The sequence below is a fragment of the Mustelus asterias genome, chromosome 6 (genome assembly GCF_964213995.1).
Source record: "Mustelus asterias chromosome 6, sMusAst1.hap1.1, whole genome shotgun sequence".
Classification (NCBI taxonomy): domain Eukaryota; kingdom Metazoa; phylum Chordata; class Chondrichthyes; order Carcharhiniformes; family Triakidae; genus Mustelus; species Mustelus asterias.
In genome coordinates, this window is record NC_135806.1 from 44,381,787 (window position 1) to 44,831,439 (window position 449,653).

Here is a 449,653-nt window from a genome sequence, read left to right on the forward strand (position 1 = left end):
GCACACACACACACACCCCCCCAGCGCACACACACCCCCCCAGCACACACACACACACACACACACCCCCAGCACACGCACACACACCGCCCCAGCACACACACACACACACCCCCAGCACACACACACACACACACACCCAGCACACACACACACCCCCAGCACACTCGCGCACACACACCCCCAGCACACACACACACACACCCAGCACACACACACACACCCCCAGCGCGCCCACACACACACCCCCCAGCACACACACACCCCAGCATACACACACTCACCCCAGCATACACACACACACCCCCAGCACACACACACACACACACCCCCAGCACACACACACACACACACCCAGCACACACCCCCAGCACACACACACACACCCAGCACACACACACACCCCAGCATACACACACACACCCCAGCATACACACACACACCCCCAGCACACACACACACACACACCCCCAGCACACACACACACACACCCCCAGCACACACACACACACACACCCAGCACACACACACACACCCCCAGCGCGCCCACACACACACCCCCAGCACACACACACCCCAGCATACACACACCCCAGCATACACACACACACCCCCAGCACACACACACACACACATCCCCAGCGCGCCCACACACACACCCCCAGCACACACACACCCCAGCGCACACACACACACCCCCAGCACACACACCCCCCAGCGCACACACACACCCCCAGCGCGCACACACCCCCCCAGCGCACACACACACACCCCCCCAGCGCACACACACCCCCCCCAGCGCACACACACACACCCCCCCAGCGCACACACACCCCCCCAGCGCACACACACCCCCCCCAGCGCACACACACCCCCCGCAGCGCACACACACCCCCCCCAGCGCACACACACCCCCCCCAGCGCACACACACACCCCCAGCGCGCACACACCCCCCCAGCGCACACACACACACCCCCCCAGCGCACACACACACACCCCCCCAGCGCACACACACCCCCCCCAGCGCACACACACACCCCCCCCAGCGCACACACACACCCCCCCAGCGCACACACACACCCCCCCAGCGCACACACACCCCCCCCCAGCGCACACACACACCCCCCCAGCGCACACACACACCCCCCCAGCGCACACACACACCCCCCCAGCGCACACACACCCCCCCAGCGCACACACACACCCCCCCAGCGCACACACACACCCCCCCAGCGCGCACACACCCCCCCAGCACACACACACACCCCCAGCACACACACACACAATCCCCCCAGCACACACACACACCCCCAGCGCACACACACACACACCCCCAGCACACACACACACCCCCAGCACACACACACACCCCCAGCACACACACACACCCCCAGCACACACACACACCCCAGCGCACACACACACACACCCCCAGCACACACACACACCCAGCGCACACACACACACACACCCCCAGCACACACACACACACCCCCAGCACACACACACACACACACCCCAGCACACACACACACCCCCCAGCACACACACACACACAACCCCCCAGCACACACACACACACACACCCCCAGCACACACACACACACACACCCCCAGCACACACACACACACACACCCAGCACACACACACACCCCTCCAGCGCACACACACACACACCCTCCAGCACACACACACACCCCCCCAGCACACACACACACAACCCCCCAGCACACACACACACACACTCACACCCCCAGCGCACACACACACACCCCTCCAGCACACACACACACCCCCCCCAGCACACACACACACACCCCCCTAGCACACACACACACACACACTCCCCAGCACACACACACACCCCCAGAACACACACACACACACCCCCAGCGCACACACACACACACCCCCAGCGCACACACACACACACCCCCAGCGCACACACACACACCCCCAGCACACACACACACACCCCCAGCACACACTCACCCCCCCCCAGCACACACTCACCCCCCCAGCACACACACACACACCCCCAGCACACACTCACCCCCCCCAGCACACACACACACACCCCCAGCACACACACACACACCCCCAGCACACACTCACCCCCCCCCAGCACACACACACACACCCCCAGCACACACACACACACCCCCAGCACACACTCACCCCCCCCAGCACACACACACACACCCCCAGCGCACACACACACACACCCCCAGCGCACACACACACACACCCCCAGCACACACACACACACCCCCAGCGCACACACACACACACCCCCAGCACACACACACACACACACACCCCCAGCACACACACACACCCCCAGCACACACACACACACCCCCCAGCGCACACACACCCCCAGCACACACACACCCCCCAGCGCACACACACACACACCCCCAGCACACACACACACCCCCAGCGCACACACACACACACCCCCAGCACACATCCACACACCCCCCCCAGCGCACACACACACACCCCCCCCAGCGCACACACACACACCCCCCCCAGCGCACACACACCCCCCCCAGCGCACACACACCCCCCCCAGCGCACACACACACACCCCCAGCGCACACACACACACCCCCAGCGCACACACACCCCCCCCAGCGCACACACACACCCCCCCAGCACACACACACACACCCCCAGCACACACACACACCCCCAGCACACACACACCCAGCACACACACACCCCCAGCGCACACACACACACACACACCCAGCGCGCACACACACACACCCCCCCCCGCACACAAACACGCCCCCCGCACACACACCTCCCCCCACACACACCCCCACACACCACACTCCCCCGCACATACCTCCCCTCCCCACACTATCCCCCCCACACACACCGCCCCCCCTGCACACCACCGCCCCCCCTGCACACCACCCCCGCACGCACACACCCCCCAGCACACACCCCCCCACACACCACACCCCCCTGCACGCACCACCCCTCCCCGCACCCCCCCCCCACCCCCGCCCCCACAGCCCCCCCCGCACACACCGCCACCCCTGCACACCACCCCCGCACACCACCCCCGCACACCACCCCCGCAGGCACTCACACCCCCCCCCGCACACACCCCCCCCCGCACACACCCCCCCGCACACACCCCCCCCCCGCACACACCCCCCCCGCACACAACCCCCCCCGCACACACCCCCCCCCGCACACACCCCCCCCCCCGCACACACCCCCCCCCGCACACACACCCCCCCGCACACACCCCCCCCCCGCACACACCCCCCCCCGCACCACCCCCCCCCCGCAAACCCCCCCCCCCGCACACCCCCCCCCCCACACCCCCCCCCCCACCCCCCCCCCCCCCGCACACCCCCCCCCCCGCACACCCCCCCCCGCACACCCCCCCCCCGCACACCCCCCCCCCGCACACCCCCCCCCCGCACCCCCCCCCCCGCACACCCCCCCCCCCGCACCCCCCCCCCCGCACACCCCCCCCCCCGCACACCCCCCCCCCGCACACCCCCCCCGCACACACCCCCCCCGCACACACCCCCCCCGCACACACCCCCCCCGCACACACCCCCCCCCGCACACACCCCCCCCGCACACACCCCCCCCCCGCACACACCCCCCCCCGCACACACCCCCCCCCGCACACACCCCCCCCCGCACACACCCCCCCCGCACACACCCCCCCCCGCACACACCCCCCCCCGCACACACCCCCCCCGCACACACCCCCCCCCGCACACACCCCCCCCGCACACACCCCCCCCCGCACACACCCCCCCCCCGCACACACCCCCCCCGCACACACCCCCCCCCGCACACACCCCCCCGCACACACCCCCCCCCGCACACACCCCCCCCGCACACAACCCCCCCCCGCACACACACCCCCCGCACACCCCCCCCCCGCACACCCCCCCCCCCCCGCTCACCCCCCCCCCCCCGCTCACCCCCCCCCCCCGCACACCCCCCCCCCGCACACACCCCCCCCCCGCACACACCCCCCCCCGCACACACCCCCCCCGCACACACCCCCCCCCGCACACACCCCCCCCCGCACACACCCCCCCCCGCACACACCCCCCCCGCACACACCCCCCCCCGCACACACCCCCCCCCGCACACACCCCCCCCCCGCACACACCCCCCCCCGCACACACCCCCCCCCGCACACACCCCCCCCCCGCACACACCCCCCCCGCACACACCCCCCCCCGCACACACCCCCCCCCGCACACACCCCCCCCCGCACACACCCCCCCCCGCACACACCCCCCCCCGCACACACCCCCCCCCGCCACACCCCCCCCCGCACACACCCCCCCCCGCACACACCCCCCCCCGCACACACCCCCCCCCGCACACACCCCCCCCCGCACACACCCCCCCCCGCACACACCCCCCCCCCGCACACACCCCCCCCCGCACACACCCCCCCCCGCACACACCCCCCCCCCGCACACACCCCCCCCCGCACACACCCCCCCCCGCACACACCCCCCCCCGCACACCCCCCCCCCGCACACCCCCCCCCCGCACACACCCCCCCCCGCACACACCCCCCCCCGCACACACCCCCCCCGCACACACCCCCCCCGCACACACCCCCACACACCACACCCCCCTGCACACACCACCCCTCCCCGCACGCCCCCCCACACACACCCTCCCCGCACACACCCCCCCCACACACACCTCCCCTCCACACACAACCCCCCCAACACACACCCCCTCCACACACACACACCCCCCATCCAAATATTCCCCCCCATGCCTCCCCCCCATAAACCCAAATATTGTCCCCTTGGACAACCAGCCCTTGCATTCTCCCTGTAGATCCCGCCCCCCCATGCCACCCCTCCCCCCAGGCATCCCTCCCACCCAAGGCGTTGCCCCCCACCCCCTGCCACACCAGGCATTCCCCCCACCTCAAATATCCTCCCTGTCCCCCACCCCAAATATCCTCCTAACCCCCCCTCCCCAAACATCCTCCTGCCCCCCCACCCCAAACATCTCCCTTCCCAGGCATTCCCCCCCTTCCCAGACGTTCCCCCCTTCCCTTTTTACAAGTATATAAAAAGGAATAGAGTGGCTAGAGGGAATGTTGGACCCTTGGAAGATGAGAGGGGGGATTTAATAGTGGAAAACGAGGAAATGGCTGAGACTTTAAATAAGTTCTTTGTGTCGGTCTTCACGGTGGAAGACACAAATAGTTTGCCGAATATTAGAGATCGAGAGTTGGTGGGAGGGGAGGTCCTTAATACAATTACTGTTACTAAGGAGGTGGTGCTTGGTAGACTAATAGGACTGAAGGTAGACAAGTCCCGGGGCCCGGATGGAATGCATCCCAGGGTACTGAAAGAAATGGCTGAGGTAATAGCAGATGCGTTAGTAGTAATTTATCAAAATTCGCTGGACCCTGGGGTAGTGCCGGCTGACTGGAAAACAGCTACTGTTACGCCGCTGTTTAAAAAAGGAAGTAGACAAAAGATGGGTAACTACAGGCCGGTTAGCTTAACGTCCGTAGTTGGGAAGATGCTAGAGTCCATTATTAAAGAGGAAATAACAGAGCACCGGAATAAGAATGGTTCGATCAAGCAGACGCAGCATGGATTCATGAAGGGAAAGTCGTGTTTGACGAATCTACTGGACTTTTATGAAGATGTCACTGCGGTTGACAGAGGGGAACCAGTGGATGTGGTGTTTTTAGATTTCCAGAAGGCGTTCGACAAGGTGCCTCACAAAAGGTTGCTGCAGAAGATTGGGGTACACGGAGTTAGGGGTAAGGTGGTGGCGTGGATTGGGGATTGGCTATCTAACAGGAAGCAGAGAGTTGGGATAAATGGGTGCTTTTCTGGTTGGCAGTTGGTGACCAGTGGCGTGCCGCAGGGATCGGTGCTGGGGCCTCAATTGTTTACCATTTACATAGATGATCTGGAGGAGGGGACTGAATCTAGGGTATTCAAGTTTGCTGATGACACGAAGGTGAGTGGGAAACACGAATTGCGTGGAGGACGCAGAAAGTCTGCAGAGAGATTTGGATAGGCTGAGCGAGTGGGTGAGGATCTGGCAGATGGAATATAACGTTAGCAAATGTGAGGTTATCCACTTTGGAAGAAATAATAGTAAATTGGAATATTATTTAAATGGAGAAAAATTACATCGTGCGACTGTGCAGAGGGACCTGGGGGTCCTTGTGCATGAATCGCAAAAACTCAGTCTGCAGGTGCAGCAGGTGATCAAGAAGGCGAATGGAATGTTGGCCTTTATCGCGAGGGGGATAGAATATAAAAGCAGGGAGGTCTTGCTGCAACTGTACAAGGCATTGGTGAGGCCGCAGTTGGAATACTGTGTGCAGTTTTGGTCCCCTTATTTGCGAAAGGATATATTGGCCTTGGAGGGAGTGCAGAGAAGGTTCACCAGGTTGATACCGGAGATGAGGGGTGTAGTTTATGAGGAGAGATTAAACAGATTGGGTCTGTACTCGTTGGAGTTTAGAAGGATGAGGGGTGATCTTATAGAGACATATAAGATAATGAAGGGGCTGGATAGGGTAGAGGTGGAGAGATTCTTTCCACTTAGAAGGGAAACCAGAACTAGAGGGCACAGCCTCAAAATAAGGGGGGGCCGGTTCAGAACAGAGTTGAGGGGGAACTTCTTCTCTCAGAGGGTAGTGAATCTCTGGAATTCTCTGCCCATTGAAGTGGTGGAGGCTTCCTCGTTGAATATGTTTAAATCACGGGTAGATAGTTTTCTGATCGATAAGGGAATTAGGGGTTATGGGAGCAGGCGGGTAAGTGGAACTGATTCGCTTCGGATCAGCCATGATCTTGTTGAATGGCGGGGCAGGCTCGAAGGGCCAGATGGCCTACTCCTGCTCCTATTTCTTATGTTCTTATGTTCCCAGACATTCTCGCCTTCCCAAGCATTCCTCCCTTCCCAGGCATCTCCCCCCTTCTCGGGCGTCTCCCCCCTTCCCAGGCGTTTCCCTCCCTTCCCAGGCGTTTCCCCCCCTTCCCAGGCGTTTCCCCCCCTTCCCAGGCGTTTCCCCCCTTCCCAGGCATTTCCCCCCTTCCCAGGTGTTTCCCCCCCTTCCCAGGTGTTTCCCCCCCTTCCCAGGTGTTTCCCCCCCTTCCCAGGCATTTCCCCCCCCTTCCCAGGCATTTCCCCCCCTTCCCAGGCATTTCCCCCCTTTCCCAGGCATTTCCCCCCTTTCCCAGGCATTTCCCCCCCTTCCCAGGCATTTCCCCCCCTTCCCAGGCATTTCCCCCCCCTTCCCAGGCATTTCCCCCCCCTTCCCAGGCATTTCCCCCCCCTTCCCAGGCATTCCCCCCCCTTCCCAGGCTTTTCCCCCCCCTTCCCAGGCTTTTCCCCCCCCTTCCCAGGCATTTCCCCCCCCTTCCCAGGCATTTCCCCCCCCTTCCCAGGCATTTCCTCCCCCTTCCCAGGCATTTCCCCCCCCTTCCCAGGCATTTCCCCCCCCTTCCCAGGCATTTCCCCCCCCCCTTCCCAGGCATTTCCCCCCCCCTTCCCAGGCATTTCCCCCCCCTTCCCAGGCATTTCCCCCCCCTTCCCAGGCATTTCCCCCCCCTTCCCAGGCATTTCCCCCCCCTTCCCAGGCATTTCCCCCCCCTTCCCAGGCATTTCCCCCCCCTTCCCAGGCATTTCCCCCCCCTTCCCAGGCATTTCCCCCCCCTTCCCAGGCATTTCCCCCCCCTTCCCAGGCATTTCCCCCCCCTTCCCAGGCATTTCCCCCCCCTTCCCAGGCATTTCCCCCCCCTTCCCAGGCATTTCCCCCCCCTTCCCAGGCATTTCCCCCCCCTTCCCAGGCATTTCCCCCCCCTTCCCAGGCATTTCCCCCCCCTTCCCAGGCATTTCCCCCCCCTTCCCAGGCATTTCCCCCCCCTTCCCAGGCATTTCCCCCCCCTTCCCAGGCATTTCCCCCCCCTTCCCAGGCATTTCCCCCCCCTTCCCAGGCATTTCCCCCCCCTTCCCAGGCATTTCCCCCCCCTTCCCAGGCATTTCCCCCCCCTTCCCAGGCATTTCCCCCCCCTTCCCAGGCATTTCCCCCCCCTTCCCAGGCATTTCCCCCCCCTTCCCAGGCATTTCCCCCCCTTCCCAGGCATTTCCCCCCCCTTCCCAGGCATTTCCCCCCCCTTCCCAGGCATTTCCCCCCCCCCTTCCCAGGCATTTCCCCCCCCCTTCCCAGGCATTTCCCCCCCCCTTCCCAGGCATTTCCCCCCCCCTTCCCAGGCATTTCCCCCCCCCTTCCCAGGCATTTCCCCCCCCCTTCCCAGGCATTTCCCCCCCCCTTCCCAGGCATTTCCCCCCCCTTCCCAGGCATTTCCCCCCCTTCCCAGGCATTTCCCCCCCCTTCCCAGGCATTTCCCCCCCCTTCCCAGGCATTTCCCCCCCCTTCCCAGGCATTTCCCCCCCCTTCCCAGGCATTTCCCCCCCCTTCCCAGGCATTTCCCCCCCCTTCCCAGGCATTTCCCCCCCCCTTCCCAGGCATTTCCCCCCCCTTCCCAGGCATTTCCCCCCCCTTCCCAGGCATTTCCCCCCCCTTCCCAGGCATTTCCCCCCCCTTCTCAGGCATTTTCCCCCCCTTCCCAGGCATTTCCCCCCCCTTCCCAGGCATTTCCCCCCCTTCCCAGGCATTTCCCCCCCCCTTCCCAGGCATTTCCCCCCCCCCTTCCCAGGCATTTCCCCCCCCCTTCCCAGGCATTTCCCCCCCCCTTCCCAGGCATTTCCCCCCCCCTTCCCAGGCATTTCCCCCCCCCTTCCCAGGCATTTCCCCCCCCCCTTCCCAGGCATTTCCCCCCCCCCTTCCCAGGCATTTCCCCCCCCCTTCCCAGGCATTTCCCCCCCCCTTCCCAGACATTTCCCCCCCCCTTCCCAGACATTTCCCCCCCCCTTCCCAGGCATTTCCCCCCCCCTTCCCAGGCATTTCCCCCCCCCCTTCCCAGGCATTTCCCCCCCCCTTCCCAGGCATTTCCCCCCCCCTTCCCAGGCATTTCCCCCCCCCCTTCCCAGGCATTTCCCCCCCCCCTTCCCAGGCATTTCCCCCCCCCCTTCCCAGGCATTTCCCCCCCCCCTTCCCAGGCATTTCCCCCCCCCCTTCCCAGGCATTTCCCCCCCCCTTCCCAGGCATTTCCCCCCCCCTTCCCAGGCATTTCCCCCCCCCTTCCCAGGCATTTCCCCCCCCCTTCCCAGGCATTTCCCCCCCCTTCCCAGGCATTTCCCCCCCCCTTCCCAGGCATTTCCCCCCCCCTTCCCAGGCATTTCCCCCCCCCTTCCCAGGCATTTCCCCCCCCCCTTCCCAGGCATTTCCCCCCCCCCTTCCCAGGCATTTCCCCCCCCCCTTCCCAGGCATTTCCCCCCCCCCCCCTTCCCAGGCATTTCCCCCCCCCTTCCCAACACTGTCTACCACACCAAAGTCGGTGGTGTGGTAGACAGTGAGGAAGGGTGTCGTAGTTTGCAGGAAGACTTAGACAGGTTGCAAAGTTGGGCCGAGAGGTGGCGGATGGAGTTTAATGCGGAGAAGTGTGAGGTAATTCACTTTGGTAGGAATAACAGATGTGTTGAGTATAGGGCTAACGGGAGGACTTTGAATAGTGTGGAGGAGCAGAGGGATCTAGGTGTATGTGTGCATAGATCCCTGAAAGTTGGGAATCAAGTAGATAAGGTTGTTAAGAAGGCATATGGTGTCTTGGCGTTTATTGGTAGGGGGATTGAATTTAGGAGTCGTAGCGTTATGTTGCAACTGTACACAACTCTGGTGCGGCCGCACTTGGAGTACTGTGTGCAGTTCTGGTCCCCACATTACAGGAAGGATGTGGAGGCTTTGGAGAGGGTGCAGAGGAGGTTTACCAGGATGTTGCCTGGTATGGAGGGGAGATCCTATGAGGAGAGGCTGAGGGATTTGGGATTGTTTTCGCTGGAAAGGCGGCGGCTAAGAGGGGATCTTATTGAAACATATAAGATGATTAGAGGTTTAGATAGGGTGGATAGTGATAGCCTTTTTCCTCTGATGGAGAAATCCAGCACGAGGGGGCATGGCTTTAAATTGAGGGGGGGTAGTTATAGAACCGATGTCAGGGGTAGGTTCTTTACCCAGAGGGTGGTGAGGGATTGGAATGCCCTGCCAGCATCAGTAGTAAATGCGCCTAGTTTGGGGGCGTTTAAGAGATCCGTAGATAGGTTCATGGACGAAAAGAAATTGGTTTAGGTTGGAGGGTCACAGTTTTTTTTTTACTGGTCGGTGCAACATCGTGGGCCGAAGGGCCTGTTCTGCGCTGTAATGTTCTATGTTCTATGTTCTATGTTCCCAGGCATTTCCCCCCCCCTTCCCAGGCATTTCCCCCCCACTCCCCAGGCATTTCCCCCCCCCTCCCCAGGCATTCCCCCCCCTCCCCAGGCATTTCCCCCCCCCTTCCCAGGCATTTCCCCCCCCCTTCCCAGGCATTTCCCCCCCCCTTCCCAGGCATTTCCCCCCCCCTTCCCAGGCATTTCCCCCCCCCCCCCTTCCCAGGCATTTCCCCCCCCCTTCCCAGGCATTTCCCCCCCACTCCCCAGGCATTCCCCCCCCCTCCCCAGGCATTCCCCCCCCCCCCACCTCACGTTTTCTCTCCCATCCCTTGAATGGCCCTGGACATGCAGCCACCCTCACCATCCACTCAGTCTCTGAACACTGCTCCATCCAACAATAAATTAATGTCCCAAGGCATTGCACAGAGACACTAACCAACACTGAGACACATTTGGAGAAATTAGGGCAGATGACTAGAAGCATGATCAAAGAATTTGGTTTTAAGGAGTTTCCTGAAGTGGAAACTGGGACCAGAGTCCTGGCGATCGTATAACTAGGGCTGTAGATAGGACTTTAAACTAAATAGTTGGGGGGAGGGTTCAGTTGTATGGAGAATTAGAAAATCAAAGTTAAAGGAGAGGGTAGAAGTGCAGGTCAATGATGAGGACTTTCAACTACTTAAAGGAGCCGAGGGCTCAGGAGAGGTTAATAAAGTTTCAAGACCACGTAATAGAACAGAGAGTATAGAAAGTGGCAGGAATCTAACCTCAGGCAGAATAAAAAAAGGTGACAAGTATAAGAAGGGAGGTGGTCAATGCAGGACTGAGGGTATTGTACCTAAATGCGCACAGTATACAGAACAAGGTAAATGAGCTTGTTGCGCACATTGAAATTGGCCGGTACGATGTTGTGGGCATCACAGAGATGTGGCTCAAGGGGATCAGGGCTGGGATCTAAATACCCAAGGATGTGTGTCCTATTGAAAGGACAGGGAGATGGGCAAAGGGGACAGGGGTGCATCATTATTAAGGAATGAAGTTAAATCGATAGCAAGAAGTGATATAGGATCAAAAGGCATAAAATCTCTGTGGATAGAGTTGAGGAATCGCAAAGGTAAAAAGACCCTGATGGGAGTTATGTACAGGCCCCCTAGCAGTAGTCAGGATGTGGGGCAGAAAATAAATCAGGAGATAGAAAAGGCATCTAAAAAAGGCAATATTACAATAATCATGGGGGACTTCAATTTGCAGGTGGAGTGGGAAAATCAGTCGGTAGTGGATCCCAAGAAAAGGAATTTGTGGAATGTCTAAGAGATGGTTTTTTGGAGCAGCTTGTGACAGATCCTACTAGGGAACAGGCAATTCTGGATTTGGTGATGTGTAATGAGGCAGACTTGATTAGGGAACTTAAGGTGAGGAAACCCTTAGGGAGCAGTGACCACAATATGATAGAATTTACCCTGCAGTTTGAGAGGGAGAAGCTGGAATCAGATGTAATGGTATTACAATTAAATAAAGGTAACTGCAAAGACATAAGGGAGGAGCTGGCCAGAGTTGATTGGAAAGGGAGCCCAGCAGGGAAGACAGTGGAACAGCAATGGCAGGAGTTTTTGGAGATTATTCAGGAGGCACAACAGAAATTCATCCCAAGGAGGAGGAAACAGGCTAAGGAGAGGACGAGGCATCCTTGGCTGATGAGGGAAGTCAAGGATGGCATAAAAGCAAAAGAAAAAGCGTACAAAGTGGTGAGGATTAGTGGGAAGCCAGAGGATTGGGAAGCCTTTAAAAGCGAGCAGAGGACAACTAAGAAAGCAATAAGGGGGAGAAGATGAAATATGAGTGTAATCTAGCCAGTAATTTAAAAGAAGATAGGAAAAGTTTTTTTCAATATATAAAAGGTAAGAGAGAGGCAAAAATAGCCATTGGACCACTGGAAAATGAGGCTGGAGAAGTAATAATAGGAAACAAAGAAATGGCAGAGGAACTGAATAGTTACTTTGCATCAGTCTTGACAGTGGAAGACACCAGTGGGATGCCAGAGCTCCAGGAGAATCAGGGGCACAGGTGAGTGTAGTGGCCATCACTAAGGAGAAGTTTTTGGGGAAATGGAAGGGTCTGAAGGTGGATAAATCACCTCGACCGGATGGACTACACCCCAGGGTTCTAAAAAAGACAGCTGAGGAAATTGTGGAGGCGTTGGTGGTGATCTTTCAGGAATTATTGGAGGCAGGGAAGATCCCAGAGGACTGGAAAGTAGCTGATGTAACACTGCTGTTTAAGAAGGGAGGGAGGCGGCAGATGCAAAATTATAGGTCGGTTAGCCTGACTTCGGTCATTGGCAAGATTTTAGAGTCCGTTATTAAAGATGAGATCGCAGAGTACTTGGAAGTGCATGATAAAATAGGACTGAGTCAGCACGGCTTTGTCAAGGGGAGGTCACGTCTGACAAATCAGTTAGAGTTCATTGAGGAGGTAACAAGGAAGTTAGATAAAGGAGAACCAGTGGACGTGATTTATTTAGATTTCCAAAAGGCCTTTGACAAGGTGCCGCATAGGAGACTGTTAAATAAGTTAAGAGTTTATGGTGTTAAGTGTAAGGTCCTGGCATGGATAGAGGATTGGCTGACTGGCAGAAGGCAGAGAGTGGGGATAAAGGGGTCTTTTTCAGGATGGCAGCCGGTGACTAGTGGTGTGCCTCAGGGGTCAGTGCTGGGACCACAACTTTACATTATATACATTATATGACACAATTATAGTGTATAACACATTATATACATTATATGACACAATATACATTAACGATTTGGAAGAACGAACTGAAGGCACTGTTACTAAGTTTGCAGGTGATACAAAGATATGTAGAGGGACAGGTGATATTGAGGAAGCAGGGGGGCTGCAGAAAGACTTGGACAGGCTAGGATAGTGGGCAAAGAAGTGGCAGATGGAATACAATGTGGAAAAGTGTGAGGTTATGCACTTTGGAAGGAGGAATGGAGGCATAGACTATTTTCTAAATGGGGAAATGCTTAGGAAATCAGAAGCACAAAGGGACTTGGGAGTCCTTGTTCAAGATTCTCTTGAGGTTAACATACAGGTTCAGTTGGCAGTTAGGAAGACAAATGCAATGTTAGCATTCATGTCGAGAGGGCTAGAATACAAGAGCAGGGATGTACTTCTGAGGCTGTATAAGGCTCTGGTCAGACCCCATTTGGAGTATTGTGAGCAGTTCTGGGCCCCGTATCTAAGGAAGGATGTGCTAGCCTTGGAAAGGGTCCAGAGGAGGTTCACAAGAATGATCCCTGGAATGAAGAGCTTGTCGTATGAGGAACGGCTGAGGACTCTGGGTCTGTACTTGTTGGAGTTTAGGATGAAGGAGGATCTTAAGACCATAAGACATAGGAGCGGAAGTAAGGCCATTCGGCCCATCGAGTCCACTCCACCATTCAATCATGGTTGATTTCAACTCCATTTACCCGCTCTCTCCCCATAGCCCTTAATTCCTCGAGAAATCAAGAATTTATCAATTTCTGTCTTGAAGACGCTCAACGTCTCGGCCTCCACAGCCCTCTGTGGCAATGAATTCCACAGACCTACCACTCTCTGGCTGAAGAAATTTCTCCTCATCTCTGTTCTAAAGTGACTCCCTTTTATTCTAAGGCTGTGCCCCCGCGTCCTAGTCTCCCCTGCTAATGGAAACAACTTCCCTACGTCCATCCTATCTAAGCCGTTCATTATCTTGTAAGTTTCTATTAGATCTCCCCTCAACCTCCTAAACTCCAATGAATATAATCCCACGATCCTCAGATGTTCATCGTATGTCAGGCCTACCATTCCTGGGATCATCCGTGTGAATCTCCGCTGGACCCGCTCCAGTGCCAGTATGTCCTTCCTGAGGTGTGGGGCCCAAAATTGCTCACAGTACTCCAAATGGGGCCTAACCAGTGCTTTATAAAGCCTCAGAAGTACATCCCTGCTTTTGTATTTCAAGCCTCTTGAGATAAATGACAACATTACATTTGCTTTCTTAATTACGGACTCAACCTGCCAGTTTACCTTTAGAGAATCCTGGACTAGGACTCCCAAGTCCCTTTGCACTTTAGCATTATGAATTTTGTCACCGTTTAGAAAATAGTCCATGCCTCTATTCTTTTTTCCAAAGTGCAAGACCTCGCACTTGCCCACGTTGAATTCCATCAGCCACTTCTTGGACCACTCTCCTAAACTGTCTAAATCTTTCTGCAGCCTCCCACCTCCTCAATACTACCTGCCCCTCCACCTATCTTTGTATCATCGGCAAACTTGGCCAGAATGCCCCCAGTCCCGTCATCTAGATCGTTAATATATAAAGAGAACAGCTGTGGCCCCAACACTGAACCCTGCGGGACACCACTTGTCACCCGTTGCCATTCTGAGAAAGAACCTTTTATCCCAACTCTCTGCCTTCTGTCTGACAGCCAATCATCAATCCATGTTAGTACCTTGCCTCGAATACCATGGGCTCTTATTTTACTCAGCAGTCTCCCGTGAGGCACCTTGTCAAAGGCCTTTTGGAAGTCAAGATAGATAACATCCATTGGCTCTCCTTGGTCTAACCTATTTGTTATCTCTTCAAAGAACTCTAACAGGTTTGTCAGGCACGACCTCCCCTTACTAAATCCATGCTGACTTGTCCTAATCCGACCCTGCACTTCCAAGAATTTAGAAATCTCATCCTTAACGATGGATTCTAGAATTTTGCCAACAACTGAGGTTAGGCTAATTGGCCTATAATTTTCCATCTTTTTTCTTGTTCCCTTCTTGAACAGTGGGGTTACAACAGCGATTTTCCAATCCTCTGGGACTTTCCCTGACTCCAGTGACTTTTGAAAGATCATAACTAACGCCTCCACTATTTCTTCAGCTATCTCCTTTAGAACTCTAGGATGTAGCCCAACTGGGCCCAGAGATTTATCAATTTTCAGACCTTTTAGTTTCTCTAGCACTTTCTCCTTTGTGATGGCAACCATATTCAGCTCTGCCCCCTGACTTTCCTGAATTGTTGGGATATTACTCATGTCTTCTACTGTGAAGACTGACGCAAAGTACTTATTAAGTTCCTCAGCTATTTCCTTGTCTCCCATCACTAGATTACCAGCGTCATTTTGGAGCGGCCCAATGTCTACTTTTGCCTCCCGTTTGTTTTTAATGTATTTAAAGAAACTTTTACTATCATTCCTAATGTTACTGACTAGCCTACCTTCATATTTGATCCTCTCCTTCCTTATTTCTCTCTTTGTTATCCTCTGTTTGTTTTTATAGCCTTCCCAATCTTCTGACTTCCCACTACTCTTATTGAAACTTACAGGATACTGCGAGGCCTGGATAGAGTGGACGTGGAGAGGATGTTTCCACTAGTAGGAAAAACTAGAACCAGAGGGCACAACCTCAGACTAAAGGGACGATCCTTTAAAACAGAGATGAGGAGGAATTTCTTCAGCCAGAGAGTGATGAATCTGTGGAATTCTGCTGCAGAAGGCTGTGGAGGCCAGGTCATTGAGTGTCTTCAGGATAGAGATAGATAGGTTCTTGATTAATAAGGGGATCAGGGGTTATGGGGAAAAGGCAGGAGAATGGGGATGAGTAAAATGTCACCCATGATTGAATGGCGGAGCAGACTCGATGGGCCGAGTGGCCTAATTCTGCTCCTATGTTTTATGGTCTTACGAAATAGAGATGGACTGACAGGTTTAGGGAGTGAATTCCAGAGCTTGGGGAAACTGATGGCTTGGCCACTATTGTGGAGTGATTAAAGTGAAAGATGCTCAGATGAGCAGAATTAGATGAGCACATATACTTGGGGGGAGGTGGGTTGGTTGGTGCTGGAGTACATTACAGAAATAGAGAGGGGCAAGACCATTGAGAGATTTCAAAATCAGGATGAACATTTAAATTTTAAAAAACATCTGCCAGTCAGCCAATCCTCTTGTGGCAGACTTTGCCTTTCCAGACTTGGCTTGTTCAGGCATCAAAAGAGGTGCAACAGATGATTTCATTTGGCCTCTGAGGCTGCATCTGTTGTATATTTTATATCTTGGATCTATGCATAGATGACACACCAGCTTAGATATGTGTAGGGATGCTATTATAGTGTTTTAAAGCTCTTTTGCTTCCAGCTCCCTCTGCATTTTGTTTACTTTTCTCTGAGTCCATACTCAGGCTCAACAAAACAAGCACAGTGAGCATTAATCAGTTACCAGACTCTCATCATCAAATACAAAGCAATTGAACACTACATCTAACCCCCTTGTAAAACTAAGACCTTATTTTAAATTAAACCATTCTAAACAACAAGCATATTGTACATTGAGTCTTTTCTTAAGAGTTTAGCTTGTCCATTTACTCTGAGTATGGAAAGGGATTTTGAGATATCAAAATCTCGATGACTACTCTGAGATCTACAAATTTGAAGTTGTGGCTCTGTATGATCAGTTAATTTGTATGAACCTGCAAGGTACTGATGAAGGTGATTTAACCATCTGTAAATGAGAAGAGGTACTGACCAGATCCTAATGTGGCTAACAATGTAGTCAGCACTTAATGATTGGTGCAGAGAGTGAACTTAGAGATACACGTGCCAATGTTCACAAAGGGAGATGTGGGCTAGTGCTTCCTGCTCACCAGTACAGTATTTGCGTTCAATTTCTAACAATGGGCATAACGCATAAGCATTTGGTTGCTTGTTTGCTTCAATGTACCAAAATAAAAAGTCTCACAACACCAGATTAAAGTCCAACAGGTTTATTTGGAATCACGGGCTTTCAGATCGCTGCCCCTTCATCAAGTGAGTGGAGAGTTAGGTTTCACAAACACAGCATATACAGACAAAGGCACTATTGCAAGATAATGGTTGGAATGCGAGTCTTTACAGGTTCAGACAGTGTGAGTGGAGAGAGGGATAATCACAGGTTAAAGAGGTGTGAATTGTCTCAAGCCAGAACAATTAGTAAGATTTTGCAAGCCCAGGCCAGATGGTGGGGGTTACAATAGTGTGACATGAACCCAAGATCCCAGTTGAGGCCGTCCTCATGTGTGCGGAACTTGGCTATCAGTTTCTGCTCGGCAATTCTGTGTTGTCGTGTGTCATGAAGCCACCTTGGAGATCGGAGGCTGAATACCCTTGACTGCTGAAGTGTTCCCCAACAAGCCCATCCAATATCTTAAGTTTGCCATTTTTGAGTCGTGCAATGCCAAGGTTCGATATTCATTGCAATTAGTTGATTTGGTCAATTATAGAATCATAGAATTCCTACAGTGCAGAAGGAAGCCATTTGGCACATCAGCACTGACCACAATCCCACCCAGGCCCCACTCCCACAACCCCACACATTTACCCTGCTAATCCCCTGGACACTGGGGTCAATTTAGCCCGGCCAACCAACCTAACCCGCACATCTTTGGACTGTGGAAGGAAACTGGAGCACCCGGAGGAAACGCACGCAGACACGGGGAGAACGTGCAAACTCCACACAGACAGTGACCCGATGCTGGAATTGAATCCGGGTCCCTGGCGCTGTGAGGCAGCGGTGCTAACCAATGTGCCACTGTGCCGCCCAACTATCTGCTTCTAGTCTTTCTACTTACTGTCACACTTTAGCATAGATTGCAAAAGGCACCTGTCTCAAACTGGTGTGATTGATGTGTCGATGCATCTTTCCAATCCCAGTAAATAAGGAAGGATGCTTGCATCATCGATGTTACCGATCATGTTACTGCGTGCTCCAGTTAAGTCAAAGGCTGGCACTTCAGCTACATACACGTGAACCTGTATAGGGTGATATTTTGTAGTAGACTGCAACTGTGATCTTTCCCAAAACTGGAATAATTGAGTTGTTGTAAGATTAAAGAGCGAGTGTGAAAAATATTGATGGTAAAGTTTGTCACTCAAAATAGATACTTTTGTGCCAATGTGGATGTGAAATCACAGTGAGATATCCATAATCTCGAGCGAGCACTCCTTAAAAGAGCCTCATACTTCGCTATCTGTGATTGTATACACATGCTGTCCTTTCTGTCAGGAAGAGATTCCTCCACATGTCGAACTGATGAAGTCATCTTCTTCAACTTGCACTCCTTTGTGAAATGGTTCCATTCTTAAGCATGAGTCACACTTTTTCCTTTGAGCAGGTTCTGGCGATCTGTGACGATCTGAACATTTCCACAATTTGGGCAATGATTTTGAAGGTTGCTGACTGTGATGGGTCAAGTGATAATGATGTTTGCTGAGGTTTCTTTGTTCATAACCCATGCAATTGAGCTGGTTGGGCAAGCTGTATCCATGACCGTGAGAGGGCTTTTCTGTGGAACCTCTTTGAAGGTAACATGGCCAATTCAATTTGGACTGCCAGGGTCATGGCTTTTATCAAGGTCAAGTCATCGTCCTCAATGAGGCAATGTTCCCTAATTTATAGAATTGAAGTTTTTAACTTTATTTTTTAATATGATTGAATTTTAAATTCAATTTGAGAAAGGAGGGGTCTGAAACTGTCCTTTTAAACTTAAATAAGGGCAATTATGAGGGCCTGAGAGCTTAGCTGGCTGAAGTGGATTGGCACATGAGAGGTCGAAAGAGATGCAGTAGCAAATATTTAAGGAGATATTTCAGAATGCTTGGAATAGATAATTTCAAACAAGTAAAAACCCAAGGGATGGACCCACCATCCATGGTTAACTAGAAAGGCTAAAGATAGAATCAAACATAAAGAAAAAGCATATAATTGTGCAAAGACAGATGGAAGGTCAGAAGATTGGACAGAATATTAGGAACATTAGGAACAGCAAAGGATGACTAAAAAATTAATAAGGAGGGGAACACGAGAGTATGAGAAAGATCTAGCCAGAAATATTTTATAAATAAAAAAAGAGTTAACAAAGTGAGCATTTGCCCTATAGAAAGTGAGAATTAATAATGGAAAACAAGGAGATGGCAGATGAATTGAACAGATATTTTGTATCAGTTTTCATTATAACAAATATAAGTAACATTCCAAAAGTGGCTATAAACCAGGAAATGGAAGGGACAGAGGAACTCAGGAAAATTACAGTCACCAGAAAAGAGGTACTGAATAAACTGTTGGAGCTGCAGGCTGACAACAACTTGGGTCCTGATAGACCTCATCTTAAAGTCTTAAAAGAAGTGTCCCTTGAGATGGTTGATGTATTGGTTTTAATTTTCCATAAATACCTGGATTCAGGGAAGGTGCCATTAGATTGGAAGATAGCAAATTAACTCCTTTATTCAAAAAGGGATGGAGAGAGAAAATGGGAAACCACAGGCCAGTTGGCCAGTTAACTTAACATCTGTCAGAAGCCATTATTAAAGAACTTATAGTAGGGCACTTCGATAAGCACGAGTTAATCAAGCAGAGTCAACATGGTTTTGTGAAAGGGAAATTGTGTTTCACCAACTTATTGAAGTCCTTTGTGGAAACAACCGGTGCTTTGGATAAAGGGGAACCAGTGGATGTACTGTACTTAGATTTCCAAAAGGTATTTGATAAGGTGCCACATCAAAGGTTATTGTGGAAAAGTAGAGCTCAAGTTATAGGGGGTAACATATTAGCATTGATGGAAGATTGACTAGCTAACAGGAAGCAGAGAGTAGGCATAAGTGGATCTTTTTCAGGTTGGCAAGATGTAATGAGTGGCGTACCACAGGGATCAGTGCTGGGATCTCAACTGTTTGCAATTTATATAAATGACTTGGATGAAGGGATTGAAACGGTCGTTGCAAAATTTGCTGATGACACAAAGGTAGGCAAGCAAGTTGTGAAGGTGACATAAGGAGGCTACAAAAATAATGGATAGGTTAAGTGAGTGGGTGAAGATCTGGCAAATGGAGTATAATGTGGAAAAATGTGAAATGGTCCGTTTTGTCAGGAAGAATAAAAAAGAAGCATATTATCTAAATGGTGAGAGATTTCAGAGCTGTGAGATGCAGAGGGATCTGGGTATTCTAGTGCAGGAAATGCAAAAGGCTAGAATGCAGGTACAAGAAGTAGTTAGGAAAGCTAATAGAATGTTGTCATTTATTGCAAGGGGAATTGAATATAAACTTAGGGAGGTTATGTTTCAGTTGTGCAGGGCACCAGTGAGATTACATTTGGAGTGCTGTGTACAATATTAGTCACCTGATTTTAGGTAGGATGTATGCATTAGAAGCAGTATAGAGAAAGTTTACCAGACTAATACCTGGAATGGGGGTGGGTTGTCTTATGAGGAAAGGTTGCACAGGTTTGACTTGTATCCACAGGAATTTAGAGTAAGAGGCAACTTGATTGAAACAGAAGATCCCGAGGGCTTTGGACAAGGTGGATGTCGAAAGGATGTTTCCTCTTATGGGAGAATCTAGAACTAGGGGTCATTGTTTAATAATAAGGGGTTGCCCATTTAAAATGGAGATGGGGTGAAATTTTTCTCTTAGTGGGCTGTGGCAATTTGGAACTCACTTTGAAAAGGTGGTGGAAGCAGAGCTTATGAATATATTTAAGGCAGAGGTGGATAGGTTCTTGGTAAACAAGGGAGGTGATAGGTTATTGGGGCTAGGTGGTTTGCAGATTTGAGGTTACTATCAACCATGATCTTATTAAATAGCAGTCTTGAGGGGCTGAATGGCCTATTCCTGCTCCTTGTTCATATGTAATTGGTCACAAATTATTTTGTTGGTTAGTGTGCCAAATGTACTTGTAGAAGCCAATTGTTGTAATGCTGCCATGTATTGTTTAATTGGTTCACCATTTTCACAGTATCCTGGTGAAATGTACATCATTCGATCATCACACTCTCCTTTGGGCTGAAAGGAAATGTTTCGAGAACACTTACCACTGAATCAAATGTAGACATGTTTTCTGTGAAATGCTTGACTATTCATGAGTGTTCTGTTCTGGGACAATGTACGAATATCACCTATTTATGGTTGCACAGTGGTTAGCTGTGGTTAGGTTAGTACTGCCTCACAGTGCCAGGGACTCAGGTTCAATTCCGGCCTTGAGTGACTGTCTGTGTGGAGTTTGTACATTCTGCCCGTTTCTGCGTGGGTTTCTTCCGGGTGCTCCTGTTTTCTCCCACGGTCCAAAGATGTGCAGGTGAGGTGGATTAGCGGGGTAAATGTCATTTAGCTGGGGCAGCATGATGACACAATGGTTAGCACTGCCACCTCACGGTGCCAGGAACCCAGGTTCAATTCCCAGCTTGGGTCAGTGTGTGTGCAGAGTCTGCACATTCTCCCCGTGTCTGTGTGGGTTTTCTCCGGGTGCTCCAGCTTCCCTCCACAGTCTGAAAGACGTGTTGGCTATGCTAAATTCTCCCTCAGTGTACCTGAACAAGCACCGGAGTGTGGCAACTTGGGGATTTTCACAGTAACTTCATCGCAGTGTTAACGTAAGCCTATTTGTGACACTATTACATAAACTTTAAATGAGGGAATACGGGGATAGGGACTGGGTGGGATGTTCTATTGGAGAGTCATTGCAGACTCAATGGCCCAAATGGCAACCCTATGCACTGTAGGGATTCTATGATTCTATTTGTGGATTGCCACTACATCCAGATTGCAGCAAGTAGATCCTGAACTCTGAAATTTATTGATCCCATAGCATGGGCAGAACTCCTAGTGATGAAAGTTGCAGAAATCTGTAAATTTAAACTTATCTCCTTCATCCTTGTTACCATTTTTTAAAGTTTAAAAAAAATCTCAGGTCTATGCAGAGATGACACACCAGCTTATGCGTATTTAGGAACTTGATTTACAGTGCTGTAGAATCTTTATTTCTAGCTTTTTTGCTTCCAGCTGTTTTCACGATTTGTTTATTTTTCACCGAGTCCATACATAGGCTTAATGAATCAAGCACATTGAGCATAGATCAGTTACCAGACTCACCTAACCAAACACAAAAGAGTTGAACTACTGACCACGACAGCACTCTCATTATCTCTCACAGATGGAAAGATGCCAACATCTTGGACAACAGAGTTTTGGGTGGCCTCAAGTTTATAGAGGGTGGAATGTGGGAGGCTGAGGAGAGTATTAGAATAATCAAACCTGGAGGTAACAAAGGTGCTGATGAGAGTTTTGGCAGCAGGACAGTCCCCCTATACTCAATCCCAGTCACTGTCACACAAGATTGATGAAGTGATCTGGAGCAGAGCTACAGCAGAGTATTAGAATTGACATTCACTGTTTAAGAGTACTCCAGTTTGCAAACTCATTTAAGGATATAGAACTGTTTTCTTGTAAGAGAGATATGCACCCAGAGCACCCGTACCAAGTCTAAAACCCTAATTATTGGCATTCAATTTTGAGGATTAAATATTATTTTATGAGATTATAGCAAGTAATTGTAAATACATTAAATAGGATCAGAGACAAATTTTTTATCCCCAAAAACAGGTGATGGAAAATTAAAATGTTAAAAATATCAAACTCAGAACCAATCTGGTTTGAGATTGCCACTCCCAGTTTTAATTGGAAGGGGAGGAACCTGCCAGCTCCTAAACGGCAGGTCACTTATTTAAATATTTGAATGAGGCTGAAGGAGACATCAGGGTTTTACCTGACCAGCTGGGTTTCGTGTCTCAGAATACCTTCTAGCTCAAGGGAAGCTAGCAGATTAGGGTGTTTGCAGCACAGCCTGTGGACCAGGAGTGCTGCACCCTAGCCCAGCAACCTATCTATAAAACAGACTTCCATCACCCTGAGCTATGCTTTCCCACCAATCCTGCCTTTCCAAACACCCCATCCAACTTTTTCACCCTTTCCCTCCTGCTGTTCCCTGCAGCCACACTTCAGCCTTTCCAGTATTCCTACTCCAACTTTTAATCTCCTCTCCCCCAATTTATCCAATCCTCCCCGCATCCCTTCCATAAACTTTCAGACCTCGCCCCTCCTTCCAACCCATCTGACCTTTCCAATCACTCATTGCCCTCCTTTCAATCTCCTTGCAACAGGGGATAAAGTTAAAAAGTGAGTTTAGACTGAGACATTTAACAATCAAGAGAAAACACTGAAGAAGTTATTGAAGCTCAATCAAACAAGGGTTTTGACAGATTTTCACCCCAAGGGTCTGAAGCAATTGACTCAACGGACTGTGATCCTCTTGTGGACATATTTCAGAGTTCACTGGACTTGGGCCAAGTCTCAGAAATTTTCAAAATAACATATCATTCCTATCTTCAAAAAGTAAGGCAAGGATGAACCATCACATGATTCACTTATAAGTTTTGCTTCCACTGTTGATAAACCATTTGAAATATTGTGATGGATAATATGAGTGTGTGTCTCAACAGTCAATAGCTAATCTGAGACAGTCAGCATGGATTTTATGACCTGCCCACTGAAACACACCAAAGAGTAGTATATTTGCTGGAATACAGTGCCAGCACAAATGGTGGAACAATGAAGTTTGATGGGTTTTAGTAAGGAGCTAAATAAATTCTTTTCAACAAATGGAATCCAGAAGGGAAAGGCAGTAAAGGAATTCTGAGAATAGGAGTGCTAAATGGACTACAGGTTTTACCCTGTGGGAAACAATGTTATTGTTTTGTGAGTGAATTAGCCTAAGTGCCTTGTTTGTCAGGTATCACTAACAACTTGCTTTGGAGATTTTTCAAGAATATTTTGCCCAGCATGCCCGATGCCTCCAACATTACCAAAAATCTTTATGTGCTAATGGTAAACTGCAGTTGACTAAATTATAGGTTAGTTAGGAATATTGAGCATTCTTTAAACAATGTGTTTTATGCCTTTGTTATTGGAGAAGTCTTCATTTGTATTGGCAGACATAGATTTCATCACCATGCAATAGCGGACAGGGGTTACATGAGGGATGTAATGGCATTAAACAAGATGATCTTACATGATAAGTAACAGCAGCTGTAAAGTCAAGACACAGCGTTTGCTGTACAAAGTTTGTGACGTGAAGCTCAATGATAACCCATATTTGCTTCACAATTCATATTTAGCTCATCTCCTGCATACTTTCATGCAAGTATTAATATTAAATATTAGTAAGTGGCTACATTGAAATGGTTCTCTGTTGTTGCTGGCATTGCCTTTTGAGCATTTTAATACAAGCAAAATTTATGCTGTGAATACACGACATGCAGTTGCTGCAACTACTGTGTCCATCAACAGGTTCAATTTGAATTTAGCTGCTGAGAGTGGACTGGCAGGAAGGATTTTACAGAATCTTTAAGACAAGCCAGAGAATGACAGCAAAAATGCCTGATCATTAAATATAGTTGTTGAAACTCAAGAAACCAAAAAACTGGAACTCAACAATGAAATTTGGGCAGTTACTTGAGGTGCAGAATCAACTGCATTGACTCACCTCCACAGCCCCAGAATTTATAAATAACAATGTTTGTCACATTCTGGGTGTCAAATTCACTGTTCAATTTAGACACCAGGACAGGATTACACAATTTCCACAATGTGCTTTTGCTTTGCCATTATCTGAGTATGAGAGACTGACAAGGCAGCAACAGACTTTTTGCTGTAACTGTTGAGATATAGAATAGCAGTGAAGCTGATAATACATTCCTGAGGGGCTCAAAATTGATGCCTCATTCTGAAATGTTGTCCACTGTTCAATTCCCAGGTGAGTTTTGTCTTGCTTGTAAATACTGTACCTGTTGGTATATAGATGTGTTTAATGGGAAGTTAGAACATATTTAATGAGAAAAAGGAAATGATGATTATACAGATATTATATGACTCCACTTTAGATTTAATTATATCTTTAATTTAATTTGTAAGTCATGGTTGGGCTGTTTTCATTGTTGTGTTTTTGCACCAGAAAAGGATGTATTACTCTTGGAATTCTTAAATTCGTTTTTTAAATATTAACCAGCCTATCCACCTTTGGAATATGTCTTTCAATTAAGTTCCCCAATAAATATTAGTCAACTCTCACCCTTGTACTTGCTTTTTTTTCAATTTAGAATCCTAGTTTCAGATCAGACTTTTTCACTTTCCATCCTAATAAAGAATTCTATCATGTTATGATCACTGTTCCCCACTGGACCCCGCGCAACAAGATTACTTAACCCCATCTTATTGCATAATACCAAATCTAAGATAGCATGTTCCCTAGTTGGTTCCTCAGTTAACTGGTCTAAAGAAAAACCTCATACAGACTCCAGAAATTCATTCACCACAGTATAGTTACAAATTTGGTTCGCCCAATGTATTTGTAGATTAAATTCACCCATGATTACTGTAGCACCCTTGTTACATGCATTTTAAATTTCCTGTTTAGTGCCATCCCTGATCTTGCCACTACTGTTTGGAGGCCTATAGACAACTCCCACTCATGTTTTCCTCTTCTTCTTAGCTCCACCCATTGATTCTAGATCTAGATTTTCTGAGCCAATATCCTCTCTATTGCAGATTTCATCCTTAAACAAACCCCCCCCCCCCCCCAACCCAACCTCCTTTCCCTTTCTGTGTCTTTCAAATACCCTTTGATATTCTGTTCCCAGCCTTGGTCACCCTGCAGCCATGTCTCTCTCAATAATCCAAAAGTATTTAGAAACAATGTAAATGGAAAAATACTCATTTAAATTTTAATTTAAGAATTTTTAAGTATTATTCACATCAAGCAACTCTGACATGAGGATGGGATTATTATGAAGTGTCAACAGCATGGTGTACAAGAGGAAATGTTTAAAAATTGTCGAGCATGTGTGTAATTCCCTGCAGCTGCAGGCACTCATGGGTTAAAAATGTGCAGAATTCCAAATCACTGTTAAATACAGTTATATATAGGACAGAAGAGAAATGGCCGTGGATCACAAATCTGCATATCAGCACTTGAGTACTATAAAAACTCCTGCAAAATTACAGGCCTTATAATTATCTAAAACATTTCCAAATAATACAGAATAAAAACTATACTCAATGCAAATAGGAAATGTCAGTCTATTTAACAATTTGATCCAGAATGGTTTAGTTGCCAGTATGAAGGTTTCTTTGCACAGGTTTTAAAAATTCTATGATGAATGCACTGAGCAGTACAACCAGGGTGGCTATTTGTTCAGTTACACTATTAAATACACAAAATTGTTAAATCCAACTAAAAAGGTTTAATTAAAGGTAAATACTGCAGGTCCAGGAAATCGGAAATAAAAACTCAGGTCTGTCTGCATCTGTGGAGAGAGAAACAAGAGTTAATGTTTTGAGATCATTTAACTCTCTGAAGAGTCATATGGACTTGAATCATTAACTGTTTCTCCGTCCACAGATGTTGCCAGACCTCCTGAGCTTTTCCAGAATTTGCTGTTTTGATTTCAAAAAGGTTCAATCATTGTGAAAGAAGATTATTTGTAACTGTAGGAAATTAGCACAGTTATAAAACAATTGTTTAGATAACTGGTTGCAGTATTTGTGTTGTGTCAATTGATACTGCTCTTGTAACCTCACAGCACAATCTCTGCATGAGCCAAGCAAAAATATGGTGCTTTATTTTACTGCCATGTTTAAATCTATACAGATTTGAAAACCACATCTATCAGGAACTTTAACTTGAAAAGCTTCCCTCTTTAGTGAATGGGTTGTGAAGAATGTGCACTTGTGAAAAATGTAGGGCTTCTCACCCTGCTGGTGGTTCAATCACCATCAGGAGAGACAGTAGCTGGTTGCAAGTTTTGGAGCACTTGGGAACGTAGTCTACTTTACAGACTTGTTGGCAGATTGCAAAGAAGCTCGAAAATTCTTTTGTCATTGAGACTCTGGAATCTTCATAGGATCAGAGTCCCTACATTGCAGACCATTGAGCTTGCACCAACAACAATCCAACCCAGGCCCTATCCCTGTAACCTGACATATTTACCCTACTAAGGAGCATGGCCAATCAACCTAACCATGGGAGGAAACCGAAGCATGCAGAGGAAACCCACGCAGGTGAATGTGCAAACTCCAGAGTCAGTGACCCGAGGCCGGAATTGATCCCAGGTCCCTGGTGCAATGAGGCAGCAGTGCTAATATCTCTGTCCACTTATTTCATGGATCTTAATGATTACAGATACCTTCAAAATCATGCAAACCTTGAATTGCAAGGGAAAATTTGTTAGAGAGCGTTGCCTGTGCAGTCACATTCAGAATATGCCCCAGCCTGGTGCCCCAGCCCTGCCACAGCCTGGTGCCCCAGGTCCAACCCTACCACAGCTTTGTTTTCCTTGGTCAGGCAGCCCTCAGCACACTCTCTGCTGTCAGTTTTTGTTGCACCTCTAATCAGAGACTATTTCACTCCCTCATTTTCTGCTGAGTGAGTCTATCAGCAGGAGACCTGGGAGAGAAACGGCCCATGACTGAAGGAGCAACTCCATATAGAACCTTCCATTCAAACTTACCTGTTTAATCAGCATTTTGAAAACTGCCTCTAGAGGCCACATAGAAGGGCTTTGGGAGCCATACCCAACGCTCCTGTTGGACAGGCCTGTTCTGTAATGAAAATCTTTGGGTGAAACCTCAGCAGAATAGTATAGTAGTGGGCTGTACGATAGTTTTTAGACAAACAACGACAAAACACTCAAATGATTGACATTTTTTGTTACCTATTTGGTATTTGCATCGACTTCCAGTTCAGATTTAGATGGGAAATGGCCCATTTTTGGCTTACGAATTGTAGGTAATGCTGCTTCTCCAGTTTGAAGACTAAGTTATAGGACAACATTGCAATAGAACACATCTGTGCAATACACAAATGAACAAGATTTTAAAAAATGAGCTAAGTTAATGTTGTGTTTCGGTTTCACCTCAGTGAAATGGGTCTAATTGAAAGACTGAATCCTTGATGCACAGATACACCACATTCAGATTTTGGAACAATAAAGTCCTGTTTTACTGTCTTATTTATATTTCTTCATTGAATTATTGGAAACTTCAATTTGAAGTGAAGCAGTAGATGGTATTTGAACTGTAGTTCACAATTATGTATAAGTATACAGATAACTAGGAGGATGATTAATTAGTTTATTATTCCTACACAACCCTTCACTTCAATACATAGCCAATGGCAAAGGCAAGTGGCAAACCAATAGCACATTTTCAATAAACAAATTTCTTCAGTACAGTAATCCAAACATTGGTAAGTGAAACAAAGTCATTCTGTTAAGTTCTTTTTTTTTACACAAACAAAAGCATGAGGCTTTCAATTCTATAGCATCACTAACATACCATTCCCAAGTTATTTGAAAACCTTGCAAATAACAGCAAACTAGATTATGTATTGTGCTCTCATTTCAGTTATTGCTAATGGTCAGAAATTAAAGTTACTTTGAAAATGTTAAGGTAAACAATGATTATGCAACTTTTGACAGCTCTACAAGATACTCTGTCAGCAGATCATGTATCCAGACATCTGTATCTGGGAGGGATGTGTCCACCAAGTAAGTCACCACTTTTCGATCCCAGGGGTTTGCGCTCCCATGAACTGTTTGTATTTGGGCTACGAGAGGCTTTCTCTCAACATGGTTACGGAAAACTATTGATGCTTCCTCTGACCACTGTTCACATTTGACACCTGCAAAATACGCATTAATAATTAGTTCAAATATCAAATACATTTAATTTAACAGAACCATTGCAAAAAATAAAGTTTATATTTTTCTAAAATAAAATTTAGGATGAGTAGATACAACAAATGTATCTTTCTTCTAGTTTCCTCATGTCAAGGTTATTTTCATAAACTAATTTCTTGCTAGTATTGCAAAAACTAATCCTTTTCCAGTGGCAAAGAGAGCTTGAAAAGAGACTGGTAGCTCACAACAAGGAATCCTAAAGTCTGCTATAAGCATATAAGTAGGAAAAGGGCAGTAAAAAGGGTAGGGATGTTTACAGACCAAAAAAATCTATCCATCAATTCAGAGGGTATGGCTGAGGGTACTAAATGAGTATTTTGTCTTTAAAGAAAGATGCTGCCAAAAATCAGTGAAAGAGGAGGCAGTTGAGAAACTGGATAGGCTAAAAATTGATAAGAGTTATTAAAAAGTCAGGTTGCACATAAAACTAGCAAGCAACCAGGATCTGATCAGACATACTTAAATATGGAGAAAGTATGGGTAGGAATTGATGTGTATTGGCTTCCAATCCTCCTTGTATATGGGAGTGGTGTCAGAGGTCTGGAGAATTGTATACATGTGGAGATGCCGGCGTTGGACTGGGGTAAACACAGTAAGAGTTTTAACGACACCAGGTTAAAGTCCAGCAGGTTTATTTGGTAGCAAATGCCATTAGCTTTTGGAGCGCTGCTCCTTCGTCAGATGGAGTGGATATCTGCTTCTGACGAAGGAGCAGCGCTCCGAAAGCTAATGGCATTTGCTGCCAAATAAACCTGTTGGACTTTAACCTGGTACTGTTAAAACTCTTACTGAATTGTATACATTACAGTCTTGTTCAAAAAGAAATGCAAGGATAAATCCAGCAACTACAGGTTAGTCAGTTTAACCTCAGTGGTGGGAAGGCTTTTAGAGATAATAGTCCAGGACAAATTTAACAGTTATTTGGATAGATTCAATTACGGGAAGCCAGCACAGATTTGTAAAGGCAAATAGTGTTAACTAACTTATTGTTAGTTCATCAAAAACTCAGAGGGATGATGTGGCTGATGGGATGTATATGGATTTCCAAAAGTCTAGCCAGAAAAATTTAAGCCTATGAAATAAAAAAGGAAAGTGGCAGCATGGAAAGGAAGTTGGCCGAGTTACAGAAAACAGAACTGATGAACAGTTGTTCTTTAGACTTGAGGAATACACGCAGTGGGGCTTCCCAGGATCTGTACTAGGATCATTGTTTATCTTAGTATACATTAATAACCTAGACTTGGGTATGCAAAAAGGAATGACAATATAAAAAATGTCACAATTCTAAAGGGTACAGAGAGACTTAAGGGTATATATACACAAATCATTGAAGGTGGAAGGACAGATTGAGGAAGTGGTTATTAAAGCATACAGGAAGAATCCTGGGCTTTCTAAACAGAGGCATGGAATACAAAGGCAAGGAAGTTATGATTAACTTCTGTAAACTCTGGCTTTTAAAAAATTCTTTCACAGTATGTGAGCATTGCCCTCGAGAAGGTGATGCTGAGCCTCCTTGAACCGCTGCAGCCACTATGGTGTAGGTTCCTCACATTGCTGTTTAGAAGGATGTTTCAGGATGACCCAGCAAGAGTGAAGGAACAGCGAGTCAGGATAGCGTGTAGGTGAGAGGAGAACTTACAGGTGGTAGTGCTCCCACTAGTTGAGCTTGGCCTCAACTAAAGCATTGCATCCAATTCTGGGCCCTGTATTTAGGGTGGATGTGAAAGCTTGAGGACACAGATTGAAAGGTGATGGGCAAAAGTAGCAATAGTGACAGCAGGATAAATATTTAATGTTGCAAGTAGTTAGGATCTGGAACAGCCGAAAAGTGAGGTGGAGGGCACACACAATTGGAGCTTTCAGAAAGAAACTGAAGAGAAAACATTTACAGGGCTATGGCGAAAGGTTAGGGGAAAGGAAGGGACAGCATGGACACAACAGGCTGAATGGCCTCCCAGGCTGGAACTATTCTATGATTTTCTTTCCGTTGGTACTGAGAGTCTATCATTGCCTGTTTCATGACTAGCTTTCATCATAAGGGCCAAGTCCAACTGTATAAACACTCATTGGGAAAATTCACTTGTGGGCGAGCTTTGAGGCCCTGCAAGAGGAGCTGTGACAATAGTCCACGTAGCAATATTTTGTGCGTGTGTGTGTGTGATCACTTGAGATAAATCCAATTGAAGAAGCAACCATAAAATGATGTTTAATCTGTCATTGGCATTCTGCAACACAGTGGCAGTGTAGAATACACTCAAACATCCATCCAGCTAATTCCTGGCTTGATCATTTATTTAACTTAGGAGTATTTACTGTGGGAACAAGCAACTGCTGAGACATCTGCTATATTCATACAAAAATTAAATTAAGATCAAAGCCCAAAAGCCTTGGACCTTTAAAATACCTCTTTAGAACAATTTTGCCAAAATGCATCAGCTCAATAAATGTTTGGATCTAGAATCTTCTATACTTAATTTTTACAAGAAATAATGAGAAGCAGCAGTATAAACCAAGTAGTACAACTCAAATTGGGTGCAGGAACCGAGACCTGGTGCTTTATACCAAATTTTTCAAAGTAGTAAAGGAAGTTGACAAAGCTGTTAGAAAGGTATATGGGTTGCTTGGCTTTATGAATAGAGGCCGAGGTTACAAAAGTAATTAGGCATCAGTTGCAGTAGTGTTCAGTTCTGGGCACTAATGTTTAGGAAGAATGTGAAGGGTTTGAAGAGGGTGAGAGAGATTTACTCAGATTAACAGGAATGAGGGACTTCAGTTGTGGAGAAACTTGCGATCATGATACTTAGACCAGGGTAAGGAGAGATTTAATGGGTATATTAATAGTGAGGGCTTTTGAGAGTTAACCAGGATAAAATGTTTCCAAGGGCACATGGGCCAGAGGCCACAAATATATGACACTTGGCAAAAGAGCCAGAGGGCAGGGTGGGGCATGGAGGAGAAGCGGCTGTGATTGACTTTTTTTCTGAGGTAGCAAGTTGTGATCTGGAAGGCACTGCCTGTAAATATTGCAAGCCTATGGGTAAAGAGCATGGAAGTAGGACTAATTGGATAACTTTTTCAAAGAGGCAGCAACTCTTTCCATCAAATGTGTTCCCTTGTACTGCACGATGCTATGATCAAAAAAAGTGGGCCTGGCCACAGAACTTCAGAATGACTGTTGTCCAGTTATTTGCTCCCTGAATTTCATAGTGTACCAATGTAATGGGTCAATGTATCAGTGTCTCAATTTACCAATTAACGCTCTTGCATTTGAAAACTAAATTCTGCTATTATGAAAGATATAGCAAATGCAATTTTCAAACTTGCCACTACCAGTCCCCTTCCAAATATCCGTTGTGGCACTTGTAAATCACAGAATTTATCAACATGGGTAAAAAAATGAATCAGCTGACAAAACGAATAATGAAATCTATGAGTGATCAAGGCATCTCAACTTGGGGTTCAGAGCGAATCCTAAGCAATTTTTAAAGCCTTTTAAAGTCAATCTTGCACATCACCTTTCTTTAATTTGCAGTAAAAGAAAATTGTTTTTTTGGGATAATAGATGCAATGGAGAGCAGTGACAACTGATGTAATTACTGGAGAGTTAGAGCGATAATCTCCATTTATTATTCAATAGTTCACTTACAATAAACTGATTACATTTTGATGAAATGACAATTTAAGTTTTTATTGTAGTTAAAAGTATCAATTTTCTTTTTGTGATAGACATATGTCACATCCTTTCCACATCCATCCTGTCAAGACCTCTCAGGATCTTTTATGTTTCAAATAAGTCACCTCAAACTTTTAAATTCCAGCGGATACAAACCTAGCCCACCCATTCCAAATATTAGTTTAGTAAACCTTCTCTGAACTGTTTCCAATGCATATACATCCTTCTTTAAATTAGGAGACCAATAATATACAGAGTATTCCAGACCAATGTCCTGTATAACTGAAGCATAACCTCCCTACTTTTGTATTCAATCCCCCTCACAATAAATAATGTTCTATTAGCTTTCCTAATTACTTGCTGTGTCTGCATACTAGCTTTGTGATTCATGGACTAGGATACCGAGATCCCTCTGCATTTCAGAGCTCTACAATCTCTCAACAGTTAGATAATATACTTTTTTTATTCTTCTTGCCAAAATGGACAACTTCACATTATACTCCATTTGCCAGATCTTTGCTCACTCACTTAGCCTATCTATATCACTTTGTAGCCCCCTTGCATCCTCTTTATAACTTACTTTCCTATCTATCTTTTTGTCATCAGCAAATTTAGAGACCATATCCTTGGTCCCTTCATCCAAATCATTTGCATAAATTGTTAGAAGTTGAAGTCCTGGCACTGAATCCTGTGGCACACCACTCATTACATCTTACAAAATATTTGTTTGTAGCATTATAAGACAGCTATTGCACTATAATTAGATTTATCCTTGGTTAACTTACCTGCTAACTGTGCTGTAATGGCTTGGAAAGGCAACTGACGGAATTGCTGTACCAGTGTCTGAACCTTCCTACAGCTTACTAGTTCATGTCGACCATAATCCAATTGATACACAGACACCAAACCATTTGTAAGAATTCCTTTCACCAATACACGGTACCACCTAGAATTACAAAAGTTATTCAACAAACTTACAAATACAATTGAATTCTTTATAAAAACATAAATGGTTTTGAAAGTCTCAATGTACATTAAGGTTGCCAACCCTTTAGGGTTCTTTTTCTGTGGAGTCTCCAGGAATTAATGATTAATTTTCTGAACACTTTTCCAAGTAACCCAGGAGAAAAATCATAGGGGGCCATTAAAAGCATCTGTATATTATTATTACCATTTCCTTGGAATACTTGATTTACTAGTTATAAAATTATGGATAGGAACAAAGGCTGTTTAACTGGGCAGGGCAATTGGGCACAGGATGAAATCTCTAGTAATAGACCCAATCAGAGTTTGTGGCTTTAATGTGCGATAAGTATTACAGTAATTAGAACATAAATATTGCAATGTGAATTTAAATTTCCATAATACAGTAGCAGTGGGGATGCTTAAGGGTAGAGAGTAGTAAACAAAGTTGCACAGCTCATGCCCTGAGCATTATATCCTGGATTCTTGATTTTGGGTGGACATTGGGTCAGGGCAGGATTGGGCTTAGCTATGAAGCTCTTCATGATCAAAATGCCTGCAGATACTCACTTTGTTATCTCACATGAATTAATAATGGTGAGTCAGCATGATGCTCTATAGACTGTTCTATAGAAACCCTACAGAGCAGAAGGAGGCCATTCAGCCTATCGAGTCTGCACTGACTCTCCAAAAGAGCATCTTACTCAGGCCCATCCTCACCCTATCCCCATAAACCCACGCATTTATTATAGTTAATCCACCTAACCTACACATTTTGAGACACTAAGGGGCAATTTAGCCTGGCCAATCCATCTAACCTGCACACCTGTGGGAGGAAATCGGAGTACCTGGAGGGAACCCATGCAGACATGGGGAGAACATGCAAACGCCATACAGACAAGTCACCCAAGGCCGGAATCAAACCTGGGTCCCTATTGCTGTGAGGCAACAGTACTAACCATTGTGTCACCATGCTGCTCGAAGTACCTGGGGAAGTCAAGCATAATACTACAGAAAGGTGTCCACACCTTCAATAGTGGAGGGAAGAACAGATAGAAGAGAAATGCTTATATTAAAAATGGCCACTTGAATTTACAAGCAAATTGTATGCAACACCATTAATGCATGTGCAGCTTAAGCTAATTTGTAAATACAATTTGCACCACCTACTGGATAGAAATAGCAACTTGAAGTCAATTGCTAAAGGCTCTGATAAGCCATGTCACCAGAAAAGAAATGGTTTATTAACCAAACTTTCTGGTGTTTGGCAACCAGCCTATTCTCAAGGAATAAAGTTGTTTCCTTTTCATTTTCTCCCTTCTTTTTCTAAAGCTAGTGATTCACAATGAGTAAATGGCTCATAAAAACGGACTATCTTACAAATTCTTCATTTTTTGTGGACAAGATTCAGTAACAAATATTCGCAATTGGGAAGTTCCTTTAGCCACATCTGATACTTTATTATCCCAACCGTCACATGTACACTTCACAGCAAGGGTCGCTTGGTGGCTGTCAGGGTAGTGAACCTGGACTGAGTTTCTTCTTTCCTAGTTTAGGGGCATCGATGCCAATATTTATTCTCCACCATTGTTCCAGCTGAGACCAACTAACAGATTGAAGACTGAACCTGCTACTTTTCGGATTTCCATGGTCCAGGTCCATACTGAATGTGCATTTAATAGCTGAAGTGGGAAGGCATACTAATAAAATAAAATGTTTAAGTATTATGATATCGAGGCGAGTGATTTGACATAATTTCAACACTTTAAGGCCAGATGGAATTAATTGAATCATCACATATCTTTTTCAACCCAATAGCCTACTCCTCCTTGCTAACCTCTGCTCATTTACACTAATGATCTATTGTTTGTTTCTTCAATTGTCCAGTTATGGCTCCCTCTTTGTCACTAATTTTAATATCTCTTCTCTCCAGACTGCTATCCAAAATTTAGCCTCATGTTTCATCTTCCCAAATAGACAAGAGACAAGGGATTATTTTCTTGCCCTCATACCTAGTTTCCATTTTCCTCCACTCTTTTTTTAACACCAAACTTCAGGTTTCCATAAAGAAGCCCTCTGTACGCCCATTTTAAGGGAGAGTTACAATCACGAGATTAACAGTTATCTGCTCCACAACTGTGTGAACAAGATTATACATATGATCTATTTGATATTCGCCCCCTCCAGTTTCTGGTGATATTCCCTCTTGCAAACACTCAGCAGAGACAAAAAAGGAAAAATATTTCTGAGCTTAATCCTGTAGAATCAGACTTTACTGCAGGGCAAGGAATTGTTCAGTGATTAATGGCATGGACTTCAATACAAGGAGTTGAGTAAATAAGATAGGTAGGCGGAAAGGACCAAAGGGCACTTGGAAGCATCAAATGAGGCCATGTGGGCTGAAGTGAGAAACACAAAAAGGCAATCACACTGCCATGAGTATACTATAGACTATATATCAAATATATATCAACAGGAGATTGAAGAGCAAATAGGTAGGCACGTTTCGGATAAGTGCAAAAACAACAGGGCAGTAATGGTAGGGGATACAACTACCTTAAGATTAACTGGGATAGAACCAATACAATACAGACGCTACTTAAAAAAAACTCTAAAAAGTATTCAGAAAAACTTCATTTTAACCAGTATGTGGCAGATTCAACAAGAAAAGGGATTTTGTATTAAGAAATAATGCTGAATGGGGTAAGAGTGTCAATGGGAGAGCAGTTTGTTGGTTGTGATTGTAATTCAGTTATATTTAATTTTGAAAAGGATGTAGACTAAAAGTATATGCTTTAAATGAGTGAAAGGCCAATTTTATCAAGCTGAGAAACATAGTGGTAAATCAAGTATCAGAGCAGCAGGAGACATTTGAGGAGAGAAAGTTCGAAACAAATAAGTTCCCAGAAAGAATAATGGTGGGACTCCCAAATCTAGACTCTAATGGATGTCAAAGAGCAGAAAGTAGGATGAGGAAAAAAAAAGCATAGCTTGTGTCAGATACTGAGAGTTCAATACCGTTGAAAGCCCAGTAGGATTATAGAAAATGTAGAAATAAAATTAAAAAGAAAATTAGGAAAGGAATGAGAAGACATGAAAAAAACATTGGCAAGTAAGATCAAGGAAAAACTAAAATGCGATATAAATACTTGAAAGTTCATGAGGAAGAGTCATATTCAACAAGAAATATTAACTGTTTCTCTTTCCATGGATTTTTCCAGCACTTGCGTTTTTACCTCTTCACATGATGAGTTTTTTGTGATATTAAATCATTAAGTTTCTCTACAGAGGTGCCATTTATACATCTTTGGCAGACATATTGCAACACACCTCCAGCTCCTTACTTATACTTCGTTGTTAAACCAATCACTTTGTCTTTACAGGCATAAATTCTAGCATCAAATTATCTTACCAAACTATCTTATACATGAACCAACACTAATGTATGACTAAGGCGCTCTTAGGATGCCCTATCAATTGCTACAACATACCCCTAAAATAAATGCAGGAAACTATCAAACTGAAACAGTAAATGTTGCATCAGATCTTACTAAATAATAAAAAAAGCTGGTATATCTATCTGCAACTGAAAATACACATCTGAATTTTTCTTTCAAAACTGCTACTTAGCTTAAAGTAAATACATTTAAGCTAAAATACTTACTTGTTATCTAGCTGGGCAACAAATATTTTGTTTTTTTCTATTGGCACAGATTGCCACTCAGTACTGTTGTAATAGAGGATCATTTCTTCCATAAGAACCTCTAACTTGTACAGTTCCTGCCAGGGTTGAAAAACAAAGTGCCCTGGATGACAAGCTACCGAAATAAAGACATCCATGTGCTCTCCAGGCTGTGGCAAAACAAATGGAGAAGGAAGCACATTGTGTACAATGTGTGGGGCAACCATCTTGATTGGTGCAATACCAAAGTCCTTGACTGGGCTTTTTGTGTCAAACTCCGATGTAATATTTGCATCACCCTTATTGCTTGGAAAATTGGTCGTAGAACTTCGTTCAACACTCAGATAAACATCCTTCCTGTGCTTCCAAAGGTCTGCATTCGTTATTTTGTGATTGATGCTACGCTCCGGATTAGGAAAATTTTTTGAAGTAAATAAGTAAATATGAACTAGTCCTTTACCCTCATCAACTTTCACAACCTGGAAAAAGTAAAAATCAAACAATTACAACTGAGCCTTGAAGATCAAAATCACCAAGTAGTCTTTTAGTAACACATTCATCCTACATTTACCTTAATGCTGCAATCAGAGCAGTTTAACACAGTGTCTCTAAGCCACAGTACTGCATCTGGTGTCCACATGCCAATATTAAATGTGAGGTCTGCCAAGCAGCACTTTATGGCCTAAAAAAGAAACATGACACAATCAAATTCTGAAATATAACCTGTTTACAAATTTACTAATTACTAGTTATTAATCAGTGATCCCTCCTGAAAAGTGTCTTTGTGAAACTCAGGTCAAGACATGATCAACTCAGATGTTCTAAGATCTAACTCTATTAATATCATTGCCACATGAAGAATGTCCACTTGGGTGAATTCCCAAGAGTTGTCAAGATACGTAAAATTATACCACATAATGCTTTCAAAAGGGGGACAATCAGGGGAGGTCGAAGGGTTATATGCAGATACAAGATAGCTGTATAACATAAGATCAGAATATGTAATATGGCTCAAGTCTGCTCTGCCATTCAATAAGAGCATTGATCTAATTGTGGCTTTAACTCCACTTTCCTGCCTGACCTTCCATAATCCTCGACTTCCTTGTTAATTAAACATTTGTCCAACTCAGCCTTGAATGCATTTGTGTGTATTCCCAGGCTCTACTGCTTGCTGGGGAAGAGAATCCTAAAGACCAATGACATTCGCAGAAGAAATTCCTCACCTGTCTTAAATGGAAGACTATTTTTCTAGCCAGTAACCCCTAATTCTAGATTCCCCAATGAGAGGAAACATTCTCTCAGTATCTACCCTGTCAGACCCCTCAGAATCTTATGTTTCAGTATGATGAAATCATAGAATCCCGACAGTGCAGAAAGTGGCTATTTGACCCATCGAGTCTACACTGACAATAATCCCACCCAGGCCCTATCCCAGGCCCTATCCCTGTAACCTCATGTATTTACCCTGCTAATCATCTTGACACTAAGGGGCAATTTAGCATGGCTGATCCACCTAATCTGCACATCTTTGGAGTGTGAAAGGAAACCCACACAGACACGGGGAGTAGGTGCAAAGTCCACACAGTCAGTCACCCAAGACAGGAATCGAACTCAGGTCCCTGGCACTGTGAGACAGCAGTGCCAACCACTGTGCCGTTCCTTTCATCGCCTCTCATTCTTCTAAACACCAATGAATATAGGCCTTAACTGCTGAACATTTCCTCAAAAGACATCCCAGGAATCAGCCTTTTAAAACCTTCTTTAAACGTTTCCAATGCAAGTATACCCCTCCTTAAGTAAGGAACCCAAACTGTATGCATGATTCTAAGGTGCCATCTGAACAGCACTTCGTACAGTTGTTTTTAATTTGGTTTGTCACATGTATCAGTATGAATTGAAAAGTATTGTTTCTTGCGTTTATACTGACAAAGCATACCATACATAGAGAAGGAAAGGATAGGGTGCCAAATGTAGTGCTATAATCATAGCTAGAATGTAGAGAAAGATGCAGCAAGACTTCCCTACTTTTATATTCCATCTGCCTTGCAATAAAGGTCAACATTCCATTTGTGTTCCTAATTTTTGCTGTACCTCAGGAGGCTAAGAAAATCCGGCACGTCTGCTATGACTGTCACCAATTTTTACAGATGCACCATAGAAACCATCCTTTCCAGATGTATCACAACTTGGTATGGCTCCTGCTCTGATCAAGACCGCAAGAAACTACAAAGGGTTGTGAATGTAGCCAGTCCATCACACAAACCAGCCTCCCATCCATTGACTCCGTCGACATGTCCCGCTGGCTCGGAAAAGCAACCAGCATAATCAAGGACCTCATGCATCCCAGACATACTCTCTTCCACCTTCTTCCGTTGGGAAGGCGATGGCCTAGTGGTATTGGTTGCTGGACTATTAATCCAGAAAGTCAGCTAATTTCTGGCAACCCGGGTTCAAATCCCGCCAAGGCAGATGGTGGAATTTTAATTCAGTTAAAGAAAATCTGGAATTAAGAATCTGCCGATGACCATGAAACCATTGTCGATTGTTGGAAAAACCCATTTGGTTTACAAATGTCTTTTAGGGAAGGAAAATCTGTCATCCTAACCTGGTCTGGCCTACATGTGACTCCAGAACCACAGCAATGTGGTTGACTCTCAACTGCCCTCGGGCAACTAGGAATAGGCAATAAGTGCTGGGCAGCCAGCGATGCCCATGTCCCAGGAATGAATGAAAAAAATACAAAAGTCTGAGATCACATACCAACTGACTCAAGATCAGCTTCTTCCCTGTTGCCATCAGATTTTTGAATGGACCTACCTTGTACTAAGTTGATCTTTCTCTATACCCTAGCTATGATTGTTCTGCACTCTCTCCTTTCCTTCTCTATGAATGGTATGCTTTGTCTGTATAGCATGCAAGAAACAATACATTTCACTGTATACCAACACGTAACAATAATAAATCAAATCCTGCATGCTAACTTTTTACGATTCATGTACAAATCCACTCTGATCCCTCTCTACTACAGCATTCTGCAGTCTCACTACGTTTAAATAATACTCTGTTCTGCTAATCTTCCTGTCAAAGTGGACAATCGTACATTTTCCCACATTATTCTCCATCTGCCAAATTTTTGCCCATTCGGCCTGGGTAATATCTTCTTCCTTTGTAAAGGCAGATGCAAAATACTCATTTAATACCCCCACTATTTCTCCTACCTCCACGTGGACATCCCCTCATTTTTTACCCTTATCGGCTCCTTTTGTTTTTTGACCATCCTTTTATTATTTATATGCTTACTTTGGAACTTCCTTTTATGTTAGCTGCCAATCTCTTTTCTCCTTGCTTTTATTGTTTTTTCACTTCCCTTCTGATCCTTCTATATTCAGCCTGATTCTCCAATGTATTTTCTACCTGACGTCAGTCTTATCCGCACTTCTTCCTTTTCACCTTCACCTCTTTCTCTCTTGTCATCCAGGGCACTCTGGATTTATTCGTCCTACATTTCCCCACCAAGGAAATATACCTTAACATTGCCTACAATACTTTTTCTTTGAAGATGGTCCATTGTTAAAATAGTCTTTTCTGCCAACATTTGATTCCAACTCACTTGATTAAGATGCACTTTCATCCCGTTGAAGTTTGGCCTTTCTCCAATTAATTGTCCCTGCTCTGGGTTGTTCCTTGTCTTTTTCCATGGCCAACCTAAACCTTATGATACAATGGTCACTGTCCCTTAAATGCTGTCCCACTGATATTTGATCCATTGAGTCAACTCATCCCAGGAACCAGGTCCAACTGCCTGCCCCATTTTGGACCAGAAACATACTGCTGCAGAAAATTATCTTGAACACATTCCAGGAACACCTGCCCTTCTTGTTCCTTTGCACTATTCCTATCCAGTCTATATTTGGATAATTGAAGTCCCCTATTATAATTACTCTATAATTCTTGCATCTCTCTGTAATTTCTTTGCAAACTGGTTTCTCTACATCCCTTCCACTAATTGGTGGTTGATATACTCCATCGATCAATATTTTTGCAACTTTTTCATTCCTTACCTCTAGCCAGAGATTTCAAGTTTGATCCTTCTGGACTGAGATCCTTCTCAGTCCAGTACTGTAATGGTATCTTAATACTGCAATTCCCCATCTCCTTTTTATCCTTGCCTTTCTCTCCTAAACACCTTGTACGCAGCAGGGTTTAACACCCAGTCCTGACTCTTTTTGAGCCTGATCTCTGTTACATCTTCAAAGAACTCTAGTAAATTTTGTCAAACACAAAATTTTTCTTTCATACAACCATATTAACAGTGCCTTATTGTATTATACTTTTCTAAATGTCTACCTTCTTAATAACAGATTCTAACATTTTTCCAATGAGTTAAGACTAACTGGTCTATATTTCTTGTTTTGATTTCCCTCCTTTCTTGAATACTGGTGTTACCTGTGTGGCATTCCCATCTGCTGTGACCTTTCCAGAATCTTGGGAAGTTTTGTAGATTACAACTAATGCAGCCACTATGTTTGTAGTCATTTCTTTCAAGAACCTTAGGTACAAGCAATGAGGTCAATGACCTCATTTCTTCTCCCCCACCAAAAAAATACATGGCCTCATAAGAGCTATTTGTTTGTTATTTGATATATTCTCAAGGCTCCTACTATGCATTTGGATTCAAGGAAATTCTTTGAACGTAGAATGTTATTACTAATTGAGAAACAGCAAGAAAATACCTGGTCACGAACTGCACTGCATTCTTCCTGCAGTTAGGGAACTCTTTGGCTTTGCTTCATTTGGAGTACTGTATTTATTTGAAATACGCTACCTTATTTATTCAATGAGAAACATCACTCCAAATTAATTTCAAAATTACTGAGTAAGGGCTTCAATCATAGCTATAACAGGCTGGTTACTCAAATTGGCAGAAGGTAGGAAGTATTCTACAAGGATGGGTGTGTCGGCACAACTATTGTTCACAATATAAATTATTCAGAGTCAAGAATTAGAAGTACAAATTCATATTTGCTGATCATACCAAATTGGGAGCATGATTAGAGGGTACTGACCAAATTCAGAAAGATATTAATAAACTTGCAGAAAAGTTTGTAATTGGCAAATAAATTTCAATATAGATAAGCATGATGTAATAGATTTTGGTAGGAAAATAGTTGTCTAAAACAAGAGAAGATCAGAGGGATCTGGGTACAGATACACAATTCACTAAAGCAGCTATTAAAGTAACCACAACCAGAAAAACACAAACAATACATTGGGGATTCATTTCTAGGAGGGACAGAGTCAAGAAGAACATAAGTTAAATTTATATATAATCTTGGTTAGACCACTTTGGAGTACCAAGTATATTTTGGGTCTCAATATCATAAAAAGGATATAATGGCACTTGGGATTGTGGGAAAAAGATTTACTAAAGTAACTGAACTGAAAGGTTGCACCTAGCAGGAAAGATTGAACAAGTTGGGTCCCTCATCTCTAGAAAGGAGAGGTTGGCCTGATAAAGATTTTGAAGATTATGAAAGGTTCTGATAGAGTTGACAGAGAGAATACGTTTCCATTTGAAGACGAGACCAGAACTAGGGGGGTCATGAAGATAAAATAGTCACTAATAAATCCAATATGGAACGGAGGAGAGCCACTTAACACAGAGTGGTTAGAATGTGGAAAATGCTGCCATAGGTTTGTGGCAAACAGTAGATGGACTTAAAGGGAACCTAGATAACCATGAGGAAGAAAGGAAAAGAAAAAGGATTAGATGAAGCAGGTTGAGAGGTAGCTTGTGTGCAGCATAAACACTGGTGTAGACTTGTTGGGCTTAATGGCCTTCTATGCTGAGATACTTCATTATTGCATTATAATGGTAGAAAATGTGCTTCATATATTCATCATTACCTGAGGTGGTATAGATACAGAATCCTGAAGAAGTGGAGATGGAATTTCTCTTAGTTCTGACACAGCAACAGATGCGACTATTCCTGTATCCAAGAATAGAATATCCACAACCCGTGTACCATGCACATTGGTAATCTTAAAAATAAAACAAGGTGTTCAAATTGTTAAGAATTTTGACAGAAACATACCACACAGGACTATCCATCTTGCTGTGAATTTTGAAAATGTGTGTAATATATCCAACCGACCTTCCACATTTCTCTAATACAAGTTATTATCTAAAAAGTTGCTCTTCTAGATATTCTGTTTTGTATTCTTTGGCCATCAGCTGTTTCAAATGTCATATTGAGAAGTAGCATTCTTTACACTGTGTAACTGGGAAAGTTTTTCTTTGAACTTAGAATTCCCTCTTTTCCTTCCCACTCTTGCTAGGGTGTGGCTTCACAGATGCCAACATCCCTCCACTCCCTTTAGAACACATGAACGTGAGTGGGTTATTGCGTTTATCAGAATGAACTGCATAAAAACAACACATGAAGAGACACATTATAAAAACATCGAGTCTGCACCAACCACAATCCCACCCAGACCCTATCCTCGTAACTCACATATCTACTCTGCTAGTCCCCCTGATACTAAGGGACAATTTTCCATGGTCAATCAACCTAACCCGCACATTTTTGGAGTGTGGGAGGGAACCGGAGCACCTGGAGGAAATCCATGCAGACATGGGGAGAATGTGCAAACTCCACGCAGACAGTGACCCGGGGCCGGAATCGAACCTGGATTCCTGGCGCTGTGAGGCAGTAGTGCTAACCACTGTGCCACCATACTGCCCCAATGCAGTGGAGGGAAATAGGCTTTGTCCTAGCCCCCACTTTGTTTGGTATTTTCTTCATCATGCTTCTGAATTCTGCCTTCTAAGCTTTACAACCTTTCTTGATTGAAAGTGAATAAAAGAAATACAACACTTCTTGTTCCAAACTGATAATGCCATGCTTTTTTTCACACCAAAACCAACCAGAGAGACTTATATATTGGGTGGAATTTTCCCAAAAATGAAGAAATGTTATAAGGGCAAGAAAACCGGAGCAATCTGCACCTGTCTGTCTGGTGCGGACCGGACCGCAATCGTCCCACACTTAAGTCATTTTTGGGAGTGATGAGTTGCATGCGTTTCGTGTCAGCTCTGGGAGGAGGTGGGGGCTAAACACATCGATAAGCCTGGCTGCAAAGTGATTGGGCACCATTTTGAATGGACACACCGATCTTTGTGCACTGGAAGACCCTCCCCCACTCCCTCAATGGCAGCATGATTCCCCACCCCGTTCCCGACACGGGTTGCCGGCATTGTAGCTTCCCAATGGTTCCCTCTTCATGGCCCTGATATACGTCACAAGCCCCAGCCCCACTCAGGCCCCAGTCCCTTTGTACTGCCCCTGGCACACTGGCACTGCTCAACTGGCACTGCCAGTGTGCCAGGTGGGCACTACCCAGCCATGTCCATAACCCACCCAGGGCTTCAATGACCTTCGCTCCCCCCAGTGTGGCTATCATGCCTGGTATCTGCTAGTGGAGACCAGTGATAATTCTTGCCAGGCTCTAGGGTCAGAAGATCCCGGAAGCGGGAAAATCTGGCATTGAACGGGATAAGCATATTTAAATGCTACTTTAAATATGTCAGTTGGCCTCGCACCCTTTCTTGGTTTGCACTAGTAGCAAGGGCTCGGGACAATTGCAAACCGTTTGATGCCGGGCACAAAACCTGTTTTTAAGCCTGCACACAATTTCCCCAGATTAGCACAATCTGCGCCAGGCCCGGCAAGGCCAGAAAATCACCCCCATTGTCTCTACCATGCTTGTAACTTGTTCTGCTAAATGTTTGCTTTCGGTCACATTAAACAACACTCCGCTGGAAGTGGTTAGCAAATTCCGTTACCTTGGGGCCACAGACAATCTGACTCTTGATGCAGGAACTTGATATATGCATATGGAAAGCAGCTACCACCTTTGGGCAATTCATCAAACATGCATGGAAAAACACCCATGGAAAAAGTTAACTCTTCGGACCAAGTTCCTAGTTTATAAGGCATGTGTTGTCAGCACCTTGTTGGACAGTTGTGAAGCAGGGATAAATTGCAGCTATCAAGAAATCTGCAGCGCATTCTTGGCATTTAATGGAAGGACAAAATCACAAACAGCCTTCTCAAGGCAAAGCTCCAAAGTATGCTGGTACTCATCAAGCAGAAGAGCCTTTGCTGGCTCAGGCATGTTTGCAGGATGGAAGATAGATACAGTGTCAAGAATATTCTGTATAGTGAGGTAGCTGGAGCCAGAAGACCTGTCGAATGCCAAAAGCTCTGCTTGAAGGATACTTGCAAACAAAGATCCTAAACATTGGTTTTTAACACATAGGATATACTAGCCAACAACAGAGGGAAAAGGCGACATTACCTGTGGGCCTGCATGTGCTATCTTGAAGGTCAGTGGCAACACCCACTTAACTTGCGCAACACCAAAAACAGCAGTTTACAATGACACTTGATAACCACATCACTTGTGGTGGAACCTGTCTCACAGGGATTAGTCTCTTCAGCCATCAGCAGAAGCGCACCATATGAAACCATCCCATCACCAATGGATTTGCTGCATATCCACCTTTTCACAAAGATAGAAGAATGGTGATGTGCATATGGTGGGCAGATGGGATTAGGACTACTACTTGTATAGAAGATAAAACCATTATCCAGATGGGCCAAACAGCTAGTTCTGTGTTATTGCCTCTACTACGGAAGGTGGTGAAGTAATAATTTTGCCCCAGTTTGTTAGTCTGTAAATAATGTACCACAAAAATGAATGGACTGATTACAAACAAACTAGGTACACAGATGTGGTATGGTCCAAGGAAGACCCGATTAGTTTTTGGCGAAAATGCATGTCTGGATCTTGGAATTAACATTGGGAGATTAGGCAAATGTACCTTTTCCTTTTAGAAACTTGTGGGTTGTTATGGTGGAATTTGTCACAGCTGAAAAAATGTGAACTTTTTTCCTTTATTTTTTCATGAGATGTGGGCATCGCTGGTAAGGCCAGTATTTGTTGTCCATCCTTAACAGCCTTTGACATGAGTACCTAGCGAGACCATTTCAGAGGGTAGTTTAGAAACAACCACATTGCTGGGGTTATATGTAGGCCTGACTAGATAAGGTGGTAGATTTTCTTCCATAGAGGACATCAGTAAACCAGAAGTATTTTTATAACAATCTATGATTGTTTCATGGTCACCATTGCTCAGAGAAGCTTTATATTCCAGATTTTATTAATTAAATTCAACTTCCAACAGCTGCCACGGTGGGATTTGAACCCATGTCCCCAGAGCATTAGCCTAACTCAGTGACATTACCACTATGCCACCGCCTTCCCATATTGTTGGGAGAGGATTGGCTTGAAGCCTCCTCAGTGATGTGGAAGCTGTTAATAAAAGTATTTATTTTTTCAGCTTTTAAGTTATCGATCAAGCAGGGAAAAGCCTCAAGGACAAGCTGTATAATCGTAATAACGTTGAGTTAAAACAACATGCTGGAGCTATGTGCAGCATGGTGAAGCTATGTGCTCTGAGTGCCTTCCTCACTTGTAACTGTTGGCTAATTCAATGTAATTGTGAGGGAATTGATTACAAAAGTAGGAAGTTATGTTTCAGTTGTACAGGGCACTGGTGAGACCACATCTGAAGTATTGTGTACAGTGCTGGTCTTACTTAAGGAAAGATGCAAATGCATTAGAAGTTCACAGAAGGTTTACTAGACTAATACCAGGAGCATACAGGTTGTCTTAGAAGAAAGTCTGGAGAGGTTAGGACTTTAGCTGTTGGAGTTTAAAAGAGTAAGAGGCAACTTGATCAAAATCTTTAAAATCCTGAGGGGTACTGACAGGGTGGATGTGGAGAGGATGTTTCCTCTTAGGGGAGAATCTAGAACTAGGGAGTCACTGTTTAAAAATAAGGGGGTCACTCAATTAAGGAGGAGATTAGGAGAAATTTTTCTCCAAGGATTGTGAGGAACTTTCTTCCTTAAAAGGCAGTGGAAGCAGAGTCTTTTTTGAGGAAGTGATGAAGATGATTGATGAGGGTAGGGCAGTGGATGTTGTCTACATGGACTTCGGTAAGGCCTTTGACAAGGTCCCTCATGGCAGACTGGTGCAGAAAGTGAAGTCGCATGGGCTCAGAGGTGAGCTGGCAAGGTGGATACAGAACTGGCTCGGTCATAGGACTGTGACAAGTGGCATTCCTCAGGGATCAGTGCTGGGACCTTTGCTGTTTGTGTGTATATACACTATATAAACTATATATATATATTATATATAAGTAAATGATCTGGAGAAAAATGTAACTGGTTTGATTAATAAGTTTACAGACGACACAAAGGTTGGTGGATTTGCGGATAGCGATGAGAACCATCAGAGAATATAGCAGGATATAGATCAGTTGGAGGCTTGGGCGGAGAGATGGCAGATGGAGTTTAATCCGGACAACTGTGAGGTAATGCATTTTGGAAGGCCTAATACAGATAGGAAATATACAGTAAATGGCAGAACCCTTAAGAGTATTGATAGGCAGAGGGATCTGGGTGTACAGGTACACAGGTCACTGAAAGTGGCAACGTGGTGGAGAAGGTAGTCAAGAAGGCATACGGCCGGGATATTGAGTTTAAAAATTGGCAAGTCATGTTGCAGCTTTATAGAACCTTAGTTAGGCTGCACTTGGAATATAATGTTCAATTCTGGTCGCCACACTACCAGAAAGATGTGGAGGCTTTGGGGAGGGTACAGAAAAGATTTACCAGGATGTTGCCTGGTATGGAGGGCATTAGCTATGAGGAGAGGTTGGAGAAACTTGGTTTGTTCTCACTGGAATGACGGAGGTTGAGGGGCGACCCGATAGAAGTCTACAAGATTATGAGGGGCATGGACAGAGTGGATAGTCAGAAGCTCTTTCCCAGGGTGGAAGAGTCAATTACTAGGGGGCATAGGTTTAAGGTGCGAGGAGCAAGGTTTAAAGGTGATGTACGAGGCAAGTTTTTTTACACAGAGGGTGGTGGGTGCCTGGAACTCGCTGCTGGGGGAGGTAGTGGAAGCAGATACGATAGTGAGTTTTAAGGGGTGTCTGGACAAATATATGAATAGGATGGGAATAGAGGGATATGACCCCGGAAGGATAGGGTGTTTTAGTTCAGATGGGAGCATGGTCGGTTCAGACTTGGAGGGCCTGTTCCTGTGCTGTAATTTTCTTTTTCTTTAAATATTTTTAAGGCAAAGCTAGATAGATTCTTTATTAAAAGGTTATCGGGGGCAGGTAAAATGTGGGGCTGAGGTTACAATGAGATCAGCCATGATCTTATTGAATGGTGGAGCAGGCTCGAAGGGCCGAGTAGCCTACTCCTGCTCCTAATTCATATTTTTGTAATGCAAAATCTAAACCCATATTACTTTAGATTAAATTGTGACAAAGAGACAAAGATTGAATCAATGCATGTTATATTTTGGACACATATCAGAAAATACTTCCTTCACAGGGTTACCAACACAGATTAGATTTCTAGACAGTAGTGGAGATGAAAATCCTGGCATTATCTGATTTACAAATAGATGCTGGGATGAGGGTGGGGTGGGATTGAGTGTCTTTCTGGATGAATTATAGACAGGCCAAATAGTCCTCTTCAACCATGATTATTTTTTGATCCATTTGAAACTTGAACAAAAAAAGGTGAGCATGTCTTTGATTATATTCCTGATTATTATTTTACATTCAAGCCTCATTTGATACAAGTTTTGCAATGAGTGACTAATATTGTACACAATTTGGTTAGAAAAACAAATCAATGTTTCGATCCATCCTCGTTTCCAAAAGGTACACTTCCTGAAGGTTTATTATTGATGTAGACAATACGTAGTGAAATCTAAAGCACTGGGTTGTATTAATACAACCATTCAATATAAATAAAAGCAGACTATTTTGACACTGTTCAATTTTCTGGTCAGACTGTATCAGTGCCCAGTTTTGATACACCCACAGATAGGTGATGTAGTGGCCTTGGAAAATGGTCCAGAGGAAAGCTACAAAAATTATATCTAGCATTAAGAACCTTGGTCTATTTACTTCCAAACACTATAGGCATAGAGTTGACCTGATGGAGTTCTATAAAATTATTGAAGGGCTGCATTTTGTCCTATTGATAAATTATTCCAGTTAAACAAATTGGGGAAGATTGGGGACATTAGTTTAAACTGTACAAGAATAGGAATAGACTGGATGTTAGGTGGCGCTTCCCAGAGAGACGTGAGCCTCTTGAAAGCATCCCTAATTGGTGTGGTGGGTGTTGACTCCACGTACGACACCAAGAGGGAGCTGGATTGGTTCCTGTATGGGACAAACAATACATCATGTTGAAGGCAAGTGCCTTTTTGTTAACACTTAGTTCATGTGACTTTCTTGATTAAGTAATGAGCTATTTAAAAATAACAATCCTCCCAGGTATATACCTATGGGAATTTGTGTTGGGATTAGCAGAAAGAAGGAAAGAAGTATTTAGCCACAATAGTTGAAATATTGTGGTGTGGGGTTGTGGCTTGATTGATGAGCTGGTCTTTTCATGCCTGTCACTTATAAATGTTTGGATACATTCAGATTGGCATCACCTTTCATCTTACTGTGGTAGAAAGAATCAACTAAATATTTATAGAAGTACAAATACCTGCTTCCGAAAGCAAAACCTTTATTTCATTTTTAATTCCTAGTCGGGATTAATATCTCACATTCTCAAATTCAGATAGGCGAAGGATGGCTGATATACAATAATGAAAATTAAATCTGCCCCTGAATCTTTAATAATTGTTTACATTTGCTGTTGTTACATAAAGACAATGCATGTGATATAGTGGAGCACCTAGATTTTCCTCATTTATAGAATAAACTACAAATTGTTTCAATGGCTGTGGGTAATTAAATTGTAGTGGGTGGAACTGGCTGAGCCTTAACACTCCAGTACAGCCCCAGGTACAGTGTCTAGACTGTGTTGCCTCATTGTTTCAGGGCAGTGGTAAGAGAGTGATAATCACTGATCTCCCATGGCGTGAAGGGGTGATAACAAAAAATAAGGGCAGAGCTCTTGCTTCAGTGATCACTGCTGGAAACGTACCAGGAGACAGGGGTAAAATTATTTTGTAAACATCCATGTGGCAGATAGCTTGGGAACACAGGCCCAAATGAAGGATGACAATATAAAGGAAACAACATATCACTTAGGAGCTGCACCCACCCCAAGGTAAGGCAGACTTCTAAGGGAAGGGTTAAAATATCGGAAATGAGACTCTCTCCACTGCTGGTGGCAAAAGGTAAAAATATGAAACAGAAAATCAGCTCTAGGTCCATATTAATTGACACAGTCTTACCTCCACGCGTGCCCATTTCCCTCGCCATCGTGCTAAACAGCGTTTACCACAGAAAGGTAATGAAACAAAATATTCCGATGTGATTTGCTGTAATTAAACAAGGTTCATGATAAAATTGTGAATTAGTGATCTTGCAAAACTATTAGAATCTTGAGCCATTATTTGTTGTATACAGTGTAAATCATAAAATGTATTCATTAACTCATTTATATCGTCCCCACCACTTATAATTTACATGATCAAAAAAGTTGACACAAATAAAACTTCGAAATGGACATGATATTTCCTTCAAGAAAACCTACGCATTTTTATAGAAGAGGCACATTGAATTAATATGGATTGCACATTTGCTCAAACTTTCTTCCCCAACTGATCCATGCATGTTTCTGCTCAAAATACACAGTATCTTCAAAAACCTACAAATATCAACTTTGTAATGGGCAATAACAGAAATTAGCTAGCATAATTTTCCCAATTTAAACCAGGGTGGCTTAAGTGGTGAGGACCATACTATGCAATTGATCATCTGCGTAGCCCGAGCTTAACAAGATACTCTATGGAATAGTCGCATCAGCAGGATAGATCTGGTCAATAGAACAATGTACAAAAGGTACGCCTATTGCAGCACCACACCAGTGATGGATTTGAAAATGAGGAAATATAAAGGGCGCAATTCTGCTTTTGTTCTAAGTGCTTCTGCTAGTGTTAGCACCTCTCAGGTGGGATTCAACCACCATTAGTAGGAAAAAAACAGCCCCTGCAGGAAACATGCCAGAACCTCTGGTTTCAAAGAGATTGGGGCACCTTTTTTAAAAAGGGCACCCAAGAGTTCCTCGACAGGCCCCCTCCCCCCACAATGGGCATGGCAACCCTCCGCTGGCAAGGGGAACACTCCCAAACCCTCAGTACAGAGGGGCATTCTTCCCCCACCCCCCCTATCATGCTCCTCACAACTACTCAGGCATAAGGGTGACGTGGCTATCCGCTCCCCCCATCTCCCACAGCCAGCAAGGACACTTCAATTTGGGGTCCCCTCAGACCCCGCCTCTTTTGACACCCCCCCCCCCCCCAGTGCCAACATTGCTCTGTCCCCGGTACCTTGGCAGTGATACCCTAGCAGTGTAATGAATTACAGTAAAAAGTTTAACAACACCAGGTTAAAGTCCAACAGTGTAATGAATGCCAGAGTGGCTCAGCCAGAGTGACAGGGGAGGTGATGCCAGCCTCTTCTATGGCTGAAAGCTACATCTAATGCAGGCACATTCTTCCAGAATGAGTGGTTGAAGAAGACACAAAATGGATAAAATAGTCAGCCAGGTCTTCAGATCAAAGAACAAGCCTGTTTATAAACACTGTGGTTAAGAACAAGCATGCGTATGAACACTCTTAGAAAAAAGGAAGTGAAAGCTCCTGTCTGCTGTGAAATAGACTGTTTATAAACACTGCAATTAGAAAAGAGGAAGTATTCCAGATGTATTCAGTCGTGAAGGGAAACAAAAGCAAACAAAGTCCCTGTCTGCTCTCCAATACCCTGGACCTGTCAAAGAGGCTATTTAAAAGGTACTAAAGTGTGAAATTGAACGTAAAGGAAACTTTTCAAAACATTTGAGCTTTCTAGGAAGGCTCAGAGTAGAAAAAGTACAGTGTTAAAATGATGGGGCGGAGAGAGCGGCTGTGGTGAAAAGAGGAAGCATTTGAGGTTTACTGGATTGTATCAACAATGAACTGTTGAATCTGGTCACCCTATTATAGAAAGGATATTATTAAACTAGAAAGAGTGCAGAAAAGATTTACTAGGATGCTATCGGGACTTGATGGATTGAGTTATAAGGAGAGGCTGGATAGACTGGGACTTTTTTCTCTGGAGCGTAGGAGGCTGAGGGGTGATCTTATAGAGGTCTATAAAATAATGAGGGGCACAGATCAGCTAGATAGTCAATATCTTTTCCCAAAGGTAGGGGAGCCTAAACCTAGAGGGCATAGGTTTAAGGTGAGAGAGGAGATACACAAAAGTGTCCAGAGGGGCAATTTTTTTCACAGAGGATGGATATTAAAGCGACCAGGTTACTTCAAATGCTTTGCAGTACACGGACAAGAATTAAGATTTTTAACAAAAAGCTGCCTGAAATCATCTTGCTAAGAGTGATCTCTTAGGGCAAGGGGCAATCCAGCCACGAGACCCCCCCCCCTCTCCCAGGGGAGAGCCCTGAGGTCAATCCCTTCCCCACAGCCCAATCCCAAGGCCCCTTTGGGGTCCCTCCCTCTGTAGCCTTGCAGCAGCTGAGAAACATGGTAATCAGTCTGTGTGCTGGAAGGTTCCACAAATATAAAATAGATGAAAGAATTAGGAAAACTTGGGGGAGGCACATCATGAAGGGGTCTGTTTCAATTATTTTTAGTTTAAAAAAATGTCTGCAGTAGCACTTGAGTCCACATTTTATTTGAGATGAGTGTGCTACCAAAAGAACCAAGCTGACAGATAACCCACCTCTTCACTTTTGAAATCTGGCCATTTAAAAGCTGTTTGAAAACCTTATTAATTGAATCAGCAGCCCATACACCTGCAGCTCTGACAACATTCAAGAACACGGTAAGAAGTCTCACAACACCAGGTTAAAGTCCAACAGGTTTATTTGGTAGCAAATACCATAAGCTTTCGGAGCACTGCTCCTTCGTCAGATGGAGTGGAAATGTGCTCTCAAACAGTTTGACTGTTTGAGAGCACATTTCCACTCCATCTGACGAAGGAGCAGTGCTCTGAAAGCTTATGGTATTTGCTACCAAATAAACCTGTTGGACTTTAACCTGGCGTTGTGAGACTTCTTACCGTGTTCACCCCAGTCCAACACCGGCATCTTCACATCATAACATTCAAGAAAGCAGCCCACTTGACTGGCACTCCATCCATTATCTTAAATATTAATTCCCTCCACAATCAGCACATCTGAACTGTAGCATGTACCCCTACAAGGTGTCACATAATTTAGTGAGACACTTCAATGCACTCTTGAGAGACTACGGCATTGTTGAAAGTGGAGTCTGTCAGATGAAGCATTAAAACTGAAGGCTCAGCTGCAGACTCAGAATTCAAAGAGCAGGGATTTTACTGGTGTCCTGGCCAGACTTTCACCCTGAACCAAAAAACAGAGGTACTTGGGTCTTTCATCCATTTTATATTTGTGGAGCCTTACAGCACACAGACTGGCTACCATGTTTCTGTACACAATAGTGACTATGCTCCAAAATAAAGACATTGTTTATAAAACATGGAGTGATGGGCTGCTATATAGAGCTGTGTTTTTGGGTGGGACAATTAGCATGTACGATCAGTTAGACCCATGATATTCTGTACTGATATTTCTGGAAAACAAATCAGCTCAGCGGTTCCCAACTCCTTCCTGAACATAGAGAAAGAATTAGGAAAAATTGGGGAAGGCACATCATTAAGGGGTCTGTTTCAATTATTTTTAGTTTAAAAAATTGTAAAAAGAAACCGGTTGGATTTCATTTTTTTTCCTGTCAAGATTCTGACTGTCCCATTCTTTTGCCCTGCCTTTATGGTTGCAGGTATGTTCTCACAGAACAAGATGGTTTGAAACCGGAAGCAACATTTGGATGTATTGCATGCAAATCAGAAATATTTATTAAGATTGATTTGTGTTACTAGAGGATATACCATACTGAAACAGACTTGTTGCATTTTATCTGAGTGACCTACATGGTATCTAGCTTAAGCTATGAATTGATGACTTTCTTTCCTGAGGGTTAAGCTGATTTTGCTTGATCTGTATAATGCTTCAAGTAAACTTGTTGAGAAAAAAATGATGTGAGCCAATCCTGCCTGAGAGGCTAGAATGGTTGTTTCACAGTTAAAGTGAAAATGCATTGGACATTATAGAAATTCAAATTTGAAAACAGAGAATACACAATGAACAAGTGTGGGATACTATTTATGTCCTATGAGCATCTGACCTGATAATGCACAAGCAAAGATGAAGGACCTTTATCGTGGCATGGTCTGCCTGAATCAGTATGTTTCATACACTGCACAAAATATAAATTACATTATTACTTCTTTATTTTCTCATCTATAAAAGCAACAAAATTAATAATGCAATACATATTTCTGCAAATAGAGAAATTGAAGGAGTGAGCAGGATCCTCACTCAAAGAAATGCAGATTAAACATATCAAGGACAAATCCCCATTTGAAGGAGTGGTGTTGGGTATCCACTGAGAACTGGAAAAATGCCAAGTACTCAGCATGACTCTGAAAACCTAAGCCAGCTCTTGGGGGAATGCAAACCAGTAAAAATGCCCCATCCCTGTTCGGCAAAAACAACCCAAATAATGTTATTGAATAGGAAGGACCATTCTATTCCCTGGCAAAAGAAAACCCCAAGCCAGAGAAGAAACTGCTTGAACGCAAACTTTCCCTCCTCCCAACAAAGGCACATCAATGCCAAATCATCTTAATGCATTAATGTATTCCTCCAGTGAGCACCATGTAATCAAACTGTAAAACAGACTCATAATAAAGTCATGCCAGATTTAGTGATGAATAATGAACCAGAATTAATTAATAATCAATGGCAAGAGGATATCTCGTCAATGGTGATCGCAATATTGAATTTGATAGTAGGTTTGAGAGGGAGAAGGGAAAGTAGTAAATCAAAGTTTAAATTTGAATTTAAAACTGCAAAGGGATGAAACATGGATTTACCATCATAAACTGAACTTTTAAAGATAAATCTACAAATCATGGGAGGTATTCAAATTAGTATTTGTTTGAAAACAAAACTACTTCATACCCTTTAAAGGGCAAAAGCACAAGGACTGTTGTTAACCAACCATGGTGAACAAATGATGCAGGAGATTTAATCAAACTCAAGAAAACCTACACAACGCAAGGGAAATGAGAAATTCAGCTGAGTAGGAGATCAACCAATAAATGTAAAAAAAGCACCAAAGTATAAAGAACGATTATGGAAAAATAAAGCTGCAATGATATGAAAACAGCAAAGATTTATATAAATATATTTGAGAAAGAGGGGACTGTAGATCCAACTAAAACAGAGTTCTGACAAAGGGTCATCCAGACTCGAAAAGTTAGCTCTGTTCTCTCTCCACAGATGCTGTCAGACCTGCTGAAATTTGCTGGCATTTTCTGTTTTTGTTTCATATTCCAGCATCCATAGTAATTTGCTTTTATAAGACCATAAGACATAGGAGCAGAATTAGGCCACTTTGTTTCTGAGCTGTAATTTTCTATGGTTCTATAAGTGCAGGTCAGTGGGACTAGGCATAAAATGGTTCGGCACAGACAAGAAGGGCCAAAAGGCCTGTTTCTGAGCTGTAATTTTCTATGGTTCTATGGCCCATCGAGTCTGCTCTGCCATTCAATCATGGCTGATATTTTTCTCATCCCCATTCTCCTGCCTTTTCCCCATAACCCCTGATCCCCTTATTAATCAAGAACCTATCTATCTTTATCTTAAAGACACTCAATGACCCGGCCTCCACAGCCTTCTGCGGTAAAGAGTTCCACAGATTCACCACTCTCTGGCTGAAGAAATTCCTCCTCATGATCGTCCCTTTAGTCTGAGGTTGTGCCCTCTGGTTTTAGACTTTCCTACTAGTGGAAACATCCTCTCCATGTCCACTCTATTCAGGCCTCACAGTATCCTGTAAGTTTCAATAAGATCCCCCCCTCATCCTTCTAAACTCCAACGAGTACAGACCCAGAGTCCTCAATCGTTCCTCATATGACAAGCTCTTCATTCCAGGGATCATTCTTGTGAACCTCCTCTGGACCCTTTCCAAGGCCAGCACATCCTTCCTTAGATATGGGACCCAAAACTGCTCGGAATACTCCAAATGGGGTCTGACCAGAGCCTTATACAGCCTCAGACATACATCCCTGTCGACATGAATGCTAACATTGCATTTGCCTTCCCAACTGCCGACTGAACCTGCATGTTAACCTCAAGAGAATCTTGAACAAGGACTCCCAAGTCCCTTTGTGCTTCAGATTTCCTATGCATTTCCCTCCATTCTTCCTTCCAAAGTGCATAATCTCACACTTTTCCCCATTGTATTCCATCTGCCACTTCTTTGCCCACTCTCCTAACCTGTCCAAGTCCTTCTGCAGCCCCTGTGCTTCCTCAATACTACCTGTCCCTCGACATATCTTTGTATCATCTGCAAATTTAGCAACAGTGCCTTCAGTTCCTTCTTCCAAATCGTTAATGTATATTGTGAAAAGTTGTGGTCCCAGCACTGACCCGAGGTACATTAGTCACTGGCTGCCATCCTGAAAAAGACCCCTTTATCCCCACTCTCTGCTTTCTGCCAGTCAGCCAATCCTCTATCCATACCAGGACCGTACTCTTAACACCATAAACTCTTAACTTATTTAATAGTCTTCTATGCGGCACCTTGTCAAAGGCCTTTTGGAAATCAAAATAAATCACGTCCACTGGTTCTCCTTTATCTAACTTCCTTGTTACCTCCTCAAAGAACTCTAACAGATTTGTCAGACGTGACCTCCCCTTGACAAAGCCGTGCTGACTCAGTCCTATTTTATCATGCACTTCCAAGTACTCCGCGATCTCATCTTTAATAATGGACTCTAAAATCTTGCCAATGATCGAAGTCAGGCTAACCAGCCTATAATTTCCTGTCTGCTGCCTCCCTCTCTTCTTAGTGGTGTTACATGAGCTACTTTCTAGTCCCCTGGGACCCTCCCTGCCTCCAGTGATTCCTGAAAGATCACCACCAATGCCTCCACAATTTCCTCAGCTATCTCTTTTAGAACCCTGGAGTGTAGTCCATCTGGTCGAGGTGATGTATCGACCTTCAGACCTTTCCGTTTCCCCAGAACCTTCTCCTTAGTCTTGGCCAGTACACCCACCTGTGCCCCCTGATTCTTCTGGAGCTCTGGCATCCCACAGGTGTCTTCCATCGTGAAGACTGATGCAAAGTAACTATTCAGTTCCTCTGCATTTTGTTGTTTCCGATTATTACTTCTTCAGCCTCATTTTCCAGTGGTCCAATGGCTATTTTTGCCTCTCTCTTACCTTTTATATATTGAAAAAAACTCTTCCTATCTTCTTTTATATTACTAGGTAGTTTACACTCATATTTCATCTTCTCCCCCTTATTGCTTTTTTACTTGTCTTCTGCTCGCTTTTAAAAGGCTTCCCAATCCTCTGGCTTCCCCACTAATCATCACCACTTTGTATACTTTATCTTTTGCTTTTATTCTGTCCTTGACTTCCCTAGTCAGCCAAGGATGCCTCGTCCTTCCCTTAGCATGTTTCCTCCTCCTTGGGATGAATTGCTGTTGTGCCTCCCGAATAACTCTCAAAAACTCCTGCCATTGCTGTTCCACTGTCTTCCCTGCTAGGCTCCCTTTCCAATCAACTCTGGCCAGCTCCTCCCTCATGTCATTGCAGTTACTTTTATTTAATTGTAAAACTGTTACATCTGATTCTAGCTTCTTCCTCTCAAACTGCAGGGTAAATTCTATCATATTGTGGTCACTGCTTCCTAAGAGTTCCTTCACCTTAAGTTCCCTAATCAAGTCTGCCTCATTACACATCACCAAATCCAGAATTGCCTGTTCTCTTGTAGGCTCTGTCACAAGCTGCTCCAAAGAAACCATCTCTTAGGCATTCCACAAATTCCTTTTCTAGGGATTCACGACCTACCTGATTTTCCCACTCCACCTGCATATTGAAGTCCCCCACGATTATTGTAATATTGTCTTTTTTATCTCCCGACTTATTTTCTGCCCCACATCCTGACTACTGCTAGGCGGCCTGTACATAACTCCCATCAGGGTCTTTTTATCTTTGCAATTCCTCAACTCTACCCACAGAGATTCTATGCCTTCTGATCCTATATCACGTCTTGCTATTGATTAACTTTTGCTATTGATGGCTTTGAGTGGAAAATCATGTCTCACAACTTTGACTGAGTTTTTTGAAGGGGTAACCAAGAAGGTAGATGAGGACAGTGCAGTTGATGTTGTCTACATGGACTTGAGCAAGGCCTTTGACAAGGTACTGCATGGTAGGTTGTTGCATAAAGTTAAATCTCACGGGATCCAGGTGAGGTATCAAAATGGATACAACATTGGCTTCTTGACAGAAGCCAGAGGGTGGGTGTAGAGGGTTGTTTTTCAAACTGGAGGCCTGTGACCAGCGGTGTGCCTCAGGGATCAGTGCTGGGCCCACTGTTATTTGTCATTTCTATTAATGATTTGGATGAGAATATAGGAGGCATGGTTAGTAAGTTTGCAGATGACACCAAGATTGGTGGCATAGTGGACAGTGAAGAAAGTTATCTCCAATTGCAACAGGATCTTGATCAATTGGGCCAGTGGGTTGACAAATGGCAGATGGAGTTTAATTTAGATAAATGCGAGGTGATGCATTTTGGTAGATTGAACCAGGGCAGGACTTACTCAGTTAATGGTCGGGCGTTGAGGAGGCTTACAGAACAAAGAGATCTAGGAGTACATGTTCATGGCTCCTTGAAAGTGGAGTCACAGATGAACAGAGTGGTGAAGAAGGCATTCAGCATGCTTGATTTCATCGGTCAGAACATTGAATGCAGGAGTTGGGACGTCATGTTGAAGTTGTGCAAGACATTGGTAAGTGCACACTTGGAATACTGTGTACAGTTCTGGTCACCCTATTATAGAAAGGATGTTATTAAACTAGAAAGAATGCAGAAAAGATTTACTAGGATGCTACTGGGACTTGATGGTTTGAGTTATAAGGAGAGGCTGGATAGACTGGGACTTTTTTCTCTGGAGCGTAGGAGGCTGAGGGGTGATCTTATAGAGGTCTATAAAATAATGAGGGCACAAATCAGCTAGATAGTCAATATCTTTTCCCAAAGGTAGGGGAGTCTAAAACTAGAGGGCATAGGTTTAAGGTGAGAGGAGAGAGATACAGAGAAGCAATTTTTTCACACAGAGGGTGGTGAGTGTTTGGAACAAGCTGCCAGAGGTAGTAGTAGAGGCGGGTACAATTTTGTCTTTTAAAAAGCATTTAGACAGTTACATGGGTAAAATGGGTATAGAGGGATATGGGCCAAATGCGAGCAATTGGGATTAGCCTAGGGGTATAAAAAAAAGGGCAGCATCGACAAGTTGGGCCAAAGGGCCTGTTTCCATGCTGTAAACCTCTATGACTGTATAACTTTATTCCTTACCAGCAATGCAACCCTGCCCCATTTATCTGTGCGTCTATGGATATTTTCTATACAGACTTCCAGAGGGCATTTCATAAGATTATGCAAAAGAGATTATTGGCAAAAACAAAAGCCCTCAGATGTGGAGGTAACCTCTGAACCAATTGCCAACCCAACATGTTTCTCTTCCCTCCCACTTCATGAGTGGTTTTAGGCCTCACTTTCCTCCACACAGTGCAACAGGGCCTAGGTTTCATAGATTCCACCTACGACAGAGTGCAGCCAAGTCCCTATTCCTCAATGACTATTCTCATCCACTCAACTTCCATGTAGTTTTTTTCTCATTTTATTCCATTACTCCTGCCCATTACTGTACACTTACTTTAAATAAAAATAGTTGGAAATTGCATACATTAGTAATAACAGAACAGAGAACAAGGCATAAAGCTACAAAGAGAAAACAGAGACACACAGACAAAAGTCATATATTGGTAACAGTGAGATATACACTTCAATAAGGAATGGGCGTCAAAGATTAGGAATATAAATAATTTTATAAATATGTAAAAAAAATTAAAAATATCCTGATGACTCTATTAGACATGTTTAAACCTACCAATTTTATCATATCCAGTATTTATAGCAAAGATTTGAATAATACATTCACAGCAGTCATAATATTCACATAAATCTACACAGTTTTACGGGATTAAGAGGAAAACATACCCGATAGCTGAAGTACTGCTCAACTTTTTCCAGTAAGGCATTGAGCTGAGTCCACCCCTTTGAGGGCACTTGACAGTAGATGGTCCCATCGGAACAGACATTTGTAACCACCACATTTAGGTACACACCATTTTCCTGCAGCACAGGGACATTTTTTAAGTTTCACAGCAAAAATTCAGCCCACACTTCAAAATTTCAAGTTCACTTTTGAATTCATATATTCATCTGCACATTTATCAAATGTTTTGGTGGTCCTGTGGTCATTATCCTTCATTTTGAGCTTGATGGCCAGTTTAAGTTGGGTAATTATACTCCACTATTCTATAATTCGCAGACTTACACTTCAAAAGATAGATATTCAGTCAATGAGAAATAAGTTATTGAACATCCTGAGTGCTGAGTTTCGTTTTAGTCTGACAAGGGGCTGCATGACCCAATTGGTGCCATTTTTGAGCTGCCCTTTCTGCTCCATGACCCTTTCACTTGCTGCCAATCCTCTGACTGGAGGCCTCTCCTGATGCCTAATCCACTCCTCACTGACAAACCTCCAGTTCATGGCCTTTGTTGCTCCCTAACCCACCATTATGCTGCCGACACTCCAGTTATGACTCATCTCCCGCAATTTGAAGCTGCTCCTCCTAGCTCTTGCTATTCATCTCCAGAACTGTCGCCACAGTAAGGGTTCAGGAGAAAGAAGCAGCGAGTAGAGGATTTGGCAAGAGGACGGACTGGCAAGGAGGGGGTCAGGGAGCAGCCATGAACAGGAAGATCTGCAACAACTGAGGGAGTAAGAAGTCTCACAACACCAGGTTAAAGTCCAACAGGTTTATTTGGTAGCAAATACCATAAGCTTTCAGAGCTTGCTGCTCCTTCGTCAGATGGAGTGGTCTCTGTTCTCCAACAGTGCACAGACACAGAAATCAAGTTGCAGAATATTAATTAGAATGCAAATCTCTACAGCCAGCCAGGTCTTAAAAGGTACAGATAATGTGGCTGGAGGGAACATTAAACACAGGTTAAAGAGATGTGTATTGTCTCCAGACAGAACAGCTAGTGAGATTCTACAAGCCCAGGAGGCAAGCTGTGGGGGTTACTGATAATGTGACATAAATCCAACATCCCGGTTTAGGCCGTCCTCATGTGTGCGGAACTTGGCTATCAGTTTCTGCTCAGCGACTGCGCTGTCGTGTGTCGTGAAGGCCGCCTTGGAGAACGCTTACCTGAAGATCCAAGGCGGAATGCCCGTGACTGCTGAAGTGCTCCCCCACAGGAAGAGAACAGTCTTGCCTGGTGATTGTCGAGCGGTGTTCATTCATCCGTTGTCGTAGCGTCTGCATGGTTTCCCCAATGTACCATGCCTCGGGACATCCTTTACTGCAGCGTATCAGGTAGACAATGTTGGCCGAGTTGCAAGAGTAGGTACCGTGTACCTGGTAGATGGTGTTCTCACGTGAGATGATAGCATCCGTGTCGATGATCCGGCACGTCTTGCAGAGGTTGCTGTGGCAGGGTTGTGTGGTGTCGTGGTCACTGTTCTCCTGAAGGCTGGGTAGTTTGCTGTGGACAATGGTCTGTTTGAGGTTGCGTGGTTGTTTGAAGGCAAGAAGTGGGGGTGTGGGGATGGCCTTGGCGAGATGTTCGTCTTCATCAATGACATGTTGAAGGCTCCGGAGGAGCTGCTGTAGCTTCTCCGCTCCGGGGAAGTACTGGACGATGAAGGGTACTCTGTCCACCGTGTCCCGTGTTTGTCTTCTGAGGAGGTCGGTGCGGTTTTTCGCTGTGGCGCGTCGGAACTGTTGATCGATGAGTCGAGCGCCATATCCTGTTCTTATGAGGGCATCTTTCAGCGTCTGGAGGTGTCTGTTGCGATCCTCCTGTGTATTCGGAGGGCTTGTCCGTAGGGGATGGCTTCTTTTACGTGTTTAGGGTGGAAGCTGGAGAAGTGGAGCATCATGAGGTTATCCGTGGGCTTGCGGTATAGTGAGGTGCTGAGGCGACCGTCCTTAATGGAGATGCGTGTGTCCAAGAATGCAACCGATTCCGGAGAGTAGTCCATGGTGAGTCTGATGGTGGGATGGAACTTGTTGATGTCATCATATAGTTGTTTCAGTGATTGCTCACCATGACTCCAAAGGAAGAAAATGTCATCGATGTATCTAGTGTATAGCATCGGTTGAAGGTCCTGTGCGGTGAAGAAGTCTTGTTCGAACCTGTGCATGAAGATGTTGGCATATTGAGGTGTGAATTTTGTCCCCATGGCTGTTCCGTGTGTCTGGATGAAGAACTGGTTGTTGAAGGTGAAGATATTGTGGTCCAGGATGAAGCGGATGAGTTGTAAAATTGCATCTGGAAACTGGCAGTTGACGGCATTGAGTACTGAGGCCGTTGCAGCAATGCCATCATTGTGGGGGATGCTGGTGTAGAGTGCCGAGACATCCATTGTGACGAGGAGTGCTCCTGGTTCAACTGCTCCATGTGTGTTGAGTTTCTGTAGGAAGTCCGTAGTGTCGCGACAAAAGCTGGGGGTTCTTTGTAAAATGGGTTTCAAGATGCCCTCGACATAGCCGGAGAGGTTCTCGCACAGGGTTCCATTTCCTGAAACGATGGGACGGCTGGGTGTGTTCGCCTTGTGTATTTTTGGGAGGCAGGAGAGATCTCCAACGCGTGGAGTACGTGGGATGAGAGCACGGAGGGTGCTCTGAAGGTCCGGATCAAAGGTTTTGATCAGAGTGTTGAGTTGACGGGTGTGTTCTTTGGTTGGATCTGTGGGTAACTGTCTGTAGTGTTCCTCGTTGTTCAGTTGTCGGTACACTTCTTTGCAGTAATCCGTTCTGTTCAGTATGACGATGGCCCCTCCTTTGTCTGCTGGTTTGATGACAATGTTGCGGTTGGTCTTGAGGGCGTGGATGGCGTTGCGTTGTGCTTGGGTGATGTTCGGTGCTGTCTTGTGAGTGCGGCTGATGAATTTGGTGTTGACGCACCTCTTGATGGCTTGGGCATACATGTCAAGTCGAGGGCAGCGGCCTTCCGGAGGAGTCCAATTCGACTCTTTCCTCTTCGGTTGCACTGCGGATCTCTCTGTCTGCTGTTCCGGTTCATTAGCTGTCTCATTGTGTTCGCTGTTGGCCTCTTGGGGTTTGTGGAAGAACTCCCGCAGCCTCATTCACCTGATGAATCCCTCCGTGTCCGCTGCGAGACTGATGGGGTCTATTTTGGTAGTGGGGCAAAAGTTGAGCCCTCGGCTGAGAACTTCGATTTCATCTGGCTGAAGTGTGTAGTCCGATAAGTTGACAATGGACTTTCCTGCAGTGGTACTGTTTTCTACTGTGGTACCGGGGGAGGCTTGGTTGCTGCTGGTGGTGATGCCGATTTGGATTTATGTCACATTATCAGTAACCCCCACAGCTTGCCCCTGGTCTTGCATAATCTCACCAGCTGTTCTGTCTGGAGACAATACACATCTCTTTAACCTGTGTTTAATGTTCCCTCCAGCCACATTATCTGTACCTTTTAAGACCTGGCTGGCTGTAGAGATTTGCATTCTAATTAGTATTCTGTAACTTGATTTCTGTGTCTGTGCACTGTTGGAGAACAGAGACCACTCCATCTGACGAAGGAGCAGCAAGCTCTGAAAGCTTATGGTATTTGCTACCAAATAAACCTGTTGGACTTTAACCTGGTGTTGTGAGACTTCTTACTGTGCTTACCCCAGTCCAACGCCGGCATCTCCACATCATAACAACTGAGGGAGTCAGGGAGCAGCAGAGGCCACAAGCTTAGAGGCTTGGCAGCAAGGGGTCAGTTAAGGAGCAGGAGATGCTGCATGCCCAGAGGGTTGGCAGTGAGGGGAGGGTCAGGGAATGGCAGAGATCCTGAGAAGGGGATAGTCACAGTTCGGAGAGGGGATCAGGGAGCGGGATGTGTGGCAAGTAGGACGTTCAGTAAGCAGTGACAAGAGGCAAGTAGAGTTACCATATTTCTTTTATAAGTTATCACATTTCTTTTTTCAAAAGTTATTTATACACAGTAATAGGAATTTACAAATGTAAATATTTCCACTTACATGCTTTTTTCGATTGAAAAAGGTCCTACAGACCCTAACTACATCTTTTACATTGGTTTTATTGAAAAAATTTGATTCGCTTTAAGTAATTTAAATTAAAGTTGCATTTTGAGAACTTTGATAAAGACATCAGTTTGGTGGGGCGGGGGGGGGGGGGGGGGGGAGATGTGGAGATGAGCAAGACTGGAGGTGTTGGGGGGGGGGGGGTAGGGAACTGGGGGAGAGGATAGGGGGACTGTAATATAAAAGCAGCTCGGGATTACAGAAAAGGTTTTGCGAAAGATCATGACATTAATCAAAAATTTAAAAAACATCCTTTGGCATCAATACATTCAAACATTCTGAAACAAGATTGCGTACTAAAATGAATTGACATGCTCTTCGGTGAAAATAAAAATCACAACAGACAGTAGAAGAGAAGTGATTGGGAGCCTACATTAAAACATTGTGTAGGATGTGAGAAAAGAAAACATAGCATAATGGATTCAGCACTGCAATCTGAAACATTTAAAATGTTTGATTGTAATGGTTCAGATGAAGAATCCTCAGTGGACCGCCAACCTGCTGATAAAATGTATCCAGCTACCTTATGAGAACCTCAAAGAATTTACCTTCAAATTCAGCTCAAGTGTCTTGTCATGCAAAGCCTTCAAACATGCAGTATTGATGTTAAAATCATCATCTCCTGAAGTGTCATATAGAAGAACAAGTGGAACCTCACTCCTTTCTAAAATTTCCATCAGCAGTATCTTTCCACTGGCCAGAAATTCAAAGGTTTCTAACACACATGGCTCTTTGCAGAATGTTTCAAGACCTAAAACACAAATAACTCCATCTTAAACAACCAGTGTTGCTTACATCCTTCAGGTGCATCCACAAACATCTTTACACTGAAAGGACTATATCACTCGTATTTATACACATTCCAGAAGCATGAATGAAATGTTTCAATCTAACTATTCACTTAAGTGGCACACCCTTAACTGTCTCCCTCCTTCACCATCCAGCTGAAAACTGAAGCAACTCCATTCAATTTACCCTTCATATTAAATCTTGTGTGCAAATGTATATATATGTAGCACTCAGGGGGAAAAAAACAGATGAAAAATATATCTCTTCCAAGCAAGCATAACAACAGATTTAGTGCCATAATAGTCAAGCTATCAGATTATCATCAAATGTTAACATTCATATTAACTCCCACTGATCTAACCAGTCATAAAAATGCTGCTGTTTCATATAATAGCTCTTGATGAAAGGTTAAGTGTACAACAAATTCCCAACACCAAAATTTGCTGAAGTTCACATTTTCAGCTTTAGTATAATCACCAACAATAACGGCTTAAGCGCTAATTTAACAGCTTCCTGTGAAACCTGTTTGTTAAAAAGTGTTCGATATAAAGGTACTGATTACTTGCACGTCAGGAAATGTTCAAATTGAAAAATATTTTCAGATTTGGATAAATCGTGACAGCTTCTTGTGCAACTACACAATGCAAAGAAGTTGATACCTTGAGTTTTAGCCTCAATATTATTGCAGAATTATTTTCTGTATGATCTTAAGCATCTAAAATTATCAAGCCTACATTGAATTGCTAGTTTGGTGAGGAGTTAAGTTTTCTCAGTTGCCTCTCCAGAAATTGACATATTTACTGATGTATTTGCTTCAGCATCGCTGTCATTGCTCCAATTCTAGAAGCCTCCGCCAGTTTCTGACCAGACCACTTGCTTCCAGCACAACAACATTAGTGCCAAATGTAAGCTTAGCTTAGGACATCAACAGATACCACCTTTTCTATCTGACAAATGTCTATACAGAAACTGTTTTCTGCTTGAGGATGGATGACCACTCAGGCCATCCATATAGTTTCTACAACAGATTCCACAAAATGTTGGGTGCATTCAGTCATGTAGGCTGGATAAGTGACTACCAAATTTTCCTTGGTCATAATGGAGTGAGTCATCTTTGTTACTGTTATTTGTTAGATCAGATATTAACATTTGTCAAGAGATGAGTGGAAATGTCTGTCAAATCACTGTTAAAGTGATGGTTAATTTTAAAAAAGCTAGGGTTAGATAGCATGAAGCAGCTTAGAGCTGAAAAATAATTTGTTGCGAGAAACTCAAGGCAATAGTTTCCCCCGGTTGACTGATGCGAAAAGGCCATTATCCACACTCATATGAATCAAAGGTGGCCGTTAATTCCACATGCATTCTTGAACCTAAATTTTGCTCTTCATTAAATGTGCAGATCATTCAAGTTATGTGGCTGTGAAGTGGTTTCGTGGTGCTGCACTTCTGTAATTATCTGGAACCAAGAATTAACAGGTTGGTCGTAGTTGGTCATGTTCTGGTCATTGATGGTGGGCATAAACATCTTAAATCTAGATGCTAGCATAGATCAATATCATTGAGCCAACTGGGGATAGGCAAGAGTGCAACCAGTCAATATAACTTTCAAAGGGATTTTGGAGAAAATAAATTGTGACCTGGAACCAGAAGTCAACATCAATAATTAAAATTAAAAGAATTACAGATTTAAAGTAGTAAAAAAAAAAGTAATTGAATTGAAACATAAATGTTATTGCTAATAACAGAATGAATACATGCAGATAGCAAAACATTGGAGGTGGAGTCACAGTACAAGGCTCAAGTGTGCCAAAGAAACATGCTTAGTTGACCATTAAGGCTGAACTCATGTCCAGTGGCTCTAAATTTGGATAATGATTGTTTTTTAAACTTACAAGTAATGCCTGCTCTTTGCTGGAAACATTCATTTTGTTTTCATAATTAGCATTCAATTTATTATTGCTCATATTGCTGATCTAAGATAAACCAGTCTCCATCCCCAACCCACCCCACCATGCATACCCAAATCATCCACAATCCACCACATGCAAAGGAAATGCCTCGAGTTACCCTGTTACAGTAAACTCTGAACAATGGAAGTCACAGCTGTGTTAAATCATGGTATACAGATTTCATAAATTTCAAAATTTGGAGTAGTTTATGATCAGGACCTTAAGATGAGAGGTGATCTTATTGAAACATAAGATTCCGAGGGAGCTTGACAAAATGGACGCTAGGAGGATATTGCCCCTTGTGGGGGGAATCTAGAAATAGAGGGAAAAGTTACAGATTAAAGGGTTAACCATTTGGGAAGGAAATGAGGATAAATTTGTGAATCTTTGGAATTCTCTACCTCAAGAGAACGGCAAATACAGAATCATTTAATAAAGTCAAGGCTAAGATAGTAAGATCCTTGAGCAATATGTGAATCAAGGGTTATGGAGAACAGGCAGAAAGTGGAGTTGAGGCCAAGATCAGATCAGCCATGATCTCAATGAATAGCCAGAGCAGGCTCATGGGACTATATGACCTACTCCTACTTCTTACGTCCTGGGTTAGTACCTTGCAACTCCCATGTCATTTTCTAATGTACATTGATCACTATATTGTTAAACAAAACATGATTTAAATGAATGGACAAGAGAAGACTATTTTAAATTTTGACCTCAAAGTCTACATTGATGCAATAGACAAACTATAAAGTTCCTGTCATCAAGATGTAAAATGAGTTTTACTTGCCTGCTAGTTTGCATTTTGCAGCTTGAAAGGACAAGGTGGAAAATCTTGCATCTAACCTGTACAGCCTAGTCTTGTCAACAATCTCATTAAACCCATGATCCACGAAGAACACCTGAAAGAAAGACACTTGTTGCCAAACGGGATTTGCAGTGGTTCTGGTTCCACTCATGATCTTTGAAATGCAAACAAAAACTTAACAATTGTGAGGTTACAAGAGTAATCGAGAAACTTCAAATTCTGGAAATACTCAGATTATTAGCTGTATTGAGAAAAAACAACATTGTGACTTGAATACCTTGCAGAGTAGTGAGCTTAGTTTTTTCAGGTCATGAATCCCAATATTTCCCTCTGTGATTGATTGGTTTTGATTCTCCTTAAATCCCAAGTATTTACCTCCCATACTGAAATGGTTATATTTTAAAGTTATGATTTTCTCCTCATAGATACAGACTCAACTGGTGTGTATTTTCTGTTTTACTTTAGACATATACACTGACTATTATTTTGCAACTAACTTGCTCATTATTCTTACATACCATGAACTCATGGCAGATTCCACCAGGCCAAGGCAATTGGTAATGACCAGGCTGTTACAACAGAATACATCAGACTAGCAGTTTTTCAGCATTTCCTAAAGCACTTCCGAACAGAATGTTTGTGCTATTTCCTCAATTCCTGCAGTCTATTTGCTGTATGCATATTGTAGTACAAGCGTCTGGCACATATAGGGTTAATGTAGGGCTTAGTACAGTATCATCCACACAGTGATGCAAAAGGGCACATAGCCCGCACCCAGGGTGCTGTACAGAGCCATGTGTACCAGCTAGAAAATGAGAGCTCCTCGTTTGTACCCATTTTTGTATATTTGTAAATAGTTCTAAGAGTCAAAAAAGTTACAGTTAACCTGTTTATGACTACAAGAACCTCTTTGGATCTACCAAATTATAAGCAATGCCCTACAACATGGTGGTAGCTGGTGGAAAAGACATCTCACAAAATGCAGAGCAAAACTCTGGGCGGCACGGTAGCACAATGGTTAGCACTGCTGCTTCACAGCTCCAGGGACCTGGGTTCGATTCCCGGCTTGGGTCACTGTCTGTGTGGAGTTTGCACATTCTCCTCGTGTCTGTGTGGGTTTCCTCCGGGTGCTCCGGTTTCCTCCCACAGTCCAAAGATGTGCGGGTTAGGTTGATTGGCCATGCTAAAAAAAAAAATTGCCCTTGGTGTCCTGAGATGGGTAGGTTAGAGGGATTAGTGGGTAAATCTGTAGGATATGGGGGTAGGGCCTGGGTGGGATTGTGGTCGGTGCAGACTCGATGGGCCGAATGGCCTCTTTTTGTACTGTAGGGTTTCTATGATTCTATGAAAACTATAATACTGGAAGACTGAGAAAAAAATTCAGTCGATGCCACCCAGAACATCCTATACGGGGCAAGAGGCTTAAAGCTCCCAGTGAAAGGCACCCTGCAGGCAATACCGACATACGAGAACAAAATGATCCTTGTGATCCACAGGACTGTTCATAACTAAGCCTGTGTTGAGCTTAACCCGTTACAGTAGACAGATTAGGTCAGCCAGCAAGGGCCTAGCTCCAATTACAAATGGGCATTCCCAAACTCTTCATTGGAGTGGAATGACACATGAAAAACACATACAAGATCAGGGAGAGGATACTAAACCCTCGTGCTTATTCAAAGTGTGCCTTTTCAAGTATGATTCCCCATCCACTCATGAGGTAGGTGTAGCAGCAGCAGCTGGACAAGATGTCAAACATGAGTATCATCACTCCAGTCACACCACCAACTGCATGATCTTCCGGGATGGACCCAGTTCCAAAATTGAATGACTCCATCTGTAGCTGCGTTGACCTGACACAGCACAAAGCTGTAGCCAAGGATGTAAATCCCATGTCCTCAGTGGATGAAAGCCTGACTAAACTCTCAAAGTGTCGACTATTGTCCATACTGAATGCAAACAACAGCTTTTGGCAACTCCCTCTTGTTGAAAAGTCCAGGTTGTGGACAAAAATAATTCGGCAAATTCTACTTTAATTGTTTGCCATTTGGAACCATGATGTGGAGATGCCGGCGTTGGACTGGGGTAAACACAGTAAGAAGTTTAACAACACCAGGTTAAAGTCTATCAGGTTTATTTGGTAGCAAAAGACACACAAGCTTTCGGAGCTGCAAGCCCCTTCTTCAGGTGAGTGGGAATTCTGTTCACAAACAGGGCATAAAAAGACACAGACTCAATTTACATGAATAATGGTTGGAATGTGAATACTTACAACTAATCAAGTCTTTAAGAAACAAAACAACGTGAGTGGAGAGGGCATCAAGACAGGCTAAAAAGATGTGTATTGTCTCCAGACAAGACAGCCAGTGAAACTCTGCAGGTCCAGGCAACTGTGAGGGTTACAAATAGTGTGACATGAACCCAATATCCCGGTTGAGGCCCTCCTCGTGTGTGCGGAACTTGGCTATCAGTTTCTGCTCAGCGACTCTGCGCTGTCGTGTGTCGCGAAGGCCGCCTTGGAGAATGCTTACCTGAATATCAGAGGCCGAATGCCCGTGACCGCTGAAGTGCTCCCCAACAGGAAGAGAACAGTCTTGCCTGGTGATTGTCGAGCGGTGTTCATTCATCCGTTGTCGCAGCGTCTGCATAGTTTCCCCAATGTACCACGTTCGGGACATCCTTTCCTGTCCCGAGGCATGGTACATTGGGGAAACTATGCAGACGCTGCGACAACGGATGAATGAACACCGCTCGACAATCACCAGGCAAGACTGTTCTCTTCCTGTTGGGGAGCACTTCAGCGGTCACGGGCATTCAGCCTCTGATATTCGGGAAGGCGGCCTTCGCGACACACGACGGCGCAGAGTCGCTGAGCAGAAACTGATAGCCAAGTTCCGCACACACGAGGACAGCCTCAACCGGGATATTGGGTTCATGTCACACTATTTGTAACCCTAACAGTTGCCTGGACCTGCAGAGTTTCACTGGCTGTCTTGTCTGGAGACAATACACATCTTTTTAGCCTGTCTTGATGCTCTCTCCACTCACGTTGTTTTGTTTCTTAAAGACTTGATTAGTTGTAAGTATTCGCATTCCAACCATTATTCATGTAAATTGAGTCTGTGTCTTTATATGCCCTGTTTGTGAACAGAATTCCCACTCACCTGAAGAAGGGGCTTGGAGCTCCGAAAGCTTGTGTGGCTTTTGCTACCAAACAAACCTGTTGGACTTTAACCTGGTGTTGTTAAACTTCTTATTTGGAACCATGTCAGCATGAGAAATATTCCAATCTATGATGTCAGCCATTTTGCAGGGCCTCAGGGGAGAGACTCACTGCAGTCTTAAGCATGAAGCAGGGCCAATGCTGAACTGGAAACGAGTTCTTCAAAACATCAATTTATTCCATGGCCCCATCATCACCAATCAAGGCATTAAGACAAGAGCCACAGTAAACCAAGGCTATCAGCGAGTTCCCAATCCCATCCTCAATTCCAGACTTTCTGCGATTCTTGGGGATGGTGAACCAGTTGGCAAAGTTGTTTTATCGAATTTGGCACAGATCACAATCCCTTGAGGCATCTACTTGAGAAAGACCAAATAGAGTGGTGGGGATCACATCAACCACAAGCTTTCACACATATCAAGGTAATCGTGCTCTCCGTGGACATTCTGGCCCACTACCACCATTGCAAAGGATGCTTCATCCACCGTTCCAGGATCAACCAGATGGAATTCGCCAACTTGTGCATTATTCTTCCAGAGGGCTGTTGGACACGGAGATAAAGTATGCTGCCATAAAAGAAGGAACCCCTTGCAGTCATGCAAGAAGTTCACAGATTATATCATTAGCCTCAAGATCACAATCGTAACAGGTCACAATCGTAACAGGCCACAAGCCATTAGTCTCCTTATTGGACAAGGACAAGCAAACAAACTGCCTTGCAGAATAGAGATTTTGCCTTTGCCTCACGAAGTTCGCCTACGAGACTGTATATATCCAAGGCAAAACCAGATAACAGCAGACACACTTTCCCAGGGCACAGTCGGCTTCCTGACAAAACAGGATATCGATCCCACTGAAGAGCTGGAAGCACACTCCTAATTACCATGGAGACAGTTCATAGAAATCATAGAAACCCTACAGTTCAGAAAGAGGCCATTCGGCCCATCGAGTCTGCACCGACCACAATCCCACCCAGGCCCTACCCCTATATCCCTACAGATTTACCCACTAATCCCTCTAACCTACGCATCTCAGGACACTAAGGGCAATTTTTTTTTAGCATGGCCAATCAACCTAACCTGCACATCTTTGGACCGTGGGAGGAAACCGGAGCACCCGGAGGAAACCCACGCAGACACGAGGAGAATGTGCAAACTCCACACAGACAGTGACCCAAGCCAGGGATCGAGCTATGAAGCAGCAGTGCTAACCACTGTGCGACTGTGCCATCAACCACAAGTTAACTCCAACAGAATTGCCAGAAACAAATGCATATAGTACAGATGCTATAGGAAAGATAGAACAGGAGATAAGAGAGGAGGGGGAGTTGCACTGTTGATTAGGGAAAGCATCACGGCTGTACTGAGAGGGGATATATCCAAGGGTTCGGCCACTGAGTCTATATGGGTAGAACTGAGAAATAAGAAGGGGAGATCACTTTGATAGGGTTGTACTATAGGCCCCCAAATAGTCAGCGGGAAATTGAGGAGCAAATATGTAAGGAGATTACAGAAAAATAAGGGTGGTAATAGTTGGAGATTTTAATTTTCCCAACATTGACTGGGACAGCTATAGTATTCGAGGGTTGGATGACGAGAAATTTGTTGAGTGTATTCAGGAGGAATTTCTCATTCAGTATGTGGATGGCCCGACTAGAGAGGGGGCAAAACTTGACCTCCTCTTGGGAAATAAGGAAGGGCAGGTGACAGAAGTGTTAGTGAGGGATCACTTTGGGACCAGTGACTATAATTCTATTAGTTTTATATGCAGAATGATAGGTCTGTCCCAAAAGTTAAAATTCTAAATTGGGGCAGGGCCAATTTTGATGGCATCAGGCAGGAACTTTCAAAAGTTAGTTGGGGGAGTCTGTGGGAAGGCAAAGGGACATCTGGTAAGTGGCATGCTTTCAAAAGTGTGTTAACCAGGGTTCAGGGTAAACACATTCCTCAGAGTGAAGGGCAAGGCTGGCAGAAGTTGGGAACCCTGGATGACTCGGGATATTGAGGCCCAGGTCAAGAAGAAGAAAGAGGCACATGACATGCATAGGCAGCTGGGATCAAGTGAATCTCTTGAAGGGTATAGGGGGTGTAGGAGTAGAGTTAAGAGAGAAATCAGGAGGGCAAAAAGGGGACACGAAATTGTTTTGGCAGATAAGGCAAAGGAGAATCCAAAGAGCTTCTACAAATACATAAAGGGCAAAAGAGTAACAAGGGAGAGAGTAGGGCCTCTTAAGGATCAACAAGGTCATCTATGTGTGGATCCACAAGAGATGGGTGAGATCCTAAATGAATATTTCTCATCAGTATTTACTGTTGAGAAAAGCATGGATGTTAGGGAACTTGGGGAAATAAATAGTGATGTCTTGAGGAGTGTACATATTACAAAGGAAGTGGTGCTGGAATTCTTAAAGTACATCAAGGTAGATAAATCCCCAGGACCTGATGAGGTATATCCCAGGACGTTGTGGGAGGCTAGGGAGGAAATTGCGTGTCCCCGAGCCGAGATATCTGAATCATCGATAGTCACGGGTGAGGTGTCTGAAGATGGGAGAGTGGCAAATGTTGTGCCTTTGTTTTAAAAGGGCTGTAGGGAAAAGCCTGCGAACTACAGGCCAGTGAGCCTCACATCTGTGGTGGGTAAATTGTTGGAAGGTATTTTGAGAGACAGGATCGACAGGCATTTAGAGATGCAGGGACTGATTAGGGGCAGTCAGCATGGCTTTGTGAGTGGAAAATCATGTCTCACAAATTTAATTGAGGTTTTTGAAGGGGTAACCAAGAAGGTAGATGAGGCAGTGCAGTTGATGTTGTCTACATGGACTTGAGCAAGGCCTTTGACAAGGTACCACATAGTAGGCTGTTGCATAAAGTTAAATCTCATGGGATCCAGGGTGAGGTATCTAAATGGATACAAAATTGGCTTCTTGACAGAAGCCAGAGGGTGGTTGTAGAGAGTTGTTTTTCAAACTGGAGGCCTGTGACCAGCACTGTGCCTCAGGGATCAGTGCTGGGCCCACTGTTATTTGTCATTTATATTAATGATTTGGATGAGAATATGGTTAGTAAGTTTGCAGATGACACCAAGATTGGTGGCATAGTGGACAGAGAAGAAAGTTATCTCCAATTGCAACGGGATCTTGATCAATTGGGCCAGTGGGCTGACGAATGGCAGATGGAGTTTAATTTAGATAAATGCAAGGTGATGCATTTTGGTAGATTGAACCAGGGCAGGACTTACTCAGTTAATGGTAGGGCATTGGGGAGAGTTACAGAACAAAGAGATCTAGGGGTACATGTTCATAGCTCCTTGAAAGTGGAGTCACAGGTGGACAGAGTGGTGAAGGAGGCATTCGGCATGCTTGGTTTCATCGGTCAGAACATTGAATACAGGAGTTGGGACGTCTTGTTGAAGTTGTACAAGGCATTGGTAAGGCCACACTTGGAATACTGTGTGCAATTCTGGTCACCCTATTATAGAAAGGATATTATTAAACTAGAAAGAGTGCAGAAAAGATTTACTAGGATGCTACCGGGACTTGATGGATTGAGTTATAAGGAGGGGCTCAATAGACTGGGACTTTTTTCCTCTGGAGCGTAGGAGGCTGAGGGGTGACCTTAGAGGTTTATAAAATAATGAGGGGCATAGACAAGGTAGATAGTCAATATCCTTTCCCAAAGGTAGGGGAGTCTAAAACTAGAGGGCATAGGTTTAAGGCGAGAGGGGAGAGATACAAAAGTGTCCAGAGGGGCAATTTTTTCACACAGAGGGTGGCGAGTGTCTGGAACAAGCTGCCAGAGGTAGTAGTAGAGGCAGGTACAATTTTGTCTTTTAAAAAGCATTTAGATAGTTTCATGGGTAAAATGAGTATAGAGGGATATGGGCCAAATGCGGGCAAATGGGATTAGCTTAGGGGTTTTAAAAAAAAAGAGCGGCATGGACAAGTTGGGCCGAAGGGCCTGTTTCCATGCTGTAAACCTCTATGACTCTATAATGAGTGTGTCCACATCTGCAGACACTGCCAACAAGGATGGCTTCAGCAGAGACCAAAGAAGGACCTAGTTTGGATAACAAAAATACTTCATGATTATAGATTGCCTCCTGGTCTATAATGAGCATCTGGTCAGCGCAGTCTCCCTGCAGCCAGAGATCCTTAACAAAAATACACCTGGACACCACCACGTGCAAAGCACAGGCCCAATCCGCTGTCTGGTAGCCAGGCATTTGCAAGATGACTGAAAACACCATTGCAAATTGCCAGGTGCATGTTGCACAGGTAGGACCAAGGAATCATAGAATCCCTACAGTACAGAGGAAGGCCATTTGGCCCATCGAGCCTACTCTGACAACAATCACACCCAGGCCCTATCCCTGTAACCCTACATATTTACCCTGTTAATCCCACTGACACTAAGGGGCAATTTAGTATGGCCAATCAACCTAACCCACACATCTTTGGACTGTGGGAGGAAACTGGAGCATCCGGAAGAAACCCAGGCTGACATGGGGAGAATGTGCAAACTCCACACAGTCACCTGAAGCCAGAATTGAACCCGGGTCCGTGGTGCTGTGAAACAGCAGTGCTAACCACTGTGCCACACTGAAAAGAGCCCCTTATCCCCACATGATTCCAGGAAGGCTTGGAGAGGCTAGGCATTGACCTCTTTGCTTTCAACAGCAAATTGTTCCTTATAATGGTGGACTACATCTCCAGATGGGTTGTGGTGAAGCAGCTATATGTGACTGCCATGGAGGCAGTAATTAAGGCACTGAAAGAGATGTTCATGAGCCACTGCATCCTGGATAGGATCGTGCCCAATAGCGATCCACAATTTTCAAATGAGTACTTTGTGTACTTCGCCACCACATTGGGCTTACACCACCATACCAGTTTGCCGAGATACCCACTGTTGAAAGGGGGCTTAAAGTTGGGTCTGTACAGTAAAAGTCTTCCTGAAAAAGAACAAGGACTTCCCCACAGCATTTCTCACATACAGGTCCACTCCTTTACAACGTGGTCTGTCCCCATGTGAACTCCCAGGAAACTCCATACGACTTCCCATCCTGCAGAAGAATTCATACCAGGGTTGGAAACCAAGGATTACAAGGTCATCCACACAAGAGAGCAGTCTTACAAGCTTCTGCCTACAACAGACACTTGCCATACAGAAAGATGACAGGGTCTGGATTAAAGACATCAAGAGAGAAGGTACCATCATTAGAAAGAATGATAACCAACATCACTCCTCCCTGCAGAAGGCAATAAGAAGAAACAGAAGCAGTCTCTGCCTCATCCCTAGACTATCCATCCCCACACTGTGCAATGCAGAGATATCAAGGAACATACTGAGATGCCAGAACAACCTCCATACCTACATGTAGAACCAGCAATGACAGAGCCTACCATTCCTCCGACAGTAGTGCGAACAAGATAGGGAAAGCTTAGAAGGTCTCCAGAGTGCGCGAACCTTTGAATTCAAAGACTTGATGGGGTAGAGTTAATGTAGTGACGACAATATATATTTATGATAGTAATAACAATGCAAGACACAAGCTAAAGTATAATCACTCAAAATGCATCAGGTACATAGGTATGAATTGGCTGTCTAAATAAATTGGGTTGTTGCTCGGCTCGTCAGGGGAACACCTCTCCCAATTTTGGCACAATCTCCAGGTGTTAGCAAGGAGGTCCTTGCAGGGTCAATATACAAAGTGTGCCATTGTTGTTTCCAATGCCTAGGTGGTCCATCTGCTTTTATGCCTTTTTAACTTTCCTGTGGTTTGTACTACTGAGTGACTTGCGAGGCCATTTCTGAGAGCAGTTTTTAAAAACCATTTTTAAAGCATCTTATCAACTTGTTCTGCCAGTGGCTAGACCATGACTAATCTCCTATCTCAGCTCCACTTTCCCGTCTCATCCTCGTATCCTTTGATTCACAATGTCCAAAAATTGATTAATCTGTCTTGAATACACTCAATGACTGCGTATCCACAGCTTTCTTCTGAAGATGCACTATCCTGATTGCAGAAATTTCTCATCTCAGTCCTAAATAGCCAAAACCTTATCCTGAAATCAAAAGCTGAATTTGCTGACCTCGTTCGCAGCTGGAATTCTGTGGTCCCACTGCTGTGAATGGAGATTTGGCAGAGCACCAAATTCTCCATTTTTGCTGGCAGCAATGGTGGGGTGTACAACATTGGAAAATTCTGGCCCATGTCCTTGGGCTCCAGACTTTTCAGCCAGGGAAACAGCCTCCCAACATCTACCCTATCACGCCTTCTAAGAATTGCATATTTTTCAGCGCTGTCACCTCTCATTCTTCTAAAGTAGAAGATCTGTTCATTACACTCAATCTCTCATTGGAAAAAAAACCCTCATCCCAAGCATAAATCTATTTAACCTTGTTGCACCCCCTCTAACACAAGGCTATCTTTCCTCAGGTAAGGAGACCAAAACTGTTCAAAAGCCCAAGTGGTCTTACTGAGCCTGATATAATTGCAGCAAAACTCTTTAGTACTCCAATCTCCTTGCAATGAAAGCTGACACCAATTGCCTTGGTAATTGTTTCCTGCACCTGCGTGTTAACTTAATAATTCTTAAGATATAGAGATGGGAAATATTTGATATCTAGATGCATACAGGCACTTTCAATATCCCCCTCCCCAATTTTGCAACAGCAACATAGAAGATATGCCATGACATTGCTGATTGCACAGTGAAGCGTTTGCTGCTTTATAACAGGAGCATTGGATTACAAAACACACAATGTATTCTAGAACTGAATTCTCGCTTTAAAAAAAAGTTTTTTCTGTCTATTAATCATGCAGTCTGTGTGTTTTTATATCTGCCTGTGTATCTTTGTTTTTCTGTTTTTGGGATTTTATTTTCTCACGTTTGATTAGGATCGGACGTCAGTCTCGAAACAATGCTCCTATTCCAGTGACAACTGGGGTGCCATCTACATCTTTAAGAGCTTGCATTAAAATAAAAGATCAATGTTCGCTTTACCTTCAGCTTGTTTGTGCATGGTTGACTTATTGCACTGCACTGTCCCTTTTAAGACAGATGCACAGTCATGCATGCAGGCACCTTAAAGGAAACATTGTTTCTGCATGACAGTGCCTGACTGGAGAGAACGAGATGGAGATTACAACTTTCAACTGGCTTCACCATCAACCTACCAATGTTTGACAGCATGATCTCCAGTGGTCAGCATTTAAAACCTCTCCTGAGCCCATGTTCCCTTTTAAATAACATTTAATAAAAACACTAATCTCCCCAATTAGGAAGTACAGAAGATGTTCCGATTTAAATAAACTGTTCATATGAAAAATCCACAACTTTTCAGACATGACTTTTAGATGAAACACAATTGTCTGTACCTTGGCTTTTGCTGCTTCCACTGAAACAATCTGTGCTCTTAACCAGGAGTCCTCTTCAGCACTTACAGCCACAAGCTGTCCAATACTTTGTGAACTCAATGGCTTCAGATCACCAGCGTAAGTGTAATACTCCTTCATTGCATCTTCCATTTGTTCAAGAGCACCAGAATATTCTGGCCCAATGTATCTGAAAGGGAAAGTTCAAAGTATTTCAGTCATAAATTATTCGAAGATTTTCCTTGTATATTTATTTCTTTTAAAAAAAAATTTCCAAAGCAGCTTTGAAAAGTTTTGGATATAAGGTGTGCAATTACAAAAAGTGAAGATTTGATATAATCAAAGTTTTCAGTTTGGTTTAATTCATAGAAGAGTCAAACAGTCTGATTTACAAAATGTTTTGCAATAAATACGTGATAATGGTAAACACAAGCGATGTTTTGAGTCTCAAAATCCCATGATTTTTAATAATTGAATTACGTGGGTTAGAGCATTCCTGTACTCAGATTAGACAAGTCGCTGTTGGAGAACTAAATATTTTGCACAACCAATGTCTACATTATTACTGCATTCAAAATATAAAGCTATCTTTATACTATGGCAACTATACCAGCATTTTATATTTCCCCTCATCAGGAGTCTGTGTTTTATCTGAAAATTGTCATGCTTCTGTGCCACAGATCCACATCCAGTTGCAGATGTTTTGCTCTGGATTCAATCCCAGGTCCCAGAGGGATGAAACTGTTAACCCACTAGAACTCAGTTCAGGGAAAATGCTCTGACACATCCAAACTCAACACATTAGCTCTATTCTCGTTTCACAGATGCTGTCAGATCTGCTAAAATTTTCCAGCGTTTTTTGTTTTTGCTTTAGATTCCAGCATGTGCAGTAATTTGCTTTAATACATGGTAAATGTAGACCTATTATGAGAAATATTAATGCAGATTCAGCTTAGAATTTAGAATAGCCATATTCCTAACATTTTGCAATGCTTGACTGTGACCTGGCCCTTAGTAGATAAGAACAAAAGTATAATAGAATCATACTGGAAATTTGCTGGGACTGAAACAAAGAGAAGATAAATGCGAATTTTAATAGCAAGACCACTAAGAATGTAATAGGTGCAATGGGGTGCTTTCAAAAAATGGATTCACACACTCCCTTAAAACTGCTTATTTGACAGAATGTGTTCCTATCTTTTTGATATTCTATATATTGAGAAAATTTCCAAAAATATTTGGAGGAATACCCACAATTTGAATTTCTAATTTGGCTCTAATTAGTGGGAACCATGATCCCACACCATAAATTTCATTTCAATCTATTTTTATTTTAGATAAATGAGACACAACAGCCTGCATTCATGTAGCACTTAATGTAGAAAAAATATCAAGGTGCTTCACAGAGAAATGATGAAACAGTTAGTGGAAAGGTAGCAAAAAGAATGGCCAAAGAAGTGCATTTTTAGGAGGTCTTAAATGAGGGAGTGAAGACATCGAGGGGAATGTCAAGAGATTGGGCCACAAATTGAAAACATGGCTGCCAAAAGTGGGATAGGATGCAAAAATGGTTAAAGGCTAGGGGTACAGGAGTTTAAGAACTGAAGTTGGAGGACTGGAGATGGCTCAGTTGATAGGGAAGAATGGGGTCATGTAGCAATTTCAACTCAAGGATGAGAATGTTTAATTGGAGGTGCTTGGAATTGGGAGTCAATGTAGGCCATAGAGGTGATTGATGAAGGATAGGATAGGGACAGTAGATTTGTAGATCAACTGAAGTTTCCCAGAGGATGGGTCGTCAACCAGGATGACGCTGGAAGTGTCGACTCTGGAGACAAAAATGGCACAAATTCGGGTTCTAAGATCAATAGATTGATGTATGTGGATATGGCCAATATTATGGAGATGGATATCATCAATCATTATGATGAGGAGATGTAATTGAAAGCCCAGCTTTAGGTTCAGTTGGAGAGCATGATGATGAACAATTTGATTCTGCCCGAGATGGCGTCCGCTGAGGCAGATGGAATCTATGTTATGGTATGGAGTTTATAATGGAGGCTCAAGAGAATGATATTCTTTTTCCCAATTCTTAATTGGAGGAATTGCTGCTCATCCATGAATAGATATCAGATAAGCAATCTGACAATAAATGAGCAGCGGAGGTGGTTGAGAAGCAGAGCTGTGTGTTGTCATGTGCATGGAGAAGCTGAACCCATGTCTGAAGATCATGTCAACAAAGGGAAAAATGCTAATGAAGAAGTGGCTGGCAAGGATGGTTCCTCTGAGACCAGGAGCAACGAGCGACGTGGAGTGGGAAACAAAGCTAATGGAGGTACTTTATCTATGATCAGCTAGCGACGAATGGAAAAAGGGCAATGGCATTTAGCTGGACAACGGAGGAAAGGAATTTGTGAATAATGGTGAGGCTGATTGTATTGAGGTTGCAGAGAAGACAGAGGACAATGAAGGATAATGCACCATGTTTAAAGTCATTGAGGATATCATTACAACTTTGGGTAAGATCATTGCAATGCTGTGATGATTCAAAAACTGCAAATTTAAGTCATAGAAAAAGTGCCTGCAATGTAAGAGCACATAGCAGCAGATGTAAACAAGGACTTAGGATTGAAGGTGGGATGTTTTGAGGAGAGGGTAAAGATGGTGGTTTTGAAGGAGAGGAAGACAGTACCCAACGTGAAGGAATCACTCACAATGTCTGTTAGCTTGGGGCCAGGAAAACAAGGTTAATGAGAAGGGTTAAGGACCAGGCGATGAACAAAATAAACTCTGAAAGGGCTTGGAGGGACACAAGAGTAAAACTATAATAAGAAAGAGTCCACATGGGGAATTGTTAGGGGCAACAGAGGCAGGTCAGCAATGCTCTCAGCATTATGTGACAAAGAGCTCATGAACTCTCCACACATTGTCGAGGTGAGGGCAGAAGGGGTATGGCAGAGAGGTTTCAGGAGATGGTTAGTTCAGCTACCTCTGGTGAATGACTACGTCAGTTATGTACCAGATAGTCTCAAGTCTGGGTGTTTTGAATTTAAGCAAATACAGTGGTCAGGGAACAAGGATATCAAAAGGTACGACATGAGGGAGCAATTGAACAACTATAAACTATAGGTACCAAAGGTGAACCAAAGACTGGACAACTGGAACGTAAAGCATGCAATTTTAAGAGTCTTGACTGAGCTTTTTTTAGTGACAGGCCTGGTAGAAAGAACCCGTGAACATGGAGTGGAGAGAATATTTAGGGGACATGAAGTCAGTGAATTCAGAGGGTGGGAGCTGAAACGAAGACTGAAATCACTGAAAATGTATGCAGAGACCAAGTGAGGTAGGATGCCATGAGAAAAACTGGCGAGAATTTGAAAGCACAAGAGATGGCACTAACTTGTATTTATGGAGCAAAACATTCCAAGAGATCAAGAGCTAGAAGAGATGCAAAAGATATGGAGGGATTAGGCCTTGATAAAATTTCAACTGAGGAAGAAAGGATGAGTTTTGTTTAAATTCAAGGCATCGGTGGACTGCAAACCAATATAGGTCAGCAATTAAAGGGCTGGAGAGTGTACAGGCTTACTGCAAGTAAGAGTAAGGGCAAAGCTTTCGTTAGAACTTAAATGTAAGGCTGGATCAAGCAAGGCTGGATGCCAGCTCGCAAAGCTTTGGAAACGCAGAGCTTAGAGGTAACTGAGACATGGATCAGAGCCTCCACAGGGATAAGAGGGGAACAATTTATGAATAAATATAATGCTTGAAAACAATAAACATCCATTGGAAGGAAGTGGTTAAGCTCTCTTGGAGGTGCATGTGATCCTTGTACAAGTTGGTTTTATACTCAGAAGTTTCCAAATTTAATGTTTGACTGTTGCTCTCAATTCTAGCAATTGCAGGATTAGAGAAAAAACTGTCCACGATTCTCACACCAAGCAATAGGCAGCATCTTCAGCCGGAAATGCATGTATGGACAGGATTGGATTCAGCTGGAGGCAGGTTGTAAGGAGAATATGAACAGCGTAGAGAGAGATAGTGACAGGTTAAGTGAGTGGGCAGAGAATTGGCAAATGGAATTCAATGAGGGAAAATGTGAGGTGATTCATTTGGGAAGAAAGAATGAGAAGGCAGATTATTATTTAAAGGGAGAGAGACTGCAGAAAGCTTTAGCACAAACACGGACACATACAACCCGATCACCCTCACGACCCCCTCATCAGCTACAAACACACCCCCCCAACACCCACCCACCCCCCTGTACATGCCCCCCCCCTCGTCCCCCACACACACACACACCCCCCTTCTCGAGCCCCACACACACACACACGCTCCCCCCCTTCTCGAGCCCCCACACACACACACACACACACACACCCCCCTTCTCGAGCCCCCACACACACACACACGCTCCCCCCCTTCTCGAGCTCCCACACACACACGCTCCCCCCTTCTCGAGCCCACACACACGCCCCCCCCCCTTCTCGAGCCCACACACACGCCCCCCCCCCTTCTCGAGCCCACACACACACGCCCCCTTCTCGAGCCCACACACACACACGCCCCCTTCTCGAGCCCACACACACACGCCCCCTTCTCGAGCCCACACACACACGCCCCCTTCTCGAGCCCACACACACACGCCCCCCCCCCTTCTCGAGCCCACACACACGCCCCCCCCTTCTCGAGCCCACACACACACGCCCCCCCCCTTCGAGCCCACACACACACGCCCCCCCCCTTCGAGCCCACACACACACGCCCCCCCCCTTCGAGCCCACACACACACACGCCCCCCCTCTCGAGCCCACACACACATGCCCCCCTTCTCGAGCCCACACACACACACGCCCCCCCCTTCTCGAGCCCACACACACGCCCCCCCCCCTTCTCGAGCCCACACACACGCCCCCCCCTTCTCGAGCCCACACACACACGCCCCCCCCCTTCGAGCCCACACACACACGCCCCCCCCCTTCGAGCCCACACACACACGCCCCCCCCCTTCGAGCCCACACACACACACGCCCCCCCTCTCGAGCCCACACACACATGCCCCCCTTCTCGAGCCCACACACACACACGCCCCCCCCTTCTCGAGCCCACACACACACGCCCCCCCCTCGTCCCCCACACACACACGCCCCCCCCTCATCCCCCCCACACACACGCCCCCCCCTCGTCCCCCACACACACGCCCCCCCCTCGTCCCCCACACACACGCCCCCCCCTCGTCCCCCACACACACGCCCCCCCCTCGCCCCCCCTATCACCCACACACACGTCCCCCCTATCACCCACACACACGTCCCCCCTATCACCCACACACACGTCCCCCTATCACCCACACACACGTCCCCCTATCACCCACACACACGTCCCCCTATCACCCACACACACGTCCCCCTATCACCCACACACACGTCCCCCTATCACCCACACACACGTCCCCCTATCACCCACACACACGTCCCCCTATCACCCACACACACGTCCCCCTATCACCCACACACACGTCCCCCTATCACCCACACACACGTCCCCCTATCACCCACACACACGTCCCCCTATCACCCACACACACGTCCCCCTATCACCCAAACACACGTCCCCCTATCACCCACACACACGTCCCCCTATCACCCACACACACGTCCCCCTATCACCCACACACACGTCCCCCTATCACCCACACACACGTCCCCCTATCACCCAAACACACGTCCCCCTATCACCCACACACACGTCCCCCTATCACTCACACACACGTCCCCCTATCACCCACACACACGTCCCCCTATCACCCACACACACGTCCCCCTATCACCCACACACACGTCCCCCTATCACCCACACACACGTCCCCCTATCACCCACACACACGTCCCCCTATCACCCACACACACGTCCCCCTATCACCCACACACACGTCCCCCTATCACCCACACACACGTCCCCGTCACCCACACACACGTCCCCCTGTCACCCACACACACGTCCCCCTATCACCCACACACACGTCCCCCTATCACCCACACACACGTTCCCCTATCACCCACACACACGTCCCTCTCTCATCCTCCCCACACATACACTCCCTCATCATCTACACACACTGTCAAAGTCGTTTGGCAGAATGCCTCATTGCCAGAACTTGCAAACAAGCACCAAGACCTAGCTTGGCACTCTCAGCCAGGTCCTTCATGCATGTCCGAAGTCTCTGCGCCACATGCTGCCCTCAAAGCAACTGCAGTGGGAGAGAAGGAATGGTCATTGCGGAATGTGCCTTTGCAAAGATAGTCTGGAGGGTGATGCATGGCATTTGTTGAGATTCATTCTGAGCAGTTCTGTGATGCAGAACTCTGTGCTCTACAGGCTGTTCCCAGGGGCAAACATCAATTCTGTTGGAAGATCAGCAGCTCTGTGAAAGATGCTCTTTTGTCTGCCTGAAACTTGTTGATGTTCCAGTGCAAAGAACTGTCCTCAACTGAGTGTTGCAGACTGGCACATTCCAATGTCCAGGACTACAAACGGAGGGATGGATTCAGACTTGGGGCAACTGCTGCCAAGGCACAAGAGGGAAAGGTCACTGTCTAAGGCATTTCAGCCAATGTAGATCGAGGGGCTGGTAAACGTGTAAAACCCCTTGGACTCTGTGCTTAATACTAATCGTATGCAACCGCAAGCACCTCAGAGTGCAACATGACGGATGTATATAGTTTGAACAAATTGTACTCTCTGTGATGAAAACATTGAAAAATACATGGACCGGAACTCCCACCTCGCCCACCACAGAATCGGCGTGGGCCAGGGTCTGACAATGGAAATCTCTGTTGACCTCAGGTGGGAATTTCCGGTCTCGCCCGATCGAGGCCATAAAATCCCACCCACAATGTTTTAAATTGATGCACCTGAGTGCGTCTTAGACAGTGACCTTTCCCTATTGTGCCTTGGCAGCAGTTGTCTTGCTGTCTGGAGAAAATGTGAATATCTTTGCACTTTATGACAATTTGAAATGTTTTGTAATGTCTCTTTCACACTTTTTAATGAATTAAGTATATTTTTGCAATTAAAAAAATCAAATTGCAGCAATGGCTGAGTATTTGCACGTAGTAAGAAGGTTAACAACACCAGGTTAAAGTCCAACAGGTTTATTTGGTAGCAAAAGCCACACTAGCTTTCGGAGCCTTAAGCCCCTTCTTCAGTCCAACGCCGGCATCTCCACATCATATCTGCACGTAGGCCAGAAGAAGATTGTGGTAAATAAGATAACTGTACTCAGGCCTCATGCATAGTCATCAGGGGTGAACTACTGTGTATAAACAAAATCAAATGCATTCCTCAAGTGGAAAAACCATGCCTGGGTCTAAATTCACAAATTGAATAAAACGGCGATATTGGAAAATATCAAAATTACAAAAAAAGCTTAAACATGCTGCATATCGACTGCTTTGGTTGAAATGTTGCAGATTTTTTAATGTGAAGAGCCACTGTACTCCTCTTGTACAAACCTGTAGAATTATATTTTGAAGCAGGCTCACCTGATAACAGCTTCAGATGTACTGTGAAGTTCAACCACCAATACCGAAGGGAATTGCTCTGTTGGAATGCTAAGTGGGGAAGGAACAGGTTGGATCGAACAACTGTCCGTAAATTCGTTAGTAATTACAGTCACCTCATTTTCAGTTAATGCCAGATGTTCAGCATCAATACAGGTTCTGTGTGAATGAAGTCCTAGATTGCTGTGCCCCTCGTTGATAACCTCTTTCAGCTCCGGCTTCACCAAAGCAGTGGGAGTCACTAACACTGGAGAGAGAGACTCTTTAGGTTTAACATTTTGCTCATCAGTGGTTTTCATCATTTTTGCATAAAGAATTGCCTTTTTGCGATCACCAGATACTGCATAATCCACAGTGCAAATGTCAGATAAGCAGTCAAGATCATCCAAAATATTCTGAGGAAATTGCATCTTGTATGTCTCTTCAAACAACTTTGGAAGTGCGTTGGCCCAAAGTCCACTGCTGTACCTCTTTAATAACTCGATGACTTTTTGTTTCACTTCAATATCCTTTGGAACTAGGCTTTTAGATGCAACTGTTTTCCCTCCTTGAACTACACTTTTATTAGAAACTGGTAGCTCTTGTTTTTTATCAGCTGACTTTGGGTTAAAACTCGACTTCCTTTGCTGTAGACTATTCTTTGGAGGATAAAGCAGCAATTCAGCCAAACCACTAGATGCTGACTTTTCAACCTAAACAAAATAGAGAAATCAACATGAATTCAGTTCAATAAAAGGCTGTCCATCCAGAGGCAATCATTTTACCAAAGCAAAGCAGAAGTGTGAACAGCACAACTTATCTACTATTCTCCTTCCGAAAATGAATAATTGTACAATATGTTCAAACCCAATATCACAGATTATTTTTAAAAACACAATTAATCCTGAAACTAAGCAGATCTACCAGCATCAAGACAGATTAATATTTTGATTTGAACCTATGCCTAAACAGGTATTAACAAGTACACTTCAAATGTATTAAAAGATTTAACTGAAGGAAAAACACAAATGTATCTACTTTCTCTTCCCTCAAAAGACCAATACTAAAAACAATATTACTTGATCAAACTCACCTTGAGAGGAGCCCCAATGGCTTAGTAGCTAAATGCGTCATGTGCTATGGTAATGAGCTAGATTAGGGTCACAATCCTCCACTTATGAGCATTAAATTGTTATAGGATTATAAAAGGAAAAGCCACCATGGCACAAATCTTGGACATACAAACTTATATATTTCAAAGCATCGTTTTACATGGCGAGACCAAAACATTACATTTCTCAAAATGTGCCCATCATGCTTTGCTGATTTGTTCAAATGTAAAATCATTCGAAAAATACAATTTGCAATCAGTACAGAACCAAATTATTCACTTTTTTGAAGAAATATATGAATTGCAAACAACAACAAATTAATTTGGTCGAATGTTATCCAGCTATTTCAGTGGCCATGTTGCTTTTGGACTACAACACTGTGGAAGCCCAACTTAAACTGAAAATACATTGGACATTAAAAAAAAGGACTAAACTTAACCATTACAGACTAAAATTTAAAGAAACAATTTGCCTCACAAATAAGCCTCTCTATTTTCCAGAGTCATACGTAGGAAGGTTCACATAATAGTTACCTGGCTATTATATTAAAGCACAGTGCCTCTTTATAGATGCCCCATTGAAACCCCAAGTTTTCTTCTTTTTATTTGGCCAAAGCACAGTCCATTGTCGAGCATTGCTTCCTTATGACAAATATCATTGGAGCACCAGCTGAAATTAACATTTGTAGGCTGCCCTCTTCGCTCTGCAATATGAACCCCACAGACCAACCAAAGAGATGATCCTAGGTTTGATGTAATGATCTGTGCCAAGTAAGTGAAGCTCATCCAAGTTAATGGTGGAAACAGTACATTTGGACTTAATGCTCCCAAGGTTAAAGAAGGGGTGAAAGTAATTAACAAAGTTTTGCACTCCAGGATCCAGAACTATCCTAAGAAACTTTGCTGAAAGTGAGTTTGTATGGTTGTCTAATGAGGATTAAATCAGGCTTAGCTATGACATACCAATTCCCAACAGTCAACTTACACTCAGGCTTATAAAAAAATTGGCCCTGGTCAAGCATTGGAGGGCAATGGGAAATTTCTAACTATTCTAAACTCAATGTGTCACTCCAGACCAAGAAGCCAATTAGTTGCTTGGATGACGAGGACAATTTAATTGAAAAGTTAACAGTAGGCTAACAAACAGTGACATGAATATTTGTTCAAGTACACAGGGAATAGGTGCACATCTTAGATGATGCTCTTCTCTGGACAAAAACATTTGGCTTGCTGCAATGTGTCTTTTCAAAAGACAATCTTCAAAGGTTTACTTTTAATTAAAAGAAAAAGCTATTCTCAAAACCTACAGACTTTCTGGTGTCTTCCCTTTCCTGTTTTCCCAAGTCTTTGTACAAGGAGGGTTAAATAGGTGCTGAGAGAATCGGTTCCATAAAACATCCATTAGAACATTTTTGCCATCTGTTGAAAACATTAAAGATTTTGGGAGTCCTCTTTGTAAAGTTAATATGGGGCAAAACCAATTTTTTGCACTTTCTAATAATGTTATTTTATGCCTTCAGTGGTGATGGAATACATACTATAACCCCAGTTATTCACTAGTGAGGAGTAACACTGATTTGGAGTTAATTGCTAAATTGAGGCATGCTGTCACATATACAGTGGATAGGAGAAAATTCTGGATCATGAAAACCCCCTTCAGTTTGGACTAAACAAAGTTCAGCTTTAACCTTACAAGTGGCACCGATCAAGTTCCACCAAACATCCCCTCCAGTTGATGTTCACAGGCACCAGAGATCCCATCATCAAGGTCACCGTTGCCTAGAAACATAATGGATCAACTATGGTCTGTAAATTCCTTAGAGTGGCAATCAGCAGCAGATTGTCATTCCATGCTAACTTAACGACACTTAAATTGTAAAGTGCCCATTTCACCCAGCCTTCCTGACTCAAGCAAGGAGAGACTGAAGAAGTGAAATGCATCTATGGCTCCAGTGGCAAAAGTGCAAAGGGAGTGGAGCAAAGAAGGACGTGCCCCTTTACATGACTAGTGGGAGGGGTGAGGGATGGGGGGAAATCTCTTGCTGATGGTTGTCCCCTGGGGGCTATGTCTGGGTCTTAAAATTATTACTCTGAAGTTACAAGTGCTTTTTTTCTTTCTAATTCTTTCAGAGTAACTATGAGTCTAAAACTGTCAAACCCACCCAAAGTTAGCGATTTAAATCTCTGCCAAATGGTTCCTAGCGCAATTGTCCGAGGGAAGTTGGCTCTTCTGAACAATTGCCGGTGAACCCTTACCAAGGAGCTTCCAAGAGGGATTCCTCAATGCATCTTTGGGGTACCCCACCAAATCCAACACTAGGGAGCCAGGAAGTTATAGCCCATTGTAATAGGAAAAACAAAACTGAAATTGAGTACCCTGCAACAACTGGATCATATTATGACATTCAAGTGCTCACCACAATCTAAAAGGCTCAAATCAGGAGCGTGATGGAATATTTCATCGTTTGTTTGGATGGATTGGTTGCTGCAGCAACACTTGGAAGATTGATATGGTCTAGAACCAAGCAGCTTATTTGATTAGCACCATTTCATTGGGCTTGATATTCAATCCTACTACCACAACTGCAATTGCAGTACTAGACCCACAGCATTCATTTCAGCAATTCCCTGAAAATATTCCAACAGCAACCCCAAGATACTTGTGATCTTGTGTTTAGTGATACAGGAACCTAATCAGAAGTCAGATTTCTCCGAACAAGAACATATTATTCTTCATCACAGCCATGACCTGGAATTTCCTACCTAAAACCATCATGACAATTGTAACATGAAAAGTTTGCAGTAGTTTAAAGCAACAGCACATGATCACTGCCTCAAGGAAATTAGAGATCAACAATAAATGCAGCTTTGACATTTGGACCAAGATGCCAAGAATAAAAAAAAGCACAATAAAAAGGCAAGAGGACTATGGGATTCCACAGGCCAGGAAATCAGATCCATTAATCTGTGACATCCCCAAGATCACAATAAGAACGATCTATAAAGATTACACTCTTCGACATTTACTTCAAATGATTGTTACCAGTGTGTCACCCAATTACATAGCTCAAAATACTATTTTGATATGGCTCTCTCCTCGACAGAACCCAAGTTTGTAATCTAAATGCAAAACTAGATTCTCCCACCCAGAATAATTGAGTATTTTACATGATAGCCATGTTTTACTGAAAACCAAGTGGAAATAAATTACGATGCGGTCTTTACATTTTTCTCTCTCCACCTCTCATCAGATTTACAAAAATCTTAACATTCGACGACCCCATTAGGGATGTACTCACACATTTCCACATAAATGTTATACCCATCCTCAATTGCCTGAGTTTTTGACTTGACACTTATCCTGACTGCAGCATTCCTCAGTCCCTAACTTGTGAGCAGCAACTACTTCCGCACAGTTACTCATCTGGATTTAATTATTGTCACCTAGCAGTTTTAGACTCAAGATCTTCTCTCTCCTCGAGCACTGACACAGTCCTTCTTTCCACTTGGATTTTTGTCTTCAAAGGAAGCCCTTTTCTCAAAGCAGCTTCAGTGATTCTCTTGTAAAACTACATTAAAATAAGCTACAATGTTGTAACTAAAAAAACTGGTAGAATAGATTCAATCTTTAAAAGTAAACATACTTGGCTTCTCTGGACATAGGTGCAAGGAGAGAGGAGAGGAGGATATGAATCAAGCCAGGTTGAGCTGAGAGATGTTGAGTTGGATAATGCAGAAAATTAGTGGACTGGAAGCTCAGCACTCAGGAGGGAGATAAAGCTTATTATGATGCAATAAAGGGTTAGATTCCTCAAGCCAGAGTCAAAGGACAGAAAGCCTAACCCATTTAATGTATGCAAGCAAATCCAGCAGAGTGTAGACTGATGCTGGAGAGCAGTTAACTACTGATGAGCAAGAAAGTTAAGACTTTGGGATACTGGCTGCTACAAAAGAGGTTCCTACCTTCCATGTTTGAGCACTGAAATTTTTGTTTGCTTCCTTTATTACTCATGGAAGTATTCACTCCTGCACCCATCAACTCCAATCTCAACTTCAGACCCAGCTCCAGCCGGTAAGCCAGCATATGGCCTTGGTGAATTGGGCCGTTTTCAGTCGTGAACTCCTATATACACTAAATGAATTAAATTTCCCATCTTCCAATTAGTCCCAGTGACTGATGAAGCATAAATGCAACAGCCTTACTTTTAGGACACTACAATTTTTTTGCAGTTCAAATGGGATGTCCTTTGCTCAAAGGAAGAAATACCACAGGAATCTACCACAGCACTGAACAGAGATCTACTAAATGGTGAGACAGTTCACAAGGGGCTCTAGTAATAAATTGATGTAAGGATCCCTAGAGAATGAGAAAATCGTGTACTTGCGTTTGCTCATGTTTTTTAATTTAAAAAATGTTGTCCTTGCGGTGCGACCGTTGCTGGCAGTGTCAGCATTTACTGCCCATCCCCAATCACTCTCTGCCTTCCTAACTGACCGCAGTCCAAGTGATGTATGTACATCCCAAGTGCTGATAGGTGGTGGGTTCTAGGTTCTTGACCAAGAAAAGAATGGCAATATAGTTTCAAGTGAGGATGACGTGTGGTTTGGAAGGGAATTTGCAGGAGTTGGTGTCCCCATGTGTCTGCTACCCTTGTCTTGAATCGTATTAAACTACTTGAGTGTTGTTGGAGCTGCACTCATTCAGACAAGTAGAAAGTATTCCATCATATTCCTGAATTGTGTCTTGTAGATAATGGACAGACTTTGGAGGTCAGGTGGTGATTTATTTGTCACAGAATTCCCAGCCACTGATCTACTCTTGTAGCCACTGTATTTATATGGCTAGTCCAGTTAAGCATCTGGTCAATTGTAACCCTCAGGATGATTATGATAGGGGTGTCAGCAATGATAATACCATCAAATATCAAGGTGACATGACCATTGCCTGCTTCTTAAATGGCAAGCAACATCCTGGTCATACATCATGAGAAAATAGCCAGTATTAGAGGATCTCTGTGCTCCTCTAATACTGGCTACAATACATCAGCCCAACCCTCAAAGTTGCTCAGATCTTGCTGTTTCACAGACAGTGCTTCAGTATTTCAGGAGTTGTGAATGGTACTGAATACTGTGCAATCAGCAAACATCCCCACTTCTGACCTTATGACGAAGTGAAGGTCATTGATGGAGCAGCTGAAGACAGTTGGGCCTATGACAACATTGAGGAGCTCCTGCAGTGATGTCCAGGGCTAAGATGAATGGTCTCCAACAACGACAACTGTCTTGATATTAGGTATCACTCCAACCATTGGAGACCTTTCCCTCATTCCCACTAACTTCAGTTTTGTTAAGATTCCTTGATGGCACCCTTAAATCAAGGGCAGTCACATTCACCTTCTCTCTCTCTCTCTCTCTCTCAAGTTCATGGCTGGACAAATGCTGGAATGAAATCTGGAGCAGAGTGGCCCTGGAAGATCCCATCTGAACATGAGGAACAGATTAAAAACAGTGTTAACAACACCATCCATTACTTTGGTTATTTGAGAATGGACTGAGGAAGTGATACCAATGTTGTAGCTATACTGAAGCAGCTTGTCTAAGAGCTGGGTTGTCGTCAAGGTCTATTGCCTTAGCTGTACCCAGTGTCTTTAGCCATCTTTTGATAGCTTGAAGAAATCCAATAGCCTGAAAACTGAAATCTATGACGGTGGGGACATCAGGAGGCGGCCGGGTGGATCATTCACTCTGTACTTCTGGTTGAAAATAGTTGCAAATGCTTCCTCCTTATCTTTTGTATTGATGTGCTGGGTTTCCCCATCATTAAGGATGGGGACAATTATGGAGTCTTCTCCTCCTCCAGTTACTTGTTGAATTGTCCACCACCATTTACAGCTGGACGTAGCAGGACTGCAGAAGCTTTGATTTTGATCTATTGGTTGTGGGATCACCTTGCTCTGTCTATAGCATACTACTTCTGATGTTTATCATGCATAAAGTCCTGTGATGTAGCTTTATCAGGTTGACAACTTACATTGATGAATGCCTGGTGCTGCACCTGCCATGCTCTCCCACATTCTCTTTGAATCCTTGGCTTGATGGTAATGATAGAATGAAGGATTTTCCAGATCATAAGGTTACAAACAGGAATACAGAGTACTGGGCTAATGGTAAGATACTTGGTAGTGTGGATGAACAGAGAGATCTTGGTGTCCATGTGCATAGATCCCTGAAAGTTGGTACCCAGGTTGATAGCACTGTTAAGAAGGCGTACGGAGAGTTAGCTTTTATTGGTAGAGGTATTGAGTTTCGGAGCCAGGAGGTCATGTTGCAGCTGTACAAAACTCTGGTGCGGCCGCACTTGGAGTATTGCGTACAGGTCTGGTCACCGCATTATAGGAAGGATATGGATGCATTGGAAAGGGTGCAGAGGAGATTTACCAGGATGTTGCCTGGTATGGTGGGAAGGTCTTATGAGGAAAGGCTGAGGGACTTGAGGTTGTTTTCGTTAGAGAGAAGAAGGTTAAGAGGTGACTTAATAGAGGCATACAAGATGATCAGAGGATTAGATAGGGTGGATAGTGAGAGCCTTTTTCCTTGGATGGTGATAGCTAGCACGAGGGGACATAGCTTTAAATTGAGGGGTGATAGATATAGGACAGATGTCAGAGGTAGGTTCTTCACTCGGAGAGTAGTAAGGGCGTGGAATGCCCTGCCTGCAGCAGTAGTGGACTCGCCAACATTAAGGGCATTTAAATGGTCATTGGATAAACATATGGATGATATTGGAATAGTGTAGGTTAGATGGGCTTTAGATTGGTTTTACTGGTCGGCACAACATCGAGGGCCGAAGGACCTGTACTGCGCTGTAATGTTCAATGTTCTATGTTGCATAAACTAATAGGAGGTCATTCCACCCATGAGCTCCATCTCTGATTGAATATCTTATTTGTCTCTATTTTCCCAGCAACAAGGAAATGCTTACTTGCCTCATTCATTCCTTCACTGTTGTTGAGTCAAAATCCTAGAGTTGTCTTCCTAACAGCACCTCGTGTGCAGCTACACCAAATGAACTGCAGTGGTTCAAGATGCTGGCTCACTACCACCTTAGGGATGGGCAATAATTGCTGGTCTAACCAGTGACACCTACATTCAGTGAAAGAATATTTTTGTAACAAATTAACAGATTGTGAAATTTTAATTGATCTTTTCTCTTCATGGGTGTTAACTGATCTGTTTTATATCCAGCATTTGTCATATTCATTCCAGATTCCAGGTCATGCACTTTTCTACATTCTGACATCTTTGTCAGGAACTCAAAACTTGCCTCCCTCACTCTTTTGCCCCCTCCCACAATTTGCAAGCTTTAAAAGGTTTTTCACCAAACCAGTACTACCAGATTTTCCTTAACTTCCATTTATTTTTAATTCTCCTCTCTGTCCCTATTCTCACCAATTCCTCCTCCTCCCCACCCCTCCCCCCACTACCGCCTCTTATGAAGACTGATTCCTTGTTGGGTAGAGTTCTGTGGGCAGTTGCAGCTTTCTGGCACTTTGCCCAAGGGACCAGTAACACTTGAGTCGTGTCACCAGGATAATTGAAATTACAGCTGAGTCTGATCCAGTCCTCATCTGTCATTCATGCACAAACACTTCCAGCAAATGTCATTGAATAGTTTTCATGGAAGGGATCACTGGTTGTTTTCCTCTCGCGATCCAAAACGAAGCCTCTATGGTTATCTATAGTACCATGGCTGAGATCAGACAATTCAGCGGAGATTATGAATCAATTTGAACCATCTTCGTCTGAATGTTCAGCTGCACAGTGGATACGTTTGCTAAATCATTTCTATTTGTTTAAACCTTGGTATTGAAACAAGAATATTATCAAATCAAAAAATAAAATTCTCCATTCAAATTGGTTTATTCCTAATCATTATGGAACCTGGGCAAAAACATAATATCTTCTATATGCAAATATTTGAAACAGGACAAAAAATATGTATTAAGTTTCTGGACAGCTGGAAATATTAAAAATGGAAATGGTTCTCCTGGAGCAGTGACAAGATTAAACTGCAGACAAATAAAAGCAATGAGAAAAATGAACCAAAAATAATGTGAAAGAACATAACGAAACTAAGAAAGAAAGCAAGCGAGCACCCAAATTCATGTTTCATGTTTAAACATAAAGCACTACCAGTCAGATGCTATTGCAGCTCTGTTTAAACTCAGATACAGAAGCAGAACACACTTCCACCATTTAGGGTGTAGGCAGCTTAGAATTTCAAGCACAGTGATACAATGCATCAAGCACCAATTTCTGTTTCCTCATATTACAAATGTGACCAACAATGATCAAAAACCTCGATTTAGCATATCCGCTTCATAAAAAGGAGGTTGATCAGATTTGGCTCAAAATTGCCTTGTCAATTCAGTGCATTTTAAGCGGCTCTTCTACCTTTTTCCACATTACATTTTTAAAAATACAATTTTGAATACTTGCAGCATGATCTCTTATGGAAAATTGCCTGCAAAGTCTTCATTACAGGTGAGCATCATTTATAGAAAAATTCTCATAATATTTTTACAGATACGCCTGAGATACAACAGCAAAGCATCTATCATACTGCACTGAAATGCTTCCATCCATTAACATTTATCATAGTAATATTTTAAATCAGCTCACCACATTTTGGAAATATGTAGCCATCTTTATACAGATTTCATACACATTCAGCAATATTCTTTATTCTCAGCAGAACAATGCAGATTTTGTTGTAATCTAGTGCCTTTAGATTCTCTTGTCAATATTTGTGACGTTGCTTTTGCACACAGCACGCAGAATCAAACCTGCAATGCTTGCTAGAAAGCTGGTTGCATCAGATAGGAAATACTTGTTCCTCAGAACACACTGTATGCATTTCCTTCACTCGGTACAAGTACAAAACTATTGGTACATTGTCACTCTTAAAAGCATTGGTAAAATATTTCTAATATTGCAATGGAGTAAGAAATTTATGCTGTGATGATGCCCGTGGGGAGAGGGGAGGAGGAGCTGCACAGCATTTCAAAAACTGAGTGATTGAATGGTCTAAGAAAGCTTTGCACTGATTTTGCAGTCACCTATGTTTTATGGATGCAAAACAGCACAGTTCCAATGCAGTAAAAGTAATTGCAGAAGGACAATTATTTTCCAAAGCAAAATTATCTGCGCCTTAACTAGATTATGTTCAGGAATCACTTTAGCACATTAGATCTGGGTAGAAATCCTATTCTTCTATAACAAATATTAAGGGTGGTACAGGATTGGTAGGATGCAAACTACAAGATAGATAAATGTGCTTGGGATAAAGATTTTCAGAAATGTCAGGAAAAGAAATAAGGCATCAATTGTGGATGAAACTGATTGATCAAATGTGACAGGATTACTGTCAGGCAACAGAAGTGGAAGAATATTAATGGAGACACTGCAGTTTCTACTCACTATATTTGCAAAATAACCATTTTTATGGCAAAAAGTTAGTTTATAACACTATTAAAAGTAACAGTGTCCAACAGTAAAGTTGTTCATGGTTGAAATTACTGAATTGTGCCAGATGGTACCACACAAACTGAAAATCTTTAGTAACCATAACTCTTCAGCCTATGACAATAAGTGTGTCACAGCTGTTCTTATGTGGTCCATTCTAATGACCAACGGTGATTTAGCAGGCCTTAGCCACTGTACAATGCTCACCTGTAATGAAGCCTTTACAGGCAATTTTCCATAAGCGTCACAGGTTCATATTTCCACTCGAGTTGGTGAAGCACAGTTGCAGAGAGCACAACAATTTTATACTATTGCTTTTCCCAATGTCTTGGGCCTAACCAACTGCAGATATGAAAATAAGCACACAGTTGTAATTCCTTCAGTCTCAAGCATGTTTTTCTGATTGCAATATTTGAATGTAGTGACGGAATACAATGCTTATTAGGGAACATGGCTCTATACCCAAGTTACTCATCCTCACTTCACAGAAGCCAACAGAAAACCAGTATACAATCAGGCACACAAGACACTTTCCCCATCATTGATTGTTTTTACTATCTTTCAGCAGCAACGTTGGTGCATTTACAACTTGGGCAAGAGATTTGCAATTAATGTTGGAGAAATTGTGACAAAATGACTGTGGTCTGGTGCATGCTACTTAAATGCAGCACTAAGAAAGGGATTTATCTCAAACTGTATGAGAAACCATTTGTGCCAAGGCAGAAAACGGTGGTATAACATTGCTGTGTGAGATACCAGGAACAATCAGATTTTCACTCTTTTCAGTTGGGGAAATTGCCAGTATCAAGTTGAAAATCTTTGTGGAACAATCTTGCTGTTAACAGGCACACATAGGGTCTCATCTCCAACCTTACACCGACAGGTAACTTCACATAACTTGTATGTTCTGACTGTTATAGACAAAGCATCTCCAACAGCAAATCTGTTTCCTACATAAACCAGTTCTATCTATTCTTTTTGTTGCCACATATCTAGCGAAAAGTACATTATTCTGACACAGTTGCACTCAAATCAGAAGGCTGGGGTTCAAGCCTCACTTCAATCTTCAACACATACAACCTAGGCTCACATTATGGTACTGCATTGAGGGGGTGCTATAACATCTTTCATATGAAAGATAAAACTGACTGTCCAGGGGGATGCTAAAGATCCCATATTTGATGAGGAGTGAGAGCCCAGTGTCCAAGCTAACATTTTCATCTCCAACTAAAGCCACAAAAATAAGTCCGCACGCTCTGCAATATTGTGCATAAATTATCCAGTGTATGCAATAACAGTGACTGCACTTTGGGGCATTCAGAGGGTGATAATGTGTTATAATAATGCAGGACTTTTTGCTTCATGCGCTATTGCTAGCTTAAACTGTCTTTTTCACATCAGTCCTGTTCATTTTTTTATTAATTCGTGGGACATGGGTGTTGCTGGTTGGCCAGCATTTATTGCCCATCCCTAGTTGCTCTTGGAGGGGCAGTTGAGAGTCAACCACATTGCCGTGGTTCTGGAGTCACATGTAGGTCAGACTGGGTAAGGACAGCAGATTTCCTTCCCTATAGGATATTAGTGAACCAGATGGGTTTTTCCGACAATCGACAATGCTTTCATGGTCATTAGATTCTTAATTCCAGATTTTTTTTATTGTTGAATTCAAATTCCACCATCTGCCGTGGCGGGATTTGAACCCAGGTCCCCCAGAACATTAGTTGAGTTTCTGGATTAAAGACTAGCGATAGTATCACTACGCCATTGCCTCCCCCTTTCTGGTATGTTATTTTGTTCTTGCAAATTGATCATTTTAGTTTTGAAAAACATTTCTTCAATTTTACAAACAAATAAAAGATTAGAATCACTTTGTGCCCTCTTGTACCTTAAATGTCATGTGGCTGAAAGTCAATCTTTCTTCAAAAAAAGGAATAATTTGTAGGCTATCATTAGATTCAATGGATGATAACACTGGCGTTAACCCCTCAAGACGTAGATCTAAGCATCATGTTCTTAGGAATCATAACAATATAAATGCAAACAACAATTAGTTTCAACCCCACATTTAATTTTTTTAAATATAAAACTGAAGTTATACCATTGAATGTTTTTACTCGGGGGTCTCTTGTGACCTTGATGACAGTAAAAGATGATTTTGAAATACTTCTATATACTTCTTTTTCAGGTTTGCTAATCACAAATAGATTGTTTATAAAGTTCTTATAATTAAAATAAATCCTTGTTGAAATCTTACCACTGGATGCCTTTGATCTGACACGGTGCAAGCATGGCAATAAAAATCCAAATAAAATAATTAACTTCTCTGCTAAGATCAGTGGATGTAAATCTTTAAAAAGGTAACAAATAAATGATTTTTTTCTCAATTGACAGGTTGCTTGAAAGATTTAATTTTTGTTTAACACATGCAAGTTGTACTCAGCATTATTTTTGACTTACTGGTATACTTTGCAACACTAAACATATTAACAGGACAAAAATAGCCACTTTAAAACTGCTTTGTGAAGTCATCCATGTCAACACAATTCCTTGCACTTGCAAACCAATCACAGTACTGGAAAAGCTATTCTTCCACAACAACTCAAAATACTAGTCATCATAGACCAATGGGAGATGAGAATTTTCAATCAGATTGTTCAAATGGACCAATCAGTGCTGAGAAAAAGCCACTGTTAAATTTACCACTAAAGATTATATGTAGATTTTATGCTTCCCTCTCCCAGCAACAACTGTTTTAAAAGAGCAAGAAAGATAGATTGAGGGGTGGGGGAGAAAAGTGGAAAATGGAAAGAAGAACAAAGAACAATACAGCACAGGAACAGGCCCTTCGGCCCTCCAAGCCCGTGCCGCTCCCTGGTCCAAACTAGACCATTCTTTTGTATCCCTCCATTCCGATTCCGTTCATATGGCTATCTAGATAAGTCTTAAACGTTCCCAGTGTGTCCGCCTCCACCACCTTGCCTGGCAGCGCATTCCAGGCCCCCACCACCCTCTGTGTAAAATATGTCCTTCTGATATCTGTGTTAAACCTCCCCCCACTTCACCTTGAACCTATGACCCCTCGTGAACGTCACCACCGACCTGGGGAAAAGCTTCCCACCGTTCACCCTATCTATGCCTTTCATAATTTTATACACCTCTATTAAGTCTCCCCTCATCCTCCGTCTTTCCAGGGAGAACAACCCCAGTTTACCCAATCTCTCCTCATAACTAAGCCCCTCCATACCAGGCAACATCCTGGTAAACCTCCTCTGTACTCTCTCCAAAGCCTCCACGTCTTTCTGGTAGTGTGGCGACCAGAACTGGACGCAGTATTCCAAATGCGGCCGAACCAACGTTCTATACATCTGCAACATCAGACCCCAACTTTTATACTCTATGCCCCGTCCTATAAAGGCAAGCATGCCATATGCCTTCTTCACCACCTTCTCGGATCTGTGGACTTGCACACCCAGGTCCCTCTGCGTATCTACACCCTTTATGGTTCTGCCATTTATCGTATAGCTCCTCCCTACATTATTTCTACCAAAATGCATCACTTCGCATTTATCAGGATTGAACTCCATCTGCCATTTCTTTGCCCAAATTTCCAGCCTATCTATATCCTTCTGTAGCCTCTGACAATGCTCCTCACTATCTGCAAGTCCTGCCAATTTTGTGTCGTCCGCAAACTTACTGATCACCCCAGTTACACCTTCTTCCAGATCATTTATATAAATCACAAACAGCAGAGGTCCCAATACAGAGCCCTGCGGAACACCACCAGTCACAGGCCTCCAGCCGGAAAAACACCCTTCCACTACCACCCTCTGTCTTCTGTGACCAAGCCAGTTCTCCACCCATCTAGCCACCTCCCCCTTTATCCCATGAGATCCAACCTTTTTCACCAGCCTACCATGAGGGACTTTGTCAAACGCTTTACTAAAGTCCATATAGACGACATCCACGGCCCTTCCCTCGTCAACCATTCTGGTCACTTCTTCAAAAAACTCCACCAGGTTAGTGAGGCATGACCTCCCTCTCACAAAACCACGCTGACTATCGTTAATGAGTTTATTCCTTTCTAAATGCGCATACATCCTATCTCTAAGAATCTTCTCCAACAACTTCCCCACCACAGACGTCAAGCTCACCGGCCTATAATTACCCGGGTTATCCTTCCTACCCTTCTTAAATAACGGGACCACATTAGCTATCCTCCAATCCTCTGGGACCTCACCTGTGTCCAGTGACGAGACAAAGATTTGCGTCAGAAGCCCAGCGATTTCATCTCTCGTCTCCCTGAGCAGCCTTGGATAGATTCCATCAGGCCCTGGGGATTTGTCAGTCTTTATATTCTCTAACAAACCTAACACTTCCTCCCTTGTAATGGAGATTTTCTCCAACGGTTCAACATGTGCATCTAAATTTGAAATTGCATTCAAAATGATTTTTTTAAAAAAACAACTTGTCAGGTATTACAATCCCCACTCACTGTGCATACATGGGTCCAATGTTCTAACTGCTTTAAAACATCTTGCTGGAGATCCTCATTGAACATCTTTCTGTACAATTGTGGCAATTTTGAGACCCAAATTCCATTAGGGTATTTGTCCATGATCTCCTTCAATCGGGACTGTATCAACTCACTATTGGAGCTGGATTGAGATGCTGAATTGGATTTTCCAGTATCCGTGCCATCACTCCAAACAGCTACAAATGTGGAAAAAAGTGCATCAAAACTTACAATAAGTTCACTACCATCATAATTGAAATAAGATAAAATTCAAAAAGACAGACTGTTATGTTAACAGCCTGAACATTAATAGCATAGAGTCAGGTGTACCACTGGGGTTTGTTTGTACTGTAGTTCATGTGTTTACCAGCCTGTATTAGACTAGCAGCCTTCATAATACAGGCAATAAGTATGAATTCCTCAAGCTATTGCAGCTATGATTTTTGCGTTTGTTGGGACAATATATTAAACAAAAGCATGTCAGACCAGATGTTGAATGAAAGAAAATTCAACATTAAAAGAACACACAATACACTGTACCAACATTCAAATAAAAGGCTCAAAGTATGCAGCATCATTCAGTAGCCATTTCAATATCCAATATTATTTCCACCCAGAAAGTGGCAAGCTTTGAATGGAAGTGAATTATTAAATCCACTATTATGATCACTCTCCACAGTAATGGCAAATTCTTTCCCTCTAACCAATCAAAACAACTGCAATAAAATGAGAGATAATGGACAACACATTAACAAATTGAACCTTTTGAGGTACAGACATAAATAGATGCTGAATCTAAGGAGGAGATATTAAAAGCTTTGTCAAGAGGAGAATTTTAAGTCAGTTTTGGAAGGCGATTGAGGTGGAGAGGCAAGATGATAGAGGGAGGAAATTTCAGAGTGTGGAACTTAGATGGTTGAAGGCACAGATATGAATGCCAGGTTCAAAGGAGGGAAGATTATCGAAGAAGCCACAGTCTGACAAACAGAGGACTGTCAGAGATGGGAAATAAATTCTCGCCTTGCCAATGATGGCCATGTTCTAATAACCAATATAAATTTGGGGGTTGAATAAATGGGATTTCGGGGCAAGAGGAGACCAGTGATAGTGAGGGCCGAAGTATTAAACAATAATGAAAAATTGAAGACCTTGGAGTCTAGGAGATAATGCATGTTAGCAGGGAAAGGGGAACATGATGGACGAATTATGAGGGATAGGATATGAATAGTAGGATTTTAGATAAACTGAGGCTCAAAGTTTGAAAGCTGAGAGGGTAGCCAGGGGAGTTTTGGAATATTATGGAGTGGAGGTGACTGGCATTGTTAATGAAGGGTTGATCAAATGGGACCACTACTGATTTCTCTTTATGTTAATTGAACTTTATCCAGTAACATTTCAATTGGAACTGATCCCTCCAGCAGTACTTTCATATGGACAGCTTTTGTAAGATGATTTTGGGAGGTTTGTAGATGAGCATGCAGACAGAACAAGGTCATGAAGGTAATTCGCTTGTTAGCTCTCTCCTGTACCCCCCTATGGAGTTGAGAGTTAAGTGCCTGTAAAGTTAAATGGCTGTATGTGAAAGCTACCCAAAAGATCATTTCTGTGGAAAGAAAGATAGCTGAGCGTGACATGCAGGCAAGTGGGAAGGGAAAAACAAAGACAGGTGAGCAGATGATCTCAAGCTCAGTGAAAAAGTAGTACAGGAGTTCCTCATATTTGTTTCAAATGGATGGCAGATATTTAAGGAGATGTGGGCAGGAGAGAAGAGAAGACAGAGTTAATCTTGGGAGTAACGACGGCCTGTATGAGATGACCAGACGGAGGCCTGATCATGTGGTCTAGCCAGATCTGACAATGAATAGTTAAATCAGCTGTGTACCTGGTACACTCCTGACTGTGCCTTCTGGACACTAGGCGTGAAGATGAGGAAAATGACCCGGATGGGAGAGAGTGAAGATCTTATTGGTGATAGAAGTATCATAGGTGCTAATGGGGAGAGTAAAGCTTCAATCTTGTGCCTCACTCTTTAAAAAAAAAGTTTTTAACGATTTTGAGCAATGCATCACCCAAAGAAAGCTTTAACTAACATGGGTACTCACGTACATGATCTCAAAACTACCAGAGAGAAAAACACGACATTTAGCATCAGTGAGAGCACAGAAAGGACTTTCAAGCAGCAGTGAAAATGACCATATAATCTGCTTGTGACTTTGGTTGGAAAATAAATATTGTCCATCACTCTGGGGACGTGCCCCCTCCCCCCCCTCACCCTCCTCTTTAAAATTATGCCATGGGATCTTTTATATACATCCCAGGTGCAGACTGGGCCTGTACTTAACGTTTGCACCTCAGACAGTGCAACACTACCCCAGAATTGCACTGTTCTTGCCACTACTTATTTTGTGCTCAGGTCTCAAGGTGGAATCTAAACCATCAACCTTGCGACTGAGGATTTCTAGGCACTTTACCATTTCACTTCCCTCCTTTTGAATCTGCCTCCATCTGCCTCCATCTGATTTCTTACTTGGCAGTGCTCTCTCAATTGACATTCTTCTTCTCTTCCCTATCCTGCCTCGTACTCTTATCTCTTCCTATTTCTGTTTCCCCTTTGATTAATTTGCTATCCACTCAGTCTTTGCCCCTTTCACCACCCTGGTCCTATTGTTCACCTCATTCATTAAAATTTCATAGATCAACTCATTAGACATACACATTCAAATATATTTAAAAACATTTCAGAAGGGAGAAATATTCCATTATTGGGCTAGCTTAATGTCTTGGTGTACTCTGGAAAATTCTGAACACTGTACATGCCTTCAACTGACAATTAATATAGTCAGTTATAAGAGCCATATTGGACATCTCCACAGATGCTGCCAGACCTGTTCAGATTTTCTAGTACTGTTTTTATTTCAACTAGCATTTACTACTTTGTGTAAAAATATCAAGTTGAGGCCCAGTCCAAGGCCTAGGTGTAAAGACTTTAATGTAGTCATTGAAAGACAAATTAATTCAGTCCATAGTTATGAAATATGCATGTGTCATTTATATAGGCCTTAATTTAGACATTAGAAATTATAGTCAACAAGAAAAAACTGCAGATGAGTTTTTTTCTGAAAGTATTGTGATTCAATTGGCACATCAATAAACCATGTTGGCATTAGCTTTACACAGGACTCGGGTTATAAAATGTTTGCATAATTGCTTCCATACGAATTCCAATTATATATGTCTATGAAGCAAGTTTGCATGGTCAACATCCGACATAAAAACATTAATATGTACATACATGAACTGCGCTATGCACAAGAGAAAGCTCTCTACATACCATTATGTTCACTTGAAGTATTTTTGGCTAAATGCACCTGAAGCTCTTTTTGAAATCTTGGAGGAAATGTCATAGTAGGCCTTTTCTCAGATCTATAAAACCAAAACATGCAAAATCATAATAAAATTGGAAATCTTAATTAATCTACTTTTATTCCACAAGTATTTTCCTAATGAAAATTATAAAGAATAAAAGGACAATTTGGGTATGCTTAATGTTTTTGGTAGCTTTGTGGAGGGTAAATATCCAGGCTTTAACTTGAAACACAAGATCAAAAACGTATGGACCCACTGGAACATTAACACTTTGCAGCAGTTCAAGCTGGTTTACAGTCCAGCAAATAATAGATCTAATCATTGCAGATGAATAATCATAGATCAAGATTTTAAAATGAGCCTCTCAATCCAACTGTAAATGACATTTCAGATATGATGGCCAAACAAATCAAAAAATGTATTTTACTAATTGAGGTGCCATTGATTATAGGCGGGAACCTCTATCGCAATTGTGTTTTTACTCTGGCTCATTCTTTGAATCCCACTTCTTCCAAAGTTACGCAAATACAAGCAAACAAAGCTGCTGCTGAGGGGGGGGTTTGGCCTGAAATTCCACAATTCCCCATAAAAGTTGATGTGGGTATGTCCAAAATTAGAAAATGTCCTCCCTTCCATTGATGCCTTTTTATGTAATGCAACCTTACTGCATAGAATATTTTAGTCCTTCCTTGGAGTTAGAAGTCACGGTCACAATGTAACTTATGCTGATGGCATCATATGCTTTATAATATTTGCACAGGAGTAATATTGCAGAATCCAGTCCATAATCATAATCTAATACCCATCTTTACATTTTTACACAAGGCAATTGGGTAATCCAGTTGAGACAGCAACACCAAGACAAACAATTTTGATAATCAAAAGAATTAAGGGATATGGGTAAAGGCATGCACAGTATATGGAGTTAGGTCACAATGTTCCTTCTAACTTCTATTTGCTGTAACAGACTCCAACCTCCGCCACCAGGGCGGCACAGTGGCACAATGGTTAGCACTGCTGCCTCACAGAGCTCGGAACCCAGGTTCGATTCTCAGCTTGGGTCACTATCTGTGAGGAGTTTGCATGTTCTCCCTATGTCTGCGTGGGTTTCCTCCGGATGCTCCGGTTTCCTCTCTCAGTCCAAAGGATGTGCAGGTTAGGTGATATGGCCATGCTAAATTCTCTGTGTACCCGAAGTGGTGCCGGAGTGTGGCAACTCGGGGATTTTCACAGTAACTTCATTGCATTGTGAATGTAAGCCTACTTATGACGAATAAATAAACTTTACTTCACTTCTTTGGACAGCTTGTTGTACTGCGAGATCCCTTTAAGATTGACTTGGGTAATGCAGGTGCATCTTTAAGGGTACATTGCCTGTTTGCTTTCTGCACAGCACATTCGCCAATTGTTGCACAGCCACGCACCTGTGCAACTTAGAAGGCATACTGGTTACAGATCATCCATCATCTCACGGAAAGATGGAACAGGATCCAGGAACTAGATGGCTTATTCCTGTCACTATGCATGCACTAGTGTATTGGACACCAACTGAAATAGCTACTTCTACCTTCAAAACATTGGAGTACTCACTGAGCACTTTTCTTGGCGAAGGATATTGTTTAAAAAAAACAAAGAGTCACAGGCAAACCACAGTACCAAACAGGAGCCACAGGTAGATGTCAGTTGATTTGTATTTCAACTAAGGACATTAAAATACCAGATGCAGTAACCATATCAGAATGTTATGGTCACCATGCAGATTACAGTAGATGAGAGGTCCAAAGAGATGAACATAACCATTTTTCAGAGAATGAAAGTACAAAACTGTGAATGGCAGTTTCAGTGAAATTCAGTTTTAAGAATCTGAAAATAAAAGGTGATCATGAAGCTATTAAATTAGATTAAGAAGGAAATTGCAAAAACAAAACAAATACTTTTGTCTTCATGGTGCCACGTGCTAGCGAGGAGAGGAATAGGGGGAGAGAGCAGTTGAACACGTGGCTACAGGGATGGTGCAGGAGGGAGGGATTCAGATACCTGGATAATTGGGGGTCATTCTGGGGTAGGTGGGACCTCTACAAACGGGATGGTCTACACCTGAACCAGAGGGGTACCAATATCCTGGGGGGGGGAATTTGCTAATGCTCTTCAGGAGAGTTTAAACTAATTCAGCAGGGGGATGGGAACCTGAATTGTAGCTCCAGTCTACAGGAGGTTGAGAGTAGTGAGGTCATGAATAAGGTTTCAAGGTCGCAGGAGTGTACTGGCAGGCAGGAAGGTGGTTTGAAGTGCATCTACTTCAACGCCAGGAGCATCTGGAATAAGGTGGGTGAACTTGCAGCATGGGTTGGTACCTGGGACTTCGATGTTGTGGCCATTTCGGAGACATGGATAGAGCAGGGACAGAATGGTTGTTGCAGCTTCCGGGGTTTAGACGTTTCAGTAAGATCAGGGAAGGTGGGAAAAGATGGGGAGGTGTGGCACTGTTAGTCAAATACAGTATTACGGTGGCAGAAAGGACGTTTGATGAGGACTCATCTACTGATGTAGTTGGGGCTGAGGTTAGAAACAGGAAAGGAGAGGTCACCCTGTTGGGAGTTTTCTATAGGCCTCCGAAAAGTTCCAGAGATGTAGAGGAAAGGATTGCAAAGATGATTCTGGATAGGAGCGAAAGTAACAGGGTAGTTGTTCTGGGGGACTTTAACTTTACAAATATTGACTGGAAAAGCTATGGTTCGAGTACTTTAGATGGGTCAGTTTTTGTCCAATGTGTGCAGGAGGGTTTCCTGACACAGTATGTAGATAGGCCAACAAGAGGCGAGGCCACATTGGATTTGGTACTGGGTAATGAACCAGGCCAGGTATTAGATTTGGAGGCAGGTGAGCACTTTGGTGATAGTGACCACAATTCGGTTACGTTTACTTTAGTGATGGAAAGGAATAGGTATATACCACAGGGCAAGAGTTATAGCTGGGGGAAAGGAAATTATGATGTGATTAGGCGAGATTTAGGATGCATAGGATGTGGAAGGAAACTGCAGGGGATGGGCACAATTGAAATGTGGAGCTTGTTCAAGGAACAGCTACTGCGTGTCCTTGATAAGTATGTACCTGTCAGGCAGGGAGGAAGTGGTCGAGCGAGGGAACCGTGGTTTACTAAAGAAGTTGAATTTTTTGTGAAGAGGAAGAAGGAGACTTATGTAAAGATGAGGCACGAAGGCTCAGTTAGGGCGCTTGAGAGTTACAAGTTAGCCAGGAAGGACCTAAAGAGAGAGCTAAGAAGAGCCAGGAGGGGACATGAGAAGTCTTTGGCAGGTAGGATCAAGGAAAACCCTAAAGCTTTCTATAGGTATGTCAGGAATAAAAGAACGACTAGGGTAAGATTAGGGCCAGTCAAAGACAGTAGTGGGAAGTTGTGTGTGGAGTCCAAAGAGATAGGAGAGGCGCTAAATGAATATTTTTCGTCAGTATTCACACAGGAAAAAGACAATGTTGTCGAGGAGAATACTGAGATACGAGCTATTAGACTAGACGGGATTGAGGTTCATAAGGAGGTGTTAGCAATTCTGGAAAGTGTGAAAATAGATAAGTCCCCTGGGCCAGGTGGGATTTATCCTAGGATTCTCTGGGAGGCTAGGGAGGAGATTGCAGAGCCTTTGGCTTTGATCTTTATGTCGTCATTGTCTACAGGTATAGTGCCAGAAGACTGGAGGATAGCAAATGTTGTCCCCTTGTTCAAGAAGGGAAGTAGAGACAACCCTGGTAATTATAGACCAGTGAGCCTTACTTCTGTTGTGGGCAGAGTTTTGGAAAGGATTATAAGAGATAGGATTTATAATCATCTAGAAAGGAATAATTTGATTAGGGATCGCCAACACAGTTTTGTGAAGGGGAGGTCGTGCCTCACAAACCTTATTGAGTTATTTGAGAAGGTGACCAAAGAGGTGGGTAAGGATAAAGCAGTTGATGTGGTGTATATGGATTTCCGTAAAGCGCTTGATAAGGTTCCCCACGGTAAGCTATTGCAGAAGATACGGAGGCATGGGATTGAGGGTGATTTAGCGGTTTGGATCAGAAATTGGCTAGCTGTAAGAAAACAGAGGGTGGTGGTTGATGGGAAATATTCATCCTGGAGTTCAGTTACTAGTGGTGTACCACAAGGATCTGTTTGTCATTTTTATAAATGACCTGGATGAGGGCATAGACGGATGGGTTAGTAAATTTGCGGATGACACTAAAGTCGGTGGAGTTGTGGACAGTGCGGAAGGATGTTGCAGGTTACAGAGGGACATAGATAAGCTGCAGAGCTGGGCTGAGGGGTGGCAAATGGAGTTTAATGCGGAAAAGTGTGAGGTTATTCACTTTGGAAGGAGTAACAGGAATACAGAGTACTGGGCTAATGGTAAGATACTTGGTAGTGTGGATGAGCAGAGAGATCTCGGTGTCCATGTGCATAGATCCCTGAAAGTTGGCACCCAGGTTGATAGCGCTGTTAAGAAGGCGTACGGTGTGTTAGCTTTTATTGGTAATGGGATTGAGTTTCGGAGCCAGGAGGTCATGTTGCAGCTGTACAAAACTCTGGTGCAGCCGCACTTGGAGTATTGCGTACAGTTCTGGTCGCCGCATTATAGGAAGGATGTGGAAGCATTGGAAAGGGTGCAGAGGAGATTTACCAGGATGTTGCCTGGTATGGTGGGAAGGCCTTATGAGGAAAGGCTGAGGGACTTGAGGCTGTTTTCGTTAGAGAGAAGGTGGTTAAGAGGTGACTTAATAGGGGCATATAAGATGATCAGAGGATTAGATAGGGTGGCCAGTGAGAACCTTTTTCCTCGGATGGTGATGGCTAGCATGAGGGGACATAGCTTTAAATTGAGGGGTGATAGATATAGGACAGATATCAGAGGTAGGTTCTTTACTCAGAGCAGTGGTTCCCAAAGGGTGCGGTGCGCCACACTGATGCGGCACGAGAGGATGGCAAGTGTGGCGGGAAGATTCAAGGACAATCAAAGAAACATTTAAACATGGATTAGATATTTTCCAAAGTGATTGTTTTATACTTTCTGGATGTCCCGTGATCATATTATAAAGTAGTTGTGTTCTATGTTATGAATCAAGCACTATTAGGAGTTGGGTTTTTTTTGTTTTTGAATGTATTTATCATCAATAAAAAAATTCGGTGTGGCGCAAGCAAATTTTTATTCCGAAAGTGTGGCCCAGTGAAAAAAGTTTGGGAACCACTGACTCAGAGTAGTAAGGGCGTGGAATGCCCTGCCTGCAACAGTAGTGGACTCGCCAATATTAAGGACATTTAAATGGTCATTGGATAAACATATGGATGATATTGGAATAGTGTAAGTTAGATGGGCTTTAGATTGGTTTCACAAGTCGGCGCAACATCGAGGGCCAAAGGGCCTGTATTGCGCTGTAATGTTCTATGGTAGACGATACAAGAGACATTCTGGAATACTAAGAAGAATAAGGAACTTGAAGGAATTAAAGAAATGGTACTGGACAAATTAAGATTAACTGACAAATCTGCACCTGATGTCTGATTCCTCGGGTTAAAGGGAGCTGCAGAGATAGTGGATGCATTCCCTTGATTTTTGAAAAGCCTGCCAGGATTGGAAGATAGCAAATGTGGGTTACATTTGGTTACACTGTCTAAACAGAGAGAGAAAACAGGTAACTACAGCATAGCAAGCTTGACATTGGTAGTAGGGGAAATTCTAGAATTTATTCATTGGAGCAGGGTTGGGGCACTCTCAGAATTATATAGTTGAGCAGAATCAACACGGATTTAAGAAAAATTGTGTCTGATAAATCTGTTAAGACTTATTGAGGATGGAATTTGGAAGTTGGAACCAGTGAATTTGGAGTTTTGGAAAGTATTCGGTGAGGTGTCACGCCTTATTGGAGGAGCGTCAAAGGGCCAGTTGGCTGACCGCTCCTATTTCTTACAGCTGTCATAATAACCCAACTAGTTTACTTATGCCGAGGGAAGAAAACCTGCTTTCCTCATGTGGACTAAGTCCCAGAACAAAGATGACTCTGCTGCCCTCTGAAATAGCTTAGTAAGCTACTCATTTCTATTAAACCACAACCATGAGGATTGGGAATGAATACCAGCCTTGCATGCACCTTGCCAAGAATAAACTAACAAAATCTTCTATTTCCATATTGCTGGACCAATGTTTGACCGCAGTGTGGAAAAATCAGCTGCATTGGAAAGCTACTCATTGGAAACCAATCGCAATCTGTGCCTGTTTTGAAAACAGCTGTCACAATTTGTCTCCACTGGTATCTCAGTGGATTTTTAAAAAAAAATTCCTTCATGGGATGCGAGCATCGCTGGCTCAGCCAGCATTTGTTGCCTATCCCCAATTGTCCTTGAGAAGGTAGTGGTGAGCTGCTTTCTTGAAACACTGAAGTCCATGTGGTTCAACGCTCAGTGTTGTTAGGAAGGGAGTTTCAGGATTTCGATCCAGTAGCAAAGGAATGGTATGTGGCCTGGAGGGGAATTTGCACGTGGTGGTGGTGTTTCCATGCACCTGCCATCCATGTCTTTTTACATGGCAGAGGTCGGTTGGAGGGTGCTGTTGAAAGAGCCTTGGTGAGTTGCTGCAGTACATCTCATATATGGGGTGGAATTCTCCCAAAAAAATTTGAAGTGTCGAATTCGCGTGAAAATTGGAGTAATTAACGCTGTTTTTCTTCAGTGGGAGTTCAGAAAAGAATCTCCCATACTGTGCACTGCAGTGGCCACCAGCACGAATATCATTAAATTTCAGGGGGAGGGACCTATTCCCACTGGAGAGCCTGAAATCAGCATGCTGAGCGGACCACTGTGCATGCACAAATTTGTCAGTGGCAAGATCAGCGCACGAGCAGCGGCCGTGGACTGCTGACCTCCTGACTGCTGGCCAGCTCGGCTCCCCCCCACCTCCAAACCAGATAGCTGACCCCCAAACCATTCCCAGGCCACCCCAAACCAACCCCCCCCCCCCCCCCCCCCCCCAGCTTATGCCAACCCAACCACTGGCCTTCCTCCTTACCCCACTGATCCTGACTGCAGTGGCAGCATGACCTCCCACTGCCACTGATTGCCCCCTAGGCACCGCCCCCATCAGGCCCACCCTACTAGGTCCTGCCCCATGCCTGATGGGCAGTGCCAAGATGCCCCCAGGCATTGGCACTTTGCCCCTTAGGCAGCGCCAGGGGCACAGGTTGGCACTGCCAGGGTGCCAATGCCCAGGGACACTCCTTCGCCCAACCCTCTGGGGGCCCCAATTGCTCCCCCCCGCCCTCCTCCCAGCTTACGCCATCCCGATCACTGGCCTTCCTCCTTCCCCCATCGATCCTGACTGCAGTGGCAGCATGACTCTCCCACTGTCACTGATTGCCCCCTAGGCCCCACCTCCATCAGGCCCACCCCACTAAATCCTGCCCCATGCCTGATGGGCAGTGCCAATACCCCCTGGGCATTGGCACTTTGCCCCTTGGGCAGTGCCAGGGGAACTGGTTGGCACTGCCAGGATGCCAATGCCCAAGGGGCACTCTCTTCCCCAACCCTCTGGGGGCCCCAAATGCCCCCCTTCACTCCAGCGGGTCGGGCTGCTAGTTCGCCATTAGTGGGGAGCTATTGTAATCCCCGCTGGAGTGAAATATTCTGGCGCTGTGGGAGACGTTAGCAGGCCGGAGAATTCAGTCCCAGGCCAGCTAATCACATGCAACTGAAATTGAAATGACCATTTAAATGGTCTGTGCGTCTCCCTGCCGATTTCCAGTGCGGGGCAGATGCCACCAGAAATCCGGTGCTGGGAGACACAAGCGGGGCGTGAACGCTTGCGCAAATCCCATGAATCGGCTGTTGCGGGATTCTCCCAGCCCGCTGCGCTAAAATGTTAGTGCAGCGGGATGGGAGAATCGCGGTCATGGTATAGATTGCTATCAGTATGTGCCTGCATTGCAGGGGGTAAATATTTAAAAAGTGGTGGATAGAGTGCCAATCATGTGTCCTGCTCAAGTATTGTTGGAGCTGCACTAATTGAGGGAAGTGAACAGTATTTCTTCAGACTCCTGACTTATGCCTTTTAGATGGCTTTGGGGTGTCAAGAGGCAAGTTGTTTGATGCAGAATTCCAACCCTCTGATCTGCTCCTGCAGCCACAGTATTTATATGGCTAGTCCAGTTCAGTTTCTGGTCAATGGCAACCCCCAGGTGCTGATAGTGGGTGATTCAGCTATGGTAATGCCACTGAATGTCATGGGGAGATGGTTAGATTCTTTCTTGTCGGAGATGGTTGTGGCCTGGCACTTGTGTGTGGCACAAATATTACTTTTTGTTCTTGTCGCCATTTGGCCCCGTCACTCCTTACATTCTTTGATATAGTCTCCTGCCAGAAAACAACAATTATGTGCCCTCACTTTAGGTGTCTTTACTGGACAAGATAATGGCAGCTACAGCAAAGTGCTAGTTTTTACACCTTATCACCCATTATCAATGGTTGCGACCAGGATTTACAGGTCAGTTGGCTTCTTTTATATGTGGACAGTAAGAATTTACTTTAAATAGATTCAGATCCATCCACTCGTGAATGGACTTGTAATGGATTAGCTAAATGTTTCACCAACCCATTTCTGGTAGTTCAACCCTGACAGTAAACGGGTATCCTTGATAAGCAACATTTAATGCACATCAGGAAAAATCCAAAAACGATTTGGGGAAAGGGAGCCAGATTGAGGAAGGGGTGATGGTAAGCAGGATATATTGATGACAGGATAAATGCAATTTTGGATAGATTGAAGTTAATGGAGTGTTAGCGTAGTAACACCTGCCAGTGGAAAGATATGTATTTCAGCAGCTAAGGGTTTAAGGTAGAAACACATGGGCAAAGTTAAGAAGTGCAGTAGTGTACTGGTAATATTACTAGACTAGCATCCCAGAGTTCATGAATTAATTATTTCCCAAATCTACCATGATGAGAAAATGTAATAGGCTTTTAAGGTTTAAAATATCAGCTCAGGATTGTCCAGTTTGTCCAGTTCAATCTGAGTAATGAAATCATTCACAATGAATGTTGTCTTTAATAAGAACCAGAGATAATAGCTTCAGGTTTCCTGATGGTGAATTGGAGAAAGTTATAATTCAAAAAGATTTGATCCTAGACAAGCATTCCAACACCATAGAGACAGTCAAGGGATTAAAATAGTTGATATCAGAAGTGGATTCCAAACACTCCAGGATTTTCCTTTAAGAATTAAAGATTAATCTACTGGACACTATACAACAAAGAGAAAAATCATAGTAGCATTAAAAAGTTGCGTTTTACTTATTCTTCAAACACCCATTTAATCTAAAAATATTGGAAGGACAAGGACAGCAGATGCATGGGAACACCACCACCTGCAAGTTCCTCACCAAGCCACACACACATTCCCATTCCTTCACTGGATCAAAATCTTGGAACACTCTTCCTAACAGCACTAAGGGTGTACCTACACCACTTGGGCTGCAGGGGTCAAGAACGTTGCACCATCACCTTCTGAAGAGGAATCAGGGATTGGCAATAAATTGGCTCACCAATGAAAAATCATTGAGAAAAAAAATTACAAGAAAAGAAAGCCTGCCTATATTTAAATCATCATTGCCTTACCTAGAATAATTTTGCTCAGACACTAGTGATATGAGGATGTCTTACAAAGGTGAAGACTTAATGGTTGGCTCAGTCAGGTTGAGCAGAAATACCGAAAGAGAAATTTTGCATTCTTCACGCAAAGGAAACATGGGAGGTGAAGTTAAGTAGATTTGATGGATCAGTTACCAAAAACAAAAGCCATACTCTAATTGTCTCTTATCTAAAGTAAATTATACAACACATTTCAGGAGACAGCCATACCTGTCTCAGGAAGAGCTTTTTTTTTTAAACCTAGCTATAGAAAGAGTCAGTCGTTGCGGAAATGTGCCATGAAAATCAAAACTCCACTAAAATTTCAATTAAGGCTGCAAACAGTGGAAGAACTAGCCTAAGCTATAACTACAATTTCAGAGACAAAGTGTCAGCCAACAGTTTTTTCAAAGTGTTGTCAATGATCAGATGTCTGAGTAAATGTATAGTCTAACCAAAACAAGCTTGTTAATAACAAATGAGAAGATTTACTCACAACCAAAAAAGCACCACGTAAAGGTGAGTTGAAAGTTAGTACACAAAACTATTAACCACGCCATATTTTCAAAATGGATGCTGTTTACCTGGGTGGTCCTGAGAAGCCAACTTTTAAAAAAAAATGTTTCCTGCATTTGGTCAAGTTAACATTTAACCACGTGACTATGTTGATCTGTTTAAAAATACTAACACGGAACAACAAAATCTGACAGCATTACTGCAAATTGATTTGAAACAGATGGGCAAACTGAATATATTTAGTTAATTCAGTAGTTTCAGTGATCAACACCGTTACTGTACAAATGAAAACACAGTAACAAATGCATTGTTACGGTTGGTTGCACCCCAATTATGTAATCTAATTAATTATCTAGCTAACAGTGAAAAAAAACTTTTAAATGGGTGGTGCACTTTATGAACTTTGGCCAAATCGTGATTCATGCCTACTTTGCATCTTGTTAAACCTCTGTTGGGTAATTTACGCAGTTACAGCTGAACATTTGCTAAAAGAGGATTTATAGAACAATTGAAATGGATTTAGTCAGATCATATTGGTTAAATGCAAGGTCACTCTGCTTATTGTCATACACTGACCTCGCCATTACACTAAAGTGCTAACAAGCCTGTCGTGTCTACTAAATTCAATGGTACCTTCAAAAGACATTAACATGTATCAACAAAGCAAGCTGACCAAGCAGATGATTTCAACATATTTGTTTTGGTACCATGGATTTTGCACACCGCTTTTCAATGCCAATGATCCCAAATTCAATAGCAAGTCCATCAGTTTTGCTGCCTGTCTGACAAAAACAGAATGGAGTACAGCAGGAACTCAACTTTGATGAATATATAAACATATATATTAAATTACAATGGTATCCAAGCTGAGGAAATTGTGTGGTTATTCTCCTGTTCCTGCAGCCATTGAACTGCTTGGATACAGCAAACACCGGAAAATTGCATGCCTCTAATAGATTTAAAGGTGGAAAAATAATTGGATGTACTTTAACAAGAACATTCGTCCTCGCTGCATTTCCTGCATCCAGGGAAGCCCCCAACACAGGAACAAGAAAAAAGCTTGGATTTTCCCTTGCATCTAAAATATTCCACTGGAACAAAATAGCACTCAACCTGGAGTATAAACTGCATGGCACCAAAGCATGATATTTCATGGACCACATTCGTAGGATCACAGGAACACAAGTCATTTGGGCCTGCGCTGCCAAGCAGAGATCACAGCTGCTCTGTAACCCAACTTAATATACCTACCTTTGTCATATTATTTGTATCTGAAAGGGTTACAAGTCACACAATTTTAAAAATCACATAAGCTGCAAGCTGAACCTCAGTCACACAGGGAGAGCTATGTGCAAATGACAGGTTTTGATTAAAATAAGCCCAGATAAGGCTCAAGAACTTTCTAATCGAATGATGTGCAGTTGCAGTGCATGTCTGCCCATTAGAATAAAGAACAATGGAAAGGGAAGTTGAGATACCATTGCTCAGAGATATAGCTACCATTTCTTGACAATATTACATGCACAAGTTTTAATCGGACATTTTACCTTGATGTATGCATGATGTAACTATAACTATGATTGGATAGAGATAACTCCTATTCTGTTATTGGTATATGCTAATTACTTGTAATCAAAGCTGAGTCTTTAATTGCTTTGTATTTCTGAATTTTTCACTCTGAATGGACATTCAGGGTCCTGTAGCTGGTTATAATAAAGATCACCTGAAGGAGCAGCGCTCCAAAAGCTCCTGTGACCAAATAAACCTGTTGGACTTTAACCTGGTGTTGTGAGACTTCTTACTGCGCCCATCCCAGTCCAATGTCGACATCTCCACATCATAGTAAAGATCGTATTGAAACCACACTGTTACTTGGTTTGGCTACTTGAGAGGAACAGTGGTTTTCTTGTTCTATTTAAAAACTATCAATCTCAATTTTTAAATTTACAATTAATTGAAGCATGAATTGCCAATTGCGGAAAGAGTTCCAAATTTGCACCAACCTTTGTATGAAGAAGTGTTTTGTAATTTCACTCCCAATGGGTCTGGCTCTAATTTTCGGACTATTGGCCCCTATTCCTAGACTGTCCAACCAGTGGGAATACTAACTGTTCTACTAGCTATCTTGAAAAGTTCAGTCAAATCACCCTTTAACTGTACAAATTCCAGAGAGTACAAACTCCACTTGTGTAATCTCTCTGTAATTTAACCCATGCAGTCCAGGTGTTATTCTGATAAATTCATGCCACACTCCCTCCAAAATCAAAATATCCTTCTCACCGTGTGCTGTCCAGAACTGCTCACAGTACTTCAGGTATGTTCAAACCATGGCTTTGTCCAGCTGAAGCATGGCTTCTTACCCCCCATTGTATTCTATTCCTCTAGATATAAAGACCAGTATTACATTAGTCTTGATAATTGCTTTTCATACTTGGGATATTTAATAATTTGTGCACCTGGACCTCTATGTCTCCTTAAACCTCCACTATTTTAGCTTTTCACCAGTTAGAAAGTACTTTATTCTATTCTTTTTAGTCCAAATTGGATGAGATTACATGTGTCTTCATTGAAATCAACTTGTCAAAGTTTTGGCCATTCACTTAATCTATTTATATTTCTCTGTAATTTCACACTTCCACCATCACTGCTTCCAATGACAACCACCCTTATGTCATTGACAAATATGCTGTTTCCTATCCCAAGTCAATCATGGAGGCCCCAGCACATATTTTACTGGGACACTACTAGTCACAAAATGCCAATTAGAGTGCCATTGTCCCTACACTCTCCTTTCTCAGCCAATTTCCGAACCAGGTCAATAATTTGCCTTCAATTCCATGAGCCTCAACAGTGTCTTATGAGGAACTTTATCAAATGCCTTCGGGAAGTCCAGATAAATAGGTAAAGTTGCCACTGTCCCAGATGACCTGCTCTCCCCTTCGAGAGAGAGAGCTGACTGGTGGTGATTTAACCTGAGGATCATCACACTTCAAGCAAGGGGCAAGGTTGAGAAGATGGGCCTTCTGGAATAACCTCAGCTGGTGTAGGAATTGAACCCTTTATTGATCTCTTCAAAAAATTCAATCAGATTCATCAGGCAAGATATACATTGATGCTGGCTCCCTCTGATCAGTTGAAAACATTTTAAGATGCAGTCAACCTATCCTTAAGATTATTTCCTGGATCAGTTTTCTTGGTTTTTCTCTGTCATCTTTCTTTCAAAAGCATTCCTCCAGATACTCAAAATTTCAAAACAATCATGATGGCAAAAACCACCCATCATTTATATCTCACTAGGGATATGCTTTCAAAAACTCCCAAGGAGATGCTGAGCTTCAATCCTTAAGAAATGGACTATGAAAACATAAAATGATAAAAGAAAGTAAAAGACAATGCAAAAGAAAAAAGATTTGCATTTATCCCGGGCTTCTCATGACCAATTGACATCTCAAGAACTTCACAGCTAATTATATACTTTGGAATTGTAGTCACTGTTCTATTGTAGGAAACACGGCAGCCAAGTTGGGCACTGCAAAGTCCCCAAAACAGCAGTACAATCATCATCAGATAATTTGTTATTGTGGTGTTGATCGGGGAAACCAGCGAGAACAGTGTGGCCATAAACCAGCAAGAGAAAGTGAAAATTCAGAGAAACATACTGGGGTCATAAACCAGCAAGAGAAAGCAAGAATTTGGAGGAGCAGGGCCATAAACCAGCAAGAGAAACAGAGAGAATTCAGAGGAACACACTGATGCCATAAACCCGTGGGTGAAAGCAAGATTTCGGAGGAGCAGAGCAGGGCCATAAACCAGCAAAGGTGGCCGGGAAGAGAATTTTAAGTGGTTTTGGGATCGTTTCTTAGTCCAACGCGCTCTAGAGCCAACCAGTAATCAGACTATTCCAGATCTGGTAGTGCGCAATAAGGCAAGATTAATTAAAAACTTTATAGTAAAAGGAGTCTTTCGGTAACAGTAATCATAACATGATTAAATTACACATTCAGTTTGAGGGAGAGAAGAGTGGGTCTAAGACAAGTGTTTTAAACTTAAAGACAATTATAAAATCATAGAATCCCTACAGTGCAGAAGGCGGCCATTAGCCCCATCAAGTTTGCATGGACCATAATCCCACCCAGGCCCTTTCCCCTTAACCCCACATATTTATCCTTGCTAGTCCTCCTGACACTAGGTGGCAATTTAACATGGCCAATCAACCTAACCTGCACATCTTTGGACTGTGGGAGAAAACCGGAGCACCCGGAGGAAACCATGCAGACATGGGGAGAATGTGTTAACTCCACACAGTCATCCGAGGCCAGAACTGAACCCAGGTCCCTGGCGCTGTGAGGCAGCACTGCTAACCACTGTGTCATCGTACCATCCCAATTACAATTGTATGAAGACAGAGCTGGCTAAAATGAACTGGTAAATTAGGGTAAGGGTTGGTCAGTAGAGATGCTGTGGCAGACATTTAAAAAGATATTTCACAACACTCAACAAAGAAACGTTCCAGTGAGAAAGAAAGACTCTTGGAGACAAAAGCACTATCCGTGGCATATAAGGAAGTTAAAGCAAATTGATTGGAAGAAAAAGCATACAATTCTGCGAAGGTTAGTGGTAGAAGAGATTAGAGAGAATTTTAAAACCAGCAAAGAACGACAAAAAAACTAAGAGAGGGAGAAATTAGAATACGAGAGAAAACTACCTATGAATATATAACAGATGACAAGAGTTCCTATAAGCAAAGGAAAAGAATACCTGAAGTGAACTTGGGTTTTCATGACAGTATTATGATCCAGCAAGTGCTAAATGCCATGCAAGCCAAATCCCAAAAAGGGAAACATGACAAGCAATCACAACTCTTTCAATTTGTATTTTAACCATGAGAAAATACATATTCTGAAGTCAGGAACCACAAATCTCAGTAACCCTTTTGGAGATCTTAAATATTAAAATTAAAAATTTATTAACAAAAGAAAAACATATAGGATTACATTTACACAGTTAAAATTAGTTTATAGAATATTTACCCAAATGATTCTTACTTGGTGAAACTCACAAATGAACACCTGGCACTTGTGTGGCACAAATGTTACTTGTCAATTGTCAGCCCAAGCCTGGATATATATTCTTTTTTAATTCATTTATAGGATGTGGGTGTTATTGGCAGCATTTATTGCCCATCTCAAACTGTCCTACTTTTCAGAGGGCATTTGAGAGTCAACAATTGCTGTGGATCTGGAGTCACATGTAGGCCAGACCAGGTAAGGACGGCAGATTTCCTTCCCTAAAGGATGTTAGTGAACCAGATGGGTTTGTACAACAGCCGACAATAGTTTCATAGTTATCATTAAACTTGTTTGAAATTCCAGATTTTTATTGAATTCAAATTTCACAATTGGCCATGGTGGAACTCGAACCTGGATCCCCAGATCTTGCTCTGGGTCTCTGGATTATTAGTCCAGTGACAATACCACTACACCATCACCTCTATGTCTTGCCATATTTGGACATGAACTGCTTCAGTAGCTGAGGAGTCATGAATGGTGCCAAACATTGTGCAGTCATCAACAAACATCCCCATTTCTGACCTTATGCTAGAAGGTAATTGATGAAGCAGCTGTAAATGGTTAGGCATTGAACACTACCCTGTGGATCACCTGCAGTGATGTCCTGGAGCTGAGATGATTGACCCCCAAGCACCACAACTATTTTCCTTTGCGCCAGATACGACCCCAGCCGGCCGAGATTTCCCCCAATTCTCATTGACCAGTTTTGCTGGGGCTCCTGGATGTCATACTTGGTCAAGTGCTGCCTTGATGTCAAGGGCAGTCACTCTGACTTCACCTCTGGATTACAGCCTTTCTGATGTGGAGATGCCGGCGTTGGACTGGGGTAAACACAGTAAGAAGTTTAACAACACCAGGTTAAAGTCCAACAGGTTTATTTGGTAGCTTTTGCTGGCTTTTGTGTGGTAGCTTTTGTGTGGCTTTTGCTACCAAATAAACCTGTTGGACTTTAACCTGATGTTGTTAAACTTCTTACTGTGTATACAGCCTTTCTGCCCATGTTTGAACGAAGGCTCTATATAATGAGGTCAGGAACTGAGTGATCCTGGTGGAACCCAAACTGAACATCCGTGAACTGGTTATTGTTGAGTAAGTGCCGCTTGATAGCACTGTTGAAGACCCCCTTCTATCACTTTGCTGATGATCGAGAGTAGACGAATGGGGAGGTAATTGGCCGGGTTAGATTTGTCCTGTTTCTTATGTCCAGAACATACCAGTAGTACTGGAGTGGGCACAGCATTCTGGAGCACAAGTCTTCAGGATCATTGCCACTCTCAGTGCTTCCTCCAAGTGGTGTTTAACACCATTTTAACATTTAAGTCTTTAACACCATTATACCTATGAGATTCATCTCCAAACTTTGCGGCCTGGGGTTCAGCTCCTCCCTCTGCAACTGGATCCTAGACCTCCTAACCCACAGACCGCAGTCAGTAAGGATAGGCAACAACTTCTCCTCCACGATCATCCTCATCAGTGGTGCTCCATAAGGCTGTATTCTTTAGCCCCTTACTAAACTCCTTATACACCTATGACTGTGTGACCAAATCCTCCTCCAACTCGATTTTCAAATTTGTTGATGACACCACCGTTGTGGGTTGGATCTCAAACAATGACAAGACACAGTATAGGAAAGAGATATAGAGAATCTGGTGAGCTGGTGCGATGACAATATTCTGTCCCTCAATGTCAACAAAATGAAGGAGATAGTCATTGACTTCAGAAAGCATGTGGAGGGCATGCCCTTGTCTACATCAATGGGGACGAAGTAGAAATGGTCGAGAGTTTCAGGTTTGTATGTGTCCAGATCACCAACAACCTGTCCTGGTCCCTCCATGCGGACACTGTAGTTAAGAAAGCCCACCAATGCCTCTACTTTCTCAGAGACTAAGGAAATTTGGCACGTCTGCTACAACTCTCACTAACTTCTACAGATGCACCATAGAAAGCATTCTTTTTGCTTGTATCACAGCTTGAAATGGCTCCTACTCTGTCCAAGACTGCAAGAAACTACAAAGGGTCGTGAACAAAGCCCAGTCAATCACGCAAACCAGCCTCCAATCCACTGTCACTGTCTACACCCCCCGCTGTCTCGGAAAAGCAGCCAGCATAATCAAGGGCCCTACGCACCCCAGACATACTCTCTTCCACCTTTTTCCGTCAGGAAAAAGATACAAAAGTTTGCAATCACGTACCAACCGACTCAAAAACAGTTGCCATCAGACTTTTGAATGAACCTACCTCGCACTAAGTTGATCTTTCTCTACACCCTAGCTGTGACTGTAATATTACATTTTGCATTCTCTCCTTTCTTTCTCTATATACAATATGCTTCGTCTGTATAGTGCGCAAGAAACAATACTTTTCACTGTATACTAATACACGTGACAATAATAAATCAAATCAATCAAAAAAGAATACTGGCTCATCAGCTGAGCGGGAATGGTACGTGGCAATCAGCAGGAGGTTTCCATACCAATATTTGACCTAATGCCAGAAGATTTTGTGGGGTCCAGAGTCGATATACAGGGCTCCAAGGGCAATTTTGTTATGATTGCCGCCACCTCTGCTGGGTATGTCCTGCCAGTGACACAGGACATAGACAGGAAAAGGGATGGTAATAGGACATTATCTGTAAGGTATTATCTGTGAGCATGACAATGTCAGAATGTTGCTGGACTAGTCTGAGACAGCTCTCCCAATTGTTTCTCTTCCCCGAATTCCCCAACTCGTTCTCACTCCTTTGCCAAACTAACTTAAACACCCCCCAACAGCACAAGCTAATCATCTGGCATGAATATTGCCCCCAGATGGTTACAGCGTCAACAGGGCTGGGTTTGCCATTGCCGTTTCTGGTGCCTAGGCAGATGCTGGGCGGTCCGTCCAGTTTCATTCCTTTGTGTTTTATTTTTAGCGGTTGAATATAACAATGGCTTGTTGGGCCATTTCTGGAGCCACATGCAGGCTAGACCAGGCAAGGACAGCAGATTTTCTTCCCTAAAGGACATTAGTGAACCAGTTGGGTTTTTGCGACAACTGACAATGGTTTCGTGGTCATCATTTGGACTTTTAATTCCAGATGTTTTAATGACTTAAAACTCCAACATCTGCCGTGCTGGGATTCGAACCCAGGCCCCCTGGGTCTCTGAATTACGAGTCCAGTGACAATACTACTGTATCACTATCACCCCCAAGTGGCCATCTTAAAGGTAGTAATCCCAGGAATATGCTCAGTGCCACTTACCAAAGAGTACAGAAATAGGAAGATACAGCAAACAAATGCGTAGCTGACAAGATGGTGCAGGAGGGAGGACTTTAGACCTATGAATCATTGGCACCAGTTCTGGGGCAGGTGGATCTGTACAAGGTGGACAGCTTACATCTTAGCAGGACTGGAATCAATATTCATGCCAGATGATTAGCTTGTGCTGTTGGGGGGTGTTTAAGTTAGTTTGGCAAAGGGGTGAGAACGAGTGAGGGAATTCAGAGGGCATAGAAACAATGCTGATAATAGAAGGAAGAAAAGTCTAACCAAAATCGGAAGGCAGTGGAAACAAAGGGCAGCATTGAATACAGAAAAGGGCAAAATTAAAGGCAGTCTATCTGAATACCAGCACCATTCATAACCTGCCTCACTAACCTGGTGGTGTTTTTTGAAGAAGTGACCAGAATGGTTGACGAAGGAAGGGCCGTGGATGTTGTCTATATGGACTTTAGTAAAGCGTTTGACAAAGTCCCTCATGGTAGGCTAGTGAAAAAGGTTGGATCTCATGGGATAAAGGGGGAGGTGGCTAGATGGGTGGAGAACTGGCTTGGTCATAGAAGACAGAGGGTGGTAGTGGAAGGGTCTTTTTCCGGCTGGAGGCCTGTGACTAGTGGTGTACCGCAGGGCTCTGTATTGGGACCTCTGCTGTTTGTGATTTATATAAATGATCTGGAAGGAGGAGTAACTGGGGTGATCAGTAAGTTTGCGGACGACACAAAACTGGCAGGACTTGCAGATAGTGAGGAACATTGTCAGAGGCTACAGAAGGATATAGATAGGCTGGAAATTTGGGCAAAGAAATGGCAGATGGAGTTCAATCCTGATAAATGCGAAGTGATGCATTTTGGTGGGAATAATGTAGGGAGGAGCTACACGATAAATGGAAGAACCATAAAGGGTGTGGAGACGCAGAGGGACCTGGGTGTGCAAGTCCACAGATCTTTGAAGGCGACGTCACAGGTGGAGAAGGCGGTGAAGAAGGCATATGGCATGCTTGCCTTTATAGGATGGGGCATAGAGTATAAAAGTTGGGGTCTGATGTTGCAGATGTATAGAACGTTGGTTCGGCCGCATTTGGAATACTGCGTCCAGTTCTGGTCGCCACACTACCAGAAGGACGTGGAGGCTTTGGAGAGAGTACAGAGGAGGTTTACCAGGATGTTGCCTGGTATGGAGGGGCTTGGTTATGAGGAGAGATTGGGGAAACTGGGGTTGTTCTCCTTGGAAAGACGGAGGATGAGGGGAGACTTAATAGAGGTGTATAAAATTATGAAAGGCATAGATAGGGTGAACGGTGGGAAGCTTTTCCCCGGGTCGGTGGTGACGTTCACGAGGGGTCATAGGTTCAAGGTGAAGGGGGGGGAGGTTTAACACAGATATCAGAAGGACATATTTTACACAGAGGGTCGTGGGGGCCTGGAATGTGTTGCCGGACACACTGGGAACGTTTAAGACTTATCTAGACAGCTATATGAACGGAGTGGGAATGGAGGGATACAAAAGAGTGGTCTAGTTTGGACCAGGGAGCGGCGCGGGCTAATTGTTCTTTGTTTCTCGTTTCAAGGCTTCATTCTATGATCATCTTGCTGGTGCCAGTACAGAGCGAGACTGCGGATAGTTGGGAACCTGTCTCGGGGGCAGGGAATTCAGATGGTGTTCGTAAAGCAGAAGTGGAAATGAATAGGGTTGGGAAGCATTTTCTGATCAGGGCCAGTGTGATCTCCTGGACTCGTTTCTATCGCCTCAGGGGGTCGGAGAGGAATTTCCCAGATTTTTTTTCCCCATATTGGCCCTGGGGTTTTCACTCTGGGTTTTCGCCTCTCCCTGGAGATCACATGGTCTGGAATGGGGGGGTGGGGGGGAGTTAATAGGTTGTGATGAACAAAGCATCGTAGCTGTGAGGGACAGCTCGGTGGATAGGATATTAGGATGTAGATAGGCTGGAAAATTGGGCGGGGATCCTGGATTCAGGATTCAATCCTGGACCGGGGAGCGGCACGGGCTTGGAGGGCCGAAGGGCCTGTTCCTGTGCTGTATTGTTCTTTGTTATAACAAGGTTGATGAATTGATGGCACAAATAAAAGTAAATGGGTCTGATTTAATTGCCATTACAGAGATGTGACTGCAAGGTAACCAAGGCTGGGAACTGAATGTTTAGTTCATTAAAAAGGAAAGGGAGGTGGGGTAGTGCTGTTAATAAAGGAGGTGGTCAGTACATTAATGAGAGAGGATCTCAGATCGGAAGATTAAGATGTAGGGTCAGTTTGGGTGGAGCCGAGAGACAGCAAGGGGCAGCAAACATTGGTGGGAGATATTTACAGGCTACCAATTGGTGGTGGTAATGTAGGGCACAATACAAGTCAGGAAATTAAGGTGCATGTAACAAGCATAATACAGTAATTGTGGGGGGGCTTCAATCTACAGTTAGATTGAGTAAACCAAATTAACACCAATGCTGTGGAGGACAAATTCCTGGAATTTATACAAGATGGTTTTCTAGAAGTTTGTTGAGGAACCAACGAGGGAACGTGCTATCTTAGATCTTATCGTATTATGCATTGGAAAAGGGCTAATTAATAATCTTGTTGTAAAGGAGTCTTGAGATGATTGATTATAATATGATAGAATTTTACTTTACGTAATGTAGTTCAATTGGAAACTAGGATCTTAAACCTAAACAAAGGACACTATGAAGTTATGAGGAGCAAGCTGGCAGTGATAGGTTGGGAAACTTCATTAAAAGGTATAACAATATACAGGCAATGGACTAGCATTTAAAGAATACATGATTTACTCCAAATATACATTCCTTTGAGGCACAAAACTCCAACAGGAAAAGTGATCTAACTGTGGCTAACACGAGAAGTTAAAAGATCGTATTAGATCAAATGAAGAGGCTTATAAAGTTACCAAGAAATAGTAAGCCTGAGGATTGGGAGCTTCTTAAAATTGAAAGTAAACTTGTGAAAAACATGAAAATGGACTGCAAAAGCTTCTATAGGTAGGTAAAAAGAAAAAGATTAGCAAAGACAAATGTGGGTTCATTATAGGAAGAAACAGAAGTTATAATAGGGAATAAGGAAATGACAGAGAAACTAAACAAATACTTGGTGTCTGTCTTCCTGGAGGAAGATACAAAAAACATCCAAGAAATACTAGAGAACCAAGGGACTGGTGGGAATGAGGAACTGAAAGATATTAGTAAGAAAGTAATACTGGATAAACTAATGGGGGTGAAAGTTGATAAATACCCTGGATCTGATGGTCTACATTCCAGAGTGTTGAAAGTTGTGGTTGCAGAGCGAATGGATTCCCTGGTGGCTATCTTCCAAAATTAAATAGATTCTGAAACGGTTCCTGTAGATTGGAAGGTAGCAAATGCAAACCCACTGTTTAAGGAGGGAGAGAGAAAATGGGGAACTACAGACCTGTTAGCCTAACATCAGTAGTACAGAAAATGCCATTATCTAGGATGTGACAACTGGATACTTAGAAAATGATAGGGTTGGGCAGGCTCAACATAAGACTTAATGAAGCAAAATTTGACAAGCCTCAAGTTTTTTGAGGATATGCCTAGCAGAATAGATATAGTATATTTACATTTTCAGAAGACTTTCACTAAATTCAATAACAGACAAAGTTAGTAAACAGAATTAGAGTGCACAGGATCGGGAATATACTGGCATGGATTGAAAACTGGTCGACAGGCAGAAAACAGAGTAAAAGTAAACAAGTCAGTCTCAGGTTGGTGAACTGTGACTAGTGGGGTACCGCAGGGATCAGTGCTTAGGCCCCACAATATATATCTGTGATTGGATGTGGGGACCAAGTATAATATTTCTGAGTTTGCTGATGACAAAACCAGTGGGAATGTACATAAGGAGGATGCAAAGAGGCTTCAATGGGATTTAGACAGGCTGAGTGAGCAAGAACATGGCAGGTGGAATATGTGAAAATTAAGTTACCCACTTGGGTTAAAAAAAGAAATGTGGACTGGTTTTAAAAATGCTAAAAGATCGAGTCATGTTCCTGCCCAAAGGGACCTGGATGTCTTTGTTCATGACCAATTAAGAGTTAACATGCAGGTGCAGTAAGTAATTTGGAAGGCAAATGGTATCCTGGCCTTGGCTTAAAACTTACCCCAATGGCCCAAGAATCTGACCACTCCATCTTCTATTGCTGCTTGTTAGTGGGTGGCGCTGGCGTTAAACAAATTACTACCAAAGAGATCGTATTTGTTAAACTTCTTCCCTAGCTTCTGAAAGTCTAACATGGCGGCACGGTAGCACAGTGGTTAGCACTGCTGCTTCACAGCTCCAGGGACCTGGGTTCGATTCCCGGCTTGGGTCACTGTCTGTGTGGAGTTTGCACATTCTCCTCGTGTCTGTGTGGGTTTCCTCCGGGTGCTCCGGTTTCCTCCCACAGTCCAAAGATGTGCGGGTTAGGTTGATTGGCCATGCTAAAATTGCCCCTTAGTGTCCTGAGATGTGTAGGTTAGAGGGATTAGCGGGTAATATGTGTAGGGATATGGGAGTAGGGCCTGGGTGGGATTGTGGTCAGCGCAGACTTGATGGGCCGAATGGCCTGTTTCTGCACTGTAGGGTTTCTCTGATTTCTAGTTGGACCTCAATACCTGCCCTCTTTTATGTTGTTGGTCCCAATGTGTGCCACAACTTCTGGCTCACGCCTTGCAGAATATTCTGTATCATCTCTGTGCAGGACTCACAATGATGGTTGCGGAATTGTCCATCTGTCTCCCGAAATATGGAATATTTTATAACAACTGCATTTCTACTCTTCAGCCTCCTACACAGACCCTGTCCATTGGTGCCGTGGTCTTGATGCATTCCTTCATGGAATCATCACTTCCATGTTGAGTAATGATTTGAGACTGCTACATTTCTGTCTCTTCCTGCCTTTTCAGATGGTCATCCATCTACTATGTTGAACTGTGAAGCAGCCACCAAGGGAACATGTGAACAAGATCATTCTCAGCCTCTTCTGATGCTCTGCAGTAACTGCAGCTGCCCCTCAAGCTCAGAAATCCTAAGCTTGACTCAATCAGCTGATAGTCCTCAAGACAGATAAAGCATCCTGAAGTTCCTAAATGGTGTAGTCATTGTTAGAAACAGATCGCAGTACCCATCCATAATCTACAAAAATTTTCTTTTTAGCATGTAGGTAGTACATTTAAACTATTAATCTTAGTTATTAGTGCCCATCATATATTCATAATCTCTAACTACATAAACCTCACAAGGAGTCTATTTATATACAACTACCCGATTATTTCCTTTTATTATCTTAAACACCATTCCACCCGAGGAGGAATTTCTTCAGCCAGAGAGTGGTGAATCTGTGGAACTCTTTGCCGTATAAGGTTGTGGAGGCCAGGTCATTGAGTGTCTTTAAGACAGAGATAGATAGATTCTTGATTAATAAGGGGATCAGGGGTTATGGGGAAAAGGCAGGAGAATGGGGATGAGAAAACTATCAGCCATGATTGAATGGCGGAGCAGACTCGATGGGCCAAGTGGCCTAATTCTGCTCCTATGTCTTATGGTCTTATTTTCAGGTCACCTTCCAAGGTCTCCTTTCCTGGAGAAAAGAGTCTCAGCATGTTCAAGTATTCCAGATAATCTTTTCTGCATCTTTGCTGATGCCTCTATGTTCTATGTTAGAAAGACCAGTACTCCACACTGTGTAAGTGTGGTCCAACCGAAGCTGGATAAAAAATTAACATGTCTTTCCTCCTATATGCTTTGTTTTTCTTTTCATGTGGCCATATTAACCTCTAATACTACTTTTAACGCTTTGTGTGTCTATACACACAATGTCTTGTCTCCTATACTCCATTTAGACTTAATATCCAAGCAACTTGTGACCTTGTTCTTCTTACCAAAACGCACTATTTCATCCTCACAAATTGAAATTTGCCAATTGTATGCTCATTCTTCAAGTTTATTAATTTCTTCCAATATTTTATTGCATTCTTTGTATTAACTAGATCCCCAAATTTATTGTTTACAAGTTTAGAAGTTATACTTCTGATTCCCAAGTCCAAGTCATTAAAATAAATTGTGAACAGTGGTCCCAGTAACATTTCCCACCTTCTACGAGTTTGAGTAGCCACCCTTACACTCATTTACTCCCATTCTACTATCTGTCCCTGACTCACATGTTCTGACATTAGCTTCAAGAGTATTTTATTTATTCATTTTAAGCCTACGTTATGATTGCTATTCCCTAGGTATTAATTTACACTTATCTCTTGTATTTCCCATTACTAGACCCAGTAATGATTCCTTGCTTGTTCAACTTCTTATATGCTGAGTAAGAAAGGAGTCCTGGATGCAGTGCAACAACGTCATTTCCTTTTCACCTTTCCCTACCAGTTTATTTGCAGTAATTGAAATCTCCCATGATTATTATTCCAGGTGTTTTACACATTTCATAAAATTGCCTCATATTTCTTCCAGCATTACATCTGTAGAATAAATCTATTAAATTGATCAATCCTTTATCCAGCATTTTAATCCACTTGGAAAACTCACAACATATTAACAATTTTACCTTAGGTTTGCCTTAATGTTTCTAAAATCAAAGTGAACAGATGGTTCTGTTACAGAAAACACTTGCTACAATAATAATGAACAAACATGTTAGATTTTTATTTCACCTTCTCCCCAAAATGTTATTTTATTCCATCATCTAAACTGCAAAAATTCTCAAAAAAATCCCTGCTCTTCAGGTGCAGCCAGTTAGTTGCTCTACATCTTCTCCAACTAACACAAATCTTACAAGCCTGAAAAGCATGCAGCAGCAACCTACTCAACCAGGGAAATAACAAGTGCGCAGGGTTGAAAAAAAAGTAACCAACTTCACCTTCCCCTGTAGCTTCTAGCAAGTGTCAATGGACAGCAAATCAGAACAGTCAGCAATTCCCTTCCCAAACATTCTTCAGGAATGCTAAAGCCAATGTTAACACCTCTGTACAAAAGCAAAATATTCCAGATGCTGGAAATTTGAAATAATAGAAAATGCTGGAAACACTCAGCAGTTCTGGCAGCATTTGTGGAGAAAGGAGCAGTAAACTTTTCATGACTTGGATCTTCATTTTCTGTTTTTATGGTACATCTTTCGACTGGTTCCACAGGCAAGAACCATTAACCCAACAAATAACAGGTTAATTCACACAGTCAGCAAGTAAAGGAAAGTCAGCAACATTTTTTCAATTGTTCCCTCCGGTCAAAGTTCAAAAAAAATGAACTGATTTAACACTAGAGGTTGGTTTTATTTGCAAAGATGTTGACTTATAGGGTGGCACGGTGGCACAGTGGCTAGCACTGCTGCCTCACAGCGCCAGGGACCCAGGTTTGATTCCCGGTTTGGGTCACTGTCTGTGTGGAGTTTGCACGTTCTCCCCGTGTCTGCGTGGGTTTCCTCCGGGTGCTCCAGTTTCCTCCCACAGTCTGAAAGACATGCTGGTTAGGCCCAAATAGGCACCGGAGTGTGGCCACTAGGGGAATTTCACAGTAACTTCATTGCAGTGTTAATGCAAGCCTTACTTGTGACTAATAGTTAAACTTTAAATTTAAACTTTAAACTTTAGCTATGTCCCCACTTGATTTCTGCCACCTTAGGGATATTTGGTTCCAGCTTTCACAAGGAATAATCTACCAAATTCAAAATATTTAGCGATTCACTCTGATGCATGAGATTCCCTTTAAATATTTTAATGTACTGTACATTATATTAAATATTACCTATTGATTGTAACAGATAGAGGTTTACGAATTGAAGCATCCTTAGGCACACCAGCAATTGGTGCATGTATTTTAGAATCTGAAAGCACCTCTCTTCCCAAGCCAGTCTTTGCTCCTTGGATGCTTCCTTTTCCCCTCGTAGAGTTAGTTGTTCTCCGGCTCCCTTTTCCTGGCTGGTTAGTGTACTCTGGTTGCCTTAAAGTTGCTTTAGGTTTTCCTAAAAGGAAGGAGAAGAATACATTATAAAATAGAAATTTAATCGTGGGTCTTAATTAGCCAGACTCATTCACCAAACCACAAGAATAAGCTTGGATCACCAATAGGGAGAATCAGACAAATCTTTCACAACAAAAATCAGGTCACAATGCCAACATAGTGGATTCAATATGATTGATGCTTCGTCAGTCGCAAATTTAAAATATACACTAGTTCTTTCCTCCCATTATTCCCGAGTAAAATTGACACCACACTAACAAATGCATGAATTGCAGTGATCATTTGAGTGACTATCCATTCACAGAAATTTTGGATGAGAGACAACCAGATAGATAAGATTTGTGAAAGATGGTTTGTTAAAGATGCTTTTGATCGATAGACTTTGCAAGCCTCAAAGTCTTTTCAAATGTGTCTCTTGCATCTATCATAATTATTATTCCGCAACTCCAGAAATGTGTAGATTTTTCAAAATAGATCAATTCCACAAAAATGCACAATTCTATATTGCAAAACTTACTCAAATACTAAAACTGGAATAAAAATTACAATGTAGAAAAATATATACCTTTACAATTAAACAAACAGCATGACAAAGGTATAAAAGGTTCAACTGGAACGAGAGATTAAATCCCAAAATAGATGGAAAGAACTACCAAAATAAAGTCAAATGAATGTTGCCAGGCAAGACTAAGATGAAATGTAGATGAATCTGACCCCCAGAAACACCCTGTCAACTAACAGTTGGCAGAATAAATACCTGGCATACCTGGAATAATCCAAACTAATGCCAACAGAATCAACCTGCAAGTAAGATAAATAGAAGCTAAAGTAAAGGATAATTCACACTACTCCTCGTGGGATGAAACGCAAAATCCCACCTCGAGGGAGCCTTCTGCATACCACCTACACTTTGTGTACTTTAGTAAAGAAACTGAAATGTCGGAATTTCATCCAAAATAATCAGATTTTATAACATTTCAAATCTGAATGATTCAGGCTTTAAATTCTCCCAAAAGAAGATGTGGTAACTTGGCCACAAAAAGGTAGTCGAATGCAATGTGATATTTAAACTCCTTTACTTATAAAAGTATGGAAATACAGTATAGCATGATCTCAGGACTGGAGGCAGCAAGTTGCACTAGTGGTGAGACTAAACCTGCGAAAGCCCGTGCTACCGATGATGTTACTCGCGCATGTTCACACCTGCCAAATACATCAGCATATACATTCAAATAGAAAGATGCTTACAACAACACTATGACAGGATATTCCTCATGGCATATGTCAATAGAGAAATGTATGCTGTCTAGTAGGACTGCGCGCATTGTGATGATAGTAGTGCAATTGATAAAAAAAACATGTGTAAGGGGAATGTTTAAAAATTCAGCTTTATTCTACAGGCAGTCGGTATGTCTGGTAGGAATGCAGCTCAGATTTTGGGACTATAGGGTAATTACTAATTTCAATCATGCAAGTGCTTATTTTAAGCAGAGCTAATGAACTTTTGTTTATTTAAGTTCCCATGGGATTTCTTATTCGAGTGACTGCCATGGTCACGAGATGATATGGTTAATGTGCAGAATTGGATCTGCAGCACAGAGGATAAACTTATGCAGAAAGCAGTTGCAGCTGAAGCCTGACTGGAGTCACAAAAATTTTGCAGGCTTTTGGGACTCTCTTGAAAGCTCCAAGAGGGTTAACAAATGTTAAAGTATGCATGCCTGGGTTTGCTAATTGTATTTATTTAAAAGTGGGTTTGACCTATGCATCAATGTGGCTTATTCAGAACGGGAGCAGTCATCAACCAGAAAGTTATTTCCTTTCATTTTTAAATACTGTTCAACTGTTAATGGTTAAGCTGATTCATTTGTTATTATATTTAAACTGTGTTATGAAATAAAACATTTGTTTCACTATAAAAGATCCCTACTTCATCAGTGGAATCATTCCTGGAAATAAATATCTTATTTTCACATTTATGCCAAAATTTGAAAAATCTTGGTCTAGTCTGGCTTACTAATGTAACTAGGGGTTCCGGTCTGGTCCTAACATTATACAGTGACTTCTTGCAAACAAGTGGTCTGAAGAGTTTGCCACCAAAGGTTCACTTGAGAAATCCGAGGAGGAAAACAATGAGTTCAAGGTAGAAGTCCAGTCATTTATGGATTGAAGCCAAGCACGCAATCGTATGTTTATGGAATACTCATCTCCCCAATTCACTGGAGAGTGCAGGATCTTATAATATAATGCATGCACATAGGGTATTCATATCAAACAATACTTCTAGCAATCCACATCAAGAAAAATTGTTTGAAATAAGAGAAATCGATGAACCATGTTTACATGAGAACTACAACCCAGAAAAAATGAGATATCGTTCTCTTTTCTAACCACTAGATAAATGAGGGAAAGTTACTAACTCACCACAGACGATAAAGGTCACAATTAGCCTGTATCCCAAAATATCAAATATCAATCTATAAACAAGACTGCCACAGATGAGAGTTACCTGAACTGCCTGGCCTCCTATCTCACCCAAATTCAGTCAACCTTCTTCTTACTCTAAACTGCCACTGGGTCAGACCAGATCAGACAAGCAGCAGTTGATTTATATTGTGGCTTATGAGTTTGCATTGCTTTCACCATGTGTAGTAAAACAGTCATACTCTGCTGCCACCAGCAAATTTTAAATATTTTGGGGAAGCAGCACCAGTTTCCAAAAACAAATTGAAAACTCTGCTTCAACTTGGGCAGCAGCCCAAAGGGTGCAAGATTACCTCCCCATCTCAATTTTATAAAGCTGTCCTTCATAGGCAGGTGATGACCAGAGTCGAGAAACTGCTTTTCTGCAAAGCAAGCCACTCGATAACTGCACTTTACAATAAAAACTGTTCTTGGCCCTAGTAATCACCCTTAACAACTGTTACAAATACAAAAAAAATCAATTACTAGCATCAATAATTAAGTTGCTCAAAATTTTAACCCTTCAGTTCACTGTGTTTAGGAAATAGGCAGCTATTACAGTGAGCTCTGAACATAACTGAACAAAGATCTCAGAAGTGGAGGAGGCAAGCTACATATATATTGCTAGCAGAGAGAAGAAACTGTGCAGAGTCTGGAACCTAGTCAAGGCTCATGCACCACCACTTGGATTCCATAATATTGTGGTGACACACATTACGTCGCAACTTAGTGTGCTACTTCAAATATATCAGATAGAGTTTGCATAATTCCACTGTACACATCATCTTTGCATTTATGCTTTGAAGGACAACAAGGTGCCTTTACATTGAGGAAAAATGTTGAAATTCATCTGCTTTGTGCAACCCAAAATATGAAGTAGTTATTGTGCTTATAAAACACTGTGGAATATTCTGAGAATGTGAAAGGCACTAGAGAAATGCAAGTTCTTTTCTGATATGCTACTGGGAGATCAAAGAGCAAAACTGATTCAACTTGGCCTACTTGGATTGGAACACCAAAAATTGCAACAATGCGGAACAAAGGAGGCTAGACAACACTGGATAAATGTTAAAATCTGACTTTGACACAAACTCAGTAATTAACTGAATTTTCAAAACAGAAACCACTTGGAATTTAGATTAAAATATTTACACTCAATCTTGAGAGATTAAACTTCAAATCACACTCAGCGATTTGTCTAAAACCAATGAAGTTTTAGAACCACAATGGCAACAATGAATTGGAACTTGATATAGAGATCAAAAGATGGACTTGATATATCTTAAGAATTTTAGCTTCAACTAACTTAATACATAATTTTTTCAGAAGGATTCACATACTAAAAAGTTGACAATGGTTGCGGTTGACTTACCAACTTGGGTGGCTGGTGGAACACGTTTTAACCGTACTTGGGAATTTACCAATGTTTGCCCACCATACCTCTTCTTAGGACTGCGTTGACGGGCCACCAGTTTAGCAATGTGTGCAATTTCGTTGTTAATAGTAGCAAAACAAACAACCTGTGGATCAAACAGAAAAATAAATCAACTTTCGGGATTGAAGTTTTTTTTTTAAAGGGAGACTTATTTTATGATCTGTTTGATTATGCTTTCTGAAGCAAGATCCAGAATCAGTTTATGTTTTCCATAACTATATTAAAAACCCACATTTCATGCAGATCCTGATGCTAGATGTCTGTCAGCTTCCTGCTTCATCATATAAGAAAATCCACATAAAATAGAAGCTCAGATTTGCTGTTTGGCCCTTGAAGCCTGTTTTGCTATTCAAGAAAATCATGGCTGATCATCTATTTCAACTCCATCCTCCTACACTATTCCCTTATCCTCAGTAGCCAAAAAATAAAATCAACTTCTGTCTTGAATATACTCAATGACTGAGCATCCACAGCTCAAGTGGGTACAGAATTCCAAAGAATCACAACCTTTGAAATGAAGAAATTTCTCCTCATCCCAGTCCTAAATGGCTGACCCTTTATTATAAGACTCTAACCTGTGTTGTTAAGCCTCTTAAGAATTTCACGTTTCAATGAAACCACTCCTCATTTTTCTAAACTCCATGGAATATAGGCCTAGTCTACTCAAATCTCTTCTCAGAGAACAATTTCCTCACCCCAGGAATTGTCTAGTAAGCATTCACTGCACTCTCTTTAGCAGGAGTTTGTCTCTCCTTAGGTAAGGAGAGAAAAACCACACACACTCCAGGTCTGGTCTCCTTGTATGCCAGGCAATGACTATCTCTAACAAGAGAGAATCTAACCATCATGCCTTGATATCCAACGGCGTTACCATCACTGAATCTCCCATTATCAACATTTTTGGGAACTTACCATTGACCAGAAACTGAACAGGACTAGCCATTTAAATACCGTGGCTACAAGAACGGGTCAGAGGCTATGAATCCTGTGGTGAGTTACTCACCTCCTGACCCTCCAAAGCCTATTCATCATCTACATGGCACAAGTCAGCAGTGTGGTGGAATACTCTCCACTTGCCTGGATGAGTAACAACAAACTCAACTCCATCCAAGACAAAGCAGCCTGCTTGATTAGCATCTCATCCACAAACATTCACCCTGCACTACTGACGCACAATAGCAGAAGTGTATATCATCAACAAGATGCACTGCAGGAACTCACCTAGCTTCATGGACAGCACCTTCCAAAACTACAATTGCTACCATCTAGAATGACAAAAGGTAGCAGACACATGGGAACACTACCATCTGAAAGTTCCCCTCCAAGCCACTCACCATGTTTACTTGGAAATATATTGGAAATAAATATATTTATTCACTGCGTCAAAATCGTGGAGCGCCCTCCCAAACAGCGCCATGAGTGTAACTACACATGGACTGCAGCGTTTCAAGAAGGCAGTTCGCCACTGCCTTCTCAAGGTCAATTAGGGATGGACAATCAATGTTCAATCATAGAAACCCTACAGCACAGAAAGAGGCCATTTGGCCCATCGGGTCTGCACCGACCACCCAGGCCCTACCCCCATATCCCTACATATTTACCCGCTAATCCCTCTAACCTATGCATCTCAGGACACTAAGGGGCAACTTTAGCATGGCCAATCAACCTAACCCGCACATTTTTGGACTGTGGGAGGAAACCGAAGCACCCGGAGGAAACCCACGCAGACACGAGGAGAATGTACAAACTCCACACAGACAGTGACCCAGGTCCCTGGAGCTGTGAAGCAGCAGTGCTAACCACTGTGCGACCATGCCGCCCTATATGTTGGCCTCACCAATACTCCCACATTCCATGAATGAATAAAAATAAAAATTACATTTGTACAAGAATGTTTACAATCAGTTATGTCTCTTTCTAGTCTACTCTCATATTCACTTTTCCCTTTCCATTTCAATTTTTTGGTCCTCTGTTGCTGAAGTCTAAAATCTTCATGTTTCCTGCTTGTTTTGGCAATGCCATCTGCCTCTTCTTTTGATCTAACAGTATCTTTAACTCTTCTCAGCCAACGTTGTAGAGCTTGTGCCTGAAGGGAATGCATAGTTGGTGCAAATTATGTATTAATTTTTTAAATGCTATATCTTATTTTTCAATGTAGTTCCCCAAACTACTTAGCAACATGTTATTCGTACCTATGTATTTTGCTTTGTTCTGAATTAATGTACTCTAGTTTAAATTTAGTACAAAATTCTATCATATTATGGTCCCTTTTCCCTAGAGGACCCATAATTACAACATTATTAATTAACCATCTCGTATCGTGCAATACTAGACCCAAAATTGCCTGTCCTGTGGTTGGTTTTTCAACATACTGATCTAGAAGACTATCTTCTATACATTCCATGAATTCTTCCTCCACAGTTCACACTATGACTGCAAGTTTAGTTGACCTATGCTATACAAAAGAGTGAACTCCCCAAGATGACCATAATACCGTTATTATATTCATCTTAAATTTCCCAATTTGCCTTGCACTAAAGCTATTGTTGGACCTGTAAACAACGTCTACCATTTTCTGCCACTTGTTGTTTGTTCGTATACACACATATAGCGTATGCTCACATTTATGATGTAAATTGGTCTTGCTGTTAAAAAGGTGCCTCAATTTTGCATTTTCCAGCTCCTCCGTCTGTACTGTGGAGAACTTCCTTCTTATAATGAATTCTTCTCACCTATATTTCTGTTGAAGCTATATAAATTCAAGTTATTATGTAGCCCACAGGCAATGAGCCATTCCACGGTGATTATTCATGCGAGAACCAAGCATATCAGACTACTTGATTGAATGTGCACCGTTGCTCAGTCTAACTCTGCCCTCATCTCATTTCCATGCAAATAGTTACCAGCAGACACTAGTAGGCAGTGATCAGACACAAGTTTTGGGATTTCTTTTTCTTTTCCACTCTTGTAAATATTAAAATCAACAGCCACTCTGAGGTCATCTAATTCAGCATTCATCAGCGAATAATTTGAGTCATTCTTGGTCTGTACAGCTAAGTACCTTTACATTTCATAGTTAATTAATTTTATCAACTTCCTTCTTCCGAGAGAGAATATTTCTTGCTGGGGTATATTTCTATCGTTTTGGGTGTCCTCCAGTACTTCATCAGAAGTATTATTTTTCATGTGAGCCTCCACAGCAAATGTTAGTTGGCTATGACACCCGAACATAGCACAGACCAAGCACAGCACAGAACCTTCCTGTCTTACGCAGCTTAGCTACCCACAGCCTTAGTCAGCTGAACCATTGGGAAATATTTCTTTACAATTTATTTTCGATATTTAAAAAATATTCATCTTCAAATCAAAGTAAAATTGTAGTAATCGTTGGACTTCCAACTTAACAACTGTAATGTTGGCATGGACCCAGCCTCCCACCCATCCGACACTAGATACAGATAAACTATAGACGGTCAAATTAAGCAACAAAGAAGGTGTCAGTGATTGGTTTGGACTATTTTGAGTTTCCTTTAGGATGAGGTACATTTTTTCCTGTAAATTCTTTGAAATGAAGGAATTTGTTGGGTTCTTGAAACAGGTTAAAAGGACATAGGAAACCCCAATGCAAAGAAAAACACAGTATAAGCCAATCAGAAGTTAAACAATCAACCGAAAAAAAATTAAGAATAAAGTCATTGATTACATTTCCCATTGGTCTGATGGATACGTCATGGTACTACATTGCAATTGTCAGAAAAGCAACAGATTCAATTCCTGATCTGAGGGGTGGGGGTAAGGAATTGTGTCTGAGAGAAAAATGAATCTTTAATCAATGACTTACCTCACCATTTTTATTAACTCCAAACTTCACAACTGAAGGAATGCTTTTCAAGTAGTTCTCAAGAGTTGGAAATCCAAGCTGTTTATGAGGGATTACTTCACCTGTGAGTTGTTTATACTCTCCCTGCAGCCTTGTGAAAGCCACACCATCTTTACTCGACTGCAGGACTGCACGTAGCATCTTAGCCACCAGATCCTTCTCCGCTTCTGTCATTTTTGACCTTAAAAGACATATATAAAAGTTACATATATAAACATCAATTAACAGTCATTAAATTAAATACTTCAAAAAACAAAACATTTTTTTACAACAACTTGCTTTATATAGATCCTTTGTGAGCTGATGATGATAAATTAAAACTCTTCTAATCTACCTATTACACATCATATGAAAACATGTAGGTTATTGGAAGACAAGTTAGTTTTTTAAAAATTCACAATCACCTTTAAATTTTCATGCCACTCTCTCATAACAACACAAGCAACAAGGGTCTCAACACACAGCAGCAATGCAAATGAATAGACAATTCAGCTCCTAAGTTTACTCTTTCATTCAATTAGTGCATGGCTGATCAGCATCTCGAACTGATTTACCATTGACAAGTTAATCAAACAAAAATCTATCAATCGTGAAAATTTAACTTGCATCCACATTTTTCAGGCAGACCGTTGCACGAGGTAAAGGGCAGGAATTTCCAATTTTGTCATGGCCGACCCGCTGCAAATGAGAATGTAGAATTTGGCATTCCAGCCAAAACTCCAGTCGCTTACACAACACTGGAGAATCCCAGCCATGAATGAGGATGGAGATTTTTAGCAAAGCGTTGCTTGAATTCACTCAAATTCACTTGAGAATTCACTTAAATGGCATAATTCCAATTTTAAGATTGTGCCCCTTTATTTCGGAATGTCTCCAACAGAAAAAAAAATCTCTGTATTTACTCAGTTGAATTCCTTTAATGTTGTCAAAACTTCAATTAGATCACCCCTCGACCCTTTTAAGTTCAAGTGAATACAACGCAAAATTATGCCGTATCCTCATAAGATAACGTTTTAAGACCTAGTATAATCCCACTGAAACTGTGCTGTATCATTTGCAAGGCCAATATAACTTTCTGAAGTGAGAATGGGAAAAATTGAATGTAGCACTCCAGATGGGCAATAAAGGCACTCTGCACCTGAAGGACAATTATTCCCCACTATATTCTAGCCCCTTGAAATAAAAAATAAAATTCCTTTGGCTTGATTTTTTTTTAAAAATTGTATACCTAAACACTAGCTTTTATTAATTTCTGTACCAGGATGCAGAAACGTTTTTGCTCTTCTGCACTTCCCAACCTCTTGTGGTTTGGAAAATATTCTGTTCTGTCAGTCTGCCATCTAAAGTAAATGATCTCACATTCTACCTCCGCCCCCCTCCCCCCCCCCCAAAGTCTGACTATCCAGTTAAGTAAATGGGAGGAGCTCTGAAGTCTCCAACCATAACTCCGAGTTGGAAACTTTTTTCACAGGTGTGGGGGAGCAGGGGAACTGCCCAGTGGGAGTTGAAACTTGCTGGACAATTCCCACAGAGTCCTTGTGCTGGGACTTCCAAGTGGTCCCAAAGCACATCTGGTCTCCAAATATCATAAGAAGTCTCACAACACCAGGTTAAAGTCCAACAGGTTTATTTGGTAGTACAAGCCACAAGCTTTCGGAGCACTGCCCCTTCATCAGGTGAGTGGGAATTGTGTTCACAAACAGGGCAGATATAGACACAAACTCAATTTGCAAGATAATGGTTGGAATTAGAGTTTTTTTAACTCGCATTCCAACCATTATCTTGTAAATTGGGTTTGTGTCTATATCTGCCCTGTTTGTGAACACAACTCCCACTCACCTGATGAAGGTGTAGTGCTCCGAAAACTTGTTGCTTGTGCTACCAAATAAACCTGTTGGACTTTAACCTGGTGTTGTGAGACTTCTTACTGTGTTTACCCCAGTCCAACGCTGGCATCTCCACATCATGGCTCCAAATATCAGCAGACCAGAAGATGTGGGCCAAACTGTCATTCGAGTCATTAATAAATATGGTGAAATACTAAGGCCCCAGTACTGATCTATGTTTTTCCCCATTTTGTACTTCACATGTTTTAGGACTGTTCAACCATTTTTCTCCAAAGGAATTAGAAAGTAAGCTACATTTAAGGATTGTTTTGAAGTAAAATGTATTCACACATTTTTTAAATATCAATGATGATTAAGATACTCATAGGTTAAACTTTAATCTTATTCCCCAAACACCTACTACAAAATGCAATTGGTTAACCGGTCTTGGAAACTCAAAGATATCAAACCCACTGTTTGGGAAGGTTACATCTACCAGGCATTTGGCACTTCGATGTTGGTTTTAGTCTTTAAATTTTAAAATTCATTCTCGAGACTAATAAGGCCAGCATGTATTGCACTATTTTCCCTGAGGAAGGTGACCGCAGCCTGTGATGAAGATGCTTCCACAATTATTATTTGGGAGGAAGTTGCAGTAATTACGGAATGGTGATCATCGAAACCCTACAGTACAGAAAGAGGCCATTCCGCCCATCGAGTCTGCACCGACCACAATCCCATCCAGGCCCTACCCCAACATATTTTACCCACTAATCCCTCTAACCTACACATCTCAGGACACTAAGGGGCAATTTTAGCATGGCCAATCAACCTAACCCGCACATCTTTGGACTGTGGGAGGAAACCGGAGGAAACCCACGCAGACACGAGGAGAATATATGGCTCTGTCAGTTTGGTATATGTAACTTGTAGCTCTGATAGCCCCTCCATGCGCCTGCTGTCCTGGCCCTTCTTGCTGGCGGTGACCATGAATTTGAGAGTTGGCAATGAAGACGACTTCTACAGCACTTCCTGTGAATAATACAACACTGAAGCCATAGTATGCTGATGGTGGAGGAAGTGGATGTTTAAGCCACTGGATGGGATGCCAATTAAGTGGACTGCTTTATCCTGCGCAGTGTCCTAGCAGATGCAAAAAATAGAAGTTACAGAGACATATGGAATCAAGTTTTAAAACCGAAAGCAGCAAGGGCAAATTTTTGCCAGACACCAAATGCAGGAGAGTAACTGATAGTCATTTTTAAATAATTCAGTACTGATGTGGTGAAATGTAGTTTATTCATTATTCTGTATAAAGGTAAGATGACAAAGTGTAATGACTGAATTAATTAAGCTCGATCGTAGCTGCTACAGTTTGTTTACCTGAAGTGAAATAAAGTAACAATGTCTGTTGACACCACCGCCAACCAATTAGTTGAGATGGAGTGGGATTTATGGAAGGACACACAGCAAATAAGAAACTATTCACAGAACAGTCTGTTTAAAAAGCACAACTGCAGCAGATCTTGCAAAATGCAGTAGATGCAGGATAGTTACCCTACAAATGATGCAAGTGAAATCAATCTTGGAATTACCCAATCCCTCTCCATTCTAGCCAGGAATAGCGAAGTCATGATATGCAGTCAAAGTGGCTCAATGATTTGCACTTGGACTCATCTTACCAAGTGTTTTTTTGATTGAAATGCATGCTAAACACATGAATATCTGGTCCAGACCACAAGGGAATAAAAGTGCTACACCCTTGGTTACTCTTGTATAGAATCATAGATTGATTTCAATACAGGAGGCCATTTGACCCATTCTGTCCATGTCAGTTTTCTTACAAGTTACTTAGTTAGTCCCACACCCCTGCTTTTTTCCCCTGTCGCCCTGTAACTGTTCTCTCTTTAGATAATTATCCAACTCTCTTTTGAAAGGCATGATTTAATCTGTCTCCACCACACTCTCAGGCAGCACATTCCAGATCCTAACAATTCATTGTATAATAAAAGGTTTGCCTCGTGTCACCTCTGTTTCTTTGGACATTTAGCTTACATTGATGTCCTCTGGCTCTTGGCCTTTCTGTTAATGGGAACAGCTTCTCCCCTACCTACTCCGTTCATGATTTTGAACATTTCTATTAAATCTCCTCTCAATCTTCTTTTCTCTGAAGAGCACAGCCCCAGCTTCGACAATCTAGCCACGTAACTGAAGTTCTTCATCCCCAGAACCATTCTTGCTTTTGTGCATCTTCCCCAGAGCCTTCAAATCCTTCCTAAAGGGCACAATAAAGCGAACATAATACCCATGTGACAGCTCAGCATAACTTCCTTGCTTTTGTACTCGATTCCTCTATTTTATATAGTTCATGATCCATTATGCCTTAGTAACCACTTTCTCAACCTGCCCTTCCACCTTCCAACAACTTATGCACTTACACTCTCAGGTCCCTCTGCTCCGGAGCCCCTTTAGAATTGTATCCTCTATTTTATATTGCAATTCATTACTTCCAATGTATCACTGTACACTTCTCTGAATTAAATTTCAGCGGCCACATGTCCACCCATTCCAAGAACATATGTATTCTTGAACTCGATCTTTATTCCTCTCACAATTTGCAATACTCCCGAGTTTTGTGTCATCTGCGAATTTTGGAATTGTGCCCTGTACACCCCAACTCTTGGTCATAACTATAGATCCAGAAAAGAAATGACCCAAGTATCAACGCCCAGGGAACTCCATTGTATACTTCCCTGCAGTCCAAAAAAATCACCATTCACTACTACTCAGTTTCCTGTCACTTTTATTCTATGGTTGAATCTGTTATGTGGCTTTCTCAACCACCTTTTGGAAATTGATGTACATCACATTACCCTCCTGAAACCTCTCCATTGTCTCATCAAAAATCCAGTCAAATTAAACACCTTTAACTAAATTAAACACTTGGGTGGCACAGTGGTTAGCACTGTTGCTTCACAGCACCAGGGACCCAGGTTCAATTGCCAGCTTGGGTCACTGTCTGTGTGGAGTCTGCACGTCCTTCCTGTGTCTGAGTGGGTTTCCTCCGGGTGCTCCGGTTTCCTCCCAAAGATGTGCTAGTTAGGTGCATTGGCCATGCCAAATTTCTGAGCAGAAACTGATAGCCAAGTTCCGCACACATGAGGACGGCCTAAACCAGGATGTTGGGTTTATGTCACACTATCAGTAACCCCCACAGCTTGCCTCCTGGCTGTCCTGTCTGGAGACAATACACATCTCTTTAACCTGTGCTTAATGCTCCCTCCACTCACATTGTCTGTATCTTTAAGAACTGGTTGACTGTAGAGATTTGCATTCTAATCAGTATTCTGTAACTTGATTTTGTGTCTCTGTGCCCTGTTTGAGCGCAGATTTCCACTCCATCTGACGAAGGAGCAGCGCTCCGAAAGCTAATGGTATATGATACCAAATAAACCTGTTGGACTTTAACCTGGTGTTGTTAAAACTGTTATTCTGTCAAGAAGCCAATTTTGTATACATTTAGAGTCCTCACCCTGGATCCTGTGCGATTTAACTTTATGCAACAACCTACCATGCGGTACCTTGTCAAAGGCCTTGCTAAAGTCCATGTAGACAACATCAACTGCACTGCCCTCATCTACCTTCTTGGTTACCCCTTCAAAAAACTCAGTGTCCTACAAGTGTCCTTGTACACTTGTCAATCAAAGTGGAGAGGCAGGTGCAGTAAGAAAATACGAAGGCACCTGGTTTGTGGGCCTTCATTGTAAGAGGATTTGAGTCCAGAAGTCGGGATGTCTTACTACAGTCATACAGAACCTTGGTGAGACCACACCTGGAGTAGTGTGCGCAATTTTGGTCTCACTACCTAAGAAAGGATATAATTTAGGAATAGAGGGAGTGAAGCAGAGATTCACTGGGTTGATATCGGAGTTGGAAGGACTGTCCCATGAGGAGAGATGGGTTCGGTTGAGTCTGTATTCACTACAATTTGGAAGGATAAAGGGAGATCGAATTGAAACGTACAAAATTCCAAAGGGGATGAACAGACAAGATGCAAGAAGGTTGGTTTCCCTGGTAGTAATCCAGAACCAGGGAACAGATTCTCAGGATACGGGGTAGACCATTTTGGACTGAGATGAGGAAAGATTTCTTTATTCATAGTGTAGTGAACCTGTGGAATTCTCAAACACAAAAGGCTGTGCGGAGGCCAAGTCACTGAATATATTCAAGAGATTATTTTTTTTCGATTTTAATAGCAATCATATTAAATGGTGGAGCAGGCTTGAAGGGCCAAATGGCCTACTCCTGCTCCTAGTTTCTAGTGAAAAGTATTATTTCTTGTGCACTGTACAGACCGTTCATTAAGAAGATGTGGAGATGCCAGCGTTGGACTGGGGTGGGCACAGTAAGAAGCCTCACACCACCAGGTTAAAACCCAACAGGTTTATTTGGAATCACGAGCTTTCGGAGCGTTGCTCCTTCATCGGGTGAGTGGAGAGGTAGGTTCACAAGCACAACATTTATAGACAAATTGGCAAGTGTGTCTTTGACTGCATGTGCCGTGTTTGTGGGGCCTACCTTTCCGCTCATCTGATGAAGGAGCAGCTTGTGATTCCAAATAAACCTGTTCCTAGAGAAATAAAGGAGAGGGTGCAGAATATAGGAGGAGCAGATAGGGAAACAGACCCTGGAGAGATGCAGTAATAGCAGAGTTGTTGTGATGGGAGACTTTAATTTCCCAAACATAGATTGGAATATCCCTAGGGTAAGGGGATTGGATGGGGAAGAGTTCATTAGGTGAACTCTTCACCTAATGAAGAGTTCACCTAATGAGGGTGGTGGGCGAGTGGAATCGGCTGCCGTCAGTGGTGGTGGAGGCGAACTCAATAGGGTCTTTTAAGAGACTCCTGGATGAGTACATGGAGCTTAATAGGATGGAGGGTTATAGGTAGGTCTAGAAGGTAGGGATGTGTTCGGCACAACTTGTGGGCCGAAGGGCCTGTTTGTGCTGTAGTTTTTCTATGTTTCTATGTTTCCTTCTATACTTCAGCCATGCCCTTTGTCTCCTTGCGTTGGTTGCCTTAAGACCCCTCATTGGCCCTATTCCTCCCTTTTATTGTTTAAATGCCCATTGAAGACTTCTGCATTTCATTTTATATTGGTTGTTAGTCTCTTGTCAGAACCTTTGTTTTCTTCACTGTCTCTCTGAACTTACGACATTTACCCTGGTTCACACTTCTATTTATCAACCAGATATTACTATACACACCCTTTGCTCTATCTTGCTCTCTTTTATCATCTCGGGAGACTTGGCTTTGTTTATTCTATCTTTCCCCCATTGTGGGAATGTGCTTTGACTGTATCTGAATGAGCTCCTCTTTAAAGGAAGCCCATCTTTCAATTATAGTTTTGTCTGTCAATCTTGATATCCAAATGATTGAAACTAAATCCATTCTCATCTCATTGAAACTGGCCCTTCAATAGTTAGTTATTTTTACTCTGATTGCCCTTTGATCAAGATAATGGACAATACAGATATACATCTAAACACAATGGTCTCAGACCATTTACAAAAGTTACTATCAGTGCTGTACGATACAAATATTCACTTCTTAACTGTTGCTTTACTGAGTTATGAACACATTCTGAAGAAGATTGAGATCATTTTTCATGAATGCCTTCCAGGACTGCATTAGCCATTATGAAGCAACTGACTCATTCAAACATACAAAAGCTGAGCTCAATATAGACCAAGAGATTGAACCTTAGATTTTCATCTAGCTGACATCATTGTTCCATGGATATGTAGCTAGCAACAAATACAAATAGTACAGATTAGGCAGAAACTACCAGCTCAACTCCATTGAGCATGCAAGCCTCTAAGCCTCGCCCAAGCTCACTTATGTAGCATGGAAGTATGCTCCATGTTAATCTAGATCAAATACAAAAACAATGAAGTATCCAGTGCCTCTCTCCTCTCGACCTTGAGTAGGCCAGACATCCATTAAGGGAAGGATGAATCCTTTACAAGTGGTTGAAGCAAAGGTACATTAAGCATCGCAACCGCTGGAAATGAACACGTTATGCCACATGCAAATCACTACCTGAAAAAAAAGTTGGTACACAAATGAGACATTTTCTCACCTGTTCCAATAAAAAGGCATTCAAAATCATTCTCCACTCATACTTAAACCAGCTGTCCAAAGCAACATTTATGCACTTCACCTTTTCAACCTGAAGTGACTAAATTGTACATTAGACTTCCACGTCTGCAGACGTGCTATCCTGATCACAGAGAAGTCCAGAAGTCAAATTAATTAGAATTCCAGTTGTTTAAAAGAGCTCAATAAAAGCACAGAACAAATAGTTTTCAAGGATAGGCAATCTGCACCTGTAAATTAACTTGAATTTGCAGATGAGGTTAGTGCCAACAGTTCTTCAGTAGTGGAGGAAAGATGATGGGTGGAGGCTAAAGGTGGCACCGAAGGTCCGGTTGAGCAACAAACAAGAGGAGCTTAATTTCGGAGCTGCTAGCACAGGAGCCATCTTAACACAAATAGGTCCCACAGACAGAAATATGGTGGATGACTGGGTAAGCTGTTTTATTTGTGTGGATGGAAAGATAAAATATTGTCAGGGCACAGGCCTTGCTAGTTTTAAAATACTATAGAAGCAGGCAAACATAGCATTAGAAATGCTGCGGGCTTTGATGTCAACCTTTTTATTGATCACAATTTTACTCTTCAAGTCACACAGTTCTCTCAAACAGCTGTTTTAATCAAGCTATATAGCGAGGTTCCTGTAAAGTCACAGATCAGTGCCGGTAACCAGCCAGAGCCCAGAATTCAGGAATACACAAGCAGTTCTTGTTTCAAATTCGATTACAATTAATTAGCAGATACCAATCAAGGTATAAGAGTTATCTCTATCCACTCAGTTATTGATTACGGTTACATCATTCAGAAGGTACAGATATTAAAACCAATCACAATCACCTTATGCTTGCTTAATTATAATATCCAACCAGTGTGAAGACTTACTCATGTTAGCTGACCTAATTCATCACTGTTAAGTTATCAGTGATGTCCCAGTTTGTCAGTGTCTGTGGATATCAGTCCCTTCTTCCAGTTCCAGGTGTCTGATTTAATGAATTCTCTCAGACTAAAGGTCTTGGTGCTCATCTGTGAAAACTTTTATAAAGACCTTTTATTTTCTCATAGCAGCTTATGTGAATTTTAAACTTGTGTGATTATTAACCCTTTCAAAAAAGTCTTGAACAGTGCTGTGAATTAATATTGGGTTTGTGCGTATGCAATTTTCTAACTCATGCACCATGTTTAGTAAAATACTTAGAAGATTCAATCTTTGAAATATGTATTGGAGTTTAGGAGGTTGAGGGGAGATCTGATAGAAACTTACAAGATAATGAACGGCTTAGATAGGATGGACGTAGGGAAGTTGTTTCCATTAACAGGGGAGACTAGGACGCGGGGGCACAGCCTTAGAATAAAAGGGAGTCACTTTAGAACAGAGATGAGGAGAAATTTCTTCAGCCAGAGAGTGGTGGGTCTGTGGAATTCATTGCCACAGAGGGCTGTGGAGGCCGAGACGTTGAGCGTCTTCAAGACAGAAATTGATAAATTCTTGATTTCTCGAGGAATTAAGGGCTATGGGGAGAGAGCGGGTAAATGGAGTTGAAATCAACCATGATTGAATGGTGGAGTGGACTCGATGGGCCGAATGGCCTTACTTCCGCTCCTATGTCTTATGGTCTTATGGTCTTATCCTCTGTGCAGAGGAGAAGCTTATTCAAAAAAGATTCACACTGACTACACAGAGCAGCTTCCATGATGTTCATCAGTATCACCATTCCTTAGTAAACCCCAGGGTCTATGCTACTGTGGTAGTTTGTTTAGGCATGAAATGAAAGTGAAACTAATCACGAAGCTAATCCTGCCCCTTGCCCCAAACACAGAAAATGGGGGACCTGTAGTACAGAGGATAAGTATCATTATGAAAGCAAGCCTCCATTCTACACAAGAGTATTCTGAAGTTGCACAAATTTAGGGCTGATGCTACCTTTAGGAATGATGTGGAGATGCCGGCGTTGGACTGGGGTAAACACTGTTAGAAGTCACACAACACCAGGTTAAAGTCCAACAGGTTTATTTGGTAGCACAAGCGTTCGGAGCATTGCCCCTTCTTCAGGTGAGTGAAGAGTTGTGTTCACAACAGGGCATACAAGTCACAAACTCAATTTACAAGATAATGGTTAGAATGCGAGTCTTTACAGGTAATCAAGTCTTTACAGGTACAGACAATGCGAGTGGAGAGAGAGTTAAGCACAGGTTAAAGAGCTGTGAACTGTCTCAAGCCAGGACAGTTAGTGAGATTTTGCAAGCCCAGTCAAGTCATGGGGGTTACAGATAGTGTGACATGAACCCAAGATCCCGGCTGAGGCTGTCCTCATGTGTGCGGAACTTGGCTATCAGTTTTTGCTCGGCAATTCTGCGTTCTGTGTCTTGAAGGCCGCCTTGGAGAATGCTTACCCAAAGATCAGAGGCTGAATGCCCTTGACTGCTGAAGTGTTCCCCGACAGGAAAAGAACACTCCTGCCTGATAATTGACAAGCGGTGTCCATTCATCCGTCGTCATAGTGTCTGCATGGTCTTGCCAATGTACCATGCCTCGGGCGATCCTTTCCTGCAGTGTCTCAGGTAGACAACGTTGGCTGCGTCGCAAGAGTATGTACCGTATATCTGGTGGATGGTGTTCTCATGTGAGATGATGGCATCTGTGTCGATGATTCGGCATGTCTTGCGAATTTGGTCCCCATGGCTGTTCCTTGTATCTGGATGAAGAACTGGTTGTTGAAGGTGAAGACGTTGTGGGATGTCTCGGCACTCTACACCAGCATCCCCCACGACGACAGCATTGCTGCAACTGCCTCAGTACTCAACGCCGACAACTGCCAATCTCCAGATGCAATTCTACAACTCAGCCGCTTCATCCTGGATCACAACATCTTCACCTTCAACAACCAGTTCTTTATCCAGACACATGGAACAGTCATGGAGACCAAATTCGCACTTCAATATACCGACATCTTAATGCACAGGTTCGAACAAGACCTCTTCACCGCACCTTCAACCGACGCTATACACTAAATACATCGATGACATTTTCTTCCTTTGGACTCATGGTGAACAATCACTGAAACAACTATATGATGACATCACCACGTTCCATCCCACCATCTCACCATGGACTACTCTCCGGAATCAATTGCATTCTTGGACACACACATCGCCATCAAGGACAGTCACCTCAGCACTTCACTGTACCACAAGCCCACGGATAACCTCACGATGATCCACTTCTCCAGCTTCCACCCTAAACACGTTAAAGAAGCCATCCCCTACGGATAAGCCCTACGTATACACAGGATCTGCTCAGATGAGGAGGATCGCAACAGACGCCTACAGATGCTAAAAGATGCCCTCATAAAAACAGGATACGGCGCTCGATCGATCTCATTGATCGACAGTTCCGACGCACCACAGCGAAAAACCGCACCAACCTCCTCAGAAGACAAACACGGGACACGGCGGACAGAGTACCCTTCGTTGTCCAGTACTTCCCCGGAGCGGAGAAGCTACAACATCCTCTTCGGAGCCTTCAACATATCATCAATGAAGACAAACATCTCGCCAAGGCCATCCCCACACCCCCACTTCTTGCCTTCAAACAACCGTACAACCTCAAACAGACCATTGTCTGCAGCAAACTACCCAGCCTTCAGGAGAACAGTGACCATGACACCACACAACCCTGCCACAGCAACCTCTGCAAGACGTGCCAGATCATCAACACTGACGCCATCATCTCACATGAGAATACCATCCATCAGGTACACAGTACATACTCTTGCAACTCGGCCAATGTTGTCTACCTGATACGCTGCAGGAAAGGATGCCCTGAGGCATGGTACATTGACAAGACTATGCAGACGCTACGACAACGGATGAATGGACACCGCTCGACAATCACCAGGCAGGAGTGTTCTCTTCCTGTCGGGGAACACTTCAGCAGTCAAGGGCATTCAGCCTCTGATCTTTGGGTAAGCACTCTCCAAGGCGGCTTTCACGACACATGGCAATGCAGAATCATCGAGCAAAAACTGATAGCCAAGTTCCGCACACATGAGGGCGGCCTCAACCGGGATCTTGGGTTCATGTCACACTATCTGTAACCCCCACGACTTGCCTGGGCTTGCAAAATCTCACTAACTGTCCTGGCTTGAGACAGTTCACACCTCTTTAACCTGTGCTTAACTCTCTCCACTCACATTGTCTGTACCTGTAAAGACTGGATTACCTGTAAAGATTCGCATTCCAACCATTATCTTGTAAATTGAGTCTGTGTCTATGTATGCCCTGTTTGTGAACACAACTCTTCACTCACCTGAAGAAGGAGCAACACTCCGAAAGCTTGTGCTACCAAATAAACCTGTTGGACTTTAACCTGGTGTTGTAAGACTTCTTACTGTACTTACCTTTAGGAACTATAGCATCGGCAGCCAGTACTCATTTGCTAAAACACAGAGATTAGTATGCAATAATGTCCAGTAAATATCTGAGGACTGCTCCTGTGACAATCAATAGGGTTCCGAGTGAGTGTTTCTGTTGCAAAATGATTTCTAACTTGCTTGCCAGGCAGCTTCTCTACATGACACCAGAGGATGGACTCAAGTATCATTTTACTGATAAACAAGCCCTGAATTTCGACATGGAAAGCTTCTGGTGCCATTATCTTGAGATGGTAGAAAGCTGCAGTCTTTAAGAAATAACTAATTCCCTCAAGAATGCTGCTTAATTTGTGACAGTGAGACCACAAATCTGTTCAGTTTAGATTACCAAGACAAACAAAACAATAAAGTATGGAAGAGGTGCAGGAAAAAAAGCTCTTCACCCTTGAAAGCTAGTGAGAGTATCTAACTATAAAAGGTAGTTTTAATTTGAGCACTTTTAACATGTAGCAGAATACAAGGTGGTATAGATCAATAAAACTGGTGAAAACTTTAGGATAGATGCCAAAAAGAACTAAAAGGGAAGTAAGTGATCAAGGTTTGGGACAGTCTTCCACTTAGACTCATTCAGCAGAGTGATCCATGACACATTCTAGGAGTGATGTGGAGATGCCGGCGTTGGACTGGGGTAAACACAGTAAGAAGTTTAACAACACCAGGTTAAAGTCCAACAGGTTTATTTGGCAGCAAAAGCCACACAAGCTTTCGGAGCTCTAAGCCCCTTCTTCAGGTGAGAGTCACCTGAAGAAGGGGCTTAGAGCTCCGAAAGCTTGTGTGGCTTTTGCTACCAAATAAACCTGTTGGACTTTAACCTGGTGTTGTTAAACTTCTTACATTCTAGGAGGAACAGGTGAGCAGTTCGAAGTTTTACTTTATTTCATCAGATGGATGCTAAAATGGGCCATATCTATATTTTGATCAAACTTGAAGTTCAGCCATTGATATATACAAGAATGCAACAGTGTTTGAGTGGATAATTTACATATGATCTCTTTTACGGTTCGATGTTAATATTTTTGTGGTCAAAGTTCATTGGGATTCCTTTAGGTTCCATCCCATGGAAAACATTTGCTGTGCTGTGAAGTCCAGGGGTCCCATTCAGGGATCAAGAATTTTGGAATCCAGTATATTGAGGTTTAGAATGACATGTGCATTTGTAACTTGCTTTAATAATGTAACCTCTGGAATCTACCTTGTTGCATCCCTCTGGGTAGTTCTGTTCCTAACTTTATTTCAGTAGGGAGGACATCACTAGTTATCAGGGAAGATCTCATAGTCAGAAATTAAGTCAAAAAATACAATTTGCAAAAACAGAGACTAGGAGTCGGCCATTCAGCCCTTTGAGCCTGGCCCACCATTTATTTTGATCATCAAATTCAATATCCTGATCCCCCCCCCCTTCCCCCCATGTCCCTTGATCCCTTTAGCCCCAAGAGCTACATCTAATTTCTTCAGGAAATCAGACAACTACCTTTGGCCTCAACTACATTCTGTGGTAGTGAATTTCACACATTTACCACCCTCTGGGTGAAGAAATTTCACCTCACCTCAGTTCTAAAAGGTTTACTCCTTATTCTCAAACTATAATACCTAGTTCTGGACTCCCCCTAATATATAATCTTGTTCCCACACTGTCAGTTGTTAGGGTGCTGTAAAATTTGTCACACGATAAGACAAGTTTGTGTTAGTCATCTGGAAGATCACAGAATAATTAAGAATTTTTGTTCCATAAATGAGGTCATTAACCTCAAGGGATGGCTGAATTAAATTGGACAGCCTGGAGGAACTTGAACTAACTTGGTAGATAGTTCCACAACTAAGTTCAATAATATTGCATCAAGGTCAGTCCTTATATTCTTTGAAAACAAATATAATCTGCATTTAGGGCACATTTGGACTTTAACTGTGGTGATGGAAAGTGTTTTTGTCACCACTGGAGTTATGCAGCCCGGACAGAAGAGAGAGATGCTGGTGAGGAAAGTAACTCACCACCCACTTGCCTTCAGAGACAACACCTTCAAATGTGATATACACTCCACAACTTAGTAGGACAAAACCAAAACCACTTCAAACTGGACACCAAATTACAGTGTGAAAAGAAAAGTTAAAATAAAACTAACATGATGAGTGCTCCAAGATTATTTTAAGCTCATTTCTGAACAATTTATAAATATAAAGCTGGCTTGACTATTATCAAAGAATTTGTGGATGAAATAAAGTGCCATTTAAAAATTGACTTACGACAACAACATTAATGTAGCGAAATTCCCCCAAACAACTTTTCAAAAAGGCATCAGACACACCTAAGGGAGGTGACAAAAGATGCATTTGAAAGGTAGCTTTTGAGGATCTTTCAAAGGAAGATAGCTCGAGGGTATAAGAGTCTCAAGTATGAAGACGGAATGCTTGACCACCAATCCAAGAGCTGCAGGAGCAGAGGATGGGAGCTGAGAAGTAGGACTGGAGAAATTTGTAGAAAGTGGAGCAAGGCCATGAGGGAGGGGAGGTCAGAAGCTAGTAAAAAACAGTGATAACAAATTATAGGTGAGCAGGAGTTAGCACAGGATAAACAGAATGCAAGTCGTAGAATTCAAGGTAAGTTGGAAGTTTATCAAGTGTTTGAGTTTAAGAAGGGCGGCAAGGAGAATGTTAGATTAGTTGAGCCCGAGGCTGGTTAAGGGTCTCGGTCATGATAAGAGTATGAAAGGGATGGATTAGACAATATTATATCTCCTTATAATCAAGGCCAAGTGCATGAAGCAGAGTTCAGTGATCAAAGAGGATGCCACACACAGTTAAGGGGTTTTGCTAATGCACAATGAAATAGCACAGAAGTCCAGTTCATTTGAGTACTGCTGTGGCAGGATCCTTAAGGAAATTTGGTTGAGCGAGGGAATTCAGATGCAGTGAGGGAAAATGCACTGTTCTGGTCTTTAACAGAATAAGGAGTAATCTGAGAAAAGAAACAATAGGCAAAAGACCCGAGTCTTTCAGCCCAGAAGCATTAATTTGGTAAATAGGGAGGTGTTTGGTTGATGAGTTTTAGGGTTTCCAGTTTTGTCTGAACTAGGGTGGTGGTTTAAACAAGGACCAGAAGAGGGTTTCTGGACAGTTCTAACCAGAATATGGTTACATCCCAGAGGGGAAAAAAAATCGAAGGTTTAGGAAAGGTAGGTTGTGACGATTGGGGAACTGGGAAGCAAGGATTTTGGATACGTACACTCAGTCTGTCTAAAAGGTACAATACATTTTCCCCCTGTAAGGAAGAGAAAGACTGTAGGATGGGCAGCCACAATGTACTGTGGCTCAGAGGGCTGCCCAGGCACAGGCTGGGAGAATGGAATAGGAATCTGGTAGTAATTGGGGACTCTAATTGGTGGAATAGATAGCATCCTCTGCAGCCGAGAGCGGAATCCCCAGTGTAAGGGATATCTCCTTGGAAAGGAAGTAGGTAAATGTAGCTGTTCTCGTCCCTATTGCAAAATAGAAAATAGGAGTAGGCCATTTAAGCCTGCTTCACCATTCAGTATGATCATGGCTGGCCATGCAACTAAACAGTCCAATCCTGCCTTGCCGTTCGCCACCCTATATTCTTTAATTCCTTTCGCCCCAACTCCTCCTTGAAAACATACAATGTTTTGGCCTCAACTGCTTTCTGTGGCAGTGAATTCCACAGGCTTACCACTCTCCATGTGAAGAAATTTCTCCTAATCTCAGTCCTTAAAGACTTAACCCTTACCCTAAGCCAATGATCCCTGGTACTGGACTCCCCCACCATCAAAAACATCCTTCTTGCATCTAGCCTGTCGAGAATTGTTAGAATTTTACAAGTTTTCATAAAATCTCCTCATTCTTTTAAATTCCACTGAATATAATCCTAACCAACTCAATCTCTTCTCATACGTCAGTCCTGCCATCCCAGGAATCAGTCTGGTAAACCTTCTCTGCACACCTTCTATAGCAAAAACATCCTTCCTCAGATAAGGAGACCAAAACTGCACATAATAGTCCTGGTGTTCTCACCAAGACCCTGTACAATGGAGCAAGATATCCCTGTTCCAGTCGCTCACCTTTGATGACTGGTGTACAAGGACACCTAGGTCTATTTGCATATTCCCCCCTCTCAATTTATAGCCATTCAGATAATAATCTGCCTTCCTATTTTTGCTACCAAAGTGAACAATCTCGCATTTATCCACATAATACTGCATCTGCATACATTTGTCCACTCTCAGCTTGTCCAAATCACACTGAAGCATTTCTGCATCCTCCTCAGTTTACACTCACACCCAGCTTTGTTTCATCTGCAACTTTGGAGATATTGTATTTAGTTCCCTCATCTAAATCAGTAATACATTTTGTGAACAGCTGGGGTTCAAGCGCTGACCTCCTGCAGTACCCAACTAGTCACTGCCTGCCACTTAGAAAATGACCTATTTCTGCCAATCGGTTTTCTATCCGTCTCAGTACACTACCACCAATCCCATGTGTTTTAATTTTACATGCTAATCTCATGTGGGACTTCGTTGAAAGCCCAAATAAACCACATCCACTGGCTCCCCCTCACCCACTCCACCCTTGAAGAATTCCAGGAGATTAGTCAAGCATGATTTCCCTTCCATACAACCTTGATGATTCTGTCCAGTCCTGCCACTGTTTTCCAAGTGCTCTGCGGTTAAATCTTTTATAACAGACTCTAGCATTTTCGGAAAATTAAAATCAATGCATCAACTATCTCACGAGCCACTTCTTTTAAGATTCTAGGATGAAGATCATCAGGACTCAGGGACTCATCAGCCTGCAGGTTCAACAATTTGCTAAGTATCACTTCCCTGGTGATTGTAACTTTTCTGAGCTCCCCCCCCAATTCTAATTCCAGATTTACAGCTATTTCTGGGATGTTACTTTTATCGTCTAAGTGAAGACTGGTGAAAAATAGCTGCTCAATTCACCTTCTATCACTTTCTTTTCCATTATTAATTTCTCAGACTCACTTTTCAGGACCAACACTCACTTTATTAACTGTTTTCTAAGTATTTCTAAAAACTCTTACTGTCTGTCTTTGAATTTCTAGCTGTCTTTTTTTCATACTCTAAGTAAAAAAGTTTAACAAGGAGGGAAAAATTAATCAATACGAGTGTCACCAAGAAATCCAATAGGGATTCCAAAGAAACCTTTTTCACCCAAATTGTTGAGAGAATGTAGAATTAGTTACAATGGGGAGAGCGATTAACGTGAATTGCATAGATTCATTTAAGATGATGCCAGTTAAACATTTGAGGGAAAATGTTATCATGGTAGATTTTGATGAGAAAAGATGGGAGGAACTTCAACACCCGCATGGATTGGTTGGGCTGAATGGCTTGTTTCTGTGCTCCATTTCAGTGAGCAGCCAGAAAGAGAGATGGAATCAGAAAATGAAGACAATGTTTTTGATCATGCCTCAGTTTTGAAACTCAGCACCCGTGATGATGCACTGAACTACTAACTTAGATTGTGTGCTCAAGATCTGAAATGGAGCTTGGACCCATAACCCCTGTCTTTGAGGCACAAGTCAAGGTTGAAAGATGAGTGCTATATAGAGGTCAATCTCTTCATAGATACCAGAACCTATTTGAACACAAAGGTAAAAAAAAACTTCACTCTCTTGGTATTTCATTGGGCTCAGTTACAGTGATAAAATTGCTGCTTGGTTGCTGAAATTCACAAGGAACTGGAACAAAACGGTCCCAGCTCTGTTGAGAAAAGCATGGATGTTAGGGAACTTGGGGAAATAAATAGTGATGTCTTGAGGAGTCTACGTATTACAGAGGAGGAGGTGCTGGAAGTCTTAAAGTGCATCAAGGTAAATAAATCCCCGGGACCTGATGAAATGTAATCCAGGATACTGTGGAAGGCTAGGGAGGAAATTGCGGGTCCCCTAGCAGAGATATTTGAACCATCGATAGTCACAGGTGAGGTGCCTGAAGATTGGAGGGTGGCAAATGTTGTGCCTTTGTTTAAGAAGGGCTGCAGGGAAAAACCTGGGAACCACAGGCTGGTGAGCCTCATCGATAGTAGGTAAGTTGTTAGAAGGTACTTTGAGAGCAGGATCTACAGGCATTTAGAGACGCAAGGAATGATTAGGGACAGTCAGCATGGCTTTGAGAGTGGAAAATCATGTCTCACAAATTTGACTGAGTTTTTTGAAGGGGTAACCAAGAAGATAGAGGAGGGCAGTGCAGTTGATGTTGTCTACATGGACTTTAGCAAGGCCTTTGACAAGGTACCACATGGTAGGTTGTTGCATAAGGTTAAATCTCACGGGATCCAGGGTGAAGTACCCAAATGGATACAAAATTGGCTTGATGATAGAAGATAGTTGTTGAGGGTTGTTTTTCAAATTGGAGGCCTGTGACCAGTGGTGTGCCTCAGGGATCGTTGCTGAGTCTGCTGTTATTTGTCATTTATATTAATGATTTGGATGAAATTTTAGTAGGCACGGTTAATAAGTTTGCAGATGACACCACGATTGGTGGCATAGTGGACAGTGAATAAAGTTATCTCGGATTGCAACGGGATCTTGATCAATTGGGCCAGTGGGCTGATGAATGGCAGATGGAGTTTAATTTAGATAAATGCGAGGTGAAGCATTTTGGTCGATCGAACCAGGGCAGGACTTACTCAGTTAATGGTAAGGCGTTGGAGAGTTATAGAACGAAGAGATCTAGGGATACAGGTTCATAGCTCCTTGAAAGTGGAGTCACAGGTGGACAGTGGTGACGAAGGCATTCGCATGCCTGGTTTCATTGGTCAAAACATTGAATACAGAGGTTGGGACGTCTTGTTGAAGTTGTACAAGACATTGGTAAGGCCACACTTGGAAAACTGTTCTGGTCACCCTATTATAGAAAGGATATTATTAAACTAGAAAGAGTGCAGAAACGATTTACTAGGATGCTACCGGGACTTGATGGTTTGAGTTATAGGGAGAGGCTGGATGGACTGGGGTTTTTTCCCTCTGGAGCATGTGAGGCTGAGGGGTGATTTTAGAGGGGTTTATAAAATAATGAGGGGCATAGATTAGCTATGAATCAATATCTTTTCCCAAAGGTAGGGGAGTCTAAAACTAGAGGGCATCGGTTTAAGGTGAGAGGGGCGAGATACAAAAGGGTCCAGAAGGGCAAATGTTTCACACAGAGGATGCTGAGTGTCTGGAACAAGCTGTCAGAGGTAGTAGTAGATGCAGATACAATTTTGTCTTTTAAAAAACGTTTAGATAGTTACATGGGTAAGATGGGTACTGAGGGATATGGGCCTAACATGGGCAATTGGGACTAGCTTAGGGGTTTAATAAAAGGGTGGCATGGACAAGTTGGGCCGAAGAGCCTGTTTCCATGCCGTAAACCTCTATGACTAAAAAGATTGCCTCTAAAACTTGACCTTCCAGATGTGATATAACAACTTAGTTTCAAATTTATTCAGAGGAAATGCTGTCTTTCAGTTTCAAATCACAGTCAACATCAGACAGCTGGGCAGGATAGTGTACTATCATGTGCACACTGTAAACATGCAGCAGCAAGTGCTACAACAAGGCGTCTCACACAATAATGAAACCATATAACTTTCAGTTTCATTTCTCAGTCAAATATATTTAAGTCATTAAAGACTGACTATCCTTTAGGGAAAGGTTTGCTCCTGTCCTGGTTTCTTGGAGTTACCTTTCTCTCCTCTTATCAAAACAACTCAACTCCAGCATTACTCTGAAATGCTGAGGCAACCCTGGCTTTTCTTCACCACAATGTGGAGTTGCCGGCGTTGGACTGGCGTAAACACACTAAGAAGTCTCACAACACCAGGTTAAAGTCCAACAGGTTTATTTGGTAGTAAAAGCCACTAGCTTTCGGAGCGCTGCCCCTTCGTCAGGTGAGTGGGAGTTCCGTTCATAAACAGGGCATATAAAGACACAAACTCAATTTATAGAATAATGGTTGAAATGCGAGCCTTTACTGGTAATCAAGTCTTTACAGGTACAGACAATGTGAGTGGGCCTTCACGACACACGACAGCGCAGAGTCGCTGAGCAGAGACTGATAGCCAAGTTCCGCACACATGAGGACAGCCTCAACCGGGATCATGTCACACTATCTGTAACCCCCACGACTTGCCTGGAATTGCAAAATCTCACTAACTGTCCTGTCTGGAGACAATACACATCTCTTTAACCTGTGCTTAACGCTCTCTCCACTCACATTGTCTGTACCTTTAAGACTTGATTACCTGCAAAGACTCGCATCCCAATCATTATTTTGTAAATTGAGTTTGTGTCTTCTCCCACTCAGCTGACGAAGGGGCAGCACTCCGAAAGCTAGTGGCTTTTGCTACCAAATAAACCTGTTGGACTTTAACCTGGTGGTGAGAGACTTCTTACTGTGTTTTCTTCACCACTACAAACACTCTCCTTAAACTTCTCTCCTCCAAGCACAAGACAATAGACATATTTTTTCACAAATATCAGGACCATCACTTCAGCTGCTGCTTCTCCTCCAATCTCCTCCATCAAGCCAGTCTCTGTTCAGACCTGTCCATGTCTTGTCCAAGAAATTTCAGCTTGTTGTGGTTTCCTATTCCTCCCTCCATTCTGATTGTCTGCAGACCCATCTCCTGCCCTCAACTCCATGCCCGCAAGCATCAACAACCTAAGCTCGCTGACATTGCAAAAAACTCCCACTCCAAGTTCTGTCTACTTCCTTTCAAAGGTGGCATTAACCCCTCTCTCCAAAAACCCAAGCCCAGTCCCTTACATTCTTGTCTCATCACCCTTCCTTGATTTTGTCCTGGATTTGAACCAAATTGGTTGCAACCTAGATATCCAATTCAATTCCTCTCTGAGCTTCTGACCTTGTATCCTATGCACGTATGCAAACCTGGACCAACTCCTGCTCACCAATCATCCATGTTTCGCTGATTTCAATTGACTTCTGGTTCCCCAATGCCTCAAATTTAAAATTTATCATATCTAAATCATTTCTAAACCTACAACATGACAGAGCTTCATGTTAATTTTCTCCCACTTTTTTTTACGGTCCCCCACTTCCATTTTGGCAGTTAGTAGCCATGTCTTCAAATCTCTGGGCCCAAAACTTTGAAGATCTCTCCTGAAATTGTTCCACCCCATTCTCCTCTTTTAAATCCTCCTTGAAACCTGCTTCATTGATCAAGCTTGTAGGCACCTCTCCTAATATTGGATTCTTCAGCCGGATGTCAACTTTTGCCTGGTTACATTTCTGTGAAGTGTCTTGTGTGGATTTTAAAATTTAAATGCAAGTTTTTCTTGCACTGCCATCATCCACTTCCAACCCATCTTTGCCTCTCAGACACAGAAGCACCACTGTCTCAGATGGAAAAACCTTTTGGTTCTATACACACAGAAAGATGTCTCTAACATACTGTAAAATCTGAGAGTTACTCTATTGGAATTTAGTCTCCATTTGATTATGCACATCTGAAGTAAAATTGTTTGCAATGTCGTGTTGCCTCTATGTTTCAGACACAGGTTGCATTTTCCAACCTAGAGCTGTAGCAAGACTGCAGTCTTCAAACCACATCATTGGTATTGTAACATTCAGGCCAGGAATAATACTTTGGAAAGTACAATGCATGATAGCACACAATCAAGTAATAAATTATTAATACATTATAAATACTTGCACTTCCTTAAAAAAACAGCCTTTTTTGTTTTTCGCAATAGTCAACTTCAACAAAATTCCAGACATTTCTATTTCCAAAAAAACAAAACTTTTGGTTGCTGTAGACCTCTAATGATTGGATCCACTTTTTGATTACCTCAAACCCAACCTGTATTTGTTCCATAGGGAGCTGTTCCTCTCCTCCCTGCCAACACCACACCCTGGCACCCCTTCTCTCCCTACCTATTTACACTTGTCTTTCGCTCTCCTCTCTCTCTCTCCCTCTCCTTCTATCTACGCCGCCGCCTCCTCTATCACCGGAGTTCCTCCGTCCCACCCGGCGCCCCCTGCCTCTGCCCCATATTCCTAACCGGCTCCACCTCGGTTGCTCTCCAACTCCCTACATTTTTGCCCCCGGCCGTTCTGATGGTTGGGTCGGCAGTATTCAGACCTCGGGCACCCAGTTCTCCCCATGTTCCCGAGTGCCCATGCCCCCCCCCTATCTCCCGGTGTTGCCCATGCCCCCCCCCTATCTCCCGGTGTTGCCCATGCCCCCCCCCCCTATCTCCCGGTGTTGCCCATGCCCCCCCCCCTATCTCCCGGTGTTGCCCATGCCCCCCCCCCATCTCCCGGTGTTGCCCATGCCCCCCCCCCTATCTCCCGGTGTTGCCCATGCCCCCCCCCCTATCTCCCGGTGTTGCCCATGCCCCCCCCCCCCCTATCTCCCGGTGTTGCCCATGCCCCCCCCCCCCCTATCTCCCGGTGTTGCCCATGCCCCCCCCCCTATCTCCCGGTGTTGCCCATGCCCCCCCCCCCCATCTCCCGGTGTTGCCCATGCCCCCCCCCCCCCATCTCCCGGTGTTGCCCATGCCCCCCCCCCTATCTCCCGGTGTTGCCCATGCCCCCCCCCCTATCTCCCGGTGTTGCCCATGCCCCCCCCTATCTCCCGGTGTTGCCCATGCCCCCCCCTATCTCCCGGTGTTGCCCATGCCCCCCCCCCCTATCTCCCGGTGTTGCCCATGCCCCCCCTCCCCCGGGTACTCACTGCTGTGTGCAGTCCTGCACTCGCGCTCTGACGGTTGGGTTCTGTTTGGTTGACTGGCGCACACATGCGCACCGGCCACCAGAGCCGCAGTAAATCTGCGCGTGCGCACCTTGCTGACCAAACTGCCACCTGTCATTTGCTGTAATTCTCCCGCCCCGCCCCGGTATCGGTGTGAGCGAAGGGCGGAAAACGGAAATGTCCGTAGATCTAGGGCGGGAATTTCCGGTCTGGCTGGAGAGAGGCCCAATGTGAGTTAGCGCGTGCCTGTGTGTTCAGCAAGTTTCATGCATTAGGGCTCAGCCGCTCGAAGTTTGGTGCGTGCATCTCAGGGGAAAAAAACTGAACACATGTATACCAGCTGTAATGGGAGAGGGGAAGGGAATATTGTCTGACTTTCTAGAATCCTTCACTCAGCTGATGAAGAGTTTTGGTAACTTCCAGTTGAATGGCAGGACAGTGCACCATAGGTCGGATGGCCAGTGATGAGGTGTGGCAGGGCAGTTGGAGATGGGAAGTCAGACGATGAAAGATCCTGGAGTTTTTAATTAATTTGCGGGATGTGGGTGTCGCTAGCTAGGCCAGCATTTATTGCCCAGCCCTTGTTTTCCCATGTGAAGGTGGTGGTTTTGGTATTTTTAAAGGATAGGCTTGCATACTACAAAGTTGCAAACAAACAATAACTTTATTGGAAAGGTGTTTATTTTACAGGTTATTAGGGTAGATTGTTTGCCCCCAATATATCACATGATCAGACTCTTAAAGTGACCTTGTTCCAATTAGGAACAAACATGAATACACAATGGTGAGCTGCCGCCTTGAACTGATGCAGTCGCTGAGGTGTGAGTGCACCTGCAGTGCTGTTAGGAAGGGAGTTCCAGGATTTTGACCCAGCGGCAGTGAAGAAACAGTGATATATTTCCAAGACAGAATGGTGAGTCACTTGGGGAACCTCCAGGTGGTGGTGTTCCCAGGTACCTTCTGCTCTTGTCCATCTAGATCGTAGCAGTTGTGGGTTTGGAAGGTGCTGTCTGTGGAGCCTTGGTGAACTATTGCAGTGCATCTTGTAAATGGTACACATTGCTGCCACTGTGGTGGTGGAGGGATTGAATATTTGTGGAAGAAGTACCAATCAAATGGCTGCCTTTGGCCTGGTTGATGTCGAGCTTCTTCAATGCCTTAGAATGGGCCCAACCAGAGTTGGCAACTCTAGCTTCAAACATCAGTTAGTTAGTGAGACAACCAATCTTGAAATACACAACTTTTTTGTATTAATGTATGGTTAAAAGAAAGTTTCAGCAGATTTAAAGAGTTGAGACACACACACCCAAGAACATTGCCGATTGCATCTAACTAGGGGATTTTTACAGTAACCTCATTGTAGTGTTAATGTACGCCTACTTTTGACACTAGTAGACAAACTTTAAGGTGTTTGATAAAGGACTGCCTAAGAGACGTAACAAAATTGGTGCCCATGGGAGTAAATAGGCAGTGGCAATATGTGTACAAATTAAGGACAAAGCAGAAAAATAGCGGTGAATAGTTTTTTCAGACTGGTGAGAAGTGTGTAGCAGTTTCCCCAAGAGGTCAGCGTTTGGATTACTGACCTTGAAATATTAATGGGCTGAACTTGGGTATACTGGGGATCATTTCAAACTTTGAACAGAATACTTGAAAATGTAGGCCTGGATTTTCACCGAGTAGAGTTGACTCAGGAGCCCTTTAAAAAGGTGGACATGTCCCGATTCCAGGATTCCCAACCCTGTTCTTGAGCAGTTTAATTTTTGGGAGTGCTTTAAAGGGTGTGGATTGATTCCTGTCGGGACCTTGCGTCAAGCATTCCCAACTTACCAGTCCCATTATGGAGTTAAGTAACTCTAACTCCACCACAATTGTCTTGGAGTCGGGCCAGGTTTTTAAAGATGTATGGCTCATGGCCCTTCAGGGGAGTTATGAGCCATGGTGTGCACGAGGGAGTCTTTTAATAGGTAGGTTCAAAAGACTCTCTTCGTGTCCCCTATCCCAAGCTCTGTTTTTCCACCCTCATCCCAAACTCTGCCCATCCACCCACCCCTTTCATGCCCCCTATGCCAAGCTCTGTTCTTCCACCCACCCCTGTATCCCTCATGCCCCTATTCTAAACTCTGCCCATCCATTCAGCCCTTATGTCCCTTATGCCAAGCTGTGCTCTTCATCCACTTTCAATGTCCCCTCTGCCAAGCTGTGGCACTTCTATGCCATTATCCCATTCTATGCTTTCCAGAACCCATGAACACCATAGTGGAGTGTGTAAAAAAAAAAAAGGGCTTTGAAAAAAATGAATCAATTGATAACTTTCTCCTTTGCTTGAAAGAAATAGTCTGGAGCAAGCTTTAAAAAAGCAAATAATCCAACCCCTTTGAAGTTTCACAAACCCTTGAAACCACTTAAGTGTACCAATGAACTTTGTAAAATTTATTGCAGATGTTGTACCTGTAATTCTCAGATACTTTCGACCAGTTTGCTTACTCAGAGGTTTTACGCTGGTGCCTTTATTTGCAAGATGGACAAAGGACAAACACAAGAAAAGGTTCAATAAGTTTATTAATAACACTATTAATCCTTAAATTACCCACATAAAACAAGAGGATACCCCAGATACAAGTATACTACCCTCAAAGATGGTTTGGTTAAACTGCAGGCCCGATTCTCGAGTCCCTCTGGTCCATCGTCATGAAGGTGAGTCTTGATGGCAGCTTCTTCCTTCCTTCTCTGGTCAGTCTACCGGATGGTCAAGGTTGCCTCCCTTGTCAAGTCTTCGCTGCTGGTGTGTCTGAGATGTGTCCCTTTATTCCCCCTGCCTGCCTTTCCAGAAACCTTTCTGGTTTCCGGCCAATGAGTTCCTTTGGTTGGGGGGGGGGGGGGTCGGGTCCCCAATACCCGGTGGGTTTCTTGATGTCTGCCTGACAGGACACTGGGGCCTGCCCCCAGGTGTCCATCTCCATACTGTTGCTTACATGTAATCTGTTGCCAGAAAAGGTAACTGCAGGAACTCGAGGTGACAAAGTCTGGCTCAGTCTGAGCTTTCTGCCTGTGCCGAAAGCTAGTGGCTTTTGCTACCAAATAAACCTGTTGGACTTCAACCTGGTGTTGTAAGACTTCTTACTGTGTATACCCCAGTCCAATGCCGGCATCTCCACATCACTTCTAACAATAGGCCAGTGCATTTCAATGGGGTGCGATGATCTCCTGCTGGGTCTCAGTAGAGTGCAATGATCTTTGATGGGTGATTGATGGGCTAGGCCCAGACATGTTCCTGTGTTTTTGTATATTTGACTTTCATCAAGTCTGGCCTGCCTGAGGTTTGACTGTTCGATTTTAATATGCCCAATTCTTTAAGTTAGGATTTCTAATTTAATCAGCCTTAAAACTAGGCCCTGATTATATTACCATGATGTGGAGATGCCGGCGTTGGACTGGGGTAAACACAGTAAGAAGTTTAACAACACCAGGTTAAAGTCCAACAGGTTTATTTGGTAGCAAAAGCCACACAAGCTTTCGGAGCTCTAAGCCCACCTGAAGAAGGGGCTTAGAGCTCCGAAAGCTTGTGTGGCTTTTGCTATCAAATAAACCTGTTGGACTTTAACCTGGTGTTGTTAAACTTCTTATTATATTACCACACAGAGACCGGAGAGCCTGAACTGTGATTCAAACAATATTTCCTCTGGGGCACAGATGTTCTTGTAGTGTAATAGATCTCTGGAATCTCAGTGAAGGCTCATTAGCTATGCTTGGCTGAGAGCCCAAAAGTTGTGACACATGTTTAGTGGTTTCAAGGGTTTATGAAACTTCAAAGGGCTTGGATGGTTAACACTTTTATGAAGTTCATTTTGACTTTTTCAAGCATTGGAGAAAGTTATCAAGGGATTATATTTTTTCAAAGCAAACTTTTGACATCTACTACTATGGTTCTAGAAAGTGTGCAGTGGGTCATTGGGCATAGGAGTACTAGAACATGACATGGCGGCATTAGATACTTAAGGGGGTGAGTGAAAGGGCATAGGGGCATGAGGGGACACTGAGTGGGTGGGGTCACGAGATGGCATGGGGTGTGTTGGGGGTGTGGGGGGGGGGGGGGGGGTTGCTGAAGGAAGTGTGAGGGTGCCAAGGTGGGCCTTTTAAATATCCTGCCTCTGCACCCAGCAACTCATGTGGCTGCCTTTGCATGTTTTCCTGGACCTGCTGGCCCAACTCCAGCCCATACTGGGCCTTCAGCAATAAAGGTCCCACCCTTGCATGCACTTCCTCCCAAGGCAGGTGGGCCAAGTTAGGAATTTTTTCAACTCCCTCTACCCACCTCAAGGATGAAAATTAAGGCCTTGTAAACAATGAGGAGGACAGTAATAAACTTGATGAGAACATAGACTGGTGAAATGAGTAGACATAAGCTGGATGAATTTTAATGCAGTAAAGTGATTCATTTTGACCATGAATGAGGAAAGGCAATATGTGGAGGGACAAGATAAATTGGGATTGTCTCCCTCGGGCAGAGAGGGTTTAGGGGATATTTTATAGGTGTTCAAATCATGAAGGGTTTATGAAGGGCATGGTGACACGGTGGTGAGCACTGCTGCCTCACAGTGCCAGGGACCTGGATTTAATTCCAGCCTTTAGGTGACTGTGTGGAGCTTGCATGTTCTCCTCCTGTCTGGATTTCCTCTGGGTGCTCCAGTTTCCTCCCACAATCCAAAGATGTGCACATTATGTAGATTGGCCATGTTAAATTGCCCCTTAGTTTCCAAAGATGTGTGCATTAGGGGGAATAGTGGGGTAAATGCATGGAGTTATGGGGGAAGTGTGGAAGGTGGGCCTGGGTAAGATCCTCTGCCAGAGCGTCGGTGCAGACTTGATGGTCTGAATGGCCTCCTGCACTGTAGGGATTGTAAGGAGAAATTGTTTCTAGTGGTAGGGAGGTCAGTATCTAGAGAACACAGATTTAATTGGCGAAAGAACCAGAGCAGACATGAAGTTATTTTTTCATAGCATGGTGTTATGACCTGGAATACACTCCCTGAAATGGTGGTGGGAGCAGATTCAGTTGGAACTTTAAAAAGAGAACTGGATGAATGCTTGAAGGGAAGATTTACAGGGCAATTGTGCCAGAGCAGGAAAGTGCAACTAATTGGATGGCTCTTTCAAAGAACCAGTATCGACACAATGGGCGAAATGGGCTTCTTCTGACTTTTATCATTCTAGATTCTAAACTGCAGTTTTTTATAATCCTGAGTTCAGCATCACAAGCTCACTCTGAATTGACTTCTCATTTTCCCACTAACATTTTTCAAAGCTGGTAATGGCCCCTCATCCAAATTTGTCAAATGAGAAGAAAACTCTTTATTGTCAGCCAGTGTCAATATTGTAAATACAGAATACATTTTGTAAGCTCAGCTGCTCTGAGAGTGAGCAGCTGACCCATACAGATCAGGAAGATCATAGGTTTGATCTCACTGTTTACCAAGTCAGCTAATTTCAATGTGATGATCGAGGAAATTGTTGCTGGCACATCCGTTCACCACCTAAAAAATAATTCAGCCTCGGTTATCAGAAGAATGATTTAAAAAATTTTGGTTGCATTGGAGGCTACAATTATTACTAAGGAGGAATGCAGCAGAAAATGTTAAAAACTTGCAGATTATGAATATAAATGACAACTTTAATATAGATAAATGTGAGATGATGCATTTTGATAGTTATAATGAGGCTGCATACAACTTGGAAAATTAAAGTCTAAACAGAATTAAAAAAAATATATTTTGGGGTCCAGATTCACAAATTAATGTCGGTTAAAAAGGTCTTAAAGAATTCAAATAAAATGATGGGTTCATTTCAAAAGAAATGTAATTAAATAGTAGAGAAGTAATATTAAAACTTGCACAGAACCTTAGTTCAATCCAGAGTTCTATACTCTGTTCTAGTCTCCACATTACAAAAAGGGTGTAAAGACACGACAAGTTGCAAACATCTTTTCCTGCAACAAAAACTAACATTTTTATAACATCTCTAATATACTAAAATGTGCCAAAGCACTTCATAAACAAAATTTGACACCAAACTATCTAAGTTAATATTGCTGCAACTTGGTCAGTGAGGTAGGTTTTAAGGAACGTATTAAGGTTGGATAGAGAGGTGCAGAGATTTAGGGAGGTAATTTCAGAATTTGGGGCCAAGACAGTTGAAAACACGACCATCAATGGTGGAGCAATTAAAGTAGTCCAGAACTGGATGAGCACAGATATCTTGGTGTGTTGTAGGACTGGAGGAGGATACAGAGATTCAGATACATGAGGCCATGGAAGGATTTGAAAACAAAGATAACTTTAAAATTGAGCTGTGGCCAGACTGGTAGCTTGTGTCGATCAGCAAGCATGCTAGTGATGGATGAAGGGGACTGGCTGTGTTGTGGGTTAGGATAAGGACAACAGAGTTCTGAATGCTCTCAAGTTTATGGAGTGTGGAAGATTGGCCGGATGAGCAGTGGAATAGTCAGGTCCAGATGTGACAAAAAAATGGATGAGGTTTTCAGCTGCAGTCCAATGCTATTATAGAGACAGAAATAGACAGTCTTGAAAATAGCATGGGTATGTGGTCGGAAGCTAATTTCAGAGTAAAATATAACATTGTATTTGCAACAGGTTTGGCTCAGGAGAGAGATGAAGTCTTGCAAGGGAACAGAGATTGTAGTAGGGTCTGAAGACAATAGTCTCAGTCTTCTCAATGCTAAGTTGGAGGAAATTTCTGCTCATCGGGTACTGGCTGTCGGCAATCCGACGAGTTATACACAATGGAGGGCTTGAAAGTTGAGGTGCTGAGGAGACTGGAGTGACATCAGTATACACATGAAACTTAACATTGTTTTCAGATGATGCTTACCACAACCGTGAGTTTATATTTATCAGGAAAGACTTAACAGGCTGGGACTCTTTTCTCTGGAAAAGCAAAGGTGACTAAATTGAATATTTAAAATTTTTGAAAGGGTTTTGTAATGTGGACATTGTGGGTCATAAATAGACGACGAAGGAGTTGGTCAGTGATTAATGATATATGTTTGAATGCAAGGGAGTGAGTCAGTTGACCTGAGGGCACAGATAGATGCTTGGGAGTATAACTTACCTAGTACTGAAACATGTCTTAATTAAAGGCAGTAATGGCAGCTCAACATTGTTGGTTACAGGATTTTCAGACAGGACAGAAAATAAAAAAGCAGGAGGTCAGAACATTGCGTTAAAGAAATAATCACAGCTGTGAAGAGAGATGATATGCTCAAACAACCATTCTCAAACTGGGATCCGCAAACCCCAGTGAGTCTGCAAAGACTTTCCAATGGGATTGCAATGCAGGCCAGCTTCAAGGGTGGGTGAAGTGGGCGACTGTCCAGAAAGCTGTGGTCAAAAATAATTGTGTGTTGAATGAATTAGAGACCAAAAAAGATGACCTTTGTACGAACCTGGAAGATGTGGGCGTGGTCATTTTGCACCTGTCATCACAAAAGAGAGGATGACATATGTTATGGAGGAGGATTGTGAAATATTGGATGGGATAATCGTAGTGAGAGAGGAAATATTAAGGTGTTTAGCATCTTTGAAAATGTTAAATCCTGAGGGCTGGATGAAATGCAAGAAGAGAGGAAACAGCGAAGGCTTGAACTATCATTTTCCAATCCTGTATTGTATGAGTGTGGTGCCAGAGGGTTTGAGAACAGCTGTCATTGCAGCATTATTTAAAAAGGGAGGAAGGGACAGATATGGTAAATAAAGGCCAGTTGGCCTAACCTTGGTGGTGGGAAAATTATTGGAAAAGATTCTGAGGGGATAGTATAAGCCGTCACCTAAAAGGGCATGAATTAATCAAGGTCAGTCAGCAGGTCTGATTAACTTGATTGAATTTTTTTGAGGGGATAAAGAGCAGGATAAGGATAGAGTGTGTTGGTTGTAGTCTACATGGATTTTAGCAAGGTTTTTGACTAGGTACACCAGTGAAAAAAGTAAAATGGCCAGGTGTTCCAAGAGAAAGTGGCAAGTTGAGTCCAAAATTTGCTGAGGATGACGAGAAGTAAAGGGAATTAGTGGCCAGGTGTTTATGTCACTCCAAAGCAGTTTCCAGCGGCATTCCACAGGGCTCAATACTGAGACCTTGCTTTCCAAGGTATAGAGCAATAGTTTAGCCTTAAATGTAGAAGGAAGGATTAAGAAGTTCACAGATGATAGAGTTTGGCCATGTGATTGATAATAAGGAAGAAAGCAAGCCAGAGACTGCAAGAAGATATCAGTGGACTGGTCAGAGAGGCAGAAAATGGCAAATAAAATTCAATTACACAAGAAATGGGAACAGCAGTAGGCCATTTTGCCCCTCAAGCCTGCTCTACCATTCAGTAAAATCATGGCTAATCTGATTATGACTTTAATTCCATTTTCCTGCCCACCCCTGACAACCATCAACTAACTTGCTTATCAATCAAAACCTGTCTAACTCAGCCTTGAATGTGTTTGATGATCCAGCCTCAGTATCTATACTCAAATTCAGACTTTTCTTCTGAGGGGCCACATTGTGCATTCAGCTGTTTCTAGTCTAGCGCACATGATGGCTCCATGCTGGAAAGAGCCCTTTTGTGGGCATTCACGGCATGCACTGGAATTCTGAGTTGGTGGTGTTATGACAGCACTTGGCCCTAATGGCTGATCTGGCATTCTATTTATACACTCGGATCATGCATGTCCATTCAATGTATTATCACTCACCAAAAAACATGCATTCAGCTGCAAGAGAGGCCCAGTACTCGAAGTATTTGAATCGGCATCCAGCTTGCAGGTAAGGTAACTTAGACTATTTTCTGCTGTTGCAGTCTCTGGAAATATTGTAGATTGTTTTTAGAAGTGTTGTGGTAAGTTCCTGGATTTGACAGAAGGGTTACTGCATCCTCACAGAAAAGACAGAGGACATGGTGACCTAATTCCACAAAGTCTGCAACAGATATCTGGAGAGCTGCAGTTACCATATCCATAGGTCCGCATAACTGTGAGATGGAGCAGAGACTACAAAGAGAACAAGTTCTTTGCAAAGCCTTCTGTCAAGTTGGAGTTCCTTGACAGTGACAGGAGGCTATCTGACCTACCAGCCACTGCACCAAGCATTCAGTGTGCATGCCCATCATCATTTTCTGTGTCTTCTCATTGAGATCCCCATCTCAGTCCAGGTAGCAGAATCGTATGTGACCTTGCCCTTAAGTGAAACGAGATACAAATTATACTTTCCCCCTGGTTTGACTACTTGTGCTTGGTGACTCACACTTGCAGATCTCAACTCAACTCTCAACCACAGTGGTTAGCACTGCTGCCGCACAGTGGTTAGCACTGCTGCCACACAGTGCCAGGGACTCGGGTTCAAGTCAAGCCTTGGTTCACTGTCTGTGTGGAGTTTGCTCTTTCTGCCCATGTCTGCGTGGGTTTCCTCCGGGTGCTCCGGTTTCCTCCCACAGTCCAAAGGTTAGGTGGCCATGCTAAAATTGAGCCTAGTGTCGGGGATTAGCAGGGTGAAATGTGTGGGGTTACTGGAATAGGGGCTGAGTGGGATGTGGTTGGTACAGACTCGATAGGCCAAATGGCCTCCTTCTGTACTGTAGGGATTCTGTGATACTTGCCTCTAACATACATGTGTCAGTATCCAAACTGGTGAATGTTCAGATCAAGTGATGGGACCTCTTCATCAGTACTCTCCAATTGCTCTCACTCCTCTTCCTGGGTGTGTTGTGATGGTAGTTCTTGGATGTCAGAAAGTAGGAAATCAGAAGGAGATAGTTGGGGTGAGGGAAGAGCAGGTGGGCATTCAGTTGATCTTTCTCTACACCCTGGCTATGACTGTAACACTACATTCTGCACTCCCTCATTTCCTTCTCTATGAACTGTATGCTTTGTCTATATAGCGCGCAAGAAGCAATGTTTTTCACTGTGTACTAATATATGTGACAAATCAAATTAAATCAAAAAAGAAAGCAAGAGATCCATGTGGTCACAACAAGAACTCACTGATGGGCACACAGACTAATATGCTGGTTGCATTGGTTGTCATGGACAGATCGCGGGATGAGAGTGAAATGGGGTGGAGGACACCATGGGGGGATATTGTTACAAAGGAGAGGTCTGCTAATAATGTATTCAAATAGGTTTGCTGACATTGCATGGTGGTATGTTCTCATTTTAAATCCTTGCCCAAACCTCAAGATTTTTGTCACAATATTTACAATGAAATTTTATCCCTCCAATCTAGCTGACACTGAGCAGTAGAACAGTTAAAATTGCATGAATTACTAATTTGCTTTTTAACTGCCCAAAACCCACCCATTACAACTTTAACCTAACCTATCCTGATGAAAGGTCATTAACCTGAAATGTTAACTTGTTTCTGACCTGTTCAGTCTTTCTTCATTTCTTAAAATTTCAGACTTTTAACATTTCTGCTTCAGAGCCCACCCTGCAGTCAAGTTCATGACACCAAACTCACAAGTCTGTGGCTTGAACAGAATGACAAACGAGACAAGTTTCTTCTCTGATAATTCTCCATCGCTTTGAGTCACCCACAACCCTTGGAGATGGCGTGCACACAGCATTTTGATTTGACTTATTATTGTCACATGTATTAGTATACAGTGAAAAGTTTTGTTTCTTGCGCGCTATATAGACAAAGCATACCGTTCATAGAGAAGGAAAGGAGAGGGTGCAGAATGTAGGGGGGAATTCTCCCATCCCGCCCGCCACGGGAATTGTCGCGGACAGGGGGCGGACCATGCAAAGGTCCATTGACCTCGGGTGGGATTCTCCACTTTGGGACAACCGTGGGCAGAGAATCCCACCTATAGTGTTACAGCCATTGCTAATCTTTAGAGAAAGATCAACTTAGGGGTGGCACGGTAGCACAGTGGTTAGCACTGCTGCTTCACAGCTCCAGGGATCTGGGTTCGATTCCCTTGGGTCACTGTGTGGAGTTTGCACATTCTCCTCGTTTCTGCGTGGGTTTCCTCCGGGTTCTCAGGTTTCCTCCCACAGTCCAAAGATGTGCGGGTTAGGTTGATTGACCGTGCTAAAATTGCCCCTTAGTGTCCTGAGATGCGGAGGTTAGAGGGATGAGCGGGTAAATATGTAGGGATATGGCGGTAGGGCCTGGGTGGGATTGTGGTCGGTGCAGACTCGATGGGCCAAATGGCCTCTTTCTGAACTGTAGGGTTTCTATGATTCTAACTTAATATGAGATAGGTCCATTCAAAAGTCTGATGGCAGCAGGGAAGAAGCTGTTCTTGAGTCGGTTGGTACATGACCTCAGACTTTTGTATCTTTTTCCCGATGTAAGAAGGTAGAAGAGAGAATGTCTGAGGTCCTTAATTATGCTGGCTACTTTGCCAAGGCAATGGGAAGTGTAGACAGAGTCAATGGATGGGGAGGCTGGTTTGCATGATGGACTGGGCTTTGTTCATGAGCCTTTGTAGTTTCTTGCAGTCTTGGACAGAGCAGGGGCCATACCAAGCTGATACAACCAGAAAGGATGCCTTCTATGGTGCATCTGTAAACATTGGTCAGAGTCATAACGGACATGCCAAATTTCCTTAGCCCCCTGAGAAAGTAGAGGCATTGGTGGGTTTTCTTACCTACAGCGTCGGTGTGGAGGGACCAGGACAGGTTGTTAATCTGGACACCTAGAAACCTGCAGCTCTGAACCATTTCCACCATCCCTATTGATGTAGACAGGGGCATGTCCTCCACTGTGCTTCTTGAAGTCGATGACTATCTCCTTCGTTTTACTGACATTGAGGGAGAGATTATTATCGTCGCTTCAATTTACCAGATTCTCTATCTCTTTCCTATACTCCGTCTCATCATTGTTTGAGATCCGGCCCACTACTACCGTGATGTCATCAGCAAACTTGAAAATCGGGTTGGAGGGGAATTTGGCCACGCAGTCAGAGGTGTATAAGAAGTATAGTGAGGGGCTGAGGACAGCCTTGCGGGGTACCGGTTTTGAGGATAATCGTGGAGGAGTTGTTGTTGCGTATCCTTACTGATTGTGGCCTGTGGGTTAGGAAGTCTAGGATTCAGTCGCAGAGGGAGGAGCCGAGCCCCAGGCCATGGAGTTTGGAGATGAGTTTCGTGGGAATAATGGTGTTGAAGGCTGAGCTGTAGTCAATAAATAGGAGTTTGACATAGGTGTCCTTGTTATCCAGGTGTTTTAGGGTTGAGTGTAGGACCAGGGAGATGGCATCTGCTGTGGACCTGTTGCGGCGATAGGTGAACTGCAGTGGATCCACAAAATACACATACAACTACAGTTATGTTTCCTGGAACCATAGAACCTACGGTGCAGAAGGAGGCCATTCGGTCCAACAAGTCTGCACTGACACTCTGAAAGAGCACCCTCTAACCCCGCGCATTTACCATGGCTAATCCACCTAACCTACACGCCTTTGGACTATGGGAGGTACCGAAGCACCTGGAGGAAACCCACGTAGACATGGGAAGAACATGCAAACTCCACACTGGCAGTCACCCAAGGCCAGAATCAAAACCAGGTCCCTCGCATTCTGAGGCAGCAGTGCTAACCACCCTAACCTGTTAGAGGCTAAACCTCCACCCTGTTCATAATGTAATAATTAACTTTATATCCTAACTTACTAACAATCACCGCTCAGTCAGTCTTCTGATACCATTGTACGTTCCTTGGTGGAATTGTCCAGGCGCTATTGACTTGACTGACGACAGAAACAGTGGCTTCCTATGATTTCTGTTCCTAATTACACCATTTCTGCTCCTGGCCGACCCATTTCCCAAACTTGGCAATACGCCAAATCTGTTCATGGTAGCTTATGATTCATCCTTGATTCCTTTTTCAAAAAGGAATAAGGTTTTCTGTGAAAGACACAAGTCATAAATTTCCTGCTGATAATGGATCTCAAGAGTGCCAGTCTTTCACGCCTCTGATTCACACCACTTTGGAGCTGATCTCCATCATTGTCTTGTCCTTGAGGTGATCAGATCCTTATCTCTCTCCCCATTGTCGGTGCGGGACATCGATGTTTACTGTGTCTTGCTTCTCAATTGAGCTATGTGATTGTTGGCTCCCATTAAAATTTGTAACTCCAGCAGAAGCTCAAACAAGGAGTTAACCCATTGCTGTCCTTCAGTCCTCCTTTAGTGTCTCCTTCAATCATTAAATGAGAGGTTACTGCTCTGCCACATGTCTTCTGCCAACCATCGGTAACAGTAAGTATCTCCTTTCCTTCAACTAAATTACATACATATTTATTTAAGCAGTTATCCATTTTGCACCATCTTTTATTTTTGCATTGCATATAATCATACAAGTGCCCAGCCTTCTATCTATGTCTTCTCTGTAAATCACATTGTAAATACAATACAATAATCGATTGCACAATAACAAAAACATGTAAAGCAACGCGGATTCAGGGTTGGAACTGAATATTAGTGCCAAAATTCCAAATGTGTCCGTTTGGAGTGGCCTAACTTCTTGCGCAGGTGTTTGGAGGAATATCATACCTGAATCTTTCCACATAGTTTCGAAAAACTGACACCATTATTCATCTCTGCTCTGTTATGGTGGTAGAGATGTTAACCAGTTTGCACATCCCTAGAATATCTGATCTCTCTAAAGTGAAACGGAATGTTGTTTGGTTAATAGAGCATGTATTAAAAAATCATTTTCTCAGGTGGTAACACAATACTCCCCTTCACCAACATGGCAACTTGGTTACCTGCTAACCAGGCTCTGATAGCTCCCATGGTACAGTTCATATGAGGTGTATTATATTGGTCCGATGTACCATCCATCTGCCTCATCCCTTATAACTCTCCAAACTAAATCCCATAATATAATTTCCCAAATTAGCTGTGTAGGGTTGGCATCTTGATGTTTTATCAGAACACCCTCTCTGATCACTCCTGTGTTCTCTATTTGATAGAGTGGTAGTGATGTTACATCGGGGAAAGGACAAGGAACTTCAGAACCCAGCTTGACAGCATAGTAAAACTTGCTATATCACAACTTTCTTGTGCAAGTCTTCATCTCCTATCCATTATGATACCTCCCCGTTCATAATCTATTGGAAGATTTTCCCTAGTTTACTTAATCAGCCAGGCACCATACATGACACGCATCATTCCAGCAGTTCCTTCTGAGGTGTTCCTATTCTCCCATATGAATTAATTTATTTGAACCACCTTTGTTTATAACTGATCCATTATCCTGCATAGGTTTTGTTTAGGTCCTTGCCCTGAACTTCCATGGTTCCTTCCACAATCTCCTTCAACTGGTTTCTCAATCTCCTGACTTCGTGATCTAAGGTGGTCGAATCTAAGTTATTAACCAAAGAAATGCCAGTATTGAAGATTGTGGCAGCATCATTTCCCAGGCTCCTTTTCCTCTTCATTCGACTTCTGGATTCCTTCTAATCCTGAGTCCCCACGTACTTACAGTGTGGCTCCAAGCTTTCTTCAGTAAATGCCCATATAAAGCCTAGTTCTCTTCCCACATCGCTCTTGCAATCCTAGAATCATTAGGATCAATATCACCAGTACCGCCTCATGGTGTACGTTGTACTATAATGCCTTTCCTGTCAGTATTAGTACCAGGGATTGGTTTAGCTCAGTTGGCTGGATAGCTGGTTTGTGATGCAAGGCAGTAGCAACAGTGCGGGTTCAATTCCCATCTTGGCTGAGGTTATACATGAAGGGACTATCAGTGTTACCTTTGGGCGGCACGGTGGTTAGCACTGCTGCTTCACAGCTCCAGGGACCTGTGTTCGATTCCCGGCTTGGGTCACTGTGTGTGGAGTTTGCACATTCTCCTCGTGTCTGCGTGGGTTTCCTCCGGGTGCTCCAGTTTCCTCCCACAGTCCAAAGATGTGCGGGTTAGGTTGATTGGCCATGCTAAAATTGTCCTTAGTGGCCTGGGATGCATAGGTTAGAGGGATTAGTGGGTAAATATGTAGGGATATGGGGGTAGGGCCTGGGTGGGATTGTGGTCGGTGCAGACGCGATGGGCCGAATGGCCTCTTTCTGTACTGTAGGGATTCTAAGGATTCTAAGACTATTATTTGGCCCAGGTTCTAGTCCAGGACACCTCACTGCCTGACATTCATTGCGACCAGCAGGTGGCAGTTTACTAAGGACTTGGGCTGTTCCTTGAACAGCATCACCCTCAGCCCTGGCAAAGCCTTGCAAGTGCGCTCCCTTGGACAGGAGCAGATTTATACACACCTTACTCCCCTTTTGTTTGAGTCCAACAAGCAGATGCATTTGGAATGTATCCAATCAGATTCTCACTTTTTGCCCCCTTTGTCATAGGCTGAGGTTAGTGACCCTAACCTAGAAATGAGTTAAGGAGGGCACATAACTGCACCCTAAGTGTAACCTCTACCAGTGTTACGTTCATGTGTGCCCTTAGTTTAATTTGTTCCGGATGCAGACAGTTCAGATCACGCCTGGCTCAATGGTAAACATCAGCATCTTCCCAGGTTGTATCCTTGGTGTGATCTCCTGCCCATGTTAACTCATCACTGCTCCAATCCATATCCCTCAGATCAGTAGAAACCTGTCCGACTCTCCTGATTCCCCTCTGCTTGTCTGCGTGATTCCCCTGATATTCAGCTCCTATTTCCCCCGAGGTCAGGGTCAGGCTGAAGGCAGCAATGCAATTTATGAGGGTCCTTATGTTCCTTTGTCCCATGAGGTTAACTGCAAGATATAACACAACTCACATATACTCTGAGAGGGTCTTTCTCTTCTCAGGTCAATATGCACCCTGTTTCTATCCACAAGATAATACAACACAAAGCATATTTTATTTTCAAGACAAACTGGATGTTATGGCTGGTTCTGCCATTTGGGTGAACTGGGTGAACTGCTCATTCTCCAAGCTGGTCAAGGAGGGGTCTCAATCGGTCCTCAAAGGGAGCACCGATTGACAGGTCTATTTTGTCTTTGGCTCTGTCTTACTCCTCCTGTTCCCTGACCCCCAGCAGCAACTTTCATGATAACTGGTTCATCCCACTATTCCTGATGTACCAGGCTCATGAGGTGTCCGTAGCCTTCTGTGATTTAAACTTTGTGGCTCCTGTTGCATACCTTTCACACCGTTTAACATGGAACCACTTTATTTGTTAGGATAGCTGTATGGCATTCAATTTATTGCTAGCCTTATCCACAATATTTTATTGCCCCTTGTGTTGGGGTTCAAACATTCCAGCCTGGGCATAGTTTCAAACCATGACCTCATCGAATCACTACAGTGCAGAAGGTGGCCATTCAGCCCATCAAGTCTGCACCAACTCTCTGACAGCGTATTACCCAGGCCCTATTCCCATAACCCGCCACATTTTCCCATTTAATCTCCCTAACCTACACATTTTAGGACACTCGGGGACAATTTAGCACGACCAATCCACCCAACCTGCACATCTTTGGACTGCAGGAGGAAACCCGGAGCACCCAGAAGAAACCAACAGACATGGGGAGAATGTGCAAACTCCACACAGACAGTCACTCGAGGCCAGAATCGAACCCGGGTCCTCGGTGCTGTGAGGTAGCAGTGGTAACAACTGTGATCTCCAATATCTCATTGCTGAGTCCCAGCAAATTCTATCCTTCTCTGTGTTTACCTTCCATATTTTTTTAGCAACTTTTAACTAAATCACACACAGTCTCTCCCATAGTTCTTGTTTTGTTGTAGTTTCTTTTTCTCTAACAGTCTCCCTCCTTTCGGTTCCGATGAAGAGTCCATGTTTTGAAAGGTTAAGTGTGTTCCTCTCCTGATCGATGTTGGGATAGATGCTGTAGACCTGCTAAGTTTTCCAGCTTCTTCTGTTCTTGTTTCAGATGTGGAGATGCCGGCGTTGGACTGGGGTAAACACAGTAAGAAGTCTAACAACACCAGGTTAAAGTCCAACAGGTTTATTTGGTAACAGGTTTGCTTTTGCTTTGGCTTTTGCTACCAAATAAACCTGTTGGACTTTAACCTTGTTTCAGATTCCAGCAACTGCAGTATTTTACTTATCTGTTTTGTTTATAACTTGTTGACACCTACTGGCCATTAGATGAATGACACCACTCTGTACAAGAATGCTCTCTCAGCTCAGCAAGCTGAAATGACTGGTTGGTTGACAAGTTCATCTTAGAAGAAGACTACAGTTTTAACTAAGCAATCTGAGCAGGAACTAGACTTGGCTTGAATGTGTAAAATGGATAATAGCAAATTGGCTTTCCATTTTACATTTCTCTGTAATTTTTATTTTGAAAATTAGAGGTATGTAAAGCTCCTACCTCGGTCTGAGAGACAACATAAATCACAGACGACTGTCAGACAGTACTGCTTTGCAAAAGACATTTAATCTAATGCAGTGATCATTTCTGTCCTTTGAGCTGAAAACCTTGTGCCCAAATAAATCTTTATTAGCTTAGGCATTAGAAATCACATCATACCCTGTCTATTATGCCATTGGAATAAATATTTGCAGTCTGATTCACAGTTATAGAACAAATTGATTTGCCATTTATTTTATTACTCTTTCATTGATTTGGTGTGTGAACACACATTGCCAAGAAGTTATGTCAGCATTAACATTCTGGCAAAGGAGACAGTACGAATGAAAGTTTCAAATTCTTCACTGGTCGTCAACTCTTAAACAAAAAGCTTTCAAAATTGTGTAGAATTGAAAAAGATACACAACTATCTAACAATCTGAAGTAAAAAGGAAAAGAACCACCTCAGAGGAGAATCCAGTTCAATTATAGGCCATACAATAAAAGAGAAGCATATCATCGGAAGGGTGAGAGATTGCAGAGCTTTGAGATGCAGAGGGGTCTGGGTGTCTTAGTACATGAATCGAAAAAGGCTAGTATGCAAGTACCGCAAGTAATTAGGAAAGCTAATTGAATGTTATCATTTATTGCAAAGGGAATTGAATACAAAAGCAGGGAGGCTATGCTTCTGTTATACAAAGCACTAGTGAGATCACATCAGGGGTACTGTGTACAGTATTGGTCTCCTTATTTAAGAAAGGATGTAAGGAAGTAGTTCAGAGGAGGTTTAGCAGACTAATAACTGGAATGGGTGGAGTATCTGATAAGGAAAGGTTGGACAGGCTAAGCTTGTACCTTCTGGTGTTTAGAAGAGTAAGAGGTGACTTGATTGAAACATTCGATCCTGAGGGGTCTTGACAGGGTGGATGTGGAGAGGATGTTTCCTCTTGTGGGAGAATCTAGAACTAGGGGTTACCCATTTAAAGTGGCAATGAGGCAAAATTTGTTCTTTCACAGGGTCGTGAGTCTTTAGAACTCTCTGCCTGAAAAGGCGGAGGAAGCAGAGTCTTTGAATATTTTTAAGGCAGAGGTGGATAAATTCTTGGTGGTGCTAGGTTATCAGGGATAGGTGGGATGCATTCTTGAGGGTACTATCAGATCATCCATGATCTTATCAATGGCAGAGAAGGCTTGAGGTTCGAAATGGCCTATTCCTGCTGCTTGTTTGCATAATCAAGGACCCCACGCACCCCGGACATCCTCACTTCCACCTTCTTCCATTGGGAAAAAGATACAAAAGTTTGAGGTCACATACCAACAGACTCAAGAACAGCTTCTTCCCTGCTGCCATCAGACTTTTGAATGGATCTACCTTATATTAAGTTGATCTTTCTCTACACACTAGCTATGGCTGTAACACTATATTCTGCACTCTCTTCTTTCCTTCTCCCCTATATACTCTATGAACTCTATGCTTTCTGTAAAGCTCAATAAAAAATACCTTTCACTGTATACCAATACATGTGACAATAATAAATCAAATTTGCAGCAAACACTTCACATGAATAGTTTGTTGTTTGTTCGGTAATATCAAGAACAAAGAGTTGGAGGAAGGATTGTAATGTTGAAGAAGTTTACAAAGAGAGGGATGGGTGAGATTAAGAAGGGGAATAAACATAAGAATGAGCATTTTATGGTCGTGGAAAACCAGGACCTAATATAAACATGCAGAGGTGTGAGCAGTGAACAGAACTTCATGTTAGACGGCTAGCAGAATGAGCTGAAGTTTGCACATGGCGAACAATGGAGGGGGGAGCTTTGGAATAGCTGAATGTGGAGGTGACAAAGGTTTGCCTTAGGTAGGGTTAAAAGCACACCAAATTACAGAGGTGAATTTAGGCTGTTTTTTTGATGAGGCAGTTATGATATCAAAAGCTTATGTTGGGATTGAACAAAATGGTGAGAGTGTAAACAAACTGAGTAAGCCTGATCCAGTTGTCACTGCAAGGAATGGTGTCAATGGAAAGAGGAAAGAGTTGTGGCAGAAGTCGGGGAGGAAATGACAGCTCAGATAAAATATTTGGGGCAATAGTTTAAACTAGGACTGAAGAGATAGATGAACTGTATTAAATTTATACTTTATAATTTATGGTTTAATTTAAAATCATTGAATCATATTTCTAAACTTGAAACCTTAATTACACAAAAGACAATAAATATAGCAGGCTAAACAATATGTTGCAGCTGTCGCATGTGAGAATTGGTGGACACCCAGTGTAACTGCAGCAACCACATCTGCAGTAAGTGTCTGCAGTTTGAGGAACTTATGGTCAGAGTTGATGAAACTAACTACAGTAGTAGAGTGCCATGGGGATCATCAGTGCTGGGGCCTCAGCTATTTACAATCTATAGTAATGACTTAGATCAAGGGGCCAACTGTATTGCCAAATTTGCTGATGATATCAAGATGGGTGGGAAAACAAATTTTGAGGAAGAAACAAAGCAAAGGGATATAGATAGGTTAAATAATGGGCAAAAATTTGGCAGATGGAATATAATGTGGGAAATGTGAGGTTGTCCACTTTAGTGGGGAGAGTAGAAAAGCAGAATATTATTTAAGTGAAGTCTGCAGAATGCTGCGATACAGAGGGATCTGGGTGTCGACAGACATAAATCATAAAAAGTTAGCATATAGTCACAGCAAGTAATTTGGAGGGCAAATCAAGTGTGGGTCTTAAAAGCAAGAGGGATGGAATAACTTGATTCATGGTATGAAGGGATTTATCTTATTAAGAAACTTAAAGATCAGGTCTATGTTCATTGGAGTTTAGAAGAATGAGAGATGATCTTATTGAAATACATATGTTGGGGGGGGGGAGACAAATTAGGAGGATTTTCCTCTTTCAGAGAGTTGGTAATCTTTGAATTTTCTACTTGAGAGAGCAGTGGAGTTTGAGTCATTGAATATATTCAAAGCTGAGTTAGACAGATATTTGATATACAATGGGGCCCACGGATATGGGAGCACAAGCAGTAAGGTGGAATTCAGGCCCCACAATCAGATCAGCTATGAGCTTACTAAATGACAGAGCAGGCTTGAGGAACCAAATGGCCTACTCTTCTATTTTTTATGTTCTGTTATATGTCAAACAAGCAGGCTGCCAAAATAACAGTGAAGGGGTCAAAAGAGATAGAGATAGAGAGGCAGAGCTGAGTGTTACTCGTATACATGTGGAAGCTGACCCACATTAGCAAATAATATTCCAGTTGCAGTTTCATATGGATTGGAAGAGGAGGACACTAAGGATGGTCCCTGGAGATTCAGGGTCCCTCAAAATTCCCAGGGTCGCCACATGGGATGGTTAGAGAAATCACGATTGCAGATACATTAGGTACAATTGGATAGGTAAGAATGAGGCAGTGAGGGAATTCCACCAAGCAGAATGATGGAAAGTCCATAAAATAGAATGCGGAGTCAAAGTAAAAATTAGAGAGGTCAAGAAGAATAAGGAGATTATATTGACTATAATCACAATGACAGAAACTGTCATTCATACTTTGCTTCGCATTTGATGTTTGGTGTTATGGGAGGAATGGAAACCCAATAAGAAATAGTTAAACGGAGTTGGAAGAGTGTTAAGATGAAGATAGACTAGAAGGCCAATAGTATATTTAAAGGCAATGTTTAATATGGGGCAGAACTTGAAAGGACAGAAGAGTTGAAAGGTGAATTCTTACATTTATCCTGATGATTGAAAGATGAATAACTTTGGCCACATTGCTCAAGAACCATATTGGAGTAAACTCCTTAGATAGCTGACAAGTTAACAGCATTAGATAACCAGTCTTGTGTCACTAGATCCAAGTCTATAACCTGGTCATCAGCTATATTTTCAGAATTTATACAATCTTGTCCTTTTGAGCCCAAGCTGAATTTCTGACCCCTATTTAGAGTCATAGAGGTTTACAACATGGAAACAGGTCCTTCAGCCGAACTTGTCCATGTCGTCCAGTTTTTACCTTTAAGCCAGTCCCAATTGCCTGCGTTTGGCTCATACTACTATACCCATCTTACCCATGTAACTGTCTAAATGCTTTTTAAAAGACAAAATTGTACCTGCCTCTACTACTACCTCTGGCAGCTTGTTCCAGACACTCGGCACCCTCTGTGTGAAAAAATTGCCCTTATGGACCTTTTTGTATCGCTCCCCTTTCACCTTAAACCGATGCCCTCAAGTTTTAGGAAAAGATATTGACTATCCACCTTATCTATGCCCCTCATTATTTTTAAGGCCTCTATAAGATCTCCCCTAAGCCTCCGACGCTCCAGGGAAAAAAGTCCCAGTCTATCCAGCCTCTCCTTGCAACGCAAACCATCAAGTCCCAGTGGCATTCTAGTAAATCTTTTCTGCACTCTTAATATCCTTTCAATAATAGGGTGAACAGAATTGTACATAGTATTTCAAGTGTGGCCTTACCAATGTCTTGTACAACTTCAACAATATGTTCCAACTCCTGTATTCAATGTTCTGACCAATGAACCCAAGCATGCCGCATGCCTTCTTCACCGCCGCATGCCTTCTTCACCACCCCATCCACCTGTGACTCCACTTTCAAGGAGCTATAAACCTGTACCCTTAGATCTCTTTATTCTATAACTCTCCCCAACGACCTACCATTAACTGAGTCCTGCCCCAGTTCAATCTACCAAAATACATCACCTCGCATTTATCTAAATTAAACTCCATCTGCCATTCATCAGCCCACTGGCCCAATTGATCAAGATCCCGTTGCAATTCTAGATAACCTTCATTGTCCACTATGCCACCAATCTTGGTGTCATCTGCAAACTTACTAATCATGCCACCTAAATTCTCATCCAAATCATCAATATAAATGACAAATAACAGTGGACCCAGCACTGATCCTTGAGGCACGCTGCTGGTCACAGGCCTCCAGTTTGAAAAACAAGTCTACAACCACCCCTCTGTCTTCTGTCATCAAGCCAATTTTGTAACCAATTGGCTACCTCGTCCTGGATCCCATGAGATTTAATCTCATGCAACAACCTACCATGTGGTACCCTGTGAACGGCCTTGCTAAAGTCCACGTAGACAACGTTGACTGCAGTGCCCTCATCTACCTTCTTGGCTACCCCTTCAAAAAATTTAATCAAATTCATGAGACATGATTTTCTACTCACTGTCCCTGATCAGTCCTTGCCTCTCTAAATGCCTGTGGATCCTATCTCTAGAATACATTCTAACGACTTACCCACTACAGACGTTAGGCTCACCAGCCTCCAATTCCCAGGCTTTTCCCTGAAGCCCTTCTTAAACAAAGGCACAACATTTGCCACCCTCCAATCTTCAGGCACCTCACCTGTGGCTGTCGATGATTCAAATATCTCTGCTTGGAGACCTGCAATTTCCTCCCGAGCCACCCACAACATCCTGGGATAAACTTCATCGGGTCCCGGCGATTTATCTACCTTGGTGCGCTTTAAGACTTCCAGCACCTCTGTGGTGGGTAAGTTGTTGGAAGGTATTTTGAGAGACAGGATCTATAGGCATTTGGAGACACAAGGACTGATTAGGGACAGTCAGCATGGCTTTGAGAGTGGAAAATCATGTCTCACAAATTGAATTGAGTTTTTTGAAGGGGTAACCAAGAAGGTAGATGAGGGCAATACAATTGATGTTGTCTACATGGACTTTAGCAAGGCCTTTGACAAGGTACCGCATGGTAGGTTGTTGCATAGGGTTAAATCTCACGGGATCCAGGGTGAGGTAGCTAAATGGTTACAAAATTGACTCCTTGACAGAAGCCAGAGGGTGGTTGTAGAGGGTTGTTTTTCAAACTGGAGGCCTGTGACCAGTGGTGTGCCTCAGGGATCAGTGCTGGGTCCACTGTTATTTGTCATTTATGTTAATGATTTGGATGAGAATATAGGAGGCATGGCTAGTAAGTTTGTAGATGACACCAAGATTGGTGGCATAGTGGACAGTGAAGAAAGTTATCTCCGATTGCAACAGGATTTTGATCAATTGGGCCAGTGGGCTGACGAATGGCAGATGGAGTTTAATTTAGATAAATGTGAGGTAATCCATTTTGGTAGATTGAACCAGGGCAGCACTTACTCAGTTAATGGTCGGGCGTTGGGGAGAGTTATAGAACAAAGAGATCTTGGGGTACAGGTTCATAGCTCCTTGAAAGTGGAGTCACAGGTGGACAGAGTGGTGAAGAAGGCATTCAACATACTTGGTTTCATTGGTCAGAACATTGAATACAGGAGTTGGGACGTCTTGTTGAACTTGTACAAGACATTAGTAAGGCCACACTTGGAATACTGTGTACAGTTCTGGTCACCCTATTATAGAAAGGATATTATTAAACTAGAAAGGGTGCAGAAAAGATTTACTAGGATGCTACTGGGACTTGATGGTTTGAGTTATAAGGAGAGGCTGAATGGACTGGGACTTTTTTCTCTGGAGCGTAGAAGACTGAGGGGTGATCTTATAGAGGTCTATAAAATAATGAGGGGCACAGATCAGCTAGACAGTCAATATCTTTTCCCAAAGGTAGGGGAGTCTAAAATTAGAGGGCATAGGCTTAAGGTGAGAGCGGAGAGATACAAAAGTGTCCAGAGGGGCAATTTTTTCACAGAGGTTGGTGAGTGTCTGGAACAAGCTGCCAGAGGTAGTAGTAGAGGCGGGTACAATTTTGTCTTTTAAGAAGTGTTTAGACAGTTACATGGGTAAAATGAGTATAGAGGGAAATGGGTCAAATGCGGGCAAGTGGGATTAGCTTAGGGATTTTTTTAAAAATGGGTGGCGTGGACAAGTTGGACCAAAGGGCCTGTTTCCATGCTGTAAACCTCTATGACCTCCTCTGTAATATGTACACTCCTCAAGACATCACTATTTCCCCAAGTTCCCTAACATCCATGCTTTTCTCAACAGTCAATGCTGATGAGAAATATCTCTTGTGGCTCCGCACACAGATTATCTTGTTGATCCTTAAGAGTCCCCACTCTCTCCCTAGTTACTCTTTTGCTCTTTATGTATTTGTAGAAGCACTTTGGATTCTCCTTTGCCTTATCTGTCCCCTTTTTGCCCTCCTGATTTCTCTCTTAATTCTGCTCCGACACCCTCTATATTCTTCAAGGGATCCACTTGATCCCAGCTGCCTATGTATGTCATATGCCTCGTTCTTCTTCTTGACCAGGGCTTCAATATCTCAAGTCATCCAGGATTCCCTACTTCTACCAGCATTGCCCTTCAATCTAAAAGGAATGTGCTTACCCTGAACCTTGATTAACACACTTTTGAAAGCCTACCACTTACCAGCCGTCCTTTTGCCTGCCAACAGACTCTTCCAATCAACTTTTGAAAGTTCCTGTCTGACACCATCAGAATTGCACTCCATCACAAAGACCACCTGCATTTATCTCAGTAGTACTGCCTGTTTCTGTCTTGATCTCAGCCCGTCTACCACTGAAACTGTCACCCATGCTTTTAACACCTTCAGATTCAACTATTCAAATGCTCACCTGGATGGCCACACATTCTCCACGTGTTACAAATTACTGCTTATTCAAAGTTCTGCTACATTATTCCCATTTATTTATTGTCCCTGTCATTGCAGACCGACGCTGTTTCACAGTCCCACAATGTCTCAAGTTTAACATTCTCATCTTTGTGCTAACAGTCCTTTGTGGCCTTACCCCTATTTAATCTCCTCAACCCTATCAAATCCTCTCTCCCCCCCCCCCAACTCATCATTCCTTTTGCATCTGTCACTTTGTCATTCCCCCCCTCCCTTCAACCCATCAGCAACAGTCATGCTGTCACTGATAGCTAAATCATCTCAGGTCCTGATCCCACACCACATCACTGTGACTTGATTTTTAAAGAGAAAGGCCCTAATTTGCCTGGAGCTGAGTTTGGCATCCAATTAGGATGGTGGGCATGGGGAAGATTGAGGACAATTTTTAAAGGTTAATGGTAGGCATTCCCATTGCATGGAGGAATGGGATGGGCAGGAGAGCTGAGGGCCAGCGCCCTCAAGGTCCACACAAATGCCTAAGCATTCATTCCTCAAGTACTCAGATGATGGCAAGTTTGTGCCACTCTGTGAGCATCTCAGTTTGACTATCCTTTTTATACAAGATTTTTTTATCAGAACTACAATAAATTATGGCTGTACTCCCGCCAGCTGTGCTGTGCACTAACCTGTCCTGGACCAATTTGCTCATCCCATTCTCAGCTTTGAAAATTTGGTTCTTTTTCCAGCCTGTTAACAAACTCTTCAACGTGCTTAACAGCAAGTTAATTGGAGATGTGCATATTGCCAGCCCAGTGCATCAGTGGAACTTTCAAAGGGTGGGGCGGGGCTGGCAACATCCAAGAGCGCAATTTTCAGAGCATGCCTGTATCCTCCTTTCCATCCTCCGCCCCCACAGGTGATTGAAAATTCAACCCTAAGTTTCTGTGAAACATCGAACCAAGTGTTTAAACTTTGAAGGCAATATGTGACTTCAAGTTTCATTGCTGGTGAGACCTCTGTCAGCCTGGAGTCATATATAGGTCAGACCAGGTGACCTGGTGGCAGATTTCCTTCCTTAAAGCACATTAGTAAACTAGATGGGCTTTTACAGCAATCAATGATATTGTTAGCATTCCTGAGACTATTATATTCCAGATTTATTCTTGAATTTAAATTCAAGCAGCTGCTGAGTGGAATTTGAACCCATGTCCTTAAAACATTAGTCTGGGCTTCTAAATTACTACTCCAGTGATGTTATCGGTACACCACCACCTTGCCACCCATTTTGTTCCAGCATTTTCAGTTTTTCAACCTTGCAGTTGTCCTTTGCTTCTCGCTGCTCCATGTTTTCCCAGTTTTGTGCAATAGGGGGAGCTCATGTGTGTTTAGATTTGTAACCAATTACAAAATCTCTGATCAATATGAAAGAAATCAAAGTAATGTATTCCATTTTTGATTTTCTGTCTTGCAATATTATCATATCAAATTTACGAAGGAAAAAACCAAATAAAGATTTTTTTAAATTTTGCTGTGCTAAAAGCATTTGCCAAAACCATGCATTGTTCTTAGGCAGTGAAGAACAACAATGCAAATATAAAGTGGGCGATTCCCCAAACCACTAATTATTTTGATGCATTTAATTTAATTGTGCTTGATTATTCTTAAACAGATGCAAGATCAAAAATATATTAATTGCGTAAATTTTATTTTTGCAAATAAGTCCTGTTATTACAAGAAGCATCTCATGTTTAAGGTCCAAAGTACAATGTCAAGTGGCAGAATGCAGGTTTTTACCTGTAGTTTATCATGCACTGAATTCCATTTTTCTCCAATCAAAGAGGCGATCCTGAAAGTCTGGTTTCCCCACCTGAGGATAGAAAGTCAAAGCAAATGTCACTTCAAGCCACTCTCGAATGCCAAACGGTCAAATTGAAAGTAATATTTGCAGATCTACAGTGTAGCACAAAGAAGTAATAATAAAAAACAAGTCACTGTTTAAAGGAACAGTGCCCTTTTAAAACAAAATAAATTGTCATAAATACTGAAGAAGTGGAATGGAAACGACTCTAAGCGGCCAAGATGTTGCTATACTTATGGCAATGAGGCTGTCAGCTCATAACTTTTTAAAATTAATTCTTGGAATGAGAGTGTCACTGGCAAGGCCATATCATTTATTGTTCATCTCTGATTGGCCTTGAGAAGATGGTGGTAAGCTGCTTTATTGGACTGCTACAGTCTATACAATGTATCTATACCCACATTCCTGTCATGGAGGGAGTTCCAGGATTTTGACTCAGCGGCATTGAAGAAACAGTCAATATAGATGGGATTGATCCTAGAAGGGCCACCTTGGTTATGGGGAGAGGTGCCAGACAAAGTCCAGCCCAAAACATCCTCAATAGCTGAAAAGGCAAATGAAAATAATGCATCCCACCAGCCGTGAAGGTGCAAAAAAGCTGCATTGGCAAGGCAGTCTCATGCACTGTGGCTCGACCACGTCACCAAAATCTGACTACCAACCTGTCAAGATCGTGTGGACAATAATGGCACCCCAAAGTCCCCACATTAAAAATAATCATGCACAGACTTCTACCAGAGTCCATTTGCCAAGTCCTGTGATGATGGAGATTTGGCGATGGGGGCAGCACTGGGGGCTCCAAGTCAAGATTCTGTATACAAGCGATGGATACATGAAAGTCATTGGACAATTGTGTTGGGACAGGTGTCTTTGAGCAACAGCAGCTGTGACTGAGCAGTCCACTTCAGAATACCCCAAAATGGGGAAGGGACTAGAGATGGTGTCCTAAATATTCATTTTCTTCTGGCTGGAGAACAACACCCTCGAGATTCAGCATCTTTGTGGTAAAAGGAAGAAAAACTCTAAATTTTACAATTAAGAATGTTGGAACATTTGTGGATAATCTGGAGAGTGACCATCTGAAAAGAACGACAATCGTATCGTGTGTGCTTCAAGATTCCAAAGTGACATTGAAACACACGGTGGGTCCAAGCTTCCTGGGGGAGGGGCAGCTGAAGAAGCAAGCAGTGGGATATGCTTTCTACTGGAAAGGAAAAGCTTACAGTGACCCTCTTGTCCACCTGGAACAGGATCTTGGATGCACTGCCTGTATAACTGAAAGGCTCAAAATACTTCATCTACAGCTCAGTCATAATCAATATGCCACCATCATCAGAGATTATGCTCCTTAATTCTGTTGAAGATGTTAGGGAAAAGTTCAATTCTGATCTTGATGAAGTCCTCGTTTCCACCTGAAAAGAAGAAAAGATCATTCTCTGGGGGACTTGAATGCCATGGTTGGCCAAGACAGGAGTAGAACGTTTGGGGAAAAATGGTGTGGAAAAAGTCAGTGCAAAAGATGACCGCCTGCAAATAGTGTGCTCATATGGCCTCATTGTAACAAACACCCTGTTCCACAGAAGGATAAAACCACATGGAGGTATCTTAGATCAGAACCTCCTGGATTATGCCTTTGCTGCAGTCAAATATCTAAGTCAAGGATGGGAATCCCTGGCCTCCTTTAAGTGTCCCTTGCGGAGATTTCAAAATCCAGTGCTGCACTCTGGGCATAGGATACCACCATCTGCAAGTTCCCCTGGAAGCTACACACCATCCTGACTTAGAAAATATCACCATTCCTTCACTGTCACTGGGTCAAAATCCTGGAATTCCATAGTATTGTGGGTGTATCAACATCATGTGGTTTCTGATGGTTCAAGATGGCAGCTCACCATCACCTTCTCAAGGACAATTAGGAATGGGCAATAAATGCTGACCTAGCCGGCGATGTCTATATCCTATGAACAAATAAACAAAAAAGTTTTGTTGGGTAAGAGTATTAAAGGATATGAAACAATGACAGATAAACTGAGTTTGACAAAGTCCCTCATGGTAGGCTGGTGAAAAAGGTTGGATCTCATGGGATAAAGGGGGAGGTGGCTAGATGGGTGGAGAACTGGCTTGGTCACAGAAGACAGAGGGTGGTAGTGGAAGGGTCTTTTTCCGGCTGGAGGCCTGTGACTAGTGGTGTTCCGCAGGGCTCTGTATTGGGACCACTGCTGTTTGTGATTTATATAAACGATCTGGAAGAAGGTGTAACTGGGGTGATCAGTAAGTTTGCGGATGACACAAAATTGGCAGGACTTGCAGATAGTGAGGAGCATTGTCAGAAGCTACAGAAGGATATAGATAGGCTGGAAATTTGGGCAAAGAAATGGCAGATGGAGTTCAATCCTGATAAATGCAAAGTGATGCATTTTGGTAGAAATAATGTAGGGAGGAGCTATATGATAAATGGCAGAACCATAAAGGGTGTAGATACGCAGAGGGACCTGGGTGTGCAAGTCCACAGATCCTTGAAAGTGACGTCACAGGTGGAGGCATGCTTGCCTTTATAGGACGGGGCATAGAGTATAAAAGTTGGGGTCTGATGTTGCAGATGTATAGAACGTTGGTTCGGCCGCATCTGGAATACTGCGTCCAGTTCTGGTCGCCACACTACCAGAAGGACGTGGAGGCTTTGGAGAGAGTACAGAAGAGGAGGTTTACCAGGATGTTACCTGGTATGGAGGGGCTTAGTTATGAGGAGAGATTGGGTAAACTGGGGTTGTTCTCCCTGGAAAGACGGAGGATGAGGGGAGACTTAATAGAGGTGTATAAAATTATGAAAGGCATAGATAGGGTGAACGGTGGGAAGCTTTTCCCCAGGTCGGTGGTGACGTTCACGAGGGGTCATAGGTTCAAGGTGAAGGGGGGGAGGTTTAACACAGATATCAGACGGACATATTTTATACACAGGGTGGTGGGGGCCTGGAATGCGCTGCCAGGCAAGGTGGTGGAGGCGGACACACTGGGAACGTTTAAGACTTATCTAGACAGCCATATGAACGGAGTGGGAATGGAGGGATACAAAAGAATGGTCTAGTTTGGATCAGGGAGCGGCGTGGGCTTGGAGGGCCAAAGGGCCTGTTCCTGTGCTGTATTGTTCTTTGTTTGTTCTTTGAGTTGAATTACCTGTTAGCCATGATCTAATTTAATGGGAGAACGGGCTCAAGAGATATAAGAACATAAGAAATAGGAGCAGGAGTAGGCCATCTAGCCCCTCGAGCCTGCCCCGCCATTCAATAGGATCATGGCTGATCTGAAGTAGATCAGTTCCACTGACCCGCCTGATCCCTATAACCCCTAATTCCCTTACCGATCAGGAATCCATCTATCTGTGATTTAAACATATTCAATGAGGTAGCCTCCACCACTTCAGTGGGCAGAGAATTCCAGAGATTCACCACCCTCTGAGAGAAGAAGTTCCTCCTCAACTCTGTCCTAAACTGACCCCCCTTTATTTTGAGGCTGTGCCCTCTAGTTCTAGCTTCCTTTCTAAGTGGAAAGAATCTCTCCACCTCTACCCTATCCAACCGCTTCATTATCTTATAGGTCTCTATAAGATCCCCCCTCAGCCTTCTAAATTCCAACGAGTACAAACCCAATCTGCTCAGTCTCTCCTCATAATCAACACCCTTCATCTCTGGTATCAACCTGGTGAACCTTCTCTGTACTCCCTCCAAGGCCAATATATCCTTCCGCAAATAAGGGGACCAATACTGCACACAGTATTCCAACTGTGGCCTCACCAATGCCCTATACAGATACAGCGAGACATCTCTGCTTTTATATTCTATCCCCCTTGCGATATAGGTCAACATCCCATTTGCCTTCTTGATCACCTGTTGCACCTGCAGACTGGGTTTTTGCGTCTCATGCACAAGGTCCCTTTGCACAGTAGCATGTTGTAATTTTTTTCCATTTAGATAATAATCCAATTTGTTGCTATTTCCATTAATCCATGTTGACTGTCCTTGATTACTCTGTGCATTTCTTAGTGCTATCATGTTGGTGTGATCAAAGGGATGTTTTCTTCTTTACCTTAAAGATGCTTTCCCCCAGATAACAGAATGCTTGGCTGAGAAGTACACAACTCCTGTTCTTGGAAGGAATTATGCTGGGCCTTGAACAGGGCAACACAGGATAAGGATAAAGGACTCAGGAAAGCGGAGGTCCCACGATCTGGCCCTCAATCAACATAGCAGATGTAGATACCAGTGAGCCACATATATTGATTGGTGAGGGTTGAGAGGCTGAATGTTGAAGTGAGACACAGTTGAGCCAGATTCAAAGCCTGGAACCCCAGAGAAGCACAAGTTCCAACTTATTTTCGTTTCCAGTGAGGGCCTAGCACCCACATTGGGAACCTATTGAACTGCATCATGTGGGCTCTTCTTTTGAGAGCAAACAAGCCCCACCCCACATCAGGTGTCAAAAACTGCTTCAACTCAAGTGAACGTCAGTGGAATCTGTGTCCAGGTATATCTTGGTATCCACACTGGGATCAAAATACTCTGCCCCATCCTGACCAAACATGCAGATTTTCTAGGCCATTTCACCCTATTCCTTTGTTAATGAAGGTAGGTCCATGTTTAGTTGCAAGTGATAGGCACCAGAAGGCAACAGCATGAATTCCCAATGTGTTGAGTTAGCTGATCTCAGCTTTGTTTTAATATGCTGAGTTAGAGAGGATGAGTTTAGCAAAGTTTCACATTCCTGAATTTTGATTGAGTTGTGTACATGGTGTGCACATGTCTTGTGTGTCTGCATGCAGTGAGGAGCAGATTAGGTTTGGCGATGAAGTCGTCTGTGACAAAATAACTTAGAAACACTTGCCGTCAAGGTTCATACATGAAGATTAATTACTTGAGCATTACTTGAACAATTAGTTGAGGTGTTGACAAATGTGGACATATGAACTCAAAAAAGTCAGTGTTTCTATCTTCTAGTGTCATTGGTGTGATGCTAGCAGTGAATTGATGTGGATATATATATATTGTATTTTTGTGTTTGAGGAGAACGTTTAAAAATTCAGCTTTATGCTACAGACAGTCGGTATGCCTGGTCGAAATGCACCTCAGATTTTGGGAGAGCATGATAATTACTCATTTCAACCTTGCAAGTGTTTATTTCAAGTACAGCTAATGGACTTTTTATTTAAGTTCCCCGAGTGTTGTAGGGAATTTTTAAAAGGTGGCCAATTTATGTCTAAAAAATTAGATTCTATTCAAAAACTCTCAAAAGGCAAACTCTCTGTTCAAAAGACAGAACAAAATTTATTTAAAACATGAAGTCGAACAAGACAAATAAAACATAAACGTACGGCCCTTCCGGAGACCTTCAAAAGGTTAAAACAGCTCAGGTTCAGAGTTGTGAAACCTCTCCGAGATCTGGGCTTGCAGCCTAAATACGTAATGGTTATACCTTTTTGTTGCCTAAAATACACTTCTTCATTAGCTTAGAATCAATTTCATTTAACGTTCACATGTCAGTTTTTTTGTTTTTGTTTTTTTGTTTTTTTGACAAGATACTTCAGTCAATTGCAATCTACCACTCAGTACAATGATATCTCATTAGTCCATTCAATTCTGACATCCTCCCATCTTGGCTAAACCCATTTCCTGGTTGCTATGTAACTATGGACGCTTTCCATAGAACTACCTTTCCCACAGGCACATTGCCAAGACAGAGAGATATGTGATTCCAGGGCCCAAGGAATGCATTATCTTGTGTCTGGAAATTGTATAGTAAGTCTCACAACACTAGGTTAAAGTCCAACCGGTATATTTGGTAGCATGAGCTTTCGGAGTGTTGCCCCTTCATCAGGTGAGTCACATTTAGCCTCTTTTTGCTATCCTGTCTCCTTAAAGACTACATTTATCTGTGAATTACACTAGCTGAATTGAAATTCCCTTCTACATCTGTTTCTGATTAGAATGATTGACAGGGGGCATGTGATGATGTGGTTAATATGCAGAGCTGGGTCTGTGGGAGAGGGGGAAAAAGCTTTTGCAGAAAGCAGTTTAGAGGTTGCAGTTCTAGCTGGAAATTGTTTGAAGACAGGCTTCTGCAAGCTGCTCTGAAACTTATTTTCTCTCTGAAAACTTCAAGACTGTCTACACCTATTATAGCAAGTATATCTGTGGTTGCTAACCCTATTTCAAGTGGCATTTAAGTCTGTAAAAGGAATGTTGTTTATTTGGAATTGAGACCGTAATAAGCTTGAAAGTAAAGTTGCTTCCTTTCATTTTTAAATATTCAACTGTTAATGGTTGAGCCATTTCATTTATCAGGGTTATATTTAAACTGTTAAATAAAATTTGTTTCACTATAAAAATTCTTTTTTTTTGTCTATTGGAATTCTTTGAGGATGTAACTAGTAGAGTTGACCAAGGAGAACAATAGATGTGGTTTGTTTCGACTTTCAGAAGGCTTTCAACAAGGTCTCACATAACAGACTACCATGGGACTGCAGGTAATGTCTTGTGATGGATAGAGAGCTAATTAACAGATAGGAAACAAAGAGTTGGTGTAGATCGGTCTTTTTCTGATTGGCAGTCAATGACTAGTGAATCTGTGCTAGAACCCCAACTGTTCTCACAAATTAATGATTTGGAAGAGGGAACTGAATGTACTATCTCCAAATTTGCAGATGATACAAAGTTGGGTGGGAGGGTGAGCTATGAGGAGAATGCAGAGATGCTTCAGCGTGATTTGGACAGGCTGAGTGTGGGCATCTGCATGGCAGATGCCGTATAATGTGGATAAATATGAGGTTATCCACTTTGGTAGCAATAATGGGAAGATAGATTATTACCTGAATGGGAGTAAATTGAGAGAGGTGAATCCTTAGCAAGAGATTGGAGTCGTTGTGCATCAGTCACTGAAAGTCAGCACGCAGGTACAGCAGGCAGTAAAGAATGCAAATGGTATGTCGGCCTTCAGAGCAAGAGGATTTGAGTAAAGGAATAGGGATGTTTTACTGCAATTGTATAGGGTGTTGGTGAGGCCACACCTGGAGTATTGTGTGCAGCTTTGGTGTCCTTATCTGAGGAAGGATGTCCTTGCTATAGGGGCAGTAGAGTACAGCAAAGGTTTACCAGGCTGATTCCTGGGATGGCACATCTGTCATATGAGGAGAAACTAAGGCGGTTAGGATTATATTCACTGGAGTTTCGAAGAGTGAGAGGGGATCTCATAGAAACTTAAAATTCTGAAAGGGTAGGGTCAGAAAGCATGTACCCAATGGCTAGGGATTTCAGAACGAGGGGTCGTCATTTGAGGATAAGGGGTAAACCTTTTAGAACTGAGGTGAGGAGAAATTTCTTCATCCAGAGAGTGGTGAATGTATGGAAATCGCTAGCACAGAAAGCAGTTGCAGCAAATGAGGTCTTGTAGCACAGTGGGTAGTATCCTTGCCTCTGAGCCAGATGTTCCAAGTTCAAGTCCCATCCAGGACTTGATGGCCAAGAAAGGTGCATTCTTAACATGGCCAACAGGTTGAATATCAACCTGCAAAATCCTTCCAGTGTGCCAATGGCAGGCAGTAAGAGTGGGAGAGACGTCTGGTCAGCTTGAGTGGCGCCTCTCAAGATAAAAGCCTCTAATAGGCTTGCGCCCTGTTCCAGGAAAAAATCCGCTATGGAACAGATGAAAAATATCTGCCAAGTGTACCACTAGGTGCAGGAAGAGAAACAACAACTGTATCTGACATCATAACAGAAAACATTATTCAGTTAGCAAAGGCCAATTTCCTATCATGCCATAAGAACTCAAGGAGCAACCCTATACTCTCGATGTTTATTTTCTACTAAAATAATCAATGACAAATGCCTTTCAACCCTGACTTTGTATTAAGGTGATAACTTATCCCTACCGTCCTTGAGGTGGTGCATCACACTGGGTCCTGGACGCACAAGCACCATCAGTTGTTGTCTAAGTGGCCATTCTTCAAGCCGAGGCAATGAAAGTTGGCAGTGGACTAAAGCATCAACACAGCTGCTCCTATTTTCACTTCGTGTTCACAGACGTCGGCCTCACCAACACCCTATACAATTGCAGTAAAACATCCCTATTCCTATACTCAAATCCTCTTGCTCTGAAGACCGACATACCATTTGCTTTCTTTACTGCCTTCTGTACCTGCGTGCTGACTTTCAGTGACTGATGCACAACGACTCCAATCTCTTGCTAAGGATCCACCTCGCTCAATTTACTCCCATTGAAGTAATAATCTATCTTCCCATTATTGCTACCAAAGTGGATAACCTCACATTTATCCACATTATACGGCATCTGCCATGCAGATGCCCACACTCAGCCTGTCCAAATAACAATGAGGAGTGGAATTTAAAAAAAAATTGGTAATCTGAAATAAAAAATGAGACAATTCTGGATATACACAGGAGGACATTCTGAACCTATATGAAAAACAGATTAACATTTCAGATAAAGACCCTTCCAAAAATATCTTGATTATTTTTCCTCTCACCATGATAAATACTTCCCTGATTGCAATCAACTAACTCAGAAAAACAAGGCACTGAAACTGTGAGCTTTCTGGTCTTGATCAACCTGGAGTGGTTATTTCTTAAATATGTAAATTTCAAATTACATAGTTTCAGGACTTTGAAACTTGTTTTGCATGGTGGTCAGATCTCCATCTTGGGCACAAAAATGAATTCTGTTTTACCCTTTATTTAAATCAGTTTGGATTTCCTCAATCCCTTTCATGCCACATTTAGATCTGCCCTGCAAAAACATCCTGATTAAAGGTAGCTATAGTAGATGAATTAACAGCACAAATTAGTATACATAGGTAAGATATGATTGCAATTACGGAGACATGACTACAGAGTGACCAAACCTGGGAATTGAATATCTAAGGATATTCGATATGGAGGAATGAAAGACAAAAACAGGAATGGAGATGGGATGGTGTTGTTAGATAAGGAGTTACACCAGATATTAAATAGTGTAAAACGTCTGCGTAAGTGTCTAGCCTATGTCTCTGAAACCGAGCACAGTGATGCACTATGAATTACGACACGAAGACTCCTGTGAGTGAGGGAAACTAATAGGCTTTTATTCACAGAGAACAGGAGCACACTCTTGTAGCTGACCTGGTCTAGACTGAGGCGAGGAGGAGGGACCATCACCTTTATACCCCACTCTGGGTGGAAAGGGAGGGGTCTCAGGTGGAAAGGGAGGAGTCTCAGGCCAGGTGCAGCATGGGTGTGTCCAGGCACATACATGTAGTAACAGTGGTTCACCACACACACTAAGAAGTCTCACAACACCAGGTTAAAGTCCAACAGGTTTATTTGGCATTAGCTTTCGGAGTCTCGGGCTCCTTCATCAGGTGGGTGAGGACTTGCGTTCACAAACAGGTCATATACAGACACAAACTCAATTTACAAGATAATGGTTGGAATGCGAATCTTTACAGGTAATCAAGTCTCAAAGGTACAGACAATGTGAGTGGAGAGAGGGCCAAGCACAGGTTAAAGAGTGTATATTGTCTCCAGCTAGGACAGTTAGAGATTTTGCAAGCCCAGTCAAGTCATGGGGGTTACAGATAGTGTGACATGAACCCAAGATCCCAGTTGAGGCTGTCCTCATGTGTCTGAAACTGAGACCAGTGTAAGAAAGATTTGCGGAAGTCTTATGCAGTGAAAATCAGCTCATTGGAAATTCAAATTTTCTAGACCATTACAGCACATCAAGTCATCCAATAGTTTCTAAAATATAAAGCTGTTGAGTACCTCAACATTTGATATAGGTAGAAGATCTGGCCCAGTTGGCCCAAGCAAAATACAGCCACTCTCACTACGTTATCCATTTTTTCAATTTTTGGTTACACTTCAGCATATCCATGCTCCTGATCTTTGGCTGCCGGAGGGGGAGGGGAGATGAGAGTATTTCAGAGGACCTTCTGGTGGGTATGAGAGATTTGTAGTATGGGTAGGTTCCATGGTGGGACTGTCTACTTGTCTCTTGTGATATTGTCTGTGCCTAGGTGGCCCTGTAAAGCGAGTATGTAATGGCCACAGGTACAATTGTTGCTTTCTGTAACCAGTAGGCACCACAACATAGACTGTTTTAGAAGTGTTAATAACAATGTTCTGATTTAATTTAGAATAATCCATATTTCTGTTGGGACTTTTATCGTTTAATTTTATTGGATCATGTTCCTTAGGCAGATGAGTGGTGCCCCGAAAGGGGAAACTGCTGCTGCTTGTTTGGTGATGTGGAGATGCTGGTGTTAGACTGGGGTAAACACAGTAAGAAGCCTCACAACACCAGGTTAAAGTCCAACAGGTTTATTTGGTAGCACAAGCCACTAGCTTACGAAGCGCTGCTCGTTCGTCAGGTAAGTGGGATTCTGTTCACAAACAGGGCATATAAAGACACAAACTCAATTTACAAAATAATGGTTGGAATGCGAGTCTTTACAGGTAATCAAGTCTTAAAGGTACAGACAATGTGAGTGGAGAGAGGGTTAAGCACAGGTTAAAGAGATGTGTATTGTCTCCAGCCAGGACAGTTAGTGAGATTTTGCAAGCCCAGGCAAGTCGTGGAGGTTACAGATAGTGTGACATAAACCCAAGATCCCGGTTGAGGCCGTCCTCATGTGCGTGGAACTTGGCTATCAGTCTCTGCTCAGCAACTCTGCACTGTCGTGTGTCGTGAAGGCTGCCTTGGAGAACGCTCACCTGAAGATCAGAGGCTGAATGCCCGTGACTGCTGAAGTGCTCCCCAACAGGAATGAACACCGCTCGACAATCACCAGGCAAGAGTGTTCTCTTCCTGTTGGGGAACACTTCAGCGGTCACAGGCATTCGGCCTCTGATCTTCAGGTGAGCATTCTCCAAGGCGGCCTTCACGACACACAACAACGCAGAGTCACTGAGCAGAGATTGATAGCCAAGTTCCGCCCACATGAGGACGGCCTCAACCGAGATCTTGGATTCATGTCACACTATTTGTAACCCCCATGACTTGCCTGGGCTTGCAAAATCTCACTAACTGTCCTGTCTGGAGACAATACACATCTCTTTAACCTGTGCTTAACCCTCTCTCCACTCACATTGTCTGTACCTTTTGAGACTTGATTACCTGTAAAGACTCGCATTCCAACCATTATTTTGTAAATTGAGTTTGTGTCTTTATATGCCCTGTTTGTGAACAGAATCCCGCTTACCTGATGAAGGAGCAGCGCTCCAAAAGCTCGTGGCTTTTGCTACCAAATAAGCTTGTTTGGTGACCTAGGGTCACTTTTATCAGCCGATCTGAAAGAGCATTTGCACCTTTGTTGTCAACAGCTGAGCACAGCTGGCAACCTCAGCTGCCAATCATCCCTGGGGAAGCGGGGGCGCGCCGAGTGAACCTTTGATGTCAATTAGCCCCGGGAGAGGCGTGGCACAATGAACTGCTGCCGCCAATCAACGCAGGAGGCGGGAATGGGCGCGAGAGAACCTTTGCTGTCAATCATGGAAGAGGGGAGGTACCCGTGGCAGTCAATCATCTCGAGAGGGGGGCGTGGCCGTGATCCTCCATTGTCAATCACGCGGAGGGGCGGTACCTAGTCAGCCCCAGGGTCGGAGCGTGGCCTGGCCGAGAACCACCGCTGTCAATCACGGAAGAGGGGCGGGACGTGACGGCTGTCAGTCATCCCGTGAGGAGGGGCGGGATCTCCGGCTGAAGTGAAAAGTCACAAACAAATATGGCGGTGGGTCGACCATTGCAGTGACGGGGGTGTGTGTGTGGGAAGAGACCGGGAACCACGGTCTGTGGAGGTCGAGTCAAGAGAGGGGGGTGCAGAAAAAAAAAGGAAAGCGGCGGAGGTGTGTCGACAGTTGCAGGGCGGCTGTTTTTTTGATTTGAAGTTCAGTCAGATTCCGACTCTTCCACTTGTGGCGCTTTCTCTTCATGTCGTTTCGGTGAGGAGAGGAGGTGGCGACGACAGGTGAGGGTGAGTGTTACAGAAGGGCTTCGTTACCGGCAACCCTCGCCTGGCCCAGCGAAACTTGCCCGTTGCTCAGTGAGCGGGCCACTTCCGTTGGTTTTATTTTAAACCCTTTTCGGGTTGTGATGAGTAAACAAGCCCCGGGGCGGGGGCTCGGTGCGTGTCCAAGGCACCGTGAGGGATCTTCTCAGCGCTCCCAGCTCTCGGGCCGCAGACCAGCTGCTGGGCGCTGTGTCCAGTCCGGCCGCCCCCAATTCCAGATTTTTAAAAATTTCTACTCCTGTAAGGTTTCCGGTGGATGAGATCAGAAATGCTACAGGTGAACTAACCTGTTGGTCGCATAACCTCGGAACCAGAGATAATTCGTCCGCATTTACTGTCTCAAGGCAGTTTTTAAAAAATAAACTCTGAAGAGTGTTTTTGCTTCAGTTTGATCGTCAACACGTTTCTAGCTATGTCGCGGTAGGGGAGTAAAGAGTGGCGCTGTACGCATTAAATTAAGTCAAATTGGAAAGACTGAAGAAACTATCTGTTAATTTGGTCTGGGAGGGATAGGAAATAAATCTAACAGTCGCTGCAGGATATACTTGAGCATGATTTATGGGTAAAATTGCTGAAAGCGAGAATTTTTTTCACGTTTTTCACTGATGTTTCAAACCTGTGATAGTTTAAATGTTTGAACAGCTGGAAACCACAATGCTAAGCGTGAGTGAGCCGCAAAGTCCTTTTTAAAATGGGCGTTTTCCAATTTATCTTTTTTGTTGCTTCTGAAAGCTGAGTCTTGCTTGGTTTGGAAAGTTTCAGTTCCCTGGTACTTTTGTCCAAGTGACCACTTGGCTGAGTTTGTCATTGACTTGGAGGGAAACACCCAGCTCAGAACGAAATCCTATCTGTAACAAGAGGCTCCTCCTTGAACTAACTCACCTGTGGTAGTGACATGATGGACGTTCAAGGTATAATGAGGGTACCGGATAGAATTCAGTGGATGTGTAGTGAATATTATGGCTTTGTATAAGATTACCTAAGAATGTAGGTTTTGAGGAGCACCATAGAAAGCATTCTTCCTGGTTATATCACAGCTTGGTATGGCTCCTGCTCTGCCCAAGACTGCAAGAAACCACAAAAGGTCGTGAATGTAGCCCAATCCATCACGCAAACCAGCCTCCCAACCATTGACTCTGTCTACACTTCCCGCTGCCTCGGCAAAGCAGCCAGTATAATTAAGGACCCCACGCACCCCAGACATTCTATCTTCGGGAAAAAGATACAAATGTCTGAGGTCACGTACCAACCGACTCAAGAACAGCTTCTTCCCTGCTGTTGTCAGACTTTTGAATGGACTTACCTTGCATTCAGTTGATCTTTCTCTACACCATAGCTGTAACACTACATTCTGCACTCATTTCCTTCTCTATGAACGGTATGTTTTGTCTGTATAGCGTGCAAGAAACAATACTTTTCACTATGTTAATACATGTGACAATAATAAATCAAATCAAAAATACTTGGGAACCAGATTCTTTGCAACCACGGCACTGTATTTGATGCTGAGAGTAGCTTCACACCACTAATTTGCACGATCACAAAGGCCACTGTTTGGACCTCTAATATTATTGACTCCAATCATGACACGGTTCATCTGCTGCTAAAATCCTTGTTCATGTCTTTAATACCCTCAGATGTAGCTATTCCAATACACTCATGTCTGGATTCCCAACATTTGTCCTTCATAAAGTTAAGTTCATTTGAAACACTTATAAACGCTTTTATCCTAACTCATAAAGTGCATCACCTATTACCTCTGTTCAATGGCCTACTTTGGCTCTCAAAAAAGCAATATCTTGATTTTTCAATTCTCAACCTTGTTTTTAAATTCCTCCACGCCCTCCTCTCTAACCTCATTCCACCCCACAATTTTGAGCGATCTGTGCTTTTCCAATTCTGACCTCTTGCACATCTTATTCCACTGCTGGTGGCTTTGCCTTCAGCTGCTGAGGTCTTGAGCCCTGAAATATCCCCTTTGCTCTCTCCCACTCAGTAAATTGAGTAAATGTGGCACGTCCTCATTAGCCTATGTTATCCAGACAGGACAAATAGAAATTGGAGAATGTCGTAATGCATTCCCACATGCTTTGGACATCGTTTTGACTCAAGAAAGCCACCAGTTTATATATTCTGCTATTATAGTTGAGTATGATTGTGTGTCCTTGCCTGATTGTTCACCTACCACAGATTGGTGATGTAAGCTATAGGCATAGGTTAGTATCCATGATGGATTTTATCCACAAGGGAGCTTTCACCAAGTATGTACGTGGGCGCAATTCAAGATTTGGATAATTATCTTCAGATGGCTCCAAGTCAGTAATGAACCTTTGTCAATAGTTTGTTTACAAGCTTAATGTAGAAGTGGCCTTGTATCCCTTTTCCTATAGAAACTCTGCAGCTTTGAAAACACCATGATTAGCAGAATTATAGTTCAAATGCAATATATACCCATGTTTTTCAAGTCCTGCATTATTGCACAATACAGAAAAGAAGGGGGAAAATTGTTTTTTTAGCTGCAAGATTGTAGAATCCCTGCAGTGCAGAAGGAGGCCATTTGGCCCATCTTACCCAGGCCTGTAACCCCACTTATTTACCCCACAAGCTCCCCAAACCAATCCATCCTGGGACACTGAGAGATAATATAACATGGGCAGTCAACCTAACCTGCACATCTTTGAACTGAGAGGGGAAACCAGAGCACCCAAAGGAAACCCATGCAGATATGGCGAGAACGTGAAAACTCCAAACAGTCACCCAAGGCCAGAATTGAACCAGGGTCCCTGGTGCAGTGAGACAGCAGTGCTAACCATTGTGCTACTGTCCTGCCCCAGTTATAGCCGATCAAGAAATACTACTGCTCAAAAGAAATTACATCCTCTAGTTGGAGTGCAGTCCATTTGGGAATGGTTTTGTTCCACTCCTGTAGCTTGGAGTTTTAAGTTGAGGTTTGTTTTGTAGCTGTGGAATTGTTGTGTTCAACAATGCAGGCTGTTGAAGTGGCATTGCTGCTGTATGTTTGAGAGCTTACAAAAGTAGGTCACTGGTGCCAAGCCTCTTCTCAGAGCCCAAACACTACATACCAGTGTTACCTCTCTGCCATTATCCACCCACCATCATCTCATAACTTTGCTGATTTTCCTCATCCCCACATAACATCAGAGCTTAGTGTTTCCTCTCAACAAGTCTCACTCCCAACCCTCCTGCCAAGTATTTGAACTCCTTGGTGTCATACGTAAAGCATTATTTCTCTACATTTTTAAAGAGTTGAATTTTGAGGAAATGCACGATGTAAGAGTTTAAAAAGAATTATTCTTTTATGTTTGCATTTTCTTTCTCTTGTACTTTTACAACTTATCAACTACTCTAAAGTTACATGATTTGACTTTTGCATGAGTTTGAAGTAGCAGGAAAGTGAGCAAGAGAAGAGTTGCATCTCATTACCTCACCTGAGAATGGTGACTTTGAACAACAAAGATGAAAAAAAACTTGAAATCGCATCTTGGGCATACTTAAAGGCAATTATAGGTCATGGCTGCCATTCTCTTAATTTTAATAAATTGTATAGGGATCTTTGACCAGTTTCCAATTCGTCTAGATCTAATTGTTGGCAGCAGTTGTGGGGTTTGGGATTGCTTTCCATATGATCGCAGTCAGGCTGATCCATTGTGGGTTTTGTTGATACTTTGTTATAAATGGTGCCTTCACTTTAATGTAAGGCATGATATTTAGTGTCAATTTCCCACTAAATCATAAATGTTGGAGAAAAGGTTGCTTTAAATGAATGGCCTCCTTTTGCACTAGGGTTTCTATATATATAAAAAAATGTCAAGTTGATATTTATTGCAAGGAGCTTGGAGCACAAGAGTAAGCATGTCATGCTGCCGTTGTACAGTGATTTGGTGCGGCCATACATGCACAGTTTTGGTCTGAGGATCTTCAATGAATGCAGTACAGCAGAGGTTCGCTAGATTGGTTCCTGGTATCAGAGTTGTCCTATGACGAGAGGCTGAGTATGTTGGGTCAATACTCTCAAGTTCGAAGCATGAGAAGTGATCTCATTGAAACATAGAGAATATTGACAGAGTAGTAGATATTGAGAGGTTGTTTTCCCCTGACAATGGAACCTATAACACGGGGCCGCAGCATCAGATAAGGAGCTGATTATTTATAACTGAGATGAGAAACCTATTCACTTAGCCGCTGAGAATCTTTTGTAATTGTCAACCTCAAGGTGTGGATGCTCCACTAAATATATTCAAGACTGAGATAAATATATTTTGATATCCCGGGGGAACAAAGGGACATGGGAAACAAGCGGAAAAATGGAATTGAGGCAGAAGGTACAATTATATTGAATGGCAGAGCAGACTTGAGGGGCCAGATGGTCTACTTCTATTTTTATGTTAATTCTGTAAAATAACAACTTGTAAGGATGTACTTATTGAAGAATAAGGGAGTTATCCTAGATATTCTAACAAATATTTATTCCTTAATCAACGTTAAAGGATCAGATTTTCTAATCATTATCACATTTATGGGAGCATTTTGATTTCCAAAGGATGTAAAAGGCAGTATATAAATACAAGTTTATTTCATTGTACCATACCACAGCTGAGGGAAACTTGAGCTTATTGTTTTCAGACTATAATAGTTGTCATGTGGAGTGAAGTTGTAGGACTGTAACCTGATCAGAGGATTACCAATGACATCACTCAAGTCTTGAGTGCTGAGCATCTGCTATTTGGTATTGAATTACAGCCTTGAACTTCCAATTGTTTTAAAATAAAAAATACAATATTTTGTATGTGAATTGGACTAGAGGCAATTTGCCATGTTCAGGTCAGTGTTATCCAAAACAATTTGTCTAAATAGCCTTGGCATGGCTATGATGTGATTTTTGCTACATTTACTTGGATAGAAAGAACCCAACACACAATGCAGGTAGATATACCTAATGTTTATATTTAATTAACAAACACCTAACATCATTCTGTGTGAAAACTTTTTTCCCCCCTCTTATTAATGTTTGGAATTTTGACATTGATTTATCAGACCTACATCTTCTAGGTTTTTGTCCAGCAGTTATGATTGATACTTTTGATTTATCAGAGTGTTTGCTGACTTGTTCACTTTTCACCACTTGATATTTAATACATGGCCCAACGCTCTGTCCAGAACACAGTTGGGATGTTATTTTCCCTTCTCCATGGCATGCCATGTTGAAGTTGCTCATTGTTGGTTAGATGGGCATTTTTGTTCCTGGCCTGGAGTGGCTACTCTGTTCAAGCTGTGTGACACACCATTTTTCGTTGATAACCAAAGGGATAAAGCAAAGGCTTTAGAAACGTTTGTATACTTTGTTTTTTGTCTTGCCATTTTAAGTAACAAACTCAAAGGTTAAAGCATGTACACACGTGCTCTGTGAATGAGTGTATGTGCATCAGGATCATATGCTCAATGGCTGGCTGGTAATTTTTCTATTTGCTGATCAAGAATGGCGATGTGGATAATATATTGGACAACACTGGTTTTGATGTATAGAGTAAGTAAAATAGTTGAAAGTGAATACCATTTGTGGAAAAATCCGATAGTCCTGATTTATTGCTGGGGTGTGAAATTTTCATCCTGAAATTTCCATTAGAACTGAAAAGGGGTGAAAAATGCCTCTTTTCAACTTTGTACCACAGCAAAAAGCTTCTGGACTATTGCAAATGACCTAGTAGTTTGTAAGATATGTCACTTGTGACGGGAATATATAGCAGCTTTCACAATAATCAGATGTCCCAATGCATTTTACAACTAGCTTCCACAAACTAAAATGTGATGATGACCTCACGGGTTTTGTGGTCTTGATTGAGGGATAAACATTTGCCAGGATATGAGGTAATTTAACCTGCTCTCCTTTGAAATAGTGCCACAGATTCTTTTACACCCACCTGAGAGAGAAGACAGGGTTTTGATTTAACGTCTCCAGTAGAAGATACACCTCCAATAATGCTGGTCTCCCTCATTAATGCATTGGAGGGTCAGTCTTGATTTTGTGTTGAAGTCCTTGAGGAATTAATGCTGCATGTCTATGATATACAGCGCTAAGTATTTCTAGTGACAATATAGGTGTCTACTTGAATTATGAAAAACATTCAGCATTGTATTTACAGATTTTGCCCTCCACTTGGAGATGGTATTTTCAATTATATTGGAATGTGAAACACTGATTGTTTTTGCTCTGTCATTGGTGGTAGTGAAGCACTTGAAAGATGAACCCGACAGCAACATGGAAGTGGGACCTCAGTGTTGAAACATGTATTGAAATGTAATTTTCCTCTTCCTCAACCTTTGAGGCATGGTTTGTAACATTGACTGGGCTGAGATTGCTCAAGTCTTGATCTGATTAGATGCCTGGATGTTTGATCTTGTTTCTCATACCATTCTGTAGTTCACATCTAAGTAGTTGTCAAGGTCATTTGAGTGGCTTCAAGAGTGTGAAATTTCTTGAAAATACTGAAAGGAAAGACAGTGGACTGGCAATGGGCAGGCATTTAAGGAACGAATAGGTGAACTCCAGAAGTTGTTAATTCCTGTTTGATGGAAGAGTGGTAAGGGAACTGTGACCAAACCAACCATGACTTACAAGGGAAATTAAAAATAATATCAGATTCAAGGAAGAAGCAAACAAATTTGCAAGAAAAAGCAATCGGCCAGAGGATTGGGAGCAGTTTAAAATTCAGCAAAAGTGGACCAGGGAATTGAGTATAAAAGTAAGCTAGCGGGGAGCATGAAGTTTCTATTGGTATATAAAGAGAGAAAGATTGACAAAATTAATGTAGGGCCCTTACAGTCAAACAGGAAAATTCATAACAGGGAATAAAGAAATGGCCGAGGCATTACATTTGTACGTCAATCTTCACAAAGGAAGACATGAATAAAGTACCGAAGTTCTGAGAGAAACAAGTTTTAGTGAGGAGCTGAAGGAAATCAGCATTAGTAGACAAATGGTTTTAGGAAAATTGAAGGTGGATAAATCACCAGGGCCTGATTATTTTCATCCCGGAGTACTAAAAAAAAATGGCCCTGGAAATAGTAGATCCATTGGTTATTTTCCAAACTTCTTTGGACTGGTTCCTACAGATTGGAGGGCAGCTAATTAATGTAAGCCCACTATTCAAAAAGGGAGGTAGAGAGAAAACAGAGAACTATAGACCAGTGAGCCACAGGGAAGTTGCGAGAATCCATTATTAAGGATTTCATAGCTCAGTATTTGGAAAGCAGTCAGCATGGATTTACACAGAGGAAATCGTGCTTGACGAATCTATTGGAATTCTTTGAGAATGTAACTAGTAGAGTTGATCGAGGAGAACCAGTGGATGTGGTTTATTTAGACTTTCAGAAGGCTTTTGACAAGGTCTCACATAACAGACTATGTAAAGTTAAAGCACATGGGATTGCAGGTAATGTCTTGAGATAGATAGAAAGCTAGTCACCAGATAGGTAGCAAAGAGTTGGCATAAATGGGCCTTTTTCTGATTGGCAGTCAGTCACCAGTGGATCTGTGCTAGAACCCCAACAGTTCACATTATATATTAATGATTTGGAAGAGGGAACTAAATGTATTATCACCAGATTTGCAGGTTAGGTTAGGTGGGAGAGTGAGCTGTGAGAGGGGGCGAGGAGATGCTTCAGCGTGATTTGGATCGGCTGAGTGTGTGTTCATACACATGGCAAATGCAGGATAATGTGGATAAATGTGAGGCTATCCACTTTGGTATCAATATTGGGAAGATAGATTATTACTTGAATGGGTGTAAATTGAGAGGGGTGGATCCTTAGCAAGAGTTTGGTGTCCTTGTGCATCAGTCGCTGAAAGTACGCATGCAGGTACAGCAGGCAGTAAAGAAGGCAAATGGTATGTTAGCCTTCATAGCAAGAAGATGTGAGTATAGGAATAGGGATGTTTTACTGTAATTGTATTAGGGTGTTGGTGAGGCCACATCTGGAGTATTGTGTGCAGTTTTGGTATCCTTATCTGAGGAAGGATGTTCTTGCTATAGAGGGTGTTTAGAAGAGTGAGAAAGGATCTCATCGAAACTTATAAAATTCTAACAGGGTAGATTCAGAAAGAATGTTCCCGATGGTTTGGGTGTCATGAACTAGGGGCCATAGTTTGAGGATAAGGGGTGAGCCTTTTAGAACTGAGGTGAGGAGAAATTTCTTAACCCAGAATGTGGTGAATGTGTGGAATTTACCACCACAGGAAGTTGTTGAGGCCAAAACATTGTCTGATTTCAAGAAGAAATTAGATATAGATCTTGGGCAAGGGATATGGGGGGAAGGGAGGATCAGGATATTGAATTTAATGATCAGCCGTGATCATAACCAATGGCAGAGCATGCTCGAAGGGCTGAATGGCTTACTTCTGCTTCTGTTTCTATGTTTAAGAGTCAATTACATGATGTTGGAGTGAATTCACATGACTCACTGAAAACCAGTAAGATTTACAAAAGTATGCCAACTGTGACTTTATTTTTTTCCTATTGTGCCTCATAAATGGACAGGTTTATTGAGTTCACTTAATTTGCCATTATGGCATATGAACTTGCGTACCTTTGGGTTGGTAGTCTAGTACCTCTGACTGCAATGTTACCAATATGGATTCTGTCTCTTTCCTGCGAAGCTAATTCAAGTATTTGGGGCGACCACCCAAACAAAAACAGCTCATAAAGATTATTCATGTTGCTATAAAGTACCACACAGTTACTTGTAAAATGTATAGGCAACTTGCTTTTGGGCCTTTTGGAGGCAGCTCCGATGTGCAGGAGGGTTACCACCCTAACCTTGCTCTGATTTTCTCTGTTTAATTGTATAGTCTCGATTCAGTGCTCCGACTTTTCTTCTCCCCTCAACCCCATATCCATGATATTGTTGAAATTGATAAGTATCATGGGTTGTGTATAGAATCATAAAACCCCATTTGGACTGTTCAGTCCATGCCAGCTCTTTGTAAGAGTAATCCATCTTATATCACTCTCCTGCATTGTACCCCACCAATTTTATTCCCATTCAATTACTTTAAGTCGCAATTAAATATGCTTCCACTGCCCTTTTCGGGGAGTGTATTCTGGATTATAACCACTCACTGCGTAAAACTATTTCCTCCATGTCGTCTTTAGTTTTTTTTCTCAGTCACTCTCCTCTGTTTCTCGGCCCTTAAACCCATTGGAACAGTTTTGCTCTATTTGCTCTGTCTGGATCCCTCATGATGTTGAACACCTCTAACGAGTCTCCTCTCAACCTTTCCTTCTCTGAAGGAGAACAATCCCAGCTTTCTCCATCTATCTGTGTAACTGGTTCTGGGGATGAGTAACTTCATTCTTGTAAATCTTTTTTTGCACTCTCCAAGACCTTTGTATTCTTCCGAGAGTGCAGTGTCCAAAATTGGACACAGTACTCCCTTTATGGCTGAAATTCTTTTACGAAGGTTCATAACTTTTTAAATTCTTTGCCTCTATAAAGCCCAGGACACTGTATGCTTTTCTAAACCACTTTCTGAAGTGAGAGAGGAGAAAATGGTCAATTAGTGTTCTCACTCCAGTAACTTACTGAAAAGGTGTTTGTGGTGTTTGCAGCCATATTTTTTGAGGATACGATTGGGGTGGGTGTGATAACTTTGGAATTGAATAATGTGCTTAGTCGATCAACATTCTTTATAGAAGAAAAGGGGAGAAAACAATGGTTCTTGTCTTGCTTGTATTTGAGGATAATGTTTAAAACCCTCTTTTGGGTTTGACTGCACAGCCATTGATACTAACTTGTCCTGTATTTCTGAAATTTTTTCGTGATGTTGAGCTTCTCATCTTTTACTGTTTAAGTCTACTCCTGACAATTGAAATTGTTTCATTCTAATTGCTGAATGAATCGAAAGTAAATTGCATTTTGAGTGTTGGGGGGTATGGAAGCCTCCAGTCTTGCTAATTTTTAACCTAAAAGGAAGTTTTGATAAACAAGTGCCTTGAAAAAAGGGTCACACTTCGGGAATGTAAATTTGCCATCATGAGTGTCTTGTATTTTTAAGTTTGTGGCCCAGCAAATATCTGGGATTGGTTCAGTGTTTATTATTTTTGAACTGTGCTTTTTAGCTTTGCAGTTGAATGTTTGCTGGAATTCCTATTGAAGCTATTTTATCAATGATGTTGTAATGTTCCACATTGCTGCTCTGCAGTTGTAATTTTCTTGCCTATACCCGGTTTATTCCTGTTGGTGTCCCTCAGTATGCAAATTGGTATGACCTGTTCATCCAAATTGATTTAGAAGCTTTCTATGTATGCTGTGATCTCATGAATATGCCATTAACAATTCTGCTCACTGCATTCCATGCACAATTTAGTAATAGCTGTGTTGCATCATGGGGAAGTCATGTAACATGTTGAAACATTGATACTCCTTTTTGAATTGGTGCCGAAAAGTCAGCAAACATGAATTGTTTTTGATTTCCAAACACTGCTTCAAAGCTTCCTATGTGCTGCCAGTGTTGGGCGTGATGAGCAAGTTAGCTTCCAAAATGTATGTTGCATTGCATGTCATAGAACCCCTACAGTGTAGAAGGAGGTCATTCAGCCCATTGAGCCTGCACCGACCACAATCCCACCCAGGCCCTGTAACCCCACATATTTACCCTGTTCATCCTCCCTGACACTAGGGTCAATTTAGCATGGCTAATCAAACTAACCTGCACATCTTTGGACTGTGGGAGGAAGCCCACGCAGACACGGGGAGAATGTGCAAACTCCACACAGACAGTGACCCGAGGCAGGAATTGAACCCAGGGACTGGCACTGTGGATTGCAGTTGATAGAAAATAGCTTGAAACTATTTCGGGGTTGTCTGCTTAATATTCAGCTTTGTGTGATCATTTGAAGGGTACTTAAGTACAAAAACTATCAAGCAATGCCAATATTATTCTACAGTTGTCATTTTTTGAATGTGGCATGATAATCATACTGAAGAAAATACTACAGATGCTGGAAATCTGAAATTAAAACAGGAAATGCTAGAAATTACTTAATTTGTTGAAAGGTTGTTGAACTGTCAACTGAACTTTCCTACCTAACCATATTCATATCTTGGTGATTTGTTTAATCAAAAGCGCACACTCAAATATTTGAAGAAATAAAACTTTTACTTGCACCATACAGATAGAAGCTGCATACTCAATGGCAGAAATGGAACCTGTCACTGTTCGGAGTCATAGGTATTCATCAGAACTTCTTTATTTGTGTTTAATTTTCAATCTTCCCAGTAATTTTCTAGAATTTTCCCATCTATCACCTAAAATATCACCTAATTGCAAAGCCTGTTAATAGAAATTATGTTTTGTCTGGAATTAAATCTATCCTGCAGCCCTTTATACCTTTGATAACCTCTGAATCATGCATATCAGCAATTTATTATTCCAGTTGTGTAGAAACGAAAGCACTTTGAAGTCTCATCTGTGGTATAGAAGTATTTCTCTTGTTGATTCCTGTCAAATTGCTGACTGATTTAAATGGACCAAAGTTCGAAGTTTGTAATTGCATGATTTTGTCTGAGCTGCATAAATAACTTTTATCAGTGTAAATGTGTTAGCAAGTGTTAACTGCAGGTATTAAACCTTTTGCATAGCGAGTGCTTTGCATTTAGTTGCAACTCCAAGACAATGTGGTTAATGAATACACCACAAAGTGCTCTTAATTTTCTACAGTTCAAAATTTGGAGCAATACCAAAAATGTTTTGCATTATTAATGTCATATTTATTAAAATAATTTGAGTGATTATTTGAGATAAATTGAGCATTTCCAAAAGATTGATGTTTATTATTCTCTCTCTGTTGAATCTTATTCAAACCCTCATTAGTTGCCTAATCAAAAATGCAAATGCAAATGTTTTAGACATATAACGTAACTGAACCAGATAGGCCGAAACTGTGACCAACGTTTTTCAGCAAAGAGCTTGCATGTTTATTGCATGTCTGATGTTCAGAAAAGCACTGAAGTGCTTCATGGCTGAATACATAGAAGAACAAGTATACTTCGACATAATGTGGCCAAACAGGATAGTCAAGATGTGTCCGGCAATGTCCCACAGATACACATAATGTCAGTGACCAGATCATTTAATCTGCTCATTGCTGAAGGAATGAATGTTGGTCTAGATACTGGGAGAGCTCTCTGTTCTTCAATTTATGCCATGAAATCTTTTATTCCCCAGCAGAGGACAATTCCAATCCCCTGCTTAACACCCCAACTAAATGACAAGACTGTCAAGAGTGCTGCAGTCTCTAAATCTGTGTGCAATTTACTGCTCTAGAACCTGAGCTCAAAACATTCTGACCCAGGCAGCAGTTCCATCACTGAGCCATGACTGCCTGGAGAACATTTTGAGCAGCATCTGTATAATTTGCTCAGATTTGAATCCCTTGTCACCTTGTTCACCATAATGCAGCTCGCATGTAGTGAAAAAAGTGATAAATGAAATGAGGAAGCAGTCCATGACAGGACCAGTGTTGGTATCATCAGTTCAAACGTGGATACCTCTTGCTGTTTCTCTTGCTCCCCCCCCCTCCAAGCCTGCACTGACCATGCTGCCTGTCTGAACTATCCTTAAATCCTTTAACATGTGAATCGTGTGTATCACGAGTGTACGTACGTTTTCTTGTACAAAAGTGCATATTGGTAAATTTATGCCACCGGTGGCCAGTCACCAGTTCTGTTTGGACAGCATTGGTCTTGGATATGAGATTGAAGTCAACTGAGACTTAATATCAAATTTTGTAACTTGTAATGTGTGAGACTAAGTGCACTACATGGTACACTTGCCCACTGAAACATCATAAATTGTTACAGGTTTCTATGTTAACCATGTAAAAATTAGAATCCGATAGATCAAATCTGCAAGGAAAAAGAGAGAAACCTAGTTATAAAATGTAGTTCCCAGTGTTGGGGTGAGAGTTGTATCAGTAAAATATGATACAATATGCCAAGAATTTGATTTGAACTCTCGGTCAAAATTGGAAATTTTGGGTAATTGAAGATGTTACTCTCATTGTTATCTCAATTTCCCACCCTCCAGAAACTTGGGCTCGTACAAAACTCTAGCATCATGTTCATTCTTCACAACCTTTGCCTTACTCTTGGTAACCATAACTTCAGCCATTTAGGTCCTAAGTTCTAGAATTTCCTCCCTAAATCTCTGCTTGTCCCTCTTGTACTTGCTTTCATGCTCTGTTCAAAACCTACTTCTTAAGATCAAGCTTTCGGTCACTTATCATGATGTCTCCTTTATTTGGCTGGATGTCTATCTGTGCATGTTTTATGCATCTGTTGAATTGGCATGGGATAAGTCCAAGTTAATGCAAGAATACCTCTACAGGTATTTTAGACGCTGATGCCTGTAGACTAAATTAATATGGCTACTAAAGAGCACTTCAATAATGGGTTGGACCGCTACTTGATAATGACAGCTTTTTCTACAACCGTTTTCTCTTGACAGTTGGAACAGGAGGCGCATTACAATCTGCAAGCTGTAGTTTACTGTCATCTTTTACAGACTTGAGGCTTAACACTGAAGTACATTCTGTGTGGCGACAATTGTTTTGGAATGGCACAAAGCTAAATTAAAAACGTTAAGTACAATGTCTGTATGTGTGTCAGGGAAAGCTCAGTTAGCAGTGAAACTTTCAGTAGCAGTGTTTAATCCTAATTATTCATCAGCATTAAGATACTATTTTGAACTTGACTGCAAGAATTTGATATCATTTAAACCTTGTTTTCCTGTGCAATGATTGTGTTCAGTTGGCAATTTCAACACCTCTGTTGACCAAGGAGTAACCAAGCATTCACAATGAACATTATTGTTTGGAGTGCAGAAGACCTTTTGTTAAGTCAGCTATTGGCATGTTTAATCAATGAATCAATTTGATTTTAGAATAAACAAAAATTGGTTTTGGTGGGCAGGTGTCAAGATTTACCACACAGTATTGAGAGGAAACTGAATGTTTTAGAAGGTTAGATTTCCTCTTTGTTTCAGGTTATATTTAATATAAATTTGAAGGTTCGTTAAGAAGCAGTTGTCTTCATCTTGCGTATTAGTAGCAAGCATCCAATGTCAAATGTTCCTTTGTGCACTTTGTCTCCTTTAGGCTGAGTGTATAATCTACTTCTCCATAATTAAAAGTTTTATTGTGTGTAAAATTGACTTTAACTTAAATTGTGAAGTGTAAATAACACAGCTAAATCGCTCTTTAAAGCTTAAATAAAATTATCTCAAACAAATTATTCATGGAGTTAAAATGTGAAGACTATTACATTACAATTGCTTGATTTTACTGGCTAAGTAGACATCTCAACCATTTCCTGAAGATGCATGATTTTCCACTAGAGTAACCATAATCTGTTGACTCTATCATGTTACAATTGACATTTATACAGATTGCAATTGCTTAACTGAAATGAACAATTTATGATCTGTACTTCCATTTCAGCAGCGAGGTGCACTGGAAGAACTAGAAAATATCAAGTTAGCACAATTTGTGAAACAAAATTGATTGCAAGTTAGAGAAATTGCAGTTAAATCTACACTAATTGTAATTATAACCTATGCAATAGATTGATATTAGTCCCAACAGTAAAGTAGGCAACCATTTCATTGAATTCCAACAGAAGGAGAGAACCAGTGGGAGAAGGGACAATGTTAGTGCTTTTCAGTCAGGAAATATAGGTGGCAAAGTCAGTATGTCAACATTTTAAAAAGCTTTCCTTGGCGAAATAGGTGTGCTAATGTAGTTACGGAAATTCCAATGAGCAAAATTTGGCTCTGGCAATCCAATATATCAAAACTAGAATGTATTCCAAGCATATTGGGGAAATGGTAAGGGTTGTGAATGTGTACTATATACTTCAGTATGATTCTGTTTCATTAGGTACTCCAGATACTCTAGATATGTTGGATTAATTGCAGGGTAACGTACCAGAGAGTATTCCAGTGGCTGTCTCTCATAATAGGAAGGGCTCGGCGACAGGTGTGAGAGGGGAGGGGAGTGAGCAATTAGTGGTGGGTTCACCTGTGGTTGTCCCCCTCCAAAACAAGTATATTGTTTTGGATAGCGTGGAGGAGGATGACTCTCCAGGGGTAAGCCACAGTGACCAGGTCACTGGCACACAGTCAGGCTCTGTGGCCCGGAAAGGAAAGAGGGATTAGGAGAGCAATAGTGGTGGGGGACGCGTCGGTTAGAGGCACGGACAGGCGATTCTGTGGGTGCAAACAGGACTCCAGGATGGTAGTCTGCCTACCTGGTGCTGGGGTACTGGATGTCTCCGAGTGGATAGGAGGCATATTAAAAGGGGAGGATAAAGAAACGGATGTCATTGTACACATTGGTGCAAATGACGTAGATAGGAAGAGCAGGAGGATCCTACGAGAGCAATTTAGGGAGTTGGGAAATAGGCTAAAAAGTAGGGCAATCTCTGGGCTGCTCCCAATGACAATGGCCAGTGAGGCTAGGAATAGGGAGATAATACAATTGAACGCTTGGCTAAAGGACTGGTCCAGGAGGGAGGGTTTCATATTCCTGGATCATGGGAAGTGTTCAAGAGAGGAGGGCACCTGTACAAGAAGGACGGGTCACAACTAAATTGGAAGGGCACGAATATCGTGGCTGGGAGTTTTGCTAGTGCAGTTCGGGTGGGTTTAAACTAATATGGCAGGGGGGGGGGGTGGGGATCAAAAAATTATGTCTATAAGTGTAGAGGCTGGGGACGAGCTTGGGGCCAGGACAAGGCTGGCAAAGAAGAAGAGCACTCTGGGGGAGGATGACCTCACTGGGCCTGGAGGTCTGGAGTCCATCTACTTCAATGCAAGGAGCGTAGCAGGTAAGACAGACGAACTTAGGGCCTTAATGCTTATGAGGAATTTGGATGTGGTTGTGGTGACAGAGACTTGGTTGAAAGAGGGACAGGACTGGCAGCTGAATATTCCGGGGTACAAGTGTTTTCGGCGAGACAGAGGAGGGGCCAAAAGAGGTGGGGGAGTAGCAGTATTAGTTAGAGAGCATATTACAGCGGTGCAGAGGGAGGACAATTCAGAGGGGTCGTGTAACGAATCACTGTGGGTGGAGCTCAGAAACAGGAAGGGCGCAGTCACTTTGTTGGGGGTATACTACAGGCCCCCCAACAGCCCAAGGGAAGTGGAAGAACGGATATGTCAGGAGATACTGGATAGGTGCAGGAAAAATAGGGTTGTTGTAGTGGGAGACTTCAATTTCCCTGGTATAGACTGGAAATCGCGTAGGGCTGGGAGTCTGAATGGGGAGGAATTTGTAAAATGCGTACAGGAAGGTTCTTTGGAACAATATGTAGATAGCCCAACTAGAGAGGGGGCTATACTGGACCTAGTACTGGGGAATGAGCCCGGTCAGGTCTTCAAAGTTTCGGTTGGGGAACATGTGGCAAATAGTGACCACAATTCTGTTAGCTTTAGGATAGTGATGGAAAAGGATGAGTGGTGTCCCAAGGGTAAGGTGTTGGATTGGGGGAAGGCTAACTTTAGTGGGATTAGGCAGAAATTGGGAGAGGCTGTTTGAGGGTAAATCCACATCTGGCATGTGGGAGTCTTTTAAGGAACAGTTGTTAGGGCTGCAGGATAGGCATGTGCCTGTAAAAAAGCATAGGAAGGGTAGGATTCGAGAACCGTGGATAACCAGGGAAATTGAGGGATTGGTCAAAAAGAAAAGAGAGGCGTACGTTAGGTCCAGGCAGCTAAAAACGGAGGGAGCTCTGGAGGAATACAAAAAGTAGGAAAGAACTCAAATGAGGAATTAGAAGGGCAAAAAGAGGTCACGAACTGTCCTTGGCAGTCAGGATTAAGGAGAATCCCAAGGCATTTTATTCATACATTAGGAACAAAAGGGTTGTCAGGGAAAAAATCGGACCTCTCAGGGACAAAAGTGGGGAATTATGCTTGGAGCCCAAAGAAGTAGGGGAGATCCTAAATGAATACTTTGCGTCGGTATTCACAAAGGAGAGGGATGTGTTGACTGGGAGTGTCTCGGAGGAGAGTGTTGACCCGTTAGAGAAAATCTCCATTATAAGGGAGGAAGTGTTAGGTTTTTTAGGGAATATAAAGACAAATCCCCAGGGCCTGATGGAATCTATCCAAGGCTGCTCAGGGAGACGAGAGATGAAATCGCTGGGCCTCTGACTTAAATCTTTGTCTCGTCATTGGACACAGGTGAGGTCCCAGAGGATTGGAGGATAGCTAATGTGGTCGTTATTTAAGAAGGGGAGGAAGGATAACCCGGGAAATTACAGGCCGGTGAGCTTGACGTCCGTGGTAGGGAAGTTGTTGGCGAGAATTCTTAGAGATCGGATGTATGCGCATTTAGAAAGGAATAAACTCATTAACGATAGTCAGCATGGTTTTGTGAGAGGGAGGTCATGCCTCACTAACCTGGTGGAGTTCTTTGAAGAAATGACTAGAATGGTTGACGAGGGAAGGGCCGTGGATGTCGTCTATATGGACTTTAGTAAAGCGTTTGACAAAGTCCCTCATGGTAGGTTGGTGCAAAAGGTTGGATCTCATGGGATAAAGGGGGAGGTGGCTAGATGGGTGGAGAACTGGCTTGGTCACAGAAGACAGAGGGTGGTAGTGGAAGGGTGTTTTTCCGGCTGGAGGCCTGTGACTAGTGGTGTTCCGCAGGGCTCTCTATTGGGACCTCTGCTGTTTGTGATTTATATAAACGATCTGGAAGAAGGTGTAACTGGGGTGATCAGTAAGTTTGCGGACGGCACGAAAATGGCTGGACTTGCAGATAGTGAGGAACATTGTCAGAGGCTACAGAAGGATATAGATAGGCTGGAAATTTGGGCAAAGAAATGGCAGATGGAGTTCAATCCAGATAAATGCAAAGTGATGCATTTTAGTAGAACTAACGTAGAGGGGAAGCTATACGATAAATGGCAGAACCATAAAGGGTGTAGATACGCAGAGGGACCTGGGTGTGCAAGTCCACAGATCCTTGAAGGTGACGTCACAGGTGGAGAAGGTAGTGAATAAGGCATATGGCATGCTTGCCTTTATAGGACGGGGCATAGAGTATAAAAGTTGGGGTCTGATGTTGCAGTTGTATAGAACGTTGGTTCGGCCGCATTTGGAATACTGCGCCCAGTTCTGGTCGCCACACTACCAGAAGGACGTGTGGAGGCTTTAGAGAGAGTGCAGAGGAGGTTTACCAGGATGTTGCCTGGTATGGAAGGGCTTTGTTATGAGGAGAGATTGGGTAAACTGGGGTTGTTCTCACTGGAAAGACGGAGGATGACGGGAGACCTAATAGAGGTGTATAAAATTATGAAAAGCATAGATGGGGTGAACGGTGGGAAGCTTTTTCCCAGGTCGGTGGTGACGTTCACGAGGGGTCATAGGTTCAAGGTGAGGGGGGGGGAGGTTTAACACGGATATCAGAAGGACATATTTTACACAGAGGGTGGTGGGGGCCTGGAATGCGCTGCTGGGCAAAGTGGTGGAGGCGGATACACTAGGAACGTTTAAGACTTATCTAGATAGCCACATGAACGGAGTGGGAATGGAGGGATACAAAAGAATGGTCTAGTTTGGACCAGGGAGCGGCGTGGGCTTGGAGGACCGAAGGGCCTGTTCCTGTGCTGTATTGTTCTTTGTTCTATGTTCATAACACACACTTCAGAATATCCTATGTAGCTAAAGATGCACTGTAAACAGTTTTCAGTATTCATGGTAGTTTTTAAAGAAACCTGCTATTTCCTAAAATTTAAATTTAATAGGAAGTGGAGACAATTTGTGGCATATATAGTAAATCATCATGTCCCATGTGTTTGTACCAAATAACTCTTAATGGTCTGCTACAAAATCTTTCCTGGCCTCCTGATTTATGATTTTTTTGTATTTGTGAGTATATGTGCAATTTCTAATACAATCTTTAAGTGGTAATATAACCAAACAAATGTGAAACATTTAAATTTGAATATTTTCTAATGGCTTAATTTGAATGTTCAGTAGAGATGTGTAACATGCATGTATCTAAAACATTGGAAAATTCTGAATTCCTCCATCTGAATACTCAGTGTTATTGAGGAGTGACAAGTTTTAAAACTGGAGAAAGCATGCTGCTTTATCTAAAATCTTTTTTTGGATTATGTTAACTGCTGTGGAGTTGTACTTGCTGCTAGTTTTGTTACCATTGTTGCTATTGATTGTAGGTGCTAAGTTCTTCCAGGCCTTTCCAGTCATTTTGATTTGATCTTAAAGTTGCATGGCAGTAGATTGAAATTGTTTACTCTTTAAAACAATGTTTAATGTCTTCAGTTCTTCAAGTGTGTGTCTTGCACAAATGCCAAGAACTTCAATGTAATCTTGATCAATTCAACAAAACCAGTGTTTGACAAGTCCTCTTTTTTTTAAAAAAGCAAATGTGCTGTCTTAACAACTTGAGCATGGGTACTTGAGTGTTGCAGGCTGCACAATCATTCCAGGGATGGAGCTAGGTAATTGCCGTCACTGTCAAATACAAGGCCTGAATCCAGCACATCAATGGTTTCTCTTCCTGCTCCATACTGTCACATCTGAGAACTTCACAAGGTTCCTTTATTTAATGTTGCTTCATGTACATGTAGTATCCTGAGGTCAGTTTTCACAGCCTGACTCATAACATTCAGCTTTCTGACCTTTGTAAATTCTCTCAGCTGTTCAACTACTTCTGTGCTCTGCCTATTTGTTCACCATTAACATGGATGCAAGTGCCTCCAAAGAAGTTTTAAGATGGAAGCTCATTTTTTCAGCTCTTGTCATAAAGGAAAGCAATTTTTTTTATTCATTAAACATCTTTTAAAGTAGAAGAAAAATCCTAAGGTGCTTCTAAGCAATGTGTAATCAAAACTTGACACCTGGCCACTAAAATACAAGTGAAAGGTGTAGATTTTAAGATGCCTCTTAAACAAGGAAAGCAAGGTAGAGGAGTGGAGAGGTTCAGGGAAGAATTCGTAAGACTTATGACCACTAACGCTGGAGCAGTTTAAATGGCAGATACTCTGGAAGCCAGAATTAGAGAAACACCATTGTGAGGTCTGTACGGCTGGAGGCAATGAAGATGAAGATGGGTAAGGCCAGGAAAGATCTGAAAATGAGGCTCAGAATTTTTAAATTGAGGTATTAAATGGGATCCTAGATAAGTAAGCAGGCATGATGGCTGAATAGGATTTGGTTCCAAGTTTGGCAGTTAAGGGACCGAGCTTTGTATTACCCAAATTTGAGGAAAGAAGACTGAAAGCCACGTGAGAAGTGTGCTGGAAGAGCAAAGTCTAGAGCTGGCGGAGCAAAGTTGTGTGATCTTATGGAGCTGGAAATAGGCAGTTGAAGTGGTGGTGCAGATGTGGCAGGAAGTTTGCCTCGTGTCAGATTTGGCGCCAAGCTTGGGAACAATCTGTTTCGGCTTCGGTATGTGGCAAGAAAGCAGAGTTTGTGAAAGGGGTTGAAGACAGTAGCTTCAGTCTTAACATAGATAGTCTTGACATAGATAGGATGCAAAGCTGGGCTGAAAAATGGCAAATGGAGTTTAACCCTGATAAATGTGAGGTGATTCATTTTGGTAGGACTAATTTAAATGTGGATTACAGGGTCAAAGGTAGGGTTCTGAAGACTGTGGAGGAACAGAGAGATCTTGGGGTTCATATCCACAGATCTCTGAAGGTTGCCACTCAAGTGGATAGAGCTGTGAAGAAGGCCTATAGTGTGTTAGCTTTTATTAACAGGGGGTTGGAGTTTAAGAGCCGTGGGGTTATGCTGCAACTGTACAGGACCTTGGTGAGACCACATTTGGAATATTGTGTGCAGTTCTGGTCACCTCACTATAAGAAGGATGTGGAAGCGCTGGAAAGAGTGCAGAGGAGATTTACCAGGATGCTGCCTGGTTTGGAGGGTAGGTCCTTTGAGGAAAGGTTGAGGGAGCTAGGGCTGTTCTCTCTGGAGCGGAGGAGGTTGAGGGGAGACTTAATAGAGGTTTATAAAATGATGAAGGGGATAGATAGAGTGAACGTTCAAAGACTATTTCCTCGGGTGGATGGAGCTATTACAAGGGGGCATAACTTATAGGGTTCATGGTGGGAGATATAGGAAGGATATCAGAGGTAGGTTCTTTACGCAGAGAGTGGTTGGGGTGTGGAATGGACTGCCTGCAGTGATAGTGGAGTCAGACACTTCAGGAACATTTAAGCGGTTATTGGATAGGCACATGGAGCACACCAGGATGATAGGGAGTGGGATAGCTTGATCTTGGTTTCAGATAAAGCTCGGCACAACATCGTGGGCCGAAGGGCCTGTTCTGTGCTGTACTGTTCTATGTTTAACAATTGCTGATTACAGGAAATTTGAGCTCTCCCAGTACCAGATATTGGGTAAGCATACTCAAAGTTTAGACAGTGTAGGGTTGGAATGAGATGGTGGAGAGTTCAAACTGGATGATGTTGGTGTGGACAGCATGTAGATAAGAAATAGGGGCAAGGATAGATCCTTGGGCGACACCAGAGGTAACTGTGTGGGAGTGGGGAAGAGAAGCTGTTGTAGATTAGCAGGTTCCGTTCCACTCAGCTGGATGATGAGAGGCTTTGGACGATGGTGTGGTCAACTGTGTCAAAGACTGTAGACAGTAGAAGGAGAAATGCTTTACCTTGGTCACGGTCATATAGAAAGTCATTTCTGACTTTGGAGCAATTCTGTACATTGACTAGGTAGAAATTGACTGGAAGAACTACTGCTGTTTATGATCAAGTGAGGGGGGTTGATTGGAAAAGATTTACTTGCCAATTCAGTGATTGTTTTACTGTTCACTCTCATCATAAAGGAACTAATCAGACAGGCATTTAATAAAGAGGTTAAGCTTTATTGTACTTAACCTGGTCTGAGTAAAATAATATCTTTGAGTTGTGTGCGTACAAAGAATGTGGGGATAGATCGATGAGGTGAATTAATGTCGAGAGATTTGGGGGTGTATGATGCATTGTTTTGGCAGCTTGGCTGACAGGATGAATTTGATGGTCCTGTTTATCTTGTAGATGTGATTTAAAGATGCAGCCGGTTGATTTGGTTGGCCTTCCAGAGATTTTCTTCAAGTCTTTGTCTGCAGCAGGGACACCTGAGTGATCATGATCAGCAAATAAGTATGAAAGTTTGCAAGATAAGTTGGAGAGAATGAGGAAGGAGGGACCCCACTTGAAATGATCTTTTGTCAGCATCTCAGCTGCTTGCCCTCCTACTGTGAAGAAAGCAGATGCTTAAATACACAGGGTGGACCTGTCACATGACCCAGTGATTCAAATAAGGCAGTTAACAAGTGCATTCTCCCATGCAACTTGATCAGTTCATGGCTGGCAATCCTCCCTCAGCTAGGGTCCTATTGTCTGCTTCCCTTGATGCGTTGCTGATTGGGACAGGATGTACCGTTGAGTTGCATTGCCCTCATCATTGTCCTTTATGGGTCTTTGCAGACATGGTGTCTGCATCTCAGCGGATTAGAATGTGTACGGTACAGTGCCAGTCGGACAGCTACCTTTGGGACCCTTTCTTTTCCTTGTATAGTATATATCTAGATCTTGCTGTGCAGATAACACAAAACTTGAAAGTATTGTAAACCTTGAGGACGGTGTAGAGCTTCGAAAGGATATGGGCAAGTTGGTGGAGTGGGCAGATAAAGTTCAATGCAGAGAAGTGTGAGGTGATGCATTTTGGCAGGAAGGACATAGTGGGATGATGCAAGATGAGGGGTAAAATTACAAAAGAGGTGCAGGAGCAGAGGGACCTGAGTGTATATGTGCAAAGGTAATTGAAACTGGCAGGACGGCGGAGAGAGTAATATCGTATTTTGGGCTTGATTAATTGCAGCATAGAGTACACGAGAAGGGAGGTTATGCTGAAATTATACAAGACACTAGTTTGACCTCAGCTGGAGCATTGTGTACAGTTCTGGGGACCACAGTATAGGAAGGATGTGTGCGCATTAGAGAGAGTATGGAAGAGGTTTACAAGAATGATTCCAGGGATGAGAAATTTCAGTTGTGAGGATAGATTGGAGAGGTTAGGACAATTCTCCTCGGAGAGAAGGCGGCTAAGAGGGGAGTTGATAGAGATGTTCAAAACCATGAGATGGGCTAGACAGGGTAGATGGAATGAAACTGTTCCAGCTCGTCACAGGACGAAGAACGAGAGGGCACAGATTTAATGATTTGAAAAAGAAGCAAATGTGATGGTGGGGGGGGGGAACGTATATAGTTTGGATCTGGAATGCACTGACTGAAGTGTGGTGGAGGCAGGTTCAATCGAGGCATTTGTACAGGGGAACGGCACTAAGTCATGAAGCTCATTTGGAGAGCTGGTGCAGCCATGATGGGCCAAATGGCGACCACATGCACCATAACAATTCTGTGAAGTCAATCTTTTAAAAAGAGACTAAAGGTAAATTTAAGTTTCCAACCAGTGGATTAAAAAACACTACTTGATATGTTTTTGTGATACTGGGCTTGCTGTTGTCATTTGGATAGGCTACATTAGACCATGTGGAATCGAGAACATTGTTGTTTTTGGTTACCTTTAGATATTACATCTATCTGCCTGCATCCTGTTTCCTTAACTTGGTAGAAATGGCTGACCTTGAGCTCAGTTACATAGAACAGTACAGCACAGAACAGGCCCTTCGGCCCACGATGTTGTGCCGAGCTTTATCTGAAACCAAGATCAAGCTATCCCACTCCCTGTCATCCTGGTGTGCTCCATGTGCCTATCCAATAACCGCTTAAATGTTCCTGAAGTGTCTGACTCCACTATCACTGCAGGCAGTCCATTCCACACCCCAACCACTCTCTGCGTAAAGAACCTACCTCTGATGTCCTTCCTATATCTCCCACCATGAACCCTATAGTTATGCCCCCTTGTAATAGCTCCATCCACCCGAGGAAATAGTCTTTGAACGTTCACTCTATCTATCCCCTTCATCATTTTATAAACCTCTATTAAGTCTCCCCTCAGCCTCCTCCGCTCCAGAGAGAACAGCCCTAGCTCCCTCAACCTTTCCTCATAAGACCTACCCTCCAAACCAGGCAGCATCCTGGTAAATCTCCTCTGCACTCTTTCCAGCGCTTCCACATCCTTCTTATAGTGAGGTGACCAGAACTGCACACAATATTCCAAATGTGGTCTCACCAAGGTCCTGTACAGTTGCAGCATAACCCCACGGCTCTTAAACTCCAACCCCCTGTTAATAAAAGCTAACACACTATAGGCCTTCTTCACAGCTCTATCCACTTGAGTGGCAACCTTTAGAGATGTGTGCATTATGGACCCCAAGATCTCTCTGTTCCTCCACCGTCTTCAGAACCCTACCTTTGACCCTGTAATCCACATTTAAATTAGTCCTACCAAAATGAATCACCTCACATTTATCAGGGTTAAACTCCATTTGCCATTTTTCAGCCCAGCTTTGCATCCTATCTCTGTCTCTTTGCAGCCTACAACAGCCCTCCACCTCATCCACTACTCCACCAATCTTGGTGTCATCAGCAAATTTACTGATCCACCCTTCAGCCCCCTCCTCTAAGTCATTAATAAAAATCACAAAGAGCAGAGGACCAAGCACTGATCCCTGTGGCATTCCGCCAGCAACCTGCCTCCAATCCAAAAATTTTCCATCCACCACCACCCTCTGTCTTCGATCAGACAGCCAGTTACCTATCCAATCGGCCAACTTTCCCTCTATCCCACACCTCCTCACTTTCATCATAAGCCGACCATGGGGGACCTTAGCAAACGCCTTACTAAAATCCACGTATATGACATCAACTGCCCTACCTTCATCAACACACTTCGTTACCTCCTCAAAAAATTCAATCAAATTTGTGAGGCACGACTTGCCCTTCACAAATCCGTGCTGACTATCCCGGATTAATCCGCATCTTTCTAAATGGTCGTAAATCCCATCCCTAAGGACCTTTTCCATCAATTTACCAACCACCGAAGTAAGACTAACCGGTCTATAATTACCAGGGTCATTTCTATTCCCTTTCTTAAACAGAGGAACAACATTCGCCATTCTCCAGTCCTCGAGCACCATCCCCGTGGTCAGCGAGGACCCAAAGATCAAAGCCACAAAGGCTCTGCAAACTCATCCCTTGCCTCCCAAAGAATCCTAGGATATATTTCATCAGGCCCAGGGGACTTATCGACCTTCAGTTTATTCACAGTTATTTTGTTAACATGTTTCTGCACACTGGATTGGAATTGAGTATGCTTCCTGTTACATGTTTCGTGGAAGTCTACCTTTTGGTTCATGATTCCTGCTTCTCCACCCTGACTTTTAGTTTTTAAATTTCCCTTTCGCTTCACTGCAGGTCGTATTCCAAAATCCACTTCAGGGGAATTGTTTACATGGTTGACTGGCAAAACAATTCATCTTCCAACTTGGTGAAAATCTGTTAGTAATTTAAATGATTGCGTCCAGTATGCATTTCCTGTTGTGCTTCTGCAATTGGAATAGAAGAGGTGGAAAAGATATTAAAGAAGTGAGGAAAAGAGCTGCAAGACTGCAAAGAGTTTTTAAAAAATTAAAAGTTCAGAAAATGGTTGAAGTTCCTACCTTGAAACCAGCACCCCCCCCAAAAAAAAACAATTTGCTCAATTTTCTCTGATCTGAGTAAGGTTTAAAACAAATTTAAAATATTAAATGTCATTTTGTTCCATTCTCTGAATTGTCTCTAACTTTCTTAGCATTTCAGTTGAATCACTTTGAATTATTTCTAAATTTCTTGATGTTTTACTTGAAACCCTTCAGACTCCCCAAATCTTGGGCTCAGACTTGATATTTTTGGATCAAAATAAGGATGGTGGGCAGTTTGGAAAATTAACCTCAGTGAATTGTTGCAGTGCATCTTGTACATGATGCATATTGCTGCCACTGTGTGTTGGTGGTGGATGGGTGCTAATCAAGTGGGTTGCTTTGTGCTGAATGATGTCAATCTCATTGGATGTTGGAGATGCACCTTTCTAAGCAAGTGGAGAGCATTCCGTCACACTGCTGATTTCCTTGTAATTATTGTAACAAGCTTTGAGTAGTCAGGAGGTGAGTTACCCACCACAGAATTCCCAGTCTTTAACCTGTTCTTAGAAACCCTACAGTGCAGAAAGAGGCCATTCGGCTCATCGAGATTGCATCGACGACAATCCCACCAAGGCCATATCTCCGCAACCCCACGCATTTACTCTGCTAATCCCCCTTACACTCGGGCAATTTAGCATGGCGAATCAGCCTAACGCCCACATCTTTGAAATGTGGGAGGAAACCAGAGCACCTGGCGGAAACCCACGCAGACATGAGGAGAGCATGCAAACTACATGATTCGAGGCCAGAATTGAACCCGGGTCCCTGGCGCTGAGAGACCGCAGCGCTAACCATTGTGCTACTGTCTTTGTGGCTGATCCAGTTGAATTTCTGGTCAATGGTAACCCCTAAGGGAGTGTTAGTGGAGGATTGAGTCATGGTAATGCAGTTGAGTGTTAAGGGAAGATGTTTAGATTCTCTGCCGTTGGAGATGGTTATTACCCAACACTTGTCTGATGCAGATGGTATCTTGCCATTTGTCAGCCCAAGCCTGAATGTTGTCCACATCTTGCTGTAAATGTGCATAGACTTCTTCAGTATCTAATGAGTTGCCAATAGGACAACATGGCACTCATCAATGAGCATTTCTCTGATATTTTGGAGGATGGATTGTGGAATGAAAATGGTTGGGCTTGCAAGGTTACCCTGACGAATCTCTGCACCAATATTCTGGTGCTCAGATGCTTGTTCAACAGCAAGAACAACAACAACCTTCAGTTGTGCTTGTTATGACTAGAACCACTGAAGAATTTTCCCCCAGATTCCCTTTTGCTAGGATTCCTTGATGCCACACTCTGGAATTCCACTTTTTTGTGCATGTTTGGACCAAATCTGTAAAGAGGTCTGGGGCTGAGTGGCCCTGGCAGAAACCAAACTGAACATCAGGGAGCAAGTGCTGCTCGACAGTGCTGTTGATCAGCAGTATGTTAATTGAGTGATAGTTGGCTGAATTGTCTATCTCCTGCTTTTTGTGAGCAGGATGTAACTGGGCAATGTTTCACTTTGGATCGATGACAGTGTTGTAGCTGTACTGGAACAACTTGGCCAGGGGCATGGCTAGTGCTGTGAACTTTGAAACGTTTTCCATGTTCAAACCTTTTCCTCGAGGTAGTGATTCATGCTGAGCTGCAGTTCAAGTCCTGCTAGTTTATTTTGTCAAAATGGCATTTTCTTGTATGTGATCCCAAAACTGTGTTGGGAGGAGTGAATCACAGTACAGTCAAGAACAATTTAAATTGTGACATGAATAAATATGCACTTTTGGCAGAGCTGCTGGTTATAATATAGAGAAAAAATTGGTATGAATTATCTTTGAGCAAGGAGACCTTGAAATCCATGGTTATGTTCACTTAATTTAGTACACTCCTCAGAATTTGATTTTATTTCAGCCTATTTATATTTGAACTTTGCCACAGAGTAGACAATGTAGTAAATGAGAAATGTAGAAAAAAGCTTGGCCAATTGCCTTTCCATCGCACCACTGGTGTAGATTCCCAATTGACGCATTGTTGCTGTTAAATGTCTACCAAAGTGTAAAAGCAAAATGAGAATGTTGATGCACATTGGCTTTAACGTTGCTGAGAAACTGCTTTGCAAAACTCTTCAATGCAAGTTTTCTGGTTACATTATTGAAGAACCAATTCAGCAACTTCTTTTCCAGTGTAGATTGGGCATGGATTTTGCATTTACTAACTGGGCCATTATGGGAGTAATACATTCACTTCTTGCTGATATTAAATATTGCTATTACTTTTTGTGTTTATATCACCCTCCATCACCACCTTCCTGGACAATGGTTGCACTAACGTCTTCCAACTCTACACTGCTTGTAAAGATTCCTATAATGTACCTTGGGTCATGTTGCTATGTTAAAGGTAAGGTGCTGTATGGATGTGAGTAGTGATGGAAAGATCGCTTCATGCATGCAAAATGCAATTGTTTGTATTTGTGTGGCTGTATCCTTTGAAATATTGCTCCTATAATGTTGGGATTTCCATGGCAATATTAATTTAGTACTTGTTGAAGCCAAAGCCACTGAAATGTGTAGCTGTTAAATGTTGGTTTTTAAATGAAATGCTGGCAAATTGATATTTTTAAAAAACTGCACAAATATCTTAAATCTGGCTTGGATCGCAAAGTGGGGGAAGTAAGTGGCCTACTATTTTTTCAAAATTCTAAGCTGATAGGAACCCATGGCTAATCCATCTAACCGACACGTTTTTGGACTGTGGGAAGAAAATAGAGCACCCACGCAGACACTGGGAGAACATGCATGGAACCCAGGTACCTGGTGCTGTGAGGATGCTAGTCACAGTGCCATCTTTTTGAAAACTAACTTTGCATTTTGTTGTCTGACGATCACAGCTTGCTGGCTGCAAATTTATTCATTTTAAGTAGATCATTTGATTGGCCTTGGGTGTTGACTTCTGCCTTTTAAAAATAAGTTTGGGTATTGACAGTTGAAAACAATGTGCATTTGTGTAGTATTGGAAACAATTGCACAGACGATAGTTAAATTAAATCTCGTGTTGTAGCAATTGCTTGGCTTCATCCATAAACGAACAAATCCAGCACAAATAATGACTTCAGGATTTGTGCTGAATACATTTAAACAGAGGAACATAGCGATTAGCAACACTTTGATACTAGATCAGTTGGCAAATCAGCATGACCTCATTACAAAAAGGAGGTATCTGGTTTGGTTCAAGCAAAATATACATCATTCTAGCAAGTGTCTAAACTCAGTAAAATTGCTAGAGGAAAACAGTTTCTACTTGTGTTTTAGTTCGATATTGGCATTGTGATCTAAGTAGGTGCATTGTGATTCAATTCAATGATGTTATTAATGTTGAAAGACTTGAATATTACAAGTTGCAAATCCATCGAGTTCCCTGAACAGCAGTGTATAGAAAGTATTCACTCGAGCTATTGGCTAACTCCAACATCTGTCCTTTTTTATGTATGTGGAAATACAATGAGACTGCAGAGTTTGATTTGTAGTAATATGAAGTATAATTTGTCCTGTAACTGAAGTTGTTAACTGGTTGAGACAATAGCCGTTGAGTTATGAGGTCCAGCAAAGTGTCAAGTTTTAGTCTTAGTTGAGTGAGCTGGTCTAGATGAGTTAGCCGATGTAGCCAGAGTAGCAAACAGTGTTTAGAATTAACCTCCTGCAAGTTTGAATCATGGAAGAGGTAAAAAGCCTGTGTCCCTGCACATGATTGCTAATCAGTTTTTGAACCAAAGACTTCCTGGGCCAGCTGTACTGCACTGTACCCGCAAATGCATTCAACAAATTGTGGGTGGAATATCAAGCTTGTATCGTGGCAAAAATGGTATAATGTGTCTCAATCTCCAGTGTAAATCTCAACCCCCCACCCCCCCATCAGAATTTTATACTTCAGAAGCATAATTTGTAAGTTTTATGCTTGGCAAGTTGTATCCTCTGGTTTGGAGATTTAATTGCGGTTGTGTATTTTTGAATTTCTAAAAATGCTACCCTGTCGCCATTTTTCAAAGTAATTTGCTATTCACCTTTGGGGAATTAAGAATCGAATTTTCATTATTGCAGAAATTTTAAGCTTTTACTGCCACAAATCAATAAGTGGCCTAATTTTACTGGATGTTTCAGTTGCAGAAGCATTTATCATGGGTTAATCAAGTGTATTGTTCCTTTGTAACCTGATGAGATGATTCATGTCTTTGCAGGAATGCTGACTTTAATCTTATAACTTGAAATAACAATATGAAATGAATGCTAGACACTGTTGCATCCCTTGTGGGGGTGTTACAATTTCAAATACTAAATCTAAATTGACTACACGATGATGCGTCTTGTTTTATGCTGAGTTTTAATAGGATTCCTGTCAGTTCAGGACTCATATATTTTAAACTATTTCCAGTTCAATTCTTTGTTATGAAACTCTGAACTGTCCCAAGTGTAAAACTGAACAAAATATAAAAACAGATCCTTTTTTTTGCTGCTGTTTGCTCAGAGAAGCGAGTGTTGTTTTGGATTAACAGTTTTTCATTATTAGAATAGAAATGGCATAGATTCCCCAGATAAAGCATATGCAGTGCAAGATTGTGGTATGAAGGCTTCCATTGAAACAGGAAGTGGCAAACTTTCAGCATGAATGCAGCATTTCCCGTGACTTTAAATATTTACCCAGTTTTTGTCACTTAATGGCTGTCCATAAGAAAAAGGAACAGGAGCAGACTGCTCGACTCCTCGAGCCTACATCGCCAATCAATAGGATCATGGCTGATTGGACATCCCTCACATCTACTTTCCTGCCCTTTCCCCATAACTCTTGATTCCCTTACTATCAAGGATCTATCTATCTCAGCCCCAGATATACACAAGGACTCCAACCCCACAGATCTGTGGCAAGGAGTTCCAAAGACATACAGTGATCTAAGAGGAGAAATTCCTCTTTGTCTCAGCCTTAAATTGTGCCCCTTCATTCTGAGACCATGCGCTCTGGTCTGAGATCTCCCATGCGGGGAAACATCCTCTCAGCATTTACCCTGTGAAGCCCCTTAAGAACCTTATGTTTCAATGAGATCACCTCTCATTGTTATAAATTCCAATGAATCGAGTCCCAACCTGTTTAACCTTTCCTCATTAGGCAACCCAGCTCTCAAAATAATTAGCTTAGCACAGTATAGAGGATAATTTGCATAACTTACATTTGTAAGTAAACTGATGTCGGGCTTAAGGTGACCATTGTCTCAGTGCCCTATGTGTATTATATCACTGAGTGAGGTGAGGGACTTGAATTTAGATTTGTAGCCATGCACAAGGAGGCCGTTCAGTCCATTGTGCCTGCCTTGGATCTCTCAATGAGCATTATGACTTAATTCCATTCTCCTGTCTTTTTCCATGTACCCTGGCACATTGTTTCTATTCAAATAATCACCCAATGCCTTGATTGAACCTGCCGCCACCACACCTCCAGGTAGTGAATTCCAGACCTGAACCACTTGTTGGCATTAAAAACAGAAAATGCTGTGAGCAAGTTAGGTGGCGTTTTTGAGAAATGGTTAAGAAAGCGTAAAATATGAGCTGGAGGGAGCCATTCAGGCCCTTGAATCTGATTCATTCGGTGTCATCCGGCTACACCTTCCCACACTCTTTCCATGTTCCTGATTCCCTCAGTAACCAAAACTGTACTCAATGGCCTGAGCAACCATTGGCTGCCTATGGTAGTGTTCTAAAAGTTTAGAAGCCTTTGAGTGAAGAAATTTATTTCTCTGCTCCATTGCTAAAACAACTGACCTCTCAGGCGCTCACTCAGAATAAATTCTAGACTTCCCACTGAGGGAAACTCCTCAGCATTTACCCTATCAAGCCTCTTTGAATTTTGTGTTTTGGTGCGATTACCTCTGAAATGTCTGCAAGTTATCACTTCGGGTCCAAGTAGATGAGATCCGTTATGCCTCCACTGACTTGCGTTCCACATGGCTTATTTTTTACTTTGGACTTATTTTGGGGCAATGACTTGAAATATATAATGCTTGGAAGCATAATTCTAAACTGGGCTGGAGGAACATGGGAAATATAAGCAGTAACAGGCCATTCAGCTTATTGTGCCTGCTCTGCCATTCAACCTATAATGGCTGATCATCTACTTAAATCGTTTATCTCACATATGGTCTATCAATTTCTGTCTTTAAATATGCTTAGAGACTGAGCTTCCACAGCCTCTGAGACACAGAAATCCAATGATTCACCATGCACTAAGCAAGGAAATTCCTCCTTATATTGATTTTAAGTAGACTCATGTCCCCTGATTCTAAATGCACCAGCCGGTGAAAACATCCTATCTACATCTATCCTGTCACGCCTTGTAAGAATTATCTAAGTTTCAATGTGATTGCCTCTCATTCTTTGCAACTCCAGAGAATACAGGCCCAGTTTCCTCTATCTCTCCTCATAAAACAATCCGGCCGTCCCAGGGATTAGTTTTGTGAACCTTTTGGGCTCCCAATGTACCCCAGGGTGTTAAAAGAAGCCAGGGAGGAAATTGTGGTAGGTGTAACTATCATTTTCCAATCCTCAGTGAATGCAGGTAAGGTATTCGAGGTTTGCTGACATTGTACCTTTGTATAAAAAAGGACCAAGGGATAGACCAAATAATTTGCAGGGTCAGTCAGCCTGACCTGGGTAGTGGGCAAATTATTGGAATCAATTCTGAGGAGCAGGATAAACTGCCCTTCAGGCATGGGTTAATCAAGGACTGTCAATGTGGATTTGTTCAAGGAGGGTAGTGACAGACTTTTAATTTTTTTGAGTAAGTAAAGGTGGATTGATGAGGGTCGTGTAGTTGATGTGGTCTTCATGGATTTTAGCAAGGTCTTTGACAAAGACCTACATGGCAGAGTGGTTATCGAATAAAACCCCATAGGATCTATTCTGGCGGGATGCAAAATTGGTTCAGTGGCATGAAACCAAGGGTAATTGTTGATGGATATTTTTGTGACTGGAAGGCTGTTTCTGTTGGGGTTCTGTCGGGTTTCGTACTGCGTTCCCTGCTTTTTGTGGTATATGTTAATGATTTGGTCATAAATGTAGGGGAAATGATCAATACGTTTGATCAAAAATTGTATGATAGATAGCAAGGAAGATTGTTGTGGACTGCAGCAAGATATCAATGGACTGGCCAGGTCGGCAAAGAAGTGGCAAATAGAATTCAGTGTGGTGAAGTGAGAGGTGGTGCATTTGGGGAGGTCAACAAGGCAAAGGAAAACACAATGGGAGCATGCTGAGGTATAGAGGAAGTGAAGGATCTTGGAGTGAAAGTCCACAGATTCATAAAGGCAGGAGGACAGGTTGAAGAAGGCATATGGAATCCTTTCCTTGATTAGCTGAGGCATAGAATACAAGAACAGGGAGGTTATGCTGGAACTATCCAAAACATTAGTTGGGCCAGGGCTTGTACTGTGTACAGTTTTGGTCGCCTCATTTCAGAAAGGCTGCAATTGCATGAGAGAGGGAACAGAGGAGATTTATGAGGACTGCAGCTATGAGGAAATATTGGATAGGCTGGGGTGGTTCTCTCCAGAACTGACGAGGCTGAAGGAAGACTAGATTGAGATGTACAACATTAAGGGGCCTGGACAGAGTGGATGGGAAAGACCTATTTACTGTAGTGCGGAGTCAGTGACTAGTGGGCATAAACTTAGTGATTTCTAAAAAGACTAGAGGGGAGGTGAGGATTTTCCTTCACTCAGTGGGTGTGGAGGTCTGGAACTCTCAGCCTGAAAGGTTAGCAAGAACCCTCAACTCATTTAAAAGGTGTCTGGATATGCACCTACAATGCTGTAACCTGCAGGATTATGGACCAAATGCTGGAAAGTGGGATTAGGTTGGGTGGCACAGGCATGTTGGGCCTAGTGACCTCTTCCTGCACCATTAACTTTGTGATTCTATGAATTCCCTATTCCCCAGCAGTGCCTAAATAATTAGAAAAAATTTGCATTTTTTGTAGCACCTTTAACATAGGAAAATGTACTAAGGTGTTTTACTGGAGTGCTATCAACCCTTATTTGAGCTACATAAGGGAAACAGGACAGGTGGAAAAAAAAAGCTTGCTTGGCGTTGGGTTTTGGAGAGCATCTTTAGGGAGGAAGTTCTGACTGTTGGACTGAGGTAGTTAAAGACCTGACTGCCAATGGTGAAATGAGGAATGTTACAGATGCACAATCTGAGGGAAGCAAGGCTGGAGGAGACTATCAGTTAGGTTTGTTGAAGCCATGAAGAGATTTAAAACCAGGATGTCATTTTTGTAAATTGCCAGAGCAGGAGCCAATACAATAGTCAGAGTGCAAGAGAGAGATGTGACTTGGTTTTGGTGTGAGTTAGGAACCAGACTGCAGTGTTTTGGATGAGCATGCAAGGTAGGAAACCAGTCAGTAGAGTATTATAATTGTCAAGTTCAGAACCAAGGCATGGATTTTGGTTTCTTTAGCAGTTGAGCTGAGGGAGGTCCAGAGACATGCAATGCTACAAAAGTGAAAGAAGGCAAACTTGGTGATGGATAGGATCTCGGGCGAGAAGGTTAGTTTGGTCAAATTAGACACGCAGATTTTTGATCTTGAATGCTGAATGTAAGAAGTAGTATGAACAAAGGAAACAATGTTGGGGCCAGACCCTACAGATATACTGTGCTTTTAATGAGAGTTTTAGGGGATCTGGATTAGCTATTATCAGATCAAATTGGCTCAATTCACTCAATCTCTTGAGTAGCCAGGGCCATTATTTCTACTGATGTAAGATCTCCTGTGTACAATCAGGTGTAATAGTAGATGAAGACCTTAGAAGAGCCTTTGAACATGGCAGTTAAACGAGACATTCTACTAACGTGGAAAGCGTGGAGGTTCCTTTTGGCTTGATGAGGCCCAGTTTTTACTTGGGAGTAAATTTACATGGGATTAATGTCAGCCTTGCACCCCCTTACTGGGTCAGTTCTGGAACAACTCAGCTTAAAAAGGTTAAATTTCAGTGAAGCTGTTCACAATTTTCAGGAGGGAGAGTATTTGGGGGTTTGTATATTCCAATCTCTTCACCCAAGCTGACCTCCAACTACAATTTGAAAGACTATTCTATTCAGGAAGATCTTTTAATTGTCCTTGATGATTCAAACACTTCCTTCCCATCCTTGCAAACCTTGTTATTACCTTTTATTTGCCGGACATCCACTTTATCTTGCTTACACAGGAAATATCTGGATAGTAATTCAGTTTACTGATAGCACTACCAATATTTTTATGTTTTTTGCTCCCAGATGAAGTTACTTTGAACTAAACAGATCTTCGCTCTTTTGCTGATCTTTGAGCTGGACCAGCAATCTGGATGCTACAGTTAATGGCTAGGGAAGGGGGCACAGCCTGTGGTTACCACTTGGGATTGCTATACCTTGGAAGTGTCAGTGTACAGGTCTGTAGCTTGTAAACATTCAAACAGACAAATTAGGACCAGGAGTAGACCACTCACCCCTTTGAGTCTGCTCTGCCATTCAATAAGATAATGGCTGAACTGATTGTAACCTCAACCCCACATTCCTGCCTATTCCAAATAACCTTTGAATCAAGAATCTATCTAGTTCTGCCTTAAAAACATTCAAAGAGTCTGCTTCCACCGCCTGTTGAGAAAGAGTTCATATCACTCACAACCTCAGAAAATGTTTCCTCATCTGTCTTAAATGAGCAATCCTTTATTTTTAAACAGAGTCCCATAGTTCTAGATTGTCCCACAAGACAAAACATTCCCCCCCACCACATCAACTCTGCCAAGAGCCTTCAGGATCTTAATGAGATTTACAAGGATGGGGAAGGTAAGGTAAAATAATATCAAAGAATTGTTTGAGTCTTCTCAAGAACAATCAAAATATCTTTGTGAACACAGTCAGTTTGTACTCTATAATAAATGCAGGCCTAACCTGTGCAACCTTTCTTCATACAACCCACTCATTCCAGGTATTCTTCTCCTAAATCGCCGAGCTGCTTCCAATGTATTAACATCTTTCCTTTAGGTGACTAATACTTTATATACCACTCCAGATGCGGTCTCACTAGTGCTCTGTACACCTGAAGCATAACCTTTGATTTTGATTTGATTTATTATTGTCACATATATTAACATACGAAAAGTATTGTTTCTTGTGCGCTATATAGACAAAACGTACCATTCATAGAGAAGGAAATGAGAGAGTGCAGAATGTAGTGTTACAGTCATAGCTAGGGTGTAGAGAAAGATCAACTTAATGCAAGATAAGTCCATTCAAAAGTCTGACAGCAGAGGGACGAAGCTATTCTTGAGTTGGTTGGTACGTGACCTCGGACTTTTGTAACCTTTTCCCAAAGGAAGAAGGTGGAAGAGAGAATGTCTGGTGTGTGTGGGGTCCTTAATTATGCTGGCTGCTTTGCCGAGGCAGCGGGAAGTGTAGACAAACTCAATGGATGGAAGGTTGGTTTGTGTATTGGATTGGGCTACATTCATGACCTTTTGTAATTCCTTGCAGTCTTGGGCAGAGCAGGAGCCATACCAAGCTGTGATACAACCAGAAAGAATGCTTTCTGTGGTGCATCTGTAAAAGTTGGTGAGAGTCGTAGCTGACGTGCCAAATTTCCTTTGTCCTCCGAGAAAGTAGAGATGCTGGTGGGCCACCTTAACTATTGTATCGGCATGGAGGACCAGGACAGGTTGTTGGTGATCTGGACATCTTAAAAACTTGAAGCTCTTGACCCTTTCTACTTTGTCCCCGTTGACATAGACAGGGGCATGTTCTCCTTTACGCTTCCTGAAGTCGATGACGACCTCCTTTGTTTTGTTGACATTGAGGGAGAGATTATTGTTGCCACACAAGTTCACCAGATTCTCTATCTCATTCCCGTACTCTGTCTCGTCATTGTTTGAGACCCGACCCATTACGGTGGTGTCGTCAGCAAACTTGAAAATCAAATTGGTGGGGAATTTGGCCACACAGTCAAAGGTGTATAAGGAGTGTAGTAGGGTGCTGAGAACACAGCCTTGTGGTGCACTGGTGTTGAGGATGATCGTGGAGGAGGTGTTGTTGCCTATCCTTACTGACTGCGGTCTGAGAGTTAGCAAGTTCAGGATCTAGTCGCAGAGGAGGTGCCGAGGCCCAGGTCGTGGAGTTTGGAGATGCGTTTCGTGGGAATAATGGTGTTGAAGGCTGAGATGTAGTCAATAAATAGGAGTCTGACACAGGTGTCCTTGTTATGTGTTCCAGGGTTGAGTGCATGGTCAGGGAGATGGTGTCTGCTGTGGACTTGTTGCGGTGATAGGCAAACTGTAGTGGACCCAGGTAGTCCAGGAGGCTGAAATTGATTCATGCCATGACTAGCCTTTCGAAACACTTCATAATGATGGATGTCAGAGTCACCAGCCGATAGTCATTAAGGCACGCTGCTTGGTTTTTCTTAGGTACCGTCTTCCTACTTGTGGATTCTATTCCCCTTGCAATAAAAACATTAGCTTTCCTAATTACTTTGTAACTACATAATAACCTTTTATGATTCGAGCACTAGGAGACCCAAATTCCACTGCATCTCAGCTCTGCAATCTCTGTCCATTTAGCTAATGTGCTTTTAAAAAATGTTTGCAGTCAAAACAGACCATTTTGCTGTTTCTCACTTTTTATACTCTATTTGACAGATCTTTGCCCACACATTTAACATATCTATATCACTTGGTAGCCGAGTACTCTCTTCACAGTTTAAATTCCTACCTATCTTTGTGTTGTCAGAAAATTCAGCAACTATACCTTTGATCCCTTCATCCAAGTCCATTGTATAAATTTTAAAGTTGTGGCCCCAGCACTCCACTTACCACATCCTGCCAACCAGAACGGATCCATTTACACCTGCTGTTGTTTCCTGTTAGCTAGCCAATCATCTATCCATGCCAATATCTTACCCCCTATAACTTGAGCTTTTATTTTCTGCAATAGTCTTCGTGGCACCTTCTGGAAGTCTATGTAGAGTATATCCACTGGTTTCCCTTTATCCATAGCACATGTGACTCCTTCAAAAAACTCCAAAAGTTGATAAAACATCATTTCCCTTCCACAAAACCAAGTTTATTCAACCTGATTTCCTTGAACTTTATCCAAATGCGCTGCTGTGGCATCTTTAATATTAGCTTCTAATATTTTCTCTATGTTTAGCTAACTGGTCTGATGCTTTTTGCATTCTGTCATCCTCCCTTTTTTGGACATTTGCTATTTTCCAGTCTAGTGGGAGCTTTTCTGAGTCTAGGCAATTTTGCAAAATTATAATTATACTAGTCATGGCATTTTATTTATTTATTTATTTTTCAGTTAAATTAGTGAAAAAAATCGGAGGTTTTTTTTTCAAAACAGGAAGTAGGCCCAGCAGCAGCCTGGGAAGGTTTTGGAGGGTTTAAAAGTGCTTACCTTGGAGGTTTCAGCCTCATTGTTCCACAGGAGCAGGCTGAGGGTAAGGGAGCTTGTTTGTGCATTTTATTTATTTATTTTTCAGTTAAATTAGTGAAAAAAATCGGAGGTTTTGTTTCAAACAGGAAGTATGCCCAGCAGCAGCCTGGGAAGGTTTTGGAGGGTTTAAAAGTAGGCCGCACCTTTGAGCGGGCAGCGTCATTAGCGGGCAGCAGAGTGAACAGGGGGCAGAGTGAGAGCTGAAGGGCTTTGGCTCAAAACGGGCTTCGGCGAGAACAGGCAGAGGTGAGACTAGGCTTTTTCTTTCCCAGAAAGTTTATTCTTGTTTTTCCCCAGACTAAAAAAAAATGCCAGGCAAGATGTTGGAATGCTCCTCTTGCAGGATGTGGGAGATCAGGGAGACCTCCGGTATCCCTGACGACAGCACCTGCAAAAGATGCATTCAGCTGCAGCTGCTAGCAAAGTGTGTTAGGGAACTGGAGAAGGAGCTTGATGACCTCCATCTAATTCGGGAGAATGAGAAGTATATAGACAGTAGCTTTAGGGAGATAGTTACACCTAAGCAGCAGAGCACAGGAAATTGGGTTACTGTAAGGAGAGGAAATGGCAGTGTGAAAGGACAGGCAGAGCAGGGTTCCCCTGTGGCCATACCCCTCCACAACAGGTATACTGAATTGGATACTGTTGTGGGAGATGCTTTACCTGGGACAAGCTGCGACAGCCGGAACTCTGATACTGAGTCTAGTTCTACAGCGCAAAAGGGTGGGATGAAGAAGAGGAGAGCAGTAGTGATAGGGGACTCGATGGTCAGAGGTACGAACAGGAGGTTCTGTGGTCGGGACAGAGACTCCCGCAAGGTTTGTGGCCTCCCAGGTGCCAAGGTCAGCGATGTCTCTGATCGCGTGCACAGCGTTCTAAAGTGGGAAGGTGATCAGCCAGATGTCGTGGTACACATCGGTACCAATGACGTGGGAAGGAAGAGTGAGGAGGTCCTAAAGAGTGAGTACAAAGAGCTTGGAAGGAAGTTAAGAAGCAGGACCCCGAGGGTAGTAATCTCAGGATTGCTACCTGAGCCACATGCCAGTGAGGGCAGGAGTAGGATGCTTGGGCGGATGAACACGTGGCTGAGGAACTGGTGCAGGGGGCAGGGTTTCCAATTCTTGGATCATTGGGACCTCTTCTGGGGCAGGTAGGACCTGTACAAGAGAGACGGGTTACACCTAAACTACAAGGGGACCAATATACTTGCAGGGAGGTTTGCTAGTGTTATTGGGGAGCGTTTAAACTAGATTTGCAGGGGGATGGGTGCCAGAGCAGATAGTGGAGCAGGGGTAAAAAGACAGGTTAGTTCAAGCAAAATCACAAATGGAAGGGTAGAGTGTGGTGGAAATAATCTTTTGAGGTGTGTCTATTTCAATGCCAGGAGTATTGTGGGGAAGGCAGATGAGCTGAAGGCGTGGATAGACACGTGGAAATATGACATTATAGCCATTAGTGAAACTTGGCTACAGGAGGGGCAGGACTGGCAGCTCAATGTTCCAGGGTTCCAATGTTTCAGGCGGGATAGAGGCAGAGGGATAAAAGGTGGGGGGGGTGGCATTGTTGGTCAGGGAAAATGTTACAGTGGTACTCAGGCAGGATAGATTAGGGAGCTTGTCTACAGAGGTCCTTTGGGTGGAGCTGAGAAACAAGAAAGGTATGACCACATTAATGGGGTTGTATTATAGACCACCCAATAGTCAGCGAGAATTGGAGGAACAAATCAGCGGAGAGATAGTTGACAACTGCAAGAAACACAAAGTTGTGATAGTAGGAGATTTTAATTTTCCACATATAGATTGGGACTCGCATACTGTTAAAGGTTTAGACGGGGTAGAGTTTGTAAAATGTGTTCAGGAGAATTTTCTACATCAGTATATAGAGGTGCCAACTAGAGAGGATGCGATATTGGATCTCCTATTGGGAAATGAGTTAGGGCAGGTGATGGATGTGAGTGTGAGGGAACACTTTGGATCCAGTGATCATAATGCCATTAGTTTCAACCTGATCGTGGACAAGGATAGATCTGGTCCTCGGGTTGAAGTTCTGAACTGGAAAAAGGCTAAATTTGATGAAATGAGAAGGGATCTGGGAAGTGTGGATTGGCACAGGCTGTTCTCTGGTAAGGATGTAAATGGAAAGTGGGAAGCCTCAAAGGAGAAATTTTGAGAGTGCAGAGTTTGTATGTTCCTGTCAGGATTAAAGGCAAACTAAATAGGAATAAGGAACCTTGGTTCTCGAGGGAGATTGTAACACTGATTAAGAGGAAGAGAGAGTTGTATGAAATGTACAGGCAGCAAGGAACAGATCAGATGCTCGAGGAGTATAAAAAGTGCAAGAAGCTACTTAAGAGGGAGATCAGGAGGGCTAAAAGTAGACATGAGGTTGCTTTGGCAGACAGAGTGAAGGAAAATCCAAAGAGCTTCTATAGGTATGTTAGGAGCAAAAGGATAGTGAGGGATAAAATTGGTCCTCTTGAAGACCAGAGTGGTAGACTGTGTATGGAACCAAAAGAGATGGGGGAGATACTAAATGTTTTTTTTGCATCCGTGTTTACTGAGGAAACGGGCATGGAGTCTACGGAAATAGGACAAACAGGTAGGGAGGTCATGGAACCGTTACAGATTAAAGGGGAGGAGGTGCTCGCTGTCTTGAGGCAAATCAGAGTGGATAAATCCCCAGGACCGGACAGGGTATTCCCACGGACCTTGAGGGAAGCTAGTGTTGAACTTGCAGGGGCCCTGGCAGACATATTTAAAATGTCAGTATTCACGGGGGAGGTGCGGGATGATTGGAGGGTGGCTCATGTTGTTCCGTTGTTTAAAAAAGGTTCCAAAAGAAATCCGGGAAATTATAGGCCAGTAAGTTTGACGTCAGTGGTGGGCAAGTTATTGGAAGGTGTGACAAGGGATAGGATCTACAAATATTTGAATAGACAGGGACTTTTATTAGGGAGAGTCAACATGGCTTTGTGCGTGGTAGGTCATGTTTGACCAATCTATTAGAGTTTTTCGAGGAGGTTACCAGGAAAGTGGATGAAGGGAAGGCAGTAGATGTTGTCTACCTGGATTTCAGCAAGGCCTTTGACAAGGTCCCTCATGGGAGGTTAGTTAGGAAGGTTCAGTCGCTAGGTATACATGGGGAGGTAGTAAATTAGATTAGACACTGGCTCAATGGAAGAACAGTAAGAAGTCTCACAACACCAGGTTAAAGTCCAACAGGTTTATTTGGTAGCAAATACCATAAGCTTTCGGAGCAATGCTCCTTCGTCAGATGGAGTGGTCTCTGTTCTCAAACAGGGCACAGACACAGAAATCAAATTACAGAATACTGATTAGAATGCAAATCTCTACAGCCAGCCAGGTCTTAAATGCACAGACAATGTGGGTGGAGGGAGCATTCAACACAGGTTAAAGAGATGTGTATTGTCTCCAGACAGTACAGCTTGTGAAATTGTGCAAGTCCAGGAATCAAGCTGTGGGGGTTACTGATAATGTGACATAAATCCAACATCCCGGTTTAGACCGTCCTCATGTGTGCGAAACTTGGCTATCAGTTTCTGCTCAGTGACTCTGCGCTGTCGTGTGTCGTGAAGGCCGCCTTGGAGAACGCTTACCTGAAGATCCAAGGCTGAATGCCCGTGACTGCTGAAGTGCTCCCCCACACTTCAGCAGTCACGGGCATTCAGCCTTGGATCTTCAGGTAAGCGTTCTCCAAGGCGGCCTTCACGACACACGACAGCGCAGAGTCACTGAGCAGAAACTGATAGCCAAGTTCCGCACACATGAGGACGGTCTAAACCAGGATGTTGGATTTATGTCACATTATCAGTAACCCCCACAGCTTGATTCCTGGACTTGCACAATTTCACAAGCTGTACTGTCTGGAGACAATACACATCTCTTTAACCTGTGTTGAATGCTCCCTCCACCCACATTGTCTGTGCATTTAAGACCTGGCTGGCTGTAGAGATTTGCATTCTAATCAGTATTCTGTAATTTGATTTCTGTGTCTGTGCCCTGTTTGAGAACAGAGACCACTCCATCTGACGAAGGAGCATTGCTCCAAAAGCTTATGGTATTTGCTACCAAATAAACCTGTTGGACTTTAACCTGGTGTTGTGAGACTTCTTACTGTGCTTACCCCAGTCCAACGCCGGCATCGCCACATCAATGGAAGAAGCCAGAGAGTGGTTGGGAGGATTGCTTCTCTGAGTGGAGGCCTGTGACTAGTGGTGTGCCGCAGGGATCGGTGTTGGGTCCATTGTTGTTTGTCATCTATATCAATGATCTGGATGATAATGTGGTAAATTGGATCAGCAAATTTGCTGATGATACAAAGATTGGAGGTGTAGTGGACAGTGAGGAAGGTTTTCAAAGCTTGCAAAGGGATTTGGACCAACTAGAAAAATGAGCTCAAAAATGGCAAATGGAATTTAACGCAGACAAGTATGAGATATTGCACTTTGGAAGGACAAACCAAAGTAGAACGTACAAGGTAAATGGTAGGACTCTGAAGAGTGCAGTTGAACAGAGGGATCTGGGAATACAGGTACAGAATTCCCTAAAAGTGACGTCACAGGTGGATCGGGTCGTAAAGAGTGCCTTTGGTACATTGGCCTTTATAAATCGGAGTATCGAGTATAAAAGTTGGAGTGTCATGGTAAGGTTATATAAGGCATTGGTGAGGCCGAATTTGGAGTATTGTGTACAGTTTTGGTCACCTAGTTACAGGAAGGATGTAAATAAGGTTGAAAGAGTGCAGAGAAGGTTCACAAGGATGTTGCCGGGACTTGAGAAGCTGAGTTACAGAGAGAGATTGAATAGGTTGGGACTTTATTCCCTGGAGCGTAGAAGATTGAGGGGAGATTTGATAGAGGTGTATAAGATTTTGATGGGTATAGATAGAGTGAATGCAAGCAGGCTTTTTTCGCTGAGGCTAGGGGAGAAAAACACCAGAGGGATGGGTTAAGGGTGAAAGGAGAAAAGTTTAAAGGGAATATTAGGGGGGACTTCATCACGCAGAGAGTGGTGGGAGTATGGAATGAGCTGTCGGATAAAGTGGTAAATGCAGGGTCATTTTTAACATTTTAAGAAAAACTTGGACGGGTTCATGGATGAGAGGGGTGTGGAGGGATATGGTCCAAGTGCAGGTCAGTGGGACTAGGCAAAAAATGGTTCGGCACAGACGAGAAGGGCCTAAAGGCCTGTTTCTGAGCTGTAATTTTCTATGGTTCTATAAGCAATATGTCAACTATCTCCTAGCTACTTCTTTCAAGACCCTAGGATGAAGTACTTCTGGACTGAGGATTTGTCGGTCTGCCACCCCAATAATTTGCTCATACCACTTCCCTGGTGACAGGAATTTTCCTCCCTCCCTTCCATTTCCAGATTTACAGCTGTTTCTGGAATATTACTTGTATCCTCTGTAGTGAAGACAAATGCAAAGTACCTGTTCAATTCCCTAGTTTCCATTCTCAGTTCCCCAGACGCACTTTCTGTAGGACCAATGCTCACTTTGTTAACTCTTTAAATATCTGTAGAAACTCTTGGTACCGATCTTTATATTTCTGGCTATCCATCTCTTGTACTCAATTTTTTCCTTCCTTATTAATCTATTTATCATTCAGTATAACTTTTGGTAATTAATGACATGACTTCATAGCTGAATACAACAAACATTGATTGCACTGAAAACAAGTTAAAGTGTCACCAAATTCACCTGAATTTATATAAATCTGTGCCTTGTGCGTTATGTACTTTTGGCGAAGTGCTAAATTTCTACTTTTATTCACCTGAATTTATATAAATCTGTGCCTTGTGCGTTATGTACTTTTGGCGAAGTGCTAAATTTCTACTTTTATTCTCTCATTGCTCTTAAGGAACACGTAGCCATGATTGAAGATAAAGGCCCAAGAGTTAGTGACTACTTTGTAGTTGCAGGACTAACTGACACATCTACACCGTTGGAGCAAGAAATCTCAGAGACTAAGTCAGCAGGACCAAAAGCACCAATAACAGATCTTGCTGTGATAATCAAATCAGCTGGAGAAAATGTTCCTGAAGGTTACACTTGCATTGAGAACACCCCTACAGGACTTCAGGCAAACTTGAATTTTGGAAGCTTGAAAAGTCCAGAAATGCATCTTTGCTACAAAAGAGGGCGGGAGAAACCACCTCTCATTGATATTGGGTAAGTTATTTTATATTTGCAAATCATCTTCTGCTGAGAGGTGGTGCAGGGATAAGGAAATAACATTTGACTCCAATATAATTACTTTAGACTGCAACTATGTAGTTATTGGCGGACAAGTGGTTTTGTGAAGAGGTGGTCGTGTCTCACTAACTTGATCGAGTTTTTTGAGGAAGTGATGAAGATGATTGATGAGGGTAGGGCAGTGGATGTTATCTACATGGACTTCAGTAAGGCCTTTGGCAAAGTCCCTCATGGCAGACTGGTGCAGAAGGTGAAGTCACATGGGATCAGAGGTGAACTGGCAAGATGGATGCAGAACTGGCTCGGTCACAGAAGACAGAGGGTAGCAGTGGAAGGGTGAATTTCTGAATGGAGGGATGTGACAAGTGGCGTTCCTCAGGGATCAGTGCTGGGACCTTTGCTGTTTGCAATATATATATAAATGATTTGGAGGAAAATGTAACTGGTTTGATTAGTAAGTTTGCAGGTGACACAAAGGTTGGTGGATTTGCGGATAGTGATGAGGACCATCAGAGGATACAGCAGGATATAGATCGGTTGGAGACTTGGGTGGAGAGTTAGCAGATGGAGTTGAATCTGGACAAATGTGAGGTAATGTATTTTGGAAGGTCTAATACAGATAGGAAATATACAGTAAATAGCAGAACTCTTAAGACTATTGATAGGCAGAGGGATCTAGGAGTACAGGTACACAGGTCACTGAAAGTGGCAATGCAGGTGGAGAAGGTAGTCAAGAAGGCATACGGCATGCTTGCCTTCATTCGCCAGGGCATTGAGTTTAAAAATTGGCAAGTCATGTTGCAGCTTTATAGAACCTTAGTTAGGTCGCATTTGGAATATAGTGTTCAATTCTGGTCGCCCCACTACCAGAAAGATGTGGAGGCTTTGGAGAGGGTACAGAAAAGATTTACCAGGATGTTGCCTGACATGGAGGACATTAGCTGTGAGGAGAGGTTGGAGAAACTTGGTTTGTTCTCACTGGAATGAAGGAGGTTGAGGGGCGAACTGATAGAAGTCTACAAGATTGAGGGGCATGGACAGAATGGATAGTCAGAAGCTTCTTCCGAGGATAGAAGAATCAATTACTAGGGAGCACAGGTTTAAGGTGCGAGGGGCAAGGTTTAAAGGAGATGTACGAGGCAAGTTTTTTAACAGAGGATGGTGGGTGCCTGGAACTCACTGCTGGGAGAGGTCGTGGAAGCAGATACGATGGTGACTTTTAAGGGGCGTCTTGGCAAATACGTGAATGGGATGGGAATAGAGGGATATGGTCTCCAGGAGGGTAGGGGGCTTTAATTCAGTCAGGCAGCATGGTAGGTGCAGGCTAGGAGGGCCGAAGGGTCTGTTCCTGTGCTGTAATTTTCTTTGTTCGTTGTTCATTAATGCAGTTCTTTTCAGCCAGCTAATTTTTTTTATTTCATTGTTCAAGTTCTGGAGACATAGATTCTGATTCAAGGTGTGCAGGTTTGTGCTGGTTTCTGTGATCCAACTGCAGTCGCACAATATGATGGGCCAGTTGCCCCGCTTGATTTGCTTCTCTTCAGGTCTTGGTCTCGATTAACTGCCACTTGAAATGCGCTTTGGAGGGCAAATACGTTTGACAGGGAGATGTAACTGAATCTGGGCTGTGCTGTCAAGTCACAGTACAAGCAACTGTTTCCAATGTCAATGTTATGGGATGTCACATCACCCAGTTTGAATTTTAAGTGTACTTTATCTGCTATATTTCTGTTTTTTTGGAAACTGAGAAAGAACCAATATATACTTTTTTTCCAAAAAATACATTTCAGCTTGCCATACTCACATAGGAGCCATTATAATTCCTGGCTTATTTTTGCCTCAAAACCTAGAACTACAGATCTTGTAGATCATTGCATCTGTTTGCATAGTCCAGCCTTGGTAGTGCAGTTTATGTAGTGCAGTGTGTGAAGTACCAAAGTGCACAGAGGTTTGGTCCCCTGATTAAAGTTTAAATTCACTTGACCAAATTATCCTCTGAGCTTCCAAATGTTATTGAAGACTTGGGAGCTCAAATGTTTAAACAAACTTCAGGAAATGAGCCTGCTTTTGTTGGAGAATGTTGGTGCTGGAGGTACATGAAATAAAACATGCTCTTTAAATGCTATGAAACATCTCATGATGACAGCAGACTATTTGATATTGACCCAGAGCTAAACTGGAGAATACCAATCTAAAATTCACCAACCTCAAATTTAAGCAGAGCATATGCATATGCATCAAAAAGACCATCGGTGAAAGACTTAAGGGGCCCCAATTTTTCTGGACTGTACTGGGTGTCAAGCCAAGAAAAACATGAAAGCAAATATATGTATCTATATCATCTTGACTAGTTTGAAAATTAAAACAAAATATGATGGACAAAGGCTTTACACTGATTGAACCCATGACTGGGGACTGCTCACTTAAGGAATTTCTAGCCTTTAGAAAAGCCACAGCAACCTCACTATGTCTAGAGGTGCTAATGCCACTTGTGACTGCAGAAATCAAATTCTAAGGAAATGCAAAAGACCCCTTTACCTTTCTGAAGCGAAGCCCTGGGCAACAAACTGTCTGTGAGGACAAAACTTGTGGTAAACTGATGAATGGATGAAACATTAACCACCTCAAGAATCCTAATCAGGAATATACATCCTTTGCCCAAACCAAAGGGAAGAGGTGGGAGTTATGTCACCTGACCCTCCCCAAACTGCTGGAACCTGTAATATTGCTTTGTGAAGTTGAAGGAGGCAGTCAGCCATCTTCTGTCAACCTAAGAGCAGCAGAATCAGAGCTCTGTCATCAGAGCTCTGTCCTGATTTAAATTATCTGACCCTCATCTACACTGCTTTGTACTAGTGCCGACAAAAAGACTAATTCATCCCTACATGCTACTCCCATCATGGAAGTCAGCACTACTGGGAAGGTGGATTACTTTGCATCAGTTTCAGCCAGCTAACTTCTCTAAAAGAATACACTATTTGACTTTTGATTCTGGACTCGCATGAAACAATAGGTCTTACTTTGTCTTTGGTCTTTGCGCTGCAGCTCTTTCTTTCCCTTATTTCCCTTATATTGTATGAATGTAAAAAGGGAGGAACGTTGCAAGCTCTATTCTTGTGTTTAGAGTGCGTCAAATAAACTAACCTATGACTTTGCAGTGGAGTTATTCTTAGAGAATTGGGCCACTCCAAAACTGAGAGGCTTGGGAAAAATACGCTACCGTGTCTCGACAGACGGGTGGAAATCAAGCCTGTTTTAAATTAACTCAGTAATAAGTCTCACAACACCAGGTTAAAGTCCAACAGGTTTATTTGGCAGTAGTTTTCGGAGTCTCGGGCTCCTTCATCAGGTGACTCCCCCTCCTGCCCATAACATGGGGCAGAAGTTGCATCAGGTTTGTTCCAGTTTCTTCTGCTGATCTGTGATGAGGATTCCCTGTTTGTTACAGAGTCAGAGTCATAGAGGTTTACAGCATGGAAATATCCTCTTCGGCCCAACTTGTCCATGCCTCCCCTGTTTTTTAACCCCAAGCTAGTCCCAATTGTCCATGTTTGGCCCATATCCCTCTATACGTATCTTACCCATGTAACTGTCTAAATGCTTTTTAAAAGACAAAATTGTACCCGCTTCTATTACTACCTCTGGCAGCTTGTTCCAGACACTCACCACCCTCTGAAAAGATTGCCCCTCTGGACCCTTTTGTATCTGTCCCCTCTCACCTTAAACCTATGCCCTCTAGTTTTAGACTCCTCTACCTTTGGGAAAAGTTATTGACTATCTAGCTGATCTATGCCCCTCATTATTTTGTAGACCTCTTGAAGATCACCCCAAAGCCTCCTATGCTCCAGAGAAAAAAAGTCCCAGTCTATCCAGCCTCTCCTTCTAACTCAAATCATCATTTCCTGGTAGCATCCTAGTAAATCTTTTCTGCACTCTTTCTAGTTTAATATCCTTTCTGTAACAGGGTGACCAGAACTGTGCACAGTATTCCAAGTGTGGCCTTACCAATGTATTGTCCAACTTCAACAAGATGTCCCAATTCCTGTATTCAATGTTCCGACCAATGAAACCAAGCATGCCGAATGCCGCCTTCAGCACTCTGTCTACCTGTGACTCCACTTTCAAGGAGCTATGAACATGTGCCCCTAGATCCCTTTGTTCTGTAACTCTCCCCAATGCCCGACCATTAACTGAGTAAATCCTGCCCTGGTTCGATCGACCAAAATGCATCCCCTCACATTTATCCAAATTAAACTCCATCTGCCATTTATCAGCCCACTGGCACAATTGATCAAGATCCCATTGCAATCTTAGATAACCTTCTTCACTGTCCATTATGCCACCAATCTTGGTGTCATCTGCAAACTTACTAACCATCCAAATCATGAATATAGATGACAAATAACTATGAACCCAGCATCGATCCCTGAGGCACACCACTGGTCACAGGCCTCCAGTTTGAAAAACAACTCTCTGCAACCACCCTCTCTGTCTTTTGTCATCAAGCCAATTTTGTATCCATTTGGCTACCTCAACCTGGATCCCCTGAGATTTAACCTTGTGCAACAACCTACCATGTGGTACCTTGTCAAAGGCCTTACTAAAGTCCATGTAGAGAACACCAACGGCATTGTCCTCATCTACCTTTATTGGTTATCCCTTCAAAAAAACTCAATCAAATTTGAGACATGATTTTACACTCTGAAAGCCATGCTGTCCCTAATCAGTCCTTGCGTCTCTAAATGCCTGTAGATCCTGTCTGTCAAAATACCTTCTAACAACTTACCCACTTCAGATGTGAGGCTCACCAGCCTGTAGTTCTCAGGCTTTTCCCTGCAGCTCTTAAACAAAGGCATAACATTTGCCACCCTCCAATCTTCAGGCACCTCACCTGTGACTATCGGTGATGCAAATATCTCTGCTAGGGGACCTGCAACTTCCTCCCTAGTCTCCCACAGTATCCTGGGATACACTTCGTCAGGTCCCAGGGATTTATCTACCTTGATGCACTTTAAGACTTCCAGCACCACCACCTCTGTAATATGTACACTCCTCAAGACATCACTATTTATTTCCCCAAGTTCTCTAACATTCATGCTTTTCTCAACAGTGAATACTGATGAGGAAATATTCATTTAGGATCTTGCCCATCTCTTGTGGAGACTACCTAGATGACCTTATTAATCCTTAAGAGGTCCTATTCTCTTCCCAGTTACTCTCTTGCCCTTTATGTATTTGTCGAAGCTCTTTGGATTCTCCTTTGCCTTATCTGCCAAAACCATCTCGTGTCCTCTTTTTGCCCTCCTGATTTCTCTCTTAACTCTACTCCTACATCCCCATACTCTTCAAGGGATCCACTTGATCCCAGCTGCCTATGCATGTCATGTGCCTCCTTCTTGACCAGGGCCTCAATATCCTGAGTCATCCAAGATTTCCTACTTCTAGCAGCTTTGCCCATCACTCTAAGAGGAATGTGCTTACCCTGAACCCTGGTTAACACACTTTTGAAAGACGTCCCCTTGTCTTCCCACAGACTCCCCCAATTGTTCACAGTCTATTTCTACAGTTCATAAGCAACTTGAATGCAGCGTCATCTATTGTTTGCCATTTGGGATTGATGCGGTATCTTTTTTGTATTAGATTTTCATCAACATTTTCTGGGAACTTTCAGGCCAGCATGTTAACTTTATTTCAAAAGAAAATTCAAGTGTGTAGGACATGGATTAAAGCCAGTGTTAGTTAGATTGCAAATAATAGGGGGGGCTGTCACAGACTTTGCTTGGATTATAACCCAGGCAGTCGCTATTTGACCTCTGTAGGGAGATCTTGCCATTGAGCAAATAGCAGCAGAAAGACACCTGTTCCTCATCTACATTGTACACCACTGAAACATTCAAATTTGTACTAAATCAGCTGAATGTGCCTTCTTCCATTATGGAAATCAATGAATGCAATAAAGAGTTCCTCATGTCATCAGCATTATTCTTGGATTTGTGCAATAACTAAGACCATAATGGATATTCCTTTGGAAGGTTGAAAGCCACACCATCTTTGGGAGGATTTCCTCAGTCACAGGAAGTAGAGTATTCAGGAGAATGTGTGTCAGGACCTTTCCCTACTATGGACAAGAAAGAAATACCTCATTGTAAGGTTTATCTCCTTTTTTGATAGTTGCAATTGCCGCATTCCCAAAGTTGGGTTGGTATTCTCTTTCCTTCCAAATCTGTCAGGTGAGTGCATAGCTTCTAATATTTTCCTTGTGACAGATGTTGGGCTAACTGGCCTGAAGCTCCTGCTTTCCTACTCCCTCTCTTTTTTGAATAAAGGAGTTGTATTAGCTATTTTCCAATCTAATGGATCCTTCCATAAATCTAGGGAATTTTAGAAAATTAAAACCAAAGCATCAACTATCTGACATGCCACTTCTTTTAAAACCATCAGGACTTGGGGATTTGTCAGCCTGCAGCTCCAACAATTTAAGTGCTACTTCCCTGGAGATAATTTTCTGCGTTCCTCCTCCCCTTTCAATTCCTGATTTACAGCTGTTTCTGGGATGTTAGAGTGAAGACCGATGCAAAATATCTGTTAATTTCATCTGCCAGCTCCTTATTTTCCATTATTAACTCCCTGAGCTCGCTCACTGTAGCACCAGCGCTCACTTGATTTGATTTATTGTCACATAGAAGCCCCACAGTGCAGAAGAGGCCATTTGGCCCATTAAGCTTGCACTGACAATTTCCACACAGACAATCACCGAAGGCCGGAATTGAACCCGGGTCCCTGGCACTGAGGCAACAGTGCTGGCCACTGTGCCACCCTGTTGTGTAGGGCGCATTGATGTACTGGGATACAGTGAAAAGTATTGTTTCTTGTGTGCTATACATGCAAAACATACTGTTCATAGAGTATATAGGGGAAAAGGAAAGGAGAGGGTGCAGAATCTGGCATTACTGGCATAGCTAGGGTGTAGAGAAAGATCAACCTAATATAAGGTAGGCCTGTTCAGAAGTCTGGTGGCAGCAAGGAAGAAGCTGCTCTTGAGTCAGTTGGTATGTGATCTCAGACATTCGTATCTTTTTCCTGGTGGAAGAGAGTATGTCTGGACTGCATGGGGTCCATGAACTTGGGTCATCTCTCTCTCTTATATTAACACCATTATTAATCAATCGTCACCCCTCCACCTCTCCCTAGCTCCCTGTCCTTCCTGAATGTCATTTACCTGTCAATATTCGGGTCCCAATCTGTCATCCTGTAGCCATGCCTCTGTAATGGCTATCAAATTGTACTTGTGTTTGTGTTCTTTTTTTTTTAATCAGTGCTCCGTGCATTCAGATTCAGACTCTCTAGTTTTGTCTGTTTGGCATTTTTGTAACCTTTAGAGGCTTGCATGAGATGAGAGCTGAGGGCTATATGTGGCATCAACTGGAGAGTTAGAATTAGATGAAGAGAATTTGTCCATGGCCTGTGCTCCATCAAGGAGTGAAAAGGTTGAGCAGAAACAACCTTGCACAATGCTGCACTCTTAGCTTTGTATCTCTCTATCACTTCCTGTCATCGTCTGCTTATCATTTCCCATATTAATACTTTCCTTTCTTGTCTTGTTTCTATGCTTTCATATAACGTAAATCGCCAAATTTGGCCCCTTGTCCCGATTTGTTTAGGTTAAAACCCTTTTCTACTCCTCTAGTTATACAGCTTGCTCATACACATGTTGCAGCATGTTTTAGGTGTAAACTGTCCGAAAAATACAGATCCCATTTGCCTCAATACTGGTGCTAGTATCCCACAAACCGAAACTCACTTTTCCCAACCTTTGAGCCATGCGTTCATTCTTAGTTTCCCTGTGCTAAATGCACATGGCTTGAGGTTCTGCTTAATTTGGTGTCTAGCTCCTCATACTGGCTATGTAGAACTCTTCCGTAGTTCTAACTGTCGTAGTACCTGCATGGACTATGACTGGGGCTCTTGAGCTGCGCAAACTGGGTGCGTTTGTCCTGGATCACACTGGCATCCAGGAGCTCCCACATGTTGCAGTTGTGACGCATGGCCTGTCCTTCTTTCCTTTAATGTGTCTTCATTAACTATAATTATTTTACTCAATTCATTATTTTGTGTGTGTATATATTAAAATATTGCCACCAGTTTCAAATCAAATAAAAATCAAGTTTTTTTTAAACACCTTGGGAGAAGAATAGACCATAACCACTTATCAAATACTCACCAAACAACTGGCGTCTACCCCTTTGTAGGGCATGAACCAATTCCTAAAGGGGGAAAAGGTTAGAAAAGGCAAAAGCAATGGAGCACCAGCTTCTGCTTCTTAACTAACTCCTTTATCGCCAACTGCAGCACGGTGTTCAAGATCATACACTGTGCCTTTGCTAAGTGGGACTGAAATTTCTGTTTATATATCATCCTAAAACTGGAGAGTTGGCTGAGCCAAGGAACAGAAAAATTAGTTTAAGCCGTTTTCCTTAATTAGCTAACTTCAGCTCTTCCAGTCGAGCCCTGAAACCCTGTTTGATGCTGGAAAATTTGCGATTTTGACAGTATATTTCAATTCGATGCTAAATACAAACAAAATTAGATTTTTTACTAAGAGATTAACACACCCTTACCCAAACTGCCAGCAGTATTCTCAAGCCTCACATTCGTAAAAATGTGATGAGGGTTTCTGCCACTGCCACCCTTGCAGGCAGTGAGTTCCAGACCCCCAACACCTCTGAACATAAACAAACCTCCCTCAACTTCCCTCCAATCCTTCTACCAGTTGCTCCCTGTTAAGGGAATGGGTCTTTTCTATCCACAAGGTCTTTCATAACTTAAAATATCTCCATGAAATCTCTCCCGTTCTGAAGAAAACTCGTAGCTTTTCCAATTTTCCCCCATAGCCAAAATTCTCCATTCCTAGTAAGGTCCTTGTAAATCTTCTCTATGCCGTCTGTCATGTGATCAAGTCCTTCCTGTAATGTGATAATCAGAACTGCAAGCAGTACTCTAGCTTGTGACCAAGTTATTGTACTTTTGTGTCCTATACCTTAGTTTATAAAGGAAAGTAACCGATATACCTACTTAACCACTTAATCCGACTGCCTTGTTACGTTCTGGGATCTGTGGACGTGGGCTCTGTTCCTCTGCACTTCAACATATTACCATTTATTGTGCCCTGCCTCTTAATTGATTCCCATTTGCCACTTTTCTGCTCAACTGGAACATTCTACAATTATATATTTCTGCAGTTAACAGCATTCTTCCTTATTAACCACACGAGCAATTTTTACATCATCTGCAAACTTCTTAGTCATGCCCTCTACATTTGTCTAAATCATTGATGTATGCCGTGTAAAGCAATGAATTTATCGCTGGGCTCTGGGAAGCCCCTGGAAGCAGCCTTTGAGTCTCACAAACATCTGTCAACCGTTATCTTTAGTTTTTTGCTACTGAGCCAATTTTGGCTACAATTTTTAATTCGCTTTAGGAAAAGCAAATGTTCCTTAACTACACTATTTGTATTGTCTCTGTCTTTCATGAAAAACATCTTTGTTTATGTTTTCTTTGATTTCATTTGTCTCTATTTTATTATGTTCTTTGTTTTCCTAATTTATTTTTTAATTTCACCCCTCCATTTTTTTTCCATACTCTTTGGCTTTGAGTTCTTCAACCCTTCATTTGACCTAAACTCCCCTATATTTTATCCTACCTTGTATGCTCCTTTCCAGTGGCTCCTTTATCTTCGTTTTGACCCTATACTATCTCCCATTTGAATGCCTCCTACTTTGACACTGATTTCCTTTTCAAGTAGCGATATACAACCCACTTTTGCCAAATCACGAATTGGCTGTTATTTTATTATTGTATTTATAGTGTCACAAGTTAGCTTACATTCACACTGCAATGAAGTTACTGCGAAAATCCCATTATAAATTTTTAAAAAGTAGGCTGTTCCCCTATTGAGAATTTTTATTGCTGGTCTATCTTGTTCTTTGCCAGAACTACACTACAACTGACTGTGATCACGACTACTAATACCTCATCCACCTCATTCCTAAAACTAATGTCCAGACCTGTCCCTTCTCTTGGTTTTGCTACCTACAGGCTTTTTAAAAACAATCTCCTGAATGCATTTTAAAAATTTGGCACCACCTTTCACACTATTGCAACTCTTTCAGGTTGTCGAAATCTCATAACTGCCCTATTGTTTTTGCATTTCAGCAATTTGCTGACACGTGTTATTCTAACTCCCTATATTAAACATCTGTCTTAAATATATTCAATGACCCTAGCTCCACTGTTTGCCAGGGAAAAGAATTCCAAAGACTAACGCACCCCTCTGAGAGAAGAAATTCCTCCTCTTATCTGAATTAAATGGAGACCCTTATTTTGAAATTATGCCTCTTAGTTCTCAATGTCCCCCATAAGAAGAAATATCCTCTAACATTTACCCTGTCAAGCCCCTCAGGATCTTGTGTTTCAATAAGATCACCTCTTAACGCCAATGAGTTGCTCAACCTTTGCTCATAGGGCATCCCCTCCATCCCAGGAGTCAACCAGTCTCTGAACTGCTTCCAATGCAAATACATATTTCAAGCAAGGAGACCAAAACTATCCACTGCAGTGTGGCCTCACCAATGCCCTGTGCAGTTGTAGCAAGACTTCCCTACTTATATACTCCACTCTCCTTGCAATAAGCACCAATGTTCCATTTGCCTTCCCGCATGCTGACATTTTGTGATTTCTGTACAAGGACACCTTTGTTCTGCAGCATTTTGTAGTTTCTGTCCAATTAAATATTATTCTGTTCCACTATTATTTCTGCCAAAATGGACAATGTTTTCCTACATTATACTCTATCTGTAAAATTTTTGCCAACCTTTCTAATGTGACAGAGTTCTGCCTGCATCTGAACCAGTGCATTCATTCCACTGTAAAATCCACACACAAAAATGCATCATACAGCAAGAATCCTGCACGCATACGTAAACATTGTCTTTATTTCCCGAGTGATGGGGGAGGGGGGTGTCAGGGCTTCACCATCCCTCCAAATTCCTCTCCCGTAAAGACTTAACGAATATCTCTTTGCAGACTTTGTATCCTCTTCAATTTGCCGGCCTACCTATTTTCCTGTGGTCAGCAAATTTGGCTCCACTACATTTGGTCTCTTTGTCCAAGTCATTAATATAGATCATAAATAGTTGAGGCACCAACGCTGATCCCTGTAGCAATCCATTAGTTACAGTTTAACATCTAGCTGACTAATATTACATCAAACACCATGAGCTGTTCCTTTTATGTGGTGGCACCTTGAATGCTTTTTCGAAATCCAAGTACACAGCATCTGTTGGTTCCCCATTATCCATCTTGCTTGTTGCATCCTCCAAGAAGACTCAATTTGTCAAACATATTTCCTTTTCACAAAACTGTGGTGACTTCAGCCAGGCTAATGAAGTTGGCTTGTTAGAGTAAGACATACCTGATGAGTCTTCCCTAAGTTAATTTGAGTTAGTTTATTATGTTGGTACCCGAAAGAGCTACCTGATAAGTCTTAATTGATGGTTAAATCAGGGAGCCTCATGCTCTCTATTTAAAGCAGGTGTATCAGACTCCCAGCCTGCATTCAGCAGGGAGCAACTGACGAGCTGGCTGTGTACAGATGTATGGTGTAAATAAAGTAACTTGGTGACGGGACTTTTGCCTCCATGGAGTTATTACAGTGGCGATGAGGAAAAAGTGACCTGAAGGAACTTGCTGAATCACCGCACATATTGAGAGTAAGCCATTGTTGAGAAAACATGCCACTGTTTGGGAAGTTGGACTCTTTTGACCCCGCAGTGGAGGACTGGGCCCAATATATGGAAAGGATGAAGTATTTCTTCAGGGTAAACAACATAACTCTTTGCTTCTCATCTAAGGTTATCTTGTTGACTGCATGTGGACCAGCAGCTTTTTCAATTATGCGCAGTTTAACTTTCCCGGAGGCACTGGACACAAAGTTCTTCCAAGTGTTGTCAAACTTAGTTCAAGAATATTATGACCCTAAGCCACACCTGATCTTGCGGAGGTACCATTTTTACTCCACATTTAGAGAAGCGGGGGAGTCAATCACCAGTTTCCTAACAAGGGTAAGACGCCTGGTGGAGGCCTGCGAATTTGGGGGGAGACCCGCCGAGCAGCTTCCGGTAAACCAAAGTCTTTGGGTTCCGTGGGGAGTAGGGTTGCAAAGCTGAAACTTAAAGGAATTGACGGAAGGGCACCACCAGGAGTGGAGCCTGCGGCTTAATTTGACTCAACACGGGAAACCTCACCTGGCCCGGACACGGAAAGGATTGACAGATTGATAGCTCTGTCATCTCTAACTGGGATGCTCCGAGACCGATTGGTGTGCGGAATTAATGATATGACTATACAGAAACGCCTGTTGGCGGAGGTCCAGCTGGACTGTAAACAGGCATTACAGCTGGCCTTGTTGTTAAAAAAAGCGGCAAGTGGAGACAGTGATGACTTTAAACTTTATGGATACCCTCCCGGTGGATGCGCACAATATACGCTATTGGACGCAGAAAGACCCTGTTTGGCCAAGATAAAGCACCTGGTGCTAACAGGGCAGCGGGAAAGACCTGTCCATCCACAGTTCCTTCCATACTGGAGAGGAGGGAGCAAGTCATGGTGGAAGAGGGGATACAGCTGTACGGGTTACAGGAGCATGGGTCATCGTCCCAAGGCCGGGCCATCGTGACATACGGGTGGAACTACACCATGGGCACCCTGGAGTATCAAAAATGAAGATGCTGGCCAGGAGCTACACCTGGTGGCCAGGTCTGGACACAGACATAGCGAAACTGGTAGCACCGTGCCAGAAGTGCCAACAGGGGCAGAAGACACCATCGGCAACACCGCTGCACCTGTCGGAATGGCCAGGCAGACCATGGTCGCAGGCCCAATTATGGGGTCCATGTTTCTGGCGATAATGGGTGCCCATTCCAAGTGGCTAGACATCTATAAACTAAACTCGGCAAACACGACGGAAACGGTGGAGAAACTGCGCACCTTGTTCACAACGCACGGGATCCCAGAGGTATTAGTTTCCGATAATGGTTCAGTGTTCACCAGCCTAGAGTTCAAATGGGATCTGGCACATCAAGACGGCACCTTATTACCCGGCATCAAATGGGCTAGCGGAGAGAGCAGTCCAGAAGTTGAAGGCCAGGTTGAAAAAACAGCCAGCAGCCTCATTAGAGACGAAACTCTCAAGGTGGTTATTTGACTATGGACCACTCCACACGCCGCCAGCAGAATCACTGATGGGCAGATGGCCCCGCACCAGACTGAGCCTATTGTTGCCAAACCTGGGAGAAAAGGTGGAAAAACACCAGTAAGTCCAATGCAGGGGCCATAACACTCGCCGAGAGAGACACTTTGAAGTGGGGGAGAGAGTTTGGATCAGAAATTATGCAAATGGACCTGCCTGCGTAACCGGAACAGTCAAGTCCAGGACCTACCGAGTATGTGTCGGTGAGGCAGTGGTAAGGAAACACCTGGACCAGGTTCAGGCCTCAAGCTCTCCACCCGTTCTGGAGCCAAGTCTGCCCTGCAGGCCTAGGGACGAGGAGAGTCCCCCTCGACAAGCCAGTACCGCCTCCCCTGCACCCTTGATGGGGACCTCCCGGGTCCAAAATAGACCGTGTGGGCGGCACGGTAGCACAGTGGTTAGCACTGCTGCTTCACAGCTCCAGGGACCTGGGATCGATTCCCGGCTCGGGTCACTGTCTGTGTGGAGTTTGCACATTCTCCTCGTGTCTGCGTGGGTTTCCTCCGGGTTTGTTCTGTTAGAATGCAGCTTCCTTTAATCCTGCACTGATATCAACTTTATGTGTGAGTCCGGATTTGACCTTGGAGCCGACTGAATTCAGGTTTGTCAGCTTTAATCCCAGCTGATCATTGGATCAGTAGGAGCACTCTTGCCTCAAATGGTTGAGGGAGCCAACACGCATCCTACCTTTTGGGGAGGTTTCAAAACTGAACCTGATCATGTCTCCCCTGAGGACAGCACATAGACAGTTCCAGCCATAATTTCAAGTTAAGTGATCAGGTACACCAACTGAATTATTTTTGCCACTTTCCAACACTGAATGCAAAAAAACGTAGTTGTAATGTTTGGACTGCAGTCCAGTTGAACCCTGCTGTTTCCCATCTGCCAACTCAGTCCCTCTTGCCCACTGTCCTATTCATCTTGGAGCTGAGCTTCTGTCCCCTTAAGCCTTGCCATCACAAAGACTACTGACTTCCACCTGCAGCACTGGCAATCTCCACCATTGTCTTAGTTGAGGGTTTCAGCAGACAAACTGTGATTCCAGAGTTAAATATTCTAGTTCTGTCTGTCCATGGCAACTTTCACCTTGTATCCTCTGTAAACGTGAGCTCACTCAAAACTCTGCTGCATGCATCCTAACTTGCACCAAGTTCTGTTCGTCCGTCACCCCTGTACTTGGTGACATGTAGTGGCTCCTGATCCAGAAAAACCTCTAGTTTTAAAATTTAAAATCCTTCATGGCCTTGTCTCTCCTAAGCTGTTATCTTTTCCAGCTCTACAACCCTTTTAGATAACTGCACTCGTCTAATTCTGCTCTCAAGGATCCCTGATTTTAATCAGTCCACCATTATTAACATTTGTGCTTTGAGCTGCCTAGATATTAAGCTCTTGAATTTGTTCCCCCAACCCCTTTACCCCTCACTTAGTGCTGCTTAAAACCAATTTTGTCTGTCTTTGTATGCTTAGATGACTATCAAATTTTGGCAACAGTTTTATGAAGCACCTTAAGATGTCTTACTCTGTCAATACTTTACACATGCATATTGTTGAACTTGTGACCTTGCTAATCACTGACTTGTATTCTCACTAGATAAAGTCACTTTTTTCAAATTTTCTTTCTTGTCCATTGGGTAATGTTTGATCATGGTGCATGTTGGTTATGAACTGTTATTGCTCACACACCTATCTGAAATTTTATTCAACCATACCATTCAGGGAACTGATTTAGTTTTGTTTCGCTGCTTATTGTGAACTGCAGTAGGGCTGATCATGCTTCATATCGATACGATATTTTACAATGACTTGAATTAGTGATAAAGGCCAAAGAAAGTTCTGTGTTGGGGAATTATGTATATTTGGTCCTCGTCTGATGATTCTTGGCTCCAGGTAACATTGTGCTGTAATATTTGAAAACACTCAGGACATTATTACACTTTTTTTTATTTGACTTGATATTTGGGTTGTTTAATTCTTTTGACCTCTTAAATGACATTTAAAGCGCAGAATAACCATTTTGCCAACCTAGTGCTTAATGCACTTCCATGAATGGATATCGGGATTATTTTTTAGCAGTATTTGTCTGTCTTCAAAGTTCATGAATGAACTCAATGAAATTCAAATACACTTGAATATTAACAGCATGTGAATTCAAATCAAACTGATCATTGTTTTCAGTGTATTGAGAGAGTGAGTATGTTTTGTCATCTGGGGCTCTGACAAAAATGAGCAATCTCTAATGCTGATCATTGTCTTCAAGTGTTTCCATACAGGTCTGATTTAAGTCTAATTTAGTGCTCTTTAGAACCAATCCCTACAGTGTAAGAAGGGGCCATCCAGCCCATTGAGTCTGCACTGTCCCACACAGGCCCTTTTCTCCACCCTATCCCTGTAACCCCATGCATTAACCATAGCTAATCCACCTAACCTACACATCTTTGGACCAACCTTCCTGACAAAACTGAAAATGGGGAATCACTTATACTTTTCCAGATGCTCTGTGCTTGTTTTACTGAATTGATGAGCATGATTGACTTGAATTGATTTATTATTGTCACATGAATTGGGATACAGTGAAAAGTATTGTTTCTTGTGCGCTATACAGACAAAGACATACCATTCATAAAATACATAGGGGAGAAGGAAAGGATAGGGTGCAGAATATAGTGCTGTAGTTACCAATAGGGTGGAGAGAAAGATCAGCTTAATATGTGATAGGACCATTCAAAGGTCTGATGGCAGCAGTGAAGAAGCTGTTGTTGAGTCGGTTGGTACGTGTTTTCAGACTTGTGTATCTTTTTCCCGAAAGAAGGAGGATGCCCAGGGTGCGTGGGGTCCTTGATTGTGCTGACTGCTTTCCTCAGACAACGCAAAGTCTAGATAGAGTTAATGGATGGGAGGCTGGTTTACATAATGGACTGGGCTACATGCACAACCCTTTGTAGTTTCTTGCAATCTTAGTCAGAGCAGGAGTCATACCAAGCTGTGATGCATTAGAAAAGATGTTTTCTATGGTACATCTGGAAATATTGGTGAGAGTTGTAGTGAACATGCTGAATTTCCTTAGTCTCCTCAGAAAGTAGAGACATTTGTGGGCTTTCTTAACTATAGCGTCGGTGTGGAGGGACCAGGATGGAACACCTAGAAACTTGAAGCTCTCCACCATCTCCACTTCAGCAGAAAATACTGGAAAATCTCAGCGTGTTTGACAGCATTTGTGGAGAGAGAATAGAGCCAACGTTTCAAGTCTGGGTAACCCTCCGTCAGAGCTGAGAGCAAAGAAAATCAGACAAAATTCATACTGGGGGGGGGGGGTGGGGGGGCATAATTGGAAATGTAAGGGTGATGATGAAGACTGAGAAAGGTGTTAAATGTGTCCATTAAGTGATCGGGATATGTGAATGGCAATACAGATTATTAAGGGACAACCTGAGGAATGTGAAGGGGCCGGGAGATTATCATCATTGCACCATTTCACCAGATTCTCTATCTCCTTCCTGTAATCCATCTCATCATTGTTTGAGATCTGACCCACTACGGTGGTGTCATCAGCAAACTTGAAAGTGGGGTTGGAGCAGAATTTGGCCATGCAGTCGCAAGTGTATAGGGAGTATAGTAAGAGGCAGAGGACACAGCCCTGCGGGGCACCCGTGTTGAGGATAATTGTGGAGGAGGTGTCATTACCTCTCCTTACTGATCGCAGTCTGAGTTAGCAAGTCGAGGATCCAGTTGCAGAGGGAGGAGCTGAACCCTCGTCCACTGAGTTTGGAAATGAGTTTTGTTGGAATAATGGTGTTGAAGGCTGATGGAATAATGATTGAGAGTTTTGTTTTCTCACTTTAGGGTTTTGTATGAGGGGAAGGAACGTCTAATTCCAGGCTGTGAAATCTTGCAAGCAACTCCCTATGGCCGTTGTGCCAATGTTAACAACAGTTCAACCACTTCTCAGAGAATCTTTCTTACACATCGGAGGGCTCCATTGAACAGACCTCAGAATTCTTTAGCTGTGACGGATATCTGTGTTATTATTACCAGTAAAGGAGAAACTCCACCTCACACTTTCTGCAAAGTGGAGAAGAACTTGAACTGTGGCATGGTAGGAATATTTTTGTAGTTTTATTTTCTCCATTGTGCTATCTCAAATGTTAATGAAAATGTTTCAGTACTTCGTGGCGATCTGTCTTGCAGATTAACCGCGGCATTATCCAAATTGCTGTCTTTTGTTACAGAACCTTGTGTATAAATGCAATTTCTTTCAATGTGGAAGGAAAAAACTTGTCTCTATTAGGCTTAAAGCTGCATAAGAGCTTGTGGGCACATGCTGAAATTCCACTAGTTTGATCCATAAGACCATAAGAAATAAAGTCAACATTTTATCTTTAACTTCAAACATTCAAGCTGTAATCTGACAGTGTAACATAACTATCTCTAAATTATTTAAGGTTACAAAAAACTGATGAAAGACTACAATTCATTCTACTCACTGTCGAGATGCTATGATGAGGATGTCACTGCCAGTTTTCACATTTCATGTGGGTGACATCATATTCTAATTAATGGAACTACTTTACTTTCCAACATTCTGTTCATTCTAAACCCACTTTATAGTAAAACAGCTCTATTCATTCACAAATGAGCAAGTACATAGGTTCAACCTCTGAAGCATCCTGTTCAACTCATTATGTTTTTAGGCTTTCTCTGGTTATTGTGATATGCAGCAAAGGCTACTCATAAATTAGCCCTGACTCTCTCCAAACACAATTGTAACACATGCACCAAAAGTCAAATAAGTCTTTGTTATATTCCATATGATGGATGTGACTAAACTTGTGGAAAGGAAATTTATTCTTTGAATCAGGCTGTAATTTGAGGTTCTTTAAAGTCACACTTGTGAAAATAGATCGTGTATTTTTAAATAAATTTAACCTTTTTGCCTCTTCTGGCAAACTGGAAATCCATGACACTTGATAAACTAAACACTCAACCTGATCAACACCTGTAACATTAAAATTCATGCCATATGAGCATGGGCACTCTTCCACCAACACTATCTGAGCCGAGAGGGAGCATGTTCCTTGTTTGTACGTTTTTGTATACTTTTAAACTGAGATTTTTTTTCTCTTGGGGATGCATTGAAAATTCACTGCTGCTTCTGTTAAATAGATTAAATATGTGAGTGTAAATGCTGACATTGAGCATCTTTGTTACTGCCTGCTCGAATTATGTAAGCAAAAGCTGGGCAGTGAACAGTGGAAACTTGGGGGATGTGGGGAAGGTGGAGTAAACAAATTTTCAGGTATGAATACATTATTGCATCCTGTAATTGTGTAATCTAAAATCTATTTTTTGAACAATGGAAATGCTAACTGTTGGTGATAGTTACTGCCGTATAAAATGCTAGAACATCACTTGTTTCCAAGTCACAATAGGCAAGTTAAATGTTTTCTCATTTGGACAAAACTGTTACTGAGATCTCTTGTACTGTAATGTACGGTAGTGGTAGATCAGCAAAATAATTATATAGATGCTTAATTTTTTCCAAACATGATTTGGCATTTTTGGAAAACTAATCTTTCTATTCTTTCACCTATTCGTTCTTAAGCTGCGTACTTAATTATGTCAATGATGCTGATCAGAAACCATAAGTATGGAGAATGCTAACTTATTGAACCATCATTGAATTTGTTCTTGACCAAACTTTGGAAAATAATTTATGTTCCTCATTCCTCTCCATGTGGTTAAAATGAGATGCTACCTGTTCATGAATAAAAACAAAAGGCTGGAAATGCTGAAGAGGTCTGGCAGCATCTGTGGAGAGGCAAATAGTCATCAATCTGAAACGTTAACACAGAATCTGTCGAGACAGAAACAGCTAGAAGTATTTCAATTTATTCTGTTCCTATTTCAGATTTCCAGCATCCACAATATTTTATACATGTTTATAAAGATCTAGGTTAATGCATTAAGCAAGATGCTGTGGCAGTTCAGGAAAAGTTGAGGAAGAATATTTCTCTGCCCTCAAGAGTTGCCTGTTGTTGCAATTGCAGGCGAGTTCTCCTGCAGCTGTTAAAGCCAGAATGTTGGGTGACCTTTTTAAGGGGAGACATTGTCCTGAGCAGCTGCTTATTGTTTTGAATCTTTTGATGACCACTGTGGTGTCATTTGGGGCTTGGGACTAGTAAATTTTGTTTTAGAGGGCAAAAGATAACTTGGTACAGTAGAATTTCAGTGAATTGTCCCAAGTGACAATGTGGCATAAAGCAGAGAAGCAATAAAGGCTGCTATTGTCTTGTTATTCATTAATGAGTAAAAATCAAATATGGATGAATGATTTTCAATCGTGCTGCACATATAATTTTAATTGAGACAAATTGGGAATGGTGCAGTAAAGTCTAGATAATGAAGTACAACACTACCATCGTTTGAAGTCTTGCCCACCATTTTTGACTCTTTGACACCTTCACCCCAAAGTGAGAGAAGTATGACCAACTGTTCAAGTGTTTGGCTCATATTGCATTTGAGGAGGAATGCTTATTGTTTGAGCACGGCAGGCAGGATTCCTAAGAGCATTGATATAGGTTGGGCAGGCAGGTAGCAATTGTCATTTAATGTAAATATATGAAGCAAAATTGGGAGGAAAAATGAATAGGATACACATTGAAAGTTAAGATGCTCAGTAATTTGAACAATTTCTGTGAGAATTCCATTCGCTGCTTTTAAGTGTCATAATGGCGAGAAAACAGAAGCGGTTCACACTGGTCTTATCAACGCATGTCGCACTGCAATCTTCCCACACTTAGTGCACAGAAAGAGCCGTGATGCGATTAACAGTTATTGAGTCTCCAGGCATATGACTCGCCTGAACCGGCTGCAGCTGTGCGCTGTTAACAAGAAGGAGCTGTATTTAAATGCTCCTGCTGCACCCAGCCGGTCACGCCAGGAGGATGGCAGCATGAAGACCAACCCCACGCTTCACGGAGAGAAAGATAGGATGGCTGCTGGATGCTATGGAGGACAGGTAGGCCATCCTGTACCCCAGAGAGGGTAGACAACCCAGGAGCATGGACTCCAATGTGGCCTGGGATGCGGACGCCATAGCAGTCAGTGCTCAAGACTTGACACTGAGGACTGACGCCAATGACTGAAGGAAATGAACAACCTCATTCGGGCTGCAAGGGTGAGTGTCCATCTGGCATCAGTCCCATCTGTCATACTTGGAGTGTCCACATCAATCCACTCCTTGACACCCCGGGGCTGTCCAGCACCTGATCCCCGAGCATCTTCCCCAACTCCCTCTGGCACCCCTGCCTGCCGAGACACGATACTGACGTACGTCACCTGTTCCTCACCCCGCCCCCAGACTAGTCGGCCATCAAGCTCTCAATCCGTCCCTGTTTGTCTTCGCAGAAGATGGTCCATGACTGAAAGAAGAGGGAGGAGATTGGTGGGCGTATTCCTGAGTTGCGGCTCCTGATGCCCTTTGAGGGGCGGGCGATGGAACTTTCAATTGAAAGTTCAAATAAACCACGTCCACTGGCTCCCCCTCATCAATTCTACTACTTACATCCTCGAAGAATTCCAGTAGATTTATCGAGCATGATTTCTCTTTTGCAAATTCATGCTGACTCTGATCCTGCCACTGTTTTCCAAGAGCTCTGCTACTAAATCTTGTATAATGGACTCCAGTTGACTGCTCTTTAATTCCCTGTTTTCTCTCTACCTCTCTCTTTTTAAATAGTGAATTTAAAATTAGCTTCCCTCTAATCCATAGTAACTGTTCCAGTGTCTATAGATCTTTGGAAGATGACCACTATCTGGGAAAATTGGCATTGAGAAAATTGATGGGATTGAAAGCTGATAAATCTCCAGTGCCTGCTAATTTACATCCCACAGTCCTTAAGGGCCACTGGGGATTTATCGGCTTTTAATCCCATCAATTTTCCCAATGCCATTTCCTTACTAATATGGATTTCCTTCTGTTGCCCCCTCACTCAACCCTGTGTTCCCCAACATTTCTGGTATGTTACTTGTGTTTTCCTTCGTGAATACAATCAAAGTAAGTATTTAGTTGGTCAGCCTTTTCTTTGTTTCTCACTATAAATTTTCCTGTTTCTGACTGTAAGGGAAGATCTACATTTGCCGTCACCAATCATTTGTTCTTCACAAATCTATAGAAGCTTTTACAGTCAGTTTTTATGTTCCCTGCAAACTTAGTCTTGTAATCTTTCCTCCTGAATAAATCCCATTCTCCTTCTTTGAATTCTAAACTGCTCCCAATCCTGAGGTCTACTGTTTTCTTTCTGGCCAATTTGTATACCTCTTCCTTGGATTTAATAATATCTCTTTCCCTTCTAAGCCATGGTTTGGACACCTTTCCCGTTTTTTATTTTTGCGCCAGACAGGAATGAACAACGGTTGCAGTTCACCCATGCACTCTTTGAATGTTTGCCATTGCTGCTCCACCATTAGCCCTTTAAATAATGTTCCCCAATCCATCATAACCAACTCATACCTTATACCATCGTAGTTTTCTTTATTTAGGCTCATGACCTTAGTTTCAGAATAAACTACATTATCTCCATCTTGATGAAGAATTCGATCATATTGTGTTCGCTCATCGTCGCGGGGCCTTGCACAACTAGATTGTCAATTATTCCTTTCTCATTACATGATACCAAGTCCAGGATGGCTTGTTTTCTAGTTGGTACCTCAATATATTGATCCAGGAAACCATCCCATACACACCAAGAATTCCTTCTCTGTGGCAGGAGTTCCCAACCTTTGTTGCATAATGGCACACCTATTAAAACAAAAAATTTGAATCTCGCCTATTTTCTCCAGCTGAGGACTCCTCCGAAGCCTTTTACCTTAAAACTTCTTTAAAAAAACCACGTTAAGTCACTATTTCGTACCATTTTCATTAATTTAACGTGTTTACGATGAAAGCCTTATCACAATTTGCATGTCAAATACAATATTGGAGCTTTTTTCGTTTCTTTATTGGTTCCTGTTTCTTACCCCTGCCTTCCCTCTTTTTTAACATCTCCATGGCTTCTCTCCTGTTTATTTTCAACCTCTCCCTTTTCCCTCGCTTCTCCCAGGATTTTATCCTTTGAGTTTTTGTGCAGGTGCATGGTCAACTCCATAGCCGGCATCTCCAATCCCCAAAGAATCTTGGATCTGGTGTGCATGCATGCATCAGCCAGGGAAGGGCTGCACATATAAGGTTCAGAATATTTTATGTTTAATCCGCACTGTGCATGTGCTGGCTGGGAAACTGCATGCGTCGTTCTGATGTTTTTTACATCAGTTAGGTCCGTGGGCCTGCCCAGTGTGAAAAATCTGAACATGCCGACCACAGAACTGAAAACAAAGATTAGATTTAGTTTATTTACATTAATATTTTAATTTTATTTTGCAGCACACTTCAAGGGTTGGGAACCTCTACTCTATGGTATTGTTAGTAACTTGCCCCATCTATATGCAGATTGAAGTCATCCATTATTACAGATGTATCTCGAGTTTCCCATTTAATACTATCCCCCAACATCACCACGAGAGTTTGCAGGTCTACACAACCTCCACTAACATTCTTTGCACCTTGGTGTTTCTAACCATATTGATTCCACATGGTCAGAGCTAATACCTTTCCTCATTGCATTATTTACCTCTCTTTATCTGTTTAATCGGCATTGCATCTCTACTGCCTTTTTCTTTTTGTCTCTCCTTGTGAAATGCTGAGTATCTCTTGATGTTGAGTTCCCATCCCTGATCACCCTGCAGCCATGTCTCCATAATCCCAACTATGTCATACCCATTTACTTTGATTTACATGATTAATTCAGCCACTTGCCTTTTTAATATTCCTTGTCCTGTTACCATTTTTCACTGTGGCCCTGTTTGATTCTGGCCCTTCGTTTCGTAAGAACATGAGAAGCAGGAGTAGGCCATCTGGCCCCTCGGGCCTGCTCCGCCATTCAATAAGATCATGGCTGATCTTTTTGTGGACTCAGCTCCACTGACCCACCTGCTCATCATAACCCTTAATTCCTTTACTGTTCAAAAATTTATCTATCCTTGCCTTAAAAACATTCAATGAGGTAGCCTCAACTGCTTCACTGGGCAGGGAATTCCACAGATTCACAACCCTTTGTGTGAAGTTCCTCCTCAACTCAATCCTAAATCTGCTTCCCCTTATTTTGAGGCTATGCCCCCTAGTTCTAGTTTCACCTGCCACTGAAAACAACTTCCCTGCTTCTATCTTATCTATTCCCTTCATAATATGTTTCTATAAGATCTCCCCTCATTCTTCTGAATTCCAATGAGTATAGCCCCAGTCTATTCAGTCTCTCCTCATAAGTCAACCCTCTCAACTCCGGAAACAACCTAGTGAGTCTCCTCTGCACCCCCTCCAGTGCCAGTATATCCTTTCTCAAGTAAGGAGACCAAAACTGTACATAGCACTCCAGGTGTGGCCTCACCAGCACCTTATACAGATGCAACATAATCTTGCTGTCTTTAAACACCATCCCTCTAGTAATGAAGGACAAAATTCCATTTGCCGCCTTAATTACCTGCTGCACCTGCAAACCAACTCCTTGAGATTCGTGCACAAGGACACCCAGGTCCCTCTGCACAGCAGCATGCTGCAATTTTTTACCATTTAAATAATAGTCCATTTTGCTGTTATTCCTACCAAATGGATGACCTCACATTTACACACCTTGCCTATCACTTCTCCTATTTCCCTTTCTGTCTTTTGTTTTTATCTTCATTTCCTCCTCTGAATACTTGCATTGGTTCCCATCCCCTGCCATTTTAATTTAAACCCGCTCCAACCACTCTCGCAAATACTTCCCCTAGGACATCAGTCCCGCTCCTGCCCAGGTGCAGTCCATCCAGTTTGTACTGAACAAAGAAAAGTACAGCACAGGCCCTTCGGCCCCCAAGCCTGTGCCAAACATGATGCCCTAACTAAACTAGAACAAAAACCTTCTGCCTTTACTCAGTCTGTATCCCTCTATTCCCTCCCTATTCATGTGCCCATTTAAATGTTGCTAATGTTTCTGCTTCCACCACCATCTCTGGCAGCATGTTCCAGGCACCCACCCACCACTCTCTGCGTGAAAAACTTCCCCTGCACATCCTCTGTGCCCCCCCCCCCCAAATCCTGTGCCCCCTTGTAATTGACACTTCCACCCTGAGAAAAAGCCTCTGACTACCCACCCTGTCTATGCCTCTTATAATTTTGTAGATCTCTATAGGTCTCCCCTCAGCCTCCATCTTTCCAGTGAAGACAATCCTAGTTTGATCAACCTCTCCTCATAGTCAAAACCCTCGACCAGGCAACATGCTAGTGAACCTTCTTTGCACTCTCCAAAGCTTCCATGTCCTCCTGATATTGAGACAACCAGAACTGCACACACTATTCCAAATGCAGCCTAACCAAGGTTTTATGTAGCTGCAACATGATTTCCCAACTCTTGTACTCAATGCCCCGAACGATTGAAGGCAAGCATGTCATATGCCTTCCTAATCACAGCCACCTGTGTTGCCACTTTTAGGGAACTGTGGACCTGCATGCCCAGATCCCCCTCTGTCAACGCTCCTAAGGGTTCTGTCATTTACAGTGTAATTTGCACCTAAATTTGATCCTCCAAAATGCATCACCTCATATTTGTCCGGGTTAAACTCCATCTGCCATTTCTGTGCCCAAGTCTCCAATCTATCTATATTCTGTTGTATCCTGTGACAGTTCCCCGTACTATCAGCAACTCCACCAATTCTCATGTCATGCGCAAACTTACTAATCGGACCACCCACATTTTCCTCCAGATCATTTGTATATAGTACAAACAACAGAGGTCCTAACACTGATCCTTGTGGAACACCACTAGCTACAAATCTCCATTCTGAAAATCACCCTTCCGCCGCTACTCTGTCTTCTATGACCAAGCCAGTTCTGTATCCATCAGGTCAGGCCAGCCCACCCTGAATCCCATGTGAATTTAGTTTTGTACCAGTCTGCCATGTGGGACCCTGTCAAATGCCTTACTAAAGTCCATATAAACTACATCCACAGCCCTTCCCTCATTAATTACCTTTGTCACCTCTTCAAAAAACTCAATGATGCTGGTGAGACATGATCTTCCCCACACAAAACCATGCTGCCTGTCACAAACTCGTCCATTTTCTTCCAAATGTGCATATATCCTGTCCCTTCAGTATCTTCAAAATCTTCCCCATCATTGACGTCAGGCTCACCAGCCTATCATTTCCTGGATTATCCCTGCTTTCTTCCTTCCTTAAACAAGCGAACAACATTGGCTATTCTTCAGTCCACTAGAACCTTGCCTATGGTCAAAGGATGTGAAGATAACTTAAGGCCCCAGCTATTTCTTCCCTTGCCTCCCGTGGTAACCTGGGATCGATCCCATCTGGCCCCTGGGACATCTCTACCTTAATGCAATTTAGGATACCCAACACTTCTCTAGAGTGTTCACACACCCAACCCTGATCTCAACATCCGTCATGTCTTTTTCCTTGGTTAATACCAATGTAAATTACTCGCCCACTTCTTGTGGCTCCACGCGTAACTTCCCTCCATTGTCCTTGATTGGGCCTACTCTTTCTCTTGTTCTTAATAAATGCATAAAAAGCCTCGGGATTCTCCTTGACCCTACCTGAAATCTTATGGAATTATTGCCGTTAAGCCCAAAATGCTCCTCCACTGAAACATCAATCACCTGGCCCGGCTCATTCCCCAATACCAAATCTAATATGGCCACCCTCCCTGGTTGGATTGTCAATATACTGTATCAAAAAGCTGTTCTTTGCATATCTAACAAATTGCTCTCTATCTGAGCCCCTGCCTGTAAGGGAGTCCCAGTCAATATGGGGGAAGTTAAAGTCACCCACCACAACTACCCTGATTTTATTTCACACCTTTCCAGTATCTGACCACACAATTGCTCCTTGTCTCATGTGGGTTGTTGGGAGGTCTACAGCACACTCCCAACATTGTGATTTCACACTTCCTATTCCTGAGCTCCACCCATAATGCCTCACTACAAGATCCCTCCAATGAGTCCTCCCTCAACACAGCTGTGATGTGCTCCCTGATCAGCAATGCAACTCCCCCACACCTTTTGTTTCCCCTTCTGTCACGCCGAAACCAACGATATTCTGGAATGTTAAGCTGCCAGTTCTGTCACTCCTTGAACCATTTTTCCATAATTGCAATAACATCATTTCTTGCAGTAAGCCAGGCTTTCAGTTCATCTGTCTTGCCTATTATGCTTGCATTGAAGCAAATGCACTCCAGACCTGCAGTCCCACCAAGCCCCGTGGCTTCCCTCTGCTCTTACTCTGTGCTATGTTTATCTCAGTCTCACTTTTTTCCCCCAGTCCTACACTTAGTGGCCTGCTGTTATGGTTCCCACACCCCTGCTGTACTAGTTTAAACCCTCCTGAGTAGCACTAGCAAATCTCCCACAGAATATTGATGCCCCTCCAGTTCAGATGCAACCCACCCTTGTGTAAATCCCATCTTCCCCAGAAGACATCCCAGTGATCAGTATATCTAAAGTCCTCCCTCCTACACCAGCACTTTAGCCATGTGTTCAACTGGCACTATCTCTCTCTTCCAAGATCACTAACATGGCACGGTGAGTAACCTTGAGATTACTACCCTAGAGGTCCTGCTTTTTAGCTCCCTACCTAACTCCCTGAATTGTCTTCGCAGGACCTCTTCCCTCTTCCTGCCTGTGTCATTAGTGCCAATATGGACACTGACATCTGTCTGTTTACCTTCCCATTTCAGGATGTCCTGTACCCACTCAGACATCCAGGGCCCTGGCACCAGTGAGATAAGACACTATCCTAGAATCTCACTCATGGCCACAGAAATGCCTGTTTGTGCCCCTGACTATCGAGACTCCTACTATCACTCACTTGGACTTCACCAGTTCCAGAATTGGTCCCAATGCCCCAGGAACCTGAAACCCTCCCCCCACATACCATCTCTTCAGCCACATATTCATCTGATGTATCCTATTTCTGCTCTGACTAGCACGTGGCACTGGTGGCAATCCTGAGATCGCTACCTTTGAGATCCTACTTTTCAACTTGCTTCCCTATATTCTGCTTTTAGGACCTCGTTCCTCTTTTTAACCTATGTAACAAACATATACCACAACCATGGCTGTTAAACAACCTCCTCCAGAAAGTCCGGTAGCTGCTCTGAGACATGACCCTAACACCAGGGAGGCAACGTACTACCCTGGAGCCTTGTTTGCAGCCATACAAATGCCTATCTATTCCCCTTAGAATTGAATCCCCTCTAACAATTGCATTCCCAAACTTTTTACTCTCCCCACCCTTATGTAACAGGGTCACCCATGGTGCAACAAATCTGGCCTCTGCTGCTTTCCCATGAGGCCATTATCCAACAGTATCTGAAGCAGTGTATCATCTGTTTTGCAGGGGAATGGTCATAGGAAATTCCTGCACTCCCTGCCCAGTCCTCTTGCTCTGCCCAGTGGTCACCCATTCTATTCCTACCTGTGGAGTCTAAGCCTGCAGTGTGACCACTTCCCCATATGTACTATCCGCATTACTCTCTGCTTCATGGATGCTCTACAATGTCCCCAGCTACTGTACCAGCTCAGAGTCCTGGGCTTCTAGGAGCTGCAGCTGTAGACACTTACTGCACCTTTGCTCGCCCGAGGCATTGAAAATGTTCCTGGCTTCCTACGTAAAGCATGAGGAGCACACCATGGCTTTGAGCACTTCTGCCATGACTTAGCTCTTTAAATGAAACCTTTGATAGATACTTAAAATCAAATAATATCAATTACTCTAGGGTCCTTCTACCCTGATCGTCTTACTCATGGCTGCAAGGGGATCAGAGTGGGATCTGAATATCCAATGATACGTGTCCTGTCGAAAGGACAGGCAGATGGGTAGAGGAGCTGGGGTTGCCTTGTTGGTAAGAAACAAAATTTAATCATTAGCAAGGAGTGATGGCTTGGAATTTTTATGGGTAGAGTTAAGGAATCGCAAAGGGAAAAAGACCCTGATGAGAGTTATGTGCAGGCCCCCTAGCAGTAGTCAGGATGTCGGACAGAAAATAAATCGGGAGATAGAAAAGGCATGTAAGAAAGGCAATATTACAGTAATCATGGGGATTTCAATATGCAGGTGGACTGGGAAAATGAAGTTGGTAGCGGACCCCAAAATAAAGAATTTGTGGAATGTCTACGGGATAGTTTTTTTGAGCAGCTTGTGCCAGAGCCCAATAGGGAACAGGCACTTCTGGATCTGGTGCTGTGTAATGGGGCAGACTTGATCAGGGAACTTAGGGTAAAGGAACCCCTCGGGGGCAGTGACTATAATATTGTAGAATTCACCTTGCAGTTTGAGAGGAAGATGTTGGAATCTGATATAACTACTACAATTGAGTAAAGGAAACTACCAGGCCATGAGGGAGGAAGGAGCTGGCCAGATTTGATTGGAAAGGGAGCCTAGCAGGAAAAACTGGAACAACAGTGGCAGGAGTTTTTGGGGATAATTCAGAACACAACATAAATTCATTCCAAGGAAGAGGAAACATGTTAAGAGGAGGATGAGGCAACAAGGGAAGTCAGGGATAGCATAAAAGCAAAGTAAAGACCATACCATGAGACGAGGAATAGTGGGAAGCCAGACGATTGGGAAACCTTGAAAAGCAAGCAGAGGACCACTAAAAAAAACAATAAAGGTGGAAAAGATGAAATGAGGGTAAGCTAGCTAAGAATATAAAAAGATTGCAAGAGTTTTTTTTACATATATAAAAGGTGAGAGAGAGGCAAGAATGAACATTGGACCGCTGGAGAAGTAGTAATGGGGGACAAAGAAATGGTCGAGGAAATGAATGGGTACTTTGTATCAGTCTTCACAATGGAAGACACCAGTAACATGCCAGAACTTCAAGGGGGCAGAGATAAATGTCGTGGCCATCACTACGGAGAAGGTGCTTGGGAAGCTGAAAGGTCTCGAGGTGGATAACTCACCTGGACTGGATGGACTATCCCCAGGGTTCCGAAGGCGATAGCTGAGGAGATTGTGGAAGAATTGATGGTGATCTTTCAGGAATCACTGGAATCAGGGAAGGTCCCAAAGGACTGGAAAAAGGTTAATGTAACACCCCTGTTTAAGAAGGGAGGGAGGCAGAAGATGGGAAATTACAGGCCAGTTAGCCTCACTTCGGTGGTGGGTAAGATCTTGGAGTCCATTATCAAGCATGAAATTGTGGAGTACTTGGAAATGCATAGTAAAATAGGGCTGAATCAGCACAGCTTCGTCAAAGAGAAGTTTTGTCTGACAAATCTGTTAGAATTCTTTGAGGAGGTAACAAAGAAGTTAGACAAAGGAGAGCCAGTGGACGTGATTTATTTGGATTTCTAGAAAGCCTTTGACAAGGTGCCTTACAGGAAGCTGTTAAGTAAGCCAAGAGCCAATGGTGTTAAGAGGCAAGTTACTGGATAGAAGATTGGCTGATAGAAGGCAGAGAGTGGGGATAAGGGGGTCCTTTTCAGGAGGGCAACTGGTGATGAGCGGTGTTCCATGGGGTGGGGGTGGGGGGGTCAGTGTTGGGATGGCAGTTAGGAAGGCAAATTCAATGTTAGCATTCATTTCTAGAGGGCTAGAATACAAGGGCAGGAATGTCCTGTGAGGCTGTATCAGGCTCTGGTCAGACCCCATTTGGAATATTGTGAGCAGTTTTGGGCCCCATACCTAAGGATGTGCTGGTCTTGGAGGGGGTCGAGAGGAAGTTCACAAGAATGATCCCAGGAATGTAGGGTTTGTCATATGAGGACTCTGGGTCTATACTCAATGGAGTTTAGAAGGATGAGGGGGGATCTAATTGAAACTTAGAGAATACTGAGGTCCAGATAAAGTGGACATGGAGAAGATGTTTCCACCAATGGGAGAGACTAGAACTCAAGGGCCCAACCTCAGAGTGAAGGGACGCTCTTTTAAAACTGAGATGGGGAGGAATTTCTTCAGCCAGAGGGTGGTGAATCCGTGGAGCTCATTGCCACAGAGGGCTGTGGAGGCCAGGTCATTGAGTGTCTTTAAGACAGAGATAGATAGGTTCTTGATCAGTAAGGGGATCAAGGGTTATGGGGAAAAGGCAGGAGAATGGGGATGAGAATCATATCAGCCAAGATTGAATGTTGGAGCAGAATCGATGGGCCTAATTCTACTCCTACATCTTATGGTCTTACTACAGAATATAACCCTTGCAAATGATAAAGTACAAAATAAAAATCTTACAAACTATAAACCTTAAAATTAGTGTCACACAACACAGATGTTATCTGAGGGTGCCTCAACTTGAAACACCAGTTTATGGTGGTGTATAGTTTTGTTTTTGGAATAGTGAAGAGTCACGTGGAACCCCCAATGTGAATAGCCAGCCCAATCGTCATGTAACAGTAACTAAATGCGATTTATTCAATTAAAGACAAAGGCACACGAATAGAACTATGACACTCTAAGACAATTAAATATGAGTTACCAAATGGTTTATATAGAAATTACCCCATGATCCTTAAGACTTTCCTGTTCCCAAAGAAGATCCAAATTAAATAAGCCTATAAGTCAAATGCAGCTTATAGTTCATCCAGGTAAGCTGTTTATTGATGATATGGCTATGTCTGGATGCCTGCTCATCTTATTACTCAGAAAGGTTGTATCTCATCATCCCCTTTGAATGCTGGCTACTGCTGTTGCTAGGCATGTTTTTACCTGTTGCTAGGCAGATCATATTCTTTCATTCCTTGTTACATTCTTATTCATGCTGTTACTAGGCAGATCCATGACAGTAGTCGATTACCTGACCACATTCACCCGATCACCTCACGTTGTTGAATCCTGACATAACCTCAGGAGCTCCAAAATCTAAGCTGTGACTCAAGATTTCTCCCTGCACTCGAGCTGTTTTCAATCTCATCTTTTCCCTCTAGGTGTTGCTCAGACCAGTGTCCCTGATCTTTGGCCACTTAGTGTAGATTGGGGTGGGCAAGTTGGAGGATGTTCTTGAGTCTGCTTCTGGACCTGGCCAATATGGCAATCTGTAATAAAAGAAAAGCATTACTGGAGTGGGACGGTCTAAACAGCTACGTACCCCTCAGTGCCTGGTACATTTTCAGGAACTGGAAAGACAGGAATAACATCTTATTGTTCTTTCTTTTGTTTAAAACTATTGGAGAAGTAGTAAAAACAAGCTTGCCAGATGGCATTATTTCTGCAATGCTAAAATCTACGGTAAAAAGTGCAGTGAAAAGTTGTTTAGCTTTTTGGTGGCAATCCAAGACTATTTCCATCAATTAACTTTAAGGGAAGCAATTATTTTCCAGAGCTAACACTATCCAATAGGTATTTCTCCATATGGATCCTTTTTCCATGTGGATCCCTTTATCCAGGAAGCACTAAGTTTTGGGTGTAATTTGCTCATTTAGAAGTGGTCAGCTTTCTTCCACCCTGATTATCTCATCGTAAAACTTACTGAAGCAGTAAAAGAATTTATGGAAGCTAATTTGGGATCCGTACAAAGACTTAAAGGGAGTTGTACATGATGGTATTTGGTGTATTTCAGTTACAAATAGACTGCTCTCAAACTTGGTGTCATATTTGACAGAGAAGAACTTCCATCTACATATTCATGTCATCACCAAGGCCACCTGTTTCTGCCTTTGTAACATGACCTGACTTGGCCCATGTCTTGTGTTACTACGAGACTTGATTATTCCAATGCATTCATGGCCAGCCTCTGATGCTCTCCCCTCCATAAACTTGAAGTCCTTCAAAATTCAACTGCCCATATCATTACTTGTATTCGGTCCCATTCACCCATCACCCCTGTGGTCACTGAGCTACATTGAGTGATACCTCGATTTTTATGATTCTCATTCTTGTATTCAAATCTCACTATGGCATTCCCCCTCTCTATCTCCAATATTCTCCAGCACTTCAACCTCAGATATCTGCAATGTTCTAATTCTGGCTTTTTGAACATTCCTGATTTTAGTTACCCCACCAATGGGGACCATGTCTTCAGTTGCCAAGGCCTTAAGCTCTGGAATTCCTTTCTGAAACTCCTCTGCTTTTATTCCCCTTTATCTTGAAGGTACTCGATAGAATCTACTCCTTTAACCAGCTTGTTAACCATACAGCTGAATATCACCTTCTGTAGCTTGGTGTCAAATCTTGTTTTCTAATGCTCCTGTAAAGTACCTGTGACACCTACTAAATATTGGCTCCAGTGTGGTAAAATATGACATTTTTTAAGACCCATTCAATTTATAAGGCTAATTCTTGCTGGTTGCAGTGACAAAAATGAAGTCTGTCTTTCGCATACTGGCTTGTTTAAGCTTGCGTGAATGGCTAAATTTCAAAGCTAGCTGCAGTCAGAATCGGGCGGCACGGTAGCACAGTGGTTAGCACTGCTGCTTCACAGCTCCAGGGTCCCGGGTTCGGTTCCCGGCTTGGGTCACTGTCTGTGTGGAGTTTGCACATTCTCCTCGTGTCTGCGTGGGTTTCCTCCGGGTGCTCCGGTTTCCTCCCACAGTCCAAAGATGTGCGGGTTAGGTTGATTGGCCAGGTTAAAAAAAAAGTTGCCCCTTAGAGTCCTGAGATGCGTAGGTTAGAGGGATTAGTGGGTAAAATATGTGGGGGTCAGGCCTGGGTGGGATTGTGGTCTGTGCAGACTCGATGGGCCGAACGGCCTCCTTCTGCACTGTAGGGTTTCTATGATTTCTATGAATCATTCTATGATTAACCCAGTCTTAGTGCTTCAAGTTTCATTCCATCATTATAAAGCTTGTGAAGAGCCTGTGAATTGTTCTGTAAGATACGAACATACGAGATAGGAGGAGTAGGCCATTCGGCCTATCAAACCTGACATCCAATAAGATCATGGTTGATTTGACTGTGGTCTCCAACTGCACTTGCCTTCCTACCACCTGTACTCATTGAATGGTTTGTCAATCAAGAATCGATTGTGTGTGTATTTTTGCATGTGGCTGGCCATCTGGAATACCTTTGTAACTGCTTTATAACATAGTTTATGCAAAAAGTGAACTTAATACTTTGAACTTAAAACAAGGTCTGAAGTAGTGATTTTTTTGTTCATCAACAAACCATGCGGAAACATAGGATAATTCCAATAGCTAGCTATTGGAGGGAAGGTTGCTCTGTTATCTGGGACATGCACCTGAAAGCCTGCCGAGTTATTCTGGCTAATGTCAACATTCTTGAAGATGCAGCTGGGTGTAATGAGACTAATCTGAAATAAGATCAGAAGGATACAAAAATGAACAACCAGTGCCAAAAACTTAGCAGTTCTCTCTGAGGCCTTAAACTTGAGATTGCATCTCAAGCTTCAGCTTAGTTATAGAGCTTGCTTATTTATTTATTATTTAATAAACCATCACCAAGCTTAGTGATAAATTAGAGCAAGTGCGAACAGTTGCCAGTGAAGGATATAAAGATATAATTGAGGTTATAATTAAGTTCTTAATCATATCGCAGGGGGAAAAGTGCTGGGCCTTGCTGAGCAACTGTTTGAAACTAATTTCTTATCCCTGATTTTCTTGCCTTGACTTTAACTTGTTCTAGGCTATAGTTTTGCATTCGGTTCATATTTCTGCCATTTTACCCAAGTAGCAATTCTTCATGAACTTGGGCAACAACTGTAAGCAGATCCATTGAAAATGGGGAATTAGATGGCTAAATTAGCTCCTTTTTGTTTTTGCGCACTCGTACTTCCTGGCAGGAAACACCATGTAATCGAGCCTGCCTTTCCTCCCCATGTCATCCTGTAACAAGATTAAGTCCAGTTGACCCTTCATTATGCAAGTGAAATCAGCTAAAATAATTTCACAAAGCTGGGCATCACTGTTCTGTCAGATCTAAGTACACTCGGCTGTTTGGATGCGAGAAATGTTTTTCAAGTGCCCGTGTTCAAATTTTGGGTAGTCTCTATGTAAATTAAACTACCTGTAAATTATGGAATGAGTATTTGAATGTAATGGTGAATTTAGGGAACCATTCTATAGCTAAATTGGTGCCATTCATTCTTTCCCATTTCATTATTTCACACTGGTGCCTTTCAGTAAACAAGTTTAAATTGTAATTTTAACACATTCAGTCAACATGCTCAATGTCTCACTAACTTTGAAACCTACACCTTTCCAATGAAAATAAATCTTTAATGAATTCAAAAAACACTTGATTTCTAAGTCTAATGAAGAATTTAAATTGGTGATGCATTGGACCATTTTAGTTTGGTTCAGAAGAAAATATCAAAGCCTTAGCACCATTGGAAATTGATTTCTTTTTGATGCAGTTTATCATGGGCATTGACACTAGCGCTATGAGAAAAATGTTGCTTCCTCTCTTTCCTGGTTGGTGTCTTTTTCATGGTTAATATTTGGTGATTTTCTGATGGCTAATTTTGCCCATTTCTTTTCCTTATTGTGTTCCAGTTATTTAATGGTAATTAAATTGTAATTTAAGCAGCCCATCCATTCCTGTTCTTCCTCCCCCTCCCTTCCCCATCCTTCGGCACGGTAACACAGTGGTTAGCACTGCTGCTTCACAGCTCCAGGGTCCCGGGTTCGATTCCCGGCTCGAGTCACTGTCTGTGTGGAGTTTGCACATTCTCCTCGAGTCTGCGTGGGTTTCCTCCGGGTGCTCCGGTTTCCTCCCACAGTACAAAGATGTGCGGGATAGGTTGATTGGCCAGGTTAAAAATTGCCCCTTAGAGTCCTGAGATGCGTAGGTTAGAGGGATTAGTGGGTAAATATGTGGGGGTAGGGCCTGGGTGGGATTGTGGTCGGTGCAGACTCGATGGGCCGAATGGCCTCCTTCTGCACTGTAGGGTTTCTATGATTTCTTTCCTTCCAGCTTTGCGATTTAAAAAGTGAATTGGTTTAATGCTACCGAAGGTAAAGTTTATTTGTTGTTGAGTAAAAGTAAAACCTGTATGATTAAAAGCAAAGTACAGTGGATGCTAGAAACCTGGCATAAAACCACAGTGCTGGAAATACACAACAGATCAAGTAACATCTTGGAATGAGAAAACATTAACATTTCAGGTCAAGGAAGTTCTGATTCAGGCATTTGCCCTAAAATGTTAACACTTTCTCTCCAGAGATGCTGCCTGATCTGTATATTTATAGTATTATCTGTTTCCTTCTAGGATAACTTAGTTATGAACTGCTGTCATGCTCAGTATAAATAACTGCTCCCATGAGGACCATTTTCAACTTGTATGCTTGGGACCCTTGCTTATGAAACCTGTTTTGCAAGTTTAGGAAGGTCACAGTTCAAGCCCCGCTCTGGAGATTTGAGCACTTAATTTGGGCTGGCACTTCACAGTGCTTTGAGGGAGTGGCTCAAAAGTCTTTTGCGTGAAAACTTGGACCAGATTTTCCGATCAACAGCCAACAAACGGCACTTGCTGATTGATTCCAGAGATATGGGGTTTGTCGTATGAAGAGAGATTGAACAGTTTAGGCCGATACTCCCTGGAATTCAGAAGAATGAGGGGAGATCAAATGGGGGTATACAAGATGATGAAAGGTATGGATAAATTGAACATGGAGCGGATGCTTCCTCTTGTGGGGCATTCTAGGACGAGAGGTTATTGTCTTAGGATAAGGAGTAGCAAATTTAAAACAGAGTTGAGGAGAAATTACTTCTCCCAAAAGGTTGTGAATCTGTGGAATTTGCTACCCCAAAGTGCGGTGGATGCTGGGACAGTGAGTAAATTTGAGGAGTTAGATTTTTAGTTGCTCAAAGGTTGAAGGGTTATGGGGAGAAGGCAGGAAAATGGGGATGAGGAGCATATCAGCCATGGTCGAATGGCTGAGCAAACTCGATGCTCCTATGTCTTGTGAACGTATGGTTACGCTTATAGATACCCACGGGCCTCATGGGCTTAGGAACATCAGTTTACAGGAAGTTTTGCCTGTACCTAAGACCTCTATAAATGGCAGGTCGAGAATATTTCACTTAATGTTGTCTCAATATTGCTGACATGATCTAATTGCCCTTGAAAGTGGAAGAATGTCACTGTCTTGAACTGCTGCCGTTTGTATGGTGAAGGTACACCTGTGTGGAATAAGTTCTATGATTTTGATGCACTGTCACTGATGGAACAGTGATATAGTTCCAAGAGAGGATGGTGTGTGTTGGAGGGCAAATTGCAAATGATGGTATTACCATGTACTTGCTGCCCTGGTCCTTGGTAGTCGGGGTCAAAAATTGGGGAGATACTAACCAACTTTAGCAAATTGCTGCAGTGCATCTTGTAGATGTTACACAGTACAGCCACATATGCTGGTGGTGAAGGGAGTGAATGTTTAAGTTAGTGTAAAGGGTGTCAGTCAAGCAGGCTGCTTTATCCTGGATGGTGTTGAGCTTCTTGAGTGTTGTTTGAACTGCATTCATCCATGCAAGAGATGAGCATTCCATCATGCTCCTGATTGGTGCCTTGTAAATAGTGGACAGGGTTTGGTGAGTCAGGAGGTATCTCACTTCCTGCAGAAGAGACTTGCTTTTGTAGACACTACATTTTTGTGGCTTTTGTCTATTTAAATTTCCAGGAGGGTGTTATTGGTGAGAAGTTCAGTGTTGATGGTGTTGCGCATGTCTATCACTTTACTGATGTTTAGGAGTAGGCTGGGCTGGGAGGTGTCGAGTAAGGGCGGCATGGTGGCACAGTGGTTAGCACTGCTGCCTCACAACGACAGGGACCCAGGTTCGATTCTTGGCTTGCATCATTGTCTGTGCTGAGTCTGCATGTTCTCCCCGTGTCTGCGTGGGTTTCCTCTGGGTGCTCTGGTTTCCTCCCACAATCTAAAAGACGTGCTGCTTAGGTGCATTGGCCATGGTAAATTCTTCCTCGGTGTACCCGAACAGGCGTGGAGTGTGGCAACTAGGGGATTTTCACAGTAGCTTCATTGCAGTGTTAATGTAAGCTACTTGTGAGGCTGATAAATAAACTTTAAATAATCACTGGTTTGGATTTGTCCTGCCTTTTGGGACAGGACATAACTGAATGTTCTATCTTGTTTGGTAGATGCCAATGTCATAGCTTTACTGGATCCCCATGGCTAGTAATGGAGCACGTGTCTTCAGTACTGTAGCTGGAATTTTGTGAAGGCCCACGGTCTTCAAACAGGTGCGATTAGCTGTTTCTTGACAACATGTGGAGTAAATCAAATTGGCAAAAACCTTGCATCTGTGATGGGAAGCACAGGAGGAGGCTGAAGTAGGTTATCGTTTGGCACTTCTGGTATAAGGTGCACGCCTTTTGCGCTCATGGCTGGCTCTGCTTTCATTGAGGATGTCGATGTTCATGGTTGCTGTCTCCTGTTCTTTAATTGTTCACTGCCATTCTCAAAACAATGTGACAGAATTGCAGAGCTTTGAATTGATATGTTGGTTGCAGAATAACTTGGCTCTATATCATGTTGCATCTGCTATTTAGCACACGTTGTCCCATGTTGTAGCTTCATTAAGTTGGCTCCTCATTTTTAGATATGTTTGATGCTGTTCCTGATGTGCTCTCCTGCTCTCCTCATTGAGTCAGGGTTGGCCCACTGGTTTGAAGATAAAGGTAGTGAGGGATGTTTCCTGGCCATGAGATTATACGTTATGGTGGTGGAATACAATTCTGCTGGTGATGGCCCACAGTGCCTCATGGATGCCAGGTTCTCAGCTGCAAGATCTGTTTCATATCTGTCCCATTTAACACTTATAGTGCCACATGACCCATTCGACTGCGTTCCGAAAGCAAAAATGTATCTGCAGGAGCAACTAACAATGCTGGAATGGACAGATGAATCTGTAACTGATAGGATTGGTGAGGACAAAATTACGTAGGATTTACCCTCATGGTCACTCTGTCACTACTTGCAGCAAGCCAAATAATGCAGGATTATCGAGCTTGGCCAGTGTTGGTGCTGCCAAGCCATTCTAGTTGATGGACAATGAGGTAGCCCACTTGGTCTACAGTCTATGCCAATGGTGCAGTCTGTGCTTTTTCCAAATTGTGCTTAACAGGAAGGAGTATTGATTCATCCGGTGTGGCTCGATGGTATGTGGAAATTACCAAGAGATTTCCTTGCACATGTTCAATTGTGAGCCTTCATGTGATCTGGAGTTGATGTTGAGAATTCTCAGGGTCACTCCATCTTGACAGCATACCATGGTGCTGTCAATTCTGTTGAGCGTAGCCTGCTGGTATTACAGATGGTGCCCAGTGATGGAGGTGACGTGTGGGTCGTTGGCTGAAGTATATGATACTGAGTATTGCCTGTTGTCTGATTCTGTGGAACAGCTCTCCCAATTCTGTCAGTCTCCATATGTTAATGTTGGCTGCGTCTGCTTTGTCATGTCTGCTGATTTGGTAAGTGACAAGTATTGTTTCTTGCACGCTGTACAGACAAAGCATACCACACAGAGAAGCAAAGGAGAGAGTGCAGAATGTAGCGTCACAGTCATAGAGAAAGATCAACTTAACGCGAGGTAGGTCCATTCAAATGTCCGATGGCAGCAGGGAAGAAATTGTTCTCAAGTCGGTTTGTACATGTCCTAAGACTTGTATTTTTTTCCCAATGGAAGAAGGTGGAAGAGATGTCCGGGGTGTGTGGGGACCTTGATTATGCTGGCTGCTTTCACGAGGCAGCGGGAAGTCTAGACAGAGTCAGTAGGTGGGAGGATGGTTTGTGTGATGGACTGGGCTCCGTTCGCAACCCTTAGTATTTTTTGTGGTCTTGGACAGAGCAGGAGTCGTACCAAGCTGTGATACAACCAGAAAGAATGCTTTCTATGGTGCATCTGTGAAAGTAGGTGAGAGTTGTCCCGGACATTCTAAATTTCCTTAGCCTCCTGAGAAAGTAGAGGCATTGGTGGGCTTTCTTAACTATGGCACCCGCATGGAGGGATCAGGACAGGTGGTTGGTGATCTAGATACCTCGAAACTTGAAGCTCTCGACCATTTCTACTTTGTCCCTGTTGATGTAGATGGGGCATGTCTTCCACTAGGCTTTCTGAAGTTGATGACTGTCTCCTTCGTTTTGTTGCCATTGAGAGAGAGATTGTTGTTATCACACCAGTTCACCATTTTCTCTATCTATTCCTGTACTCCGTCTCATAATTGTTTCAGATCCTACCCATTATGGTGGTGTCATCAGCAAACTTGAAAATCAAGTTGGAGGGGGATTTTGCCACAGTCATAGGTGTATAAGGAGCATAGTAGGGGGCTGAGGACATAGCCTTGTGGGGCACCAGTGTGGAGGATGATTATGGAGGAGATATTGTTGCCTATCCTTACTCACTGACGTCTGTGGGGTAGGAAGTCTAGGATCCAGTCGCAGAGGGAGGAGCTGAGTCCTAGGCGTCGAGTTTGGAAATGAGTTTTGCCGGAATAATGGTATTGAAGGCTGATATAGGAGTCTGATGAAGGTCTTTTTGTTGCCTTAAGTGTTCCAGGGTTGAGTGTAGGGCTAGGGAGGTGGCGTCTGCTGTGGACCTGTTGTGGCGGTAGGTGAACTATAGTGGATCCAGGCAATCTGGGAGGCCGGAATTGATTCGCGCCATGACTAACCTTTTGAAGCACTTTAGAATGAGGGATGTCAGCCACCGGACGATAGTCATTAAGGCACGCTGCCTGGCTTTTCTTTGACACTGGGATGATGGTCGTCGTTTTAAAGTAGATAGGGACCTTAGATTGGTGTAAAGAGAGGTTAAAGATGTCTGCAACTTCCCCCGCCAGCTGGTCCGGATACCCCATCCGGGCCAGTCACTTTCCATGGGCTGACTTTTGAGAAGGCTGCTCTGATTTCTGCAATGGTGACCTCGGATACATGTTCGTCTGAGGCTTGTGATTGAGCTGGAAAACAGATATACCTGCAAGTCATTGCGAAAGCCCTAATAACCATAATCATGGTGATTATTGTGATTGTGATTATTGTGCCTACTTGTTTGTTTTCCAGAGCTCTTTAACTACATTAAAATTCCATAGCTGCCACAGTGCAATTTGAACTGTTGTCTTAGGATCATTGGTCCAGCCATCCTGCATTGCAAATACAGCTGTGATGCTATCATATGCATTCATTGGAAGATCAGTTATGGAATGTGAAATTGAGGGGGAAAGAAAGAAAATTTAGAAACAAACATTTCAAATTATTTTTAAATCTTCAATAATTTAAATTTGAAAGAATGAGCTGCCACCAATGGTTCACCTATAATTTTTAATGAATAGCCAAAAGCTCAACTGAGCACTAGTTGTTTTTGTCAATGGGCAGCTTGCATATAAAGTCACTGGACTTCCCCAAAGTTGTTAGTAGCCTGTTCTTTTTTCAATCAGTGATAAATTTCAGATTGTTCCTCTCACATTCCCGTGGTTCTATTCTCTCCCTCTTCCCTTGCTGCTCCCATTTTATATCTCACATCCGTGCTATTCCAATCCCCTCATTCCATATCTGGACTGTTGAAGAGACTCCCTTGTCCCAAGGCAACAGTCCCTGTTTCCACCCCACCTTCCCCCAAACAATCTGCTGAATATGGTGCACTCACAGGGTGCTCTTGAATCCAAGACTGGCAGCTAAACACTTTGCAGCCCCTGTCAATTTTATCCAGCTCTGCCTTTCCTCACGCATGTAACTAAGATGCCGTACCTGTAAAAGTAAAGTTAGGTTGCTTAAGGTTATAATTAAGACTTGGTGTACTGTTAAAACTACTTTCACACTTGAATGGACAAGCCCTAACTTTTTCTTACATCTTTAATAGACAAGTACTTCAACCTTACACCCTTCACGTAGAACATAGGAACAGGAGTGGGGCATTCAGTCCATTGAGCCTGATGCATCATTTAATGGCTGATCTGTGGCCTAACTCCATTTACCTGCCTTTGGCCCATATCCCTTTATTACCTTTGCTTAACAAAAATTTATCTATCTCTGATTTAAAGATAACTGATCTAACATCAACTGCCATTTGTGCAAGAGACTTCCAACCTTGACCACGCTTTGTGTATAGAAGTGCTTCCTAATATCCCCTGAATGGTCTGGCCCTAATTTTTAGACTATGCCCCCTAGTTCTAGAATCTCCCATGAGTGGAAATACTTCATTTTTATCAACCCTGTATTGTTCTGTTAGTATGTTGAAGACTTCAATCAGATCACCCCTTAACCTTCTACATTCTAGAGAAAACGGATCTAATTTGTTTAATCTTTCCTCATAATTAAACTCCTGAAGTCCAGGTATCATTCTTGTAAACTTATGCTGCACTCCCTCCAAGGCCAATATATCCTTCCTAAGGTATGGTGCCCAGACATGCTGGGATAGATCGGAGCTAAGGATAGATTGACAAAGATTTCATGGATTTGGGGGGTGTTAATGGTGGCATTAAGGACTGGAGAATTACCTGATGCCCCTGGCTGATTTCTTTAGCAATGAGCCCTGATAGTCTTGAAAAATTTGACCCATTAAACTGAAGCTCTGGTAGGCATAAATAGTCTGTGGCACTATTGAGAAGGAACAGGCTAGTTCTCCAGGTGTCTTGACCAATTCTTGTCACTTAACCAATATAAGTAGTGTATCCAGTGATTGCTCTCATTTATGGAAGCATTTGTATGTAAATAGATTGCTATATTTCCGACATTACAAAAGTGACAGTTCAGAAATCACTCATTCACTAGAGCACATAGATAAATGCAAGTATGTTTATCAATTCTGGCTGCAAAGCAGACTTGAAATTACTGAATGCTTGGCTGCAGACAAAACTGTCCCCAGCAGGACTTGGTTTTATGGTGGAAAGACATGGCATAAAGAAAAATGCTTTGGCTAAGATCAAGTCTAGTTATGCGGATGCTGCACTTGGTTGAAGTCATTGGATTGCATTTATGCTTCATATGTTTCATATGAAGCAATTTTTTAAAGCGGTGTCTCGGCCTTTTGGCTAAGATGCAAATGAGATCAAGCCTTGGAGGAGGAATTCTCCACCTACTCTAATCAGCTTAGCTCATGGAGATCAGGCCCAAGACAGGGTAGAGGATTGCATGCCCTGTCTTGTCAGCCTGGATCGGAAATGTCTCAACTTGTTGAGACTCTGAATTGGACTTGATTTGATTGAATTGGAAAAGTATAAAGAAAAATGGAAACAACTTGGAGTTACAGGAATAATCTTTAACCCTCAAGTTTCTTTGGGATATCCTGTTCTATGCCCTCTGTTCTGCAGGGGACCCCCCCCCGCCCCAAGCCATTTCTCCTCTTCTAGGCCTAGTACAGGTTCAGTTTCTGCTATTCTCCAGTTCTGATAAAGGGTTTACACCTTAAATATTCATCTGCCTTTCGTTTTTCCTTACAGATGCTCACAGAACTCTTGTCTACGTGCACCATTTTCAGTGTTTGTCTTGACAGCTTGGGGCAATGGCCTTACACAGCATACCGCACCTTTGCAGTTCATAAATGTTTTTAGCCTAACACAAATTAAAACCTCGAATGCTTATAATTGGGTTTTGTTCATGCTGAGAAATTTAAGTTAACTGTATTACCCAAGTTGATTGAAACTAACTGGGGTACTCAACCTGGAATGTTCGTAGAGGTCATAGCAAACCCCGTCATTGTTGAAGCTAATTGACCATATCTGGCATTTGCCACGAGGCTTCTGCACAACCTGCTGCCAAAGCCCCACATAAATGCCAGTTTTATACCACTAACATTTCATTTGGTTCAGCAGTAGTTTCTTTTGGTAGGAGCTGAGCTCTAGAAGAATATTGAATATATATCGCTGGGTCAAGATCCTGGAACAACACCCCGAACAGCACTGCAGTGAGCTTGCACCGCATCCACTGCAACGGTTTAAGAAGGCAGTTCACCACTATCTTCTCGTGGGCAATTAGAGATGAGCACTGGACACGAGCTGAGTCAGCAAAGCCCAATTCCCATGAATGAATAAAACAATCAGTATTTTCACCACTGAAACACTTTTGCTTTGCCCTTTGGGTTAGTTAATTGAGAGTATTTTAAACTGTTGAATCAAAAATGTGAATCTTTGTTGTTTGTAACTATTTGTTTCTATTTACAGTGGGGTTCCAGTGTGTACCTTTGTTACAAGAAGTCTGTTCCTGCTTCTAATTCAATTGCATATAAAGCTGGTATGTAACCCAAGTTACACATTTTAAAATTTTTTTAGGAAAAGTAATTATGTATACACTACATATCTCGGCATTGCAGGCAAGTGAACTTCAAAATAAAAAACACATCACCACCCTTATTTGAGCTACATGTTTACTCCCACAGGAGTGGAGTCGAAGCCATTGTTAGAAGTCGTAAAGTTTGAGTCCTAACAGATAGCAAACTCTTGATGTGTGTCTCTTCAGATGAGTACAAGAGTTTTTGTAGGATTTCTTAACTTGGCTGAAGTTGCTTGCATCTCAGTTTGTAGCTTTTCTGCAAATTGAACTATCCCGAAATGGTGCATTTTTCAGAGTGGTTCCAATGTGTTTCTTTGTTACATGAACGCCTAAATATACAACAGTCACGATCACTAGTTCTAAACTACTTAATGATCTGAATGAGATTGGCTTCCTTTTCTGTACAGGACAGAGTATTTTTAATGGAAACATTTTCCTGATACCAGAATAAATGTCGTTGTTGAGTGATCAGTTTCAAAGTAAAATGAAAGGCTGTGCTGTCAGTTTAAATTGGAAAAAAGACAGACGGAACTCGCTGAGAATTTGTTCAACATGGGTAGAGAGTAAAGCTTGAATAATTTGACACTTTGTAATAGTCCAAATTATACTAAACATTTTTAACCAGTGCTACATCAGGCTTTTGGCAATGTTAAATTATTTATTTCAAAATCTAATATCACTGAAGTCTTGAAGATGTAAAATCTGAGAGTGAGAATTGTTAGGTCCATGTGAGCTAAAGGTTCCTGTATATTCACTGTTTAGATATCAGTGACTCAGACAGAAGCAGACTTCTATTTCCTAAGTTTCTTGTCTATTTTTCTCATTTATCTTCACTCCTGTCATTGTAAAACCTACTACAAAACATTCATTGATGACAATGTCATGAATGTTACTGAGCATTTCTCTGAGGAGAGTAGAAAGTGGGGCTTTTCCTGTATCTTAATTAAAAAAAATTTAGTACTGTTTGGAGTATCAATGTAGAAATTCCCCTTTTGGGTGCAGTCTGTGATCCAGGTACAAACTATGCTCAGAATTCTCACTTCTGTTCCCTTCTTTGCATATCACTGAACACCATCTGCCATGAAGCTGCTCAATTGGGCAGTGTTTAATTTTTTAAAATTGTGTTAAACATTTCTTATTCAAAAGTGATAACTTTGTGCAATTTGATGGAGCTTAAAGTGGGTTTATCACAAAAATAAACCTTGTTTCATGCCAATCCACCCACCACATGAGTAACCAGACATTTAATTGCAAAATTATATTTTAAAAAATATACAAAACTGTTTTCCAATTATATTGGAGTACAGTGTTTCATTTCTTAAAGGCTTTTCAATAATCTTTAAAAAATTTAAAACATGCATGATAGTTTTTTTGAACCCAGAAGACTAGTTTAATTTATAGGCCTTCAAGAAGCCTTTAAGAATGTGAACACAATTTCTGGAAACTCGCTATAGTAATTAATCCATCTCTGATATTGTGCCAGTTGTATGGGCAGCAAATTTTTTACACAAAATTGTAGAAATGCAGTTTGTGTTTGGAATTCTGCAATTTGCTGCATGGTTTGTGCTGTTTTTTTTTGTGAATCATGTCAATAAAAGTGCAATCAATTGGAAATTCTACCCTTTTTTTAAAGAAAGGATTTCTGAATAAATAGCTTGCCCAAAAAATTTGCTGAACTGTTGTAACCTTGACTGAAAATGGTCCATTTGCTACAAATGATTACGCCTGGCAACTATGCCAATATAATATAACTTTTGAATCCTACATGTTACTATACAAAAGTCCATGCAGTTCTCTAGCATTAATACTTTGAAATATATCTCAGAATCTGTTGTGTTGCACGTTATCATTGAGGCACTTGGGATTAAATTGCTAAATATGGGAACTGTTTCTGAAGCTTTGTTTGGCTATACTGGGATTAATAAATCTATAATACTTAGAGTACGCAAATCTTGCTGGTTGTCAGCGTAAATATGACAGATTTTAAAGCTGTGCTTCATTTTATTTCAAGTAACATTTAAAATATATATGTTCCATATTCTGCCACCTTTTCAGGATTAATATGTAGATATCCTGAAAGTGATTAGTATTTGCTAGTTTTTCAGGCATGTTTTGGAATACGAACAGTCGGTAGTATAGAACTTGAATATATCTGAAAAGAGACATGCTGCCAAAACTTTTCATCTTGCATTTGGGGCTAGTACAAGAATATCCAATTTCAAGCAATCACAAAGTATACTACAAAGGAAAATGGTGTTGATTTGTTGGCAAGTCGACGCTGGCCAAGGTATTGCGATGGAAAAAGCAACAGATAACTGTAGGCTCCCCAAGCTCCAGTTTATCATAGAATCATAGAAACCCTACAGTACAGAAAGAGGCCATTCGGCCCATCGAGTCTGCACCGACCACAATCCCACCCAGGCCCTACCCCCATAACCCTACATATTTTACCCACTAATCCCTCTAATCTACGCATCCCAGGACACTAAGGAGCAATTTTAGCATGGCCAATCAACCTAACCCGCACATCTTTGGACTGTGGGTGGAAACCGGAGCACCCGGAGGAAACCCACGCAGACATGAGGAGAATGTGCAAACTCCACACAGACAGTGACCCAAGCTGGGAATCGAACCCAGGTCCCTGGAGCTGTGAAGCAGCAGTGCTAACCACTGTGCTACCGTGCCGCCCACTGGTACGCTAAGCTCCAGTTTAGTTTTAGAAAACCGGGTCAATGGCTACCCTGATCAGACCATTGTTCATTCTATTGGACCTGAAGAGCACCCAGTCTACCCAAAATTATCTTGGAAAGGAAGGGGACCTTAAAGAATTTGAGCCATGGGTTAAGCAATCCATTTTAAGTTGCTAATACGCAATGGCTACCCAGGTGGTATTTTCCACCAGCAGGATGTTGCTTGTCAGTTCGAAAGACTTTCTGTCCACCCCACAATTGAGCAACTTAGTGTATGATTATCGGTGCCTGTGCACTGCCAGGTACATGGGCTGTATGTCCCAATGATTGGCTAATGGAATCAAACAACATGTTGTTTTGGTTATTCATTGCCCAGCCTGTACTTGCAAATCCCAACATGTTGATTTTAGATATAATTTTGTTATTGGGGTATTACCTGCTGAACAAGCCCAAGTGCCCACGTTTGGTCCATATCCCTCTACCCATACACAAGACAAAATTGAATCCGCTTCGGCTACCACCTCTGGCAGCTTGTTCCAGACACTCGCCACCCTCTGTGAAAAAATTGCCCCTCTGGACCCTTTTGTATCTCTTCCCTCTCACCTTAAACCAATGCCCTCTAGTTTTAGATTCCCCTACCTTTGGGGAAAAGATGTTGACTATCTAGCTGATGCCCATCATTATTTTATAGACCTCTATAAGATCACCTCTAGGTCTCCTATGTTCCAGGGGAAAAAGTCCCAATCTCTCATAACTCAAACCATCAAGTCCTGATGGCATCCTAGTAAATCTTTTTAGTTTAATATCCTTTCTATAATTGGGTGACCCGAACTGTACACTATTCCAAGTGTGGCCTGATCAATGCCTTGTACAACTTCAACAAGATGTCCCAACTCCTGTATTCAATGTTCTGACCAATGAAATCAAGCATGCTGAATGCCTTCTTCACCACTCTGTCCATCTGTGACTCCACTTTCAAGGAGCTATGAGCCTGTACCCCTAGATCTCTTTGTTCTACAACTCTCCCCAAAACCCTACCATTAACTGAGTAAGTCCTACCCTGGTTCGATCTACCAAAATGCATCACCTTGCATTGATCTAAATTAAACTCCATCTGCTATTCATCAGCCCACTGGCCCAATTGATCATCCCGTTGCAATCCTAAATAACCACCTTCAATGTCTACTCTGCCACCAACCTTGGTGTCATCTGCAAATTTACTAACCATGCCTCCTAAATTCTCATCCAGATCATTAATATAAATGACAAGTACCAGTGGACCCAGCACCGATCCTTGAGGCACACTGCTGGTTACAGACCTTCAGTTTGGAAAAACAACTCTCTACAACCACCCTCTGGCTTTTGTCATCAACACCAGGTTAAAGTCCAACAGGTTTATTTGGGCGCAAAAGCCACACAAGCTTTCGGAGCTCTAACAAACAGAGCATATAAAGACACAAACTCAATTTACATGAATAATGGTTGAAAATTGAGTTTGTGTCTTTATATGCTCTGTTTGTGAACAGAATTCCCACTCACCTGAAGAAGGGGCTTAGAGCTCCGAAAGCTTGTGTGGCTTTTGCTACCAAATAAACCTGTTGGACTTTAACCTGGTGTTGTTAAACTTCTTACTGTGTTTACCCCAGTCCAACGCCGGCATCTCCACATTTTGTCATCAAGCCAAATTTGTATCCATTTGGCTACCTCATGCTGGATCCTGTGAGATTTAACCTTATGCAACAATCTACCATACAGTACGTTGTCAAAGGCCTTGCTAAAGTCAACTGCACTGCCCTCATCCACCTTTTTGGTTACCCCTTCAAAAAGCTCAATCAAATTTGAGAGACATGATTTTCCACACACAAAGCTATGCTGATTGACCCTAATCAGTCCTTGCATCTCTAAATGCCTGTAAATCCTGTCTCTCCGAATACCTTCTAACAACTTACTCACGATAGACGTTCGGCTCACCGGCCTGCTGTTCCCAGGCTTTTCCCTGCAGCCCTTCTTAAACAAGGGCAGAACATTTGCCACCCTTCAATCTTCACGCACCTCACCTGTGGCTGTTGATGATTCAAATATCTCTGCTTGGGGACCCGCAATTGCCTCCCTAGCCTCCTACAACGTCCTGGGACACACTTCTTCAGGTCCTGAGGATTTATCAAGTGTGTGTAGTTTGGTTTAAAAAAAAATCCTGTAACCAGATCACTTAAGGCTGAAAAAACTGGAATTGAGCAATTGATGTAAATCATCTTCTATTCCTTTACCCCCAAAATATCATGCTTTGTGACTGTCGAATATTATGGCTCATCTGGATTGGTTCCTGAAGCTTTATTTGGCTATATTGGGATTAGTAAATCTACAACCTTTACAGTACTCCAATCTTGCTGGTTGTCAAGAGTAAATTTGGTGACAGATTTTAAACTGAGCTGCATTTTACTTGAAGTTATGTATTTTAAAAAGTGCATTCTATGCTATGCTTCTTTTTCAGGATTGATATGCAGATATCCTGAAGATGATTATGAATTGTTTCCACTCTCTGAATCAGTTCCCCTGTTCTGCCTCCCCATGGGAGCTACTATTGAATGCTGGGCTCCCCAAACAAAATATCCACTGCCAGTTTTCTCCACCTTCGTGTTAACTGCCTCATCAGCAGAGAAGGTAAGCTTGGAGTGAAAAAAAATCTTGTTTCATGTCTCTTGTATTTGTAAACTGAGACAAATAATCATGTTTTACAAAAAGCAACAGAGGTTTTTGAAATTAGTAATGGACCTTCATGGCATCATCTTATCATTGAGACGAGAGATCCCATCTGTCCTCTTGGTTGAATGTGAGAGATTGCATCTTATTATTTAAAGGAAAACATTTGAATTCTGTTTTCTAACTATCATTTAGCCTTCAACCAATACCACTAAAACAAGTAATTGTTGTCTACTTCATTACTGTTTGTGAAACCGCGATTTCTAAATAGGCTGCTGTTTCCCTAACTTAAATGCAATGACAGCTCTTTGTAAAATGAGTCATTGACTGCTGAGGGCTTTAGACACCCTGTGGTTGTGGAAGATGCTCTACAAGTGCAAGTTCTTATCGCTCCATTTATTTACTATGTTCTGAAACTCGAGCGCGCTGCAGTCTTAGTATACAACAGGAAACTGACTGTGTATTCTGAGGTTTGTAATTGACAATGTCCACATTTGAGAGACTGTATTTTATAAGTAAGGCAAAAATGCAGTGCAAGTTTCTGGAATAGGATGTCATAATGCCCTTTATGGCAAATCCAGAAAGACATTTGTCTTAAAATACATGTACATTTTAAAGAATGCAGGATAATGACTAGCAATTTTAGCAACCAAGATAAACCTGATGCATCCTCTCCAAATGAATGGAAGTCTATAACTTAAATATTAGATTCATATTTATACGATGAAATTTTGACACTCTTGTCATCTACAAATATTACTTTTTTCAGGACATAATTTCTCAGTACCCATTCATCAAAATATATAGGATATGTTGGTTAAATGGTTCAATCTTTGACCAAAACAAATAAAAATGCATTCCTGTTTGGAGGGGTCTGTACAATTTAGAATTGTCTTTGTATTTTGAGAGACTAATTTTAGATATGTTTGTACCATGATCTAACAAAACAGGTATATGGTGCAGCTATCCAATTTTATGAGTCCTATCCAGTGGAACTTCTTACTGAGAAACAACTCATGCAACTGGGCCTCATCACTGCTGTGGGCAAGAAGCTAATCACATCCAAGACTGTGCACACCAACAAATGTATCTGTCTTCTCTCGCGCTGGCCTTTTTTTGAGGCATTCCGCAAATTCTTGATGTTTTTGTACAAGCTTTCTGTCTCTGGACCTCATCCTTTGCCCATTGAAAAGTATGTATACTTTCTAATATAGACCTGCTTTATTAAGTGTTTTAAGTTTCAAAAATTACAAAGTTTTAAAACTGCTAATTTTGCTCACTTAGTTAAATTTTCATGACTGATAATGATGTGCGATTGGCCAAGCCAATCAAACTGATGTAAGATGGTGAATGCTTTTTTAAAAAAAAGATTTGTACCCCGATCTGTCTCAGCTACATGTCCATTCAGATGCACATGTTCCAACAGGTGCTTTGGTCATTGGGGTTGGGTGATTTTCTCCTCTGTGCCCTCCCTCCTATCCTATCTATTTGGAATCCAAGTCGCCAAATAATTTCATTATGCAGCCAAGCTGTTGCTACTCGTTTGATTCCAGTGCTATTTTGCTTCCTCGCAACGAGCTTAGTGCTTCAATTATTTTGCACTCTACCAAAACCCAGGAAATCTCAAAATGGATTAGTCTCGAGCATTCCAGGTTTAAGAGGTTAATGTTGGAATGTCTAACTGTAAGTGTGTGAACTTGATATGAATATGTGCCTGAGACATAAAACAGTGACAAAACATTATAAAGTCGTAAAGCAATAGAGATTGTTTTACCTTTTCAAAACGGTGATAAAACATTCTAAATTGATTTCAACATTTTCTTCTCCATTCATATCCATCCAATTATTCCCTTTATTTGACCTGTTTTTCTTAGTTATTTCTACGTTCAGGGTTAGTTCTGCATTTATTTATCATCTACTGCAAGTTTGTGCCGTCCAAATGTGTTTGCTCTATAATGAGGGCTGGGTTACAGATCCTGGAATATGACAACTCTCACTACCACAATCTGGTAGTTTGGGATCAATGGGCTAGAAAATGTATTTTTCAACATAAAGGCTGACCATTGACTGAGCTTTTAATGACTCAAAATGTTGCAAATCTTTCTGTAGGATTATCTGAAAAGCAAGATATTTACTACTACTTGCCAGATTCATGGTATTGGGACCAATAGCATCGAAAGATATTTGTAATCTAGTTTTTTCTTGAACATGGGACTGAATTTTATAGGCTGTCCACAAGTGGGAAAACACACCTGAAAATTAGGGTGCTGTGTCTGCCTACCTCACCATGATTTTCTGGGTGGTAGGAAGGCATTGGGTGGGCCTCATCTCCGTGGCCCAAGTGAGGCCTTTATGGAGGGAATTAAGATCCAAATAAGGCCCTCACTTGCCATCACTGATTTAATGGGTGACGGAGATGCCTGTGTCGAGCATGTAGCCTGTGGCTTGCTGATTACAGAAAGGACCAGTCAGAGGTGCCTCTGTGAGCCAGCCAAACATAGATAGGCTTGTCTCTGGAATTTACGCTCAGGTGTGGGGAGCTTGCATTCTGCTTAGAGATTGTATTATATGCTATGTGGTTGGGTGAGTTCAAAAGCAATGATTTGAGCAACCCTTCTGAGTTGAGATTGTAGTGGTTACTGAACATCTGTCTATACTACATCTTGCATTGATATAGTACCTTGAGCATCAAACACCCCAAGGTGCTTAAAGGCATAACCACGCAAAAATAAATGCTGATCCAACAAAAAGTGATAAATAAGGTATATTTTAAGCAAGGTCTTGGAGTAAGAGACCAAAATGGCAGAATTTGTGGAGGGGTTCAGGGAGGGAATTTCACGTTTCAGTCTGAGGCATTTGAAGCGTAAAACCAATTCTGAGGTGAAGGGAGAGATGCATTAGAGCTCTGAGCTAAATAAATGGAGAGTTCTGTGGTGTTGCACAGGAGAAGGTTAGAGATGGAAAGAAGTGAGACCATGAAGATATTAAACACCAGGATGAGAATTTTAAATTGAAGTTGAGAATCAATTAAGGTTATCAAGGATAGGAGAGAACAGGAGTAGAATTTGATGTCGAATAGGCTAATGGGACCAGAGTTTTAGATGAGTTAAAGGTTTGAACTTGGTGAGTGGTAAATTGGTCGGAAGAATATTAATTAATTTTTAATTTGTAATACTGGTAACTTTAGCATTAAAAAAATCTGAACTATGTAATGAGGTCAGGTAGTGTTAGTGGGAAAAAAATTTGCGAACATGGAACAGTATCATATCAAACATAGTATAGTTAGATCTATAGTAAACTGGCTGTACTTGGCTTCAAAATATACCTCAAAAGAGCACCCACTATTGTATCACTGTCACATTTTATTTTTTCCCCATGCCAGCTTTCCTTCAGTCCATGAGTTCCTGCAGAACAATCCAGTCAATCTCACTCCCTCGCTCTGTTTCCGTAGCACTGCATGTTTATTTCCTTCAGATACCCAATTTCTTTTTGAAATCATCTCCCATTTCTGCATCTACCATTCTTTTGGCCGGTGAGGTCCAAGTTATTACCGCTTGCTAGGAGCCGGTTATCTCAGTTGGTTGGATGCTGGTTTGTGATGCAGAGTGGTGGTTCAATTTCAGTACCAGCTGAGGTTATTCATGAAGGCCCGCATTCTCAAACTTGCCCCTCACATTAAATCACCACCAGTCACTTCTCCCCCTGAAAGGGGAGAGAAGCCAATGGTCATCCGGGACTATGGCGACTTTACTACTTTCTTTATTGTCATTTACCTTTTATATATTTAATTAAAGTTCTTCTTCACAGCTTTCTGTGCCTCCTATCCAAAATCTTAGCCTCTGTCCCCAATCAGCTACCTTATTTGCGCCTGTCACAATCATGTACACACCATTATCAAATCTCCCCTCAATTTCCTATGCTCCAAGGAAAACAGCCCCAGCCTTTACTTGTAACTTAACAAAAACCATCCCTGGAAACCATCCTGGTAAACCTCTGCACCCTCTCTGGGACCATCACACCTCTATGTATGGGTACCAGATCCGGATGCAGTATTCTAGTTGGGGCCTAAATAGATCTTTATATCAATTCAGCATAGCTTCACTGCTATTGTACGTAAGCCTTCATTTGAAATAGAAAATTATTCCATTGGTTATTATGTTAGACATTTCGTGAAACAGTAAAGTAAGAATTCTTATTTTAAAGCAAAGTTAAGAGGTTTGAGAGCCAAGTGCATTCCATTCATTCAATGGGGAGCAATCATTTTCTTGCACCTAAAAGCTGCAGGCAAGTTTTCGATAACCATTGGCTTTTATATTTATTTACCATAATTTGAGACTTGACTTTGTGCTAATATTTACCCATAATTTTTGTTTAAGTTGATTAGTTTTTTAAATTTAGTTGAAATTCACATGCAGTCAAACAGTCAGTATGAGAATTGGGTCACAAGTGGAATACTGATTGATACTGCCTTGAGACATTTGCTGTGATTGTACTGTTTTCTGCTTACACTTCTGCTTAATGCATACTAATTATCGCTTTTATTTTTCCATTTATCATTTTTTTGAGACTTTTCTTATATTGTTTATAGGCATATATCCCACTTCATGCATAATGTTCCCTTCCCATCAGCCCAGAGGCCAAGAATCTTAGTTCAGGTAATGTGTATGCACAGCAATACAAAATTAGCTGTGGAGAGTTAAATTTAATTTTTTTTTTAAAAAAATGATGACTTTTAAATGAACTTGATATTGAACAGTTTTTTTCCTGTGTTGTAGTTGTCGGCACTTGATGCCTTGATCCTGTCTCAACCTGTTTCAACACCCTTGCCTTTAAGGTAAGCTGGAATAAGAAAAGCTATGGTGGCCATCACTTGATTTTTCTTCCCCCTAACTTGTGTAACCTAATGAAGGCTTCCTCATTTTATCTCGTTTGACTTTACTACTTTCATCACTTTTCGGTTTGCTTCACAGTTTCTCATATCTGTACCAAAAAGATTTATTTGGCTTTATTTTGATTTTGCACTGACTTGCACTATTAAGTTGATTTCGTAAAGACTTAGTAGAAACTTAAAATATTTGCAAATCCATGAACCACCTTAATTTTATGTAGAATTGATTAGTTTCAAACTTGTTGAGCGAGTATGAAGTAAAATATTATGAACGCGACTAGTCAGAACAAGTTCAAAACTTTTTCAATGGCTAGAACTGTTCTTCTCTGCAGTCTCCCTGGCCGCGCCCCACCATAATCATATCCTCTAAATGCTGCTTGTCATTGAGGAATGATTTAGAGTGCCTACTGTCTTCAGATCTTGCCCAATGCCATAATTTTTCAATGAGTCATGGAGTCATAGAGGTTTACAGCATGGAAACAGGCCCTTCGGCCCAACTTGTCCATGCCGCCTTTTTTTTTAAACCCCTAAGCTAATCCCAATTGGCCCATATCTCTCTATAGCCATCTTACCCATGTAACTGTCTAAATGCTTTTTAAAAGACAAACTTTGCAGCAATGTGTGAACCGTGGTGCACCTGATCCTTTCTTCATCCAACCTCATTGTAATTATAATTTGCAACAAGCATCTCTTGGTGGCTGTGGGGAGCATCTTTTTTATTCTCCTATTATGAACCATGCTGACACTGGTTATTTCTGCCTAAAACCTGAAAAGTTACTTTTTTTGCATTTGGGAGGAATTTTCCTGTCCACCCGCCGCGGGAATCGTAGTGGGTGGCACACAGACCATGCAATGGTCTGTTGCCCTCGGGTGGGATTTTCCAGACCTGGGGCGAGCGCGGCTGGAAAATCTCGCTCTCTGGCTGCAGATTCCTATTCCTTTTGATTGGAATAATGATTGAATGCTGCTTGTTAGTTTGAATAGTCTTTGCAAGAGCTATTCTATGAACACTTGCTCACTTTTTGTTGCATGTACTGTAATGTAAGAGTTGAGCTTAAAAGTTGATGTCGGAAATGATGACTTCTGAAATTTTTGCTGACCTGATGTAGCAAATTCTAATTCCATAACTTCCTGCCTTGATTGATCACTTAGAGATATTTCAGCAGGAAGAATCATGGAGAATAACTCGAGCTGTTGAGATGCACAGATGTGATTGGCTTGAAACTATCTACTGTTGTCACTTAAGCATGAGCATGCAAAGTTTCAATAATGTAGGTCATTTTTGGGAAGGAGATGAGAGGAAAAAAATTGAATCAAGAAATTAATCAAGATTTCAGGAATATTTTGGTCTTGAGGGGTAATACTCCATGGATTTTTGAATCATTAAGCAGTTTTGGAATATGCTATCTTGCAGCATATTACAGAAAGGAACTGTTGCATATAGTATTTATTACAGGGGAGTCAGTTGTCTCAGTTAGCTGGACAGCTCGTTCCTGATGCGGGTTCAATTCCCATACAGGCTGAGATTATTCATGAAGGCCTGCCTTCTCAACCTTGCTTCTCGCCTGAGTTGTGGTAATCCTTGGGTTAAAATCACCACCAGTCAGCTCTCTCCCTCAAAGGAGAGATCAGCCAATGGTCGTCGGGGACTCTGGTGATATCTTAATTTATTGCAGCAGTTTACAAAAGCCACTTTGATTAACTTTTTGCTACCCTATTGGGCCAGGAATAATGTGAATAATAGCTTAACTTGGGGAACTTTTTTTTTCTATGGAAACCTGTCCAGTTGTTCAACAAACTTTGCATTTTTATCTGAATTCATTACCCAACCCACCTATTTGCAACCCATGTTGTGCACTTGTATTTTTAAATCCAACTTGCAAATATTTGACATGAAAATATCTATAAACATGTTTTTCTTTCCCTATTTAGAGGAGCAAACTTTAGCACGTTGCTAATGAACTTGGGAGCTGAGAACTGTGCAACTCTATTGTATTTTGTCTTGATGGAAAACAAAGTTCTGCTGCACTCTCTGAGGCCTGCTGTGTTGACAGGTGTGGCTGAAGCTGTTGTAACTGTAAGTATTGGTGTGTTAACCTAAAAACTATTTGGAGTTTTAGGAAAAAGGTTTTCTGTATTAAAAATAAATTTACCTAATTGTTTTTTCATTCTCTTTCCAGATGATCTTCCCTTTCCACTGGCAATGCCCATATATTCCCCTTTGCCCATTGTCCCTCGCTGGAGTTCTCAATGCACCAATTCCCTTTATTGTCGGTGTTGATTCACGCTATTTTGATCTATATGATCCACCTCTGGATGTAGTATGTGTGGACCTGGATACAAATACAATATATCTGTAAGCATCCATACTTGCCTAATGTAGTCTATAGCTTCTTTGTTATTTTTGAGACTTAATTTGTAAGATGACTTTTGAGCTCTGATTTCCCACCACCAGAGAAGCAGTGGAAGTGTAATATCAGCACTGAAATTTAAGCCTTGAAATTCCTCAGTCAGAATTAAACATTTGAATGCATGTTTAATGAAGGTAGTTATAGGTCCATAGAAGCATATAACACAGAAGGTCATATCATGTCTGCCAGCGCTTTGATTGAGCTATCCAATTAGTGCACTCCTCTTTCCCAATAGCCTTGTAAATTTCTTTTTTCCATGAATGTATTTAATTCCTTTGTGACAGTAAACATTTAAATCAGTTTCTACTGCCTTTTCAGGTAATGCCTTCCAGATGATAACTGATTGCTTAAAAAGTTATCCTTGCCAATTCTGTTTGATATGGTATATAGAACTAGGCCACGCTATCATGATTCCATCATAGACTGTGTAGTAGAATCAAACACACAGGACTTCAAATCATTTTAATCTGTTTGGAGAGATCTCGCTTTCTACCAAAAGGAAAAGTCTGGTAAGATTAGTCCGTGGATTGAGATAGAAAATTAGCAACAAAATTCCAGACTTTGTGACTTGGGGCTCAGCTCCTCCCTCTGCAACTGGATCTCAGACTTCCTAACCCACAGACCGCAGTCCAGTAAGGATAGGCAACAACACCACCTCCACGATCATCCTCAACATCGGTGCTCCACAAGGCTGTGTCCTCAGCTCCATACTGTGCTCCTTATGCACCTTTTGACTGTGTGGCCAAATTTCCCTCCAACTCGATTTTCAAGTTTGCTGATGACACCACCATTGTGGGTCAGATCTCAAACAATGATGAGATGGGGTACAGGAAAGAGATAGAAAATCTGGTGAATGGTGCGACAACAATAATCTCTCCCGCAATGTCAACAAAATGAAGGAGATCGTCATCGACATCACGAAGCATAGTGGAGGGCATGTCGCTGTCTACATCAATGGAGACGAAGTAGAAATGGTCGAGAGTTTCATGTTTTTAGGTGTCCAGATCACCCAACAACCTGTCCTGGTCCCTCCATGCAGATGCTATAGTTAAGACAGTCCACCAACACCTCTACTTTCTCAGGAGACTAAAGAAATTTGGCATGTCCACTACAACTCTCTCCAACTTCTACAGATGCACCATGGAAAGCATTCTTTCCGGTTGTATCACAGCTTGGTATGGCTCCTGCTCTGTCCAAGACTGCAAGAAACTACAAAGGGTTGTAAATGAAGCCCAGTCCATCACTCAAAGCAGTCTCCCATCCATTGACACCGTCTACACTTCCCGCTGCCTCGGAAAAGCAGCCAGGATAATCGAGGACCCTACGCACCCCGGACATTCTCTCTTCCACCTTCTTCCGTTGGGGAAAAGATACAATAGCCTGAGATCACGTACCAACTGACTCAAAAACAGCTTCTTCCCTGCTGCCATCAGACTTTTAAACGTCCCTACCTCACATTAAGTTGATCTTTCTCTACACTCTAGCTCTGACTGTAACGCTGTGTTCTGCATTCTCTCCTTTGTTTCTCATGCTTTGTCCGCATAGCATGCAAGAAACAATACTTTTCACTGTATACTTGTGACAATAATATATCAAATCAAAAATTCAGTTCAAATCCTCAGGCACTTAAAGGTAAATGAGGCAAAAATTAACACTGTGCCAAGTAAGTAAATCTTCAGACAGATGATCAGAAGTTTGGTCCAAACTTTAAGGAGCATCTTGGAGGGGAGAAAAACAGAGTTTTATTGAGAGTTCCAGAGTTTGGATCATAGCTGAAAGAATGGCTAATGTTGGTGGGGTGAGTTCACAAGAGACCAGAGTTGGAGGAACATAGCTCACGGGGAAGGGAGTGTGGGGCATATTAAGGCTGCAGGAGATTGCGTACAGGAAGGGGAAGAACATTGAAAAATTTGAACATGAGGGTGAGAATTTTAACTTCGGGCATTGGTACACTGGAAATCCATGGAAGTCTAAGGGTAGATAGATGAAGTTACAAGGAAAGAAGTTGCTTGGAGCCATACACTCATTTTAGCTAACTTCAACTGAATTTTGTCAGTGCTAAGGGGGAATAAAGATGGCTTGATAGTGCAATTGGTCTCAATCCAGAAGAATAAAGAACAGTGCAGCCCAGGAACAGGCCCTTTGGCCCATCAAGCCTGCGCTGAGACATGATGCCTTTCTAAATGAAAGGCCTTTTGCTTCTACACGGTCCGTATCTCTCTATTCCCTACCTATTCATGGATCTGTCACGATGCTCTTAAACGTTGCCATTGTATCTGCTTCTACCACCTTTGGCAGCGCCTTCCAGGCACTTGCCACCTTTTTATGTATAAAAAAACCACTTGCCTTGCCTCTCATCTCCTTTAAACTTTTCCTCCTTTTACCTGAAAATTATGTCCTCTAGTAATTGACATTTCTACCGTGGGAAAAAGACTCCGACTATACGTTCTATCCATGCCTCTCATAATTTTGTAAATTTCTATCAAGTTGCGCCTCGGCCTCCGCAAGTGAAGAAAAAACAAGCTTGTCCTATCTCTCCTCATAGCTAAAACCCTCCAAACTAGACCACATACTTGTAAACCTTTTCTGTACCCTCACCAAAGCTCCCACATCCTTCTGGTAGAGTGGCGACGAGAACTGTACGCAGTATTCCAAATGTGGCCTAACGTTCCATTCAGCTGCAACGTGCAGATTAGAGTTGATGTACATTGTTGAAGCACAATAGATGAAGCTTAATTGTACACCTGTATTTGATTTGGGAATGTACATTATTAATAAAATGCTTTAATTTTTGTTTTACAGATCCGATGACCGGAAAAGTTTAAGCTGGAAGCAGCTTCCAAAAAAGCCTGGGAAGAATCTCTTCAGTTCCTTAGTGAACCTACAAAATCAGCTTTCATTGAGTAAGAAAGCAAAGAGATAATTTCATTTCGTAAATCATACAATCATAAGTTTGAGAAATTGCAACCTCAGTTGGAATTTGGAGTAATTCTTTAGAAATTTATTTATTGGTTTTTTTTCACTGCCAAAGAAAACGGTTATTCTGAAAGTGGATATCTATATATTTTGGTAACTGTACAATTTTAGTTTTATAAAAAAAATCCATCCCTTTTATACTCACGTTTCAGTTTTACAATTTTTTAAATCTGTCAAAGCTTTTAGTTTCATGGCATTAGTTCTACATGTAGGAGGAGCAATGGTTCATGTTGAGGCTATATCACCTCAACAGTTACCACACCACTTCCCAGGTTTCCAGGAAAATGATGACACCGCTAGGCTTGCTATGGTGTCCATTATTACAAGTGATCCATAAGGAATGGAAAAGCCAACATGATATGAGGTGTGCTGAGCAACTTTTGGCATTTTTTTTAGGTACCCATCCAGTATCACTTAAAGCTACTATAAATATTGCATACTGATTCCAGGTTTTGTACTTAAAAGATTGAATTATCCATTAGCTTGAATTAAGCAATGAAAATGCTGCAAAATAGTGATTCAATGCTAAAATTGAATTATCAGTGCATTTGAGTTAAGCAACTTTATGGAGACTGTATGTTGTACTGGTAAATGCACCAATGATTTGAGGTTAAAAACATGCAGTTTGTAAAGTTATCTTCTGCTCTCTAATTCGTGAGCGTTTTAAATTAATGGACCCATATCATTGATTCCCAAGCTCAGGAATTAGTCTATCTCTACTTGCCAAATGGAAATTGTACATAATTAAAAAACCCCTATTAAATCTCTTAGCTGTCTCTGATCACTGAAAATTGTCTCAGCATTTCATCTGAACCATAATTTCGTGTCCCTGCTATTCTGACAAATTTATATTATTCAGTCCCCTCAAACCCCCGCAGATTTAAGGATCTTTCTATTATGGTAACCAAATCTATACACGCTATTCCAATTGTTGTTTAAACATTGCTTTGTACAAAATAAGCATAATCTTTTCCATTTCCTATCCTCTGGCACTATTTATAAATTCCAAAAAGTTATTGGAATTTATAATGGCTTCAATCACGTGAATTATTTTCTGTAGCCTTGGGTATCTGTTTATTAGCACACTTGAGTATCTTTCCATTGAATTAAATTCAGGTTGGCTGACTTGAGTTTCAAAGTGAAGTCAAGTGCAGACTTGTCTAATTGTCAATAATGTAACTACTCAACCTTCTAGATGTCGGCACGGTAGCACAGTGGTTAGCACTGTTGCTTCACAGCTTCAGGGACCTGGGTTCGATTCCCGGCTTGGGTCACTGTCTGTGTGGAGTTTGCACATTCTTCCTGTGTCCGTGTGGGTTTCCTCCGGGTGCTCCGGTTTCCTCCCACAGTCCAAAGATGTGCGGGTTAGGTTAATTGGCCATGCTAAATTGCCCCTTAGTGTCCTGGGATGCGTAGGCTAGAGGGATTAGTGGGTAAATATGTGGAGATTTGGGGACAGGGCCTGGGTGGGATTGTGGTCGGTGCAGACTCGTTGGGCCGAATGGCCTCTTTCTGCACTGTAGGGTTTCTATGTTTCTATGTTGTGTTTTACTGTTTCTATAGTTCACAGGAGAGCACAGGAAGGGTCTGCTGTCGAGATGACACCTATAGAGGCTGACTTTTCATGGCATAAAAAGATGATTTCACTGGAAATGGAAGTCCAAGAGTCCTTTCTGCGTTTCATGGCCTCAGTATTGAAAGGTTATCGAACATACCTCAAACCAATAACACAGGCGCCTTCCGAAAAAACTACTTCCATAAATTCCCTCTATGATCTGCAAGGTATTTTTAAAAAATTCTACATATCTAATGCATTGAATTTAAACATCTCAGTGGGCAATTTGATTGATTCAATTCTTGTGCTTGGAGTTGAACGGTGAACTACTGAATCTAGCAAAATTACAATTCTGGCCTGTTCCTCTAATAATGTTTCATTAAAAAGGTTTTATTTATGAGTTAAGAGTATGGCATGTGAACTGAGTGTACCTAACTAATTTCAGTTGAAGATTTACACCATTTGGTTTGATGGGTTTGAATGGTGATGAGGAATTTCCTTATTTTATTGGTTCTTTGTTTATTTTGAACGTGATTATTTTTCTGTTGTGGGAGAAGGCTACCGCTTATATTGTAATGGAAGAAAAATGTAAACATATGCATGTATGATGCACTGAATATTAAGTACACATTCTTTGGCTTCCTCCTGATCACTGGCCAGTAAGTTGTGCTAGAAATTGCACATCTTGCCAAATGAAAATTGAGTTTTTAAAATGTATTCATTCTGAAGTGAGTGTTGCTGACTAGCCCAGCATTTATTGCCCATCCCTAATTGCCCTTGTGGATGTGAAGGTGATGGTGAGCTGCCTTGAGTCCATGTTGTGCAACTACACTCAGTGCTGTTCGGAATGGAGTTCCAGATTATGATCCAGTTAGATGAGAAGGAATGGTGATATATTTCCCACTCAGGATGGCATGTAGTTTGAAGAGGGATTTGCAAGTGGTGGTGTTCCATGTAGCTGTTACCCATGTCATTTTAGGTGATGAAGGTTGCAGGTTCGGAAGATGCTGTTGAATTCTGTTTATCTGTTATGTGCTCACTGTTCAGTTTGCCCAGTTATTGTCTTGGCTCTCAAAACTATCAATCGAGTGAAATACCGGTTTGTTTATAAAACTATTACTTTGACTGAAATAGCACTTTTAGGAGCAAAGGAGTGTGGCATGCAGTGGCATGGTGATGGCTGAAAATTCAGCAGAAATGTTTACATCATAGAATCCCTACAGTGCAGGAGGAGGCCATTTGGCCCATTGAGCCTGCACCAACAACAATCCCACCCAGTCCCTATCCCCATAACCCTATGTATATACCCTGCTAATCCCCTGACACTAAGGGTCAATTTAGCATGGCCAATCAACCTAACCAGAACATCTTTGGATTATGGGAGCTAACCGGAGCACCTGAAAGAAACCCATGCTGACATGGGGAGAATGTGCAAACTCCACACACAGTCACCCAAGGCCAGAATTGAACCTGGATCCCTGAGGTAGTGGTGCTAACCACTGTGCCACCCTGATGATGCATTTCATGATTGATGCATTTCTTGGCAAAACAAGGGGATGGATGAAGTGTCTGTATATCTCTGCCATGATGCGGAGATGCTACCAAATAAACCTGTTGGACTTTAACCTGGTGTTGTTAGACTTCTTACTGTATCTCTGCCATGGCCAGTTAAAGTGATCACAAGGAAGTACTTTGGAGCAGTCAGGGTGTGCCGCTAGAGAATGTATTTGGTTTCCTCCTTGCTGGAATGTTACCTACTCTCGCCTAGTTAAATTGTAGTAGCATAGCTGTGATCTGACGAGTGCAGATTTCCAGAAAGGCATTCCATATGATTCTATTTTGTGTAAGAATGAATTGGAATACTTGTATCTGCTTTGTTTTCTTTCATTCTCTCTTTCACAAATTGCTTTCTCATTTACCTACCAATTCTTTTGGGTTTCATTTATACTGGAATTGTGTCTTAATTTATTGAGATAATAGGATTGAAATAGAATGAAATTTGGATATTTTTCAGAAAATAACGATTTCGTTCTCATATTGGGGTCTGAAGTGCTCAAGTTTCCTGTCGTGCTAAAATGGAACAGCGCTGACCTATTTTAAGAGAATCTTTATAAGCATGTCGGGTTCCTCTTTTGCTCACAGAGGAAATTTTGAACAAAAATACTTTGTCTCCTATATGTAATCATGTGTTTTTGACAGCAATGTTCAGAAAGTGAATTAAGTGGACTAAGAACAGTGCTTAAAATTTGTGACGCTCAATTTTTGCCTTGGGAAGCTGTTAAGGGTTGGAAGTCATTTGTAGTCTTTTGACAATTTGCATTAACTTCAAGTCTTAATTTTAAAGTATTTTGTTGTTTGATGAGAACATAGATATTACATAGGAACCGGGCATGACCATTTGGCCCATCGAGCATATTCCACCATTCAATTTTTTTTATTCATTCCTGGGACATGGGCGTCACTGGCTGGCCAGCATTTATTGCCCATGCCTAGTTGTCCTTGAGAAGGTGGTGATGAGCTGCCTCCTTGAATCACTGCAGTCCATTGTTCTGTGGGTTGACCCACAATGCCGTTAAGGAGGGAATTCCAGGATTTTGATCCAGCGACTGCGAAGGAATGGCGATACATTTCCAAATCAGAATGGTGAGTGGCTTGGAGAGGAACTTGCAGGTGGTGGTGTTTCCATTTATTTGCTGCCCTTGTCCTTCCAGATGGAAGTGGTCATGGGTTTGGAAGGTGCTGTCTAAGGATCTTTGGTGAATTGCTGCAATGCATCTTGTAGATAGTATACGCTGCTGTTACTGAGCGTCGGTGGTGGAGGAATTGAATGTTTGTAGATGTGGTGCCAATCAAGCGGGCTGCTTTGTCCTGGATGGTGTCAAGCTTCTTGAGTGTTGTTGGAGCTGCACCCATCCAGGCAAGTGGGGAGTATTCCTTCGCACTCCTGATTTGTGCCTTGTAGATGGTGGATAGACTCTAGGGAGTCAGGAGATGAGTTACTCGCCGCAGTATTCCTGCTCTTTTAGCCATTTTGTCTATGTGGTGAGTCCAGTTGACTCTGGTCAATGGTAACCCCAAGGATGTTGACAGAGGGAGATTCAGTGATGGTTACACCATTGAATGTTAAGGGACGGTGGTTAGTGTCTCTTATTGGTAATGGTCATCACCTGGCATTTGTGTGGCGCGAATGTTATTTGCCACTTGTCAGCCCAAGCCTGGATATTGTCCAGATCTTGTTGTGTTTGAACATGGACTGCTTCAGTATCTGAGGAGTCACGAATGGTGCTGAACATTGTGCAATCATAAGCAAACATCCCTACTTCTGACCTTATGATAGAGGGAAGGTCATTGATGAAGCAGCTGAAAATTGTTGGGCCTAGGATACTACCCTGAGGGACTCCTGCAGAGATGTCATGGAGCTGAGATGACTGACCCTCCACAACTACAACCATCTTCCTATGTACCAGGCATGACTCCAACCAACGGAGAGTTTGCCCCCTGATGCCCATTGATTCCAGTTTCGCTAGGGCTTCTTGATGCCATATTCAGTCGAATGTGACCTGGCTGATCTTGAGCTTGAACTCCACTTTCCTGCCTGCTCCCCATATCCCTTGATTTCCTCAGAGTCCAAAATTCTGTCTACTTCAGCCATGAATATACCCAATAATGCGCATCTGCAACTCTCTGGCGTTGAGAATTCCAAAGATTGAGTTAAGAAATTTCTCCTCATCTCAATCCTGAAACCGCGTCCCTTTGTTCTAGATTCACCAAGCGGGAAAAAACCCTGTCAAACCTCTTCATAGCTTTGAATGTTTCAATGAGATCTCATTCTTCTAAACGCCAAAGAATATAGACCCTGTACTCGGCCTCTCATCATAGGACAATCCTCTCATCCCAGGGACCAATCGAATGAATCTTTGCCGTAATGTTTCCAATTATAGAGATCCAAACTGCACATATATTTCCATATGTAGTCTTGCCAAAGACCTGTGCAATTGTCGCAGGAATTATTTATTCTTGTATTCCAGTCCCCTTAAAATACAGGCCAACATGCCTTTTGCTCTCCTAATTGCTTGATGTACCTGCATGCTAATTTGGTTTCTTGTACACCCAAGTTTCCCTAACTCTTCTCATGAAGGGTCATCCAGACTCAAAGCATTAGCTTTGTTCTCTCTCCACAGGTGCTATCAGACCTGCTGAGATTTTCCAGCATTTTCTGTTTTTATCCTCCTAAACTTTCATGTTTAAAAGTGTTGCACCTTTTAAAAAAAAAAAATTGCACTTTTCTATTCTTATGACCAAAATAAATAATCTCACTTTTCTCCACGTTATGCTCCAGTGCTTACAAGTGTTCAATATGCAAACCAATTTGATCTGCAGTGCTGCAAAGTACTCCCAGGAAATGTCAGTGGCTATTGTGTTTAAATGCAAATTCAATCGCCTGATACTATTTCAACTTAATTTGTGAAGTTTGATCGCTCCAATTCATCTGTGCAGTTTCAGCTGGTTACCTGTCTTTCAATCAGAGCCCAACAATTGGATTCACTAAATTTGAATCGTTTTTGATTTAAGCTTCTGCTTAAGATAATACAAAGCATTGTATTTTTTGATTTCAAAGCAACAAACAACCTTTGTACCATTATGCAAACAAGACTCTGAACTAATATAATACATCAGCAACACAATTTTTGTTTGGTGTACTCATTGTTGTGTTTTCATTAAGTCCATAGAAGGGTGGGTCCAGCGCTCTAAATTTCAACATATTTGCATTTGCTGTTTTGTCTTTGTACTTTGTGTTCTTCAAAGCTCAAAGTGCAGATTGGAGGCACTGAGAGCAGGCATTGGGCAGAATTTCTCTTCCCCCGTGTCAAAACCTGAATTTCTGCTGAAGCGATCCTTTGGGCGAGTCAGGATTTAATACTATTGCAAATTAGAGAATGTGACATTTGGTCATGTATTGAATTATTTGTATGGTACTCGGGTAACTGTACTTGAGTACCTCCAGTTCTTCACTTTGAATGCATAAATTCCTGTTTGTCTCAGGCAGTCATTACCAAACTTTCTTTGATTGAAGAATCACTGTTTAAATTATTCTGCGATCTGACACCTTTCTCCGCTCCCTTAATGTTTGTAATATGAAAGTGCTACATGTGAGAAATATATTAATGATGCTTTTCAGAAAAACTTTATTTTTCTAATGGTATAAATGAGATGTATGTACCTGATTCTCACTGCGGAATTTGCTAATCCATGGCAGAAGCCTGGAGTAGGAGAGCAGGGACCTGAAGAGTACTTCGAACAAGAAGAGAAGGCAGAACTTGGGGGAAGGAATGAGGGTACTATGGGGGAGCAGATAACACCTCTGCCTGCTGGTTATTCTATTACTTGTGAATATGGACAGTTGCTGGCCCTACATTGTGGACCCTGTGGAAAGTCTGCAGTGTTGGCTTGAGAGCCATTCTTGTAAGGAGCTGTTCCAAGATGAATAGTAGCTACTACTACTGTCTAAGCTTAAGTTCACTCTAAATGATTAGAAACCAAAGGAGCAAAGATTATCAAGGAACTCAAGAATGTCTGTTGTGAGAGTTTTTTTATTTAAACAAACATTCTGGATTCTCTACTCATGAAACAATGAATGGAAGATTTTGCAAAAAATGTCCATTCTTGCTTTAGTTCTGACAACCAGCTTAAAATGGAATGACTTGACACACATACTTGTTTCCCTCAAAACAAGTGATGTCCTTTTCCTTTGCAGCTGATACTATATGACAGTTATGATAAAAAAGATACCATTCCAGTATCTGTGATGTTGTACTGAAGCAGCTTCTGAGGTTGTACTGCTGTGGCCATGATATCTAATTGCAATATTCTACCTTTGGCAGGATTCTTGAAATCGCGAGATCGGGCACATCATAAGTTCTATATTCAGCTGACTAAAACACAGATGTTTATCCGCTTCATTGAAGAATGTTCTTTTGTGAGTGACAAGGATACTGGCCTAGCATTTTTTGATGACTGTATAGATAAGGTAAGAATTTCCAGCTTTTCAAATCCCATACCCAAGTATTTTCAGTTGGCACCAATACTTCAATATGTTGCATTATTGCATATTTGTACTTAATTAGTACCAACTGAAGAATCCAATTTGATGTACAAATTTGCTTGGCAGATTTTTCATCAAGTGACTATATAGGATCACAATGCCATATGTTAGAAAGTAGAAATTTTGTAGCAGTCAGACTGAGTTTGTAACCCATTCTGAATTCATTAATTTTAGTAAGCTTTTAACATGCATTTTAATACCAATCACCTATGTCTGGTGCAGAATGTAATTGAAGTCAAAGTTTCCAGAATTATAGCTTGCAACAGTAATGTGCTAAAATGTTCCTGTCGAATGTGGTATTTTTTCCAGTTCCTTTAAATCTCCATGTTTTCCTCAGCTTTTTCATTCTGATAAAGGCACAGACAAAGGAACCAAGGTTGGTATCATGTGTTTTTTTTTATTTAACCTTTTCCTATAAGCAACAGCAATTCACTTTCCGTGGTTCAAGATAACTCAATTTTCAATTTAGTATAAGTAGTGCAAGAATTATTAACTGATTTTGAGCACTAGATCAAGGTGATCAATTTAAACAAGTGCAAAGGGCTTGTGGGCCATAATATGATCAAAGGTAAAGCATTCAGGTCAGGAAGAAGTGAAAAGAAAGTCAGCTTAAAGGCAGGGATGGGGCTCTTTTTGACCACTTTATAATCCTGTAGATTATATATTTCATTGAGATAGTTGGTGATCATGTAACACAGGCTAAGCAGAGTTTTGGCATATTAGCAACAAAAACATGCTTTGGACTGCGGCTTTAAAAAATAAAATATATTCCAATGCTTGGTTGAAGAGATGAATTTTCAGTCAGATTTTAAAGGAGGGCAGGGAAGTCATGAGGAGAAGAGCATAGAGAGGTCAGTCGAAATGTGGCTGAAGACATGGCTACTAATGTTGGTATCTGACACACAGCAGCAGAGTAAGAAGTTTAACAACACCAGGTTAAAGTCCAACAGGTTTATTTGGAAAAGTGTGGCTTTTGCTACCAAATAAACCTGTTGGACTTTAACCTGGTGTTGTTAAACTTCTTACTGTGTTTACCCCAGTCCAACGTCAGCATCTCCACATCATGACACAGCAGCAGAGCAGGCCATCTGGTCCCTCAAGCCTGCTCTTACCATTTATTAAGATCATAACTGATTTGATAGTAACCTCAAATCTGCGTTTCGCCGACTGTGATAACCTATTACCCCTTTGCTTATCTCACCTTTTGAAGAAAAAAGTTCCAAAGATGTGCAAGTTAGGTGGATTGCCCATAGTAAATGTGAGTGGATGAGGCGGGGAGAGGGTGGGGGTCATCCCTGGGTAAGATGGGCTTTTGGAGAGTTGGTGCAGAATTGATAAGCTGAATAGCCACCTTCTGCACTGTAGGGATTCTGTGGTTTCTATGGACTTATCATCTTTTGAAAAACGAAATTTTGCCTCATCTGTTTCAAATGGGTGACCTCTTATTTTTAAACAGTGACCCCTAGTTCTAGATTCCCTTGACGAGGGAACATCTTCCACCCTGTCAAGACCCCACAGGATCATTAATGTTTCAATCAAGCAAGCTCTTACTCTAAACGAGTGGATACAAGCCTAGCCTGTCCAAACTTTCCTCATCAGACAACCCATTCATTCCAGCAGTTGATCTGGTAAACCTTCTCTGAACTGCTTCAAACATATTTACATCCTTCCTTAAATAAGGTGAACACTGTACGCAGTACTGCAGATGTTTAAGTTAATTTATTAGTGTCATAAGTAGGCTTACATTAACACTGCAATGAAGTTACTGTGAAAAACCCGAGTCGCCACACCCCGGCGCCTGTTTGGGTACACTGAGGGAGAATTTAGCATGGCCAATGGACCTAACCGCATCTCTTGGACTGTGGGAGGAAACCTGAACCCAGAGGAAACCCACGCAAACACAGGGCGGACATGCAGACCCCGCACAGACATGACCGAAGCCAGGAATTGAACCTGGGTCTCCGGCACTATGAGGCAGCAGTGCTAACCGCTGTGACGCAGCAGTGCTAGCCACTGTACCGCCCAAATGTAGTCTCGCCCAGTGTCCTATATAACTTCCGTGCTTTCAGTTCTCCTCCTAATAAATTATAACGTTCTTTTAACTTTCCTAATTACTTGCCGTGCCTGCACACTAACCCTTTGTGATTCATGCACTATGGCTCCCAGATTCTTTGGCATCTCGAAACTTGACAATTTCTCACCCTTTAGATAATGTGCTTTTTTTATTCTTCCTACCAAAATGAACAATTTCACATTTTCCTAGACTGTATTCCATCTACCAGATCTTTGCCATTCAATTAACCTATCCGTATCCCTTATATCCTTTGCATAACTTAATTTCCTACCTATTTTTGTGTCATCAACCATATCTTCGGTCCCTTCACCCACGTCATTTATATAAATTGTAAAAGGTTGAGGCCCCAGCACTGATCTCTGTGGCACACCACTTATCACAGCTTGCCAACCAGAAAATATCCCACATGTACCTACTATTTACTGTTAACGAACCAATCTTCTCTCTCTGCCAATATTCTACCCCCTACATCCTGAGCTTCTACTTTTTGCAATAACCTTTGATATGACATCTTATCAAATAATAAGTTGGTGGGAGCAGAATAAGTAATGAGAAGAAATGGCGAAAAGTAGGTCTCCTGTGTTAGTGTGGGCCAAAGACTGGGAAACGTAAGGTAGTAGTAAATGGCAAAAGTACAGACAATCACAGGAAGTAAAGGAGTCAGAACTTGCAATCGTAGCTTCTTGCATTTGCTGTTGGAGGATGATGGTAGAGCAGCTGCCTGAAAAAGAGTTTTAAGACTCAAAATAAAGGCTTTTAACTTCTTTGACAACCCCAGGATACCCCAAAGACTACAAACAGTAAAAGCTTGGGATGAATGAAAAAGCGGATGAGAGAAACTCCCCAGTGAAAGAAAAAATGGAGCTTGTATTTACATAGCATCTTTCATAAATTCAAAGCACTTAATAGGTACTGAAGTACAACTGAAACATAGAAAATAGGAGCAGGAGTAGGCCATTTGGCACTTGAAGTCTGCTCTGCCATTTAAGGTGGTCATGACTGATCATCTATGTCAATGCTATACCCAACACTCTCCCCATACCACTTTGACTTTGCAAGACCCCACAAACTGCACTAAAGTAAATGACCTGATCATCTATTTTTTGCAAGATGTTGGTGGGCATAAATAGTGGCCAGGGCACAGGGGACAATCCTCTGCTCTTAAATATTGCTATGGAGATTTTATGCCCACCCAGGAAGGCAGACATGGCCTCTGTTTAAAATCTCATCTGAGAGATAATACCTTTGATCGTATCCCACCCACTGCACTGAAGTTTCAGTCTAGATGTTTGTGCTTATGCCTTTGGAGTTTGACCTGCACTAATGATTAAGGAAAGTAAAGAATGAGTGTGTTCAACATACCGATGATTGGATCACTCGTGACACACACCACACGCACCCCTGACAGAAAATGGGGGCACTATCAGTTGAGAGTGCAGATGACACATGAGTGTTGAAGGTAGAGGAAGTAATTATGCGGGTTGACTGTGGTAGAGCTTTCATTGCCGGTTGAGAGCCCACTGCGAGGAATAGTGAGTTTATGATAGTTTTATCCAATAGACTGGTGCTGTGCAAAACAAGGGTTGGAAGATGGAAATGGTTTCTTTGCAAGCTAAGAAGCCGGTTGGGACATGGCATTGCATGTGATCAAGGGTTCTAATAGACAGAATGAAGATTAACCAAAGATGTAGATGTGGGGTCTATATGAAGGGGAGATTGAGGAAAGAGTGATAAGGTGCTAACTTTCTGCATTTATGCACACCAAGGTTGATGCTGACTACGCTGAAGATACAAGGCTAATTGAACTGGATGAGTCACAGAAAAGTGAACACACTGTGTTTATAATGCCTTTGGAACCTCCACCGTCAGATGGAAAAGATCCGCCAGGAAAATTTAGGTATTGTACCACGGTCCTGGTCAAAATCAATTTTTTGCATGGGAAAAGGGTAAGAAACAATTAAAAATGTTACTGTGGCTGCTTTTGGCTCAATAAGAATGGAGTTGAGCTAGTACAGCCCCACTCCACTACAAGACAGCAGAGGCGTTGGAGCACAATGTTGTGATCAACTGTTCAATGCTGAGACAGTTCAAGACTGATGCAGAGGGACAGTTTATTTTCATCAGTCCGAGGGTGTAATTTGTGACTTTGCTGAGAGGCATTCTGGTACTTTGGCAGAGATGGAGCCAGATTGAAGTGTTTTAGAGCTGAAGTTCCAAGAAATTTGGGCGCAAATCTAGGAGGTGGCATCAAATTCAAGATTTTCGGAAAGAAAAAGGGGTAGGAGATGGGTCAGTAATTCGAGAGACAGAGGGGTCAAGGGTTGTTTTTGTTAGAAGGGGTGGTAATGACAAATTTCAAGGAGAAAGCAACAATGAAAAGAGAACTGTTAACGTCTGCTGACATTGGGAGCAGAAGGAGAAGTTTGGTTTCACACAAGGTAAGCTCAGAGAGGGCATAAGAGAGATGCGACTCGGGAGCCATGCAAGCTCAGGATTAGCACAGGAAGAAGTCTCACAACACCAGGTTAAAGTCCAACAGATTTATTTGGCAGCACAAGCTTTCGGAGTCTCGCTCCTTCATCAGGTGAGTGAGGAGTTGTGTTCACAAACAGGGCATGTTTGTGAACACAACTCCTCACTCACCTGAAGGAGCAGCCTGAGACTCCGAAAGCTTGTGCTGCCAAATAAACCTGTTGGACTTTAACTTGGTGTTGTGAGACTTCTTACTGCGCTTACCCCAGTCCAACGCTGGCATCTCCACATCATAGCTCAGGATTAGGACAGAGGAAGTCTGAGGAATTCTGGCTTGGTGGGCCAGTGAAAGGGAGGTAATTGACAGAGGCATCTGAACAGATGGTTTTGATCTTCATGGCAAAGAAATCCATGAGCTCCTTTCAATTATTATAGATTCATGATAGCACAAGAGGGACGTAACACAAGAAATAGGCCAAAGATATAAGCGACTCTGTCATAGGGTGATCCAGACTTGAAACATTAGCTCCATTCTCTCTCCATAGATGCTGTCAGACCTGCTGAGATTTTCCAGCAGTTTCTGCTTTTGTACAAGAAATAGGCCATTCATCTGCTCTTCCATTCAATGAGATCATGGCTGATCTACTTGAACACCATTTTCCTGCATTACCCCCATATTCATGAATGTTTTTAATGTTTAGAGATCCATCAATCTCTATCTTGAACGAACTCGACAACAGACTCCAGAGCCTTCTGGGGCAGAGAATGCAAAAGATTCACTACCCTCTGAATAAAGAGATTCCTCCTCCATCTCGGTCCTAAAGGTGGCTTGCCCCTTATTCTGATTCTGTTCCCCGGTTCCAAAATCTCCAGAGAAGGGAAACATCTTTCCCACATCTTTGCTGTTGAGCCCTGTACGGATTTTCTATGTTTGAACGAGATCGCCTCTCATTCTTCTCAACTCCAGAGAATCAAGGCCTAGTCTGTTTAGTCATTCCTCATAGCACAATCCATCCATCCTTGGAATTGATTAAGTGAACCTTGGTTGCACTCCCCCTATGTGTATATCTTTCCTTGGGTAAGGAGACCAAAACTGCAAAAAAAAACTTTGGGTGCGAGTTCACAAAGATGCTTCTTAATTGCAATAAGACATCTTTACTCGTATAAGTCACTTTATAATAAAGGCCAACGTACAGTTTTTCTGTCTGTTAGCTTTCAGTAACTCATGAACAAGGATATCCAAGTCCCCTTCAAGTTCAACATTCCCCAGCTTCCCCATTTTGGAAATACTCTGTATTTCTGTTTTTCCTACCAAAGTGGGTAACCTCTCATTTCTCCACATTGTGTTCTATCTGCCAAATATTTGTCTTTTCACTTAGCTTCTCCAAATCCCCTTGAAGCATCTTTGCATCCTCCTCACAAGTTTCACTTCCAGCACTTCGGTACAGATTCAATAAGCTGAAGGGCCTTTTCTACACTGTTAGACTCTGGCTATAACTAGTTTTGTGTCACCTGCAAACTTGGAAATCTTGCATTTAATCTCCACACCCATTTCATTGATGTAGATTATGAATAGCTGGGACCCAAGGACTGATCCTTGCTGTCCCCCTCTTGTCACAGCCTGCCAACTGAAAATTACTCATTTATTCCTACTGTTTTCTGCCCATTAATCAACTCTCAATCCATGCCAGTATACTGCCCCCAATCCCATGTGCTCTAATTTTGTTGACTCACCTCTTGTGTAGGATCTTATTCACAAGCTTACTGAAAATCTAAATATATCGCATCCACTGGTTCCTCCCTATCTATTCTGCTAGTCACATCCTCACTCATTTTGTTAAATGTAATTTTCCTTTTATAAACCCTGGATTTGCCCAATCCTACAAATCCACTTTGACTCTGCCCTATCCTACTATTATTTCTTAAGTGTTCTTTTTTCAGATTCTTTATTATAGATTTGAACATTTTCCCTACTAATATCAGGCTAACAGGTCTGTAGTTTCCCATTTTCTTTCTCTCTGCTTTCTTTCTTTTATAGTGGGGTTGCATTTGCCACCTTCCAATCTGTAGGAACCATTCCAGAGTCTAAAGGATTTGGAAAGATGACCACCAATGCATATATTATCTCTGCCGCCTTTTTCAATTCTCTGGGATGTCGATAATCAGGTCCAGGGAATTCATCAACTTTCAGCTCCATTAATTTCTCTAATATTCTTTTTCACTAATCTCATATCTTGCAGTTCTTCTTTTACAGTAGTCTCTTGATTCACCATTATTTCTGAGGCTTTTAGTGTTTCCCTCCATGAAGATGGACATAAAATAGTTTAGTTTTTCCACCATTGCTTTTTATTCCATTATAAATTCTCCTGACTCTGCTTGTAATGGACACACATTTATTTTTGCCAATCTTATCCTTTTTACATACATATAGAAGCTTTTGCAGTCCATTTTTATGTTTCTTGCTAGTTTACTTGCATTCTGTTTTCCCTTTCTTGATCTTTCTCTTGGTCATCCTTTGCAGAATTCTTAAGTACTCCCAATTCTCAGATTACCTTTTTTTTGTGGCAACTTCAGATGCCTTTTCATCTGATCTCATGCTTGATTTATTTTGTGAGGCACAATTGGAGCACTTTCCTTGCTATGTTTTTGTGCATTAATGGAATGTATTTTTGTTGTGAACTGTGTATTTATTCCTTAAATGTTAGCCCTTGCCTGCCTACTATCATACCTTTTAATGTAGTTTCCAAATCTTCCATAGACAGTTTGTCCCTCATACCTTCAGTTTCCTTTGTTTAGATTTGTGACCCTAGTCTTTGAAGTACATCATTTTCAAACTTCATGTAAAATTCTGTCATACTACGGTCACTATTTGCCAATTAGCTCTTTTTCATTGGAGGATACTGGATTTAAAAAGGCCATTCCCTATTTGGTTCCTCAATGTATTGCTTTAAAAAACCACCTTGCGTACATTCCAATAATTAATCCTGCACAACTGTACTATTCATTGGGTTTGCCCAGTCTCCAGATTGTAATCCCCCATAATTACTGCATTACCCTTGTTACACACACATTTAATTTTTTGATTTTTGTATTATGATTTTCATGACTGGCCACCAAACAATGTTTTCTGCCCCCTTACTGTTCTGGTTTCACCCAAACTGATTCTATGTCTCGACCTTCAGAACAAGGCCACCTCTCACTTCAGTACTAATGCCCTCTTTATTTAACAAAGTGATCCCACCACCTTTTCCCAGCTTCCAGTCCTTCCTGAATGCCACCTGCCCTTGGGATATTCCGGTCCCAGCTTTGGTTTCCTTGTAATCAGTATCAGGCCATATCCATACATTTCTGCTGATGTATTATCTGTTTTATTGTGAATGCTGTGGGCATTCAAAAACAGAGCCCTTAATTCCTTTCTAAAACTGGTCTTGTAGACTCTGACCCAAAGCTGGCACACTCTTAAGTTTTCAATTACTCTCCCTTCCTGCCATGCTCTGATTATCATTACCGTTGTTGCTACCTTGTCATTTCCTTTCAATTTATTCAATCTTCCCCTACATGATCTCTTCCTCCACTTTCTAAACCAGTTGGTTTAAAGCCCCATCTGCTTCCCTAGTTATATGATTTGCTGAAGCTCTATCCCCAGCACAATTCAAGTGTAGACTGAGCCAACGGAATAGCTCTCTCTTCCCCAATACTGGTACCAGTGCCCCATGAATTGAACCCTGTTTCTCCCACACCAATCTTTGAGCCATGGATTCATCTCTCTAATGCGTTCATTTTTCTAATCTTAGTTACTCTGTGCCAACTTGCATGTAGAGATTATTACTTGGGAGATTCTGCTTTTTAAATTAATGCCTAGCTCCTCATGCTCTCTCTGCAGACCATCTTTCCTAGACTTACCTATGTCGTTGATACCTACCTGGACCACAGCACCCCCCCACCACCACCACCAATTGAATGGCTTCGTTTCCTATAGTCAATCCACTCATTCACCTTTTAGTCCTTCTCCTTATCCACACAGGTAGCAAGGGCTAAGGCTCCTCCATCACTACAGGCTTGTTCCGTTTATCTGCCTAACCCTACTAGAGTAGGAAGTAATACCATCCAACACTTATGCACCTTCCTTCTTTCAGCTTATATCTGTTGGTACCCATACTCCTGCCAATTTTGTTTAAACCCTCCCTAACCATACGAGTGAACCTCATTGAGGGCACATTGATACCAATCCTGTTGAGGTGCAACCTGTCCCTTCTGAATAGGTGCCTCCTGTCCTAGAACTGATCCTAACAATCTGAGGCCCTCCCTACTGCGCCATGCATTAAGCCATTGACCCTCTTTATTTCTCTATTTCTGTTCTCACTGGTGTGTAACGCTGGATGTTGTACAGAGATTGCTAACTTTGAAGTCGGACTTTAACTTCCTGTTGTGAGAATTTCCCAGTTGTTTGATTGTAGTGTACCTCAATTCGTCATAATTGACCAGGCCACACTAGGAGGTCAGGATCTTTATTCGATAACAACAAGGGAACCACCAGTTTCCCACCAAGTGGTTTGAAGGTTCTCTGAACAAAAGATTACAGTGGCATTTATATCTTCAGGCTCAGTTACAAGTGATTTACATGTACCAATCAAAATACTAACATTTAAATTTACCTATGATCTATTGCAATCAATATTCCCACTTCTGACACTGGACATAGATGATTTCAGTTAACCAGTTGCAGTGGCAATACATTTACCTAATTACACTATTGGAGTATGAATAAGCCATGTCTTCATAATAGATTATTCGATTGTAAAAATGAAGCACATATTCAAAGTCCTTGATGGTCTGTAACTTGTTATCTCGAGCAATAGCTTGAGACTCCTTGAAATTACCAAAGTTACCATCTTTGTTTATTATTTTACTTTATGCACAGTTGCAGCTGCTTCACAGAAATTCTTGCAGCATGTATTCGATTTTTAACCCTTTCAATCCTCCATGTTGGCCCTTGGTTTTACCTAAATGGGCCAAATTAGCTGTTAACAGTTCATCTCCCCTAACCTTTTCTTCTGAATAGCAGGCATGACAAACAGACTTCAGTTTTATGCTCAGTGCACTAGTTGGTCAGTGAATCTGCTGCTTAGTAACTAATTGCAACCTCGAACCCACATTGTGATCAATGATATTGCATTCTTATTTACTATATAAGCCGAGGCTAGTTCTTAATTGGCATAAGGGGTGCGTGATCAGATTGTGATTGATCTACTTAGTTTCTCGAGGATGATGGCTATCTATTGATATCATTTCCTATAGCCTCATATTTGCATGTTTTAGGGCTGTTTGCTATCCAGCTGCTTACAGACTTTGTTCCCTTTAAGTGACTGGACAAATAATTTCAGAGTTTTAAAATTGACCTTTATTACAAGTTATAGCTAGGGCTCCAGTATGCTAACTAGTGGCGCAGTCCAGAGAACTCGATACAGCATCACACAGCAGATATACTTCCAGATTCAATTACAAGGAATAGCATAAAACAATCGGAAGTACATTTGCATAGGAATTAACTATAATCACTCTCAACTATTGATTAGGTTTACATCATGCATATAACGTAGGGGTTTGGTTGTCCAACTTGTGCTCGTCCACCTAATTGTAATATCGCCAAGCACGTATTAGTTAACTTCCAGACACAATTGTGATAGCTAAATTTCTAACCGTGGTACATCAATTCTTCTGTTCCATTGTCTCTTGATAGAACAGACACTGACAAGCTGCAGCTACACATTCAGTGGAGTTCTTGTGTGTATACCATGTGACTGAGGCCCTCTTTGTAATGGAATTTTATGGCACTCTACTCTTATCTGGGTCTGCTTTAATTGAGACTTGTGGTTTTCTCATAGCTTTCCCTGCATGACTGAATATATCAACTTGCAGTTTATGTAATTTTTGAACTTGTGTGATTATTAACCTTTTCAGTGAGTATGATTATTAGTATGGCTACTAGCCCCCTTCAGGCAGAACTAAGTAAACTAAATCAAATAAATGCAGGGGTCCCATAGTCTCTTGACTGGTCCTCTCCAGTATCAATAACTTGGGATAATCCCCCTCATGCAAGTTTATTTCTCTTGCTAAGATAAAATAATCATAGAATCCCTACCGTGCAGAAAATGGCCATTGGGCCCATCGAGTCTGAACCAACAACAGTCCTACCCAGGCTGTATCCCTGTAACCAGAGATATTTACCGTGCTAACCTGCCTGACTCTAAGGGGCAATTGAGCATGGCCTAACCGAACCCAACATCTTTGGACTTGTTCAGGAACATGGTTCTTTTCATCTTGTATTTACAAATTGCAACTCGTGATCTGTGTTTGGTTTGATATGTCTGCGCGGTTCTTCATAGTCGGCTGACCTGGGCATCGCAAGTGGGTCCAACAGCCTTTCCCATTGATGATGTTAACAGTATTAATGAGGCCCTGCAATGATTTTCAAATGGTGTCTGCCCCATTCACATTGAAATCTGGTCAGTGGATGGGCAAACATTGTGGAGAGTCAGTGTTTTAATATCTCCCTTGCTCCTTTTTTCAGGATGGGGAAGTATGCTATCGTGCCCCCATGATTGCTATCTTGAAGCCATTGTCTCAATCTCATTTAATTGGTAGTAAATCAGACTTTGGTCAGTGACTTTGTTTAGGACAGGTTACTTGAAGTTTATTAGTCCTCTCTGGTTACTTAGAATGAATTGCTTTACCTTTAAATTACACACAGTCTATACAAAATACATACAAAAAATCACCGGATGGTTACAAAGTGTGAAATAAAGTGACTCCGCTTGATCATGAATTAAACAGTCAAACTGCACCACTTTTGTGCACAAGGCTGAATGTTTTGATATTTGTTTTTCTTCGAATTTGGAGAATAGAACAAAGTTTTAATTGCAGGGGAGGTGGATTTCAACCTTGACATCTCTCATCACTTTAAGGCCATATGTACTTTCTCCCTTGTCAATTTTAAGTATGATGGTAAGTCATGTGATGAGCCTGTGCCCCAGAATTTGGAAACAAATTATATTGAGTTGCCATACTTGGATTGTGTGTTAACTGGACCAAAATTAATCAACTTTCATCAGTTCCCCTGCCTTCAGGCTAAGATTATATGGGCATTTGCTGCCCATTATAATAATGTAACTGCTGTGTATCAAATATATCACATTGTGTTTTCTCCTCTAAGTGTGGGTACTAGGTTCTTGTGTATATGACCCCATTTCAGTATGATAGCTTATGTTTCCTGGCTGCACCAGCATCATTGTAACTTACGAGCCATTTACTAATCCTGCTATCATTTATAAAGATGAAATTTGATCATTTGCAGAAATTAATTTCATTCATGCTATGGGGATGAAATGTCATTTTCACTCGAGTCATGTATAAAAAAAGATTCCAGTTATCACAGGGTGAGATCTTACTCCTTTGCCCCTTGTCTCATTATTATCATTATTATTGCTTTTCTCCGGCCCTTGAGTGGGGTGCTATGCGTAACAAGAAAATCCACTTTTTTAGATTTTGGTTTCCTCTTCCCTAATTAGTATTAAATTCCCTTACATTTTCCTCTCTCTCTGACACTCCCCACCTGCAGATCACCTCACTCAATATCATTCAAAATAACATCATGCATGGACTTAGAATATTCTACAGTTCTCCTGGATACTCCTCACCAGGTCTATTTGCCAGCAGGTTCTTAACTGTTCCAATCCAAATTATTTACCCTTTTGTTCTTGTAAAAGGAAAGTATAGACAAAGTTAATAAATGGATGGTTTTCTTGTGGTGATGCTTGTCACCTTGTCTATGTTTTATTTTTGAGAACAAAATTTGACATCCTAGCCACCCGAGGTTGTTCCAAATTCAAATGATAGTGCTGTTGGCTTTCAGATTTCCATTAACGCCTATTTCATCTCTATATATCAGAGAAACCATCTAAACTGTTTAAAAAAAATTATTTTCTTAGAATCCCTTTAAATGCCAGTTTTTTTCAACATTGTTGTTCTCTTATCTGTTAAATTCCACTTTTAATCTTTTCCAGCCTTATTCAACTATCATCCATTCTGTTCTTTGCTCTGTGTTCACTCCACAGTAGCCTGTTGACAAACAGGGTCCTATTGAACCCCTCTAACAGCTCTTCTCTTACCCTATTCACTACTACTACTCCCATCTGCACGTAACATACAAAGTCCTTTCCCTCACTGTTTATATGTCTGGCTGGATTATTTCTCTCGTCCATAACTATGGTAATCCGCTTATTTGTGGAGAGCAGTAAGTTATCCCATTGAACTCTGCTGGTGTCAGATACTGCATTCAGCCTTCTCATGTTCATAATTTGTACTAGGATGTGTTGTGTGTGTGTGTATAGAATCCACCCTCCCTAGCATAGGTTCACTCATTTTGACTGCCCACGCCAGTGCTATTGCTAGATGTTGTTCAAGACGGGTAAATGCAACCTTGCGCTCCTCTATCCAATCTGTCTCCTCACTACATCCGCGTCCTCCTGTCACTACATTTAAAATCAGACTGGCTATTGCTGCAGTATTGAGAGTCTACAGATGAATTCTCAAAATCTTGTTACACTTGCAAATGCCTGAAAAGCAAAACACAAGAAAGCATTCTGCTTGGGGCAAAATGGATTCATTCATCTGAATATTTCTGACAATTCAAAAGTTAAAATTTTGTAATTCCCAATTCCTGCAAAATACAACATATATATATTATATATATATAAATATATACAAATCAATACAGCTTCAGCTGTTAGCAGACAAGAGTTAATTCTCTGCTAGTTTGAAGAGGTGGAGTAAATGGTGTCATGACACCACATCCTTACTTTGTTTTAATCGAACAAGAACATGGTCAAGGACTCATTTTTATTTAATCTCTCCTCTTGAACTTTTTTCTCAGTATCCAATCTCAAAATTTTCCTTTTCGTTATGCCAGTTGTGTTGGGAATAACTCTGAACCTGACAAGAAGTTTTGACCCAAGATCAATCCAACGCAGTATTGATCTTTGGGTGGCACAGTGGTTAGCACACTGCTGCCTCACAGTGTCAGGAACCCAGGTTCGATTTCAGCCTTTTAGTGACTGTCTGTGTGGAGTTTGCACGTTTTCCCCGTGTCTGCGTGGGTTTCCTCCGGATGCTCCGGTTTCCTCCCACAGTCCAAAGATGTGCAGGTTAGGTGGATTGGCTATGCTAAATTGCCCCTTAGTGTCCAAGGATGTATAAGTTAGGGGAATTAGCAGGGTGAATGCATGAGATTACAGGAATGGGCTTGGATTTCATGTTCTTTCGGAGAGTCGGTGAACACTCGATGGGCCAAATGGCCTCCTGCACTGTTAGGATTCTATGATTCATTTTAAATATTCCAAAGCTTAACCATATCAAATTCAAACTTTCTTCTTCTCACATGTGAATTTGTATCTGGATTAAAATTTCCACATATCAAAATGTCCTGGAATTGTGATTCTGACCAGTAAACATGACTCCAGGTTCATGAAATTTAAAAAAAATTATTTGCAGTTCCCTTTTAGCTGTTTGACTTAAATCACTTAAACTATCTCAAAGTCACAATATCAGACAGAAAATATTAAAGCTTGAAACGTGCAACAGGCAAATGTCATCTATAAACAAGCATAGAAACATAGCAAGCGCTTTAACAACAGTAAGCAAAATGAATTATGTAAGCATTCTTGTGGTTCTGTTTTTAAACTGCCAAACTGCCAGTAATGAAAAGCTCAAAATAAGATTAATTCCTGAGAAAGATAAACCTTAACAATGTAGCCCAAAACAAGGATAAAACAAATATACAAACATCCACATAAAACAAATCAACCACACTGATTCTCACAGCTCGTAAATTTCAAACAATTGATTCTCAGCATCTCTTGAAGTTTCTTAGAGACAGAGCACAATCCCTTAATTAAAATTAAAAAACACTATCCTCCATTCTCCTTCACTCTAATAACTTTTTTGTTCCATTTAAGCCCATTTTATAGGCATCATTTTTTAAAATTCAAAATATCAATGCATTCTCACCCAAACAAATTGCCATCTGGAAAATTGAAGCAAAATACTGCGGATGCTGGAATCTGAAACAAAAACAGAAAATGCTAGAAAATCTCAGCAGGTCTGACAGTATCTGTGGAGAGAGAATAGAGCCGTCAAGAAGGGTAATCCAGACTCGATGTTGGTTCTATTCTGTCTCCGCAGATGCTGTTCGACTTGCTGAGATTTTCCAGAGTTTTCTGTTTTTGCACTAGCTGCAAAATCTTTGTTTTCTATCTGGGGTGATGTGACAATACATTCTCAAATTTATTCCAAATTCCAAACTATACTTAAAATTTCCACATTTAGTTGGTCATTGGGTCCCCATAAATCCACAATGAAACCTTAAGATGGACACACAAGTTTCTGGGCAATGTTTTTTAAAAAAATGAAACTGTCTGTTGTAAGGGTTAACCTTTCTACAGAATCTAAGGGGCGAGTGGTGGGTGGAAAAACTTGGCATGCAACTGTCACTTTACATAACTGTTTTAAAAATTCTCTAACCACACAAAACAAACTCAATTTTTAACTTATTCCTTTAAATTTTTTTGTTACATTCCTCATGTCTATCCTTTTTCTTCTTTAAGCCAATTTTCAGTTTCCGATGTTCATTATTTAACCAAGGTCGAAAGAAATCTTAAGTTTTTTTTTCACTCCAATGTTTTGAAAAGTACAACTTGGATGACTGTCAAACTGCAAGCTTTCTCTGACCTTGACAACTTAGTAAGAAGTTTAACAACACCAGGTTAAAGTCCAACAGGTTTATAAACCTGTTGGACTTTAACCTGGTGTTGTTAAACTTCTTACTGTGTTTACCCCAGTCCAACGCCGGCATCTCCACATCTTGACAACTTATACAGCTTAATTCCAACTTCCAACCCAATCTTTTTAATTTTAAGCAGTCCAAATTTTTCTTGTACAGAATCTTATTTGTTATGTTTTAACTTTGACTCAACCACAATCATGTCCTTTTTTCTTTACACCTTTAATTGTTCCTAGGTCAGCTGTGGTGACATGCACCGTCGCTAAGAGGAACTGCTGTCTCCACATACTTCTAAATGAGTTTGTTTGCTTTAATTACAAGCTTGAGATAAATGCAGTACCTTCAAAGTTTTCATCATTTGTTTGAGTGTTCCAGCACTTGCTGCACAGTGGACTGTCTGTTGGAATCCATCCCTGTTTTTGCATTTTGCCGATCAGAGAAAATTTTAATTTTCTGTGCCTCCCCATTCTACGGTAAACTCAAGCTTAGCTTTCTCAGTGCTTACTGCCATTGCAAAATCCGATTTCTGACACTGATCTCACGATTGTACCCTCTGAGATTATGGTTTCTCACCTTGGTCCCTGTGACAGCCCCCTCTCTCTCGGTCTCCTGACCTCTGAGTATGAATCCACCATTTAGGCAGCCGCTGATCTGGTCTAACGGTGTCTGGTCGGAGAGTATCGTTAAACAAGAGGTAATGCTCACCAAGCTGTAGCATTGCCTTCACAGCCAGCCTGAGCGGATCCCATCCTTGTCGGCATTTTTGTTGCGGGAGTTTCACAGCTATCAACTATATTATACCTCACTCCCTGCAACTGACCAGGTGAGACTCCTTGAGTTCAAGATCTTTATTTGAGCCAAAGCAAGGGAACCAACTTCCCACCATGTGGTTTGCAGTTCCCCAAACACAGGATTACATTGGCATTTATACCTTCTGGCTCAGTTACAAGTGATTTACAGCGACCAGTCAAGAAAACTAACATTTACATTTATTATTATCTACAACCCAATAGTCAATATTCCAGCTAATGCACTCGACATGCACGATTTCAATTCACCAGTTACAGCATCGATTCCTTTGCTTTATTACAATATCCAAGTTTTGGTGAGGCATGTCTGCATAATATAGTTTCTGATTGTTAATGAAGCACGTATTCGACCCCTGATGGTCTGTAACTGTCACCTGGAGCAGTGGCTTGAGACTCCCTTGTGGTTACCAAAGTTACCGTCTGTCAATTATTCTGTTATGTGCAGTCACCGTTGCTTCACAGAAATTCTAGCAGCATATATCTGATTTTTAACTGTTTCACTTCATATCCAGCTCCTGAAAATCTGTCCAAAGGATGTCAAATCATGTTCTCTGTTGCTGGTACCAAAGTTCCCATAGGTTATGGCCCCCTCCCAACCCTGCAAAATATGCTTCATCTTTTCCATATTATCCATACCCTGGCACCAGGTAGGCAGCACACAACGTGGGACTTGAGATGACTTTTGCACAATGGTTTTCTGTCCCCTTGACTATGAAACCGCCTATAATTAGTGCATTTGCACACCTATTTTTGTGCCCTTCTGTGTAGTCCCTTGCCCATTGGAGCCATGGTTTGGAATGTACTCGAGTTTAAGATATTGCCACCCATGCCAGCTTCCAAAGCTGAACACCCGTTCACATGGGACAGACCCTGAAATTCTTGCCTTGGCTACCTCTTCCTATCTTTCTGGATGGCTACCTATCCTCTGTTCTAAACTCAATGCCTTTCGGGTCACCATCTCCTGGAACGCAATGTTCAAGAAAACATTTGCTTCCTGATGCTCTGTGGGAACTGCACTTGTCCTTCAAGCTCGGAAATCCTGAGCTCAAAACTCAAATGACAGGAAACACTTTGTGCATGTGGTTGTCCAAGATACATAAGGTGTCCTATAGTTCTCACATGGTGCAGGAGTGCCCAAAACAGAATCGCATATTGTTGGAGGAAAGGATGGAGGAGAAAGGAGTTTAAGAAAATTATTTGCAGCTGAGAAAATAAACTTGGGGTTAACTTTACATTTTGGCAGACAAGAAAAATACCTGATGATGCTTTCTGATTCATCTTGTGGGAATGGCTAAACCAATTCTCAACCAAATCCAGTCAAGTCAGCATCCCTTTGATTTAAGGAAGTGGAGATTATGACTGTACTAGGGGAAAGACCACAGTGGGATAGAGTTTTGGTTTATTTGGGGCGATGACATCAAAGGTAGATTGAAGGGTATGATTGAATACATCAATAGTTGCAGAAATCAGTGCAGAAAAGTAACTCTGCTTCTAGTAGTCACTGTTGATGAAGTACAAGGAACAGTAAGTAAGAAACAATAACACATTCAACAATCTGAGTTGACAAATTAGGAAAGGAGTGTGTGATAAAGACATGGACAAAATAAGAGATGGGAGAATAATAGCTACACAAAAAGTAATTGAGTGTAATAGTGTGAGCCTGAGCGGGAGCCCCAGACCCTTTGATGAACTGTGTATCCTTGGTTACATGTGCTCCCTTAGAGAGCATTGTTCATGTGGCTGCAGTGAAATTGACCACTTTGAATCAACCCAAGGTGTTTTTGTTCTAAAGTAGTAATGGGGAAAAGTGGCCCCTCGTTGATTCAATATCATACTTCGCATTCAGGTGCTTGTGATTCGAGCCAAGATCAGTATGCAACTTCATATAGTTGTATAGGGGGAAAAAATGGTTCAAAATATTTCCATTGCTCATGCACACAGCATTTCATATAAAATTCTTCAATGTATTGAAGCATGATGTTTTGGTAAATATGGGGCAAATTGCACACAGTTGGGACTACTTTTCTGTTCTATTTCTCTTCTGTCACTTTAAGCATGTCTGTGTCTGCCTGTGTGGAGTTGCATGTTCTCCTTGTGTCTGCATGGGTTTCCTTTGGGTGCTCCAGTTTCCTCCCACACTCCAAAGATGTGCAGGTTAGATGGATTGGCCAAACTAAATTGCCCCTTACTGTCGGGGTAGTAGGGTAAATGAATGGGTTTACGGGGATAGGGCCTGGGTGGGATTGTTGTCAGTGCAGGTTCAATGGGCCTTCTGCACTGTAGGGATTCTATGATTAGAATCTTAGAAACCCTACAGCACAGAAAGAGGCCATTCGGCCCATCGAGTCTGCACCGACCACAATCCCACCCAGGCCCCTCTCCCATATCCCTAGATATTTACCCACTAATCCCTCTAACCTACGCATCCCAGGACACTAAGGGCAATTTTTTAGCATGGCCAATCAACCTAACCTGCACATCTTTGGACTGTGGGAGGAAACCAGAGCACCCGGAGGAAACCCATGCAGACACGAGGAGAACGTGCAAACGCCACACAGACAGTGACCAAAGCCGGGAATCGAACCCAGGTCCCTGGAGCTGTGAAGCAGCAGTGCTAACCACTGTGCTACCGTGCCGCCCACTAAATAGTACAGTACACAAGAGATTTGTTATAACAATCACAGAAACAGGTCTTTCACAAGTTGACGTTGCATCCTCCAGCATTTTGTACTTTACTAGTCTAATTCTATACTAAGTTCACTTTTTAATTTAAGGACTCAGGTGTGTGTCATTTGACAGTCCAATGTGACTACAGCATACAGTAGTTTACTCAAATTCTACCTTGATCTCAACATTTCATGCACATCGAATATTATCAACAGGGAGCCAAGCAGGTGCACTTACCCCATTCAACCTCAGCTAATCACTCTGTTACCATGGTTATGTGATCCATATAAAGTCTTCAATCACTTCATTATTATCAACGTAGTGACCACACCAATATTGTCCCAGACCCTGAAAACATGGTTGAGACCTTCACGCTTTCCTTCAATTACTCAGCCTTGTTTTGGGCCTGCTTCATAAAGCATCCCTGCTCAACAAAGCTGAAGCTGTTTCACCTCAATACCCTCATTTTAAATGAGGTTGTACCTCTCAAAGCAACAATTAATTTCATATCTTGGCTGTTAAGTTATTTTGTAATCTTGTTTTGTTGAAAAGTTTTAGTGAATTTGTATTTAAATTTTTATTTCAGCTATAAAACTTTTCCAGTGCTTAAACCAGAGCTGTTTGACAGACCACAAGAACTAAAGATGCCAGTCAAACTTTTAATTGGAGCTACTATCCCCAGCAGTCCGGCCCTCATGGCAAAAAGAACAAAACAGGTGAGGGAAGTTTTGGGTAGGTTTAAACAGTAGAGCTTGGTCATAAAGGTAACTATTAACATCTATCCATTTCGTCAGTTTTTGACAGTTTTTTGTTTACATGTCTGATTTATAGGTATAAAAAATAGCTGAATATTTTGTACGAATGGGGCTTTCTAACACAATTTATACAGTACAAAAGCCAAGCATTTTATGTCAGACTTTGGGTAACTCTGAAGGTGCTCACTCTATTGAGTTACTAAAAAGGAAAGACCATTAAAGAACTGGAAATGACAGTGATAAATGTTTGGAAGAAACAAATCTACTGTCACTCATTGTTTTGCTATATAATGGAGAATTGATCAATACTTTGCTTCACAGGAGATCAAAACCGCCCAGAAAATTGCAAAGAAATACTTTTCAAACCCTGCACTTTGGTCCAAGTGCTTGTTCAGCCATTGTTATAGCCTTTGGTTCATTTGCTTACCAGCATATGTTGGAGTCTCCCACACCAAGGTCCGAGCACTGCAGCATGCGTACAATGTTCTCATCAAAATGAGAAATATGAAGGTGGATCCGCTGGATGAGGCAAGTGCACATTTCACCACAATAATACTTGCAGTTAAGTTGAAGGAAGTAGCAATGTAATTTTACTTGTACTACAGATGTGTTCGTTATTGAGTATCCACCCTTGGGAATGTGTTGATTGCCTATTCAATATAAGGAATTTAATGTATTACAATTTCTGAAGAACATTATCACCGACTCAAATGTTCTAAGATTTTTCCGCAACACTTTGAAACATGCTTAAAGAGCTAAATGCCTATTTCTGTTGTGATATATTAAGAAATGTTTCAGTGACAGTGTTCTAAGAAACTGAATGTCCTTGCTATTTATCAGTGCTATTTCTGCTCATCATCTTAATTCTGTTCTGTCTGCAAGCGAAATTCACTTCTTTCCATTTACTACAAATAGGTGTGCTACCGGGTTCTGATGCAATTGTGTGGACTCTTGGGTCACCCAGTACTTGCTGTGAGAGTTCTGTTTGAAATGAAAAGTGCAGGCGTACAGCCAAATGCTATTACTTATGGTTATTACAACAAGGTAAGTTGGGAGCTAAAACTATTTGCATTGTATGGTGCAGAAATTTAGTTTTTCTTGGCTATAAAGCTAGTACTGCAAAATTGTGATAAGGTCGCCTTCTTCAATCAAAGGCCTTGTGAATTGTGATCAATTTTTTTTATTTTGAATTTCTTGCAAGACTACAACTGGTACTTCCAAATGTGTTTGTTTTTGGAAGTGTAGGAGATTCAATGCAGCAAGCAGAAACAGATGATTTTCTTAGTCTGGGCTAGCTTTGTTGCATGCTTTAAGTAGAAGAATTTAATGCACCCAAGTATTATTGAGAATTTAATATTTAAAAGGCAAAGGGATTGAGTTCTTTGAAGGCGTAGCATGTGCTTTGGATAAAGAGGAGCCTGTAGATGTGCTGTACTTAGATTGCCAGAAAGCATTTGGTAAGGTGCAATATCATCATGTAGGGAGTAAAATATTAACCTGAATAGAAGATTGGCCTGCAGAAAAGAGGCCATGCATGAATGTGTCATTGTCCACTTGATATTATGTGATGTATGTAGTCCTGCAAGGGTCTGTGCTCAGGCCTAAAGTCTTATAATTTACACCAATGACTTAGATGATGGGAGTGAAGGCATGGCGGCTAAATTTGCAGATTACACAAAGGTAGGAAAGTATATCATGAATAAGACTAGGAGTTTGCAGATGGATATAGATAAGTTGAGTGAGTGGGCAAAAATCTGGCAGATGGAGTATAATGTGGGAAAGTATGATGTTGTTCCCTTTGGCAGGAAGAATAAAAAAGCATAGTATTACTTAAATGGAGAATGACTGCAGAATTCTGAGGTACAGAGAAATTGAGATATTTTGTGCATGAGTCACAAAATGTTAGTATACAGCTACTGCAAGTAACTAAGGCTAATAGAATGCTGTCATTGGCTACCAGAGAAATTGAACTGAAAAGTAAGGATGCTATGCTTCAGTTATGCAGGGAATTGGTGAGACTGCATCTTGAATACTGCGTGCAAGTTCGGCCTCATTTAAGGAAGGATGTAAATGCAATGGAGGCAGTTGAGAGGAGATTTTACTAGATAACTGGAATGAGCGGGTTGTCTTATGAGAATATGTTCGACAGCCTGGGCTTGTTTCCACTGAAGTTTAGAAGTGTGAGGGGTAACTTGATTGAAATGGTCTGGACAAGATAGACATGGAAAGAAAGTTTTCTCTTGTGGTGAATCCAGAATTAGAGGCACTTTGTAAAATTAGGGATTTTCCTGTAGGACAGAGCTGAGGAGAATCTTTTTCTGAGGGTTGTGTAACTTTGGAACACTCTACCCTAGAAGGTATGGAACCGGGGTCACTCAATATTTTTATGGCAGAGGTGGCTGGATTCTTGTTAGGCAAGGGAATCAGAGGTAGGAATGTGAAACATCATGAACAGATCAACCATGATGTTATTGAATGGCGGTGCAGATTCAAGGGGCTGAATTTCATATGTTTGTAAACCGTGCAGTATACAAAGTTTTGGGTCAAATAGATTTGGAGAGCTAACTAGCACCAAGAGCTGAATGGCTTCCTATGCTGTAATTGCTTTCATATTATGAAAGCTGTACTTGATCAAGTCCAATCACGGAATGGTGCAGCTATGTTGGGGCTGAGCAGAGTTTAGGATTATATCCCCTGTGATATATGTGAAAATGAGCCAACTGCCCTTTGTGGCTTCGGATTTGGTTCAAGTTGGTCTCTGCTGCCCTGTAGGAAGTCCATATGCTGATTGGCTCCCAAGATCAGAGTAGTCATCCAAGAAAATGGGGAGTCATTGGTCCTGTTGAAAATGACAGATCAGTATTGTGCAGGTATATTTAATTACAGACGAGGTAGACTACACCTTTTCCCATGTAGAGAGGTGCTGAGTATAGTTTGCGAATGACTATCAGCAGGTTATAGAATATGATTATAAGGAGAATCAAGATAAGTATATGTGGGTGAAAGTAGCAAGAGAAAATGTTAATTGTCACCAGAACTACAGGTAGGGACAGATCATATGAACATTATATCAGCAAGGTGCTCATCCAAGAGCCCTAACTAGGAGGGTTCCAAGAACGGAAGGTTTTAAAAATCAGGAGTAAATGAGGGAGCGGTGGCAGGAAACATAAACAAAATTATGCAACACAGGAAATCCAGAATTGTAGACTACTGTGAAAAAGCATGCACAAAGCATTTGCAACAAGATAAATGAATTGATAGCACAGATTGCAACATATGAGTATGATGTATTAGCTGTTAGAGAAATGTGGTTGCAGGGTGACCTTGACTGGGTGCTCAACATTCTAGGGTATACAATATTCCAAAAGAACAGGCCAAAGGGGAAAGGAGGTGGGGGAGTGTTATTAATCATGGAAGGTTTTAGAGCAGTGCTGAGTAGTGATGTAAAGGCAGTGGCTAGTGATGTAGAATCGGTTTGGGCCGAAATCATGAATCGCAGGGGTTGAAATTTTTCGTAGCTCACTAAATTCCGGGAGGGTGCCAGAAGATTGGGGCGGCATGGTGGTACAATGGTTAGCACTGCTTCCTCACAGCACCAGGGACCCGGGTTCAACTCCCGTTCTCTGTGTGGAGTTTGCACATTCTCCCCGTGTGGGTTTCCTCTGGGTGCTCCGGTTTCTTCCCACACTCCAAAGATGTGCAGGTTCGGTGGATTGGCCGTGCTAAATTGCCACTTAGTGCCAGGGGGACTAGCTTGGGTACAGGGATAGGGCCTGGGTGTGTCTGTGGTCAGTCAGACTCGATGGGCCGGTTGGCCTCCTTCTGCACTGTAGGATTCTATGATTCTGTGATTGGAAAACAGGCAATGTAACGCCCTTGTTCAAAAAGGGAGAAAGCCAGTTAGTTTAACATCAATTATTGGCAAGACAGAGTCAATAATTAAAGAGAAAATAGCTAATCGTTCAGGAAAGCTGAATATAATCAAACCTAGTCAACATGTTTTTATGAGAGGTAAATCAAGTTTGACAAATTTGCTTGATTTCTTTGAGGATGTAACAGGGAAAATAGAGGGGAACCTGTAGGTGTAGTGTATTTAGATTTCCAAAAGGCATTTGACAAGGTGCTGTATAAGAGGCTTGTGGATAAAGTAAAAGCCCATGGAATTGGAGGAAGTGTGTTAGCATGGATTTAAAACTGGCTGTCACATGGAAAACTTGACATAAATGGGTCCTTTTCAAATTGGAAAGATGTAAGTAGTGGAGTGCCAGAGTTCTTGGCCTGCAATTGTTCACTATTTATATTAATGGCTTGGAGGGAGAAAGAGCATGTAAGGTTTCCGAATTTACCAATGATACGAAGATGGGTGGGAGGGCAGATTGTAATGAGGATATTATGATTCCGCAATGGGATATAGATAGATTAGGTGACTGGGCGGAAACCTGGCAAATGGAGCTTAATATGGGGAATTGTGATGTCATGCACTTTAGTTGGAGGAATCAAAAGGCAGAATATTATCCAAATGACAAGAGACTGCAGGTGAGTGAAGTGTAGGGGGATCTAACTGTTCTAGTGTGTGAATCACAAAAAGCTGGCAAGCAAATGGGTCCAACAAGTAGTTAAGAAGGCAAATGGAATTTGGCCTTTATTGCAAAGGGTTTAAAAATAGAGGCGTTTTGGTGCAATTGTACAGGGTGTTCGTGAGGCCTCATTTGAAATACTGTGTACAGTTTTGATCCCCTTGCCTTACAAAAGATATAGTAACATTGGAAGTGGTCCAAAGGAGATTCAGCAAGCTAATTTCTGGGATGAGAGAGTTGTCCTCTCAAAATAAACTAAATAGCCTTGGTCTATATTCCTTGGAATTCAGAAGAGTGAGAGATGATCTTATTCAAACATTTAAGATCTTGAGGGGGCTTAACAGGGTAGCTGGTGAGACGTTTTTAGTCGCGGTAGAGTCTTGAACAAGGGGACATGGCTACAAGAGTAAGGGCCAGTCATTTAATTTCTTCTTGCAGAAGGTGGTGAATCTCTGGAATTCTCTGCAGCAAAGGGTGGTGAAGGCTGGATCATTAGAATTATTTAAAATGGAGGTGGATAAATATTTGCGAGATTGAGGAATAGAGGACCATGGGGAAATGGCATACAAGAGGAGTTGAGGCCGGCATAGATCAGCCATGAGCGTATTGAATGACGGGGCAAACTTGAGGGGCTTGGTGGCCTACTTCTGCTTCTGTTAGTACAATTTTAGAGAGTTACTATTAGTTACCAGTCGAATACAATTTTTTTTTCCATCTCCTGATTTCCCCTTGCGATTCCCTCCCCCATCTACCGTCTCCTACCCAACCCCAGCCTTTGTTACCCTCTTCACCTGCTCACAGCTAGACTTCTGGTTCTCCGAATACCTCTCACAATAACCGCTTATGCAAAGCAAGTCAAAATTCAACTACAATAGCTCAAACTTTAAGAATGTCATTACATTTGCATAGTTCATCTGGTCAGATCTCCAGAAATATCTTCAGCCAGAGTTAATAGCTTACACACACGTAAGGGCCCTGCGCAAAAAGAAAGCAGACATTTAAATACAACAAAGAACGTATTTTTTAAATACGTTATCATCCGACGGGTACCTGGCTGCCATGGATGTGGTACATTGTTGGATTATTCACACATCTGGAAGTAGGCTTGATAATGTATGATTTCATAAGATATGGATGTATGTCATGTTTACCTGGAAGTTTTAAGTTAAAGCTGCAGAACTGTAAATTAACCAACAATTTTACTTGAGATTATTTTAAGCTTCATTTGCTCATTAAATAGCAAAGCTTGGTAGAAATAATTTCTGGTAAGGCAAAGCTTGGCTTTGTATATGCATGCTCACATGTCTTTCAGTTATCGAGATTCTGGCAATATTGTAAACTTCTTAAAGTCAGTTGTATTTTTGTTGCCAATAATCATTTTAAAGTTTGCTTAACATGTTGTACTGTATCTGATACTGTGCAAGAACTCCTCCTCGTTTGTGGTACACCTTGCCAGAATGAATTGCGCTGTTAGATTGGTAACTTTTTCATCTCCAAATTTTGCGGTCTTTACTAATAAAACAGTGTGAATTATTGCTGAAATGTCAACATAACTGTGGTTCACTGGTTATTCTACATTAACCACTCATTTCAAAAAAGTGTAGCCTGACCCTCATTGTAAGCAAGGGCTGGGAAAGCACATATTGAGTGGTGGAAAAGATAAAATAATTGTGGAGCGAGTGTTAAAATAAGTTTTGCTCAAAAATAAAGTTGTGAAAGTAGTTTTTTTATCGCATCTGAGCCTCTGTGCGATTTACTTTTTTTTAAACAGGCTGTTTTGGAGAGTCCTTGGCCAAGCAGTAATCGCAGTGGTTGCTTTCTGTGGACCAAAGTACGGAATGTGGTTCGTGGTGTTTCTCAGTTTCGTCAAGTGTTTAAAAAATCAAGCTCTTCAAATGCTCAAGTACCTCTGATCTCAGGTATCACTTTTAAAGAAACTAAATTAATTGTCATATTTTAGAGAAGTAACTTGAGTGATTTTTGGTGTGTGATCTGGAGGGACAGTTGAGAAGTTTTGTTAGTCTCTCATTAATGTGACCTGTTTGACTCGAGACTAATACGATGTAAGCAAACAGTGTTTTCTAGCTTCTTGTACAAAACGTTGTACAACATACTGAGAAGGCACGAGGAGGATAAGAGATCTATATTGAGGATGTTAGAATCTGGATTTGAACCCAGGTCCCCAGAACATTAGCTAAGTTTCTGAATTAATAGTCTAGCAAAAATACCATTCAGCCTCCACCTCCCCATTGGGCTAGAGATTCATCTTGCAATAACTTTCCAAACTCCTTTCATTGGAACTACACATCACTGGCAAGACCAGCATTTGTTGCCCGTGTCTAATTGCCCTTATACTAAGTGGCTTGTTTGACTATTTCAGAGGGCAGTTTAAGAGTCAGCTGCACTGGGGGTCTGGAGTCGCATGTAGGCCAGATAAGGACAACTTTCCTTCTCTGTAGGACGTTAGTAAACTAGATAGGTTTTTAATGTTCAGTTGCATAATTTCTAAGCGTAGCTTTGATGCCAGATTTTATTAGATAAATTCAAATTCTACCAACTGCCATGGGGGATTTGAATCCATGCCCCCAGAGCACCACCTGGATCTCTGAATTACTAATTAATTGACATTGCCATTAAACCATCATCTCCTCACCTTCATAACACAGTAGGTCTAACTGAAAATTACCAATTAATCACATGAAATGTTTTGATGTAAAACCAACCCTGTATAATTCAGCTGATGTATGGTTTGCATGAAATAATTTATTCAGTGGAAGATTATATGCCAGTGCCCAATTAGAAAAATGACAAGTTGATGACTGTCTTGGGCCCTGTTACAATAGGGTTAGAAAATGGGTTGATTAAGAGTTCATTAGATATCGAAAGAAATAAAGGCAAAGAAAGATTGCGCTGAGAGGAAAGAGAAGTGAAAAAGAAGTAAGGAAAGTAGCATTTAAAATTTCAATAATCTCTGGGTACAATTTACTAACACAGCTTCAGTTGTTTCCTTGTTGGGCAGAAGAGGCTGAGGGGCATTGCAGAATCATAACTTATCATTAAAAAGATTCTCATTTTGAGGAGTGCTGACCCAACTTTCTGTAGCCAGTTTACTTTGTTTTAACAATGCAAATTCAGCTGCTGCTTAACTCCAAGTTCAGTAAGAGGTTTAACAACACCAGGTTAAAGTCCAACAGGTTTATTTGGTAGCAAAAGCCACACAAGCTTTCGGAGCTCGAAGCCTCTTCTTCAGGTGAGTGGGAATTCTGTTCACAAACAGGGTATATAGAGACAGACTCAATTTATATGAACAATGGTTGGAATGCGAATACTTACAGCTAATCAAGTCTTTAAGATACAAACTTAAAGTATCTTAAAGACTTGATTAGCTGTAAGTATTCGCATTCCAACCATTATTCATGTAAATTGAGTCTGTGTCTTTATATGCCCTGTTTGTGAACAGAATTCCCACTCACCTGAAGAAGGGGCTTGGAGCTCCGAAAGCTTGTGTGGCTTTTGCTACCAAATAAACCTGTTGGACTTTAACCTGGTGTTGTTAAACTTCTTACTGTGTTTACCCCAGCCCAACGCTGGCATCTCCACATCATAACTCCAAGTTGACAGAGTTCCTATTTTTGCAAAACTAGTAGCAGAGCAATGAGTCATGAAGGAAATTATGGTGATTCACAACTTGTATATCTTCTACATGCCAGACATTGCTAGGTTATGTACACAATAATAATGGCATGTGCATTAAGCTTGCCATTATTTTCCCAGCAAATTCTGGGCTATTGTTTTTCTGGAAAGAAAATTGCAAATATCCAGGTAATAAGATACTTGGCCTGAATGAATTCTTTCTTGTGGTGAGAGCAGGACTGTTGTAAAACACGTGAGGGACTTTTTCAATGGAATGCAAGGTCGACATAGTCCCAGAGGACCATAGGCTGCTCTCCCCTTTGAGAGAGAGCTGACTGATGTAGATTTAACCTGAGAGTAACCACATCTCAGGTTAGGGGCAAGGTTGAAAAGGCAGGCCTTCGTGAATAACATCAGCTGTTACGGGAGTTGAATCCCTGGTGTTCCTGTCGCTTTGCATCATGAACCAGTTGTCCAGTCAACTGAGCTAACCAACAACGTATGTTTTAAAAATGTTTTTTAATTGTTACAGTTTGTGTGTTTTCTGCTGCTGTTATGTAAAAGAAAATAAGGAATGTTCACCAGTAATCCTGCTTTGGTGCACTTTGGGAGAAGTTTAGCATTGGAGGAAGCCTTGCAAGACTGTCTACACAAATTGTTGATGTGAAATGATGTGTGGTAGAGGGAGCTTCAGCAAGATGGTGGAACTTGAATCATGCATGCCTAAAAATGTTTTTTAAATGGTGCAGGGCATTAATACTGTGTTATAACATGTTAGGTAGTGGGTCACATTTGCAACAATTTAACATGAGATCCAGATCTCAAGTTTGGTTATTGGAGATAATGTGCAGAGGGCAGCTGTGCTTCCCTTGAAGGGTGCAGATTCAAAGGCTCAACACCCTGGACCATGCTCGCATATTGTCACCAGACCAGACATGGAATGCCATGCCTTAGCAGTTTTTTTCTGAAATGGGCCTCTTCCTGCACAGGAATTTTGTGTTGAAAATCTTCCAAATAAACTGAGACAAAATGTAAATTAAAAGCTCTTCCATTGAGGAAAAAGGTTTAAAGCAATGTTTACAACAATATTGATTCCTTAAGCCAGTGTTCATTCTTAATGGGAACTTTCACTGAGCATTTCCCTTGTTGATTATTTAGAAATATTGTTGCTATAAAAATTGCTGTAAAGTGTACCAAGCAGTATTGTTAAAATGCCCTTGCTCTCCTTGCTCCCCTTCCTGCCCATCCGGTGTTTTGTCATACATGGAGGCTATTTATTGCCATCTGTTGTCTTTCAGGTGGCTCAGTAAGGTGATCTGTGGATGTCATTACTATTAAGACTAATTTCAATGTTAGACTCTGCCATAGCGTCAAAAGGTGTAGGATGGGTGGAGTAAGTTGAAAGCTAACGTTAACTGAGGAAGCCCTTTCTCAAACTACCCTGAGCCATAATGCTGCTATTGCAGTTGTTGATTGAAAGCTGGAGTCACTCAAATTTGGGGTCTTGTGTTTGTGGATTGAATAACAATTAGGCAGACTGTTATTGCGTGGTACTTTAAAAACAAAATCTTACTGTCCATTAATTTTACTTAGCCTAAATGTTATGAATTGTGCTGCTGTTTAGCATGAAAGTAAGATGGCAGTGTTGTATATTTTATGAGACCGCCCCTCGATGATGATGCTCTGTGTTTTCTTCTTCTTCCATTTTATTGGGCTGGATTTTACTGTGAATGTGATGATAAAGTAAACAGTACTCACTGTTGCTTATGTGCAATTCAGAACAAATTCTGGTAACTCCATGTGCAGTTATAGCACAGAAACCTGGTCGCTGTATCGATGTGACATTGCTTCATCAATTTCCAAAGTGGCCTTTTAAATTGACTGCTCCAATATATTGAACAGTGTGAACTTAATGTATCTGCCTTTTTACCCCCCAGTAAATGTTGGCATTTGTCCATTCTAGCCTCATACCCTTTTAACAGCTTGGGTTGTTTGGCAGTAATTAAGACTTATCAGAAAATTAACTTTTACAGTTGTGGAATTCCATTTCTTCACATTTGTTGTACCTTTCTCTTAATTTGCTTTCTTTCCTCTTTATTTCACCATCTGTACCTGATCTGACATTGAATCCACTATTCTAACTGGTTTCCTGGTTCAGACTTTCAAACTTTTCACTGATTATTAATTCTTCTGTCTGTTTTAAAAAGATGCACATGATTTGCCCTGTTGACTGAAATCACAAACACCATGGAGTGCTGCACTTTTAAATGTTTGTGTGCTACTAACTTGCAATGCAATACCCCATAGAAAGTACAGGTAATACTGAGGCAATTTTATTGGTTAGTGGAAAATACGGCCCTGCATGTTCCAAGAAATATGAATGCATTTGAATGTAACTTTAAACTTTTAACCACTTTTAGCATTAACTTTGCAACTACTTGAAGGACTTGATCAGTCTTTGTTCAATCACCATGACAATTGTTAAGCATTGTTTCAGTAAATAAGGCTGAACAGTGCAAGAATTGGTGTTTTGGTTTTCAGTGATTTAAACTTTGCAATATTTTTGTATTACATTTTCAATGCAAGCTAAATTTAAAAGAAATACAAAATGCTGGAAATATTCAGGCCAGGCAGCATCTGTGAAAAGCGTAACAATTAACTTTTGGGTCAACAGAGTAAGAATCATAGAATCCCTACAGTGCAGAAGGAGGCCATTCGGCCCATCGAGTTTGCACTGATCACCATCCCACCTAGGCCCTATTCCCATAACCCCACATATTTACCCTGATAATCCCCTGACTCTAAGGGGCAATTTAGCATGGCCAATCCACATTCACATCTTTGGACTGCGGGGGAAACCAGAGGAAACCCATGCAGACACGAAGAGAAGATGCAAATTTCACACAGACAGTAACCCGAGGACGGAATTGAACCCAGGTCCCGGGTGCTGAGAGGCAGCAGTGCTAACCACTGTGCCATCATGCCACCCCAAATTGATATGAAGGCTCATTAATTTGAAATGTTAATTCTGTTTCTGGATGCTACCTGACAGATGCTGAGTATTTCCAGCATTTTCTGTTTTCATTTCAGGTTCTTACCATCTGCAGTATTTTGTTCAAAAGAAATAAATTTTGGTTGAAAGGACACTGCACGAGAGAAAGTCCTTTGTGAATAAGTTTATGAACAAACTGAAAATGATGCCTTTGTGTCACCAGCGATATAGAGCAGAAACTTCTTTTGTTGGACATGGATTTTACTTAAACTGTTGTGAAAAAGTCATGCTGGACTTGTTCCTTTGAAGATTTCTTATGTTAGTTATTTTCCATTTGTTTTAATTTTCCATACCATCAATTGATGTTATGAACAGGTGGAAGTGATGCAGATGCTGTGAGCCATGGTAGCGTGGATAGTTCTAATGATAACAGTGGAGAGCATGTGCTGTTCGTCCGAGACCTAATCAGACTAGATTCCACCGATAATCACAGTAGCACAGGTATTGGTTTCTGAGTTGTACTAGCTCCAGTGGTAATCTTTGTACAGTTAGCAATTGAATCGCATTTAACCCTAATATCATCTGACACTCCCTCTTCTGAACTTCGGTTATGCTTTCTTTCACTTAATACTGATTAGTTCCCTCCGATATGGAAAGTCCTTGGTCTGGACGTCTACATTTCTTTGTTTGTGCTACTTTTGACTGAATTTTGCTGCATGTGGTGTATAATATCCTAAGAATGCAAGGCTTAGGAGACAATGGAGATTTGCCTTTCAATTGGGTTAGTTCCTCTTGATTGAATGAAATACCTCTATTACTATCTCCTTTTTCACTTTATTATTGATCATTTGCAGTATTTCTCACTTTTGTTTCTCCGAGTTTGACCCTTTGGGGGGTATTTTCCCATCCTGCCTGCCATGGGAATAGTAGCGGGTAGGGGGGCGGACCATGCAAAGGTCTGCTGATGTCAGGCAGGATTTTCAGGCTTTGGGGTGAACAAAAGTAGAAAATCCCATCCTTTATCTTTTTTTCTAGTCGTTACTAGTGTCTTGATTTTTGGCAGCTGTGGGATAGCACAATTTGAAATTGTCCAAAATTCTGAACAAATTTGACTTGCAGGTGGATGGAAGTTAACAGAACAATCAATTTAATTGTCACTGTAATATTTGCTTGTTTGTGAAATGGGAAGGAAAGGATTAGAGGGATATTGCCCAAATGCGGGCAATTGGGACTAGCTGGGAAGGCACCATGGTCGGCATGGACCACTTGGGCCAAAGGGCCTGTTTCCGTGCTGTATTGCTCTATGACTTGCTTCCCTGAGTAGTTTGTGAAACACTTGCATTCTCAGCTTAACATTTTGTATAAAAGAACTAGAAGTGGTATCTCCCAATTGGCAACCTTTTGGTGAAAAGTTGTGATGGTATCTAGCCACATTTAGAGCCACTTTTGTAAGTTGGTCAAACCAGTTTTTCTTGCCATGCGTATCTTTTGGATTGGCTGTAAAAACAGACATTTCCCCAGACTCCTTGTCACTGATTAAAGTAGCTTTAGCTGGGTCCAAATATGTAAATGGCAGATCTTTGTGAGATCAATCAGCGTGATGGAATACTCCCCACTTGCCTGGATGGATGCAGCTCCAACAACACTTAAGAAGCTTGACACCATCCAGGACAAAGCAGCCTGCTTGATTGGCACCACATCTACAAACATTCAATCCCTCCACCACTGACGCTCAGTAACAGCAGTGTGCACTATCTACAAGATGCACTGCAGCAATTCACCAAAGATCCTTAGACAGCACCTTCCAAACCCATGACCACTTCCATCTAGAAGGACAAGGGCAGCAGATACATGGGAACACCACCAACTGCAAGTTCCCCTCCAAGCCACTCACCATCCTGACTTGCAAATTTATCACCCTTCCTTTGCAGTCACTGGGTTAAAATCCTGGAATTCCCTCCCTAATGGCATTGTGGGCCAACCCACAACATGGACTGCAGTGATTCAAGAAGGCAGCTCACCACCACCACCTCAAAAGCAACTAGGGATTGGCAATAAATGCTGGCCAGCCAGCGACACCCATGTCCCACGAATGAATTTTTTAAAAAAATGATAGTGAATACAGATGGCTGTGTCACAACTATTTCTTGTAATATGTAAATCTTGAAGTCACTTCTACTGAAAGCATTACAATTTTTTCACTATTGTGTGCAAATCAAAGTTAGAGTTGACTTTGTTGCAATTGCTTATTTAGTTTACGGTTAATAGGCTAACTAGTAATTTAGTAATGAAACTTAAATGCTGCTTAGCATGTCACATGTTATACTTCAACCTTATTAGTCAAGTACTGAATACATGGTAGTTTAAGATTATAATGTGTTCTTAAAATATGTTTAAAAAGTTTGGCCTAATGACATATCACTGAATTTACAGAAGTTATTATTAGTATTAATGGTAATAGTAAAGTTTCCTTTTGTCTTTTGCAGTGGTTGCATTTTTGTCTAGTGTTCAGCCTTTCAGAAAATAAAGATGTTCTACCTTGGGTTCAAGGGAAATGTAAATAAACTTTATGTACCTTACAAAGGTTACACACGTGACAGTGCCATTTAACTATAACTTCAGAAAGACCTTAAATGCCTCTACTTTCTCAGAAGACGAAGGAAATTTGGCATGTCAGCTATGACTCATACCAACTTTTACAGATGCACCAAAGATTGCATTCTTTCTAGTTGTATCACAGCTTGGTATGGCTCCTGCTCTGCCCAAGACTGCAAGAAACTACAAAAGGTCGTGAATGTAGCCCAATCCATCACACAATTGACTCTGTCTACGCTTCCCGCTGCCTCAGCAAAGCAGCCAGCATAATTAAGGACCCCACGCACCCTGAGCAATTTTCTCTTCCACCTTCTTCCGTTGGGAAAAAGATACAAAAGTCTGAGGTCACATACCAACCGACTCGAGCAGCTTCTTCCCTGTTGCTGTCAGACTTTTGAATGGACCTACCCTGCATTAAGTTGATCTTTCTCTATACCCTAGCTATAACTGTAACACTACATTCTGAACTTTCTCGTTTCCTTTTCTATGAACGGTATGCTTTGTCTGTATAGTGTGCAAGAAACAATACTTTTCACTATGTTAATACATGACAAATCAAATCAAAATCCTGAGATTTTGTAAATATGAATACACTAACATCCCCAGTTTGGAATGCTTGGAGCAAAGTCATTTCTGGTTTTTGGAATATTCTGGTTCATGGAATGAGGATAAAATGCCTAACCATAAGTGTGTGGACCAGAAAACGCCTTGAGTATAAATCATGGATCATAAATAAGAGTCATGATGTGGAGATGCCGGCGTTGGACTGGGGTGAACACAGTAAGAGTTTGGGCAGATTTGTTGAAAATCTTACTGTCATAAATAAGAGCCCATGGAGCTTGCTGCACCATTTGATGTAGTAATGGTTGGTCTGATTGTGGCCTTAACTGCACTTTTCTGCCTGTGCCTCCAATAACCCTTGTAGATCAAAGATCTGTCTAACTCCGCTTTGAAAATATGCAGTGACACCGATTGCACTACTCTGTGGAGGAGAATTCCAAAGACTAATGACCCTGAGAAGAAATTCCTCCTCATCTTTGTCTTGAATGGGAGACCCCTTATTCTGAAACTGTTTACCCCAGTTCTAGATTACCCCACAAGAAAAAACATCTTCCCAGCAGCTACGGTCAAGCCCACCCAGAACGTTTTGTTTCAGTGAGATCACTTCTCATTCTTCCAAATTCGAATAAATATAGTCCCAACATGTTCAACCTTTCCTCATGAGCCAATCCCTTCATCCCAGAAATCAACCTAGTGAACCTTCTTTGAACTATTTTTAATTCAAGTCTTTCACTGTTTAAATTTGTACACACCACTCTACATGTGGTCTCAGCAGTGTCCAGTACAGTTGTAGCGAGGCTTACCTACTTTTATACTCCATCACCCTTGAAGTACAGGCCAATATTCTGTTTGCCTTCCGAATTACTTGTATCTGCATGCTAGCTTTTTGTGAACCATGTTCTATGTATGAGGATATGCAGATTCCTTTGTACTGCAGCATTTTATAGTCTCCTTCCATTTTAAAATTCTGCTTTTCTGTTCTTCCCACCAAAGCAGACAAACTCATGTTTTTTGACATATTCCATCTGCCAATTTTTTGTGCACTTGCCTAACCGATTTGTATCCTCCCAACATGCTTCCCGACATATCTTTACATCATCAGCAAATTTGGCTGCAGCCCTTCATCCAACTCAAAATTGTTGAGGCCCCAGCACTTATCCTTGCAACATTATTTATTTGCCAACCTAAAAATTACAGTTTATACTTGCTGTTCATTGCCAATCCTCTATTCATGCTAATATGTCACCCCCAACAAAATGTACTCTTATCTTGTGCAATAACGGTTTAAGTGGCACGTTATTGATGCCTTTTGAAGATTCAAATACATATTATTGTCTGGTTCCCCTTTATCCACCTGAAAGTTGCATCCTCCACATTTGTGCTGACCTTGTTGCATTGTGATTTTTCTAAATGTCCTGTTACTACCTCCTTAATAATGGATTCCTGTATTTTCCCAATGACAGACGATAGGCAAATTTGCTTATAGTTCTTCCTTTCTGTCTCTCTCATTTCTTGAATGGTGATGTAAAATTTTCAGTTTTTCAATCCCCTGGGATCTTTCAGGCCCAGGGGACTTGTCGACCTTTAGTCCCATGAGTTTTTCAGTACTTTATCTTTCATGATTGTGATTGTTTTAAATTCTTCCTTCCCTTTTGCATGAAGCAAAACAGCGATAAAACATTAGAAAGCAGTGATAAAAAACATTGTTTAGCTTATCCAAATATTGCATATTTTATGTTTCTACTCTCAATACTGTACTAAAATGATGCCAGTGATGATCAGGATGTGCTCAAAAAAATTTCCAAGCAACTTGTGTCCTTGAACAACAGATTTCCAGACTCAAGAAGGTGTATAAATACTGCATATTCAGGAAGGAGAAGTCTCATGTATTTACAGTCTGAAGAATTCTCAATTTCTAGTGAAATATGTAAAAGGCTTCCTTTTTCCTGTATATGGATGTCTCGTACATGGAAAGCATCTTTGTTCAACTGTGGTTAACTTTCTTACAGGTGCTCAGTCAGATCAAGGGTATGGATCTAAAGATGAACTTCGACGTGATGACACTGAAGAAACACTGGTAGAAATTGACTCACCTGGTGAAATTAAAGAGCAAAGAGGTGAAGGTTATGAAAATCAGTTTGACTTTAATTGAACATTACACAAGTGTTTTCTTTCAATTTGCAGTGACTCCTGGTTCTTTCCATTTAATTCATATGTTGTTTTTCTTCCTGCCAAAGCAGACAAGTTAATGTTTCCCCACATTCCACTCCATGTGCCAAATTTTTGCCCACTCTCATGACCTATTTTATGTTCCTTTGCAAAATCCTTGTATCCTCTTTACAACTTGCTTTCCACCTTATCTTTTTGTCATCAGCAAATTTAACAACCATGCATTTGGTTTCTTCATGTTATAGATGTAGGTTGCAAACAGTTGAGGCCCCAGAACTGATCCCTGTGGCATTCCACACATCACATCTTACCAACCTGGAAATAACCCATTTATGCCTGCTCTGTTTCCTGCCAGCTAACTGATCCTCTAACCATACTAATATTTTGCCACTACTCCACGGTCTTGTTTTGCATAGTAACCTCTTGATATAGCACATTGTCAAATAGCTTCTTGAAATCTAATGCACCACATTCGCAGGTTCTCCTTTATTCATGTAGCTTGTTACTTCCTCAAGAATTCTAATGTGCTAATCAAACAAATTCCCCTTTCACAAATGTTGACTCTGCCTGATTATATTGAGATTTAAGAGCCTAGCTCATATCTGCTTAATAGATTCCAACATTTTCTCTGTGACAGATGTAAGGCTAACTAGACTAGTTTCCTGATTTCTATCTCCCTCCTTTCTTGAATAGAGGAATCACAGATAGTGTATCCCTTCCCTAGAGTCTTTCTTTCTCACTGGGAGGTATCTTTGCTGAGTGTCATAATCTCCATAAATGTCTGCCACCGCATCTTTGCTGACATGTGTCTCAACTTGATTGCCTTGCTCTGTCTTCATTCCCTCAATTGCCCTTATTTTGGTTTAAAACACTCGTCTCAGATCCACTTTTCTCTCTTTCAAACTGAATGTAAAATACAATCATGTTATGATTAGTGCTACCTAGACTCGACTTTACTATGAAGTAATTAATTAATCCTGTCTCATAGCCTATTCTCTGGTTCAAGTACATGTCGCTTTGAGGAACCGTCGCAACATTCTGAACTTGATCTTCCAGGCTACCTTTGCCAGTCTCATTGGTCTAATCTATGTGCATATTAAAATCACTCATTTTTGCTATTCCTTTCGCACAAGATTCCCCCCCCCCATCCAATATTGTCATCCTGTAAACCCAGTCCTACAACTTTTCATATCTATATTCAAACTGACTCTGCATCTTGTTCTTTTTAACTAAGATAATTTTTCTCTCTTTTGCTGTCATCCTTAATTAACAAAGTTATACCTTTAAAGCTTCCTGTCTTTCTGAAATGTCATGTAGCTGTGAGTATTTGTCACTTTGCAGTCTTGTCTCTAATTGTTAAAAGATATATTTTTTCTATTTCAGCTGTCAATTCAACTGTTCTGTTATGAATGCTGCATGCATTCAGATAAAGAGCCTTTAACTTGGTCGTTTTACCATTTTTGCAATTCCTGCCTTAGCTGCTGTCGCATTCAAGTTTGTATATTCTGTCCCTTCCTGTCATGCTCTGATTAGCACTTCCCTTATTACTGCCTTGTTTTTTTTGCCTTGTCTGCTTTCTTTAATTTATCACATCTTCCCACAGTGATCTGCCCCCACTATATAATTTAAAGCCCCAGTTATATGATTCGCCAGAACACTGGTCTGAGCACGATTCAGGTGAAAACTGCCCCAACCACACTTAAGTATTGATCCAGTCCTATTTCAACTATCAGTTGGCCAAAGTTCCTATTTCTAAAATTCTAATCTGTTTTCAAACCCCTCTGTCAAGTCCCCTTTCTCATCTCATCCAGCTCCACAACCCTCAAGATATCTCCACTCGAATTCTGGTCTCTTGTGCATCCTCAGTTTTAGTTGCTCAATTATTGGTGGCCATGTCTATATTTGCCTTAGCCTCAAGCTCTGAAATACCTTTCATCCACCCTGCCTGCTTCCTTTAAACCCATCTCGCTGACCTGAGCTTTTGGTCATCTGATCTAATATGTAGCTTGATGTCCTATTTGTCTTATGTTCCTGTGAAATACTTTGCATGTTTCATTAAGTCAAAAGTGCTAGGTAAGTGCAAGTATTTCTGGTGTTTGTTCCCCATATTAAATATCTATTGAAGACGGGTATTTCTCAACTGTAATAGCAATAGAAATAGAAGCAGGTAAAACAAATTTCCCTTCAAGCTGTTAAATGTAATCATGGCTGATCTTCCTCAACAATCCATTTCTGTCAAAGGTCTAAATTATATTGTACTTATACCTTTATTTGTGTTCTGTACTCTGGGTCTGTTCTCATCTTTGTTTATTTATAGATTTGATTTTTGAGTTCAAATCCCCCACTTCAAGTGAAAACCGTTTTTAACTAAACTTGCATTGCATTTCGTCAACAGAAAAAAGCGTGCACAGTATTGAGTCAGCTGTGAGTAAAAAAAATAAGAATTCTAGCTCGCCAGAAAAGCTTCATTCAAGTAGCAGCATTGTAAAATTGCAATGTGCTGCTGTTGGCAGTAAAGGAAGCAGTGGTAAGAATGTTTTAATCACTAGTTACCATTATTGTCTTGTATTACAACATGCCTTATCGTCCTTTTTGCATTTGAACAATTCTCGTTTTTTTGCTCTTTTTTTTAATTGCGTGTCACTTGAAAAGGTGAAAAGACCAGACTTCCCATTTGTATGTTCTAAAATGACCAAAAGGTACAGGTCACATGAAAGTCAAGTAATTAACGTAGCAACTCTGCTTTAAAGCAACTCCTCTTTGAGTATAACTGGTTTAAAAAAAATAATTTTTAAAGTCCTAAATCAATTTAAATGTAAAACATGAACTTTTGTTCTCCATCAATTGAAAGATCATATAATTCAGCTTTTCCCCAGCTGGTTAATGTCTTGAAAAAAATACACTGTGGTTTCTACATCCCTTGTACTTGAAATTCCAATGCAAGTTTGCATCTAATTAACTCATTAATTTTATTGCCTCTCTACCCTTGTTATGGCAATGGCTCCCTTAACAGGACAATGATCGATGAGTGGAAGTCACTCTCTCGTGCCTCACTAGTCATCACATTGAGCCTTTCTGCAATTGAACTGCGGTTGACATCCCCACTGGTCCTAACCTTGTTCCCCCTCAAATTCCCAACCTAGGCCTTTACTGTAAAAATTGCTGATCATTTCTCCCTTTCCTAAATTCAGGTGCTGTGGCCATTTAAGAGTCCCCATTGGCTGTAATCAGCTGAGTTGTGATTAAGAAGAAATTTGTGATACTTGAATTATTTCCACTAGAGCAGAGAAAGTTTCGGAGATTTGAGATATGGAGGGTTTTGATGTGATCAAGGGAACTATTTCTTCTGATTGGGAATTAAACTGAAATACTCAAGAATGAGAAATGAAGTTACGAGAAATTTCCTTAAACAGCTCATTGTTTTGCCACAGAACATAGAAACGGGAACAAGAGTGGGCTATTTAGCCCCTCAAACCTGATTTTTTGTTTAATAAAATAATGACTGATCTGATTGTGTGTGCTCAATTCCACTTTTCTGCCCCCCCCCACCACCACCACCACCACCACCACCACACACAAACCCTTGATCCCCTTGTAGATCAAAGATCAGTCTAACTCAGCCTTGGAGGTTTACAGACCCAACCTCCACTGCTCTCTGCGATAGCGAATTCCTAAGATTAGAGAATCTCAAAGAAATTCCTCGTTATCTCCAATTTAAATGGAAAACACCTTCTTTTAAAACTCTGCCCCCGAGTTCTGAAGACCAGGCTGACCAGTTGCCATATTTGGATGAGAAACTGATTGTAGCATGCTGCATAAGTCAGGATGGTTTGCCATCTCAAATGGTTTGTCATCTCAGGATGGCGTTCTACAATCTCAGGATCCCACCATCACAGAAGGAGATTTACAAGGATGTGGCCAGGACAGGAAAATTGTAGCCCTGAGGAAAGATTGAGTTGTTCTCCTTGAAAAAGAGGTTGAGGGAGATTTGATTGCGATCTATAATCGTGGAACCCCCCCCAACAGTGCAGAAGGAGGCCATTCAGCCCATTGGGTCTGCTCCAACTCTCTGACACAGCATTTTAGGTAGGGCCTTTTTCCCCCACAGTTACCATGGCTATTCCGTCGAATCTACGCACCTTGGGACACTAAGGGGCAATTTACCATGACCAGTCACCTAACCTGCACATCTTTGAACCATGGGAGGAAACTGGAGCATCCAGAGGAACATACAAACTCCACACAGTCACCCAAGGCTGGAATTGAACTTGGCACTGAGGCAGCAGTGCTAACCACTGGGCCTGAATAGAGTGGATGGAAAAGGCCGATTTATTGAGCAGAGAAGCTCGTGATGAGGGACATAGATTTCAAGCGATTGATAGGAAGATAAGAGGGGTGATGCGGGAAGATGTTTTTTAACAAAAGGATTGTGGGATCTGGACCTCAGCCTGAAAGGTAGTAGAAGCAGACACCTTCAATTCATTGTGTCTGGTTATGCACCTCAAGTGAGCTATAGACCAAAGGCTGGAAAGTGAGGTGAGGCTGGATGGCTCATTTTTTGGCTGATGCAGACTTGATGGCCAAGTGGCCTCAAAAACCAATGGACAGATTTCAACTAAACTTAATGCGAAGGAAATGACCCGAGAAAAATCTGGAAATTTTGGGGAAAGTGTGGATGCGTATCCAGAGTTTTTCAAAGGATCTATTAGCAGTTACATCGCTGTAAACGTTCAATGATTCCATCTCCTTTACCCATGTCCCCAGTTCAAATCATGGCTAGTACTTCTATGGCACAGGGGATGTCCCATGATTTAATATATTGACTTCTCAAAATAGTGTTGTGACTGAATACATTTATAAATCTACCTGCTTTAGGTTAAGTTTTTTACTATTACTGTCATCCTTAGCACAGGAATTAAACTTAGATTTATGAGTCAGATGTCTTGGGTTCAAGTTACACTCCAGAGATTTGAGCATATAAACTCAGCTGATACTCTGAAGATCCTTCTTTGTAATGAGCTATTAAACTGAGACATTGTTTGGTGGCATAGTTGAATGATCAGGAAAGTTTGCATGTTGTTATGGCCAATACTTCCCTCAACCACCGTTGCTAAAACAGATAATCACGTCTTTTAGTACCTCTGATATTCAAGGTGAATGGAGGTAATGTAAGTTTGTTTGGAAGCCATATTCCTCAAAAATTAATGGACAGATTTTGATTAAACTTAAAACTAGGATAAAGCCTAAGGAAAATCTGAGTTTGTGGGGAAGGTGCAGATACGTATCCAGATCCTGGAATTTTTCAAAGGATCCATTAACATTGGAAGATGGGGTGAATTGACTGTTTGAATGTTGTGTTGTTTTATTTAAGATGTTGTGAATTGTCTCAGCTGCTGTGGTGGAATTTGTCGCTATAAAAATGAGAGTCAAGTTTTCAAAGTAGGTTGTTGGATGTGGATTGGCCTGAAGCTTCCTCGGTGAAATGGAAACTCTTAAGATTTCTTCTTTCAGCTTTGTCATTACTGGATAGCACAGGCAGGAAAAAGAAGAGCTGCCTAATTGTTAAAACATTGAGCTAACATAGCATGATGGAGGTGTACGCTCTTCTGAGAGGCTTCTTCACTTCTCTCACCTTATGGTAAAGTCCTCGCGGTGCCAATCAATTATGATCAAGGATTAGGCCATTCAGTCCTTTGAGCCTGCTCCACAACTTAATAAAATCATGGCTTATCTGGTCCTAACCTCAAATCTGCATCCCTCTTACTTACCTATTATCCCCTTGCTTAACAAGAATTTATCTGCCTTAAAAATATTCAGTTGCCATGTTTCCCTTTGCGAAAACAATAACTATATGCCAGAAAATAATTAATTGTTTATTAAGTGCTTTGGGCATCCCAAGAGTGTGAAAGATGCTATATAAAAACAAGTTCACTCCCTTTTCCATAATGATTTATTTTGGTTGTTATTATTATTTCCACGAGTTTTATTGTAATTCTTGTTGGCTGCCTCTGAATGGATGCTTAAACTGAGCATAAGATTGTAACAGCACTCCAAATGTGGCTACTTTATTCCCTGCAACCTTTTGCTGGAAATCCCCTTCTGTGCACCATAGAACCATAGAAAATTACAGCTCAGAAACAGGCCTTTAGGCCCTTCTTGTCTGTGCCGAACCATTTTTTGCCTCGTCCCACTGACCTGCACTTGGACCATATCCCTCCACACCCCTCTCATCCATGAACCCGTCCAAGTTTTTCTTAAATGTTAAAAGTGACCCCGCATTTACCACTTTATCCGGCAGCTCATTCCATACTCCCACCACTCTCTGCGTGAAGAAGCCCCCCCTAATATTCCCTTTAAACTTTTCTCCTTTCACCCTTAACCCATGCCCTCTGGTTTTTTTCTCCCTGAGCCTCAGCGGAAAAAGCCTGCTTGCATTCACTCTATCTATACCCATCAAAATCTTATACACCTCTATCAAATCTCCCCTCAATCTTCTATGCTCCAGGGAATAAAGTCCCAACCTATTCAATCTCTCTCTGTAACTCAGGTTCTCAAGTCCCGGCAACATCCTTGTGAACCTTCTCTGCACTCTTTCAAACCTTATTTACAAGCTTCCTGTAACTAGGTGACCAAAACTGTACACAATACTCTAAATTCGGCCTCACCAATGCCTTATATAACCTTACCATAACACTCCAACTTTTATACCCGATACTCCGATTTATAAAGGCCAATGTACCGAAGGCACTCTTTACGACCCTATCCACCTGTGACGTCACTTTTAGGGAATTCTGTACCTGTATTCCCAGATCCCTCTGTTCAACTGCACTCTTCAGAGTCCTACCATTTACCCTGTACGTTCTACTTTGGTTTGTCCTTCCAAAGTGCAATATCTCTCACTTGGCTGTGTTAAATTCCATTTGCCATTTTTCAGCCCATTTTTCTAGTTGGTCCAAAATCCCTCTGCAAGCTTCGAAAACCTTCCTCCCTCACCACTACACCTCCAATCTTTGTATCATCAGCAAATTTGCTGATCCAATTTACCACATTATTATCCAGATCATTGATATAGATGACAAACAATAATGGACCCAACACCGATCCCTGCGACACACCACTAGTCACAGGCCTCCACTCAGAGAAGCAATTCTCCACAACCACTCTCTGGCTTCTTCCATTGAGCCAGTGTCTAATCTAATTTACTACCTCCCCATGTCTACCCAGCGACTGAACCTTCCTAACTAACCTCCCATGAGGGACCTTGTCAATGGCCTTGTTGAAATCCAGGTAGACAACATCCACCACCTTCCCTTCATCCACTTTCCTGGTAACCTCCTCGAAAAACTCTAATAGATTGGTCAAACATGACCTTCTACAAAGCCATGTTGACTCTCCCTAATAAGTCCCTGTCTATCCAAATATTTGTAGATCCTATCCCTTATCACACCTTCCAATAACTTGCCCACCACCGACGTCAAACTTACTGGCCTATAATTTCCTGGATTTCTTTTGGAACTTTTTTTAAACAATGGAACAACATGAGCCACCGTCCAATCATCCGGCACTTCCCCTGTGAATACTGACATTTAAAATATGTCTGCCAGGGCCCCTGCAAGTTCAACACTAGCTTCCCTCAAGGTCCGTGGGAATACTCTGTCCGGTCCTGGGGATTTATCCACTCTGATTTGCCTCAAGACAGCAAGCACCTCCTCCCCTTTAATCTGTAAAGGTTCCATGACCTCCCTACTTTTTTGCCCTATTTCCGTAGACTCCATGTCCATTTCCTTAGTAAATACGGATGCAAAAGACCCATTTAATATCTCCCCCATTTCTTTCGGTTCCATACACCAAGTATAATGAAAACATAACCGGTGAATAGACTTAATGCGCAGGATATCTTTGTCCCTCATCTGTCATCATTTCAAGCCTATTTAACTTGAAGTGTCGAGCATGTAGCAATTGGAGAAATGTTGCTTCTATCGAAATAAAAATATGAAAAGGAATATTTTTACTTTGGGATGTCATACTGAAAAGGAAAGCTTAGCACTACTTCCACTGAGAAATTAAATGTCTCTTTTTAAGGTCTTTAATACATGCAACATTTCCCTCTGAGGAAGTCTCGGTGGTAACTTTTTGTGGTTCATGTAGATCCCATGTTCTTCATCTTTCCCACTCTTGAAAGTGGTCAAATTCTCCTCAGAAAACATAATTACTGAATGTAAAAACTAATATGAGTGTGGCAGCTGAATCTTGTATTGTGTTAGCTGGTGGCTAACAGGGTAGGCAAGAATGTCAGTTACACGGTAGTGATTGATGTGACATCCTGAAATAACGTGCATTTGCGCAATGACTTTCCAAGTATCAGAACATCCCAAAGCCCTTGAAGTTATTTTTGAAGATGACTTACTGTTGCACCTTAGGGAAAGGTAACTGCCATGTATGAATTGGCTGGGTGTTAGTGCCTGCACTAGCTGTTCTGCTGTTGGTTCAAAGATAAGTATTGCCCAGGACACGGGAAGAAAGCTCCCCTACATTTAGAAAATTACCATGGGGTATTTTATGCTTACTTGGAAGGGAAAGATCTGAGCTGACACCTCCAACAGTGTAGTGCTCCTTCAGCACTGCATTGAAGTGTACGCCTAGATTTTGTGCTCCAGCCTCTGGAATGTGACTTGAACTCGTGACCTTCTGACTCTGAAGCAAGAATGCTGCTACTGTGCCAAATCTTTTAGCTATTTCTTTGAGTGTTAGTTATTGCTTTTCAAATGCCATCTTCCAAATTTGCTTCAAATGTAGTACAAAATGATTCATTTGTGATTTTCTTTTTTGTGTTTGCTTATGTCCTCTTCCTCCCCATTCTTCTCTCAATTTTCTCCTGGTCTTCTGCCGGGAATGCTCTTGAACCTAGGACATGAGAAGACTAGCTTAAGGTGATTTTCTATCTCCTCTTTCTTCCCTTAACCCACCTTACATTTGCTTCCCTTGAATGTGGCTGAAGTCAGGTTATTTGCCATGAAGAATTATTAACTTGTATTGATATGATGCCAACCATTTAATAGTACTCCAGACATGAGGCTCCCTTGATTATTGTATTAATTTATATATTGGCCAGAGTACTTGTTCTGACTAAGGCTAGCCACTCCACATATATTTGAAATTTTCTTTTTAATTGGAATAGTAATTCATCATACTGCTACTGTTATTTAGTCTTGAGACACAGCTGTTCGTTTATTGAAATAAGGGAATAGATTCTATGATTTGTCAATATTAATTTCTACTTTCGCTATCTTTTCAATTCTAGGTGATTTAACTAGCTTATTGCTGGTAAACAATTATCAAGATGGCAATGGAGTTGGTGACCCTAGTACTCAAGCACACAGGAAGAACAGTGAGAAAAGTCAGCAGCGACAAAAGTTCTGGGCAGAAAGGAGCTGCAGTTTCAGTGCTGATACACGATCCAACATGTTACTTCAAAAGGGAAGCCTTGAAACCGATCCAAATGAGATAGCTGAGACAATGGGTGCTGATGCCAAGATCTTGACTGCTGCTCTGTGCAGTGCCAAAGATCTGTCAAAGATGAAGAGCTCTCCAATCTTGAATCACTCAGCCAATCAAACAGGAGAGTGTCAAGTTGATCACAGCAGAACTACCTTTGATAAATACTTGGATGTTTCTGAAAACAGAGATTCATCCTCATTAGAAGCATCAAAGAAACATCTTGTTGATACTGAACCTACAGTAATGTCCAAAACTTCAGAGTTTGTAATAGACAACCTAGAGGTTGACGCAGAAACTATTTTTCAAACTGATGAAGAAAATCAAGTTGAAGATCCCATGCAGAACAGGACTAGTGTACAGCTTGCAATTAAGTCTGTAGAAAGAGAAGATGTTGAGAAAGGTTTTGACCCATTAACATTGCTGGCCTCAGAAACTGATAAGAAAATCCCTTCCAAAGTTGAAGAGAAGAGTGTACCACCAGTTGTGTCTCGAAAACTTGCTGATGAAATTGAAATGTATATGAATCTTAAGAGCCCCCTGGGGGGCAAATCAACCAGCATGGAACTGCACAAGACTGAGAATGAAGAGAGGTCATCAGGTGATAGTGATGGCACACACTGTCATCCCCCGGAAAGGAGGTCAAGTCTGCCATCTAGCCCTGTTCCACCAGAAGATGTACAAACAACATCTAAATCTGTGTCTAGGTCAAAAACATTTGCTGGTCAGCCAAAAATGCAGAAGCCTGTTTCACAGAAAATGCGTTCAGCTTCATTAACTGGCTTAGTGCGAAACACCCAGCATGGCTCTTTGGGGTCCATTGTTACTTCAATTTCGGGATTTAAATTTGACAATCTGCTTTCTGGACCCAAGATGGATGTACTTAAGTCAGGCATGAAACAAGCAGCAAATGTTGCCAGCAAGATGTGGGGAGCTGTGGCATCAGCATACTCGTATTCTGACGATGAGGTTAGACACCACCTATGCTCAATGCATAGTGGATTTACTTTGAGAAAGTGGTGGGATAGGGAAATTATTTCATAAGTTAGTTAACACCATTGTTGAGAATTGTGACCAGGCTTATGAATGCAAATGTAATCTAACAGCAAGTTGTAGAATCGATGTTTGAGTAAGTGGTATTGTGAAGTTTTGTAATTTATTTTAGTGAGGTTGGTACACCTGAAAGATTGATGATTTTCATGCATAAATGGAGTTGATGGATAAATAGCATTACATGTTGGACAAAAGTGGTATTTATGCATTCCATCAAGGGCAACTGTTGAATACAAAGTACTGATTTTTATTACATGTATGGGAATTTTGTACAGTTGGTCACTACATTAACTACATTTAATCCTTGTCTACATATCAGAGTTCCTTGGAGTGGATTATAACATCTCTTCTTTTAATTTTTGAATATATTGGATAAGATCTGTTCTTTTCAAAATACACACATGATTAGTTAATCTCCTGTCATATTGCTAATAGTTAGACCAGCAAATGTACAGTTGTATCAACAAAGCGTGGACAGCTCGCTGCAGCTTAATTTGTGAGAAGGGAGTCTATACAAATGAATTGTTTGGCTTTTTATTCCATTACCTAAATGAATAGAAAGAGTAGCTAGCCCAAGGTACTTTGAATAGTTCAGCAGTGGGATGCCTTTTGACAATTTGATTTCTTTCTGGTTGTTGCCTAATGACCTATGTGATACATGAGTGGTTGTGACATTGGCTCATACAGAAAGGAGGTTCAAAAACAACTGAGGGTTCTGATGACCTTTCCTGCTGCAAGCATTGCCAATTCTGTGGCCCAGAGTATCTATAGCTGAACTGGACCAGATTGTAGAATCAAGTAGATATGCGTGGCCTGAATGGAGGGCTGTGACTAGTGACGTTTCACAGGGATCAGTGCTGGGACCTTTTGCTGTTTGTAATATATATAAATGATTTGGAGGAAAATGTAACTGGTTTGGTTGCTAAGCTTGCGGAAAACTCAAAGGTGGTTGGAGTTGAGGTAATGCATTTTGGAAAGTCTAATACGGATGGGAAATATACAGTAAATGGCAGAACCCTTAAGAATATTGATAGGCAGAGGGATCTGGGTATACAGGTACACAGGTCACTAAAAGTGGCAACGCAGGTGGAGAAGGTAGCCAAGAAGACATACGGCATGCTTGCCTTCATCGGCCGGGGCATTGAGTTTAAAAATTAGCAAGTCATGTTGCAGCTTTATAGAACCTTAGTTGGGCCACACTTGGAATATGGTGTTCAATTCTGGTTGCCACACTACCAGAAGAATGTGGAGGCTTTGGAGAGGGCACCAAAAAGATTTACCAGGGTGTTGCCTAGTGTGGGAGGGCATTATCTATGAGGAGAGGTTGGAGAAACTTGGTTTGTCCTGTGGAATGACGGAGGTTGAGGTGCAACCTGATGGAAGTCCACAAAATTCTGAGGGGCACGGACAGAGTGGACAGTCAGAAGCTTTTTCCTAGGGTGGAAGAGTCAATTACTAGGGGGCATAGGTTTAAGGTGCGAGGGGCAAGTTTTAAAAGAGATGTACAAGGCAGATTTTTTACAGAGTGGTGGGTGCCTGGAACTCGTTGCCGAAGGTGGTAGTGGAAGCGGATACGGTAGTGACTTTTAAGGGGCGTCTTGACAAGTACATGAATGAGATGGGAATAGAGGGATATGGTCCCCAGAAGCGTAGGGGGTTTTAGTTAAGTCAGGCAGTCTGTAAACATGTTGACACCCAGATCTTGATTCCATTTTGCTCCTCTCAACCTCTGTCGCTCCAGTGAGAACAAACCAAGTTTCTCCAACCTCTCATAGCTAATGCCCTCCATACCGGGCAACACCCTAGTAAATCTTTTGTGTACCCTCTCCAAAGCTGCCTCATCCTTCTGGTAGTGTGGCGACCAGAATTGAACACTATATTCCAAGTATGGCCTAACTAAGGTTCTGTAAAGCTGCAACATGACTTGCCAATTTTTAAACTCAATATCCCGGCCTTATGCCTTCTTGACTACCTTCTCCACCTGCATTGCCACTTTCAGTGACCTGTGTACCTGTACACCCAGATCCCTTTGCCTATCAATACTCCTAAGGGTTCTGCCATTTACTGTATATTTCCTATCTGTATTAGATACCTTTTAGCAAAAGTCTTGTTTACCTCATTTTTAAAACTAAAGTTGATATGGTATTAATTATGAAAGACGGTTCCAAACTTTTCTAATTTAATTCCTGAAAGGTCTGACTTGGTCCAAGCTTAGGAGGCAACCAGTCTCATAAACCAGGGGAAATATCTCTCCATCACGGTGGCACACTGGTTAGCACTGCTGCCTCACAGCTCCAGGGACCCGGGTTCAATTCCCAGCTGGGGTCACTGTCTGTATGAAGTTTGATTCTGCTCTTTTACATAAATTCTAACTATGGTCTGATCAGGAATAAAATAAGAAACTTTCATTCGAAAAATGTATTTCATACAAAGTTTCAAAAATAAAATTTTAGCTGAGGAGTAATAAAGATGCTTGATGTAATATGGTGGAACGTCTCAAAGTGTTTGAGGAGAATTAAGAGCATCAATCATTGTTAATTACCTGGGTTTTGAGAAGGCACTTAAAGGAGGGAAGGAAGAAAGTGATATTCAGGGGAAATTCAGGGCGGCACGGTAGCGCAGTGGTTAGCACTGCTGCTTCACAGCTCCAGGGTCCCGGGTTCGATTCCTGGCTCGGGTCACTGTCTGTGTGGAGTTTGCACATTCTCCTCGTGTCTGCGTGGGTTTCCTCCGGGTGCTCCTGTTTCCTCCCACAGTCCAAAGATGTGCGGGTTAGGTTGATTGACCAGGTTAAAAATTGCCCCTTAGAGTCCTGGGATGCGTAGGTTAGAGGGATTAGTGGGTAAATATGTGGGGGTAGGGCCTGGGTGGGATTGTGGTCGGTGCAGACTCGATGGGCCGAATGGCCTCCTTCTGCACTGTAGGGTTTCTATGATTCTATGATTCATGATGATTGGGGTCTAAAAAGCTGAATGCTCTTTTTATTTCTGGTGAAGTCTGAAAAAAGGAAGATGCCTAGAGTTTGAAGAAAAGCAGTCTGAGATATAATAATGGCTGGAGAGGGTTACAGAAGTAAGAAAGGTCATGAGTGACTTTGGAAGATGTGATTCATGATGATAATGGGAGCAGAAGAGGCTGTTTTTCCCCTCAATACTGCTCTGCCATTCAATAAGATCCTGAGTGTGGCCTCAATTACTTTCCTGCCTATGTCTGATAACCTTGGATTCCTTGTTAGTCAAAAATTCTATCTGCCTCTGCCTTAAAAATATTCAAAGACCCTGTCTCTACCACTTCCCAAAAAAGAGTTTCACAGAATCTCAACACTGAGAAATAGTTTCTCATCTCTATAAGTTGGATGCGGATTTTAAATTAGAATGGAGAACGAATTTTGAGAGACAGGATCTACAGGCATTTAGCGACGCAAGGACTGATTAGGGACAGTCAGCATGGCTTTGTGAGTGGAAAATCATGTCTCACAAATTTGATTGAGTTTTTTGAAGGGGTAACCAAGAAGGTAGATGAGGGCAGTGCAGTTGATGTTGTCTACATGGACTTTAGCAAGGCCTTTGACAAGGGACCGCATGGTAGGTTGTTGCATAAAGTTAAATCTCACGGGATTCAGGGTGAGGTATCTAAATCGATACAAAATTGGCTTCTGTGGTTGTAGAGGGTTGTTTTTCAAACTGGAGGCCTGTGCCTCAGGGATCAGTGCTGGGTCCACTGTTATTTGTCATTTATATTAATGATTTGGATGAGAATATAGGAGGCATGGTTAGTAAATTTGCAGATGACACCAAGATTGGTGGCATAGTGAACAGTGAAAACAGTTATCTCCAATTGCAACAGGATCTTGATCAATTGGGTCAGTGGGCTGACGAATGGCAGATGGAGTTTAATTTCGATAAATGCGAGGTAATGCATTTTGGTAGATTGAACCAGGGCAGGACTTACTCAGTTAATGGTAGGGCATTGGGGAGAGTTGCAGAACAAAGAGATCTAGGGGTACATGTTCATAGCTCCTTGAAAGTGGAGTCACAGGTGGACAGAGTGGTGAAGAAGACATTCAGCATGCTTGGTTTCATCAGTCAAAACATTGAATACAGGAGTTGGAATGTCTTGTTGAAGTTGTACAAGACATTGGTAAGGCCACACTTGGCATACTGTGTGCAATTCTGGTCACCCTATTATAGAAAGGATATTATTAAACTAGAAAGAGTGCAGAAAAGATTTACTAGGATGTTACCGGGACTTGATGGATTGAGTTATAAGGAGAGGCTTAATAGACTGGGACTTTTTTCTCTGGAGCGTAGGAGGCTGAAGGGTGATCTTATAGAGGTCTATAAAAATAATGAGGGGAACAGATCAGCTAGATAGTCAATATCTTTTCCCAAAGGTAGGAGAGTCTAAAACTAGAGGGCATAGGTTTAAGGTGAGAGGGGAGAGTTACAAAGTGTCCAGAGGGGCAATTTTTTCTCTCACAGGGTGGTGAGTGTTTGGAACAAGCTGCTAGAGGCGGGTACAATTTTGTCTTTTAAAAAGCATTTAGATAGTTACATGGGTAAGATGGGTATAGAGGGATATGACCAAATGCGGGCAATTGGTATTAGTTTACGGGTTTTTTAAAAAAAAGGTGGCATGGACAAGTTGGGCCGAAGGGCCTGTTTCCATGCTGTAAACCTCTATGACTCTATGGATATGAGTTGGCAAGCTTTGGAATAATCAAGTAGGACAGGATGTGGATCATGGATGAATTGGTGGAGATTTGGAAATTGACGAGACCTTTTAAAGAAATTGAGTCTGGAAGTAACACATCTGGATTAAGACTGCAGTTGTGGTGGGAGGAGCCAAGACTCGGGAAGTAACAGTTTTGGTGGTGGCCAAAATTTGAGACTTTGTTTTGGGTTAGGCAGGACATGATGGCTAGATCCTATCGAGTATGTGGAATCCAATGCAGCAAGGAACTGAATTAACGTTGGAGTATTTTCATTGTTTAGTTGGGTAGATAGGTAATTGCCTGGGCATGGACTACAGAAGAGAGATTGTGGACAAGGATGGGGTGGCACAGTGATTGGCACTCAGGTCACTGTGTGGAGTTTGCACGTTCTCCCCTTGTCTACATGGTTTTCTTTGGGTGCTCTGGTTTCCTCCCACACTCCAAAGATCTGTGGATTAGGTTGATTGGCCATGCTAAATTGCCCCTTAGTGTCAGGGGGATTAGCAGGAGAAATACATGGGATTACAGGGATAGGGACCGGGTGGGATTGTTGTCGGTGCAGGCTCGATGGGCCAAATGGCCGCCTCCTGTATGTAGGGATTCTATGATTGGCAAAGAGGACAATCAGCTATATTCTTGGTAGCTGTAACTACTGATTTTATTATTAGAAGTTAGAAACATAGAAAAACTACAGCACAAACAGGCCCTTCGGCCCCACAAGTTGTGCCGAACATATCCCTACCTTCTAGGCCTACCTATAACCCTCCATCCTATTAAGTCCCATATACTCATCCAGGAATCTCTTAAAAGTCCCTATTGAGTTTGCCTCCACCAACACTGACGGCACTACCCTCTGTGTGAAAAACTTCCCCCCAACATTTCCCCTGTACCTACCCCCCAGCGCCTTAAACCTGTGTCCTCTCGTAGCAGCCATTTCCACCCTGGGAAAAAGCCTCTGAGAGTCCACCCAATCTATGCCTCTCAACATCTTATATACCTCTATTAGGTCTCCTCTCATCCTACGTCTCTCCAAGGAGAAAAGACCGAGCTCCCTCAGCCTATCCTCATAAGGCATGCCACTCAATCCAGGCAACATCCTTGTAAATCTCCCCTGCACCTTTTCAATCTTTTCCACATCCTTCCTGTAATGAGGCGACCAGAATTGAGCACAGTACTCCAAGTGGGGTCTGACGAGGGTCTTATATAGCTGCATCATTATCCCCGGACTCCTAAACTCAATCCCTCGATTGAGCACACCATACGCCTTCTTAACCGCCTTCTTAACCATCTCCTCCACCTGCGGGGCCGATTTTAGAGTCCAATGGACCCGGACCCCAGGGTCCTTCTGATCCTCTACAGTACTAAGAGCTTTTCCCTTTATATTGTACTCCTTCATCCCATTTGACCTGCCAAAATAGACCACTACGCATTTATCTGGGTTGAAGTCCATCTGCCACTTCTCCGCCCAGTCTTGCATCCTATCTATGTCCCTCTGTAACTTCTGACATCCCTCCAAACTACCCACAACCCCACCAACCTTCGTGTCGTCGGCAAACTTACCAACCCATCCCTCCACTTCCTCATCCAGGTCATTTATGAAAATGACAAACAGCAATGGTCCCAGAACAGATCCCTGGGGCACACCACTGGTCACCGACCTCCATTTAGAAAAAGACCCATCTATACACACACTCTGCCTCCTTTGGGCAAGCCAGTTCTGGATCCACATCTACCGCTTTCCCTTCGTCAATGTGTTTAGTCACATTTTCGAAGAACTCCACCAGGCTCGTAAAGCATGATCTGCCTTTGACAAAGCCATGCTGAGTATTCTTCAGCATACTAAACCTCTCTAAATGCTCATAAATCCTGTCCCTCAGGATCTTCTCCATCAGCTTACCAACCACTGGGGTTAGACTCACCGGTCGGTAATTTCCTGGACTATCCCTATTCCCCTTCTTGAAAATAGGAACCACATCCGCAATCCTCAGGCACCTCTCCCGTCTCCATCGACGACGCAAAAATCATCGCCAGAGGCTCTGCAATCTCTTCCCTCGCCTCCCACAGTAATCTGGGGTACATCCCATCCGGACCCGGCGACTTATCTACCTTGATGCCATTCAAAGATTCCAGCACAACCTCTTTCTTAAAGTCCACATACTCAATCTTTTCAGTCCACCGCAAGCCCGCAGTACATCCACCCAGGTCCTTTTCCTCTGTGAAAACCGAGGCAAAATACTCATTAAGCACCCCTGCCATTTCTACTGGTTCCGTACAGAGTTTCCCGCCTTCACCTTTTATAGGCCCTATTCCTTCACGTCTCATCCTTTTACTTTTCACATATTTATAGAACGCCTTGGGGTTCTCCTTAACCCTACCTGCCCAGGCCTTCTCGTGACCCCTTCTGGCTCTCCTAATTTCCTTCTTTAGTCCCTTCCTACAAGCCGTATACTCATCTAGATCCCTATCTTCGCCAAGCTCTCTGAACCTTTTGTACGGTTTCCTTTTCTTCTCGACTAGGTCCCGGACAGCTTTCGTGCACCACGGTTCCTTTAACCTACCAACACCTCCCTGTCTGCTCGGAACGTTGTCCTGTAGAACTCTAGACAGACATTCCTTGAAAAACTGCCACCTCTCTTCAGTACATTTCCCCGAGAATACCTCCTTCCAATTTACTCTTCTAATTTGCAGCCTTATGTCTTCATATTTCCCCTTACTCCATATAAACGCTTTCCTAGCTAGCCTGATCCTCTCTTTTTCCAATGTTAGCATAAAGGAGGTAGAATTATGATCGCTATCCCCAAGATGCTCTCCCACTGAGAGATCTGACACCTGTCCAGGTTCATTGGTCAGTATCAGATCAAGTACAGCCTCTCCTCTTGTAGGCTTGTCCACATGCTGTGTCAGGAAACCCTCCTGAACACACCTAACGAACTCCTCCCCATCCAATCTCCTTACCATAGGGATATTCCAATCTATGTTTGGGAAATTAAATTTTCCCATCACAACAACTCTGCTATTACTGCATCTCTCCAGGATCTGTTTCCCTATCTGCTCCTCCACCTCCCTGTTACTATTGGGCGGCCTATAGAAAACTCCCAGCAAAGTGATCGACCCCTTCCCACTCCGAACTTCCACCCACAGAGACTCTGTAGACAATCCCTCCACAGCATACACCTTCTCCACAGCTGTGACACTATCCCTGATCGACAGTGCCACTCCACCCCCTCTCTTGCCTCCCTCCCTGTCCTTCCTGAAGCATCTGAATCCCGGCATCTGGAGTATCCAGTCCTGACCCTGAGACATCCAAGTCTCCGTAATGGCCACCACATCACACTTCCAGGCATCGATCCACGCTCTGAGCTCATCCCCTTTATTCACTATACTCCTGGCATTAAAGTAAACACATCTCAATCCTTTGGTATGAGCTCTCCCCTTCTCTATCCCCCATCTATCCTCCCTCTTGCACTGTCTATAACCCTTCTCTGTTTGCGAGCTAACCTCCTCGCTCCCAGTCTCCTCGTCTCGATCCCCTCCCCCCAACCTATCTCGTTTAAACTCTCCCCAGTAGCCTTAGCCAACCTACCCGCCAGGAAGTTGTTACAAGTCTGCTGGGAGAGGACTAGACAATTGAGATTAGTGGTATATTGCTCCACAAAGTCAGCACAGATTGTACTAGGCACAGTATAAAATATTTTATTTTGAATCTGGTCTATCCAACTGCAGTTGTTTTTCTAATTAAAATCTGCATTTTAAATATTTATGCACTTTAAGCAATGATGAAGATTTACTTTCTTTTGGGCTAGTTGAGAAGTAGATTGGTGATTTGCACAATCATCTGTTGCCTACTGGAGAGATTTGAAACAGCCTTGGACAACCATCCTGGCAATTGTTTTTGTTCCGTTGTATTTGGTCCCCTTACTTGCGAAAGGATTGCCTTGGAGGGAGTGCAGAGAAGGTTCACCAGGTTGATACCGGAGATGAGGGGTGTTGATTATGAGGAGAGATTGAGCAGATTAGGTTTGTACTCGTTGGAGTTTAGAAGGCTGAGGGATGATCTTATAGAGGCATATGAGATAATGAAGGGGCTGGATAGGGTAGAGGTGGAGAGATTCTTTCCACTTAGAAAGGAAGCTAGAACGAGAGGGCACAGCCTCAAAATAAAGGGGGGTCAGTTTAGGACAGAGTTGAGGAGGAACTTCTTCTCTCAGAGGGTGGTGAATCTCTGGAATTCTCTGCCCACTGAAGTGGTGGAGGCTACCTCGTTGAATATGTTTAAGTCACGGATAGATGGATTTCTGATCGGTAGGGGAATTAAGGGTTATGGGGAGCAGGCGGGTAAGTGGAACTGATTCACTTTAGATCAGCCATGATCTTATTGAATGGTGGGACAGGCTGGAGGGGCTAGATGGCCTACTCCTACTCCTATTTCTTATGTTCTTATAGGGAAGCATAATTCTTATGAGATGGGATATATCAAAGATAGACTACATCAAAAATGTAAACTGTCATCTAACTCTTTTTGGTAATAAATATTTCCAGCAATACTACCACGAGTTCTAATGTGCATTATTAGCTGTAATACAGCATTCGTTTCCTGTATCGTTTGTGTCTTTGCTTAGCATTTTCTTTTTGAAATGATTAACTATTCAACCGATTAGTTCTGAAAAATTTAATTAATTGTTTCCTTCCATGTTAAGGATGAACATTTTGACGAGGCAAGATTCAACTTTCCTCCTGGTATTCAGGATTATAGCTATAGTGGCAGTCCAACTGAAAGAATAGGCTTACCTACAACGGCAACAAGTGGCCTTAATCGGAGCAGCACGAGCCTTGGTGCTGGCAGCAGCAGCAGCAGTGATACTGGTAAATACTCCCTGACTCATTAGTTAAAACTAACAATGTTGCATTTGCATTTTAAATCTAGAAATTAATGCTTTCTCGGCAAACTCTGAGCTCCAAAACAGTTACATCAGATTCAAAATGTTAACTCTCTTTCCACAGATGCTGCCAACGCTTTGTTTTTATTTCAGTTGAAGCAATGCTTTGTGTTTATATACTTTCACCTCCTTAGTTTTCTGTACCTATATGCTAACTTTTTAGGTTTTCTGGTACAGTCAGCCCATTTGCATTTGATCTCGTCCATGCCGTTGACAAGTGAGTTACAGGATTTTGACCCAGCGGCAGTTAAAGAATAGTAATATATTTCCAAGTCGGTGGTGAGTGGCTTGGAGGAGAACTTCCAGGCAGTGATTTTCCCATGTGTCTGCTGCCCTTGTCTTTCTAGATGGTAACGGTCATGGGTTTGGAAGGTGCTTTCTAAGGAGCCTTGTTGAGTTCCTGCAGTGCATCTTGTGGATGGTACACACCACTGCCACTGTCAGTAGAGGAGGGTGTGAATGCTTGTGGATGATGGATGCCAATCAAGTGGATGCCATCCAAAGATGTGCGGGTTAGGTTGATTGGCCATGCTAAAAAATTGTCCCTTACTGTTCTGAGATGCGTAGGTTAGAGGGATTAGTGGGTGGATGTGGGGTAGGGCTTGGGTGGGATTGTGGTCGGTGCAGACTCGATGGGCTAAAAGGCCTCTTTCTGCACTGTAGTGTTTTTATGATTCTATGACTGTTTTGTCCTAGATGGTGTCATGCTTCTTGTAGCTGCACTCATCCAGGCAAGTGGAGAATATTCCATCACGCTCCTGACTTGTACCTCTTAGATGGTGGACAAGCTTTGGGGAGTCTAGAGAGGGGGCAAAACTTGACCTCCTCTTGGGAAATAAGGAAGGGCAGGTGACAGAAGTGTTAGTGAGGGATCACTTTGGGACCAATGAGCATAATTCTATTAGTTTTAAGATAGCCATGGAGAATGATAGGTTGGGTCCAAAAGTTAAAATTCTAAATTGGGGCAAGGTCAATTTTGATGGTATCAGGCAGGAACTTTCAAAAGTTAAATGGGGGAATCTGTGGGAAGACAAAGGGATGTCTGGTAAGAGGGAGACTTTCAAAAGTATGTTAACCAGGGTTCAGGGTAAGCAAGTTCCTCTTAGAGCGAAGGCAAGGCTGGCAGGAGTCGGGATATTGAGGCCCTGGTCAAGAAGAAGAAAGAGGCACATGACATGCATAGGCAGCTGGGATCAAGTGAATCCCTTGAAGAGTATAGGGGGTGTAGGAGTAGAGTTAAGAGAGAAATCGGGAGGGCAAAAAGGGGAGATAGTTTTGGCAGATAAGGCAAAGGAGAATCCAAAGAGCTTCTACAAATACATAAAGGGCAAAAGAGTAACAAGGGAGAGAGTAGGGCCTCTTAAGGATCAACAAGGTCATCTATGTGCAGATCCACAAGGGGTGGGTGAGATCCTAAATGAATATTTCTCATCAGTATTGACTGTTGAGAAAAGCATGGATGTTAGAGAACTTGGGGAAATAAATAGTGATGTCTTGAGTGTACGTATTACAGAGAAAGAGATGCTGGAAGTCTTAAAGCGCATCAAGGTAGATAAATCCCCGGGACCTGATGAAGTGTATCCCAGGACATTTGAGGGAGGATAGGGAGGAAATTGCGGGTCCCCTAGGAGAGATATTTGAATCATCGATAGTCACGGGTGAGGTGTCTGAAGATTGGAGAGTGGCAAATGTTGTGCCTTTGTTTAAAAATGGGCTGCAGGGAAAAGCCTGGGAACTACAGGCCAGTGAGCCTCACATCTGTGGTGGGTAAATTGTTGGAAGGTATTTTGAGAGACCGGATCTACAGGCATTTAGAGATGCAAGGACTGATTAGGGACAGTCAGCATGGCTTTGAGAGTAGAAAATCAAGTGTCTCAAATTTAATTGAGCTTTTTGAAGGGGTAACCAAGAAGGTAGATGAAGGCAGTGCAGTTGATGTTGTCTACAAGGACTTCAGCAAGGCCTTTGACGAGGTACCGCAAAGTAGGTAGTTGCATAAGGTTAAATCTCATGGGATCCAGGCTGAGGTATCTAAATGGATACAAAATTGGCTTCTTGACAGAAGCCAGAAGGTGGTTGTAGAGGGTTGTTTTTCAAACTGGAGGCTGTGACCAGCGCTGTGCCTCAGTGATCAGTGCTAGGCCCACTGTTATTTGTCATTTATATTAATGATTTGGATGAGAATATAGGAGGTATGGTTAGTAAGTTTGCAGATGACACCAAGATTGGTGGCATAGTGGACAGTGAAGAAAGTTATCTCCGATTGCAACGGGATCTTGATCAATTTTTTGATTGTGGTTTAAAAGCAGGCCGTACTATTCAGCGGGCAGCGTCGTTAGCAGGCAGTGGAGTGAGAAGGGCACAGAGTGAGAGCTGAAGGGCTTTGGCTCTAAGGGCTTAGGCGGAAAGGGCGAAGCGGGGTACGTTTAATTCTTAAGTACGTTTCTCTGTATTCCTTGAAATAAGAAGGGAAATTGAGTGTGAGGCCAATCTGTTGTTCCCAATGTGGGAGGTCCTGGAGGCTCCTGGCCTCCCGGACATCCATATCTGTGATGGGTGTGTCCAGCTGCGGTTCCTAAGGGACCATGTTAGAGAACTGGAACTGCAGCTCGAGGATCTTCGTCTGGTTAGGGAAAATGAGGAGGTGATAGACAGGAGCTATCAGCAGGTGGTCACACCAGGGTCACGGGAGGCAGACAAGTGGGTAACGTCCAGGAAGGGGAAAGCTCGGGTGATAGAGAGCACCCCGGTGGATGTGCCCCTTCACAAGTACTCCTGTCTTGAGTACTGCTGGGGGGGACAGCCCACCTGGGGGAAGCAGCAGTGGCTGTGTCTCTGGAGCAGAGTCCGGCCCTGTAACTCAGAGGGCTAAGGAAAGGAGGAGGAAGGCAGTGTTAATCGGGGACTCAACAGTAAGGGGGTCGGACAGGCATTTTTGCGGAGGCAGACGGGAGTCTCGGATGGAGGTCTGCCTCCCTGGTGCCGGGATCCGGGATGTCTCTGATCGCGTCCCAGATATCCTGAGGTGGGAGGGAGAGGAGCCAGAGGTCGTGGTATATATTGGTACCGCTGACAAAGGTAGGAAGACGGAATGGGTCATGAAAAGAGAATATAGGGAGTTAGGTAGACAGTTGGGAAGGAGGAACGCAAAGGTCAGGATTGCTGCCTGTGCCACGGGAAAGTGAGAGCAGGAATGGAGTGAGGTGGAGGATGAATGCGTGGCTGAGGGACTGGAGCAGGGGGGCAGGGATTCAGGTTCCTGGATCATTGGGACCTCTTTAGGGGAAGGTGTGACCTGTACAAAAAAGACGGGTGGCACTTGAATCCCAGGGGGACCAATATCCTGGCAGGAAGGTTGGCTTGGGCTACTGGGGAGACTTTAAACTAGAAAGGTTGGGGGGAGGGAATCGTGATGAGGTGACTGAGAGCGAGGAGGTTAGCCCGCAAATAGAGAAGGGTTGTAGACAGTGCAAGAGGGAGAATAGATGGGTGATGGAGAAGGGGAGAGCTCAGACCAAAGGTTTGAGATGTGTCTATTTTAACGCCAGGAATGTAGTGAATAAAGTGGATGTGCTTAGAGTGTGGATCGATGCTTGGAAGTGTGATGTGGTGGCAATTACGGAGACTTGGGGACAGGGACAGAACTGGACACTTAAGGTGCCGGGTTTCAGATGTTTCAGAAAGGACAGAGAGGGAGGCGAAAGATTGGGGGGGGGGGGGGAGTAGCACTGCTGATCAGGGATAGTGTCACAGCTGTAGAGAAGGTGGAAGCCATGGAGGGATTGTCTACGGAGTCTCTGTGGGTGGAAGTTCGGAGCAGGAAGGGGTCGATAACTTTGCTGGGTGTTTTCTACAGGCCACCCAATAGTAACAGGGATGTTGAGGAGCAGATAGGGAAACAGATCCTGGAGAGATGTAGGAATAACAGGGTTGTCGTGATGGGAGACTTTAATTTCCCAAACATCGATTGGAATATCCCTCAGGTTGGAGGTTTGGATGGGGAGGAGTTTGTTAGGTGTGTTCAGGAGGGTTTCCTGACACAGCATGCGGATAAGCCTACAAGAGGAGAGGCTGTACTCGATCTGGTACCGGCTAATGAGCCTGGACAGGTGTCGGATCTCTCAGTGGGGGAGCATCTTGGGGATAGTGATAATAACTCTATCTCCTTTACGCTAGCATTGGAAAGAGATAGGATCAGGCAAGCTAGGAAAGTGTTTATCTGGAGTAAGGGGAAATAGGAAGCCATCAGGCAGGAGATTAGAGGCGGAAATTGGAAGGAGGCATTCTCGAGGAAAAGTACTGAAGTAAGGTGGCAGATTTTCAAAGAATGTTAGTCTGGAGTTCTGTATAACAACGTTCCGGTGAGACAGGGAGGTGTTGGTCGGTTATGGGAACTGTGGTGCACGAAAGCTGCGCTGAACCTAGTGAGAAAGAAAAGGAAAGCGTAACAAAAGGTTCAGAGAGCTAGGCGATGATAGGGATCTAGATGAGTATACGGCTTGTAGGAAGGGACTTGAGAAATAAATTAGGAGAGCCAGAAGGGATCACGAGAAGGCCTTGGTAGGTAAGATTAAGGAGAACCCTAAGGCGGTTTTGTGAGAGGGAGATCATGCCTCACTAACCTGGTGGTGTTTTTTGAAGAAGTGACCAGAATGGTTGACGAAGGAAGGGCCGTGGATGTTGTCTATATGGACTTTAGTAAAGCGTTTGACAAAGTCCCTCATGGTAGGCTGGTGAAAAAGGTTGGATCTCATGGGATAAAGGGGGAGGTGGCTAGATGGGTGGAGAACTGGCTTGGTCATAGAAGACAGAGGGTGGTAGTGGAAGGGTCTTTTTCCGGCTGGAGGCCTGTGACTAGTGGTGTTCCACAGGGCTCTGTATTGGGACCTCTGCTGTTTGTGATTTATATAAATGATCTGGAAGGAGTAACTGGGGTGATCAGTAAGTTTGCGGACGACACAAAACTGGCAGGACTTGCAGATAGTGAGGAACATTGTCAGAGGCTACAGAAGGATATAGATAGGCTGGAAATTTGGGCAAAGAAATGGCAGATGGAGTTCAATCCTGATAAATGCGAAGTGATGCATTTTGGTGGGAATAATGTAGGGAGGAGCTACACGATAAATGGAAGAACCATAAAGGGTGTAGAGACGCAGAGGGACCTGGGTGTGCAAGTCCACAGATCTTTGAAGGTGACGTCACAGGTGGAGAAGGTGGTGAAGAAGGCATATGGCATGCTTGCCTTTATAGGACGGGGCATAGAGTATAAAAGTTGGGGTCTGATGTTGCAGATGTATAGAACGTTGGTTCGGCCGCATTTGGAATACTGCGTCCAGTTCTGGTCGCCACACTACCAGAAGGACGTGGAGGCTTTGGAGAGAGTACAGAGGAGGTTTACCAGGATGTTGCCTGGTATGGAGGGGCTTGGTTATGAGGAGAGATTGGGGAAACTGGGGTTGTTCTCCTTGGAAAGACGGAGGATGAGGGGAGACTTAATAGAGGTGTATAAAATTATGAAAGGCATAGATAGGGTGAACGGTGGAAAGCTTTTCCCCGGGTCGGTGGTGACGTTCACGAGGGGTCATAGGTTCAAGGTGAAGGGGGGGAGGTTTAACACAGATATCAGAAGGACATATTTTACACAGAGGGTCGTGGGGGCCTGGAATGTGTTGTCGGGCAAGGTGGTGGAGGCGGACACACTGGGAACGTTTAAGACTTATCTAGACAGCTATATGAACGGAGTGGGAATGGAGGGATACAAAAGAGTGGTCTAGTTTGGACCAGGGAGCGGCGCGGGCTAATTGTTCTTTGTTTCTCGTTTCAAGGCTTCATTCTATGATCATCTGGCTGGTGCCAGTACAGAGCGAGACTGCGGATAGTTGGGAACCTGTCTCGGGGGCAGGGAATTCAGATGGTGTTCGTAAAGCAGAAGTGGAAATGAATAGGGTTGGGAAGCATTTTCTGATCAGGGCCAGTGTGATCTCCTGGACTCGTTTCGATCGCCTCAGGGGGTCGGAGAGGAATTTCCCAGATTTTTTTCCCCCATATTGGCCCTGGGGTTTTCACTCTGGGTTTTCGCCTCTCCCTGGAGATCACATGGTCTGGAATGGGGGGGTGGGGGTGAGTTAATAGGTTGTGATGAACAAAGCATCGTAGCTGTGAGGGACAGCTCGGTGGATAGGATATTAGGATGTCGATAGGCTGGAAAATTGGGCGGGGATCCTGGATTCAGGATTCAATCCTGGACCGGGGAGCGGCGCGGGCTTGGAGGGCCGAAGGGCCTGTTCCTGTGCTGTATTGTTCTTTGTTCTTGTTCTTTGTTCTTTGTTCTATAAATATGTGGAGAGTAAAAGGATGAGATATGAAGGAATAGGACCTATAAAAGGTGAAGGTGAGAAAATCTGTACAGAACCGGAAGAAATAGCAGAGGTGCTTAATGACTATTCTACCTCGGTATTCACGGTGGAAAAAGACCTGGGTGGTTATACGACAGGATTGAGGCGGACTGAAAAGATTGAGTATGTGGACATTAAGAAAGAGGATGTGTTGGAAATTTTGAATAGCATCAAGATAGATAAGTCGCCGGGACCGGATGGGATGTACCCCAGGTTACAGTGGGAGGTGAGGGAAGAGATTGCAGAGCCTCTGGCGATGATATTTGCGTCGTCGATGGAGACGGGAGAGGTTCCGGAGGATTGGAGGGTTGCGGATGTGGTTCCTATTTTCAAGAAAGGGAATAGGGATAGCCCAGGAATTTACCGACTGGTGAGACTAACCTCTGGTTTGTAAGTTGATGGAGAAGAACCTGAGGGACAGGATTTATGAACCTCTAGAGAAGTTTAGTGTGCTCAAAAGTAGTCAGCACGGCTTTGTCAAAGGCAAATCGTGCCTAACGAGCCTGGTGGAGTTCTTTGAAAATGTGACTAAACACATTGACGAAGGAAAAGCGGTAGATGTGATTTACATGGACTTCAGCAAGGCGTTCGATAAGGTCCCCCATGCAAGACTTCTCGAGAAAGTGAGAGGGCATAGGATCCAAGGGGCTGTTGCTTTGTGGATTCAGAACTGGCTTGCCTGCAGAAGGCAGAGTGTGGTTGTAGATGGGTCTTTTTCTGAATGGAGGTCGGTCACCAGTGGAGTGCCCCAGAGATCTGTTCTGGGACCCTTCATGTTTGTCATTTTCATAAATGACCTGGATGAGGAAGTGGAGGGATGGGTTGGTAAGTTTGCCGACGTCACGAAGGTTGGTGGTATTGTGGATAGTTTGGAGGGATGTCAGAAGCTGCAGCGTGACATAGATAGGATGCAAGACTGGGCGGAGAAGTGGCAGATGGACTTCAACCCGGATAAATGTGTAGTGGTCCATTTTGGTAGGTCAAATGGGATGAAGGAGTACAATATCAAGGTTAAGACTCTTAGCAGTGTAGAGGATCAGAAGGACCTTGGGGTCCAGGTCCATAAGACTCAAATCAGCCTCGCAGGTAGAGGAGGTGGTTAAGAAGGCGTATGGTGTGCTGGCCTTCATCAATCGAGGGATTGAGTTTAGGAGTCGGGAGATAATGATGCAGCTTTATAGGACCCTCGTCAGACCCCACTTGGAGTACTGTGCTCAGTTCTGGTCGCCTCATTACAGGAGGGATGTGGAAATGATTGAAAGGGTGCAGGGAAGATTTACAAGGATGTTGTCTGGATTGGTTGGCATGCCTTATGAGGATAGGCTGAGGGAGCTCGGTCTTTTCTCCTTGGGGAGACGAAGGATGAGAGGTGACCTAATAGAGGTGTACAAGATGTTGAGAGGTATAGATTGGGTGGATTCTCGGAGGCTTTTTCCCAGGGCTGAAATGGCTGCTAGTAGAGGACACAGGTTTAAGGTGCTGGGGAGTAGGTATAGAGGAGATGTCGGGGGGTAAGTTTTTCTCACACACGGTGGTGGGTGAGTGGAATCTGCTGCCGTCAGTGGTGGTGGAGGCAAACTCGATAGGGTCTTTTAAGAGACTTCTGGATGAGTACATGGGACTTAATAGGATTGAGGGTTATAGGTAAGCCTATATATAAGCCTAGGTAGGACCGGCGCAACTTGTGGGCCGAAGGGCCTATTTGTGCTGTATTTTTTCTATGTTCTAATTGGGCCAGTGGGCTGACGAATGGCAGATGGAGTTTAATTTCGATAAATGCGAGGTGATCCATTTTGGTAGATGGAACCAGGGCAGGACTTACTCAGTTAATGGTAGGGCATTGGGGAGAGTTACAGAACGAAGAGATCTAGGGGTGCATGTTCATAGCTCCTTGAAAGTGGAGTCACAGGTGGACAGAGTGGTGATGAAGGCATTCAGCATGCTTGGTTTCATCGGTCAGAACATTGAATACAGGAGTTGGAAAGTCTTATTGAAGTTGTACAAGACATTGGTAAGTGCACACTTGGAATACCGTGTACAGTTCTGGTCACCCTATTATAGAAAGGATATTATTAAACTAGAAAGAGTGCAGAAAAGATTTACTAGGATGCTACTGGGACTTGATGGTTGGAGTTGTAAGGAGAGGCTGGATAGACTGGGACTTTTTTCTCTGGAGCGTAGAAGGGTGATCTTATAGAGGTCCATAAAATAATGAGGGGCACAGATCAGCTAGATAGTCAATATCTTTTCCCAAAGGTAGGGGAGTCTAAAACGAGAGGGCATAGGTTTAAGGTGAGAGGGAAGAGATGCAAAAGTGTCCAGAGAGGCAATTTTTTCATAGAGTGTGGTGAGTGTCTGGAACAAGCTGCCAGAGGTGGTAGTAGAGGCATTTACACGGGTAAGATGGGTATAGAGGGATATGGGCCAAATGCGGGCAATTGGAATTAGCTTAGGGGTTTAAAAAAAAAGGGCGGCATAGACAAGTTGGGTCGAAGGGCCTGTTTCCACGCTGTAAACCTCTATGACTCTGAGTCAGTAAGTGAGTTGCAGTAGGATTTCTAGCTTCTGATCTGCTCTTGTAATCACCAGTATTTATAAGGCGAGTCCAGTTGAGTTTCTGGTCCATGGTAATCCCTATGTTGTTGGTGTGGCACCTTGTTGAATGTCTTTTTAAAATCCAAATGTGCTGTTTGAGATCAAGCTGTGTCTGGAGCAAGAAACAACAGTATTTCAGAATGATGACCTTTCATCCAATTTTGTTAGAGTTAGAAATGTAATAGATCTTAAGAAAGTACAGTAGTAGAAAAGTGTAGCTGGGAAAGCCAGTGGTAAGGTGGAAGGCAGTCGAGGTTAAATGACAAAAGGATGGCAGTACAAGGTTGAAGGAGACAGTAATGGGTCAGACACTGAAACAAAAGGCAAGTCCAGAGGAGGTGTGTATGGGAAATAGCAGAATTATCACCTACAGCAACTGTGAGGTTATAATTTAAAATTGTTGAACTTTTGAGTCCTGAAGAATATGAAGTGCCTAATGTGTTGAGCTTTGTCGGAACAGAGTTGCAGCCCGAGAACCTATTTCAGATTATGATGGAGAGTTAAAATGACAGGAGGCCCGAATCTTGGGGTCATGCTTACAAACTAAATGCTGATGTTTCACAGAACATTGGCCCCATTTGCATTAGATATCCTTAGTATAGGGCCAACTGCATCAGGAGCAATGAATACTGTGTGCTAAATTGAAAGAAGTATAAGTAAATTGCTGTTGGGTGGAACAGTGAGAAGGGAAAGGATAGAAGGGCAGTTGGTGCATCTTGTGTGTTTAGAAGGAAAACATAGAATGGGGAGCAGATGTGGAGAGTAGGCTAAGATTGGTACCAGTGACATAAGTAGGACTAGCAAAGTGGGTTCTGCTTAGAGACTGAACAGCTAGTGGCAAATTTAAAATACAGAACCTCGAAGGTAATTTCTTGATTATTACCTGAGCCACGAGCAAACTGGTGTGGGTAAGTCAGATTCGAGAAATAAATGTATGACTCAAAAACTGGGTTTCAATTAATGGGGCAAGGCCTCAGTACTGGAGCAAGTGGGAGCTGTTCCGTTGGAGTGGCTTCACCTGAACCACACAAGGCTGAAGGGTGCAGTAATGGGTCAGACGACATGACCAATGCTCGGTGATTTGTATAACTAGGGCAGTAGAGAAGGCTTTAAACTAAATAGTTGGGGGAAAGGATGATATGAGAGTCAACGTAGCAAATCAAAGGTATTAGAGCAGGATAGTGATTTTTTTTTAAAAAGATAATCAGTGTGTGGCAGGAAGGGATGGAGTACAAAATGAGTTCAGTATGTATTCAGGGCAATTCCTCCGAGCAGTACCTTGTAGAGGCAACAAGAGAGCAGGCTCTCAACTTGGTAATAAGCAATGAGACAAGGTTAATTAATAACATAGAACAGTACAGCACAGAACAGGCCCTTCGGCCCACGATGTTGTGCCGAGCTTTTTCTGAAACCCAGATCAAGCTATTTCCTCCCTATCATCCCGAAGTACTCCATGTGCCTATCCAATAGCTTCTTAAATGTTCCTAAAGTTTCTGACTCCACTATTCCTGCAGGCAGTCCATTCCACACCCCAACCACTCTCTGAGTAAAAAACCTACCTCGGACATCCTTCCTATATCTCCCACCATGAACCCTATAGCTATGCCCCCTAGTTACCGCTCCATTCACCCGAGGAAATAGTCTTTGAACCTTATGGTGAAGGAGCCTGTAGGTGACAGTGATCATAACCTGTTAGAATTTCATCTTCAGTTTGATTTGATTTATTATTGTCACATGTATTAACATACAGTGAAAAGTATTGTTTCTTGTGTGCTACACAGACAAAACATACTGTCCATAGAGAAGGAAACGAGAGAGTGCAGAATGTAGTGTTACTATCATAGCTAGAATGTAGAGAAAGATCAACATGATGCAGGGTAGGTCCATTCAAAAGTCTGACAGCAGCAGGGAAGAAGCTGTTCTTGAGTCGGTTGGTACATGACCTCAGACTTTTGTATCTTTTTCCAGACGGAAGAAGGTGGAAGAGAGAATGTCTTGGGTGCGTGGGGGGCTTAATTATACTGGCTGCTTTGCTGACAGCGGGAAGTGTAGACAGAGTCAATAGATGGGAGGTTGGTTTGCGTGCTGGATTGGGCTACATTCACGACCTTTTGTAGTTCCTTGCGGTCTTGGGCAGAGCAGGAGCCATACCAAGCTGTGATACAACCAGAAAGAATGCTTTCTGTGGTTCATCTGTAAACGTTGGTGAGAGTCGTAGCTGACGTGCCAAATTTTCTTAGTCTTCTGAGAAAGTAGAGGCATTGGTGGGCTTTCTTAATGATAGTATCAGCATGGGGACCAGGGCAGGTTGTTAGTGATTTGGACACCCAAAAACTTGAAGCTCTCGACCCTTTCTACTCCGTTGATGTAGACATGGGCATGTTCTCCTTTATGCTTCCTGAAGTCGATGACAACCTCCTCTGTTTTGTTGACATTGAGGGAGATTGTTGCCGCACCAGTTCACCAGATTCTCTATCTCATTCCTGTACTCTGTCTCGTCATTGTTTGAGATCTGACCCACTACGGTGGTGTCGTCAGCAAACTTGAAAATTGAATTGGAGGGGAATTTGGCCACACGGTCATAGGTGTATAAGGAGTATAGTAGGGGCTGAGAACACAGCCTTGTGGGGCACTGCTGTTGAGGATGATCGTGGAGGAGGTGTTGTTGCTTATCCTTACTGATTGTGGTCTGAGAGTTAGGAAGTTCAGGATCCAGTCGTAGAGGGAGGTGAAGTGTAAATCTAAGACTAGTGTGTTAAAACTGAACAAAGGTAATTATGAGGATATGAAAACTGAGCTAGCTAAAATGAACTGGGAAACTAGTTTAAAAGATAGGACAGTAGAGATGCAGTGGCATCTCTTTTAAGGAGATATTTAATGACTAAACAAAGATTTATACCAACAAGAAAAAAAGACTCTTTGAGAAGGATACATCATCTGTGGCTGAATAAAGAAATTAAGGATCATATCAAGTTGAAAGAAATAGTATAGAAATCTCTAAAGATTAATGGTTGGTCAGAAACTGAGTCAGATTTTAATTCAACAATGTCTTAATACTTTACTTTCTCCCACTTATTTTTTAAGTTAAGCTGCTAAAATAAAAACAGATATTAAGAGTTTCATATTTAAATAGAAAAAGAGAAACTAAAGCCAGAATTGATCCTCTCGAGAGTGAATCTGCGGAATTGAAAATGGTAAACAAAGAAACATTGGAGGCATTATATAGGTATTTTGTATCTGTCTTCACTGTAGAAGACCTAACTTCCCAAAGATTCAAAAGGTGAATGGGAAGAAGGAACTTTAAAAAAATCACCATTAGGGAAAAGGTGCTGGGATAACTTCGACCTAAATAAAGGCTGACAAGATGCGAGGGTCACTAATCTGCTTCCCAGGGTCATAAAAAAAATGGTTGCAGCAATAGTATATGCATTGGTTATAATCTTCCAAAATTACTTGGATTCTGGAAGGGTCCCAGTGGATTGGAAAATAATGAAAGTAGCACCTTTTATTCAAGAAAAGACGGACACAGAAGCATGAAACTGTAGGTCAGTTAGCCTAAAATCTGTCATGGGGAAATTGCTAGAATCCATTATTAAGGAGGTTATAGTCGGATACTTCGAAAATGATGTGATCAGGCAAAGTCAAGATGACTTTGTGCAAGGGAAACTGTTTAATTTATTAGAGTTCTTTGAAGAAGTAACAGACAAGGTTACCATATATCATAGAATCCCTGCAGTATAGAAGCAAGCAATTCACCCATTGTCTGCACCCAACTCTGTGACAAATCATCTTACCTGGACCCTTTTCCTGTAACTAAACACATATTTACCCCGCTTATCCTGCTCACCTACACACCTAGGGACACTAAGGGGCAATTTACTATGGCCCATCAAACCTAACCTGCACATCTTTGGACGGTGGAAGGAAACCGGAGCATCCGGAGGAAAGCTACACAGAGAATGTACAAACTCCACACAGTCACCCAAGGCTGGAATTGAACCTGAGTCCCTGGTGCTGAGGGTTGACGAAGAGGAACCTGTACATGTACTTTGTTTGGATTTCCAAGAGACATTGGCTGAGGTGCCACATTGAAGCTTCGAGATAAAGACCTTGTTAGCGATACAAGATAAGAGCACATGGTCTCGGGGGGTGTCATATTAGCTTGAATAAAGGATTGGTTAGTTAATAGAAAGCAGAGAGTAAGTTGCAACTCATGGAGTGCCACAGGCATCAGTGCTGGGGCCTCAACTATTTACAATCTACATCAATGACTTGGATGAAGAGACCAAAGAGTATGGCAGTTAAATTTGCTGATGATGCCAAGATAGGTGGGAAAATAAGTTGTCAAGAGGTGGTAGAGAGTCTCTACCACCTCTACTCAGAGTAAGTGATGGGGCAAAAAATTGGCAGATGGAGTATAAAATGGGGAAAATGTGAACTTGTCCACTTGGGCTGGAAGAATGGAAAAGCAGTTTACTATTTAAATGGAATGTGATTGCAGAACAAATGTGCCTTTGTTTGAAAAGGGCTGCAGGGAAAAACCTGGGAACTACAGGCCAGTGAGCCTCACATCTATAGTGGTAAATTGTTGGAAGGTATTCTGAGAGACAGGTTCTACAGGCATTTAGAGAGGCATGGACTGATTAGGGACAGTCAGCATGGCTTTGAGAGTAGAAAATCATGTCTCACAAATTGAATTGAGTTTTTTGAAGGGGTAACCAAGAAGGTAGATGAGGGCAGTGCAGTTGATGTTGTCTACATGGACTTTAACAAGTAGGTTGTTGCATAAGGTTAAATCTCATGGGATCCAGCATGAGGTAGCCAAATGGATACAACATTGGCTTGATGACAGAATAAGAAGTCTCACAACACCAGGTTAAAGTCCAACAGGTTTATTTGGTAGCAAAAGTCACTAGCTTTCGGAGCGCTGCTCCTTCGTCAGGTAAGCGACGAAGTTCACTTACTTGACAAAGGAGCAGAGCTCCGAAAGCTAGTGGTTTTTGCTACCAAGTAAACCTGTTGGACTTTAACCTGGTGTTGTGCGACTTCTTACTGTGTTTACCCCAGTCCAACGCCGGCATCTCCACTTGATGACAGAAGCCAGAGGGTAGTTGTAGAGAGTTGTTTTTCAAACTGGAGGCCTGTGACCAGCGGTGTGCCTCAGGGATCAGTGCTGGGTCCACTTATTTGTCATTTATATTAGTGATTTGGATAAGAATTTAGGAGGCATGGTTAGTAAGTTTGCAGATGACACCAAGATTGGTGGCATAGAGGACATTGATGAAGGTTATTTAGGATTGCAATGGGATCTTGATCAATTGGGCAAGTGATCTGATGAATGGCAGATGGAGTTTAATTTAGATAAATGCGAGGTGATGCATTTTGGTAGATTGAACCAGGGCAGGACTTACTCAGTTAATGGTAGGGTGTTGTGGAGAGTTATTAGAACAAAAAGATCTCGGGGTGCATGTTCAAATCTCCTTGAAAGTGGAGTCACAGGGTGGTGAAGAAGGCATTCAGCATGCTTGGTTTCATTGGTCAGAACATTGAATACAGGAGTTGGGACATCTTGTTGAAGTTGTACAGGACATTGGTAAAGCCACACTTGGAATACTGTGTACAGTTCTGGTCACCCTATTATAGAAAGGATATTATTCAACTAGAAAGAGTGCAGAAAAGATTTACTCAGATGTTACCAGGACTTGATAGTTTGAGTTATAAGGAGAGGCTGGATAGACTGGAACTTTTTTCTCCTGGAGCATGGGAGGCTTAGGGGTGATCTTATAGAGATCTATGAAATAATGAGGGGCACAGATCAGCTAGCTGGTCAACATCTTTTCCCAAAGGTAGGGAAGTTTAAAACTAGAGGGCATAGGTTTAAGGTGAGGGGGGAGAGAGATACAGAAGGGTCCAGAGGGGCACTTTTTTCACAGAGGGTGGTGAGTGTCTGAGTGCCAGAGGTGGTGGTAGAGGCGGTTACAATTTTGTGTTTTAAAAAGTGTTTCGACAGTTACATGGGTAAGATGGGTATAGAGGGATATGGGCCAAACCTGGGCAATTGGGACCAGCTTTGTGGTTTTAAAAAATGGGGGCAGCATGGACAAGTTGGGCCAAAGGGCCAGTTCCCAAACTGTAAACCAACTTGGTACAGAAGGTTCTGGGTGTCCTGGTACATGAGCCACAATAAGTTAGTACGCAGGTACAGCAAGTGATTACAAAGGCAAGTGGAATGTTGGCATTTATTGCAAGTGGAATGTTGGCATTTATTGCAAGGGGGATGGAATATAAAAGTAGCTAAGTTTTGCTGCAGCTGTACAGGGCATTGGTGAGGCATTGGTGAGGCGACAATCTCCAGATGCAATTCTTCGGGTGTATCTTCGGGAGGCAGCAGAGATCTCCAACGTGGGGAGTATGTGAGGTGACTTTTTCCTCTTCGGTTGCTGCACCGTGGATCTCTCGGTCGACTGTTCCGGTTCATTGGCTGTCTCATTGTGTTCGCCAAACGAAATCGAAGTTCTCAGCCGAGGGCTCAATTTCTGCCCCACCACCAAAATGGACCCCATCAGTCTTGCAGCGGACACAGAGGAATTCATCAGGTGATTTAGGCTGCGGAAGTTCTTCCACAAACCCCAAGAGGCCAACAGCAAACACAATGAGGCGACATCAGGACTCCTATGTACTGTTTTGGGCTCATTTGAAAAAGGGTATATTTGTTAGAAACAGAGAAGGTTCACACACTAATACCTGAGATGAAGGGCTTATCTTGTGGAGAAAGGATGAGCCTTTCCCCAGTGGAGTTCAGAAGAATGAGAGGTGGTCTTATTGAAACATAAGATCCTGATGGGAATTTACAGCAGGAAGATGTTTTCACTAGCGGGGGAGACTAGAACTAGGGGACATCGTTTAAGAACTCTGAAATTTGGGCTATAATAATGTACTGTTCAAGCTAGTCTCTAATCATTCATGTGTGTAAATACTTTTGCATATATGGGGGTAGCCTTCTATTAAACTTAACTTTCCCCCACGTAGTAGCATGTGTAAGCTTTCATTGGTTTTTTTATTCATTCATGGGAAGTGGATGTTGCTGGTGAGGCCAGCATTTATTGCCCATCTTTCATTGCCCTTGAGAAGGTGGTGAGCTGCCTTCTTGAACAACCGCAATCCATGTGGAGTAGGTACACCCACAGCGCTGTAAGGGAGGGAGTTTCAGTGTTTTGACCCAGTGACAGTGAAGGAGCAATCGTATATTTCTAAGTCAGGATGGTGAGTGGCTTGGAGGGGAGCTTCCAGGTTGTGGTGTTCCCATGTGTCTGCTGCCCTAGTCTTTCTAAATGGTAATGGTCATGGATTTGGAAGTTGCCTTCTAAGGAGCTTTGAGTTCCTGCAGTGCATTTTGTAGATAGTGCTCACTGCTGCCACTATGCATCAATAGTGGAGACAGTGAATGTTGGTGGATAGGATGCCAATCAAATGGGCTTTGTCCTGAATAGTATCAAGCCTCGAGAGTTGTTGGAGCAGCAATGATCCAGGCAAGTGGAGAGTATTCCATCACACACCTGATTTGTACTTTATAGATGATGGATAGACTTTGGGGAGTCAGGAGGTGAGCTACACACTGTATGATTCCTAGCCTCTGACCCGCTTTTGTAGCCACATTTATAATGCTGATCCAGTTCAGTTTATGATCAATGGTAACCCCCCCCCAGGATGTTGATTTTGGGGATTCAACATTGTTAATGTCATTGAACGTCAAGAGGTGATGATTAGATTCTCTCTTGTTGAAGATGGTCACTGCCTGGCACTTGTCAGCCCAAGCCTGGATATTGTGCAGACTTGTTGCATTTGCACATAGTTGCTCCATGCTCATGCTTTTTATAATGTATCTTCTTATTACGCTTAACTAGGTGCTGCACATTCATCTCAAGTAGGAAAGGATGTTGAACCTGAGAAGTCAGATCGAGGATCCTCCCAGTGTGCCAGTACATCAAGTATTTTCCAGAATTGTGCAATGGAGGTAAGAAAATTATACATTTTGCTTGCAAAAGACATGGGGATGAATTCTAAACTATATAAACTGAAAGGTTGAAGCCAAGTCTTGAAGTATTATGTGGAAACTCATATTTGCACCTAATTGAATAGGCAGGATTTAATGTCCCATTTGAAAAATAGCGTCTGCAACAGTGTATTATTCCTTTAGTACTGTACTGAAGTTCCAGCCTTTTGTGTCTTTATTTTTTGTACTTTAATCCCCAAGCATTGACTGAAAAGGGAGACTGCTCCCAATTGAATCAAGCTGTCTTTGATTTTGGAGTTGATCGATCGCATGTTTGGGGTTGATCGACATAATATTTGGTTGCTAATCATGCAGAGGGAGCAAATATTGTGCAATCAGTAGACACATTAGCAACAACTACCACTTTATTTTTTAAAGTGTTGTGAATTTCTATTAATTTGATCTGAGGTCTTTTATATTGCAACAGCTTTGTGAAATTATCTTGCAGACTTCAACGTTCTACGCTGAAGTAAAAAAAAGCTATCGTAGAGGTGGGCACACAAGATCAATTGCTACTCATTTCACCAAAACCTGGCATCTTCCTGTAAATAGGACGGTGACACAGTGGTTAGCACTACTGCCTCACAGCGCCAAGGGGCCCAGGTTCAATTCCTGGCTTGGATCACTCTGCGGAGTCTGCACGTTCTCCCCGTGTCTGCGTGGGTTTCCTCCAGGTGCTCCAGTTTCCTCCCACAGTTCGAAAGACGTGCTGGTTAGGTGCATTGACCATGCTAAATTCTCCCTAAGTATACCCCAACAGGCATTGGAATGTGGCGACTAGGAGATTTTCACAATAACTTCATTGCAGTGTTAATGTAAGCCTATTTGTGACACTAATAATAAAAAAATAAATAAAATGAGTGGCGAATTATATCCAGACAATACTTGTGGCTTTTTAATTGTTTTACATTGCTGCATTGGAAGCACTTCTTTGACTGCCAATGTCAGGCACAGTGAGGAAAAGAAGGAAAAAATAAATGATGCAACTCCAGTTTACTGAGAATTTTAACATCAAGTTCCTGTTTTGAAACTATGCCCCTTATACTGAGATCCATTATTTGTAACATCCAGAATATCCATGAAGACAGTTCATTCTTTCACACCTGGATTGTCAGATTAATTTTTTTTGTGTGGATGCCATTTTCGATGCTGAGTTCACAGGCTATCATTTTTTGTTTTGCTATTGCACTTCTAAGAATGTTGCAATGGAAATTATACCCAAGAGTAATTTTATATGACAGTAACTTCAAGTGATTTTGTGGTAATTTGAGCACAAAGGAAATCTCTAGCAGTTATCAAAGGTCTTCTGTGCCATTCCTGTCTTGCCAACCAGTTATAGTAATGTTGACTGTTTATGGTGTTTGAAAGCATTAGCTTTAATTGTTTTAAGTTAATTCAGTAGTTTTTGCTTCCATGGGGCTTTTTAAATGCTGCATCCCTTGGGTGTGTCATATTTCGTAATATTACTGCATAATTGTTTGATTATGGCCAGTTCATACACCTTGTTGTATTTGTCATTTATTTGATTGAGAATTATCAAATAGATGGAGGTATTTGATTAATGTGTTCTATTGTACTTTTCCATCCAAAGGTATTGATGTCCAGCTGTTCTCAGTGTCGTGTTTGTGAAGCTTTAATTTATGATGAGGAGATTATGTCCGGCTGGAGTGCAGATGATTCAAATCTTAACACCACTTGTCCATTTTGTAAAAATACTTTTTTACCAGTTCTAAACATTGAGTTTAAGGACCTACGGGATGCTGGAAGGTACTGAATTATTTAGATTTCTTCTGCCCTAGTTTATAAAATTCCATGTTTGGTGCTACTTTTTTTTTTGAGAATAACATTTTCTTTGTGAGCCTTTGGGAAAGGGTGCAGTTGAGGAATGGTGGAGAGTTGGGTGGATGCATCCTAGCATCTACTTTGTACATTCTTCCTCCTTTCTCAGTCAGTACCAGGTGTTTGCTATGCTTCTGAAAATATATCGAAGAAATTGGTAAAGTTGAGTGATCTCATTGGAAGTGCCACTGTTTTCCTTTGTGTTAAGATAAATATTACATATAAATGCATTGTGCATTCTTTCTACCTACTAAAAGCCTTATTAGGCTTTCCTGTTAACTGATTAAATGAATGAACAGTGTTGTAGCAAAATTAATATTGACTCGCGATGAAGTTGCTTAATCTTGAAATTGTAGTTATGCAGATTTGCTTTTTGCCATAAAATTACAAAACTTTCTGTCCGTACTAATATGATCAGTACCTGAATTGAAGTTTGTTTTTCAGTTTTTTCTTGAAGTCCAGTGTGTCTGGCGACAGTTTGCACAGCAATAATGTAAGCACAGCAGCTGACCGTGTCATGCAGAAAACTGAATGTGCCCCTGCCACAACAAATCCATTAAACTTGGATTCACCAGTTCCCACAGTAACTCAAGAAGAGTCAACTTCTGAAGATAAACGGTAATATTTCTGTCATCTATAAATGACCCTTATTCCATTCTTGTTAGTTTCTTTGTCTAACCATGTTTTGTTTGCCAGCATTTATTTATTTCCTTTGTCACATACTATTCCCAAACAACTCTTCTCTCACAGACTGTTGGATTCCAGAACTGCACACAATACTCTATGACCTCTATAGCTGTGGCCTAACCAATGTTTTAAATAGTTCCAGCATAACCTCCCTGCTCTTAAACTTAGTGCCTCGGTTAATAAAGGCAAATATACATTATGCCTTCTTAACCACTTTATCCACCTGTCCTGCTACTTTAAGGGATCAATGTACATACACACCAAGGTCTCTGATCCTCCCTGCTTCCCAGGGTCCTGCTGTTCATCATGTATTACTTGTCTTCTTTGTCCTGCCTAAGTGCATCACCTCACACTTGGGTGGAGGGAATTCCGTTTGCCACTGATCAGCCCATCTGACATCACATTTATAATCCTCCTGTAATCTCAGGCTATCTTCATTATTTAGCACCCTACCAATTTTTGTCTCATCTGCAAACTTACTAATCAACCCTCCAACATTCAAGTCTAAATCAGTTATATAGACCACAAACAGCAAGGGCCCCAACATATCCCTGTGGGACCCCACTGGATGTGGAGATGCCGGCGTTGGACTGAGGTAAGCATGGTAAGAAGTCTCACAACACCAGATTAAAGTCCAACAGGTTTATTTGGCAGCACAAGCTTTCGGAGTCTCGCTCCTTCAGGTGAGTGAGGAGTTGTGTTCACAAACAGGGCATTTACAGACACAAACTCGATTTACAAGATAATGGTTGGAATGCAAGTCTTACAGGTAATCAGGTCTTAAAGGTACAGATAATGTGAGTGGAGAGAGGGCCAAGCACAGACTAAAGAGGTGTGTATTGTCTCCAGCCAGGACAGTTAATGAGATTTTGCAAGCTGTAGGAGTTACAGATAGTGTGACATGAACCCAAGATCCCGATGGAGGCCGTCCTCGTGCGGAACTTGGCTATCAGTTTCTGCTCAGCGATTCTGTGTTGTAATGTGTCGTGAAGGCCACCTTGGACAACGCTTACCCGAAGATCGGAGGCTGAATGCCCGTGACTGCTGAAGTGTTCCCCGACTGGAAAGGAACACTCCTGCCTGGTGATTGTCGAGCGGTGTTCATTCATCCGTTGTCGCAGCGTCTGCATGGTCTCCCCAGTGTACCATGCCTCGGGACATCCTTTCCTGCAGTGTATCAGGTAGACAATGTTGGCCTGGTCGCAAGAGTATGTACCGTGTACCTGGTGGATGGTGTTCTCATGCGAGATGATGGCATCCGTGTCAATGATCCGGCACATCTTGCAGAGGTTGCTGTGGCAGGGTTGTGTGGTGTCGTGGTCACTGTTCTCCTGAAGGCTGGGTAGTTTGCTGCGGGCAATGGTCTGTTTGAGGTTGTGCAGTTGTTTGAAGGCAAGGTGTGGGGATGGCCTTGGCGAGATGTTCGTCTTCATTGATGACATGCTGAAGGCTCCAGAGATGATGATGTAACTTCTCTGCTCTGGGGAAGTACTGGACGACGAAGGGGACTCCGTCCGCCGTGTCCGATGTTTGTCTTCTGAGGAGGTCGGTGCGGTTTTTCACTGTGGTGCGTCGGAACTGTCGATCGATGAGTCGAGCGTCACATCCTGTTTTTATGAGGGCGTCTGTCAGTGTCTGTTGCGATCCTCCTCATCTGAGCAGATCCTGTGTATACGGAGGGCTTGTCTGTACGGGATGACTTCTTTAACGCGTTTAGGGTGGAAGCTGGGGAAGTGGAGCATTGTGAGGTTATCTGTGGGCTTGCGGTATGGTGGAGTCCTGAAATGACCGTCCTTGATGGAGATGCGTGTGTCCAAGAATGCAATCTATTCCGGAGAGTAGTCCATGGTGAGTCTGATGGTGGGATGGAACTTGTTGATGTCATCATATAGTTGTTTCGATGATTGTTCGCCATGAGTCCAAAGGAAGAAAATGTCATCAATGTATCTAGTGTATAGCATCGGTTGAAGGTCCTGTGCGGTGAAGAGGTCTTGTTCGAACCTGTGCATAAAGATGTTGGCATATTGAGGTGTGAATTTGGTCCCCATGGCTGTTCCATGTGTCTGGATGAAGAACTGGTTGTTGAAGGTGAAGAGGTTGCGGTCCAGGATGAAGCGGATGAGTTGTAGAATTGCATCTGGAGATTGGCAGTTGTCGGTGTTGAGTACTGAGGCAGTTGCAGCAATGCCGTTGTCGTGGGGGATGCTGGTGTAGAGTGCCGAGACATCCATTGTGACGAGGAGTGCTCCTGGTTCAACTGCACCATGTGTGCTGAGTTTCTGTAGGAAGCCCGTAATGTTGCAACAGAAGCTGGGGGTTCTTTGTACAATTGGTTTCAGGATGCCCTCAACGTAGCCGGAGAGGTTCTCACACAGGGTCCCATTGCCTGATACAATGGGACGGCTGGGTGTGTTGGCCTTGTGTATCTTCGGGAGGCAGTAGAGATCTCCAACGCGGGGAGTAGATGGGATTAGAGTTTGGAGGGTACTCTGAAGGTCCGGATCTAAGGTCTTGATCAGTCTGTTGAGTTGGCGGGTGTGTTCTTTGCTCAGATCTGCGGGTAACTATCTGTAGTGTTTCTTGTTGTTCAGTTGTCGGTACACTTCTTTGCAGTAATCCGTTCTGTTCAGTGTGACAGTGGCCTCCTTTGTCTGCTGGTTTGATGACAATGTTGCGGTTAGTCTTGAGAGCGCGGCCGTCCCATCGTTTCAGGCAATGGGACCCTTCAACAACCAGTTCTTCCAGACACACGAACAGCCATGGGGACCAAATTCACACCTCAATATGCCAACATCTTAATGCACAGGTTCGAACAAGACCTCCACCGCACCTTCAACCGACGCTATACACTAGATACATCGATGACATTTTCTTCCTTTGGACTCGTGGTGAACAATCACTGAAACAACTATATGATGACATCAACAAGTTCCATCCCACCATCAGACTCACCATGGACTACTCTCCGGAATCGATTGCATTCTTGGACGCATGCATCTCCATCAAGAATAGTCACTTCAGCACCTCACTGTACTGCAAGCACACAGATAACCTCATGATGCTCCACTTCACCAGCTTCCACCCTAAACGCGTTAAAGTAGCCATCCCTTACGGACAAGCCCTCCGTATACACAGGATCTGCTCAGATGAGGAGGATCGCAACAGACACCCTCATAAGAACAGGATATGGCGCTCGACTCATCAATCGACAGTTCCGACGTGCCACAGTGAAAAACCGCACCGACCTCAGAAGACAAACACGAGGCACGGCGGACAGAGTCCCCTTCGTCGTCCAGTACTTCCCCAGAGCGGAGAAGCTACGACATCTTCTCCAGAGCCTTCAACATGTCATTGATGAAGACGAACATCATGCCAAGGCCATCCCCACATTCCCACTTCTTGCCTTCAAACAACCGCACAACCTGAAACAGACCATTGCCCAAAGCAAACTACCCAGCCTTCAGGAGAACAGTGACCACGACACCGCACAACCCTGCCACAGCAACCTCTGCAGGACGTGCCAGATCATCGACATGGATGCCATCATCTCATGTGAGAATACCATCCACCAGGTACACGGTACATACTCTTGCGACTCGACCAACGTCGCCTATCTGATACGCTGCAGGAACGGATGTCCCGAGGCATGGTACACTGGGGAGACCATGCAGATGCTACGACAACAGGAGAATGAACACCGCTCGACGATCATCAGGCAGGAGTGTTCCCTTCCAGTCGGGGAACACTTCAGCAGTCACGAGCATTCAGCCTCTGATCTTTGGGTAAGCGTTTTCCAAGGCGGCCTTCACGACAATGCAGAATCGCTGAGCAGAAACTGATAGCCAAGTTCCGCCCACATGAGGACGGCCTCAATCAGGATCTTGGGTTCATGTCACACTATCTGTAACCCACACGACTTGCCTGGGCTTGCAAAATCTCATTAACTGTCTTGGCTGGAGTCAATACATACCTCTTTAACCTGCGCTTGGCCCTCTCTCCACTCACATTGTACCTTTTAAGACTTGATTACCTGTAAAGACTCGCATTCCAACCATTATTTTGTAATTTGCCCTGTTGTGAACACAATTCTTCACTCACCTGAAGAAGGAGCAAGACTCAAAGCTTGTGCTGCCAAATAAACCTGTTGGACTTTAACCTGGTGTTGAGAGACTTCTTACTGTGCAGACCCCACTGGACACAGTCTTCAAGTCCGAAAAATACCCCTCGACCATCATCCTCTGCTTCCTGCCAGTCAGCCAATTCTGGATCCAATTTATCAAATTTCCTTGGATCCCATGGACTCTTACCTTCACTCAATCTCCTATGTGGGACCTTGTCAAAACCTTGCTGAAGTCCAAGAAGACTAAATCAAATGCATTCTCCTCGTCTACACACCTAGTCACCCCTTCGAAAATTATATCTAGTTGGTCAGACATGACCTTTCCTTAACAAAACCATACTGACTGTTCTTGATTAATCCCTGCCTCTCTGATTCCAGATTAATTCTGTTTCTTGAAATTGCTTCCAATTTCCCCACCGCGTAGGGTAGACTGACTGGCCTGTAGTTTGCTGGTTTATCCTTTCCTCTCTCCTTGAATAATAGTGCCATACTGGTCCTCCAGCACCCCTCAGGTAGCCAGCGAGGAAGTGAAAAATTTTGCCAGCACTACTAGTTCTTCCCATGCCTTAACAGCCTGGGATATGTTCCATCCGTCCCTGGAGATTTATCTACTTTTAAGCCTGCCAAGCTACTCAGAACCTTCCCTTTGTCTATGTTAACTTTATTTGTATCAGTCCTTCTGCTTTCTATACCCACGTCATGCCTCTATTAGTGAACACCGACACAAAGTATTGATTCAGAACCCTACCTACATCCTCCGGCTCCCCACACAAATTACCACTGTGGTCCTTAATGGACTCTACTCTTTCCCTAGTTACCTTTTTGCCCTTAATGTACTTGTAAAAAAAACTTATAGTTTTCCTTTTTTAACTGTCAATATCCTTTCATGTCTCCTTTTTGCTTTCCCAATTTCCTTTTTAAGTTCCCTCTTGCACATTCTATACTCTAGGGCTTCTGCTGTTTTGAGTCCTTGATGCCTGCCATAAGTGTCCCTTTTTTCTCTTTATCCAGTGATGAAAGTAGGTTTAATAGTTGCTTTCAAAAGAGAATTAGATTAATATTTGAGGGAAGAAAGAAATTGCAGGTACATGAGGAAATAGGGAAGGAGCACTAATTGGATTACTTTTTCAAAAGAGCCAGTACAGACTTGAGGAGCGAATGAGTGCCTTGTGTGCTGCACAATTCTGTGATACTATTATTTCAAAAATGGCACTTTTTTCTCTTTGGACTAGTGCTTTCCCAAAAGACTCCAAGGAAGTGCTTGACGATGGGAATCATGAACCTCCTAAACGGACAGCATCTTTGATCCGAAGTTACAGTGTAGGTGGTCCGTTGCAAAACCTGGATGTGTCTCAGCGGCCTACACATGGCATTTCAACAACCAGCCTCCCAAATAGTTTGCAGGAAAGTGTGGTAAGTAGTTGATGCAGCCAAATGATTTGACATAATGGAAAGTTTGCCTGGAAAAGTCACTTTTTGGATTTAGCACTGCCACAAATTTGTCCTGAAATAATTTCCATTTTGAAAGTATTTAATTAGGAGTGCAGCACAGCTGATGGATCATTTGGATATCAATAGAAACTTGATTTCATTTTTTGTAAGAAGCCAAGTCCACCAAATTAATTCTGCCGATATATGAATTCTTTTCTTCCTGGAAAATCGATGGAGTTGATTGACAACTTGTCCACACTGATCAAAGATATTCAAACTGAAAGACATGATTTAATATTTAGGAGGTTACAGCTGAACTATTTTGCACACAAAAGTAGCAAACAAGGTTACGAAAGGAGGCCAAGTAGTCCTGAAGAAACTGAATGTGATGCGAAGGAAGAAAGATGAGGTTAAGATCAACAAAAATTGGTTTGAGCCAAAACATTTCCCTCTCCTCAAACTATCTGCTTTTTATGTACAATATAAAATCAATTTTTTTAGCATGTCACCTGGGTGATTTCTAAACGTCATTTGTTTCCCTGTTGTTCCTAGCTATACAGTTCAGGTCCTCACCAGCTAAATGTTCCGCATTTGTTTAATGTGAGTCAGCTGGCACAATTCTGTGGCATTCAAGCACCAGAGCTTTCTCTTTATTTCTGTTAAAGTTAGAAAAATTGGCTCAAGTCTAAAGATCTTGTTGAATATGGTTGCACAAAAATCAAGGCTGACACTGACCTTGCAATACTGAGGGAGCACTGCATTGCTACTACAACTGCCATCTTTTGGATGAGCTATTAAACCTCTTGTTCAGGTGGCATTGAAAGATCTCATGGTGCATTGCAAGGAAATTATCACTGGTATCCTAGCCAATAGTTATCTCTCAATCAACATTTCAAACAGATTTTCTGGCTATTACCACACTGCTGTTTGTGGGAGATTACTGAGTGTATTGTCGCTGCTGCCTTTCGTATATAACAAAAATGACTTCAGTTCAAAAAGTACTTCATATCTGTAAACAACTTTGAGGTACCTGGTGTTTGTGTAAAGCACTGTGTAAAATGCAACTTTCGTGCAGCTGTTGAGTTCAAATCCATCACGGAGAATTGTAAAATTTTGAGTGAAAGAAACTTAATATCCTTGAGAAAAGTAACTCTGTCCTTCATGTGAATCTCGGAGTTTCACTTAAGTGATTGTTCATGCCATCGGATGTGGTATAGCCAGCCACTTAGTTTAAGATGTGCCCACTGCACATTTAAGCAGTTGACACAGATAACATGGTCTCGCCAATATTGTCTATGTCCTATAATTCTTATGTTGGTAATCCCCCAATGTTTCCAAATTACTTGCGTAAAAGTGAAAGCATTTTGTGCCAGAGTTTGAGCTATGTTCAGATAAAAATTCACGATGCCCTTTTAAATTAAAAATAGCAATGTTAATTTCTTGTGTACCATCTTAACTTGCTTGATTAGACAGTGACATAAGGCAGATTTTGGAGGACAAATTTTCATGTTTCTCTTTATTCCTGCCTTAAGTATTAGTCTGGAAATGGAATGATTCTGTAATTTAGATTTGTTCTGTTCTGAGTGACTTGATCAATCAGATGTCTGCCATGTGCAGAAACCCATCACTGATTGAGCCTCCAAAAGATACATGATGCAGAGCTTACACTCTCCTTTTGGATAAATGCCACTTGACTGAAGTCGACTGATTAGGTACAGGTTGTTAATAGCCCAGATTTAGATGGGACCTCCCATGTGTGCAGCAACCAGCTGAAATTGCACAGCATACCTGCACTGGTAAGCTTTCTTCAATGGTACTTGGGTAGACAATACCATTCTTTTTGTTACAACATTGAAAATTGGGCTATTCTGGAGCCACGGGAGAAGAATCTGAGTGCCTAGTTATCCCCCTCAAATCCCATTAATGAGTCAGGCTGGCTAGATAATCAGTAACAACTTTATAAATTTTAAGTAGCAATAATCCACAAAGAACATAATCAAACCAAAATTGACACTTGAGGCAAAGAGACTGTGAAATGGATGGCCAAGAGCTGGATCAAAGATTGATTTTGAGGAAGGTGAGAGATAGACGTTCAGGGAGGGTATTCAAGGACTTGGCGCCGAGACAGCAGAAGGCACAGCTACCAGTGGTGATATGAGCAAAGTGAGGGATGCTTAAGAAGACGCAGTTGGAGGAACACAGAATTCTCTGAGGATTATAGGACTGGAGGAGGTGGGGAGGGATAAGGAGGGATTTGCAAACAAGGATGAGAATTTTGAAATGCAGGTTTTGCTAGGTCAGTGGACCCAAGGGTGATAGGTGAAAGGGACTTGATGCAAGTTAGTGTCCTGGCTGTCGAGTTTTGAATGTGCTGTGACTTGACAAGTTTACATTGCTTCATCAGGTCCTCTGCCAAGCTTGACTTGATTTTAATGCTCTATCACCTTCAAGCCATTTCTACTTCCTCTCCCCTTCCCTCAGGATGACGCAACTTATTTTGAGGATCCATGAGACTGGTTTCTGTTTGTTCCCTCCTGAAAGTGATTTATGTTTAATTTATGATTAACGTTTTAAATGAATATATGAATTCACCGTACATGGTTTTTTATTTGTTCAACAGGATTCTGTGGGTCTTAAAAACAGACCTAATCCAAAACCTGTGTCTGTACCATATCTGAGTCCTTTAGTGCTGCGTAAGGAGTTGGAGTCCCTTCTGGAGAATGAGGGAGATCAAGTGATTCACAGCTCCAAGTTTATCAACCAGCATCCAATTATTTTTTGGAACCTTGTTTGGTATTTCAGGAGACTCGATTTGCCAAGCAACCTGCCAGGTCTCATCCTGACATCCGAGCATTGCAATAAAGGAATGCAGGTATGTAGGATATTAATGGCCGTTTTATTTGAAAAGTTAATATTCAAGTTCATTATACCTTGACTGGGCACAATTATGAGCATACTGGTATATACCAGTGATAAGGAAGGACTGTAGAAAAAGAGATAATCAGCCATGGATATCTAAGGAAATAAAGGAGGGTATCAAATTGAAAGAAAATGCATACAAAGTGGCAAAGATTAGTGGGAACCTAGAGGATTGGGAAATCTTTAAAGGTCAGCAGAAAGCCACGAAAAAAGCTATAAAGATGGATTATGAGAGTAAACTAGCTCAGAATATAAAAACAGATAGCAAAAGTTTCTACAAATATGTAAAACGAAAAAGAGTGGCTAAAGTAAACATTGGTCCTTTAGAGGATGAGAAGGGGGAGGTAATAACTGGAAATGAGAAAATGGCTGAGGCATTGAACAGGTATTTTGTGTCAGTCTTCACAGTAGAAGACACAAATAACATGCCAAAAATTGATGACAGGAAGGCTATGGCAGGTGAGAACCTAGAAACTATCATCATCACGAAAGAGGTAGTGTTGGGCAAGTTAATGGGGCTAAAGGTAGACAAGTCTCCTGGTCCTGTGGAATGCATCGGGTACTAAAAGAGATGGCAGGAGAAATAGCAAATGCACTAGTGGTAATTTACCAAAATTCGCTGGACTCTGGGGGGGTGGTTCCCGCAGATTGGAAAACAGCAAATGTGACGTCACTGTTAAAAAAAGGAGGGAGACAAAATGCGGGTAACTATAGGCCGGTTAGCTTAACTTCTGTAGTAGGGAAAATGCTTGAATCTATCATCAAGGAAGAAATAGTGAGATATTTAGATATAAGTTGTCCCATTGGTAAGACGCAGCATGGGTTCATGAAGGGAAGGTCATGTTTGACTAATTTGGTGGAATTCTTTGAGAACATTACATGTACAGTGGACAATGGGGAACCTGTGGATGTGGTGTATCTGGATTTCCAGAAGGTATTTGACAAGGTATCGCAGCAAAGGCTGCTGCATAAGATAAAGGTGCACGGTGTTATGGGTAATGTATTAGCATGGTTGGAGAATTGGTTAACTAACAGAAAACCAAGAGTGGGGGTAAATGGGTGTTTTTCTGGTTGGCAATCCATGACTAGTGGTGTGCCTCAGGGATCAGTGTTGGGACTGCAATTGTTTACGATTTACGTAGTTAATTTGGAGTTGGGGACCAAGTGTAGTGTGTCAAAATTCGCAGATGACTAAGATGGGTGGGAGAGCAAAGTTTGCAGAGGATGCTGAAAGTCTGCAAAGGGATATAGATAGTCTAAGTGAGTGGTCGAGAGTCCGGTAGATGGAGTACAATGTTGGTAAATGTGAGGTCATCCATTTTGGTAGGAATAACAGCAAAATGGACTATTATTTAAATAGTAAAAAAATTGCAGCATGCTGCTGTGCAGAGGGACCTGGGTGTCCTTGTGCAGGAATCTCAAGGAGTTGGTTTGCAGGTGCAGCAGGTAATTAAGAAGGCAAATGGAATTTTGTCCTTTATTGCTAGAGGGATGGAGTTTGAAAACAGCGAGGTTATGTTGCAGCTGTATAAGGTGCTGATGAGGCCACACCTGGAGTACTGTGTACAGTTTTGGTCTCTTTACTTGAGAAAGGATATACTGGCACTGGAGTGGGGTGCAGAGGAGATTCATTAGGTTGATTCCGGAGTTGAGAGGCTTGGCTTATGAGGAGAGACTGAGTAGACTGGGGCGATACTCATTGGAATTCAAAAGAAAAAGGGGAGATCTTATAGAAATATATAAGATTATGAAGGGAATAGATAAGATAGAAGCAGGGAAGTTGTTTCCACTGGCGGGTGAATCTAGAACTAGGGGGCATAGCCTCAAAATAAGGGGAAGCAGATTTAGGACTGAATTGAGGAGGAACTTCTTCACACAAAGGGTTGTGAATCTGTGGAATTCCCTGCCCAGTGAAGCAGTTGAGGCTACCTCACTGAATGTTTTTAAGGCAAGGATAGATAAATTTTTGAACAGCAAAGGAATTAAAGATTATGGTGAGTGAGCAGGTAAGTGGAGCTGAGTCCACGAAAAGATCAGCCATGATATTGAATGACGGAGCAGGCTCGAGGGACCAGGTGGCCTACTCCTGCTTCTAGTTATACCAAATCGAATATAGATCTTTAGTTGTTACCTCATTTGAAAAAAAGTACTCACTTGTGTATATGCACTGCAAATCTGTTTAGTAAAAGGGCTATTACGATTAATCCTTGTAGCATTATGGTACAGTAGTGTAATGAAAGATAGTGCTATCGAATGTTTTGAATGAGTTGGATGGACTGTTCACTACTTTGATAGGTCACTTCTAATTATTCAAATTCCTTGAATATGGAAATTTTAAATGTGAATGACTCAGTCTGAAAATGCAATTGAAGACCAGTAATGTTTTCTTCAGTTTGACAGTGTCCATGTCAAATAGGACATTGCAATAATCCTGAGAGAGAACCAATGATGCTTTATCTCCGAATACATTTTGAATGTGATTTTAATTCCCATTCTTCAGAATATACAACTGGTTTTGTGGTCCCCAATTTATGGCCACAAAGCCCAGGCAGCTTGGTTCTATTCGTACTTGCATTTCTTAGACACTGGTTTGTGATGATTGCATTTCATGGATTTATAAGTTTGGACGTGAATGTTCTTAACACTCTTTGGTAGATAAATTCAAAATTTCTATAGCATTATCAGTTAGCATTTGAAAATTAATTGGAATATTTAAACTTTGTATCGGGCTCTATGGTACACTCAGGCATTTGGACCTTGATGCGAAACTTACTCCTAATGGCACTAGGTCTGTCTTTGTGGAACATGAATAAACAGATTTTAAAAGTGTCCTTAAATCTGTGTTTATTTACAAGCTACTGTAAGGACTATCCATGAACATTAATTTTCAAACTTTTTCATTTAAGGGAATGTGACAAACATTTTGGACATCCATATCAGTTATAGCACAGTTAAATGCAGAGTCGTGTTCTCTGTACGAGGAAACTCTTGTGTGCCACTGTAACATGTATCCATGCCGTACAAGAGCGATTCTGAGTTTACTGTTGCATTCCTCTGAGATGGCTTAAACTTTAGTATTGCATCCCACTGCTATGCTTACAAAAGTTGCTTGAACAGATGTAAGAAGATTATATACCATAGATATGGTCAGTCTTGCTTTGAACAAAGTTCAGCCTCCGCAGTTTTCTACACTCTTTTTCTGACTGATCTAGTGCAGCTTGGAGCAATGTTTGTATTTTGTCTTAGAATTTACAGCAGAGCTGGTTATTCACCTAATGGTTCCTTCTATTCTCGCACTTCCAATTGGAGTTATTTTTACTCATTCTGTTTTGTTTCTGAATGTTTTGAAGTGAATGATAGAGTCCGTGGCAGGGGAGTGGAGCTTGTGGTTGAAGCACAATAACTTAAGTCTTTCCACTATTGTCAACGCTTTTCAGAAATCTTCATCACTTTTTCAGGTTGAGCTGGAATCTTAATTTCGCAACCAGTTTTTCAACTTTGAAATATATTAGCACAGAGAGCCACAGTAGATGCAGTCAGATCCAACAGGCCCATAGTTACAAATAGTACAGTAAATTCTTTGTTTGGGGAGTATTTGTTCTTTTCTCTCAATGTCTAATTTCTTTACACATCTCAACATCCTGTGACAACTTTTACCAATTCTTGTCACACGATTTTCTGTCCAGATTCTGCAGTTCTGTTCTCAAAATGTTAGTTTGAGGTGATAAACAGCCTTAGATCTCTTGCTATATCTAGCGGCTGCTACTTTTCCTGTTATAGAGTCATAGAGGTTTACAGCATGGAAACAGGCCCTTTGGCCCAACTTGCCCATGCCGCCCTTTTGTTTTTAAAACCCCTAAACTAATCCCAATTGCCCGCATTTGGCCCATATCCCTCTATACCCATCGTACCCACGTAATTATCTAAATGCTTTTTAAAAGATAAAATTGTACCCGCCTCTACTACTACCTCTGGCAGCTTGTTCCAGACACTCACCATCCTGTGTGTGAAAAAATTGCCCCTCTGGACACTTTTGTATCTCTTCCCCCTCACCTTAAACCTATGCCCTCTAGTTTTAGACTCCCCTACCTTTGGGAAAAGATATTGACTATCTACCTTGTCTATGCCCCCCATTATTTTATAGATCTCTATAAGGTCACCCCTCAGTCTCCTACGCTGCAGAGAAAAAAGTCCCAGTCTATCCAGCCTCTCCTCATAACTCAATCCATCAAGTCCCGGTAGCATCCTAGTAAATCTTTTCTGCACTCTTTCTAGTTTAATAATATCCTTTCTATAATAGGGTGACCAGAATTGCACACAGTATTCCAAGTGTGGCCTTACTAATGTCTTGTACAACTTCAACAAGATGTCCCAACTCCTGTATTCAATGTTCTGACCGATGAAACTAAGCATGCCGAATGTCGTCTTCAACACTCTGTCCACCTGTGACTCCACTTTCAAGGAGCTATGAACATGCACCCCCAGATCTCGTTGTTCTGTAACTCTTCCCAACGCCCTACCATTAACTGAGTAAGTCCTGCCCTGGTTCAATCTACCAAAATGCATTATCTCGCATTTGTCTAAATTAAACTCCATCTGCCATTCATCGGCCCACAGACCCAATTGATCAAGATCCTGCTGCAATTGGAGATAACCTTCCTCACTGTCCACCATGCCACCAATCTTGGTGTCATCTGCAAATTTACTAACCATGCCCCCTATATTCTCATCCAAATCATTAATATAAATGACAAATAACAGTGGGCCCAGCACTGATCCCTGAGGCACACCGCTGGTCACTGGCCTCCAGTTTGACAAACAACTTTGTACAACTACGCTCTGGCTTCTGTCAAGAAGCCAATTTTGTATCCATTTAGATACCTCACCCTGGATCCTGTGAGATTTAACATTATGCAACAACCTATCATGTGGTACCTTGTCAAAGGCTTTGCTAAAGTCCATGTAGACATCAACTGCACTGCCCTCATCTACCTTCTTGGTTACCCCTTCAAAAAACTCAATTCAATTTGTGAGACATGATTTTCCACTCTCAAAGCCATGCTGACTGTTCCTAATCAGTCCTTGCATCTCTAAATGCCTGTAGATCCTGTCTCTCAAAATAGCTTCCAACAATTTACCCACCACAGATGTGAGGCTAACTGGCCTGTAGTTCCCGGGCTTTTCCTTTTTTTTTGTAAAGGGAATCATTTGAGGATTTTTAAAAAGTGATGGATGCCACGAGTATCCTTTCCATCTTGATTGTATATGAAAAGTGGTAATTATGTAAGGCTAATGATTAGCATGGCATCTCTGGTGTGCCTGTAGTCAGCAATATACTGTGTGGTTTTGGGCAGTGCAACTTTTCCAGAAAATTGTGCTTCTGGTTTTCATTTTTGTAGTTAAGAAAACAAATCAGTGTATTTTGTATAACAAAAGGAGTTAGAGGAATATCTTTGATTGCTCAAAGGATAAAAATAGATGACATTTTGTGAATGTTTGAAAGCATGGAATAACATTTTTTCTTGCTGCAAAAATATTTTAGTGCTGTTGACTTCCATTATATCACTGCCAAAGTACATATAATTAGTTGAATCATGCATTCATCAGCAGTTATTATCATTGACAGTTATTTCATTTTGAACAGGCACAAAATTTGTCCTGGAAAAGATCAGCATGGAATACTTGCTAAAATGATATAAGAAGCAATGTATGTAATGATGTGTATGCCCTGTGACAGTGTATTGTAACTCCCATACTTATCTTACACTGGATAGGGCAAGTTGTTAGCTCATATTGATGGGATGAAAGTTTTCTGTAGTTACAAGGCTCTCGTCTCCATATAGTGGGCATAGTCATATAGCACAAAACTGTTCCTAATTTGACAGCCTTGCTCCGAATCCATGAATTTGAAAGGGAAATGAAAAAACAATCCTGCTTTGCAGTGTTTTGGGCCGAGGCCCATTGTGGAAGAATAGATAATGTTTTATCCTGTATTTGACAGTGCTTTTCCTGACCTAGAAGTGCTTGCTGATTTCTCTTGTAATAACATCTCTCAGATGAGCACAGTTTTTTTTTGGCAGGGAATTGGGGTAATGAACTGAAAGAGGAGGAAAGACAACTGCTGGGCTATCTGTTTCCTAACAAAAAATGAAATGTGACTGTCAACTTCTGCAACCGACGACAAACACTTAGCTTAGTAATCAGCGCTTACACCACAATCCAAGTATTATCTGCAACCAGACATATGTTCATTAGTTCTGTAATGAAAACTGTTCCTCAGGGTTGTTACTACCTACATCTGTGCAGCATTAGTGTCCTTTATATTTCGTCATTCTATTCTTGAAATGTGAATAGTTTATGTAGCAATCTAAAACTATGAAGGAGCCTGTATGATTTGATTGCTCATGGATTATGTAGTTTCATGGGTCGTATACGTTTTATCAAAATTTTCTAAACTGATTAGGAGCAGCTATTTTTCCTCAACAGTTTTTCCATTTATTTGTGCATTTTTAAACATGTGTAAAGTTTTTCCCAAATCATGTATTTTTCCCTCCTAGATGTCTCAGTCAAGTCTTTCACTGGACAGCAAACTAGTTTACATCCAGCTCCTTTGGGATAACATTAATCTTCATCAAGAACCTGGTGATCCCCTATATATACGTTGGCGAAACAGGAGTAAGTGACTGAGATGGTCTGTGCAAGATAGCTTTTCTTTTGCATTCACTTGATATCCTTGTTATAATTTAATTTGTAGATTTGTAGCTTGCCTAATAGCAAAATGCAGCACCAGTGGATATAGTTCTTCCAACCCCAACAAAACAAGATAATTGAGAATAAATACTGATGTACAGGTCACTCATTTCTAATTGCTACCAGCTGTGCTGACCAATAAAGCCCAGGAGCAGTAAGTGCATTTGTAATCCAAGTTCACCTTGACCAAATCCATTTTGATTATTGCTGCTTGGATCAAAACTCCAAACTTGAATGTACAAATAAGTGGGTGAGAGTTGGATCACAGCAAATGGGAACATGTTCAGTAAGCAAAGGAAATACATCTCAAAAAAATACTGTTTAGATCAGTAGTTTCTGCATAAAATAATTTAAATGTACAAAGCTTAAATTGATTGAAAAACTGTACTTGAAGAAAGCTGTCATGGGTTTTGATTTAACAAAAGACCAGTGCAGCTTGTTGATCGAACCTGACCATAATAGTTTCATATAGAGTAAAATTGTTTGACAAGTAACATTAAAGTGTAGAATGTCTGCTTTATCCAGTTGTATAATTTAGTGAGAGTTTGGATCTCTGACAAATTAAATAGAGTATCCATTGTATTGCTCTGATTAACACTTGATTATTTGGCTCTGCTTCCAACTCTATGCATTTAACCCTTTCTGAAAAGGCAAAGATGGACATTTTAAAAAGTTGTTTCTCGGTCAAATTTTGTGCACCAACCCTGTCAAAGCAGCATGCATTGGTAATTTTTCTTGTAGATTTGCACAGCATGAGCACAAAACAGCAAAATAAATTTGTCATCAAAATTCTAAAATGTCAACTTAATCTTTATTCACAGACAAAGATGTGGTTGGTGGATTAACTCCAGATAGTCAGGTAGAGAAGAGTCCCCTGCATATAATTGTGAGAAGTATCCAGACCAATGATGTATTTGGACCTATATGCCTACTCCTGAAGGAGTCCAGGAAACATCTTGAAATTAAGCGACAAAGGTCAGATACTGATGAGAACTCTTCTTCAATATGTAAATACTGAAAAAAATAGTCTCTGCCATAAACCTGTTCTTTTTTAAACATATCTAATCTTCATCAATAACTGCAGGTCTAGGTGCATCTCAATGCTGTTGTTGTATTTGAAGATTTTAATGCCTGTGGAAAACCTGCTGAAAACAGCCATTGCCTCAGTTTTTAATACTGTATGTTAATGATTTTAGTCTGTAAAGCTTGACAAATTTTGTTTCATTAGTAGCTGGATAGTCATTAGAATTATTTTCTTTCTCCACAGGAGTATGTACAGGGAAATTCTCTTTCTTTCCCTGGTGGCCCTTGGGAGAGAGAATATTGATATTGGTAAGTAAGGCTGGATTCCATGATTAATTGCAGGAAATCTTTCAGACTTGTTGCAGTTTTCGGCCTTCTGAAAGTGGTTCCCTTGCCTGCATAGTTTTATACTTTCAGAAATTAAATTTTACAATTAAGGCAATCCTAATGTACAGTTGCAGATGTCATTTCTGATTCGTGCAATGTTTTAACTGATGCTATGTGCTGTAACAGTGGCATGTGCTGTAACAGTGGCATGTACTGTACCTTTAGACTGTTCTAAAACTTGTGTACGAGTTTCTTTGTTAACACCTGAAACACACTGAATTGCTGCTCCTTGACTAAGTATTGAAAATGTCCACAGAACATTTGAAACGGCTAGTGGTTACAGACTAGGGTGCGTACCATGGAAAATACTTTTCTGACCTGCTCAGGTTCTTATCAAAATATAAAGTAAACTGAAATCTGCATATCTAAGATTGAAACGGAGAAGGCAATTTTCTCAACTCCAGTCACAGGGCAGGCCTCTTTTGAAAGTATCCTTGCCTGCTGAATAACTCACCATTGGTATCCAGCACTAGAAGCAATGTTGATCTGTGCTGAATGATAATGAAAGATAGAGATGTTATTATATCATCTCTTACATAACCACAGGATGTGCCAAAGCACTTTACAGCCAGTGAAGTTATTTGGAAATATGCTGTTTGTAACTTAGGAAATAAAAGCTCCCCAAACAGCAATATGATGACCAGATTCGTTTCTGTGGTTGATTGAGGAATAAAGAATTGGCCAGGGCATAACTCCTTTCTGCTCTTCAAAATAGTGCCATAGGATCTTTACATCAGCCTGAGAGCGAATAGGTGGAGCTTCAGTTTAACATCTTGTCCAAAATATGGCACTTCTAACAGTGCAACGCTCACTCAGTCCTGCACTGGTGTGTCAGCCTTGGTTTTTGTGCCCAGATCCTGGAGTTGCATTTGAATTCAAAACCACCTGATTCAAAGGTCAGGGTGTTATCCATTGTCCCATGGCTGACACTTCATGGTCGATTTGCTTGGCACCAGTAGCTGATATCAGCTGAGCAACCTTTTGGCAAGTTTCAAAACTGTGTTCTCAAAACGAGTTGGAAGTTTTTTTTTCAGATTAACAATGCTTATTTTTCAAACCCTTGTGTATTAACTATCCTATTTCCTGAAACATGCTGTATTGATGTAGAAACTAATGACTGAGGATTCTGTAAATCTGAAATAACTAGAAAATGCTGAAAATAATGAGCTAATTGGGCAGTATCTGTGGAGAGTGAAGGGGAGTTACATTGCAGGTTCGTGACCTTTCAACAGAACTGGGAAAAGTTAGGAACGTTGTAGGTTTGAAGTTTTGTGATGGGATGGTGGAGGGGTGGGTAGAAGAACACAAGGGAAAGGTCTATGATTGGGTGGAAGGCAGGAGAACATAAATGAAAAAATATTTCACAGTGCAAAGTGAAAGGGAATGGCAATGCGACAAGTAAAGAAAAATGGCAGGATCCAGAAGAGCAGCCATCTGAAAGCACCCTAAAGAAAATGGGAGAAATGAGTGCAACTCAGCAAAGAGCAACAAAACAAAATTGGGGCTGAGATATATGATCTAAAATTGTTGAACTCATCGAGTCAAGAAGGCTATAAGATGCCAAGATAGAAGATTAGATGGTGTTCCTTGAGCATGTGCTGTTTCATTAAAATGCTACAGCTGGCCAAGGACAGTGAGGTCAGAGTTGAGTGTGACAATATTGTGCCTTTAAGAGATGTGATTTGATCATATTTCTCTGCAGAATGTTTTAGCAATCCCTGGGATTTTGTCAGAACCATGTTGTCTGCAGCCAGTGTCCTTTATTGTTACTGAAGCATGTTGGTTTTAATCTGAACTAATGCAGTGTTATGTTGTTTGTGTTCCCCTGGGATGGTAGAGTAGAGCTTGATATGGGGTAATTGACAAATCAGGTCATATGATTGAGACCCCAATGTTTTTACACAGTCCAGTTTTAGCTTTGTTTTTCAGAAGTTGCTTGGAGCTGAAAGGGACAGCAGTGTTTTTCCCCTCGAATTGGGTTTTTGCTGGCTAAGGTTTTGATACTTTAAGTTGAGACTTTGTTTGATAAAAGCTTCCTAGTGGATCACTTGAAACAGACCTGGAGTGAAACACATTATGCTCACCCATGCCAAAACAAATGTAAAACTTGGGGTCTTTTGTGAAGGCTAACTTCACAAAACACTTTGGAGTCTCTGGCCTGGGTCTTAACACAAGGTGGTGAATTAAAATGACAGGTGACCAGAAGTTTGGGGTCTCGCAGTCTGAACAGAGGTGGTCACCCAATCTTTGTTTGATTTCCCCAATGTTTTGGGAGACCTGTATCATGAGCTTTGAATAAAGTATACTGAATTGAAAGTATAAGTAAACCACAGCTCATCTAGAGGATCTGCCATTGGAAGCAGTTCAGGGAAGGTTTACTTACCAAAAATACCAAAAATGGGCATTTATCTTGAGGAAAGGTTGGCGAGGTTAGGTTTGTATTCACTAGAGTTTAGAAGAAAAAGAGGAGATTTGATCGAAACCTTTAGGATCCTGAGGGGTATTGACAGGGTAGATATGGAGCAGATATTTCCTGTTGTTGGAGAATCTGGAACTAGGGGTCACTTTTTAAAAATAAGGAGTCACTCATTTAAGAGCGAGATGAGGAGAATTTCTTTGAGAGTCGTGAGTCTCTGGAATCTCTTTCGCAGAAGACAGTGGAAGCAGTGTCTTTGAATACTTTTAAGACAGAGCGAAATAAATTTTTGGTAAGCAAGGGGATGAAAGGTTATTTGGGGAAGTGGGAATGTATGGTAGAGGCTTCAATCAGACCAACCATGATCGTACTGATTGGCAAAAGGTTCCTGGGGCCAAATGGCCGCCTGCTCCTAATCTGTGCTTTTCAGACTGCATTGAATAGTACTGTATTATTCACCGAGGGCCAACATTAGGACCGCAATGCAGAGCACAAGCTCAAAATTTGCAGGTCATGCAAACTCAAATATTATGAATGATGACAATAGACAAAAATTATAACAAACCTCTGAAGGACAGAAATTCAGCAGTGGAATTTGCAAAGAAGGATGAAGTGATCGGTTTTGATAGGAAGAAGGCATTACAATAGGAACTAACTAGGAGCGATGCTGTGTCTCAGTGCTTAGCACCACTGCCTCACAGCGCCGAGGACCAGAGTTCAATTCCTGCCTTGAGTGACTGTCTGTGAGGAGTTTGCACATTCTCCCCGTGTCTGCGTGGATTTCCTCCGGGTGCTCCAGTTTCCCCTCTCAGTCCAAAGATGTGTGGGTTAGGTTGATTGACCATGCTAAAGTGCTCTTTAATATCAGGGGAGATGCACGAGGTTAGGGCCTGGGTGGGATTGTTGTGGGTGCAGGCTCGATAGACCGAATGGCCATCTCCTGCACTGTAGGGATTCTTATGATTCTATAATTAGTTCAATTTTAAAATGAGTACAGGAACAGAAATATCTGGGGTATACATATAAAAATCTTTGAAGGTAGTAGGGCAAGTTGAGAAGGCTTATAAAAATTAGGACTCTTTGATTTATTAATAGATGAACAGAGTACAAAGCAAGGGATGCATGATAAATCTTTCACAAATACTCCAACCTGTGCCTATTATAATTCTGGCCGCCACACCTTCGTTGAGATGTCAAGGTCTTGGAGAGAGTACAGAAAAGATTTATTGGAATGCTATCAGAGGTTGTGTGTGAGACTCGAGAAGCTGGAGGAGTTGCTGGAGTAAAGAAAATTGTGGGGAGATCGAGGTGTTCTGCATCATAAAAGATTTTGAGTCGCAGAAAAATCAGTGGTCCAGATTTAGGGTGATTGCCAAAATTACAGAGCTTGAAATTTTTTTCTTGGTTTGTTGGGTGGTCTGGAACGCAGAGCATGAAAGGGTAATGGAACAATTTCAATTTTAATATTGAAAAGAGCATTTGATATACCTGAAGGAATACAATGTACAGCATTGGGGGGTAGAGAATGTGTGGAGAACCATGATGGACCGAATGGCATCCTTCCGTGCTGAATCATTCTAATTAGGTATTGTCTGACTTCTGGTCTGTAGACGAGTTGATGTCTTCAAAAACAAAATGTAAGTTCTAAATTATTACTCAATTGCAACCTAACCTGAGTTGATGTTTGTGATTACAGATGCTTTTGATAGAGAATACCGCGCAGCTTACGAGCGCTTGACAGAAGAGCAAGTGAAGGTGGCACTCCCGATTGACTCTCCACCCTGCATCAGAATTGAGTGGTGCCGGAAATGTTTTGAGCCTCCTTTCATCTAAAAAAAAAACTGCAATATTATTATGGAACTAAACCACTATGATTTATGTCCAAAGTATGAATGTACAATCTTCAGACTAAGTATATGCACCTATGTGATTAGAATTAAGATGTTGGTGTACTTGGAGATATGGCTGCACAATTTGTGGCGCTGTTGCATTGTGAATAATGGAAGAACTGTTCACTGTTTCTTAACTTCTATGGAAGGGAGATTTAATAAATTGTAACTGCTGAACACTAAATGTCTTAAGGCAGATCTGCCATTTCCTATCAGTGGTCTAGTAGTGCAGTGTTTTGTACAAATATCACAAAGGATGGTTCTGACCATTTTGTATTTTTTAGTATCAATGACTGGATTTTAAGTTTTGGATAATTTTCTTTGTGTAAATGAAGTGTTGGAGTTTCTCCGATTTAGAATGAAATGACTAGCTCCCCTATAATGAAGCTAGGGGATTATTATTGGGTAATTGAGTTCTTTATCTGTTTCACTGAAGCACAAAACATCACATGACTGGATTGAAGGGTGTTTGGGGAGTGGAGTTGGGTGTTTGGGGGAGGATCGTATGCTCAGGGTGAACAGCCTTTGATTGATGTCTCTCTGTGCTATGTCCAGCTGATTCTTCCTATCCAGGTGGTAATGGTGAAAATCCTGTGTCTGATAGAGCAGTTCTTTAGTGCTGCATTTATAAAGGGATGCTGTAATTTTATGCTGAGATTTTTGATGTATTCTGCAGTAGAACCATAGTTGGAGTTCTCACCATCTCTTATGTATGGTACAAACCAGAGTAATTTAATTAAAAGAAAATTGAAATATTGGTGACACCTTGTTTTTCAGGATTTAATCTGAGAAAAATTATAAATGCACTGGGAAAATTGTGACAGTACAAATATTATTGAAGGAAAAAACTTCTGATATCTATGTAAGCCTGTATCAAAGACTTTACTGCATTGAACTGTAAAATATTGATTTTATATTATAACACTTCTAGAAAGGCAGATTGCATCTATGGTCCAAATCTTGTACAGCTACACAGTTGTTTCATGTGACAGCTGTTAGTATAATTCTCTAAATATAATGTATGTGAACATATTAAAAATGCTTGTTCAATAAAGGATAGTTATACAAAATTGTAATTACTAATGGTCAAGGGACTGAGTACATAGCTAACTTTGAATAAACAGCACAAACAGCCATTTAGTCTGAAACTCTTTCCTCCCATTCCATCTGCCTTCTCTCAGCCTTTCAGCACATCTATCTACTTCCTTTTCTGTACTCTTGTACTTCTCTGGTTTGCTTTTGAGTCTATCTGAGCTATTTGCTTCAACTATTCCCTCCAGTTGCGCATTCCACATTCTAACCACTGAGTAAAGAAATTTCTCCTTGACCCCTTATTGGATTTAGTAGTAACTATCTTGTATTTATGGTTCCTAATTGTTGAGTCTCTCACAAGTGGAAATATTCTCTCTGCATCTGCTGTGTCCAAACTATTCATAAACACTTGATGGAAGTCTTCAAAATTATGTAATCTATAATAAAGAAGGCCACAACCTGCTCCATCTTTGACAGCATCTTTTTTAATAGTATGGAGATCAGAATTTTAAAAACAAGTTCATGAGATGTAATTGTGACTAAGGCCTGTATTCATTGCTTATCCAAGATGAAGCCGCCTCACCTGGCTACATCGTCCTGTCAGGAGCATCATTAAGGTGGTGTGGTGCTTATTATCAAATCACACCTTGGCTTGATCCCCTATTCCTTTGGCACTTGCTCCTGATTTTGTCTACGTAACCCAGTCCTGCTTCCTTGACTTTATTTCCACTAAATCGCTGACACCCAAATTTCTGTCCTGGTGCCCAAATTGGCTGATATTAACAGTGCTATCATCAAGTACTTTCTTTAAATGTGCTGTCATTTATTTGTCTTGAGAAAACTAATCAGTGACCCCCATCTCCAATTTGTCTTGTCTTTCAGAGCCTTGAACATGTTTTTGCCTCTGAAAGCTGTACCCTCTTCTATCATTCCATGTTTGAATCCTTACAATTAGGGTGCACTGAAACATTTCTTCTCACAATTGAGGTTTAATAGGTTGATATTTTGGGAATGCGCCTTTAAATTTAGGGGGTCAAGTGGCTTGTTCTGAAATCTGCCTGATGGTAAACCTGGGTGGTTTGAGGTCAAATTAATGCTTGTATTGTTTTACTGGGAAGCAGTTGCAAGGTATTTGTGCCAGGAGACAATGACAACAGCCTGTGTCTCAACAGTGGAGTTTCGAGAAGCTCAAGTCCCAGACAAGTGTTGAGAATTTTTTTTATGTGTGTATGTTGCTAATCCCTAATTGCCCTTGAATTGAGTGGCTTTCTAGGCCATTTCAAAGGGCAGTTGAGAGTCAACCACATTACTCTGGCTTTGGAATTACAAGTAGGCCAGACTGGGTATGAATGGCAGATTTCCTTCCCTAGAAGACTAGTAAACCAGTGAGTTTACCTATCAATGAGAGTTACCATCGTCATCATTATTGAGGTTAACTTTATATTCCAGATTTATTAATTGATTTCAAATTTCGCCATCTGCTGTGATGGGATTTGAACCCATGTCCCCAGCGCATGGCTTCTGGATTTGGCCTCTGGATTTGTAATCAAATGGCATTGCCACTGTCTTCCCACAACTATTAACAGTTGTGCTTTGTTGTCCATTTAGTTCCAAGAATCAAGAGTTGGCCTCCAGGATAGCTAATTAGCATTTCTACCTAGATATGAGGCCCATTTGATTCACTTTACCAATGGGAAGGATGCACAGGAAGCCACCGTCAAGGTCAAGTCACAGACTTTCCTAGAATATCACCCAAAACAATACTATTCAGTCTGTTTCAATCTGCAAAAGAGAGAGTAGCGAAGTTCTCTATGGTTCACTGCAGGAATAGAGTCCTGTCTTCACATTTGAGGATAGCCTCCATTTTGTTTTGTGGTACTATCACCGTGCAAAGTTGGATATGCTTCAAACTAATCTAGCAACTCAAAATTGAGCATCCGTGAGGTGCTGTGGACCAACAGCAGCTGAATTGTATACAATCACAATCTAACCTCAGACTGGTATATCCCCCATTCTACCATCAAACCAGGGTATCAACCCTGGTTCGATGAAGAGGTGAGGGAGGACATACCAAGCATATACCTACGAATGTGTTAACCTTGTGACTCTACAATGTATGCCAAACAGTGAAAGCAGTGTGCAATAGAGCTAAGCTATCCCACAACCAACAGACCAGACCTAAGCTCTGCCCAAGTATGCCATGTCCACAAAAAGCAGGACAAATCCAAACCTGGCCAATTACTGCCCCATCAGTCTATCCTCAACCATCAACAAAGTGCTAGAAGGGGTGGTTGACAGTGTTACCAAGTGGCACTTGCTTAGCAATAACCTGCTCACTGATGTTCAGTTTGAATTCTGGCAGGGCCACTTGGCTGTTGACCAAATTTAATCCAAACATGGACGAAAGAGAGGAACTCGAGATGAGAGTGTGATTGCCCTTACCACTAAGGCAGCTTTTGACCGAGTGTGGAATCAAGGATCCCTAAAGAAAAGCGAGTCAATTGGAATCGGGAAAATTTCCACTGGTTAGAATCATATCTTAGATAAAGGAAGATGGGTGTGGTTGTTGGAGGTAATAATCTCAATTGCAGGACATTACAACCGGAGTTCCTTGGTCGTGCCAAATATCCAACCATCTTCAACTGCTTCATCAATATCCTTCCCTCTATAAGGTCAAAAGTGGAGATGTTTGCTTATGATAGGACAATTTGTGATGTCTCAGATACTGAAACAGTCTGTACCCAACTGGACAACATTCAGGCTTGAGCTGATAACATTCATGCCATACACACATTTGTGCCACACAAATTTCAGACATTATCATTGCTGAATCCCCACTATCAACATCCTCAGGTTACCATTGACCAGAGACTGAACTGGACTAGTCATATAAATACTCTAGCTAATAGAGCAGGTCAGAGGCTGATAATTCTACTGAAACTGAGCCTGTTCAGAAATGCAGTGCCAGATCATTGGGGGAAGCAAAGCTATAGCCCCTTTTTCCAGTACTAGCTGCCATTCTTGGGTAAGTTTAAAGGTCCCAAAGCCACTTTGAGAAGTTAAAGGGAGGTGAAGGGATTAGGGTGGCAGATAAGTGAGTGAGAAAGGGTTGCCGTAGGGTATCGGTAGGTTAACTATGGATTTTTTTAACTACAAGAATCATGTGCATTTATACTGGAAAGGATTACAGCTAGGAGCTCTCTTCATGCTTGTGCACACAGCTCTGTCCAATACTAGTCTGTTAGATGTGAATCATGTTCTCTTAAATCACTGTGTAGGGAATACTGTACTCAGTCCCTTATTAATCCTAAATGTGCCAGACCCTTATACAGGGGTAGGATGGGTTTGGGGATAGTTGGGTGTTCGAGGGTGTAGTGCTGGGGGCGGGGGGACATAGTTCCGGGGATCCGGTGGGGAGTCAGAATAGCTACCCAGGATTTAGAACTGGTTTAAATCCTTCAAAGGTTTCCTGGGTAATTCTCTGGTAAGCGAGTCAGAACCATCCAAAGTTTCCAAATGTAATTCAGGAGTTTTGGAGGATTCCAGACACACAGAAATTGCCGATTAGCAATCCAAACTTCCCGGGCTATCCTGTGTAGTCCGTCAGTAGATTTGTGAGGGGCCCCTCAGTACATCTTGGGGGGTGGGGTGGTTCCTCTGGGGTACAACCATCTGGAGATCAGAAACTCCACAGCTAATCCTGCCCTTCGGTACTTTTATTAATTACTGTCTATTTTTGATTAATGACTCTTTATGGCAAGGTAAATAAATAAAGGATGTTCCTATCAAACCACTTAAATTATTAAAAATGAGTCAATATTAACCTCTGTTTCTCTTTTCAACAATAGTTTTTCATCCCTGATATAATTTTGGTGCATCTGCTGTACTCGGCACGGTAGCACAGTGGTTAGCACCGGTGCTTCACAGCTCCAGCCAGGGACCTGGGTTCGATTCCCGGCTTGGGTCACTGTCTGTGTGGAATTTGCACATTCTCCTTGCGTCTGCGTGGGTTTCCTCCGGGTGCTCCGGTTTCCTCCCACAGTCCAAAGATGTGCGGGTTAGGTTGATTACTACCAGAAGGACGTGGAGGCTTTGGAGAGAGTACAGAGGAGGTTTACCAGGATGTTGCCTGGTATGGAGGGGCTTGGTTATGAGGAGAGATTGGGGAAACTGGGGTTGTTCTCCTTGGAAAGACGGAGGATGAGGGGAGACTTAATAGAGGTGTATAAAATTATGAAAGGCATAGATAGGGTGAACGGTGGGAAGCTTTTCCCCGGGTCAGTGGTGACGTTCACGAGGGGTCATAGGTTCAAGGTGAAGGGGGGGAGGTTTAACACAGATATCAGAAGGACATATTTCACACAGAGGGTCGTGGGGGCCTGGAATGTGTTGCCGGGCAAGGTGGTGGAGGCGGACACACTGGGAACGTTTAAGACTTATCTAGACAGCTATATGAACGGAGTGGGAATGGAGGGATACAAAAGAGTGATCTAGTTTGGACCAGGGAGCGGCGCGGGCTAATTGTTCCTGGTTTCTCGTTTCAAGGCTTCATTCTACGATCATCTTGCTGGTGCCAGTACAGAGTGATACTGCGGATAGTTGGGAACCTGTCTCGGGGGCAGGGGATTCATATGGTGTTCGTGGAAGTGGAAATGACTAGGGTTGGGAAGCATTTTCCGATCGGGGCCATTGTGATCTCCTGGACTCGTTTCGATCGCCTCAGGGGGTCGGAGAGGAATTTCCCAGATTTTTTTTTCCCCATATTGGCCCTGGGGTTTTTCACTCTGGGTTTTCGCCTCTCCCTGGAGATCACATGGTCTGGAATGGGGGGGTGGGGGTAAGTTAATAGGTTGTAATGAACAAAGCATCGTAGCTGTGAGGGACAGCTCGGTGGATAGGATATTGGTATGTAGATAGGCTGGAAAATTGGGTGGGGATCCTGGATTCAGGATTCAATCCTGGACTGGGGAGCGGCGCGGGCTTGGAGGGCCGAAGGGCCTGTTCCTGTGCTGTATTGTTCTTTGTTCTTGTTCTTGATTGGCCGTGCTAAAATTGCCCTTAGTGTCCTGAGATGCGTAGGTTAGAGGGATATGGGGGTAGAGCCTGGGTGGGATTGTGGTTGGTGTAGACTCGATGGGCCGAATGGCCTCTTTCTGTGCTGTGGGGTTTCTATGATGATTTCTGATTCTCTAGCTTTAAAGGCCTTTGCTACAATGGAATGCCCAGAACTGCACACCAGGACCAAACTGTTGCTTTGTACAGATATATTACTCTCTATTCTTGTGCTTCTTTATATAACCTAAATGCTATTGGTTATTTATGTCCTGTTCTATCTACACACAGTAAATACAGTAAACCTTGTATTTTCAGTATGGCAATTTCTAGTTTTACCTCACCACCAGTTCTCTCAACCCCTCCGATGAACCTGATTTAGCACAGTGCTTGTCTGACAACCAGAAATGGATGAGCAGTAATCTCACCCAATACAATACTGTGAAAACTGGAACTATTTATCTTTGGTCCCTGCCCACAGTCACTGACCTCGCTCTGCTCCCTGGTCTTTTCCTGAGGCCGAACCGAACTCTTTGTAATTTTGGTGTCCTATTTGTTCCAGAGTTGAGCTTTTGACCCCAGGACACTGCCCAGTTACTTCTATCTCCAAAACATTTTACGCCTCTACCTATCTGACAACCTCATTGAAACTTATAACATTCTAACAGGGTAAGACGAGGTTGATTCAGAAAAAATGTTCCCAATGGTGGGGAGAGGCCAGAACTTGGGGTCATAGTTTGAGGATAAGGGGTAAACCTTTTCAGACTGAGGTGAAGAGAAATTTCTAAGGATTTTACTTCCACAGCAAGTAATTGAGGCCAAAATGTCTGATTTCAAGAAGAAATTAGATATGTCTTGGGGCTAAAGGGATCAAGGAATATGGAGGGGAGGGGGAAGGAGGGAATCAGAATATTGAATTTGATGATAAAAATGAATGGCAGAGCAGACTCAAAGGGCTGCTTCTATTTTCTATATTTCTATGACCTACATTGGCTCCAGTCTATCAACACCTAGATTTTAAAATTCTCACCCTGGATTTCAGATTCGCTCTATGGCTCATCCCTTCCCTATTTCTGTAATCTCCTCTAGCCTTGCATTCTTTCGAACTCTGGCTGCTTGAGAATATTGTGTTTTCACTACTCCCCCATTGGTGTCAGTGACTTTAGCTACCTCGCCCCTATGCTTTGGAATTCTCTCCCTAAATCTCACCTTCACAACACTACTTAAAAGCTACTTCTTTAACCAAACATTTGATCAGCTGTCCTATTATCTCCTTATCTAGCTCATTGTCATATTTTATTTGATAACACTTGTAAAGAACCCTGGGATGTTTCACTACATTATAAATACTTATAAATGCAAGTTGCTGTGCGAGTTGTACCGAGCTGATAGAATTGGTTTAGTTTAATGGGATTGGATTTGGACTGAAGATTCTGATTTGATATTACTGAAAGCACTATGTAAATATAAGTTGTTAATTGGAATGGGATGTTGTACTTACATTCTAGGTCTCTGTCCACATCCTTTGATTTTTTTAAAATTAAATTTGCATCTCTATTGCTTATTTCTCCTTGCAAAACACATTATATCTCACTTCACAAACTGCAGCTGCTACCTGTCTGAAGACTCTACTCAGCTGACTAAATCATCCTTACACTGTTTGCCAAAACTTGCCTTGTTTTTTTGCCAAAACTTGGTCAGCACTGCTGCCTCACAGCGCCAGTGACCCAGGTTCAATTCCGGCCTCAGGTCACTGTTTGTGTGGAGTTTGCACATTCTCCCCGTGTCTGCGATGGATTTCCTCCAGGTGCTCCTGTTTCCTCACATAGTTCAAAGATGTGCAAGTTAGGTGGATTGGCCATGCTAAACTGCCCCTTGGTGTCCCAAGATGTGTGGGTTAGGGGGGATTAGTGGGGTAAATACTTGGGGTTGCAGGGAACAAGTCTGGGTGGAATTGCCCCTCAGTGTCAAGGGGATTACGTGGGATAACAAGGTTGGGGCCTGGGTGGGATTGTTGCCGGTGCAGACTTGAGGGGCTGTGTGTCCTACCTCTGCACTGTCGGGATTCTATATCTTTTCATATTTCCCTTTCTTTAACCAGTTGTCCTCTTTATCTTTTAGCTGCTCCTACTCATTCTAATTAATCTTTTATTTCTAAAATGCTTTTATAAAACCTTTGCTAATTTGCTAGGGTGGGAATTTACTGTCCTGTGGCAGTGGGAGGTGGCTGCTATTGGCTGGCTTCTGGTCCCGTGATTGTCAACAGGATTTCCTGTTGAAAACACCCCTCACTGCCTGAAACCCACAGTGGGGCTGCACCGTCAGCAGAACCAGTTGAGATTCTGTTAACTAAGATGATGGTATGGCAAGGGGGAATTCCTTGGTTGGGGGGAAAAAAGCTGACATATCAAAAGCACTACCGGTATTGTTAGACCAATATGACAGAATCAAAGCAACTGGGAGAATGGAAATGTGTCCTTACGGAAAGATAGACTGTTGGAGCTGAAGTGTAAACTACATTCCTGAATGGAGGATTCCCTTCTGACATGATTGACAGGGTCTTCAACTGTGTCTGTCGCACTTCCTCAACTTCTGTTCCTTACCCTTCCCCCTCCCTCATCAGGCGAAACTCCATATTCAACTGCACCCTTCAAGCATAATGACCCCACCAAATATATCTTTACAGCACCCTGCCACTCCACTTGCAACATTGAAAAAGGACTAATCCCTTTGCAACACTCTGGTCTATTCAATCACCCCAAAAGACCCCTCTCCTTCCAGTGTCACCTTCCCATGCTTTATCTCCCTTCTCAATTTCCAATGTCCCAGACACTCCTTCCAGGTGAAAGAAAAACAAAGGGTGGAATCTGACTGAAACATGGCGAAGTGCCAGGATCTAACTGAAAACTGGTGTGTTTCTCTCCAGATCTTATGGCATTTTGTCAGAAAAAGCAGAGGCATGTTTCACGCCATCGTGTTGAAGGGCAGGGCCTAAACACGCTGGCAGAGCTTGCTGCACTGAGATCAGGGCACAATATTTAAAGAGTACCTAACCCCCTCCCACCATGGAAACCTCAGGCCCTCCACCCCCATGGGATCAAAGCCATCATTTCCCCCCCTCCCCATCAAATGGCATCTCCCTTGCTCTCTCTCCCCCGCCCCCACCCCACCAACAACTATCGCTGGTATCCCCACAGCCTCACATCCGCTCCCCCCCCCCCCCCCCCCCATCACCACAAATAAATGAATCACTCCCCCATGGGACTCCCATTAGGTTCTGCCCTGGCTTGGTAGTGCCAATCTGTACCAGGGCAGTGCCTGGTTATGTCCCTCTCCCACAGAGGCTATACTCACTTTAGGCCCCTGGAGGATCCCCACGTCTGGGTGAACCTGCTGTAAACTGTGCTGATGTGACATCACATCGGTGATGTTTGAAAAGACAGCAAGGGGGACCATGAGGTGGGGAAGCCCTTAATTATATTCATATTTATTTAAATATATTGTATTTATGTGAACCTGATTATGTTGCTGGCAAAGGATGGCGAGATGCATGATTTATGGGTTTTGTCGGATCTTGAGCCCCTGCCATTGATCCCGTAGATGGACAGTGCAGGCTCAAGATCGCCCCCTTAAATTTGCATTCATATAGCAATTTTCATACCTACCAAATGTTTTAAAATGATTTACTGTCAGTACTTTTTGAAGTGTAGACACTGTTGTAATGTCACCTTTGATCCCATGGGGGTGGAGGGCCTGAGATTTCCATGGTGGGAGGGGGTTATTTTTTCCTCTGATTGGGGCATTCTTTAAATATTGTGCCCTGATCTCAGTGCAGCGAGCTCTCCCAGCGTGTTTAGGCCTTGCCCTTCAACACGATGGTGTGAAACATGCCTCTGTTTTGAAACAAACTTCTGCCAATGGCAATGTGATAATGACCAGATTATCTGTTTTTTTTTGTGATGTTAACTGAGGTTGAATATTAGGTAGGGCACCAGGTATAACTCCCCTGCTCCTCTTCAAAATAACCCCATGGGATCTTCTGTATTCCTCTGAGCAATGGGGCCTCAGTTTAACTTCACATTGGAAAGACAGCACCTACAACAGTGCACCCTCAGTACTGCACTGCAGTGTCAGCCTTGATATTTGTGCTCAATCCCATGAGTGAAATTTACTTGCGTTTCTTTTACTTTAGTTCAACTGTATTAGTTACTCACGATGCAGTTTAGGTTAGAGAGATCAAATGCCAATTGGGTGTCAAGACTTTAAGTGGATATGTGGTTGCATGGCAACTGGGAATGAGCTGTGCAGGGAACAGGCTGTGCATAAACCTTGCTCCGTTGATGCTTTGTGGTACTGCAGCAATATTTAAAGGGAGTGCACAGACTGCGCACAGCAAATGGAAATTAGAGCGAGCATTGGTGACTGCACTTAGTTCAGCTTGCAAGCCTGACTTCCAGCTTTCTGTTATTTAAGTAAACATTGGTCCCTTAGACTAAAGGGTAGGAGGCAGAGAATAGTGGTAGAAGTAGTATACAATAGTGAGCAGAATAAAACTTCTGAAGACAGACTGGTGAAATGGGCAGATGGATGCAATTTAATGCAGATAAGTGTGAAGTGATGAACTTTGGGAGAATAGGTGGAGGGGGTATAATTAAATATTGATGGTAGAGGTATTTACCAGGAAGGTAGTCGGGGTGAGGGACTCGAGTTACGTGGAGATTGGAGAAACTGATTATTGTCTTTACAGCAGAGGAAGTTACAGAGAAGTCTGAAGAGCCAATTAAAATTGAGGGATTTTGATAAAGCAAGTTTCCTTTAGCAAATGAGTTTCAAATAATTGGCAAAATGAGAGGAAATGTTTTCCCCACATTTTAATTATATTCAAATGTATTTTAATATATTGTATCATGTGAACCTGATTACCCCAAACAGAGAATTGCTAAGATCACTAATCTGAAATGGTTGTGGGATCAGATCCCATCGGAAAAGTTAAAAAGCATTTAGATATATACTTGGAGATAAAATGGGCTGCCCTTTCGAAGAACTCACCAGCCCAGGCTGAATAGCCTCTTCCTGTGCTCGAAGATTCCAGATCTCACTTAGATTCTTATTTTACCAAGGTGTATGTGGCCTGCATTTCTCTGATTGAAATGCAGCACCTCGCACTTAACTATATTGAAATTTATTTGATATTTACATGCCCTTTGTGCAAAGTCAATGTCCTCAATTTGCCAGTGTTGCTCAGTATTAAATAAGGCAATAGGTTAAATCCATCACACTACCATATATCTTGGTATCCACATGACTGTGCCAGCTCTACTGAGGGTATAATAAACCACTGATCTTGCTCAAATATCACATCTGGATTCCAGTCCTAAAGGACAGTACATAAAAATCACTTCCAATGAAACTACAGAACATAAAAATTAAAGATATTATGAAGGATTTCTTTGCTTAGTGCAATATTAAGAATAAGCAGATGGACATTGGAAAATTGCAGCATACAGTAAACATATATCTGATAAATGAAAGCTTGATATTAAATTGACTCATGTTGGAAGAAAAAGGACTACCAAAAAGTCTAATTTAAATATAACAGAGTGGAAATCATTTGTGCACCTGATTCCTTGACTGTATCAGATATGTAGAAAACAAATGATGTGTTTACCAATCATGGGTTGTATCTGAAGGAACTTTGAACCATTTTTAACAGTATTAAAGCTAAGCAGAATTCAGAATTAGTGAGAGACTAGGCTCCATGACTGTTTAAACTTCATCTGAAATGATGACTGTTTGCTACATCGCAGCTACATGCTTTAAGTAGATAACTTATTACAAGAGAAAGCTACGCTACACTATTGGTCAAAATAACAAGTGTATAACTTCGGATTTTAGGTTAGTCTAAGACAGACATTTGATTTCCAAAAGATTATGCATTCTAGAATTCAGGTGTAAAGCCTACAAACTACAAAGTCAATTTTTTGAGTATAATAAATAAATATGTACGCTTTAAAACCATGGTCTGTACCTGAATTTCTTTGGGTGAAAAGGCCCATTAAATATAAACCATGGTGACAAAATAGCATTTTCCCAAATCTAATTTAAAATCAATTGATAGAAGCAGGAGTAGGCTATTCAGCCCGTCAAGTCTGCACCGCCATTCAGTATGATCATGACTGATCATCCACTTCACTACCTCTTTCCCAGACCATCCCCAAATCTCTTTATGTCATTGGTATTTAGAAATCAGTCAGTCTCTGCTTTGATCAGATTGAGTTCCCACAGCCCTCTGGGGTAGAAAATTCCAAAGATTCGCAACCTTAGGAATAAATTCTTATCTTGGTGTCCCTTGGTTCAAGACTCTCCATCTTAACTGTATCTACCCTGTCTATCCCTTTATTTTGTAGGTTTCAGTGACATTGCCTTTCATTTAATTAAACTTAAAGAGAACAGGTCCAGTTTTCCCAATATCTCTTCTAAGACAGTCCCGCCAAACCAGTGAAATTTCATTGCACTCCCTCTACAGCAATAATATCCTTCCATTAAACCACATTGCTTGAAGCATGCTGAGGCTGCTTATCTTGAATCCTCCATCACCCTCTCCTTCGCTCCAGTTGTGGCAAGTTCAGAAATCACATAATGATTTGTTTTAGCGTCTTGAGAGTGGGGAACCCATCAGATTTTTTGTATATAGCTGAGCAGTTTAACATCTCGGCTGAAAGATGGCACTTACAGCAGTTCAGCACTCGCTCACCATTTTGAGGCCCCTGTGCCACAGCACGGTGAGTTTCATTGTAAATCTACCCCTGCCATTAACCTTGCCGCACCTGCATATCAGCTTTTAGTGGTTTATTGATGAGCACGCACAGGTTCCCTTTGTACATCTACACTTTCTAATCCCTCACCCGTTCTTTCCTACCAATGTGGATGACTTCATATTTTTCCACATTATATTCCATCTGCCATGTTTTTGCACACTCTCCAAGTCTGTCCAAACCCCCTTGAAGCCATTTTGCATTTTCCTCACAACACATATTCCCACTTAGGTTTGAGTCATCTGCAATAAATGTTGGCCAGCCAGCAACGTCCATGTCCTGCAAATGAATAAAAAAAATCTTGGAAATATTATATTTGGCTCCCACATCCAAATCATTGATATTGAGTATGAACAGCTGGGGCCCCAAGTACAGATCCTTGCAGTACTAGTCATAACCTGCCAATGGGAGAATAACTCATTTATCCCTACTGTTTTCTGCCTGTTAACAAATCCTTAATCCATGTGCTTTAATTTTGCTAATCAATCTCCTGTGGGGAACTTCATCAAAAGCCTTCAGAAATTCCAATTACACTCTGTCCATCAATTCCCCTTTATCTGTTAATGTCCTCAAAAAACTCCCAACACATTCATCAAAACATTTCCCATTCATAAATCAATGTCAACTCTGCTCAATATCATTATCCAAATGACCATTAGATTCCAGCATTTTCCCTACTACTGATGTAAAATTAACGGGTCTGTAGTTCCGTTTTCTCCCCCTTCCTTTCTCAGAGGGGTTATATTTGCTGCCTTCCAATCTGCAGTATCTTACAGAATTTCAGATGATCATTAATGTATCCACTATCTCCACAGCCACCTCTTTCAGCACCCTGGGATGTAGAAGATCAGGTCCCAGAAATTTGATTTCAATCTCATTAATTTCTCCAATACAATCTTTGTACCAATGCCAATTACTTTCAATTTCCCATTCTCCCTAGTCCTTTGAATCTGTAATTTGAAATTTTCTGCATCTTCCTCAGTGAAGGGCTTTTTATGCATATACAACCTTTAACTACATTTGTTAGCCACATTGGATTATGTTTTTTGTGCCTTGAAGGAATGCATATTTGCTGTAAACTAGGTAACAATTATTTAAAGGCTGTCCATTGCTTGTGTACTGTCATTCTTTTTAATGCATTTTCCCAATCCACCTCAATTTGCCCCTCATACCTTCATAATTTTGTTCCAATTTAAAACCCTGTCTTCAGATTGAACTACCTCACTTTCAAACAATGTGAAATTCCATCATATTATGGTCACTCATCCCTAAAGGTTCTTCAGAATATTACATAATACTGAATCTAAAACAGCCTATTCTCTAGTTTGTTCCTCAACATAGTGCTCTAGAAAACGATCCCTAATGCTCATCAGAATCTTGTGCTCAATTTACCCACTCTACATGTAGATTGAAGTCACCCATGATTACTGTATTAGCTATGCTACTCTTAATACCACGCCCAAAACTTCTGTTTGGTGGCCTTTAAGCACTTACCAATGTTTGCTGCCCCTTGCTGCTTTTTAGCTCCACCCAGATTCCACACTTTGTTCTTTTCATCTGGGTTCCTCCCCTACTAATGTGCTAACCCAATCACTTATCAGTGCAACACCACCTCTTCACCTGTTTTTCCTAAATGTTGAATATCCTTGACTATTCAGTTCCCAGTCTTGGACAGCCTCCATTTGTGCCTTTAAGTCATTCATGTTGACACAGTGATTAGTACTACTGCCTCACAGTGCCAGGGACCCAGGTTTAATTCTGGCCTTGGGTCACTGTCTGTGTGGAGTTTGCACGTTCTCCCCGTGTCTGCGTGAGTTTCCTCCGGGTGCTCCAGTTTCCTTCCAGTCCAAAAATATGTGGGTTAGGTTGATTGGCTATGCTAAATTATCCCGTCAGGAGGACTAGCAAGGTGAATGCGTGGGGTTATGGGGATCGGGCCTGGGTGACATTGTTGGTGTAGGCTTGATGGGACTTCTGCATTGGAGGGATTCTATGATCTACCTTGCTGCAAGCATTCAGATAAGAGTGCCCTGAACTTTTGTCTCAACATTATTCTGCATTCTAAACCGAGTTGATGCTCACTGCCTTCTAATTCAGCTTGCTACTTTTCTACTCCCTGTTAATAAGTTTGCCATCTCTCAGATTCCCATTCTCCAGACAGATTAAACCCTTCCCAACAGCATGAGCAAATCTCCCTGCATGGATATTAGCCTTGGTACTGTTAAGGTGTAGGTATCACCTATCTAAAATGTTCTGCAGCTGCACCATAGCAACCTTGACTGGCATCAGGGAGTTGCCTACACAGTCACAGAACCCCCTATCACTATTGCTGTTCCACTCTTCTTCCTCCCCATGCAACTGAGCCACCTGTGGTGCCATGGACTTGGCTGTCTGCACTTCCTCAGGGAGCCACTGCCTTCACCAGTATCCAAAATGGAAAACCAATTAGAAAACAAGATAGACTCAGGGGACTCCTGCACTACTTAACCGTCCCTCTCTGCCTGCACACTTCCAACCTTTAGTGAGACCATCTCTCTAAATGTGTTGTCTATGTAGTTCCCTGTCTTATGGGGCGGCACGGTAGCACAGTGGTTAGCACTGCTGCTTCACAGCTCCAGGGACCAGGGTTCGAATCCCGGCTCGGGTCACTGTCTGTGTGGAGTTTGCACATTCTCCTCGTGTCTGCGTGGGTTTTCTCCGGGTGCTCCGGTTTCCTCCCACAGTCCAAAGATGTGCAGGTTAGGTTGATTGGCCATGCTAAAATTGCCCCTTAGTTTCCTGGGATGCGTAGATTAGAGGGATTAGCAGGGAAATGGGGGTTGGGATTGTGGTCGGTGCAGACTCGATGGGCCGAATGGCCTCTTTCTATACTGTAGGGTTTCTATGACTTCTTTCTATGGATGCACCACATAAACTCCAGCCACAGCTCAAAGTTCTGAAGCCTTGAGCTCAAGCTTCCACAGCCAGTGACAATTCCTGTAGATGTGCTTGTCTAGGACATATTGTGTTAATGACTTCCCACATACTGCAGAATGTGCATTTCAGCCATATCATGACTTGCAGAACTATATTTTGCAATTAGAATAACTTACCAATCAACTTCTTCCCTGCATAAGAGCCAACCACTGGAGGCTGGAATAAGTGGAAAAAGGAGCACCCACCCCCCCAGCCATTTGAACTCCCAGCTTGACACGCAGTGCACTCAATGCAGACCAAGTAACCGGTTATTATACTGTCTGAAAAACAAACAATTCAAGCTTCCAAAGAGAAGTTTAAGCTGGCTACCTAATTAACTAGCTGAAGCTGCCCTGAGAGCGCTTGGAAAGTCTGTTTAAGGCTGGAATAAACTTAACTTATTTTCTTTGGTTCTATAAATGTTGAAAATTCTTGAAATCAATACTCTCTCCACTGATGTGACTAAATTGATAATAACACAATTTTAACGAAGAAGATCCACCGAGATTAGCCGCATCCTTTCACAAAGCAAGTTGTTGAGCAATGCCAAATCTTTTTTTTCAATTCACAAACAACAAAATCAGGAGGTTTCAACAAAAGCTGTTTATTTTGTCTATCCCATCAATATTTTTACTTTTGGCTAGATTCAGATTTAGATGTGGAAGCCCTCAGTGAAGAAAGGCGACGTCTCTTTGCGATTTGCTCCTGACGTTTTTCCTTAGCCTCCTGCAAACAAATTAAAATAGGTCAGATTAATATAATGGCACTACTGTACTCCACTCAATATTACCATTTGCTGAGGCAACCTCTTTTGCAACAAAATGTTTAATCATAACATTTATGCAGTGTCTGTAATGTAGATGAATGTCAAGGTGCCACAGAGGTTGGAGGGAAAAAATAGTTGGAATAAAAAAAAAGGGGCAGATTCAGGATGATCAGAAGCGTTACGTAAGATAACTTTTATAGACAGTGTAAGAATTAGGAAATTCCAGAGCTTAAGGACAAAGGTTAAAAGAATAAAGTTGAGGGCAGGAGATCACGGAGGAATTTGAAGACAGGGAAGGGCAATGATTTAAAGAGGGATGGGAGCTTTAAATTGATGTCCTTCCAGAATGTAGGGAACAGGGACAGGGTGAATGGGCCTTGGTGATGGAGGAAATTTGAGCAGCAGATTTTTGGGTGAACTGAACACTGTAGAGCATGTAGTATTAGAATTCTCATATCTGAAGATGACAAAGCTGCAGGCGTCTCCAGTGGACCCCAGTTGATTTAAATGTTGTGGAGAATCCAAGTGGTTAGCACAGTGGTTAGCACTGCTGCCTCACAGCGCAAGGGACCTGGGTTCAATTCCGGCCTCAGGTCACTGTGTGTAGAGTTTGCACATTCTCCACATGTCTGTGTGGGTTTCCCCCGGGTGCTCCGGTTTCCTCCTACAGTCTAAAAATGTTTGAGTTAGGTCGATTGGCCATGCTACATCGACCCCAGTGTAAGGGAGATTAGCAGAGTAAATATGTGGGGTTACGGGAATAGGGCCGAGGTGGGATTGTGGTCAGTGCAGATTCAATGGGCCAAATGGCCTCCTTCTGCACTGCGGATTCTATGACCCATGTCTTGGCAGAACCAAGATGTGGAGAACAAAGTATTTTCTCAAAACATAATAAACTAACCTTCATTCTCTTGGCCAAAAGCTTCGCATACTCTGCTGCAGCTTCCTTGTTCTTTTGAGTACGATGTTTCTTCAGGGCAATGCGTCTTCTTTTGTGCTGCAGAACCCGGGGAGTTACCAAACGCTGAATCTTGGGAGCTTTGGTTCTAGGCTTCTTACCTGGAATTGCAGACAAGGTGTAAAATTAATACAAAATAAATTATAACAATTCAGAAATATTGCGCTAGTTTGTCTACTTTTCTAGTCTCAAAGACAATCTTTACGTTTTGAGTATTCTTCAGTGCTACAATACCACATTTCTGATTTGAACTGCAGCTGGTGCATGGCAAGTAAAAGCAAAGTTTCATACATCACAGCAATATTTTAAAGACCGCTGTTTTTGAGAGTCTTGTTTGGGATATGCCTCAACAACCTTCTTGTATGGAGCACTTACAATGCAGTAAAACATCCCAATGGTTTCCAAATAAATGTTGACACTGAACAACATAAGATGATGTTAGGACAGATGGTTAAAAGCTTGGTTAGAGACAGATTTTAGGGAACATTCTAAAGGTGAAGAGATTGATCTAGCCAACTGGAAGCACATCTGCCAATGGTAGAAGATTAAAATTCTTCACCAAAGGCCAGAATGGGAGGACCAGAGAAATCCAACTCTTGTAGGGCTGGACAGGGTTATAAAGATAGGAAGAGCAAGGCCACGGAGAGATTTGGAAACAAGGGTGAGAATTTCAAGATTTCCCGGAGAGACCAGTGAAAGTAAAAGTTTAAAAGGTTTCTGGCAGTGAATTATGAAGTTGTAAAGACGGGCCAAAATCCTGCACAGCCCGACTGGCACATTTGGTAGTTAATGGGAGTTTTAACCCCAGCGCTACAGAAGGCATCTAGATGTGGCATCCAGTAAAATAGTTGTTGGCACTGCCGCTACTTTTTCACTGGCATTTTCCCCTCTCCCCCATCATGATTTTGCGATCTTAATTTTCAGACATACCTTTAGGGTGAGGCATGCAGTAGAAGTAACACGCACCTGCGACATTCTTTTAATTTGTGGTACAAATAAATGGAAACTTTTAAAACCAAGCATTGCTCGACTGGGAGGTATCGGGTGGCACGGTAGCACAGTGGTTAGCACTGGTGCTTCACAGCTCCAGGGACCTGGGTTCGATTCCCGGCTTGGGACACTGTCCGTGTGGAGTTTGCACATTCTCCTCGTGTCTGCGTGGGTTTCCTCCGGGTGCTCTGGTTTCCTCCCACAGTCCAAAGATGTGCAGGTTAGGTTGATTGGCCATGCTAAAAATTGCCCTTAGTGTCCTGAGATGTGTAGGTTAGTGGGTAAATATGTAGGGATATGGGGGCAGGGCCTGGGTGGGATTGTGGTCGGTGCAGACTCGATGGGCCGAATGGGGCCTCTTTCTGTACTGTAGGATTTCTACTAGAACTATAGAACCCCTACAGTGCAGAAAGAGACCATCTGGTCTATCAAGTCTGCACCGACAATCTGAAAAGCCGTCCCAACTCCTCTGCCCTATCCCGCAACGACACGCATTTTCCATACCTAATCCACTTAAACTACACATCTTTGGACACTAAACACTAATTTAGCATGGCCAATCCACCTAACTTGCACATCTTTGGACTGTGGGAGTGCCCAGAGGAAACCCACGCAGGCATGGGGAGAACATGCAAGATCCACACAGACAGTGACCTAAAGCTGGAATTGAACCCAGGTCCTTGGCGCTGTGAGGCAGCAGAGCTAACCACTGTGCCACCCAGCAAATGCAGGGATGATGGGTAAACAAGACTGATGCAAGTCAGGATACAGTTTTATATGAGCTCAGGTTTAGATGTTGGAGACCAGAGATAACAGAATGGCCAAGTCAAGGGACGGTAAGGGTATGCATGAAGGTTCCAGCAACAGCAATAAGCTGACCAGAGTTGAAGTTAGGCGATGTAACAGAGTGGAGGGGTTGACAGGTGGTCAGACAAAGCTGGGTGCTATCAGAGTATATGTGGAATCTGTGTTAATGAACAAGGGGCATTATGTAAATCAATAAACGAGGGGGCCAAGGACATATCTGTGATAAAAGTCAGAGACAATGAGGTGGGAGCAGGTACTGATGCTGATTTTCTGACTATGATTGGACAGACAAGAAAGGAATCTGACAGGAACAGGTCCCACCAAAATAGACAACATAGGGGTGGTGTTGAAGAACAAGGATGAATAGGTAACTGGAGTCATAGTCAAATAGGATGTCATTGTTGATGTTCAATACAAAGGTGGGGCAGAAACCAGATTGAAGAAGTCTAAATGCGAAGCTGCAGGAAAGGGGAGCATGAATGTTTTTAAATTCATTCATGGGATTTGGTTGTCATTGTGGGTCAGCATTTATTGCCCATTCCCAATTGCCAGGGAAAAGTGAACCACCTTTTGAATACAACCAAGTGGCTTGCTGGGTCTTTTCAGAACAAAGAACAAAGAACAATACAGCACAGGAACAGGCCCTTCGGCCCTCCAAGCCCGCGCCGCTCCCCGGTCCAGGATTGAATCCTGAATCCAGGATCCCCGCCCAATTTTCCAGCCTATCTACATACCAATATCCTATCCACCGAGCTGTCCCTCACAGCTACGATGCTTTGTTCATTACAACCTATTAACTCACCCCCACCCCCCCATTCCAGACCATGTGATCTCCAGGGAGAGGCGAAAACCCAGAGTGAAAAACCCCAGGGCCAATATGGGGAAAAAAAAATCTGGGAAATTCCTCTCCGACCCCCTGAGGCGATCGAAACGAGTCCAGGAGATCACAATGGCCCCGATCGGAAAATGCTTCCCAACCCTAGTCATTTCCACTTCCACGAACACCATATGAATTCCCTGCCCCCGAGACAGGTTCCCAACTATCCGCAGTCTCACTCTGTACTGGCACCAGCAAGATGATCGCAGCTGTTGGTCTGGTGCCATATATATAGGCCGGTCCAAGGACAGCAGACTTCCTTACCTAAAGGACATTGGTAAACCAAATAGGATTTAATGGAAATCTGATAGTTTCATGGCCACCATTACTGGTACTTGCTTCTTATTCCAGTTATTAATTTACTTAAATGAATTTGCATGTCCCAGCTGTCGGGGTGGGATTTGAACTTGTGTCTCCAGGTCTTTTGTACAAGTGTCTGGATTGCTAATCCACTAACATAAGCACATCGTTTCTGTTCCCTCATTCTGGAGGCAGCACGCTCAGGATTGAGGAGAGAAAGGGACGATGATAGTGCCTGAAGTAAGGGAGCTTATCAGTTAACATGGGGACCAGGAAAGGAAGGTGGACAGGAATAGAAGTAGATGATTCACAGCAATAGCATATAGTACACAAATCCAGCACAAAAGGAACCAGAAGTGGGTCTCATGGACAAGGTGAGTTCAGAGAGGAGATAACAGTAAAAGTAGGGAAGAAACAAGTTTAGTGCTAATGTGAGGAACCTCTGGCCTGATGGACCAGGGGAAGGAAAGAAAGCAGCAGAACTTTTGGATAAAGGTATATAAGCTCCTTACACATTGTTGACAGTGAGGGTGGGGAAAACAGGGTAGGAGCTTAAAACTATTTCAAAGCACGTGGGGAAACATACGTACCTTCCTTGCTCAGAGGTCTCCTCACAACATACTGGCGTACATCATCCTCCTTGGACAGGTTAAACAGCTTGCGGATTTTGCTAGCCCTCTTTGGTCCAAGACGACGGGGCACGGTGTTGTCTGTCAGACCAGGGATGTCCTTCTCACCTATTCAGAAAAAACACCACTGAGGAAGTTGTACTTTCAAACACATTTCTGTATAACAATGTAATGCGGCCACCATACTAGATTGAACATTCAATATATGGAGAAACCTATTCCATTCTCCTGTTCTTGCTAATTTTCCTACCTCTCCTAGTGACAGCTTTCACACAAACTCTCTCCGGCACTACATTCAATCAGCAATTTTTTCCCATGTGCGCAAACGATGTACACTGAACTAGGGACAAGCAGGTATCAAAGCGATCTTGGCTTTACCAGATGTCTGTATATCCATACCTATAGCAGATTACTGGATAGCAGACAATAGTGGGATCCTGAGCAAATTCCCCTCATCACTCTGACCGAGACCACCAAACCTGGCACAATCTTGAGCTTGAATCAGGGAGCTATAGACTCAACAAAGCTATCTATTCCAGCTGGCAATAACGGAGTGCAGCATACAACATACCTTTGCAGTGTGATTTTTTCTTTAACGATGTTGGTTATAACACTAGCTGGATTGCTCAGGATTATGCATGCTGTATAAAGTAGCCCACAACCTAAATCAATTTAAGCTTGTAGCTAGGGGGATTAAAACGATCATTATATCAGACTGGCTGGTTATAACACAAATTGGAGTTAGATTGGCATTGATACTGCTAGCCAACTGGCCAACAATGAGGCAAGTACATGCTTCCAATACTACAGCACCAACCAGAGCTTCTTTTTGCATTATCTGACTCAGATACAATTGATCATTTCCAACATAATGCATCATCTCCAATGTGTTTATTGACAAGGGAGCCAGGAGTTATGAGTGAGACAGACAGGAATTTGGGAGTGAGATCACAACCAGATCGGCTATGATCCTACTGAATGATGCAGCAGGCTCAAAGGGCTGAATGGCCTACTCCCGCGCCTGTGTCTCTGTTAATCTATTCAACACCACAGTTCTAAGTTTGACTACCACTAGCTCCAATTGGAAACTGTGCATGCACAAATATGAGCTGGATTCATAAGTTGTGGCAATGCTGTCCCCACCAGCTTTATATTTAGAAAACCAGATAAACAGTCAAGCCCATGCTGCAGAATATATCCTAGGTTCACAGCAGGAATAAACAAGATAGCAGTGATCTTGCAATTCAGAAGTCTGAAGAACAGTAATGGAAATAGCATGGGGATAAAAATTATTCAACAGTCTCACCTGAGGAGGGTGAGGTTAGTAAATAGGATGGAGATGCATTTTAACAGCAAATTCAGCATCACACACCGTAATAATGTCAAAGGATAGAAAATCCCATTAACTTGGTGTCCAAAACTGCAAGATCTTCATTAAGACAACAGTGTTTAAACTTCAAGTTTTAGACAGAAGGAAAAGGGAAATGACAAAAGGAGGAAAACGGGCCTGATAAAAAGGGTTTTGGCTTTGCATTTGCAATGCACAATCCTCACATCTGTCGCAAATTTCTAGATCATGTTTTATGTCAATATATAGAGGTAACTTTTAGTTGTGGAAAATTAAAGGTTAACTGCAGAAAATGGAATAAATGTAACTAAAGCAGCTTGAAATCTATTACACTGGAAAGGGTGGGGCCGCGTGGACTTGAATGATTAACAGCTAGAAAGAAAAGATCCCCTAACAGCAAGTGGGCTTACTTAGCTGGAGTCTTGATGCCTAAACTATGTGCAACGTGTAATCCAGAAAATGATGTGTTTTGGGAGTAAAAGCTCAATTAGTTTAAAAGCATTCAGTGAACTTCAACATGCTACGTGACTGTGGAGATGGCTGACGTTTAAGAAGATTCTTTGGTTTCAATTTATTTGCTTTTTTTGTAACAGAGAAGAGGATACGGTGCTGCTGTTAGCAGGTTCCAAGCACTTAGAGAAGGGCTAGGAACCCTTCAGTGCAGCTGCAAGTGGCGGTTTGGACTTCATGTGTTTGGAGCTGAGAGAAGCCCTGGGAGCTGTTGATTGGGCTCAGAACTGCCAGGGAGCTGAGAAGTTTGCTAAGAAGCCAGGTAACCATTCATAGCTCATTGCAGCCAGGAGATTGGGGTCTGGAGAAACCCAAGGCTAGCACCACATTAATGAAGCTAACTGTCTGTGAAAATTGGATGCGTGCCAGTAATTAGAGGCAGAGTGCTGTTTGTGAATCCTGCTGAATGCAGTCTCAGGAGAGGTGAATGAACCATTGGGACATGGACAGTAGCTGAGACAATCAGAGAGACTTTTGAGGGAATTCAGAAGCGAGATCTTCGAAAGTGAAGAGTTGAAATCCCTCCTCAGGGAGACAGTTTTACCGAGATTTTGCGATTCATGATGATCACCAATGCCTGGGTGGGTTGCTGAGAAATCCAGGGGATGTCTTTTAATGTGCAATGTGGGATGTTCAACCACAGTTTGTCTGTTAATTCATATTTACCTCTTGCGAATTATGAACGTTAAGAGTACAAGGTAGATGTACATCTTTTTACCTTTCTGACTTCATAAACTTTATTTTGTTTGTTTAGAACTGTGGAATTGTGTTTTATTCTCTTAACAGGTAACTGCGATTTCAGACTTTGTCTACTTTGAACAGAAAGTTACTGGTCCCTAGCCGGATCGTAACACCACTTAATGTCCAAATGTCAGAGGGGATTGTGTGAAAGTCCCTGTTGTAAATACAGACTGCTTACAGGGGTCATTGTTTTAAGGATCAAAAGAAATCTGTATTTGGTGGCAGCAACTCCATGGCAGCATTAACCAACACAAAAGCTAAACAATGCTATCACCGCCAGTATGCGAGAGTTCAAGAAGAAATTAGATATAGTTCTTGGGGCTAAAGGGATATAAGGGGATCAGGATATTGAATTTGATAATCAGCCATCGAAGGGCCTACTTTTGCTTCTGGTTTCTATGTAAAAAATGATTTGAAAAGATGGATAGAAATTAAAGCAACTCACCGAATATGTAATAAGTTTAAAGAAGCTTCCACACTAAACAAAGAAATAGCACTGAGCAAGTGTTTTCTAGGACATATGTTTAACCACACAGTGGGGTTAAAAGTAAAATTCTGTGTCTGACTTTCTCACCTCCTAGATAGAACGAAGAACAGGACAGCTCAGGAACAGGCCCTTCGGCCCACCAAGTCTGTGCTGACATAGATGCCTCTCTAATCTAATATTTTCTTGCATCTATGTGGTCCATTTCCCTCCATTCCCTACCTATTCATGTATTTATCCACATGCCTCTTGAACGTTGTTATAGAATCTGCTTCCACCACCTTCTCCGGCAGCATGCTCCAGGCCTGAAACTTTGCTTTTACTAGCCATGCACCAGCTGCAGTTCAAATCAGAAAAAGCTGCCCCTTACATCTTTCAAACTTTCCCCCTCTCACTTTCAACCTCTGCCCCCAAGAAATTGAACCTTTGACCCTAGGAAAAAGACTGACTATCCACTCTATCCAAGCCTGCCATAATCTTGTAAACCTCTATCAGGTCCCCCTCATCCTCCGACACTCCAATGAAAACAATCCAAGTTTGTTCAGCCTTTCTTCAAAGTCCATATCCTCCAAACCAGCAACATCCTGGTAAATCTCTTCTGCGCCCTTTCCAATGCATCAACATCCTTCCGGTGGTGTGACGATCAGAATTGTACACATTAGTCCAAATGCAGTCTAACCAGTCTTTTGCAGCGGCAACATGATTTTCCAATTCCTATACGCAATGCCCCGACCGATGAAGGCCAGCATGCCATATGGCTTCTTGACCACCTTGTCTATCTGAGTTGCCACTTTCAGGGAACTGTGGATCCACACACCTACATCCCTCTGTATGCTAGTATTTCTAAGGGCTGTACCATTTACTGTATACTTTCTTTCTGCAGAAGACCTTCCAAATCGCATCAACTCACATTTGTCCAGGTTAAATTCCATCTGCCATCTTTCGGCCCAGGTCTCCAGCCGATTTATATCCTGCTGTATCCTCTGACAATCCTCCTCACTATCCACTACTCCCAATTTTTGTACAAAGTCCAACAGGACTTTAACCTGGTGTTGTGAGACTTCTTGCTGTGTTCACCCCAGTCCAACGCCGGCATCTCCACATCATGACTAGTGGTGTGCCACAGGGATCAGTGCTGGGTCCATTGTTGTTTGTCATCTATATCAATGATCTGGATGATAATGTGGTAAATTGGATCAGCAAATTTGCTGATGATACAAAGACTGGAGGTGTAGTGGACAGTGAGGAAGATTTTCAAAGCTTGCAGAGGGATTTGGACCAGCTAGAAAAATGGGCTGAAAAATGGCAGATGGAGTTTAATGCAGACAAGTGTGAGGTATTGCACTTTGGAAGGACAAACCAAGGTAGAACATACAAGGTAAATGGTAGGACACTGAAGAGTGCAGTAGAGCAGAGGGATCTGGGAATACAGATACATAATTCCCTAAAAGTGGCGTCACAGGAAGATAGGGTCGTAAAGAGTGTTTTTGGTACATTGGCCTTTATAAATCAAAGTACTGAGTATAGAAGTTGGAATGTTATGGTGAGGTTGTATAAGACATTGGTGAGGCTGAATTTAGAGTATTGTGTGCAGTTTTGGTCACCTAATTACAGGAAGGATATTAATAAGGTTGAAAGAGTGCAGAAAAGGTTTTCAAGGATGTTGCCGGGACTTGAGAAACGGAGTTACAGAGAAAGGTTGAATAGGTTAGGACTTTATTCCCTGGAGCGCAGAAGAATGAGGGGAGATTTGACAGAGGTGTATAAAATTATGATGGGTATAGATAGAGTGAATGCAAGCAGGCTTTTTCCACTGAGGCTAGGGGAGAAAATAGCTAGAGGACATGGGTTAAGGGCGAGGGGGGAAAAGTTTAAAGGGAATATTAGGGGGGGGGGCTTCTTCACACAGAGAGTGGTGGGAGTGTGGAATGAGCTGTCAGATGAGGTGGTGAATGCGGGCTCACTTTTAACATTTAAGAAAAACTTGGACAGGTACATGGATGGGAGGGGTGTGGAGGGATATGGTCCAGGTGCAGGTCAGTGGGACTAGGCAGAAAAATGTTTCGGCACAGCCAAGAAGGGCCAAAAGGCCTGTTTCTGTGCTGTAATGTTCTATGGTTCTATATGTAGCACTACCACTGCCCCATACTGAGATCAGCTAACCCAATAAATTGAGAGTCAAAGCTGTTCTGTAAAGCTTACTGTATAACATGCAGCACCTTTACCCATGAGTTCAGTGGGGACCTTAACTGAATTATCACATCAGATAGAATTGGCAGATTTAACACTGTTCAAACTGGATCAGATTTTGAAAAGGGTAGAAAGTCAAACTGTTAACAGTGTGCTGTTTCACTGCAAGGAAGACATAGCAATCTTCAGTATGAATAAGGGTACAATTCTTAAGGGGTGCAGGAGCAAAGGGACCTGAATATATATATGCATAGATCATTGCAAGTAGCAGGACAGATGGAGAGAGCAGTTATTAAAGCCCATGATATTCTGGGCTTTATTAATAGGGGCACAGAGTACAAGAACAAGGAGGTTATGCAGAACTTATAAAAGACACTAGTTGCACCTCAGCTGGAGCACTTTGTACAGCTTTGGGTGCCACAATGTAGGAAGGATGTGAAAGCATTACAGCAAGTGCAGAAGAGGTTTACAGGAATGAGGAGCTTCAGTTATGAGGATAACAAAGAACAAAGAACAGTACAGCACAGGAAACAGGCCCTTCGGCCCTCCAAGCCTGTGCCACTCCTTGGTCCAACTAGACCAATCGTTTGTATCCCTCCATTCCCAGGCTGCTCATGTGACTATCCAGGTAAGTCTTAAACGATGTCAGCATGCCTGCCTCCACCACCCTACTTGGCAGCGCATTCCAGGCCACCACCACCCTCTGTGTAAAAAACGTCCCTCTGATATCTGAGTTATACTTCGCCCCTCTCACCTTGAGCCCATGACCCCTCGTGATCGTCACCTCCGACCTGGGAAAAAGCTTCCTACTGTTCACCCTATCTATACCCTTCATAATCTTGTACACCTCTATTAGATCTCCCCTCATTCTCCGTCTTTCCAGGGAGAACAACACCAGTTTACCCAATCTCTCCTCATAGCTAAGACCCTCCATACCAGGCAACATCCTGGTAAACCTTCTCTGCACTCTCTCCAACGCCTCCACGTCCTTCTGGTAGTGCGGCGACCAGAACTGGACGCAGTATTCCAAATGTGGCCTAACCAGCGTTCTATACAGCTGCATCATCAGACTCCAGCTTTTATACTCTATACCCCGTCCTATAAAGGCAAGCATACCATATGCCTTCTTCACCACCTTCTCCACCTGTGTTGCCACCTTCAAGGATTTGTGGACTTGCACACCTAGGTCCCTCTGTGTTTCTATACTCCTGATGACTCTGCCATTTATTGTATAACTCCTCCCTCCATTATTTCTTCCAAAATGCATCACTTCGCATTTATCCGGATTAAACTCCATCTGCCACCTCTCCGCCCAATTTTCCAGCCTATCTATATCCTGCTGTATTGCCCGACAATGCTCTTCGCTATCCGCAAGTCCAGCCATCTTCGTGTCATCCGCAAACTTGCTGATTACACCAGTTACACCTTCTTCCAAATCATTGATATATATCACAAATAGCAGAGGTCCCAGTACAGATCCCTGCGGAACACCACTGGTCACAGTGATAAACTGGAGAGATTGGGATATTTTTTCGTGGAGAGAAGGCGGCTAAGAGGAGATTTGATAGAAATGCTCAAAATCATGTAGGGGTGGACAGAGTAGATAGGCAGAAACTGTTCCCACTCAGGAAAGAATGAAGAACGAGAGCGCACAGATTTAAAGCGATTTGCAAAAGAAGCAAATATGATGCAAGAAAGAACTTTTTCACACTGAGTGGTTAGGGTCTGAAAAGCACTGCCTGAAAGCGTGGTGGAGGCAGGTTCAATCGAGATATTCAAGAGCACATTAGATGATTATTTGAATAGAAAGGATGAGCACGGTTACAGGGAAAAGGCCGGAGAATGGAACCAGGTCATAATGCTCATGTGGAGAGCTCATGCAGACATGGTGGGCCGAACGGCATCCTTCTGCGCCATAACAATTCACAGAATCCCTACAACGCAGAAGAGGCCATTTGGTGCATGGAGTCTGCACCAACTCTCTGACAGAGCATCTTACCCAGTCCTTCTCCCCACCCTATCACCATGGCTAATACACCTAATCTGCACATCTTTGGACTGTGGGGAGAAACCACAGCACCCAGAGGAAACCCACGCAGACACGGGGAGAACGTGCAAACTCCACACAGGTAGTCACCCGAGGCCATAATTGAAACCGGGTCACTGGCGCAGTGAGGCAGCAGTGCTAACCACTGTGCCGCCCCACAGCAGTAATTCTGTGGCAAATTCATGGAGTGAATTCACAATTGCAACCCCCCCAATCCCTTCAACGTACAGTAGAAACTTTCACTCACCTTTCTTAATAATAACTAAATTCAGGACACTGAGGTTGGCATCAACAATGCATCCACGAACAGATTTTCGTTTGCGTTCACCAGTCCTCCTAGGACGATAGCAGGAATGTCCCTTGCTGAGCAGCAGACGGACACGGCCATTAGTCAAGATACCTTGCTTCATGGGGAAGCCCTGCTTGTCATTGCCACCACTGATGCGCACAACGTATCCCTGAAAAAATTCCAGAAAAAGAATCAACTTGAAATCAAATCAAAGTAGAGAGAACACCCTGCTCTTCTTCAAACGTCAAGAGATCCTTTATGTCTATCTAAAGGGGTAGACTAAACTCTGATTAGCCACCCTCTCCTCCTGGACTCCATGTTAGCCTTCATTGTCAACTGTTTTCTCTCTTCAGCTGTTATTCCTGTCTTTTAAATCTGCTGTCATCACTTCTCTCCTTAAAAGATAAACCCTCGACCGCGCTTGACCTTGCAAACCATCTCCAATCTCCTCTTCCTCCCCAGATTTCTCCAGTTACCTCCAAAATACACTCCCATCTTTCTCAGAACTCAGTTTGAATCTCTCCAATCAGGTTTCAATGCCAACCACAGTAGCAAAACAGTTCTAATCAAAGTCACCTATATCATTATGACAAAGGTAAACTGTCTGTATTTCTCTTCCTCAACCTGCCTGCAGCCTTTTGACACAGTTGACCTGCTGCCCATCTCCAAAACCTCCCTACTGTCATCCAGATGGTGCTACTGCTCTTGTGCTACCACTTGCCATGGCTTCTCTTCCTAGTCCCATTCCCACATCATTACCCTACCCCCCCCCCCACAACTTATTACATGCCCATTGCCCTCCACTTATTTCTCATCGACATGCTGTCCCTTGTTGTTATCATCTCAAGGCACAATGCTAGTTTTTAAATGCATGCTGAGGACATCCACCTCTTTCAACTCCTCCACAGTTGCTAAATTAGCAGACTGCTTATCCAACATCCAGTACTGCATGAACAGAAATTTCCTCCAATTAAATATTGGGAAGACTGAAGCCATTGATTTCAGTACCCACTCCAAAGTCTGCTCTTTAAGTATCAACTCTATTCCTTTTCTTGGTGACAGTCTAAGTAAGATCAAGCCAGTCTAGTCTGCCTGCAAACTGTCTCTCATATTGGATGCCAAGACAAATTTCTGATCTATAAAAGAGCACCTCTTTCCACCTCTGTAACAGCGCTTGACTTTGCAGCTCTCTTAGTTCAGCTGCTGCCAAAACTCGGATTCATGCCTCTATTATTCTAAACTTGACTATTTCAACACACATCTGACTGGTCTGCTACAACCCCCTGTAATCTTGAGGTCACCCAAGACTCCACAACTTCTGTCGTAACTTGCACCAAGTCCTGTTCCCTACGCTCATTGACCTGTTTTGGGTCCTGGTAAAGCAACATTTTTATGTTAAAATTCTCACCCTCATTTTCAAATCCCTCGATGGTCTTGCTGCTCCCTTTCTCTAATCACCTCCCAATTCCACAACTCTCCCATATATAGTCCACCATTGACAGCTGACCTTTATCACCTGGACCCAAAGGTCTGAAATACAATTCTGCACCACTATCGCAGAGTGTCTTCTTTAAGACACTCATCTGAAAAGGTGCTGCCCTCGACACTGCTGCACTCTCAGCATTAAGTATGAGCATAAATCAGGTGAAGTATTTCAAAAGGGAACTGAACCAACAACCTTCTCAGAGGGCAATTAATTAATTAATCTCTGCTTATTTACAGCTCCACACACAATGCTGAAATATTCGAGTACATCTGACATCAAAGTGCATGATAGAATTACAGGTGTGCTGCTTTCTCTTTCAGAAAGTATTATAAATTAGAATGGCCAGACTTCACAACATTAAAAAATAGTGATATCATTCTGATACCTCACCAAACACATCTAGACTGATCACAAGGGAATGTTCTCCATAAAAGAAATTATTAGCCAAGTGGCAGGATGACAGTTTAAAGACTAAATAAAAAGCAAAATTCTGCAGATGCTGTAAATCAGGAATACAAAGTGCTGGAAAAGCTCAGCAGGTCTGGCAGCATCTGTGGGGAGAGTAACTCTTCTCCCGAAGAACAGTCAAATCAGACTCATAAAAATCCACTTTGTTTCTCTCTCTATAGATGCTGCCCAACTTGCTGAGTTTCCCAGCATTTTGTTTGTATTGTAGGTTAACAGTTAGGCTGTCTCAACATTCCATATGGAAACCTTGCAGATCACACTGGATCAGAAATTATCAGTATTCCTTCTCACTGATGCTGTGATCCTCTACAACTGAATCCTGATAAATTAACACCTTACAAAATGTTTTACTGCTATTCAAGGATTCCACCTCACAACATACACAGCCAGTTTAAGAGATGCAAGTCTACTTCCGAAGTTGGATTTTAAAAAATTCTTTCATGGTATGTGGGAGAGAGCTCGGCCAGCATTTATTACCCATCTCTAATTTCCCCTGAGGTGGTGGTGGTGAGCCACCTTCTTGAACCTCTACGGTCTATATGGTGCAGGTACACCCAGTGCTGTTGGGAATGGAGTTCCAGGATTTTGACCTAGAGACAGTCAAGGAATGGCGGTGTGTGTGTGACTTAAGACGGGAACCTGCAGGTGGTAACGTTCCCATGCATTTGCTGCCCTTGTCCTTCTAGGTGGAAGAGGTCACAGGTTTGGGAGGTTCAATCAAGGGAGCCTTGGTCAATGGCAACCCCTAGGATGTTGATAATGGGGAATAATCATAGAATCCTACAGTGCAGAAAGAGGCCATTCGGCCCATCGAGTCTGCACCAACCACAATCCCACCCAGGCCCTATCCACATATCCCTACGTATTTACCCACTATCCCCTCTAACCTATGCATCCCGTATGGGGCAATTTAGAATGGCCAATCAGCCTAGCACATCTTTGGACTCTGGGAGGAAACCAGAGCACCCGGAGGAAACCCACGCAGACACAGGGAGAATGTGCAAACTCCACACAGACAGCGACCCGAGCCGGGATTCAAACCCAGGTCCCTGGAGCTGTGAAGCAGCAATGCTAACCACTGTGCTACCATGCCGCCCATAATGTGATGGTAGTGTCACTGAATGTCATGGGGAGACGCTTAGATTCTCTCTCATTGGAAATGATCATTGCCTGACACTTATGCAGCATTACTTGCCATTTATCAGCCCAAGCCCGAATGTTGTCCAGATCTTGCTGCATATGGGCAGAGTGTTTCAGTATCTGCAGAGTTACAAATGGTGAACGTTTTGTGCAAGCCGAGAACATCACCCTTAGGAGGCAATGATCTGGGACTGAGACGACTGACCTCCATCAACCACAACCATTCTCCTTTGTGTTAAGTCTAACCCCAACCAACAGTTTCTGCCAATCCCTACCCTACCCACTCCAGTTTTGCTTTAGATGCCACACACGGTCAAATGCAGACCCCAAACTGAATGAGCAGGTTAAGTGCTGCTTGAAAGCAATGTCAGAGACAGCAACACCAAAAAGTGACACGTAATGTTAAGCTTTCAATGAAGAAATCCTTCTGGGTTGTACTGTCGATAAGTACGTTAACTCCACAGTAAACATATACAGAAAGTGGAGCTGAGACTGGGTCACAGCCACGATCCAACAGGACACATGGCTCCGGTTTACCTTCCATTCGTCTCCAAGACAGTCCGCAGCGACCTCGGTGGCCATGCGTTTCTCATAGAAAGTCCGAAGTTTCCGCTCATCGTCCACTTCGATCAGTTTCTGGCAGCCAGTGGCCGGGAAAGAGATGTTGAGCTGGAAAAGTAAGAACAGTTGCTTCAGTTTGCGGACAAGGAGCCGGCGCTTCAATGACCCAGAGCCCGGGAATGGGTCAAAGTCCCGGGGAGGGGAGCCGAGGATCAGCCCCTCCTCCGGCCCGGTCCCCTCTTCCTGCAGCCCGCGGTCACCACCCCCCCAACCCCAGGGCCTCAGGCCTGACGCGGATTCCCCCCTCCCGAGCCCAGGTCCGGATCGCCTTTCTCAATCCGCCGCCATCCGAGCGCTGACAGCCGGCACGGACGGCCCACTACCCTGGGCCGGCTGTGGGGAGGATGAAGATGTGAGGGAGGCCGGTTTGGGCGGGAGGGAAATGAGCCGATGGCCGCGGTCTGGAGCCCCGATCCGCAACCCCGAACCTCACCTTCATGGCGGAGCAGCGGCGCCACGGGCAGAGCCAGCAGAAAGAGACCCGGATGTACCGCTTCGCGGAGCTCGTAGACGGAAATCTCGCGAGAGTGTGAGAGGCCTGGGCAGAGGGGATGGGAATGAATTGAATATCTCAATCAAATCTCCTCTCAACCTTCTCCAAGAAAAACAGCCCCAACTTCCCTACTCTACCAATATAACTGCAGATCCTCATCCCTGGATCCAGTCTCTCTAAAATCTTCACATCTTTCCTGAAGTGTGGCTCCCAGAATTGGATTATTTGGTAGCAAACGCCACTAGATTTCGGAGCGTGCTGCCCCTTCGTCAGGTGGAGTGACCTCCCAATCCACCTGACAAAGGAGCAGCGCTCCGAAAGCTAGTGGCGTTTGCTACCAAATAAACCTGTTGGATTTTAACCTGGTGTTGTTAGACTTCTTACTGTGTTTACTCCCAGAATTGGACACAGAATTCCAGCATAGGCTGAAAATTCTACAGATTTTTAATATTAATGTTCTTGCCTTTGTTCTCTCTACCTCTACAAATAAAGCCTCCGGTATTATATACTCTATTAAACATTCTCTCAACCGGCCCTGTCATCTTAAATGATTTTTGCACACTTCCACCCAGGTTCCACTCCTCGTGGGCCACTTTAGAATTGTACCTTTCGTTCTTGGTCATTAATATATATCAGAATAATCAGGCTTTACTTAAAGTTTTTAACATTTTAAATTTTCCAGCTACTGTGGCCCAGTTCCTAACTTCAGAGAAGAGGAAACACAGTAGCAACACTCGCCAGCCGATCAACTCACAGATTTCCTGTCATGCCACTGTTTGATATTTTTACTTTTACAAACTCTGGTGTGCCAATGTCTGCCCCAACTGCTGAGTCTGTCTTCAGGATAGAGCAGGGAGAGAGGAAATCCTGATGCAGGTAAATAAGAACTGGAAATGCTGGATAAAGAAGAATTCTGGGAGCAACAGACTGGCATCTGCTCCTGAAATAGCATTTGGAATGGAGGCTAGTGTTTGGAATGCTAGAGTGTTCCATGCCACATAGCCCAGGAGGTCCAGAATGGTCAGTGTTAAATTTCATAACTGCAAAGGTCAAGATCTTTTAGTAAGCAGGGGGATGGGAAGTTAGAGGGAAGTAAAGTGGGGACAGAAACAAAAGGCAGTAAGGGAAAAAGTGGAAGGCAGAGAAACCATAGACAACAATCAAAAAAGGCCACAGTGCAGAGTACAGAGACTGTGGAGAACTCAGTAAATGGGCTCAGTAAGGCTAAGAGAAATAAAACACAGGGAGAGTGTACAAAACATGACAGGATGGTCAGAGGTGTGTTTCTTTAACGCAAGGAGTATGACAGGTGAGGCGGATGAACTTAAAGCTTGGATTACTACATAGATTTGTGATGTTGTAGCAATTATGGAGACTTGGATGACAGAAGGGCAAGACTGGCAGCTTAGTATTCCAGGATTTAGATGCTTCAGGCAAGATAGAGCGGGTGACAAAAGAGGTGGGGGTGTTGCTTTCCTGATTAGGGAGAATGTCACATTTATCCAGAGAGAGGACACCTTGGTGGGATCATGCAGTGAGGCCATATGGGTAGAACTCAGGAACAGGAGCAGTGCAATCACACTGTTGGGGTTGTACTACAGATCTCCCAACAGCCAGCATGAAGTGGAGAAACTGATATGTCAGAAGATTATGGGATGATGTAAAAATAACAGGGTTGTTGTGATGGCGATTTTAACTTCTCCAACATAGACTGGGATTCCTTTAGTGCCAGGGGCTTGGACAGGGCAGTGTTTGTTCAGTGAGTCCAAGAGTGCTTCTTGAGGCAATATGTAGATAGTCCAACTCGGGAAGGGGGCTATCTTAGACGTGGGTCTGGGAAATGAGGTGATTGATGTCTCAGTGGCGGACCATTTTGGAAACAGTGATCACAATTCTATAAGTTTCAAGATACTGATAGAAATGGATAGAAATAGTCCCAGAGTGAAATTACTAAACCGGGGGACAATGTTAGGCAGAAGCTAGGGAATGTAGACTGCGGCAGCTGTTTGAGGGTAAATCCACATCCGATATGTGGAAGTCTTTTAAAAGTCCGTTGTTCACAATTCAGGACAAGTATGTCCCTGTAAAAATGAAGGATAAAGATGGCAAGATTCAGGAACCCTGGATGACAAAAGAGATTGTGAGCTTAGTGAAAAAGAAGAAGGAGGCATACATAAATTTCAGGAGACTTAAAACAGATAAGGCTCTCGAGGAATATAAAGATAGCAGGAAAGAGCTTAAACAGGGACTTGGGAGGCAAAAAGCAGCCATGAGATGTCCTTGGCAGGCAGGATTAAGGAGAATCCCAAGGCTTTTTATGTGGATATAAGAAGGAAGCGGGTAGGTAAGGAAAGGATAGGTCCACTCAAGGACAGTGGTGGGAATTTGTGTGTGGAGTCAGATGAGGTGGGTGAGGTCCTTAACGAGTACTTTGCATCAGTATTCACAAAGGAGAAGGATGTGGTAGATGGTGAGTGTCAAAGGAGGATGTTGACATTCTAGGACAGGTTGAGCTAAAAAGAGAGGAGGTATTGGAGGTTTTGAAAAATATTAAGGTGGACAAGTCCCCAGGGATAGAAAGGGTCTATCGCAGAGAGAGTCGTGGGAAGAAATTGCTGAGGCCTTGGTCAAAATCTTTGTATCCTCTAGCCCATGGGTGTGATACCAGAGGACTGGAGAGTAGCTAACATTATTCCTCTGTTTAAGAAGGGCAGAAGAGACAATCAAGGAAATTACAGGCCTGTGGGTCTTACCGCAGTGGTGGGGAAACTATTGGAGAAAATTCTTAGGGACAGGATGTACTCACATCTGGAAGATGTGAAGAAGCTTATTCGTGATAGACAGCATGGTTTTGTGAAGGGAAAGTCATGTCTCTCAACCTGATTGAGTTCCTTAAGGAAGTGACAAGAAAGATTGACCAGAACAGAGAGTAGATGCTATATACATGGACTTCAGTAAAGCCTTCGATAAGGTTCCTCATGGCAGGCTGATAGAGAAGGTGAAGTCATATGGGATCCGAGGTGAGCTGGTAAAATGGAAACAAAACTGGCTTGGGCATAGAAGTGGAGATGCGGGCGTTGGGCTGGGGTAAACACAGTAAGAGTTTTAACAACACCAGGTTAAAGTCCAACAGGTTCATTTGGTAGCAAATACCATTAGCTTTCGGAGCGCTGCTCCTTCGTCAGATGGAGTGGAAATCTGCTCTCAAACAGGGCATACAGAGACACAAAATCAAGTTTCAGAATACTGATTAGAATGCGAATCTCTACAGCCAACTAGGTCTTAAAGATACAGACAATGTGAGTGGAGGGAGCATTAAGCACAGGTTAAAGAGATGTGTATTGTCTCCAGACAGGACAGCCAGTGAGATTCTGCAAGTTCAGGAGACAAGCTGTGGGGGTTACTGATGGTGTGACATAAACCCAAGATCCCGGTTGAGGCCATCCTCATGTGTGTGGAACTTGGCTATCAGTTTCTGCTTAGCGACTCTGCGCTGTCGTGTGTCGTGAAGGCCGCCTTGGAGAACGCTTACCCGAAGATCAGAGGCTGAATGCCCGTGACCGCTGAAGTGCTCCCCCACAGGGAGAGAACAGTCTTGCCTGGTGATTGTCGAGCGGTGTTCATTCATCCGTTGTCGTAGAGTCTGCATGGTTTCCCCAATGTACCATGCCTCGGGACATCCTTTCCTGCAGCGTATCAGGTAGACAACGTTGGCCGAGTTGCAAGAGTAGGTACCATGTACCTGGTAGATGGTGTTCTCACGTGAGATGATGGCATCCGTGTCGATGATCCGGCACGTCTTGCAGAGGTTGCTGTGGCAGGGTTGTGTGGTGTCGTGGTCACTGTTCTCCTGAAGGCTGGGTAGTTTGCTGCGGACAATGGTCTGTTTGAGGTTGTGCGGTTGTTTGAAGGCAAGAAGTGGGGGTGTGGGGATGGCCTTGGCGAGATGTTCATCTTCATCAATGACATGTTGAAGGGTCCGGAGGAGATGCCGTAGCTTCTCCGCTCCGGGGAAGTACTGGACGACGAAAGGTACTCTGTCCACTGTGTCCCGTGTTTGTCTTCTGAGGAGGTTGGTGCGGTTTTTCGCTGTGGCGCGTCGGAACTGTCGATCGATGAGTCGAGCGCCATATCCTGTTCTTATGAGGGCATCTTTCAGCGTCTGGAGGTGTCTGTTGCGATCCTCCTCATCCGAGCAGATCCTGTGTATCTAGTGTATAGCATCGGTTGAAGGTCCTGTGCGGTGAAGAAGTCTTGTTCGTACCTGTGCATGACGACGTTGGCATATTGAGGTGTGAATTTGGTCCCCATGGCTGTTCCGTGTGTCTGGATGAAGAACTGGTTGTTGAAGGTGAAGACATGTGGTCCAGGATGAAGCAGATGAGTTGTAAAATTGCATCTGGAAACTGGCAGTTGTCGGCGTTGAGTACTGAGGCCGTTGCAGCAATGCCATCGTTGTGGGGGATGCTGGTGTAGAGTGCCGAGACATCCATTGTGACGAGGAGTGCTCCTGGTTCAACTGCTCCATGTGCGCTGAGTTTCTGTAGGAAGTCCGTAGTGTCGCGACAAAAGCTGGGGGTTCTTTGTACAATGGGTTTCAGGATGCCCTCGACATAGCCGGAGAGGTTCTCGCACAGGGTCCCATTGCCCGATACGATGGGACAGCCGGGTGTGTTTGCCTTGTGTATCTTCAGGAGGCAGTCGAGATCTCCAATGCGGGGAGTACGTGGGATGAGAGCATGGAGGGTGCTCTGAAGGTCCGGATCAAAGGTCTTGATCAGAGTGTTGAGTTGACAGGTGTGTTCTTTGGTCGGATCTGTGAGTAACTGTCTGTAGTGTTCCTCGTTGTTCAGTTGCCGGTACACTTCTTTACAGTAATCCGTTCTGTTCAGTATGACGATGGCCCCTCCTTTGTCTGCTGGTTTGATGACAATGTTGTGGTTGGTCTTGAGAGCACGGATGGCGTTGCGTTGTGCTTGGGTGATGTTCGGTGCTGTCTTGTGAGTGCGGCTGATGAATTTGGTGCTCCTGATGGCTTGGGCATACATGTCGAGTCGAGGGCAGCGGCCTTCCGGAGGAGTCCAATTCAACTCTTTCCTCTTCGGTTGTGTGGTGAACCATAGATGGTTACCACTATGGGTACTGAACCATAGATGGTTATCACTATGGGTACTTGTACATATGTTACTCTTGTTACTGTTGGAGTTAGGGTTGGGGTGTTCCACCTGTTGGTATTGTTCTGTGGTACACTCCGTTTGGCTCCGCCTTCCTATAGGAGTATAAAGGTCACTGTACTTCCCAGTGACCCTTTAGTCTGGGATTGTATTGTTAGTAAGAAGTTTAACAACACCAGGTTAAAGTCCAACAGGTTTATTTGGTAGCAAAAGCCACACAAGCTTTCGGAGCTCTTAGCCCCTTCTTCAGGTGAGTGGGAATTCTGTTCACAAACAGAGCTTATAAAGACACAGACTCAAATTACATGAATAATGGTTGGAATGCGAATACTTACAACTAATCAAGTCTTTAAGAAACGAAACAATGTGAGTGGAGAGAGCATCAAGACAGGCTAAAAAGATGTGTATTGTCTCCAGACAAGACAGCCAGTGAAACTCTGCAGGTCCACGCAACTGTGGGAGTTACAAATAGTGTGACATGAACCCAATATCCCGGTTGAGGCCGTCCTCGTGTGTGCGGAACTTGGCTATCAGTTTCTGCTCAGCGACTCTGCGCTGTCGTGTGTCGCGAAGGCCGCCTTGGACAACGCTTACCCGAATATCAGAGGCCGAATGCCCGTGACCGCTGAAGTGCTCCCCAACAGGAAGAGAACATTCTCATGCGGTCACGGGCATTCGGCCTCTGATATTCGGGTAAGCGTTCTCCAAGGCGGCCTTCGCGACACACGACAGCGCAGAGTCGCTAAGCAGAAACTGATAGCCAAGTTCCACACACATGAGGATGGCCTCAACCGGGATCTTGGGTTTATGTCACACTATCAGTAACCCCCACAGCTTGCCTCCTGGACTTGCAGAATCTCACTGGCTGTCCTGTCTGGAGACAATACACATCTCTTTAACCTGTGCTTAATGCTCCCTCCACTCACATTGTCTGTATCTTTAAGACCTGGTTGGTTGTAGAGATTCGCATTCTAATCAGTATTCTGTAACTTGATTTTGTGTCTCTGTATGCCCTGTTTGAGAGCAGATATCCACTCCATCTGACGAAGGAGCAGCGCTCCGAAAGCTAATGGCATTTGCTACCAAATAAACCTGTTGGACTTTAACCTGGTGTTAAAACTCTTATTGGGCATAGAAAACAGAGAGTAGCAGTGGAAGAGTACTATTCTAACTAGAGATCTGTTTGAAGCGGTGTTCCACACTGATCAGTGCTGGATGCTCTGTTTGTAATATATATAAATGATTTGGAGGAAAATGTAGGTGGTCTGATCAGTAAATTTGCAGATGTTACAACAATTGTGGGAGTAGTGAGTAGTGAGGAGGATTGTTAGAGGATACAGCAGGATATAAATCGGCTGGAGACCTGGGCCGAAAGATGGCAGATGGAATTTAACCTGGACAAATGTGAGGTGATGTGATTTGGAAGGTCTACTGCAGAAGCAAAGTATACAGCAAATGGTAGAGCCCTTAAAAATATTAGCACACAGAGAGATCTAGGCATGCAGATCCACAGTTCCCTGAATGTGGCAACTCAGGTGGACAAGGTGGTCAAGAAGGCATATGGCATGCTGGCCTTCATTGATTTGGGCGTTGTGTATAGGAATTGGAAAATCATGTTGCATTGTATAAGACTTTGGTCAGGCCGCATTTGGAGTATTGTGTACAATTCTGGTCACCACACTAGCGAAGGATGTTGATGCATTGGAAAGGGTGCAGAAGAGATTTCACAGGATGTTGCTGGTTTGGAGGATATGGACTATGAAGAAAGGTTGAACAAACTTGAATTGTTTTCATTGGAGTGTCGGAGGATGAGGGGTGACCTGATAGAGGTTTACAAGATTATGACAGGCTTGGTTAGAGTAGGTAGTCAGAGTCTTTTCTCAGAGTCAAAGGGTCAAATACTCAGGGGCATAGGTTTAAAGTGAGAGGGGGAAAGTTTAAAAGAGACGTAAGGGGCAAGTTTTTCACACAGAGGGTGGTGAATGCCTGGAACGTGCTGCCGGAGAAGCAGATTCTATAACAGCGTTCAAGAGGCATCTGGATAGATACATGAAAAGGCAGGGTATAGATGGATATGGACCATGTAGAGGCAAGAAAATATTAGAATAGGGAGGCATCCGTGTTGGCACAGACTTGGTGGGCCGGGGGGCCTATTTCTGTGCTGTACTGTTCTTTGTTCTTTGTTCTAAAGTCACAGGATGCCAGTAGGTGTTTAAAGGTAGGAGCAAACAACAAAAAAGGCAAAATTGCAGTGTTATGTTGATTCTGATGAGGAACCTGGTGAGAAACCATACCACAAGATAAGGTGAA

At 42.7% G+C, this 449,653-nt stretch overlaps 3 protein-coding genes across 14 annotated transcripts; 1 reads left to right on the forward strand and 2 right to left on the reverse strand.

The window, feature by feature from the left end:
- Positions 1-28,180: 28,180 nt before the first annotated feature.
- LOC144494845 (tudor domain-containing protein 7-like) lies at positions 28,181-162,330 on the reverse strand. Of its 6 annotated transcripts, none has more exons than XM_078214267.1 (18): positions 162,259-162,330; positions 139,093-139,312; positions 135,189-135,336; positions 131,138-131,354; positions 104,826-104,917; positions 101,474-101,691; positions 86,349-87,058; positions 78,811-78,997; positions 68,193-68,304; positions 65,216-65,418; positions 60,542-60,676; positions 54,584-54,655; positions 50,612-50,698; positions 43,166-43,300; positions 37,830-37,940; positions 37,241-37,737; positions 33,399-33,559; positions 28,182-28,882 (listed from the first exon to the last, which is right to left on the reverse strand). In XM_078214267.1, exons 2-18 carry the CDS (start codon positions 139,303-139,305, stop codon positions 28,662-28,664), a joined length of 3,519 nt encoding a protein of 1,172 aa, XP_078070393.1. In that variant the 5' UTR covers positions 139,306-139,312; positions 162,259-162,330; the 3' UTR covers positions 28,182-28,661. The 6 variants fall into 6 exon arrangements, with proteins under 6 accessions (XP_078070396.1, XP_078070395.1, XP_078070393.1 ...); XM_078214268.1 differs by lacking the exon at positions 162,259-162,330 and adding an exon at positions 161,371-161,713; XM_078214266.1 differs by lacking the exon at positions 162,259-162,330 and adding an exon at positions 147,102-147,223.
- Positions 162,331-200,734: 38,404 nt separating this feature from the next.
- On the forward strand, positions 200,735-410,660 carry dennd4c (DENN/MADD domain containing 4C). 7 transcript variants are annotated; one of them, XM_078214260.1, is made up of 33 exons: positions 200,735-201,004; positions 245,110-245,420; positions 262,591-262,843; positions 288,896-288,965; positions 294,186-294,355; positions 295,345-295,586; positions 298,983-299,049; positions 299,170-299,228; positions 301,215-301,359; positions 301,463-301,638; positions 304,496-304,596; positions 306,233-306,451; positions 312,107-312,252; positions 312,665-312,703; positions 316,168-316,298; positions 331,773-331,902; positions 332,263-332,469; positions 332,857-332,985; positions 338,290-338,437; positions 343,519-343,644; positions 348,309-348,416; positions 350,864-350,995; positions 357,770-358,932; positions 368,428-368,593; positions 385,562-385,671; positions 387,302-387,477; positions 387,994-388,167; positions 393,589-393,769; positions 396,408-396,659; positions 403,264-403,381; positions 404,278-404,431; positions 404,724-404,788; positions 408,979-410,660. In XM_078214260.1, the coding sequence occupies exons 2-33, from the start codon at positions 245,122-245,124 to the stop codon at positions 409,113-409,115; spliced, it is 5,793 nt and encodes a 1,930-aa protein (XP_078070386.1). In that variant the 5' UTR covers positions 200,735-201,004; positions 245,110-245,121; the 3' UTR covers positions 409,116-410,660. The 7 variants fall into 7 exon arrangements, with proteins under 7 accessions (XP_078070386.1, XP_078070388.1, XP_078070385.1 ...); XM_078214259.1 differs by having other exon boundaries at positions 200,739-201,010; XM_078214262.1 differs by lacking the exon at positions 343,519-343,644.
- A 14,949-nt stretch (positions 410,661-425,609) lies between these two features.
- On the reverse strand, positions 425,610-443,065 carry rps6 (ribosomal protein S6). The gene is made up of 7 exons (XM_078214258.1): positions 442,924-443,065; positions 442,110-442,214; positions 441,593-441,724; positions 437,920-438,130; positions 430,314-430,460; positions 426,693-426,850; positions 425,610-425,751 (listed from the first exon to the last, which is right to left on the reverse strand). The coding sequence occupies exons 2-7, from the start codon at positions 442,113-442,115 to the stop codon at positions 425,656-425,658; spliced, it is 750 nt and encodes a 249-aa protein (XP_078070384.1). The 5' UTR covers positions 442,116-442,214; positions 442,924-443,065; the 3' UTR covers positions 425,610-425,655.
- Between the last annotated feature and the right edge of the window lie 6,588 nt (positions 443,066-449,653).

Excerpts from the sequence above, each read along its gene's own strand:
- LOC144494845 (XM_078214266.1), bottom strand. The coding sequence starts at position 147,121 with ATGCCTTTTTATTGGAACAG. Across the intron at positions 43,301-50,611 it reads GGAAATGGGCACGCGTGGAG|ATTACCAATGTGCATGGTAC; the intron begins GTAAGACTGTGT and ends TTTATTTTTAAG. Across the intron at positions 37,941-43,165 it reads CTGTATCTATACCACCTCAG|GCCATAAAGTGCTGCTTGGC; the intron begins GTAATGATGAAT and ends TTTCTTTTTTAG.
- dennd4c (XM_078214260.1), top strand. The coding sequence starts at position 245,122 with ATGATTGAAGATAAAGGCCCAAGAGTTAGTGACTACTTTGTAGTTGCA. Across the intron at positions 306,452-312,106 it reads TTCCCTCTATGATCTGCAAG|GATTCTTGAAATCGCGAGAT; the intron begins GTATTTTTAAAA and ends TACCTTTGGCAG. Across the intron at positions 312,253-312,664 it reads TTGATGACTGTATAGATAAG|CTTTTTCATTCTGATAAAGG; the intron begins GTAAGAATTTCC and ends TGTTTTCCTCAG.
- rps6 (XM_078214258.1), bottom strand. Across the intron at positions 426,851-430,313 it reads GAGACCTCTGAGCAAGGAAG|GTAAGAAGCCTAGAACCAAA; the intron begins GTACGTATGTTT and ends CTGCAATTCCAG. Across the intron at positions 425,752-426,692 it reads TTTTGGCCAAGAGAATGAAG|GAGGCTAAGGAAAAACGTCA; the intron begins GTTAGTTTATTA and ends ATTTGTTTGCAG.